Source organism: Aplidium turbinatum, chromosome 2 (assembly GCF_918807975.1).
Source record: "Aplidium turbinatum chromosome 2, kaAplTurb1.1, whole genome shotgun sequence".
Lineage (NCBI taxonomy): Eukaryota > Metazoa > Chordata > Ascidiacea > Aplousobranchia > Polyclinidae > Aplidium > Aplidium turbinatum.
In genome coordinates, this window is record NC_137473.1 from 27,677,315 (window position 1) to 28,201,637 (window position 524,323).

The 524,323-nt window shown below is 34.1% G+C and overlaps 6 protein-coding genes, 1 non-coding gene and 1 pseudogene across 7 annotated transcripts; 2 read left to right on the forward strand and 6 right to left on the reverse strand.

The window, feature by feature from the left end:
• Nucleotides 1-138,038: 138,038 nt before the first annotated feature.
• Nucleotides 138,039-397,430, reverse strand: LOC145788471 (uncharacterized). The gene is made up of 50 exons (XM_082600235.1): nucleotides 397,371-397,430; nucleotides 396,542-396,629; nucleotides 396,193-396,357; nucleotides 389,859-390,002; nucleotides 389,284-389,562; nucleotides 380,899-381,069; nucleotides 379,002-379,180; nucleotides 378,737-378,896; nucleotides 372,148-372,367; nucleotides 334,744-334,896; nucleotides 329,082-329,207; nucleotides 328,319-328,472; nucleotides 308,499-308,634; nucleotides 307,721-307,960; nucleotides 306,939-307,036; nucleotides 306,451-306,628; nucleotides 299,166-299,346; nucleotides 289,690-289,808; nucleotides 276,248-276,361; nucleotides 270,973-271,152; nucleotides 266,473-266,760; nucleotides 262,881-263,132; nucleotides 237,366-237,487; nucleotides 236,517-236,643; nucleotides 235,656-235,931; nucleotides 235,117-235,247; nucleotides 224,804-224,930; nucleotides 204,383-204,625; nucleotides 203,688-203,829; nucleotides 202,909-203,057; nucleotides 197,888-197,996; nucleotides 192,340-192,500; nucleotides 191,393-191,677; nucleotides 190,484-190,738; nucleotides 184,089-184,346; nucleotides 177,981-178,179; nucleotides 177,251-177,354; nucleotides 175,553-175,654; nucleotides 173,072-174,526; nucleotides 172,582-172,788; nucleotides 171,969-172,065; nucleotides 170,562-170,734; nucleotides 169,855-170,038; nucleotides 169,389-169,489; nucleotides 168,842-168,961; nucleotides 165,054-165,260; nucleotides 142,698-142,773; nucleotides 141,806-141,846; nucleotides 141,401-141,562; nucleotides 138,039-138,862 (listed from the first exon to the last, which is right to left on the reverse strand). Exons 1-49 carry the CDS (start codon nucleotides 397,428-397,430, stop codon nucleotides 141,429-141,431), a joined length of 9,270 nt encoding a protein of 3,089 aa, XP_082456361.1. The 3' UTR covers nucleotides 138,039-138,862; nucleotides 141,401-141,428.
• Nucleotides 221,028-221,125, reverse strand: LOC145765745 (U6 spliceosomal RNA; annotated as a pseudogene).
• LOC145765782 (U6 spliceosomal RNA) lies at nucleotides 348,645-348,747 on the reverse strand. The gene has a single exon (XR_014288655.1). It is a non-coding gene; the product is annotated as a U6 spliceosomal RNA (small nuclear RNA).
• A 14,297-nt stretch (nucleotides 397,431-411,727) lies between the features above and the next one.
• On the reverse strand, nucleotides 411,728-454,606 carry LOC145788472 (mucin-4-like). Its single transcript, XM_082600236.1, has 13 exons — nucleotides 454,549-454,606; nucleotides 452,537-452,776; nucleotides 450,995-451,213; nucleotides 450,196-450,405; nucleotides 449,111-449,228; nucleotides 448,228-448,335; nucleotides 429,292-429,505; nucleotides 427,311-427,490; nucleotides 426,932-427,130; nucleotides 426,053-426,334; nucleotides 414,592-414,828; nucleotides 412,178-412,300; nucleotides 411,728-411,960 (listed from the first exon to the last, which is right to left on the reverse strand). The coding sequence occupies exons 1-13, from the start codon at nucleotides 454,604-454,606 to the stop codon at nucleotides 411,728-411,730; spliced, it is 2,421 nt and encodes an 806-aa protein (XP_082456362.1).
• A 787-nt stretch (nucleotides 454,607-455,393) lies between these two features.
• LOC145788473 (uncharacterized) lies at nucleotides 455,394-497,063 on the reverse strand. The gene is made up of 8 exons (XM_082600237.1): nucleotides 496,954-497,063; nucleotides 496,363-496,599; nucleotides 470,465-470,587; nucleotides 465,306-465,431; nucleotides 464,458-464,580; nucleotides 464,081-464,125; nucleotides 456,227-456,271; nucleotides 455,394-455,443 (listed from the first exon to the last, which is right to left on the reverse strand). Exons 1-8 carry the CDS (start codon nucleotides 497,003-497,005, stop codon nucleotides 455,394-455,396), a joined length of 801 nt encoding a protein of 266 aa, XP_082456363.1. The 5' UTR covers nucleotides 497,006-497,063.
• Nucleotides 482,918-483,648, forward strand: LOC145765675 (zinc finger BED domain-containing protein 5-like). Its single transcript, XM_082577497.1, has one exon. The coding sequence runs from the start codon at nucleotides 482,983-482,985 to the stop codon at nucleotides 483,646-483,648; it is 666 nt and encodes a 221-aa protein (XP_082433623.1). The 5' UTR covers nucleotides 482,918-482,982.
• LOC145765617 (zinc finger BED domain-containing protein 5-like) lies at nucleotides 484,085-484,741 on the forward strand. Its single transcript, XM_082577451.1, has one exon. The coding sequence runs from the start codon at nucleotides 484,250-484,252 to the stop codon at nucleotides 484,739-484,741; it is 492 nt and encodes a 163-aa protein (XP_082433577.1). The 5' UTR covers nucleotides 484,085-484,249.
• Nucleotides 497,064-499,339: 2,276 nt separating the features above from the next.
• On the reverse strand, nucleotides 499,340-516,265 carry LOC145788474 (uncharacterized). The gene is made up of 6 exons (XM_082600238.1): nucleotides 516,013-516,265; nucleotides 501,468-502,253; nucleotides 500,868-501,194; nucleotides 500,569-500,738; nucleotides 500,118-500,337; nucleotides 499,340-500,043 (listed from the first exon to the last, which is right to left on the reverse strand). The coding sequence occupies exons 1-6, from the start codon at nucleotides 516,263-516,265 to the stop codon at nucleotides 499,340-499,342; spliced, it is 2,460 nt and encodes an 819-aa protein (XP_082456364.1).
• Between the last annotated feature and the right edge of the window lie 8,058 nt (nucleotides 516,266-524,323).

A 524,323-nucleotide genomic window follows, 5' to 3' on the forward strand; every position in this document is an offset into this window, starting at 1 on the left:
AAAAATTTTTCTAAGACATTTCATACAGTGAAAAATAATTTTTTTTTGCGAAACTGTCTAATTCTTTTTGTTTGAAACTAACGTCATTAAAAATTGTCTAAGAAAGTTTTTTTACGTACTAAAAGTGAAAATTATTGAAAAAAATTTTCTTTTCAAAATAAATTTTCAAAAATTTTTCTAAGACATTTCATACAGTGAAATATAATTTTTTTTTGCGAAACTGTCTAATTCTTTTTGTTTGAAACTAACGTCATTAAAAATTTTCTAAGAAAGTTTTTTTACGTACTAAAAGTGAAAATTATTGAAAAAAAATTGTCTTTTCAAAAAAAATTCTCTAAGACATTTCATACAGTGAAAAATAATTTTTTTTTGCGAAACTGTCTAATTCTTTTTGTTTGAAACTAACGTCATTAAAAATTGTCTAAGAAAGTTTTTTTACGTACTAAAAGTGAAAATCATTGAAAAACAATTGTCTTTTCAAAAAAATTTTTCCAAGACATTTCATACAGTGAAAAATAATTTTTTTTTGCGAAACCGTCTAATTCTTTTTGTTTGAAACTAACGTCATTAAAAATTGTCTAAGAAAGTTTTTTTACGTACTAAAAGTGAAAATTATTGAAAAAAATTTTCTTTTCAAAAAAAATTTTCAAAAATTTTTCTAAGACATTTCATACAGTGAAAAATAATTTTTTTTTGCGAAACTGTCTAATTCTTTTTGTTTGAAACTAACGTCATTAAAAATTGTCTAAGAAAGTTTTTTTACGTACTAAAAGTGAAAATTATTGAAAAAAAATTGTCTTTTCAAAAGATATATTTCTAAGACTCTTCATACAGTGAAAAATAATTTTTTTTTGCGAAACTGTCTAATTCTTTTTGTTTGAAACTAACGTCATTAAAAATTGTCTAAGAAAGTTTTTTTACGTACTAAAAGAGAAAATTATTGAAAAAAAGTTTTCTTTTCAAAAAATTTTTTCTAAGACATTTCATACAGTGAAAAATAATTTTTTTTGCAAAACTGTCTAATTCTTTTTGTTTGAAACTAACGTCATTAAAAATTGTCTAAGAAAATTTTTTTACGTACTAAAAGTGAAAATTATTGAAAAAAAATTGTCTTTTCAAAAAAATTTCTCTAAGACATTTCATACAGTGAAAAATAATTTTTTTTGCGAAACTGTCTAATTCTTTTTGTTTGAAACTAACGTCATTAAAAATTGTCTAAGAAAGTTTTTTTACGTACTAAAAGTGAAAATCATTGAAAAAAAATTGTCTTTTCAAATAATATATTTCTAAGACATTTCATACAGTGAAAAATAATTTTTTTTTGCGAAACTGTCTAATTCTTTTTGTTTGAAACTAACGTCATTAAAAATTGTCTAAGAAAGTTTTTTTACGTACTAAAAGTGAAAATTATTGAAAAAAAATTGTCTTTTCAAAAAAAATTTTCAAAAAGTTTTCTAAGACATTTCATACAGTGAAAAATAATTTTTTTTTGCGAAACTGTCTAATTCTTTTTGTTTGAAACTAACGTCATTAAAAATTGTCTAAGAAAGTTTTTTTACGTACTAAAAGTGAAAATTATTGAAAAAAAATTGTCTTTTCAAAAAAATTTTTCTAAGACACTTCATACAGTGAAAAATAATTTTTTTTTGCGAAACTGTCTAATTGTTTTTGTTTGAAACTAACGTCATTAAAAATTGTCTAAGAAAGATTTTACGTACTAAAAGTGAAAATTATTGAAAAAAATTGTCTTTTCAAAAGAAATTTTCAAAAATTTTTCAAAGACATTTCATACAGTGAAAAATAATTTTTTTTTGCGAAGCTGTCTAATTCTTTTGTTTGAAACTAACGTCATTAAAAATTGTCTAAGAAAGTTTTTTTACGTACTAAAAGTGAAAATTATTGAAAAAAATTTTCTTCTCAAAAAAAATTTTTCAAAGACATTTCATACAGTGAAAAATAAATTTTTTTTGCGAAGCTGTCTAATTCTTTTTGTTTGAAACTAACGTCATTAAAAATTGTCTAAGAAAGTTTTTTTACGTACTAAAAGTGAAAATTATTGAAAAAAACTTTCTTTTCAAAATAAATTTTCAAAAATTTTTCTAAGACATTTCATACAGTGAAAAATAATTTTTTTTTGCGAAACTGTCTAATTCTTTTTCTTTGAAACTAACGTCATTAAAAATTGTCTAAGAAAGTTTTTTTACGTACTAAAAGTGAAAATTATTCAAAAAACTTTCTTTTCAAAATAAATTTTCAAAAATTTTTCTAAGACATTTCATACAGTGAAATATAATTTTTTTTTGCGAAACTGTCTAATTCTTTTTGTTTGAAACTAACGTCATTAAAAATTTTCTAAGAAAGTTTTTTTACGTACTAAAAGTGAAAATTATTGAAAACAAATTGTCTTTTCAAAAAAATTTTTCTAAGACATTTCATACAGTGAAAAATAATTTTTTTTTGCGAAACTGTCTAATTCTTTTTGTTTGAAACTAACGTCATTAAAAATTGTCTAAGAAAGTTTTTGTACGTACTAAAAGTGAAAATTATTGAAAAAAATTTTCTTTTCAAAAAAAATTTTCAAAAATTTTTTTAAGACATTTCATACAGTGAAAAATAATTTTTTTTTGCGAAACTGTCTAATTCTGTTTGTTTGAAACTAACGTCATTAAAAATTGTCTAAGAAAGTTTTTTTACGTACTAAAAGTGAAAATTATTGAAAAAAAATTGTCTTTTCAAAAGATATATTTCTAAGACTCTTCATACAGTGAAAAATAATTTTTTTTTGCGAAACTGTCTAATTCTTTTTGTTTGAAACTAACGTCATTAAAAATTGTCTAAGAAAGTTTTTTTACGTACTAAAAGTGAAAATTATTGAAAAAAAATTGTCTTTTCAAAAAATTTTTTCTAAGACATTTCATACAGTGAAAAATAATTTTTTTTGCAAAACTGTCTAATTCTTTTTGTTTGAAACTAACGTCATTAAAAATTGTCTAAGAAAGTTTTTTTACGTACTAAAAGTGAAAATTATTAAAAAAAAATTGTCTTTTCAAAAAAATTTCTCTAAGACATTTCATACAGTGAAAAATAATTTTTTTTTGCGAAACTGTCTAATTCTTTTTGTTTGAAACTAACGTCATTAAAAATTGTCTAAGAAAGTTTTTTTACCTACTAAAAGTGAAAATTATTGAAAAAAAATTGTCTTTTCAAATAATATATTTCTAAGACATTTCATACAGTGAAAAATAATTTTTTTTTGCGAAACTGTCTAATTCTTTTTGTTTGAAACTAACGTCATTAAAAATTGTCTAAGAAAGTTTTTTTACGTACTAAAAGTGAAAATTATTGAAAAAAATTTTCTTTTCAAAAAAAATTTTCAAAAATTTTTCTAAGACATTTCATACAGTGAAAAATAATTTTTTTTTGCGAAGCTGTCTAATTCTTTTTGTTTGAAACTAACGTCATTAAAAATTGTCTAAGAACGTTTTTTTACGTACTAAAAGTGAAAATTATTGAAAACAAATTGTCTTTTCAAAAAAATTTTTCTAAGACATTTCATACAGTGAAAAATAATTTTTTTTTGCTAAACTGTCTAATTCTTTTTGTTTGAAACTAACGTCATTAAAATTTGTCTAAGAAAGTTTTTTTACGTACTAAAAGTGAAAATTATTGAAAAAAATTTTCTTTTCAAAAAAAATTTTCAAAAGTTTTTTTAAGACATTTCATACAGTGAAAAATAATTTTTTTTTGCGAAACTGTCTAATTCTTTTTGTTTGAAACTAACGTCATTAAAAATTGTCTAAGAAAGTTTTTTTACGTACTAAAAGTGAAAATTATTGAAAAAAAATTGTCTTTTCAAAAAAATTTTTCCAAGACATTTCATACAGTAAAAAATAATTTTTCTTTGCGAAACTGTCTAATTCTTTTTGTTTGAAACTAACGTCATTAAAAATTGTCTAAGAAAGTTTTTTTACGTACTAAAAGTGAAAATTATTGAAAAAAATTTTCTTTTCAAAAAAAATTTTCAAAAATTTTTCTAAGACATTTCATACAGTGAAATATAATTTTTTTTTGCGAAACTGTCTAATTCTTTTTGTTTGAAACTAACGTCATTAAAAATTGTCTAAGAAAGTTTTTTTACGTACTAAAAGTGAAAATCATTGAAAAAAAATTGTCTTTTCAAAAAAATTTTTCCAAGACATTTCATACAGTAAAAAATAATTTTTTTTTGCGAAACTGTCTAATTCTTTTTGTTTGAAACTAACGTCATTAAAAATTGTCCAAGAAAGTTTTTTTACGTACTAAAAGTGAAAATCATTGAAAAAAAATTGTCTTTTCAAAAAAATTTTTCCAAGACATTTCATACAGTAAAAAACAATTTTTTTTTGCGAAACTGTCTAATTCTTTTTGTTTGAAACTAACGTCATTAAAAATTGTCTAAGAAAGTTTTTTTACGTACTAAAAGTGAAAATTATTGAAAAAAATTTTCTTTTCAAAAGAAATTTTCAAAAATTTTTCTAAGACATTTCATACAGTGAAAAATAATTTTTTTTTGCGAAGCTGTCTAATTCTTTTGTTTGAAACTAACGTCATTAAAAATTGTCTAAGAAAGTTTTTTTACGTACTAAAAGTGAAAATTATTGAAAAAAAATTTTCTTTTCAAAAAATTTTTTCTAAGACATTTCATACAGTGAAAAATAATTTTTTTTGCAAAACTGTCTAATTCTTTTTGTTTGAAACTAACGTCATTAAAAATTGTCTAAGAAAGTTATTTTACGTACTAAAAGTGAAAATTATTGAAAAAAAATTTTCTTTTCAAAAAAAATTTTTCAAAGACATTTCATACAGTGAAAAATAAATTTTTTTTGCGAAGCTGTCTAATTCTTTTTGTTTGAAACTAACGTCATTAAAAATTGTCTAAGAAAGTTTTTTTACGTACTAAAAGTGAAAATTATTGAAAAAAATTTTCTATTCAAAATAAATTTTCAAAAATTTTTCTAAGACATTTCATACAGTGAAAAATAATTTTTTTTTGCGAAACTGTCTAATTCTTTTTGTTTGAAACTAACGTCATTAAAAATTGTCTAAGAAAAATTTTTTACGTACTAAAAGTGAAAATTATTGAAAAAAATTTTCTTTTCAAAATAAATTTTCAAAAATTTTTCTAAGACATTTCATACAGTGAAATATAATTTTTTTTTGCGAAACTGTCTAATTCTTTTTGTTTGAAACTAACGTCATTAAAAATTTTCTAAGAAAGTTTTTTTACGTACTAAAAGTGAAAATTATTGAAAAAAAATTGTCTTTTCAAAAAAATTTCTCTAAGACATTTCATACAGTGAAAAATAATTTTTTTTTGCGAAACTGTCTAATTCTTTTTGTTTGGAACTAACGTCATTAAAAATTGTCTAAGAAAGTTTTTTTACGTACTAAAAGTGAAAATTATTGAAAAAAATTTTCTTTTCAAAAAAAATTTCCAAAAATTTTTTTAAGACATTTCATACAGTGAAAAATAATTTTTTTTTGCGAAACTGTCTAATTCTTTTTGTTTGAAACTAACGTCATTAAAAATTGTCTAAGATGGTTTTTTTACGTACTAAAAGTGAAAATTATTGAAAAAAAATTGTCTTTTCAAAAGATATATTTCTAAGACTCTTCATACAGTGAAAAATAATTTTTTTTTGCGAAACTGTCTAATTCTTTTTGTTTGAAACTAACGTCATTAAAAATTGTCTAAGAAAGTTTTTTTACGTACTAAAAGTGAAAATTATTGAAAAAAAATTTTCTTTTCAAAAAATTTTTTCTAAGACATTTCATACAGTGAAAAATAATTTTTTTTGCAAAACTGTCTAATTCTTTTTGTTTGAAACTAACGTCATTAAAAATTGTCTAAGAAAGTTTTTTTACGTACTAAAAGTGAAAATCATTGAAAAAAAATTGTCTTTTCAAAAAAATTTTTCCAAGACATTTCATACAGTAAAAAATAATTTTTTTTTGCGAAACTGTCTAATTCTTTTTGTTTGAAACTAACGTCATTAAAAATTGTCCAAGAAAGTTTTTTTACGTACTAAAAGTGAAAATCATTGAAAAAAAATTGTCTTTTCAAAAAAATTTTTCCAAGACATTTCATACAGTAAAAAATAATTTTTTTTTGCGAAACTGTCTAATTCTTTTTGTTTGAAACTAACGTCATTAAAAATTGTCTAAGAAAGTTTTTTTACGTACTAAAAGTGAAAATTATTGAAAAAAATTTTCTTTTCAAAAGAAATTTTCAAAAATTTTTCTAAGACATTTCATACAGTGAAAAATAATTTTTTTTTGCGAAGCTGTCTAATTCTTTTGTTTGAAACTAACGTCATTAAAAATTGTCTAAGAAAGTTTTTTTACGTACTAAAAGTGAAAATTATTGAAAAAAAATTTTCTTTTCAAAAAATTTTTTCTAAGACATTTCATACAGTGAAAAATAATTTTTTTTGCAAAACTGTCTAATTCTTTTTGTTTGAAACTAACGTCATTAAAAATTGTCTAAGAAAGTTATTTTACGTACTAAAAGTGAAAATTATTGAAAAAAAATTTTCTTTTCAAAAAAAATTTTTCAAAGACATTTCATACAGTGAAAAATAAATTTTTTTTGCGAAGCTGTCTAATTCTTTTTGTTTGAAACTAACGTCATTAAAAATTGTCTAAGAAAGTTTTTTTACGTACTAAAAGTGAAAATTATTGAAAAAAATTTTCTATTCAAAATAAATTTTCAAAAATTTTTCTAAGACATTTCATACAGTGAAAAATAATTTTTTTTTGCGAAACTGTCTAATTCTTTTTGTTTGAAACTAACGTCATTAAAAATTGTCTAAGAAAAATTTTTTACGTACTAAAAGTGAAAATTATTGAAAAAAATTTTCTTTTCAAAATAAATTTTCAAAAATTTTTCTAAGACATTTCATACAGTGAAATATAATTTTTTTTTGCGAAACTGTCTAATTCTTTTTGTTTGAAACTAACGTCATTAAAAATTTTCTAAGAAAGTTTTTTTACGTACTAAAAGTGAAAATTATTGAAAAAAAATTGTCTTTTCAAAAAAATTTCTCTAAGACATTTCATACAGTGAAAAATAATTTTTTTTTGCGAAACTGTCTAATTCTTTTTGTTTGAAACTAACGTCATTAAAAATTGTCTAAGAAAGTTTTTTTACGTACTAAAAGTGAAAATCATTGAAAAAAAATTGTCTTTTCAAAAAAATTTTTCTAAGACATTTCATACTGTGAAAAATAATTTTTTTTTGCGAAACTGTCTAATTCTTTTTGTTTGAAACTAACGTCATTAAAAATTGTCTAAGAAAGTTATTTTACGTACTAAAAGAGAAAATTATTGAAAACAAATTGTCTTTTCAAAAAAATTTTTCTAAGACATTTCATACAGTGAAAAATAATTTTTTTTTGCGAAACTGTCTAATTCTTTTTGTTTGGAACTAACGTCATTAAAAATTGTCTAAGAAAGTTTTTTTACGTACTAAAAGTGAAAATTATTGAAAAAAATTTTCTTTTCAAAAAAAATTTCCAAAAATTTTTTTAAGACATTTCATACAGTGAAAAATAATTTTTTTTTGCGAAACTGTCTAATTCTTTTTGTTTGAAACTAACGTCATTAAAAATTGTCTAAGATGGTTTTTTTACGTACTAAAAGTGAAAATTATTGAAAAAAAATTGTCTTTTCAAAAGATATATTTCTAAGACTCTTCATACAGTGAAAAATAATTTTTTTTTGCGAAACTGTCTAATTCTTTTTGTTTGAAACTAACGTCATTAAAAATTGTCTAAGAAAGTTTTTTTACGTACTAAAAGTGAAAATTATTGAAAAAAAATTTTCTTTTCAAAAAATTTTTTCTAAGACATTTCATACAGTGAAAAATAATTTTTTTTGCAAAACTGTCTAATTCTTTTTGTTTGAAACTAACGTCATTAAAAATTGTCTAAGAAAGTTTTTTTTACGTACTAAAAGTGAAAATTATTCAAAAAAATTTTCTTTTCAAAAAAAATTTTTCAAAGACATTTCATACAGTGAAAAATAATTTTTTTTTGCGAAACTGTCTAATTCTTTTTGTTTGAAACTAACGTCATTAAAAATTGTCTAAGAAAGTTTTTTTACGTACTAAAAGTGAAAATTATTGAAAAAAATTTTCTTTTCAAAAAAAATTTCCAAAAATTTTTTTAAGACATTTCATACAGTAAAAAATAATTTTTTTTTGCGAAACTGTCTAATTCTTTTTGTTTGAAACTAACGTCATTAAAAATTGTCTAAGATGGTTTTTTTACGTACTAAAAGTGAAAATTATTGAAAACAAATTGTCTTTTCAAAAATATTTTTCTAAGACATTTCATACAGTGAAAAATAATTTTTTTTTGTGAAACTGTCTAATTCTTTTTGTTTGAAACTAACGTCATTAAAAATTGTCTAAGAAAGTTTTTTTACGTACTAAAAGTGAAAATTATTGAAAAAAATTTTCTTTTCAAAAGAAATTTTCAAAAATTTTTCTAAGACATTTCATACAGTGAAAAATAATTTTTTTTTGCGAAGCTGTCTAATTCTTTTGTTTGAAACTAACGTCATTAAAAATTGTCTAAGAAAGTTTTTTTACGTACTAAAAGTGAAAATTATTGAAAAAAAATTTTCTTTTCAAAAAATTTTTTCTAAGACATTTCATACAGTGAAAAATAATTTTTTTTGCAAAACTGTCTAATTCTTTTTGTTTGAAACTAACGTCATTAAAAATTGTCTAAGAAAGTTATTTTACGTACTAAAAGTGAAAATTATTGAAAAAAAATTTTCTTTTCAAAAAAAATTTTTCAAAGACATTTCATACAGTGAAAAATAAATTTTTTTTGCGAAGCTGTCTAATTCTTTTTGTTTGAAACTAACGTCATTAAAAATTGTCTAAGAAAGTTTTTTTACGTACTAAAAGTGAAAATTATTGAAAAAAATTTTCTATTCAAAATAAATTTTCAAAAATTTTTCTAAGACATTTCATACAGTGAAAAATAATTTTTTTTTGCGAAACTGTCTAATTCTTTTTGTTTGAAACTAACGTCATTAAAAATTGTCTAAGAAAAATTTTTTACGTACTAAAAGTGAAAATTATTGAAAAAAATTTTCTTTTCAAAATAAATTTTCAAAAATTTTTCTAAGACATTTCATACAGTGAAATATAATTTTTTTTTGCGAAACTGTCTAATTCTTTTTGTTTGAAACTAACGTCATTAAAAATTTTCTAAGAAAGTTTTTTTACGTACTAAAAGTGAAAATTATTGAAAAAAAATTGTCTTTTCAAAAAAATTTCTCTAAGACATTTCATACAGTGAAAAATAATTTTTTTTTGCGAAACTGTCTAATTCTTTTTGTTTGAAACTAACGTCATTAAAAATTGTCTAAGAAAGTTTTTTTACGTACTAAAAGTGAAAATCATTGAAAAAAAATTGTCTTTTCAAAAAAATTTTTCTAAGACATTTCATACTGTGAAAAATAATTTTTTTTTGCGAAACTGTCTAATTCTTTTTGTTTGAAACTAACGTCATTAAAAATTGTCTAAGAAAGTTATTTTACGTACTAAAAGAGAAAATTATTGAAAACAAATTGTCTTTTCAAAAAAATTTTTCTAAGACATTTCATACAGTGAAAAATAATTTTTTTTTGCGAAACTGTCTAATTCTTTTTGTTTGGAACTAACGTCATTAAAAATTGTCTAAGAAAGTTTTTTTACGTACTAAAAGTGAAAATTATTGAAAAAAATTTTCTTTTCAAAAAAAATTTCCAAAAATTTTTTTAAGACATTTCATACAGTGAAAAATAATTTTTTTTTGCGAAACTGTCTAATTCTTTTTGTTTGAAACTAACGTCATTAAAAATTGTCTAAGATGGTTTTTTTACGTACTAAAAGTGAAAATTATTGAAAAAAAATTGTCTTTTCAAAAGATATATTTCTAAGACTCTTCATACAGTGAAAAATAATTTTTTTTTGCGAAACTGTCTAATTCTTTTTGTTTGAAACTAACGTCATTAAAAATTGTCTAAGAAAGTTTTTTTACGTACTAAAAGTGAAAATTATTGAAAAAAAATTTTCTTTTCAAAAAATTTTTTCTAAGACATTTCATACAGTGAAAAATAATTTTTTTTGCAAAACTGTCTAATTCTTTTTGTTTGAAACTAACGTCATTAAAAATTGTCTAAGAAAGTTTTTTTTACGTACTAAAAGTGAAAATTATTCAAAAAAATTTTCTTTTCAAAAAAAATTTTTCAAAGACATTTCATACAGTGAAAAATAATTTTTTTTTGCGAAACTGTCTAATTCTTTTTGTTTGGAACTAACGTCATTAAAAATTGTCTAAGAAAGTTTTTTTACGTACTAAAAGTGAAAATTATTGAAAAAAATTTTCTTTTCAAAAAAAATTTCCAAAAATTTTTTTAAGACATTTCATACAGTAAAAAATAATTTTTTTTTGCGAAACTGTCTAATTCTTTTTGTTTGAAACTAACGTCATTAAAAATTGTCTAAGATGGTTTTTTTACGTACTAAAAGTGAAAATTATTGAAAAAAAATTGTCTTTTCAAAAGATATATTTCTAAGACTCTTCATACAGTGAAAAATAATTTTTTTTTGCGAAACTGTCTAATTCTTTTTGTTTGAAACTAACGTCATTAAAAATTGTCTAAGAAAGTTTTTTTACGTACTAAAAGTGAAAATTATTGAAAAAAAATTTTCTTTTCAAAAAATTTTTTCTAAGACATTTCATACAGTGAAAAATAATTTTTTTTGCAAAACTGTCTAATTCTTTTTGTTTGAAACTAACGTCATTAAAAATTGTCTAAGAAAGTTTTTTTTACGTACTAAAAGTGAAAATTATTGAAAAAAATTTTCTTTTCAAAAAAAATTTTTCAAAGACATTTCATACAGTGAAAAATAAATTTTTTTTGCGAAGCTGTCTAATTCTTTTTGTTTGAAACTAACGTCATTAAAAATTGTCTAAGAAAGTTTTTTTACGTACTAAAAGTGAAAATTATTGAAAAAAATTTTCTATTCAAAATAAATTTTCAAAAATTTTTCTAAGACATTTCATACAGTGAAAAATAATTTTTTTTTGCGAAACTGTCTAATTCTTTTTGTTTGAAACTAACGTCATTAAAAATTGTCTAAGAAAGTTTTTTTACGTACTAAAAGTGAAAATTATTGAAAAAAATTTTCTTTTCAAAATAAATTTTCAAAAATTTTTCTAAGACATTTCATACAGTGAAATATAATTTTTTTTTTGCGAAACTGTCTAATTCTTTTTGTTTGAAACTAACGTCATTAAAAATTTTCTAAGAAAGTTTTTTTACGTACTAAAAGTGAAAATCATTGGAAAAAAATTGTCTTTTCAAAAAAATTTTTCCAAGACATTTCATACAGTAAAAAATAATTTTTTTTTGCGAAACTGTCTAATTCTTTTTGTTTGAAACTAACGTCATTAAAAATTGTCTAAGAAAGTTTTTTTACGTACTAAAAGTGAAAATTATTGAAAACAAATTGTCTTTTCAAAAAAATTTTTCTAAGACATTTCATACAGTGAAAAATAATTTTTTTTTGCTAAACTGTCTAATTCTTTTTGTTTGAAACTAACCTCATTAAAAATTGTCTAAGAAAGTTTTTTTACGTACTAAAAGTGAAACTTATTGAAAAAAATTGTCTTTTCAAAAAAAATTTTCAAAAATTTTTTTAAGACATTTCATACAGTGAAAAATAATTTTTTTTTCCGAAACTGTCTAATTCTTTTTGTTTGAAACTAACGTCATTAAAAATTGTCTAAGAAAGTTTTTTTACGTACTAAAAGTGAAAATTATTGAAAAAAAGTTGTCTTTTCAAAAGATATATTTCTAAGACATTTCATACAGTGAAAAATAATTTTTTTTTGCGAAACTGTCTAATTCTTTTTGTTTGAAACTAACGTCATTAAAAATTGTCTAAGAAAGTTTTTTTACGTACTAAAAGTGAAAATTGTTGAAAAAAATTTTCTTTTCAAAAGAAATTTTCAAAAATTTTTCTAAGACATTTCATACAGTGAAAAATAAATTTTTTTTGCGAAGCTGTCTAATTCTTTTTGTTTGAAACTAACGTCATTAAAAATTGTCTAAGAAAGTTTTTTTACGTACTAAAAGTGAAAATTATTGAAAAAAATTTTCTATTCAAAATAAATTTTCAAAAATTTTTCTAAGACATTTCATACAGTGAAAAATAATTTTTTTTTGCGAAACTGTCTAATTCTTTTTGTTTGAAACTAACGTCATTAAAAATTGTCTAAGAAAGTTTTTTTACGTACTAAAAGTGAAAATTATTGAAAAAAAGTTTCTTTTCAAAATAAATTTTCAAAAATTTTTCTAAGACATTTCATACAGTGAAATATAATTTTTTTTTGCGAAACTGTCTAATTCTTTTTGTTTGAAACTAACGTCATTAAAAATTTTCTAAGAAAGTTTTTTTACGTACTAAAAGTAAAAATTATTGAAAAAAAATTGTCTTTTCAAAAAAATTTCTCTAAGACATTTCATACAGTGAAAAATAATTTTTTTTTGCGAAACTGTCTAATTCTTTTTGTTTGAAACTAACGTCATTAAAAATTGTCTAAGAAAGTTTTTTTACGTACTAAAAGTGAAAATCATTGAAAAAAAATTGTCTTTTCAAAAAAATTTTTCTAAGACATTTCATACAGTGAAAAATAATTTTTTTTTGCGAAACTGTCTAATTCTTTTTGTTTGAAACTAACGTCATTAAAAATTGTCTAAGAAAGTTTTTTTACGTACTAAAAGTGAAAATTATTGAAAACAAATTGTCTTTTCAAAAAAATTTTTCTAAGACATTTCATACAGTGAAAAATAATTTTTTTTTGCGAAACTGTCTAATTCTTTTTGTTTGAAACTAACGTCATTAAAAATTGTCTAAGAAAGTTTTTTTACGTACTAAAAGTGAAAATTATTGAAAAAAAATTGTCTTTTCAAAAGATATATTTCTAAGACTCTTCATACAGTGAAAAATAATTTTTTTTTGCGAAACTGTCTAATTCTTTTTGTTTGAAACTAACGTCATTAAAAATTGTCTAAGAAAGTTTTTTTACGTACTAAAAGTGAAAATTATTGAAAAAAAATTTTCTTTTCAAAAAATTTTTTCTAAGACATTTCATACAGTGAAAAATAATTTTTTTTGCAAAACTGTCTAATTCTTTTTGTTTGAAACTAACGTCATTAAAAATTGTCTAAGAAAGTTTTTTTACGTACTAAAAGTGAAAATTATTGAAAAAAATTTTCTTTTCAAAAAAAATTTTTCAAAGACATTTCATACAGTGAAAAATAAATTTTTTTTGCGAAGCTGTCTAATTCTTTTTGTTTGAAACTAACGTCATTAAAAATTGTCTAAGAAAGTTTTTTTACGTACTAAAAGTGAAAATTATTGAAAAAAAGTTGTCTTTTCAAAAGATATATTTCTAAGACATTTCATACAGTGAAAAATAATTTTTTTTTGCGAAACTGTCTAATTCTTTTTGTTTGAAACTAACGTCATTAAAAATTGTCTAAGAAAGTTTTTTTACGTACTAAAAGTGAAAATTATTGAAAAAAATTTTCTTTTCAAAAGAAATTTTCAAAAATTTTTCTAAGACATTTCATACAGTGAAAAATAATTTTTTTTTGCGATGCTGTCTAATTCTTTTGTTTGAAACTAACGTCATTAAAAATTGTCTAAGAAAGTTTTTTTACGTACTAAAAGTGAAAATTATTGAAAAAAATTTTCTTTTCAAAAAAAATTTTTCAAAGACATTTCATACAGTGAAAAATAAATTTTTTTTGCGAAGCTGTCTAATTCTTTTTGTTTGAAACTAACGTCATTAAAAATTGTCTAAGAAAGTTTTTTTACGTACTAAAAGTGAAAATTATTGAAAAAAATTTTCTATTCAAAATAAATTTTCAAAAATTTTTCTAAGACATTTCATACAGTGAAAAATAATTTTTTTTTGCGAAACTGTCTAATTCTTTTTGTTTGAAACTAACGTCATTAAAAATTGTCTAAGAAAGTTTTTTTACGTACTAAAAGTGAAAATTATTGAAAAAAAGTTTCTTTTCAAAATAAATTTTCAAAAATTTTTCTAAGACATTTCATACAGTGAAATATAATTTTTTTTTGCGAAACTGTCTAATTCTTTTTGTTTGAAACTAACGTCATTAAAAATTTTCTAAGAAAGTTTTTTTACGTACTAAAAGTAAAAATTATTGAAAACAAATTGTCTTTTCAAAAAAATTTCTCTAAGACATTTCATACAGTGAAAAATAATTTTTTTTTGCGAAACTGTCTAATTCTTTTTGTTTGAAACTAACGTCATTAAAAATTGTCTAAGAAAGTTTTTTTACGTACTAAAAGTGAAAATCATTGAAAAAAAATTGTCTTTTCAAAAAAATTTTTCTAAGACATTTCATACAGTGAAAAATAATTTTTTTTTGCGAAACTGTCTAATTCTTTTTGTTTGAAACTAACGTCATTAAAAATTGTCTAAGAAAGTTTTTTTACGTACTAAAAGTGAAAATTATTGAAAACAAATTGTCTTTTCAAAAAAATTTTTCTAAGACATTTCATACAGTGAAAAATAATTTTTTTTTGCGAAACTGTCTAATTCTTTTTGTTTGAAACTAACGTCATTAAAAATTGTCTAAGAAAGTTTTTTTACGTACTAAAAGTGAAAATTATTGAAAAAAATTGTCTTTTCAAAAAAAATTTTCAAAAATTTTTTTAAGACATTTCATACAGTGAAAAATAATTTTTTTTTGCGAAACTGTCTAATTCTTTTTGTTTGAAACTAACGTCATTAAAAATTGTCTAAGAAAGTTTTTTTACGTACTAAAAGTGAAAATTATTGAAAAAAAATTGTCTTTTCAAAAGATATATTTCTAAGACTCTTCATACAGTGAAAAATAATTTTTTTTTGCGAAACTGTCTAATTCTTTTTGTTTGAAACTAACGTCATTAAAAATTGTCTAAGAAAGTTTTTTTACGTACTAAAAGTGAAAATTATTGAAAAAAAATTTTCTTTTCAAAAAATTTTTTCTAAGACATTTCATACAGTGAAAAATAATTTTTTTTGCAAAACTGTCTAATTCTTTTTGTTTGAAACTAACGTCATTAAAAATTGTCTAAGAAAGTTTTTTTACGTACTAAAAGTGAAAATTATTGAAAAAAATTGTCTTTTCAAAAAAAATTTTTCAAAGACATTTCATACAGTGAAAAATAAATTTTTTTTGCGAAGCTGTCTAATTCTTTTTGTTTGAAACTAACGTCATTAAAAATTGTCTAAGAAAGTTTTTTTACGTACTAAAAGTGAAAATTATTGAAAAAAATTTTCTTTTCAAAAAAAATTTTTCAAAGACATTTCATACAGTGAAAAATAAATTTTTTTTGCGAAGCTGTCTAATTCTTTTTGTTTGAAACTAACGTCATTAAAAATTGTCTAAGAAAGTTTTTTTACGTACTAAAAGTGAAAATTATTGAAAAAAATTTTCTATTCAAAATAAATTTTCAAAAATTTTTCTAAGACATTTCATACAGTGAAAATTAATTTTTTTTTGCGAAACTGTCTAATTCTTTTTGTTTGAAACTAACGTCATTAAAAATTGTCTAAGAAAGTTTTTTTACGTACTAAAAGTGAAAATTATTGAAAAAAAGTTTCTTTTCAAAATAAATTTTCAAAAATTTTTCTAAGACATTTCATACAGTGAAATATAATTTTTTTTTGCGAAACTGTCTAATTCTTTTTGTTTGAAACTAACGTCATTAAAAATTTTCTAAGAAAGTTTTTTTACGTACTAAAAGTAAAAATTATTGAAAAAAAATTGTCTTTTCAAAAAAATTTCTCTAAGACATTTCATACAGTGAAAAATAATTTTTTTTTGCGAAACTGTCTAATTCTTTTTGTTTGAAACTAACGTCATTAAAAATTGTCTAAGAAAGTTTTTTTACGTACTAAAAGTGAAAATTATTGAAAAAAAATTGTCTTTTCAAAAGATATATTTCTAAGACTCTTCATACAGTGAAAAATAATTTTTTTTTGCGAAACTGTCTAATTCTTTTTGTTTGAAACTAACGTCATTAAAAATTGTCTAAGAAAGTTTTTTTACGTACTAAAAGTGAAAATTATTGAAAAAAAATTTTCTTTTCAAAAAATTTTTTCTAAGACATTTCATACAGTGAAAAATAATTTTTTTTGCAAAACTGTCTAATTCTTTTTGTTTGAAACTAACGTCATTAAAAATTGTCTAAGAAAGTTTTTTTACGTACTAAAAGTGAAAATTATTGAAAAAAATTTTCTTTTCAAAAAAAATTTTTCAAAGACATTTCATACAGTGAAAAATAAATTTTTTTTGCGAAGCTGTCTAATTCTTTTTGTTTGAAACTAACGTCATTAAAAATTGTCTAAGAAAGTTTTTTTACGTACTAAAAGTGAAAATTATTGAAAAAAATTTTCTATTCAAAATAAATTTTCAAAAATTTTTCTAAGACATTTCATACAGTGAAAAATAATTCTTTTTTGCGAAACTGTCTAATTCTTTTTGTTTGAAACTAACGTCATTAAAAATTGTCTAAGAAAGTTTTTTTACGTACTAAAAGTGAAAATTATTGAAAACAAATTGTCTTTTCAAAAAAATTTTTCTAAGACATTTCATACAGTGAAAAATAATTTTTTTTTGCGAAACTGTCTAATTCTTTTTGTTTGAAACTAACGTCATTAAAAATTGTCTAAGAAAGTTTTTTTACGTACTAAAAGTGAAAATTATTGAAAAAAATTGTCTTTTCAAAAAAAATTTTCAAAAATTTTTTTAAGACATTTCATACAGTGAAAAATAATTTTTTTTTGCGAAACTGTCTAATTCTTTTTGTTTGAAACTAACGTCATTAAAAATTGTCTAAGAAAGTTTTTTTACGTACTAAAAGTGAAAATTATTGAAAGAAAATTGTCTTTTCAAAAGATATATTTCTAAGACTCTTCATACAGTGAAAAATAATTTTTTTTTGCGAAACTGTCTAATTCTTTTTGTTTGAAACTAACGTCATTAAAAATTGTCTAAGAAAGTTTTTTTACGTACTAAAAGTGAAAATTATTGAAAAAAAATTTTCTTTTCAAAAAATTTTTTCTAAGACATTTCATAGAGTGAAAAATAATTTTTTTTGCAAAACTGTCTAATTCTTTTTGTTTGAAACTAACGTCATTAAAAATTGTCTAAGAAAGCTTTTTAACGTACTAAAAGTGAAAATTATTGAAAAAAATTTTCTATTCAAAATAAATTTTCAAAAATTTTTCTAAGACATTTCATACAGTGAAAAATAATTTTTTTTTGCGAAACTGTCTAATTCTTTTTGTTTGAAACTAACGTCATTAAAAATTGTCTAAGAAAAATTTTTTACGTACTAAAAGTGAAAATTATTGAAAAAAATTTTCTTTTCAAAATAAATTTTCAAAAATATTTCTAAGACATTTCATACAGTGAAATATAATTTTTTTTTGCGAAACTGTCTAATTCTTTTTGTTTGAAACTAACGTCATTAAAAATTTTTTAAGAAAGTTTTTTTACGTACTAAAAGTGAAAATTATTGAAAAAAAATTGTCTTTTCAAAAAAATTTCTCTAAGACATTTCATACAGTGAAAAATAATTTTTTTTTGCGAAACTGTTTAATTCTTTTTGTTTGAAACTAACGTCATTAAAAATTGTCTAAGAAAGTTTTTTTACGTACTAAAAGTGAAAATCATTGAAAAAAAATTGTCTTTTCAAAAAAATTTTTCTAAGACATTTCATACAGTGAAAAATAATTTTTTTTTGCGAAACTGTCTAATTCTTTTTGTTTGAAACTAACGTCATTAAAAATTGTCTAAGAAAGTTTTTTTACGTACTAAAAGTGAAAATTATTGAAAACAAATTGTCTTTTCAAAAAAATTTTTCTAAGACATTTCATACAGTGAAAAATAATTTTTTTTTGCGAAACTGTCTAATTCTTTTTGTTTGGAACTAACGTCATTAAAAATTGTCTAAGAAAGTTTTTTTACGTACTAAAAGTGAAAATTATTGAAAAAAATTTTCTTTTCAAAAAAAATTTTCAAAAATTTTTTTAAGACATTTCATACAGTGAAAAATAATTTTTTTTTGCAAAACTGTCTAATTCTTTTTGTTTGAAACTAACGTCATTAAAAATTGTCTAAGATGGTTTTTTTACGTACTAAAAGTGAAAATTATTGAAAAAAAATTGTCTTTTCAAAAGATATATTTCTAAGACTCTTCATACAGTGAAAAATAATTTTTTTTTGCGAAACTGTCTAATTCTTTTTGTTTGAAACTAACGTCATTAAAAATTGTCTAAGAAAGTTTTTTTACGTACTAAAAGTGAAAATTATTGAAAAAAAAATTTCTTTTCAAAAAATTTTTTCTAAGACATTTCATACAGTGAAAAATAATTTTTTTTGCAAAACTGTCTAATTCTTTTTGTTTGAAACTAACGTCATTAAAAATTGTCTAAGAAAGTTTTTTTACGTACTAAAAGTGAAAATTATTGAAAAAAATTTTCTTTTCAAAAAAAATTTTTCAAAGACATTTCATACAGTGAAAAATAAATTTTTTTTGCGAAGCTGTCTAATTCTGTTTGTTTGAAACTAACGTCATTAAAAATTGTCTAAGAAAGTTTTTTTACGTACTAAAAGTGAAAATTATTGAAAAAAATTTTCTTTTCAAAAAAAATTTTTCAAAGACATTTCATACAGTGAAAAATAAATTTTTTTTGCGAAGCTGTCTAATTCTTTTTGTTTGAAACTAACGTCATTAAAAATTGTCTAAGAAAGTTTTTTTACGTACTAAAAGTGAAAATTATTGAAAAAAATTTTCTATTCAAAATAAATTTTCAAAAATTTTTCTAAGACATTTCATACAGTGAAAAATAATTCTTTTTTGCGAAACTGTCTAATTCTTTTTGTTTGAAACTAACGTCATTAAAAATTGTCTAAGAAAGTTTTTTTACGTACTAAAAGTGAAAATTATTGAAAACAAATTGTCTTTTCAAAAAAATTTTTCTAAGACATTTCATACAGTGAAAAATAATTTTTTTTTGCGAAACTGTCTAATTCTTTTTGTTTGAAACTAACGTCATTAAAAATTGTCTAAGAAAGTTTTTTTACGTACTAAAAGTGAAAATTATTGAAAAAAATTGTCTTTTCAAAAAAAATTTTCAAAAATTTTTTTAAGACATTTCATACAGTGAAAAATAATTTTTTTTTGCGAAACTGTCTAATTCTTTTTGTTTGAAACTAACGTCATTAAAAATTGTCTAAGAAAGTTTTTTTACGTACTAAAAGTGAAAATTATTGAAAGAAAATTGTCTTTTCAAAAGATATATTTCTAAGACTCTTCATACAGTGAAAAATAATTTTTTTTTGCGAAACTGTCTAATTCTTTTTGTTTGAAACTAACGTCATTAAAAATTGTCTAAGAAAGTTTTTTTACGTACTAAAAGTGAAAATTATTGAAAAAAAATTTTCTTTTCAAAAAATTTTTTCTAAGACATTTCATAGAGTGAAAAATAATTTTTTTTGCAAAACTGTCTAATTCTTTTTGTTTGAAACTAACGTCATTAAAAATTGTCTAAGAAAGTTTTTTAACGTACTAAAAGTGAAAATTATTGAAAAAAATTTTCTATTCAAAATAAATTTTCAAAAATTTTTCTAAGACATTTCATACAGTGAAAAATAATTTTTTTTGCGAAACTGTCTAATTCTTTTTGTTTGAAACTAACGTCATTAAAAATTGTCTAAGAAAAATTTTTTACGTACTAAAAGTGAAAATTATTGAAAAAAATTTTCTTTTCAAAATAAATTTTCAAAAATATTTCTAAGACATTTCATACAGTGAAATATAATTTTTTTTTGCGAAACTGTCTAATTCTTTTTGTTTGAAACTAACGTCATTAAAAATTTTTTAAGAAAGTTTTTTTACGTACTAAAAGTGAAAATTATTGAAAAAAAATTGTCTTTTCAAAAAAATTTCTCTAAGACATTTCATACAGTGAAAAATAATTTTTTTTTGCGAAACTGTTTAATTCTTTTTGTTTGAAACTAACGTCATTAAAAATTGTCTAAGAAAGTTTTTTTACGTACTAAAAGTGAAAATCATTGAAAAAAAATTGTCTTTTCAAAAAAATTTTTCTAAGACATTTCATACAGTGAAAAATAATTTTTTTTTGCGAAACTGTCTAATTCTTTTTGTTTGAAACTAACGTCATTAAAAATTGTCTAAGAAAGTTTTTTTACGTACTAAAAGTGAAAATTATTGAAAACAAATTGTCTTTTCAAAAAAATTTTTCTAAGACATTTCATACAGTGAAAAATAATTTTTTTTTGCGAAACTGTCTAATTCTTTTTGTTTGGAACTAACGTCATTAAAAATTGTCTAAGAAAGTTTTTTTACGTACTAAAAGTGAAAATTATTGAAAAAAATTTTCTTTTCAAAAAAAATTTTCAAAAATTTTTTTAAGACATTTCATACAGTGAAAAATAATTTTTTTTTGCAAAACTGTCTAATTCTTTTTGTTTGAAACTAACGTCATTAAAAATTGTCTAAGATGGTTTTTTTACGTACTAAAAGTGAAAATTATTGAAAAAAAATTGTCTTTTCAAAAGATATATTTCTAAGACTCTTCATACAGTGAAAAATAACTTTTTTTTGCGAAACTGTCTAATTCTTTTTGTTTGAAACTAACGTCATTAAAAATTGTCTAAGAAAGTTTTTTTACGTACTAAAAGTGAAAATTATTGAAAAAAAAATTTCTTTTCAAAAAATTTTTTCTAAGACATTTCATACAGTGAAAAATAATTTTTTTTGCAAAACTGTCTAATTCTTTTTGTTTGAAACTAACGTCATTAAAAATTGTCTAAGAAAGTTTTTTTACGTACTAAAAGTGAAAATTATTGAAAAAAATTTTCTTTTCAAAAAAAATTTTTCAAAGACATTTCATACAGTGAAAAATAAATTTTTTTTGCGAAGCTGTCTAATTCTTTTTGTTTGAAACTAACGTCATTAAAAATTGTCTAAGAAAGTTTTTTTACGTACTAAAAGTGAAAATTATTGAAAAAAATTTTCTATTCAAAATAAATTTTCAAAAATTTTTCTAAGACATTTCATACAGTGAAAAATAATTTTTTTTTGCGAAACTGTCTAATTCTTTTTGTTTGAAACTAACGTCATTAAAAATTGTCTAAGAAAGTTTTTTTACGTACTAAAAGTGAAAATTATTGAAAAAAATTTTCTTTTCAAAATAAATTTTCAAAAATTTTTCCAAGACATTTCATACAGTGAAAAATAATTTTTTTTTGCGAAACTGTCTAATTCTTTTTGTTTGAAACTAACGTCATTAAAAATTGTCTAAGAAAGTTTTTTTACGTACTAAAAGTGAAAATTATTGAAAAAAATTTTCTTTTCAAAAAAAATTTTTCAAAGACATTTCATACAGTGAAAAATAAATTTTTTTTGCGAAACTGTCTAATTCTTTTTGTTTGAAACTAACGTCATTAAAAATTTTCTAAGAAAGTTTTTTTACGTACTAAAAGTAAAAATTATTGAAAAAAAATTGTCTTTTCAAAAAAATTTCTCTAAGACATTTCATACAGTGAAAAATAAATTTTTTTTGCGAAACTGTCTAATTCTTTTTGTTTGAAACTAACGTCATTAAAAATTGTCTAAGAAAGTTTTTTTACGTACTAAAAGTGAAAATCATTGAAAAAACATTGTCTTTTCAAAAAAATTTTTCTAAGACATTTCATACAGTGAAAAATAATTTTTTTTTGCGAAACTGTCTAATTCTTTTTGTTTGAAACTAACGTCATTAAAAATTGTCTAAGAAAGTTTTTTTACGTACTAAAAGTGAAAATTATTGAAAACAAATTGTCTTTTCAAAAAAATTTTTCTAAGACATTTCATACAGTGAAAAATAATTTTTTTTTGCGAAACTGTCTAATTCTTTTTGTTTGAAACTAACGTCATTAAAAATTGTCTAAGAAAGTTTTTTTACGTACTAAAAGTGAAAATTATTGAAAAAAATTGTCTTTTCAAAAAAAATTTTCAAAAATTTTTTTAAGACATTTCATACAGTGAAAAATAATTTTTTTTTGCGAAACTGTCTAATTCTTTTTGTTTGAAACTAACGTCATTAAAAATTGTCTAAGAAAGTTTTTTTACGTACTAAAAGTGAAAATTATTGAAAAAAAATTGTCTTTTCAAAAGATATATTTCTAAGACTCTTCATACAGTGAAAAATAATTTTTTTTTGCGAAACTGTCTAATTCTTTTTGTTTGAAACTAACGTCATTAAAAATTGTCTAAGAAAGTTTTTTTACGTACTAAAAGTGAAAATTATTGAAAAAAAATTTTCTTTTCAAAAAATTTTTTCTAAGACATTTCATACAGTGAAAAATAATTTTTTTTGCAAAACTGTCTAATTCTTTTTGTTTGAAACTAACGTCATTAAAAATTGTCTAAGAAAGTTTTTTTACGTACTAAAAGTGAAAATTATTGAAAAAAATTTTCTTTTCAAAAAAAATTTTTCAAAGACATTTCATACAGTGAAAAATAAATTTTTTTTGCGAAGCTGTCTAATTCTTTTTGTTTGAAACTAACGTCATTAAAAATTGTCTAAGAAAGTTTTTTTACGTACTAAAAGTGAAAATTATTGAAAAAAATTTTCTATTCAAAATAAATTTTCAAAAATTTTTCTAAGACATTTCATAGAGTGAAAAATAATTTTTTTTTGCGAAACTGTCTAATTCTTTTTGTTTGAAACTAACGTCATTAAAAATTGTCTAAGAAAGTTTTTTTACGTACTAAAAGTGAAAATTATTGAAAAAAATTTTCTTTTCAAAATAAATTTTCAAAAATTTTTCTAAGACATTTCATACAGTGAAATATAATTTTTTTTTTGCGAAACTGTCTAATTCTTTTTGTTTGAAACTAACGTCATTAAAAATTGTCTAAGAAAGTTTTTTTACGTACTAAAAGTGAAAATCATTGAAAAAAAATTGTCTTTTCAAAAAAATTTTTCCAAGACATTTCATACAGTAAAAAATAATTTTTTTTTGCGAAACTGTCTAATTCTTTTTGTTTGAAACTAACGTCATTAAAAAATGTCTAAGAAAGTTTTTTTACGTACTAAAAGTGAAAATTATTGAAAACAAATTGTCTTTTCAAAAAAATTTTTCTAAGACATTTCATACAGTGAAAAATAATTTTTTTTTGCTAAACTGTCTAATTCTTTTTGTTTGAAACTAACGTCATTAAAAATTGTCTAAGAAAGTTTTTTTACGTACTAAAAGTGAAAATTATTGAAAAAAATTTTCTTTTCAAAAAAATTTTTCAAAAATTTTTTTAAGACATTTCATACAGTGAAAAATAATTTTTTTTTCCGAAACTGTCTAATTCTTTTTGTTTGAAACTAACGTCATTAAAAATTGTCTAAGAAAGTTTTTTTACGTACTAAAAGTGAAAATTATTGAAAAAAAGTTGTCTTTTCAAAAGATATATTTCTAAGACATTTCATACAGTGAAAAATAATTTTTTTTTGCGAAACTGTCTAATTCTTTTTGTTTGAAACTAACGTCATTAAAAATTGTCTAAGAAAGTTTTTTTACGTACTAAAAGTGAAAATTATTGAAAAAAAATTGTCTTTTCAAAAAAATTTTTCTAAGACATTTCATACAGTGAAAAATAATTTTTTTTTGCGAAGCTGTCTAATTCTTTTGTTTGAAACTAACGTCATTAAAAATTGTCTAAGAAAGTTTTTTTACGTACTAAAAGTGAAAATTATTGAAAAAAATTTTCTTTTCAAAAAAAATTTGTCAAAGACATTTCATACAGTGAAAAATAAATTTTTTTTGCGAAGCTGTCTAATTCTTTTTGTTTGAAACTAACGTCATTAAAAATTGTCTAAGAAAGTTTTTTTACGTACTAAAAGTGAAAATTATTGAAAAAAATTTTCTTTTCAAAATAAATTTTCAAAAATTTTTCTAAGACATTTCATACAGTGAAATATAATTTTTTTTTGCGAAACTGTCTAATTCTTTTTGTTTGAAACTAACGTCATTAAAAATTGTCTAAGAAAGTTTTTTTACGTACTAAAAGTGAAAATTATTGAAAAAAAGTTGTCTTTTCAAAAGATATATTTCTAAGACATTTCATACAGTGAAAAATAATTTTTTTTTGCGAAACTGTCTAATTCTTTTTGTTTGAAACTAACGTCATTAAAAATTGTCTAAGAAAGTTTTTTTACGTACTAAAAGTGAAAATTATTGAAAAAAATTTTCTATTCAAAATAAATTTTCAAAAATTTTTCTAAGACATTTCATACAGTGAAAAATAATTTTTTTTTGCGAAACTGTCTAATTCTTTTTGTTTGAAACTAACGTCATTAAAAATTGTCTAAGAAAGTTTTTTTACGTACTAAAAGTGAAAATTATTGAAAAAAATTTTCTTTTCAAAATAAATTTTCAAAAATTTTTCTAAGACATTTCATACAGTGAAATATAATTTTTTTTTGCGAAACTGTCTAATTCTTTTTGTTTGAAACTAACGTCATTAAAAATTTTCTAAGAAAGTTTTTTTACGTACTAAAAGTGAAAATTATTGAAAAAAAATTGTCTTTTCAAAAAAATTTCTCTAAGACATTTCATACAGTGAAAAATAATTTTTTTTTGCGAAACTGTCTAATTCTTTTTGTTTGAAACTAACGTCATTAAAAATTGTCTAAGAAAGTTTTTTTACGTACTAAAAGTGAAAATTATTGAAAAAAAATTGTCTTTTCAAAAAAATTTTTCCAAGACATTTCATACAGTAAAAAATAATTTTTTTTTGCGAAACTGTCTAATTCTTTTTGTTTGAAACTAACGTCATTAAAAACTGTCTAAGATGGTTTTTTTACGTACTAAAAGTGAAAATTATTGAAAAAAAATTGTCTTTTCAAAAGATATATTTCTAAGACTCTTCATACAGTGAAAAATAATTTTTTTTTGCGAAACTGTCTAATTCTTTTTGTTTGAAACTAACGTCATTAAAAATTGTCTAAGAAAGTTTTTTTACGTACTAAAAGTGAAAATTATTGAAAAAAAATTTTCTTTTCAAAAAATTTTTTCTAAGACATTTCATACAGTGAAAAATAATTTTTTTTGCAAAACTGTCTAATTCTTTTTGTTTGAAACTAACGTCATTAAAAATTATCTAAGAAAGTTTTTTTACGTACTAAAAGTGAAAATTATTGAAAAAAATTTTCTTTTCAAAAAAAATTATTCAAAGACATTTCATACAGTGAAAAATAAATTTTTTTTGCGAAGCTGTCTAATTCTTTTTGTTTAAAACTAACGTCATTAAAAATTGTCTAAGAAAGTTTTTTTACGTACTAAAAGTGAAAATTATTGAAAAAAAATTGTCTTTTCAAAAGATATATTTCTAAGACTCTTCATACAGTGAAAAATAATTTTTTTTTGCGAAACTGTCCAATTAATTTTGTTTAAAACTAACGTCATTAAAAATTGTCTAAGAAAGTTTTTTTACGTACTAAAAGTGAAAATTATTGAAAAAAATTTTCTTTTCAAAAAAAATTTTTCAAAGACATTTGATACAGTGAAAAATAATTTTTTTTTTCAAAACTACCCAATTCTTTTTGTTTCAAACTAACGTCATTAAAAATTGTCTAAAAAAGTTATTTTACGTACTGAAAGTGAAAATTATTCAAAAAAATTGTCTTTTCAAAACGTTTTTTCTAAGACATTTCATACAGTGAAAAATAATTTTTTTTTGCGAAACTATCCAATTCTTTTTGTTTGAAACTAACGTCACTAAGAATTGTCTAAGAAAGTTTTTTTACGTACTAAAAGTGAAAATTATTGAAAAAAAATTGTCTTTTCAAAAAAATTTCTCTAAGACATTTCATACAGTGAAAAATAATTTTTTTTTGCGAAACTGTCTAATTCTTTTTGTTTGAAACTAACGTCATTAAAAATTGTCTAAGAAAGTTTTTTTACGTACTAAAAGTGAAAATCATTGAAAAAAAATTGTCTTTTCAAAAAAATTTTTCTAAGACATTTCATACAGTGAAAAATAATTTTTTTTTGCGAAACTGTCTAATTCTTTTTGTTTGAAACTAACGTCATTAAAAATTGTCTAAGAAAGTTTTTTTACGTACTAAAAGTGAAAATTATTGAAAACAAATTGTCTTTTCAAAAAAATTTTTCTAAGACATTTCATACAGTGAAAAATAATTTTTTTTTGCGAAACTGTCTAATTCTTTTTGTTTGGAACTAACGTCATTAAAAATTGTCTAAGAAAGTTTTTTTACGTACTAAAAGTGAAAATTATTGAAAAAAATTTTCTTTTCAAAAAAAATTTTCAAAAATTTTTTTAAGACATTTCATACAGTGAAAAATAATTTTTTTTTGCGAAACTGTCTAATTCTTTTTGTTTGAAACTAACGTCATTAAAAATTGTCTAAGATGGTTTTTTTACGTACTAAAAGTGAAAATTATTGAAAAAAAATTGTCTTTTCAAAAGATATATTTCTAAGACTCTTCATACAGTGAAAAATAATTTTTTTTTGCGAAACTGTCCAATTAATTTTGTTTAAAACTAACGTCATTAAAAATTGTCTAAGAAAGTTTTTTTACGTACTAAAAGTGAAAATTATTGAAAAAAATATTCTTTTCAAAAAAAATTTTCAAAAATTTTTATAAGACATTTGATACAGTGAAAAATAATTTTTTTTTTCAAAACTACCCAATTCTTTTTGTTTCAAACTAACGTCATTAAAAATTGTCTAAAAAAGTTATTTTACGTACTAAAAGTGAAAATTATTCAAAAAAATTGTCTTTTCAAAACGTTTTTTCTAAGACATTTCATACAGTGAAAAATAATTTTTTTTTGCGAAACTATCCAATTCTTTTTGTTTGAAACTAACGTCACTAAGAATTGTCGAAGAAAGTTTTTTTACGTACTAAAAGTGAAATTATTGAAAAAAATTGTCTTTTCAAAAAAATTTTTCTAAGACATTTCATACAGTGAAAAATAATTTTTTTTGCGAAACTGTCCAATTCATTTTGTTTAAAACTAACGTCATTAAAAATTGTCTAAGAAAGTTTTTTTACGTACTAAAAGTGAAAATTATTGAAAAAAATGTTCTTTTCAAAAAAAATTTTCAAAAATTTTTATAAGACATTTGATACAGTGAAAAATAATTTTTTTTTTCAAAACTACCCAATTCTTTTTGTTTCAAACTAACGTCATTAAAAATTGTCTAAGAAAGTTATTTTACGTACTAAAAGTGAAAATTATTCAAAAAAATTGTCTTTTCAAAAAGTTTTTTCTAAGACATTTCATACAGTGAAAATTAATTTTTTTTTGCGAAACTATCCAATTCTTTTTGTTTGAAACTAACGTCACTAAGAATTGTCGAAGAAAGTTTTTTTACGTACTAAAAGTGAAATTATTGAAAAAAAATTTTCTTTTCAAAAAAATTTTTCCAAGACATTTCATACAGTGAAAAATAATTTTTTTTTGCGAAACTGTCCAATTAATTTTGTTTGAAACTAACGTCATTAAAAATTGTCTAAGAAAGTTTTTTCACGTACTAAAAGTGAAAATTATTGAAAAAAAATCGTCTTTTCAAAAAAATTTTTCTAAGACATTTCATACAGTGAAAAATAATTTTTTTTCGAAACTGTCCAATTCATTTTGTTTAAAACTAACGTCATTAAAAATTGTCTAAGAAAGTTTTTTTACGTACTAAAAGTGAAAATTATTGAAGAAAATGTTCTTTTCAAAAAAAATTTTCAAAAACTTTTCTAAGACATTTCATACAGTGAAAAATAATTTTTTTTTTCGAAACTACCCAATTCTTTTTGTTTGAAACTAACGTCATTAAAAATTGTCGAAGAAAGTTTTTTTACGTACTAAAAGTGAAAATTATTGAAAAAAATTTTCTTTTCAAAAAAATTTTTCAAAGACATTTCATACAGTGAAAAATAATTTTTTTTGCGAAACTGTCCAATTAATTTTGTTTGAAACTAACGTCATTAAAAATTGTCGAAGAAAGTTTTTTCACGTACTAAAAGTGAAAATTATTGAAAAAAATTGTCTTTTCAAAAAAATTTTTCTAAGACATTTCATACAGTGAAAAATAATTTTTTTTTGCGAAACTGTCCAATTAATTTTGTTTAAAACTAACGTCATTAAAAATTGTCTAAGAAAGTTTTTTTACGTACTAAAAGTGAAAATTATTGAGGAAAATGTTCTTTTCAAAAAAAATTTTCAAAAATTTTTCTAAGACATTTCATACAGTGAAAAATATTTTTTTTTTCGAAACTACCCAATTCTTTTTGTTTGAAACTAACGTCATTAAAAATTGTCTAAGAAAGTTATTTTACGTACTAAAAGTGAAAATTATTCAAAAAAATTGTCTTTTCAAAAAAATTTTTCTAAGACATTTCATACAGTGAAAAATAATTTTTTTTTGCGAAACTATCCAATTCTTTTTGTTTGAAACTAACGTCATTAAAAATTGTCGAAGAAAGTTTTTTTACGTACTAAAAGTGAAAATTATTGAAAAAAATTTGTCTTTTCAAAAAAATTTTTCTAAGACATTTCATACAGTGAAAAATAATTTTTTTTTCGAAACTACCCAATTCTTTTTGTTTGAAACTAACGTCATTAAAAATTGTCTAAGAAAGTTATTTTACGTACAAAAAGTGAAAATTATTGAAAAAAATTTGTCTTTTCAAAAAATTTTTTCTAAGACATTTCATACAGTGAAAAATAATTTTTTTTTGCGAAACTATCCAATTCTTTTTGTTTGAAACTAACGTCACTAAAAATTGTCGAAGAAAGTTTTTTTACGTACTAAAAGTGAAAATTATTGAAAAAAAATTTTCTTTTCAAAAAAATTTTTCCAAGACATTTCATACAGTGAAAAATAATTTTTTTTGCGAAACTGTCCAATTAATTTTGTTTAAAACTAACGTCATTAAAAATTGTCTAAGAAAGTTTTTTTACGTACTAAAAGTGAAAATTATTGAAAAAAATATTCTTTTCAAAAAAAATTTTCAAAAATTTTTATAAGACATTTGATACAGTGAAAAATAATTTTTTTTTTCAAAACTACCCAATTCTTTTTGTTTCAAACTAACGTCATTAAAAATTGTCTAAAAAAGTTATTTTACGTACTAAAAGTGAAAATTATTCAAAAAAATTGTCTTTTCAAAAAGTTTTTTCTAAGACATTTCATACAGTGATAAATAATTTTTTTTTGCGAAACTATCCAATTCTTTTTGTTTGAAACTAACGTCACTAAAAATTGTCTAAGAAAGTTTTTTTACGTACTAAAAGTGAAAATTATTGAAAAAAAATTGTCTTTTCAAAAAACTTTTTCTAAGACATTTCATACAGTAAAAAATAATTTTTTTTTGCGAAACTATCCAATTAATTTTGTTTGAAACTAACGTCATTAAAAATTGTCTAAGAAAGTTATTTTACGTACTAAAAGTGAAAATTATTGAAAAAAAATTTTCTTTTCAAAAAAATTTTTCTAACACAATTCATACAGTGAAAAATAATTTTTTTTTGAAACTGTCCAATTCATTTTGTTTAAAACTAACGTCATTAAAAATTGTCTAAGAAAGTTTTTTTACGTACTAAAAGTGAAAATTATTGAAGAAAATGTTCTTTTCGAAAAAAATTTTCAAAAATTTTTCTAAGACATTTCATACAGTGAAAAATAATTTTTTTTTTCGAAACTACCCAATTCTTTTTGTTTGAAACTAACGTCATTAAAAATTGTCTAAGAAAGTTATTTTACGTACTAAAAGTGAAAATTATTCAAAAACATTGTCTTTTCAAAAAAATTTTTCTAAGACATTTCATACAGTGAAAAATAATTTTTTTTTGCGAAACTATCCAATTCTTTTTGTTTGAAACTAACGTCATTAAAAATTGTCGAAGAAAGTTTTTTTACGTACTAAAAGTGAAAATTATTGAAAAAAATTTGTCTTTTCAAAAAAATTTTTCTAAGACATTTCATACAGTGAAAAATAATTTTTTTTTCGAAACTACCCAATTCTTTTTGTTTGAAACTAACGTCATTAAAAATTGTCTAAGAAAGTTATTTTACGTACTCAAAGTGAAAATTATTCAAAAAAATTTTCTTTTCAAAAAATTTTTTCTAAGACATTTCATACAGTGAAAAATAATTTTTTTTTGCGAAACTATCCAATTCTTTTTGTTTGAAAATAACGTCACTAAAAATTGTCGAAGAAAGTTTTTTTACGTACTAAAAGTGAAAATTATTGAAAAAAAATTTTCTTTTCAAAAAAATTTTTCCAAGACATTTCATACAGTGAAAAATAATTTTTTTTTGCGAAACTGTCCAATTCATTTTGTTTGAAACTAACGTCATTAAACATTGTCTAAGAAAGTTTTTTTACGTACTAAAAGTGGAAATTATTAAAAAAAAAATTTTCTTTTCAAAAAAATTTATCCAAGACATTTCATACGGTGAAAAATAATTTTTTTTTGCGAAACTGTCCAATTAATTTTGTTTGAAACTAACGTCATTAAAAATTGTCTAAGAAAGTTTTTTCACGTACTAAAAGTGAAAATTATTGAAAAAAAATTGTCTTTTCAAAAAAATTTTTCTAAGACATTTCATACAGTGAAAAATAATTTTTTTTGCGAAACTATCCAATTCATTTTGTTTGAAACTAACGTCACTAAAAATTGTCTAAGAAAGTTTTTTTACGTACTAAAAGTGAAAATTATTGAAAAAAAATTGTCTTTTCAAAAAAATTTTTCTAAGACATTTCATACAGTAAAAAATAATTTTTTTTTGCGAAACTATCCAATTAATTTTGTTTGAAACTAACGTCATTAAAAATTGTCTAAGAAAGTTATTTTACGTACTCAAAGTGAAAATTATTGAAAAAAAATTGTCTTTTCAAAAAAATTTTTCTAAGACAATTCATACAATGAAAAATAATTTTTTTTCGAAACTGTCCAATTCATTTTGTTTAAAACTAACGTCATTAAAAATTGTCTAAGAAAGTTTTTTTACGTACTAAAAGTGAAAATTATTGAAGAAAATGTTCTTTTCAAAAAAAATTTTCAAAAATTTTTCTAAGACATTTCATACAGTGAAAAATAATTTTTTTTTTCGAAACTACCCAATTCTTTTTGTTTGAAACTAACGTCATTAAAAATTGTCTAAGAAAGTTTTTTTACGTACAAAAAGTGAAAATTATTGAAAAAAAATTTTCCTTTCATAAAAATTTTTCCAAGACATTTCATACATTGAAAAATAATTTTTTTTTGCGAAACTGTCCAATTTTTTTTATTTGAAGCTAACGTCATTAAACATTGTCTAAGAAAGTTGTTTTACATACTAAAAGTGAAAATTATTGAAAAAAAGTTGTCTTTTCAAACAAATTTTTCTAAGACATCTCATGCAGTGAAAAATAATTTTTTTTGCAAAACTATCCAATTCTTTTTGTTTGAAACTAACGTCATTAAAAAATGTCTAAGAAAGTTTTTTTACGTACTAAAAGTGAAAATTATTGAAAAAAATATGTTGTTTCAAAAAAACTTTTCTAAGACATTTCATACAGTGAAAAGTATTTTTTTTTTTCGAAACTATCCAATTCTTTTTGTTTGAAACTAACGTCACTAGAAATTGTCTAAGAAAATTTTTTTACGTACTAAAAGTGAAAATAATCGAAAAAAAATTGTCTTTCCAAAAAAATTTTTCTAAGACATTTCATACAGTGAAAAATAATTTTTTTTTTACGAAACTACCCAATTCTTTTTGTTTGAAACTAACGTCATTAAAAATTGTCTAAGAAAGTTATTTTACGTACTAAAAGTGAAAATTATTCAAAAAAATTGTCTTTTCAAAAAAATTTTTCTAAGACATTTCATACAGTGAAAAATAATTTTTTTTTGCGAAACTATCCAATTCTTTTTGTTTGAAACTAACGTCATTAAAAATTGTCGAAGAAAGTTTTTTTACGTACTAAAAGTGAAAATTATTGAAAAAAATTTGTCTTTTCAAAAAAAATTTTTCTAAGACATTTCATACAGTGAAAAATATTTTTTTTTTCGAAACTACCCAATTCTTTTTGTTTGAAACTAACGTCATTAAAAATTGTCTAAGAAAGTTATTTTACGTACTAAAAGTGAAAATTATTCAAAAAAATAGTCTTTTCAAAAAATTTTTTCTAAGACATTTCATACAGTGAAAAATAATTTTTTTTTGCTAAACTATCCAATTCTTTTTGTTTGAAACTAACGTCACTAAAAATTGTCGAAGAAAGTTTTTTTACGTACTAAAAGTGAAAATTATTGAAAATAAATTGTCTTTTCAAAAAAATTTTTCTAAGACAATTCATACAGTGAAAAATATTTTTTTTTTGCGAAACTATCCAATTCTTTTTGTTTGAAACTAACGTCACTAAAAATTTCTAAGAAAGTTTTTTTATGTACTAAAAGTGATAATTATTGAAAAAAAATTGTCTTTTCAAAAAAAATCTTTCTAAGACATTTCATACAGCAAAAAATACTTTTTTTTCCGAAACTGTCCAATTCATTTTGTTTGAAACTAACGTCATTAAACATAGTCTAAGAAAGTTTTTTCAGGTACTAAAAGTGAAAATTGTTGAAAAAAGTTTGTCTTATCAAAAAAATTTTCATACAGTGAAAAATAATTTTTTTTTGCAAAACTATCCAATTTTTTTTGTTTGAAACTAACGTCATTAAAAATTGTCTAAGAAAGTTTTTTTACGTACTAAAAGAGAAAATTATTGAAAAAAATTTTCTTTTCAAAAAAAATTTTCAAAACTTTTTCTAAGACATTTCATACAGTAAAAAATAATTTTTTTTTGCGAAACTACCCAATTCTTTTTGTTTGAAACTAACGTAATTAAAAATTGTCTAAGAAAGTTTTTTTACATACTAGAAGTGAAAATTATAAAAAATAATTTTCTTTTCAAAAAAAATTTTCAAAACTTTTTCTAAGACATTTCATACAGTGAAAAATAATTTTTTCTTGCAAAACTATCCAATTCTTTTTGTTTGAAACTAACGTCATTAAAAATTGTCTAAGAAAGTTTTTTTGCGTACTAAAAGAGAAAATTATTGAAAAAAATTTTCTTTTCAAAAAAAGTTTTCAAAAGTTTTTCTAAGACATTTCATACAGTGAAAAATAATTTTTTTTTGCGAAACTACCCAATTCATTTTGTTTGAAACTGACGTCATTAAAAATTGTCGAAGAAAGTTTTTTTACATACTAAAAGTGAAAATTATCAAAGAAAAATTTTCTTTTCAAAAAAAATTTTTCTAAGACATTTCATACAGTGAAAAATAATTTTTTTTTTACGAAACTGTCCAATTCACTTTGTTTGAAACTAACGTCATTAAACATTGTCTAAGAAAGTTTTTTTACGTACTAAAAGTGAAAATTATTGAAAATAATTTGTCTTTTTAAAAAAATTTTTCTAAGACATTTCATACAGTGAAAAATAATTTTTTTTTGCGAAACTGTCCAATTCATTTTGTTTGAAACTAACGTCATTAAACATTGTCTAATAAAGTTTTTTTACGTACTAAAAGTGAAAATTATTGAAAAAAATTTGTCTTTTCAAAAAAAATTTTCTAAGACATTTCATACAGCGAAAAATAATTTTTTTTTGCAAAACTATCCAATTCTTTTTGTTTGAAACTAACATCATTAAAAATTGTCTAAGAAAGTTTTTTTATGTACTAAAAGTGATAATTATTGAAAAAAAATTGTCTTTTCAAAAAAATCTTTCTAAGACATTTCATACAGCAAAAAATAATTTTTTTTTGCGAAACTGTCCAATTCATTTTGTTTGAAACTAACGTCATTAAACATAGTCTAAGAAAGTTTTTTTACGTACTAAAAGTGAAAATTGTTGAAAAAAGTTTGTCTTATCAAAAAAATTTTCATACAGTGAAAAATAATTTTTTTTTGCAAAATTATCCAATTTTTTTTGTTTGAAACTAACGTCATTAAAAATTGTCTAAGAAAGTTTTTTTACGTACTAAAAGAGAAAATTATTGAAAAAAATTTTCTTTTCAAAAAAAATTTTCAAAACTTTTTCTAAGACATTTCATACAGTAAAAAATAATTTTTTTTTGCGAAACTACCCAATTCTTTTTGTTTGAAACTAACGTAATTAAAAATTGTCTAAGAAAGTTTTTTTACATACTAGAAGTGAAAATTATAAAAAATGATTTTCTTTTCAAAAAAAATTTTCAAAACTTTTTCTAAGACATTTCATACAGTGAAAAATAATTTTTTCTTGCAAAACTATCCAATTCTTTTTGTTTGAAACTAACGTCATTAAAAATTGTCTAAGAAAGTTTTTTTGCGTACTAAAAGAGAAAATTATTGAAAAAAATTTTCTTTTCAAAAAAAGTTTTCAAAAGTTTTTCTAAGACATTTCATACAGTGAAAAATAATTTTTTTTTGCGAAACTACCCAATTCATTTTGTTTGAAACTGACGTCATTAAAAATTGTCGAAGAAAGTTTTTTTACATACTAAAAGTGAAAATTATCGAAGAAAAATTTCCTTTTCAAAAAAAATTTTTCTAAGACATTTCATACAGTGAAAAATAATTTTTTTTTTACGAAACTGTCCAATTCACTTTGTTTGAAACTAACGTCATTAAACATTGTCTAAGAAAGTTTTTTTACGTACTAAAAGTGAAAATTATTGAAAATAATTTGTCTTTTTAAAAAAATTTTTCTAAGACATTTCATACAGTGAAAAATAATTTTTTTTTGCGAAACTGTCCAATTCATTTTGTTTGAAACTAACGTCATTAAACATTGTCTAATAATTTTTTTTTACGTACTAAAAGTGAAAATTATTGAAAAAAATTTGTCTTTTCAAAAAAAATTTTCTAAGACATTTCATACAGCGAAAAACAATTTTTTTTTGCAAAACTATCCAATTCTTTTTGTTTGAAACTAACGTCATTAAAAATTGTCTAAGAAAGTTTTTTTACGTACTAAAAGAGAAAATTATTGAAAAAAATTTTCTTTTCAAAAAAAGTTTTCAAAAGTTTTTCTAAGACATTTCATACAGTGAAAAATAATTTTTTTTTGCGAAACTGTCCAATTCATTTTGTTTGAAACTGACGTCATTAAAAATTGTCGATGAAAGTTTTTTTACGTACTAAAAGTGAAAATTATCGAAAAAAGTTTTCTTTTAAAAAAAATTTTTCTAAGACATTTCATACAGTGAAAAATAATTTTTTTTTGCGAACTATCCAATCCTTTTTGTTTGAAACTAACGTCACTAGAAATTGTCGAAGAAAGTTTTTTTACGTACTAAAAGAGAAATTTATTGAAAAAATTTTCTTTTCAAAAAAAGTTTTCAAAAGTTTTTCTAAGACATTTCATACAGTGAAAAACAATTTTTTTTGCGAAACTGTCCAATTCATTTTGTTTGAAACTAACGTCATTAAACATTGTCTAAGAAAGTTTTTTTACGTACTAAAAGTGAAAATTATTGAAAAAAATTTGTCTTTTCAAAAAAATTTTTCTAAGACATTTCATACAGTGAAAAATAATTTTTTTTTGCGAAACTATCCAATTCTTTTTGTTTGAAACTAACGTCATTAAAAATTGTCGAAGAAAGTTTTTTTACGTACTAAAAGTGAAAATTATTGAAAAAAAATTTTCTTTTCAAAAAATTTTTCAAAGACATTTCATACAGTGAAAAATAATTTTTTTTGCGAAACTGTCCAATTCATTTTGTTTGAAACTAACGTCATTAAAAATTGTCGAAGAAAGTTTTTTCACGTACTAAAAGTGAAAATTATTGAAAAAAATTTGTCTTTTCAAAAAAATTTTTCTAAGACATTTCATACAGTGAAAAATAATTTTTTTTTGCGAAACTATCCAATTCTTTTTGTTTGAAACTAACGTCATTAAAAATTGTCGAAGAAAGTTTTTTTACGTACTAAAAGTGAAAATTATTGAAAAAAAATTTTCTTTTCAAAAAATTTTTCAAAGACATTTCATACAGTGAAAAATAATTTTTTTTGCGAAACTGTCCAATTCATTTTGTTTGAAACTAACGTCATTAAAAATTGTCGAAGAAAGTTTTTTCACGTACTAAAAGTGAAAATTATTGAAAAAAATTGTCTTTTCAATAAAATTTTTCTAAGAAATTTCATACAGTGAAAAATAATTTTTTTTGCGAAACTGTCCAATTAATTTTGTTTAAAACTAACGTCAATAAAAATTGTCTAAGAAAGTTTTTTTACGTACTAAAAGTGAAAATTATTGAAAAAAATGTTCTTTTCAAAAAAAATTTTCAAAAATTTTTATAAGACATTTGATACAGTGAAAAATAATTTTTTTTTTCAAAACTACCCAATTCTTTTTGTTTCAAACTAACGTCATTAAAAATTGTCTAAAAAAGTTATTTTACGTACTAAAAGTGAAAATTATTCAAAAAAATTGTCTTTTCAAAAAGTTTTTTCTAAGACATTTCATACAGTGAAAAATAATTCTTTTTTGCGAAACTATCCAATTCTTTTTGTTTGAAACTAACGTCACTAAGAATTGTCGAAGAAAGTTTTTTTACGTACTAAAAGTGAAATTATTGAAAAAAAATTTTCTTTTTAAAAAAATTTTTCCAAGACATTTCATACAGTGAAAAATAATTTTTTTTTGCGAAATTGTCCAATTAATTTTGTTTGAAACTAACGTCATTAAAAATTGTCTAAGAAAGTTTTTTCACGTACTAAAAGTGAAAATTATTGAAAAAAAATTGTCTTTTCAAAAAAATTTTTCTAAGACATTTCATACAGTGAAAAATAATTTTTTTTGCGAAACTATCCAATTCATTTTGTTTGAAACTAACGTCACTAAAAATTGTCTAAGAAAGTTTTTTTACGTACTAAAAGTGAAAATTATTGAAAAAAAATTGTCTTTTCAAAAAAATTTTTCTAAGACATTTCATACAGTGAAATATAATTTTTTTTTGCGAAACTATCCAATTAATTTTGTTTGAAACTAACGTCATTAAAAATTGTCTAAGAAAGTTATTTTACGTACTAAAAGTGAAAATTATTGAAAAAAAATTTTCTTTTCAAAAAAAATTTTCTAAGACATTTCATACAGTGAAAAATAATTTTTTTTGCGAAACTGTCCAATTCATTTTGTTTAAAACTAACGTCATTAAAAATTGTCTAAGAAAGTTTTTTTACGTACTAAAAGTGAAAATTATTGAAAAAAATGTTCTTTTCAAAAAAAATTTTCAAAAATTTTTCTAAGACATTTCATACAGTGAAAAATATTTTTTTTTTTCGAAACTACCCAATTCTTTTTGTTTGAAACTAACGTCATTAAAAATTGTCTAAGAAAGTTATTTTACGTACTAAAAGTGAAAATTATTCAAAAAAATTGTCTTTTCAAAAAAATTTTTCTAAGACATTTCATACAGTGAAAAATAATTTTTTTTTGCGAAACTATCCAATTCTTTTTGTTTGAAACTAACGTCACTAAAAATTGTCGAAGAAAGTTTTTTTACGTACTAAAAGTGAAAATTATTGAAAAAAAATTTTCTTTTCAAAAAAATTTTTCCAAGACATTTCATACAGTGAAAAATAATTTTTTTTTGCGAAACTGTCCAATTCATTTTGTTTGAAACTAACGTCATTAAACATTGTCTAAGAAAGTTTTTTTACGTACTAAAAGTGAAAATTATTGAAAAAAATTTGTCTTTTCAAACAAATTTTTCTAAGACATTTCATGCAGTGAAAAATAATTTTTTTTGCAAAACTATCCAATTCTTTTTGTTTGAAACTAACGTCATTAAAAATTGTCTAAGAAAGTTTTTTTACGTACTAAAAGAGAAAATTATTGAAAAAAATTTTCTTTTCAAAAAAAGTTTTCAAAAATCTTTCTAAGACATTTCATACAGTAAAAAATAATTTTTTTTTGCGAAACTACCCAATTCATTTTGTTTGAAACTGACGTCATTAAAAATTGTCGAAAAAAGTTTTTTTACGTACTAAAAGTGAAAATTATTGAAAAATTTCTTTTCAAAAAAATTTTTCAAAGACATTTCATACAGTGAAAAATAATTTTTTTTGCGAAACTGTCCAATTCATTTTGTTTGAAACTAACGTCATTAAAAATTGTCTAAGAAAGTTTTTTCACGTACTAAAAGTGAAAATTATTGAAAAATTTCTTTTCAAAAAAATTTTTCAAAAGTTTTTCTAAGACATTTCATACAGTGAAAAATAATTTTTTTTTGCGAAACTACCCAATTCATTTTGTTTGAAACTGACGTCATTAAAAATTGTCGAAGAAAGTTTTTTTACATACTAAAAGTGAAAATTATCAAAGAAAAATTTTCTTTTCAAAAAAAATTTTTCTAAGACATTTCATACAGTGAAAAATAATTTTTTTTTTACGAAACTGTCCAATTCACTTTGTTTGAAACTAACGTCATTAAACATTGTCTAAGAAAGTTTTTTTACGTACTAAAAGTGAAAATTATTGAAAATAATTTGTCTTTTTAAAAAAATTTTTCTAAGACATTTCATACAGTGAAAAATAATTTTTTTTTGCGAAACTGTCCAATTCATTTTGTTTGAAACTAACGTCATTAAACATTGTCTAATAAAGTTTTTTTACGTACTAAAAGTGAAAATTATTGAAAAAAATTTGTCTTTTCAAAAAAAATTTTCTAAGACATTTCATACAGCGAAAAATAATTTTTTTTTGCAAAACTATCCAATTCTTTTTGTTTGAAACTAACATCATTAAAAATTGTCTAAGAAAGTTTTTTTATGTACTAAAAGTGATAATTATTGAAAAAAAATTGTCTTTTCAAAAAAATCTTTCTAAGACATTTCATACAGCAAAAAATAATTTTTTTTTGCGAAACTGTCCAATTCATTTTGTTTGAAACTAACGTCATTAAACATAGTCTAAGAAAGTTTTTTTACGTACTAAAAGTGAAAATTGTTGAAAAAAGTTTGTCTTATCAAAAAAATTTTCATACAGTGAAAAATAATTTTTTTTTGCAAAATTATCCAATTTTTTTTGTTTGAAACTAACGTCATTAAAAATTGTCTAAGAAAGTTTTTTTACGTACTAAAAGAGAAAATTATTGAAAAAAATTTTCTTTTCAAAAAAAATTTTCAAAACTTTTTCTAAGACATTTCATACAGTAAAAAATAATTTTTTTTTGCGAAACTACCCAATTCTTTTTGTTTGAAACTAACGTAATTAAAAATTGTCTAAGAAAGTTTTTTTACATACTAGAAGTGAAAATTATAAAAAATGATTTTCTTTTCAAAAAAAATTTTCAAAACTTTTTCTAAGACATTTCATACAGTGAAAAATAATTTTTTCTTGCAAAACTATCCAATTCTTTTTGTTTGAAACTAACGTCATTAAAAATTGTCTAAGAAAGTTTTTTTGCGTACTAAAAGAGAAAATTATTGAAAAAAATTTTCTTTTCAAAAAAAGTTTTCAAAAGTTTTTCTAAGACATTTCATACAGTGAAAAATAATTTTTTTTTGCGAAACTACCCAATTCATTTTGTTTGAAACTGACGTCATTAAAAATTGTCGAAGAAAGTTTTTTTACATACTAAAAGTGAAAATTATCGAAGAAAAATTTCCTTTTCAAAAAAAATTTTTCTAAGACATTTCATACAGTGAAAAATAATTTTTTTTTTACGAAACTGTCCAATTCACTTTGTTTGAAACTAACGTCATTAAACATTGTCTAAGAAAGTTTTTTTACGTACTAAAAGTGAAAATTATTGAAAATAATTTGTCTTTTTAAAAAAATTTTTCTAAGACATTTCATACAGTGAAAAATAATTTTTTTTTGCGAAACTGTCCAATTCATTTTGTTTGAAACTAACGTCATTAAACATTGTCTAATAAATTTTTTTTACGTACTAAAAGTGAAAATTATTGAAAAAAATTTGTCTTTTCAAAAAAAATTTTCTAAGACATTTCATACAGCGAAAAACAATTTTTTTTTGCAAAACTATCCAATTCTTTTTGTTTGAAACTAACGTCATTAAAAATTGTCTAAGAAAGTTTTTTTACGTACTAAAAGAGAAAATTATTGAAAAAAATTTTCTTTTCAAAAAAAGTTTTCAAAAGTTTTTCTAAGACATTTCATACAGTGAAAAATAATTTTTTTTTGCGAAACTGTCCAATTCATTTTGTTTGAAACTGACGTCATTAAAAATTGTCGATGAAAGTTTTTTTACGTACTAAAAGTGAAAATTATCGAAAAAAGTTTTCTTTTAAAAAAAATTTTTCTAAGACATTTCATACAGTGAAAAATAATTTTTTTTTGCGAACTATCCAATCCTTTTTGTTTGAAACTAACGTCACTAGAAATTGTCGAAGAAAGTTTTTTTACGTACTAAAAGAGAAATTTATTGAAAAAATTTTCTTTTCAAAAAAAGTTTTCAAAAGTTTTTCTAAGACATTTCATACAGTGAAAAACAATTTTTTTTGCGAAACTGTCCAATTCATTTTGTTTGAAACTAACGTCATTAAACATTGTCTAAGAAAGTTTTTTTACGTACTAAAAGTGAAAATTATTGAAAAAAATTTGTCTTTTCAAAAAAATTTTTCTAAGACATTTCATACAGTGAAAAATAATTTTTTTTTGCGAAACTATCCAATTCTTTTTGTTTGAAACTAACGTCATTAAAAATTGTCGAAGAAAGTTTTTTTACGTACTAAAAGTGAAAATTATTGAAAAAAAATTTTCTTTTCAAAAAATTTTTCAAAGACATTTCATACAGTGAAAAATAATTTTTTTTGCGAAACTGTCCAATTCATTTTGTTTGAAACTAACGTCATTAAAAATTGTCGAAGAAAGTTTTTTCACGTACTAAAAGTGAAAATTATTGAAAAAAATTTGTCTTTTCAAAAAAATTTTTCTAAGACATTTCATACAGTGAAAAATAATTTTTTTTTGCGAAACTATCCAATTCTTTTTGTTTGAAACTAACGTCATTAAAAATTGTCGAAGAAAGTTTTTTTACGTACTAAAAGTGAAAATTATTGAAAAAAAATTTTCTTTTCAAAAAATTTTTCAAAGACATTTCATACAGTGAAAAATAATTTTTTTTGCGAAACTGTCCAATTCATTTTGTTTGAAACTAACGTCATTAAAAATTGTCGAAGAAAGTTTTTTCACGTACTAAAAGTGAAAATTATTGAAAAAAATTGTCTTTTCAATAAAATTTTTCTAAGAAATTTCATACAGTGAAAAATAATTTTTTTTGCGAAACTGTCCAATTAATTTTGTTTAAAACTAACGTCAATAAAAATTGTCTAAGAAAGTTTTTTTACGTACTAAAAGTGAAAATTATTGAAAAAAATGTTCTTTTCAAAAAAAATTTTCAAAAATTTTTATAAGACATTTGATACAGTGAAAAATAATTTTTTTTTTCAAAACTACCCAATTCTTTTTGTTTCAAACTAACGTCATTAAAAATTGTCTAAAAAAGTTATTTTACGTACTAAAAGTGAAAATTATTCAAAAAAATTGTCTTTTCAAAAAGTTTTTTCTAAGACATTTCATACAGTGAAAAATAATTCTTTTTTGCGAAACTATCCAATTCTTTTTGTTTGAAACTAACGTCACTAAGAATTGTCGAAGAAAGTTTTTTTACGTACTAAAAGTGAAATTATTGAAAAAAAATTTTCTTTTTAAAAAAATTTTTCCAAGACATTTCATACAGTGAAAAATAATTTTTTTTTGCGAAATTGTCCAATTAATTTTGTTTGAAACTAACGTCATTAAAAATTGTCTAAGAAAGTTTTTTCACGTACTAAAAGTGAAAATTATTGAAAAAAAATTGTCTTTTCAAAAAAATTTTTCTAAGACATTTCATACAGTGAAAAATAATTTTTTTTGCGAAACTATCCAATTCATTTTGTTTGAAACTAACGTCACTAAAAATTGTCTAAGAAAGTTTTTTTACGTACTAAAAGTGAAAATTATTGAAAAAAAATTGTCTTTTCAAAAAAATTTTTCTAAGACATTTCATACAGTGAAATATAATTTTTTTTTGCGAAACTATCCAATTAATTTTGTTTGAAACTAACGTCATTAAAAATTGTCTAAGAAAGTTATTTTACGTACTAAAAGTGAAAATTATTGAAAAAAAATTTTCTTTTCAAAAAAAATTTTCTAAGACATTTCATACAGTGAAAAATAATTTTTTTTGCGAAACTGTCCAATTCATTTTGTTTAAAACTAACGTCATTAAAAATTGTCTAAGAAAGTTTTTTTACGTACTAAAAGTGAAAATTATTGAAAAAAATGTTCTTTTCAAAAAAAATTTTCAAAAATTTTTCTAAGACATTTCATACAGTGAAAAATATTTTTTTTTTTCGAAACTACCCAATTCTTTTTGTTTGAAACTAACGTCATTAAAAATTGTCTAAGAAAGTTATTTTACGTACTAAAAGTGAAAATTATTCAAAAAAATTGTCTTTTCAAAAAAATTTTTCTAAGACATTTCATACAGTGAAAAATAATTTTTTTTTGCGAAACTATCCAATTCTTTTTGTTTGAAACTAACGTCACTAAAAATTGTCGAAGAAAGTTTTTTTACGTACTAAAAGTGAAAATTATTGAAAAAAAATTTTCTTTTCAAAAAAATTTTTCCAAGACATTTCATACAGTGAAAAATAATTTTTTTTTGCGAAACTGTCCAATTCATTTTGTTTGAAACTAACGTCATTAAACATTGTCTAAGAAAGTTTTTTTACGTACTAAAAGTGAAAATTATTGAAAAAAATTTGTCTTTTCAAACAAATTTTTCTAAGACATTTCATGCAGTGAAAAATAATTTTTTTTGCAAAACTATCCAATTCTTTTTGTTTGAAACTAACGTCATTAAAAATTGTCTAAGAAAGTTTTTTTACGTACTAAAAGAGAAAATTATTGAAAAAAATTTTCTTTTCAAAAAAAGTTTTCAAAAATCTTTCTAAGACATTTCATACAGTAAAAAATAATTTTTTTTTGCGAAACTACCCAATTCATTTTGTTTGAAACTGACGTCATTAAAAATTGTCGAAAAAAGTTTTTTTACGTACTAAAAGTGAAAATTATTGAAAAATTTCTTTTCAAAAAAATTTTTCAAAGACATTTCATACAGTGAAAAATAATTTTTTTTGCGAAACTGTCCAATTCATTTTGTTTGAAACTAACGTCATTAAAAATTGTCTAAGAAAGTTTTTTCACGTACTAAAAGTGAAAATTATTGAAAAATTTCTTTTCAAAAAAATTTTTCAAAGACATTTCATACAGTGAAAAATAATTTTTTTTGCGAAACTGTCCAATTCATTTTGTTTGAAACTAACGTCATTAAAAATTGTCGAAAAAAGTTTTTTTACGTACAAAAAGTGAAAATTATTGAAAAAAAATTTTCCTTTCATAAAAATTTTTCCAAGACATTTCATACATTGAAAAATAATTTTTTTTTGCGAAATTGTCCAATTTTTTTTATTTGAAGCTAACGTCATTAAACATTGTCTAAGAAAGTTGTTTTACATACTAAAAGTGAAAATTATTGAAAAAAATTTGTCTTTTCAAACAAATTTTTCTAAGACATCTCATACAGTGAAAAATAATTTTTTTTGCAAAACTATCCAATTCTTTTTGTTTGAAACTAACGTCATTAAAAAATGTCTAAGAAAGTTTTTTTACGTACTAAAAGTGAAAATTATTGAAAAAAATATGTTGTTTCAAAAAAACTTTTCTAAGACATTTCATACAGTGAAAAGTATTTTTTTTTTCGAAACTATCCAATTCTTTTTGTTTGAAACTAACGTCACTAGAAATTGTCTAAGAAAATTTTTTTACGTACTAAAAGTGAAAATAATCGAAAAAAAATTGTCTTTCCAAAAAAATTTTTCTAAGACATTTCATACAGTGAAAAATAATTTTTTTTTTACGAAACTACCCAATTCTTTTTGTTTGAAACTAACGTCATTAAAAATTGTCTAAGAAAGTTATTTTACGTACTAAAAGTGAAAATTATTCAAAAAAATTGTCTTTTTAAAAAAATTTTTCTAAGACATTTCATACAGTGAAAAATAATTTTTTTTGCGAAACTATCCAATTCTTTTTGTTTGAAACTAACGTCATTAAAAATTGTCAAAGAAAGTTTTTTTACGTACTAAAAGTGAAAATTATTGAAAAAAATTTGTCTTTTCAAAAAAAATTTTTCTAAGACATTTCATACAGTGAAAAATATTTTTTTTTTCGAAACTACCCAATTCTTTTTGTTTGAAACTAACGTCATTAAAAATTGTCTAAGAAAGTTATTTTACGTACTAAAAGTGAAAATTATTCAAAAAAATTGTCTTTTCAAAAAATTTTTTCTAAGACATTTCATACAATGAAAAATAATTTTTTTTGAAACTATCCAATTCTTTTTGTTTGAAACTAACGTCACTAAAAATTGTCGAAGAAAGTTTTTTTACGTACTAAAAGTGAAAATTATTGAAAAAAAATTTTCTTTTCAAAAAAATTTTTCCAAGACATTTCATACAGTGAAAAATAATTTTTTTTTGCGAAACTGTCCAATTCATTTTGTTTGAAACTAACGTCATTAAACATTGTCTAAGAAAGTTTTTTTACGTACTAAAAGTGAAAATTATTGAAAAAAATTTGTCTTTTCAAACAAATTTTTCTAAGACATTTCATGCAGTGAAAAATAATTTTTTTTTTCGAAACTGCCCAATTCTTTTTGTTTGAAACTAACGTCATTAAAAATTGTCTAAGAAAGTTATTTTACGTACTAAAAGTGAAAATTATTCAAAAAAATTGTCTTTTCAAAAAATTTTTTCTAAGACATTTCATACAGTGAAAAATAATTTTTTTTTGCGAAACTATCCAATTCTTTTTGTTTGAAACTAACGTCACTAAAAATTGTCGAAGAAAGTTTTTTTACGTACTAAAAGTGAAAATTATTGAAAAAAAATTTTCTTTTCAAAAAAATTTTTCAAAGACATTTCATACAGTGAAAAATAATTTTTTTTGCGAAACTGTCCAATTCATTTTGTTTGAAACTAACGTCATTAAAAATTGTCGAAGAAAGTTTTTTCACGTACTAAAAGTGAAAATTATTGAAAAAAATTGTCTTTTCAATAAAATTTTTCTAAGACATTTCATACAGTGAAAAATAATTTTTTTTGCGAAACTGTCCAATTAATTTAGTTTAAAACTAACGTCATTAAAAATTGTCTAAGAAAGTTTTTTTACTTACTAAAAGTGAAAATTATTGAAAAAAATGTTCTTTTCAAAAAAAATTTTCAAAAATTTTTATAAGACATTTGATACAGTGAAAAATAATTTTTTTTTTCAAAACTACCCAATTCTTTTTGTTTCAAACTAACGTCATTAAAAATTGTCTAAAAAAGTTATTTTACGTACTAAAAGTGAAAATTATTCAAAAAAATTGTCTTTTCAAAAAGTTTTTTCTAAGACATTTCATACAGTGAAAAATAATTCTTTTTTGCGAAACTATCCAATTCTTTTTGTTTGAAACTAACGTCATTAAAAATTGTCGAAGAAAGTTTTTTTACGTACTAAAAGTAAAAATTATTGAAAAAAATTTGTCTTTTCAAAAAAATTTTTCTAAGACATTTCATACAGTGAAAAATAATTTTTTTTTCGAAACTTCCCAATTCTTTTTGTTTGAAACTAACGTCATTAAAAATTGTCTAAGAAAGTTATTTTACGTACTAAAAGTGAAAATTATTGAAAAAAATTTGTCTTTTCAAAAAATTTTTTCTAAGACATTTCATACAGTGAAAAATAATTTTTTTCTGCGAAACTGTCCAATTCTTTTTGTTTGAAACTAACGTCACTAAAAATTGTCTAAGAAAGTTTTTTTACGTACTAAAAGTGAAAATTATTGAAAAAAAATTTTCTTTTCAAAAAAATTTTTCCAAGACATTTCATACAGTGAAAAATGATTTTTTTTTGCGAAACTGTCCAATTCATTTTGTTTGAAACTAACGTCATTAAACATTGTCTAAGAAAGTTTTTTTACGTACTAAAAGTGAAAATTATTGAAAAAAATTTGTCTTTTCAAACAAATTTTTCTAAGACATTTCATGCAGTGAAAAATAATTTTTTTTGCAAAACTATCCAATTCTTTTTGTTTGAAACTAACGTCATTAAAAATTGTCTAAGAAAGTTTTTTTACGTACTAAAAGAGAAAATTATTGAAAAAAATTTTCTTTTCAAAAAAAGTTTTCAAAAATTTTTCTAAGACATTTCATACAGTAAAAAATAATTTTTTTTTGCGAAACTACCCAATTCATTTTGTTTGAAACTGACGTCATTAAAAATTGTCGAAAAAAGTTTTTTTACGTACTAAAAGTGAAAATTATCGAAAAATTTCTTTTCAAAAAAATTTTTCTAAGACATTTCATACAGTGAAAAATAATTTTTTTTTGCGAAACTATCCAATCCTTTTTGTTTGAAACTATCGTCACTAGAAATTGTCTAAGAAAGTTTTTTTACGTACTAAAAGTGAAAATTATCGAAAAAAAATTTTCTTTTCAAAACAATTTTTCTAAGACATTTCATACAGTGAAAAATAATTTTTTTTTGCGAAACTGTCCAATTGATTTTGTTTGAAACTAACGTCATTAAACATTGTCTAAGAAAGTTTTTTTACGTACTAAAAGTGAAAATTATTGAAAAAAATTTGTCTTTTCAAAAAAATTTTTCTAAGACATTTCATACAGTGAAAAATAATTTTTTTTTGCAAAACTATCCAATTCTTTTTGTTTGAAACTAACGTCATTAAAAATTGTCTAAGAAAGTTATTTTACGTACTAAAAGTGAAAATTATTGAAAATAAATTGTCTTTTCAAAAAAATTTTTCTAAGACAATTCATACAGTGAAAAATATTTTTTTTTTGCGAAACTATCCAATTCTTTTTGTTTGAAACTAACGTCACTAAAAATTGTCTAAGAAAGTTTTTTTATGTACTAAAAGTGAAAATTATTAAAAAAAAATTGTCTTTTCAAAAAAAATCTTTCTAAGACATTTCATACAGCAAAAAATAATTTTTTTTTGCGAAACTGTCCAATTCATTTTGTTTGAAACTAACGTCATTAAACATAGTCTAAGAAAGTTTTTTTACGTACTAAAAGTGAAAATTGTTGAAAAAAGTTTGTCTTATCAAAAAAATTTTCATACAGTGAAAAATAATTTTTTTTGCAAAACTATCCAATTTTTTTTGTTTGAAACTAACGTCATTAAAAATTGTCTAAAAAAGTTTTTTTACGTACTAAAAGAGAAAATTATTGAAAAAAATTTTCTTTTCAAAAAAAATTTTCAAAACTTTTTCTAAGACATTTCATACAGTAAAAAATAATTTTTTTTTGCGAAACTACCCAATTCTTTTTGTTTGAAACTAACGTAAATAAAAATTGTCTAAGAAAGTTTTTTTACATACTAGAAGTGAAAATTATAAAAAATAATTTTCTTTTCAAAAAAAATTTTCAAAACTTTTTCTAAGACATTTCATACAGTGAAAAATAATTTTTTCTTGCAAAACTATCCAATTCTTTTTGTTTGAAACTAACGTCATTAAAAATTGTCTAAGAAAGTTTTTTTGCGTACTAAAAGAGAAAATTATTGAAAAAAATTTTCTTTTCAAAAAAAGTTTTCAAAAGTTTTTCTAAGACATTTCATACAGTGAAAAATAATTTTTTTTTGCGAAACTACCCAATTCATTTTGTTTGAAACTGACGTCATTAAAAATTGTCGAAGAAAGTTTTTTTACATACTAAAAGTGAAAATTATCGAAGAAAAATTTTCTTTTCAAAAAAAATTTTTCTAAGTCATTTCATACAGTGAAAAATAATTTTTTTTTTACGAAACTGTCCAATTCACTTTGTTTGAAACTAACGTCATTAAACATTGTCTAAGAAAGTTTTTTTACGTACTAAAAGTGAAAATTATTGAAAATAATTTGTCTTTTTAAAAAAATTTTTCTAAGACATTTCATACAGTGAAAAATAATTTTTTTTTGCGAAACTGTCCAATTCATTTTGTTTGAAACTAACGTCATTAAACATTGTCTAATAAAGTTTTTTTACGTACTAAAAGTGAAAATTATTGAAAAAAATTTGTCTTTTCAAAAAAAAATTTCTAAGACATTTCATACTGCGAAAAATAATTTTTTTTTGCAAAACTATCCAATTCTTTTTGTTTGAAACTAACGTCATTAAAAATTGTCTAAGAAAGTTTTTTTACGTACTAAAAGAGAAAATTATTGAAAAAAATTTTCTTTTCAAAAAAAGTTTTCAAAAGTTTTTCTAAGACATTTCATACAGTGAAAAATAATTTTTTTTTGCGAAAATACCCAATTCATTTTGTTTGAAACTAACGTCATTAAAAATTGTCGAAGAAAGTTTTTCACGTACTAAAAGTGAAAATTATTGAAAAAAATTGTCTTTTCAATAAAATTTTTCTAAGACATTTCATACAGTGAAAAATAATTTTTTTTGCGAAACTTTCCAATTAATTTTGTTTAAAACTAACGTCAATAAAAATTGTCTAAGAAAGTTTTTTTACGTACTAAAAGTGAAAATTATTGAAAAAAATGTTCTTTTCAAAAAAAATTTTCAAAAATTTTTATAAGACATTTGATACAGTGAAAAATAATTTTTTTTTTCAAAACTACCCAATTCTTTTTGTTTCAAACTAACGTCATTAAAAATTGTCTAAAAAAGTTATTTTACGTACTAAAAGTGAAAATTATTCAAAAAAATTGTCTTTTAAAAAGTTTTTTCTAAGACATTTCATACAGTGAAAAATAATTCTTTTTTGCGAAACTATCCAATTCTTTTTGTTTGAAACTAACGTCACTAAGAATTGTCGAAGAAAGTTTTTTTACGTACTAAAAGTGAAATTATTGAAAAAAAATTTTCTTTTTAAAAAAATTTTTCCAAGACATTTCATACAGTGAAAAATAATTTTTTTTTGCGAAATTGTCCAATTAATTTTGTTTGAAACTAACGTCATTAAAAATTGTCTAAGAAAGTTTTTTTACGTACTAAAAGTGAAAATTATTGAAAAAAAATTGTCTTTTCAAAAAAATTTTTCTAAGACATTTCATACAGTGAAAAATAATTTTTTTTTGCGAAACTATCCAATTAATTTTGTTTGAAACTAACGTCATTAAAAATTGTCTAAGAAAGTTATTTTACGTACTAAAAGTGAAAATTATTGAAAAAAAATTTTCTTTTCAAAAAAAATTTTCTAAGACATTTCATACAGTGAAAAATAATTTTTTTTGCGAAACTGTCCAATTTATTTTGTTTAAAACTAACGTCATTAAAAATTGTCTAAGAAAGTTTTTTTACGTACTAAAAGTGAAAATTATTGAAGAAAATGTTCTTTTCAAAAAAAATTTTCAAAAATTTTTCTAAGACATTTCATACAGTGAAAAATATTTTTTTTTTTCGAAACTACCCAATTCTTTTTGTTTGAAACTAACGTCATTAAAAATTGTCTAAGAAAGTTATTTTACGTACTAAAAGTGAAAATTATTCAAAAAAATTGTCTTTTCAAAAAAATTTTTCTAAGACATTTCATACAGTGAAAAATAATTTTTTTTTGCGAAACTATCCAATTCTTTTTGTTTGAAACTAACGTCATTAAAAATTGTCGAAGAAAGTTTTTTTACGTACTAAAAGTGAAAATTATTGAAAAAAATTTGTCTTTTCAAAAAAATTTTTCTAAGACATTTCATACAGTGAAAAATAATTTTTTTTTCGAAACTACCCAATTCTTTTTGTTTGAAACTAACGTCATTAAAAATTGTCTAAGAAAGTTATTTTACGTACTAAAAGTGAAAATTATTGAAAAAAATCTGTCTTTTCAAAAAATTTTTTCTAAGACATTTCATACAGTGAAAAATAATTTTTTTTTGCGAAACTATCCAATTCTTTTTGTTTGAAACTAACGTCACTAAAAATTGTCGAAGAAAGTTTTTTTACGTACTAAAAGTGAAAATTATTGAAAAAAAATTTTCTTTTCAAAACAATTTTTCCAAGACATTTCATACAGTGAAAAATAATTTTTTTTTGCGAAACTGTCCAATTCATTTTGTTTGAAACTAACGTCATTAAACATTGTCTAAGAAAGCTTTTTACGTACTAAAAGTGAAAATTATTGAAAAAAATTTGTCTTTTCAAACAAATTTTTCTAAGACATTTCATGCAGTGAAAAATAATTTTTTTTGCAAAACTATCCAATTCTTTTTGTTTGAAACTAACGTCATTAAAAATTGTCGAAGAAAGTTTTTTTACGTACTAAAAGAGAAAATTATTGAAAAAAATTTTCTTTTCAAAAAAAGTTTTCAAAAATCTTTCTAAGACATTTCATACAGTAAAAAATAATTTTTTTTTGCGAAACTACCCAATTCATTTTGTTTGAAACTGACGTCATTAAAAATTGTCGAAAAAAGTTTTTTTACGTACTAAAAGTGAAAATTATTGAAAAATTTCTTTTCAAAAAAATTTTTCTAAGACATTTCATACAGTGAAAAATAATTTTTTTTTGCGAAACTATCCAATCCTTTTTGTTTGAAACTAACGTCACTAGAAATTGTCTAAGAAAGTTTTTTTACGTACTAAAAGTGAAAATTATCGAAAAATTTTCTTTTCAAAACAATTTTTCTAAGACATTTCATACAGTGAAAAATAATTTTTTTTTGCGAAACTGTCCAATTGATTTTGTTTGAAACTAACGTCATTAAACATTGTCTAAGAAAGTTTTTTTACGTACTAAAAGTGAAAATTATTGAAAAAAATTTGTCTTTTCAAAAAAATTTTTCTAAGACATTTCATACAGTGAAAAATAATTTTTTTTTGCAAAACTATCCAATTCTTTTTGTTTGAAACTAACGTCATTAAAAATTGTCTAAGAAAGTTATTTTACGTACTAAAAGTGAAAATTATTGAAAATAAATTGTCTTTTCAAAAAAATTTTTCTAAGACAATTCATACAGTGAAAAATATTTTTTTTTGCGAAACTATCCAATTCTTTTTGTTTGAAACTAACGTCACTAAAAATTGTCTAAGAAAGTTTTTTTATGTACTAAAAGTGATAATTATTGAAAAAAAATTGTCTTTTCAAAAAAAATCTTTTTAAGACATTTCATACAGCAAAAAATAATTTTTTTTTGCGAAACTGTCCAATTCATTTTGTTTGAAACTAACGTCATTAAACATAGTCTAAGAAAGTTTTTTTACGTACTAAAAGTGAAAATTATTGAAAAAAATTTGTCTTATCAAAAAAATTTTCATACAGTGAAAAATAATTTTTTTTTGCAAAACTATCCAATTTTTTTTGTTTGAAACTAACGTCATTAAAAATTGTCTAAGAAAGTTTTTTTACATACTAGAAGTGAAAATTATAAAAAATAATTTTCTTTTCAAAAAAAATTTTCAAAACTTTTTCTAAGACATTTCATACAGTGAAAAATAATTTTTTCTTGCAAAACTATCCAATTCATTTTGTTTGAAACTAACGTCATTAAAAATTGTCTAAGAAAGTTTTTTTGCGTACTAAAAGAGAAAATTATTGAAAAAAATTTTCTTTTCAAAAAAAGTTTTCAAAAGTTTTTCTAAGACATTTCATACAGTGAAAAATAATTTTTTTTTGCGAAACTACCCAATTCATTTTGTTTGAAACTGACGTCATTAAAAATTGTCGAAGAAAGTTTTTTTACATACTAAAAGTGAAAATTATCGAAGAAAAATTTTCTTTTAAAAAAAAATTTTTCTAAGACATTTCATACAGTGAAAAATAATTTTTTTTTTACGAAACTGTCCAATTCACTTTGTTTGAAACTAACGTCATTAAACATTGTCTAAGAAAGTTTTTTTACATACTAAAAGTGAAAATTATTGAAAATAATTTGTCTTTTTAAAAAAATTTTTCTAAGACATTTCATACAGTGAAAAATAATTTTTTTTTGCGAAACTGTCCAATTCATTTTGTTTGAAACTAACGTCATTAAACATTGTCTAATAAAGTTTTTTTACGTACTAAAAGTGAAAATTATTGAAAAAAATTTGTCTTCAAAAAAAATTTTCTAAGACATTTCATACAGCGAAAAATAATTTTTTTTTGCAAAACTATCCAATTCTTTTTGTTTGAAACTAACGTCATTAAAAATTGTCTAAGAATGTTTTTTTACGTACTAAAAGTGAAAATTATTGAAAAAAATTTTCTTTTCAAAAAAAGTTTTCAAAAGTTTTTCTAAGACATTTCATACAGTGAAAAATAATTTTTTTTTGCGAAACTACCCAATTCATTTTGTTTGAAACTGACGTCATTAAAAATTGTCGAAGAAAGTTTTTTTACGTACTAAAAGTGAAAATTATCGAAAAAAATTTTCTTTTTAAAAAAATTTTTCTAAGACATTTCATACAGTGAAAAATAATTTTTTTTTGCGAACTATCCAATCCTTTTTGTTTGAAACTAACGTCACTAGAAATTGTCGAAGAAAGTTTTTTTACGTACTAAAAGAGAAATTTATTGAAAAAATTTTCTTTTCAAAAAAAGTTTTCAAAAGTTTTTCTAAGACATTTCATACAGTGAAAAATAATTTTTTTTGCGAAACTGTCCAATTCATTTTGTTTGAAACTAACGTCATTAAACATTGTCTAAGAAAGTTTTTTTACGTACTAAAAGTGAAAATTATTGAAAAAAATGTTCTTTTCAAAAAAAATTTTCAAAAATTTTTCTAAGACATTTCATACAATGAAAAATAGTTTTTTTTTTCGAAACTACCCAATTCTTTTTGTTTGAAACTAACGTCATTAAAAATTGTCTAAGAAAGTTATTTTACGTACTAAAAGTGAAAATTATTCAAAAAAATTGTCTTTTCAAAAAATTTTTCTAAGACATTTCATACAGTGAAAAATAATTTTTTTTTGCAAAACTATCCAATTCTTTTTGTTTGAAACTAACGTCACTAAAAATTGTCGAAGAAAGTTTTTTTATGAACTAAAAGAGAAACTTATTGAAAAAAAATTTCTTTTTAAAACAAATTTTCAAAAATTTTTCTAAGACATTTCATACAGTGAAAAATATCTTTTTCGCGAAACTACCCAATTCATTTTGTTTGAAACTGACGTCATTAAAAATTGTCGAAGAAAGTTTTTTCACGTACTAAAAGTGAAAATTATTGAAAAAAAATTGTCTTTTCAAAAAAATTTTTCTAAGACATTTCATACAGTGAAAAATAATTTTTTTTGCGAAACTATCCAATTCATTTTGTTTGAAATTAACGTCACTAAAAATTGTCTAAGAAAGTTTTTTTACGTACTAAAAGTGAAAATTATTGAAAAAAAATTGTCTTTTCAAAAAAATTTTTCTAAGACATTTCATACAGTGAAAAATAATTTTTTTTTGTGAAACTATCCAATTAATTTTGTTTGAAACTAACGTCATTAAAAATTGTCTAAGAAAGTTATTTTACGTACTAAAAGTGAAAATTATTGAAAAAAAATTTTCTTTTCAAAAAAATTTTTCTAAGACATTTCATACAGTGAAAAATAATTTTTTTTGCGAAACTGTCCAATTCATTTTGTTTAAAACTAACGTCATTAAAAATTGTCTAAGAAAGTTATTTTACGTACTAAAAGTGAAAATTATTCAAAAAAATTGTCTTTTCAAAAAGATTTTTCTAAGACATTTCATACAGTGAAAAATAATCTTTTTTTGCGAAACTATCCAATTCTTTTTGTTTGAAACTAACGTCACTAAAAATTGTCGAAGAAAGTTTTTTTACATACTAAAAGTGAAAATTATCGAAGAAAAATTTTCTTTTAAAAAAAAATTTTTCTAAGACATTTCATACAGTGAAAAATAATTTTTTTTTTACGAAACTGTCCAATTCACTTTGTTTGAAACTAACGTCATTAAACATTGTCTAAGAAAGTTTTTTTACATACTAAAAGTGAAAATTATTGAAAATAATTTGTCTTTTTAAAAAAATTTTTCTAAGACATTTCATACAGTGAAAAATAATTTTTTTTTGCGAAACTGTCCAATTCATTTTGTTTGAAACTAACGTCATTAAACATTGTCTAATAAAGTTTTTTTACGTACTAAAAGTGAAAATTATTGAAAAAAATTTGTCTTTTCAAAAAAAATTTTCTAAGACATTTCATACAGCGAAAAATAATTTTTTTTTGCAAAACTATCCAATTCTTTTTGTTTGAAACTAACGTCATTAAAAATTGTCTAAGAATGTTTTTTTACGTACTAAAAGAGAAAATTATTGAAAAAAATTTTCTTTTCAAAAAAAGTTTTCAAAAGTTTTTCTAAGACATTTCATACAGTGAAAAATAATTTTTTTTTGCGAAACTACCCAATTCATTGTGTTTGAAACTGACGTCATTAAAAATTGTCGAAGAAAGTTTTTTTACGTACTAAAAGTGAAAATTATCGAAAAAAATTTTCTTTTTAAAAAAATTTTTCTAAGACATTTCATACAGTGAAAAATAATTTTTTTTTGCGAACTATCCAATCCTTTTTGTTTGAAACTAACGTCACTAGAAATTGTCGAAGAAAGTTTTTTTACGTACTAAAAGAGAAATTTATTGAAAAAATTTTCTTTTCAAAAAAAGTTTTCAAAAGTTTTTCTAAGACATTTCATACAGTGAAAAATAATTTTTTTTGCGAAACTGTCCAATTCATTTTGTTTGAAACTAACGTCATTAAACATTGTCTAAGAAAGTTTTTTTACGTACTAAAAGTGAAAATTATTGAAAAAAATGTTCTTTTCAAAAAAAATTTTCAAAAATTTTTCTAAGACATTTCATACAATGAAAAATAGTTTTTTTTTTCGAAACTACCCAATTCTTTTTGTTTGAAACTAACGTCATTAAAAATTGTCTAAGAAAGTTATTTTACGTACTAAAAGTGAAAATTATTCAAAAAAATTGTCTTTTCAAAAAATTTTTCTAAGACATTTCATACAGTGAAAAATAATTTTTTTTTGCAAAACTATCCAATTCTTTTTGTTTGAAACTAACGTCACTAAAAATTGTCGAAGAAAGTTTTTTTATGTACTAAAAGAGAAACTTATTGAAAAAAAATTTCTTTTTAAAACAAATTTTCAAAAATTTTTCTAAGACATTTCATACAGTGAAAAATATCTTTTTTGCGAAACTACCCAATTCATTTTGTTTGAAACTGACGTCATTAAAAATTGTCGAAGAAAGTTTTTTCACGTACTAAAAGTGAAAATTATTGAAAAAAAATTGTCTTTTCAAAAAAATTTTTCTAAGACATTTCATACAGTGAAAAATAATTTTTTTTGCGAAACTATCCAATTCATTTTGTTTGAAATTAACGTCACTAAAAATTGTCTAAGAAAGTTTTTTTACGTACTAAAAGTGAAAATTATTGAAAAAAAATTGTCTTTTCAAAAAAATTTTTCTAAGACATTTCATACAGTGAAAAATAATTTTTTTTTGTGAAACTATCCAATTAATTTTGTTTGAAACTAACGTCATTAAAAATTGTCTAAGAAAGTTATTTTACGTACTAAAAGTGAAAATTATTGAAAAAAAATTTTCTTTTCAAAAAAATTTTTCTAAGACATTTCATACAGTGAAAAAGAATTTTTTTTGCGAAACTGTCCAATTCATTTTGTTTAAAACTAACGTCATTAAAAATTGTCTAAGAAAGTTATTTTACGTACTAAAAGTGAAAATTATTCAAAAAAATTGTCTTTTCAAAAAGATTTTTCTAAGACATTTCATACAGTGAAAAATAATCTTTTTTTGCGAAACTATCCAATTCTTTTTGTTTGAAACTAACGTCACTAAAAATTGTCGAAGAAAGTTTTTTTATGTACTAAAAGAGAAAATTATTGAAAAAAGTTTCTTTTCAAAACAAATTTTCAAAAATTTTTCTAAGACATTTCATACAGTGAAAAATATTTTTTTTTGCGAAACTACCCAATTCATTTTGTTTGAAACTGACATCATTAAACATTGTCTAAGAAAGTTTTTTTTACGTACTAAAAGTGAAAATTATTGAAAAAAATTTGTCTTTTCAAAAAAATTTTTCTAAGACATTTCATACAGTGAAAAATAATTTTTTTTGCGAAACTGTCCAATTCATTTTGTTTAAAACTAACGTCATTAAAAATTGTCTAAGAAAGTTTTTTTACGTACTAAAAGTGAAAATTATTGAAAAAAATGTTCTTTTCAAAAAAAATTTTCAAAAATTTTTCTAAGACATTTCATACAGTGAAAAATAATTTTTTTTTTCGAAACTGCCCAATTCTTTTTGTTTGAAACTAACGTCATTAAAAATTGTCTAAGAAAGTTATTTTACGTACTAAAAGTGAAAATTATTGAAAAAATTTTCTTTTCAAAAAAAGTTTTCAAAAGTTTTTCTAAGACATTTCATACAGTGAAAAATAATTTTTTTTGCGAAACTGTCCAATTCATTTTGTTTGAAACTAACGTCATTAAACATTGTCTAAGAAAGTTTTTTTACGTACTAAAAGTGAAAATTATTGAAAAAAATTTGTCTTTTCAAAAAAATTTTTCTAAGACATTTCATACAGTGAAAAATAATTTTTTTTTGCGAAACTATCCAATTCTTTTTGTTTGAAACTAACGTCATTAAAAATTGTCGAAGAAAGTTTTTTTACGTACAAAAAGTGAAAATTATTGAAAAAAAATTTTCCTTTCATAAAAATTTTTCCAAAACATTTCATACATTGAAAAATAATTTTTTTTTGCGAAACTGTCCAATTTTTTTTATTTGAAGCTAACGTCATTAAACATTGTCTAAGAAAGTTGTTTTACATACTAAAAGTGAAAATTATTGAAAAAAATTGTCTTTTCAAACAAATTTTTCTAAGACATCTCATGCAGTGAAAAATAATTTTTTTTGCAAAACTATCCAATTCTTTTTGTTTGAAACTAACGTCATTAAAAAATGTCTAAGAAAGTTTTTTTACGTACTAAAAGTGAAAATTATTGAAAAAAATAAGTTGTTTCAAAAAAACTTTTCTAAGACATTTCATACAGTGAAAAGTATTTTTTTTTTCGAAACTATCCAATTCTTTTTGTTTGAAACTAACGTCACTAGAAATTGTCTAAGAAAATTTTTTTACGTACTAAAAGTGAAAATAATCGAAAAAAAATTGTCTTTCCAAAAAAATTTTTCTAAGACATTTCATACAGTGAAAAATAATTTTTTTTTACGAAACTGTCCAATTCATTTTGTTTGAAACTAACGTCATTAAACATTGTCTAAGAAAGTTTTTTTACGTACGAAAAGTGAAAATTATTGAAAAAAATTTTCTTTTCAAAAAAAATTTTCAAAAATTTTTCTAAGACATTTCATACAATGAAAAATAGTTTTTTTTTCGAAACTACCCAATTCTTTTTGTTTGAAACTAACGTCATTAAAAATTGTCTAAGAAAGTTATTTTACGTACTAAAAGTGAAAATTATTCAAAAAAATTGTCTTTTCAAAAAATTTTTCTAAGACATTTCATACAGTGAAAAATAATTTTTTTTTGCGAAACTATCCAATTCTTTTTGTTTGAAACTAACGTCACTAAAAATTGTCGAAGAAAGTTTTTTTATGTACTAAAAGAGAAATTTATTGAAAAAAAATTTCTTTTCAAAACAAATTTTCAAAAATTTTTCTAAGACATTTCATACAGTGAAAAATATCTTTTTTGCGAAACTACCCAATTCATTTTGTTTGAAACTGACGTCATTAAAAATTGTCGAAGAAAGTTTTTTCACGTACTAAAAGTGAAAATTATTGAAAAAAAATTGTCTTTTCAAAAAAATTTTTCTAAGACATTTCATACAGTGAAAAATAATTTTTTTTGCGAAACTATCCAATTCATTTTGTTTGAAATTAACGTCACTAAAAATTGTCTAAGAAAGTTTTTTTACGTACTAAAAGTGAAAATTATTGAAAACAAATTGTCTTTTCAAAAAAATTTTTCTAAGACATTTCATACAGTGAAAAATAATTTTTTTTTGCGAAACTATCCAATTAATTTTGTTTGAAACTAACGTCATTAAAAATTGTCTAAGAAAGTTATTTTACGTACTAAAAGTGAAAATTATTGAAAAAAAATTTTCTTTTCAAAAAAATTTTTCTAAGACATTTCATACAGTGAAAAATAATTTTTTTTGCGAAACTTTCCAATTCATTTTGTTTAAAACTGACGTCATTAAAAATTGTCTAAGAAAGTTATTTTACGTACTAAAAGTGAAAATTATTCAAAAAAATTGTCTTTTCAAAAAGATTTTTCTAAGACATTTCATACAGTGAAAAATAATCTTTTTTTGCGAAACTATCCAATTCTTTTTGTTTGAAACTAACGTCACTAAAAATTGTCGAAGAAAGTTTTTTTATGTACTAAAAGAGAAAATTATTGAAAAAAGTTTCTTTTCAAAACAAATTTTCAAAAATTTTTCTAAGACATTTCATACAGTGAAAAATATTTTTTTTTGCGAAACTACCCAATTCATTTTGTTTGAAACTGACATCATTAAACATTGTCTAAGAAAGTTTTTTTTACGTACTAAAAGTGAAAATTATTGAAAAAAATTTGTCTTTTCAAAAAAATTTTTCTAAGACATTTCATACAGTGAAAAATAATTTTTTTTGCGAAACTGTCCAATTCATTTTGTTTAAAACTAACGTCATTAAAAATTGTCTAAGAAAGTTTTTTTACGTACTAAAAGTGAAAATTATTGAAAAAAATGTTCTTTTCAAAAAAAATTTTTAAAAATTTTTCTAAGACATTTCATACAGTGAAAAATAATTTTTTTTTTCGAAACTGCCCAATTCTTTTTGTTTGAAACTAACGTCATTAAAAATTGTCTAAGAAAGTTTTTTTACGTACTAAAAGTGAAAATTATTGAAAAAAAATTTTCTTTCCAAAAATTTTTTCCAAGACATTTCATACAGTAAAAAATAATTTTTTTTTTGCGAAACTACCCAATTCATTTTGTTTGAAACTGACGTCATTAAAAATTGTCGAAGAAAGTTTTTTCACGTACTAAAAGTGAAAATTATTGAAAAAAAATTGTCTTTTCAAAAAAATTTTTCTAAGACATTTCATACAGTGAAAAATTTTTTTTTTTTGCGAAACTGTCCAATTCTTTTTGTTTGAAACTAACGTCATTAAACATTGTCTAAGAAAGTTTTTTTACATACTAAAAGTGAAAATTATTGAAAAAAATTTGTCTTTTCAAACAAATTTTTCTAAGACATTTCATACAGTGAAAAATAATTTTTTTTTGCGAAACTATCCAATTAATTTTGTTTGAAACTAACGTCATTAAAAATTGTCTAAGAAAGTTATTTTACGTACTAAATGTGAAAATTATTCAAAAATATTGTCTTTTCAAAAAATTTTTTCTAAGACATTTCATAGAGTGAAAAATAATTTTTTTTTGGGAAACTATCCAATTCTTTTTGTTTGAAACTAACGTCACTAAAAATTGTCGAAGAAAGTTTTTTTACGTACTAAAAGTGAAAATTATTGAAAAAAAAGTTTCTTTTCAAAAAAATTTTTCCAAGACATTTCATACAGTGAAGAATAATTTTTTTTTGCGAAACTGTCCAATTCATTTTTTTTGAAACTAACGTCATTAAACATTGTCTAAGAAAGTTTTTTTTACGTACTAAAAGTGAAAATTATTGAAAAAAATTTGTCTTTTCAAAAAAATTTTTCTAAGACATTTCATACAGTGAAAAATAATTTTTTTTTGCGAAACTGTCCAATTCTTTTTGTTTGAAACTAACGTCATTAAACATTGTCTAAGAAAGTTTTTTTACGTACTAAAAGTGAAAATTATTGAAAAAAATTTGTCTTTTCAAACAAATTTTTCTAAGACATTTCATACAGTGAAAAATAATTTTTTTTTGCGAAACTATCCAATTAATTTTGTTTGAAACTAACGTCATTAAAAATTGTCTAAGAAAGTTATTTTACGTACTAAAAGTGAAAATTATTGAAAAAAAGTTTTCTTTTCAAAAAAATTTTTCTAAGACATTTCATACAGTGAAAAATAATTTTTTTTGCGAAACTGTCCAATTCATTTTGTTTAAAACTAACGTCATTAAAAATTGTCTAAGAAAGTTTTTTTACGTACCAAAAGTGAAAATTATTCAAAAAAATTGTCTTTTCAAAAAATTTTTTCTAAGACATTTCATACAGTGAAATATAATTTTTTTTTGCGAAACTATCCAATTCTTTTTGTTTGAAACTAACTTCACTAAAAATTGTCGAAGAAAGTTTTTTTACGTACAAAAAGTGAAAATTATTGAAAAAAATTTGTCTTTTCAAAAAAATTTTTCTAAGACATTTCATACAGTGAAAAATAATTTTTTTTTGCAAAACTATGCAATTCTTTTTGTTTGAAACTAACGTCATTAAAAATTGTCTAAGAAAGTTTTTTTACGTACTAAAAGTGAAAATTATTGAAAAAAATTTTCTTTTAAAAAAAAGTTTTTTTAAATTTTTCTAAGACATTTCATACAGTGAAAAATTATTTTTTTTTTGCGAAACTACCCAATTCATTTTGTTTGAAACTGACGTCATTAAAAATTGTCGAAAAAAGTTTTTTCACGTACTAAAAGTGAAAATTATTGAAAAAAAATTGTCTTTTATAAAAAATTCTTCTAAGACATTTCATACAGTGAAAAAAAATTTTTTTTTGCGAAACTATCCAATCAATTTTGTTTGAAACTAACGTCATTAAAAATTGTCTAAGAAAGTTATTTTACGTACTAAAAGTGAAAATTATTGAAAAAAAATTGTCTTTTCAAAAAAAATTTTCTAAGACATTTCATACAGTGAAAAATAATTTTTTTTGCGAAACTGTCCAATTCATTTTGTTTAAAACTAACGTCATTAAAAATTGTCTAAGAAAGTTTTTTTTACGTACTAAAAGTGAAAATTATTGAAAAAAATGTTCTTTCCAAAAAAAATTTTCAAAAATTTTTCTAAAACATTTCATACAGTGAAAAATAGTTTTTTTTTTCGAAACTACCCAATTCTTTTTGTTTGAAACTAACGTCATTAAAAATTGTCTAAGAAAGTTATTTTACGTACTAAAAGTGAAAATTATTCAAAAAAATTGTCTTTTCAAAAAAATTTTTCTAAGACATTTCATACAGTGAAAAATAATTTTTTTGCGAAACTACCCAATTCATTTTGTTTGAAACTGACATCATTAAACATTGTCTAAGAAAGTTTTTTTTACGTACTAAAAGTGAAAATTATTGAAAAAAATTTGTCTTTTCAAAAAGATTTTTCTAAGACATTTCATACAGTGAAAAATAATTTTTTTTTGCAAAACTATGCAATTCTTTTTGTTTGAAACTAACGTCATTAAAAATTGTCTAAGAAAGTTTTTTTACGTACTAAAAGAGAAAATTATTGAAAAAAATTTTCTTTTCAAAAAAAATTTTTAAAAATTTTTCTAAGACATTTCATACAGTGAAAAATTATTTTTTTTTTGCGAAACTACCCAATTCATGTTGTTTGAAACTGACGTCATTAAAAATTGTCGAAGAAAGTTTTTTCACGTACTAAAAGTGAAAATTATTGAAAAAAAATTGTCTTTTCAAAAAAATTCTTCTAAGACATTTCATACAGTGAAAAAAAATTTTTTTCGAAACTATCCAATTAATTTTGTTTGAAACTAACGTCATTAAAAATTGTCTAAGAAAGTTATTTTACATACTAAAAGTGAAAATTATTGAAAAAAAATTGTCTTTTCAAAAAAAATTTTCTAAGACATTTCATACAGTGAAAAATAATTTTTTTTGCGAAACTGTCCAATTCATTTTGTTTAAAACTAACGTCATTAAAAATTGTCTAAGAAAGTTTTTTTACGTATTGAAAGTGAAAATTATTGAAAAAAATGTTCTTTTCAAAAAAAATTTTCAAAAATTTTTCTAAGACATTTCATACAGTGAAAAATAGTTTTTTTTTTCGAAACTACCCAATTCTTTTTGTTTGAAACTAACGTCATTAAAAATTGTCTAAGAAAGTTATTTTACGTACTAAAAGTGAAAATTATTCAAAAAAATTGTCTTTTCAAAAAAAATTTCTAAGACATTTCATACAGTGAAAAATAATTTTTTTTTGCGAAACTATCCAATTCTTTTTGTTTGAAACTAACGTCACTAAAAATTGTCGAAGAAAGTTTTTTTATGTACTAAAAGAGAAAATTATTGAAAAAAAATTTCTTTTCAAAACAAATTTTCAAAAATTTTTCTAAGACATTTCATACAGTGAAAAATATTTTTTTTTGCGAAACTACCCAATTCATTTTGTTTGAAACTGACTAAAAGTGAAAATTATCGAAGAAAAATTTTCTTTTAAAAAAAAATTTTTCTAAGACATTTCATACAGTGAAAAATAATTTTTTTTTTACGAAACTGTCCAATTCACTTTGTTTGAAACTAACGTCATTAAACATTGTCTAAGAAAGTTTTTTTACATACTAAAAGTGAAAATTATTGAAAATAATTTGTCTTTTTAAAAAAAATTTTCTAAGACATTTCATACAGTGAAAAATAATTTTTTTTTGCGAAACTGTCCAATTCATTTTGTTTGAAACTAACGTCATTAAACATTGTCTAATAAAGTTTTTTTACGTACTAAAAGTGAAAATTATTGAAAAAAATTTGTCTTTTCAAAAAAAATTTTCTAAGACATTTCATACAGCGAAAAATAATTTTTTTTTGCAAAACTATCCAATTCTTTTTGTTTGAAACTAACGTCATTAAAAATTGTCTAAGAATGTTTTTTTACGTACTAAAAGAGAAAATTATTGAAAAAAATTTTCTTTTCAAAAAAAGTTTTCAAAAGTTTTTCTAAGACATTTCATACAGTGAAAAATAATTTTTTTTTGCGAAACTACCCAATTCATTTTGTTTGAAACTGACGTCATTAAAAATTGTCGAAGAAAGTTTTTTTACGTACTAAAAGTGAAAATTATCGAAAAAAATTTTCTTTTTAAAAAAATTTTTCTAAGACATTTCATACAGTGAAAAATAATTTTTTTTTGCGAACTATCCAATCCTTTTTGTTTGAAACTAACGTCACTAGAAATTGTCGAAGAAAGTTTTTTTACGTACTAAAAGAGAAATTTATTGAAAAAATTTTCTTTTCAAAAAAAGTTTTCAAAAGTTTTTCTAAGACATTTCATACAGTGAAAAATAATTTTTTTTGCGAAACTGTCCAATTCATTTTGTTTGAAACTAACGTCATTAAACATTGTCTAAGAAAGTTTTTTTACGTACTAAAAGTGAAAATTATTGAAAAAAATGTTCTTTTCAAAAAAAATTTTCAAAAATTTTTCTAAGACATTTCATACAATGAAAAATAGTTTTTTTTTTCGAAACTACCCAATTCTTTTTGTTTGAAACTAACGTCATTAAAAATTGTCTAAGAAAGTTATTTTACGTACTAAAAGTGAAAATTATTCAAAAAAATTGTCTTTTCAAAAAATTTTTCTAAGACATTTCATACAGTGAAAAATAATTTTTTTTTGCAAAACTATCCAATTCTTTTTGTTTGAAACTAACGTCACTAAAAATTGTCGAAGAAAGTTTTTTTATGTACTAAAAGAGAAACTTATTGAAAAAAAATTTCTTTTTAAAACAAATTTTCAAAAATTTTTCTAAGACATTTCATACAGTGAAAAATATCTTTTTTGCGAAACTACCCAATTCATTTTGTTTGAAACTGACGTCATTAAAAATTGTCGAAGAAAGTTTTTTCACGTACTAAAAGTGAAAATTATTGAAAAAAAATTGTCTTTTCAAAAAAATTTTTCTAAGACATTTCATACAGTGAAAAATAATTTTTTTTGCGAAACTATCCAATTCATTTTGTTTGAAATTAACGTCACTAAAAATTGTCTAAGAAAGTTTTTTTACGTACTAAAAGTGAAAATTATTGAAAAAAAATTGTCTTTTCAAAAAAATTTTTCTAAGACATTTCATACAGTGAAAAATAATTTTTTTTTGTGAAACTATCCAATTAATTTTGTTTGAAACTAACGTCATTAAAAATTGTCTAAGAAAGTTATTTTACGTACTAAAAGTGAAAATTATTGAAAAAAAATTTTCTTTTCAAAAAAATTTTTCTAAGACATTTCATACAGTGAAAAATAATTTTTTTTGCGAAACTGTCCAATTCATTTTGTTTAAAACTAACGTCATTAAAAATTGTCTAAGAAAGTTATTTTACGTACTAAAAGTGAAAATTATTCAAAAAAATTGTCTTTTCAAAAAGATTTTTCTAAGACATTTCATACAGTGAAAAATAATCTTTTTTTGCGAAACTATCCAATTCTTTTTGTTTGAAACTAACGTCACTAAAAATTGTCGAAGAAAGTTTTTTTATGTACTAAAAGTGAAAATTATTGAAAAAAGTTTCTTTTCAAAACAAATTTTCAAAAATTTTTCTAAGACATTTCATACAGTGAAAAATATTTTTTTTTGCGAAACTACCCAATTCATTTTGTTTGAAACTGACATCATTAAACATTGTCTAAGAAAGTTTTTTTTACGTACTAAAAGTGAAAATTATTGAAAAAAATTTGTCTTTTCAAAAAAATTTTTCTAAGACATTTCATACAGTGAAAAATAATTTTTTTTGCGAAACTGTCCAATTCATTTTGTTTAAAACTAACGTCATTGAAAATTGTCTAAGAAAGTTTTTTTACGTACTAAAAGTGAAAATTATTGAAAAAAATGTTCTTTTCAAAAAAAATTTTCAAAAATTTTTCTAAGACATTTCATACAGTGAAAAATAATTTTTTTTTTCGAAACTGCCCAATTCTTTTTGTTTGAAACTAACGTCATTAAAAATTGTCTAAGAAAGTTTTTTTACGTACTAAAAGTGAAAATTATTGAAAAAATTTTCTTTTCAAAAAAAGTTTTCAAAAGTTTTTCTAAGACATTTCATACAGTGAAAAATAATTTTTTTTGCGAAACTGTCCAATTCATTTTGTTTGAAACTAACGTCATTAAACATTGTCTAAGAAAGTTTTTTTACGTACTAAAAGTGAAAATTATTGAAAAAAATTTGTCTTTTCAAAAAAATTTTTCTAAGACATTTCATACAGTGAAAAATAATTTTTTTTTGCGAAACTATCCAATTCTTTTTGTTTGAAACTAACGTCATTAAAAATTGTCGAAGAAAGTTTTTTTACGTACAAAAAGTGAAAATTATTGAAAAAAAATTTTCCTTTCATAAAAATTTTTCCAAAACATTTCATACATTGAAAAATAATTTTTTTTGGCGAAACTGTCCAATTTTTTTTATTTGAAGCTAACGTCATTAAACATTGTCTAAGAAAGTTGTTTTACATACTAAAAGTGAAAATTATTGAAAAAAATTGTCTTTTCAAACAAATTTTTCTAAGACATCTCATGCAGTGAAAAATAATTTTTTTTGCAAAACTATCCAATTCTTTTTGTTTGAAACTAACGTCATTAAAAAATGTCTAAGAAAGTTTTTTTACGTACTAAAAGTGAAAATTATTGAAAAAAATAAGTTGTTTCAAAAAAACTTTTCTAAGACATTTCATACAGTGAAAAGTATTTTTTTTTTTCGAAACTATCCAATTCTTTTTGTTTGAAACTAACGTCACTAGAAATTGTCTAAGAAAATTTTTTTACGTACTAAAAGTGAAAATAATCGAAAAAAAATTGTCTTTCCAAAAAAATTTTTCTAAGACATTTCATACAGTGAAAAATAATTTTTTTTTACGAAACTGTCCAATTCATTTTGTTTGAAACTAACGTCATTAAACATTGTCTAAGAAAGTTTTTTTACGTACTAAAAGTGAAAATTATTGAAAAAAATTTTCTTTTCAAAAAAAATTTTCAAAAATTTTTCTAAGACATTTCATACAATGAAAAATAGTTTTTTTTTCGAAACTACCCAATTCTTTTTGTTTGAAACTAACGTCATTAAAAATTGTCTAAGAAAGTTATTTTACGTACTAAAAGTGAAAATTATTCAAAAAAATTGTCTTTTCAAAAAATTTTTCTAAGACATTTCATACAGTGAAAAATAATTTTTTTTTGCGAAACTATCCAATTCTTTTTGTTTGAAACTAACGTCACTAAAAATTGTCGAAGAAAGTTTTTTTATGTACTAAAAGAGAAATTTATTGAAAAAAAATTTCTTTTCAAAACAAATTTTCAAAAATTTTTCTAAGACATTTCATACAGTGAAAAATATCTTTTTTGCGAAACTACCCAATTCATTTTGTTTGAAACTGACGTCATTAAAAATTGTCGAAGAAAGTTTTTTCACGTACTAAAAGTGAAAATTATTGAAAAAAAATTGTCTTTTCAAAAAAATTTTTCTAAGACATTTCATACAGTGAAAAATAATTTTTTTTGCGAAACTATCCAATTCATTTTGTTTGAAATTAACGTCACTAAAAATTGTCTAAGAAAGTTTTTTTACGTACTAAAAGTGAAAATTATTGAAAAAAAATTGTCTTTTCAAAAAAATTTTTCTAAGACATTTCATACAGTGAAAAATAATTTTTTTTTGCGAAACTATCCAATTAATTTTGTTTGAAACTAACGTCATTAAAAATTGTCTAAGAAAGTTATTTTACGTACTAAAAGTGAAAATTATTGAAAAAAAATTTTCTTTTCAAAAAAATTTTTCTAAGACATTTCATACAGTGAAAAATAATTTTTTTTGCGAAACTTTCCAATTCATTTTGTTTAAAACTGACGTCATTAAAAATTGTCTAAGAAAGTTATTTTACGTACTAAAAGTGAAAATTATTCAAAAAAATTGTCTTTTCAAAAAGATTTTTCTAAGACATTTCATACAGTGAAAAATAATCTTTTTTTGCGAAACTATCCAATTCTTTTTGTTTGAAACTAACGTCACTAAAAATTGTCGAAGAAAGTTTTTTTATGTACTAAAAGAGAAAATTATTGAAAAAAGTTTCTTTTCAAAACAAATTTTCAAAAATTTTTCTAAGACATTTCATACAGTGAAAAATATTTTTTTTTGCGAAACTACCCAATTCATTTTGTTTGAAACTGACATCATTAAACATTGTCTAAGAAAGTTTTTTTTACGTACTAAAAGTGAAAATTATTGAAAAAAATTTGTCTTTTCAAAAAAATTTTTCTAAGACATTTCATACAGTGAAAAATAATTTTTTTTGCGAAACTGTCCAATTCATTTTGTTTAAAACTAACGTCATTAAAAATTGTCTAAGAAAGTTTTTTTACGTACTAAAAGTGAAAATTATTGAAAAAAATGTTCTTTTCAAAAAAAATTTTTAAAAATTTTTCTAAGACATTTCATACAGTGAAAAATAATTTTTTTTTTCGAAACTGCCCAATTCTTTTTGTTTGAAACTAACGTCATTAAAAATTGTCTAAGAAAGTTTTTTTACGTACTAAAAGTAAAAATTATTGAAAAAAAATTTTCTTTCCAAAAATTTTTTCCAAGACATTTCATACAGTAAAAAATAATTTTTTTTTTGCGAAACTACCCAATTCATTTTGTTTGAAACTGACGTCATTAAAAATTGTCGAAGAAAGTTTTTTCACGTACTAAAAGTGAAAATTATTGAAAAAAAATTGTCTTTTCAAAAAAATTTTTCTAAGACATTTCATACAGTGAAAAATTTTTTTTTTTTGCGAAACTGTCCAATTCTTTTTGTTTGAAACTAACGTCATTAAACATTGTCTAAGAAAGTTTTTTTACATACTAAAAGTGAAAATTATTGAAAAAAATTTGTCTTTTCAAACAAACTTTTCTAAGACATTTCATACAGTGAAAAATAATTTTTTTTTGCGAAACTATCCAATTAATTTTGTTTGAAACTAACGTCATTAAAAATTGTCTAAGAAAGTTATTTTACGTACTAAATGTGAAAATTATTCAAAAATATTGTCTTTTCAAAAAATTTTTTCTAAGACATTTCATAGAGTGAAAAATAATTTTTTTTTGGGAAACTATCCAATTCTTTTTGTTTGAAACTAACGTCACTAAAAATTGTCGAAGAAAGTTTTTTTACGTACTAAAAGTGAAAATTATTGAAAAAAAAGTTTCTTTTCAAAAAAATTTTTCCAAGACATTTCATACAGTGAAGAATAATTTTTTTTTGCGAAACTGTCCAATTCATTTTTTTTGAAACTAACGTCATTAAACATTGTCTAAGAAAGTTTTTTTTACGTACTAAAAGTGAAAATTATTGAAAAAAATTTGTCTTTTCAAAAAAATTTTTCTAAGACATTTCATACAGTGAAAAATAATTTTTTTTTGCGAAACTGTCCAATTCTTTTTGTTTGAAACTAACGTCATTAAACATTGTCTAAGAAAGTTTTTTTACGTACTAAAAGTGAAAATTATTGAAAAAAATTTGTCTTTTCAAACAAATTTTTCTAAGACATTTCATACAGTGAAAAATAATTTTTTTTTGCGAAACTATCCAATTAATTTTGTTTGAAACTAACGTCATTAAAAATTGTCTAAGAAAGTTATTTTACGTACTAAAAGTGAAAATTATTGAAAAAAAGTTTTCTTTTCAAAAAAATTTTTCTAAGACATTTCATACAGTGAAAAATAATTTTTTTTGCGAAACTGTCCAATTCATTTTGTTTAAAACTAACGTCATTAAAAATTGTCTAAGAAAGTTTTTTTACGTACCAAAAGTGAAAATTATTCAAAAAAATTGTCTTTTCAAAAAATTTTTTCTAAGACATTTCATACAGTGAAATATAATTTTTTTTTGCGAAACTATCCAATTCTTTTTGTTTGAAACTAACTTCACTAAAAATTGTCGAAGAAAGTTTTTTTACGTACTAAAAGTGAAAATTATTGAAAAAAATTTGTCTTTTCAAAAAAATTTTTCTAAGACATTTCATACAGTGAAAAATAATTTTTTTTTGCAAAACTATGCAATTCTTTTTGTTTGAAACTAACGTCATTAAAAATTGTCTAAGAAAGTTTTTTTACGTACTAAAAGTGAAAATTATTGAAAAAAATTTTCTTTTAAAAAAAAATTTTTTTAAATTTTTCTAAGACATTTCATACAGTGAAAAATTATTTTTTTTTTGCGAAACTACCCAATTCATTTTGTTTGAAACTGACGTCATTAAAAATTGTCGAAAAAAGTTTTTTCACGTACTAAAAGTGAAAATTATTGAAAAAAAATTGTCTTTTATAAAAAATTCTTCTAAGACATTTCATACAGTGAAAAAAAATTTTTTTTTGCGAAACTATCCAATCAATTTTGTTTGAAACTAACGTCATTAAAAATTGTCTAAGAAAGTTATTTTACGTACTAAAAGTGAAAATTATTGAAAAAAAATTGTCTTTTCAAAAAAAATTTTCTAAGACATTTCATACAGTGAAAAATAATTTTTTTTGCGAAACTGTCCAATTCATTTTGTTTAAAACTAACGTCATTAAAAATTGTCTAAGAAAGTTTTTTTACGTACTAAAAGTGAAAATTATTGAAAAAAATGTTCTTTCCAAAAAAAATTTTCAAAAATTTTTCTAAAACATTTCATACAGTGAAAAATAGTTTTTTTTTTCGAAACTACCCAATTCTTTTTGTTTGAAACTAACGTCATTAAAAATTGTCTAAGAAAGTTATTTTACGTACTAAAAGTGAAAATTATTCAAAAAAATTGTCTTTTCAAAAAAATTTTTCTAAGACATTTCATACAGTGAAAAATAATTTTTTTGCGAAACTACCCAATTCATTTTGTTTGAAACTGACATCATTAAACATTGTCTAAGAAAGTTTTTTTTACGTACTAAAAGTGAAAATTATTGAAAAAAATTTGTCTTTTCAAAAAGATTTTTCTAAGACATTTCATACAGTGAAAAATAGTTTTTTTTTGCAAAACTATGCAATTCTTTTTGTTTGAAACTAACGTCATTAAAAATTGTCTAAGAAAGTTTTTTTACGTACTAAAAGAGAAAATTATTGAAAAAAATTTTCTTTTCAAAAAAAATTTTTAAAAATTTTTCTAAGACATTTCATACAGTGAAAAATTATTTTTTTTTTGCGAAACTACCCAATTCATGTTGTTTGAAACTGACGTCATTAAAAATTGTCGAAGAAAGTTTTTTCACGTACTAAAAGTGAAAATTATTGAAAAAAAATTGTCTTTTCAAAAAAATTCTTCTAAGACATTTCATACAGTGAAAAAAAATTTTTTTCGAAACTATCCAATTAATTTTGTTTGAAACTAACGTCATTAAAAATTGTCTAAGAAAGTTATTTTACATACTAAAAGTGAAAATTATTGAAAAAAAATTGTCTTTTCAAAAAAAATTTTCTAAGACATTTCATACAGTGAAAAATAATTTTTTTTGCGAAACTGTCCAATTCATTTTGTTTAAAACTAACGTCATTAAAAATTGTCTAAGAAAGTTTTTTTACGTATTGAAAGTGAAAATTATTGAAAAAAATGTTCTTTTCAAAAAAAATTTTCAAAAATTTTTCTAAGACATTTCATACAGTGAAAAATAGTTTTTTTTTTCGAAACTACCCAATTCTTTTTGTTTGAAACTAACGTCATTAAAAATTGTCTAAGAAAGTTATTTTACGTACTAAAAGTGAAAATTATTCAAAAAAATTGTCTTTTCAAAAAAATTTTCTAAGACATTTCATACAGTGAAAAATAATTTTTTTTTGCGAAACTATCCAATTCTTTTTGTTTGAAACTAACGTCACTAAAAATTGTCGAAGAAAGTTTTTTTATGTACTAAAAGAGAAAATTATTGAAAAAAAATTTCTTTTCAAAACAAATTTTCAAAAATTTTTCTAAGACATTTCATACAGTGAAAAATATTTTTTTTTGCGAAACTACCCAATTCATTTTGTTTGAAACTGACTAAAAGTGAAAATTATCGAAGAAAAATTTGTCTTTTCAAAAAAAATTTTCTAAGACATTTCATACAGCGAAAAATAATTTTTTTTTGCAAAACTATCCAATTCTTTTTGTTTGAAACTAACGTCATTAAAAATTGTCTAAGAATGTTTTTTTACGTACTAAAAGAGAAAATTATTGAAAAAAATTTTCTTTTCAAAAAAAGTTTTCAAAAGTTTTTCTAAGACATTTCATACAGTGAAAAATAATTTTTTTTTGCGAAACTACCCAATTCATTTTGTTTGAAACTGACGTCATTAAAAATTGTCGAAGAAAGTTTTTTTACGTACTAAAAGTGAAAATTATCGAAAAAAATTTTCTTTTTAAAAAAATTTTTCTAAGACATTTCATACAGTGAAAAATAATTTTTTTTTGCGAACTATCCAATCCTTTTTGTTTGAAACTAACGTCACTAGAAATTGTCGAAGAAAGTTTTTTTACGTACTAAAAGAGAAATTTATTGAAAAAATTTTCTTTTCAAAAAAAGTTTTCAAAAGTTTTTCTAAGACATTTCATACAGTGAAAAATAATTTTTTTTGCGAAACTGTCCAATTCATTTTGTTTGAAACTAACGTCATTAAACATTGTCTAAGAAAGTTTTTTTACGTACTAAAAGTGAAAATTATTGAAAAAAATGTTCTTTTCAAAAAAAATTTTCAAAAATTTTTCTAAGACATTTCATACAATGAAAAATAGTTTTTTTTTTCGAAACTACCCAATTCTTTTTGTTTGAAACTAACGTCATTAAAAATTGTCTAAGAAAGTTATTTTACGTACTAAAAGTGAAAATTATTCAAAAAAATTGTCTTTTCAAAAAATTTTTCTAAGACATTTCATACAGTGAAAAATAATTTTTTTTTGCAAAACTATCCAATTCTTTTTGTTTGAAACTAACGTCACTAAAAATTGTCGAAGAAAGTTTTTTTATGTACTAAAAGAGAAACTTATTGAAAAAAAATTTCTTTTTAAAACAAATTTTCAAAAATTTTTCTAAGACATTTCATACAGTGAAAAATATCTTTTTTGCGAAACTACCCAATTCATTTTGTTTGAAACTGACGTCATTAAAAATTGTCGAAGAAAGTTTTTTCACGTACTAAAAGTGAAAATTATTGAAAAAAAATTGTCTTTTCAAAAAAATTTTTCTAAGACATTTCATACAGTGAAAAATAATTTTTTTTGCGAAACTATCCAATTCATTTTGTTTGAAATTAACGTCACTAAAAATTGTCTAAGAAAGTTTTTTTACGTACTAAAAGTGAAAATTATTGAAAAAAAATTGTCTTTTCAAAAAAATTTTTCTAAGACATTTCATACAGTGAAAAATAATTTTTTTTTGTGAAACTATCCAATTAATTTTGTTTGAAACTAACGTCATTAAAAATTGTCTAAGAAAGTTATTTTACGTACTAAAAGTGAAAATTATTGAAAAAAAATTTTCTTTTCAAAAAAATTTTTCTAAGACATTTCATACAGTGAAAAATAATTTTTTTTGCGAAACTGTCCAATTCATTTTGTTTAAAACTAACGTCATTAAAAATTGTCTAAGAAAGTTATTTTACGTACTAAAAGTGAAAATTATTCAAAAAAATTGTCTTTTCAAAAAGATTTTTCTAAGACATTTCATACAGTGAAAAATAATCTTTTTTTGCGAAACTATCCAATTCTTTTTGTTTGAAACTAACGTCACTAAAAATTGTCGAAGAAAGTTTTTTTATGTACTAAAAGAGAAAATTATTGAAAAAAGTTTCTTTTCAAAACAAAATTTCAAAAATTTTTCTAAGACATTTCATACAGTGAAAAATATTTTTTTTTGCGAAACTACCCAATTCATTTTGTTTGAAACTGACATCATTAAACATTGTCTAAGAAAGTTTTTTTTACGTACTAAAAGTGAAAATTATTGAAAAAAATTTGTCTTTTCAAAAAAATTTTTCTAAGACATTTCATACAGTGAAAAATAATTTTTTTTGCGAAACTGTCCAATTCATTTTGTTTAAAACTAACGTCATTGAAAATTGTCTAAGAAAGTTTTTTTACGTACTAAAAGTGAAAATTATTGAAAAAAATGTTCTTTTCAAAAAAAATTTTCAAAAATTTTTCTAAGACATTTCATACAGTGAAAAATAATTTTTTTTTTCGAAACTGCCCAATTCTTTTTGTTTGAAACTAACGTCATTAAAAATTGTCTAAGAAAGTTTTTTTACGTACTAAAAGTGAAAATTATTGAAAAAATTTTCTTTTCAAAAAAAGTTTTCAAAAGTTTTTCTAAGACATTTCATACAGTGAAAAATAATTTTTTTTGCGAAACTGTCCAATTCATTTTGTTTGAAACTAACGTCATTAAACATTGTCTAAGAAAGTTTTTTTACGTACTAAAAGTGAAAATTATTGAAAAAAATTTGTCTTTTCAAAAAAATTTTTCTAAGACATTTCATACAGTGAAAAATAATTTTTTTTTGCGAAACTATCCAATTCTTTTTGTTTGAAACTAACGTCATTAAAAATTGTCGAAGAAAGTTTTTTTACGTACAAAAAGTGAAAATTATTGAAAAAAAATTTTCCTTTCATAAAAATTTTTCCAAAACATTTCATACATTGAAAAATAATTTTTTTTTGCGAAACTGTCCAATTTTTTTTATTTGAAGCTAACGTCATTAAACATTGTCTAAGAAAGTTGTTTTACATACTAAAAGTGAAAATTATTGAAAAAAATTGTCTTTTCAAACAAATTTTTCTAAGACATCTCATGCAGTGAAAAATAATTTTTTTTGCAAAACTATCCAATTCTTTTTGTTTGAAACTAACGTCATTAAAAAATGTCTAAGAAAGTTTTTTTACGTACTAAAAGTGAAAATTATTGAAAAAAATAAGTTGTTTCAAAAAAACTTTTCTAAGACATTTCATACAGTGAAAAGTATTTTTTTTTTTCGAAACTATCCAATTCTTTTTGTTTGAAACTAACGTCACTAGAAATTGTCTAAGAAAATTTTTTTACGTACTAAAAGTGAAAATAATCGAAAAAAAATTGTCTTTCCAAAAAAATTTTTCTAAGACATTTCATACAGTGAAAAATAATTTTTTTTTACGAAACTGTCCAATTCATTTTGTTTGAAACTAACGTCATTAAACATTGTCTAAGAAAGTTTTTTTACGTACTAAAAGTGAGAATTATTGAAAAAAATGTTCTTTTCAAAAAAAATTTTCAAAAATTTTTCTAAGACATTTCATACAATGAAAAATAGTTTTTTTTTCGAAACTACCCAATTCTTTTTGTTTGAAACTAACGTCATTAAAAATTGTCTAAGAAAGTTATTTTACGTACTAAAAGTGAAAATTATTCAAAAAAATTGTCTTTTCAAAAAATTTTTCTAAGACATTTCATACAGTGAAAAATAATTTTTTTTTGCGAAACTATCCAATTCTTTTTGTTTGAAACTAACGTCACTAAAAATTGTCGAAGAAAGTTTTTTTATGTACTAAAAGAGAAATTTATTGAAAAAAAATTTCTTTTCAAAACAAATTTTCAAAAATTTTTCTAAGACATTTCATACAGTGAAAAATATCTTTTTTGCGAAACTACCCAATTCATTTTGTTTGAAACTGACGTCATTAAAAATTGTCGAAGAAAGTTTTTTCACGTACTAAAAGTGAAAATTATTGAAAAAAAATTGTCTTTTCAAAAAAATTTTTCTAAGACATTTCATACAGTGAAAAATAATTTTTTTTGCGAAACTATCCAATTCATTTTGTTTGAAATTAACGTCACTAAAAATTGTCTAAGAAAGTTTTTTTACGTACTAAAAGTGAAAATTATTGAAAAAAAATTGTCTTTTCAAAAAAATTTTTCTAAGACATTTCATACAGTGAAAAATAATTTTTTTTTTGCGAAACTATCCAATTAATTTTGTTTGAAACTAACGTCATTAAAAATTGTCTAAGAAAGTTATTTTACGTACTAAAAGTGAAAATTATTGAAAAAAAATTTTCTTTTCAAAAAAATTTTTCTAAGACATTTCATACAGTGAAAAATAATTTTTTTTGCGAAACTTTCCAATTCATTTTGTTTAAAACTGACGTCATTAAAAATTGTCTAAGAAAGTTATTTTACGTACTAAAAGTGAAAATTATTCAAAAAAATTGTCTTTTCAAAAAGATTTTTCTAAGACATTTCATACAGTGAAAAATAATCTTTTTTTGCGAAACTATCCAATTCTTTTTGTTTGAAACTAACGTCACTAAAAATTGTCGAAGAAAGTTTTTTTATGTACTAAAAGAGAAAATTATTGAAAAAAGTTTCTTTTCAAAACAAATTTTCAAAAATTTTTCTAAGACATTTCATACAGTGAAAAATATTTTTTTTTGCGAAACTACCCAATTCATTTTGTTTGAAACTGACATCATTAAACATTGTCTAAGAAAGTTTTTTTTACGTACTAAAAGTGAAAATTATTGAAAAAAATTTGTCTTTTCAAAAAAATTTTTCTAAGACATTTCATACAGTGAAAAATAATTTTTTTTGCGAAACTGTCCAATTCATTTTGTTTAAAACTAACGTCATTAAAAATTGTCTAAGAAAGTTATTTTACGTACTAAAAGTGAAAATTATTGAAAAAAATGTTCTTTTCAAAAAATATTTTTAAAAATTTTTCTAAGACATTTCATACAGTGAAAAATAATTTTTTTTTTCGAAACTGCCCAATTCTTTTTGTTTGAAACTAACGTCATTAAAAATTGTCTAAGAAAGTTTTTTTACGTACTAAAAGTGAAAATTATTGAAAAAAAATTTTCTTTCCAAAAATTTTTTCCAAGACATTTCATACAGTAAAAAATAATTTTTTTTTTGCGAAACTACCCAATTCATTTTGTTTGAAACTGACGTCATTAAAAATTGTCGAAGAAAGTTTTTTCACGTACTAAAAGTGAAAATTATTGAAAAAAAATTGTCTTTTCAAAAAAATTTTTCTAAGACATTTCATACAGTGAAAAATTTTTTTTTTTTGCGAAACTGTCCAATTCTTTTTGTTTGAAACTAACGTCATTAAACATTGTCTAAGAAAGTTTTTTTACATACTAAAAGTGAAAATTATTGAAAAAAATTTGTCTTTTCAAACAAATTTTTCTAAGACATTTCATACAGTGAAAAATAATTTTTTTTTGCGAAACTATCCAATTAATTTTGTTTGAAACTAACGTCATTAAAAATTGTCTAAGAAAGTTATTTTACGTACTAAATGTGAAAATTATTCAAAAATATTGTCTTTTCAAAAAATTTTTTCTAAGACATTTCATAGAGTGAAAAATAATTTTTTTTTGGGAAACTATCCAATTCTTTTTGTTTGAAACTAACGTCACTAAAAATTGTCGAAGAAAGTTTTTTTACGTACTAAAAGTGAAAATTATTGAAAAAAAAGTTTCTTTTCAAAAAAATTTTTCCAAGACATTTCATACAGTGAAGAATAATTTTTTTTTGCGAAACTGTCCAATTCATTTTTTTTGAAACTAACGTCATTAAACATTGTCTAAGAAAGTTTTTTTTACGTACTAAAAGTGAAAATTATTGAAAAAAATTTGTCTTTTCAAAAAAATTTTTCTAAGACATTTCATACAGTGAAAAATAATTTTTTTTTGCGAAACTGTCCAATTCTTTTTGTTTGAAACTAACGTCATTAAACATTGTCTAAGAAAGTTTTTTTACGTACTAAAAGTGAAAATTATTGAAAAAAATTTGTCTTTTCAAACAAATTTTTCTAAGACATTTCATACAGTGAAAAATAATTTTTTTTTGCGAAACTATCCAATTAATTTTGTTTGAAACTAACGTCATTAAAAATTGTCTAAGAAAGTTATTTTACGTACTAAAAGTGAAAATTATTGAAAAAAAGTTTTCTTTTCAAAAAAATTTTTCTAAGACATTTCATACAGTGAAAAATAATTTTTTTTGCGAAACTATCCAATTCATTTTGTTTAAAACTAACGTCATTAAAAATTGTCTAAGAAAGTTTTTTTACGTACCAAAAGTGAAAATTATTCAAAAAAATTGTCTTTTCAAAAAATTTTTTCTAAGACATTTCATACAGTGAAATATAATTTTTTTTTGCGAAACTATCCAATTCTTTTTGTTTGAAACTAACTTCACTAAAAATTGTCGAAGAAAGTTTTTTTACGTACTAAAAGGGAAAATTATTGAAAAAAATTTGTCTTTTCAAAAAAATTTTTCTAAGACATTTCATACAGTGAAAAATAATTTTTTTTTGCAAAACTATGCAATTCTTTTTGTTTGAAACTAACGTCATTAAAAATTGTCTAAGAAAGTTTTTTTACGTACTAAAAGTGAAAATTATTGAAAAAAATTTTCTTTTAAAAAAAAATTTTTTTAAATTTTTCTAAGACATTTCATACAGTGAAAAATTATTTTTTTTTTGCGAAACTACCCAATTCATTTTGTTTGAAACTGACGTCATTAAAAATTGTCGAAAAAAGTTTTTTCACGTACTAAAAGTGAAAATTATTGAAAAAAAATTGTCTTTTATAAAAAATTCTTCTAAGACATTTCATACAGTGAAAAAAAATTTTTTTTTGCGAAACTATCCAATCAATTTTGTTTGAAACTAACGTCATTAAAAATTGTCTAAGAAAGTTATTTTACGTACTAAAAGTGAAAATTATTGAAAAAAAATTGTCTTTTCAAAAAAAATTTTCTAAGACATTTCATACAGTGAAAAATAATTTTTTTTGCGAAACTGTCCAATTCATTTTGTTTAAAACTAACGTCATTAAAAATTGTCTAAGAAAGTTTTTTTACGTACTAAAAGTGAAAATTATTGAAAAAAATGTTCTTTCCAAAAAAAATTTTCAAAAATTTTTCTAAAACATTTCATACAGTGAAAAATAGTTTTTTTTTTCGAAACTACCCAATTCTTTTTGTTTGAAACTAACGTCATTAAAAATTGTCTAAGAAAGTTATTTTACGTACTAAAAGTGAAAATTATTCAAAAAAATTGTCTTTTCAAAAAAATTTTTCTAAGACATTTCATACAGTGAAAAATAATTTTTTTGCGAAACTACCCAATTCATTTTGTTTGAAACTGACATCATTAAACATTGTCTAAGAAAGTTTTTTTTACGTACTAAAAGTGAAAATTATTGAAAAAAATTTGTCTTTTCAAAAAGATTTTTCTAAGACATTTCATACAGTGAAAAATAATTTTTTTTTGCAAAACTATGCAATTCTTTTTGTTTGAAACTAACGTCATTAAAAATTGTCTAAGAAAGTTTTTTTACGTACTAAAAGAGAAAATTATTGAAAAAAATTTTCTTTTCAAAAAAAATTTTTAAAAATTTTTCTAAGACATTTCATACAGTGAAAAATTATTTTTTTTTTGCGAAACTACCCAATTCATGTTGTTTGAAACTGACGTCATTAAAAATTGTCGAAAAAAGTTTTTTCACGTACTAAAAGTGAAAATTATTGAAAAAAAATTGTCTTTTCAAAAAAATTCTTCTAAGACATTTCATACAGTGAAAAAAAATTTTTTTCGAAACTATCCAATTAATTTTGTTTGAAACTAACGTCATTAAAAATTGTCTAAGAAAGTTATTTTACATACTAAAAGTGAAAATTATTGAAAAAAAATTGTCTTTTCAAAAAAAATTTTCTAAGACATTTCATACAGTGAAAAATAATTTTTTTTGCGAAACTGTCCAATTCATTTTGTTTAAAACTAACGTCATTAAAAATTGTCTAAGAAAGTTTTTTTACGTATTGAAAGTGAAAATTATTGAAAAAAATGTTCTTTTCAAAAAAAATTTTCAAAAATTTTTCTAAGACATTTCATACAGTGAAAAATAGTTTTTTTTTTTCGAAACTACCCAATTCTTTTTGTTTGAAACTAACGTCATTAAAAATTGTCTAAGAAAGTTATTTTACGTACTAAAAGTGAAAATTATTCAAAAAAATTGTCTTTTCAAAAAAATTTTCTAAGACATTTCATACAGTGAAAAATAATTTTTTTTTGCGAAACTATCCAATTCTTTTTGTTTGAAACTAACGTCACTAAAAATTGTCGAAGAAAGTTTTTTTATGTACTAAAAGAGAAAATTATTGAAAAAAAATTTCTTTTCAAAACAAATTTTCAAAAATTTTTCTAAGACATTTCATACAGTGAAAAATATTTTTTTTTGCGAAACTACCCAATTCATTTTGTTTGAAACTGACGTCATAAAAAATTGTCGAAGAAAGTTTTTTCACGTACTAAAAGTGAAAATTATTGAAAAAAAATTGTCTTTTCAAAAAAATTTTTCTAAGACATTTCATACAGTGAAAAATAATTTTTTTTGCGAAACTATCCAATTCATTTTGTTTGAAACTAACGTCATTAAAAATTGTCTAAGAAAGTTATTTTACGTACTAAAAGTGAAAATTATTGAAAAAAAATTTTCTTTTCAAAAAAATTTTTCTAAGACATTTCATACAGTGAAAAATAATTTTTTTTGCGAAACTGTCCAATTCATTTTGTTTAAAACTAACGTCATTAAAAATTGTCTAAGAAAGTTTTTTTACGTACTAAAAGTGAAAATTATTGAAAAAAATGTTCTTTTCAAAAAAAATTTTCAAAAATTTTTCTAAAACATTTCATACAGTGAAAAATAGTTTTTTTTTTCGAAACTACCCAATTCTTTTTGTTTGAAACTAACGTCATTAAAAATTGTCTAAGAAAGTTATTTTACGTACTAAAAGTGAAAATTATTCAAAAAAATTGTCTTTTCAAAAAAATTTTTCTAAGACATTTCATACAGTGAAAAATAATTTTTTTTTCGAAACTATCCAATTCATTTTGTTTGAAACTAACGTCACTAAAAATTGTCTAAGAAAGTTTTTTTACGTACTAAAAGTGAAAATTATTGAAAAAAGATTGTCTTTTCAAAAAAATTTTTCTAAGACATTTCATACAGTGAAAAATAATTTTTTTTTGCGAAACTATCCAATTAATTTTGTTTGAAACTAACGTCATTAAAAATTGTCTAAGAAAGTTATTTTACGTACTAAAAGTGAAAATTATTGAAAAAAAATTTTCTTTTCAAAAAAATTTTTCTAAGACATTTCATACAGTGAAAAATAATTTTTTTTGCGAAACTGTCCAATTTATTTTGTTTAAAACTAACGTCATTAAAAATTGTCTAAGAAAGTTATTTTACGTACTAAAAGTGAAAATTATTCAAAAAAATTGTCTTTTCAAAAAGATTTTTCTAAGACATTTCATACAGTGAAAAATAATTTTTTTTTGCGAAACCATCCAATTCTTTTTGTTTGAAACTAACGTCACTAAAAATTGTCGAAGAAAGTTTTTTTATGTACTAAAAGAGAAAATTATTGAAAAAAGTTTCTTTTCAAAACAAATTTTCAAAAATTTTTCTAAGACATTTCATACAGTGAAAAATATTTTTTTTTGCGAAACTACCCAATTCATTTTGTTTGAAACTGACATCATTAAACATTGTCTAAGAAAGTTTTTTTTACGTACTAAAAGCGAAAATTATTGAAAAAAATTTGTCTTTTCAAAAAGATTTTTCTAAGACATTTCATACAGTGAAAAATAATTTTTTTTTGCAAAACTATGCAATTCTTTTTGTTTGAAACTAACCTCATTAAAAATTGTCTAAGAAAATTTTTTTACGTACTAAAAGATAAAATTATTGAAAAAAATTTTCTTTTCAAAAAAAATTTTTAAAAATTTTTCTAAGACATTTCATACAGTGAAAAATTATTTTCTTTTTGCGAAACTACCCAATTCATGTTGTTTGAAACTGACGTCATTAAAAATTGTCGAAGAAAGTTTTTTCACGTACTAAAAGTGAAAATTATTGAAAAAAAATTGTCTTTTCAAAAAAATTCTTCTAAGACATTTCATACAGTGAAAAAAAATTTTTTTTTGCGAAACTATCCAATCCTTTTTGTTTGAAACTAACGTCATTAAAAATTGTCTAAGAAAGTTATTTTACATACTAAAAGTGAAAATTATTGAAAAAAAATTGTCTTTTCAAAAAAAATTTTCTAAGACATTTCATAGAGTGAAAAATAATTTTTTTTGCGAAACTGTCCAATTCATTTTGTTTAAAACTAACGTCATTAAAAATTGTCTAAGAAAGTTTTTTTACGTACTAAAAGTGAAAATTATTGAAAAAAATGTTCTTTTCAAAAAAAAATTTTCAAAAATTTTTCTAAGACATTTCATACAGTGAAAAATAATTTTTTTTTTCGAAACTGCCCAATTCTTTTTGTTTGAAACTAAAGTCATTAAAAATTGTCTAAGAAAGTTATTTTACGTACTAAAAGTGAAAATTATTCAAAAAAATTGTCTTTTCAAAAAATTTTTTCTAAGACATTTCATACAGTGAAAAATAATTTTTTTTTGCGAAACTATCCAATTCTTTTTGTTTGAAACTAACGTCACTAAAAATTGTCGAAGAAAGTTTTTTTACGTACTAAAAGTGAAAATTATTGAAAAAAAATTTTCTTTTCAAAAAAATTTTTCCAAGACATTTCATACAGTGAAAAATAATTTTTTTTGCGAAACTGTCCAATTAATTTTGTTTGAAACTAACGTCATTAAAAATTGTCGAAGAAAGTTTTTTCACGTACTAAAAGTGAAAATTATTGAAAAAAATTTGTCTTTTCAAAAAAATTTTTCTAAGACATTTCATACAGTGAAAAATAATTTTTTTTGCGAAACTGTCCAATTCATTTTGTTTAAAACTAACGTCATTAAAAATTGTCTAAGAAAGTTTTTTTACGTACTAAAAGTGAAAATTATTGAAAAAAATGTTCTTTTCAAAAAAAATTTTCAAAAATTTTTATAAGACATTTGATACAGTGAAAAATAATTTTTTTTTTCAAAACTACCCAATTCTTTTTGTTTCAAACTAACGTCATTAAAAATTGTCTAAGAAAGTTATTTTACGTACTAAAAGTGAAAATTATTCAAAAACATTGTCTTTTCAAAAAGTTTTTTCTAAGACATTTCATACAGTGAAAAATAATTTTTTTTTGCGAAACTATCCAATTCTTTTTGTTTGAAACTAACGTCACTAAGAATTGTCGAAGAAAGTTTTTTTACGTACTAAAAGTGAAATTATTGAAAAAAAATTTTCTTTTCAAAAAAATTTTTCCAAGACATTTCATACAGTGAAAAATAATTTTTTTTTGCGAAACTGTCCAATTAATTTTGTTTGAAACTAACGTCATTAAAAATTGTCTAAGAAAGTTTTTTCACGTACTAAAAGTGAAAATTATTGAAAAAAAATTGTCTTTTCAAAAAAATTTTTCTAAGACATTTCATACAGTAAAAAATAATTTTTTTTTGCGAAACTATCCAATTAATTTTGTTTGAAACTAACGTCATTAAAAATTGTCTAAGAAAGTTATTTTACGTACTAAAAGTGAAAATTATTGAAAAAAAATTTTCTTTTCAAAAATATTTTTCTAAGACAAATCATACAGTGAAAAATAATTTTTTTTCGAAACTGTCCAATTCATTTTGTTTAAAACTAACGTCATTAAAAATTGTCTAAGAAAGTTTTTTTACGTACTAAAAGTGAAAATTATTGAAGAAAATGTTCTTTTCAAAAAAAATTTTCAAAAATTTTTCTAAGACATTTCATACAGTGAAAAATAATTTTTTTTTTCGAAACTACCCAATTCTTTTTGTTTGAAACTAACGTCATTAAAAATTGTCTAAGAAAGTTATTTTACGTACTAAAAGTGAAAATTATTCAAAAAAATTGTCTTTTCAAAAAAATTTTTCTAAGACATTTCATACAGTGAAAAATAATTTTTTTTTGCGAAACTATCCAATTCTTTTTGTTTGAAACTAACGTCATTAAAAATTGTCGAAGAAAGTTTTTTTACGTACTAAAAGTGAAAATTATTGAAAAAAATTTGTCTTTTCAAAAAAATTTTTCTAAGACATTTCATACAGTGAAAAATAATTTTTTTTTCGAAACTACCCAATTCTTTTTGTTTGAAACTAACGTCATTAAAAATTGTCTAAGAAAGTTATTTTACGTACTAAAAGTGAAAATTATTGAAAAAAATTGTATTTTCAAAAAATTTTTTCTAAGACATTTCATACAGTGAAAAATAATTTTTTTTTGCGAAACTATCCAATTCTTTTTGTTTGAAACTAACGTCACTAAAAATTGTCGAAGAAAGTTTTTTTACGTACTAAAAGTGAAAATTATTGAAAAAAATTTGTCTTTTCAAAAAGATTTTTCTAAGACATTTCATACAGTGAAAAATAATTTTTTTTTGCAAAACTATGCAATTCTTTTTGTTTGAAACTAACCTCATTAAAAATTGTCTAAGAAAATTTTTTTACGTACTAAAAGATAAAATTATTGAAAAAAATTTTCTTTTCAAAAAAAATTTTTAAAAATTTTTCTAAGACATTTCATACAGTGAAAAATTATTTTTTTTTTGCGAAACTACCCAATTCATGTTGTTTGAAACTGACGTCATTAAAAATTGTCGAAGAAAGTTTTTTCACGTACTAAAAGTGAAAATTATTGAAAAAAAATTGTCTTTTCAAAAAAATTCTTCTAAGACATTTCATACAGTGAAAAAAAATTTTTTTTTGCGAAACTATCCAATTAATTTTGTTTGAAACTAACGTCATTAAAAATTGTCTAAGAAAGTTATTTTACATACTAAAAGTGAAAATTATTGAAAAAAAATTGTCTTTTCAAAAAAAATTTTCTAAGACATTTCATACAGTGAAAAATAATTTTTTTTGCGAAACTGTCCAATTCATTTTGTTTAAAACTAACGTCATTAAAAATTGTCTAAGAAAGTTTTTTTACGTACTAAAAGTGAAAATTATTGAAAAAAATGTTCTTTTCAAAAAAAAATTTTCAAAAATTTTTCTAAGACATTTCATACGGTGAAAAATAATTTTTTTTTTCGAAACTGCCCAATTCTTTTTGTTTGAAACTAAAGTCATTAAAAATTGTCTAAGAAAGTTATTTTACGTACTAAAAGTGAAAATTATTCAAAAAAATTGTCTTTTCAAAAAATTTTTTCTAAGACATTTCATACAGTGAAAAATAATTTTTTTTTGCGAAACTATCCAATTCTTTTTGTTTGAAACTAACGTCACTAAAAATTGTCGAAGAAAGTTTTTTTACGTACTAAAAGTGAAAATTATTGAAAAAAAATTTTCTTTTCAAAAAAATTTTTCCAAGACATTTCATACAGTGAAAAATAATTTTTTTTGCGAAACTGTCCAATTAATTTTGTTTGAAACTAACGTCATTAAAAATTGTCGAAGAAAGTTTTTTCACGTACTAAAAGTGAAAATTATTGAAAAAAATTTGTCTTTTCAAAAAAATTTTTCTAAGACATTTCATACAGTGAAAAATAATTTTTTTTGCGAAACTGTCCAATTCATTTTGTTTAAAACTAACGTCATTAAAAATTGTCTAAGAAAGTTTTTTTACGTACTAAAAGTGAAAATTATTGAAAAAAATGTTCTTTTCAAAAAAAATTTTCAAAAATTTTTATAAGACATTTGATACAGTGAAAAATAATTTTTTTTTTCAAAACTACCCAATTCTTTTTGTTTCAAACTAACGTCATTAAAAATTGTCTAAGAAAGTTATTTTACGTACTAAAAGTGAAAATTATTCAAAAAAATTGTCTTTTCAAAAAGTTTTTTCTAAGACATTTCATACAGTGAAAAATAATTTTTTTTTGCGAAACTATCCAATTCTTTTTGTTTGAAACTAACGTCACTAAGAATTGTCGAAGAAAGTTTTTTTACGTACTAAAAGTGAAATTATTGAAAAAAAATTTTCTTTTCAAAAAAATTTTTCCAAGACATTTCATACAGTGAAAAATAATTTTTTTTTGCGAAACTGTCCAATTAATTTTGTTTGAAACTAACGTCATTAAAAATTGTCTAAGAAAGTTTTTTCACGTACTAAAAGTGAAAATTATTGAAAAAAAATTGTCTTTTCAAAAAAATTTTTCTAAGACATTTCATACAGTAAAAAAAAATTTTTTTTTGCGAAACTATCCAATTAATTTTGTTTGAAACTAACGTCATTAAAAATTGTCTAAGAAAGTTATTTTACGTACTAAAAGTGAAAATTATTGAAAAAAAATTTTCTTTTCAAAAACATTTTTCTAAGACAAATCATACAGTGAAAAATAATTTTTTTTCGAAACTGTCCAATTCATTTTGTTTAAAACTAACGTCATTAAAAATTGTCTAAGAAAGTTATTTTACGTACTAAAAGTGAAAATTATTCAAAAAAATTGTCTTTTCAAAAAATCTTTTCTAAGACATTTCATACAGTGAAAAATAATTTTTTTTTGCGAAACTATCCAATTCTTTTTGTTTGAAACTAACGTCACTAAAAATTGTCGAAGAAAGTTTTTTACGTACTAAAAGTGAAAATTATTGAAAAAAAATTTTCTTTTCAAAAAAATTTTTCCAAGACATTTCATACAGTGAAAAATAATTTTTTTTTGCGAAACTGTCCAATTCATTTTGTTTGAAACTAGCGTCATTAAACATTGTCTAAGAAAAATTTTTTACGTACTAAAAGTGAAAATTATTGAAAAAAATTTGTCTTTTCAAACAAATTTTTCTAAGACATTTCATGCAGTGAAAAATAATTTTTTTTTTCGAAACTGCCCAATTCTTTTTGTTTGAAACTAACGTCATTAAAAATTGTCTAAGAAAGTTATTTTACGTACTAAAAGTGAAAATTATTCAAAAAAATTGTCTTTTCAAAAAATTTTTTCTAAGACATTTCATACAGTGAAAAATAATTTTTTTTTGCGAAACTATCCAATTCTTTTTGTTTGAAACTAACGTCACTAAAAATTGTCGAAGAAAGATTTTTTACGTACTAAAAGTGAAAATTATTGAAAAAAAATTTTCTTTTCAAAAAAATTTTTCAAAGACATTTCATACAGTGAAAAATAATTTTTTTTGCGAAACTGTCCAATTAATTTTGTTTGAAACTAACGTCATTAAAAATTGTCGAAGAAAGTTTTTTCACGTACTAAAAGTGAAAATTATTGAAAAAAATTGTCTTTTCAAAAAAATTTTTCTAAGACATTTCATACAGTGAAAAATAATTTTTTTTGCGAAACTGTCCAGTTAATTTTGTTTAAAACTAACGTCATTAAAAATTGTCTAAGAAAGTTTTTTTACGTACTAAAAGTGAAAATTATTGAAAAAATGTTCTTTTCAAAAAAAATTTTCAAAAATTTTTATAAGACATTTGATACAGTATAAAATAATTTTTTTTTTCAAAACTACCCAATTCTTTTTGTTTCAAACTAACGTCATTAAAAATTGTCTAAAAAAGTTATTTTACGTACTAAAAGTGAAAATTATTCAAAAAAATTGTCTTTTCAAAAAGTTTTTTCTAAGACATTTCATACAGTGAAAAATAATTTTTTTTTGCGAAACTATCTAATTCTTTTTGTTTGAAACTAACGTCACTAAGAATTGTCGAAGAAAGTTTTTTTACGTACTAAAAGTGAAATTATTGAAAAAAAATTTTCTTTTTAAAAAAATTTTTCCAAGACATTTCATACAGTGAAAAATAATTTTTTTTTGCGAAATTGTCCAATTAATTTTGTTTGAAACTAACGTCATTAAAAATTGTCTAAGAAAGTTTTTTCACGTACTAAAAGTGAAAATTATTGAAAAAAAATTGTCTTTTCAAAAAAATTTTTCTAAGACATTTCATACAGTGAAAAATAATTTTTTTTGCGAAACTATCCAATTCATTTTGTTTGAAACTAACGTCACTAAAAATTGTCTAAGAAAGTTTTTTTACGTACTAAAAGTGAAAATTATTGAAAAAAAATTGTCTTTTCAAAAAAATTTTTCTAAGACATTTCATACAGTGAAAAATAATTTTTTATTGCGAAACTATCCAATTAATTTTGTTTGAAACTAACGTCATTAAAAATTGTCTAAGAAAGTTATTTTACGTACTAAAAGTGAAAATTATTGAAAAAAAATTTTCTTTTCAAAAAAAATTTTCTAAGACATTTCATACAGTGAAAAATAATTTTTTTTGCGAAACTGTCCAATTCATTTTGTTTAGAACTAACGTCATTAAAAATTGTCTAAGAAAGTTTTTTTACGTACTAAAAGTGAAAATTATTGAAGAAAATGTTCTTTTCAAAAAAAATTTTCAAAAATTTTTCTAAGACATTTCATACAGTGAAAAATAATTTTTTTTTGCGAAACTGTCCAATTCATTTTGTTTGAAACTAACGTCACTAAAAATTGTCGAAGAAAGTTTTTTTACGTACTAAAAGTGAAAATTATTGAAAAAAATTTGTCTTTTCAAAAAGATTTTTCTAAGACATTTCATACAGTGAAAAATAATTTTTTTTTGCAAAACTATGCAATTCTTTTTGTTTGAAACTAACCTCATTAAAAATTGTCTAAGAAAATTTTTTTACGTACTAAAAGATAAAATTATTGAAAAAAATTTTCTTTTCAAAAAAAATTTTTAAAAATTTTTCTAAGACATTTCATACAGTGAAAAATTATTTTTTTTTTGCGAAACTACCCAATTCATGTTGTTTGAAACTGACGTCATTAAAAATTGTCGAAGAAAGTTTTTTCACGTACTAAAAGTGAAAATTATTGAAAAAAAATTGTCTTTTCAAAAAAATTCTTCTAAGACATTTCATACAGTGAAAAAAAATTTTTTTTTGCGAAACTATCCAATTAATTTTGTTTGAAACTAACGTCATTAAAAATTGTCTAAGAAAGTTATTTTACATACTAAAAGTGAAAATTATTGAAAAAAAATTGTCTTTTCAAAAAAAATTTTCTAAGACATTTCATACAGTGAAAAATAATTTTTTTTGCGAAACTGTCCAATTCATTTTGTTTAAAACTAACGTCATTAAAAATTGTCTAAGAAAGTTTTTTTACGTACTAAAAGTGAAAATTATTGAAAAAAATGTTCTTTTCAAAAAAAAATTTTCAAAAATTTTTCTAAGACATTTCATACGGTGAAAAATAATTTTTTTTTTCGAAACTGCCCAATTCTTTTTGTTTGAAACTAAAGTCATTAAAAATTGTCTAAGAAAGTTATTTTACGTACTAAAAGTGAAAATTATTCAAAAAAATTGTCTTTTCAAAAAATTTTTTCTAAGACATTTCATACAGTGAAAAATAATTTTTTTTTGCGAAACTATCCAATTCTTTTTGTTTGAAACTAACGTCACTAAAAATTGTCGAAGAAAGTTTTTTTACGTACTAAAAGTGAAAATTATTGAAAAAAAATTTTCTTTTCAAAAAAATTTTTCCAAGACATTTCATACAGTGAAAAATAATTTTTTTTGCGAAACTGTCCAATTAATTTTGTTTGAAACTAACGTCATTAAAAATTGTCGAAGAAAGTTTTTTCACGTACTAAAAGTGAAAATTATTGAAAAAAATTTGTCTTTTCAAAAAAATTTTTCTAAGACATTTCATACAGTGAAAAATAATTTTTTTTGCGAAACTGTCCAATTCATTTTGTTTAAAACTAACGTCATTAAAAATTGTCTAAGAAAGTTTTTTTACGTACTAAAAGTGAAAATTATTGAAAAAAATGTTCTTTTCAAAAAAAATTTTCAAAAATTTTTATAAGACATTTGATACAGTGAAAAATAATTTTTTTTTTCAAAACTACCCAATTCTTTTTGTTTCAAACTAACGTCATTAAAAATTGTCTAAGAAAGTTATTTTACGTACTAAAAGTGAAAATTATTCAAAAAAATTGTCTTTTCAAAAAGTTTTTTCTAAGACATTTCATACAGTGAAAAATAATTTTTTTTTGCGAAACTATCCAATTCTTTTTGTTTGAAACTAACGTCACTAAGAATTGTCGAAGAAAGTTTTTTTACGTACTAAAAGTGAAATTATTGAAAAAAAATTTTCTTTTCAAAAAAATTTTTCCAAGACATTTCATACAGTGAAAAATAATTTTTTTTTGCGAAACTGTCCAATTAATTTTGTTTGAAACTAACGTCATTAAAAATTGTCTAAGAAAGTTTTTTCACGTACTAAAAGTGAAAATTATTGAAAAAAAATTGTCTTTTCAAAAAAATTTTTCTAAGACATTTCATACAGTAAAAAATAATTTTTTTTTGCGAAACTATCCAATTAATTTTGTTTGAAACTAACGTCATTAAAAATTGTCTAAGAAAGTTATTTTACGTACTAAAAGTGAAAATTATTGAAAAAAAATTTTCTTTTCAAAAACATTTTTCTAAGACAAATCATACAGTGAAAAATAATTTTTTTTCGAAACTGTCCAATTCATTTTGTTTAAAACTAACGTCATTAAAAATTGTCTAAGAAAGTTATTTTACGTACTAAAAGTGAAAATTATTCAAAAAAATTGTCTTTTCAAAAAATCTTTTCTAAGACATTTCATACAGTGAAAAATAATTTTTTTTTGCGAAACTATCCAATTCTTTTTGTTTGAAACTAACGTCACTAAAAATTGTCGAAGAAAGTTTTTTTACGTACTAAAAGTGAAAATTATTGAAAAAAAATTTTCTTTTCAAAAAAATTTTTCCAAGACATTTCATACAGTGAAAAATAATTTTTTTTTGCGAAACTGTCCAATTCATTTTGTTTGAAACTAGCGTCATTAAACATTGTCTAAGAAAAATTTTTTACGTACTAAAAGTGAAAATTATTGAAAAAAATTTGTCTTTTCAAACAAATTTTTCTAAGACATTTCATGCAGTGAAAAATAATTTTTTTTTTCGAAACTGCCCAATTCTTTTTGTTTGAAACTAACGTCATTAAAAATTGTCTAAGAAAGTTATTTTACGTACTAAAAGTGAAAATTATTCAAAAAAATTGTCTTTTCAAAAAATTTTTTCTAAGACATTTCATACAGTGAAAAATAATTTTTTTTTGCGAAACTATCCAATTCTTTTTGTTTGAAACTAACGTCACTAAAAATTGTCGAAGAAAGATTTTTTACGTACTAAAAGTGAAAATTATTGAAAAAAAATTTTCTTTTCAAAAAAATTTTTCAAAGACATTTCATACAGTGAAAAATAATTTTTTTTGCGAAACTGTCCAATTAATTTTGTTTGAAACTAACGTCATTAAAAATTGTCGAAGAAAGTTTTTTCACGTACTAAAAGTGAAAATTATTGAAAAAAATTGTCTTTTCAAAAAAATTTTTCTAAGACATTTCATACAGTGAAAAATAATTTTTTTTGCGAAACTGTCCAGTTAATTTTGTTTAAAACTAACGTCATTAAAAATTGTCTAAGAAAGTTTTTTTACGTACTAAAAGTGAAAATTATTGAAAAAATGTTCTTTTCAAAAAAAATTTTCAAAAATTTTTATAAGACATTTGATACAGTATAAAATAATTTTTTTTTTCAAAACTACCCAATTCTTTTTGTTTCAAACTAACGTCATTAAAAATTGTCTAAAAAAGTTATTTTACGTACTAAAAGTGAAAATTATTCAAAAAAATTGTCTTTTCAAAAAGTTTTTTCTAAGACATTTCATACAGTGAAAAATAATTTTTTTTTGCGAAACTATCTAATTCTTTTTGTTTGAAACTAACGTCACTAAGAATTGTCGAAGAAAGTTTTTTTACGTACTAAAAGTGAAATTATTGAAAAAAAATTTTCTTTTTAAAAAAATTTTTCCAAGACATTTCATACAGTGAAAAATAATTTTTTTTTGCGAAATTGTCCAATTAATTTTGTTTGAAACTAACGTCATTAAAAATTGTCTAAGAAAGTTTTTTCACGTACTAAAAGTGAAAATTATTGAAAAAAAATTGTCTTTTCAAAAAAATTTTTCTAAGACATTTCATACAGTGAAAAATAATTTTTTTTGCGAAACTATCCAATTCATTTTGTTTGAAACTAACGTCACTAAAAATTGTCTAAGAAAGTTTTTTTACGTACTAAAAGTGAAAATTATTGAAAAAAAATTGTCTTTTCAAAAAAATTTTTCTAAGACATTTCATACAGTGAAAAATAATTTTTTATTGCGAAACTATCCAATTAATTTTGTTTGAAACTAACGTCATTAAAAATTGTCTAAGAAAGTTATTTTACGTACTAAAAGTGAAAATTATTGAAAAAAAATTTTCTTTTCAAAAAAAATTTTCTAAGACATTTCATACAGTGAAAAATAATTTTTTTTGCGAAACTGTCCAATTCATTTTGTTTAGAACTAACGTCATTAAAAATTGTCTAAGAAAGTTTTTTTACGTACTAAAAGTGAAAATTATTGAAGAAAATGTTCTTTTCAAAAAAAATTTTCAAAAATTTTTCTAAGACATTTCATACAGTGAAAAATATTTTTTTTTTTCGAAACTACCCAATTCTTTTTGTTTGAAACTAACGTCATTAAAAATTGTCTAAGAAAGTTATTTTACGTACTAAAAGTGAAAATTATTCAAAAAAATTGTCTTTTCAAAAAAATTTTTCTAAGACATTTCATCCAGTGAAAAATAATTTTTTTTTGCGAAACTATCCAATTCTTTTTGTTTGAAACTAACGTCATTAAAAATTGTCGAAGAAAGTTTTTTTACGTACTAAAAGTGAAAATTATTGAAAAAAATTTGTCTTTTCAAAAAAATTTTTCTAAGACATTTCATACAGTGAAAAATAATTTTTTTTTCGAAACTACCCAATTCTTTTTGTTTGAAACTAACGTCATTAAAAATTGTCGAAGAAAGTTTTTTTACGTACTAAAAGTGAAAATTATTCAAAAAAATTGTCTTTTCAAAAAAATTTTTCTAAGACATTTCATACAGTGAAAAATAATTTTTTTTTGCGAAACTATCCAATTCTTTTTGTTTGAAACTAACGTCACTAAAAATTGTCGAAGAAAGTTTTTTTACGTACTAAAAGTGAAAATTATTGAAAAAAAATTTTCTTTTAAAAAAAATTTTTCCAAGACATTTCATACAGTGAAAAATAATTTTTTTTTGCGAAACTGTCCAATTCATTTTGTTTGAAACTAACGTCACTAAAAATTGTCGAAGAAAGTTTTTTTACGTACTAAAAGTGAAAATTATTGAAAAAAATTTGTCTTTTCAAACAAATTTTTCTAAGACATTTCATGCAATGAAAAATAATTTTTTTTGCAAAACTATCCAATTCTTTTTGTTTGAAACTAACGTCATTAAAAATTGTCTAAGAAAGTTTTTTTACGTACTAAAAGAGAAAATTATTGAAAAAAATTTTCTTTTCAAAAAAAGTTTTCAAAAATCTTTCTAAGACATTTCATACAGTGAAAAATAATTTTTTTTTGCGAAACTACCCAATTCATTTTGTTTGAAACTGACGTCATTAAAAATTGTCGAAAAAAGTTTTTTTACGTACTAAAAGTGAAAATTATCGAAAAATTTCTTTTCAAAAAAATTTTTCTAAGACATTTCATACAGTGAAAAATAATTTTTTTTGCGAAACTATCCAATCCTTTTTGTTTGAAACTAACGTCACTAGAAATTGTCTAAGAAAGTTTTTTTACGTACTAAAAGTGAAAATTATCAAAAAAAAATTTTCTTTTCAAAACAATTTTTCTAAGACATTTCATACAGTGAAAAATAATTTTTTTATGCGAAACTGTCCAATTGATTTTGTTTGAAACTAACGTCATTAAACATTGTCTAAGAAAGTTTTTTTACGTACTAAAAGTGAAAATTATTGAAAAAAATTTGTCTTTTCAAAAAAATTTTTCTAAGACATTTCATACAGTGAAAAATAATTTTTTTTTGCAAAACTATCCAATTCTTTTTGTTTGAAACTAACGTCATTAAAAATTGTCTAAGAAAGTTATTTTACGTACTAAAAGTGAAAATTATTGAAAATAAATTGTCTTTTCAAAAAAATTTTTCTAAGACAATTCATACAGTGAAAAATATTTTTTTTTGCGAAACTATCCAATTCTTTTTGTTTGAAACTAATGTCACTAAAAATTGTCTAAGAAAGTTTTTTTATGTACTAAAAGTGATAATTATTGAAAAAAAATTGTCTTTTATAAAAAATTCTTCTAAGACATTTCATACAGTGAAAAATAATTTTTTTTTGCGAAACTATCCAATTCTTTTTGTTTGAAACTAACGTCACTAAAAATTGTCGAAGAAAGTTTTTTTACGTACTAAAAGTGAAAATTATTGAAAAAAAATTTTCTTTTCAAAAAAATTTTTCAAAGACATTTCATACAGTGAAAAATAATTTTTTTTGCGAAACTGTCCAATTAGTTTTGTTTGAAACTAACGTCATTAAAAATTGTCGAAGAAAGTTTTTTCACGTACTAAAAGTGAAAATTATTGAAAAAAATTGTCTTTTCAAAAAAATTTTTCTAAGACATTTCATACAGTGAAAAATAATTTTTTTTGCGAAACTGTCCAGTTAATTTTGTTTAAAACTAACGTCATTAAAAATTGTCTAAGAAAGTTTTTTTACGTACTAAAAGTGAAAATTATTGAAAAAAATGTTCTTTTCAAAAAAAATTTTCAAAAATTTTTATAAGACATTTGATACAGTGAAAAATAATTTTTTTTTTCAAAACTACCCAATTCTTTTTGTTTCAAACTAACGTCATTAAAAATTGTCTAAAAAAGTTATTTTACGTACTAAAAGTGAAAATTATTCAAAAAAATTGTCTTTTCAAAAAGTTTTTTCTAAGACATTTCATACAGTGAAAAATAATTTTTTTTTGCGAAACTATCTAATTCTTTTTGTTTGAAACTAACTTCACTAAGAATTGTCGAAGAAAGTTTTTTTACGTACTAAAAGTGAAAATTATTGAAAAAAAATTGTCTTTTCAAAAAAATTTTTCTAAGACATTTCATACAGTGAAAAATAATTTTTTATTGCGAAACTGTCCAATTCATTTTGTTTAAGACTAACGTCATTAAAAATTGTCTAAAAAAGTTTTTTTACGTACTAAAAGTGAAAATTATTGAAGAAAATGTTCTTTTCAAAAAAAATTTTCAAAAATTTTTCTAAGACATTTCATACAGTGAAAAATTTTTTTTTTTTTCGAAACTACCCAATTCTTTTTGTTTGAAACTAACGTCAATAAAAATTGTCTAAGAAAGTTATTTTACGTACTAAAAGTGAAAATTATTCAAAAAAATTGTCTTTCCAAAAAAATTTTTCTAAGACATTTCATACAGTGAAAAATAATTTTTTTTTGCGAAACTATCCAATTCTTTTTGTTTGAAACTAACGTCATTAAAAATTGTCGAAGAAAGTTTTTTTACGTACTAAAAGTGAAAATTATTGAAAAAAAATTGTCTTTTCAAAAAAATTTTTCTAAGACATTTCATACAGTGAAAAATAATTTTTTTTTCGAAACTACCCAATTCTTTTTGTTTGAAACTAACGTCATTAACAATTGTCGAAGAAAGTTTTTTTACGTACTAAAAGTGAAAATTATTCAAAAAAATTGTCTTTTCAAAAAAATTTTTCTAAGACATTTCATACAGTGAAAAATAATTTTTTTTTGCGAAACTATCCAATTCTTTTTGTTTGAAACTAACGTCACTAAAAATTGTCGAAGAAAGTTTTTTTACGTACTAAAAGTGAAAATTATTGAAAAAAAATTTTCTTTTCAAAAAAATTTTTCCAAGACATTTCATACAGTGAAAAATAATTTTTTTTTGCGAAACTGTCCAATTCATTTTGTTTGAAACTAACGTCATTAAACATTGTCTAAGAAAGTTTTTTTACGTACTAAAAGTGAAAATTATTGAAAAAAATTTGTCTTTTCAAACAAATTTTTCTAAGACATTTCATGCAATGAAAAATAATTTTTTTTGCAAAACTATCCAATTCTTTTTGTTTGAAACTAACGTCATTAAAAATTGTCTAAGAAAGTTTTTTTACGTACTAAAAGAGAAAATTATTGAAAAAAATTTTCTTTTCAAAAAAAGTTTTCAAAAATCTTTCTAAGACATTTCATACAGTAAAAAATAATTTTTTTTTGCGAAACTACCCAATTCATTTTGTTTGAAACTGACGTCATTAAAAATTGTCGAAAAAAGTTTTTTTACGTACTAAAAGTGAAAATTATCGAAAAATTTCTTTTCAAAAAAATTTTTCTAAGACATTTCATACAGTGAAAAATAATTTTTTTTTGCGAAACTATCCAATCCTTTTTGTTTGAAACTAACGTCACTAGAAATTGTCTAAGAAAGTTTTTTTACGTACTAAAAGTGAAAATTATCGAAAAAAAATTTTCTTTTCAAAACAATTTTTCTAAGACATTTCATACAGTGAAAAATAATTTTTTTATGCGAAACTGTCCAATTCATTTTGTTTGAAACTAACGTCATTAAACATTGTCTAAGAAAGTTTTTTTACGTACTAAAAGTGAAAATTATTGAAAAAAATTTGTCTTTTCAAAAAAATTTTTCTAAGACATTTCATACAGAGAAAATAATTTTTTTTTGCAAAACTATCCAATTCTTTTTGTTTGAAACTAACGTCATTAAAAATTGTCTAAGAAAGTTATTTTACGTACTAAAAGTGAAAATTATTGAAAAAAAATTGTCTTTTCAAAAAAATTTTTCTAAGACATTTCATACAGTGAAAAATAATTTTTTATTGCGAAACTATCCAATTAATTTTGTTTGAAACTAACGTCATTAAAAATTGTCTAAGAAAGTTATTTTACGTACTAAAAGTGAAAATTATTGAAAAAAAATTTTCTTTTCAAAAAAAATTTTCTAAAACATTTCATACAGTGAAAAATAATTTTTTTTGCGAAACTGTCCAATTCATTTTGTTTAAAACTAACGTCATTAAAAATTGTCTAAGAAAGTTTTTTTACGTACTAAAAGTGAAAATTATTGAAGAAAATGTTCTTTTCAAAAAAAATTTTCAAAAATTTTTCTAAGACATTTCATACAGTGAAAAATATTTTTTTTTTCGAAACTACCCAATTCTTTTTGTTTGAAACTAACGTCATTAAAAATTGTCTAAGAAAGTTATTTTACGTACTAAAAGTGAAAATTATTCAAAAAAATTGTCTTTTCAAAAAAATTTTTCTAAGACATTTCATACAGTGAAAAATAATTTTTTTTTCGAAACTATCCAATTCTTTTTGTTTGAAACTAACGTCATTAAAAATTGTCGAAGAAAGTTTTTTTACGTACTAAAAGTGAAAATTATTCAAAAAAATTGTCTTTTCAAAAAAATTTTTCTAAGACATTTCATACAGTGAAAAATAATTTTTTTTTGCGAAACTATCCAATTCTTTTTGTTTGAAACTAACGTCACTAAAAATTGTCGAAGAAAGTTTTTTTACGTACTAAAAGTGAAAATTATTGAAAAAAAATTTTCTTTTCAAAAAAAATTTTCCAAGACATTTCATACAGTGAAAAATAATTTTTTTTTGCGAAACTGTCCAATTCATTTTGTTTGAAACTAACGTCATTAAACATTGTCTAAGAAAGTTTTTTTACGTACTAAAAGTGAAAATTATTGAAAAAAATTTGTCTTTTCAAACAAATTTTTCTAAGACATTTCATGCAATGAAAAATAATTTTTTTTGCAAAACTATCCAATTCTTTTTGTTTGAAACTAACGTCATTAAAAATTGTCTAAGAAAGTTTTTTTACGTACTAAAAGAGAAAATTATTGAAAAAAATTTTCTTTTCAAAAAAAGTTTTCAAAAATCTTTCTAAGACATTTCATACAGTAAAAAATAATTTTTTTTTGCGAAACTACCCAATTCATTTTGTTTGAAACTGACGTCATTAAAAATTGTCGAAAAAAGTTTTTTTACGTACTAAAAGTGAAAATTATCGAAAAATTTCTTTTCAAAAAAATTTTTCTAAGACATTTCATACAGTGAAAAATAATTTTTTTTTGCGAAACTATCCAATCCTTTTTGTTTGAAACTAACGTCACTAGAAATTGTCTAAGAAAGTTTTTTTACGTACTAAAAGTGAAAATTATCGAAAAAAAATTTTCTTTTCAAAACAATTTTTCTAAGACATTTCATACAGTGAAAAATAATTTTTTTATGCGAAACTGTCCAATTGATTTTGTTTGAAACTAACGTCATTAAACATTGTCTAAGAAAGTTTTTTTACGTACTAAAAGTGAAAATTATTGAAAAAAATTTGTCTTTTCAAAAAAATTTTTCTAAGACATTTCATACAGTGAAAAATAATTTTTTTTTGCAAAACTATCCAATTCTTTTTGTTTGAAACTAACGTCATTAAAAATTGTCTAAGAAAGTTATTTTACGTACTAAAAGTGAAAATTATTGAAAATAAATTGTCTTTTCAAAAAAATTTTTCTAAGACAATTCATACAGTGAAAAATATTTTTTTTTTGCGAAACTATCCAATTCTTTTTGTTTGAAACTAATGTCACTAAAAATTGTCTAAGAAAGTTTTTTTATGTACTAAAAGTGATAATTATTGAAAAAAAATTGTCTTTTCAAAAAAAATCTTTCTAAGACATTTCATACAGCAAAAAATAATTTTTTTTTGCGAAACTGTCCAATTCATTTTGTTTGAAACTAACGTCATTAAACATAGTCTAAGAAAGTTTTTTTACGTACTAAAAGTGAAAATTGTTGAAAAAAGTTTGTCTTATCAAAAAAATTTTCATACAGTGAAAAATAATTTTTTTTTGCAAAACTATCCAATTTTTTTTGTTTGAAACTAACGTCATTAAAAATTGTCTAAGAAAGTTTTTTTACGTACTAAAAGAGAAAATTATTGAAAAAAATTTTCTTTTCAAAAAAAATTTTCAAAACTTTTTCTAAGACATTTCATACAGTAAAAAATAATTTTTTTTTTGCGAAACTACCCAATTCTTTTTGTTTGAAACTAACGTAATTAAAAATTGTCTAAGAAAGTTTTTTTACATACTAGAAGTGAAAATTATAAAAAATAATTTTCTTTTCAAAAAAAATTTTCAAAACTTTTTCTAAGACATTTCATACAGTGAAAAATAATTTTTTCTTGCAAAACTATCCAATTCTTTTTGTTTGAAACTAACGTCATTAAAAATTGTCTAAGAAAGTTATTTTGCGTACTAAAAGAGAAAATTATTGAAAAAAATTTTCTTTTCAAAAAAAGTTTTCAAAAGTTTTTCTAAGACATTTCATACAGTGAAAAATAATTTTTTTTTGCGAAACTACCCAATTCATTTTGTTTGAAACTGACGTCATTAAAAATTGTCGAAGAAAGTTTTTTTACATACTAAAAGTGAAAATTATCGAAGAAAAATTTCCTTTTCAAAAAAAATTTTTCTAAGACATTTCATACAGTGAAAAATAATTTTTTTTTACGAAACTGTCCAATTCACTTTGTTTGAAACTAACGTCATTAAACATTGTCTAAGAAAGTTTTTTTACGTACTAAAAGTGAAAATTATTGAAAATAATTTGTCTTTTTAAAAAAATTTTTCTAAGACATTTCATACAGTGAAAAATAATTTTTTTTTGCGAAACTGTCCAATTCATTTTGTTTGAAACTAACGTCATTAAACATTGTCTAATAAAGTTTTTTTACGTACTAAAAGTGAAAATTATTGAAAAAAATTTGTCTTTTCAAAAAAAATTTTCTAAGACATTTCATACAGCAAAAAATAATTTTTTTTTTGCAAAACTATCCAATTCTTTTTGTTTGAAACTAACGTCATTAAAAATTGTCTAAGAAAGTTTTTTTACGTACTAAAAGAGAAAATTATTGAAAAAAATTTTCTTTTCAAAAAAAGTTTTCAAAAGTTTTTCTAAGACATTTCATACAGTGAAAAATAATTTTTTTTTGCGAACCTACCCAATTCATTTTGTTTGAAACTGACGTCATTAAAAATTGTCGAAGAAAGTTTTTTTACGTACTAAAAGTGAAAATTATCGAAAAAAGTTTTCTTTTTAAAAAAATTTTTCTAAGACATTTCATACAGTGAAAAATAATTTTTTTTTGCGAACTATCCAATCCTTTTTGTTTGAAACTAACGTCACTAGAAATTGTCGAAGAAAGTTTTTTTACGTACTAAAAGAGAAATTTATTGAAAAAATTTTCTTTTCAAAAAAAGTTTTCAAAAGTTTTTCTAAGACATTTCATACAGTGAAAAATAATTTTTTTGCGAAACTGTCCAATTCATTTTGTTTGCAACTAACGTCATTAAACATTGTCTAAGAAAGTTTTTTTACGTACTAAAAGTGAAAATTATTGAAAAAAATTTGTCTTTTCAAAAAAATTTTTCTAAGACATTTCATACAGTGAAAAATAATTTTTTTTGCGAAACTATCCAATTCTTTTTGTTTGAAACTAACGTCATTAAAAATTGTCGAAGAAAGTTTTTTTACGTACAAAAAGTGAAAATTATTGAAAAAAAATTTTCCTTTCATAAAAATTTTTCCAAGACATTTCATACATTGAAAAATAATTTTTTTTTGCGAAACTGTCCAATTTTTTTTATTTGAAGCAAACGTCATTAAACATTGTCTAAGAAAGTTGTTTTACATACTAAAAGTGAAAATTATTGAAAAAAATTTGTCTTTTCAAACAAATTTTTCTAAGACATCTCATGCAGTGAAAAATAACTTTTTTTGCAAAACTATCCAATTCTTTTTGTTTGAAACTAACGTCATTAAAAAATGTCTAAGAAAGTTTTTTTACGTACTAAAAGTGAAAATTATTGAAAAAAATATGTTGTTTCAAAAAAACTTTTCTAAGACATTTCATACAGTGAAAAGTATTTTTTTTTTTCGAAACTATCCAATTCTTTTTGTTTGAAACTAACGTCACTAGAAATTGTCTAAGAAAATTTTTTTACGTACTAAAAGTGAAAATAATCGAAAAAAAATTGTCTTTCCAAAAAAATTTTTCTAAGACATTTCATACAGTGAAAAATAACTTTTTTTTTACGAAACTGTCCAATTCATTTTGTTTGAAACTAACGTCATTAAACATTGTCTAAGAAAGTTTTTTTACGTACTAAAAGTGAAAATTATTGAAAAAAATGTTCTTTTCAAAAAAAATTTTCAAAAATTTTTCTAAGACATTTCATACAATGAAAAATAGTTTTTTTTTTCGAAACTACCCAATTCTTTTTGTTTGAAACTAACGTCATTAAAAATTGTCTAAGAAAGTTATTTTACGTACTAAAAGTGAAAATTATTCAAAAAAATTGTCTTTTCAAAAAAATTTTTCTAAGACATTTCATATAGTGAAAAATAATTTTTTTTTGCGAAACTATCCAATTCTTTTTGTTTGAAACTAACGTCACTAAAAATTGTCGAAGAAAGTTTTTTTATGTACTAAAAGAGAAATTTATTGAAAAAAAATTTCTTTTCAAAACAAATTTTCAAAAATTTTTCTAAGACATTTCATACAGTGAAAAATATCTTTTTTGCGAAACTACCCAATTCATTTTGTTTGAAACTGACGTCATTAAAAATTGTCGAAGAAAGTTTTTTCACGTACTAAAAGTGAAAATTATTCAAAAAAAATTGTCTTTTCAAAAAAATTTTTCTAAGACATTTCATACAGTGAAAAATAATTTTTTTTGCGAAACTATCCAATTCATTTTGTTTGAAACTAACGTCACTAAAAATTGTCTAAGAAAGTTTTTTTACGTACTAAAAGTGAAAATTATTGAAAAAAAATTGTCTTTTCAAAAAAATTTTTCTAAGACATTTCATACAGTGAAAAATAATTTTTTTTTGCGAAACTATCCAATTAATTTTGTTTGAAACTAACGTCATTAAAAATTGTCTAAGAAAGTTATTTTACGTACTAAAAGTGAAAATTATTGAAAAAAAATTTTCTTTTCAAAAAAATTTTTCCAAGACATTTCATACAGTGAAAAATAATTTTTTTTGCGAAACTGTCCAATTCATTTTGTTTGAAACTAACGTCATTAAACATTGTCTAAGAAAGTTTTTTTACGTACTAAAAGTGAAAATTATTGAAAAAAATTTGTCTTTTCAAACAAATTTTTCTAAGACATTTCATGCAATGAAAAATAATTTTTTTTGCAAAACTATCCAATTCTTTTTGTTTGAAACTAACGTCATTAAAAATTGTCTAAGAAAGTTTTTTTACGTACTAAAAGAGAAAATTATTGAAAAAAATTTTCTTTTCAAAAAAAGTTTTCAAAAATCTTTCTAAGACATTTCATACAGTAAAAAATAATTTTTTTTTGCGAAACTACCCAATTCATTTTGTTTGAAACTGACGTCATTAAAAATTGTCGAAAAAAGTTTTTTTACGTACTAAAAGTGAAAATTATTGAAAAATTTCTTTTCAAAAAAATTTTTCTAAGACATTTCATACAGTGAAAAATAATTTTTTTTTGCGAAACTATCCAATCCTTTTTGTTTGAAACTAACGTCACTAGAAATTGTCTAAGAAAGTTTTTTTACGTACTAAAAGTGAAAATTATCGAAAAAAAATTTTCTTTTCAAAACAATTTTTCTAAGACATTTCATACAGTGAAAAATAATTTTTTTATGCGAAACTGTCCAATTGATTTTGTTTGAAACTAACGTCATTAAACATTGTCTAAGAGAGTTTTTTTACGTACTAAAAGTGAAAATTATTGAAAAAAATTTGTCTTTTCAAAAAGATTTTTCTAAGACATTTCATACAGTGAAAAATAATTTTTTTTTGCAAAACTATCCAATTCTTTTTGTTTGAAACTAACGTCATTAAAAATTGTCTAAGAAAGTTATTTTACGTACTAAAAGTGAAAATTATTGAAAATAAATTGTCTTTTCAAAAAAATTTTTCTAAGACAATTCATACAGTGAAAAATATTTTTTTTTTGCGAAACTATCCAATTTTTTTTGTTTGAAACTAATGTCACTAAAAATTGTCTAAGAAAGTTTTTTTATGTACTAAAAGTGATAATTATTGAAAAAAAATTGTCTTTTCAAAAAAAATCTTTCTAAGACATTTCATACAGCAAAAATAATTTTTTTTTGCGAAACTGTCCAATTCATTTTGTTTGAAACTAACGTCATTAAACATAGTCTAAGAAAGTTTTTTTACGTACTAAAAGTGAAAATTGTTGAAAAAAGTTTGTCTTATCAAAAAAATTTTCATACTGTGAAAAATAATTTTTTTTTGCAAAACTATCCAATTTTTTTTGTTTGAAACTAACGTCATTAAAAATTGTCTAAGAAAGTTTTTTTACGTACTAAAAGAGAAAATTATTGAAAAAAATTTTCTTTTCAAAAAAAATTTTCAAAACTTTTTCTAAGACATTTCATACAGTAAAAAATAATTTTTTTTTTGCGAAACTACCCAATTCTTTTTGTTTGAAACTAACGTAATTAAAAATTGTCTAAGAAAGTTTTTTTACATACTAGAAGTGAAAATTATAAAAAATAATTTTCTTTTCAAAAAAAATTTTCAAAACTTTTTCTAAGACATTTCATACAGTGAAAAATAATTTTTTCTTGCAAAACTATCCAATTCTTTTTGTTTGAAACTAACGTCATTAAAAATTGTCTAAGAAAGTTTTTTTGCGTACTAAAAGAGAAAATTATTGAAAAAAATTTTCTTTTCAAAAAAAGTTTTCAAAAGTTTTTCTAAGACATTTCATACAGTGAAAAATAATTTTTTTTTACGAAACTACCCAATTCATTTTGTTTGAAACTGACGTCATTAAAAATTGTCGAAGAAAGTTTTTTTACATACTAAAAGTGAAAATTATCGAAGAAAAATTTCCTTTTCAAAAAAAATTTTTCTAAGACATTTCATACAGTGAAAAATAATTTTTTTTTTACGAAACTGTCCAATTCACTTTGTTTGAAACTAACGTCATTAAACATTGTCTAAGAAAGTTTTTTTACGTACTAAAAGTGAAAATTATTGAAAAAAATTTGTCTTTTCAAAAAAAATTTTCTAAGACATTTCATACAGCGAAAAATAATTTTTTTTTGCAAAACTATCCAATTCTTTTTGTTTGAAACTAACGTCATTAAAAATTGTCTAAGAAAGTTTTTTTACGTACTAAAAGAGAAAATTATTGAAAAAAATTTTCTTTTCAAAAAAAGTTTTCAAAAGTTTTTCTAAGACATTTCATACAGTGAAAAATAATTTTTTTTTGCGAAACTACCCAATTCATTTTGTTTGAAACTAACGTCATTAAACATTGTCTAAGAAAGTTTTTTTACGTACTAAAAGTGAAAATTATTGAAAAAAATTTGTCTTTTCAAAAAAATTTTTCTAAGACATTTCATACAGTGAAAAATAATTTTTTTTGCGAAACTATCCAATTCTTTTTGTTTGAAACTAACGTCATTAAAAATTGTCGAAGAAAGTTTTTTTACGTACAAAAAGTGAAAATTATTGAAAAAAAATTTTCCTTTCATAAAAATTTTTCCAAGACATTTCATACCTTGAAAAATAATTTTTTTTTGCGAAACTGTCCAATTTTTTTTATTTGAAGCTAACGTCATTAAACATTGTCTAAGAAAGTTGTTTTACATACTAAAAGTGAAAATTATTGAAAAAAATTTGTCTTTTCAAACAAATTTTTCTAAGACATCTCATGCAGTGAAAAATAATTTTTTTTGCAAAACTATCCAATTCTTTTTGTTTGAAACTAACGTCATTAAAAAATGTCTAAGAAAGTTTTTTTACGTACTAAAAGTGAAAATTATTGAAAAAAATATGTTGTTTCAAAAAAACTTTTCTAAGACATTTCATACAGTGAAAAGTATTTTTTTTTTTCGAAACTATCCAATTCTTTTTGTTTGAAACTAACGTCACTAGAAATTGTCTAAGAAAATTTTTTTACGTACTAAAAGTGAAAATAATCGAAAAAAAATTGTCTTTCCAAAAAAATTTTTCTAAGACATTTCATACAGTGAAAAATAACTTTTTTTTTACGAAACTGTCCAATTCATTTTGTTTGAAACTAACGTCATTAAACATTGTCTAAGAAAGTTTTTTTACGTACTAAAAGTGAAAATTATTGAAAAAAATGTTCTTTTCAAAAAAAATTTTCAAAAATTTTTCTAAGACATTTCATACAATGAAAAATAGTTTTTTTTTTTCGAAACTACCCAATTCTTTTTGTTTGAAACTAACGTCATTAAAAATTGTCTAAGAAAGTTATTTTACGTACTAAAAGTGAAAATTATTCAAAAAAATTGTCTTTTCAAAAAAATTTTTCTAAGACATTTCATATAGTGAAAAATAATTTTTTTTTGCGAAACTATCCAATTCTTTTTGTTTGAAACTAACGTCACTAAAAATTGTCGAAGAAAGTTTTTTTATGTACTAAAAGAGAAATTTATTGAAAAAAAATTTCTTTTCAAAACAAATTTTCAAAAATTTTTCTAAGACATTTCATACAGTGAAAAATATCTTTTTTGCGAAACTACCCAATTCATTTTGTTTGAAACTGACGTCATTAAAAATTGTCGAAGAAAGTTTTTTCACGTACTAAAAGTGAAAATTATTCAAAAAAAATTGTCTTTTCAAAAAAATTTTTCTAAGACATTTCATACAGTGAAAAATAATTTTTTTTGCGAAACTATCCAATTCATTTTGTTTGAAACTAACGTCACTAAAAATTGTCTAAGAAAGTTTTTTTACGTACTAAAAGTGAAAATTATTGAAAAAAAATTGTCTTTTCAAAAAAATTTTTCTAAGACATTTCATACAGTGAAAAATAATTTTTTTTTGCGAAACTATCCAATTAATTTTGTTTGAAACTAACGTCATTAAAAATTGTCTAAGAAAGTTATTTTACGTACTAAAAGTGAAAATTATTGAAAAAAAATTTTCTTTTCAAAAAAATTTTTCCAAGACATTTCATACAGTGAAAAATAATTTTTTTTGCGAAACTGTCCAATTCATTTTGTTTGAAACTAACGTCATTAAACATTGTCTAAGAAAGTTTTTTTACCTACTAAAAGTGAAAATTATTGAAAAAAATTTGTCTTTTCAAACAAATTTTTCTAAGACATTTCATGCAATGAAAAATAATTTTTTTTGCAAAACTATCCAATTCTTTTTGTTTGAAACTAACGTCATTAAAAATTGTCTAAGAAAGTTTTTTTACGTACTAAAAGAGAAAATTATTGAAAAAAATTTTCTTTTCAAAAAAAGTTTTCAAAAATCTTTCTAAGACATTTCATACAGTAAAAAATAATTTTTTTTTGCGAAACTACCCAATTCATTTTGTTTGAAACTGACGTCATTAAAAATTGTCGAAAAAAGTTTTTTTACGTACTAAAAGTGAAAATTATTGAAAAATTTCTTTTCAAAAAAATTTTCTAAGACATTTCATACAGTGAAAAATAATTTTTTTTTGCGAAACTATCCAATCCTTTTTGTTTGAAACTAACGTCACTAGAAATTGTCTAAGAAAGTTTTTTTACGTACTAAAAGTGAAAATTATCGAAAAAAAATTTTCTTTTCAAAACAATTTTTCTAAGACATTTCATACAGTGAAAAATAATTTTTTTATGCCAAACTGTACAATTGATTTTGTTTGAAACTAACGTCATTAAACATTGTCTAAGAGAGTTTTTTTACGTACTAAAAGTGAAAATTATTGAAAAAAATTTGTCTTTTCAAAAAGATTTTTCTAAGACATTTCATACAGTGAAAAATAATTTTTTTTTGCAAAACTATCCAATTCTTTTTGTTTGAAACTAACGTCATTAAAAATTGTCTAAGAAAGTTATTTTACGTACTAAAAGTGAAAATTATTGAAAATAAATTGTCTTTTCAAAAAATTTTTTCTAAGACAATTCATACAGTGAAAAATATTTTTTTTTTGCGAAACTATCCAATTCTTTTTGTTTGAAACTAATGTCACTAAAAATTGTCTAAGAAAGTTTTTTTATGTACTAAAAGTGATAATTATTGAAAAAAAATTGTCTTTTCAAAAAAAATCTTTCTAAGACATTTCATACAGCAAAAAATAATTTTTTTTTGCGAAACTGTCCAATTCATTTTGTTTGAAACTAACGTCATTAAACATAGTCTAAGAAAGTTTTTTTACGTACTAAAAGTGAAAATTGTTGAAAAAAGTTTGTCTTATCAAAAAAATTTTCATACAGTGAAAAATAATTTTTTTTTGCAAAACTATCCAATTTTTTTTGTTTGAAACTAACGTCATTAAAAATTGTCTAAGAAAGTTTTTTTACGTACTAAAAGAGAAAATTATTGAAAAAAATTTTCTTTTCAAAAAAAATTTTCAAAACTTTTTCTAAGACATTTCATACAGTAAAAAATAATTTTTTTTTTGCGAAACTACCCAATTCTTTTTGTTTGAAACTAACGTAATTAAAAATTGTCTAAGAAAGTTTTTTTACATACTAGAAGTGAAAATTATAAAAAATAATTTTCTTTTCAAAAAAAATTTTCAAAACTTTTTCTAAGACATTTCATACAGTGAAAAATAATTTTTTCTTGCAAAACTATCCAATTCTTTTTGTTTGAAACTAACGTCATTAAAAATTGTCTAAGAAAGTTATTTTGCGTACTAAAAGAGAAAATTATTGAAAAAAATTTTCTTTTCAAAAAAAGTTTTCAAAAGTTTTTCTAAGACATTTCATACAGTGAAAAATAATTTTTTTTTGCGAAACTACCCAATTCATTTTGTTTGAAACTGACGTCATTAAAAATTGTCGAAGAAAGTTTTTTTACATACTAAAAGTGAAAATTATCGAAGAAAAATTTCCTTTTCAAAAAAAATTTTTTTTTTACGAAACTGTCCAATTCACTTTGTTTGAAACTAACGTCATTAAACATTGTCTAAGAAAGTTTTTTTACGTACTAAAAGTGAAAATTATTGAAAATAATTTGTCTTTTTAAAAAAATTTTTCTAAGACATTTCATACAGTGAAAAATAATTTTTTTTTGCGAAACTGTCCAATTCATTTTGTTTGAAACTAACGTCATTAAACATTGTCTAATAAAGTTTTTTTACGTACTAAAAGTGAAAATTATTGAAAAAAATTTGTCTTTTCAAAAAAAATTTTCTAAGACATTTCATACAGCGAAAAATAATTTTTTTTTGCAAAACTATCCAATTCTTTTTGTTTGAAACTAACGTCATTAAAAATTGTCTAAGAAAGTTTTTTTACGTACTAAAAGAGAAAATTATTGAAAAAAATTTTCTTTTCAAAAAAAGTTTTCAAAAGTTTTTCTGAAGACATTTCATACAGTGAAAAATAATTTTTTTTTGCGAAACTATCCAATTAATTTTGTTTGAAACTAACGTCATTAAAAATTGTCTAAGAAAGTTATTTTACGTACTAAAAGTGAAAATTATTGAAAAAAAATTTTCTTTTCAAAAAAATTTTTCCAAGACATTTCATACAGTGAAAAATAATTTTTTTTGCGAAACTGTCCAATTCATTTTGTTTGAAACTAACGTCATTAAACATTGTCTAAGAAAGTTTTTTTACCTACTAAAAGTGAAAATTATTGAAAAAAATTTGTCTTTTCAAACAAATTTTTCTAAGACATTTCATGCAATGAAAAATAATTTTTTTTGCAAAACTATCCAATTCTTTTTGTTTGAAACTAACGTCATTAAAAATTGTCTAAGAAAGTTTTTTTACGTACTAAAAGAGAAAATTATTGAAAAAAATTTTCTTTTCAAAAAAAGTTTTCAAAAATCTTTCTAAGACATTTCATACAGTAAAAAATAATTTTTTTTTGCGAAACTACCCAATTCATTTTGTTTGAAACTGACGTCATTAAAAATTGTCGAAAAAAGTTTTTTTACGTACTAAAAGTGAAAATTATTGAAAAATTTCTTTTCAAAAAAATTTTTCTAAGACATTTCATACAGTGAAAAATAATTTTTTTTTGCGAAACTATCCAATCCTTTTTGTTTGAAACTAACGTCACTAGAAATTGTCTAAGAAAGTTTTTTTACGTACTAAAAGTGAAAATTATCGAAAAAAAATTTTCTTTTCAAAACAATTTTTCTAAGACATTTCATACAGTGAAAAATAATTTTTTTATGCGAAACTGTCCAATTGATTTTGTTTGAAACTAACGTCATTAAACATTGTCTAAGAGAGTTTTTTTACGTACTAAAAGTGAAAATTATTGAAAAAAATTTGTCTTTTCAAAAAGATTTTTCTAAGACATTTCATACAGTGAAAAATAATTTTTTTTTGCAAAACTATCCAATTCTTTTTGTTTGAAACTAACGTCATTAAAAATTGTCTAAGAAAGTTATTTTACGTACTAAAAGTGAAAATTATTGAAAATAAATTGTCTTTTCAAAAAAATTTTTCTAAGACAATTCATACAGTGAAAAATATTTTTTTTTTGCGAAACTATCCAATTCTTTTTGTTTGAAACTAATGTCACTAAAAATTGTCTAAGAAAGTTTTTTTATGTACTAAAAGTGATAATTATTGAAAAAAAATTGTCTTTTCAAAAAAAATCTTTCTAAGACATTTCATACAGCAAAAAATAATTTTTTTTTGCGAAACTGTCCAATTCATTTTGTTTGAAACTAACGTCATTAAACATAGTCTAAGAAAGTTTTTTTACGTACTAAAAGTGAAAATTGTTGAAAAAAGTTTGTCTTATCAAAAAAATTTTCATACAGTGAAAAATAATTTTTTTTTGCAAAACTATCCAATTTTTTTTGTTTGAAACTAACGTCATTAAAAATTGTCTAAGAAAGTTTTTTTACGTACTAAAAGAGAAAATTATTGAAAAAAATTTTCTTTTCAAAAAAAATTTTCAAAACTTTTTCTAAGACATTTCATACAGTAAAAAATAATTTTTTTTTTGCGAAACTACCCAATTCTTTTTGTTTGAAACTAACGTAATTAAAAATTGTCTAAGAAAGTTTTTTTACATACTAGAAGTGAAAATTATAAAAAATAATTTTCTTTTCAAAAAAAATTTTCAAAACTTTTTCTAAGACATTTCATACAGTGAAAAATAATTTTTTCTTGCAAAACTATCCAATTCTTTTTGTTTGAAACTAACGTCATTAAAAATTGTCTAAGAAAGTTTTTTTGCGTACTAAAAGAGAAAATTATTGAAAAAAATTTTCTTTTCAAAAAAAGTTTTCAAAAGTTTTTCTAAGACATTTCATACAGTGAAAAATAATTTTTTTTTGCGAAACTACCCAATTCATTTTGTTTGAAACTGACGTCATTAAAAATTGTCGAAGAAAGTTTTTTTACATACTAAAAGTGAAAATTATCGAAGAAAAATTTCCTTTTCAAAAAAAATTTTTCTAAGACATTTCATACAGTGAAAAATAATTTTTTTTTTACGAAACTGTCCAATTCACTTTGTTTGAAACTAACGTCATTAAACATTGTCTAAGAAAGTTTTTTTACGTACTAAAAGTGAAAATTATTGAAAATAATTTGTCTTTTTAAAAAAATTTTTCTAAGACATTTCATACAGTGAAAAATAATTTTTTTTTGCGAAACTGTCCAATTCATTTTGTTTGAAACTAACGTCATTAAACATTGTCTAATAAAGTTTTTTTACGTACTAAAAGTGAAAATTATTGAAAAAAATTTGTCTTTTCAAAAAAAATTTTCTAAGACATTTCATACAGCGAAAAATAATTTTTTTTTGCAAAACTATCCAATTCTTTTTGTTTGAAACTAACGTCATTAAAAATTGTCTAAGAAAGTTTTTTTACGTACTAAAAGAGAAAATTATTGAAAAAAATTTTCTTTTCAAAAAAAGTTTTCAAAAGTTTTTCTAAGACATTTCATACAGTGAAAAATAATTTTTTTTTGCGAAACTACCCAATTCATTTTCTTTGAAACTGACGTCATTAAAAATTGTCGAAGAAAGTTTTTTTACGTACTAAAAGTGAAAATTATCGAAAAAAGTTTTCTTTTTAAAAAAATTTTTCTAAGACATTTCATACAGTGAAAAATAATTTTTTTTTGCGAACTATCCAATCCTTTTTGTTTGAAACTAACGTCACTAGAAATTGTCGAAGAAAGTTTTTTTACGTACTAAAAGAGAAATTTATTGAAAAAATTTTCTTTTCAAAAAAAGTTTTCAAAAGTTTTTCTAAGACATTTCATACAGTGAAAAATAATTTTTTTTGCGAAACTGTCCAATTCATTTTGTTTGAAACTAACGTCATTAAACATTGTCTAAGAAAGTTTTTTTACGTACTAAAAGTGAAAATTATTGAAAAAAATTTGTCTTTTCAAAAAAATTTTTCTAAGACATTTCATACAGTGAAAAATAATTTTTTTTGCGAAACTATCCAATTCTTTTTGTTTGAAACTAACGTCATTAAAAATTGTCGAAGAAAGTTTTTTTACGTACAAAAAGTGAAAATTATTGAAAAAAATATGTTGTTTCAAAAAAACTTTTCTAAGACATTTCATACAGTGAAAAGTATTTTTTTTTTCGAAACTATCCAATTCTTTTTGTTTGAAACTAACGTCACTAGAAATTGTCTAAGAAAATTTTTTTACGTACTAAAAGTGAAAATAATCGAAAAAAAATTGTCTTTCCAAAAAAATTTTTCTAAGACATTTCATACAGTGAAAAATAACTTTTTTTTACGAAACTGTCCAATTCATTTTGTTTGAAACTAACGTCATTAAACATTGTCTAAGAAAGTTTTTTTACGTACTAAAAGTGAAAATTATTGAAAAAAATGTTCTTTTCAAAAAAAATTTTCAAAAATTTTTCTAAGACATTTCATACAATGAAAAATAGTTTTTTTTTTTCGAAACTACCCAATTCTTTTTGTTTGAAACTAACGTCATTAAAAATTGTCTAAGAAAGTTATTTTACGTACTAAAAGTGAAAATTATTCAAAAAAATTGTCTTTTCAAAAAAATTTTTCTAAGACATTTCATATAGTGAAAAATAATTTTTTTTTGCGAAACTATCCAATTCTTTTTGTTTGAAACTAACGTCACTAAAAATTGTCGAAGAAAGTTTTTTTATGTACTAAAAGAGAAATTTATTGAAAAAAAATTTCTTTTCAAAACAAATTTTCAAAAATTTTTCTAAGACATTTCATACAGTGAAAAATATCTTTTTTGCGAAACTACCCAATTCATTTTGTTTGAAACTGACGTCATTAAAAATTGTCGAAGAAAGTTTTTTCAAGTACTAAAAGTGAAAATTATTCAAAAAAAATTGTCTTTTCAAAAAAATTTTTCTAAGACATTTCATACAGTGAAAAATAATTTTTTTTGCGAAACTATCCAATTCATTTTGTTTGAAACTAACGTCACTAAAAATTGTCTAAGAAAGTTTTTTTACGTACTAAAAGTGAAAATTATTGAAAAAAAATTGTCTTTTCAAAAAAATTTTTCTAAGACATTTCATACAGTGAAAAATAATTTTTTTTTGCGAAACTATCCAATTAATTTTGTTTGAAACTAACGTCATTAAAAATTGTCTAAGAAAGTTATTTTACGTACTAAAAGTGAAAATTATTGAAAAAAAATTTTCTTTTCAAAAAAATTTTTCCAAGACATTTCATACAGTGAAAAATAATTTTTTTTGCGAAACTGTCCAATTCATTTTGTTTGAAACTAACGTCATTAAACATTGTCTAAGAAAGTTTTTTTACCTACTAAAAGTGAAAATTATTGAAAAAAATTTGTCTTTTCAAACAAATTTTTCTAAGACATTTCATGCAATGAAAAATAATTTTTTTTGCAAAACTATCCAATTCTTTTTGTTTGAAACTAACGTCATTAAAAATTGTCTAAGAAAGTTTTTTTACGTACTAAAAGAGAAAATTATTGAAAAAAATTTTCTTTTCAAAAAAAGTTTTCAAAAATCTTTCTAAGACATTTCATACAGTAAAAAATAATTTTTTTTTGCGAAACTACCCAATTCATTTTGTTTGAAACTGACGTCATTAAAAATTGTCGAAAAAAGTTTTTTTACGTACTAAAAGTGAAAATTATTGAAAAATTTCTTTTCAAAAAAATTTTTCTAAGACATTTCATACAGTGAAAAATAATTTTTTTTTGCGAACTATCCAATCCTTTTTGTTTGAAACTAACGTCACTAGAAATTGTCTAAGAAAGTTTTTTTACGTACTAAAAGTGAAAATTATTGAAAAAAAATTGTCTTTTCAAAAAAATTTTTCTAAGACATTTCATACAGTAAAAAATAATTTTTTTATGCGAAACTGTCCAATTGATTTTGTTTGAAACTAACGTCATTAAACATTGTCTAAGAGAGTTTTTTTACGTACTAAAAGTGAAAATTATTGAAAAAAATTTGTCTTTTCAAAAAGATTTTTCTAAGACATTTCATACAGTGAAAAATAATTTTTTTTTGCAAAACTATCCAATTCTTTTTGTTTGAAACTAACGTCATTAAAAATTGTCTAAGAAAGTTATTTTACGTACTAAAAGTGAAAATTATTGAAAATAAATTGTCTTTTCAAAAAAATTTTTCTAAGACAATTCATACAGTGAAAAATATTTTTTTTTTGCGAAACTATCCAATTCTTTTTGTTTGAAACTAATGTCACTAAAAATTGTCTAAGAAAGTTTTTTTATGTACTAAAAGTGATAATTATTGAAAAAAAATTGTCTTTTCAAAAAAAATCTTTCTAAGACATTTCATACAGCAAAAAATAATTTTTTTTTGCGAAACTGTCCAATTCATTTTGTTTGAAACTAACGTCATTAAACATAGTCTAAGAAAGTTTTTTTTACGTACTAAAAGTGAAAATTGTTGAAAAAAGTTTGTCTTATCAAAAAAATTTTCATACAGTGAAAAATAATTTTTTTTTGCAAAACTATCCAATTTTTTTTGTTTGAAACTAACGTCATTAAAAATTGTCTAAGAAAGTTTTTTTACGTACTAAAAGAGAAAATTATTGAAAAAAATTTTCTTTTCAAAAAAAATTTTCAAAACTTTTTCTAAGACATTTCATACAGTAAAAAATAATTTTTTTTTTGCGAAACTACCCAATTCTTTTTGTTTGAAACTAACGTAATTAAAAATTGTCTAAGAAAGTTTTTTTACATACTAGAAGTGAAAATTATAAAAAATAATTTTCTTTTCAAAAAAAATTTTCAAAACTTTTTCTAAGACATTTCATACAGTGAAAAATAATTTTTTTTTGCGAAACTACCCAATTCATTTTGTTTGAAACTGACGTCATTAAAAATTGTCGAAGAAAGTTTTTTTACATACTAAAAGTGAAAATTATCGAAGAAAAATTTCCTTTTCAAAAAAAATTTTTCTAAGACATTTCATACAGTGAAAAATAATTTTTTTTTTACGAAACTGTCCAATTCACTTTGTTTGAAACTAACGTCATTAAACATTGTCTAAGAAAGTTTTTTTACGTACTAAAAGTGAAAATTATTGAAAATAATTTGTCTTTTTAAAAAAATTTTTCTAAGACATTTCATACAGTGAAAAATAATTTTTTTTTGCGAAACTGTCCAATTCATTTTGTTTGAAACTAACGTCATTAAACATTGTCTAATAAAGTTTTTTTACGTACTAAAAGTGAAAATTATTGAAAAAAATTTGTCTTTTCAAAAAAAATTTTCTAAGACATTTCATACAGCGAAAAATAATTTTTTTTTGAAAAACTATCCAATTCTTTTTGTTTGAAACTAACGTCATTAAAAATTGTCTAAGAAAGTTTTTTTACGTACTAAAAGTGAAAATTATTGAAAAAAATTTTCTTTTCAAAAAAAGTTTTCAAAAGTTTTTCTAAGACATTTCATACAGTGAAAAATAATTTTTTTTTGCGAAACTACCCAATTCATTTTCTTTGAAACTGACGTCATTAAACATTGTCTAAGAAAGTTTTTTTACGTACTAAAAGTGAAAATTATTGAAAAAAATTTGTCTTTTCAAAAAAATTTTTCTAAGACATTTCATACAGTGAAAAATAATTTTTTTTGCGAAACTATCCAATTCTTTTTGTTTGAAACTAACGTCATTAAAAATTGTCGAAGAAAGTTTTTTTACGTACAAAAAGTGAAAATTATTGAAAAAAATATGTTGTTTCAAAAAAACTTTTCTAAGACATTTCATACAGTGAAAAGTATTTTTTTTTTCGAAACTATCCAATTCTTTTTGTTTGAAACTAACGTCACTAGAAATTGTCTAAGAAAATTTTTTTACGTACTAAAAGTGAAAATAATCGAAAAAAAATTGTCTTTCCAAAAAAATTTTTCTAAGACATTTCATACAGTGAAAAATAACTTTTTTTTACGAAACTGTCCAATTCATTTTGTTTGAAACTAACGTCATTAAACATTGTCTAAGAAAGTTTTTTTACGTACTAAAAGTGAAAATTATTGAAAAAAATGTTCTTTTCAAAAAAAATTTTCAAAAATTTTTCTAAGACATTTCATACAATGAAAAATAGTTTTTTTTTTTCGAAACTACCCAATTCTTTTTGTTTGAAACTAACGTCATTAAAAATTGTCTAAGAAAGTTATTTTACGTACTAAAAGTGAAAATTATTCAAAAAAATTGTCTTTTCAAAAAAATTTTTCTAAGACATTTCATATAGTGAAAAATAATTTTTTTTTGCGAAACTATCCAATTCTTTTTGTTTGAAACTAACGTCACTAAAAATTGTCGAAGAAAGTTTTTTTATGTACTAAAAGAGAAATTTATTGAAAAAAAATTTCTTTTCAAAACAAATTTTCAAAAATTTTTCTAAGACATTTCATACAGTGAAAAATATCTTTTTTGCGAAACTACCCAATTCATTTTGTTTGAAACTGACGTCATTAAAAATTGTCGAAGAAAGTTTTTTCACGTATTAAAAGTGAAAATTATTCAAAAAAAATTGTCTTTTCAAAAAAATTTTTCTAAGACATTTCATACAGTGAAAAATAATTTTTTTTGCGAAACTATCCAATTCATTTTGTTTGAAACTAACGTCACTAAAAATTGTCTAAGAAAGTTTTTTTACGTACTAAAAGTGAAAATTATTGAAAAAAAATTGTCTTTTCAAAAAAATTTTTCTAAGACATTTCATACAGTGAAAAATAATTTTTTTTTGCGAAACTATCCAATTAATTTTGTTTGAAACTAACGTCATTAAAAATTGTCTAAGAAAGTTATTTTACGTACTAAAAGTGAAAATTATTGAAAAAAAATTTTCTTTTCAAAAAAATTTTTCCAAGACATTTCATACAGTGAAAAATAATTTTTTTTTGCGAAACTGTCCAATTCATTTTCTTTGAAACTAACGTCATTAAACATTGTCTAAGAAAGTTTTTTTACGTACTAAAAGTGAAAATTATTGATAAAAATTTGTCTTTTCAAACAAATTTTTCTAAGACATTTCATGCAATGAAAAATAATTTTTTTTGCAAAACTATCCAATTCTTTTTGTTTGAAACTAACGTCATTAAAAATTGTCTAAGAAAGTTTTTTTACGTACTAAAAGAGAAAATTATTGAAAAAAATTTTCTTTTCAAAAAAAGTTTTCAAAAATCTTTCTAAGACATTTCATACAGTAAAAAATAATTTTTTTTTGCGAAACTACCCAATTCATTTTGTTTGAAACTGACGTCATTAAAAATTGTCGAAAAAAGTTTTTTTACGTACTAAAAGTGAAAATTATTGAAAAATTTCTTTTCAAAAAAATTTTTCTAAGACATTTCATACAGTGAAAAATAATTTTTTTATGCGAAACTGTCCAATTGATTTTGTTTGAAACTAACGTCATTAAACATTGTCTAAGAAAGTTTTTTTACGTACTAAAAGTGAAAATTATTGAAAAAAATTTGTCTTTCCAAAAAAATTTTTCTAAGACATTTCATACAGTGAAAAATAATTTTTTTTTGCGAAACTATCCAATTAATTTTGTTTGAAACTAACGTCATTAAAAATTGTCTAAGAAAGTTATTTTACGTACTAAAAGTGAAAATTATTGAAAAAAAATTTTCTTTTCAAAAAAATTTTTCCAAGACATTTCATACAGTGAAAAATAATTTTTTTTTGCGAAACTGTCCAATTCATTTTCTTTGAAACTAACGTCATTAAACATTGTCTAAGAAAGTTTTTTTACGTACTAAAAGTGAAAATTATTGAAAAAAATTTGTCTTTTCAAACAAATTTTTCTAAGACATTTCATGCAATGAAAAATAATTTTTTTTGCAAAACTATCCAATTCTTTTTGTTTGAAACTAACGTCATTAAAAATTGTCTAAGAAAGTTTTTTTACGTACTAAAAGAGAAAATTATTGAAAAAAATTTTCTTTTCAAAAAAAGTTTTCAAAAATCTTTCTAAGACATTTCATACAGTAAAAAATAATTTTTTTTTGCGAAACTACCCAATTCATTTTGTTTGAAACTGACGTCATTAAAAATTGTCGAAAAAAGTTTTTTTACGTACTAAAAGTGAAAATTATTGAAAAATTTCTTTTCAAAAAAATTTTTCTAAGACATTTCATACAGTGAAAAATAATTTTTTTATGCGAAACTGTCCAATTGATTTTGTTTGAAACTAACGTCATTAAACATTGTCTAAGAAAGTTTTTTTACGTACTAAAAGTGAAAATTATTGAAAAAAATTTGTCTTTTCAAAAAGATTTTTCTAAGACATTTCATACAGTGAAAAATAATTTTTTTTTGCAAAACTATCCAATTCTTTTTGTTTGAAACTAACGTCATTAAAAATTGTCTAAGAAAGTTATTTTACGTACTAAAAGTGAAAATTATTGAAAATAAATTGTCTTTTCAAAAAAATTTTTCTAAGACAATTCATACAGTGAAAAATATTTTTTTTTTGCGAAACTATCCAATTCTTTTTGTTTGAAACTAATGTCACTAAAAATTGTCTAAGAAAGTTTTTTTATGTACTAAAAGTGATAATTATTGAAAAAAAATTGTCTTTTCAAAAAAAATCTTTCTAAGACATTTCATACAGCAAAAAATAATTTTTTTTTGCGAAACTGTCCAATTCATTTTGTTTGAAACTAACGTCATTAAACATAGTCTAAGAAAGTTTTTTTACGTACTAAAAGTGAAAATTGTTGAAAAAAGTTTGTCTTATCAAAAAAATTTTCATACAGTGAAAAATAATTTTTTTTTGCAAAACTATCCAATTTTTTTTGTTTGAAACTAACGTCATTAAAAATTGTCTAAGAAAGTTTTTTTACGTACTAAAAGAGAAAATTATTGAAAAAAATTTTCTTTTCAAAAAAAATTTTCAAAACTTTTTCTAAGACATTTCATACAGTAAAAAATAATTTTTTTTTTGCGAAACTACCCAATTCTTTTTGTTTGAAACTAACGTAATTAAAAATTGTCTAAGAAAGTTTTTTTACATACTAGAAGTGAAAATTATAAAAAATAATTTTCTTTTCAAAAAAAATTTTCAAAACTTTTTCTAAGACATTTCATACAGTGAAAAATAATTTTTTTTTGCAAAACTATCCAATTCTTTTTGTTTGAAACTAACGTCATTAAAAATTGTCTAAGAAAGTTTTTTTGCGTACTAAAAGAGAAAATTATTGAAAAAAATTTTCTTTTCAAAAAAAGTTTTCAAAAGTTTTTCTAAGACATTTCATACAGTGAAAAATAATTTTTTTTTGCGAAACTACCCAATTCATTTTGTTTGAAACTGACGTCATTAAAAATTGTCGAAGAAAGTTTTTTTACATACTAAAAGTGAAAATTATCGAAGAAAAATTTCCTTTTCAAAAAAAATTTTTCTAAGACATTTCATACAGTGAAAAATAATTTTTTTTTTACGAAACTGTCCAATTCACTTTGTTTGAAACTAACGTCATTAAACATTGTCTAAGAAAGTTTTTTTACGTACTAAAAGTGAAAATTATTGAAAATAATTTGTCTTTTTAAAAAAATTTTTCTAAGACATTTCATACAGTGAAAAATAATTTTTTTTTGCGAAACTGTCCAATTCATTTTGTTTGAAACTAACGTCATTAAACATTGTCTAATAAAGTTTTTTTACGTACTAAAAGTGAAAATTATTGAAAAAAATTTGTCTTTTCAAAAAAAATTTTCTAAGACATTTCATACAGCGAAAAATAATTTTTTTTTGCAAAACTATCCAATTCTTTTTGTTTGAAACTAACGTCATTAAAAATTGTCTAAGAAAGTTTTTTTACGTACTAAAAGAGAAAATTATTGAAAAAAATTTTCTTTTCAAAAAAAGTTTTCAAAAGTTTTTCTAAGACATTTCATACAGTGAAAAATAATTTTTTTTTGCGAAACTACCCAATTCATTTTCTTTGAAACTGACGTCATTAAAAATTGTCGAAGAAAGTTTTTTTACGTACTAAAAGTGAAAATTATCGAAAAAAGTTTTCTTTTTAAAAAAATTTTTCTAAGACATTTCATACAGTGAAAAATAATTTTTTTTTGCGAACTATCCAATCCTTTTTGTTTGAAACTAACGTCACTAGAAATTGTCGAAGAAAGTTTTTTTACGTACTAAAAGAGAAATTTATTGAAAAAATTTTCTTTTCAAAAAAAGTTTTCAAAAGTTTTTCTAAGACATTTCATACAGTGAAAAATAATTTTTTTTGCGAAACTGTCCAATTCATTTTGTTTGAAACTAACGTCATTAAACATTGTCTAAGAAAGTTTTTTTACGTACTAAAAGTGAAAATTATTGAAAAAAATTTGTCTTTTCAAAAAAATTTTTCTAAGACATTTCATACAGTGAAAAATAATTTTTTTTTGCGAAACTATCCAATTCTTTTTGTTTGAAACTAACGTCATTAAAAATTGTCGAAGAAAGTTTTTTTACGTACAAAAAGTGAAAATTATTGAAAAAAAATTTTCCTTTCATAAAAATTTTTCCAAGACATTTCATACATTGAAAAATAATTTTTTTTTGCGAAACTGTCCAATTTTTTTTATTTGAAGCTAACGTCATTAAACATTGTCTAAGAAAGTTGTTTTACATACTAAAAGTGAAAATTATTGAAAAAAATTTGTCTTTTCAAACAAATTTTTCTAAGACATCTCATGCAGTGAAAAATAATTTTTTTTGCAAAACTATCCAATTCTTTTTGTTTGAAACTAACGTCATTAAAAAATGTCTAAGAAAGTTTTTTTACGTACTAAAAGTGAAAATTATTGAAAAAAATATGTTGTTTCAAAAAAACTTTTCTAAGACATTTCATACAGTGAAAAGTATTTTTTTTTTTCGAAACTATCCAATTCTTTTTGTTTGAAACTAACGTCACTAGAAATTGTCTAAGAAAATTTTTTTACGTACTAAAAGTGAAAATAATCGAAAAAAAATTGTCTTTCCAAAAAAATTTTTCTAAGACATTTCATACAGTGAAAAATAATTTTTTTTTTACGAAACTGTCCAATTCATTTTGTTTGAAACTAACGTCATTAAACATTGTCTAAGAAAGTTTTTTTACGTACTAAAAGTGAAAATTATTGAAAAAAATGTTCTTTTCAAAAAAAATTTTCAAAAATTTTTCTAAGACATTTCATACAATAAAAAATAGTTTTTTTTTTCGAAACTACCCAATTCTTTTTGTTTGAAACTAACGTCATTAAAAATTGTCTAAGAAAGTTATTTTACGTACTAAAAGTGAAAATTATTCGAAAAAATTGTCTTTTCAAAAAAATTTTTCTAAGACATTTCATATAGTGAAAAATAATTTTTTTTTGCGAAACTATCCAATTCTTTTTGTTTGAAACTAACGTCACTAAAAATTGTCGAAGAAAGTTTTTTTATGTACTAAAAGAGAAATTTATTGAAAAAAAATTTCTTTTCAAAACAAATTTTCAAAAATTTTTCTAAGACATTTCATACAGTGAAAAATAACTTTTTTGCGAAACTACCCAATTCATTTTGTTTGAAACTGACGTCATTAAAAATTGTCGAAGAAAGTTTTTTCACGTACTAAAAGTGAAAATTATTCAAAAAAAATTGTCTTTTCAAAAAAATTTTTCTAAGACATTTCATACAGTGAAAAATAATTTTTTTTGCGAAACTATCCAATTCATTTATTTTGAAACTAACGTCACTAAAAATTGTCTAAGAAAGTTTTTTTACGTACTAAAAGTGAAAATTATTGAAAAAAAATTGTCTTTTCAAAAAAAATTTTCTAAGACATTTCATACAGTGAAAAATAATTTTTTTTTGCGAAACTATCCAATTAATTTTGTTTGAAACTAACGTCATTAAAAATTGTCTAAGAAAGTTATTTTACGTACTAAAAGTGAAAATTATTGAAAAAAAATTTTCTTTTCAAAAAAATTTTTCTAAGACATTTCATACAGTGAAAAATAATTTTTTTTGCGAAACTGTCCAATTTATTTTGTTTAAAACTAACGTCATTAAAAATTGTCTAAGAAAGTTATTTTACGTACTAAAAGTGAAAATTATTCAAAAAAATTGTCTTTTCAAAAAGATTTTTCTAAGACATTTCATACAGTGAAAAATAATTTTTTTTTGCGAAACTATCCAATTCTTTTTGTTTGAAACTAACGTCACTAAAAATTGTCGAAGAAAGTTTTTTTATGTACTAAAAGAGAAAATTATTGAAAAAAGTTTCTTTTCAAAACAAATTTTCAAAAATTTTTCTAAGACATTTCATACAGTGAAAAATATTTTTTTTTGCGAAACTACCCAATTCATTTTGTTTGAAACTGACATCATTAAACATTGTCTAAGAAAGTTATTTTACGTACTAAAAGTGAAAATTATTGAAAAAAAATTTTCTTTTCAAAAAAATTTTTCTAAGACATTTCATACAGTGAAAAATAATTTTTTTTGCGAAACTGTCCAATTTATTTTGTTTAAAACTAACGTCATTAAAAATTGTCTAAGAAAGTTATTTTACGTACTAAAAGTGAAAATTATTCAAAAAAATTGTCTTTTCAAAAAGATTTTTCTAAGACATTTCATACAGTGAAAAATAATTTTTTTTTGCGAAACTATTCAATTCTTTTTGTTTGAAACTAACGTCACTAAAAATTGTCGAAGAAAGTTTTTTTATGTACTAAAAGAGAAAATTATTGAAAAAATTGTCTTTTCAAAACAAATTTTCAAAAATTTTTCTAAGACATTTCATACAGTGAAAAATATTTTTTTTTGCGAAACTACCCAATTCATTTTGTTTGAAACTGACATCATTAAACATTGTCTAAGAAAGTTTTTTTTACGTACTAAAAGTGAAAATTATTGAAAAAAATTTGTCTTTTCAAATAAATTTTTCTAAAGCATTTCATACAGTGAAAAATAATTTTTTTTTGCAAAACCATGCAATTCTTTTTGTTTGAAACTAACGTCATTAAAAATTGTCTAAGAAAGTTTTTTTACGTACTAAAAGTGAAAATTATTGAAAAAAAATTTTCTTTTCAAAAAATTTTTTCCAAGACATTTCATACAGTGAAAAATAATTTTTTTTTGCGAAACTGTCCAATTCATTTTGTTTGAAACTAACGTCATTAAACATTGTCTAAGAAAGTTTTTTTACGTACTAAAAGTGAAAATTATTGAAAAAAAATTGTCTTTTCAAAAAAATTTTTCTAAGACATTTCATACAGTGAAAAATAATTTTTTTTTTGCAAAACTATCCAATTCTTTTTGTTTGAAACTAACGTCATTAAAAATTGTCTAAGAAAGTTATTTTACGTACTAAAAGTGAAAATTATTGAAAAAAAATTGTCTTTTCAAAAAAATTTTTCTAAGACAATTCATACAGTGAAAAATATTTTTTTTTTGCGAAACTATCCAATTCTTTTTGTTTGAAACTAATGTCACTAAAAATTATCTAAGAAAGTTTTTTTACGTACTAAAAGTGAAAACTATTGAAAAAAAATTGTCTTTTCAAAAAAATTTTTCTAAGACATTTCATACAGTGAAAAATAATTTTTTTTTGCGAAACTGTCCAATTCATTTTGTTTGAAACTAACGTCATTAAACATAGTCTAAGAAAGTTTTTTTACGTACTAAAAGTGAAAATTGTTGAAAAAAATTTGTCTTATCAAAAAAATTTTCATACAGTGAAAAATAATTTTTTTTTGCAAAACTATCCAATTTTTTTTGTTTGAAACTAACGTCATTAAAAATTGTCTAAGAAAGTTTTTTACGTACTAAAAGAGAAAATTATTGAAAAAAATTTTCTTTTCAAAAAAATTTTTCTAAGACATTTCATACAGTGAAAAATAATTTTTTTTTGCGAAACTATCCAATTAATTTTGTTTGAAACTAACGTCATTAAAAATTGTCTAAGAAAGTTATTTTACGTACTAAAAGTGAAAATTATTGAAAAAAAATTTTCTTTTCAAAAAAATTTTTCTAAGACATTTCATACAGTGAAAAATAATTTTTTTTGCGAAACTGTCCAATTTATTTTGTTTAAAACTAACGTCATTAAAAATTGTCTAAGAAAGTTATTTTACGTACTAAAAGTGAAAATTATTCAAAAAAATTGTCTTTTCAAAAAGATTTTTCTAAGACATTTCATACAGTGAAAAATAATTTTTTTTTTGCGAAACTATCCAATTCTTTTTGTTTGAAACTAACGTCACTAAAAATTGTCGAAGAAAGTTTTTTTATGTACTAAAAGAGAAAATTATTGAAAAAAGTTTCTTTTCAAAACAAATTTTCAAAAATTTTTCTAAGACATTTCATACAGTGAAAAATATTTTTTTTTGCGAAACTACCCAATTCATTTTGTTTGAAACTGACATCATTAAACATTGTCTAAGAAAGTTTTTTTTACGTACTAAAAGTGAAAATTATTGAAAAAAATTTGTCTTTTCAAAAAAATTTTTCTAAGACATTTCATACAGTGAAAAATAATTTTTTTTTGCAAAACTATGCAATTCTTTTTGTTTGAAACTAACGTCATTAAAAATTGTCTAAGAAAGTTTTTTTACGTACTAAAAGTGAAAATTATTGAAAAAAAATTTTCTTTTCAAAAAATTTTTTCCAAGACATTTCATACAGTGAAAAATAATTTTTTTTTGCGAAACTGTCCAATTCATTTTGTTTGAAACTAACGTCATTAAACATTGTCTAAGAAAGTTTTTTTACGTACTAAAAGTGAAAATTATTGAAAAAAAATTGTCTTTTCAAAAAAATTTTTCTAAGACATTTCATACAGTGAAAAATAATTTTTTTTTGCAAAACTATCCAATTCTTTTTGTTTGAAACTAACGTCATTAAAAATTGTCTAAGAAAGTTATTTTACGTACTAAAAGTGAAAATTATTGAAAAAAAATTGTCTTTTCAAAAAAATTTTTCTAAGACAATTCATACAGTGAAAAATATTTTTTTTTTGCGAAACTATCCAATTCTTTTTGTTTGAAACTAATGTCACTAAAAATTATCTAAGAAAGTTTTTTTACGTACTAAAAGTGAAAACTATTGAAAAAAAATTGTCTTTTCAAAAAAATTTTTCTAAGACATTTCATACAGTGAAAAATAATTTTTTTTTGCGAAACTGTCCAATTCATTTTGTTTGAAACTAACGTCATTAAACATAGTCTAAGAAAGTTTTTTTACGTACTAAAAGTGAAAATTGTTGAAAAAAATTTGTCTTATCAAAAAAATTTTCATACAGTGAAAAATAATTTTTTTTTGCAAAACTATCCAATTTTTTTTGTTTGAAACTAACGTCATTAAAAATTGTCTAAGAAAGTTTTTTACGTACTAAAAGAGAAAATTATTGAAAAAAATTTTCTTTTCAAAAAAAATTTTCAAAAATTTTTCTAAGACATTTCATACAGTGAAAAATAATTTTTTTTCGCGAAACTACCCAATTCTTATTGTTTGAAACTAACGTAATTAAAAATTGTCGAAGAAAGTTTTTTTACATACTAAAAGTGAAAATTACAAAAAAAAAATTTTTTTTTCAAAAAAAATTTTCAAAAACTTTTCTAAGACATTTCATACAGTGAAAAATAATTTTTTTTTGCGAAACTATCCAATTCTTTTTGTTTGAAACTAACATTGCACAAATGCCTGCAGTTAGCATGCTTCCTTGATTACTTTTGCACTCCTCTTGTCACGTGTACTCCGCGAGGCAGTACTGCGTTCTATTCGTATCATTTCATTCTGGCAGGCTAGCGAACAACAGCTTCTTTTGTTCTAGTTCTAGTGTTGAGTTTAACAATCTTACGTTGTGTATTTTGTTGCAGAAATTGCGATTCGATCATTTTTCTTTTGTTAATACATTTAAGAAAAATAACCGTCTTTGTTCATGATCGAATCGCAATAGGATAAGGTTAATCTAAAGAAATTTGTGGAATGGTGGTGATATCATGCGCCTTTCCCAACTGTAATTTTGAAACAGCCGACGTGCCCGAAGCGGTTGCTTGTGTGGTGCGGCAAAGTCACACGTACAGTCATGCTCATACGACGCGCAACGTTCCAGCGCCCGTAAACCTTGGTCCGAAGCTTATTCGACCTACTGTAGACATTGGAGTTTCCCCGGAAGAATGGAACGTGTTCACCAGAAGATGGAAGGCTTTCAAAGAAGGGTGCAGAATTTCTGATGAAGCAGCTTCAGCCCAGTTATTCCAATGTACTGGCCAAGCCCTAGGGGACAGCCTTCTCCAAGCTGACGCTGAAACAGTGAGTAAACCTGTAGATGACCTTTTGCTTGCAATGCGACAACTGGCCGTTATACCTGTCGCCACAGGGGTGTTACGGACAGAGTTTATGGCTATGCACCAAATGCGCGATGAAAAATTTCGCGCTTTTGCAGCTCGTGCTCGAGGAAAAGCGGATATATGTGCATTCACTACTAAATGTTCTTGCGGCCTGAAAGTCATTTATACAGATCACATGATCCGAGACACACTACTCAGTGGAATTTCCGACAATGAGATTCGTCGCGACATGATGGGAATGGACAAAGTATTGTCGATTCCCATTAACGATATCATCGCCCTTGTTGAGAATAAAGAAATGGCTCGCAATGCGGTACCATCTCACGACGTTTCGGTAGTGTCGACTTTCAAGCGCAAGAAAAGCCAAAGCCCTATTCCAAGAGACCGTGGACACATCCAGGCAGCACCCTCCTCTCCCAATTGGTCTAAACAAACTCACTGCCCTAAATGCAATAGATTATTCAATCGTTACAGAGAAGGCCCCAGAGGTTGGAACACTACGCCTTACTCCCTTTGTCTCGAATGCTTTCGGTCATCTCGTCATAAAAACAAATGGGGCGCTCCTCCTAAAGATGCATCAGTCGGAGCACTCTGTGCAGCACCTACTGTACCTCAAATAGGCACATTTGCCTCAACACAAACTGACATCGTAGCCCGAGACCCAATGTGCTCAACAATTCGTGGTCCTCACCACACATTCCAAAAAGGGCATTGGACACCATCCCGCATGCGAGAACATCCCACAGTTCGGGTAGACATATCTATGGATGACTCATGTCATCATGGCAGTTACACTAGCGTGATAGCACAAGTAACAGCAATCGCAGATACTGGTGCCCAAATAAATGTATGGTCATTGAAGAACTTTGTGCAATCCGGCTTTGGACAAGAGACCCTTGTACCCGCACCAAACCTAATAGCTGCAAATCGCTCTACTATTTCCATTACAGGAGCATTTCGTGCGATCATTCGGGGTACAGCGCACGGCTGCAATGTTGAATGTCGGAGCATGATTTACATCAGTCAAGACGTTGACAAGTTATACTTATCTCATGACACACTATTGCATTTAGGTGCCCTATCCCCGAAGTTCCCAACTCTAGGGGAACATCAGATCAAGCAAGAAATGGCGCACAATCTTATCGAACCAGAAATCAACGTCGTCAGACTTGTTAACGGTGGCTGCACATTACCCAGCAAGCAACTGGAGTCGTGCACTTGCCCTCAACGTGGTGCAGTTCCAGCTCCCCCAACCAAGCTTCCATTCCCGTGGACACCTGAAAACAATGACAAGATGGCAAACTGGCTACTCCAGAGGTACGCCGCATCCACTTTCAACACTTGCCCGCACCGCGCGCTACATTGTATGGCTGGTCCTCCCATAGAAATACATGTTGACCCAAACGCGAAACCAGTGGCCGTTCATACACCAGCGTCTATCCCCTTGCATTGGCAAGAAAAAGTACACGCTGATCTCCTCCGCGACGAGGCTCTGGGAATCCTTGAAACACCCACCACATGGTGTCATCGTATGGTTATCACACGCAAAAATGATGGCTCACCACGCCGTACTGTCGACCTTTCCCCCTTAAACAAATTCTGCCAGAGAGAAACCTTCGCCTCTGAAGCTCCATTCCAGCTATCCCGTCGTGTTCCCAGAAACACTTGGAAATCGGTGACTGACGCATGGAACGGCTATCACAGTGTTCCACTGCGTCCTTCTGATCGGCACCTCACAACTTTCATCACTCCCTTTGGAAGATGGCGCTACACTAGGGCACCGCAAGGATTCCTATCCTCTGGGGATGGCTACAATCGCCGTTTCAATACCATATTAACTGATTTTGTGCGAAAAGAACGCTGTGTCGACGACACAGTGTTCTATGATAGCGAACTGGAAGAACGTTGGTGGCGAACCATAAAATTCCTCACTTTAGTGGGACGGGCGGGCATTGTCCTTAACCCTGACAAGTTTCAATTTGCCCAACGCACCGTAGATTTTGCTGGATTCCGTATCTCAGAAGCAATGGTCGAGCCCCTCCCTAAATACTTGCTCGCCATCCAAGAATTTCCAGTCCCGAATAATATCACAGACATACGCAGCTGGTTCGGATTAATCAACCAAGTAGGAAACTATGCTCAACTGCGTGACCTAATGGCACCGTTCAAGCCGTTCCTTAGCCCAAAGCATAAGTTCGAATGGTCACAGGAGCTGGATTCCGCATTTGCCGCCTCCAAATCGGCAATTGTTGACGCTATTCGCCATGGAGTAGAAATCTTTGACCCCTGCCGTCGAACATGTTTGCGCCCTGACTGGTCTAATAAAGGCATCGGATATTTCCTTCTCCAAAAACATTGCGTATGTGCTTCCACTATACCGGACTGCTGCTCATCAGGTTGGAAAGTGACTCTTGCAGGATCCCGATTCCTCTCATCGGCCGAACGACGTTATGCCCCCATAGAAGGCGAAGCCCTAGCAGTTGCGTGGGGCCTAGAACAGACAAAGTATTTTACGCAAGGCTGTGATAATTTGGTTATTGTAACGGATCATAAGCCATTGGTAAAAATATTCGGAGACCGTACGTTAGACGAAATCACTAACACTTGCCTGTTTCGTTTAAAACAGCGTACACTAATGTGGCGCTTTGATATCGCACACTTACCCGGCACAACCAACTGCGCAGCCGATGCTGCCTCACGTCATCCAGTATCATGCGATCTCATTGCTGTAGCGTCGTGTGCAGAAAATAATGTAGCAGAAATGGCGCTGGTTACTACCATACAGGCAAATACCGCCCATACCTTTTGCTTGCAATGGTCTGAAATCGTTCGGGAAACAGCCGCCGATCCAAACCTTAGCAAGTTAATGGTAGCTATTGAAACGGGATTCACCTTTCCCAACACCGGCGACATTCGCCCATATCTCCCCTATCGTGACGGGTTCTTTGTTGAAGACGACGTTATTCTATATCATGATCGTATTGTTGTACCACCATCGCTTAGGCCTAGAGTACTCTCAACGTTGCATGCTGGTCATCAAGGTGTGTCTGCCATGGAACGCCGGGCACGTGCTATAGTATTTTGGCCCGGTATGACTAATGATATCCATGCTATTCGTGATTCGTGTACATCATGTAATCGTAATGCTCCATCTCAAGCAGCTCCTCCCCCGACGCCATGTGATCCCCCAGCTACACCATTTGAGAAAATTTTTGCAGATTATTTTGACTATGGGGGCCGTCACTTTTTGGTCATTGGGGACAGATTCTCGGGGTGGTCGGATGTATTTGCCACGCCATCAGGATCGAGTGCCGCAGGAGCAGCTGCTTTGACTCAACTCTTGCGCTCGTACTTTGCCACGTTTGGTGTTCCTGAGGAAATATCTACAGATGGGGGTCCCGAATTTACTGCTGCCGTTACTGAACTCTTTCTTAAAAATTGGGGTGTGCAGCACCGCATATCGTCATCTTACTTCCCTCAATCTAATGGTCGAGCTGAGGTGGCTGTCAAAACTGTCAAACGCTTGCTCATGACTAATGTGAGCCCAAACGGAGACCTGAACAACGATTCCTTCTTACGTGCATTGTTACAGTTGCGTAACACACCTGATCCTGACTGTGATATCTCTCCAGCAGAGATCGTGTTCGGTCACCCTCTGCGCGACGCATTCGGTTTTGTAAACCGCCTAGTCAAGTTCTCCAATCGTCACATTCGTCGTACATGGCGGGATACATGGAAGGCAAAGGAAGACGCCCTTCGCCTGCGAGCTGGTCGAACCGATAAGGCGCTGTCTCCGCATACTCGTCCTTTACGTACTTTACAATGTGGAAACCGCGTATTTATCCAAAACCAAAACGGTAACTATCCTCGAAAATGGGACAAAGTGGGAATGGTTGTCGAAACGTTGCCGCATGACAAATATGTAGTGAAAGTTGACGGGTCGGGCAGAATCACAAAACGGAATCGACGTTTCTTGCGAGTAATTCCATATACTAAAGCATGTGCCGATCCCATCCCTCCTCAACCAAACATCAATGCTCACCCACAGAGCCTCCCATCATCTTCTTTTGCCCAGCCTCCTGAAACGGACTACTGCCCTCCCCACCCTCCGCATCTCGAGATAGGCCCTAGCCCAGAAATTGGAGAATCACCGATGTTGCCTCTCGATGCAGATCACAGTCCGCCTGCACTCTCCTGCCCCACACCAGCCTCAAGCCCGAAGCTTTGTGAGCCACAGCACTCACCTGAACATCCAAATCAGCCGCTACCTTTCGATTCAGTGGAACCAACCGAACCCACAAGTGGAGTCCCTCATATTGAAAAATCGCCTGTTTTGCGCCGTTCTACGCGGTCCCGACGGCCGGCATTGGATTTAGACGCATCCTCTGGTCAATGGGTAATCAAGGGTTCGAGCTCGTAAGTCTACAGTTTCGCCTTACGAGCTGGGGGGGATGCACAAATGCCTGCAGTTAGCATGCTTCCTTGATTACTTTTGCACTCCTCTTGTCACGTGTACTCCGCGAGGCAGTACTGCGTTCTATTCGTATCATTTCATTCTGGCAGGCTAGCGAACAACAGCTTCTTTTGTTCTAGTTCTAGTGTTGAGTTTAACAATCTTACGTTGTGTATTTTGTTGCAGAAATTGCGATTCGATCATTTTTCTTTTGTTAATACATTTAAGAAAAATAACCGTCTTTGTTCAAACATCATTAAAAATTGTCTAAGAAAGTTTTTTTACGTACTAAAAGTGAAAATTATTGAAAAAATTTTTCTTTTCAAAAAAATTTTTCTAAGACATTTCATACAGTGAAAAATAATTTTTTTTGCGAAACTACCCAATTCTTTTTGTTTGAAACTAACGTAATTAAAAATTGTCGAAGAAAGTTTTTTTACGTACTAAAAGTGAAAATTATTGAAAAAAATTTTCTTTTCAAAAAAATTTTTCTAAGACATTTCATACAGTGAAAAATATTTTTTTTTTCGAAACTATCCAATTCATTTTGTTTGAAACTAACGTCATTAAACATTGTCTAAAAAAGTTATTTTACGTACTAAAAATGAAAATTATTGAAAAAAATTTGTTTTTTTAAAAAAATTTTTCTAAGACATTTCATACAGTGAAAAATAATTTTTTTTTGCAAAACTATCCAATTCTTTTTGTTTGAAACTAACGTCATTAAAAATTGTCTAAGAAAGTTTTTTTACGTACTAAAAGTGAAAATTATTGAAAAAAAATTTTCTTTTCAAAAAAATTTTTCTAAGACATTTCATACAGTGAAAAATAATTTTTTTTTTGCGAAACTATCCAATTCATTTTGTTTGAAACTAACGTCACTAAAAATTGTCTAAGAAAGTTTTTTTACGTAGGGGAGACCCAGGAGAGTTGAGCCGATTTTTCTACTTTGGAATATATCTATCGAAATTTTTAGGTTACACAAATAATTTGTTTGGTAAACTGAAAGGTAATCATTCACCTTCATACACAAAAAAGGAAATTAATCTAACATCATTGCATATATGTGTATTTTGTCGATGAAATAAAAAAGTCAGTTGGCTCAACTCTCCTGCCGATGGAGGAGAGTTGATCATAGTCTCAAGGTGAGTTGAGCCATTGCCTACCAAAACCGTATAAACACAAAAGATCTAATACACAATAAATTATCCAATATTATTCAGTACACAGTGTTGCAATGTCACTTGTTAGATTTATTTTTTTCACTATTTTATTCAAAATGGTGGTGTTGCGGTAACATTATCCGCGATCAATGACGGGCCCCAATAGTTTTTTGGTCTAAAAAGTAGTTTAACCCATTCAAATTGCAAGCCATGTGCTTTTCCAGTCGTTTGCGGTCACTTCAAGCGATAGGCTAGTGTAGAAGAAGAAGTGCCCCTTTGGAAATTGTTTGACAGCAAAATAATTGCATCAATTATAATAAAAAATACTGTTATTATTAATATACTGTTACTAATACTGTTATATCATGACGTGACACACGTTTCAAAAAGGAAATTTTGAGTTCACAATTGCCCTCTGGTCCTCTGCTGTGAGCAAGTCTTTTGATCATTCACGTTTTTCTGGTCATTTGCAAGCTTTCAATAAATCTAATAACAAAAAACTGATTTTGATAATAAGTCAACCAATAGTATTGAGGAGAGTTGAGCCATTGCCTACCTAAACTATGTAAAAGTCATGGCTCAACTCTCCTAGACACCAATGGCTCAACTCTCCATATGTCACCTTATTCGGTAAAACTTGAGAGTTTTATTAAAACAGCGCTGCAAACTTGATAATACTTATCCTGATAAAAAGGCATCACATTGGCAATATATTACACATCTTACAAGGAAACTATCTGCCACTACTTTGTGGCTATAAGATGAAAGACTTGTAACTCAGCAATCCACTTTCAGATTTGATTTTCACATTGTAGTACTTCAACAAGTTATACTAGATATAACTGCAAAATTGATTGAGTCAAAATGGCAGTAATGTTGCATATGTCACGCAGAGAAACCTAAATATTAGATTTAAATACTATAAATTGTATTTTTTGGGGGTGGATCAACCCTCCTTGCGGCTCAGCTCTCCCGGATCTCCCCTACTAAAAGTGAAATTTATTGAAAAAAATTTTCTTTTCAACTCTTTTTGTTTGAAACTAACGTCATTAAAAATTGTCTAAGAAAGTTTTTTTACGTACTAAAAGTGAAAATTATTGAAAAAAATTTGTCTTTGCAAAAAAACTGTCTAAGACATTTCATACAGTGAAAAATAATTTTTTTTGCGAAACTGTCCAATTCATTTTGTTTGAAACTAACGTCATTAAACATTGTCTAAGAAAATTTTTTTACGTAGGGGAGATGCAGGAGAGTTGAGGCACAGGGAGAGTTGAACCACCACCTCTAGCAGAAATTCTGTTTAACATAATTGCACTCTACTGTCACTAGTGATATGAAAAAACAATGTTACAGCTTCACTGTTATCAAGAAGGCTTCACGATATAGCCACGGAAAGTTATCTTTGAAAATGCAAAAAATGTATCAAAAAGTAGATTTGACAAATTTCAGCATTTGCTTAAATAACTCTAGATCTATAAAAGATATTTAAATTATAAATATAGTGCAGGGTACCTTTGGAAAAGGTGATTGTATGCAACAATTACCATGCAGCTTCTTAAAAGCGTTTTGAAGAAATCCATGCTAATTCAAAATGGCTACGATTAGGAGAGTTGAACCACCACGTCAAGGAGAGTTGAACCACATGGCTCAACTCTCCTTTTTATTTAATGAAAATTTTTTTTTTCTCAAATCTACAATTCTAGCGTTTAAATTGTTGTTTTATGCTTAAAAACGATAGGCCTATAGGCCTACTTGCTTGCAACAGTTAATTATTGAAGCAAAAATATCAAGCAACTGGACTTTTGCTTCAACCCATTTGTTAAAACAGTCTAGCCAATCATGCAAATGTTTCAGGCATTGTGGTGAGTTCTACAAAAGAGCCCATGCTATCTTTGCTGAATTATTTGTTATAGGCTACTGTGATTGAATAGCTAACCTAACGGCTTATCTATTACAAGGGTCATCAATAATTAACGTTACAAGAGATCCAATTCAAAAACTGGCAAAGAAGGCGAACGTGGCCTATGGAACCATGTTCACAGTTCTCAAGAAGGATTTGAAGATGAGCCCATTTAAATACATGAAGAAACAGTTGCTAAATGTCAATAGCCTACTATTGATAAACGTCTCTCCAGAGCCAGAATTCTGCTCTCACGCATTGAAGGAGGCACGCTGCCAAACCTTGTGTTCAGCGATGAGAAGAAATTTGATGTCTAGCATCATTTTAACAGTCAAAATGATCGTGTTTGGTCAAGAAATGATTATATGGAACGCCGGGTAGTCACTCGGAGACAAGGGGCGGCAAAAGCAGTGATGGTGTGGGCCGCCGTCAACGAATCAGCAGGAAGGAGTCCATTGATTTTTGTGGAACAAGGAGTGAAAGTGAACCAAGAATACTACTAAAATGATATTCTTGCGGGTTCATTGTTGCCTTGGGCAAAAAAACACTTCAAAAAAACTTAACTGGTCATTCCAGCAAGATTCTGTCCCTTCACATGGAGCAAAGAGAACGCAAAACTGGCTTTCAGCTATAATGTGCCGTTCTTCATTTCCAAGGAAGAATGGCCTCTTTCATCCACAGACCTGAACCTCCTGGACTTTGGTATCTGGTCTTACCTGGAGAACAAGGTTTCGACTAAACACAACCAAAGTTTGGAAGCGCTGAAGGCTAATTTGAAAAAAGAATGGACCTAAATACCTCAAGAAGTTATTCGTGACTTTTGCAGGTCCTTTTCGAAGCGTCTCCGACTTGTTATCGACGCAAATGGTGGACACATTGAGTAAAACTTGTTTTTTCCTAAATACAGTACCGTAGTCTATATGTCTTGTTGCTGGAAATGATAGCAATCCATTCGGTTGCAAGTTTATCGAAGAAGGTACCAACAGTGTAGGCTATCTATTAAATGCTGTTGCCCTTGCTAATCATGTCGCTTTAGGAGTACGTATCGACAACTTTTGGTGATCTTTGAATCCCAACCAGAAGCTTTATCGTGCTTTCTTGTCCTCTTTCCAGCTATCGGGAATAACAACGTTACTTCTCACAGCAAATTCGTAGGCAAGCATGCGACATTTGTCTTTTGACCAGCCATAATAGGTAGAGGCCAAGTCTTTCACGTGATTGGCTAGCTCGGTTTTCATTTCCATTGTAAATATCATATTAGCTGTTTTACATTTCCTGTATCCAAAATTGTCATGACGTTTTTCTTTGCGTTTCTTAACATATCGCTCTAAAGTGGAGCTGTTGTTGACCCCAAATTCGTTTGCAGCTGATCGAGTCCAGGTGCCACGTTCATTTGCTTCAGCAGCACGCTGGAGATCTTCTTCAGAGCTACTACGAGTAGAAATCCGGGTGTATTTTATGGCATACTGCTTACAAGCTTGATGTTTTCTTTTAAAAAAGTCTGCACTCATAAAATTCTGTGGTGCATAAATATACAGTACTTTAGGCTTACAGATAGCTTACTGTTTAACAGAAAAAGTCATTCTTAACTGCACTGATTGTTTGTCGAAAGCACAAACTATGACTCACAAAGTTTATGAGGCTTTTGCAGAACATTGCTACTCTAACTTTGAACTTCTACATTACCATGGATCAACTCTCCTTATCCGGTTCAACTCTCCTTAACCCTATGATCAACTCTCCTGTAGGTGCAGGAGAGTTGAGCCATTTGGCAAAACTTTTTTAAAGTTAAATTCTGAAAATACGTTTGATATTGACTAACATTTAATCAGAGTGATTGGAAGCCAATTGGTTCTACTTCAACATAAGCACGCAACATTTGGACCAGCAACCATACAATCGGAAATATGGGCTCAAAAGCAAAAATTGGCTCAACTCTCCCGCATCTCCCCTACTAAAAGTGAAAATTATTGAAAAAAATTTGTCTTTTTAAAGAAATTTTTCTAAGACATTTCATACAGTGAAAAATAATTTTTTTTTGCAAAACTATCCAATTCTTTTTGTTTGAAACTAACGTCATTAAAAATTGTCTAAGAAAGTTTTTTTACGTACTAAAAGTGAAAATTATTGAAAAAAATTGTCTTTTCAAAAAAAATTTTCAAAAATTTTTCTAAGACATTTCATAGAGTGAAAAATAATTTTTTTTGCAAAACTATCCAATTCTTTTTGTTTGAAACTAACGTCATTAAAAATTGTCTAAGAAAGTTATTTTACGTACTAAAAGTGAAAATTATTGAAAAAAATTTGTCTTTGCAAAAAAATTGTCTAAGACATTTCATACAGTGAAAAATTTTTTTTTGCGAAACTGTCCAATTCATTTTGTTTGAAACTAACGTCATTAAACATTGTCTAAAAAAGTTTTTTTACGTACTAAAAGTGAAAATTATTGAAAAAAATTTGTCTTTTCAAAAAAATTTTTCTAAGACATTTTATACAGTGAAAAATAATTTTTTTTTGCGAAACTATCCAATTCATTTTGTTTGAAACTAACGTCACTAAAAATTGTCTAAGAAAGTTTTTTTACGTACTAAAAGTGAAAATTATTGAAAAAAATTGTCTTTTCAAAAAAAATTTTCAAAAATTTTTCTAAGACATTTCATACAGTAAAAAATAATTTTCTTTTTGCGAAACTATCCAATTCATTTTGTTTGAAACTAATGTCATTAAAAATTGTCTAAGAAAGTTTTTTTACGTACTGAAAGTGATAATTATTGAAAAAAAATTTTCTTTTCATAAAAATTTTTCTAAGACATTTCATACAGTGAAAAATAATTTTTTTTTGCGAAACTATCCAATTCATTTTGTTTGAAACTAGCGTCATTAAAAATTGTCTAAGAAAGTTTTTTTACGTACTAAAAGTGAAATTTATTGAAAAAAATTTTCTTTTCAAAAATTTTTCTAAGACATTTCATACAGTGAAAAATAATTTTTTTTTGCAAAACTATCCAATTCTTTTTGTTTGAAACTAACGTCATTAAAAATTGTCTAAGAAAGTTTTTTTACGTACTAAAAGTGAAAATTATTGAAAAAAATTTGTCTTTGCAAAAAAATTGTCTAAGACATTTCATACAGTGAAAAATATTTTTTTTTTGCGAAACTGTCCAATTCATTTTGTTTGAAACTAACGTCATTAAACATTGTCTAAGAAAGTTTTTTTACGTACTAAAAGTGAAAATTATTGAAAAAAATTTGTCTTTTCCAAAAAATTTTTCTAAGACATTTCATACAGTGAAAAATAATTTTTTTTTGCAAAACTATCCAATTCTTTTTGTTTGAAACTAACGTCATTAAAAATTGTCTAAGAAAGTTTTTTTACGTACTAAAAGTGAAAATTATTGAAAAAAATTGTCTTTTCAAAAAAAATTTTCAACAATTTTTCTAAGACATTTCATACAGTGAAAAGTAATTTTTTTTTGCGAAACTACCCAATTCTTTTTGTTTGAAACTAACGTCATTAAAAATTGTCGAAGAAAGTTTTTTTACGTACTAAAAGTGAAAATTATTGAAAAAAAATTGTCTTTTCAAAAAAATTTTTCTAACACATTTCATACAGTGAAAAATAATTTTTTTTTGCAAAACTATCCAATTCTTTTTGTTTGAAACTAACGTCACTAAAAATTGTCTAAGAAAGTTATTTTACGTACTAAAAGTGAAAATTATTGAAAAAAATTGTCTTTTCAAAAAAAATTTTTAAAAATTTTTCTAAGACATTTCATACAGTGCAAAATAATTTTTTTTTGCGAAACTATCCAATTCTTTTTGTTTGAAACTAACGTCATTAAAAATTGTCTAAGAAAGTTTTTTTACGTACTAAAATATTATTGAAAAAAAATTTTCTTTTCAAAAAAATTTTTCTAAGACATTTCATACAGTGAAAAATATTTTTTTTTGCGAAACTATCCAATTCTTTTTGTTTGAAACTAACGTCATTAAAAATTGTGTAAGAAAGTTTTTTGACAAACTAAAAGTGAACATTATTGAAAAAAAGATTGTTTTTTCAAAAAAAATTTTCCAAGACATTTCATCCAGTGAAAAATATTTTTTTTTGCGAAACTATCCAATTCAATTTCAACACAGGAAAGACCTGTACCTCTGCTTTCTGGACTACAGCAATGCTTTCGACCGTGTTAGACATGAGCCACTTATGGAGATGCTTGACAACTTCGACACAGATAGTAAAGACCTCCGACTTCTCAGAAATCTCTACTGGGATCAATCAGCAGCAGTCCGGATAGATGGCGAGCTGAGCAAGTGAATACAAATTCGGAAAGGTGTTGGACAGGGGTGCACAGTCTCACCTGATCTTTTCTCACTATACGGCGAAATGATCTTGCGATATCTAGACGAAGAAGAAGACGTCTCGGTAGGCAGACAACACTTCAACAACATAAGATACGCAGACGACACGGTACTAATCGCCACATCAAACTCCAGTTTACAAAACCTACTCAACATAGTCATTAAGCAGAGTAAGAACCTTGAACTTAATTTGAATGCAACGAAAACCTTCTGCATGTCTATCTCATCAAAGGAAATAACTCCAGTATGCACAATCAAAATACAGAATACAACGGTCTCACAAGTAAATAGTTTCAACTATCTGGGTTCTATGGTGACTTCGAATGGTCGATGCTGGAGCGATGTAAAATCAAGAATTGCACAATCCAAACAAGCTTTCATCAAAATGGCCAAAGTACTGAAATCTAACTCAATCTCTCTAAACACTAGCATAAGAATTTTACACGTGTACATTTGGTCAGTTCTGCTATATGGTTGTGAATCCTGGACTGTATGCCCGCAGATAGAAAAGAAGACTAACAGTGCTGAAATTTGGTTCATTCGAAGAATGATGGGAATTAACTGGATGGATAAGATCACTAACGAAGAAGTGTGGAGACGTTCTGGGTGCACCCCTGGCGTCCTCATCACAGCTATCAAAAAAGGCAAATTACATTTATCGAGCATGTCTACTGCAAACGCGGAATTGAATACTCGGAAATGATGGGGCGATTTCCTGGTCAGAGGCACCGGGGGCGTCCACTTTTGGAAATCTTCAAAAATCTTTCAACATGGACAAACCAAAATGTTGAAAACTTACTAAGAACTATGAACAATCGATCATTGTGGAGACTCACGGTAGCCGACGCCTTATTCAGGCATGGCCGATGATGATGATGATACTACGTAACCTTTAAATTTGCATCGCATGCGCGCTTTAAACTTCTGTAGTTTTGCCACTTTTTCCTTTTGCTGGTTTTGTCCCCGTTCACTATTTGTAACTTTATCGTTGCTGTTGTTTTCCGACAAAGAAAAAATAAATTGAATTGAACACATCAGTCTGGCAGTCGCCAGTCGGACTGGTTACTCGTTTGAAATTCTGAAGAAAATGGAGACCAAATTGTTGTTTGTTTGCTGATTGTCGATCTTATTTGATCACAATGACATAATTAAAGTTTCAAGATTCTGATTGCTTGTCACCATAGCTTTCATACTGTCAAGCTTTGTGGCCAACTGAAAATAGCGTCATGGCCCACGGATTCAAAATCACTACGATAATTAATTAATCTTGCCTACTGGAGCTGGTTCTTGGTAGCCTACCGTTTCAAAAGCATCCTAGTAAATCATTATCGTGGCGTATCGCCTGTACTCCGACTTCTCCGATTTTAAGAATTCGATTTTTATTCACTTTTAAGACAATAATTATATCTGAAAATACTTTAATCACATTGTCGATTGTAGCTTTTTATTAAGAATTTCAAACAGAAGTTAGATTAGAAGATTGCCAATCACCGCGAATAGAATTTCATCAGATACAGGCAAAGTATTCAACTGAACTACATAGCTTTCATGGTTAGTAAGTTGAAAACTCGATTCCACAGGTCAGTTTTGTTCAAATTAGCTTATGTATCGGTAAACGTTTGTTGTTATTTTAAGAAAAATAACATGTTATGCATTTCTTTTATTTAGACAAGAGAGCATTCATAAACACGTGGCCCAATTACATAAGTTATTTGCGTTGCCTTGTAGCTGTTTGGTTTGACACTGATCGCACTTATGATTAAAGCTGAAGAAAATACGTCCAGTGTCGGCAATGCGCAAGTTTTATCTTCATCGAAACATCAAAGTCTCTGATAAAATGTACGAAAGCGTCATGTACTATTTTATGCAATAAGTAACATTTTAAACAGGCGTTCAGCTTAATTGTAAAACACAGCAAAACATTTTTTATAAAATATGCACAAAACTATGGACTTTGGCAATGACAACTATGATATGATTTCAAATCAAACAGCAAGCAATTTCTATTGATACTGTCACTTTTATAAAATAGTAGCCTACACTTGAAGATGTAAGTAGACAATAGCCTACGTGCAATTGCATGATTGTACAGCTTTGCATAAAATGCTCACAATTTTTGTTTTCAATTTACAAATCTAAAGTGTTAATAGTAGATATAATGATGAAACCAAGTGTTTTTGGAAAATGTATTCACCGCTACAAAATGTTTTTTTTGCTTTGTAGATTTTGTCTTGTCGAAGTCACAAAACCTAAAAATAAATCTTTTGGTTATTCATTATTTTTGACTCAGAATATTGAAATTAAACACTACACAGTACACTTGAATATATGCAATTATGCATTAACACTAGAATGGCCGAGGTGTTTAGAAATTTAGTTCACTATTTTGGGCCTTAATTGTTATCGCAACGTTTTCAAACTTTCAGTAGCTTCCCAATTATGCTTAAATTTTATAGTTCAGTGTTATTTTTCTTAAAAAATCTTTTTATGCTATCTACAATGTGCGGATATACCTCCAACGGCCGAGGTGTCGAAATCGACACCTCATACAAATTTAATAAGATTTGTAAAGTATAAAAGATTTTCTGCGTGAAAAAACTAATTCAATAGTTTTCACAGTTACTTATAGCATTTCTCATAGTAATTTTTCAACACTCGGCTTGATTTTAGGTCATCCTACTGAGTTTTGTGGTGGGATGGCGTAACGGATAAGGCGTTGGCTTTCCAATTATGCAAACCTGGTTCGACTCCCGGCTTCAGCTGGTTGTTGAAAACACTGCTCACCTCTACTCAGGGTGTAATAAATTGGGTGGACGTAGTTGCTGAAGTAAAAGCGGCCGAGAGAAAAGAACTGGCCACACTCTCCTTAGTGCCGAAGGCTTAGTACAATGAGAACCTTATCTTCTCATACCCGACACTTGAATCAAGTATGAGACCCCCCTTTACTTTTACTTACTGAGTTTAAAAATACCTTTCACAAATCTATCAGCGATTTGCAACAGATAAGTTTATTCATATTCGAGAGCCACTGGAAGGACTTGTTGCTAATTGCATCAACAATTACACTCCGGATTGGAGCAATCCAATCGATGAACAGCTATTTCCAATGGAAGACAGATGTCCTTTTATCGTGTTCATGCCAAACAAACCAGACAAGTTTGGCATGAAATTCTGGGTATTAGCCGAGTTCATTCAAAATACGTATGCAATACAGTACCGTACTTATCGTACCTCGGAACTATTGAAAGAAAGCAACGAAGTGGAAGGCTTCTCCCCGAGGATGTAGTGATCAAGATCACCACCAATTTACACAGACAAAGCGGGTACAACATCACAACAATTAACTTCTTTACTGGGGTGAATCTTGCTGGTTTACTACAGAAAAGAAATATAACCATTGTTGGAACTGTTCGAGCTAACAGTAAAGGACTGACAAAGGAGATGACCAAGAGTGGAGGAGAAAGATTTTCCAGTAAATTCTTCTACAATTCAACGAACAGCTGCATGTTTGTAAACTATCTGTGCAAAAAATGCAAATGTCCTTTTCACTATGCATGACAGCTCCAGTATTGATGCAACAGAGAAAAAGAAGCCCTCTGTGATCCATCTTTATAGCCAAAACAAAGTAGCAGTTGATGTGTTTGATCAAATGGCAAGAAAGTACACCACACTTGCAGCAAGTAAAAAATGGCCTCTTGCAGTTTGGACAAATATGCTAGATATTGCAGCTTTGAACTCTTGGATTATTTTTAGAAAACGTTCCAGCAGCAACATCAGCCGACGTGATTTTATCCTCCAGCTCCTTGAGAGCTCTTGAGAACTGCTCATGTGCTGAAACACAAGGCGACACCGCAGAGAGAAGAAGAGCAGGGACGACTATCTAGAAAACGCGGAAAAATGTGCTGGATATTATTGCAAAAACAATACAGTTACCATTTGCGGCCACTGTCGAAAAGTGGGAAGTGTGATAATGGTGACTGGAAAGTTACAGAGTGCAAAGGCTGCACTGCGTAAAGTGTTTGTTGGCTTGTTTGATTTTTTTTCTTCTCCTGAATAAGAAAACTTTGTGCTATTTTTATGATAATTATGTCTTCGCTCTGTTGAATTTTTAGATCATCGTACAGAGTCAAGATACAGATACAGTCAAGCTTCGAACTGATCAAAACCTGGTAGCTTACGTCATAATTTTTGTCTAAAACCAACAAATGAACAGCGCAAATAGGTGACAAAAGCAATGAGTGCTTCAGATAGTTTTATCACTGTAAAATAAAACGAAATCTTACTGCTAATTTTGCGGAAAAATAAAGTTTTTGTGAAAAGTGTCGATTCGACACCAGCAGCCGCTGGAGGTATACTTTTTTTTCGGCCGTTCTAGTGTTAAAGCAATTGTATTTTTTTTGCTATGGTTGAGACCATTCAACAATGGGAACCTTAGTAACTTAGAATTTTTGCATTCTAGGTTTTCTTACCAAACTATTAAGTCATTTAAGATAATTTTTTTGACTTGATAGATTAATATAAACATTATTAATGCTTTATATTTTCTGGTTATAGGCAAATTGTTTGTAAGCAATTGTTCGTAAAGCAATTGTTCGTAAGCAATTGTTCGTAAAACAGATGTTCGTAATCTGTTTTTCGTGAAATGAAATCCGTAAAAACAATTCCTCGTAAAGCATTTCTTCGTATACATCAAATTTTAACTGCATGCACGAAAAAATGCTTTAGGAAGAATTGTTTTACGAAGAATTAATTTTACGAACAATTTGTCGGACACCATATTTACTTACGTTTTTGTTGATTTATCATGTAATGCATTTATGGAGCCTTGTCATTCATATCAAGAGATCTAGAGTTCCTTTTTTTGCAGATGTAGATTACTAAAGCCACAACGGCAATCAGTATCACTCCAGCAATCACTCCAAATACAATAGCAAGAGTTCTAGTGGTGTCTGAAAAGCAATGCAAAAGATTTCAATAAATGAACAGAACACGTCCACTAAGATACGTAGAAATATATGTAGACTTTGGGTAGCAGTTGTGATAATCTATTAGAAGTTAAACTTTTGTGGTAGCCACTGAATACTTAGTAAAAACACTATAAAATGTTGCGCACTGAAAAATAAAAACTTGTCGAGTGGGACTATTCTATTGCTACAGGCTGAACAGAATAAAAAAAAAAAATCATAATTTACCAGAGTCAGAGCATCTCGGCCCAGTGAATCCGCTAGGACATCTGCAATAAATTTAATATGATTTGAAACAAAGCTTTGGTAGAAACTTTGCTTTGTTGTACAATAAAAAACAACGTCTGTTCAAAGGTGGATATACAGAATGCAAAATTTGAGATCATGTCCAGAGGCAGGTCTGAGTATCAAACCAAGATCTTAGAAGCCTTGTACATAAAACGAACAATCCACCTTTGAACAGACAATTGTATGCTTGGGACTCATCTTTCTTGCTCTCTGTATTTTAAAATTACTTTTTTTGCACCTTGCCTTTTTACCACATCATGTGATCTGTTCAACACCTTTTGATGCAGTTACCTATGATTCTCGTAGAGCTTATCAGAAGTACTGTGAAGTTTTTTCATGTTTATAGATTTAATAAACCATTTATTTTATTCAGATGTAGTTAAATTGTATACTATATATGTTATTCCTGAAGAGGACATCTTGTGATGTCGAAAACGTTTGATATTTAATTTTTTGCGTAGTTTTGTGTTTTTTGTAAATGTAATAAACTTGAATATGTTAAACTTAATCACGTTGCTCGGCGTCGTATGCCCATGGTTCAACAAGAAAAACTCTCTACCGAAGCTCTATCATTATATATCTTTGTGTAATAAAATATGTTAAACCTGTTAAAGTTACCTTTTTTTGTCTGTATATTTGAAACAAGATCATTGCAAACACCTTAACGTGGAGTAAACGTCTTCTGAATTTTCAATATAAAGCTCATTATTAATTCTGCCTTGCTGTAGTAACCTATCAAACAACTACTAAAAAATAATATCTCAAATAATTAATACCACAATCAACACATAGGATTTTCATAACAAGCTCATGTCGGTATCATTGAACTTACAAGCAGACTGGCACTCCCACATCAGTCGTCGCACTACACGTCGCCTCATCCGGACAATAATCCGTCTCACATTGCACTAAATATACGTTTCATGTAAATAGTAAAAACACCATTAGCACACTGATTGCGGTCAAATAGCAATGTAAAAATATTACTCAAAATTTAAACGTATATTTTTAATTTTTTTTGTAGAAATATTGAAATTGGTGTTTGTAATGCAAGAGCTTGACGTGTTTTTGTAGCAATAGTAATGGTAGACTACACATAAAAAAATAATCTGCGTGCTGTGAATCTGTCCGAACCGTGTTCGAAAATATGTTTTGTGCTGTATGTTTTTGATATTTCTCTTGACTTTGAGCAACTAAATATGAGTTGATTTATAGAATCGGAACAAGAAAGGACATGTGGCCACGCAATATATACTGTACACAGACTATAATCTACTGCAATGCAAAAGAAACAAAAGAGAAATTTTGCTGTCAAAATTTCAAATGCAAAACCTTCATAATCAACTATAGTCCAGGCCCTCAGGGGAATCTTTAGGCTAAACGTGTTGCACGTTGTTTTTTTGCATATTTTTGCGGTTGGTCAATCCAACTTTGATTTTAGTGAATGCCACAACTTTTTGGGTCACGTGATCACTCCCAAATCGGGGATTTCCCCAGAAATCACGTTTCAGCTCTTTTTACGGCATTTTTGTGCAATTACATATTTTATACTACATATTTGATTTTGCATGTTTTATCTTAAAAAGCACACACAAATAAGTGAGACAAGAAAACAAAATAATTTAATTGATGACGTCATTATGAAGTCATCATTTTTTGCTTTTTTAACCTATTTTGATTGTTTGCTGTTGGTTTTAGTTAGAGTATACCGGTTACTAAAACCATTTCACAATTCCCAAAAGTATTTTCGTCATAATTGCATCTTTTATGACGTCATCATTACATTATTAAGACTAGACAACTTGAAATTCAGGAACTAAAGGTAAGTTTATTCCGAAAAAAGCGATCAAACACTATCATTATAAGTTTTGCAATTGCTTAAAATTTTGCAATTGAAAGCAATAACGATAATACCAGTACAGCATGACGCAAATAACGACGTCATCAAGGGTATAACCAGAAGAGCAGCTACCAGGGGTGAATTTCCCTTTTAGCCATGCCACTTTAAAACTTAAAATAATATGTAATTATAATCTACAAATTAAATTAATACACGACACCAGATTATGCAATGTCTGAGTTTTAACGCTGTCAATTCAAGATGAAAAATCTAGCGGTTTTCGATGTTAAATTCCTACCATGCGTAATTGGCTGCTAAAAAAATTCGTACGACAAGTTTTTTCAAGTTACAACATAGAATTTAGAAAGTCAAAAGCATTTCTTGAATGAGTAGGGTGGGGTGAAAAAGTACTAATTTTGGATTTGAGCATTCTCTCGCAGATATTGCTTGTGGAGGTTTGAGAAAACATCACGCAAAAAATTTCAGCGATTTTTGACAACAGGAACCTTCCCACTTTTTGAGTTGAAATTTCATAATATTTCAAAAAATCCCTAAAATTTCAAAGTTTTTTTCGCATTATTTAAAGTTGATATAATATTGTAATATTTCTTTTATACCTAAAACTATTAGTTTACTTATGTGTTTTTCCCAATATGGGGCCAATAGATGTAAATTAAAGCAGGGAAATGAATCATAAAAAGTGTAAAAATCTTGGATTTTTTCTAAAAATTTACCAAAGTCAAAAGTTACAGTATCTAGTTTTGTATAGGCCAATAATTCCTGCATCCAATAGTTTCCGCGTCGAATAGGGCCTCGTCGAAAAGTGCCGCGTCGAATAGTCGTTTACCCTTTTGTGATTGTCTGACAATTTGATAGAGACGGTCTTCTTCTTTCGTTTGAGACTAGATCAAATTTCAGGGCAGGTGGTGGAGAGCCAGGTGAGTGTAGCTTCGGCCAGTGTTGCTATACCATGCGTTCCATTTGGTGCCTTGTAGATGGGGCATTCGAGAACGACGTGATCAGCAGTTTGTTCCTCCCCGCCACATTTGCAGGCCGATGAGGGAGCCAGACCCCACTTGTGCATGTTGGAATGGAAGCGACCGACTCCGGTTCGGATTCGGTTGAGCTTGACCCAAGTCGGCCGAGGCAGGTCCATACCAGGGGGGCGCGCCACCGGGTGGGGTATAAAACCATGTAGTTTGGTGTCGGTGGCGCACCACGCTGCTTTCCAAGTATCTTCCATGAAGTGTGCTGCGCTGATGGCATGATCGCTGAGTGGATGTAGTAATTCAACAGCAGTTGGCATAAAGGGGTGTCTTGACTTTAGTTTCCGGGGGGATTCCTGAGGTGGGATGTTGAGTTTTGCATGGAGCAAGTGGTTAGGATCCCTCGCCCGGCGAGCCAGGTGTATGATGGCTCCCTTTCGGCGGAGCTCAGCAGGTTGGATGCCTGCAAGGATTGGTAAATACTCTGTTGGAGTTGGGCGCAGGCATCCAGTCACAGTTCGTATTGCGTCGTTAATTGGGCTGTCGATGAGGTGGGTGTGGGCACTGCAGCACCAGGAAGGAGCGCAGTATTCAGCAGTGGAGTGAACCAGAGCCAGGGTTGCAGTGCGCAAGGTGTCAGCACCTGCACCCCAAGTTGTGCCTGCCAGACGTCTCAGCAGGGCGACGCGAGATGTCAGCTTTTTGCGTAGTGACTGTAAACGGTATGTGAGTGACCTGTCAAAGTGTCAAGTGTAACCCCAAGGTATGTTGGTTCTGGGCAGGGCGGCAGAATTTTGACGTTAACGGTCACTTTCAGGTCACGTTTTACCTCCCTGTTGTTGAGATGGAAGGCTGCCATCACAGTTTTACTTTCGCTGAGCTTCAGTTTCCATTGATGAAGGTATCCAGATATGGTCGTCATGTCTTGGCTCAACGTCGTTTGTAATGATTGCCAGTCTTTCGCAGAGTACAAGATGGCCAAGTCATCAGCATATGCATATTTGTCAGATGTTGTTGATGGTAGGTCGTGCGTATAGACGTTGAAAAGGAGGGGAGCCAAGACTGATCCCTGTGGGACACCGTTTTTGAGTCGCTTGGTTTTTCTCTTCCGGTGGTAAGGTTAAAACTCCTGTTGTGGATGAGTTCCATGATCATTTTGACCATGTACCTGTCAGGGAGTAGGCGGAGTAGCTTGTAGACTAGGTCACGGTGCCAAACAGTGTCATAGGCTGCTGTTAGGTCGATAAAAACAGCCCCCCGCTTTCTTTTTTGCCAAGAAACTCTCCTCAATATCCTAAGTTAGTAGTGTGACTTGGTCTACAGTTGACCTCCCGTGTCGAAAACCAGCTTGTTCTTTGGGAAGCAGTGGGTCGATTATTGGTTCGACACGGGAGTAGATCAGTCTCTCAAGGATCTTGAAAGGGATGCAGAGCAAGGAGATGGGGCGATAGCTCTTTGCATCGTCTAGTGGATTGTTTGGTTTAGGGATCGCGACGACCAGATTCTTCTCCATACTTTAGGAATCTTGAGGCGGCGCAGGCAGGACGACAGGAAATCGAATAACCAGGACTTTAGAGCATAACCAGCGTGCATGATAAGCTCTGGACATATCCTATCTGGACCAGGGGCCTTACCAGGTTTTAGGTGCTTGCGGGCAGCATTGAATTCGCTTCGTGAGAAGGAGCTAGAAATGCTCTCCTGGTCGGGTGTGTTGATCTTCCAAAGCTTTGTCACTTCTTTGGTAACAAACCGATCTGAGGTACGGTCACACAGCTTATATATATCCCATTTTTTATTACCTGCGATGCGATATTATTAGCAGGAATGGGACATTGTCGGGGTGATTGTCTTGATCGTCCCGTAAGGTTATTGAGTGTGCTCCACGCTGTACGGCTTGAGTGCGAGAGATTGGATGGTCTCTGTCCAGCGTTCTTTTCTTTTTGCATCGAGTCTTTCCAGAAGAGCCTTGGCGGCTGAGGGTGTTGTTTGACCGTCTGAAGAGCTAACAAAAGATTGGTAGAGGCGCTCGCACTCTGCATCCCAGCACGGAGTGTAGTTAATTCTACGACCGCAGCACACTCTGAAAATGTGATAATGACAATGCTTGCGGATGACTCCAGAAAAGTTCGAGAAAATGCAGTCATGGCAGTATTGAAAATTCGCAATGGGGCAAATATTGGTGATAGATCCGTTCGGGAGTTTGTTGTTCCAACGATAAATTATGAGGCCAACCATTATTCCGACATCACCGTAGATTTATGTTATGAACCTATCTTCACAACCACAATTACATCTGATGACACCATCTCATGCCGTGAAAGCAAAATAGAAGTGAAAAGCTATCCAAACCACTCCCAATCAGTAGAAATAATTGTGAAATTGGTGACTGATGCATCGTCCAAAGTGTGTGGGTTTGATATAAGACATAAATTCATCCGTGCTGGTATAGCTTCCAGGAATCTGATTCCTGTTGCAAACACAAAGGCGCACTACAGCCAAGCACATTTGTAGATACTGTTAACACTAAAATCAAGTGCTATTATATTTGTGTTATAATTGAATTAGTGACTTTTGAATCCAGTTGATTTTGCATGACTGTCATTTTATATTCCCAAACTTGATTTTAAAATTTTTGGAAAAAATTGCATGTTTTGCAAAAAAATTAAAGCAATCGAATCTCAAAACCTAAACAAAACTTGTATTAGAAGCTAGTCCAAGTCAGTATTAGCGCAATGTAAAATAGTGTATTAAATACAGCCAAAAAAAATGTCTTTAAAGTTCTATTTTCATAAGCATGTTGCATATTTTTCAAAAAAAGCAGAATTTTCAACCCAAAAAGTGGGTAGGTTTCCAAGGTCAAAATTTCCTCAAATTCGGTTTCTGGTCGTTTTATGTTGTTCCACAAGAAATATCAACGAAACAAAGCAAAATTTTTGGTTCACTCCACCTTAAATTGACCAGTGTGTATTGAAGATGAAACATCATTGGAGATTTTGTAGTCGAATTGCATGTTTCGTACTCGCATGAACAAAGGCTTGTGCAATTGTGCATTTTATGATTTTTTTCTTACAGGAACATTGAGAGCCACAGGTAGACTGACAACTACAATGATGTATCATTTCGTGAATCGATGATGCGGATTAGGTTGAGATCCAAAACGGAACAAGTTGATTTGCATCATTATGTTTCCAACTCCAAGCTAAAGGAGAAGGTAAGTTGCTGAATATTTACGAGGCTTGATTTCCATAATTCAGCTTGATATATCGCTCTGCGTGTATGCTGCATCAGAGCAGTTGACGTTGGTGGCAGCCTTTGAATAGTGCAACCATTGGTAAACATCATGTAACGGCATTCGTCTACATCCGTGATAGTAGTACCAATACCATAAAGAGCTATGACATACTTTGTATGTCATTTATAAAACTAGGAGAGCTTGAGAAAATCAGAGAGGTAAATAAGCCACACATTTCGGTAGGATTAAGCATCCAACAATCCCAAGCTTTTTTTCTTCCAAAGACAAAACAGTATCACAGCCTGTGACAGCATATGACAAAGGCAAAAAGCCCAAATCATCGGAGATTGAGGTAAAGACGAAACAATGTCATGGATTGGAATAAAACCAGTTTTTTTCCAACTCCAAATTTAACCCATAGTTTACAGATTTCTAATTTGTCAAAACACGAAATTGCAGTAATTACCACATCAGTAGCCTATATACTGTTTTGACTATGGTATCGGATTTTCCATGTTTCACATGGAGAAACATACGGGTGTCTGCCTCTTCGTGATCACACGGGGAAATCTCAGATATGTCCAATGTTTGATTGCTAAGAGCTGTATCTAACGATGTAACAACAATCGTAGACAAGTTTGGATCGACTGAAATTATCACAGCTTGCTGAACCAGTTGATATAACGCAGTTTTGTTGTTGTCATTTCTCAAAAACTCAGACCAGTTAAGAGGAAGACGAGTATTACTTGTGACAGCCACGTAACATCCAGATCCTCGCCTGTTTCTTGCAGAAGATTTGATGCTATTTTTCAGATATATATCGAAGACAATGTCAACACCATTGTACTTTGCTGCCTTGCCAGAAGGTAAGGGATAACAATTTCAAAGTGTTTTCACATTCCCTCTGGGTTTTATTATTTGCATGACTGCTGAACCATCTATATAACATAGACGCTGCAACTTGGTGCAGTGCATTGTGGACATCCAAAGCGTTCTAAAATTAAGTGAAGATCCGATTTTCTCAAAGATTTCAAAGAACTGTCTGCAGATAATGCTATAGGGTAGCCTACATGATACTTCGTGCTTGAAGAACAGCTTTAAAGTATCTTTGCCACGAACATAGTTTGAAATAAACACTCTCTGAAGAAGGGATGATTTATATTTGATTATGGGTTGTGTGTTCTTTTTTGGTGTTCGCGTTTTTCCAAACAAGTCTAACGATGCTTTGGTTATTGGTTCTCCAAACTTTTGATCTTCACGAAAACTGGAAGATACAGACAATTCAAATTTTGTTTTCCCAAAGTTACGAAGGTTTAGAAGCTGTTGCAGACCTTCATCAGTGGAAGCTTGCCTTGAGCACATTGTCAAACGTTTTCCAGACGAGTCAGTGAAAGGGTTGCCAAGCTCTTCAAACGTTTGTATCAAACAAATTAACTCTTCACGAAACCTCTCGTGATAACCTTTGCTTTCTTCGTGATGTAGCCATTGGAGTTTTTGTCACTAAAGCCAATTTGGTCATGAAATTTTGTCACGCTTCCACAATCATTGGTTGAGAAATCATCCTTCGTTTCAAAACTCCTTCGTTTTGAAAAAAATCTATAGTACTTCCTTTACCTTTAACAACGGTATTGCACTGCTCATGATTCTGGTCAAGTGCCATTGCGGAAAACCTCCAACCGGATTTTGTAACCACACACTTTCCTTCAGCAAAATATGTCTTTAAAGTGGAATCAGTTTGCTCTAATGCTTCAATATCACGAATGTAAACTGATGTCCAACGAGCATAAACGTGATGATTTAATGCAAAAAACCAAGGGCAAATGCTTTTCAGATACTTGCAGTACATTTTCCAATTTTGCGTTCGTAGTGCCCTTATGAAATCCAGCACATTTGCCTCGAGCTCCATCACTAAAGACCAAAAGAAAAACATTGGAGATTGCTTTAGTTTAATTTCTTTCCAGTGATCACAGTCAATTGTTTGGTCAACCCTTCGCTCAAAACCTATTATCTTTAACACATGAAGCGCGGCCAAGGTAATTTCATGAGAGCGCCGTGTCTTTTTAATATGTGAAACTGAAACTAGTTTGTCAGCCACTCCAGGTGTGAAAATACCAGCTTGGGCAAGAAGCTTAGACCATTCTGAATCTTTCAAAACATCACCAATTAATTTTAATGATACCTTTGCAATATGAAGGCCACCAAGCACCAAAAAATTTTTTCCTCGGATATATCTAGATGCAATACACTCCACTGCAATTGTTTTGCACTAGCATATATTGGTTGGTCACATGTCATATCTGAAGTTTGCCCAGGGTTTAAAAACTCGGTTGATTTTTTGATCAACGTTATAACATGGTAAACCATATTTGGGTTAGTGGAACTTTCCGCGAATAGAGGCAGTAGATTGGTTTGACACTTGGAATGTGGGTTTGGTAATACTTTGCCTGCATAAAACGATGTTAAATTGAGCATGTAGTCTGTTGAATAACTTTTCCACACATGATTGAGCCAATCAATTTCATCATCCACAAACAAAGCCACATTTTCTGCAATGAAAGCTGAAGGGTTCAGAGCGATTGGTGGTATCATCATGATAAAGCTTTTAACAAAGTCGATTATTTGCATTGATCCATAAAAGGGCGACAAATCTTTCAATGATTTTGGCGTATCGCTTGTAATAACTGGATGTTGTGTTAATAGGCGAGTCAATATAAGGTTTGACCCCAAAAAAATTTATACAAAGGTTTTTTTTGTTCTAAGTGTATGATTAGGTTGTACTACACCAAAGAAAAAAGTCTACAAAAATCTGACTCCGGGAAAGTGGTCAATTTACATAATTTGAAAATGGTGACCCCCAAATTTTTCAATGTACACAAAATTTTTTTTTTTAGTTCAATTAACACACTTTAAATGTATTAAACACATATAAACATAGTATCTATGCACCAAATGAACATATCAGAAACCGTCTGTGATGTCTAATGATGTCATGGAAGACATAGGCGTCGATTTTTTAACATGTAAGAAAAATTCTGAGGGGCAAGATGATAAAAAGTGTGAAATATGTACCCAAATTTGAACAGTTTCATGAAATTACACTGTCAAAGCTACAAAAAAGAACAGAAAAGCAGGGTGGCTGCCCTCCAAAACAATTTCTACTGGGGGGCGCGCCCCCCTGCCTCCCGGGAATCGACGCCTATAATGGAAGAGTATATGCACTAAACGTCAGAGAATGTCAGAAATGAAGTACCATTTTTCAAGTTATGATTGTTATATACTAGTAGTCGTTACAATTATCATCGGTACTGTCTCACTGTCTGTGTCGTCTTGATCTAATGGAAGTACATTGTTTGGGTTTTCACAGGACACAAATTGGCATTGTCCACAAGCAGAGGTACACGGAAATCCGTACCTCCTACATGTACATCGCCGTTTTGTGCAAGCGATCGTGCAATTACAATGCACAATCTTTAACAGATTGTCCGGTGCAGGGTTTTCAGAGTCATTACTGGTGCGAATTGTTTGTCCTCAATCTTCCAACCCCAGCCAGTAGGGTCCAAATTGCTTTCTAGTCCTAACCATATCATTATTTGATAGTAAGCACGCAGGGAATGGAATATTGTAGAAGATGCACTTGATGGGAGTCGGCTGGCGCAACGAAGGATGACACTGAAACTACTTTCTTTTTCAACACAGAATGTCGCAAAGATGCCAGCAAATCGCTTTGCTTTCCAGAATAGTGTAGAACCATTGACTGTTTGCCATACTCTTCAATTGCATCCACCCTCTGGCCAGGTTTTGTAAATGCAAATGCCAAGGATTCTAGCTCTTTGTCGCCTTTGGTGACTTTCTGAAAGAGTGTTCTCTTTCCTATTTCGAAGATTCGTGAGGTGGTATCACATCCTGTAAACGCATGGATGAAGAGTAACTGAGAACATAGCTGTTGTCCGAGACATTCCTTTAGGCTTTAGGGTATTAATATTGTACACCCTCTGATCTTTAGACCTCTTGTCCGAACGAAAATACACTGTCTTCTTCCGACTGTCCATATGATAGAGGAGAAGGATCAAGAGATCTGTGTCTTCTCCAACCAGGGTTGTAGTGTGGTATTCAGAAGCTGCAATAGCTGCCTGAACAATATCATAGTCGGAATCTCCTTCAGCGTTTATAACTGTGGGGCGTTTCTCTCGCAGTTTGTTACTTATCATATTGATCAGCTCTTGCTAATTGCAGCCCTGTGACAGGAAATCCTCCTTGTTTCCAGTGAAGACTGTTGCTGGAGTGAAGCTCACTTTTGGATGATTTTTCTGCTAACGGCGTTGGTGGGTGCAGTCCTTCACTGATGGTTGATCACGATAACCGTCGAAAACAACTGTCGCCATCCCGTAATTGCGTAGGGTAAAGTTGACATAGCCATCCGCAATGGCACCGTATGTGCTTCCCTTCGTCCATTGTACGCGATGCATGAGGGAACCACCATCAAGGACATACTTTTCGGTCTGTGGTACTTCGTTGGTAACAGCCTCATTAGATAGGCTGCTTGGGTACTCATCGATTGCTTTAGCAAGCTGTGTTTTCTCTGGCTTCCTCATAATGTTGCTTGTCTCAAACAGGGCAGGTGGGAATGGGCTCAGTTCGTATTCTAGAACTTCCTCTAGAGAAAAGTCACCTGCATTCGATATGACCAAAAGTCTCTAAAAAAGTAGGGCGGGATCGATGGATCTATCTTGGGAAAGTTTGATGCAACATGAATCACGTAAAGTTTTCACTTTGTCCTTCCGTTTACTTGCATATGTAAAAGCTGGCTGACCCTCCATTTTTTCTAAGATTTTCCTCCCGACTGTTCGATCGATAGTCATCAACATTTACGCCATCTTTCGCAATCACTCCAGTGATGATGTTCCTCAGCGTTGGATCCGCACAAAATGGACTGAATGATTGGAGCTTTTCTTTGATTTTCGCGAGGTCGGCCTGATCTCTCTTCATCCTTGCCCCACTCATTTCCTTATGCTGAGCACTCGTTGTAAATGCACGCTTATTGAAGTCCTCCATCTCATGATTGTACTCTGAACAAGATGGTGAGGATAACACCTGAGATGAAACATCTAATAACCGATTGAGGCTTTTATTCACTGAAATACAAAACAATAAGAACTAAAGACAAACTGATAGCATTAGATAACGTAGTAGGCATACAACACAAACTTCTACTGTAACATATAGTTTCAAACATTAGACTGCGACGCTCTGGCAAAGCAGTTGAAAGGAAAGATTGCTTGTGGTGCCAGAGGCATCGCGCTTCTCAATTGCAATTGCAAGCAGCAGATGGCATAACTACCACACACAAATTGCAGACGTTGTCAAGACGTAAATACCACATTCTTCCCTCCTTCATCTTCGGAACACCATCTTCGAATAATACAATAACAAATTGACAAAACGATATAATAACAAACAGATACATTTCATACATGATAAATAAATGCATTACCTACAGGCACCTCAAACATCGTATATATTGTGACCATATCTTTCAGGTGGTCTAGTTACTCTAGAAGAACGTCTCGGGTGTGTAGAAATGGTTAAGGGAGATTCAGTCATTTCATGATTAGTTTCCGAAGAAGTATGAGCATCTGCATCAATATCTGGTGTAAGATTTTGCTGTGTACCTGCGGTTTCTGGTGAAGGGTTTTGTTGTGTACATGGAGGTTAAGATTTTGTTGTGTGAGTGAAGTTTGAGAGAGAGATTCAGAAGGAGTAGAAATCATGTAATCATTGTTTGATCCTTTTCTAGGTGTTGGGGCAAGATCGTTGGTTGAGACGGAAGATTCCCGACCATTGGGAAATCGCACATGGGCGAAACTTGGGTTTGCGTCCAATAGCTCGACCTCTTCCACAAGCGGATCACTTTTATTTCGGACAAAACGTCGGAGTAGGACTGGTCCTGGCTGGATAAGCCAGCTAGGAAGAGATTGACCGAACATACTTCGACGACTAAACCCCAGAAATCGTTCGTGGGGAGTGGTGTTGGTTGCAGTGCATAAGAGAGATCGTACTGCGTGCAGAGCTTCGGGTAGAACTGCCTCCCAGCAGCTCTCAGGCTGTTCATACGTTCTTATCAAGAGTTTGACAGTTCTCCAAACAGTTTGGTTAATTCTTTCACATTGAGAGTTGCCGGTAGGGTGGTATGGTGTACTCCGACTACTCGCAATTCCTCTGTCTGAAAGATATTGCTTGAGATCTTGAGACATGAATGAAGAGCCTCGGTCGCTGTGGATATACAATGGATGACCAAATAAAGAAAAGAGTTGACCAAGGCATCGAATAACAGTGGACGAAGTCATGTCTTTACATGCAAATGCGAAAGGATAGCGACTATATTCATCAACAACAATCAACATATACTTATTCCTGCCATCGAGGGGTCCTTTAAAGTCAATGCTAAGTCTTTCCCATGGTCTCATCGATTTAATCAACAATTTGGCTGGTTTACGATAAAATCGAGGTTTTAATTCAGCGCAGACTTTGCAGTGCAAACAAACATATTTGACATCTTCCATAGAAAAAGGCAGATTTTTAGTGCGAATGAAGTGGGACAAACGTGTAATGCCAGGGTGCCCAAGTTTTTCATGGATTTTGGTAAGATCGGGCGAGTTAGAAGATAGTGTACACGCTCTGGATAACGCATCTGGAACTAGATTGCTCTTACCGGGTCGATGCAAGATGTCGTAATCGAAATTTCCCAATTCGGCACGCCAGAGCTGGATTTTGTTGTTTTTAATTTTACCTAGTCGTTTTGGGTCAAACATGAAGGAAACGGCCCTTTGATCTGTCAGAAGTGTAAACTTGCGGCCATGTAATAAATGGCTCCGCTTTCTAACCGCATCCATGATAGCCGAAGCTTCTTTTTCTACAGTTGAATAGTTTGGTTCGCAACGAGAAAATGTTCTAGAGTGAAAGGTAACAGGCTGCCCTCCCTGATTTAAAGTGGCAGCTAACGTATGCTCCAAAGCGTCGCACTCCACTACAAATGGCATTCCTTCTTTGACACTGGTGAGGCAAGCAGATGCAAGACCCTCACGTAAAGTTTCGAAGCTTTTAATGGCGTCAGAGGGTAGAGGAAAAGAAGATGATAGATTGGATTGTACTAAAGGTCTAACCTTTTCAGAGAAATCGGGTACCCATTTGGCATAGTAAGAAAACATTCCCAAAACCTGTTGTAATTCTGGTTTAGATTTCGGCAAGGTAAGTTCGAGCAAGGGTTTAAGGCGTTCGGGGTCAGGTTTGATTTTACGGTGTGAAAGTCTATAACCCAGTAAGTCAATCTCATTTCGAGCAAAAACACATTTCGATTCATTAAAAGTTAAGCCCTCGGCTTTAGCTGCAGCAAACAAAGCGTTTAATTTCGCGTCATGATCTGCTCGATCATTGCCACACACAGTTATATTATCAAGATAGGCATAGGTGTCCGTCAAATTATGCTTTTCGATCAGTTTGTCAACAATTCGTTGAAAAAACGACACACCGTTAGTAACACCAAATGGTAAACGCGTGAATTGAAATAATTTTCCTTCGGCTTCAAAAGCCGTAAATGGGCGGTCAGCAGGACAAAGCGAAATTTGATAATAAGCAGATTTTAAATCTAAAGTGCTAAACACAGATCCTTCTGCAATTTTCGCAATTTGATCACTTATTTTAGGAGGCGGATAAGCATCAAGTAACGTCAATCTATTTATACTTTGTGAATAGTCAACAACCATTCTTGGTTTATGTCGTCCATCTCTTGCAACCAGCACTTGCGCTCACCAAGGTGAATAAGAAGGTTCGATTATTTTCTCGGACAAAAGTTTGCTTACCTCCTCCCGGATGAATTTACGATCTTCTTGATTGAAATTCCGAGACTTAGTAGCGATGGGCTTGGAGTTAGGTTCCAAACTTTGGAATAAACGAGGAGATTCCATGGTTGAGGCAGATACTCCGCAGTAAGAGTCTCCGATCACTAACTTTCTTTGTGATCCATCAAGCTTGAACACAACTTCTTCATGCTGGTTCAGAAAACCTTGGCCTAGTATGATGTCGGCACAAAGTTTTGGTACTACTCCAAAGACGACGTTGGCATACTTTCTCTCTTGAAGTTTGACGTCAGTACACACTTTCCCCAGCACTTGTGCAGTGAGTTGGTCCGAAGTCATTGAAACTTTAGATGGCTTGCCTTGAGGTTGCAGTTTAATAAATTTTTCAGCTTTGGCACTCATGAAGTTGTCGGATGCACCTGTGTCCAGCAAGCAATCGAAATCCACCCCTTTAATTTGTGTACGTAGTGTGGTTTTGTTTAAGCATTCTGGGACTGTACCAAGAACAGAATACAAGTGAGATTTTTCAACATCATCATGGGCTGTGTTGTCATCGTCAAGTGGGGACTTCTGGCCTGCAAATGGTATCGCAGCTGCTTTCCGAAAGTTGTTTTGGCAAACACCTTGAAAATGACCGATCTTGCCACAAGCATTGCAAAGCTTGTCTTTCGCTGGACAGAAGTATCTGCCACCGGCATGGAGATTACCTCCACAAAAAAACACTTGCGCTTTGTGCATCGGTTAGAAACTGTAGGTTTCATTGATGTCGTTTTCACATCGCTGCTAGATTGCTTAGAAATGGATGAAGCACGCTGGGGTGAATTAGTTAAATAAGAATTTGAGTGTTTTTTGGCTTGGTCCAGCATTGGCTTGGTCCATTCTATTCTTTGAAAGTGAATAAAATTGAGATGAAACATTTAGGCTAATAACCAATTGAGGCTTTTATTCACTGAAATATATAAATACAAAACAATAAGAACTAAAGACAAACTGATAGCATTAGATAACGTAGTAGGCATACAACACAAACTTCTACTGTAACATATAGTTTCAAACATAATAATAATAATGTTATGGTTTTATTTATTGTCGCTCTACAACAGCTAAGGTCTTTTAGCGACAGGGCTCATGTTTAATTTTATATCAGGTTTAAGATGTTATCACATTATTACCCGACTCATTCTCACTGCGCTATGCAGGATAGAACACAATCGGTACCGTTTTTAAAGTCTTCGGTTTGACCCGACCTGGAATCGATCTCAGATCTACCAGCACCAGAGTCGAAGGCGAAACCACTCGGCCACTGCGCTGGTTAGTTTCAAACATAAGACTGCGACGCTCTGGCAAAGCAGTTGAAAGGAAAGATTGCTTGTGGTGCCAGAGGCATCGCGCTTCTTAATCAAGCAGCAGATGGCATAACTACCAAACACAAATTGCAGACGTTGTCAAGACGTAAATACCACAACACCCACAAGGCTCGCTGCTCCTCGCTCATTCCACTACCCCTTGTTAAGCCACCGGTTGTCTTTAGCGATCTCATCAATGTCTGTTCAATTACAAGGTCCGAACCAAGGCCAGCCCAGACGTTGTCGGTTCGCCTGATGACATGTAATCCATCCTGAAATTTCTTGAAGACAGCAGGGTCCTTCATTTTGAGGTTTTGCAAGTACAAGTATGCTGATTTCAAGTAGTTGTGGTGCCCTGCAGCAGCAAGTATTGGTAAGCACTCGGCAACAGCACTAAGATGTCTATCCCAGCAACAATTCGATCTGCCATCAGCAGCATTCGTGTACATTTGACCATGTTCATGTAAGAAATCCAAAGCTTACTTGTCCTGGATTTATTAGACAAGCCAAGTTTCTTCTTGTCAAGTGCTTGCTGAAGTTTAGCATTTGTCTCCGAAGTAGCTACTGTTTCCAATGTGGTCTTTCCTTCTACCAACAAGGTGTACATGTCCTCACACGACTTCACTGAACCAGCTAACTCGGGTTCCCTATCCATCATTTCAGAGACCAGCATCCCATTCAAGCATTTTTCTATCAAGAGGTGGCCCCGCAAAGCTCTCTGCACAGCTTTGCCACCCATCATATGCTTTACTGCATTGTCCCCATTAACAGTTTCGAGAATGTCCATCAGACCTGACCCTTGTGGACAATGCTAACTTGTGTCCTGTGAAAACCCAAACAATGTACTTCCATTGGATCAAGACGACACAGACAGTGAGACAGTACCGATGATAATTGTGACGACTACTAGTATGTAACAATCATAACTTGAAAAATGGTACTTCATCTCTGACATTCTCTGACGTTTAGTGCACATACTCTTCCATCATAGGCGTCGATTTCCGGAAGGCAGGGGGGCGCGCCCCCCAGTAGAATTTGTTTTGGGGGCAGCCACCCTGCTTTTCTGTTCTTTTTTTGTAGCTTTGACAGTGTAATTTTATGGAACTGTTCAAATTTGGGTGCATATTTCACACTTTTTATCATCTTGCCCCCTCAGAATTTTTCTTACATGTTAAAAAATCGACGCCTATGTTTTCCATGACATCATTAGACATCAGAGACGGTTTCTGATATGTTCATTTGGTGCATAGATACCATGTTTATGTGTGTTTAATATATTTATAGTGTGTTAATTGAACTAAAAAAAAAAATTTGTGTACATTGAAAAATTTGGGGGTCACCATTTTCAAATTATGTAAATTGACCACTTTCCCGGGGTCAGATTTTTGTAGACTTTTTTCTTTGGTATAGTACAACCTAATCATACACTTGGAACAAAAAAACCCTATGTTTAAATTTTTTTGGGGTTGCCCCCATATTTTTCATATATTGACCCGCCTATAACGACAACGCACTGCCATGAAACGAACCATATGTAGTTGACAATGAAGGATTGTGGTCAATACTATCGAAGGCAGCTCTCCCGTGATTTAGGTAGACCTAATATGCGCCATTTTGTCGAAAATGACTTTTTTGCATTTTTCTACATTTAAAGACTTCATGCATCTCCTGACAAAAATTAGTGCCCTAATGTAGTATGGTTTTCGAGATAATTGGTGGGTAAAACCTAACATATTCTAATCTGTGCAAGAATAATTTTCTGAAACCTAACATATTCATCTACTTCTTCGTCGTATGAGCTGTTCTTCTGGACTATATGTTTGGGCATGATGTCATCAGCCACTCGACAGTTTCGTCATCCAGGGCCTTCAGTCCAAGCGCTCCATGTGGTGGTTGATGGATTGGGCAGTCATGGACGACATGATCTACTGTCTGGTCTGTGGCGCCACACTCGCATCCCGGTGAGGGAGCCAGGCCCCATTTGCACATGTCTGAACGAAAGCGACCGACGCCGGTTCGTAGGCGGTTAAGCCGGACCCACGCAAGTCTTGCGAGGGACATTCCCGGAGGGTGGGGATCGACGTCGGGTAGGAAATCACGGAGTCGGGAGGTGTTGTTTTGCCACTCCATGTTCCATGTGTAGTTCGTCCAGTGTGCCGCACTTATTCCAAGATCTTCAACGTTGTTCAGAAGCTGTCGTGCGGCGGGCACAAATGGGCGTCTTGATTTCAGTCGCTGCTGTCCTCCAGGTAGGCGCTGGAATGTACTGTGGAGGAGGTGGTCGGGGTCCAGTGCGCGACGAGCAAGGGAAATCATGGCTCCTTTACGGCGAAGCTCAGCAGGTTGGATGCCTGCAAGGATGGGAAGGCAGTCCGTTGGAGTGGGACGCAGGCATCCAGTCACGTCACGGCATTCATCTACTCCAATCACGTAACAGGATATCGTCACGTGACAGCCACAATTTCAGAAGCAATTGCAGCAGGCTATTTCACAACATCTTACATCTCTTGAGTTGCATGAAGCGGATTCAAAAGCGTTTGATAAAGTAGATTGGGCGAAAATGTTGTCAAGCACTAAGTAAGCTTAATTATGTAGGCTAGCCTAAAAATGTCCATCCAAACACACTAGCTTTTCTTTTCATTAAATGCCGTATCATTTACGTCTCGCCGATCAGTTTGATTTTTCGTAGCCTACTGGTGTAGGCCTACTGATGGCTTAGTTGACTTTACGGTAGCCTACGCTAAATAACTTAGCTTGCATACGATTATTAAGATTTTAAAGCAGAGGCCCGGGAGTACGCTACTCAGTGTGTTTAGTCATTTTTAATCAACCGTCCCAGATGCTGTGCAGCCAATGAGCCAATATAGTACGGTAGCCTTAAATCAGGGGTGACGAACCTTTTTGCGATCGTGGGCCACTTTGTCAATTACACATGAGTTATCGTGCCACACAACTTAGCGCTTGTCAAAATTCTATGACGTCATAGATTGGAATCGACCAAAAATACAAGGTGAAGTTGGTGAATAGCAGGGAGTCGAATCGTTTGATTTTTCCGGTTCGGGTCCGGTTCTGGTTCAAAAATTGTTTCAAAATTTGGTTCAGTTCCGGTTTGGGTTCGAAGAAACTTAAGAGCTCCGGTTTAGCTCCGGTTCAACAACAATGATTTGTGGTTCGGGTACGGTTCGGTTTCGACAAAAATAGTCTCAACACCGGTTTTATAAGTTCCGGTTCGGGTCCGATAAAATTAGGCCTAGGCCTACTATTGCAATCCAACACTGGTAGCCTACCAAGGTTTAGAATAATAACACATGTTTTCGTTATAGGCTATAATTCATCCGTACAATGTGGCCTTCAAGATAACAACATGCTACGTACAACTTCACTTACCACAATGCGAACAATGACGTAATGCTAGAGTGAACCGCTTTTTTCAACCGGTTCGGGTTCGGTTAGGGCAGAGGTCGGCAACCTGCGGCTCCGGAGCCACATGCGGCTCTTTCAGCCCTCTGCTCTGGCTCCCGTGACTTTAAACACTGCGAGCTTGGGCAATACAAAAAAAATCTGTTGTAAATTAATAACTGCTCTAGGCTATAGTTTAAACTAGTTTTGTTGAAAATTATGACTTAGGCCTACAAATCCGTTTAGTACGTTTTTTTTTTGACATTGCACCTCAACACGTTGAGCAAAACCTTGCAAGGAAAAGGTAGCACAACCCTGCAGATGCTGGAGGAGGTTTTGGCTTTTGAGCGCAAGATGACAGTGTTTGCCAGAGATTTACAAAGAGGTACACTACTTCACTTTCCCTTTCTAAAAGAGTTCAAAGAAGCACACAACCAGTTAAATTTTGCTTACTTTCAGCAAACTATCATCGATATGCAAACTGTGTTTCAACAACGATTCTGTAATTTTAGGAAGGAAAAAGACACGTTATCCTTCCCTATTACCCCTCTGGAAATCGATCCATTACTGCTGAATATGACTGCATTCACAGCTGTAAGTCAATCTAGTCTTGAACTTGAACTGGCCGACATAGCTGACAAGGATGTGTGGGTATCTAAGTTCCGAAGCTTGAGAGCTGACCTTGAAGATCTTGCTCGCCAGAAGGCCACGCTTCGTCACAACCACAAATGGAGTGACCTTGAAAAGCTTCAAAAACCAGACAAGCTCGTGTTCGATACGTGGAATGCTATACCTGACTCTTACATGAACATGAAAAAATATGCATTTGGAGTTCTGTCGATATTTGGATCAACATGTTTATGCGAACAAAGTTTTTCGTTCATGAATTAGGCTACTTAAAAAATGAACAACGCTCACGCCTAACAGATGAGAGCTTGCAGTCTCAGATGAAACTCAAAGTGTCATCTTATCAAGCTAATGTAGATGTGCTGTGCAGTGAAATTCAGGAGCAAATATCGCATTAGCTGGGTGAAATAAATGATTGTTTGAAAACGTATGTTTTTACCCAATACTGTGCCCGTAGGTAGCCTACTAAAAAGTGTTGTGTTTAATAGTCAGGCTTTGTTTGTTGAAATTCTAGAATATTTGCATGTACAAAGCAAAAATTGAAAGAAATTCTACATGAAGTGTAGGCTATAATTACCTTTGGTTTTAGTGGCCAACTCGACAGTTACATGTTATGGCTCCGAATATGTCTTAATTTGAAGAAACTTGGGAACATTGGCTCCTTTAATGCTAAAGGTTGCCGACCTCTGGGTTAGGGTTTAAGCTAACTAAAATTTTCGGTTCAGTTCCGGTTAAGGTTCAGACAAAATCACACCAAAACCGGTTTACAAAAATCCGGTTCGGGTTCGGTTCGACTCCATGGTGAATAGTGTTTAAACAACTTTGCCTTATAGCTTTCCTATTTTCTAACTTTAAACCTTGAAAGTTGGTGTTTAGGGCAAGAAAATAGCAAAGGAAAGGTGTAGCCTACCAGTGAATGCATAAAACAGCTTTGAGATGTTTTTTGTCTTTAATGCATGAGCGATTGTCAAATCGTTTTGCCGGCCTCACAAAACTCTTTGACGGGCCGCTTGCGGCCCGCAGGTTCGTCACCTCTGCCTTAAATGAAGGCATAGTTATTAAGTAGGCTACCAGCAACTAATTTTGAGTCAGCGATAGCCTTTAACCTAGCAGGCTTTTGTGATATCAGCAAAGTCATCTAGAGATTGCAGTGATGAAATGATACACAGTTCTGGGAGAAATCCAGAGGCTTACCGGTATTTTAGGTTTGATTTAGGCTTACAAAGTCAACATAGTGTGGTCTAAGTCGACATTTAGCTTATATGAGGCTTTATCACATAAAAACATAACATTAAATAAGCCAATAAGGCGGTTAAAGTCAACATCGAGAGTATATATTAGGTTTTATCATACAAACCTAATCATACAAACCTAATACTTTTTTTACAGTATAACTAGTTATCTTAAAAAACCAAATATAAGCCATATTTTAATAAACAAACAAAAACTTGGCTCAAATTTCATTCTTAAAAATTTTGTTTGGTTTTCCACTCCAGCCTTCCAAAAGTCAACTTCGAGTGTTTTACATTGTTAATTTTACAGCTATAAACACAAAAAGTCGTTTATCTCGAAAACTTGAAAATGGCGGATATTAGGTTATGACTAGGGCAAGTTTTTGCAACTTTTGCAACTTTTTTTTACAGCTTCCGGCAGCTTCCTAAATACTCAGAATTTATGTAGTATGATGTTTAAAGCTGTTTGTAGGAATTTTATATTGCAACTTTTTGCAACTTTTTTCTATTTTTCATGCAACTTTTTACTGCAACTTTTATCAAGTATTGAGCAAAATGTAAAGGAGTGATTTAAAAAACATGCTATAAAACTGTTTCTAGTACAGTATGGTTCTATTCTCTTTGATTTGCACAACAAAAGCTATGTGATGGATTAGCTGCATCTCAATGTTATCTATGACGCAACAGTTTGCTTGCAAGCTAGAAGTTCAACAACCTCAGCCAAGCACTACAGCGCCCGAACTAAATTAGAAGTGGAAGTATGACTTGGCTTTTGGCCAAGCCCGCATAAACGGAAACAGGTTGTGTCTAGTCTTTCGAAGTAAATGAATGGTAAAAAGGTAAATAAATAAATGCAACTTTTTACTGCAACTTTTGTTAAAATTAAGTGCAACTTTCTCATGTTTTTAGTGCAACAAAAACTTGCCCTAGTTATGACAAATCACGGGAGAGCTGCTGTCGTAGATTGGCTGATGGAAGACTTTCTTCCTAAAGCTGCTTGATGACTTTGGAAAGCATCAATTGTTACATTGCCAAGTTGATTTGATAAATCGTTTAAGCGTTGGTATGAAGGACATAATTGCAAATTATTCATCACGGTGATGAGATCCTTGCTTCTTTCAATGAAAAGACGAAATCCCAAATATAAATTGAGCGGAGTTTCGACATTATTGATATGCCGTTGACTTGAAGTAAATCTTCGTTTTGTTTTCCTGAAACAAGCGTGTTTGAAGAACTTTATTAGGGTATTAAAGATTTATTTATTACTGTGAAATATTCCAACTTATAGTAGTATTCATAAACAGCCAACATTGTGAAAGGTATTGCATAACTTAACCAAGCCAAGTCTTAATCATCATTGTGTAAATAATTGTACTGACTGTAGTGTTACAAATATACCTTTGAAAATTGAAGAACGTTATTTGTGCCACCAATAATGTTGCTTGAGCAATTCGATCACCAATTCCATTATACTGTAGGTTGTATGTCCTTCCAAGAGTAGTGATTCAAAAATTAGAAAACCAGCAGGCACTGAATTTTCTTGACATTTTTCATGAAATTGACCATCGAATGTATTTTCATGAACTTTACTCATCTCAATACTTTAGCAGATTTTTCAAAAATCTAATAGAAGTCAGCATGGCATTTTATATTTGGTTTAAAGTTAAAAAAATGCCAAATACAGAAATACGAAAAACGCCAGGGCACACAAATACGAGATCGCATTGGTGGCTGGTGGCAAGCCGATGACAGCTTGATGGGCCCTACGGAAAATTGCAAACCAGACCACCCGCTCTGTAAACAATTGCGATAACTACTCGACCATGTGGAGTCGGTCGGATTATTAGATTCCTCATTGCTCTATGATTAACACTTCTAACGGCACCTAACGTACCTTGAAAATCAAATTCGCAAAATAAATCTGCAATTCTGCATTTCTATTAATACTCACCTCAAATTCTTCATGCGCATTGGCAGACTCAAGCAATTCTTTCTTTAAAGTTAAATTTAGTGTGACATAAACCGCCGATCCATAACCGTAATAAAATTTTTGCATTCTGACAATTCAGATTGCAACAGTTCCAAAAAAATCACAAAACAAAATTATGATGTCATTCATGATGCAATGCCGACGTCTTATTTGAAGGGGGAATTATTTTAGTATTGGTAACTTATAGTAATCAAAAAAGTAACACCAACAACAAACAAGCGACTACAATAAGAAAAAACAATCAAAAAATTAATGCTATGACGTCATAATGACGCCATTAATAATATAATTTTGTCTGATTTTTATCTCGTGTATTTTGTAGTGGCAGTCCAAATAAAAAAAAAATGACGTATCCAATTGCATAGAAATGCTGTAAAAAGAGCTCAAAATTGATTTGGGGAATCCCCGATTTGGGGGTGATCACGTGACCTAAAAATTGCGGCACCCACTAAAATTGAAGTTAGATTGATCAACTACAAAAAAAAATCCAAAAAAACAACGTGTAACACGTTTAGCCTAAAGATGCTCAATTTTGCCCCTATTAAATGTTTTGAAGAATAAGTTCAAAACTAACTAGACTTCAAAATAATTTACAGCATGAGAACTTCAATAAATTTAATAAAAATGTGTTAAGGCACTAGTTTATGATGACAATTATGACATGTAACACAATGAAAACTTACAAGTACAATTTCCAGTGACATTTGTAGTGCCAGGTCTGCACTGGCATACAAACGAGCCTGGGGTGTTGCTGCAGTTACCGTTTGGACACGAACTACTATCCTGACACTCATTAATATCAGTGCATGTTAAACCATCTCCTTGAAAACCAGCAACACATTCACAAGTAACAGGAGTCGATGAGATGTTGCAAACGGAATTCGCTGGTTCTATGAAAGTAACGTTTGTGGTTAAATAAAATTAAACAATCAGTTTAAAATTATTAAAATGGAATTCTGGAGTAATTTTATTAATAAATATTGCTGTTTTGTTTCATTAGTATATGTTTAAGACATGGCAACCTATATACATAAGCTATATCAACATGCAAGCTGCAAGTTACACTTAATAGCAATTCAAATTACTGTATAATTTGGTAGTTTGAGTATTAGTTCATGAACATAGTGCTTGTAAATGTTTTGTGTGGTATTGAGCTACCTTTGTGCTACTGTTACGATACAAATAAAAGAACAAAATTTTGCACTTGTGCTGAAAATCCGAAGTGCATCTGGAACACTGGTACCATGGAAAATTGTCGTTTTTTAACGTGAAACTAGGAGTTGATTGGTATTTCTTATTAAGAGTAGGGGCTTGATGGCTTCCTGTAATCCTTCATTCGCTCGCTCTGTTGCCACACACATAACTTCCAATCCTTTATTTTTTGATTTACTTGAGTCTGTGATTGGGAATAAAAACTTGTTTTTTCGCAGCAACACAATGGCTTTTGGCAAGCAACAGAAGCGATTACAATGAAAAGGCCTATGGTCCGTTCACACTGGTTGAACTTGTCGGTTTGCCAAACAAAAAATAATGTTTACTAAACGTTGTAAACTTGAAACTTCGAAAATCGTCTAGCGGGCCACACATTATTTAAAAACACGGACCTTTCTGCTGGGTTTTAAGCATGGCAACCTTTATACACAGGCCATGCCAACGTGCAGCTTCAAACTTGACTGGAGGCCGATCTGTTAGTATCTAAAATCGCTAGTGGGCTATAAGTTCGTCGTCGTCGTCGTGTGAGCGTCTGGGGCGGAAGGTCTATCCTTTTACCACCCCAGATTCACGATGTTCTTGGACTACACTGGAATGCTACTAGAGACCAGCCAGTCTTTGATTTCATCATCCATGACACGCAGACCTTCCACTCCGTTAGGTGGCTTAAAGATGGAGCAGTCATTGATGATGTGGTCTGCAGTCTGTTCCTCGGCACCACATTCACAGGAGGAGGAAGAGGCCATTCCCCATTGGTGCACGGTTGAGCGGAAAAGCCCGACGCCCGTACGGAGACGGTTAAGGCGCACCCATGCCTGTCTTGGCAGTGTTAGACCGATGGGGCGTGTGTCGGCGGCGGGGATGAACGAATAGAGTCTGGTAGCGGTTGACTTCCATTCAGAACTCCATTTATGGTCCGCCCAAGCAGCCGAAGAGATGTCTTGTACATCAGCTTCGTTGATAAGAAGTTGATCGGCTGGCACGAATGAGTGTCTTGATTTCAGTCGACGGAAGTGCTCGTTTGGGAGAGCTGAGATCTTGTGGTGGAGAAGGTGGTTAGGCTCCAGTGCCCGTCGACCGAGGGACAGAGTGGCTTCTTCGAAACAAAGCTCAGTGGGTTGAATGCCAGCAAGAATGGGGAGATTGTCCAATGGTGTGGGACGCAGGCATCCGGTCACTGTGCGCAGGGCACTGTTTATGGCAGTGTCTATGTTATGGCAGTGAGCACTGCGGCACCAAACAGGTGCACAGTACTCTGCAGAAGAGTAGACACGGGCTAAGGCTGCTATACGCAAAGTGTCAGCCCTCGCCCCCCAGCTAGAGCCTGCCAGGCGCTTGAGCAGCGCAGCGCGGGATGTGAGTTTCTTGCGCAGTGACACCAAATGGTGGCGGTATGTGAGCGATCTGTCTTGTGTCACCCCAAGATACCTTGGCTCGGGGCAGAAGGACAGAGGTTTTCCGTCGTTGTGGACATGTAGCTCACGATCAGCTTCCCGATTGTGTAGGTGGAAAGCTGCCGCCACAGTTTTGGTTTCGCTGAGTTTCAGTCGCCAGTTCTGGAGATAAGCTGAGACGGTTTGCATGTCCTGGCTCAAGGTGTCTTCTAGATTTTCCCACGACTTTGTGGAATGGAGAATTGCCAGGTCGTCCGCATAAGCGTATTTTGCGGAGACCGTAGTTGGCGGGTCGTGGGTGTAGATGTTGAAAAGAAGTGGAGCCAGGATCGATCCCTGTGAGACGCCGTTTTTCTGGCGTCTTAGTCTGCTTCGCCGTGAGCTACCGGGGGTGAGGGTGAAGCTTCGATTCCTGACAAGTTCCATAATCATACGAACCATATGTCGGTCAGGAAGTAGGCGAAGCAGCTTGCAAGTAAGGCCGCGATGCCATACGATGTCATAGGCAGCTGTAAGATCTAGAAAGACAGCGCCGGCCTTCTTTTTCGCCTCAAAGCAATCCTCGATGTCTTGGGTTAAGAGTGTGATCTGATCTACGGTGGATTTTCTTCGCCGAAACCCAGCTTGCTCTTTTGGAAGGAGCGGGTCGATGATTGGGTTGACACGTGCGTAGATCAATCTTTCAAGTATCTTGAAAGGAACACAGAGGAGGGATATTGGACGATAACTCCTTGGGTCCTCTGGTGGCTTGTGAGGCTTAGGGATCGCAACTACTATAGCTCTTCTCCAGATTTTTGGGATTGTGAGGTGGTGCTGGCAGGAATTGAGGAATCTACGTAACCAGGACTTTAGGGCATGGCCAGCATGGAGCACAAGCTCAGGGCAGATCTTATCCGGCCCTGGAGACTTGTGTGATTTCACTAGGCGGAGGGCGGTGGCAAACTCATCTTATGTTGAGCTGCAGAATGGTGGGGCGTCTGAACTTGTCCATTGCCCCTTGCAGCTGTGCCGTCCGGGTGGAGGCTCTTGGTTGACAAGTTTCGTTTGGCATCTGCTTGGGTGCAGATGTTACTCACATGATGGGGCACGAGGAGCCAATGGTCGTCCAAATTGATAGTTTAAGTAGAGGTTAATGAATATAGTCTTTGTGTATATTTTGTGTGATTTTAAGCTACTTTTGTACTATTGTTACCATACAGATAATGACCTAGATTTTGGCATTTGTGCTGGAAATCCAAAAAGCGTGTGGCAACACTGGCAATAGTGAAAAAATTGTTACTTGTTTAAACTTTAACCTAATATTAGGAGTTTTGAGTGATCTGAGATTCAATGATCACACTTTAGAAATTTGAATTCTCAACGCTATCATTTCAAAGCGATATAAAGCTTAGAGTTCAAAATCGAAATTGCATCGGCCTCCAGTTTACACGTTAGCATATGCTGGCATATATGTACACAGTTTACGCGGTTGTGTAATGTGTATAATAGATCGCTACGGTTGAAAGTTGTGTAAATAAAGGATGGTTGTGGCAGTTAATTTTCGCCGTTACAATTAAAAAAATTTACTAATCTTTGACAAATTCAATTTACTACAACTTTTTAAGCTGCTGTCAACAGACTGAGTTAAAAGTTTAATCATACATCTCAATAAAGCTGAAGTTTGTTTTAAATTTAATAAATAACCACAATTAAATGGCATAACAGATCCAATGTCGATGCAGCATGTAGCGCAGTTGATATGCTTGCCACTATGCTGTTACGAGCTTCCCTTTCAGATGTTGAGGTTAGTGATTGCAAAATATGTAAATGTTATGAACAAATTTCCTTCTTCATGTTCTATCATGTCCGATATGGTGTTAACTTACGTAAACAGGTTCCGGTAGTGTTGAAGTAACCTTGTTTACACTCGCAAGTGGAAGTTTCCTTCGGAATATTTTTGCAAACTTCATTTATAGCACACGTTGCAGTGAAGCAACTGTTGATGTCTGAAAATGACACAGAATTTTACGTTTTCTGGTTTGAAGTCATCCGAGGATATACTACGCTATTTCTATTTAGCTGAAATTAATTTGTGAGCTTGAAGACCAGTAAATATCTCCATCAACTGTGAAAATATTAGCGTAGCCTAACCTAAGAGTTACGTGCGTAACACCAAGCTAAGTATTTGATTGTAAGTTTGTTTGATTGCAAATATTTGATTGTAAGTTTATTTGATTGTAAGTTTTATTTGATTATAACTATTCCTTTACTTGTTTAGCAAATTTAACAGATTTACTGTATAAGTATCTCAGGGTATCTATATCTCTATCTTAGCGTGTAGTATCTCCAGTGTATGTAATTCCAACCTAGTTAAAGATAAAGGAAGCCGTTAAATTAATCAATGTTGTTTTCTGATATACCAAACATGCATACCTTCAGTGGGCGGCCCAGTGAATGCTGGCTCTCCCGCAGTATCGTCATAAGCTGCAAGAATTTGCTCAATCGTAGCGCTCTCTTGTATTTCAATTAGAATCCTGTGATAATAATAAATTAAATTCCTGTACTTAGCTGTAAATTATTGTAAATGTACTGCCACATTCATAACTTTCCTCAACCAAAGTTCAAAAATAATAAAATTGTTCAGGCAGGGCAGGTAGGAAGTGGTTTCTGGGTTGTTTTGCAATCTAGTATGCACAGGCCATTCGCATTATACGCAACAAAATTGTTTCAAAGCGTTTATTCGATTGCAAAGATTTTACATAAAAGGGTAAGAAGTTAACTTACCGAACCTATAGCAGAAGTTTGTAAGCAAAAATCTATATAAAAATATTTGCCTTTGTTAACTCATCGATTTGTCATTGAGCAGCAGAGACTACAAAAGTAATCGAGCCCCACTTACACGACTATTATGCTTCCTTGGTAAAACGTCAATTTTTTGAAACTAACAGCATGCTGGAACTTTATCTGGAGTTGGTTCTTAGTAAACATTGAGAGATCATTATATGCTTGAGATGAGGTGTCGTTAAGGTCGGTATTGTACTCAAATGTAGCATTGAGTGTCAACTGGATTAGGAACGTGATTCCTGCGAAAGAAAGTGCTTGAACTTTTAGCAGTGTCGTATAATTGTAAGATTGGTGTAACAAACTGAACGAAGCTTGATTCTGTGTCGTCCTGCTAACGGAGATAATGCATTTAAAAAGAAATGTTGTGGGATTCTTGTGGTGTCAAGTTTGTGGAATATTATTCATTCACTATCTATTGAAAGGAAAAAGCCCTCTACTGCAATTGCTAGTCACATAAATATACAATGAAATAATTATTGAGAATAAAAATGCTTTGAATTTAATAACACTCAAGTCTATGTCTGTGTATTTTTCCGGCCGAACAAAATCTATTGTCAATGGAAAATCATCAAACTTTGTATCTAAAGTTATGCGACCAACCTTTTCAGCTCAAATAAATATTCAGGATGCATAAATCTTTCACATTGTCTAAAACCATTCTTATCAAAAACTTTACCAATCTGCAATCTGTATAGTTTGTTGTGTTAATTGGACTTAATACATAGTTTTTAAATCAAACGATCACAATTCCAATCCACTCACCGCTACATTGATTTACACCATCTCCTTCAAAACCAGGTTGACACGTGCACATGTAACTGCCAATATTATTACGACAGACAGCATTGGATAAGCAGTTATCTGTTCCAATTAAGCACTCATCAACATCTTCACATGCTGTGCCATTTCCGTCATAACCATCAAAACACGCACAGCTGTCAAACACATGGAATACTTTTTATTGCAAATATTGTTCAAAACAAATACAAAATAAATAAGCTATATATGGAAATATGTGATTTACGGTGATGTGCTTGAGCTGATACACATGTTGGAGATCATAGTCTTCCAATCTTATCAAGCATTGAAAATGTGTATGAAGTTCTAGAAATTATATTTTTACGCTTTCTTTGCTGTTTTCCCCAGATGACACAATAGGTTTTAACATCCTCAGATGTTAAAAAAAAAAAAAAATTGATTTCGAAGATTTTAATCAGACTGTTAATTTTTCAATAACAGTCTGATTGAGCGTTTTTCAACTCACTTTTCTCATTTGCTACTGCTTCCCCAAGGCAACAAAGAGCTTTTATATCAATATAATAGGAGTCAACAAAAAGTAAAAAAATCCCAGAAAATGTTAGTCAAACACTAGCAGTAGCTGTAATCAAAATTTGAAAAATGTGACAAATCAGGCCGCATCTCCAGGTGGCCATGGTAGTACTGATTCCTGTTCTTACTTGGCACTCAGCAATTGAATGGATTCGGGTAATAATGTACTCAGCTGTGCTTCTATACAGGGTTATATAAAAACAAGCATTATTCTTTCAGTTTTTTCAATTTCGGAACGCTGTTGGTATTTTTACACGAGCACAAAATTCTCTATGTGTTTGTGAGAAATCATAGCTCAACACCCCATAAACTGTCCTACATTTCACTGGTTATTGTACATACACTAAATTCAATTCCATGTATAAATTTAGAACTTTAAATGCAGTTTCCAATTTTACATTTCGATTTTTAAAATCTGAGTTTTTTACTTCTAAAGCTTCCCTGACAGTAGTAGTTTTGACTTTTGTGAAAAATGTTAAACAGACATTTGCTTAAAACCAATTCTCTAAAAATTATAAACCTTGGAAAGCGGTTGTTTTAATGAATTTTAAAATGGGAAAGGTGAAAGAAGTGTTGTGCTTGGCTTGCAGCCATGGTTTGACACTAGGCCAAGTCAAATGTTTGTAAAATACACACGTTAATCAGAGTTTAATAAACTGGCGGCGGCAGTTGGCATGCAAAAATGTGGCCAAGTAAAATAACCCGGTAAGCTTGCTCTTTTAGTGACGCAAGACTAGCACAATAAATAGTTATCATTCTTGTTCTCGACGCTTCAAATTAAGTTTGAGAGTGAGTTTTCTAAATAACAGAATAATGTTTTTGATTTTAATGCATTTGTACCTGAAGCTTCCAATAGTATTGCTGCAGTTTGCAAGGGGGTGACAATTATCCTCACCTGTATCGCATTCATTTACGTCAGAACAACTTGACCCACTTCCTGTAGATAAAACATGCAACAAAACTGCAGTTAAGCTAATACACGTTATGATTTTGTAACAAAATATTTTGTTTTAACATTTGTGTATTTTATAACTCTATAGTGGATTATAAAAAAGCTCTTTCAACTATTGTTTAAACGCTAATGTCAAGTATCTGACTATTACATTCGAGCGGTATCAATAAAAAACTCGAACGAAGCGAACCATTTGATGTAGAAATCGTGTGCTCGTAAAGTATCTTTTCAAGTTTAAAATTTATTGAACATCAGTTAATGCGATGCTTTAATTACATTTGTTAATTTATTGCTGTAAATTGGAAAGACATTTTATGGACCAATGTGTGGCGTGTATTATATCTTGTCAGCCTAAAAACAATATTCCGCATAAAATGATTTAAAGCAGACATGTTTGCAAATCATATTATGTATAAATTGGTCTAAGGGTTTATTGAAAATTTACTCAGTATTTTTGTTCTATCATTATATCACAAAGCAAGTTAAAAATTTTGAGCTGACCGAAAAATCCTTGTTTGCACTGGCATAGAAATGAACCGATCGTGTTCAAGCAATCAGCGTTTTGATCACACACAGGGCTTGAACAATCATCAATATCCTCACAAAAAGTCTCATTCCCAGTGAAACCAGCATCACATTGGCACAAGGGGGAAGAATCCTTTAGAATGCATAACGCATTGGAAGGACAAGGGGAAGGGGTTGCACACACTAAATAAGATGGAACAAATGTACAATGTACGTTACAAAACTTAACTGCAAGTTACCGTAAAATCAATGCATTAAGTCAGCGATACTGAAGCTAATGTCATCAAAATATATAATTGTATGCATAATTGAATTTCAGCAATGCCAGAAATTTTCATGTGTTGTACAAATATTCCATTTATTTTTGAATGATTGAAAATTTTCAATAAAAATGTGTGATAAAATCAATAATATAAATTCTGCATTAAGGAATTTTGTACATTCTGTGACAAGTATAAATTTTCACCTTCACAGTTAAAACCATTTCCAAAAAATCCTGTGTTACAGATGCAGATGAAAGTTCCGATGGTGTTGGTGCAAGTCGCATCTATGTGACATGGGTCGGTGAGACATTCATCTAGGTCACAGGATTGGCCTGTTCCAATGAAGTCAGGATTGCACTGGCAAGTAAACGACCCCATGGTGTCAGTACATACCGCATTTCGGTCACAATCGTGAGTGTTCAAATCACACTCGTCAATGTTTTCACAAGCAGTGCCGTCACCTGAAAATCCTGGATTGCATGAGCAGGTTGCTGAGCCAACAACAACTGTGCAAACAGCATTAGAATCGCATGTACTTGGTGTACATAGCGGATCGACAACACACGTGATTCCATCTCCGTTGTAGCCAGGATCGCAAGTACAAACAAACGAGCCAACAGTATCTATGCACTTTGCATTGTTGCCACAAGGGACAGAAGGTGCTGCACATTCATCAATGTTTTGGCAGAAAAGCCCATTTCCATTAAATCCAAAACCACAAACACATTGGAATGATCCATCGACATTAGAGCAATTGGCATTGCGGTGGCAAGGATTAGAAGAGCATTCATCTATATCCCGGCAAATCTCGCCTTCTTCAATGTATCCTTCATTGCAAGTGCAAGTGAAATTGCCTATTGTATCTTTGCACTGAGCTTTTGCATGGCAGGCACCAAGGTCTTCACATTCATTGATATTGTTGCAAGCAATTCCATCTCCAGAAAAACCTTTGTTGCATCTGCAATTGAACGAGCCAATAGTGTTGCTGCAAGTTGCGTTAACATTGCAAGGGCTAGATGCCGTGCATTCATTTATATCTTCACAAAATATTCCATTTCCTTTGTATCCAACATCACACAAACAATCATACGATCCTTCATTATCAGTGCAGTTTGCATTTTCACTGCAGAGATTATCTTCAACACACTCATTGACGTTCATGCAAACTGTGCCATTACCACTGTACCCCAATTTGCAGGAGCAAGAAAATGAGCCATCGGTGTCATTGCAATCGGCATGTTCGCTGCAGGGTGTCGACATATCACATTCATTAATGTTCATGCAATCTGCACCATTCAATATGTATCCTTTTTTACAAGTGCAAAGGTAAGATCCTACAGTATTCATGCAATTATGATTTCGTGGACATGATGAAGATGTAGAGTTGCATTCATTAATGTCGTTGCAAAGGTCGCCATCTCCATAGAAGCCTGGATCGCATATGCAAGTAAATGATCCAGGAGTCTCATTGCAAGTACCATTAGGCTGACAAGGATTGTGCAAGCATTCCTCAATATCGTTACAATTTGTACCATTTCCAGTAAACCCTGTTTTACATCTGCATTCATAAGAACCAATTATGTTATAGCAATTAGCAAATTCAAGACAGCTGTTTGTAGAAGAATTTGCACACTCATCAAAGTCTTCGCAAGACGAACCTAAACATAAAAGCAAACATTGTTTAACATTTTTTCTCCAGCATTAAAAAGGTTAACTCCTTATAGTGATTCAAAATGTTTGAAATATCATATACTGTAAATAAATAAAAAGAGTGCGAGTAATTCTTTTTTGGTCCAATATTGTACAATGTACATAGCATTGTGTAAAAAACAGAATTTTTTTCGCAAACTTATAAAACTAAGCAAAGCCGTAGATAGTTATTGTAACGAAACTGCATGTGTAACGTGTAACGTTACTAAACAAAGTTGTAGATAGTTACAGTATTGTAACGAAACTGCATGTGTAACGTTATGATTATTTTGATTCGGAAACAAGCATTTCTTGTTTTATTTGTATCTACACGCGGTTTTGTGTTTCCAACTTGTTGCAGTTTTGAGTTTGTTAGCTGCAGTTAGGTTTCTGTGTTGAGTACTGAGTAGCTCTAATGTTCTTTTTCTGTTTACGTATGCATTTCTGTTGCATATTTAGATACCCTGCTGTTAAGTTGATTTAAACTAATACTAGTAAAATGTCTGGTTATTAATTCTCCACAGTTGTGAGTCGAGCAGCATTTCCAATGTTGGGTTTGAGTTTGTTGATACACCATTTGGCATTATTTCAAACTTCAAATAAACTTTCGCTTTCGGACAGGGTTCAGGCATAAAAACATAACATTTGAAACCACAAAATTTGATATTATTTCCACTTAAAACACACAGCTCTACACCTTGTTTTATATCGAGCATCCACCAAGAATTATTAAATTCATTAAAGCATTGAATACTGAAGTCAAGTATGTGTGAGGTACAAATGAAACCATCCCATACAATTATTATTCTATTTGAATAAGGACCTTCTGATAATCCCAATCAAGTATCAATGTCAGTTTATTAAAAAAGTGCATGTTTATTTACGCAATCTTCACAGTGCAGAAACTTGCTGCAATTTTGTTCTTATTATTTTTCAAAGGTTTAATCGGTGTAGGTTTATATTTTGCGAGTGGAAGTCAAAAAAGGTAACCATACCATTCATAGCGAATCCTCCCATACAGTTGCACGTATATGATGTTGAAGTAACGATACAAGTGTAGTTTGCTTCACAAGGCTTCCGCAAGCATGCGTTCAAATCTAAACAAAAAGAATGCAGGAAAACGTGATAACAAATCTAACTGCATGTTCAAAGAGAGGGTATTCATCTGGAAGAAAGTTATGTCTTCGACCAAAAGTACTTTATTGAAAAACTAAACACATTTTAAAAGACAAACACTTCATACAGTCGATAAAGGAAAAGCAACTACAACTACCTGCAGTACTTTTTATGTATGCGAAATGTGAAGTTATTTTTCACGGGCTACTTTTAAAATGAAAATAGCCTCGCGAACCTGCATTAGGAAAACCGAAGTTTGACATCGTGGTTACTTATCAGTCTAATTTATAATAGTGGCTTAAACACACTGAGCAAGATTTGTGAAATAAAATAGAAAATGTGACAGTCGAGATCGGAAAAAAAAACTATAGTTTAGCAGGAGGTCTGGAAAAGTTGCTCCCCAGAAAATGTTGACCAATTTAACGTTATTTTGATCGCTTTGTGCACTTTTAGGCCCAATAATGCTTTATTTGATCAAGACGCACACCTTGAGTTTAACCAATATCATCTATCACACTAAAACTTGTTTCTTTAGAAGTTTGAGTGACAAGATTTGAGTTAAACTTGAATTTATTTCCAAACATACCTTCTTGTTGAAAGATTGTTGAAAGACAGTTTGTTGAAGTTTGTTGAAAGACATAAGGACATAAGAAAGTTTGTTGAAAGACATACTTTCAACAAACTCGCACTTTTGACGGCTATTCGCGACCCGGTACTGGGTCACAACCTGGTGATTGATGATCCGTATTCTAGAGCAACGATTCTCAATAGGGAGTCTGCAAAGCGTTTTCACAGGGGTCCGGGAAAGTTTCCAACTTTTCGGCATTGAAAATTGGTATTGCTTTATTTTGTGTATTACAATGTTTTTTAACTTCATGCAATAGATTGAGTTTTGCTTTTAGCAGCATGATCGTTGCTTACTTCACAATGTAGATATTAACGCCCTGTTTTAACCTGATGCCGTGAGTTGTGGTAATAACGAATTGTTGTTTATGCGGCTCTTTTGTTTGGCTTGAGGCTGCTGTCTGTTGTTTCTGTGTTGTTAGGCGTTATTGCTGTGAAATCTTTAAACTTTGCGTCGCGACGTCTTGGTGCGTCAATTAAATTTTTAATTTTAAAGAACGTCCCACAAAGGTTCAGTTTTCTAATTAAAAATCACACAATCATACCGAAACTTCATAAAACATTTTTGTTAAATTAAGAGTAATTATTTTAGCTAGATTTTCTGAAAATCTTAAAGAATCTTTCCCAAGAATGGTACATCAAACAAATTGCTAAAGTCGTCTTCTTCGGTTATATCTTTCGGATTTGCATTCAAAAAAGCTTTCAATATTTTATCAAAAAAATATAACGGGTATCCATTTAAATGTCGCATATTTTTTAACTTATTAGTTTCATTGTGGAACAATAAGCTCGTCGAACAGTAAGAGTAATTACTTCAAACCGATTTTATTGTGATACAGATTTGGACTAAGATCTATGTTTTAAACAACATTTATTTGGAGTACGACTCACATTTTTTTGAAAATGTTTCTTTTCCACAAGACACAAGTTTAAGCTAAGGATCGAAAACCCACCTGATGAAAGGCCAGTGGCAAAAACAAGACTATTCCTTTTATCTGCAAACTCCGTTTCATATACCATTGGTGTTGCACCCGGATCGTTTGAAAACACAATCATTCTGAAAAATGGCAGATTGTGGTAACAGCATCAACTGACTGTGTTTTTACAATGGTGTTGAGTTTCAATTATATATGTTTTGCTAGATCGGAAACACTTCGATCTAATCAATATATCTCTGTTTTATGATATTCAAATTTTATCCTGATGCCAACAGAAAAACGACTTGAAAACAGGCGTGACTGCTATTTCGCATTCATGGAATGCTGTCATTTGCACAACAATCTAACCTCTTAGCACAACAGCTCTTGATCATACATTTTTTATGCAAAATAACTGTTGCCTCAAAAACTAACCAAGTGGTCATTTGTGCAGCCTACAGCACTTTTCGTTAGCTTGGTTATCATCTTACTGGATATTCACATCAATTTCGTAATTTAAGTACTTCATTCTCTCAACCACAAAAACAAAGTTTAAAAAGAAAAAAATATGATTTTTCTGATGTTTCTAGTCATAAGCAATCAGGAAATGCTGGTTAGAACTTGGGAATAAAAAAAATTGTTACGTAGTTTTATTTGTTAATCTATTAACTATACATTAGTTCATACTGGTCAATACAAATCAATTTAGTTTGAATGTTGTTGATGAGTCATAATTACAACAGCAAGAAAACAATCAGATACTTACTCGATTACTACACTGCCTTCAAACGCATGCGTTATGTTGACGCTTGAAAACCCTCGGGCTCCAGTGAGTGCTTCTTCCAGGTCGGGCAGCAATTGTTTGGCCAATCTTGTGTATTCAGTCGAAGATGTATTTTCATATGCGGTTAGATAGATAAAATTTGATATCAATGTTGTTTGGAAGATGAATTGTTTTAATGGAGCTGAAAAAAAGGCTTTAGCTTCAAGAGAAGTACTGCAACTTTACACGAATTACCACTTTGGCATGTTAAAAACAATAAAATATACGATCCAGGATCCAGTGGTGTAACGTGACTTATTTGATTGGGTGGGGGAGAGGGGGCTTTCCAGAAGCACAAATGTTTAAGTTAGCATGAAAATTTAGCCTTTAAGCAATTTTTAGCTTATTAAATGCAAGATTTCACCCATTGTATATCCAATAAACGCACTTGCAATAAAATCTGACCATTTTCACCTTTCTAGTTTGGTCTATTGGCAAACTCATCATCATAATATTAATAACCATACAACGATATATGCATTATACCAAAAACAGACCCATAACAGACAAAAATGAAGACATATGCGCAATTCGACCAGAGATTTTTGATTTTTCTGAATTCGGCAAACGAGTTTTAAAAACTAATTATTGAACTAATAGTTACAGTTTCTGCTGCATTTATTAGTCACGAAAACGAAGTACCGGTATTGAGCATTTAACTCGCCAATAAGCTTATACAGTATGCCCACCATAAATCTTTGGTAAATAAAAAATCTTTTAAAAAAAAAGTTTAAATCAGTGGCGTGCACAGAAAATTTTCACGGGGAGAGTTGAAAATGAATTTGCATGAAGCTAAGTTAAACAGAATCATGACAACATACTTTTACTCCATGGCAGTACAAACAAAAGTAAACTTATAAAAAGTTACAAAATGTAAGCTTGTAATTATGTTCATGATCAAGGCTGTAAATTGCTCAGTAAATCTAATCAACGTTACGTTTTTTAATCAAAAAAATTCGTATGCTTTTTTGGATTAGTGGATACTTTAGTCCATGGATTCAATCCACTGTCCACATATAACCTATCTCTCGCGGTGTTTGGTTGGTCTTTCTTGTGGGGTGCAAATTAGGACGGTACATTACGGGATGCGCAACTCCGTTGTTCCGCCAACATTAGAATGGTCAATTGCTAATTTGACCTTTTTTTACGCATCGCTGCTGGCTTGCTTTTAACAGCACCTTAAATTACTTTAAAACTAACTTCACTCTTCTTATACTGTATAATAGGGTGTTGCATTTTTTAAAAAAATTTTGATTTTAACTTTGGAAATATAAATGGGAGGTGGGAAATGGCCAAAATATTAGGTAGAAAAAATGTTTCAAAAAAACAATAAAGTTTAGGGGTCCCACGCTCATCCCGAAATTTTGGGGGGCTTGCGACTAGTGAAATCTGGATATTTTAGTTAAATACGTATTTTTTGGATTAAATAGGGTATGCAACATATTGCTGCAATCAGAATTTTATGAGGAATACACTGATGTAAAAATAACATTCACTTTCAAACGTTTAAAAAAATTTTCTTTTACGCGTGCCACAATTTTAGGTTATAAAAGTGCAACAACAATTACTTTGAAAGTCGGCTATTCAAAGTTTGTTAAAGATGAGCAACCAGCAGTCAAGCATTATAGTTAAAAGATCACAGTTATCAATTCCTAAAGCAGTGGTTCCCAACCTGGGGTCCGCGGACCCCTTGGGGGTTCGTGAGAAAGCATTTGGGGGTCCGTGATTACCTTGATGAATTTTGAAGAAAAAAAAACGAAAAACGATCTTTTTACTTTCATTTCTCTCATTGAATTTGCTTACATTGAAAAAGTTTCGGCATGCCACTTTGGTTCACCTTAATATTCAAATACTGCTGACATTTCTTGAACAATTCATTCATCTTCTTATTTGAGCAACTGTTTAACCTGATATTTGCCGCAGGAGTCATAGCCGCAATGCAATATGACACAGTACAGTAGTTGAGAACCAATTTCAACCAATCGTCCACTGTCTGCATTCTTTGACATTACCAGTCAGTGCTCTCCTTGCCTTTCAGTTGGTTCACCAGGCGACTGGATGTGTTTCAAAGACAATCAAATGGCAACTGAAAGGTTGATAGGAAATTTGACCAGATGCATTCAAAACAGAAAGGTCAAAGACAGCGACGATAGTATGACAGATGCTGAGATGAAAGCAACAGACAATAAAGTTAGAGCATAATGTTCTCACTATGACGTCAGAAGCAAGTCATTAATACTGTGAAAACTGGAGACACTTGATAAAACTTGTTTTTAACACCTTTCTTAGGACTGGCTTTGCATTGGATCGTGTATTTCGTTTGTTTAATGTAAGCTACAATTTTACAACTTTTACCATGGTTAGTTTTTATTTCATTTCTAATTTTCTAGTGCTAAAAAGTTTGCTTATTTCCAAATGGATTGTGGCCAAAATTCTGGTTAATATGATGTGTTACTATGTTACTTGACCTTTTCAATATGGGGCCAAGCAGTCTACCAGTTGTGGGGCCCAATCCAACAAAAGACTTGTAATAGAACCCTAAAAAGGATTTCTAGTGTTGAAGTGGTCAGACAGTATGTCTGAAGGACATACGTGTGGTCCCTCTGGTTCATATGCATAAATTAATATTAAAAAAAATGAATTGAATGCAAAGTTTTATGTTTTGCTAATCGCTCGCTAATTTTCTTCAAATTTTGAGATTAGTCTGATGTTTGCTTTGTTGGTAAGATTAAAATTCAGAAGTTATGGTAATTCAGCGCATCCTCAAATTGAAAGTAAGAGTGGTTGCATGTTGGGCTTGTAGGCTAACAGTAACAAGCACTCAAAATTTGTTTTTTGTGTCTAAATTGGCCTTTTATTTTATGTTGTTTATGAGGCATTCCATTATAATACAACAAATCAATGCAACCACTAGGTTGCAGAATAAGATGGTTCAAATATATGTTGTAGCCCAAGTCCATCAAAAATTTGCTTTTCAAAATCAGGTTAGTGAATGCCGAGTTGGAGACTTGGGCCATCACTAGGTGGTGCACTTCATCCTCATAACTAATTTTTGATTTTAAACAGTATACTCAAGGTAGAAAGATGGTTGAAGTGTCTATTCCACCATTTTTGAGGATGCAGAATCCAAAAATGGCATTGTTTTTGGTCTAAACCAAGTATTTTAGGAGGTATTGGACTTTTGTGAAAATTAGTTGTATTAATGGAATGCCTCTAACCTATTCTGCAAAATAAGAAAAAAATCTACTTTTAATCACTTGCCTAAAATTCTTTAAAATCCTATAAATCTCATTTTTGTTTATTGCAGCTCATTCTACATTCAATTCTGACAAAAATGATATGTAACATGACATATCTATCATTTATAATGTCGATTTCACAACAATTTAAAAATGTTGCTATTCGCGACCAAAAATGAACTTTTCGGGGTACGCGTGGGACCCCTAAATATCAATATTTTCAAATAAAATTTTTTTTGGTGTGGTTTTGGAAGATTTCCCACCTTACAATCATACTTCCAACATAGGTTGTAAAATTTGCAACACCCTACTGTATAACCCACAAAAAGTGCAATATTTTGTAAATTAGAAAAAATCGTAAACCTTTTAGTGTTGCGGACAAGCCAAAAGCGGATGTAGTTTCGCATCCCTATGATTTGCAATCCCTAGGTACAAATGAATTTTCCTGGCAATTGCATTAAAATTGCATCATTATACATTTTGTAGTAAATTACTTTTACTCTATGCCAGAAATAAGGAGGGGAATGGAGATAAAAAATCATTTACATGTTTTGCAAATATCTTACACCCTTGTTGATAATGCGTTTCGACCATGCATTTCATATTTACCAACATCCTAAAATAATATTTTAAACAATTATAGTTTTACAAATCATATCTATAGTTCTACAAATCAACAAACAACCACGGACAAATTAAGTTGGACCGCAACTGATCTACAACTTTGCACTACACTTATTTTGTTGAAAACAAAGTTGTTTGCTTATGCATAACGTGATCACACGTTGCTATAAACGACGCGTTTGAAGCAAATTGACTAAACAACTTTTCGTTTGAGAAATTAAAATCCAAACAAAATCAAGGCCAACGATTCAAGTAACAAAATAAAATAACATATTGAAATTCGGTACTGAAATTAAACTAACCACCAGTGAAAAATAGGCTACATCAGTTATTCAAGCGGGTGGTTCATCTGGGTCGACGGAACCTACTTTTGCTTTATAAAGCCTAACTAAGGCTAAGCCCAGTTTAGAAACGCTCGGCACATGCCAAGAAAATCGACCTCCATATTGAACCAAAGCTGCCGTTTGATTACCAGCTGTCTCAAACCAATCAACATCACGTCGCTACACATTCTGTATGGAAATGCACCTCCCAACATCAGAAGAAGCGTGACCACCAAAAAGGAAAGATCTTGTTAGGACATGGATTTGAGACACCCACTACATGGTCGAGCCCCACAGGCGACTGAAGTAAAGAAAAATGTTCCGTGCTTTAGTTGTCCCACTGGGTCAAGATGATGTCGCCGTGATGCGGGTCCAGCTGTGGCAAGAGGAGCTGGCAGCTGGGCCGACATCGGCCACTATGGGCTCTCTCCCACAGAAGGCCTTCTTCCAGAAAAGCATGAACCTTGGAAGAATTGGCGATGTCTCATCCGCTTAAGAACTAGCATTAGAAAATGTAAGATGTTGATGCGACACTGGGGGTATTCCTTGGAAAGTGCAAGTTGTAAATGTGGACAGGAAGAAACGATGCAACATCTCCTCGAATGCCATGTCTTAAAAACAAGATGCTCTGCACAGGATTTAGCCGAGTTCAATCATAGAGCAAATGCTTGCATGATGTTCTGGGCTACAGCTGTGTGACACACGATGAAGACTAAGCCTATAAGCAACAAAGGCATAGCTGAAAGTAGTTAAAAAATTATAGAAACTTTAATACCAGCTACACATTGTTTTACTTTTTTGTTCCGTTTTAAATTTTTTTTGTTATAATTGCTGTTATCAAAACAAAAATGTATGTCTTGTTTAACCTCGATTTAGAGTTTTAGACAAAAGTAAATAACAATTTGCACTGATAAAGAAAAGTAGATAATTAACTCATGCAAAAAATCCATGGGCTAATGGCAATAAAACGATAAAAAGTCCAGATATCACACTCAACGGATTTGGTTTCATTTCTTTATTTTCGATCTGAGAAACCTGAGTTAGGTTATTGCTAGCAGTCTCTCATGGAATGACCTGAAGAGAAGTTCTAGATGTTTTGAATCACTGACGAAGGCTCGATTCCTAGATAGGTAGTGTACAGTTTCCGATTGTGCAAGTGTTGCTGTCTGTAAACTATTCCATCTACTAGACGCAGCTGAATGCAAAGAAGACCTTAAAATGCATTACTCAAGCGCACATCTCGAAAGGTGAATCAGCGTATGTTGCGGTTTCTTCGTGCACAAAGTCGGACGATTAACCGACTACGCTATCGGGGTGCTTAAAACAATTAGGAGAACATGGGTTTCAGATACTCTCAAATAAAGTTTGATTAAAATCGCAAATGTAATTAACCATGGCTACCTGGAGGTGCAGCTTGATTTGTCACATTTTGTTGCAGAGTTTGATTACCGTTTCTGCTGCTATAAGAGTTTTTAAGAATACTGAACATTTTTGTACTTTTTGCTGACTTGTAATGAGAGAGATTAATGATATAAGAGCTTTTTGTTGCCTTGGGCAAGCAGTACAAAATGAGAAAAAGTAAGTTCACAAATGTTCAATCTGACTTAGCAAGCGGCTGACAATCTACTTGAGATTTTCTGAACCAAGTTGTGTTTGTTTTTTAAAGCCAGATAAAATGAAAACCATGATTTGTCACCAAGGGAAAGACAGTAAAAAAATACATCAAGATATTATTTTTAAAAAATGGTATTCCTACAGTTACAAAAAGTTAACGAAATCTGGAAAAGTCTGCAGAATGTAACAAATTAGGCTGTATCTCTTGGTAGCTATAAATCATCACCAAAAGAACGAAGAAAGTAGGCTACCTGTTACACTCCTTTTATGAGCTGGGGTACTCATGATACCTTCAGAGTCAATTGAAACCACACTAAAATCATAAGCAACCCCCAAGACAAATTCAGTAATCTCATGGCTTGTGTCATTCAAGTTTTCCACTTTTATTTCATCTCCGCTGGTGGAAGTTCCAACAATGGTATAACGTACAGCACCCAAAGCACTGGAGAATGAGATTACAATACTTCGATTCGAAGGGACGGCTTGCACATTTGAAGGAATATTTGGTGCTGTTAATAAAAATAAATTCTTTCATTAAATAGTAGAAAATCCTTTAATAACATTGAATCATTTGATGTTCTTGGTTTTGTATGGTCCCTAACTTGACGTTCAAGTAAAATGTATATTGAAAACAGTATTATTGGGCTGCGTAGTTCCGCTAAAAACTATCCAATACCACAACCAATTACTTTTTGATAAAATTATGCTTTATTCTGTCACCATTTGTAAACTATAATGCTATAGATCGAAACTCCTCAAACGGCACTGCAATGCGGAATACGGGCTGGAATGCCATTATCAATCCTTACAGCTATATTACCAAGTTTTTAACCACTCAATGTCTCATGAAGTCATTGGTAGCATGTACATTAAAGCTTCTTGGTAGTTTTAAATGTTATAAAATACAAATGAATGTAATCACTAGTTCAATCATTGATTTATTTTTTTTCAATATCGCGACAATGCATTGGTACATTCATAGACACCTCAAATAGAAGGACTCGTAACTCGCAATCTCGGGTTTTTAAACTTGGGTCCCAAAATCTTAAGACTATTATGCGTAATTTACGCAAACTGCGCATACATGACTATGACTGACTGTAGGCTACTATGGCTAACTGTTGCTAAATCTACTGAAAATATCCACAACAATTGCAGTTAACGAGCAAGCAATGTTTGCCAATGAATTGCAGCACAAATACATGGTTTGTGATGAAACAGTTGAAGAAGTTGGTCAGCAGCGTAACGAAGTTTGAAACCGTCGAAAGCATGACAAAGAAATGTGAATTCCAACTAATTGCAACGCTTTTCACAAATTGCAACTGAGCACAATAAAGAACTCTCTTTCATGAAAGAGGCTTGGTCCAGTTTGCCTTGCGAAAATTCCACCTCTTCACAGGTTTGCTTGGGACTGGGTTGAATGGGTTTTCAGGGGTGATGAGCGATGGTATGAAAGAGGCGAAAATGCATGTTGCACGCTGGCGTGATATTGAAGCACTCTTCAATGAAGATCGTAAATCAGCATCCGCTTAACAAAGGTCACATACACAGCTGTGTAGGCCTACCCCAAGCCTTTGCGGAATAAAGTGTTCCTTTTGTTTGACACATTTTTCACGAAAAGACTGTGGCTTCCCTTTTCACTTTGAAAAAGCTACTCGATTTTGTAGTGATGGCACTATCATTTTTGTGAAGCTCATCACTGACTGGTTCTACTTGATAAATGTCAAGGATAGCTACTCTGCTATGAACATGTAGGATGAGTGTCGTCAGCCGTGAATAAAGGACTACGCTAGTTTCAAGAAGCTTTGTAAAAATTTTGACGTGGTGTCCCCTTGAGCCTGGACAGGTGGTCATGATCGAATGAAAAGACACGAAAACAACTGCAGATACATTTGTTGTGTCAACAAGATCCAACATTCAGGCTGCACAGTTATAGCTGAGGGAGTATAATTCCAGTCTGGTGTGTTTGCTGATGAAGCGCTTGAAAAGTTCTTTGGCCAAGCCAGATAACGTAGTGGCGGTAATTTCTATATTAATACTGTAGATATCAAGGCAGCTGCTGAAATCAAGAACCTTCTTGCTCTTTTGAATGATTCTACCCCACAACTGTCTGGGTGATGTTAAATGCGATTCTAACATTCATATTGACGATGATTTTCTGGATATTGCTGACACTGAAGAGCTCATTGCTTATAATGGCTCTATCAAACACAATATTGTTTTTCTGGTTGAATATTTAGAACACAAAATTCGATCTTATTTGTCGGGAATTGAAAATGAAAATTTCTACGATGATGCAATTGATTCACCACTTCTTCAGAATTTGAACCGGGTGGACTGATGATACACAAACTTTCAACAATTCATTTTGTTATATTCAGTACCGTACATCACATGTTTGAGAAGTAGAACTTTCACTGCTGTCGAATTCACGTAAGCCAAATTTTAGCACATATCAATAGCCCAATGGCTAGAATTAAAGCAGCTTGCATGACGTATGTCCAATATTCTTTTCAAAGGATTTGTTCTGGACAAAAGCGACTTGCTTGTGCAGGAGAGAAAAACTTTCTACTTAAGTAGGCCAGTAATATGCAGTTACACTGTTTTTAAAACAAATATGGCATTGAATTAGCTCACAGCTGACGAATAACTGTATTGAATATAGGCTACTCATCTGCTCTGATATAGCCTAGGCCAGGGGTCGGCAACCTTTTTGAGCCGCGGGCCAATTTGATAAAATAAAATATACTGGCGGGCCGTAACTGCCGGGACAGCTTTTCTGAAACGCGAATATCTTACCCTTAATTTGCACGGTGTTTTACACTCCTATTCATGCTTATATAATATGTTCATTGATATGATAAAAGGAATTTATTACTTTGAAACCGATTATTAAATGAACAAATGTGTGTAACAATTTAATGCGAATGTTGATGTTGTTTGCATTTTTTTGCCAAATTGCCAAAGTCAGTTTTGATATTGGAACAAGAAATTTGTAAAACATCATTAACATGTTCATCAGATAAACGTGATCGAAGTTTATTTTTTGCAAAGTTCATCTTGGAAAATAATTGTTCACAAAGATAAGTGTTCCCAAACATGGATGCAATTTTTTTCGCATTATCTCGTAATTTCGGAAATAGGGTTGCAGATACATGTTCATACAAATCCACTTTTCTGCGTTTTGCCATCGTTACTCCTACCAACTGTTGGAATCTAAATTTTGAAATATATCAACCAGTTGCAATCACAGTCGTGTGATTCCCTTTTTCTTTTTCTTGATTTCCAGCAAAAATTTCCTTTTTCTTGATTTTCAGCATTGTGATGTCATCTGGCTTGTTCAAGATTGTATCATCTTATTGAATCAGTCTAGTTAAATTTTTGCACAAAAATGAAACGTGTGCAGCAATGAAGCATATAATTTGTAGCACGAGGTAGTATCTATCCGTGGTTTTGTTGCACTATGATTTTAGCATGCCAAAACCAACTTATTTATCGTCGCGGGCCGAATTGCGTGCTTTTGCTTGGAACTGCTCGCGGGCCGGAACGAAGCGCCTGGCGGGCCGGACCTGGCCCGCGGGCCGGAGGTTGCCGACCCCTGGCCTAGGCCAATGGTTTTCAACCAGGGTTCCGCGGAACCCTAAGGTTCCGCCAGTAAGTCTAAGGGTTCCACAAGTTTACATTCAAATCCGAGAGTCTATTTTATTATTATATGGATGCATTCTGCTTGTTGGTTGAAAAGGAATATCCTACAATTGCTCAGAAAGCGCTGCGACTTCTTATGCTGTTTTCAACCTCCTACTTGTGTGAGTTTGGATTTTCAGCTCTGACAACCATCAAGCACAAGAGGCGAGCACAATTGCTGTCTGTGGAAGATGAACTTCGTGTGTGTTAAACACACGACCCAATATTAAAGACTTGTGCAAGAAACACCAGGCCAGGGGCGCGGGAAGTAGGGATGCTCAAGGGGCTGCAGCCCCCCTAGAGAAAATTCAGCCCCCCTGGAATTTTTAATAATTGCTTCAAACCCCCCTAGAAAATTCTGACAATTTAAGGTAGGCCTACATAACATAATTTCAGAAATTTTTTCGAACAATAATTGCTACGATGAATCGAGTTCCTGCTACGTGTCGCGCTCATCATTTGCAATGAAGAGTCGTCAATCACAGGGAGCTATATCTCTCAATGGTGGTGCTAGCCACCTTCCCTACTAACACGGCGGTCCATCGTTTATTGGACATCATTCTGCAATATTTACATTTCATGCGTACTTCTGAACATTACAATAATGCATGATATTGGCATATTGCTTTGTCATGTCTGACCGACATGACAGAAGATACCGTAGTGCAATGAGAGGAGACACACGTGCAAACATATTCGGCTTGGTAAAACAAGCACGCACGACGCGGCTTTATTTGGCGATTACCTGCAACGGGGAAGTTATTCAGCCTGTAGAAGCCGTCGCAAGACAGCTCCAAAGATCTTTGCTTCTTCAGCTTTGAAATCAATCACCATTCTCCGCGAACGGATCAAAAATCTCAGAAAAGATGAATCCGTTTCCAAGCTTATGGAAGCAGCTAACGTCTTTGCGTCTGTCAATAACCTAAAGACGCCAAAGGATCCCCGAGTGAGAAAGACTCCAGCAAGATTTCGAAACACAGAGGAATCAGATGCTTTGTCGTCTGCGGGAGAAGGAGCGTAGAAACGACAATACATCGAAGCTCTTGATTTGGTTCAAGCTGAGCTTGATCGAAGATTCGACCAGGCGGATCTGCTTACAGCAGCCAACAGAGAGAAGGCCCTTTTGATCTGTGCAAACGCTGAGGAAAGATCTGATACTAAGATCAGCTTATCCAATGCCATCAGAAAAGATCGCCTAAAAACGGAACTTACTTTGCTCAGCGATGTTGTAAGTGGAAAAACCGCAAACTCTGTTGAAAAGGTTGCTGAGATACTATCGCAACTAAACCCTCAAACACTAGATCTTTTCAAAGAAACGCGAAAATTCGTGGAGCTCTGCTTTTGCCTCTCGGTTTCGGTTGCATCATCACAACGTTCTTTTTCTGCTCTAAGACGCCTGAAAACGTGGTTGAGAAGCTCAATGACACAGAAACGACTTACGGTACTCATGTTGGGTTGATGATTGTCCACCAAAACATTTTGGACACTGTGGATGTCAAAGAACTCATGACACAGTTTATAGAGAAAACACCTGAGCAAAAATCAATCTTCGAAAGCGTGTGAGAGCTCATTTCCACAAACTGTCGTTTTCACATCACTTTCTAATTTGTTCGTTTTCATTTTAATTTCCTGAACAGCTGCTTTGCTGTTTGCCGTTCTTCATTTGTTACAATTTGCAATGTGTGTGTCTTAGCGTCGTTTTTTTACACAGGAGGAAACCGAATGCCCAGTACCATTTTTAAATGTTCCCCCATGTAAGGGGGTCTGGGGGGGCGAAGCCCTCCAGAAGCTGACAACACTACAACAGCTTCAGCCCCCCTAGAGAAAAATAGTTCCCGCGCCACTGCACCAGGCTCAAGTTTCTCATTGAATTTTTTATGATAAGAAATGTAATTTTTTACAGTTTGTATTTTTATTGTACATAAATAAATCTGAACATGAGTATTTTTTTTTTTATTAATTAAACGATGTTTTTTGCATAAGGCAATTAAATTATGGAACAGGGGTTCCTCGAGCTTGTGGAATGTTTTATTGGGTTCTGTTCCACCAATTAGGTTGAAAACACTGGCCTAGGCGGATGTCATTGATGTACCTCGAACCAGTTTTCAGTTTTATCAAGTGTGAAAAATGGAATCCTTGCCCCTCAAAACCCTGTAACAGACATCAAAAGCAAAGTTTTATGAATTCTTTATACCACATTTTAGATGGACCCAAGTTTGGATTTGGGACCCAAGTTCCAAATACCGAGCATAGCAGATACTAGTCCTTCTATTTAAGGTGTCTATGGGTACATTACACAATGAAATGAGAGAGGAAGGAAGCGAAAGACCTTACGAGGTCACCAAGTCAGCTTCCACCAACGTCATAAATTAAATATACAAAGCTTGTTTTTTTCTTGTTGGTGACAATTAAAGTGTTGCTTACAGTCCCACCATTTCTCTAATTCCAAATAGTGCCTATTTGCAATCACTGTCAATTCTCATACACGTGCATCATCTTTGTGTGACAGGAGGCAAAACATTTGTTGAGTCAGCATTTATTGTCTAGAATCGTTTTAAGAGTTTAATTTGGCTGCTCAGTTTGGCTGCAAAGTTTTTGAGGTTCAGTGATAGGCTATTTGATATGAAGGTAAACCTAAATGAAATAAAATACTGTTTCCCAAGTTGTAATTCGCAGTAAGCAGAAAGTTTGTTATCAGCAGAATAATAGGAAGTCATAGGTTTATTTTCTGCTCATGTCATAAAGTAAACGAAGACCAGTTATTCCGTTGGTGAAGGATAGATGAGGCAGCAACTAGATAAAACCAAACAGTCAAGCTAAGATATAATCGTGATATTATATAATACACCACCTTCGTAATGTCAACTGTATTTTAGAATACAAAAATATGTTTTCGGCAATCTATTTTATTGAAAATAATCCAAAGTTATCTGACAGAATATATTTCATTTTCTTTACTTACTTGTTAAAGCAGCAAACGATAGTGACTGTGTGCTGTTACCAGCTTCATTTTGAGCAATTACAACAGCATTGTAACTTGTGCTGGGAGCTAGGAGTGTAAACGTAGCTTCTGGTGAATCAGTTTCTAGCGATTGGAGGAATCTTGAGCCAGTTAAAGTGGTAATGTAAGCATCTGCCCCAGTCACATTGTCCCAACCTATTCGAACACTCGAACTGTTTCGTTCCATCAGTCGTACGTTGACCGGATTACTGGGTGCTGTAAAAAAAAGAAAAGCATATTTGATATCTTAGCAAATAACTTGTTTTAATGTGCTTCATATTACATTAAAACAAAATTTAGAATAAAACTTGTTAGTTGGTCAGTTGTTGCAAAACTATTTCGCTCTGGAGGTCCTGCCATTCCCTGATATGTACATTCCATGTGATTATGGTGTGCTTGCTTAGTAGGATGCTTCCTTCCCCCTCATTTTAGAAATTCGTGCCAATGAAATCTGGTGATCATTCCAGGTCAGGTTCAATCAAAAAGATATGTGCGTCACAGGACTCTCCCCTACCACCACTTCTGCACCCCATAAATTTGGCTAAGTGCAATTGAATTTCCAAAGTAAGAGGGAAGTGGTGCACCCTACTACTGAGTGCTTGTGCGTGAGGGCGGATCTGGGAGTGGACGCACTTAGATGAAAAAAAAATACATCAAATTCGTTTGGTGTAGTTTTCGGGTATTGATTTTTAAGTTTTAAGCGTGGAACAAAAACGCACTATTTTCATTGTTATCTGTTTTTCATGAATCTAAAAAAATTCATACCGAATCTTTTATAAATTACACTGACACTGGGATAAATTATTCACATTCTACATATTGTTTGTTTACTATAGTAACTAAGTTTTAAGAAGAAAACTGCAACCTTACCTGTAATAAACTTAAATATTGTTTTTTCACTTTTCTTGCCAAGACTAAACGAAATGACAATGACATTGTATCTTATGCCTGGAGACAAGCCGCGTATTCCGGCAACGTTGCCTTCACGTGGGAAAAACTGTCCATCTTCGTCAATAGTAATTCCTGATTCCGTTGGAAAACCATTAGCTCTTCTGACGTCCACGAGTGTAAGGATGATAGGATTCGTGATTGACCAGGTAACGGTGAGGCTGTTTGTTGTTACGTCTTGGATGCCAACAGTGGGATTCACTGGATCTGAAAATGAAATAATATAAATAATCAATTCCATAGAACATGCAGATAATCCAATTAATTTCAATTTAAACTAAAATATATTTGTATTTTTTTACGAAAAAGCTATCGATTGTAGCCTACATCTACCTCAAATAAAGAATTAGCAAAATACGAAATCAGGAAAGGAAGCAATTAAGGAAAGTAAGACCATGCTGTCGCTCAGGTTGATCAGATAAAACCAATCAATAAAAATGACGTGGTGCACTTTAAAGCTCATGACAAACATCAAGATTTCTTGCAAATAAAACATAATTTTGCAATAAAGTGCTCCAGTGCTCCTGCTATTGATTCTAAATCCTACCCATCAACAAATACAGGCAGCTGTAATATAGATAATCCACCGAAGAGAGAAAAAAATAGTTTTTATCAAGACTTGAAAACATATTAAGTTATTGAGTATCAACACTTTGGATTTGACAACAGACAATGTTGCTTACATGATATTTGGTTCTTTACCACGAGTTTTTGTGGACTTTACCATTATTTACGAAAGTACTGTGCACGATGCAAAGACGAAAGAGATGGAAAAGGGAAAACCTTCAAATTACTTTTTTTGTCTAGTATCAAGTTTTGTTTAACAGGTTTATTTTTTCAGTCAGCAATACAAAACCATATCAACGTACTTGTTTCCATTGTAACATCGCCGAACTTGAAGCTCATTACACCCAAGTGGTTGAAAGGTGTTACAGATATCATGTACTTTTCACCAGACATTAGTCCTGTGATGTTGGTGGTGGTGCCGACTGATACAATTTGTTTTGTGCTTTGACTCGTGTTGCTCAATCTGTGTTAAACATATTGCACAAATGTACAGAAAGAACAATTTTCGTATCCAAACTATTTTACGTACTCTTTAGTTTGCATAGTTGCAAGATTTCTCATAAATGATGACGACTGAAGTTTCATTAACATTTCTGTATCGCCGATAGATATGCAGTTAAATAAAACATACAAACCTATACACTGTAGCACAACAGCCAGCGTCTCACCAGCGTCCACGTAATTTACAATCTAGATCAGTGTTTCTCAGCCTTTTTTTGGTCCAACATCCCTTTTATAAACTGGCGAAATTTTACCGCCCCCAACAAAAACGATTAATTACGAAATTTGCGAGTATGAAAACAGTATACTGGTAGTCAGTGTGAATCTTGGGCTTGGTGAGAAAGTGCCAGTTTCTTCACATCGGGTGTAAAGCCAGTGAGAAACATTCGAAGATCACCTCTTTTGGATATATTAAGTCGGTTTCGCTGTTTGGTAGGTAGCAGAACGACACAGCTGAATCCCTTTTCCACCAGGTATGAGGTAGGAAATGCTACCAGGAAGATACAAGCTCTTTTAAATAGTTCTGGGTATCTCTCAGTTGCATGCAACCACATCTGTGCAAACCCTTGTGCTCGAAACTTGTTTTTCACCTATTCATTATTTTTCAGATCATTTACTATTTCCTGAATTTCCACATCCACCAATTCTGGGTTCGCCTCAAACGGATTCATCACCCAGTCAGAAATTTCCATAAGAAACCGCTTCATAAAGTTTCCGTTTGACTTTGTTTGTCAATGACTTCAGCGATGCAAATTGTGCATATTCTGCGCAACTTATATTGCTTTGTACAATATTAGTTTGAACATAAATGCCACAACGACACTTTTTGAGGCCACCAAATTTGTGTTTGACCCCTGCAGCTGCCGGTTTAACTCATTGATTTTTTCAAAAATGTCAGCCAAATATGCACAGCCAAGACGGCATGACTTCAACTCGGTCGCCAGGTCAGGAACAACTTCTTCAAGAAACTCCACCATAGTGTCAAAGTGATGGAAGATTCGATTCAAAAAGTTCCTTTTGGATAGCCATCGTACCTCCGCATGCAGTAGTAAACGTTCGAAGTCTTCTTCTTTCTTATGGCAAAGTTTGCGAAACAACCTGTTATTTTAATCTGTCCGCTTTGATTTTATTTATTTCCTGAATAATTACCTGCAAATACTTCAGTTCCTTCGCAACAAGATGTTGGCGGTGGATAATGCAGTGAATGGCAAAGACACCGGGTACGGTACAACTTTCTTAAGGTACGATATGAAACTTTTGTTTTGTGACACCCAATCATTGCGGGTGCACCAACTGTAGCACGAGCTATGATGTTTTTCATGAGTATTTCCTTTTTTGCACAAAAATCTTGAAAAATATTAAAAATTGTTTCACCCTTTGCATCTGTTTCAAGTGTTCTTGCAAACAACATTTCTTCTCTAGCTTTTCCATTGCGAATAAAACGCACATTGGCCATAAGTAAGGCTTCATTTCCCTGCAAGGTAGACTCATCCAATTGTATTGCAAATTCAGTCTTTTGAAGAATGTCACAGAGTTGCTCTTCAATGTCTGCACCCATTTCACCAATTATGCGTCGGCGAACTGAGTCATTACTAAGAGATATTATACTTTCAAGAAATATGTACTTTGTTAAAGAACAGCTTGAAATACCTCTTTAATTGCAGGAAGAATAAGTGTTACTCCAATGGTGTGTGATTTAGCGCACTGAGCTATTAGGCAAGATATGTTGTACGAAGCAATTAGTCCATCATCAGTCTGTGCAGTGGTTTTGTTTAACATTTTAATTGTTGTACGTTTTTCATAGTTTTCCTTCAACCTCTTAAAATAGTCCAAATTACTCGAAGATGCTGGGTGCCTCTTTGTAATTTGATCGCTTAGACGAAATGGCTTCATTGCCTTATTGGAAAATGTGTGATGACATTTCAAATATAGCGGCATTTGAGGATTGTGTGGTGATGGTATGAATTCGAACTTTAAGTAATCTATACTGTATTGTACGAAATGCAGGAAGTGGGTGCATGGAAGATGTGTAAAGATGAAGAGAGTGACATGCAGATCCGGAGATAGTTTTGAATGTGAAAGATGCAAGAAGATTGAAGAAGGAATGGTTGGTCCGATTGAAAAGCTGAATGACGAAGTTGAATCAGTGAATGCTTTTTGCTATCTAGGAAATAGATTGAATGTCATTGGTGGTTGTGAAGCGGTAGTGATAGCAAGAGTAAGGTTTGGTTGGGTGAAATTCAGAGAGTGTCGAGAGTTGTTATGTGGTAAAAAATTTCCGTTGAAAATGAGAAGAAGAATTTATACTAGTTGTGTGAGATCTGCAATGCTGTACGGAAGTGAGACACGGTGCTTACGGGAAAACGAATTGGCGATTTTAAGAAGAACTGAGAGAGCGATGGTGAGAGCAATGTGTGGTGTGAAGCTGATGGACAAAACGAATACCGAAGAACTTATGAACACTTGCTTGGGTTGAATGAGAATGTTGATAAGTTGGCGATAGCGAATGGAGTGAGGTGGTATGGGCATGTTTTGAGAAGGGATGAAGATAATGTTTTGAGAAGAGCGCTGGAGTTGCAAGTGGATGGTCGTAGAAAACAAGGAAGACCCAAGAAAAGGCAAGTTGAGGAGGAAAGCAGCAAGGTGGGCTTGACAAGAGAGGACGCGTTAGACAGATCGATGTGGAGACAGGGTGTGAAGGCGATTGCGGCACTTGGAGGTGAATCCGGCTACCTTCGGTAACAGAGACATCACAGGATTAAAACTGGACTACTACTACATTGCCGACATTTCTTCTTGCAATGTTCCATAATTATTCAAACAGAATTATAGAAATTTATTACAGGATTACCTTTATCTTATACGCCTAGTTAAAATGTTCCTTTTAATAAAAATTCTGCTTACAATTACAACAGACTGTAAAACTGGGCCATGTTGCAAGCTGTAAATTCAGCTTACAACAGACTATAAACGATAATTGGCAAAGTTACAAGACTGTACAATGATGTCAAATTTTTTGAAACACCCTGTATATATAATTCAAAACATTAACATTTTTTTCGGCAAAAATATAAAACAGATACTATCCATGAACTTAAACTAACTAGAGCTTAAAATTGTCCATTAAGATTATTGTGATATAAACGTATCTATGCACTTTAAATATTAGTATTTGGACCAGATTATCCATATTCAAACATACAAGACTTACGGTAGTAGGTTATATTAAAACACAAAAACAAAGCAGGTCTCGAAATTCGTTTTTGTTGACGGCGGACAAACGTGTCCGGTCTGAGCAGCTATCTCGGCGGACAAATTAAGGCTTACGGCGGACACACCAGTTTTAGCGTCGATCGTCATGCTTAATCACTTTATCTTGATAATTCTTTGCCGTTTGAGAGCTGCAGCTACGGCTTAAAAGGCTTTTTAAAATTTCAGAAAAGTCACTCTGAAAGGCTTTCATCAGACCAACGACATGCGCTGGAAGAGTCAAAGCGCCGTGTATGCCGCATAACTGATTAACTTCCACCAAACGAGGTCGTGTGGCTTCTTGCGTCACAATACTCTGGGCACGAGTGGGAAAAATTCTACATTAACGCTACTATTTTCTCCTGTGGGAAGTTTGACTAGGCTTTTTTCTTTAAGTTTATTTTTGAGTGTCATGTGAGCGAAAGTAAATTTTTCCTGGGCCTTTTTTTCGTACTTTAATACCAAAACTTAACAAAATTTGCTGCATCTTGGTGTATGCATGCATCTTGGTGCTGCATCTTAACCTACTCGTACTCGTGCTGCATCTTGGTGCTGCATCTTAGCCTACTCGTATAATCTGATTTTGTAACCAACCTTGCCATCAATATTACTCGGAGATCAAAGCCAGACATTGTGACGTAAGTCTTGAACTCAATTGCGCGTGATTAGTGTAGAAGTACCGGTACTCCCATCGATTCTTAGCGAAGAATTCACCTTTGTTATGCTGATTCAATGTCATCAATCGTTGAAGCAACGTAAAAATCGAAAATTTTCCTGCTTGAATGGAAGCTAAGGGACACAGTATTCACATTTTCTAGATGCGCGCTAGAATGCGCGGGAAATTATATTCTCGCAACAATTGTTCGTGCTATGCAATGACGATTTGTATCAATAGTTCCTGTGTTATTTCTCGGCGGACAGATATAACCGATCTAGATGGTACTTCCCGCGGACATCACATGCGGTGACGGTGGACATGACCGCCGTGTCCGCCGTGAATTTCGAGGCGCCTGATGTGGTACAAGTAGGCTTGCACAAACAGCAGCCTCACAAAAGCAGCTGAAATACAATTCAACACAATCACTGGTACATTTTCCATGTCATTATGGAATCTCATTAAAATCCGATTTGTCTGCATGGGGGTAATTAAATCTCAATGGTGAAAATTACATTACAATCCATTTAACAACGTTAGTTGATTACAAGATGTCGCAGTAGATTATACAATATTTCTTTAAGTTATTTTGGCAGCCGATTGTCTTTAATTGGAGGTGTTTATGGCTAGCGTGGAAGCTACACCGTTCTGGTTAGCGAAGCGTTACTGCTGCTCGCTGTGCTAGTGAGTAATCAGCCTTGTGCTGATAGCCGGGAAGAACGCCTTTCTTCACAATATTTCTTTGTTACAAGTCTTTATTATTATTATAAATGAAGCTCACTTAATTAAAGGCATAGTAAATGAAATTTTCAAACGGGAATTAAGCATTAAAATGCGTAAACTGAACATTCATGAATACATTTCAAAAAGAATTACCGAAAAAAAAATATTTTCAATGGCACTGGCAAGGCCCAAAGTTCAATATTTCATTTATTTTTATTTTTTCTTCAAAATGACTGAAAAGTGCAAACACTGCTCGAGAATACGTCACTCTCGACAGCAATAACAAAAGCCACTTTACCACTTCTGATGTTTCAACATCAGATCTGATGTTTTGAGCAAACTGTCTGATGTTTTGATGTTGAAATCCGCTGTTATGATGTACATACATACATAGCCTACTGTAACAGTTAAATCGCACGCAGTAACAACTATTGCGCGATCAACTGATTGCTCGCCTATAGTGACGTAGACTGTACAGTCGCACGCTTCGCTGCTCACGCCAACTCTCGTTTTGAAAGCTCTGACAAAAGCGGGCGCGAAATGCTGATCAGACCGCAATGGGGCAAAATTTTATTGAAAATCGTTTTATGATAGCATGTTAAACACAAAGAACGTGGAAAATCGCCAAGTCCGGTTTTTCCTTTACTATCCCTTTAATCCTGGGTCTTTTTTTCATATCCATACTGTAAAAACGAAAATCATTTGTGGCAGTTTATACTCACAAAGTTGCAGAAGCTTCATAGTAAGAAGCTCCTTCTGCGGAAGTCCAATTGAACTGCAAAGAATTTGCGGTACTTGAAAGTTCTACAGGTGAAGTCGTATTACCAGGTCCTGAGAGTAAATATTTTTGTACTTGTTAGCCTATAACTTACAGCTAGCTCAACAGTTCAAAACAAAAAGCAGAACACAAATATACATTAAGTTATCTATAAACTGAAAATCTATAAAACTGAAAAAATATCTATAAACCCGTAATCTATAAACTGAAAATATAAATATAACAAACATTACAAAATGTGTCTCGAACTGGTAAGACCTTGTTTTCTTTATAGTAATGTGGACTGATCTGAAGTGAGTAAAAGCAACCAGTTCATTATTGCCTATACCAGTGATTCCCAACACGTATTTAAGGCGACCCATTTAAAAAAAAATTCAGTTCTATAAAACCTTGCGACCCAAGCATATTGTCGTAATATTTTAAAAGTTATACAAAATTGCGTTGCAAAAAAACAGCACTACAAAAGCAGTAACTTTTTCCGAAAATAATATGTTTATCAAATCACTAATAATGATATGGCTGTGCTCGCTTGCTGTCAGTGAGTTTTGGAAATCGAGGCCTTATTTTGCTTGTTCATAGCCGCATGTCGGCTTCAACTTCTAGCCAGTTTCGCTGTTTAGTGTTCAATGCACACATGGCGCTAAATCCAGCCTCACAAAGCCAAGCTGTTGCAAATGGATTCAGTTTTTGAATCAGTGATTTTGAAGCTGTAGGATACACTTTGTACATGGAAGCCCAAAAGTGGATGTTTGTAGAATCTTTGTGGTATTTGTCTTTGAAGCATGCTAAAGAAATACGATTTGCTGCTTCTGTCGTTATGTCCATAAACTGTTCTGCAAAATGGATGGGAAGTTGAGGCAGATCTTGTCCAGCAAATGGGTCAATTATCCAATCATTTTGGCTATTAGGTTTTAGAGATTCTCCATAGTAGTGGAAAAACTTTTTGGCAAACTGTTCCAGGTGTCCAATTATGGTTTGCTTAATATTCCTTGCCACAAATATATTGCATTAGCTGAGAAATCATATCGTACTCATCTCTGGTGACATAACTTTTCCAGAGTATGAGTTTTTTGTGGTAAGCAGAAACTTTCAGAGAGATTCAGAGAGTCTAATATATCAGAGAGTCAAAAATTCAGAGAGTCAAATATATCGGCAAGGTAAGCAAATTTTGCGTTGAAATCTTCTTGCAAAAACTTCTCGGCTAATCTCACACAGTTCTTTTGCCTCTGGAAGATAGCAATTTCCTCCCGCAAATCACAAACTCGGTTCAGGACACGACCTCGTGACAACCATCGCACTTCCGTATGCAACAGCAATGCTTGATAATCAGAATCCATGTCAGTGCACAAAGACAAAAACAAACGCCGATTTAATGGCTTTGCTTTGATGAAGTTTACACACTTCCCAACATCATTCAACAGTTCATGCAGCTCTTGAGACAGCTTTTTTGCAGCAAGGGCCTCTCTGTGGAGAAAGCAACGAGTTCATACAGCACTTGGGGCTTTGTCTTTGATGCGTTTTACCGTTTTACCACACCAGATTATGTGTGGCCCAACGTATCCCGTAATTTTGGCAAGTTAATTTTTGAGACTGTTATGTTTGAGACTGAAATTTTTGTTGGGTTTACATTTAATAATAATAACAATAATAAAAACGAAAATTGTTAAAAGTTCTTGCACTACGGACATGCTACAAAGCTTTCCGATGTCTTGACATGAAACGCTTCATGACTTGTGTTTATATTTTCCAGTTTTGTGATCGATCCCTTCACGTTTTAAATTTTTTATAGTGTTTTTTTCGCCTAAGATACAATATGCCTGAAAAACAAGGACCCAAAAAATAATCAGGCAACCCAAATTTGGCTCGCGACCCATGCGTTGGGAACCACTGGCCTATACCATGGCTCGGCCATCTCTTCTAACAAAAGAGCCATTCTGCTATACCAGTGGTAGCGCCCCTTTTCTGAGACTTCCATAGTCTGGCGCCCACCATAATACTAGGGTTGTACTAAAAATGATGAGTGATGCAGTGAAGTTGTATCGGATTCAGCATTGTAGCATTGTGCAGTTAGAAAATTAAAACTTAAATTCTGAGAATAATGATAGTAAATTTAATTGAAGAAATGCATTCAGATTTATTATTACTTCAAGAAAATAGAGGCAGTATTTCACTCAGTTCTCAACTAAACCATGAATGTGCCCTCGTAGGCCTATACAGAGCACGAATGTACACTGATCTTGAATTAGCAGAACTACCAGAGCAAATTTGCAGTGAGAAAAATATCGTTACACCTTCTGAATATAATGCCCTTGAATATTTTCGCCACTCTAAAAGTCTACAGTGCTCCCGAGAGAGGGCTATCACAATTTCTTCTAGTTCTTACACATTAAGAGACTTTGGGAAAAATGATGACGTAGCTTATTGGGATATCAAACGTTAAACAATCAAATAAATGAATAAAAAAATAACAGTTAACCTCTCAAGTACATGTAGCTCCACACAGAGTGAAATTTACATGCCTTTTGACTCTTTTTTATTTCTTTAAAAGTAATGTCTAAAAAGACATTATTGACCGAAAAAGAATGTCTAAAAAGACATTATGAATAACTACGGACAAAGGCCAGTGTTTCGATCTTCCGATCTCTTCAGCGTAGTAAAGTGAAAGTTGTCTTGAAGTTTTGGTTGAGATAATGATTTGAAACTTGAGTGATTGTTGTGAGACAATGAGACTGGATTTAATATTTAGTTTCGGACTCGAGCGAAACGTAATTTTACAGCCTATTGGAAGGTGTGATTTTTTTGAGAGAATTTGTGCTAAGGAATGACTGGAATTTGTTAAAAATAAAAACTAGAAAAAAAGACAAGAATTTGCAACTGAGCTAGGACATAACAATCATCTGAGATGGATCTAAAATACAAGAAATTAGATACAAGCGGCACATATAAGTATAAAAATTCAAAGAAAATGAAGGGGTGTACCAGAAAACATCTATAGGATTGGCCCATGATACTAGAGAAGGATCCACAGAGGATACAAACTGATATGAAAGAATCAACAAGTGAACAAAAAAATAACAGTTAACCTCTCAAGTACATGTAGCTCCACACAGAGTGAAATTTACATGCCTTTTGACTCTTTTTTATTTCTTTAAAAGTAATGTCTAAACACTGGCCTTTGTCCGTAGTTATTCATAATGTCTTTTTAGACATTCCTTTTCGGTCAATAATGTCTTTTTAGACTTTTAGACATTACTTTTAAAGAAATAAAAAAGAGTCAAAAGGCATGTAAATTTCACTCTGTGTGGAGCTACATGTACTTGAGAGGTTAACTGTTATTTTTTTATTCACTTGTTGATTCTTTCATATCAGTTTGTATCCTCTGTGGATCCTTCTCTAGTATCATGGGCCAATCCTATAGATGTTTGCTGGTACACTCCTTCATTTTCTTTGAATCAAATAAATGATCGAATAATTCTACTTGTGAGATGATAGATGAATATACTTGTTATTACAACTTCTAATCCCCATAATACACAACTCTAATAATAATAATTAAATCACGCGGCTATTTATAACAGGTTTGTTAGGACCAGAACCAGAAGCCTCCAGAGACTAGGGTAGTATTACATCACAAGAATTCATTCTTCTGGTCAACGAGCCGAAGAAGTTTCCAGAATGTCACGTACACAAAAACTTTCTAGAAGAAGATTTCACAATAACCGATTGCGTAACTAAATGTTACTATCGGCCAGTGATTGTCGAAAGACCACAACAAAATAGTTCACTCATTCCGGAACAAAAATGTAGCTTGCCGCCCAAGCTACGCATATTGATTGTGACAGGGACGGTAGCACCCAGGTTAAGAACCATAGTGCTTTACCTTTCAGCAAATTTGACCAGCAAAGAGCCACAAAACGTAATATACATATTTCGTGGTACAGCATTTCTGTAAATATAGATTAGTACACACTTTCTCTGCTACCTTTTAAGCAACAAATTTTTTTAGGCGATTGCTTGTGAACAGCTTTTCATGCTTAACAATCTCTTGAGCTGCCACAAAACTAGCAGCACTGGTGTGACATGGGGCTTTTGTTCTTTTATTGAAGCTTTCTTACTCTGCTCTGCTTTTTGTATATGCACATTTTAAGAATAAAATTTAGTACGCTACATTTTTTTTGATTTGTCCCCACATATTAAGCTCACAGGTATGCCAACATCATTCGCGTTGAATGCAGAGTGATCTGTCCATACTGTTAATTTTTTTGTTTTCGCCTTTCTTAAAAAGTTTCTCTTCTTTTACTTATGGATGGCTACTGCTAGAAAAACTAGCAAGTCTTGTGAAATCTAGAGGAAGCCGCTTCAGAGGAGCTAAAAAGCCGCCTGCGGCTCCGGAGCCACAGGTTGCCGACCCTTGGCCTCTACACTATAGCAATGATTTTCAACCGGTATGATATTTCATGAAAAAACGTCATGAGTTTCGCAATTTTTTTTTTGGTTTGACCAGTGTTCCATGGAACACCAGTCGAAAATCCAAGAAGCTTCGCGTTTTCCTTTCTACACTTCCTCATCTACCGTATCTGTGCTCATCCAAGCTGGCCCACATACGGTAGGTTATTAAGAAAAACTGAAAGTGTTGTGTTGTTGATTTTATTGCATTATAAAATTTCGTTCGGTGTTTCGCATGATCATTTTAATGCAGAAAGTGTTTCATGCATCATAAAAGGTTGAAAAATACTGCACTAATGGTTTAAAAAAAATTAATAAAATTGCGTTTGCTTTCAAAAAGGTGATAATTTCGAAAAGGAATGTATGACATCATCACTATTAATTTTTATTAAAAAGTGTGATATTCGAGCAGTATTGTATGAGACTTTCCAGACCTGGCTTGCATAAGCATGCTTGCACGTAGAATCGTTCTTATTCGCACTATCGTCGTCCTTATACAAATCAATGTAGGGATCTTACTTGTTGTAACATCTATGCAGCTTTTCGAACTAGTTTGTTGTTGTCCAACTACCATTGTCATGTTACTGGTTCGAGATTGAACGCACAGCGTGTAATTTGTTCCCACTTGTATGTCGTTCATGGACGTGTATTCGATGAAGGGATCAGTGCTGAAAATGTTGTTTTGTTAACTTTTCAATAACAAAAATAACTTTTTCCTTATTGTTAACAAGCAACTGTGTCATCATTGTCAGCACAGCAGTAAAGCCTACAGTTTCTATTGAATAAATACGACCTCATAAAAATGACCAGCAGTCGATTGAGAAGCCAATATATGAAAAAGGCACATATTAAATTCAAGAGTTGCTTCATACTCATAGAATTTATAAATCAAAATAAAACATTTTTAAATTTATGTTTCATTAGAAATATGTGAAAAGTGAATGGTTGGGCCGAATTACTTCATGATTAAAGGTACAAAACGTTGAACGACAATGCTTTAGATGATTTTGGGATAATTTATGAACCATTGGGCCTAATAAGACTACCATAAGGATTAAGGCCGTCAAGTTATTTCCACCAAATTCCACCAAATTGCAAAGGTTTGTTAGTTGATGTCTTAGCCGAATATGATTAGTTTTTATGTAACATGCAACGCTAATAATTTTTTTTCTTTTACAAAAGAAAAGGTTCAGTAGAAAACAACAAAAAACCTTTCCACCAATAAATTATTATTCACTAACTGGATTCTAAAATAGAACAGTATTGATGTTAGTGAATGAAAGAGAATTGGGTCTTACATTTCGTCTATTGAAACAGTATCCATTCCTCTTCTTAGTTCAACCACGAAATCGAAATCATTCGTTGTGTTAGGCATGGACCAAACAACCATGATTGTAGTTTGGGTAACTGGATTCATAGTAAACGTTGGCTTTGATGGAACTACAACCCAAAAAATATGTATAAGCTTGTTGTATGTGGCGGTTTCATTTATTTTGTTGTACTCATGGTTTCAGCAAAAGTTAAATGCTTATGCAACGATTTAAAAACGCTCGGTGGTTTGACAATATTGACTAGTGTTAGGTCGAGCTAAAGTTCCACATTCTATCAAACTTGATTTTTCCCTCTTTATGTATGATCATGACTTACGAATATGCTTCTGAGATTACTACAAAAGCGAATAAATTATTTGACATAAATGTTTTGCTTGAGAAACTGTTAGAAAAACACAGTTATATTTTTGTTGATCAATCACGACTCGCTTCTTCATGAAGCAAGATCGAGTAATGACATTAGCAATTCAATAGCAATCACTCAACCAAGCTGTTGTACATTGCACTAACGAGAGCTTCTACCGTTATTGAAAGCAGTTTATATCGAACACATGCAAAACAAACTGAGCACGAATGAAGACTTTGTTCTTTTGATCAACATACAATTACTGAATACACAAATACGAGATACTTAAAAATTTTGCAGCCATCATCAAACTCACCAGTTATTTGTTTCAATGGAGATGACGTAAAGCTTTCCAAATCCTCGTTCAAAGCCACAACTTCAAATGTGTAAATGGTTCCAGCAGCCAACCCTGTAACGTTTGCTGTTGCCTCTGTAAATGTGTCACTGTTGCCATCGTACATCACTCTGTATAATTTTGCTGTAAGTACACTGTTCCAAGTCAAAATGATGTACTCCGTTGTCACATCTGTTGCTTCTAGGTTTGTTGGAGTGGCAGGAGCTGTAAAAAAAACAAATAAGTTGTAATCTTTCTGTCACTTAAAGAATTGTAGTTTTCTTACAATTCTTAGTGTACTTCTTAGTGTACAGCGTAGTTTATTTTCTTCAATAGAAAACTGCTTTCCTGTTTTGTGAAAGTAGTCATTTCGTCAAGCCTCAACCAGTCCTAAAGTCGGCATACGCGCCGTGATTAGCATATAAAATATAACATTCTAGTGAAACAAAAGTCTCACAAAATATTGAGTTAAACAACAAAATTTGGCAAACAAGATATAGTCAGGTGTGGGCTACATGAGTTTATCTCTTCACGTGCATTTCTTAATCCCATTCAAGTGTCACTTGCATGCAGGACAAAAAAAATTGCAGGTAATATTGACTGAACACTGCAGCAGTGATTAATTTTGGCGATACAAACGAGACAAAGGCGTTGTTGAATGACCAATAACAGTGCATTTACAAAGTCTGCTTTCAACAGATTTGTATTAAATAACTATCAGTAAACGTTGTTTTATTTGTTTGTTTGGCAATTTAGCCTTCTCAAGACTAACAATGAGAGCATCTTAAATCGCATTCAACTGCCGGAATTTTGAAGAAGTCCTTGTCCAAGCAAAACTTGTCCAGCCCACAGCGGAGCGGGCTCATCACCCGACACCGAGTGTTGAACGTTAGCGAACGATGTCGGGGAAATACCTAAACCCACTCCTCTGCTGAGCCAGCAAAAATGAAGTTTAGTACCATTTTCGAAAGGTCTTTGGAATGACCCGACGAGGAATCAAACCTACATCTACCAGCACAGAGGTGAGCACTCAAACCAGGGCCTATGAGAGGGGGGTACGACGTACCCTTCCCAGGCCTGTGTTTGTTGGGGGCCCGAAATTGTGGTTTTAGAGTTTACGCGCAAAAATGTTTGATTAAAACCATCTTAAACGACTGGTTTTAAGAATAAAAGTTGTTATTCTTTAGTCCTAGGGGGCCCGTAATCTAGCAAATGGGCCCAGAAAGGTAATCGAGTGCCTTTCGAGCAAATTAGGAGGCCAAAGTGGTAATTTAATGCTTTATGTGCAAAAATGTTCTGTTAAAAGCACCTTAAATTAAGTCATAAAAGTTAGTTACTGTATTCTCCTGTCCTGCGGAATGGGCCTAGTGTAGCAAAAGCAGGTTTGAGAAAAACCCAGGTAAAAAGTTTTTTTTTTGTTTTTTTAAAAACTATTTGACAGAGGTAGTTTCACGCTTATTTCACTTCAAAATGGATTTCGGAGTTGAAGCAGGAGCCGGAGAATACTTTCGGAGCAGGACCGGAGCCGGAGTCAAACAAAGTGACTTCTCTCGTTCACCTCTGCTAGTGCTGGGCATGTGGTGAATGCAAAAGTTAATGAAGAAAGGTTAGGACTGGTCAGATGATTAACTTGATTATGTTTTAACAAGATGTTATGTTTGAACCTTGGTAGAGAGCTTGGCTTGTACCAGATACATATAACACTCAGTAAAATCAATGGATTTAACATTAAACACACAAAAAAAACATGAAAAAACTACTCAATCCCACGTTTTCGACATGACATACCGGTAGAGTCCTCTTCAGAAATAATTATAAGCTACATCTAAGAGAAATAAAAAAATGAATTTAAAAATTTTACATTAAAGATGTACAATAAGCGACACCTCTCAACAGCAGTACAGCACCATCAATAACTGACACTCGAATTCAATGCAGGATACAGAAATTGGCGAGGGTCAGATCACATGATACGCACAACACAAAATAATACTTTTATTGCAGCCTGATACTATTATTGCGCACAGATGTTCAATTCTGCAGTAAAATGTTGTGTGGTGTGCAATACGCCTAAGCAAACATCACACTTTTTGCCCAAGACAAAGGGGGCCCGGAGTGAGAGGGGGCCCGGAATGACTCTTCGTACCCCTAGAAAAAATTTCTCTCAGAGGCCCTGACTCAAACCAGTATGTTTCCATGAGTTCCAGTTTTTAGCTAGCTCGACCAGTGTCGTCAAATTGAGCTCGGTCCATGCCTGGGTGTTGTCAAGCCATGGCCTTGGTGGTCTGCTTCTTTCTCTCTTTCCCTTAACTTTACTTTCCATGCAGATTTTCAATTTTATTGTTGCTGCAATTGGGTGTAGCTTTGTTATTGTCAATAAGTCTTCGATTTTCATGTGATCAAGTAGCCTTTTGTTAGTCATGCTTTTCATAATGTGATTTTGGAAAGTGGTGGGTTTTTTCATTGTTGTGAAGGTTCAATTTACGTTTTCTATACTGTAGCCTATAGCATGGCAAAGCACTGGTAAATCGTAAGTGTTGAAAAGTTTTGATTTTAGTTTGATTGAGAGTCTAATGGAGGTTAAAATCTTTTTATTCCTTTTAAATTCTGCCCAGCCTGAACCGATTTGATGTTGTACTGAAGTTTCTCCATCATTGATCGAGGATAGTTTGTGGCCAAGATATGCGAATTCTGACACTTGTTCTACTTTCTTTCGTATACAGTGAGATTGAGTGAGTTGCCAAACTGTTTTGTGCCACGGTGCTCACTGCCTCAAACATCACCCTGCACACAGTTACCGGTTGGCTGTGTCGTCCCAAACCATTAGACAATCTCCCCATTCTTGCTGGCGTCCAACCCACTGAACTTGGTCGTAAGAAGCCACTCTATCTTTCGGTTGACGGGCATTGGAGCTTCTTCACTTCAAGGTCTCTGCTCCTTCAAACAAGCACATCGGTCAACTCAACTCAAATCAAACGGTCAACTCAAATCAAGACACCCATTTGTGCCAGTCACTCAGCTTCTAACCAACGAAGCTGATGGACAAGGTATCTTTGCGGCTAATTGGGCGGACCACAAATAAAATTCTGAATGGAAGTCAGGCACCACCAAACTCCATTCAAGTCAAGGAAGTCAAGTTCCACTAGGTTCATCCCCGCGTCACCTCCGAGATAACAAGGTCAATTGTCCGATTGTGACGTCACACACTGTGGATACAGATTGCTGAAGTGCATGACCACAGTTAGGCTGTGCTGCTGTAGCAAAATGTTCAGGTGATAGGACCAGGGTTGCCATATTGGCGTTTTTCCTGCCAAATTCCACAAATTTGGCGTTTTTTGAAAGCGTTTGGCAGGAGAAAATTACGTTTGGCAGTTTGGCATTTTTTTGGCAGTTTTTACTTGAGTGTTTTTTTGGCATCTTTTGGCGTTTTTTTGTAATTATTACCTGTACAACTCACCACTAAAGTTTTTCAAATACTTTTATCAATGAAAGTCCATCAAAAAAGTTTAATTTATGGTCTGGAAACTCTGAATTCCTAATTTAATCAAATGTAAGCTCCAGAGGCCACTGGCGGCTGGCCAGTCACCAACCAAAGTTGGAGTTGGACTGGACAGCTGGAGGGATGCGTTTTGACATTTATTTTCTTGCCAATGGACTAGTAAGTGTTAACAGGTTATGGTTAATGATGCGATGTCACACCGTTTGAGTTGAAAGCATAGCGTAGGCCAGAGACCTTGTAGAAATTTGAACCGGAACCTGAATTGGTACCGGAAGTTCCTTAGTTAGTAAGTGACAATCAAGACCTGATGCCAGATATAAAACACGTTTGTAATGGGTCGCAAAAATTATCTGTATTTTGTGTTTTCTACACCAATCGTCCAAGAAGTTGAGGGCGTCAATGCAGATGCCATGTATTTGTGCTAATAACTGTAGCCTCTTGACATGTAAAGTTATCAGGTGTAGGTGTATTTCCTTCATGCCATTAACATTGTGAAAATCCTTAAACCTTAAAAGTGTTTGTGATATTTACCAATGGTGTTTCTTGGCATTGTCCTCTTTTCACATGTTGAAGTTTAACACTGAGTTTTTTGTTTTTCAGACTTTGGCTAGATTGGTTATAAAGCATGCATTAAATGAATAGCCTACTGTAAAAAGTAGATTGTGGGACAGAATGTTTGTGTCGCCAAGCAAGGAAAACAAACTTGAACTAACATACCACTACCAGTGATTCTGATAATGAGGAATGCTATTGCATGCAGGCTAAACTTGTAAAACCTGCTAGAAAAGCAGCCCTCCCCCATAGACTCCCCCCAGGCCAATTGGTCTTTATCACCTTCTTCTAATTGCGCTTCGTTGATACTTGATAGCTCCAACTATGTGGCTGCCTCCTACAACCTTTGAAAGTTTGTTTTAATTTAGCTTGATACATGCAGTTTGTGTTTCATTATTCATACTAAGTGGTCTATCAAGTTAAATTAAGACAATATACCATCAGAGCTACATTTTGCACCATATATAATGGTGTATGGCCTTGCTGGTTAACAGGACAAGCCGCACTAACAGTTTGGCAGTTTTTTTTTGGCAGTTTTTTTGAAACCCTGAAAAGTTTGGCAGTTTTTTGGCGGTTTTTACAAAACATTTGGCAGGCAAAGCTATTTTGGATCTGGCAACCCTGGATAGGACTACTCTTTAAAACACAGAATGCGTTTAGGTAGCAACGTTTAGCGATTCGTGTGCAGCAAGTTATGTTAATTAAGCATAGGTCTAGGAACATTGATGGATTATTAAGTTATATAATCGTACCTTGGTTTGGTTTTAAATCTTCATCCTCGGACTGACAAAGCCTCTGATAAGTTCAGGACCGGATTAAGGCGGGGGCTGATGGGGCTGCAGCCCCAGGCCCACCGATAACAACTTACAAAGAGCAACGGACATAGTAGCCTACTTATTAGCAGGATCGAAAAAATAATGGACGAGAATCATAGAACGAATGCTAACTGTGTAAATCAGTGGTTCTTAACCAGAGGGCACGCCTCCCCAGGGGGACGTCAGCTAATTTTCAAAGGGACACGAGACCTAGCGTGCTCTACAACTTTATCTCTGGTTTTAACTCACGCAAACATCTCACTTACAAATTAATGTACTTATAAGCAGAGTTTATGATGCCATAGTTTTTCATAAAACTAGTTGGGCCCTGCAAGATAGCAAAATTACTTTGAATAAGGCAGCAAATTTGCTTCAGGGTCTAGATGACTTTGTTCAAACATTAAGATCCCAATTTTTAGAATTCGAAGAAAAGGGTAGAGTAGGCTATTAGTGGCTGTCATCATTATATTGAAAAAATTTCCAGAAAGAAGAGAAGAAAAGTATGCTTGGATAGCGAAGGTAGATCTGAAGACACATCACTTGATCCATCGAGCAGATTCAAAGTAAACTCATATTTGCCAATCATTGACCAAATTATTTTGTGTATGAGATCTCGAATTGCAGCATACGATCGTCTTCACATAAGATTTTCATTTCGGGCGGAATTAAACTGTAAAATTGAAGAGAGTGCTAAAACATTGCTTCACTAACATCCAGATGATCTAGATTCTAGAAGGATCACTGCCTGAAGACATGATTCATTTTTCTGCACTGCTAAAACAACACTATTTTAACAGCGAATGCAGCAAAGAAACTCAAATGTTTAGATTCATCAATGGAAATGAGTTTATGTATGCATTTCTTAACGTATCTGTTGTACTAAGAATGTATCTTTGTCTGATGACTTCTCATTGTTCGAGCAAGCGCTCATTTTTAGTGCTTAAAAGAGAAAAGAATCAACTGCGTTCATTCATGAGCCAGAAAAGGTTGCATTCCTTAGCTCTACTCTGCATTGAAAACAAAATTTTGGAACAAATAGACGCCGATAATGTTATTAACAGCTTAGCTTTGTCTAAATCCAAAAAAACATGTTATTTGAATGTGTTGAATAAGTAGGCTAAATAGGCTACTGTACTTCGGGTATAATTTTTGTTATTTTATTTTAATTGTGATTGGTAGCCTACAATGAAGGGAATGAAAGATAGGCCTCAGATTTTTATACAGCCCCAGGTCCATCAAAGCCTTAATCCGGCCCTGGATAAGTTATTACTATAGCAGATTCGAATAGCTACTTGTAGAGGCTTATTGGCAAAGTGAAGTTTTTCGATCGTTGAATTATTGTTGCTGGAGAATTATTCCATCAAAATGTTCCATTAGATTAGCAAGAAAATAGGATTTGATTAAGTAGTGTGTAGCCCAGCAGCAGACTACGGTACTGAATATAGGCTAAGCCAGTGGTTCCCAACTCGTTTTTCAGGCAATCCATTTAAAAAAAATCAGTTCGGTGAAATCTTGCGACCCAAGCAAATTGTCGTAATATTTTAGAAGCCATACAAGATTGTGTTGCAAACAAACAGCACTACAAAAGCAGTAACTTTTTCCGAAAATAATATGTTTATCAAATCACTAATGAAATAGCTGTGCTCGCTTGCTGTCAGTGAGCTTTTGAAATCGAGGCGTTATTTTGCTTAGGTATAGCCGCATGTCGGCTTTAACTTCCAGCCGGTTTCGCTGCTCAGTTTTCAATACACACATGGCGCTAAATCCAATCTTACAAAGCCAAGTTGTTGCAAATGGAATCTGTTTTTTTATCCCAAATTGTGAAACTGTGTGATACACTTTGTACATAGAAGCCCAAAAGTGGATGATTGCAGAATCTTTGTGGTATTAGACTTTGAAGGACGCAAAAAAATACGGTTTGCTACTTCTGTCGTTATGTCCATAAAATGTTCTGCAACATGGATGGAAAGTTGAGGCAGATCTTTTTCAACAAATGGATCAATTATTCAATCATTTTTGTTATTAAGTGTTAGAGATTCTCCATAGTAGTGCACAAACTTTTTGGCAAACTTTTCCAGGTGTCTAATTATTATCGTTTGCTTAATATCAACTTTATTGCCACAGATATATTGCGTTAGCTGAGGAAATATATCGTACTCATCTCTGGTGACATAACTTTTCCAGAATATGAGTTTTTTGTGTTAAGCAGAAACTTTTGCGGCGCGATCAATCACCGTAAAACCGTTGCCTTGCATATATACATTTAGAGAATTCAGAGAGTAAAATATATCGGCAAGGTAAGCAACTTTTGCCTTGAAATCTTCTTGCAAAAACTTCTCGGCTAATCTCACACAGTTCTGTTGCCTCAGGAAGATAGCAATCTCCTCTCGCAAATTACAAACTCGCTTCAGGACACGACCTCGTGACAACTATCGCACTTCTGTGTGCAACAGCAATGCTTGATAATAATCAGAATCCACAAAGACGAAAACAAATGCCGATATATTGGACTTGTTTTGATGAAGTTTACACACTTCACATCATTCAACACTTCGTGCAGCTCTTGAGACAGCTTTTTTGCAGCAAAGGCCTCTCTGTGGAGAAAGCAATAAGTTCATACAGCACTTGGGCTTTCATCACACCAGACTATGCGTGGTCCAACGTGTGGAAAACTTTGTCATAGTTTGTCCGACATAGCGTTCGTAACATATAGTGCACGTTACAATATATCCCGTAACTTTGTCAAGTTAATTTATGTTTGTGACTGAAATTTTTGTTGGGTTTACATTTTATAATAATAATAACAATAATAAAAGCGAAAATTGTTAAAACTTCTTGCACTGCAATCATGCTACAAAGCTTTCCGATGTCTCGACATGAAACGCTTCATGACTTGTGTTTATATTTTCCAGTTTTGTGATCGATCCCTTCACGTTTTAAATTTTTTTATTGTTATATTTTTCGCCCAAGATACAATATGCCTGAAAAACAAACGACCCAAAAAAATAATCAGACGACCCAACTTTGAGTCGCAACCCATGAGTTGGGAACCATTGGGCTAAGCCATCTTTACATTACCGTTTATCTGCACTTTTGCAGCAGCACGTTACAGGCAGAAAAATACGGAAAAAGCGTTTGTGTGCCTATCAGAAGCAATACTTATTTATTTTTTGTTCATAGGTTCATTTTTGATAAATTGGGGTTGTTGCTGTGCAAGGTAATAGGCTAAAACATGTGTTATTAAGATTTTATATTTTTGCACATGGGTCATAATAATAAAATCGTTAGTAAGGTGGTTGCAAGCAGTTAGAAATCATATTGTATAACTTTTTGAACTGTTAAACTTACGTTCATATTGGAAAGTTAGTTGCTAAATAGTTAATCTGTTAATTTCTCATCTACAGCTTATTTGTACACTGTAAGTGAAATTTTATTCTTGAGATATGCCTTAATAATGTTGTGTGCCAAACTGCCAAGGTAACTATAGAAATGGACCAAAGGTTCGTGTATTCGGATATCCCAAAAATGAAAAGCTACAAAAAAAGTGGCTAAATGCTATTCGAAGAGAAAAAAAAGTTTGTTGTTACCAACAACAGTAAGGTAAGTTTCTCCAATTTCGCTATTTACTATAGTGGGCATGCATAATACATACATACACATTAATTGTCTTAAAGAATACGTAGCCTACCTTTGAACACTCTGTAGGCTACAGTTTACATGCCTTTATTTTCATAGGTTTGTGACTTGCACTTCCTAGCAAAAGACATTGAAAGAACTACATGTGCATTTGATGAAAGAAGCAGTCGTATGCTGTCCTATAGTTTGAAAGTCCCAAGGCTCATAGCAGGCACAGTCCCATCACTATTCCCAAACTGTCCATCGTACTTGTCTGCTCCTTCAACATCATCAAGGCTATGTAGAGATGAAAAGCTCCAATTAAAAGAAAGTGCAAATGTCGCAAAGGCCATAGAGAACAGCAAAGCATCGTTTTCTGAGCAGCAATATTTGGACTCTGTTCAGAGCATGAAAGATATCAAAGATAAGTTTAAGGTTACGCATCCATGGAAGTTATTTGATGATAATCGGAATGTTGTGATTGGAACTATATGTAATGGTGAAAATGCAGGGCCACAAGTCAAGGGAGCTGTGTCGCTGGCTGAAGATTTAATTCTAAATATTTTCGTCAACTCAGTAAAGATAAAAACTTAGGGAAAATTTTCTTTTCCCATGAAAGTGGATTATACAAAAAAACAAATTTGTGATGCCCTTGTTGTATTACAAAATACTGCTTCAACATCCAAACGAGATAGCACTAATAATGCATTGATTTTAAACTTAATTTTATCACTACTGTTGCCGTTGAAGTGTGAATCTTTTAAATTTTGTTCTATCGTATGGTTTATTTATGAACAGCTGCGCTTAGTGACGTCCACCTCCGTGTCTTATTCTCATGATTTTCTAATATTTTGTTCCATGTTTTATAACATTTCACCGCATGCGTACAAATTTTTCAGCAGCACTGGATATTGTATCATGCCATGCTATTCGACCATTCAAAAAGTTACTTTATCCAACTCAATTACTCCCCATGCTGAACAGTCAGACAGCACTTTTTTGCTGTACATAAAGCAAAAGTTTAAAGAACTCTTGCAGAATAGCAAAACTGTTATTCTTTTAGTTGACGAAATTCACATTAAGCCCTACTTTGATTATATATAAGGGGGGAAATGTAGTAGGGAGTGCTTTTAATTGGGAAAGTGCTGCAACATCTGTTTTTGCATTCATGATTAGTAGCGTATTTTCAAGTTACAAAGAAGTTGTGCACATTCTGCCCACTCGCAAGCTATCAGCTGACATGCTACATACTTTAATTAAAATAAAATGTAATGGGCCTCGAAGTAATAGGATTTCGATTGATTTGTGTGGTAACAGACAACAACGCAATTAATGGCAAAGCAAAGTCTTTTTTTCTTCTCCTCCTCGTGTTTGTGTTAGATATCTTCACCCCAGTGATACTTCAAGACCCTTGTACTTTATGTTTGACTCTGTCCATATCTTAAAATGTATACGCAACAACTGGGTCAATCAGAAGTCTAACGGTAAACTTTTAGCTTTTCCGTCATTTAGTTATGGCAATATAACATCTAAGAGTACGTCGGAGCATTGCACTGCATCTTTTAATGCCCTTAAAGAGATTCATCACTTTGAGGACGATTCAATTTTAAACTTTTCTTATCGGTTATCACTGAAAGCTCTAAATCCTTCAAGTCTGGAGCAACAAAACGTTAAACTGGCTTTGCAAATATTTAATAATTTTACTTCGCAAGCTTTGATTCACCTTGATGGACGACAAATGGCTCCTCGTGCCCCATCCTGTGAGTATCACCTGCTTTCAACCAGATGAGAAACGAAATCTGTCAACAAAGAGCCTCCACCCGGACGGCACAGCTGCAAGGGGCAATTGATAAGTTCAGACGCCCCACCATTCTGCAGCTCAACATAGAAGGCTACACAACAAGCAAGACCAAAGTTGTGGAGCAGCTTGCCCATACCAACCGGGCACTCGTCATCCTCCTCCAGGAGACCCACTGCACTTCTGCAGATAGGCTAGCTATTCCCAACTACACGCTAGCCGGGTCTACCTTAAGCAGGAAGCACGGCATTGCCACGTTTGTGCATGAGAGCCTGAAGTGGACGTTTGTCGACCAATCTCCAACTGATGCCGAGATTGAGTGGGTGTGCATATGTATCTCAGACTACAACATCGTCAACATCTACAAGCCCCCACCCTCGCGAATGTTGCCATCATCCCTTCCAACGTTCCCCTCCCCCAGTCTCTACGCTGGCGACTTCAACTGCCAGCACATCGACTGGGGCTACAACAACACAAGCAGCGACGGAGAATTGCTGGCTGACTGGGCCTCTACAAACCATCTTGCCCTCCTATTCAATCCAAAGGAACCAGCCAGTTTTCACTCCGGCCGCTGGGGAACAGGGACAAACCCTGACTTGGCCTTCGCGAGTGTCGACAGCTCTCTTCCAGACAGACGTGTGCTTGAGAAGTTCCCGCGGTCCCAACACCGGCCGTCCCTCATCATCGCCCCAAAACTTGTGGCTCCTGTCCCGAGTTCACCGGTGAAGCGATGGAACTTCAAAAAAGCCGATTGGAATCAATACAGCCTCCTGACCAATGAGTCTGCTGCAAAGTTACCACCGACTGAAACATGCAACGCAGACGAGGCATACCAGGACTTCTGCAATGCCATAATAACTGCGGCAAAGGCCACAATACCACGTGGCCATCGAACCAGCTATAAACCATGCTGGGACTCTGAGTGTGAAGCTCTCTACCGCTCATACCTAGCCGCCACAAGTGGTGCTGCTTCTAACACCGCCGCCACCAGACTACTTGAGCGGCTGGACACAAAGAAGCTTGAGCGGTGGAACGAAGCTGTCCAAACCATCGACTTCTCACACTCAAGCCGCAAAGCATGGAGCATCATCAACAACCTCACTGGGCGCTCAGCGAACTCCCCTCGTCAGTGCCCCGTTTCTGCTAATGCCATCGCTTCCCAGCTAGTGCAGAACGGGGTGTACAAGACAAAGGACCGCAAGGCATCCCGCCTTGTTGCCAAGGAAGTATCTGCCCTATGGCGAGTGGAAACACCACCAGAAGAAACAATCTCTGGAGACTTCACTCCAGAGGAATTCGCCACCGCCCTCCGCCTAGTGAAACCACACAAGTCTCCAGGGCCCGATAAGATCTGCCCTGAGCTTGTGCTCCATGCTGGCCATGCCCTAAAGTCCTGGTTACGTAGATTCCTCTCTTCCTGCCTGCATCACCTCACAATCCCAAAAATCTGGAGAAGAGCTTTAGTAGTTGCGATCCCTAAGCCTCACAAGCCACCAGAGGACCCAAGGAGTTATCGTCCGATATCCCTCCTCTGTGTTCCTTTCAAGATCCTCGAAAGACTGATCTATGCCCGCGTCAACCCAATCATCGACCCGCTCCTTCCAAAAGAGCAAGCTGGGTTTCGGCGCGGAAAATCCACTGTAGATCAGGTCACACTGTTGACCCAAGACATCGAGGACTGCTTTGAGGCAAAAAAGAAGGCCGGCGCTGTCTTTCTAGATCTCACAGCTGCCTACGATACTGTATGGCATCGCGGCCTTACTTGCAAGCTGCTTCGCCTGCTTCCTGATCGACATATGGTCCATATGATTATGGAACTTGTCAGGAATCGAAGCTTCACCCTCACCACCGGCAACCCACGGCGAAGCAGACTGAGACGCCTGAAAAACGGCGTCCCACAGGGATCGGTCCTGGCTCCACTTCTTTTCAACATCTACACCCACGACCTGCCAACCACGGTCTCCGCAAAATACGCTTATGCGGACGACCTGGCAATTCTCCACTCCACAAAGTCGTGGGAAAATCTAGAAGACACCTTGAGCCAGGACATGCAAACCATCTCAGCTTATCTCCAGAACTGGCGACTGAAACTCAGCGAAACCAAAACTGTGGCGGCAGCTTTCCACCTACACAATCGGGAAGCTGATCGTGAGCTACATGTCCACAACAACGAAAAACCTCTGTCCTTCTGCCCCGAGCCAAGGTATCTTGGGGTGACACTAGACAGATCGCTCACATACCGCCACCATTTGGTGTCACTGCGCAAGAAACTAACATCCCGCGCTGCATTACTGAAGCGCCTGGCAGGCTCTAGCTGGGGGGCGAGGGCTGACACCTTGCGAATAGCAGCCTTAGCCCTTGTCTACTCTTCAGCAGAGTACTGTGCACCTGTCTGGTGCCGCAGTGCTCACTGCCACAACATCGACACTGCCATAAACAGTGCCCTGCGCACAGTGACCGGATGCCTGCGTCCCACACCATTGGACAATCTCCCCATTCTCGCTGGCATCCAACCTGCTGAGCTTCGTCGCGAAGAAGCCACTCTGTCCCTCGGTCGACGGGCACTGGAGCCTAATCATCTTCTCCACCACAAGATCTCTGCCTTCCCAAACGGGCACCCCCGCCGACTGAAATCAAGACACCCATTCGTGCCAGCCGCTCGGCTTCTGATTAACGAAGCTGATAAACAAGACATCTCTGCGGCTACTTGGGCGGACTATAAATGGAATTCTGAATGGAGGTCAAGCACCACCAGACTCCATTCATTCATCCGCGACGCCGACACACGCCCCATCGGCCTGACACTACAGAGACAGGCATGGGTGCGCCTCAACCGTCTTCGTACGGGCGTCGGGCTTTTCCGCTCAACCATGCACCAATGGGGAATGGCTTCTTCCTCCTCCTGTGAATGTGGTGCCGAGGAACAGACCGCAGACCACATCATCAATGACTGTACCATCTTCAAGCCACCTAACGGAGTGGAAGGTCTGCGCGTCATGGATGATGAAACTAAAGACTGGCTGCTCTCTAGCAGCCTTCCAGTGTAGTCCTGGAACATCGTGAATCTGGGGTGGTAAAAGGATAGACCCTCGGCCCCAGAAGCTCAGACGACGACGACGACGACCTTGGTGCAAAGTTTAACATATCATATTATGATGACACCAGTACGTTCATAAGAATAATCACTACCTGGTGGGATGTCGTTAATGTTAAATCACCGTTGAAGGAACAGCGGCTGAATAATATATATCAGCAACCTCTCACATTGGAAGATTCAGAAGCCAAGAGCTTTCTGAATTACTTTTTGGACTGGCTTGATAGATGGAAGCTCACCTCTACAGCAGGGAGGTTACCTAGAGAAACATTCTCTGCTCTCCAACACACAACGCAGGCTCTTCTAAAGGTATAGGAATATTGTATGTCTGATTTAGGTGCAAAGTATGTATTATTGGGAAAATTTCAAACCGACCCCTTAGAAGCCAGGTTTGGGCAATACGCCAGTTAGCTGGCGCCCAATATGATGTGTCATTGCGTCAAGTGTATGAGTGTGAAAAAAAAACTTCAATTGCTTTCTGTTTTAAAAGTAAGACTAAATAATCGGGAAACAGTTCTTTCAAAGTTCTTGCTAAATTGGGATGAGTTTAATGACAAATTAACCCTATTTCCTGTGGGGGGGGGTCGGTGGGGACTTGGTACTTTTCAAAGCAATATCATTAAAGAACTACGCGATCCACAGCTTTGAAATTTCTTGACTTTTCCTAAAAATTATTCAAGTATTTATTCCACTTTAAATAACGTTGCTATTGTCTATAGTTATAAAGATATTACATGATTTTCATAACATACTCTGATATTTTAGCCAGCTACTAGCTAGCCCTTTTGTTTTCAAATTATACGGATTAATAGGATTACTGAGCGCCGCCGTGCGTGGTCTACGACGCAGATATCTCATGAGTTGGCTTTGTTGTAAAGCATTCAACCGTAATGATTCCGCCTTTTGTTTGCAAACTCCGAGTTTTGAGTTGCTTTGATTAATCTTTTAATTACATCTGAGTTTCCTTGAAATTATCAGAGAGCATCCGATAAGCTATGCTGAAAAAAAATGTAATTTTACGTTGTTTTTCTATGGCCAGTACATTTTGTTTTTAACTTATAACAAGAAGCAGTAGGAAAATTCTTGACAAAACTCTGTTTATCTCATAAAACAAACAGACTGATGTGGTAAAATTCTTGATTTCTTGTCCGAAAGCAAAGAGTGCGTTCTTGTCCCGCCAATAAACTTTTGCATGTACCTGTACACTTATATTCACATGAATATTTATGGATGTTGTGAAAATGTTTGATGAAAACGAGAGATTGATGGATACTGAAAAGAACTTGACACAGACTATCTAAACTGCTTGGCTTTTGTGAAAAACACGCGCAGCTAAATTATTGTGCTTTGACAAACATTGTGAATATTGTATCAGCATTGAATCTTTACCTAAATGGTAATTTTGCAGTTGCTTGAGAGATTACAAAATTATTTTTTCTCTACGAGGATTTAAAAGTTTTGATATATCTCAGCAGAAACACTATTAGGACAAACTCAATAAATTTAAACTTTTCATTCAAATGTTGGTCTTCAAAAGCTTATTTTCACAAAACGGTGTCGGCCTATATCTTTTTCTCCATAAATTTGGACGTTTGTGCCACTTGGAGCAAAGTTGTTTGTTGGGTTGAAAGAATCTGAAATCAATGCCTCGTTTTTATAACGTATTGTAACGCAATCTATCAGTCAGCCGCTTTTGTGACTTTTTGTTTTCGAATACATTTCCGTGACAAAAGATTGGCTTTTGTAAGAACGCCTTCAACCATAAAGTTGCATTCTCTGACTGCATCTCAAACGCTATACCATACTCAGCAATTTTTCTAAAGCATTGTTACACAAAATGCATATCTGACAAAAGTAGGGAAATATGTTGAATTGAATTAGCCTATTTCTTATACGGATCGTTTTCTTTGTCTCATAAAACTAATTAGAAAAAAAGAAAGAACGATTTTTATCGTTTGGCGTAAAAATATGTATATTGAGGTTCACCTTGGTTTGCATAATGAAAATCACCACAAAGAATTGCTTGAAGTGATTTTCGCAGCTATTTGATCCTTCGCGATGATAGGCTATCAATTATAGTTTCTATCAGATGAAACCTGTTCAAACTATTTTTTTTTAAAACTATGTGTTTTTACCTCGATTTTTTCACAAGCAAGACTTTACACAAAACAACTTCAGTGTGAGCCTACCCAGAAATGCCGACTCGATAAGTTATTTGCAACGTGAGTTGATTGACCATGGTAGCCTAAATGGACAGAAAGCTGTGGCCAAAACTTGATTACTTTTTATCAAAATGTTTGCACATTGGGAACAGCAATCATTTGTTTGAAATCAGCAAATCACTTTTTGTCATTGGTTCAACGTCTACAGACGACTAAACTAACATACAACAAAGTTGGTGTTTTGGGTCTTTGGTTCGGAAAAACATCATTATGATGTATTGTGACGTGGTCTATCAGCCAGCAGTAGTTTATGCGCCTTTTGTTTTTGGGTGTGTGTCAATTACAAAAGATGGGTTTTGCAGTAACGCCATCAACCGCAAACTGCATCTAAAATGCTATTTCAAAATTTGAAAAGAAAGTAATCGTCTAATGCGTAATAAATAACGACACAAAATGCATGTTCAACAAATTAGAAAAAAAATGTAGAAAACGTTATCTTGCAAATCTAGTTAACAACATGAAAAAAAACATTTCAATCATTTAGACCAGGGGTCACCAACTGGCGGCCCGCGGGCCGCATGCGGCCCGCCACGCTGTATCGCTGCGGCCCGCGGAAGGTATCAGCGTACAAGTATAACCAAACATACTTTTCTTGAGGAGTTAAAAAGCACGAAGGCAAAAAATACTTTCCGGGAAGCATATTTTCGCTTTGCATGCGATTCCACAGACCGACCAATCAGATTGTAGTTCTAGGTGGGGGTTGCTTAAAGTTATTCCAATGTGATTTCCAGCCACACTGTCCCAGTGGTTGATTAAAACGTCTGTTTTCGAATTTCGAAAATGTCTGTGAGCATAGGGTTGCTTATTTTAAGTTTGCAAATGTCAAGTAAACACTAGTGTGCGTTTCACCGTTGTTGTGATTCACGAGCAGTGCTCTCTTTATGCAAGTTTTTGTTGGCAAAATAGGTAGGTGTGCCAACTCAATTTATAATAAATTGGCAAAATATTATATATACATTTAAAGACTTTTTTTGATTGTATTATGAAAATATCTAGCTTAGTAGCCTACTGCAAAATGCTTTTTTTTTTTAAAGAAATATGGAACGATTTTACGTGTCATCCTTGCGCAGAGACCATGCTAATCTTCTCTGTATCGTTCCAATTTTAGTATATGTACTGCCGAAGGGGTGGGATGGCGCAACGGATAAGGCGTTGCCTTTCCAATCATGCAATCCTGGTTCGACACCCTGCTGATGCTAGTTATTGACAAACACCGCTCACCTCTACCCAGGGTGTAATAAATTGGGTGGGCGTAGTTGCTGAAGTAAAGGCGGCCGAGAGAAAGGAACTGGCCACCCTACTCTCCTTAGTGCCGAAGGCTTAGTCTAATGAGAACCTTATCTTCTCATACCCGACACTTGAATCAAGTATGGGACCACCTTTACCTTACTGCCGAAGCAAGTACTGCAAAATGTTGTTAATCAACAAATTCTTGCCACGCTGATGAGCACCGCAAGTGACAGCTGTCTATAATAAAAGAAAGACGGTTTTATAGACTCTCACAAAAAGGATGAACAACCAACTCATTGCTTTTTTAGAAGGAAGACTGTTCATGAATTACGATTTTTCGGTGATTTCCACAAGCGTTTGTTTCATGGTGCCTGGTTTCTTTTTCCCTGTTATTGGAGCCTATTTTTCGCTGATATATTAGCAGGTCACCTATTGTTGCCTGTATTGCGATGTGTCAAGCATTTTCTTGTTTACTGAAACTGTTAATTGCAAGATATCTTTAGTGAAGCGAAGTGACAACACCACTCTTGCTGGGCGATGAATATTCTGATGAAACCGCTGGCCTCGCTATAAATGCGCAAAACAAGTGGCCTCGTTTATCAGGCTTTGTTAAAAAAGTCAAAAGTGTTGTAAAAGAAGCTTGGCCTGGCAGTATAGTAAAGGTAAAGGTGAGTCCCATACTTGATTCACGCCTCGGGGAACGAGAAGATAAGGTTCTCATTAGACTAAGCCTTCGGCATTAACGAGAGTAGGGTGGCCAGTTCCTTTCTCTCAGCCGCCTTTCCTTCAGCAACTACGCCCACCCAATTTGTTACACCCTGGGTAGATGTGAGCGGTGTTTTTCAACAACCAGCTTAAGCCGGGAGTCGAACCAGGATTGCATGATTGGAAAGCGAGCTCCTTATCCGCTGCGCCATCCCACCGCTTGGTAAAGGGGGTCCCATACTTGATTCAAGTGTCGGGTATGAGAAGATAAGGTTCTCATTGTACTAAGCCTTCGGCACTAAGGAGAGTAGGGTGGCCAGTTCCTTTCTCTTGGCCGCCTTTACTTCAGCAACTACGCCCACCCAATTTATTACACCCTGGGTAGAGGTGAGCGGTGTTTTTCAACAACCAGCTGAAGCCGGGAGTCGAACCAGGTTTGCATGATTAGAAAGGCAACGCCTTATCCGTTGCGCCATCCCACCGCCTAGCAGTAGCGTTGTTCGATTAATTTTGTTGCTGCGGTATTCTAACATAAATATGAACAACATGTAACGCTGGTACTGGGTACGAAATGCGTTCTTTTCTAGCGTAAGAGTCAACCTACCTAAAATTCTATTAGTGCGGCCCGCCACAGCTCTCCTTAGTGCCAAAGTGGCCCGCATGTAAAAAAGGTTGGTGACCTCTGATTTAGACACAAAAGTGCATTTTTAAAATATCAATAACCTTCAAGTTTGCCCAAGGAAAAAGTCAAAACTTTAGAGATTTTTTGTTTTTGTACGACAATAGCACTCAGCCTGAAAAAGTTTTTTTTTTGCAAGATTTGATATCTTGCTAAATGTATCCATTTTTCGTATCGTTATGCCACGACTTTGAGTTTGTCACGCAGAACGGGAGTTCCATTTGGCATTGTGCAAACGACCTCTTCTATAGCCTACCAACACGATTTGACTAAACGATTATTACCACTACATTTTATTACAACTGTTTGAAAAGTTGTTTCATTCAAAGGGATCATTGTTGGTAAGTATTGAAACATATCACTTTTGTGATGCATCGTGGCATAGTTTATCAGTCAGGAATTTTAGACGCTCTTTGTTTTTGGAGTGCATGATGGCCTAAAATGGAACGAGCTCCTATCGAAGCACGTCACTACCTTTAGATAGGTTGTTGTTCAAATACCACGTGACACCATTAGGCTACGGTACCTTACTTTTCTGTATTCAACCGCTACCCAGACAGCAAATCAGACACTTTTTACATCAATTCAACGTCTTTAGACGTCCATGTGACACAATTACCTTACTTTTCTGTATTCAACCGCTACCCAGCCAGCAAATCAGACACTGTTTACATCGATTCAACGTCTCTAGACGTTGAAACAATGTTAAAAACGAATAAATAGCTCCCTGAGATGTGCTGTGAAATACAAAATGTTTCTTGATCTAGCATAACCAAATTCGACAGTGGGAATGTGAAAAAAATTTGCTTGATTTAGTTCTAATATCAAGTAATGACAGTACGTTTGAAAAGGTGTAGACTATAAACATGTGGCTCAGAAAGAAATTGAAATATTTTTTTTTTGCAGTGATTTTGTCTCATTCTCTGCAAATGTTGAAACAAAGCAAAACATTTTTACAGTGCCTCCGGCAAAACAACAAGCAAACGCAAGTCGGACACCGATTACAATTTCATTGAAGCGTGGACGACGTCTTCGCGTAAAAGATGAAAATCCTACACAATGGAATTAACCCGTCACACTCAACTCAATTATAAGTTAATTAAGAAGCGATTTCTCAAGTCAAATAAAGAAATATGACCAACCATCAAATTATTTGATTTTTCAAGTTGTACTGTTGAACAAATTGCAAAAGAGTTTCGATGCTGTGTTGTCAGATAAATTATCTGCATCATGTGAAAATTTGATTGATCTATCTTGCGTAGTTTTTGAGTTAAACGAGCTCAAAGTGCTAGTGTCGAACCGACCCCCCGTCCGCAGGTCAACTGGCCAAAAAACGTCACAGGAAAAAGGGTTAAACGGTAGGGATGCAGTTTCAGTTACTGTTTGTCAAGATGATTTTTCTTCACCACAAACTTACATGCCGGTTATAACGTATGTTGCTGGGTACTGCTGTTATGCTGTTACTAAAAGGTTGGGTTGCTCTGAATGCAAGCAGAGAGTAGTTAGTCCTCACGGTGATGCCAGTCAAATCGAAAATTCATTAATCAAAGGCATTAGCAGAGGAAGTTTATTGTACCCATGTTCCGATATTGTTTATATCGTTTTGATGGCGTATGTTGTAATTAATAAATTATGTGAAACTGATCAGTTTCAAAAATCTTGTTCCCAAAGAAGTCATGCTATTGATTGTATTTTGACTGTTTTGGAAGACCACGATTTTATGTTTTTTCATGAGAAGAAGTGTGAAAAAGGGCATGAAAAATACAAATTAGTAAAAATGGTTCTGTGGGCATGCACCAATATTCTTTTAAACAATTATTGTTTTAAACGAAATGATAAACTTATCAGTGATAAATTGGCCAAAAGAAGAAAACTGCAAACTTTGAAGTAATTTATACTTTTTGTGGTCAACGTCAAAGAAAATTTGCTCTTTACAAACATTATTTTTTCTTTTAGATCGAATTCTCTCGATTTTGTGTCTAGCCACCAACAATTGTTTTTTGCAAGACACTAAAGTGAACATGAAGATTTCTTTCAGTCCCTTTAATCTAAATCTTTCACTACTTGGCACAAGCTTGGATACAACCAAAAAAGATATAAATAGGCAAGGTTACCAATAAACTATTTAAGTTATGTTAGTGGTTTTGAAGCACATCAAGAACTATCAACTGTTATTATTCATAAAACACTTTACCAGTGATTTGTCTTTTAGAATTGCTCGTTGCAGTACCAAGTTCATAAATCGCTACCACAGAAAACTGATACACCGTACCAGAGGTGAGACCCATCACCATGAGTGGTGTAGCAACAGTTTCAAGAACCTAAAATTAAACACATCTTCAACAAGCTTAAGAGTTGTTCTAGGAATTAAAAGTCTTACACTACTATTGAAAGGGTTACATTAAGTTATCAATAGTCTAGGATCAATATGGTTGGAACACTTGGTTAATCTCATCAAAAAATATTGAGCTAAAAAAAAGCTAAATACTAAACTCATGTTTATCAAATTTTTCAAAAACTGTATTGTCTTCATCTTCAGTGATATAAACGACTAAACGTGTATTTATAGCAATTTAAGTTATAGAAAATGTAATCTGGCTAAGGCATGCGCTACCTAAAGTTTTATGGTACTGTAGGTGGCCTACCAATTTATCAGGCACAACACTGAAGAATAAAACGTAAGTAGGAAAAAGTAAAAATGCTACCAACAGATAAAAAGCAATCAAGCGAACGCGTAAAGTATGAAATGAAGTTTAAAATAAAATTAAAATTAATTATTTTATAACACTGAAGATGAAGACAGTATAGTTTTCGAAACGTTTGTTTGTTGAACATCAGTTTAGTATCTACATTTTGGGGTTTTTATTTTTTGATTAGCCTGCAGTAACCAGGCGTCCTAACCAATTTCCTCCCAAATCTAAAATTGTTTACCGGCAAAAAACAGCAAACAATGGTTAAATATGATGTAGCAATAAATGGTAAAAATATTATCTCAAATGGTTGGTTTTGAATCTTTACCCTCAGACCGACAAGGCCTTTGTTAGGTCATTTAATATCCATGGTAGTTTTGCATTACTGAGATTTACAGAGTGAAGTTTTCTAATTTTTGTTGAAGTGTTGTTGCCAAGGAATTATTCCATCCACTAGGTGCCACTGAATGGGAAGCAGTCCTTAATTGAATTGCTCAAGAGCACACTCGGAGAGCAAACCGGCGACGCGTGATCTTGAGTCTTAACCATTGAGCTAATGGGGTAGACATGAACAGATTTTAAAGAACTACAACAAGCATGTTTGGTAACTGAATAAAATTTAGCCAGCGAACAATGGCTAATGTTTCGATCTTATGGATCTCCTCAGCACAGTGAAAATGAAAGTAAAAAGTTGTCTAAAATTAAAAAAAATTGTTAAAAAATTATTAGGCTATTGTTATTGAAGTATCACATTAAAAGGGCAAAATTAGAATCATTAGTAATTGTTAATCTAGATGTAAACATGTTTTGGTTTAAAGCAATTTTAAGCTGACTCCTGGTTATCAAATTACTTATTGCAAGAAAGATCTCATGCAACGACTGTTGCCACGTAAAAAAACGTTAATCTCTACAAGCGTCATTCGAAAATCCCTACAAGTCCCTACGTAAACTTTGGCATGCATTAGTCAATGATGTGGAGATTTTTCTACTGCAAATATGCTTTTTTTTCATTTGAAAAACTTTGAATAACTACCAAATTGTAGCTTAACCACCTTAACCACAAGGTGTACTGTAGCTTAACCACCTTGTAATCAACCCCAGTTAATCGGCCAACGTTAAATTGGTTTAGTTTTGAATCTTTATTCTCAGACTGACAAAGGCTATATAGGTTATTCTTGGTAGTTTCGCAGCTTGTAGAGACTTTTGAAAAATGGCCTGTTACCATGATTGGCAGAGTGAAGTTTCCAATTGTTGAAATGTTCTTGCCGGAAAATTATTCCATTCACTAGGTTAGTGGTTCCAAACATTTTTTATTCTGTAGGCCCTTTTAGGCAATATACAAATATAAATATAATCTCCACTCCCTTTACAAATTTAGTTTGTTAAAAACTCGTTTACATTAATATTTTAATCTAAGTCTTAGAAGAGAAACTAAGGTCTCACTAGTAATAAGCTCTTTAGCCTCTAATATTCCACTTTACATCAAAATAATTAAAATCGTAATAAAAAAATGTTTTACATAGCAAGTTAGAACACTATAATATCTAGATGGCACAAAATACAATTTCTCTCTTACTGTAGGCTATCACTGCATCAGCTACCTGAATTTCTTTGTGTGTGATTGCTCGCTTTTCTAAACAGTGACATCACAGATGCTTTGTTTACTCTTTTCCTTACCAATTAATTCTCTCAACTTTTGAGTGAGAGATATGAAGTCGCAAAGGTTTAATTAGTGTGTGAAAACGATTCAAAAACGATTTGAACACGCTTTAAAGCTCTAGTCTGGGCCAACTTAGGCTACTAGGTTTAAAATGCTGTAAATTCTAAAACCAAACTCCCCCTGAAAATTGCAAAGTTCTCCTCTAGCGGGGAATTCTCCCCTGGTTGGGAACCACTGCATTCATCATCATCATCCGTTCAGTCGTTTACGACTCTCGGTCACTCTATACGTCATCTTTCTCCACATCTCTCGATCCCACGCAGCCTCCTTCAATTCATGCACTCCCATACCACTGTCATTTACAATCGTGTCAAGCCATCTTGTTTTTGGGAGCCCCCTTCCTCTTCCTCCGCTCACCAAACCAAGCATGATGTCTTTTTCCATTGATTTGCTTCTCATTATGTGGCCAAAATATGAAAGTTTCTGCCTGACGATTCTAGCTTCTAGGGATATGTCCGGTTGAATTTGTTCAAGAATTTTCTCCTTTGTTATTTTGTAACCTTCTCCAACACCACAATTCAAATGCGTCAATCTCTCTTCTGTCTGTTTTGTTCATTGTCCATGTTTCGCATCCGTAAGTTGCAATTGGGAATATTATAGTTTTGATCAGCTTCTTTTTTGTTTTTAATTTTATATCCTTGCTCTTCCAAATGCTATTCATCCCAACAAATGCATTTCTTCCCAGCGCTATTCTTCTCCTTATCTCTGGTGAGTTATTAGAATCCCAGCTTATTTTTGAGCCTAAAAATATGAATTCATTCACTGTTTCAATTTCTTGATTTTCGATCTTGATGTTTATGTTATCTGCTTTACCAGTCGTTAGAATTTTTGTTTTTTTGATGTTGAGTTTCAATCCAGCCCTTTCACTTTCCTTTTTCACTTTGATGATTAAGTCTTCAAGATCTTGTGCGTTCTCGGCCAAAAGGGTAGTGTCATCTGCATATCTCAAGTTGTTTATAATTCTGCCACCGATTTTCACTCCTATATTGAAATTATTCAACCCTGCTCTCCTCATGACCATTTCTGTGTACATATTAAATAGAGAAGGAGATAAAATGCACCCTTGGCGTGTTCCTTTTTCAATTTTAAACCAAGCTGTATTTCCGTATGCTGTTCGAACTGTAGCTTCTTGATTTTCATACAATGAACTTATGAGTTCCAGCAGGTGCATTGGCGTTCCCATGTCTCTCAGACTACTCCAAAGAATGTTATGTTGGATAACATCAAAAGCTTTCGAATAATCAATAAAACACATGTACAGATCTTTTTTGTACTCCCTGCTGGTTTGCATAATCCATCTGAGATTTGCAATTTGGTCACGGGTACCTTTGCCTTTTCTAAAACCAGACTGCTCATCTGGCATTTCTCTTTCAATAATTGAGCCCAGTGGGAAGCAGTCCTGAAATGCATTGCTCAAGCGCATACCCGGAGAGTCGAACTAGCGCCGCATGAGTCCGGCGCTCAACCACTGATCTAACAGGGCGGATTCATCAATTTAAATAAAAAGAATAAGTAATTTAATTTCATTTTTCATTGCTGGCGCGAACATGTCAAGAACAATAAAGTAAATACACAAATTTAGCACCAACAAAAAAAAGAGTCCAATTTACTACAACTGAGTGCAAATCAGTGTATGCATCACGTCTATTAGACTTAGAGGAGTGGATGACTAGTTGTGATCAGGACTGTGGAGTCGGAAGAAGTTTGGCGTATCTGAAGTCGGAATCGTTAAAAAAAGGAGACTCTGAATAGACACAAAACAAACATTTTTTTATTTGCAATGTTTTTTCAAAGTAGTGTTTCTTTTTCTCCATATTGCGCCCTAAAACTTTATTAGAAAAAAGAAGTCTCTGATATTGTCACTTTTTGTAAAAGTCGCCGTTTCAAGTTCGATCACAAGGCTGTTCGAAAAGAACTTTCTCAAGTCGAAACGAAACCCTTCTTAAAGATTTTTGCTCTAAAATGAAATATTTTGTAATTTTGAAACGAAATATTTTAGAGCTAGCACGTCATTGCGTTAGAAGTCAACAGGATTTTAAACATCTATTTTTGCAAACAAAAGTCTGGCACTAAGGAAAAAGGTCGACAGCCACATCCTTTCTCCGCCAAGCATATCAAAACACTGAATTGAAAATACGTAAATCACCAAATTTGGTAAATGACCGGGATGTTTGAAACAACTTTGTTAATGGTATCCGGGTAAGCCGGTGTCAGGTTTTGAAAAGTTTTTTACATTAAACAAGAATTATATTCAATACAAAAACGATGCAAACAAGAAAAAGAATGGGTACGGTCAACTGAGATTATTAAATCGTGCGAAGAAGGCACGTGTCCAATGGAGTTCCATGCTCAATTTGGTACCACAATGTTAACAGCAGCAGACCACAAACGCTCGCTTGTGGTGGAAGCGGCTGGAATAGCCAAAATTTGCGTCAATATAGCCACAATTGAAAAAAAGTGTTTGATTGACTTTCCACCATTGTAATGGACAGTATAAACACTCGTTTGTTGGTATCCACTCTTGTTTCCAAAAGTGTCGCAATTCGCTTTTGAAATCGCCTGCTGGCATTTTTCTAAACAGGTATTTTTTATCTTTTTCTTTTCTAAACATCCCCACCCTGCAGCAATTGTTTCATTCGTTTCCATTTCCTGCACTTTGCTATATTCGTCCGATAGATCTACTTCCATTTTATGCAGTTCTAAAAGTGTTTTTTGGATACATTGGTGAAGCTCTTCATCAAACAAAATCAGCTTAAATCGTGGGTTGACAGCAGTGACAGTTCGAGACCTTTGTTTCCTTTCTTATATGTCAATTAGCATATCGGTATTTAAAGGTAAGTTTGACTGCAATGTAACTACAAATTCAATAGCATTTTCGTACGGCTTCTGAATATGACAGTATCCGGAAAATGAATAATTGGTTTCCTTTGGTTTTAATTTTTGTTAAATACAGTATCATTTTTATGGTTTTCGAAAGGTGTGAACATAAGATTACAAAAAACTGAAGCCCGATACAGAAAAAATAGACACCACATTCAAATTCAGCGCACCAAAATTAGCCAAGGGGACCCATTCCTTTCTTTGTTTCAAAACTTGTGTAGAGGATTTTTAAAAATGGAATTTAGGACAAAATTGCTTTTCAATAAGCAAATAAATTTGAGCAAAGTGGATGGTGTGAATCGCAATTAGTCACAAAAGGGATAGAGCACTCGTTGTTTGAAGAGAAAGGAGAAAAAGAAAAGTTTTCTTTGTCTGATAATAACAACTTGTGATTTATGTTTTTTGCACGCAAATCGTACTATTGATAGTTTTTTTTACTATACCCTCGTTTCAGCAAATACATCTTGAGAAATGTAAAGTAATAATTTAAAAATTTACCATTTGAACAAATTCGACGAATATGTATGGTAAGGAAATAAGAAATGTAGTGGATTTGGGATGGCAAGATGGGGTGGCACGTGTTTGAGGTGGCAAGATGTAGGCAAAACATAAAGATGTGCGTTGGTTGGTTCACTATAGAGTTCAATATAGATTTTGTCTTTAATTTTATCAACTATGGTGTCAAGGAAATTAAATTTTTCATGTGAAGATTCAAATGTAAATTTAACTGTGAAATGAATATATATACAGGGTCATCAATGATTAACGTTACAACTTTAAAGAACTGCATTTAACATCAATATTTAGCGTTACAATGTTAATGAATTGAATATTTCTCGATTTTATATTTTTTAGGCCTAAATTTTATAGGCCATGAATGAAAAATTGAATAAAAGAATAGCTATTGTAGAGCTCTTCAAATCGGGAAAGTCAAGGAGTGATATTTGCATGGACTTAAAAATTAATAGAGTGTTGGTCTGGAGAACTCTCAAAAGGCACAAAGAAACTGGAAATGTCAAAAATCGGCCTGGCTAAGGTCGCCCTTGAAGCGCCAGAACTTCAAAATTGCTAAAAGCAACCAGAGAAAAGGTACAAAGAAATTCCAAGAGATCCAATTAAAAAACTGACAAAGGAGGCGAACGTGGCCTCCTTTGTCAGAACGTGGCCTCCTTTGTCTCCAATGGAACCATGTTCACAGTTCTCAAGAAGGATTTGAAGATGAGCTCATTCAAACATATGAAGAAACAGTTGCTAAATGCCAATACCATTGAGAAACGTCTCTACAGAGCCAGAATTCTGCTCTCACGCATTGAAAGAGGAGACACACTGCCAAACCTTGTGTTCAACGATGAGAAGAAATTTGATGTCCAGCATCATTTTAACAGTCAGAATGATCGTGTTTGGTTAAGAGATGGTGACGTGGAACCCTGCGTAGCCACTCGGGGACAAGGGGCGGTATCAGTGATGAAGTGGGCCGCAGTCAACGAATCAGGAAGGAGTCCATTGTTTTTTTTTGGACCAAGGAGTGAAATTGAACAAAGAAAACTATCGAGATAATATTCTTGAGGGTTCATTGTTGCCTTGGGCAAAGAAACACTCCAAAAGACATAATTGGTCATTCCAACATGCTTCTGCCCCTTCACATGGAGCTGAGAGAACGCAAAACTAGCTTTCAGCCAATGTTCCGTTCTTCGTTTCCAAGGAAGCATGACCTTCTTCATCTCCAGATCTGAGCCCCCTAGACTTTGGCATATGGTCTTACCTAGAGAGCAAGGTTTCGACTAAACACCACCAAAGAATGGACCAAAATACCTCAAAGAGTAATTCGTGACTCTTGCAGGTCCTTTTCGAAGCGTCTCCGACTTGTTATCGACCCAAATGGCAGACACATTGAGTAAAACTTGTTTTTTTCTAAATATTTATTTATTTGGCAATAATTTTATATGTTTATTACTCAAAAATTGTCTACCATTTGTTAAATGCAGTAGTTTGAAGTTGTCGCTCATTATTGATGACCCTGTGTATCAAACGAGTTGCCTTTTGAACGAAAATGCCTTGCTGTCTATATCGTTTATGAAGCTACTACCATCAATCACTCAAATACTGAACAAAAATATTTAATTGACTAATAAAACTTTTCTGTTTTTAGTGAACCACCCAGCAAACTGTCCACTTGAAGCGGTTGACTGTCTCTTATCTTTAGTCTCGTCCTGTTGCTCAACACAACAAACAGTGTACCAGCCTCTTTTTTTTTTTAATCAACTGTTTGTTGTGTTGAGCAACAGGACGAGACCAAAAATATTTAAGTCTTACAAAAGGTCAATTCAAAACAAGATTTCGAAACCATGTCAAGTGCTTCAATAATCAAAAATACAAAAACGAAAGCATATCTACACTTTCCAAACTCATCTGGTCTTGAAAACAAAAAATTATAATCAAGTTGAAAATAGTCGCCAGTTAAAAGCCATACTAGTGTGGATCAAGAGGAAGCGCTTTGCGCATCACAGAAAAGGTTTTTATTGCCACTGCAGATCCTTCTTCATGCATCACAAAAACAGAAGAAATAATTTCAAAGTGTAGACAATCCTCTTACACCTTCGTCTTCGTTCAAAAATATTAAATTACACTGTTCAACAATTTTTCAAAAGTTGTTTGCTTCCGATAAGAAAACAGTTGATTCTTATGTATTTTTGGACGCTGAACCCAAAAATGTTGGTTAAAATTGTTGATTAGCTCTAGTTTAAAAGATAAAAGCTTTTTCTTTTTTGTATGTGGAGCTACGTATAGCAAGCGTTGTTGCACTTTATTGAACACTACAATAACAATCTACAAACAGTGTAATAATTGCATGCGTTTATATTTCGGCATAGCATATGCAGCAAATAATTTCACTTTTCAAATATAAATTTATAATCTATTTTATCTGTTCTTCTCCTTTTGCCTGTCGCTTGCATACGGTTAATGGAACATCCCTAGATATCATCCAGAAAAGTCAGCAAGCATTGATAGATTATTTTTTTCCCTGGTACCTCTTTTCCATTGTAGATATGCTTTGGTGAAATCGTTCACCATGCTTATCACTAACTTCTCCACAGTTTAGTGGAAAAATATCCAGGTGCGAGTCCAAAAGATGTATCTTCTGTGACATATTGCACCCCATGCATAACGTATGCTTTAATGAGATTGGACACCAATTCTGTGTAGTTGTCAGCTCTTTTGTTCCCCGAAAATTTTGTGGCCAGCAACTTAAACGTTTCCCAAGCAATTTTCTCTTTGCCAAATAACACTTGATCAAATTCACCATCTTCGAGAAGGTGCCTTATCTGGAGACCTATAAACACACCTTCCTTTACTTTCGCTTTGCTCATTGGGGGAATTTTTTTGTCGAGGTACATGAAACCAGCTCCTGCTTTGTCTATTGCCTTGACGAAGTTCTTCACTAAACCCAGTTTTATGTGCAACGGTGGAAACAAAATCTTATTTGACAAGTGGCAGATGTAGAAAGTTTTTCTTCCCTGGAGTCAATGATTGACGAGAGGCCAGTCTTTCTTGATGTAGTGGAAATCTTTCCTCGACTATCTCATCAGTATCCCATTCACAAAGAAAAAAACCAGTACTTAGTATAACCTAGCTGCAGACCCATAACAAGAGCTACTACTTTTAAGTCACCACACAGCTGCCATAGATGTTGGTCATACTTTATGCATCTTGGAAGTTGCTTTATGTTGTCAGTTTTCGTTTAGCCATTGCCGAAGATTTGCACCATAGGAGTTATAGCATATGTGAGGGGCCCAACTCTTGCCCTGATCACCTAACTATGCATCCACAATACAAGTGGTGTGCTTTCCTGACCACAGTCGTTATACTTCGCTTTTGTGAAGAAAAACTTATTTCACCACAAATGTAGCAGAAAATGTCTGCTTTATTTATGCATTTACAAGGCATCTGCAGAAAGAGCAGTTAAGGCTAAACACATGAAGTTTTTACAAAAGAAGCAAGCAAACAACCCAACTCAAACATATGTTGAAATAAAAAAAATATGAATAGACACGTAATCTACCTTCCAACAAATATATTAAGTGCCCAACTCTGTCTGACCGATGCAAGCTACAACAGAAAAACGCACACTGCTTTCCGCGTGAGCAAGTAAAGCACATTTTGGCATGGTGTCATATCTCAAAAACTAGAGCTAATTAACAAATTTCAGCTTGATATTCGTGATCAGCGACCCCAAATTAGCCAAGATTGACCCTATTCGTTTCGGAAGCAAATTGGCTGTTGACCAGTGTTATTAACCACTTTTATGATATTTTACAATTTCATCATGCACATCAATTCAATATTTCACACTGTTTACTTTAATCTGTTCATTTGAGGTAACATTTCTGCCATTAATTGCTACGTCATAATTAACAATTGTTCGCTATTTTTGGCAGGTTAACAATTTCATCAGTAAAAAAGCAACCAGGTTTGGTAACTACAAATATATTAATAAAAAAAGTTGTAATAAAACTAATAAAATATTTGTGGTTACCAAACCTGGTTGCTTTTTTACTGATTTTATCCGTTTGGTTGAATCCTTTTACAGTACATGGATCCTACAAATAGTTTATGATTCGCAATTCTCTAAACACCGAGAAGCCAGAACGGAGGTTAAGGGTCTTCAGAAACTTTTTATTATTTAACGATTTCAGTTGGTAGGATTTCTATTTTTTCCTGCTTACTTTTCTTTTTCAGTGTTGTGCCTGTTGATTGCTAGGCCACCTAGCATACAACCTCAGGTAGCGCATGACTAAGCCAGTTTAGCTTTTCTATAATTGTAGTAGTTCGGCTAGCTGCATGGATTACTTGGTTTGCAATTGATATTACTGTATTTATGTTTGGAATATAGCAATTTAAATGTACATTTATAGGTTATAGCACTGAATATGAAGGTGAAGGCAGTATAGTTTCCAAAACGTTTGCTTAACATGAGTTTAATATTTATAATTCGGGCTTTTTTTTTGACAAGATTCCATAATTCTTCAAAAGTTATTGATGTAAGCATTGCATTCCGTATTTTTCAAGACTAGTTTTGTTTTACTTGGCACACTCGTCAAATCAAAATAATCAAAATAAACAAAATGCCTGCAGGAGCACTGATGTACAATAATTGTACGTACATGTTCAAATACGATAAGTACAAAACACAATCGTTTCATAATTTCCAAGCCTTACCATAAACAGTGATCCATTTTCCAAAGATACACTTATGTTGTAAGAAAGAGCACCAGGTACTTCAATAAACGAAAAATTTACACTTGTTGGACTCACAGATGTTATTGTTGGGGCTTCTGGCTGCACCAGCACTAAATATTTAATACGTCCGTTAAAACAAGAGAATGATCAATTCTAGTCAACATACAAATAAAACAGAAGCTAAGGACAGCCAAGTAAGCCTACTGTGCATTTTGAAACCAAAACCAAGCTTATCCGATTCAGCAATCATCCACTATCTCTAAAATCAAACTTCAGCCTTGAAAAAATTATACCTAAACCCAAACATCGGATTTTATCAGTAAACAACTCGCTTTTGTGAGATCGATACACTTTGTAAAAACGTTTTTAGTGTTGTTGACACAGCACGATAAGAGTTTTACATAATTTTTGTCGCACATCTGCGTTTGTGTGTGTAGAAAACTGCACGCAAGACTACATAGGAATTTGTGGCGTGTTTGAATGAATACGTAGTTAGAAGATTCTATTAATGCACTTACTCCCAGTAATCCGAGTTAGGTTACATGATTTTTTCTCAACATTGTTATTTCTCGAGCAAATTTCGACAGTGTAACTTGTTCCGTTAGCGAGGTTGGTAAAGGTTCGATTGGTGTCAGTAGTGTTTCCTGCTCCAACAATATCGGAGAGAACATTTTCAGTGTCATCCGCAGTGACAGAAATTTCATAATAATCAGCTCCTGTAACTGCATCCCATTCAACGTAGGCAGTATTTTCAGCAGATGTTGATATAGCTTGGAGCAATGGAGCAGACGGCACTGAAATTACAAGGCAAAAGTTTGTTGCACTTTCAATGAAAGCCATGCTTAGTAATCAGTCTACAAAATGTTTAAAATGTTTTCTTTGCACTGTAAATTATAAGAAAGCCGCAGTTAAATTACCAGATAACGATATGAAACCAAACTGTGGATGTTTCAATTTTACTTCCACAACAAGTGCACAAATTGTTGTTGTTGTTGCTATGAAAATGAGTTAGCATTTTGAAAACGTCTGTCTTGTTGGAAGGTGATGGAATGAATCTTATAGCGTGACCAACCAAAAACTAATGAAAATTGGTAGCAAGCAAACTAATTTCAGAAAAAAGTATAATATGCTTGTATTCGTATACTATTACAGTATTGTATTTTACCCAATCTTTCAACCATGCATAAATGCTTGTGGTTGCATGCAGACTCGACAACTATGAGCAGGTTGGATAAAAATAAATTGTAGTAATTAAAACAGTAATGTGAAGATTCATTTTGTACTTTGATATAACAGTCTTATTGAGGTTAACTTTATATTAAACTTTTAATGTGTTATCTTCAGTAAAACTTTGATAAAAATGGAAAAAAATAACTTACAAGTGAATTGTAAGATTCGAAAAAGCAATGTTTCTTCAATCATAGCGCTGACAATTTTCTGGGCTTCCACCATCACTAAGTATTCTGTTCCAGACATAAGGCCTGTAATATTAGCCTCACCTACAGTCTGCAATGCAAAGGTAATAACTTGACTTACCAGTATCACGTATTGCTCGCATGCACTGTTTTGTCTACGTTTGCCATGATAGTGTAAAATTAAATTCAAATGCAACTATGTTACCACACTTACTAAAAAGAGAATTTCTCAAGTTAAATATGTTAAAATAATGAGACAAGTTTAAATTGCATCAAGTTATCATGTTGTGTATCACGCGATTTTGAATATTTATATTCGAAGTCGCAATACACAACATGATAACTTGATGCAATTTGGACTTGTACATTTTTCTTGAATATTAAACGTGTTACTTTGTTCAAATATTTTACACTGAACTCTTATTGGCACCAAATAGTTTGGTCTCTTTACGAAATGTCATTTTCATGTAAGCTAATCAGTAAATGTTATTAATTCTTCAGGGCAGGAACTCTTCTGATAACGGTTAACATTTTAAATCTAACAACATGTGTTTTTTATTGCATCTAACCATTGATTTGTGCCCTTCCGTCTTTTTTCATAAAATATTAAGTTTGACATCTTTGGTTTTTATTTTTCATTATTTAACCATACAAGGATATCTTTTTATTAACCACTTAATTTTTTAGTTTTTCCTCATAGGCCTACTTACAATAAGAGTAAAACCACAAACAAGCTTAAAGTTGCATGTGCTATAGTAAGCTATGTGTAGTTAGCATATTATTATTACGTTATAAGAAACAAAACACCATTACATTTTCGACAATATCATCCCCATCAGGAATTTCTACTGTGTATTTATGGATGAGGTTTGGCTCCAAAGGTGTCCAAGTCAACTTAAATCCAGTTTCTTCAATGTTGCTAAATTTCCAACGTTCTGTCAAAAGAATCACCATGTTCACAGTGAAAAGAGGAGAATATGTAGTTCGATTCTTTGCTAATCTGCTCTGCATCTCTTTGCCAATTATTGCTAGTTCTAAGATTACAATGTTGTTTTGATTATCAAGATTCAAACTAAAGAATTGAAACGCGTTGAAAAACATCATTGTATCAGATAAAAGTTAATTTCGATTATACTGGTATGCCTGATTCGTCATTTGTAAGTAATCAACTTTTTAGAGAAAAGTCTCGGCGCAAACCCCAATAACAAGATTGGTAATTCTTTATAGTCTGGGAGCCAAATGTCGTTTTCCCCCTTAACCTTGCATTGCTGTATTAAGTTTTTTTTACTGTTGATTTTGGTAGCCAAGGGTCTCTATTTTCATTAACTGCTTGATGACATGTTGTCACCTTTGGGCAATTTGAGAAATTAAAGATGGCGTCCAAGATGGCCGCCATTACCTATAAATGACCATAACTCCCTATCCATTCACCTTAGGAAGGTGATTTCTGTCTCTATACCTAGGTTGTAGGGGTCAAGCTATCGATTAGAACTAAGTATTATCTTAATATCGTATTACATAGCCTACATAATGATAATTTCCAAGATGGCCGCTATTACCTACTAGTGATCATAACTCCCTGTAAATCCCATGTAAATATCATATTGTGTTAGACGGGCCCTAATAATTCACTGTTGTCTTTTTAGGTGCTGCCCGTAACCTATAGTATAGTATGACGATCACCAATAGTGAAAAATGAATGGAAAAGAGAATAGTGCTATTTCGTGTCCAAATTTGGTTGTGAGAATAAGACTGAACCGTTGAAAGACAGTTGTCTTGTCAGTATTCAAAACTTTATCAAGCATAGAAAAATCTATGGGGACAGGTATCATAAACTTCTTGAAGAAAAAGTCAGTGAAAATCCTGAATGCACAGTTAAACGTCACAGAAACTGTTCTTCAACATACACTTCAAGCCTCCAGGTTCAAAGGCACAAAAGGAAGAATCCAGGACGTTACTTGTCTTACATTCCGCCTAAGACCAGGAGACGGTCATCACTACCAGGGTTTATGTTCAAAGTATATTGTTTGTTTTGTGGTGAAACTTGTGTGCTTCAAAAAGATTCTAAACACCCAAAACGTTAACCACCAGCATATTTATGTCGGAAATAGGCAGCGCAGGTGGCAAGAACTCACTCAAGCAAACTATACGTCGTCGTCGTGCGAGCCTCTGGGGCCGAGGGTCTATCCTTTTACCACCCCAGATTCACGATGTTCCTGGACTACACTGGAAGGCTACTAAAGAGCAGCCAGTCTTTGGTTTCATCATCCATGACACGCATATCTTCCACTCCGTTAGGTGGCTTGAAGATGGTACAGTCATTGATGATGTGGTCTGCGGTCTGTTCCTTGGCACCACATTTACAGGAAGAAGCCATTCCCCATTTGGTGCATGGTTGAGAGGAAAAGCCCGAGGCCCGCACGAACACGGTTGAGGCGCAGCCATGCCCGCCTTGGTAGTGTCAGGCAAATGCGGCGCGTGTCGGCGTCGGGGATGAACGAATAGAGTCTGGTGGTGCTTGACCTCCACTCAAAATTCCATCCATGGTCTGCCCAAGCAGCTGCAGAGATGTCCCCTTCATCAGCTTCGTTGATCAGAAATTGAGCGGCTGGCACGAATGGGTGTCTTGATTGCAGTCGACAGGGTGCTCGTTTGGAAGAGCAGAGATCTTGTGGTGGAGAAGGTGGTCAGGCTCCAGTGCCCGTCGACTGAGGAAATGAGTGACTTCTTTGCGACGAAGCTCAGCGGGTTGGGGAGATTGTCCAATGGTGTGGGACGCAGGCATCCGGTCACTGTGCGCAGGGCACTGTTTATAGCAGTGTTTATGTTATGGCAGTGAGCACTGCGGCGCCAAACAGGTGCACAGTACTCTGCTGAAGAGTAGACAAGGGCTAAGGCTGCTATACACAAAGTGTCAGCTCTCGCCCCCCAGCTAGAGCCTGCCAGGCGCTTGAGTAGCGCAGCGCGGGATGTGAGTTTCTTGCGCAGTGACACCAAATGGTGGCGGTATGTGAGCGATCTGTCCAGTGTCGCCCCAAGATACCTTGGTTCGGAGCAGAAGGACAGAGATTTTCCGTTGTTGTGGACGTGTAGCTCACGATCAGCTTCCCGATTGTGTAGGTGGAAACCGCTGCCACAGTTTGGTTTCGTTGAGTTTCAGTCGCCAGTTCTGGAGATAAGCTGAGAGAGTTTGCATGTCCTGGCTCAAAGTGTCTTCTAGACTTTCTCACGACTTTGTGGAGTGGAGAATTGCCAGGTCGTCCGCGTAAGCGCATTTTGCGGTGACCGTGGTTGGCAGGTCGTGGGTGTAGAATGTAGATGTTAAAAAGAAGTGGAGACAGAACCGATCCCTGTGGGACGCCGTTTTTCAAACGTCTCAGTCTGCTTAGAGGAAATTGTAGATTACGTGGTAAAGTGGCAGCCATCCTTAGTTATGAATTGTATAATATACTTTTGGTAATCTGTGTGAGAATTCAGAATTACAATTAAAGAGCATTTGTTATAATATAACACCTGTTGTCGTTTTCCTTTTCATACTTTCCTTCAAGATTGAATAGTAGGCTATTTAAGATCATATAGTGTTACGACGGCCATCTTGGAAATTACCATTATGTAATTCGATATTTTAACATAATACTTGGTTCTAATGGATAGCTTGACGTCTACAACCTAGGTATAGAGACAAAAATCACCTTCCTAAGGTGAATGGATAAGGAGTTATGGTCATTTATAATTAATGGCGGCCATCTTGGACGCCATCTTGTAAGTTACCATTATGTATGTAATACGATATTAAGATAATACTTAGTTCTAATGGATAGCTTGACCACTACAACCTAGGTATAGAGACAAAAATCACCTTCCTGATAGGTGAATGAATAGGGAGTTATGGTCATTTATAGATAATGGCGGCCATCTTGGACGCCATCTTGAATTTCTCAAATTGCCCAAAGGTGACAACATGTCATCAAGCAGTTTCTAAAAATAGAGACCCTTGGCTACCAAAATCAACAGTAAAAAGAGCTTAATACAACAATGCAGAGTCAACCATTTCTGCCCCCGGACTATTAGGACATGGGTGCTTAACCAGGGATGAAAACACCACTTAGGTGTGCAAGACTTGTTCTCGGTTGGTGCAGATGCACACACCATTAAGAGGTGCAAAGATGCTAAAGCATTAGGGTTAGTTATCAAAAGACATAAGATGGTTTGCTTGTTTACCAGGCATGTATACAACATTTTGAACTGTACAAGACCATTAATTTTACCCTCTTCTAGAAGGGGATGGGAGAACTGGTTGGTGGTTTGAAGGTGGTGCCAACTTTGATAGGAAAAATTTAGTTTGTTGGTACATTTTAGGGACAGTAGATTACCGGGACAAGCAACTCCGTTGTTCCGCCAACATTAGAAGGGTAAATTGCCAATTTGACATTTTTTTCACGCTTTGCTGCTGGCTTGCTTTCAACTAAAAACTTTAAATTACTTCAAAACCAACTTCACTCTTTTTATATAACCCATAAAAAATACATTATTTTGTAAATAAAAAAAAAAAATTACCCTTCTAATGTTGCGGATGAACGAAAAAGCGGATGTAGTTAACAATCCCGGTATCTACTATCCCTAGTACATTTGCTGGTAATATGTTGTACATTTGCTGTAACCCAAAAAACAGTTGTTTTTAAAATATTTGACACCAATCAACTTGAATTCAATAAACTGTCTGTTCTGTGGCGTATATTGGTTTATGTTTACTATTCTTATATTCGACTGATCCTAAAACCATTCACTTTGCAACTTTACTGAAAGTTCCAATAATAAAAAAAATACTGAATTGATACTTGATGAAGAATCACTGGTCTGCTGCTTCTTAGTCAGGAGATACCCTATCCTTAATGGAACTCAATAAATGAATTGTCGATTTGAAAGGAGAGATCCCTGTCAAGAATGAATGCACTAATTAAGATTTGGAAAAAGCAAATTACTTTAAAAGCCAAATTTTTATTCAGCAATGCCTCAGGAAAAAAGTTCTTCTTAGAAGTTTTTACAGGAAGCATACTGACACTGACCTTTTCCTTATTCAACAAACGAGAGAAATTAGGCCTCAACTCCAAGATTTGTCACGCCAGATTAATTTCTTGGGAAACAAGTTGCCTACTAACTATACTATTGATGAGGGTGGAATTCAGTTCCAGAAACGAGTCGATTCTTCCTACCATGACAAACTACTTTGGTGAAAGAATAAACAGAAATCACGAAAAAAACCCAACTGCTTTTCCAATGAGCAACCTAATACTTTTATTTCGAAACACAAAAAGAAAGACTTAGATACAGAAGTCGGGTATCCACAGATAAACGACCAAATTAAAATAGCGGAAAGCATGATTTTGAATACATCAAAAATACAACTTACTGATTTAGACAAACTTCTGCTCATGAAAAGCCTGAATTTTGTTCCTATACCTCGGTGGTCCAAACAAATGGAAACTAATGAATGGCGTAACACACAAAAACACATCAGAAGAGTCGAGTGGGAATGCATTTTCAACGATACCACACAACCCCCACTGCCGCAACTACCCAAGAAATTAAAAATCCCCAAATATTCTAGGCCAGATCTTTTGCTACTTGACGAGGAAACGATTGCTTACACACTAAACAGAAACAGAATCAGTCAGATAAAAAATGAGGAATCTGAAAGAAGATACAAAGTACCTAGGCTATACTCACATAATACTCAATAACCTTAGCCTTGATCTAAAAAAACAGTCTAACGAAACTGAAGTTCTTGGTCAATAATCATGCTATTGTAATTTGCAAGTCGGACAAAGATGGTAAGATCGTTGTTCTTGATTTTGTAGATTACGATTCCATTATGCACAGAGAACTTTTATCTAACTTCCAACAAACCGACTTGAATAAAAGAAGTGTTGAATACCTTAAAAATGTTAGATCACAATGTGATTCTCACCTAAAAACTCTATGATACAGGGGTGATTAATGAAGTACAGCTCTATCACACTGCTGGACTTACTTTTAAACATAATGCATGTTAACGGGTTACTGGATCTTCAGCCAAATATTTCTCCACCCGTTCACCAGCCTATACTTATTCACTGTTTAAAACTCACAAACTATCTTCTGAAGTCTTAAACACCATATCAATCTTTGATATTCCTGTTTGAACTTTACAATCTGCTGGAAATAATTACCATTTCCAGAGTGACAGTTTTGTTGGAATCTATTCGCAACCCCATTAGTATCAATTACTGCAAAAACATGGTAAAAGAATACTGCAAAGACAGCCGGGACTATCTTATGAAATTGGTTAATTGGAAGGAAGATTGGTTGAATGGTAATTGCTCCGCAGCCACACCACCTGGCGAGAAACCTATTTTCTTTTTGGTTGCCGCTGACGTTGCTGGTCTTTACCCGAGCATCCCTAGACATCTAATTGAACAATCATTAAGAGAAGCTATAAAATTGCACTTCGGTTTCAACGATGAAGGCATGATGAAGGATCAACAAAGTTGATTGAGTTAGTTATGTTTTTAGACAACATTATCACTCAGTATCGCGAGACATTTTACAAACAGCAAAACCGTGTTGTCACAGGTGACAACCATTCGGTTTCTATTGTCAACACTGCAGTCCACTACATTATCAAGTCCTTAGCCCAGCAATTGAAAAAGACTGTATTGTTTGTATGTGCTTCATATTACTGATCAATCTGACCCAATAAGATTTACCACGAGAGACTTTCAAAAACCCACAGCCAAACACAGATTCTTCCTCTACGGCTCTTCTTTTCACCCCCCACACATTTTCCAGTCTATTGTTTTTAGTGAATGTGTCGTTTAAGACGCCTTAACTATCTAGATGAAGGTTTTTACAACTCTTTACAAAGACTACAGAACAAAGGTAATTTTCCTGGTTTTAAACAGGACATGGTAGAACGCTTCACACATTAGCAAAAAATTGGAAGGAACGGTTTGGCCCCAAGAATCACAAAACTACCAATAAGGGCACTATTTGGGCTTCTTCATTTTCCACCACCATGAAACAAGAAACATATATTGTATATAAAAGACCTCTCATTCTTGGCAACATTCTGACCAACTATCGTTCCGTTGCACTTTCGGGCAATCTATCTTGAAAACACACTTGGCAGTTCTAAACCATGTGGACATTGTGCTTTATTTAGGTATGGGCGATATTTCGGGATGTGATATTTTCAGGATATTTCGGGATGGACGACGAATGGCTCCTCGTGCCCCATCCTGTGAGTACCATCTGCTTTCAACCAGATGAGAAACGAAATTTGTCAACAAAGAGCCTCCACCAGGACGGCACAGCTGCAAGGGGCAATTGATAAGTTCAGACGCCCCACCATTCTGCAGCTCAACATAGAAGGCTACACAACAAGCAAGACCAAAGTTGTGGAGCAGCTTGCCCATTCCAACCGGGCACTCGTCATCCTCCTCCAGGAGACCCACAGCACTTCTGCAGATAGGCTAGCTATTCCCAACTACACGCTAGCCGGGTCTACCTGAAGCAGGAAGCACGGCATTGCCACGTTTGTGCATGAGAGCCTGAAGTGGACGTTTGTCGACCAATCTCCAACTAATGCCGAGATTGAGTGGGTGTGCATATTAGGGTGGGCCGTTTTTGACTTTTTTTCGAAATTCAAAAACGGCTAGTCATAAAAAGTGGCACATGCATGAAAAAATTACGTGTGCAAAATTTCATCAGTTTGGGGGTACATCTTCTGCCCCCGCAGGGGGGTCAAACTTTCAATTTTTTGAAAAAAAATGGGAAATTTCACTTTCCGTTTTAACATATTTTTTTTTATAATTTTTCTTCCGGCTAGTTATAAATTGTAAGTGAGATGTACCCAGAACTTTCCTATGTAAAGGCATCTTTGAAGCTTAAGGTTTAATGCCCCCGCATCGACGACCAAAATGCTGAATTTTCACCAATTTGAGATGCAATTTTGTCATTGCTCAATAAACAAACTTGTCGCAAAAGGGCGAGATAGTGTTAACGCTGTACGCTCATTTATGTTCTGTCCACTACCTTTGCAGGATGATACGAACTGACAAACTATAAGACGTAATCTTGCTTAAATTAAAAGCAATAGTAGGCTACGTTAGATCAGTTGCAGCTATAAAACGCAATACTATAATTTACTTCAGAATAAAAGCAATATGATCTGCAGGTTCCGTAAATGGAATGTAGCCTACTGTACTGTTCCACGTGAATTGTTATCATGATTTTGTTTACACAAATTTGTCATTTACAAACCCTTAAACGTTCACTTGATAGGCTACTACAGAACCACATACAAGAGTAAACTTTGTTTGACAGCAATGTAACGATAAAAAAGAACTTGTGTTAACAAAAAAACGAAATTGTGTCAAAAATGCAACAAACAACAAGGTCTTTTAGCCAGTTCCCCAGATTTTGCTCAAATTTAGTTCTGGCTGAAGTCTCATGAATCATAAAATCTTGTTTCGACTGGAACCTAGGATTTTTTTTTTCTTGATTGTAATATTGCTTTGATGTAGGCTACCCATCTCTTTCAACGCTCTCCACCACATGTGATGAGCATCTGTTGTGTGTGGCAGAGAAAACGTAGAAAACAACTGTTGTGAAGGCATCTTTGTTTTGATGTGCTTTTTTATCACATTGCTGTCAACACCACGCATCGCTTGGGGGTTCCGTAGCTGGAATATTTTGCCAGTCTATCATCTCAAAGTAACGTTCGGAACTGAACTGCAATATTGACAGGGTGAATTTTTGCTGACGAGTGCTGTGAGGTGATAATATTTTTGCATTGAAAATTGTTCTTCATCCTAGTGCCCTTACATACTCTTTGGTATAACATATGATTGCAATCAAAATGTTTTCAGGATGGGCATAAAACACATTCCTCTATATTACTTTGTTGAGGATATTGCGAGCTTTATTCGATAGCTTCTGAGCAGAGTGTAGAATTTTAAAGAAATGTTTTTGGCCATTAGTGAAATTGCTTTCCTTTATAATGGCAAACCATACTGGAATATAAACATTCATAATATAGTCCACACGTTCCACCAATACAGCTGACGCGTTAGATGCAACATATAAAAGTAGAATTCTACTGGCTGTGTTCAACCATCTTGAGTGGTTCATCAATCATCATAGCCTACCTAGAGTCCTATATGCGAAGTGAATTGATATATCTCCACTTTTCACTGCTCTGTGCATGTGTAGAAGATATTTTTGGTCGGGGCTGAGGTCATTTTCATCAATTTCAATCTCTGGTGCCGGAACTGCTCTATATTTTACAACATCTAATTGTGTGACAGTGGCTAGTTGCTTTATAATGGGCCCAGTGAAGCTATCAGGTCTGCTAGCATTGCCATATCTTTTATAAGATGCCTAAGAGGCAATTCATTACTATGGAGTAGGCATATTAACCATTGAAGTGGCTTTTGGAAATGATCTTCCAGGAGCTTTTTCACGACGCCTTTTTGACCTGTGTTTATTGCGGTTCCATCGCATCCAATTGCCATTACATTATCGTAGCTAATTTTATTGGATCCAAGATATTCAAGAATCCCGGTAGCTATTGACACATTAGATCAGTTGGCTACAGTAAAATGACCAACAAAATGAGAACTTGGCTCCTCAAGTAAAGTAGCCTATTGTGCTCTTCAACTGCGAAATGTTTTCGAAGTTGCCCAGCAATATCATTTTGTTTGATGGTTTAATCTTTTCGGCCATCAAAATATATGCTTTGCAAATTTAGGCACATGATAGGCCTACGTTCCATTTGAGTTGTAAACCACAATTTTTTTCTCGCCCTTCTCACTTTGCTTTTATCTATGATTGATTGAGATTCGCTATCCGTTACAACTCCCGCATCTTGTAGAAGTGATGAAGCAATAAGTGCTGCAGACCTATCTGAAATACCAGTACGATCGCATGATTCAGCAAATACTACTAAACTGGAAGTAACCTTGCTTTTTCTGGGGTTTTCCGAGGCAAAACTGGGTTGATAATCAAAATCTTCGCAGCGTTCTTCATTGGATCACAAAGTTTCTGAGATTGAATAAGAAGAAAGAAGTTCAAGGTGTTTTAACCAAGGCGTTACTTGTGCCTGCTCCTGGGTCTTCACGTAAAGATCGCAATTGTTCTGATCTTGCGACTCTCCTCGGAAAACGTTTAAAATTAGATTTTGTGGCCGATTTATCATGTTTATCAATCACCATTATGCGAGTTGTTCTTTGATCAAGAAGGAACTGTTATTCTGTAACAGGGACACGATTTTCCTGCGGGAAAGTACATTGCAGAAAATTGGAACACTCAGGCTACAACAACCGATTTCAAATATTTTTGCTTTGCAGATATTTTCATTTGGTCCAAATTTTGCTGAAATTTAGGCCCACCTCTAGAATTTGACTTCAAAAGGTTATTCATTATTTTTTTGTAACTCTTTATCATAAATATGTAGGCTACTGATGTTCGTACTTCATTCGTATCATCCTGCAAAGTTAATGGACAGAACATAAATGAGCGTACAGCGTTAACACCATCTCGCCCTTTTGCGACAAGTTTGTTTATTGAGTAATGACAAAATTGCATTTGCAAATTGGTGAAAATTCAGCATTTTGGTCGTCGATGCGGGGGCATTAAACCTTAAGCTTCGAACATGCCTTTACACAGGAAAGTTCTGGGTACATCCCACTTACAATTTATAACTGGCAGAAAAAAAAATTATAAAAAAAAATATGTTAAATGGGAAAGTGAAATTTCCCATTTTTTTTTTCAAAAAATTGAAATTTTGACCCCCCTGTGGGGGCAGAAGATGCACCCCCAAACTGATGAAATTTTGCACACGTAACTTTTTCATGCATGTGCCACTTTTTATGACTAGCCGTTTTTGAATTTCGAAAAAAAGTCAAAAACGGCCAACCCTAGTGCATATGTATCTCAGACTACAACATCGTCAACATCTACAAGCCCCCACCCTCGCGAATGTTGCCATCATCCCTTCCAACGTTCCCCTCCCCCAGTCTCTACGCTGGCGACTTCAACTGCCAGCACATCGACTGGGGCTACAGCAACACAAGCAACGACGGAGAATTGCTGACTGACTGGGCCTCTACAAACCATCTTGCCCTCCTATTCAATCCAAAGGAACCAGCCAGTTTCCACTCCGGCCGCTGGGGAACAAGGACAAACCCTGACTTAACCTTCGCGAGTGTCGACAGCTCTCTTCCAGACAGACGTGTGCTTGAGAAGTTCCCGCGGTCCCAACACCGGCCGTCCCTCGCCCCAAAACTTGTGGCTCCTGTCCCGAGTTTACCGGTGAAGCGATGGAACTTCAAAAAAGCCGATTGAAATCAATACAGCCTCTTGACCAATGAGTCTACTGCAAAGTTACCACCACCTGAAACATGCAACGCAGACGAGGCATACCAGGACTTCTGCAATGCTATAATAATTGCGGCAAAGGCTACAATACCACGTGGCCGTCGAACCAGCTATACACCATGCTGGGACTCTGAGTGTGAAGCTCTCTATCGCTCATACCTAAACGCCACCACGGGTACTGCTTCTAACACCGCCGCCACCAGACTACTTGAGCGGCTGGACGCAAAGAAGCTTGAGCGATGGAATGAAGTTGTCCAAACCATCGACTTCTCACACTCAAGCCGCAAAGCATGGAGCATCATCAACAACCTCACTGGGCGCTCAGCAAACTCCTCTCGCCAGTGCCCCGTTTCTGCTAATGCCATCGCTTCCCAGCTAGTGCAGAACGGGGTCTACAAGACAAAGGACCGCGAGACATCCCGCCTTGTCGCCAAGGAAGTGTCTGCCCTGTGGCGAGTGGTAACACCACAAGAAGAAACAATCTCTGGAGATTTCACTCCTGAGGAATTCGCCACCGCCCTCCGCCTAGTGAAACAACACAAGTCTCCAGGTCCAGATAAGATCTGCCCTGAGCTTGTGCTCCATGCTGGCCCTGCCCTAAAGTCCTGGTTACGTAGATTCCTCTCTTCCTGCCTGCACAACCTCACAATTCCAAAAATCTGGAGAAGAGCTCTAGTAGTTGCGATCCCTAAGCCTCACAAGCCACCAGAGGACCCAAGGAGTTATCGTCCAATATTCCTCTTCTGTGTTCCTTTCAAAATCCTCGAAAGACTGATCTATGCCCGCGTCAACCCAATCATCGACCCGCTCTTTCCAAAAGAGCAAGCTGGGTTTCAGCGTAGAAAATCCACTGTAGATCAGGTCACACTGTTGACCCAAGACATCGAGGACTGCTTTGAGGCAAAAAGGAAGGCCGGCGCTGTCTTTCTAGATCTCACAGCTGCCTACGATACTGTATGGCATCGCGGCCTTACTTACAAGCTGCTTCGCCTGCTTCCTGACCGTCATATGATCCATATGATTATGGAACTTGTCAGGAATCGAAGCTTCACCCTCACCACCGGAAATCCACGGCAAAGCAGACTGAGACGCCTGAAAAACGGCGTCTCACAGGGATCGGTCCTGGCTTCACTTCTTTTCAACATCTACACACACGACCTGCCAACCACGATTTTCACAAAATACGCTTATGCGGACGATCTGGCAATTCTCCACTCCACAAAGACGTGGGAAAATCTAGAAGACACTTTGAGCCAGGACATGCAAACTCTCTCAGCTTATCTCCAGAACTGGCGACTGAAACTCAGCGAAACCAAAACTGTGGCAGCAGCTTTCCACCTACACAATCGGGAAGCTGATCGTGAGCTACATGTCCACAACAACGGAAAACCTCTGTCCTTCTGCCCCGAACCAAGGTATCTTGGGGTGACACAAGACAGATCGCTCACATACCGCCACCATTTGGTGTCACTGCGCAAGAAACTGACATCCCGCGCTGCACCACTAAAGCGCATGGCAGGCTCTAGCTGGGGGGCGAGGGCTGACACTTTGCGTATAGCAGCTTTAGCCCTTGTCTACTCTTCTGCAGAGTACTGTGCACCTGTCTGGTGCCGCAGTGCTCACTGCCACAACATCGACACTGCCATAAACAGCGTCCTGCGCACAGTGACCGGATGCCTGCGTCCCACACCATTGGACAATCTCCCCATTCTCGCCGGCATCCAACCTGCTGAGCTTCGTCGCGAAGAAGCCACTCTGTCCCTCAGTCGACGGGCACTGGAGCCTAACCATCTTCTCCACTACAAGATCTCTGCCTTCCCAAACGGGCACCCCCGCCGAGTGAAATGCAGACACCCATTCGTGCCAGCCGCTCAATTTCTGATCAACGAAGCTGATGAACAAGACATTTCTGTGGCTACTTGGGCGGACTATAAATGGAATTCTGAATGGAAGTCAAGCACCACCAGACTCCATTCATTCATCCCCGACGCCGACACACGCCCCATCGGCCTGACACTACAGAGACAGGCATGGGTGCGCCTCAACCGTCTCCGTACGGGCGTCGGGCTTTTCCGCTTAACCATGCACCAATGGGGAATGGCTTCTTCCTCCTCCTGTGAATGTGGTGCCGAGGAACAGACTGCAGACCACATCATCAATGACTGTACCTTCTTCAAGCCACCTAACGGAGTGGAAGGTCTGCGCGTCATGGATGATGAAACTAAAGACTGGCTGCTCTCTAGCAGCCTTCCAGTGTAGTCCAAGAACATCGTGAATCTGGGGTGGTAAAAGGATAGACCCTCGGCCCCAGAAGCTCAGACGACAACAATTGTGCTTTGTGCGGTAATTTCAACAACTACAATAAATGTATTGTTCCTTCGACCCGGGTAATACAATCTAAGCATAGTGTAATCAAATTACGGCAAAACCTTTTGTAGCGACTACGAGATATATGTTGCCTCCTGCAAACTTTGCTTAGAACAATATGTTGGCCAAACCTCCAATCGCTTTTCTACCAGATGGTCCGGCCATAGGTCTGTATGGAACACTTTTGACACCAGTTCGGGGGGTGATACAGCGGCATTACTCAAACTTTACGCTCTTACCACTCTTGTATGTAAACACAAAACCACCCATCGCAGACTGTTTCACAGTGACATTTGTTGAAAATTCACCCGATGCAGATTTGGACATGTGCAGACAAATGGGTTTCACTGATCAAATCTTCGATTAATATCAAGAGAATATTTTTACCTCTTGTCAAGAAGAGGTTTCGGTTCGCTGGTCCTGCTTTTTCAGTTTCATTTAATTGTGAATTTACCGCTGTGCTATCTTATTGATTTGCATATTTCCGCTCACCTCGTTATCACCTTAGTGGAGCCTGTTTGACCACTTGACGCTTAGGTTCTGGGCCCATTGCTTTTTGCCATATTTTGTCGCTTAGTTTTATTTTAACGTGCTGTCTTTACTCAGTTCATTTTTTACGTATTACTTTAGCCATTTGACTCTCAACCTTGCATTTGATGCAAGAAAAGATCCACAAAAAATACACACTGATATGTTTTTGCATAAGTCAACAAGTGAATAAAAAAATATCTGTACTTTCAAGTACATGTAACTCAACACAAAGTGAAAATTATATGACTATTGACTCTTTTTTTATTTATTTATTTTTACCTATCCTAACACGAGCTGTTTTCGTACCAGGATAGCACGACATGGGCTATCTTAGCCCGTGATAATTAATCGCTAATAACGGGAGCTATGAAAATCATAGAACCAAAATATTTTACAAGATAATAGCCATGTGTGTTGTGCGTATAGAAATTAAATTTTTACCCAACAAATTTATTGAAATGAATTGTTTGAGATGAAAAAACGTCAGAAAGTCGGTTTTTATTCCAATTTCCTGAACATAACTTCAAAATTGAAATTTTTGAATTATAAAATAAAGTAATGCTAAACTAAACAAAAAATTACTTTTTCTCATAAGTATAAGCCATTTTTAGACGTTTTTACATTTCAAAGTAATTGCACTAACATTTATATTGCACTAACATTAACATAACTAGCATTGCACGAAAATGTCTAGCCACCTGAGACGAAATGTTTATTGTGAAGGGCAGGAAGTTAAAAAAATGACTAGTTTAGGTTTAGAAAATTCGCAAAGAATAAAAACTAAAAGTCAAGAAATTTCTCACTTCTGTCATATTTCCTCTGTGAAACATAAAGCCCCGTGTCGCTATAGGTAGGGTTAATAAGCCAAATGGGAATTTATTTAATTTTTAATTTCGGACTTCGGCCAAACGTAATTTTCCCGCCTTAATTAGAAGGTGAGATTTTTTAAAGAAAAGTTGTGCTAAAAAATGATTTGAATTTGTTAAAACTAAAAACTTGAAAAAAGACAGGAATTTGTCACTAAGCTAGGGCATAACAGTCATCATATATATGTATAAACTAGTAATTATTATAATACATAACAGTTATTACATCAAATGCAGTTACTACTCACTAAAAACCTTAGAGCTTGTTTCAATTTATTAGGATCATCAAAAGGAACGTATTCAAATAAAATCAAATAACTAATTAAACTTAAATAACAATTATTACGTACTTATAACAATAGAAATGAACTGATATCTGATAATCTTACCCGACAACAAAATTCAAAAATCATTAGGCACATTGTTTAAAACTCCTTTCACAGACTATGTAAGGAAGTGCTGTTTCTGATTCTAGTGCGTGTTTATTATTTAGTCGCTTCTACACTATTTTTTATATCTTGGGCCACTCAATATCACGGATGGTCAACTCGGCTTGTTTTGCTGATTGTGTGAATCTTTATATTTGGATTGAGAAAGCCTTTTTTTGAAGTTTTGAAAATTTAGAAGCGTGATCAAATATATTCGTATTTCAGCAGCTATATTTAAGTCAATGGTATTATCAATTTGATAGATTAAGTGTTGAGCACATATATCAAATGAATGATACTATTGATCTAAATCTAGCACTAGCTGTTAAAGCATGAGTAAACTTTATCTCTCTTCTGATTCAACACAAACTACATTTTGACTTCATAATCGTTCTTTTTGGTGTGATGATTCAGGTGCCATATCCATTATCCAATGCCCATTGTAGAAACAAAATAATGAACTTTGATTTCTTCAGCAAAATGGCATGGTTTTGTCCACAAATAGACCGATTTTTTGGAAGAATTTTCAATACTTTTTGCTGATGCCTGCTGTGCCCAACTAGACTGCTATCATAGCGATTTGGGGGCTTTGGACAAACAAAATTTGCCGATTTATTGGCTATTTTGCTACAATTAGTATGAAAAAGTGTAAATAACTCAAAACCTTACTGATAGAGCAAACTTGAGTTGAAATTCGGAATCAGGATCAAAAATTGTATCTGGGATGGGTATTTGGTATTTTGGGTATTTGGTATATGGGATCATAATTACCGTTACAACTTCAAACAACTGTACCAAATGGTAGACAATTTTTGAGTAATGAACATATAAAATTATTGTCAAATAAATAAATATTTAGAAAAAAACAAGTTTTACTCAATGTGTCTGCCATTTGGGTCGATAACAAGTCGGAGACGCTTCAAAAAGGACCTGCAAGAGTCACGAATAACATTTTGAGGTATTTTGGTCCATTTTTTTTCCAGATCAGCCTTAAGCGCTTCCTAACTTTGGTGGTGTTTAGTCGAAACCTTGCTCTCTAGGTAAGACCATATGCCAAAGTCTTGGGGGCTCAGGTCTGGAGATGAAGAAGGCCATTCTTCCTTGAAAATGAAAACGAAACATTGGCTGAAAGCTAGTTTTGCGTTCTCTCAGCTCCATGTGAAGGGGCAGAAGCATGTTGGAATGACAAACTACGTCTTTTGTAGTGTTTCTTTGCCCAAGGCAACAATGAACCCTCAAGAATATTATCTCGATAGTTTTCTTTGTTCAATTTCACTCCTTGGTCCAAAAAAAAAACCCAATGGGCTCCTTTCTGATTTGTTGACTGCGGTCCACTTCATCACTAATGCTGCCCCTTGTCTCCGAGTGGCTACCCGGGGCTCCACGTCACCATCTCTTAACCAAACACGATCATTCTGATTGTTAAAATGATGCTGGACATCAAATTTCTTCTCATCGCTGAACACAAGGTTTGGCAGTGTGCCTCCTCCTTCAAAACGTAAGAGCAGAATTCTGCTTCTGTAGAGACGTTTCTCAATGGTATTGGCATTTGGCAACTGTTTCTTCATATGTTTGAATAGGCTCATCTTCAAATCCTTCTTGAGAACTGTGAACATGGTTCCATAGGCCACGTTCGCCTCCTTTGCCAGTTTTTGAATGGATCTCTTGGGATTTCTTTGCAACTTTTCTCTGGTTACTATTATCAATTTTAAAGCTCTGGTGCTTCGAGGGCGACCTAAGCCAGGTCGATTTTTGACATTTCCAGCTTCTTTGTGCCTTTTGAGAGTTCTCCAGATTAACATTCTGTTAATTTTTAAGTCCTTGCAAATATCACTCCTTGACTTGCCCGATTTGAAAAGAATACAATTGTTACGGACAATCGTTCCCCAAATCGAACGTCACATAAAACCGTTAAGGTCTACTTAACCTGGCGTCTTACGTCATGGAATATTGCTAAAAAATAAGCAAAGATTTCATCATCCTTTTGTAACACCTGTGAAATATTTCATCATCCTTTTTAACACCTGTGGAATTGCATAACAATACTATCGACTATTACGTCACATATGCAAGTTATGTGGTTTGAAATTTCCCAAGTCAGTTTCGTCATTTTAGAATTGTCGCTGGAAAGGTTGGTCGAATATTAAAACTGTTTTGCTTGTGCTTACCAACTAGACGAAATTTCCGTCTTTCATCCTAGAAATCTGTATTGTGGTGACAAGTTTTCTATTGCGTAGTACATACGCGTTGCACTAACTTTTTAACAGCCCGTGTTGCTGAGTTTTTCTTGAAATACAATTCGCGAAGAGGCTTTCAGAAGTGTGTTTCGCTGGTTGTTATCGCATACAGACGAAAGGATTCCGGAATTTTATGTTATAACTTTCCTATGGAGATATTATGGTTTCCCGCTGTGACCATAAAAATAAAAGACGTGTTTTTGTCAGTTGATACAGAAGAACTTTATGCACAAAGGAAAAATAAAAGACGTGCTCTTGTCAGTTGGTACAGAAGAACTTTAAGCACAAAATAAAAATAAAAGACGTTCTCTTGTCAGTTGGTACAGAAGAACTTCAAGCTAAAAATTAAAGACGTTTCTTTGTTGGTTCTTAAGAAAAAAAAAGAAAAAATCTGAAGAAGTTTATCATTTCATCTAGAAGCAGCAAAACATTCATTGCCAACAACATTGACATTCATTGGCAAGAAAGAATATTAAAGACTATCGATTTGTGCTTGAAGATTCAGCTGGACGAATCCAAGCAAGTTGTGTGGAACTTTCTGTAGCCTAGATTGGAAGACTCTAGAAGGGGTTGAATTTCATATACCCCTAAAACTACGGTACTGTGCATTTAAATTCTTTTTCTATTTTTTACGGTCATTGCAGTTAAGTTTTTGTAACTACTGTCATTGTTTTGTGTGTGTGTAACTTAATCTTTAATTGTTAAGCGCAATATTTAATATGTCTACACTCGGTGGCGACAAGGAATCGACCGCCCTCGACTCGATTGGGTTTAAACCTGATGATGTTCTTTGCGGTCGGGCAGGCCATTCTGGGAGGGACCCAGAAACGATGAGGCTAAGTTAGTCAGGGAGGCATGGTATCTTAGAAGGGATATTTTGACTCAAATTGGAGAACTTTCTGTAGCTCTAGGTTCTTTGGGTGATAAGCGGAAATTGTTAATTTTTAGATCTAAGTTCTCTACTTTGGAAGAGGATTTACGGCATTTCAATGCACGTTTGAGTAAATATTTTAACTATTTGGCAGAACTCCGTGATAGGGTAGATCCCGAATTTAACTTGGTAAAAAATAACTTTGAAAAAAAGAAAGTGAGTACTCAGATAGGTTGGATGCTGACATACACCCTGAGGATAGCGCCTCAAATGTAAGCACTAGGATGTCTAGGAGCTCATCACGGATAGTTTCACAAATTAACCTGCAGCTAAGACGAGAGGAGCTCCAGATACAAGCCGAGGCCGAAGCGAGAGCTGCTGAGGCCGCCGCGAGAACTGAGGCCATACGAGCTGACGCCGCCGCGAGAGCTGAGGCCGAAGCGAGAGCTGCTGGGGCCGCAGCGAGAGCTGCTGAGTTTGCACTTAAAGACGCCTAGTTGAGGGCTAAACAACGTAAGGAGGTAGTTTTAGCTGAATATCGATCAGAGGTGGGCTCGGCGTAGCTCTAAGAAGGGCTCTTCTAGGTATTTCAGAAGTGAACTTCATTCGCGGTTAAATTTACATACCCCTTTTCAGACGCCTGTTCAATCCGTAAGTGGACCAGTACAATCCACATGTTTTCAAGCTGTTTCAGCAGGTCTCGGGGCCGCGGCTAAGGATCTTCCGAAGACTCTAGAGCCAAGGCCTGCGAATTTTAGCCGAACTCCTCTCCCAGAGCATACAGGTCACGAGGCCGCCATCGGAAGTAACGTTTTGCCTCCTTCGCAGTTTTCTGCGCCGCTAGGTTTTGATCGTCCAGCTACACGTAATTTGGGTGGTTGTGAGAGGCGTATCGCGTCTCCTGAATTTAACGTGTGTGAGGAGCGTGATCAGGCTGTGCATGTGACTGAGCCCCTTCAGTTCCTTAAGGGATATCTTCTCCCGCTAAATCAAGTTCTCAACAGCAGGACTGCTTTTTTGAATACCAAAATAGTAGGACGTTTTTCGATAAGGCGGCCTTGATTGGTTACGATGGTAATAATATGCCATTTGTCTTCTTTAAAAATTGTGTTACGGCTTTGATGGCAGCTTCGCCCTTTAAAGGAACTCGTTTGACTTTGTTACAGGCAGCTTGTGTTAGAACAGCTGCGCAAACGATTGCTAATTTGGTTTCCGACTCCCCTGGCTTGTCAAAGAAAGACAGGATAAAAATGTCGTTAGCTTGCTTATCCCAATATTTTGTAGTTCGTGGAGGTCTTTTTGCCGAACGGGAAATTAGGAAGTACCGCTATGGTAGCAAATTGACTTCGATCTCTTCTAATGATTTGAAAGAGTTTAAAGATGAATTGTCGCAGTGTCTGCTGTACGCGCAAGCTTATGGTCAGCGTGATAAATTGGAAGGACGTTTTGTTTTGGGTTTGGCTAAGCGTCTCCCGTTTGATGCTGAGCAGCGGTATTTTGATTTTTTAGGTGATCGGTTTGGGAGCACTAATGAGCCTACTTTTCAGAGTTTGTTCGATTTTGTAATACGGGAGGAAACGCTCAAGTCGACTGATTTTAACATTATGCTAATGGGCGATTCTGGTGAGTCGCAGCATTTTAAAAAGTTTGGCAAAGGAAAATTGCCTTTATGTCCGGTTAGGCAGACCTCGGTAAAAACCCATGATAATGTGATGTCAGGGAGTTCGCAGTACTCGACTGCTGCGGGCGCACCTCGCGGTGGTGAGGCTAGACGTAGAGATCTACCAGCATGTATTTATTGTTCGTCACGTGGTTAAGTAGAATATCATTTTTTGCTAATTATAAGGAATTTTTGCACTTGACGCCTAAAGACCGGAGAGATGTTATTGTGAAAGCTGGCAAATGTTTAAATTGTTTGCGCCAGCATATAGTTAGGGACTGTGATTACGCAAACAACTGTCATACGTGTGGGCCTAACAACGATAGAAAACACTTTTTTTCTCTTGCATGATTTTTATGTGACGCAACGTGATTCTCCGGATTAGGTCGGCAAAGATGATGCTTGTACCGGAATTCCTGTGCGTAATGTTAAGATTGTAAATGTTAAACCAGCCTTTAACCGCATTACTGCTGCTCGTGTTTTGAATCCAATGACGGGTAAATCGAAATTGGTGTATTGTCAGCATGATCCTGGTTCGCAGTTAACGTTTGTTTCGAGTGATTTGGTATGCAAACTTGGTCTTAAACTGTATGATAAAGCGTCGTTTAAAATGGATACCCTGGCTAATCAGAAAGCTACTTGTGCTAACCTTGTTAAACTCAACATCAAGTCGTTAGAGACGGATGAACTGTTTTGTGATGTATCCTCGGTGGTTAACCCAGCTTAGGCTGACGATGTTAAAACTTTACCTCATAAGCAGGATTTAAGTGGTTTCCGTAATTTTTATGACGTGAATATGTTTCATTTAACTGAATGTAGTACTGTAGATGTACTGATTGGCAACGACAACGCTTATTTGATGTGGGCTAAAGAAGAGCGAGTTGGCTTGTGGTGGTAAGTCACCCTTAGATGAAAGCGTTGCTATCGTGTGCAGAGTGCAGATGTTTTCAGAGTCGGATGTCATCTCTGGCTTTCAGCGTAAAATTGAGTCTCGTGATATGAAAATAGCAGACCTGAATAAAGTCATTCAGGATTTGAACTTGCAAAATGAAGCCAGTGAATTGTATCGCAATGACAATTTGGCTAGGGAACTTGTTGAACCGAATATTGAGTTGAAAAATGGTCGATTTGAGATACCTGTACCGTTGAAAGAAGATATTGATCTACCTAACAATTATGCGTTGGCGTTGGATAGAGCTGCTGCTTTAAGAAAGAAGGCTTTAAAACAACCTGAACTTCGTGATTGCCATACTGACATCATGAAAGATCTTAAATCTAATGGTTATATTGAGCGTGCTGGTGAAGCAGGATATGTAAAGGGATTTGAGTGGTATTTACCATACTTTGTGACGTCACAATTAAAAAATCGCATTATTTACGATGGCAAGTCTGAATTCCAAAGAACTTGTGTAAATGATGTGATGTTTTCGGGTCCCGACTTGTTAAACCCTCTGGTAGATGCGTTGGCTAGATTTCGGCTTAGTAGATTTGGTCTCCTGGCTGATGTGACTAAATGCTTCTTTCAAATAAAGTTACCTGAGTCGCAAAGGGATTTGTTTCGTGTATTGTGGTTTGAAGATGATGACCTTGAAAATGGTAGGATGGTACCCTTTTGTTTTTGTGTACACCCTTGGGGAATAAAGAGTAGCCCATATATTGCTTGCTTGGCTGCAAAGAAAATGATTGAGCAGAATCCCAGCGGTGCTGGTGAACTGACTCTCTGCAATATTGCAGATAATATGTACATGGATGATTTTGTATTTTCAGCTGATAGCTTGGGGGAAGCTCAGCAAATCACCCATGAGTCAATTGCTTTGTTTGATAGCCGTGGGTTTAAGCTTGTTAAGTGGAGTGCTAACAAGGAGGCTATGGTGGTCCCGTCAAACTTGGATAATGAGGTGCTCCCATCTTTGATTCGTGATGTTGACTTTCAGACTGAAGATATGACTTTGCCATCAGAGAAGACATTGGGTTGTGTGTGGCAAACCGAGTCTGACAAGATGCGTATCGCATGTTCCTTAAAGCTATTAGCTAAACACACGCGCAGAAGTATGCTCACTCAACTTGGACAAAATTTTGATCCGCTAGGCTTTGGAGCGTCATTTTTTCTAAAAGCTCGACTGATACTTCAGCAATTGGCGATAGATAAGTTTGATTGGGACACCGAGTCCGAGGTTCCTGATAGCTTTGTAAAAGAGTGGGAGTCGTGGCTTCGTTCTTTGGATCTGCTTAAAGATTTTTCGTTACCGAGATGGTGTTTTGCAAACTCTGGTGTGTGAAGTCCGGATGATGTTGTTTCATATCAATTGCATGGGTTAAGTGATGTTTCCAATCAAGCTTTCTCTTCTGTTGTTTACTTACGTAGACTGGTTTATGAAGTTCCTAGTGTGTCTTTCGTCTGGGTAAATCTACCATTGTTGTAAAGAATCAGTTTTCTTGGCTGATAGCTAGGAAAGAGCTTGTTGCTGCTTTGAATATCGCAAGACTCGAGAAGCAGGCCTACGAGGCATTGAAGATGCCTGACTGCATTAAGTATTTTTGATGTGATTCTCGAACTGTGTTGCAGTGGGTTAAAAACCCTGATTTACGTTTGAATAAGTTTATCACGCGTCGAGGTGAGCATATTTTATAGTTGTCTGGAGCCCAGGATTGGCGTTTTTTCCCTACCGATATGAACCCAGCTGATGTTGGCACAAGGCCGAATCTTATTACAAGGAAAGAATCTCGAGAGTTGTGGTTAAATGGTTCTAGTCTTCTTCTACAAGTGTGAGGAAATTCCATTTGTAGAGAATGCCACTTCAGCACCTGTCCATAGCCTATATCTATGTGGCGAAGAGCGAAGAGGAGTCGCTTGACGTCGGACAGGGTGACCTTCACAGATTGATCGAGGCCGCACCTTCTTTGTATGTTATGAAAAAGAGAATCGCTTATTTGGTTGCTTTTGTTGAATTTTTGTACTGTAAAACGAGAAAACGTAGCTTTGTGTAGCCAAACTGGTCGCGTCTTATCTTAATAGTGCTTTAGAGTTGGCTGTGAAGTTTGTTCAGAAGAGCGTGTATGGCGATGTGGTACGTATAATGACCAAACGATCGCCGGATGCCTTTAAGGAAGTGATAAAGCGGGGTGGTGTTGGCGCTTCGCAACGTGAGAAGGAACGCTTGAAAGAATTGCGTTCACTTAAAAAGTACAGACCTTGTGTAGATGACTCTGGTGTAATCAGCGTTGAAGGGCGCTTAAGTAATTCTCCCGAGATCCCACTACAAGCAAAGCATCCGATCGTTTTGCCTTCGAAACATCGCTTCACTAGGCTTATTGTACTGTCGTATCATAATCGAAATGCGCACTGTGGAGTACAGCACACTTTTTTTGTCTGCGCGACAGAAGTTTTGGATTGCAAATGGTAATGCCTCCGTGAAGAGGTATCTTAATGACTGTGCTGTATGTGCGTTTGAGAGAGCACGGCCTATAAGGCAGCTCATGTCTGATTTACCTTTGTCTCGTACAACTGCGCATAGGAAACCCTTTTTTGATTGCGGCTTAGACTATCTTGGACCATTAACCTTTGTTGAAGGTAGGAGTCACAAAAAAGCTTGGAGACTCTTGTTCACATGTATGGCATCTTGCGCTATTCATGTTGAGCTGGTTACGTAATTGTCGCTGAGCTATTTTTTACTTGCTTTTACTAGGTTTACAGATTTACGTGGGCAGGTTAATGCTATCTATTCCAAAGCATGGTGCATCTAAGAAGTTACCCGAGTTGATAAAATCAGCTGAACTTCACAACGCCCTGAGACAGAAGGAGATAAACTGGGAATTTATACCTCCATATGCTCCAGCGCAAGGTGGCGCCTGGGAGTCTATGGTGAAACGATTTAAAATTGCATTTTTTCACATTTTGGACGCTTCAATACACAAGCCCAATTTTATTGAGCTGCTTACGTACACGAGCAGTGCCGTTCGGATCGTGAACGAATGCCCTTTGGTACCTTTGAGTGACGACCCTAGGGATTTTACTGTCATCACCCCTGCCTCACTGTTGACCTCATATTTAGACCCATGTGCTTTTGGGCAACCACATGATCGTGACCAATTAAGAAGGGACTATCGGTTCAATTTGTCACTTTCTCAGCAGTTTTGAAGTAAATAGATAGATTTTTACTTGCCAGGGCTTCAGGGCAGGAAAAAATGGTTAAAAATGGCCGAGAATTTGGAGCCTGGTCAACTTGTAGTGGTGGGTTATCTCCAAGACCTTGGTAAACGTGGGAAGTATCAACTTGAAAGGGTACATGAGGTGGTCTCACAAATTAGGGGAGGGAAGCCTGTGGTTTGGAGAGCTAAAGTTGCCGTTTGCAACTATGATGAGAGTATGGGGGAAGTGAAAGTAGACTACGTGTTGATAGATATTTCGTGCCTCGCTCCCGTAAAGAACACTTAAGAGTTAGGGTTTGAGCCTAGTTCTGTCTGTGGTGGCCGACATTTGTCCGAGCCAAGAACAGTCGGTTATTATTGCAACCATTGTATATAGCGCGTACCTATGGTACCAATTTCATGTATCGTCATGTATTATTCTTATTGCTGTTCATTCTTTGCATGCCCTTTGTATTTGCGTATTAACCTAACCGTGAGTGATACCTGTGAAATATTTCATCATCCTTTTTAACACTGTAGCTAACTGCTCTAGGCTGCTGCTGAGCTGAGTCGGAGTCTGCCTCGCTTTCTGACCTAGTCTTGTTCTGACAAGATCCCTGTTCTATATCTCGAAAGCTAAAACCTTAATTGCTAAGGTAACAGGGATCAGTAGTCAGAAGATGTAACAGAAAATATATTTCGCACTTGCTAGTGCATCGTCAGTTCTGATAAACGGCAGTTAAAGCCTACAAGTAATGTTTTAAATTTGTTTTTAATGTTTTAAATTTGTTTTAATTTAAAACATTACTTGTAGGCTTTAACTGCCCTTTATCAAAACTGACGATGCACTAGCAAATGCGAAATATATTTTCTGTTACATCTACTGACTACTGATCCCTGTTACCTTAGCAATTGAGGTTTTAGCTTCCTTTTTAACACCTGTGGAATTGCATAACAATACTATCGACTATTACGTCACATATGTAAGTTGTGTGGTTTGAAATACCCCAAGTCAGTTTCGTCATTCTAGAATTCTAGCTGGAAAGGTTGGTCGAATATTAAAATTTGTTTTGCTTGTGCTTACCAACAAGACGAAATTTCCGTCTTTTACCCCAGAAATCTGTATTGTGGTGACAAGTTTTCTATTGCGTTGTGCATACGCGTTGCACTAATTTTTTAACAGCCCGTGTTGCTGAGTTTTTCTTGAAATACAATTCGTGAAGAGGCTTTCAAAGTGTGTCTCGCTGGTTGTTATCGCATACAGACGAAAGAATTCCGGAATTTTATGTTACAACTTTTCCACAGAGATATTATGGTTTTCCGCTGTGACCAACAATACCTATTCTTTTATTTAAATTTTCATTCATGGCCTATAAAATTTAGGCCAAAAAATATATATTTGAGAAATATTCAATTGATTAACATTGTAATGTTAAATATTGATGTTAAATGCAATTGATTGAAGTTGTAAGGTTAATTATTGATGACCCTGTATATCTCAGTTGCGGACAATCCCGGACATGTAGCCTTAGCTCACCAATTGGGTGATTTCAATCAAAAAAATGTAGGTGCTTTTTACCAAAATTCAAAATTTTCTTAATAAATCTCATGCCCATGCAAATTCGTTGAAAGGTTACGGAAGGTCGATTGGTTAACTACGAACAATGCTTGCATTAAGGTTTGAACAATAAACTATGCACCTATGCGTGCAGCATAACTCTTAATTTATTCTATTTACAAACTTTTAAAACTCTATTTACAAACATAACTCTATTTACAAACTTTTAAAATTGTCACACAATATCTAGATTATTGCTCTTACTTGTGGTTACGTTCTGTGAGAACGCACTTTGTGCCGGAGTATTGTACGCAACAGACACTAAGTAATCGTTCATTGCTGGCTGCACTCCAGACACAACCACACTTGTTGTTAGTGAAGTGGTTGTGTTGAAAAGTTCATCATCAAGATAAGTTCGAATGGTGTATTCAATGGCCCCCGCAACACCAGAGTAAGCTACTTTGAAACTGGTGGAAAGAACTTCAATCACAGTAACTTCTGATACAACATCAATGCCTGTAAACAAGTGAAGTAATCCATAATGTTTACTGTTTAGCAATGGTTCCCACCTTTTTAATGCATTGCTCCTTTTGCTTATGTTGGAAGTTTCTATTCCCCTGTAACGTTGAGTAGGCAGCAGCAAGAAGGCAGCTAACGCATGAAAAAGTTAAAGCATTACGTTTTACGATCGCTAATTTCACACTCATGTGTTGAACTGCCATTGTAGTCAAGTTGTTGCATCTTTGGATAAACATCTTTAATAAAAATAGCCTTGCAAGACCATTTCGACTTTGTTGCTTTTTTGACAGATAACACTGGTCAACAAAATAAGAAATATTTTTTTGGCCAGACATCTAAGAGTGTTTTCTGGGGTTTTCAAGGTCGCTGATTACGAATATGACATTAGCTTGCCAGATTGACTCTAGTTTAAAAGATACCTATGCCCCTAGATTAGCCCAAATTAGTGTATTTACCAATATTTACCCCCTAAACATCTCACCAAGAAGGGCGTAAATCTTACCAATTTTGTTTGATATAACATAATAATTAGTAACGAAAGCTAATTTAAAAATTACTGTAAAGTCCTACATTAGAAGAGGAGTAATAGAAGTAATTGTAATAAAAGAGGAGATTCCTTCGTCAGATCAACATGCAGTACCTAGTGATGATAACTGCAGCGATTATGAAGAACCCTCATTTAGTCCTCAGTTATTCACTCAATCTGAACTTAATGACTTAGTCCGAGATCTTTGCTTGTCAAAAGAACAGTCTGAAGTTCTTGCATCGCGACTCCAAGAAGAAAAAAAACATGCTGAATTCTGGTACTAAAGAAACATTTTGCAGGACACGGGAAGGCAGCTTGCTTAAGTTCTTTACCAAAGAAGATGATCTTGTTTTCTGCAATGATTTTGTTGGACTTCTTGGTCTTATGGGGTATCACCGTATCGTTGTGAGGATTGGCAACTCTTTATAGATACTGTAGCTCTAAAACACGCCTAAAAATTGTACTATTGCACAACGGAAACAAATTTGCTCCTGTACCAATTGGACATTCTACCAAGATGAAAGAGGAGTATGATGCCATCAAACTTGTTCTTGAAAAACTTGACTACAATACCCATAAGTGGCTCATCTGTGTTGACATAAAAATGGTCAATTTTCTAATTGGTCAACGAAGTGGATTTACCAAGTATCCTTGTTTCCTGTGTTTGTGGGACAGCAGGGCGAGAAACCAGCACTGGCGCAAGAAAAACTGGCCAGAACGCACCAGTCTTCAAGTTGGGACAGCCAATGTAATCAATGAACCTTTAGTTCCCAGGGATAGAATTGTATTTCCTCCTCTGCACATCAAATTAGGGTTAATTAAGCAGTTCGTCAAAGCATTAAACAAGAAGGGGAATTGCTTCAAGTACATTTGCAGTCAATTTCCAGGACTCTCCGATGAAAAGCTTAAAGCTGGTGTCTTTGATGGACCTCAGATTCGAACGTTGATGAAAGATTCGGATTTCACCAGTCACATGAACAGCAATAAACTCACTGCATGGAACTCCTTCAAGGATTTGGTACAAAACTTCTTGGGGAATCACAAAACACCTAATTACAGAAAATTAGTTCGGAAAATGGCATCTGCATTCGGAAAACTTGGAGCTAACATGAGCATTAAAGTTCACTTCCCATCCAGCCACCTTGACAGATTTCATGACAATCTTGGTGATTACAGTGAGGAGCAGGGGGAAGGTTTCACCATGGCATCAAGACAATGGAAAGAAGATATCAGGGCAGATGGAATAAGCACATGATGGCAGACTATTGCTGGAACCTGTTGAGAAACTGCCCAAAAGTTTCTCACAAGCGAAAATCTTACAAGAGACATTTTTTCGGCACAAATTAGTTAATAGTTTTAATCTTATTGTATTTCATACCATTGTTTTCAATTTACAATGAAAAATATAATGTGATTCCTTTTATCTAAATTTTATGATACAAGGTTGATTGACTGATTTAATGCAACATTTTTTAGTGTTTTATGTACTTACACTACTATTTATGATTGTGTACCGTATTTTGTGTATATGACATCGGTAACATCAAGTTTTGAAGTATGACAAATCGAATATCCCTAAAAATTTCGTGATGTTGCTGTATTTAAACTTAAAACTGTCTTTATTGTTCACAATTGACCATCAAATTGCATTTCTGAAATATCTAAGATGGTTAAACTGTTTTTTTTTTGATCTAGCGCATAAGGCTCAAATATGGGATTTTGGTCAAAATGACCTTATGCGATATCTTCAAAACTAGAGCCAATTCGGAAAAACTAAGGCTATATTCGGAATCAGCGCCCTTCAAAACCCCCAAAAACACTCCAACTTTGTCTGCCAAAACATTTGTGTTGACAAGTGTAATTTACTTTATTTAAAATAAAATGTGTCAGTAGTGCAAGGCACGTTAGCAAACCCTCAATACAAAAGCAAGTCTAAACGGAACTGCCGGTAGAAAATTGACAGTTCAGCTGCGCAACTGAGAACAAAAATCATCCATAGACTATGACATTATTATGTCAATTTAACGCCCATCATGTGCATTTGGTATGACTTCAGACACTACTCTCTTCCTGTCTCTGCAATCACAAATCTTCAACCGCCATAAAGAATTGGAATACGACAAAATAAGTACAAATTTTTTTCACAATGGCACAATATAAAATGGTGTAATTAATTTACAAAGCCAATGCCAACTTGAAAATAAAAAATGCTTTTATAGTTTAAATTCCTCCCTGAAATCATTAAATTTCTAACTGGAGCAGAATTTTGCCCCGATTGGGAACCATTGATTTAGCATGTCAGCCTTTTACATCGCGAAAGTTGATGATTGTACTGATCACAAATTGAAATATTGTTTTACAATTTTATCATGAAATTTTTGGCTACATGTGCATCTACACTTTACATTGTTTAGGCTGTGCCCGGCGGTATAATCGATGTTCTGAGAAGTGCCATTGACTTCTATAGCGCTTGAGACAAGCAAATTGCCCTAATGGAGGAAATTTATCTAAACACATCTGTTGAATCGAGCTGTAACACAACTAACACATGAATAACGTTGTGCTGCCCTGCTCAACCTAATGACAAGCTGTCGATTACGAAGTGGCGCCCCCTCGACTATAGCCCTTGATTTCTCTCATGATTATAAGCAGTAAGAAATCAGTAACCTGCTCTAGAGAAAAATGTCGATCGCCTTTCTTGGGGCTATGGCTTATTAAATTAAACAAAAGTGAAGTAAGCTTATCAGTGCACATTATAAAACAACGATCGACACACTATATCAGACATTAAACATTTTATTTGCTTTTCACCTGAGGTGGTTACGTTCTTGGTGTGGTCGTCTTCTCGTACTGTTTTTACATAATCTCTTGTTGCAGTAGTGATCGTGATTTTGTAGGCAGTATTTGTATTTAAGCCATCTACAGTGAACGTTATAATATCTTCACTCGGAATGTCGTCCACGAAAACATTTTTAATTTCCGCTCCTGTAGTTATATTTGCAAGTAGTATGTTGTAAGATACAAGGCGATTGAAATTTCCAAAAGAGATTTGAATTGTAGTTCCAGTGACGCTGATCAAAAATTCATTGAATTCATGCCCTGTTAATAAACAATGAAAGCCTAAATAAAATACTTAAAGTGATATAGTAAATCAGTAAAATATTCCAAATTTGATTTTATTTCAAGTATTTTTATTGAAGTGGTTTGGTCGGTTTACAGTAAAAGATGAGGACAAACAAGTTTCAAATTCAAACAAGTGGCAACTTAATAAAAATTTAGGAAGATATCCAATCGACTTAATTAAAGTTAGGTCAAACCATTGCTTTTATACAAAATATTTTAAACAATTGAGCAGCGAATTTGAATTTATAATATAATAAAGAATATTAGTGATATAATATAAAGTCATACTATAAAACTGTGCGAGTGATGACAAATGGGCCATTTTAAGACAAACTACTGTACAGACGTAGCATGGGATCGGACAGACAGACAGTCTACTCAATAGGCTACTAAGCGTTTCGTTTCAATCCATTTAATCATTGTGAAAAATTACAGAAAAATGCAGTTAAGTATCACATTCAAATTCAACTTTGGTTGCTTTTTTAAGCCATAAGGAAACAAAACCAAGCTGCAATACGGCATTCAGCATGATTTAATTGCGAAAATAAAAATATCGAATTTACACTTGAAAAATCCAATGATAGTGATACCATCGCTTTTTTAGATGTTGAAATTGAAATTAAACACAATTCTTTTGACAAATGGATATGGCAAAAACCTACCAACACTGGCTGCTTTTTCTATGCCCCAACAGAAGGAAATTTGGTTTAATCTTGTGTCTGTTATCTGCCTGTTATCTCGTGCTTGTTTGGTGTGTTCTAATGATCAGTTGTTTCAGAAAGAAATCAAGGAGTTAAAAAACGCTTTATTTAAATGAATATCCTTCTCACTTTTTCAATAAAGTCTTAAACACCTTCATGGCTGATGAATCAAGACACGCCTGAAGAAGTAGATTTTAGTTATTTTATTAATATACCTTTTCTAGGAAGATTCAACAAATTTTGCAAAAAAACCTAGCTAAACTTATAAAAAAGAAATTTTCATGTGACGTTCATCCTGTGTATAAAACATTTAAAGTGCACCAATATTTTCAACTGAAGTCGCCTGCCTCCTTTGCTCTTTCTTCGAATGTTATGTATAAATTTAGTTGTTTGCGTGACGCAAACCAGACATTTGTTGACAAGGGCCGTGGAGCACTACAACCTAAACTACAACCATCGCCTCTTGTGAGACGTGCTCTGACAATGTCTCGATCGACCAATTTAAAATCATCTCTCGACGCAGATCTGATTTTACGCCTCATGTGATCTGTTTCCCACCGCATAATTTACTCGTCGTTTAATTTGTGTTTTTCAGTCCAGAGTATCGTTACAGTTATAGTACAAAGTCAAATTTATCTTAAGATTTTTCATTTTATGTATATTGCAGATTTAATTCCTGATAAGGACACACGCAGAGATGAGCAAGATCACCTGTTTGGGTGATCTTGATCATCTTGAAGATCAAGATCACCAAGAATACGTGATCTTGAAGATCAAGATCACTCAACAGTGTGATCTTGAAGATCAAGATCACTTTCAAGATCACGTTTTTGGGTAGTTGAAAAAATGCAGTTCTTGATCGATGAGGATGCAAAAAAAAACAAATTTTACTCGTAAACAACCTGGTTAAAGGTAATTGGTATTGCAAATTTTGTTTTTAACTACTCGAACACTGGCCTAAAAATTGTAGAAAGTTAATGACTGTTGCTATCATCAATCGTTGCTGTAGTTTGAGTGGGATAGTAAGTTTGCAACCTCAAGGTCGAGGGTTATTTTTGGACTACTTTGGTCGTGTATGGTCGATCCGTATTGAATGCCTGTGCATAATTTGAGCTGCTATAATGTTATATCTTCATCAAGGGCTTTCAGACCATCCAGCTCTGATAGAGGTAGGCGCAAACGGTTGTCTTGATTTGGATCCAATGGAATAGTTCCCCAATAGATCACTTGACAAAGAAACCTCAAGAATCTCGGGGTAGGCCTATGTGCTTAACTACGCATTTCAAAAACAGCTCTCTAATCAGCGGCACCTAGTGAATGGAATCATTAACAGCCAACAACACCAACAATCATAAACTTTATTAAGCGTGTCTCGGTAACCGGGCCTGCATCAGTCAAGCCCTCAAAGATGGAATAATCTCAAAGGGGAATAATCGAAAGAATATTTTTGAACTACACCATTTTTCATCAAACTATTGTCTGGTTAATATTCAAAGCTATTTTTCGAATTGCAAAATAGTTTTCACAAATTTTGATTGGATTATATCAACAATAATCGCACTAGTTACCCATCTGGCAACATTGGCACTGCTGTGTCTGGCTGTCTGCTAACGAAAAAGCTCAGAGAATTGAGGTCAAATAAACCGTTTCAAAAAAAAAATCCAAAAGTATATTAAAAGGGATAGCATCTATTTACACATTTTATGGTACAATTTTTTATTCTTAGCCTACATCCTAAACAATTCTCAGTCTGTTGATTCACTGCAGTCTGCAATAAGCCACTTCACATGACCAAAGTCGACTAGAGTCCATTTCTTTAGCATCGCCAATCTAAACTTTTCAAATATCTAAGATTGGATCAACGAAAGCAAAACCACATTTTTAGAATTCACAAAACAGAAATGTTAACAAATTTTAGTCATTTTTTGTCATGCTTTGATATACAGTCGTAGGCTAGGTTACTACAGAAAGCTTTTTCAATTTTGAAATAGCAACACTAACCAAACTCGAATGAGACTTCAAGTTCAAATCGACTTTTATTAGACGCATGAGTCATATTAACAGTGGCTAATAGGTAGTAGTTATCACTAATTAGTCTACTTTGTACAGCACCAGTTCAAAAAAAATGTCTTTATAAGTGATTTTGATTTTATTGATTTTCAAAATCAAGATCACACAAAAAAAGTGATTTTAGATCAAGATCACGCTCATCTCTGGACACACGTACGCGTCGAAAACGTTTGAGTTATTATGTTATAGGCCAGCGTGGTCCAACTACTTTTGACGTACGGGCCACTTTACAAAAACGTGACAACTTGCGGCCATTTCCAATAAAATGATAGTGAGTGCGTAATCGAAATTGTTAAACAATAGCAAATAGAAATTTATTGCAAATCTCTATCAGTGAGATGCCTGTGGTCGAGGTTTCTCTGATGCTATCGTTTCTACATCAATTACAATGTTAGTGGTAGCAAGTCGGAGACTATTTTCCAGTGTTTCGTCTATCATTCGATTTTTGTTTTTAGACTTGACTTGCTTCGTTCTAGAAAATGTACTCTCACACATCTATGTGCTTCCAAACATTGTGCGCATTTTTAATGCAAATTTTTTCCTGGATAGCAAGAACTGGTTGCACTGAAGCTCGCAAAGTTCGAGCTGAAGTTCTGGTAGCTGTGTTTCCACATTAACATCCCCATAGGATTGTTATACAAATGGAGATTAGGTTTTAATCTGTCAAAACCTTTAAATCTATTCTCAAATTCACAAGATAAACGTCCGGAACACTAGGAACATATCAGCCTTTAAGAAGCCCAGTTGTACTGACGAGACCTGATAAGTTGAAACAGTATAGGCTAAAATTTAATTCAAAGTTGTAAACAGCAGGCTATATAGGCCTTGCTGTCTACAACTTTGAATTAAATTTTTGACACTTTTTATCCAAATGCTATACTTGTTCTAATTGAAATTACTTTCTGTAACATAAATACAAATTAAATCAATACTGTGAAAGTTCGCGGGCCGCAAAAATTCTATCTGCGAGCCGCATGCGGCCCGCGGGCCTGTATATTTGTTTTGTGTGTAATACATTATGTTAAACCTTCTAACTTTTTTCTGCCGCCGATACATTATTCAACTGTAAGAGGTGGTCATAGGAAACCGTATTTTTTGCACATTTTGACACCAATTTGTAACTTTACCATGAATAATTTTCGAAATACGTGAAAATGGGGTATTTGGAACTTTAAAGGCTGTGCAGGGTGTGCCCCATATCTTTATTACGTCATGAGCTAAAATTTTGGGTGTCGAGTTTTTACCCAAAACCCAATCACATCAAAACCCAGGTTTTTTAAAAATCGTAAATGGTAAAAACATGAAATACCCTAGCCTAGAGTAGTCTACCAAATATTATATCGCTGCACTACATTTAAAACATTTGTTTTGCTATATCCAACATGGAAAATTATTTTTATGAAACAGATTCATTTACTTGTTGTAATGGTCATCGGGTCAGAAAAGTCGGAAAACACTGTTGTGCCGTCATCATCAGCAACCAGGATTCTAACTTGAACGTCGCAAATCGAGTTTTGTGGAAGCCCGCTCAGTACTGCCATTTCTGTGCTTGGTGATGCGTTTGAGAAAGTCGTGTTAAACTCGCTTTCACACAACACTGAAATATAATGATTCTCAATATTTAACATGAAAATTAGATCCAGTTGCATTTTCTATCACGTTGAGAAAAAACATTTGCAGGCTGTTTTCTTGGGTACACACGAACTCTACAATAGAATCAACAAGAAAAAAAAGAAGCATAAGCTGAAAGAAAACATGTTTATATATCGAAAACGAGAAAATAAAATGAAAGACTAAAAATCAATGGACTAATGCCGCCCCTTGTCTCCAAGTGACTACGCGGGGTTCCAAGTCACTATCTCTTGACCAAAAACGACCATTCTGACTGTTAAAATAATGCTGGACATCAAATTTCTTCTCATCGCTGAGCACAAGGTTTGGCAGTGTGCCTCCTCCTTCAATGCGTGAGAGCAGAATTCTGGCTCTGTAGAGATGTTTCTCAATGGTATTGGCATTTACAGTAGCAACTGTTTCTTCATGTATTTGAGTGGGCTCATCTTCAAATCCTTCTTGAGAACTGTGAACATGGTTCCATAGGCCACGTTCGCCTCCTTTGTCAGTTTTTTAATTGGATCTTTTGTAACGTTAATTATTGATGACTCTGTATTTTGTATATGCAAGGACACTTATTTTACGCAAAATAACGTTTTCAGTTTTCTAAAATTATCATTTATTCTTAGCACATAACGACCATGGTAGTCGACGAAAACAAGCCCGTTCGTGCACGAAAACAGCTCGTTAAGAGACGAATCACTTCGATTCAAGTTCGCTGAGCACAATAGTCGAAAGCCTTTACTTTGACGGCAGAAAGGTTAAAACCCTTCTTTGATTGTTTTTGACTCTTTAGCGTCGTTTTGTCTATTTTCTATTTTTTAATAACTTTTTTTTTTTTTGGAAAAAAGAAGAAGTTTTTTTATGTTATTTGGGTGACATTGATTTTTTTGTGCGGCGTTTTCCCGCGGCCCGATCTAAAAAGGTTTTCAGATTATGTGTTTGTGACCTAAGCCTCCTACTTGAGTCGAGTTGCTAAGTGATTTGAGAAAAAAAGTGCGTGGACGGCCCTCCCTACTGCATAAGAATAACATAAAGAATGTAATAAAAGTAATTTGCGTTCTTCTGGTGACTATTTACTAGGTTACCTCCTGATGTTAAAGATGATAACTAGCTTTTGTATTTCCGACGTTTCGTCAGTCAGTCAGTCAGCATAAAGAATGTAGTTGAGTGCCAGTCATCATCACCAGCCAGTCACGCCACTACTGGCAGATCTCTGAGCACAAGCTGAGCACAAGGTTTGGCAGTGTGCCTCCTCCTTCAATGCGTAAGAGCAGACTTCTGGCTCTGTAGAGATGTTTCTCAATGGTATTGGCATTTACAGTAGCAACTCTTTCTTCATGTGTTTGAATGGGCTCATCTTCAAATCCTTTTTGAGAACTGTGAACATGGTTCCATAGGCCACGTTCGCCTCCTTTGTCAGTTTTTTAATTGAATCTCTTGTAACGTTAATTATTGATGACTCTGTATTTTGTATATGCAAGGACACTTATTTTACGCAAAATAACGTTTTCAGTTTTCTAAAATTATCATTTATTCTTAGCACATAACAAAAGGAAATAGATACTGTTCGCTAATGCAAGAATACCAAAAGGTATTGCATCGATATGAATAAAATTTTATCAAAAACTTCTCCAAAAAGTAAGTGTAGCCTATGTTTGCGACAAAAATGCAAAAAAAAGTCTAATAACCGTACAACAGCATTTTTTTACTGGGATCTTTATCAGTTCCTTCATGCTTAACAATCGCTTCATTATTGATCATTTCGATAACCGCAGTTATCGAAAACATTGCAAAATGTTAATTAAAATCATTTGTAACAAATGGTAAATAAGTTTTCAAAGTAATTGCAGTAATTATGTCAGTGTAAAAATCCCGACGAGGGCTTGCTGCAAGATTTGACTCTACGTGATACGCCTTTCAAAAATATTTTTGATTTGAATAAAAATAACATGAAACAGATTCTAATTTGTAGGTGCGTTTCAAACGCATAAACCAAAATTGGCTAAATTCGAAAACAAAGTTCTTTGTTAAGAAACTTCTTTCGAAACGAAATTAATCCAAGAAATTTTACAAGTAAAGTCAAAATGAAATATTTTAATTTGAACTTTAATCCCAATGCAATCCAGTTAGGCCTGGGTGTCTAATTACTATATTACGACAACGACAGAATAGTGTTTGAAATAAAGCTAATTGCCAGATATATGGTCACTGGTCAGTGGCGTATGCACGATTTTCCTGAACAGGGAGCCATTCGAAAAAAAATTCGAATTGAAACGAAAATGAATTGAAAAAATGCTCTTTTGCTAATAATAATCAGTAATTCATATTGTATAAGATTAAACTACCATACTTGAAAATAATTTTTTAGCTAGCTTGCAGCAACTAGTTTACTAATTTGGATAGATTTTGTATTAAAAACGAAAATATGTGATATAACACTCGACGGCGCATATAATGTTTTACGCAGACAATGTAGTTAGCTTATTCAAACCCATTGATCTATATGTATTGAGGGTACGTTCAGTGGCGTACGGATTTTTTACTGGGGGAGGGGAGCGTTCGATACAACTTGACATTTGTTTTATCAAGAGTAGCCAAATGCAACATAGACTGACCAAGGATTAAGATAGCCGAGTCCATATGGTGAAATATAAACTTTCACGGCCTTTGCGCTAGCTACATGTCACTGTACTTTTGGATTGAATTATTACATATTAGATATGAAAAGCATGATGGTAGGCCTAAACAGATTAGTAAAAACTGGTATAGTTCGATTAACAGGCAATGTTTTCAGATTAAAGCACAAATCGAACTCCTCTGTGAAAGTTTAAATATCGAATGCAACAAGATCGCTCTCTGAACATTGATAACGAAAAAGAAGGCCAACCCTACAGGGCCGGGAAAGCACCATCTCGCTCTCCCCTAGAAATTGGACTCCATCTTTGACTACATAACAATGCAAAGGGCTATGGATTTTAACTAAAATAATTAAAAGTTTTTCATCTTGATCATCGTTATTCTCAACCTGTGATAGCCCACTGCTGAGAAAATGTCTTCTCTTTTCTTGCCAATCTAGTCGATTGTGTGTTTTTTTTTTTATACCAGTTTGTTGTTCCACATTCCACAAAAACTAAAAACTAGAGAAACGAATGACGCAGTGTTTGTTTTAAAAAAAATAATAAGACGCAGGGTTGAATGCAAAATAGCAAACTTCACAGAGGTATTTACAAAAAATGTTGCTGACGAGGAGTTTCCTTTCGTATGCAAGACCCTACCCCTCCCTCTTAACAAGTGTTTCAATTAAAAAATCATCTTGAATGCAAAAGTGTACGTTGGATAAACCCTGACACCCTTCTGGATGACATTATGCCATTATTGAACATCGTCGTCGTTTCACGAACATTTAATTTTGGACAACACTCGTTAAAACACATTTTCCAAAAAAGCAAGAACGTAGTATTATTTTTTCTGTAAACTCCAACAAAATGCCATAGATTTATTGAATTTGCCGATTTATATTAGTCATTCCAAATGATAATCAACAATACAAAACCGATAGATGCAACATAAACTACATAATCTGGAAATTTTGTGGCAGTGTTGTCACATTTTTTAATTAAAATTGCCCAAAAAAGCATCAACTAAACATAAATATGGGTAAGCCCACTAACCGAGGTTTTAGAAGCGGTAAATAGAGCCTTGCGTGACTTAAGCTATTGAATACCACGCTTCTTCACCAATATTTACAATATTTTTTCAATTCAAATTACGAAGCCAAAAAAGCATTAAACAAACTGAAATGAGTGGGCCCTTAATCAGCCGTGCCAGAGCAAGGGAGCCCTGCATTGCTACAATTTATTGCAAAATATTTAAGTTAAAATTAAAGTAAATTTGTTGTTATTTTGTTATGAATTTGCAAGAAGCCTATAAGTGTTGAAATGATGTAAAAAAAGAGCAGACGATGGATAATCGTAAAAATATCAATTAATTTTACAAAATCAACAAAACTACCCTGTAATTGCTGAAAAAGTGACTTTTTTGACACAAGATTCTCATGAAAAAGCCCTGCGATTTGAAATTTTGCGTCAAATATAGTCTTGACAGGTTGACATTGGCAACCATCCATTTTTTTCTTGCTGCGTCAATTTGTTTCTAAAATGTAAGTTTCTCATTTTCGATATCCAAAAAAATTTTCTTTCAGCTTATGCTTCTGTTTTTTCTTGTCGATTCTGGGGTAGAGTTCTAGTGTTTACCGTTTGCAAAAGAGCAGTTCGTTTCAATATAACTAAGTGATGACAATATCATCAAAAGTAAAGTTAATTTTATTGCTAAAATGGATTATCAAGTTCAAAGTCCATCATTTGATTTCATTCATTATCGGAACATTATCGGGTTGATTATGGCGGTGGGATGGCGCAGCGGATAAGGCACTCGCTTTCCAATTATGCAATCCTGGTTCGACTCCCAGCTTAAGTTGGTTGTTGAAAAACACCGCTCACCTCTACCCAGGGTGTAATAAATTGGGTGAGCGTAGTTGCTGAAGGAAAGGTGGACGAGAGCAAGGAACTGGCCACCCTACTCTCGTTAGTGCCGAAGGCTTAGTATAATGAGAACCTTATCTTCCCATCCCCGATGCTTGAATTCAAGCATGGGACTCACCTTTATCGGGTTCATTACATTTGTGACATCATCAGAAAATGATTAGGTTTAACTTCAACCAAGCTTCTTTGCAATATCCTATGATAGGCTACTAGTTAGTCATTGGAGATTACAAATACCCAAGAGGTAACACTGAAAAGGTGAAAAGAACGATCTAAATATTTTGATTGTATAGAGATAGAAAATACCGGTTTACAGTAATCATAATTATGTAAAGTATTGTCTCAATTTTTTTTTTTTCTAAATAACCTATTAGTCTTTTAAGTTAATATTTAAAACTCACATTAAAAATCTCAATCGAACTAATATTCCACTTTGTCAACGAATCCACGGTAGCTATGATATAAACTGATTTTATAACTAAATAGCAACTACTATGGATTGTGTGTAATATTAGTACAATTTACGCAACAGTTTACCTTTAATTTCATTCCGGATAACGGTGCGACCATCCATGAAAGAATATTCAACAACGACTGGTTTGTTATTGCCTTGCGTTAAATTTTGGATGATTGGAGGGACAGGTCGATCAACTAAAAATAAATAAATTGTTTTTCCTGGGTGATAAAGTTTTGGCCTCTAAAAACACTGGCCGACACAATTTTTGGTGACGGCATTTTTTAAACTAATTTATATTAACTATGGGGCGCTGATTCTGAAAATGCATTCAGTTTTTCTCCATCAGGTCAACTTTTTACTTTACAGTTATTTTGACTTTTTTTCAATTGCCCTACAAAGTAGCACAAATACAATACGTTTTTAGTGCTGTCATTATGGGATTACAACCTTTGTTATTACTCTTGCAGATCATTCTGTAACAAAATGAAAGCAGACAATTGTTTTCTGTGTTATATGGTAGTAGGTGCAAATCAAAACAGCATAATGGTGATTTTTTCAGAAATTTGTTTGAGACTTGTTTGTTTGAGATAAAGAACACTGATAGTTGTCATCTTCCAGCCATCAGTGTTCTTAACTATAGTAACAGTACTACTGTTGGATGTGAAATGATTGCTCTGCAAGCAGTGGCGTAGCCAGAAAACAAATTGGGGGGGGGGGGGGAAATATTTGATGAATTGAAGAGAACGACAAAGTGTTTGATTTAAGACATCGCTACCTGATGTGCAATGGCGTATCCTGGTGGGTTAAGCAAGGGAAGCAATAAAGCTGGTGGGGGTTAGAGCGTGCCGAAGGCACGCGTATTCTAGGGGGATCCGGGGACATGCTCCCCCGGAAAATTTTTGCAAAATTACACTCAAATATTGGATTATAGCGCTTTCTGGAAACACTTTCAGGGTAATAGTTGTATGAAATTTATTAGCAGATAAACAGCTATTAACTTATTAAAGGTAGCTGTTACACACGAACAGGCAAAAACTGTGGCTAAAATTAGAAAACACAAAAAACTCAGCTACACAAAAACCCAACAGAGCAAGCGATTCTGAAATTGATTCTACATATTAGTTAAAAGAAGCGTAAATCGTGTAAACTTTGCGCGATTTATGATTTGCAAAATTTATTGGTGTCTTTCCGTGTGTCTAAAACAAGTCCTGGGGGGTGTTAATAGCCAGATGTCTTGGAAAACGATATTATTTATACAAATTATATAATATTTTCAACAAAGAGTTCAACTTCGGAACCTAAACTTTGAAAATTTGGGGGGGGGCATGGCCCCTTTCTACCCCCCTGGCTACGTCTATGTCTGCAAGTGGATACTTGTAAAAGTATGAGAAACCAAAATTGAGAAGTTGTTTCATTTGAGAAGGACTTCATTTAAGCTTTACATCAAGGCAGGAGTTGGCTAGCCAAGCTCTTGAGTCTTCATCAAGGTTAGTCAGTACATGTTTTTTATTTGGAGTATTCACTGTTCATTACTTGTACCTGTTGAGTGTTCATTATATGAGCTATTTTTGTCTTTTCTCGTTTAAATACGACAAAAAAACATTTCCCTCGCCACCAAATTATCAGCACCGAATTCCTTGCGTCGAATTCTCGTGGCCAAGTACTGGCATACCAGAAAGTGAAACAGTCGTAAACTTACATCATAAACTTCTGGAATGCAGGATTAAGCTACAGCATTTCAATAACATTATGTGAACCAAAATTTATACCTAATTGTTTTTTGTGAGTATATGCTGTTAGGTTTTAGAAGACAAGCTGTAGGGTTCTGCTAAGCTAAAGCAATAAATGGCATGATTTGAGTTTAGTGTTATTAATCAATACAAATGGAGCCAGCTGTCAAGAAAGTGACCAATTGTCAAGTTCATTACTGCATTTTTTGAAATTGAGTTTATCAGTTTCAAACTTTTTTTTGGGAAATCGTGCACGCTTATGGCTGCAACATCTAGAAGACGTTGTTTCAATAATACAAATATTTTCTGCTACATCTGTGGTGATTACACACTAGAGCCTAACTCCTCACAGAAAACCAATTGATGATTTTGTAAAGCGCACTTATGTTGCTTACCTTAAAGTGAAGATGGGGGATCAAGATAAATCTTAGGCTTCCACATTGTTTGCAAAACTTGCAAAGAACATTTACTTCATTGTACGAACAAAAGAAGAAAAAGATTAAGGTTTGCTTTTCCAAGGGCATAATAGCGACTGCTATTTTTGTGCAGTAAACTCAAAAGGCATAAACAGGAAAAATAGGACTTTCTTGCAATATCCAAGCCTAGCTTCAGCAATCAGACCAGTGCTACACAGTACACAGTAAAGAACTTTCTGTTCCTGTTTTTGAAGGGTTGCCACAATTGGATTTACTTCCTGACAGCGAAGACGAGCAAGCTTCCGCTGACAGCGAAGACGAGAAGCGAAGACGAGAAAGCCTCCCTTGCTGAAGGCGAATTTTCTCCTGTTATTTCACCTCGTCAACTTTTTTCTCAGAAAGAAGTCAATGACTACTGACTTCAAAACTCAAAAGAAAAAAAATATGTTGGAACCAGGTACTGCAATCACTTTGTATCGGAAACGCCATGTCGAATTTTTGCCCTATTTTCCCTAGGAAAACGATGTTATATATTTTACCGACGTGGAAGGTCTTCTTAAAAAGCTTGGTATAGCATAATACAATCCTCAAGATTGGCGACTTTTATTGACTGCAGTAAACGAAATACAAAATGTGTTTTACTGCACAATGGAAAGGTTTATGGATCTGTACCACTTGGACATTCAACAGCTCTCAAAGAAAAAGTAAAACAAAGTCAAATTTGTTTTGGAAAAAATTTCATACAATGAACACAATTGGATTATTTGCGTTGATTTGAAAATGGTTGGATTTCTGCTTGGAATGCAAGGTGGATACATCAAGTTTCCTTGTTTTCTCTGTTTGTGGGACAACAGGGCAAGAGATCAGCATTGGAAAAGAAAAGATTGTCTTATGAGAAGTGAAATGATTCCTGGTGAGAAAACTGTTCAAGCTCATTCTCTGGTGGAACCATCAAAATTGTGTTACCTCCTCTTCACATTAAGTTGGGTATAATGCAGCAATTTGTAAAAGTACTCGATAAAGATGGAAATTGTTTCAGATATATTTGCACAAAATTTCTAAGATTAACAATTGAAAAGTTAAAAGCAGGCATATTTATGGGCCTCAAATCAGAAAATTAATTAATGATCCAAACTTCCCATCTTCCATAAATGAAAAAGAACTGAGTGCCTGGGATGCTTTTGTGAAAGTTGTTAAGATTTTTTTGGGAAATAAAAAGACATCCAATTGCAAAGAGCACGTGTTTAACTCACTCAGAAGACTCCAGGATATTGATGTCAACATGAGCATAAAACTTAATTTTTTGCACAGTCATATCGACTACTTTCCTGAAAATCTTGGCGATTTGAGTGACGAGCAATGGGAGCGATTTCATCAAGACATTAGTGAGATGGAAGTCACATATCAAGGGAGATGGGATGCTATCATGCTAGCTTATTATTGCTGGTCTATTAAACGCGATGATGCTTTTGCGGTTCACTCTCGTAAATCTTTAAGCGCAGCTTTATAGCAGACATTTTAGCAAGCTGAAGATTACGGAGAAGCTACCATACTTATTAATCCTATGTTTGGGCGTACGTTTTTAGTTTCTTTGTTGGCTTGCTGAAGGTGATTTGTGTATTTTGACAATATATTTGACTCTTGAATAGATTTCACATGAGCAATGAGCATTTATACATGAATTCACTCATGCAGTGGAATCACCGTGACTACAAAACTGGACCGGATAGACAAAAACTGACCACATATTAGCTGAAAACAGCTGAAATATCTTTGGCACCACAACATTTTTTTTTGGCTATACACTAAGTGTAAAAATAATCCAACTTTTTTGCTTTTATTTATTACTTTAAAACGTAATAAGAATAACCTGAATAGTCTTGCAATCGAGTTAAATAAGTTGACTGAATTCTACCTGAAAACAATGTATTTTGACATTTCTCTGTCAAGCTCATCCCCGAATTATAACTTTACACGAGACAATATTAATACAAGTCAAATATAGCTTTGCTTGAAAAAATTACAAGGATTAACATAAATCAAAAGCGTGCACAAAGCATATATCGTCGTCTTGTAATTACTTATCAAAGATGGGATGGACGATAAGTGGCTCATCGTGCCCCATCCTATGAATAACATCTGCATCCAGGCATATGAGGAACGAAACTTGTCTACAAAGAGCCTCTACCTGGATGGCACAGCTCCAGGGGACAATGGACCGTTAACACCCCACCAAACCGCAGCTCAACATTGAAGGCTACACAACAAGCAAGATCAAAGTTGTGAGCAGCTTGCCCATATTAACCAGGCACTCTTCATCCTCCTCCAAGAGACTCACCGCACCTCTGCAGACAGGCTATCTATTTCCAACTACATGCCAGCCGAGTCTACTCTAAGCAGGAAGTACAGCATTGCCGAGGTTGAGTGGGGGTGCAGTGCATAAGAATAACATAAAGAATGTAGTTGAGTGCCAGTCATCATCACCAGCCAGCCACGCCACTACTGGCAGATGGCCTCCACATATGTTTCCACAACATTTTTGGTCCACAAAAATTAATGGTCTCCTTCCTGATTCGTTGACTGCGGCCCACACCATCACTGATGCTGCCCCTTGTCTCCGAGTGACTACACGGGGTTGCACGTCACTATCTCTTGAGCAAACACGATCATTCTGACTGTAAAAATGATGCTGGATATCAAATTTCTTCTCATCGCTGAACACAAGGTTTGGCAGCGTGCCTCCTCTTTCAATACGTGAGAGCAGAATTCTGGCTCTGGAGAGGCGTTTCTCAGTGGTATTGGCATTTACAGTAGCAACTGTTTCTTCATGTGTTTGAATGGGCTCATCTTCAAATCCTTCTTGAGAACTGTGAACATGGTTCCATAGGCCACGTTCGCCTCCTTTGCCAGTGTTTGAATTGGATCTCTTGTAACAATTAATTATTGATGACCTTTGTATACTTCTAACTGTCTTTCCAAAATGCATTGAAGAAGGCTATGTACTTCGTAATCGCTCCATCGAAATGTTTCTAAAAAAATATCAAGTGCAAAAACTCACTTGAAATACGGAGGAGGGGTGGGGTAATTTTAATTTCAACTTTAGCCCTGATTTTAAGAAACAACAGTACATTCTAACATTTCTGTCCTGAAAATTATTTTTCAGGACAGAGATTGATTTGCATTGAGGTCATTTTTTGTTCAAGGTATTTAAAGTTCAAATATTGTTTGTTGCTGAACTAAAATATGTTAAAAATGTTGTATGATAGCCGTTAACATCTTTTGGTCTTGATTTCATCGTAAAACACGGTAAAGTGGCCATTTTGCTTTGTGTGCATGACTATGCGCAAAAGCGTATCGGTAATACAGATATTGTGTATTGAAGAAATAGAGAGTAGGCTAAAACATTAAATTGAACCAGGGGTATTGTACAGATTTTGCCACACAACAATCACTTCATCAGTACACATCATTCCTACAAAAGCATAGCTTTAAACCTTCTTTCATGATAAGATTGATACGTAGGCCTCGTTACTAACGAAGTCATACTTGTGTGCCACTTATATTCTTATATTTATCAATTTGGAGCGGTAGCCTACTCTCTTCTATTTCTTTGGTTAGTATTTTTCGCACTACGCATACATTTGGATCACTGGTAATTTTAAAAGATAAAGGTCCATTCATGTAGTTTTGTTTTCAATTTTTTTTTTGAGCTGGCTAAATTAACAAATAATTTGAAATATATACAACCAAAATCATATATATATGGCTCTACAACCAAAATCATATTCACTTAAAATTCATTTCAAAATTTTTGCAGGGTTTTTGCTCTTTCGTGCAGTGAAGTCCATAAATATTTCTGTACTGCTTGCATGCGAATATATGTAAAATTTATTCCAGGTCTAAGTATCTGAGGTAACATATTTATAATAGGCTTAGCCTATGCGGTCTATTCTTTCACGATAAAAATAGCCTACTTCCGGACCATAAATAATTTTCCCTATAACAACATTGCACTACTCATACAGATATTTACCAGTAGGGCAAGGACAGGTTAGTTGATACAACAGGTTAGTTGATACACCCCCCAAAACAAAAAAAATAAACAATATTTTTGGGAAATGCTGCCATCAGCTGGTCAAGTGTTATGATAATTATATCAGATAAAGATTTGGCAGCGTAGAGTTGCTTAATTTGGAAAAGATTGAAAAAAGTTAGAAATTTAGAGTTTTTTGTAATTTTTATAAGAATTTCATTACAATGAATTAGAGAAAGTTGAGTTAAGGTAGAATATTAACTTATAGGTGAGATTTAGTATCTTGAGGCAAGGTAACAATGTGCAAGTGAAAAAGTTTTCCAACTCTTGTGTTGGCAAAATGACATCCATGTTTTTCAAAATTTTAAGAAAAGGTTAGTTGATACATTAATCTATGGGTTAGTTGAGACACTGTATCAACTAACCTGCATGACCAAAATTGTCAAGGTTTTATGGCAATTTTTATGCAATATCTACATCAATCCCCTCTAACCTTAAGATAGGCCTAGAATGTATTGGGCAAAGTCAATGATGTGATAGTTAGGGGCAGTGTTTCCTCAAAATTTTGACAAGTCTGCTAGTGCCCCAAAATTTAATTGCTATGGGAAAAATAACAAACTTAAAAGTATTGGCATGTGCCCAAAAAGGTTGCATTATGTTTTACAGATAATAATTCAATATCTTGTATAATTTAATTCAATAAATGGTTTGTGTATCAGACATAACTGGTATGCCACAGTTTTATAAAATACCATACCCCAATGCTTTAGGAGGGTCTTCCAGAAGGAGCAACTATTTGAAGTAGTGGGATTTGGCCTACTAATCTGACAATATAATTGTTTACAAAAAGGGCATTCGTTTGTGTGATGTGTTTTATTGTGGACGGTAATAGCCTACTCACTGCCAGTTTTTTTTTAAGGTTTGGTTTGGGTGACCGCTAAATAGTTTTAAGAGACCGCAAGTGTTTCATTTAAATACCAAAAAATAGCCATATTTGCTTAAGACATAGCGAGAAACAACCATTACTTTTCTACTGTAGTTGCAAGTCCAAATTTTTGGAAACCGCTGGAGAAATTTGGGGGACCGTTTTGGTCCCCCAAAACACCTTAAAAAAAACACTGCTCACTGCTTTGCTCATGAACATTTATTTCCTGATTTTTCTGCTTGAATACAGCCATGCATCAACTAACCTGCTGGACTGCAATGTGTGTATCAACTAACCTTAAGAGTGTATCAACTAACCTTTTCGAAAGGTTAGTTGATACATTATAGAATGTTGTATTCCAAGGTGCATAAACTGATTGCTATTTAAATGCAAGGAGCCAAACTTGGCGAAAAAGTAACCCTATGAATGAGCTTTCATATGCACCTAAAGTTGCGTCGCTACACCTAGCGTTTTGTGAAAAAACGCATTTTATGTAAAATTTGTATCAACTAACCTGCCTTTGCCCTACTTGGAAAGATTTTTTTCAAAACTGCAACCATTTAATCATGCTACAAGTTGTAAAATAAAACTATTATTAAGACACTGTGAAAAGTTTAATGACAAGGTCCGATGTAGGTCGTGCCCAGGAGTAGCATAGCATCTTTTCACAAATTGGGACTAGGTGGGCAAATTTTCAAAAAAGGGCACTTTTAGCGCGAGAGTTATGTTAAAAAGGGCACTTTTCGCGCGTAAATGATGGGAAAAAGGGCATTTTTTTCCCGAGCGAAAAACACATAGGGCCAGTGGCGTAGCCAGAAAAAAAAATTGGGGGGGGGCCAAATATTTGATGCATTGAAGAGAACGACAATGTGTTTAATTTAAGACATCTGCAGTGGCGTTTCCTGGTGGGTTAAGCAAGAAAGGTGATGGGGGGTTAGAGCGTGCCGAAGGCACGCGTATTCTAGGGGGGTCTGGGGGCATGCTCCCCCGGAAAATTTTTGCAAACATACACTCAAATAATGGATTATAGCGCTTTCTGGAAACACTTTCAGGGTAATATGTGTATGAAATTTTAAGACAAATAAACAGCTATTTTATTAAAGGTAGCTGTTACACACGAACGGGCAAAAATTAGAGAACACAAAACAACTTAGCTACAAAACAACCCAACAGAGTAAGCGATTCTGAAATTGCTTCCACAGATTAGTTAAAAGAAGCGTAAATCGCGTAAACTTTGCGCGATTTACGATTTGCAAAATTTATTGGTGTCTTTCTGTGTGTCTAAAACAAGTCCTGGGGGGTGTTAATAGCCAGATGTCTTGAAAAACAATATAAATTTATACCATTTATATTATATTTTCAACAAAGCGTTCAACTTCGGAATCCAAACTTTGAAAATTTTGGGGGGGGGCATGGCCCCTTTCGCCCCCCCCCTGGCTACGCCTATGCATAGGGCCTAGCCGCCTAAGCTTAAAAATGTAGATTTCTCAGGCAAATAGTGGGTAAAAAGGTAGCCTATATTATACCTAGACTAAACTTTTGAGACCCATAATTGATTCCTATATTCATCCCCGCCCACAATATTTTGTAAATAACAATGTAATAAAATTTAATCTAGCAACAGTTAGTTGCAGAGGTCTCTTGTACTAAAGTAAAAAGAAACAACTATAATAATAATCTATATGAAACACAACTGCTAAGATATTATAATGAGTTGAATCTTTGCAGAATTAGATGATTCTAAAGAGCTGGTATTTTATTTTGATGAGAATCAAGAACCAAAATTCTGTAATTCAAACATTTAGAACCTCACACAAAATTTGAGGTAGGCCAGGGTTGGAAGTAACGACTAGTTGTCACTATTCGATAGCGTTATTCGTTGCTTTCTGAATATCGAATGCTTACATCCATTCCTTTTAAAAATAAATTTTGAATGCGCGTTATTCACTGCTTTTTTATGCAAGCAACGAGATCATTATTCGTTTTTCACTAATCGATATTTAGGAGAACTGCTGAATCGTTTTTTGATGTTCACTTACTTCGTCGTCAAAACGAATTTACGAGATTTAGTTTTCGGTTTACTATCCTACCTAGTCCCCTTACAGTTTTCGAACTTTAAAGGATTAAGGAAAATTTTGCGGCAACATGGTTCAGAATAACCATGCCTGTGAGAGTCGTTTGTAAAATACGCAAATAAGTTACAATAAAATACAATATTTTTAGTAATTGCTATTCATTGCTTTTTTTAAGTATCGATAGCGGAAAGTCATTGCTTTTTTGGGAACTATCGAATAGTGAAATAGTCATTGCTTTTTGACTAACGACTTCCAACCCTGAGGTAGGCCTACTCACAACACAAATTGATAATTAATCTGCTTGAATGAAACATTAAGGATATTATAAGTAAGGTCAAAGGTAGGCTCATAAGTTCTAAATGTATGTTGAAGCTTTCCATTTAGCTGTTCATTCTTTAACTTGGATCTAACTTAAACAAAAATTAAGTCTTAAAAACTGCCCACCTAGTTTCAAACTAGGGGGGCAAAGAAAGGGCTAGGGGGGCAAGCAAAGGGACTAGGTGGGCAATTGCCCACCTAGTTTATATGTGAAAAGATGCTATGAGGAGTAGGCCTTGTGTATGTAAATTAGTGATGGTTGCAACCATTGCTAGAAAAGTTAGTGATGGCAATCTATGAAATGGATACAAGGTTAACCTAGTCATGCGCATAAAGCGAAATTACCACTTTACCATGCTTTATGATGATGGCAAGATCAGAAAAACTGTTTGCAGCTATTTTGTAACATTTTTAACTTGTTTCAGTACAATAGCAAACAATATTTGAACTTCAAATGCCATAAACAAAAAGTAACGTCCATACAAATGAAACAATACAAGGCAATTTTATGACAAAAGTAATTTTTAGGGAAGGAGTGGAATTTTGGACAAAAATTCAAATTTTTTTTCTAGAGGTCTTAGGGTCGAATGCAGAAAGGTAGCTCAAAACTAGTTTTAAGCAAGCCGGGCTTAGATAGTAGCTTGAGCCGAGTTTTGCGCTGCAGAAACTATTCTTACTTTAAGCCTAGCTTAAAACTCGTTTCATTCCAGGTTTTGAGCCACCAATTTAAGTCGCCATGAAAGGCGACTTAACAGCGGCGGATCTTGACTTAAGCATGTTTGCAAACTGGATTTCAAAGGATTGCGGTGAAGTTGTGTAATCAGTCCATCGTGCAGGGCACTTTTTGAAGCTTGCTAAAATGTGCATTCTCCGTCTGTAGAACACTGTAGGCCTTTCTGGAAATGCTGAAGCTTACTAGCACCATTTCATACGACCAGGTTAAAGATAAAATTCTGACCAGATTTATTTGAGTTACAGGTAAAATGTCCCTATTTAGCCCCTTGACAAACCTCCAGATATTTTTGGTTCACTGCTATTTTTCAGTTACAAAGTTGTTAAAAACAACTGCTACTTGCAGGGGCGCCGGAACGAGTTTTCACTGGGGGGGGGCAGGATTATGAAAAAAGGGCACTTTTGTTGCTGAAAGGCCCATTTTTTATAGTTTTAAAACAACATATAGCGATAATACTCATCTTTCAGCTCATTATCGAATAATGATGCAAGATTGCAAGTGTCAGGTATACAAAAAACAATGGAACGGAAGGGCATCATGCTATGTTATAATGATGTAACCTACAGTGATACAGATTTTGTGTCGTGAATATTATGTTGAAGCAAAAATAAAAGATTATAATTAGGTTGAAAAGAAATAGCAGAAATTGCTATATTGCAAAATGTGCAGTAGCTTACATGACCTTAAAAGGGCACCATTGCCCCCCATCCACACAAAAATTGAGGCCCCCCTGCCCCCCCCGCTTCCGGCGCCCCTGGCAACTCGTAGCCTACAAATTGTTGTCTACTACATGCTTGCTAGTTGCTGTCAACATGCTTTGTCTTACAACAGGCTACTAACTTGCTACCACCAAGTGGAAACTGCGTTTCAAAATCAATTGTGCAGTAACAAAAGGTATTATGATGTCATTAATAAAGCATCCCTAATTACACGAACAACTTCTAAACTTACAATTACTTTATTTGTCAGGTAGGTTTCAAAAATCACCATTGCAAGTCGAGTGACGTCACAATTTGCGTCAAAAACGTGGCATAAAACCAGTTTTATTATGAAGCGCAGCTCAAAGGGTGGCTTGGCCAAGCGACCTTGCAAATTAGTTTCTGCAGCGCGCTCAAGTTTTAAGTCGAGCTTGACTGAAACTCCGCTTGCCTGAGAAGAGCTTGACGTTAAGTTAGGTTTATTTTGAGCTACCTTTCTGCATTCGACCCTTAGAAAATCTGTTACTCTTAGAATACTGTTGTATCCTAAATACAGAGCTAAAGCTGCATTAAAAAAAAATTATTTGACCTCTCCCCTTTATTTGAAAGAGCTCTGCACTAATAGCCCCTTGTGTTTTTGGCTTTAGATATGGTTGGCTCTATAGTCTATATTTATGATGTGTGTATGTCATCGTATATGCATCAGAACTTTTGAAATAAAATGATTTGATAATGTTACGCTGACTTATTTTCATGCAACAAATGGTTTCAATACCAATCTTGGTGACTATTAAAGGACTACTCTGATTATTACGTTACATATTGTAATGTCACAGACTTCAAAGGCCAGCAAATTTTTTAACCAAGACGCCATAATGAATAATTATGGTCAAATTTCCAGGGCAAAATTTCTATTAAATCAATTGCTGCTGCTTGGCACACAAAAGTTCCCACAACCTTGCCTATGTCGGAGGAAAAACTGAATTCCTTGTCCCGCAGCACAGTCAAAGGATTTTGTTCCATGAATTTATCTTGTAAGTAACAGAAAACAACTATCGTGTTAACGGTACTTCTCTTTGCTCTAATCCCCTACTGCAACTCTGGGAGGCACTGTTCAACTATGCAATCACCTTGATGCGTTGATTGCTGGTGACGGATTATGCTATTTTGGGCGCTAACATCGCTCACCGTTTTTTTTTAATTTAGCTGCTGTTGAACCAAAATATTTTTTTTTGCTGATTTCTCTACCTTTTCATTTCGTCAACGTTTTCTTATTTATTATTTGAAAAATCATACTTTTTACCCTATCATACGAGCTGTTTTTGTACGCGGAAAGCACGTCATGGGCTATCTTAGCCCGTGCTAATTAATCGCTAATAACGGGAGCTATGAAAATCACAGAACCAAAATATTTTACAAGATAATAGCCATGTGTGTTGTGCGTATAGAAATTAAACTTTTACCCAACAAATTTATTGAAATAAATTGTTTGAGATGAAAAAACTTTAGAAAGTCGGTTTTTATTCTAATTTCCTGAAAATAGCTTCAAAATTGAAATTTTTGAATTATAACATAAAGTAATGCTAAAATAAACAAAAAATTACCTTTTCTCATAAATATAAGGCATTTTTACATTCCAAAGTAATTGCACTAACATTTATATTGCACTAACATTAACATATATATAACTAGCGTTGCACGAAAATGTCTAGCCACCTGAGACGAAGTGCTTATTGTGAAGGGCAGGAAGGTAGAAAAATGATCAGTTTAGGTTTAGAAAATTCGCAAAGAATAAAAACAAAAAGTAAAGAAATTTCTCATTTCTAGCATAGTTCCTTCTGTGAAATATATCACTACTAGAGTGGGGCGTCCTCATAAAGCCCCGTGTCGCTACAGATAGGGTTAACTTTGCTCCAGTCAAACTTGAAAAAACAATATTACAATTTTTACCGATGCAACGCTTTGGATCGTTCCGGCTTATTTCCGCCATTGGTTACAACTGATTTGCACACTGCAGTCAAAACAAACTTTGTGCCACAAGTAGATCACTCACGAAATAATCTACGTCCAAATATCAAGATCGTGTTACATTTTGTACACACCAACGGGAAATTTTGTAATGAGTTTCCTTACATTTAAACTCGCACTCATTCATCTACATTCTATGGCATTTAAAAAAAACAACATATTTGTTACATATACTAAAAATCAGCACTCAACTCTTGGTGATGGGACAAATCAGCGGTACGCTGGTGCTGTCTATCACTTAAAAGTGTACAAGTAGAAAATTAGTTTAATTCAGAACAAAATAATCTAAAGCTTTATTCCTGCAAAGTTCTAATCTTATCAGTATCACAAAATATTACTGCCAGTGCCAGAGTAATAGCCATAAATCTTTTAAATAAATTTCTGCTGCAATTTTTTCATTTATCTTTAAAGTAAAAACACAAATAATGTTCACATATAGATCACATATAGAACTAAGCCATTGTACACCAGCAGCTTTAAATAGACCAACCACATAAACATTTTAATTGCGATAATCATCAACGCCTGTACAAACACGATTTTTCAAAAATAAAGATTTTACAAACTTGTTGTAGGATTAGAGAAATTTGTGGAGCCAGAAAATGCACCAGATACATCAGTATCATCTACTGTAGAGCTGGTACTATTTGTACTTCCATCAATGTTGCCTACTGTGCTTCCATTTCTGCAAAATTATAACAAGTGTGTGAATTGTTTATCACTCGCACTTTGTTTTAAAGTTAAAAACAATGGTGAGGTGATGACAGAAAACACACTATCAATGAGGATTACGTTTGTTTTGACGTTTCATAACGTGTAGGTTTCCACTAAGGGGTGAGTAACTTAAGCCTACTAGCTTCACCAGAACCTCGTTAGCCTGGTGATTGCATGATCTAGAGCAGGGGTCACCAAACTACGGCCCGCGGACCGGAACCGGCCCGCGAACTGATTTCATCCGGCCCGCCAAGTGCTGCGGAGATAACAGCTGCACTACAACTGTTGAGGAAAAAAGTTACCAAACTTTTTGTAAAGGACTGACGTTGCTGTTTATGATTAGGCCACCACAAATGGGGACAGCCTAAGCTAAATTTGGAAAGGTGTAATGTTTTTTCAAGAGCACGATGCCCTGTAGTGTATCACAGCAGGGGATAACTTTTCCAGCAACCTTTCGATTTTTATCACAACTTTGCTATTCCACCGCTGACTTTGTTATTTTATTGTGCTCAATTCAAGTCAATGGAGATTCTAAATAACTTAGTTGTATATCTTTTCACAATTTGCATCCGGCCTACAGCTGTTAATCTCGCAGCAATCCGGCCCTCAGAGAAAAAAGTTTGGTGACCCCTGATCTAGAGTTTCCACGTCTGCATCAATTTGAGGTTGGTTTATGAAATGTAGAAAATAAGTAACGTTTATCATAACAAGTAAATCCCAAAATGAATTGAATGCATAAAAGAAGTAATGAGCTAATTTATTATAACAAAATGTTTGTTTATATAATTAAAAATTATATAAACAAATAAATGCATTTTCACTTTATTGGCTTTTTTAAATACATTTGTGTTTTGAACGTACATCAGTTGTTCATACCCACAAACAACAAAATCACTCAAACAATTCTAGAAGTTGTACAGTATTTACTTCAATGAAATTATACCAGCTAAATGTAAATCTTATGTTTTTTGCAAATTGCGTGGGATGGGTAGTTTATTTTATGCCATTGCAAAAACATTTATAACATAGTCTGCTGCATAATAATACAAAGCAAAAACTACATAGGCTACCAGTAAAAACAATGTGTTATCATGTCAAGATTGCAGAAATTTGTGGATTTTACTTGTCACAAGGCAGTAGTAGGTTTCTTTATGGTCAAGAATTAAAAATTTTTTCGACCATGACAGGCCTTGTAAGCTACACGTGCGATGGGAGGCAATGACTGGAGGCGAATGATTAAATCTGACAGTTAGCAGAAACTATGGTGTTATAAACGACCTGCAATGTCTGTGTAGTCGCATAATGCCAGCTTGAAGTTGTGAATACACTTTCACATCATTATTAGTTTATTATGCTGCTCTTAAAGCCAACCGAACATACTGTATAGGCTAATACAGTGGTTCCCAACCTTTTTTATCCGGTGGACCCCTTTAGTCATTATTCAAATATAAATTCCCCCCTTATAAATTTAGTTTGTTAAAAACTCTTTTACATTAATATTTTAATCTAAGTCTTGGAAAATAAACTAAACTTTTGCTAGTAATAAGCTTTTTAGTCTGTACGCCTAATATTCCTTTTCATACTAAAATAATTTAATTAATGAAGAAGGGTGCTGAAATGTATTTTATTCAAAGAATACACTCAAAATATAACAGTCAATGCATTTAACAGTCTGTGTGAAGCTTGTGATTTTTTGTTTCGACAACTCATTAATGTGGTGGAAGAGTATTGAAAAGAGCACAACGAAAATCACGCTCCACGTCTAATCTGTTTCTCTGTTTTGTTTTCATTTCCAAGAGATGAAAGACCTGATTCGCATAGAGCAAACTATGGAGGATACTCCGAATAGCTTTCTCTGCCACTTTGGGATAGGAATTGCGCATTAATTGGCAAAATCCAGTAAATGATTTTTCTCTGAATAAGTCTTTTGCGCAAGAATCCGTTTTGAGTTCTAAAAATTCATCCTGCAATTTGTCGGGAAGGTTTTCCATCAACAATGTGAATGAATTTCGTATTAAATCAAGCTTATCATGATAAACTTCAGGAAATATCGAATGAATTCTAGTTCTAATGCTGTGAGATGTTGCAAAATCAATTCTTTTTCCAACTCTGGAAGAACTTGTTCTTTGCCGTCAACAAGCACCACCGATGATAATCCTTTTAACATGGGAACATGTTCAATTGTTCATTCTAACTTTTCTCTTTCAATCATCAAGCTTGCTGGTGAAAGCTTCCAAAGTATCTTTAAATGCTGAGTGGTACTGGCACCTGCTTCTTGAAGGGCCACCCAAGCCAGGCTGATCAAAAGGTAGAGGCCAGACAAAACGTAGTCCTCCTCGACCAGGACAGCAGAGCCTTCTAGTACCTTAAGACAATCTCCTATTAACAGTGACATTAATCATTCACTCTCCTCTAACCTGCCTTGAGCCAGCATGGAAGGAGTACAGCTTGTAAATTCACATGGTATCAATATGTCAATGGCTCATAGATACAGATAACCCATGTTGATGTGCAATCTGCTTTAAACGGAGATGGCAATTGGATATATACCGTACTATATTGGTGTTTTTCTCTTGCTTTTTCAGATTTAGTTTATTCAATGGAACAAACAAATCAAACAAATAAACAAGGAATCTAATCCATCTGTCATCATTCATCAAGGCAGCAAATTCCAATTTTATTTAAAGATCAAAAAATAAGTTAAGCTCGTTTCTGAGCTCAAGCACTCGCTTGGTTACGTTTCCTCCTGAAAGCCCATCGAGTATTTGAATGAAAAAGAAGTAGGCCTACGTGATGGCCTGCATCCATGTCAGTGCACAGTTGCTTGAATAATCGGGAGTTAATCTAATAATTATTTCCGCTTTAAATATGCCACCTTATTAGGCTTAAAAAGGTTTACAATCCTAAAACCAAATTCCCCCCTGAAAATTGCAAAATTCCCTCCTAGTGGGGAATTCCCCCCGGTTGGGAACCACTGGGCTAATATGTCGTTAGATGTTGTTCTAAACCAGGGTTACTCAACTAATGTCAACAAAGGTCCGGCTTGACAAATTGAACATTTTTAGCAGTCCAGTAAATAAGTCATTTCACACGCAACCACGAAAGTTAAGTTATCTGTACCAAACCACTTTTTTTGGTAAAATGTAACTCGAATTGGATTTTTAAGAAAGGGCTGGGGAGTCCGGGAGTCGAAGCCCCCCAGCAACTAGGATAATCGCAGTAAAAATTGCTTCCTCCCAGTATAAATCTGTTCAAAGGAGCCCTGAAAGGAGGCAATGAGGTTATTCTTCTAAAAGCTCAAGGTCCACCATCAGCACCAAGAAGGTCCGGGTTCGGACCGCGGTCCGCCAGTTGAGTAGTCCTGTTCTAAACTAACAATGAAGTGTGGTAATTTAAATAACAAAGTTCTGAAATCTGTGATTTGGTCAAACTAGAGATTGCTGTGTCAGTATGAAAGTGACAAGGTACAGCGATTAAGTATAAAACCACATGAGATAAAAAGTTTAAGCACACACAGGAAGCTGTACAGATAACTTATTTAGTCAGCAAAAAAGTTTTTTCTTAGTAGGCAAAACAACGATCAAAACCATCATACAAACAAAAAGTAAAAGGTTAAAAGAAGTCCAAGCAAAGGTTTTAAAATCTTTAGTTGTGGCTCTTTGGAACATTTTGGTGAATAGAAACTGCAGTGATTTAAAAAAATGTTTGATAATATGCAACAGTGTTTCATTTGAATATCTGCAAAACTATTAGAGTCTTCTGCAATTCCAAACACATTACACAAGCTTTTTATGCAAACAAAACTTGCAATTTCATGAAATACAGGGTCATCAATAATTACAACTTCAAACAACAGTACTTAAAATTAATATTTAGCGTTGCAATGTAAATAAATTGAATATTTCTCGATTATATATTTTTAGGTCTAAATGTTATAGGCCATGAATGAAAATTTGAATAAAAGAATAGCTATTGTAGAGCTCTTCAAATCGGGCAAGTCAAGGAGTGATATTTGCATGGATTTAAAAATTATCACAATGTTGGTCTGAACAACTCTTAAAAGGCACAAAGAAACTGGAAATGTCAAAAATCGACCTGGCCAAGGTCGCCCTTGAAGCGCTACAACTCCAAAATAGTTGATAAAAGCAACCAGAGAAAAAGTGCAAAGAAATCCCAAGAGATCCAATTCAAAAACTGGCAAAGGAGGCGAACGTGGCCTATGAAACCATGTTCATAGTTCTAAAGAAGGATTTGAAGATGAGCCCATTCAAACACATGAAAAAACAGTTGCTAAATGCCAATACCATTGAGAAACGTCTCTACAGAGCCAGAATTCTGCTCTCACGCATTAAAAGAGGAGGCACGCTGCCAAACCTTGTGTTCAGCGATGAGAAGGAATTTGATGTCCAGCATCATTTTAACAGTCAGAATGATCGTGATTGGTCAAGAGATGGTGACGTGGAACCCCGAGTAGTCACTTGGAGACAAGGGGCAGCATCAGTGATTGTGTGGGCCGCAGTCAACGAATCAGGAAGAAGTCCATTGATTTTTGTGGACCAAGGAGTGAAATTGAACCAAGAAAAGTACCGAAATAATATTCTTGAGGGTTCATTGTTGCCTTGGGCAAAGAAACATTTCAAAAAACGTAATTGGTCATTTCAACAAGATTTTGCCCCTTCACACGGAGCTAAGAAAACGCAAAACTGGCTTTCAGTCTATGTGACGTTCTTTATTTCCAAAGAAGAATAGCCTCCTTTTTCTCCAGACCTGAACCCTCTAGAATTCGGTATCTGGTCTTACCTGGAAAGTAAGGTTTCGACTAAACACCACCAAAGTTAGGAAGCGCTTAAGGCTAATCTGGAAAAAAAATGGACCAAAATACCTCAAAGAGTTATTCATGACTCTTGCAGGTCCTTATCGAAGCGTCTCCGACTTGTTATCGACGCAAATGGCAGACACATTGAGTAAATGTTCAAAATAAAAGTATGACAAAATCCAATTTGAAACTCTTCTGTTGGAGATCGCGATTACATTGATTAAAACTTGTTTTTCCTAAATATTTATTTATTTGACAATAATATTATATGTTTATTACTCATAAATTGTCTACCATTTGTTAAATACAGTTGTTTGAAGTTGTAACGTTAATTAATGACCCTTCAGAATGTATGAAAAAATAATGACAAACACTGACCCAGGTCGTCTAAGGAATGGAGTTCCACAAGGATCTTACATAGAAGTAGCACCCATGTTATTCAATATTTATATTAGCCATATTCCCCAGACAAAGTCCACACAGCACAGCTATGCAGACGATTTGGCCCTACCATATACAAACAAAAATTGGACTAAGGTAGAGGATGTCCTCTACGAGGATATTATAAACCGGATCTCACAATATCTAAAGGACTGGAGACTAAAACTCAGCACAGCTACAACCACCACCACACCTTTTCCAGCTATAACCACCATCACCAAGAAAAAAAATGGGGTCACTGTTAAAATTTCCGAAAGCAACATAGTCGTGTCTCGTGTGAAGTGCTTAACAAATACTTTGCAAGATCAACCAGACCTCTGCAAGTTTGATGCTGTATCATTGGTAAATGACCTTGCTCTATTCCCTTTTTTTTTTTGGTTTTATAGATTCAGCAATGAAAAAGACGTTAACAACACGCAAAATTAACATCAACACTCGAAAACGAATTATGAAATGTTATATATGGTTGGGGGGGCTGTCAATTCAACTTTTTTGTATCAACAGTTATATCTCTACAACGACTGAGGCTGCAACTACGAGATTTCTTGACTTTTCTAACTTTTATTCACCTCTATTGAGCTGAAATTTTTAGCGAATAAAGGTTATAAATTGAGAGATATAGGGCATTTCTCAGCACATCCTCTGAAATATTTTATATTCTATTGTTCAAAATTTTCCCACCAGCTGGATGAAAGTAATTAATTTGGCCCATGTCTCGTTAATCTCAACTGTTTCACAGCGTGAAGAGAATTGGCTGTATGCGTGGACCTTTTGTTCTCACCATGGCTTATAAGCGACATCGATACAAGAAAAGCTTCAACTTTGATACGATGAGTTACCGTTGCTTGCAATTGAAATTCCGTAAAATTAAACTTAAGACTTGGTGCCAATGCATCTAGCGCGACAATTGTTTTTTGCAGACAATGATGTCCTTTCAATCAAACAAAGCATACAACGTTATTGCAATGACTCAGCGTCTTTTGGAGTAGATTTGATGTAAAATGTGAGATAAATATTGAAAGTGATCTTCTTGTTTCTTTTGATTGCATTCTCTTTTCTTGTGACATATTCAACGTTGTGGACTGTTTTTAGATTGCTCTGTTTGGCCCACAACGCTTTTATGAACAATTTGAAATTTAGCTACTGTAGAAGCTGCGCTGTAACATATTATGATTTTGGTTTCAAATCGTTCCTTCTGTCCGACACACCATCAAAAGCAGAAAAGGCGTCGATGTTTCCAAAGCTTCTCAAATATACTTGTAAACATTTATTCCCAATACTGTTTAGACATACGTAATACCTAAGAAAAAAAAATTGGAGTCATTTAAACTATTCCTTTAGCTTCCCCACAGCTTCTGAAAATTTCCATTTTGCTGAAAATTTTGCATTTTTGTTTGTGGTTACATAACCACAAATTTCGTGAGTGACGTAAATTCAAATAAAAGACGTCATTTTTTCCTACCAAATCAACCCAATTTTATTAAAAAAATGACGCAACAGCTCAGGGCAGGTCCATAAAGAGAAATGCAATGACGATTTATAGTTGGCAAAATGTCTAACGCAATTATGTAATATGTAACCACAAACAAAAATGCAAAATTTTCAGCAAAATGGAAATTTTCAGAAGCTGTGAAGAAGCTAAAGGAATAGTTTAAATAACTCCATTTTTTTTCTTAGGTTAATTGGATATATCTAAACAATATTGTATCTACCCAAAATAAATATATTTTTGGAAAAATTGCGTTTTTGACCCCATTTTTCGATTTTTGAGCTCCATGAGGAGGCTGAAGACAACCTGTTACGAATCTCAAAATTTGTCATGATTGTTTTCTCACTCATTGGCACCATTTCCCCATTACCCCGAGAGAATTAAAACACAAAGTTCAAAAACGAGCCACCCTAGTGTACAGTGTTGTCTAGATGTCATATCAATTTTGGAATAATTGATCGAATGTAACCTAATGTCATTTTCAATTGCAACAGATAGGAAATTCTAAATAAATCTGTCCCATTATTTAGGCATCCTACTTGCAGCCGACAGTTTAAAATGTATGCCATTATGTGGATTACAGTCCTAAACGAGATTCACTCCAAACTTCTTCATAAGGTACAGTGAAAGGACTGTTCAGTGTTCAATGGACAATCAGCTGATGAACTTAATGAAATTAAAGGAAGATGTAAGCAAAATTAGAAAAAGCGTGAAAGAGTAGGATACTCACAAGCTAAATTTGTTGTGGGAACTATGAATTAAAAATAAAAAGATTTTCTGGGGACAGAACGCTCCTACAAAACCGCTTCTCCGGCTCAATCATGCAAACGAAATTTATTCTATGGCAGGCTATGTTGGTAAAGATGCGCTAGCTGTTGATAGTCTAGTAACAAATGTATCATGAAACTCAAACACATCATCGATTAGATTAGTCCGGTTGCCAAATCCAATTTTTGGTTCAACCTGGAAATTTTATTTAAATCTTTTTTTTTATTGATTTTGGTAGCCTAGGGTCTACTCTTTCAGAATCTGCCGGGTGCACTCCGTGCATCCTTGAATGTTTTGAGAAATTCAAGATGGCGTCCAAAATGGCTGCCGTTTCATATAACTCCCTATAACTCAGTTAGTATTTGACCTAAGATGATAATTTTGGTGTCTAACCATATGTTTTGAGGGACAAGGAATCCATTAAAACTATTTATTTGACTGGTTGGGGATTGCATTATGTAGAAATGCAATAATGCCGCCAATAGGGCTGCCATATTACAAAATTCAAGCAAAAACAAACAAATTCACTTGCATTTGGTCTAGAATGATAATTTTGGTGTCTATCCATATGTTTCGTGGACAAGGAATCCATTTCAAGGATTAAAACAGATAGCTGCAGTGCTTGTTCTAATTCAATATTCTAGTTATAAGTTCTTATTATATATATTCTTCGAGGAGTACTTGATTGCAATACACTTGAGTCAAAGGAGGATTTCGTGGAGGTCTTGGAGAACATAGCCAAAAGTAGTAAGACTGCCAAACTGTGGCTGGACATGTTGACCAAACCAGTGTTCCTTATCATGAGGTTTGTCCGAGCTGAGCGGGAGTCTGATTGGCTGTTGCATCTTGAGGCATGCAAACAAATGCTTCCCTATTTCTTTTCCGCTGGCCATGTGCATTATGCAAGGTATGGGATGTGCTACCTAAGGGCAATGGAAGCCCTCCCAGAAGAGGTACTAGTCCGGTTCATGAAAGGGAAGCATGCGATGAGGTGTGAAAACACCGATTAACATCTTTTATCAAACTAATTTTAATTCCAACATGAACAATAAAGCTTTAATTTCATTTGAAACTTAATTTCATTCCGTGTAGAAGCGAAATAAACCCGTCAGACAAAAAAGATCAAATTTTGGCTTAATGGTCCCACATCTCTCCTACCTAGTTCAACCATGCCACGAAAAAAGTACAGTAACACAGCAGCTGAGCAAACAAATAAAACTCTTAAAACGATTCCAGACAAAAACTGCTGGCTCAGCAAAAGTTTTGCCCCCGACCACATAGGGCGCACGTGTACGAGGCCTCTAACTGTACTGTAGATGGCTATGTTTTCAACCAATATAATCACATTACCAGAAAAGTGTTCGCACCTTGATTTGAACAAAAAAAAAGTTTCTGTACTCGCCGCTGGAAAAAGCCAAGACATATATTACATGAAATATATGCAGCCAAATCTGATCAAAACGTGGAAATTTATACTGTGTAATTGGTTAATTCCAAGTCTTTAGTGAACAAAAGCTTTTAATTTGGTTGCTCAAATCTTTTCAACTCTGCCGAGAATTCTAATTGATTTTCTATTTTCCAAACCAAATTTCTTCACGTCAACGTCCTGCGGGCAAGCCTAACCTTCATTTTGCTGTGTAAGGATCTTCAGTATAGATTGAACTAGACATCAAGACACTATTTAATTTTAAATGAATTTTGCTACACCAGTCGAATTTTATACAGGTAAACACATTATTTATTGTTATTTTTGTTTAAACGATTGCTTGAATAAGTTAAGGTTGAAAATGAAAGGGCCTTACACTTATGCTCACCTAAAACCAGTAAATATTGCTTGTACTAAAAAAAACGAAAAAGTTCCATCGTTGAATTCATCCACAACAAGATCTTTATTTCGAGTTATTAAATCTATCGATTCTTTTGAATTAATATCATTGTATTGGGGAAGAAAGGTTTCTCCGATTAGAGTAACAGCAAATGAGATTCTTTTCAAATCTGAAACCAAAAAAGATATTTTGTTACGAAAATAGTTGCACAAAAAGAAGTTAAATTTAGTCTTTTTTAAATTTTGGTTTATTTTAAAACGTTTTCAAATAGTTCTACTGTTAACAATCAGGCATTTTTCGTGTGTGTCTTTTTCGTTTCGTAGTTTTCGTTTTCAGTAGGCAACAAATTGAAATTGTACTTTTTGAAGTGTAAACAAAAAAGTGATTTTGCGTTAAAAAAAAGGAATTACAAATTGTATGCTATTTTGGAACAACCTTAATGATTGAGCTAAATTATACGGACAAAGTTTTAATAATAAACACTTATAGCAAAAAACAAAATCAAAGAAACGTTTTTTAAACATTATTAAAGATTATTAACTTATACAAAAAAGCTTGCTTGAGGTGATTGCTAAAAATCACTTATTGTTCATGATACAGTTAGTAACGTTTATTTTGCGTTATGGTCATTGCCTAGTGCATTGCACCGAGTCACGTGCACTTGATTACGTCGTGCCGCCCTGTGGCTGTGAGTAGTTGATAATTACGGCAGCAGGACTTCTTGGTAGCTACACAATGATTTGCCCTTAGTCATTCTAGCTCTACTCGCGTTGAGACCTCTTTTCAATTCCTTTACGTTTACCTACAAGCGTAACAGTGATGTCAGAAGTAAAATAGAATCTACGTTGCAGTTTTCTGAAGTGAGCAGATCATTACATTGTCGCAGTGGTTTCTGCACAAATTAGTCATGGAAGAAACAGTCAAAGCAATGCTAGCCACAATGGAGAAACAGCAGGAACAGTTTTTATCAACGTTAAATGACATTAGTCGAATGCAAACCAACGAATCAGCGCCAAAGTTTGAAAGTTTCAACCAGGATAAGGAAAAATGGAAACAGTATATGCAAAGGTTCTTGCATCACATGGACATTTACAATGTTGCAACTGATGACAAGAAAAAGGCATGTTTGTTATCCTGGGTTGGACCCGAGACGTATAGCTTGATTGAGAATCTTTTTGGTGACAAAAACGTACGTGATAAATCATTCAACCAAATTTCAGATAAGTTAGCATCGCATTTTAAAGAAACCATCCATGTTTAAGCAGCGCGTCATAGTTTTTACAACTGTAAATTACAAGTGGGTCAGTCTTACAAAGGTTGGACAGCAACTTTACGAGGGCTTGCTAAAAATTGGGAGTTTATATGCAAAAGTGAGCAGTGCAATCATCTCAGCTATGTCGACGAGCAGATTAGAGATGTTATTGTATTAAACACTCCACACCCTGAAGTCAGGCGTCAGTGTTTAACAAATTTAAATTTTTCACTTGATGATGTTCTCAACAAAGCTGAAGTTTATATCAGAACTGTGCAAACTGATAACATCCTAAGAGGGGAAGGAACATCAGATGAAGTTGTCGTTAATGAGATGTCCGCAACCTATATTAAGAAGAGAAAGAAGCCTTCAGTTGGTTCCACAAATCAAGGTCGCAAGGCGTGGAAGTCATGTCAGGATTGTTTTTCTAAACATTCTAAGGGTGAATGTCCGTTCAAAAGTTACATGTGTTACAAGTGCGGAAAAAAAGGGCACATCAAATCTGTGTGCCAGGCAAAGGGGTTACAACGCCAGCAGAAAGACCGAGTAGAAGCTATAGGCCATGTAAGCAGTTGCAACCAAATTCGAAAGACACCTCCATGGAAGGAAAAGTGGAACTCAAAAGCTTACCAACGCATCGGAAAGCAAATTTGGATCCGTGCCGAAGTTAATGGCAAACCGTTCACGTGCCAGTGGGACACTGGCTCAACATGTTCCATGGTTGGATTAGACGGATACCACGAGTTAGGTTCTCCCACGTGCTATCCATCAGAAACCTCACTACATGCTTATGGTGGTATAGGCATTTGCATGTTAAAGGTCAATGCTTCGTAAATGTAATAGGTTGTCAACTAAAATTAAGGATGAAGTTAATCGTACTAAATGAAAACAAAGGCACAAACCTAATGGGCTTAGACTGGAGTGACAGTTTTGGCTTGACCAGTCAGGGTATTTCGGTGTTAGATCAAGTTTCAGACAAGAAAAAACATCTCGTATCTTCACAAGTTCAGCAGACAGAAAAATCCTTACTAATGCAGAGGGAAAGGCAAGTTTCAGCTTTAACTTGCAAATTTTCCAGAGTCTTTTCGTCTGATCTTGGGAAATGTGTTAAGACAAAAGTTTCTATACACTTAAAACCGGAAGCAAAGCCCGTTTTTTCCAAACCAAGACCAATTCCATTTTCCAAAAAGCAAGCTATCAAAGAAGAATTGGACAGACTTGTGGAGCGCAACGTTTTGCAGCCAATAAATTATAGCGACTGGGCAGCTCCGATCGTAGCGGTGTCGAAAGAAAATGGAAGTATACGAATTTGCGGCGATTTCAAGGGACTGAACCAACAAATACAAGTGGATCAACATCCGTTGCCGACGTTGGACACGTTGCAGGAATCGCTGGGAAAAGGTCAGTACTTTTCTAAAATTGACTTGTCGGATGCTTACTTGCAATTAGAGCTTGATGACGAAGCAAAAAAACTTTGTGTCATAAACACACCTTTTGGTCCTTTCCAATACTATCGTATGTGTCTCGGTGTGGCGCTCAATTTCAACGTTGCATGGATAAAATGATTTCGGGAATCTCTGGTGTAGCAGCATATCTAGATGATATCTTAGTTACGGGACCGACAGAAAAAGATTTTTGGAATAACTTAAATAAGCTTATGGATCGTTTAAGCGAGTATGGGTTTTGCGTTGAAGTACAAAAATGTGAATTTTTCAAGGATTCGGTTGAATATCTTGGTCGTGTAATCGACAAAGACGGCAAGCGACCGTCGAGCACATCAGTCGAAGCAATAAAACAATTATCCCAGCCGCAAAACCTTCAAGAGCTACAAGCTTTTTTAGGGAAAATTAACTATTATGGTCGTTTTATAGCAGATCTTCTAGACAAGGCAAAACCTTTAAATTCTTTGTTGAAGAAAGGAGCAGTTTTCAGGTGGACACAACATTGCAAACTCGCTTTTCAACAACTGAAGGAGGACGTGATCAATGCAACCACGCTAAGTCACTACGATGAGAGCAAACCACTCATACTAGCCACCGATGCATCCCAGTACGGAATAGGAGCAGTTTTGATGCAGAAGCACGATGGTGTGGAACGTCCACTCGCCCATGCATCGAAAACTTTGAGTGAAACGCAGAAGAGGTACTCACAAATTGAACGAGAAGCGCTCTCTATCATCTATGGAGTAACGAAGTTTCACCAATGCCTGTACGGTAGGAAGTTTACTTTAATTACGGATCATAAGCTACTAGTTTCGATTTTCTGACCAAAAAAGAATCTACCAGTCCTAACAGCTCAGCGTCTTCAACGATGGGCTATTACCTTAATGGCATATCAATATGATATTCAGTGCAAACCAACTAATCTACATGGTAATGCAGATGGACTGTCTAGATTGCCTATGGGGTTAGACAAAACGTTTGACGAAAACGAGGCGAGAGAGAATGCAGAGGTTTCTCATTCTGTAGAGGAAACCATGGACGGTTTAGTTTAACTATGAACGAGCTTAAAACAAAAACGCTTCACGACCCGGTCTTAAAATTAGTTCTGTCGTATATCCAGGACGGTTGGCCTAGAAGATTACCTGACAATGATAAGCTGCGCTGGTATGCTTCGCATAAAGACTCGATGTGAGTAGAAAACGATGTAATACTTTTACAACGTGACGGTTTTCCACGAGCAGTAATTCCGCAATGTTTGCAGGCACAAGTTTTAAAACTCTTGCATGAAAGTCACTGGGGAATCACCCGAGCGAAGCAGATGGCACGCAGATACGTATGGTGGCCGGAGTTGAACAAAAGCATCGAAGAGATGGTGAAGTCGTGCGGACCTTGCAGGCTTGTCGCAAAAGCTCTGGACAAAGAGTACAAAGCATGGTGTCACGATTTCTTTTTATCTCTTACCAGGAAAAAGACTTGGAAAGGTTCAATGACGTAGTTTAATGGGTCAAACCGAAAAGCAGTCAATTAAATGTCGAATAATTCTACTAGTGAAATGATAATCTGACTTCTTGAAGAACTTTAACGAACGGCTTCTCAAATAACTCTAATTTCTGCATCAACTACCAATCCACAACTCATAGCACACCTCTCATAATCAACTCATAATAATCACCATAATAATAATAAAAATATTACACAAACTACACCACTATTTATATAGTTGGTTGTTCAGTCCAGTAACTTCGAGAAGGTGACGTAGTGTTGCATCACACGAACTCATCGTCGGTCACGTAGCATTGAGCGGCATAAACAAGCAAGTTCAAAGAAATCTAAAGAATGTCACGTAGGGGTAGAGGACTGTTACATAATACAGATTTCGTAATCAGAGGTCCATTCGTAAACAACCTTGTGACATCATGACAAACGATATTGGCAATTGTGAAAACAACAGAACGTTCCAGATACAGAATGATCTAGAATTACGTTGCAGAACAACGACTTCACAATTAGAGGTTACTACTGGTCATTGACCGATAATAACATACCGCTCAAGAATTCCATAATGAAAACAGCACATTCTGTCAAGACGCAAAGCAGCCCGACGCGAGGCTTTGCACATTGATTGTGACACATGGCCGAAAACTACAAAGCCGTGGCAGCAGATTCATCTCGACTATGCTAGACCTTTCTTAGGAAAGATGTGGCTGATTTGTTTGAAACTATGCATCTGGTTCGAAGTGGCTACCAGGTACGGTAATTAAAAGACGGGGACGTGTCCTGTACAACGTACGAACGGAACGAGGTGTTTGGAAGAGACACATAAATCAACTTCAACCCAGGTTTCACAACGTTCATACTGAAAGTAAAAGTGATTTTTCTGAGTCAAGTAAAGTTAAGGTTGCACCAAGTCCAAAGAAAGATTCCGAACCGACCGATACCAATGAACACTCTGGGCATAGTAAAGCTGTCCCACAGAGACGCTATCCAGTTCGAAACAGACGCAAACCTGATTTTTATCAGGTTTAGTCAATACGTTTGTTAGTCGTATGTGCTTCTGACCCTAATTGTAATATGACCATTATTGCAGTGATCAGTTAGAAGCACTATATATATTGTGTATGTTAAGTCGTGAATACTGTGAATAAGTGTTAATTTATACGGGAGGCGTGATACAGTTAGTAACGTTTATTTTGCGTTATGGTCATTGCCTAGTGCATTGCACCGAGTCACGTGCACTTGATTACGTCGTCCCGCCCTGTGGCTGTGCGTAGTTGATAATTACGGCAGCAGGACTTCTTGGTAGCTACACAATGATTTGTCCTTAGTCATTCTAGCTCTACACGCGTTGAGACCTCTTCAATTCCTTTACGTTTACCTACAAGCGTAACAGTTCAATAAAAATTTTTTCTATGCCTAGCCTTACTTGCACTACTAGGCTACTAGTATACAATTCAGGGGTCCGCAAATACTTTTTGGTGCGACCCAAAAAGCAATCGTTCGAAGTCTTCGCGACCCAAACGTTTCGGAAGCATATAATTTTGCGCAAAACACTTTGCAAAGTAATATCAATTCCAATACGGTCGTCCCCACTTATTAAGGCCACATCGGGACCGGACGATTTTGGCTGCGGGAGACAATTTTCTACCACTCCTATACCTTCAGTAATTCCGGAATGGACCAAATTGGGCTTAATAAGCGGGTGGACCTATTAACCGTGCGCTTCGTCGTCGTGCAAGCCTCTGGGGCCGAGGGTCTACTCTATCCTTTTACCAGCCCAGACTCAAGATTTTCCCGGACTACACTGGAAGGCTATTAAAGAGCAGCCAGTATTTAGTTTCATCATCCATGACACGCAGACCTCCCACTCCGTTAGGTGGCTTGAAGATAGTACCCTTATTGATGATGTGGTCTGCAGTCTGTTCCTCGGCACCACATTCACAGGAGGAGGAAGAGGCCAATTCCCCAATGGCGCATGTTTGACCGGAAAAGCCCGACGCCTGTACGAAGACGGTTGAGGCGCACCCATGCTTGTCTTGGTAGTGTCAGGCCGATGAGGCATGTGTCGGCGTCGGGGATGAACGAATGAAGTCCGGTGGTACTTGACTTCCTTTCAGAATTCCATTTATAGTCCGCCCAAGTAGCCGCAGAGATGAAGTTCATCTGCTGCGTTGATCAGAAGTTGAGCGGCTGGCACGAATGGTTGTCTTGACTTCAGTCGACTGGGGTGCTGGTTTTGGGAAGCAGAGATCTTGTGATGGAGAAGATGATTAGGCTTTAGTGCCCGTCGGCTAAGAAACAGAGTGGCTTCTTCGTGACGAAGCTCAGAAAGTTGGATGCCAGCGAGAATAGCAAAATTATCCAATGATGTGGGACGCATGCATCCGGTAACTGTGCGCAGGGCACTGTTTATGGCAGTGCCGATGTTATGGCAGTGTGCACTGCAGCACCAAACAGGTGCACAGTACTCTGCTGAAGAGTAGACAAGGGCTAAGGCTGCTATACGCAAAGTGTCAGCCCTAGTCCTCCAGCTGTGGCCTGCCAGGCGCTTGAGTAGCGCAGCGTGGGATGTCATTTTCTTGCACAGTGACACCAAATGGTGGCGGTATGTGTACGATCTGTCTAGTGTCACCCCAAGATATTCTGGATCGGGGCAGAAGATCAGAGGTTTTCCATTGTTCTGAACATGTAGCTCACGATCAACTTCCCGACTGTAGGCTATAGGTGGAAAGCTGCCGCCAAAGTTTTGTTTTGGCTAAGTTTCAGTCGCCAGTTCTGGAGATAGCCTAAGCTGAGAGTGTTTTCATGCCCTGGCTCAAGCTGTCTTCCAGGCTATATATATAACCGTGGGCTTAACTACTGTACTACAATCGAAAGTATAAATTTTTTGTAGCCTACCAAATTGTACGAAACTCAGCACATCAAAGACTATGATTGTATTTATTTTTGCCATACAAGTTATATTTATGGTAATTTTAAACCGTTTTGCGACCCACTGTGAATGATCTCGCGACCCAAATTTGTGTCGCGACCCAGTATTTGCGGACCCCTGGATACATGACAAGAAAAGCATTAAAAATACCTGTTTTTACGTTTATCGGGGAAGTAAAAACTGGGTCATCAATAAACGAGCTTATGTTGGTTTCTTGAGCGATTGCAGTAGTTATTCTGTAGTCCGTGTTTGGTAACAACTCACATACTAAGTAAACAGCTCTTGTGGTTGAAACCTGTAGGCTTGCTGTATCTGTCTCTAAGAGTACCTTCAAAATAGAAAAAACTCATTAGAAGTGATTATGCCAAGAAACTTTAGTTATTGTTTATCATCGAGACTGCGATGAAAACATTTAGGATGACATACACACATACTGTAAAACAACAGATTTGCATACTATTAAAGCAAACTTATTTTTTAATAATAACGCTTCAGGTAGCCATGATCACTCAACAGCTTCATTGATCACAAGTCAGTAACAATTTATTTCATACTAAATGGTTGGAAAATAGTATTGTAGCTGCAGAAATGACCTAGAATTGCTTATTGGCTGAAATAAAAGCACACCATTTACTTACACTGTAATTATAAAATGACGCAGAAGGGTCAATCAGCACGTTTATGCACAAATCACTGACAGAGAGTACTTGTGGAGGTGTAGTCAAAACTGGTTTTGCTGAAAAAAAAAAAACAGTTTTAAATCTACAGAGCAAAGGAAAATTAGTAAATGCTAAGCAGTTGAATTTGTGTTTAACTTGACTTCACTTTACGGCAGATATGTTTTAAACAAGGTTGTGGAGTCGGACAAAAATTTACGACTCCGACTCTTCGGTTTATAATTAGCCAAGGTTTTAAATACGACGACACATTATGTTGTTTTGTTGGACTTCAAATAGAAAGTATTTATAAAGCATTATGCAAAGTATGTGGATCTCACAATACACCCTGATACGAAGACATTGTACTGGTTGCAGAAATGGGGACATGTTGCCTGAATTGCCGCCTCATAAGCAAGAAGAAGATTAAGCATTTACAAGAAAACCAGAAACTTTTAGTTGTGATATTACTGTATTTATACTTTTGTATCTCGTTAATAAAGCTTAAAATCTTGATTTATGTAGATCGCACAACTACTCACAAACTCGTTCCATTGGTTTGTTTTAATATTTTCTATAAAACTTTTTTACGTGAAAATCGTTATAAACATAGTATGATAGACTACAGCAAATTTGCTTCTCCACCAAAGCTACATCATAATTTCAATTTATTAATTTACAATTTAAGTACCTTATGCAGTACTTTACGATTTATAATGAACAATACATTTTTAAATAAAACTACAAGTAACATATAAACGCACCAGTGCAAGTAAACCCATCGCCAATGTACTCAAATGTGCATTTGCAAAGGTAGGATCCATCATTATCCATACAAACTGAGCCTTCTGGTGCACAAGGTAAATCAGTTTCACACTCGTTTATGTTCAAACATGTTGTCCCATTTCCAAAAAAACCGGTGTTGCAGTCGCATGTGAAGCTTCCATCAGTGTTTGTGCAGTTGGCGTTGACATCACAGTTTGAAGTATTCCGTGCACATTCGTCTGTTTAAGAAATGTCATCAAATAAATTGAGTACAGAATGGAATTGTTCACCAGGCATTATATTTACAGATTAATTTCTTGCGTTCTTACTGTATCTGTAGACGAGACTATCAAGGATAACTAGCTTTTTATTCTAACGTTTCATCACTCAGCATGACTGACTTTATCAAGGGGGCTAAAACAAGCAAACTACCTGTTTAGCAACAAATGGCACAACGCCGCAGCATATTAAATAATAAAAAAAAATTGAGGTTTACAAAAACTGATTCTAATTAACTTAAAGTCTTTTTGCATATGAGAAAATGGAATCGCATAGAGCTCTGTGAGCTATTAAAACTGCTGTCTCGCTTTGTTGTTATTTGCTTAGTTGCAACAATCAATTAGCCTGGCTGGGCTCACAACTAGGAGGTTGACAACTGGAACCAACTTTTATATTATGGAGCCTATTCCATTAAAATATATTTTATTTATCATAACTTCTTCGATATTTGACACGATCAAAATTAACAAAGTGCTTTAGAAAATGTTTATCACATACCAATGTCGATGCAAGTTTGAGTTTCTGTTTCTTCAAAACCCACATCGCAAGTGCAATTGTATCCACCATCGAAGTCAGTACAAGTCGCATTTGCAGCACACGGTTCAGTCAAGCATTCGTTGACGTCTTCACAAACCTAAATAGTCAGGTAGTACAAAACTTAAAGAGTATCACTTTTTTAAATTTATTTTATAAACATAAAAACCACGATGCTTTGCATGACAATGCCATGTTTCACTCACTTTCAAAAACAAAATACAACCATTTTTCTCTTTGTGTAACTCCAAAACGTAGGCTAAGAGAGGTATTAAAGAGGACCTGAAGTGTCAAATTTAATTTTTGACACTGATTATTTACAGTTAAAGTATTATTTTTTTGAAAGAATTGTTTGTTATATTTCTCCCGTCGGAATTCGTATGTAACAGAACGTTTGTGATAAGCTGAATAGAAAAACTCAACGAAGTCAATTTTCGTCAGATCATCAAGTTTGCGAAGACCTGTTATTCCGTTGGTAGGGGAATGCATAGGACAGCCAAAAATGACGTGGTTGGCTGTTTGCTCCACCGCACTGACACGCAGCAGAGGCCCTCATCCCCTAAGCTGCCAAGCAAGCACTAACCCTATTTCCTGTGACGTTTTTCGGCTAGTTGACATGCGGACGGGGGGGGGGGGGGGGAGGAGTCGGTTTGACACTAGCAGTTTGAGCTCATGCAACTACCACAACTACACAAAATAGATCAATCAAACTTTCACAAGATGCAGATAATTTATCTGACGACACGATATCGAAAAAATTTTGCAATTTGTTCAAAGGCATCTTAAAAAATTAAATTATTTGGTGGTTGGTCGTATTTTTTTTATTTGACTAGAAAAATCGCTTCTTTATTACCATATAATCGAGTGTGACGGGCCAATTCTTTTGTTTGGTTTGGTTTGAATTTTATCCTCGGACTGACAAATCCCTAATAGGTTATTTCTGGTAGTTTCGCATACTTGTAGAGGCTCTTGACGCAGGGCCGGTCACCGATATTGGCAGAGTGAAGTTTTCCGATTGTTGAAGTGTTGTTACCGGGGAATTATTCCATTCACTAGGTGCCACTGAATGGAGAGCAGTCCTGAAATGCGTTGCTCAAGCGCACACTCCGAGAGTCGAACCAGCGTCGTTTGATCTCACAGCTTCTTCGTTCACGAAGTCGCACGCTAACCAATTGAGGCATCGGGATGGGCATTTGTGTGATTGATTTTAATCCATTTACGCATGGCCGTCGTCTACGCTTCACGCATTGAAATTGTAATTGGCATCTGACGTGCGTTTGTTTGGTGTTTTGTCAGAGGTATTGTTAAAATCTTTGTTTTGTTCCAACATTTGCAGAGAATGAGATCAAACAACCACAAAAAAGTTGTTTCAAGTTATGTTTGAGCAACACGTTCTGGTCTACACTTTTTCAAATGTACTGTCATCACTTGATATTAGAACTAAATCAAGCAATGAGCTTTACTAAACATTTTATTTGTGTCGAAATGGGGTCATTTCATTATAATTTCTAAAATAAAAATACAGAATTCTCTAACATTTATTATCTTTTTATATGTTAATCAGTATTAAAAATGATAAACAAAAAAAATTTAGAAATTGCTTAAATGGTTTTCGAGATACAGTCGTTTGAAACATAACTGGGTGCAATTTTATGTCTGAGCGAAGTGGTTAAGCAGGCCTTTTTGTTAATATATAATATCATGGTCACACCAAGTGCAAATAAATGTATCTCCCTATTTTGGGGGTCAAGAAATTCAAATCTTAGGTCTAAAATGCATTTAAATCAACCCAAATGGGTCAAAATAGCATTTCAAAATCAGTTTTCATATTTTGCACATGACGAAATTCTGGAGCCATTTTTGGAATGTTTGGGAGAATTTTTTTAATCATTATCTATGATTCCTATTCTACTATAAAATGTATGAGTCACAATTTGGTATTAACTATAGAAAAATTTGCAAGTCTTATAAATAATTTTGTAAACTTTATGCAAACTAAACAGAAAGTTATTTTAGGTTACTTTTTAACATCGTCTTCAAAAAAAAAAACTTTTTTATTATAAATCGACATTGATTGATTGATTGAATCTTTATCCTTGGACTGGGAAAGCTTCTTGCAGAGCTTAATCCTGGCAGTTTCGCATACTTGTAGAGGCTTTGAATCACTAACGCAGGCCCGGTCACCGAGATTGACAGAGTGAAGTTTCCGATTGTTGAAGTCATGTTGCCGGGGAATTATTCCATCCATTAGATGCCGCTGAATGGAGAGCAGTCCTTAACGTGCATTGCTCAAGCGCATGCCCCGAGAGTCGAACAATCGCCGCTTGATCTTGAAGCTTCTTCGTTCCAGAAGTGATGCGCTAACCAACTGAGCTATCGGGACATTCCATAAATGATGCACCTGGTTTCTTTCCTTATCCAGATATTGATCATCATTGCGCAAGAAACTGTCATCACACACTGTGCTATTGAAACATCTGTTAGGCTCCAGCTGGGGAGCGAGGGCTGACATTTTGCTAACAACAGCCATAGTCATTGTCTACTTATCAGCACAGTATTGTACACCTGCTTATTGGCAGTGGTCACTGCCACAGTGATGTCTTCCACACAAGTAGATAATGTTCCAATTCTTAATAGTATCGAACTTGCTGAGCTTTGTCGTAAAAAGCAACTCTAACGGGGTAAAAGCTGACTTGGTAACTTGATAAGGTCTTTTGTCATTTCTGTAAATTTTCAGTTCGGCAGGCTCCAACTCATCTTAACAGTAGTTAAAACTCAGTTTTGCACTAGTAAAAACTCATTTATAATCAGTTGTGTGCTATTTATGACTATCTTAGTAGCCTAGATATTAAAGTGAATTACTTTTTTGGACTTTTAGTATACATTGTCAATACCCAATATACAAACAAACACCTTGACACTACCACAAACTTCTTTCTCTGAACTTCTTGTCCGAGGGTCTATCCTTTTACCATCCCAAGTTTAAGATGTTTCCAGATTACGCTGGAAGGCTACTGAAGCAGCTAGTTTTGTTTTAACATACAATATATGTAGATTTTCCACTTTATTAGGTGGGTTGAAAATGCCACAATCCTTGACGATGCGGTTTGTTTCTCAGCACCACATTCACAAGAGAAAAATGTCATTTCAATGGTTGAGTGGAAAAGCCCAACATTCATACAAACATTGTTGAAGCACAGCCACGCCTGTTATTGTTGAGACAGGTCAATGATACAGGTGTCGACATCGAGAATGAACAAACGGAGTCTGGTGGTGCTTGACTTCCATTTAAATTTCCAATTATGGTTTGCTCAATTAGCCACAGATATGTTTTGTTTGTCAGCTTCGTCAAGAACATGGTGAGTGGCAGGCACAAATAAGCGTCTTGCTTTCAGTCAATGAGGAATTTTTTTGAAAGAATGGGAGACCTTGAAGTGAAGAAGATAGTTTGGGATCTAATAATTGATTGTTTGTCTATCGATCAATTATTGGTTTACTGGGACACCAGTCAAGAACGTGTGGCTGTGTCTTTGGCATGACACTTAAAGGCATGCCGTCAATTGTGGAACGGTACCCTTCAACAATAGTCCTTGATTTTTCCCATGATTATGAGCAGTGAACTGCTCTAGAGAGAGATGTTTACAGACTACAATCCTTTTTAGGGCCATGGCCTGCTGAACTGAACATTTACTGAAATGACGAAAGACCTGTGTAACAAACTCATAGTCGACAATACAAAAAATGAATACATTTAGAAAGATATCAAATCTTGCCAAAAATGCTTTTTTTTTAAGCTGATTGCTATTGTCATACAAAAAAAAAACTGTTCATAAAAGTTTTGACTTTTTCATTCTGCAAAATTGGAGATTATTGATATGTAAAAATGCATGTTCATGTCTCAATGATTAAAATGGCTTGTTTAAGTTGTCAACTAGATTTGCAAGTCACTATTTAGCACTTTTTTTCTAATTTGTTAGACATGCATTTTGTGGCAAGCTATTTCTTACTCAATAGAGGATTTTTTTACCTTCAAATTTTGAAGTACCGTAGTATTTTAGATGCAGTTTGCAGCTGATAGCGTTACTACAAAGCCAATTTTTTGTAATTGATACACACCCAAAAACAAACGGCGCAAAAACTACTGCTGACTGATAGACTTACGTCACAATACACCGTAAAGATGTTTTTCTGGAACCAAAGAATTGTCAGGAATTACTTAAATCTGCAATATCCAGAAAATGAAAATTGTAAGATAAATTTAACTTTGCACTGTAACTGTACTGACACTCTTGTTGTTTACACCTCATGTGATATGTGTCCCGCCGTATAATTTACTCGTAATCATTCTTGTATCATTGTTGGGTTTGTACTTTTCAGTCCGAAGTGTCGTTACAGTTATACTGCAACACCAGCAAACGGTTACACCTTGATGAGACAAGTTTAGACAGGCCTTGACCCAATTCATTATCAGACAGAGATTTTCATTTCATAAAGGTCTGCGAATATAAAAGCCATATATTTTCGTTGCGGTGCACCTTTAATTTGCTGAGTTTTGTTCAAGTTTTGCTGAAAAACGCAGAGAAACGTACCTACGTATTTACATTCCCTAGATAGTAGGCTATTCAGGTGAAAATCTACATATTTCTTCTAGCAATGTATAACTGCGGACACAAGTAAACCGGCACTTCAAGTTAGCAACGAGTGCAAATGCTATGTCTATGCAAGTGTATTGATGTTATAGTCTATCACAGGGGTGTGCAACCTTTATTACAGGAGGGCCAGATATAAATGTCTGGGTGAAACCGCGGGCCGCACGTTTATTTAACATATGCTTTCTAGGAGTTGCGATGACAAAAAATTAGTTTTTCTGTTATTCGTGTTATTCTTATGGCATTATTAGGGGACCTTATCTCTTTGAAGAAATAATAAGTTAAGACGCATAAATTTCTGAAGAAAACTGCTATTCGAATTTATTGTCACACTGACTTTAAACGAGTTCAGTGAGAAACTTGCAGCTGGATTCTTTTCCGGACGACTTCTTCGGTTTTATAAAAAAATTGTTCGCACAAATACGTTGAGCCAAAAAGAGCCATTTTTGAAGCCATGAATTTTTTCAAATATGGAATGTCATCTTGGTTGAGAAGTTTTCGGTAAGAATCGCCAAGATTCATTTTTAAATACTTTGCTTTCAAATCTGTTTTCTCTTGAAGATCAATCAGTTTGTTGGATATCAGCTGGTGCTTTGTCAATGTCTGTGTTGAATGGCGAAGAGAATAAGATTTGAAGTCCTTGAAACGAGCCAAAAATTCCTACAAAAAATTTTCAAATTGGTTCGCAAGTTCAGTTTTCTCCTCAGGATGCATTCCATAGTCTCTCAAAGTTGGAAAGTGGAAAAGATTTCCTGTCTGTATATGGGCTTTCCAAAGTCGTAATTTGTTTATAAAGCCTTTTAGGCTATGTGACCATACATTTGATTTGCATAAACTGATTTTTTTGCTGCAGTCTTGTATTGAGATCATTCAGGTGCGTAGTTATGTCAACCAAGAAAGCTGGATCGCATATTCACTTTTTGTCATCCATTTCAGCTATTGGGTATCCTTTAAGTTTCAAAAAATTCACGACTTCTTTCCACAGTTTGTAAAATCGTCGCAACATGCATCCTTTTCTTAACCAACGCAACTCGAAAAAGTACAGTAGCCTACATCTTTATGTGTCGTGTTGAGACTATCCAGAAACTTTTGAAACTGACGATGGTTGAGCTCTCGTGCTCGAATGAAATTACTGCCTTAATAACCGCGGGCTCAAGACGTGTTTGAACTTCAAGGATTTTGCGCACAAATTTTGCTGCTGAATAATACAATGAAAAATTGCTATGTCATCATCGATTTTTCTCTCCTTTAAGGCAGACTTCAAGAGACCTATGAATTCAATGCCAGTTCCGGACATGGATCAAGCACCATCAGTTACGATTCCGCATAAGCTGGACAAGTCCAGTTCTAGCTTCTCAAAAGCATTAATTATTTCAGTAAAGATGTCAGCACCAGTTGTCGTGTCCTTTATTGACTGTAGTGACAGAAGCTCTTCCGTTTCGTTCAAGTCTTTGTCCACTCCTTTTTACATATATGGCCATCTGTGTTGTGTCTTTCTGGTCCGTACTTTCATCGATCGCAAAACTCCATGAAACAAAGTTCTTCTCCTTATCCCTGAGAGCGTCACTAATATCACAAGCAAGATTATCGATACGCCTCGCTATCGTCCACCGTGACAGACTTATTTTATCGAACTCACTCTTCATTTTAGAGCACATTTCTTCTGCGACATCGATAAGACACTGCTTCACAAAATTACCGTCAGAATACGGTTTTATAGTTTGAGCTGTTTCCTGTGCAATTCTGAGCCACTGATCTACTGACGTTCCAAATAATTTAATACAATCGGATTAGCGGTGGCTGGTGGGAGATTTCTAAAATGGTTAACAGAAGGTGCGAAATGTAACCTGTGTAACATCACCTTTGTGAATATAAAAGTTGTGCAAGCGAAATCAAAACTTTCCTATCTGGAAATTTGGTTGTCTGTTGGATTACAGAAACAACATTTAAATTCTCCCTTTGTCTGTAGCGTCGGGAAAAAACAAGTCTATTAACTATCTTAGATTCTGACAGTTTTCAGACTAAAAAGGAGTCTATGCCTCCTTTAGTCATATAGTGGCGCCCATATTTCTGAAATAGTGTTATTTTTAACTTTCAACGCATCGAAAATAGCCTGTGTTGTCGGATTCCTTCCAGTTGATTAATTATTGTGAGATTACATCTGTGTATACGTTGGCATAGCACAGTTTGACGTTGATTCTATGCTAAATGGGTTCGCTTGTTTGTAAACGTATTTGTTTGTGTCAATTTCTTAAAGATTCGTTGTATTGTGAAATACTCAGCATTAACGTCAACGAACGGCCTTTTTATGCAACTGTAACGTTTTTAAATTCAGCATCAGGAATAGCCTTTTTTCTAATTCATGGCTTTAAATAGAAGAACTTCGCGTTATTTCTCAAATTCAGCAATGATAGCTCATCTACTACGCGAACATTCCTTTGCGTCAATTTCACACGTATTAATGGATAGAATTGTTTAGCAGTTTAGAAATAGATTACTGTATTTGTTAACTGAGCTATTGAAATGAACTCTTGATCGTAATTTAAGAAAGGTTATATTAGATTTTCTGGAGTATTTGTTAACTATGATTCTATTTGAATAAGTCGTGATATAATGCTTAGGCGTATCACCTTGTAAATGCATGCTGGAAAAAGGGTTGTCAACAACCGGTAAATATGATTTTCATTTTATTCATAGTTTGTCTCATTTGTTAACCAGCCGTACAACTCTTATGAAATTTAACATACCAAACGTATGATGTCTATATTGTTGTAACTGTTTATTATTATTATACGTTTTCGTATTCGTAAAGTCACGGTTATTTTCCCCAGAGAAAAACCGCGACCTGACGAGGACAAATTGAGTGCTTCGAAGACAATTGCGCGTTTTTCCAACATAGAACAATCATCCCAGCTTGTTGGTGGTATGCGAGCAGACAAATTCGAGTAGAATCACCTCAGTGTAGATCGGGTGTTTTAACATCAGTCAACCCGCACCGCTATACGATCTTACATTGAAAGTTTTTCTCGGTTGACGGAGGTATCAACCGATTGATCCGGTCGTAAGTTTAAACCGGTAGTGTACAGAATTATTTCTTTTAATAAGAAATTTTCTGGTCGCAGAGTTGCGACTCGTTTGTCATTGTTCGAATAACGATTGGCAGTTCTCGTTGATCTCTTGAAGAAGTTTACTTAGTATTGTTATATCGCTTTTTCTACTTTCTTAAAACTCTTTGAATGTTAAGAAGTGGGAAATTTTATAGCAAAATGGCCTGTGAAACTATTGAAACTGCTGTTAATAATTTAAATGATTTCTATCTTGAAATCAATAACCTTATGAAGACTCCCCATTGCGCAAAAACGGTACGAGCTCGTCTTCCTGATTTAGATAATTTGTTCAGTTCTCTTATGGCACTTTGTGTTGACATGTCTGCTGATAAACCACTTCTGGAATCTTGTACTTTTAGTAAAGATGACTATTCTCGTGGTAAAGACGAATTCTTGACTCTAGTTGAAGGCTGGTTGCAAGAGCAGGATGGTGAACATGAGAGTGGTCATACTCCTTCTATTGATATAATTCGTGTTTTGCAACGTTCCAAAAATGGCTCTAAAACCGGTAGCCATATGACGACGACTTCGAGGTCTTGCAGGAGTTCTAAACAAAAGACGCTGCAAGCCAAGTTGGAACTTGGGCAATTGGCAGTAAAACACAATCAACAACGTCGTCTGGAAGAAGAAAGGGAAGCTAAGTTGAAGGCCGAACGAGCCGCCGCTGAAGACCGTCGCATTTTGGAAGCAGCCCGGTTAGAAGCCGAGGTCTGGGAGGTCAACTCCCAAGAAGGTTCTCTGCGAAACATTCGATCTCAATCCTTCGACCATCTCAACCCAAACAAGGTACATTCAGCAATGTTTCGTTCCAGTTCTTGTCATATAAATCCTGGGTGTTCTAGCTTTAATGCCGATGTGCCTAACCCCGGTGTTCCAGCACAGAACCTTTCCTTGCCAAATGTTAAAATTAACGAACAATTTTCTATGAAGAACGACTCTGCTATTCTAGCAGGAATAGTTACTGCCATTAGCGCTGGCATGAATATGCCAAAATATGAATGCCCCAAATTTTCAGGGGATCCTAACTCCGTCATTTCGAAGAAACTATAAATTGCGCAGATATAAGCCCCAGCAAAAAACTGAGTTACTTACTTCTATACACAACTGGCAAAGCGCATAACTCCATTAGTCACTGTCCTTCACTTAAAACGCCTGAAGAAGGCTACAGTAAAGCGTTAACAATTTTGCATGACTTGTTTGGGCAGCCGCGCGTCATAGCAGAATCTTTTAAACGACAGTTGCTTAAAATCTCTGCAATCAAACATCTCGACAAAGAAGCAATGCATAGCTTCTCCACAGCTTTGAGAAAGTGTTACGAAACCTTAGATAGCCATGGACATTCTTAGGAATTAAACTCTTACTTAGATGATCTTGCTGACAAGTTACCGCCGTGTATAAACAATTCTTGGAAGAGAAAGTACGCAAAAATTCAATGCAGACAACAAAGGGCTTCTACCTTTCGGGACTTCGTCGAATTCGTAGAAGATGAAGCAAAACTTTTAAATGCTTATCCTACTAAAATTGAAAGCGAAAGTTCTAAGCGCCACGTAAATTCTTTTGGTCGTAGTGGACAAAAAATCGGCAGTCAGCGAACTTGTGCTAAGGTTTCAGCCACCCGTGGTAATCGTGCGTCACAATCCTTTGAAGGCAAAACACGACAAAGACAGCGATTTGCCGGTCGCCAGTGTTTCTTTTGCTCTGGAAATCATATACTTTATAAGTGTAATGAGTTTTCCAAAATTTCTTTTCAGGCTAGCCGAGATTTTCTAAACAAAGAGAGGCGTTGTTTTAATTGTTTCAATAAACATGCCACTTTAGATTGTAGGTTTGAGAGTACATGTACCGAAAAGGGTTGCAAAGGTCATCACCATTCTTTGATGCACTACGTCTCTAGTAAAGCGTCTCCTGATGTCACTCGAGTCAACACAGGTAAGTTGCTTTCAACTTCTGTTTCTTCCGATTCAGTGTTAGGTCATAAAAGTTTCTTTAACGTCGTTCCTATTAAAGCAAGGGCTAATGGGAAGGAAGTTAAAACTTGTTTTAAAGGCTCATAAAGTTTTAGAGCAGAGAGAAGGAAACAATTGTGATCCCAGTGCAATAAAAACACCCTTAGGTTGGTCACTTTTGGGATCATCAAAAAATCAAAACAACATTCTATCTAATTTCATTCATTCAGATGAAAAGTTAGACAATGCGATCCAACAGTCTTGGTTTGAAGATTTCAAACCGGAAGAGCTTCCTTTTCCATCGTCTGTGCAAGACAGACATGTTCTTAAAGTGCTGCGTGAAGAGGTGGCACGCACTGATGGTCACTATTATGCACCGCTACCCTGGCGGAAGGACGTAAGTTTGCCTGAAAATAGTCGCTTGATGGCAACAAAGCGCTTAAATTCTTTGAAGAAACGCTTTGAACGTGACGATCAATTGAAGCAAAAATATGCGTAAAAAATGCAGGAGTATCTAAAAAACAACCATGCAGAGGTTGTAAACGAATCAAATAGTGATGATGAACGAGGGCAAAAACGTGTTTGGTACTTGCCACATCATCCAGTAATTCATCCCCGCAAACCAGACAAAGTCAGAATAGTATTTGACTGCGCTGCTCAGCACAGAGGGGTAGCTTTAAATGACGCCTTGCTGCAAGGCCCTGATCTTGTAAATAGCCTTGTTAGTGTATTGACGCGCTTTCGCAGAGAGCCAATTGCCTTGGTAGCAGATGTAGAAGCGATGTTTCATCAAGTTAAAATAAAAGAACATGACAAAGATGCATTTCGTTTTCTTTGGTGGCCTGGAGGAGATCTTTCTAAACCTCCCGTCAGCCATCGTATGCTGGTACACATCTTTGGTGCTACATCTTCGCCTTGTTGTGCGACCTTCTGCCTGAGGCAAACTGAACAAGAGTTCGGTTCAAACTTCAACTCTGCTACATGTGATGTTGTTAAAAATGATTTTTATGTAGACGATTGTCTAACGTCTGTTAGTTCTGTAGTTTAGATGACGCTGTTCTTTTAGTCAAACAGCTTAGAGAGTTGCTTCAAATTGGTGGCTTTAACCTTACAAAATGGATTTCAACGAGTCAGGAAGTTCTTAAAACTATTCCTGAAAATGATAGAGCGAAATCTGTTATGAATGTTATCTCAACAGTCCGTTGAAGGAACGTGTGCTAGGTGTTTCTTGGAACGTTTCCAATGACCAGTTTGCGTTTCAGATTTCAGACAATTTTGAGTTGAAAACGTTTACGAGACGTTCCATTCTATCTGCTGTTAATTCTCTGTATGACCCATTGGGATTCATTGCTCCAGTCGTGCTGACTGCTAGAATTCTGCAGCAAAACATCATTCAGCAAAAACTTGGCTGGGATGATCAACTGCGGAATTCAGATGTGCTCGAGTGGCAAACATGGTTTAAGCAACTGCATGATCTTGGCGAGTTGAATTTGTTTCGTTGTTTTAAACCTCTTAACTTTGGTAAAGTTGTTAGTCATCAACTTCATCACTTTTCGGATGCTTCTGTTCAAGGTTACGGGTTTGTATCTTACTTGCGCCTGGCCGACGATACGGTATCTATTCATTGTTCCTTTGTGTGTGGCAAAGCTAAAGTTACACCACCCAAATCAGAAAGTATTCCAAGACTGGAACTTGTAGCAGCGGTGTTGGCAGTTAAAGCCGACAAGTGGCTTCATTCTCAACTTGATTATTCAAAATGTCAGTCAATCTTTTGGACTGACTCTAGTGCGGTAAGAAGGAGTATTAATAATGAAAACAAACAATTTAGGACCTTAGTGTCAAACCGTTTGGCAAAAATTCATCGACAAACTACGCCTTCCCAATGGAGGCACGTCAATTCTCATATCAATCCAGCCGACGATGCATCTCGCGGCCTATCTGTAATTCAGTTGTTGAAGTCTCGATGGCTAAAAGCTACGAAGTTCTTGTGGAAAACAGAAGACTTCTGGCCTTCTGGCCTTGTGGAAAACTTCTGGCCTTCTATTCCCGCTTCAGAAGTAAATTTTGAGTCTCTTCCTTTAGATTTTCAGCCTCTTGAGCCTAATATTGTCTCTGTAGTTCAGGTAAGTCAGACAGTAGCCGTAGACAATCTAATTAGTTATTTTTCGACCTTGCGCCGTTTAAAAAAGGCCACAGCATGGCTAAAACGGTTTTGCAAGTTTGTCCAAGACAGGTCTTCTGTAACTCCAGGACGTCTTACTGCTGATGAACTGTACATCGCTGAGTTACGTCTCATGTCTTATGTACAGAAGCAAGTCTTTTCGCCTGTGTTTGTAATTCTTAAGAATTCTTCTTCTTCTAGCACAGCACTCAAAAGGGAAGTAAAGAGTCTTCCGAATCTTCGATGTGTTTCGAAGTTGAGTCCATGCCTGATGAGTGGTGTTCTTCGAGTTGGTAGACGGTTAGAAAAATGCACCGATACTTTTCGAATCCACACACCCAGCAATATTGCCCCATCAACATCATTTGACAACTTTGTTCATTCGAAACCACCATGTCCTGGTTCTGGTATGTCCCATACATGATCGCTTCGCCAACGTTTTTGGATCATAAAAGGTGGAGCTGCTGTCAGAAAAGAAATTAGTAAGTGTGTTCTGTGTCGCAAACGTAGCGCACTTGGTTCTCAGCAACCTATGTCAGCTCTTCCTCCTGCTCGCCTGAAACCGGATGAGCCTCCTTTCTCACATGTAGGAATAGATTATTTTGGTCCATTCTATACTAAACGTGCACGCAGTTTAGAAAAGCGTTACGGGTGTGTCTTTTCATGCCTTACCATGAGAGCCGTCCATGTTGAAGTTGCTCATGATCTTTCTACCGATTCCTTCATCAACGCTTTTCGCCGTTTTGTCAGCCGCAGAGGTAAACCCAAAGAAGTGTTTTCCGACAACGGTAGCAACTTTGTTGGAGCCGAGAGAATTTTGCGAGAATCTCTTCAAGTTCTTAATCAAGAAAATATAGGAACGTTCTTTCAACAAGAATAAATAAAATGGAATTTTAACCCACCAACAGCTAGCCATATGGGGGGAGCTTGGGAAAGGATGATTCGTTCAATCGGCCAAATTTTTAATGCCTTGTTAAAGTCACAAATCCTTACAGATGATGTTTTGCACACCCTATTCCTTGAAGTTGAGAAAATTCTTAATTCTCGTCCTTTAGTTCCCGTTGTTATTGATCCAACCGCCGACGAGATTCTTACGCCAAATCACTTGTTATTACTGAGACCAGAAAGCAATTTGCCGCCAGGCTTGTTTAACCAAAAAGATTACATAAGGCGTCGTTGGAGACAAGTCCAATACCTGGCAGATCAATTTTGAAAAAGGTGGTCTCGCGAGTACCTTCCAACCATTGCCTTACGCCAAAAGTGGCCAGACGTGAAACTTAACCTTCACCAAGACGATATCGTTCTTGTTGTTGACAACAATGTTCCTCGTGGAAGATCGAGAATGGGTCGCGTTACCAGATCCTTTCCTGACAAAAAAGGAGTCGTTCGAATTGTAGAAGTTCTCACGCAGTCGGGAAGTATTCAACGGCCTATAGCAAAACCGTGCCTCATCCAGGAAGCAGATGGGATCGCCTCGAAAGAAGATGACATTACTGACATAGTAAAAGAACAATGATCGACATTATGTTTGGTAGCATGCTTACAACGAAAGACACTAAATGAGTTGTATGCACATACGTAGGCCTAATTATGTACTGTGTATGTAAAGGACACTTGTTTGTAGTAGTGTAACATAGAAGTAGTGATGTTTGTGTGTTTGTAAAATGTATCTCATCCATCGTTAGCATTTTAAGGGGGAGGATGTAACATCACCTTTGTGAATATAAAAGTTGTGCAAGCGAAATCAAAACTTTCCTATCTGGAAATTTGGTTGTCTGTTGGATTACAGAAAAAACATTTAAATTCTCCCTTTGTCTGTAGCGTCCGGAAAAAACAAGTCTATTAACTATCTTAGATTCTGACAGTTTTCAGACTAAAAAGGAGTCTATGCCTCCTTTAGTCATATAGTGGCGCCCATATTTCTGAAATAGTGTTATTTTTAACTTTCAACGCATCGAAAATAGCCTGTGTTGTCGGATTCCTTCCAGTTGATTAATTATTGTGAGATTACATCTGTGTATACGTTGGCATAGCACAATTTGACGTTGATTCTATGCTAAATGGGTTCGCTTGTTTGTAAACGTATTTGTTTGTGTCAATTTCTTAAAGATTCGTTGTATTGTGAAATACTCAGCATTAACGTCAACGAACGGCCTTTTTATGCAACTGTAACGTTTTTAAATTCAGCATCAGGAATAGCCTTTTTTCTAATTCATGGCTTTAAATAGAAGAACTTCGCGTTATTTCTCAAATTCAGCAATGATAGCTCATCTACTACGCGAACATTCCTTTGCGTCAATTTCACACGTATTAACCCTATCTTAAAAACGAGCTGTTTTCGTACGCGGAAAGTTCGACACGGGCTATTTTAGCCCCGTGCTAATTAATCGCTAATAACGGGAGTTATGAAAATCACAGAGCTAAAATATTTTGCAAGATAATAGCCATGTGTATTGTGCGTATAGAAATTAAATTTTACCCCACAAAATTATTGAAATAAAGTGTTTGAGATGAAAAAACGATAGAAAGTCGGTTTTTATTCTAATTTCCCGAAAACAGCTTCAAAATTGACCGTTCGAACGCATATTTTTTAATTATAACATGGAGTAATGCTAAACTAAACAAAAATTTACTTTTCCTCATAAATATAAGGCATTTTTGGACGTTTTTACATTACAAAGAAATTGCATTAATATTTATAATCTACCATATAATTTGTTTGCTCAAATATCAAGCAGCGAAAGGTCAAGTCTGGTTTACCGTTCTTGTCCTGACCCAATTCTCATCGTAGAGAAATAAGCACAGCTTGATATGTCCTATCGTGTCATTGCGAGTGCTAACAGCTTATAGATACTTTGCTTATGTCGATACAACGTTCAGCGGTGTTGCGATACAACCTAAGAAAGTCATGCGTTTGTTTCAAATTGCATTCCTCTTGAATGAATGCTTTTTTGTTATGCAAAACTTTCGCAGGAAATATCGGCCGCTTTACAGCGGTTCACTGTCGTCAGACGTTGAAATAGTACAAACATTTGATCTGTGAAAGTAATGCCTATCAGCGAAAATGGAAACACATAATGTTATCCAGGCACTGTTTATTGAAAATGAAGACATGCAGCTCGTCATTGCATTGAGAAAAACTGACTTATCAAAATTCTTCGAAGACAAGAAATTCCAGTCACAAAAAAAATATGACTTGTGCGAAATATTGTACAAAACAGACCGTATTGCAAGCGTAGTAAATTAGCATCGTCAAGTATAATGGTAATGAAATTGAACCGCACAGCTTTATAAGTAATATTTCGATCAATTTATAGATAGAAAAATACCCCGCTTTTTCATAAAACGGTGATGACCAAATACTGTGATTAAAATATCTAATTCCATAATCAACGATAACATGATAAGAACAAATCTTATGATAGCCCGCTATTTCATTATGAAAACCACTGGTATTAGCAAATTTGAGTTTGCTGTTAATCTATGGTTTCGTCCCAAAAATGTTGACATTGTATGGCGGAGTGACCCACGTAGAATAGGTACATCATCCAATCGTCTAGACATGTGTGGTTTGACTAATGACATGGCTAGCTGCCACCCCTCCACAAAACTTTCATCTCCCTTGGCTTGTGTAAAGGACAACTCGCAGTTCAAGTAACTAATTGTCATCGCATTGACCCGCGCAACGTCTAAAGTGTAAGAAAATGCAGACACAGTCCATTTTTCTGACTTCGGCTTGACGCTATAATATGCCATCTTCTGGTCGACGACATCAGTCCCACCCTTGGTAAAATCGTAGAGCTTGATGATTGCAGGTTTTTTCTTTCCGTCATCTTTGGTTACTCCAAGGATTGGCTGCATAGTTGACAAGACCAGAACATTGCGTTTACCGGTAGATTTTGGTTTGACTGCGTACAACGTAACGGTAATGTGGTTTCTCGACTCCTCCCAGTAAATTTTGGTACTGATGGCTTCCCAATCAGTGAGAGATTTTAACTCCCTAACCCCTTTTCTATTGCTTTGCCATTTTCCAACTAAAGTTATGTTTTTGTTCCAAAGCCATTCTGCCTAATCAAGTGAAGTGTAAAAGCGATCAAGGGATATGTTTCGTCCTTGAAGCGAAGAAACTCTGTCCAAATTGTGTACCAACGTTTCCACATATTCCATAGTGGAAGTCAGATAGTGTGGTCCTGGTACACTTACTGGCTTACCCGCATAAGTTATGGCGGTATAGGTGAATGACATACGCGCACTATTTATGCTTCTTAGCAACAAATCATATTTAGCAGGCTTATTTTTTGCCTGAAGCTTATTGCCTGAGGAACACACCAACGCTGGATGGAAACAAAGTCTCATCCAGCGAAAGGAAGTCTTCTGGTATTAAAATCTTTTCTCAATTTCCAATAAAATGTTGGAAAAGTTCTCTGATTGCTGTAAATCGGTCATTTTGCCAGCGATTGGCCCTTGTGCTTTTATCATCAAAACGAATATTTGCAGACAGAAATATGAATCGGTTCAACGACATTGTCCCACTAAATATAGGATGTCCATATAAATGGGAAAAGAAATGTTAATTCGGTGAAATGTTCGCTTGAGTAGTCCTGTAATATACCACTATCCAATGAATGCTTCTAGTTCCGTGGCATCAGTTTGCTGAAAATGTGAAGCATGCCAAGATGTTCGTTGAGCCTCCGATATTCGCGATAGCCTCTCTCGTATACATGTGCTGGCGCTTGAAACAATGATGTAGATCATCTCTGCTATAAATAAGAAACGCCATGCATTATACGACGTCGTTGCATATTGATAATCGCGCTTTACTCCTGGTAAACTGTGCACCACATTAGCAGAGTTTTGTCTTCCTCTTATTGATGGTACTCCAAACAACTTTCACTCTACTTCTTTGGGCAACAACCACCGACCTTCGCTCCTCCTCCTGGTCAGGCAACGTTGGCAGATGTTGAATCGTTGTTGAGTGACTGACTTTGATAGCCGAGGTGACTCAACTACTGTATCGCATTTTTCGCTCGATTTTGCCATTGTAAAAACATAGCTTCATTCTTACTTTTGACTGACGATGAAAACAGCAGTTTTCGAAACGTTTGAATAAAATTTTCGCTAATGTGTTAGCTTTGATATTCATAGTCCGAATTTCCTCTAAATCCTACGGTGATGCTCCGAAGTTTATTACTTTACTGCTGGCCTTTTCAATATCAAATTAATTGGGCCATACAGCATATTTTTTTCATATAGCCTAATGATGTAACCTGACTTGTAATATCGCCATGGTATTATGTGCATTTCTACATTACTCCTGTACGCAACGTTGGTCTTTAGCATACTAACATATCGTAGATGTCGTTTTATTTGGACAGTTGCTTATTGTACTCCCAGAGCTAAATATACTGCCAACGTGTTGCAAATAATCTATATCGCACCTTTAGAGGAATTCATCATTACGATTTTGCATAATTCAAGAGTTTGCCGCAATAATCAGGAATGCTTTGTGTCTTATTCAAAATATTCTTCATCTCATAAATAACAAAGTGCCATGAGACATCAAAATGACGTAGAATAGCTGTAAAGTTTATAAGTTTTGCGCAAAGAAATTAAAATGAGCCAGGATACTTTGTTTTCTGTCCGATATAAACTCATCTATATTTGTCTAAATAGGTTGAATGACAGTAAATTGGCATAATTTGACGGTTACAACCGATTACACAAATATGTGAAACGTATAATGATTTTTAGCAATGATGGGACCGCTTGAAGTACCTCTCATTCTTCATTGTAGGGACGCTATGAACTCATAACGAAAATCAATGACCTAGAATTCATTACACCATGGTGCTGACAAAACACGTTATGTATGTAGCATGACAGGTGTTATATTATATTGTATCGACGATCTACGAGATAAATATAAGTGAATATACTTACAAGAATCTAAGGTACGATAAGGCGTTGTGAAATAAATAATCGAGCAATTTTGTTATGATTATGGGAATACAACATGCATCAAAAAGAGTCAAATCAAAAATAATTAAATTTGGGCTTCAGCATCTTCTAAGAAACAAGCGTATTTATGACTTCGGCAATGTCGTCGAACAAGGGTAGAGCACATAAAAAGAAAAAATCGTAATGTTTGATTTGTAGTTTGTGCGATAGGCTACAATCAAAGTAAGCAACATATTGTTACAATAATGATCAAGCATTTTACGTTGATTCAACGTAGAAATGCATCGACGAAATATCAGGGACAGACTTACTGTAACGGAATAAGACTTGTTTATTCTATCTGGAAAGCAGCGAAATGTGGAAAGCAGTCGCAATTCTAAGGGCATTGTTCGAACACACACAAGATTGTAATTAAAACCCCACAATCCTATTTTACGCTTTTGCGTCGAAGCAACGCCTCGGGGTAGGATTAGAACGAATGTCCTAAAACGATATATTGGATAATTGGATCACACAGCGGGAGAAAAACTTCCCACGACAATTAACTGCTGTAATGTAGGCAGTTTCATGAAAATGTCTAGCCACCTGGGACAAAATGCTTATTGTGAAGGGCAGGAAGGTGGAAAAACGACCGGGGTAGGTTTAAAAAATTCGAAAAGAATAAAAACTAAAAGTCAAGAAATTTCACATTTCTAGCATATTTCCTTCTGTGAAATATTTCACTACTAGAGTGGGGCGTCCTCATTTGACCCCGTGTCGTATTAAAATAGGGTTAATGGATAGAATTGTTTAGCAGTTTAGAAATAGATTACTGTATTTGTTAACTGAGCTATTGAAATGAACTCTTGATCGTAATTTAAGAAAGGTTATATTAGATTTTCTGGAGTATTTGTTAACTATGATTCTATTTGAATAAGTCGTGATATAATGCTTAGGCGTATCACCTTGTAAATGCATGCTGGAAAAAGGGTTGTCAACAACCGGTAAATATGATTTTCATTTTATTCATAGTTTGTCTCATTTGTTAACCAGCCGTACAACTCTTATGAAATTTAACATACCAAACGTATGATGTCTATATTGTTGTAACTGTTTATTATTATTATACGTTTTCGTATTCGTAAAGTCACGGTTATTTTCCCCAGAGAAAAACCGCGACCTGACGAGGACAAATTGAGTGCTTCGAAGACAATTGCGCGTTTTTCCAACATAGAACAATCATCCCAGCTTGTTGGTGGTATGCGAGCAGACAAATTCGAGTGGAATCACCTCAGTGTAGATCGGGTGTTTTAACATCAGTTAACCCGCACCGCTATACGATCTTACAACCTGCAATAATCTACTCTAATGAATTGTTCGCACTTAGACTACCAGACTAAACTAAATTATAAACACGTTTCGCGGGCTGCACACAATTCAAAATTGGCACATCTTCGCGGGCCGCACAATTTTTCTTCGCGGGCCTCATTTAGCCCGCGGGCCGCACGTTGCACACCCCTGGTCTATCAGGTGCTCAAGTAGACACCATGCATTAAAAGGACCAAAAATACTTATTGCATTAGAAGTACAACACAAGTCAAGTATGTTGTGCTTTTTTACGGTTAAAAACTCATTTCAATTGGTATACTATATGTACAAGAAGCAGAAGATTACCATTTATGAAGTTAGGTTTGGTTTATAACTGGCCAAGAAAGTCGAAAGAAAGGAACTGGCCACCCTACTCTCATTTATGGCAAAGGTTAATCTTTTCATTCCTTGAGGCTCAGCAACTGAGTATGAGGTCTTTACCTCACTCAGACTAGCAACTTATACTGGTTATGCTACTGTAAAAACTATCTAGTGCAGCAAATCAGCATCTACTCAAACTTAAAGCTTGCTTGGTGGCGTAGCCTGTGTATATGGTAGGTCTCAATGGTTAAAAATAAAAGCACTGAAAAAGTTACATATAAGCCATTTAGCTCACTGTTCCATTTCCACTGTAGCCAGATATACAAGCACAAGTGTAGCTTCCATCATTATCGGTACATAGAGCACTGTCTGGATGACAATCATTCAGTGATATATTCATGCATTCGTTGATGTTTGTACAACTCCCGTTGAAACCTTGAAAACCAGTGCTGCAAAAAATAACAAGGCGTCATTTCGTCAAATTGAAAAGTGAGCAAACTACCACAAAGTGTTTGTTTATCCACTATTTAAAACTTTTTCACTCTGTCAAACTTCCATTTGGTTTTTATTTTAGTCAGTTTCCGTAGTTGAATGACAATGTCTCAGTGTGGTCTCCTCACGCTGTCAATATTACGTCAAGTGCAAATGATTGACCGAGTAGCCTAGCTATGTAAAGTAACAGAAGCTGAATAAACAAAAGCAATAAATTCCAAGATAATGTAAATTAAGTACGTAAGAATGATCTCTGTTTACTACATGGATATAATTATATCATACAACTTTTAACGACTTATTTTAGTGTTTTAGAGAAATTAATTTTGTTATTGCATTTTTTTTAGAAGGAGCATCTTGTCGACTATTTTAGCAAAAGTGCCAAGAGAACAAAAAACATTGTCATTTTATTTCTTCCTATGGAAAAGAAATGTTCTGGTAAACAAGTAACAGGTATACCTTTGTTAGAACCTTAAAAGCATCATTTCTATATTTTGAAAATTATATATACACTCATATCGTGTGACAATATAAAACTCTTAAATTTTTAACAATAGACTACTTACACGCATTTACAGATGTATGAAGGAACTTGATTGACACATCTTTGTGAAGGCGCTAAGCAGTTGTTAGTGCCAAGTTCACATTCATCATCATCGATGCATGGATCTTGCTTTGATGCGTTGAAAGATCTGCAATACAACCAAATCAAGAAAGTCTCTATACTACAGAGTTTATATTCAACAAAACTTGAATACAAGCTTGGCTTGAGCAATTGAGCATATACAGCACATAGGTAAGTATATCTACCTTCTAGTCTACATAATTAGGTCAAGCATAGCCAGTACACGACGTCTGGGCAAGCCCATCTGGGCGAAACCCTCTTGGGCGAGACCATATGGGCGACGACCCAAGTGGGCGACGGTAGCGAAAGTTTAGCTGTTCGAAACGGTATAAGTTTATCTAGTTGCTTTGCGGCGTCACGGTTTATCGTGAAGCTTAAAACAAACACCTCAGAAAAGAGACAAACGAAGAAGGCCAAGAGGAATGGCCAAAAAGTGGTTGACGTCAGTTATGAACGCTCCCTAAGCGTTATCGAAACTTGTCAGTCGCAATACCGATGCTGATGGTGCATTCTGTTGAAACATTTTTCGGTATAAGCGACAGGCAGCAGAATCATCCGCCAACCACTGCAAAGTTCTGATTTCGTGTCACTTCAAGTCTTAAAATGTAATCAATAAAAAATCAACCAGGTTTGGTAACTACAAAAATTTATTGGTAGAGCTTTTGCCGCCGTAAAGACGGCTGCATCAGTACTCTATAAAAGCACAAATATAAAGCATTAAAAAAGAATTGTAAAAAATTATTAAAGTACAGGGTAACACTTCAAAAGATAACGTTTGAACCATAAATAAATGATAATTTAAATTAAATGTAAACAAAGTCTAGGTTTGAAATAATTTTAAGCTGACTTGAAGCTTTCCGTTAACGAGTGATGATTGGATAAAACGAAGGCGTTTTTTGACATTTTTTGAACCTGGGAAAGCAACTTTGATAGTTGCTTACCTGGAGCTTCAGTGGTTGTTTCTGACAAAAGCGTTTGCGCTAATTGGCATTTATAGGCAAGACATGCGGTTTGGTGAGGACTTAGACTACTCACAAGCGTTACGAGTAATTCTAGTCACGAATACAGTAATTTTCAAGTTAAAATAGACGTGATAAAAATAATAAGAAGTTAAACCTAGAATTCAGTCATTATATTTTGCATAGTTTTTGCTCAGGTAGGTCGAGTAAATCAGTGATTTAATGAAAACAAATGGCAAATAATTACCAAAGCAAAAATTAATATTCAAAAAATGATCACACCTTTTGTTAAATAAACCCTGTCACCCCTTCCGTTTTTCAACTTTTTGGAGACTGCTTAAGTGCTTAGCTGTAGTCTATTCATTTACTTATGACGTAACAATTAGTTTTTACAGTTCTGCATTTTGAATTTATCTTAGTTTAAACATAAGTTAATTTAATCAGTAATTTTAGTCAGTAAAACAATTTTTGTGCAGGGAGCTGTTAGGTTACCACTTCGATATCGCTTGATGTAGCTAACTCTGTTGATACAGTTCTAGGTAATTTGATGTACGGTAGTTAATTCTTTTCGTCATTATTGGTTTAAGCCCAGTCTTTATACAATTTGTCATTTTAATCAATATTTTTCGTATTGTTGAACAATGTGCTTCTGGTTAGGCTTATAATGGTAGGCCTTACAATTCTATACCATACTCTTTCGTGCCATTTTCCTTTTATTTCGTCTTTGATTGTTAGTTTTTTCCATTAATTCTTTAATGTAGCTAGAGAAAAACGTTTTTTCATTTCTTTGCACTTTCATCATTTGAATTTTGTGCTGTTTGCTTCCAGCTTAGCTTAACTGAAGATGATCTAGCTTCTAGCTGATCGAAATCGATTTTTAGCAATATATGATTGAACTGACGCGTGTGAGAATAAATTTCTTTGCATTTGTTTAATAGATCAATTTCAGATTTTGTCAAAAGGACGTTTGAAAGATTGTGTATCGTAGTAATCGGATAAGAAGTAGGGTCAATTTTTGGATACCGGCGTCGAAATAACAGAGTCACCACTGAACCATTCGGTTTAAATAAGAAAGATTAATTATACTTTTATTCAACGTACTTCCTGCTTACTTTTTGTTGCTTTCCCCCTCCTTGAAATTTTTGTATGCTACAATTCACTTTATGACGTCATTATTCCATTGCATTTTTATGTTATTATTTTTTTACGTTGCTAAGCTGTTACAGTAGAAGGAAGATTGGTATTACAACAGCATTTAAATTGTTAACGGAAAGCTTCAAGTCAGCTTAAAATTATTTCAAACCTAGACTTTGTTTACATTTAATTTAAATTATCATTTATTTATGGTTCAAACGTTACCTTTTGAAGTGTTACCCTGTACTTTAATAATTTTTTACAATTCTTTTTTAATGCTTTTTATTTGTGCTTTTATAGAGTACTGATGCAGCCGCCTTTACGGCGGCGAAAGCTCTACCAATAAATTTTTGTAGTTACCAAACCTGGTTGATTTGTAATTGATTATTATACGTTTGGTTGAATCCTTTTACATGGATCCTACAATTATTTATGATTAGCAATTCCCATAACACCGAGAAGCCAGAACTGAGGTTAAGAGTCTGCAGAAACCTTTTATTACTATTAAAATGTAATGGTTGTCAGTCACAATGTGTTCTATAAACTAATGATGCGCCTACGCAGCGTCTAGAGCATTCGGATTAAACAATATCAGTTGACGTTCAGTAGCAGAGGACAGACCTTGTTGTACTAACCACACGCAAACCAGTTAGCAAATCTATTACTGTTGTAAATGATGTTATTTTAAGTGCCCACGTTAAAATTATGACTTATGCCTCTTAAAAAGTCCCACATAGTCTGTGGTGGATCCTGTCCATTGCTAATAAATCGGTCAACGTTGCGCATAATGCGGTTATCGTCTTCATTGTATTTTCTTCGTTTTGCTGGTGGTTCGTATCCAGCGATCATTTTTTTCGTAATCCACATTACGTAACTTTTCGATTTTGTGAAATGTGTCGATGAACTTCCACAGGGATGGATAATCTATCCCCAGTTCTGTCTGTAGTCTCCGATGAGCCGCTTCAGCATGGTCAGGTCACCACCGTTTCGAACGGCTAAACTTTCGCTACCGTCACCTACTTTAGCCTTCACCTGCACGGGCCGTCGCCCACATGGCCTTGCCCAAGAGGGTTTCGCCCAGATGGGCTCGCCCAAATGTCGTGTACCGAGTATGGCTACCTAAAGATACGGCCTGATTTGTTACATTCTGTTCAGACTTTTCCAGATTTTGCCAACATTTGGTAACTGTCTAAACAAAATTTTCTAAAAATAATGTATAATTAATTATCCTTTTTAATGTCTTCTCTATTATAGTTACATTGTTCGGAAATTTTCAAATTACAATTATAATTCCTTTCAAATGCAATGAATTACATGAAAAACTAAATGTTTTAATACTTATTATCAATGATTTTTTTTACGATAATACCAAAGAAAGACAGTAATAGAATTGCATTTGATAAAGATTAGGTTGCAAAAATTGTCTGTACCAGTAAGTTCATTTTTGGGGGATAAAAGTTACCAGGTATTGACAAAAGTCTTTCTACTGGGGCTGACGTTGCAGTTACACCTAAATGTAACTGTAATAGTAATTTGGATAAAATTTGTTTGAAATTACAATTGCACAATAACAAGAAGTCTTGATAACAATTATAATTACAATTACATAAATTGATTCAATTCTACTTGATTCAAGTGAATTTAAAGGGGTACTAAAGGAAAAACCTGACTCGGCGATTTTCCACGTTCTTTGTGTTTAACATGCTACCATAAAACGATTTTCAATGAAATTTTGCCCCATTGCGGTCTGACCACCATTGTGCGCGTGCTTTTGTCAGAGCTTTCAAAATGAGATTGGGCCTGAGCAACAAAGCGTGCGACTGTACAGTCTACGTAACAAAAGACTAGCAAACAACCGATCACGCAATAATTGTTACTGCGGGCGATTTGACTGTAGGCTATGTATGTATGTACATCAAAACAGCGCATTTCAACATCAAAACAGCAGACAGTTTGCTCAAAACATCAGATGTGGTAACGTGGCTTTTGTTATTGCTGTCTTTTATTACGTATTCTCGAGCAGTGTTTGCACGTTTTGGTCATTTTGAAAAAAATGAAAATAAATGAAACACTGGACTTTGAGCCTTGCCAGCTCCATTGAAAACAATTTTTTTGGGTAATTGTTTTTGAAATGTATTCTTGAATGTTCAGTTTACTCATTTTAATGCTTAATTCCGGTTTGAAATTTTCATTGAGTATGCCTTTAAAAATTTCAGTCAGACTATTAATCGCTTTTTAACAGTTTGATTAAACGTTTGTCAACTTATTGTTTCTCATTTTTAACTGCTTTCCCAAGGCAACAAAAAGGCTTAAATATATCATTACAAGTTAGCAAAAAGTAAAGAAAAATCTTCTAAAGTTTCAATTAAATAGTAGCAGTAGGCCTATTCAAAATGAACAAAACGTGACAAATCAGGTTGCATCTCTAGTTAGTCACAAATCAAGACTGAAATACTTGGAATGTACAAGACAACAACTATTTTGCTGGAAAAGTTTCAAACCAAAGCAAAATGAATTTTGTCGTTATCGTAAACATGGCCACCTGGAGATGCGGCCTGATTTGTCACATTTTGCAGATTTTGATTACAGCTACTGCTAGTGCTTGATTGACATTTTTTGAGATGTTTTTACTTTTTGCGGTTTTTTATTGACATAAAACTTTTTTGTTGCCTTGGGGAAGCAATAGCAAATGAGAAAAAGTAAATTGAAAAACGCAAAGTCAGACTGTTATTGAAAATTAACAGTCTGACTAAAATCTTCGAAATCAAATTTTCTTTGTTTTTCAACATGTGAGGATGTTAAAACCTATTGTGTCAACTGGGGAAAAGAATAAAGAAAGCATAAAAATCTAAGTTGTAGAAAAATCTATTTAAACGTTCGGCCAAAGTTAGAAAAACCTGGAAATTTCTGCAAAATGTGACAAATCAGGCCGTATCTTTAGGTGGCAATGTCGTATATAAAATAGATTGAGTTTTGTTTTTAACAGCATGATTGTGACCTATTTCACATTGGTAAATAAAATGACTTGTTTCAACTTTCAACCTAATGTTGCGGGTTTTCTGTGGTAATAGCGGTATTTCAAAAGCTTGCGGCACACAGTTCCCTGCTGAAGACAGAGTATTGTTCTTTTATGAGGGCTTATAAATGTTAAAGTTTAAAATTACTTTAAAAAAACAAAACTTTGTCTCATTTTAAATATTTACTTTGAACACCGCATGCTTGGTTAGTGGAAGATCACCAAGGAAAAAAATCATGGTGTTTAATACAAAGTTACCTATTGGATTTGTTATATACGCTCTAAATATAAGAACCAATAGAGTACTTCTGGAAGCGTTTTCAAGTAGTCATTCGCTCAATGTAGCCTACGTTTTTTCATTCAGACATTAGAATAATCTTGCCCTGTTGCATTCTTGACAGCTAATGCTGCGATTGTTTTCGAGCTCAGCAGTTTTTGAATCATTGATTGCAAATGCATGATCCACTTGTTTTTGTTTCAACATTTCCTCCTACCTTGAAAACCCATCCTTGCACTGACATTCAAATGTGCCAAGCATATCCAAACAAGTCGTGGTAAAGTTATCGCACGTGTCGCGCCCAGTTTCACATTCATCAACATTGATGCATACAGATCCACGTTTGGTGTACCCAGATGTGCAGTTACAACTGAAATGACAAAATAATAATCCAAATAAGTTAGTTTATCAGCTTTATTTTTATCCTCTCCTGAAATATTTTTGTACATGTAGCCGACGACTAAGCGACTTGTAGCCTAACTTTAAGCTATTGAAAAGCTATAGAAAATTGTACTAAAAGAAAGTGTAGCGTAGCCTGTTTCTTTGACCACATTTATGCGGCATTTAGCCATGTAGCCTACGTAACATTTCGCTACATTTAACTCTCTCGCTATTAACTATTCAGAGGCAGTGATAGGCCAAAATTTTTGTTGGGTCTGTGTTGAATGTTTGTTTCTATACCTCAGATTTAAAATAAACATTAAATGTGTAGCCTACTGTGTTGCATTTGTGTGAAACGTGTTTATTGACAAACTGAAGCCTATCATTCAACCGATCATTATTTGGCTTACTGTATTCATTCTCAGCTTTTAGTTTTATATATCCTACGAAGAACTGTTCACCCTCTGTTACAGCATCATTTGACAGAGCTGTACTATTGACGTAGGCTGAAAGTATTCTCAGAATGAGTTTTTTTACAATGTTCTAGGGACACCCCTCCCCCACAAAAAAATTGTGCTGGCTGCGCCCCTGATGACTAAAGTTTTATGAAAGTTATTAGTAGGAGCAGTTGAGATGCATTTGTCCCAAAGTTTTCATTGTTTTGAAATACTTTCATGTCTTCCTTTTAAAATATTATTAATGGACCTCACACAAGAATCCATAAAATATTGCTCTTACAAGGACGGCTGCGGTTGTTTCCAACTGATTGACTGAAAAATCGCTTTCACAAGTTTTTTATACAATTACGTTTAGCAATTAAAACAAAGAAAACCATACAAATAAGTTTTGCTTCTATTTTAAAACCAACAAATGCACAAAAATGTTTTGGTAATTCTAAGGAAAACAGCAAAATAATACAAACATCATCAGACCAGATCAGGGGTTGGCAAACTGTTTTTACAAAAGAAATCAGCTTCATCTTCTACGAGATAGCCCATTAGCCTGTGACCAGCAACAAGTTATAAAACATAATATACGCATTTCATGATAGGTTTGTATTTCTGTATATTTCAATGAGAACACAATTCCTCTGCTACCAAATAAAATTATTCTTTCACTGTATATAATCTTGATTTAACGCTAAAAAATCTCTTGAGCTGTCGCAAAACCAGCAGCACTAATGTGACATGGGGCATTTTTTGTATTTATTAGAAGCTTCTTTATTTTGCTCCGCTCTTTGCATTTGTTCCAATTTTTTTTTCTTGCTCTGATCTCCAATGAGGTAGGCTACTTCGCAGTAACAGCTCTGTTCCCAGTGGCGTAAACAGGATATTTTCAACGAACGCATTCGAAATAAGTTACTAAACGTGTATTTGCTAATAATAGCCATCAGTAAACAGGACCGTGTTACTTGACTGGAGGGCCAACGGATGTTTAATAGCTCACTCATTTTAAGTCTATTTTAATGTTTTTTTATGAAAACAAAAAACAAGCTGCTACAGAAGCTCAATAATCAACAGACTAAATCATGCAAGGCAGTATTTACTCCTTCTCAACCCCCGGCTGGGGCCTACCTCTATCTATAGGGGCCTAAGTATATTTTGTTCGTGAGGCATTTTTCAACTTGTAATTTTATATGTAACATTTAATATATCTTTTTCTTCCATTTTCTCATTTGCTTTGCTCGCTCAACCATATTTTATCTATCTAACCGGCGTTGACATTGGGCATGCATAATTTCAGAAGTGGATTAAGGAAGTAAAAAGTTTTAGCCTATATATGTCCAACAAAAAGCTAACCAAATAATGTAATATTCCGAAGTAAACACTGCTCACTCAAATAGCTTGGTTAATTAATAGTAAAATTAATAGATTTCAGTGTGAACGGAAATTAGCAATGAAGTGAAATGTGCTGTGAAAATACTATAGGTCAGTGGCTCTCAAATTTTCGTCTTGGCGAGCCCCTTTTGGTGCACCCAAAGTTGCTGACCCTTAACAAAAATTATCTGAAACTTTAGTATATCGCGTCTCATAACGCAAAAAATGTTTCACAATTTCTAAAAAAAACAAACTTGGAAGAATTTGCTGAACTCGCAACGCACTTAAGGCGGTTGATGTCATTGACTAAGCTGTGTTAAGAGCAAAATGTTGGCAGACAGGATCAAAAATCAATAACTTATATTCTGTTTGAATATCTTATTCTGTTTTCAATATCAAATTTCAATATCCGCACAACTTGCCCCTCACCCTAACCCTTAACCCTTAACCCCTAACCACTGAGTATTCCATTGCATATGTATGTGAGGTAGGTGTATGGTACAAGTAGCACCTTTGAACCTTGGGCAGTCGCCATGGATTGTTACACCATGGGTCTCGGGGAACACTGATCTTGATCACACACCAAACTAACAAGTGGGTCCACGTCCCACCTCATGGGCAACAACCTCGACTGGTTGGCTAAAACTTGTTAGAAATCCTGCTGCCTTGCAGGAAATACTTTTTAAGTAAAGGCTCGCCAATAACTGTGGTTAGCGTCAGAAAGGGCATCCGGCTGGAAAATCTATGCTCCAAAATATTATCTAAATGCAGCAAAAGCTAAAAATGGCCCCTAGTCCCCAGCAGCCCTTAGATGGGCAAGGGGTGCGAAGAATCTCTGGGTTCCGAGAAAACAGAAAAAAGATTATGGTGTTAGAATCGGATGCTGGAATATGGGAAGTTTGTGTGGTAAAGGAACTGAAATATGTGAAGAACTAAGAAAAAGAAGGGTGGATATATGTTGCCTAGAGGAAGTAAGATGGAGGGGACAGTCAGCGCGGTTTTTAGGTGCCAATGGGAGGAGATATAAGTTATGGTGGTCAGGAAATAACACAGGAATCGGTGGTGTTGGTTTCTTGGTAAAAGAGGAATTATGTGAGAAAGTAATAGAATTTAGAAGAAGGAGTGACAGAGTGATGACAATGGTACTTGCTTTTGAAGAGGAGGTAGTGAGGCTAATCTGTGCATATGCACCTCAAAGTGGTAGGGATTACTTAGAAAAGGAAAGTTTTTATGATGTTTTGGCAGAGGAATGGGATTTACGGAGTTCAAAAGAGTTGGTGTTTGGATTAGAAGATTTTAATGGACATGTTGGAAAACAAGCAAATGGGTTCGAGGGCATTCATGGAGGGTATGGTTTTGGGGAGAGAAACATGGAAGGAAGAATGCTACTTGAATTTTGTGATGAAAGGAAACTTTGTATTGCCAACACATGGTTTAAAAAGAAAGAGAAAAGGAAGGTGACTTACAGCTCAGGGGGACATGAGTCGGAAATTGATTTTATTGTGGTTGGGCAGGAACAGAGAAAGTACTTGAAGAATGTGAAAGTAATTCCGTGGGAGTTGCAGCATAGACTAGTAGTAGGAGACTTAAATATGAAAAAAGTGAAGAAAATTGTGAAGAAAGAACGAGTTTTTGTGAGAAATGTGTGGAAACTGGAGGAAAAAGAAACGAGAATTAAGTTTGTGAAAAGAGCAAAAGAGCTGGTAAACATGAGTGCGCAGGACTTGTGGGCTTCATTTCAGAAAAGTGTCCTAGCAGCATGTGATGAAGTATGTGGGAAAAAGAAAGTGAGGAGGGATCGTGGACACACATGGTGGTGGGATGAAGAGGTGAAGCATGCGATTTCACAGAAAATAGATGCATACAAGCAGTGGCGCAAAAATGGGTCAGAAGAGAATAAAAAGAAGTATAAGAGTATGAAAAAGAAGGCAAAGAGGGTTGTTGCAAGAGCTATGAAGAATGGTGCTGAGGAGGAACTTAATAAAATGGGGGAAAGCCAAAACAATGTATTCAGACTCATAAAGCAAATGAAAAAGGATGGGAAAGATATTGTAGGGGGAAGATGTATAAGGAGTGGAGATGGGAAGTTGCATTTCAGCCCGGAAAGCAGAGGAGAAGTGTGGAAAGAACATATGGAAAATGTTATGAATAAGGAGAATGTATGGGATCATATGACAGAGGTTGATCTGGTGGAGGGCCCAGTGGGAAAGGTTACTCGTGATGAAGTGGTGGAGGCAGTGGGGCAAATGAAACTGCATAAAGCAGCCGGTCCATCAGAAGTGAGCGTAGAGATGATAAAAGCAAGTGGAGAGTTGGGAATTGAAGTAATGCTACAACTTAGCCAAATGGTATTAGATGGAGAGGGAATGCTGGAGGAGTGGAAGCATAGTACTGTTATTCCACTGTTCAAGAGAAAAGGGGATGTGAGAAGTTGCAGTGCATATAGAGGTGTAAAACTACTAGAGCATGGAATGAAAATTGTGGAGCGAATACTAGAAAAGAGGTAGAGAACATTGGTGAAATTAAATGATATGCAGTTTGGATTCATGCCAGGAAAAGGTACAGTGGATGCTCTGTTTATATTGAGAAGAATGCAGGAGGAATACCGAGAGAAGCAGAGAAAACTATATATGTGTTTCGTCGACTTAGAAAAGGCATTTGACAGAGTACCAAGGAAAGTGGTGGAGTGGGCAATGAGGAAAAGAGGTATACCGGAGGTATTAGTGAGAGCTGTGATGTCTATGTATGAGGATGCAAGAACAAAAGTGAAAGTTGGATCAAATTATTCAAACGAGTTTTTTGTGAAGGTTGGTGTACACCAAGGATCAATTTTGTCACCTCTGATATTTGCTATTGTGGTTGACGTTGTAACTGAAGGAGTGAGGGAGGGCTTATTGAGTGAAATTTTGTATGCAGACGACCTGGTCTTGACAAGTAATAGTATGGAGGGACTGGAGAGAAAGTTTGAGAAATGGAAAGAAGCATTTGAAACCAAGGGTATGAAGGTGAATCTTGAAAAAACAAAAGTGATGGTGAGTGGAGCAGAAGGAACAGTTGTTGAGAACAAAGTAGATCCCTGTGGAATATGTGGCAAGAGAGTGATGAGAAATTCAATGCAATGCAAGGAATGTGGAAAGTGGGTACATGCAAGATGTGCTAATGTCAAGAGAGCCGCAACAAGATTGGCGAAGTTTTTTGTTTGTGGGAAATGCAGTAAAGGAAGGAATGAAGTGGAAGGCCATGATGATGAGTTCTGCCATGGCATCGAAACAGTGACAGACTTCTGTTATCTGGGTGATCGGATAAATGGAAGTGGTGGATGTGAAGCAGCGGTGACAACAAGGGCAAGATTGGGCTGGGCAAAGTTCAGGGAATGTGGGGAAATGTTGCATGGCAGAAAATTTTCACTAAGGATGAAAGGAAATGTATATCGGAGCTGTGTGCGACCTGCAATGCTATATGGTAGCGAGGCATGGGTATTGAGAGAGAGTGAACTGGCAATCCTGAGAAGAACGGAAAGGTCAATGGTGAGAGCAATGTGTGGGGTGAAAACGAGAAGGGAAAAAAGGACTGAAGAATTGTTGGATATGCTAGAGATGAGAGAGACCGTAGACCAACTGGCAAGGGCAAATGGAGTAAGATGGTATGGACATGTGATAAGGAGGGAGGAAGGAAGTTTTCTTAGAAAGGCACTAGATCTAAAGGTGGATGGGAAGAGGAAACGCGGTCGTCCAAGAAGAACGTGGAAACAACAAGTGAAGGATGAATTTAAAAAAGTCGGACTGAAGGAGGAAGATGCAAAGGACAGGGTGAAATGGAGAAAAGGGATTAAAACAATTGCTGCTCGGAAACAATCGGCCACCCCCACTAGTGGGGAACAAACCGACTATGGCTTATGATGATGATGATGATGATATGTGCTTCGTCGTTCGATAAACTGTCGTTTCGATAAACAGTCCGTCGATGAACTGTCGTTTCGATAGACAGTCGGTTCGATGAACTGTCGTTTTGATGAATTGTCGTTAGTGTCTTTCGATAAACTGTCGTTTGATTAACTGTCGTTCGATAAATTGTCGTTCGATAAATTGTCGCGTCACGAGTTTTCTCAGCATTGTTTATTCATTCTTTGAACCACTAGTTTGTCCCACTTTTGGTATAATCGGATCGTTTATAAATGACTGGTCTTCACATTAGCCGGCTTTTTATACAATGGCACAACGTATTCAGATGTTGAATCAATGATCAAAAAAGCTGATTTGTTGTGTGTTTTATAGCCTCGTCTTACACTACAAAATATTTTGTAATGCCTCGTCTACATTACAAAATATTTTGTAGTGTAAACGAGGCAGTATCATCTTTATTTTAGGATCAACACACAGCACGGTGAAACAAAAATGCAGGACATAACAACAAGTAGGCGACATAAAGCAGAGAAGAGATATGTAGTCATCGAGTTAGCTGCTACGTGTACAGTAAATGGAGCTTATCTCATAATTTTGAGTGTATCTCACAATTACTGTTTGCAAAAACGCTATTTCTCATGCTTTCCCAAAAGCATTTACAGTGATACATTTCCTCAATTGCAAGTTTTGTCAATGAGAGCATTTCCATAAAACGCTTATTTCGAAACCAGGTTTTTCGTGTCTTTACCCAAGGGAAGATTTCTTATTGTAACGTTTTTTATTCGTCAATGAATATTATCTGGTTGAAACAACTGTTTTGAATAGTTTGTGCTCTACATAACCTACTATTTTGATCGTGGATTACTATTAGTCCGGCAGCCCGTGACGTATTTGTAACATCATAAGGTACAAAAGGTTTGAGTGTTTTATCAACCTTGCCCCACTGTGGGATGTTCAGAAATTTACATCCGAGGTTTCACTGCTGGGCCGTTTGGGGGCTACGGCCCGGTAAAAAACCTATTTTGGGGGTTAAAAAAACATCATAAGGTACAAGAACAAAACCTATACCAGATTTTATGCCTTCACTTGTCGACTTTGGAACAAGTCGATCTGGGTGCTCCAGGTGGGGCATTCCCGAATAAGGGGACCCCAAAGTTGGAGCAAAATACGTAAAAATAACATCTTAATGTACAAAGATGGAACTTCTTTTATCAGTTGGGGCATGTTCCACTGAGTTCGAAACAACTTCTCTTATGGCCCCAAGGTGGGGCTTAACCTCATTTTAGAGGTATAACCCTTAAAATTCACAAAATTAACATCATAAGGTACATGGATGAAACCAAGTGTAGGTGATAGTACCTCACTTACGGATTTCAGAATATTAAAATTTGGTCGCCCCAGGTGGGGCATTCCCGAATAAGGAGCCCCCAAAGTTGGGTCAAAATACGTCAAAATAACATCATATGGTAGGCTACAAAGATGGAATTTCTTTCATCATTTGGGGCATGTTTCATTGAGTTCGAAAGAACTTTTCTTATGGCCCCAAGGTAGGTGGGGCTTAACCGCATTTTGGGAGTATAACCCTTAAAATGCACAAAATTAATATCATAAGGTACATGTATAAAACCAAGTGTCTCTCGTATATGTTTCAAAACGTCTGCAAATATTTTGGAAAATTAACAAAGCATGTAAGATATAATATCTACACAGCATAGCATTTGCTTATTAGGTTAAAATTTATCACTATGAAAATAGATATTGTACGCAGGGGTGGATTGGCGGCTAATCATTAGTCTACTGGGAATTCGAGAACGTTCCCAGTTTGCCGGTCAGAGGGTCACCTTCCTGTTTAATGCACAAAAGAAAATTTTATTTGAAATATAATAGTCGTAGCGCTATATTCTTATTTTTTGTTTGAATAACACTGACAATGATTCAAGTTACAAATCGAAGCTTGCTATACAAATACGTACAATGTCTAATTTTATAGCCTACATCGTATTACCGGTGAAAGAATTTTTCTGAAATGAAATAAATTGTTTGTGAAACGAGTATTTTTATGCTAAATCTATTTTGATAGAAGTGGACCGTTATTATTTTTAAATTCCCGGGCTAATTCAGTTTGCTAATCCGCCCCTGATTCAACTGATTGTACGACTGTACGTAGGCCTATACCTACATTTAAGCTTCTCTCAGACTAAACACTGAACAGAAACAAATCACGCTATGTGGTCTCATACAACTGAGAGGACTTCTCGAAAAACATGTGATTTGTGCTGAAAGGAAAGGAAAAATTGCTCGCTACAAAATAACGAAACCTGGATCGGCGTGCGAAAGAAACGTTAGCATGCCTCCTGCATAATCTCTCTCGAGTAGGCTATGCACCATTGGCCCGGGTTTGCAGCCACGTGAAAAGATCAATCCTAACACTTTGTTCTATGTGGCTTCGTGAGTTCTGGTGGAAACCGTAAAATTAATACAAGTTCAAATCATACTCTATCCCCATGTTTAAAAGAATAAAGGTAAAAAGTTGCTTATTTAGGCTATAGCTTACAGTTTATTTATGCTTGAGGTGGAGAAAGGCAAAAACATCTATTCATTAAAGGTCTGCAGGTTCGTCGTCAGAAAGTCACATTCTTCCGTTTCTGTTGTTTCATCATCTGATTCTGTTTCGTCTTGGTCCAAACCCTTCTCACTTTGCAGAACGTTGTCCAGCGTGGACGGAACTGGATCTCCATGAAACCAAACTGGAGTGAATTTACCATCTTCCAAATGCCAGCCGCTTTCAACTGGTGTCTGGAAAAAGCTTCCTTTTTCGGCAGCATGATTCCAAATGCCACAAATGTAATTCGCTCTGAGTATTTTCTGATGGAGCACAGTTTTGCACGGGGGAAAGTTGCTTCCATCTGAACCTTTCAGTCGTCGCAATGGATTGGAACTTTTCGGTTTGTATGTCTCAAGGAATTTTTAAATCGTAATTCATTAACGCAATGACCACTTTACATCCATACATCTGGCACACAAATTTTTCAATGTTTTCATCAAGATTTTCGAATATCCCAAAGCAGCAAAGGTATGTTGAGCATGCACAATTTTCTCAAATATATTAAGGGGTCAAGCCTTCCCTTTACCTGAAAAAGCAGCTGTATAATCAATGAAAACCGGGAAGCCACCGAAGCATGTGTGGAGATAAAGTACTGCCAAGCTTTGATACATCAATATAACTTATCTCAGAGTGTTGTTTTCCTGTACACCAACTTCCATCCATATGTTTACATCTTTTTGTACGAACGACAAATTTCCCAACAGTATAATCAGAACATCCATGTCATTAGAGCGGACTACCACATTTTTCACATCTTGGCATGCGGTGACGATGTGGTACATTAGGCGCGTATCTGCTTCTTCGTGGTAGCAAAACAAGGACTCCTCTTCACCACACAACATTTTTTGCCATCTTTTCGATAAACATAGCATTTTTCATCAAGTGTAGCATAAAGAACCTTTAAGTCGAGGAAGCTGGAATACTCATATGATTTCCAAGAATTAACAAGAAAATGCACCAATGCTTGCTTGAAGTTGTCATTCCTCATTGCGGCTGCAAAATTAACAGGTCGTTTCATGGCCTCTTCTTCGATGACGTATGGCTGATCGCGGAAGCCATGAATTGCTCGGCGATCTCGCTCGGCATCTTTGATGGACGGCGATACAGTTCTATCGAAAACAACGTGTATTGTTTTCCCACTGTGTCTGCACAATTTCTTCAAAGTCGTCATTGCAACACCTCCGGACGTCATCGGCAAAATCTCCAAGAGTGTGAAGAAGAAACATACCATCGATCAACGTACAGTCAAGAAAAAACGATCTGTACTTTCAATTTTCTTTTCAAGAGCCTTCAAAAGCATTGACTTTTGGGTTGGTTTCATCGTTGCATCCATATGGCACAAAGACGGTGGTACTGGTGTGAGGGGGTAAGACAGCATCAATTCCATGTCTACCTTATGACCTACTGCTAGACATAGAAGCCTATTCATCAAATTGCGTTCCATTCTCAACTGAGAAAATTTGCCTTCGCGGTTATGCTTTTCACAACGGCAGCTTCAGAAGCAAAGTTGCAGATTTTGTTTCTACGTATTGGCTTGTTGAAGGTGCTAGCGTCTTGGTGGCATTGACTTATAAATTTGTTTCTATCCTCAGTTCCTTTTTGAAAAAACATTCAAAAGAAAATTTGAAGTGGCAGTAGCGACTGCTTTTCCTGTGCTAATAATGAATAGAAAGAATACATCGAAGCTTGCACTAAATGGATTAACTGTACTGCTTATTTTTTTGCATTAGTTTATCCAAATGTCTGCGATCTCTATCGATGCTTGAAGGACGAAGGTCAAATGATGCTTCCTCTGCTAATGTCATCCCCAGATCTTCATAGAAGTGGTAAAGGATCGATCGGCGCATAAAGTGGGTAAGTACCAATCTCTGTCTGGCACCAATTGAATTGGTGAAAGACGTAATCCCAGTGAGTCGATTGGCGGATTCTGCATTGATTGTTTGCTCCAAAGTTTGATCAACAACACATCCACAGAAGTTTTTTTCAGTTCTTTTACGGACAAGATGCCTTGTTCAAACACATCACTTATTCCATGGTGAGTTTCTTCCATTTTTAGCATGTTATCCTGCAGTCGCAAAATCCATCTTGGATAATTTGGTTGGTTGAAAATGAAGAATACGCTTGATATCTCTCCTATGCAGTGCACAAACAACTGATGATTTGCAGAATGAATACTCCGAGCAAAAGGGAGGTACAGTACGTCTTGACAAGTTTTAAGTATCCATACCAGCACTGGGCAGTCTTGCCATTTTCTCCTGTTTCGGTTTTTCTTGAAAATTCTTGGTAGGAGCTCAAAAATCTTTAACATCGTCATCCAAAAAGCCAATCGTTGACCGGGATGGACGAATACATAAACGACGTAGTTCTTCGTCCAAATTTTCAGGAGCAGGGCATTCTAACAAGAATTGATTAAAATGCAAGATTTCTAATGCTGCTCCGAAAAGAACGTGTATTCGTTTGCATCTATTGTAACGATACCACGCAGAAACCCGTTAAGGGATCCTTCGGCAAAAATACCAGCTTCTGTTAGGATGTATGTGTAGGGATTTGCTTGTTCTATCTGTCGTAATTTGTTTATAAATATAAAATTTAAAAGGATAATTTAAAAGAATATGAGAGACGCTAAGTCTCTAATTAAAAAAAGGATAATTAAAAGGATAATTTAGGCTTCTGGCTGTCTAGTCTAGGGGTATGACTTCCTACAAAAAAAGCAAACGAATTAAATATAATGAATCATTTTTTATTAAATCAAAGTTACAAATTTGCTATTCGGGAATTGAAAAATATCTCTAATCAATATGATTTATTGCGACCGGTGTCAGAAGAGCGACATTCTCCAGTCGTGAATTTAACCTTCTCTCTCTAAAATTCAGTCCGTTCGTTTTGCTGATCAAATTTCGAATGCCTCTCTTTTTCAATTCCCTGCTTACTTCATAATATACCGGTAGAGCCTTTTCATCAATAACAGCTATCGTAAGAATCAAGGGAAAAGCTATACCGGTTTCATAGTTATGTCGCATTAGAAATACAGATGTGTTGAGCTAGATTCTGTGTGAGTGGCGTTTGTTACAGGAAGCTTGACTTATGTTCTGTGAGAACTCTAGGTTTTGAATTTGCAGCATTGAAATGCATTTTGCAATACTGATAATTTTCGGTTAAATGTTAAAATATAAATTTGTTAGTTAAAAACATGGTACATGTTACACACTTCCCTCCTTACGGCAAAATAACAGATAAATAATATTACAATAACTCGGTTATGCATGTTGCAACAATATATAGGTGTGTGGTTATAAGATATGTACTTTACAAAGAAATTTGACAATTGTAGGCTAACAATTGCTAGGGGAAGACACATGACCCCCCTCCTTTCGTGGGATGAGGAGATTGGACGCACACATAAGCTGAACCATCCAAGTACTTACCTATAGCTTTAAAGAACGCCATACAAATGTGGAAACCACCCAGTAATATGAACAAACAGTCATATTTTGGACTTTCTTGCTCTTGAATGGTGAGGGCATGTTTTGCAATGGCCAGATCGTATGTAACACACATGTACTCTTGCTGGCATTCATCTACTATCTGTAAAGATTTTCTCATTGTTTCAGCAACCACTTGCAGACTGGTGGGAGACTGGTTGATCTGCGGAAGGTACGAGATCTTCTGTCTTGGGAAGTTATCTCCGAATTCTTTTGCATTCCATCCGACCCACATAGGAGTCCTTAGAATACCCAAGGCAAGGGACACCATCGACAATGAATCAATCGTAGGAAAGTTTTGAAAAGCCTTGAATTCTCTTTTCATCCTCATAAGCCAAAAAAAAACGAGCTCTGTCATCAGTTTCCGCTTTCTATATGGTTGAAGATCTACAACATCAGCTGCCAGTGACCTCCGAATCATTATCACATTGTATGCTACTGTACACTACAGTCTTCAACCGGCGAAATATTAAAGTATAGCGCAGTTGCTTATTATGGAATTATGACTTACGCACCCGGTATCAGTCTTTGTGCTAGGAAAAATCCTCAGCTAAAGCAAAAAAAAATTTGACATTTTGCAAACACTTGGTTTCATTCAAATAAGCTACAACCTTGAATTTGGGGGTCGTATATCCTAAAATGAGGTTAAGCCCCACCTTGGAGCCATAAGAAAAGATTTTTCGAACTCGGTGGAACGCGTCCCAACTGATAATACAAGTTCCATCTTTGTACCTTATGATGTTATTTTTACGTATTTTGCCCCAACTTTGGGGGCTCCTTATTCGGGAATGCTCCACCTGGGGCGACCAAATTTTAATGTTCTGAAATCCGTAAGTGAGGTACTATATCACCTACACTTGGTTTCATTCATGTACCTTATGATGTTAATTTTGTGAATTTTAAGGGTAATACCCCCAAAATGAGGTTAAGCCCCACCTTGGGGCCATGAAAAGTTGTTTCAAACTCAGTGGAACATGCCCCAACTGATGACACAAGTTCCATCTTTGTACATTAAGATGTTATTTTTACGTATTTTACCCCGACTTTGGGGTCCCCTTATTCGGGAATGCCCCACCTGGGGCACCCAGATCGACTTGTTCCAAAGTCTACAAGTGAAGGCATAAAATCTGGCGTAGGTTTGTTCTTGTACCTTATGATGTTTTTTTAACCCCCAAAATGGGTTTTTCACCGGGCCGTAGCCCCCAAACGGCCCAGCAGTGAAACCTCGGATGTGGGTTTCTGACCATCCCACAGTGGGGCAAGGTTGATAAAACACTCAAACCTTTTGTACCTTATGATGTTACAAATACGTCACGGGCTGCCGGACTATATTCTTCGTAGAGCTGATACCACAAAAAACGTTTGCAATTGAAGGGCCTAGTGCAGGAGTCACCAAATGGCGGCCGCAGGCTGCATGCCGCCCGCCACGCTGTATCGCTGCGGCCCGCGGAAGGTATCAGCGTACAAGTATAACCAAAAATACTTTTCTTGAGGAGTTAAAGAGCACGAAGGCAAAAAATACTTTTCGGGAAGCATATTTTCGCTTTGCATACGATTCCACCGACCGACCAAGCAGATTATAGTTCTAGATGGGGGTTGCTTAAAGCTATTCCAATGCGATGTCCAGCCACACTGTCCCAGTGGTTGATTAAAACGTCTGTTTTTGAATTTCGAAAATGTCGAGCATAGGGTTGCTTATTTTAAATTTGCAAATGTCATGTAAACACTAGTGTGCGCTTCACCGTTACTGTGTTTCACGAGCAGTGTTCTCTTTGTGCAAGTTTTTGTTGGCAAAATAGGTCGGTGTGCCAACTCAATTTATAATAAATTGGCAAAATATTATATATAAATTTAAAGACTTTTTCTGATTGTAGCCTATTATGAAAATATTTAGCTTAGTACTGCAAAATGTTTTTTTTATTTTTTTTTAAAGAAACATAGAACGCTTCATGATTTCGCGTGTCATCATTGCGCAGGGGCCATGCTAATCTTCTCTGTATCGTTCCAATTTTAGTATATCTACTGCCTAAGCAAGTTCTAAAAAATGTTATTAATCAACAAATTCTTGCCACGCTGATAAGCATCGCAAGTGACAGTTGTCTATAACAAAAGAAAGACGGTTTTATAGACTCTCACAAAAAGGATGAAAAACCAACTCATTGCTTTTTTAAAGGGAAGACTGTTCATGAATTACGATAGAATTACGATTTTTGGGTGATTTCTACAAGCATTTGTTTCATGGTGCCTGGTTTCTTTTTCCCTGTTATTGGAGCCTATTTTTCGCTGATATGTTTGTAGGTCACTATTGTTGCCTGTATTGCGATGTGTCAAACATTTCCTTGTTTACTAAAATTGTTAATTGCAAGATATCTTTTGTGAAGCGAAGTGACAACACCACTCTTGCTTGGCGATGAATATTCTGATGAAACCGCTCGCCTCGCTATAAGTGCGCAAAACAAGTGGCCTCGTTTATTAGGCATTGTTAAAAAAAGTCAAAAGTGTTGTAAAAGGAGCTTGGCCTGGCAGTAGTGTTGTTCAATTAATTTTGTTGCTGCGGTATTCCAACATAAATATGAACAACATGTAACGCTGGATACTGGGTACGAAATGCGTTCTTTTTTAGCATAAGAGTCAACCTACCTAACATTTTATTAGTGCGGCCTGCCACAGCTCTCCTTAGTGCCAAAGTGGCCCGCATGCAAAAAAGGTTGGTGACCCCTGGCCTAGTGCAAAAGGGAGGTATGTCAATTTTTACCAAATTTGAGTTAAGTACGCCAGGAAGTTCATGAGCCTGCTGCGCGTCTTGTGCACAAAGGCCGTATGTGTATCTTGAGATATGAAGGAGATAGGCGAAGGAAAAAGGGGATATGTCACATAATTTTTTTATCATTTTAGCGCAAAAAGGATATATGTCTGACATAGTGTTTCGTACAATAATTGAACATATAACCTGCAAATCCTAGCTTATCCAAGCAAAGCATTCTCGAAATGATTTGTTTTTTTATTAGAAACATTGTCTCGTGTTCAATGAAGTGTTGCAAGCAGCTCATTTTCCAACACGTGAGGCTATAGGCTCTTGATAGAAGTGAAGAAACCCAGTGTCATGGATTAGAAACATCAAAAAGAGGGGGCGCAATGCTGGAGAGTTAAAGTAAGTATGTGAAAATCAGCTTTGCCCTGAGAAATGTAGGTTGAAGTGCTCCTCAAAGATCGATTATTAGGCAAGGCATCAACTTTTCACAGACTTTTATTAAAAAAGTTATGAAGCACAGCAGCACATTCTATTTGGATGCATCGAAAACTTCTTTCCTCGACATAAAAAAAGAGCAGTAAAGCATCATGCGATGTCATTCCGATACACGGTTAAAGTAGCTACGAATGAAAATAACCATATGACAAAAGCATACGTGTGCAAAACAACCTTAACTAAAATTTATGTGCTTAGCCGATAAAAGAATAGATTTTATCAATGCTCAAATAAAAAAGGGAACTGTAAGTCCGAAACCTGATGGAAGAGGAAAGCATGCACACAGATCAAGCAGGATCCCAGAAGCAGTAGTGGATAATGTTAAAAATCATATAGCATCATTTCCAATTGACGAATCACACTACAGTCGAATGCAAAACCCATTTCGAAAATATTTACAGCCTCATTTGAGCATAACTAGGATGTACCAGGAATACCTTGATAATTTACCGAAGAAAGACAGCGATGACATGTTTGTTAAAGAAGGATATTACATATTGCGTGAGAAAAATGCAGCAGAAGAAATGAAAAAGGACAGAGAAGAAGCAAGAACCAATCCCGGAATCGTTTTTATAAGTTTTGACCTACAACAAGCAATGCCTCTCCCAAAAATATCTATATCTGTTGCATTTTATTTGAGACAACTTTGGCAGTAGGAACTTCGGAGTTCATTTGATCCAAAGAAATGATGGTTCGAGTAATCTGGAAGAAAACGGATTCATGCACTCTTGGGTAGAGAATGAAGGAAGCAGAGTGTCGAAAGAGATCATCTCATGTTTCTATGCTTTTATGTTAGAAGCTGAGGTACACGGTGTCACGCTAATAACTTGGTTGGATTACTGTGGAGGTCAGAACAAAAACTTCTATGATGGCTTTCTGGTACTTTCTTGTTCAAACAGAGAGATTCAAAAAAGTTTTTCATAAATTTCCGATTGTTGGGCATAGCTACATGGACTGCGACAGAGACTTTGGTCTCATTGAGAAGCAGCTAAGAAAACATCAGCACATGTACTTGCCAGAGCAGTATAGAACTACCATGCGGGACACAAAACATCCAAACAAATTCCGTGTCTATGACATGGCAAACTGTTTTTATGACTTTAAACTGCTGCCTGAACAACTTGGACTATACTTAAAAGGAGCAAGAATACCTGTAAGGAAGAATTCTCCATTCAGAAAGTTAGTGTGATGTTTATCAAAAAATTCAGCACAACTTGCTATAAAAACGATTTTGAAGATGAAGAATGGAAATCTCGGGATATTAAGCATAAAAGAAAAGTTGCTGATTTCAACATTGATTCCCTTAGGTTGCACCAAAACTACTCACGTAGAATTTCCAGTAAATTTAATTTCCATCAAATTTAATATCATCAGATCCGCCTTGGCAATTTTAGAAAAAATCAATAAAAACCAAGTGAATGGCGTTACTGTGCTTCAAGTAATCAAAGGAAATATGAGGGGGGGGGGATCTGGCCTTCCTTTGAGGAGCAAAGTGTTAAAGTGTCTACCGATTCCGGCTTCAGTATTGCCAGAATTTTGAAAGTTGCCAGTTTTTTTTTTAATTTTTGTTATTGTTTTTTAAATTTATTTTACTTAAGTGGTAGACGAAGTTGAAACGGCGACTTTCACGAGAACGAACAAGAACCAATACTTCTATTTTTTGGTAAAATTTTAAAGAGCAGTACAAAGAACAAGAAACTATATGCTAAAAGAAGTGTTGCAAACAAAATTTTTATTGTTAAACGTTTTGTATCGAGTTGGCATCGGGATGTCTTCAACGACTCTGACTCCAGACACGCTAAAATCCATCCGACTTCCTTTACAGCCCTGGTGGCAATTACTAATATTAAAGCACTTTTATTACGATATATGGAACAACTATAAAACAAATAAAAAGTTTTCGATATCTCAATACAACAATAAAATGGGAAGCAAAAAATGATATGGAAGTCAATATACATATTGTAGCGATCCATAATTGCCTCAAATAAGTTTCCCTTTCTTTCACTATAGTAAACCAGTGTAACCTATAAATTACTTCCTAAAGATTCTGTAATTTTCTATGCAACCTGCTACCGCAGTAAATAGGGAAAAGGGAGCAGACAATAAAATGGTTTGTTCGCATTTGGCGAGAGCTCAACTCAGCAAACATTAAATTGATTGTGTAGTTTTGCGTAACAATTTAGACGACTGTTAAAATGTAATAATTCGTGATATTGTTTCACTATCCTGTAATGTTTATATTCATTCGTGCAACCTACACAAATATAAATACCTTTTGTTAACCTCAAAAATATACAGGGTGTCCCAGAAGTCACGCACCATATAGAATAAAAAAATAAAAAATATGGTGCGCGACTTCTGGGACACCCTGTATAGAGAGCAACGATTATGCGAAAAGAGTTGATTGGAATCAAATAGCTAAATTAGATAAATAGAATTTTCATCAGGTAGTCAGACAGTCTTAATATTAATTAAAGCATAAACACTCATTAGACCTTTAAATATAAATGTTACCCACATTGGTGACCCCGCAGGTCGGTAGGTTTTTAATAGTAAAAGGTAAGTTTATAAAGGTTCAGCAACCAAAATAATGATATTCTAAACACATGTTATAATAATTTCAAGCCTTGGTTTGTTTTGTTATAACATTTTTATTTATATCGCCTACTTCTCTTTTTTAAGTACCATGCCGGCAGTTTATTGCATGTCAAACGTAACTAATTTTTGTTGTTGTGCGCTCAATGAAGTGATGAAGCGAATTGTTAACTCTTTCATATCTGGGCTTTTTGAGACGATGTTTTTCTGGGCAAGGGCACAAAGTGCCTTAAAGTTTAACCGCTTATAACTTCTTTCAGTTATGAACTAAAATCTTTTACCGCTGGAAAAACAATCGCAAGGCCTTTGAGCGTTGAATGATATTAACATGTTTGTAATACATATTATTAAAGTTTGTTAATAAACGTGTTTATGAACGCGGGTCAAATTTGAAAGCTGCCTGATTTTTATAATAAAGAAACAAACCTTTCGTTTTTCCCACTCTCGTGTCATTTGCCTTTTTCTAGACCTCTTTTTCGCTGTGATGGTCAGAAATAAAAACAAAACTCAACTGAACTGTGAAGACGTATTGTCGCCTGATTAGTTACGCTTGGCCGGCCAACAAACAAACTATGACAATTCGATGATTACGAAGATCTTGTGTGTGTTCGAACAATGCCCTTAGAATTGCGACTGCTTTCCACATTTCGCTGCTTTCCAGATAGAATAAACAAGTTTTATTCCGTTACAGAAAGTCTGTCCCTGATGTTTCGTCGATGCATTTCTACGTTGAATCAACGTAAAATGCTTGATCATTATTGTAACAATATGTTGCTTACTTTGATTGTAGCCTATCGCACAAACTACAAATCAAACATTACGATTTTTTCTTTTTATGTGCTCTACCCTTGTTCGACGACATTGCCGAAGTCGTAAATACGCTTGTTTCTTAGAAGATGCTGAAGCCCAAATTTAATTATTTTTGATTTGATTCTTTTTGATGCATGTTGTATTCCCATAATCATAACAAAATTGCTCGATTATTGATTTCACAACGCCTTATCGTACCCTAGATTCTTGCAAGTATATTCACTTGTATTTATCTCGTAGAGCGTCGATACAATATAATATAACACCTGTCATGCTACATACATAACGTGTTTTGTCAGCACCACGGTGTAATGAATTCTAGGTCATTGATTTTCGTGATGAGTTCATAGCGTCCCTACAATGAAGAATGAGAGATACTTCAAGCGGTCCCATCATTGCTAAAAATCATTATACGTTTCACATATTTGTGTAATCGGTTGTAACCGTCAAATTATGCCAATTTACTGTCATTCAACCTATTTAGACAAATATAGATGAGTTTATATCCGACAGAAAACAAAGTATCCTGGCTCATTTTAATTTCTTTGCGCAAAACTTATAAACTTTACAGCTATTCTACGTCATTTTGATGTCTCATGGCACTTTGTTATTTATGAGATGAAGAATACTTTGAATAAGACACAAAGCATTCCTGATTATTGCGGCAAACTCTTGAATTATGTAAAATCGTGCTGATGAATTCCTCTAAAGGTGCGATATAGATTATCTGCAACAGGTTTGCAGTATATTTAGCTCTAAAACGACATCTACGATATGTTAGTATGCTAAAGACCAACGTTGCGTACAGGAGTAATGTAGAAATGCACATAATACCATGGCGATATTACAAGTCAGGTTACATCACTAGGCTATATGAAAAAAATATGTTTTATGGCCCAATTAATTTGATATTGAAAAGGCCAGAAGTAAAGTAATAAACTTCGGAGCATCACCGTAGGATTTAGAGGAAATTCGGACTATGAATATCAAAGCTAACACATTAGCGAACATATTATTCAAACGTTTCGATAACTGCTGTTTCCATCGTCAGTCAAAAGTAAGAATGAAGCTATGTTTTTACAATGGCAAAATCGAGCGAAAAATGCGATACAGTAGTTGAGTCACCTCGGCTATCAAAATCAGTCACTCAACAACGATTCAACATCTGCCAACGTTGAATCAATGCAAATGGCTGACTCTGCCAGCAAGGGATAGTATAGCGTCTGAATAATAATTGTAACGAATGTCTGCTTTTTCCTCCAATTATTGTATTATTAAATTTAACTTCTTAATTGCTCAAAACACGAACAGTTGAAGAAAAAAATCTTCTCACACCCTATATTGGATTTATTTTTCTTGCAAAATGAAGTCATTTTGTTTCAGCAAGTGGCCCGTGTGTACCTTATACCACAGTTCAAAATTATGGTTTCGAATGTGTATTATGATGCAAAGCAAACGGCAAATTTATTAGCAACCGAAGATGAAAGAGATGCAAATTTTTCGGATAGTGATGTTGATTTGCCTTTATCTGATGGTGAAGGTGGTCCGCTAACATCTGACAAGAGTAACGAAGATGAGGTTGTGACCGTCAGACATAGGCAGTCCCAACGTCGTAGGAGCCATGACGTCAAATCATTAGATAGCGCCTTGGATGAGGAAAATTACCATACATTGCCTGACCAGGAAGAGGAGCGAATGTCGGTGGTTGTTGACTAAAGAAGTAGAGTGAAAGTTGTTTGGAGTACCAAGCAACCATCAATAAGAGGAAGACAAAACTCTGCTAATGTGGTGCACAGTTTACCAGGAGTAAAGCGCGATTATCAATATGCAACGACGTCGTATGATGCATGGCGTTTCTTATTTACAGCAGAGATGATCTACATCATTGTTTCAAGCACCAGCACATGTATACGAGAGAGGCTATCGCAAATATCGGAGGCTCAACGAACATCTTGGCATGCTTCACACTTTCAGCAAACTGATGCCATGGAACTAGAAGCATTCATTGGATTGTGATGTATTAGAGGACTACTCAATCGAACATTTCACCGAATTAAGATTGCTTTTCCCATTTATATGGACATCCTATATTTAGTGCGACAATGTCGTTGAACCGATTCAAATTTCTGTCTGCAAATATTCGTTTTGATGATAAAAGCACTAGGGCCAATCGCTGGCAAAGTGACCGATTTACAGCAATCAGAGAACTTTTCCAATATTTTACTGGAAATTGTGAAAAGATTTTAATACCAGAAGACTTCCTTTCACTGGATGAGACTTTGTTTCCATCCCGCGTTGGTGTGTCCTTCAGGCAATAAGCTTCAGGCAAAAAATAAGCCTGCTAAATATGATTTTTTGCTAAAAAGCATAAATAGTGCGACTATGTCATTTACCTATACCGCCATAGCTTATGCGGGTAAGCCAGTAGGTGTACCAGGACCACACTATCTGACTTCCACTATGGAATATGTGGAAACGTTGGTACACAATTTGGAAAGAGTTTCTTCGCTTCAAGGACAAAACATATCCCTTGATCGCTTTTACACTTCACTTGATTAGGCAGAATGGCTTTGAAACAAAAACATAACTTTAGTTGGAAAATGGCAAAGCAATAGAAAAGGGGTTAGCGAGTTAAAATCTCTCACTGATTGGGAAGCCTTCAGTACCAAAATTTACTGGGAGGAGTCGAGAAACCACATTACCGTTACGTCGTACGCAGTCAAACCAAAATCTACCGGTAAACGCAATGTTCTGGTCTTGTCAACTATGCAGCCAATCCTTGGAGTAACCAAAGATGACGGAAAGGAGAAACCTGCAATAATCAAGCTCTACGATTTTACCAAGGGTGGGACTGATGTCGTCGACCAGAAGATGGCATATTATAGCGTCAAGCCGAAATCAGCAAAATGGACTGTGTCTGCATTTTCTTACACTTTAGACGTTGCGCGGGTCAATGCGATGACCATTAGTTACTTGAACCGCGAGTTGTCCTTTTCACAAGCCAAGGGAGACGAAAGTTTTGTGGAGGGGTGGCAGCTAGCCATGTCATTAGTCAAACCACACATGTCTAGACGATCGGATGATGTACCTATTCTACGTGGGTCACTCCGTCATGCAATGTCAACATTTTTGGGACGAAACCATGGATTAACAGCAAACTCAAATTTGCTATTACCAGTGGTTTTCATAATGAAATAGCGGGCTATCATAAGATTTGTTTTTATCATGTTATCGTTGATTATGAGATTAGATATTTTAATCACAGTATTTGGTCATTTCTGCTATATGGCTGTGAATCCTGGACTGTATGCCCGAAGATAGTAAAGAAGATCAACAGTGCTGAAATTTGGTTCATTCGTAGAATGATGGGAATTAACTGGATGGATAAAATCACTAACGAAGAAGTGTGGAGACGCTCTGGGTGCACCTCTGGCGTCCTCATCACAACTATCAAAAAAGGCAAATGACATTTATCGGGCATGTCTACCGCAAACGCGGAATTGAACACTCGGCAATGATGGGGCGATTTCCTGGTCAGAGACACCAGGGGCGTCCACGTTTGGAAATCTTCAAAAATCTTTCAACGTGGACAAACCAAAATTTTGAAAATCTAATTAGAAGTATGGACAATCGATCGTTGTGGAGACTCACGGTAGCCGACGCCTTATTCAGGCATGGCCGATGATGATGATGATTTGGTCATCACCGTTTTATTCAAAAGCGGGGTATTTTTCTATCTATTAATTGATCGAAATATTACTTATAAAGCTGTGCGGTTCAATTTCATTACCATTATACTTGACGATGCTAATTTACTACACTTGCAATACGGACTAATTTACTACACTTGTACAATATTTCGCACAAGTCATATTTTTTTGTGACTGGAATTTCTTGTCTTCGAAAAATTTTGATAAGTCAGTTTTTCTCAATGCAATGACGAGCTGCAGGTCTTCATTTTCAATAAACAGTGCCTGGATGACATTATGTGTTTCCATTTTCGCTGATAGGCATTACTTTCACAGATCAAATGTTTGTACTGTTTCAACGTCTGACGATGGTGAACCGCTGTAAAGCGGCCGATATTTCCTGCGAAAGTTTTGCGTAACAAAAAAGCATTCATTCAAGAGGAATGCAATTTGAAACAAACTCATGATTTTCTTAGGTTGTATCGCAACACCGCTGAACGTTGTATCGACATAAGCAAAGTATCTATAAGCTGTTAGCACTCGCAATGACACGATAGGACATATCAAGCTGTGCTTATTTCTCTACGATGAGAATTAGGTCAGGGCAAGAACGGCAAACCAGAGTTGACCTTTCGCTGCTTGATATTTGAGCAAACAAATTATATGGTAGATTATATTATGGTAGAGTAGATTACTTACATACGTTCGACGTCTGTTGATGTTGTGTATGTCTTGTAAAAGCAGCGCGATTATTTCGGTTACAGCTGCACAAGCTAACGCAAGGCGAGGCACGAAAGTAGATGCTAATAATAATTTGACGTCTACTGGCGTTGAATCAATGCAAATAAGGTGATGTTTCTATAAAAGCTTCAATTTGCAAGTTGGGCACGTGCTATGCGCCGGCGCGTATCACCAGTGAATAAAGAAACAACAGGAAAAAATTTCTGCTCCTAAAAAGAGCAAACTGCAAAATTGTTTGTGACAAGGTGTCATAAACCACGTTGTATTTCAAAAAGTATTTGAGATACAAATTTTTGAGTAGCAACTCCAATATGCGTATGAACTTTGTGACAAAGTCATGAAATTTCAGCTTTTTAGAATAGTTTTATCGTATGGTTTTCAGCGTTTAAAAATTCGTAAGGCATGAGATGCCCTAGCCCAGGCATGAAAGTGTTAAGTAGCAGACCACTCATTTCAGCAGCCGATGTCGACAATTCCATTTTTATGCCAAAGCGCTATTTGCCACTTTTAATGTTTTTAAACGTTGATTAGACATACCAACTGCCAACAAGTTGCCTTTGCAGGGAAACATAATAATGTAATTTTTTGTAGAATAATCGCGGTGTCATAATTATGTAACTTGAATCCTTAGCTTATTTTAATAATTATGTTTTTTTTATTTTGCCTTAACACTTTGCTCCTCAAAGGATATTTCTTCCTCCTATTTCCTTTATGATTACTTGAAGCACAGTAACGCCATGCACTTGGTTTTTATTGACTTTTCCTAACATTGCCAGGCAGATCTGATGATATTAAATTTGATGCTAAAAGTTGTGTAGTTTTCTTGTAAATTTAATATTTTGGTGAATTTTTGCTATTCCTAGCTAACTTCCAGCAAAGGGTGAAATGGATTACATTGCGATAACAAGCAATAAGCTCATAATTGCTTGTGCATCGATATGAGCGAGCAGAGAGGAGCATCCTTTAGTATTCCATTGTTTGAGTTGACCTCAATAACACAAAGCGTGTTATTTCTTATGCTACAATAGAAAAGCTAGTGATCGCAAAGTTGTTATTTAGAAACAATAATAGCAAACGTTTTTTGCGTTATCTGCTCTAGGAAGAATAGCAATCCACGATCAATGTAGACCACAAACTAGTCAAAACAGTTGTTTCAACCAGCAAATATCCATTGACGAATAAAAAACGTTACAATAAGAAATCTTCCCTTGGGTAAAGACACGAAAAACCTGGTTTCGAAATAGACGTTCTATGGAAATGCTCTCATTGACAAAACTTGCAATTGAGGAAATGTATCACTGCAAATGCTTTTGGGAGAAGCTGAAGAAATGGCATTTTTGCAAACAGTAATTGTGAGATATTGTATACACAAAATTATAAGATCACGTAGCAGTTAACTCGATGACTACATGCCCCTTCCCTGCTTTATGTCGCCTACTTGTTGTTATGTCCTGCATTTTTGTTTCACCGTGCACTGTGTGTTGTTCCAAAGAGCGCAAAATAAAGATGATAATGCCTCGTCTACCCTACAAAATATTTTGTACTGTAGATGAGGCATTATGCTCGCCTCACATAAGACAATCACAAATCAGCTTCCTTGATCATTGATTCAACATCTGAATACATTGCGCCAATGTATAAAAGACCGGCTATTGTGAAGACCCGCCATTTATGAACGATCCGATTATACCAAAAGTGGTATAAACTAATGGATAAAAGAATGAATAAACAATGCTGAGAAAATTAAATCTAAGTGACGAACAATGCCGATGTCTTCATTTATCTTGGAAAAATGCTGCCTAAACTTATAACAAAAAATACCGTAAATAACGGCAAGGTTCCCGAAAGCAGAATTTGCTCGAGCTTGGCATGAATTTAGTCATCATGAACATCTAATAATTCCACACATACAATGACGGCCACTCAAACGGCTATAATATTCATAATCAACCTGGTTCTGGGCAATTTGTGTAACAGTTCAGGGGGAAGACACTACTTGAAATGATGCACTACACAAAAGATTTTCAATGAAGACTGAGTCTACAAAAAGCGATGTGGATTCTGCTACACAGTGACTTCAAGTTTAGGACAGAAAAGGCACAAAAATATCACGGTAAAAACAAAGACCTTGTGGGAAATTTGCGGGAATCATAATGCTGCATTTTTAGTGGATGTAATTCATGAGTCATGTTTACAAACACCCGTCAGCCAAATGACTTATGAATCTGATGTAGCCTGCATGATATTTGTGATGCGACTTGACACAAATCCACAATTTCCACATAATTTGAACTTATAAGAAATTTCAGATAATTTCAACAGCTTGTTCAATTGTCTTCTCTCTACTAAAAATGTTCATACTACAAACTCAATTGTAGACCTAAAATACACAAACGAAGATGTAAACAGCTATTCAAGTGAGCTAATGTGTTCCTTATGAGAAGTTTGATTCCCAAAAACTAAAAGCTGGCCATGAGTTTCGGAAAGCATTAGTTTAGGACAAAAGTATGAAACAACGACAGACAGTTGTGTTTTTTTCAAATTCGTGTAACCATATTGCTATAATTGTAACTATTTTAGAATTAATGAGTAGTCTACAATAAGATTTGCTCGCAAGTCGTAAATCTTTATCAAGGCAATGAGTCGGCACACCGCACACACACATCGTGTGGTTGATCGAGCTCTTTGTTCTTCAGAACTTTGCATGAAATCAGATTAGCATGGTAATTAAACGGCGGCAAGATAAACCAAAATTGTCGTTTTTGGGTACTTTTGAAAAGTTGAAATATCAAGTTTAACATATAAAATTTTAGAATAATGACTTTTCAAACTTATAGACAAATAATTGTTTTTCACACCAGCACAACTTTTGTTAAAATAGCACCAGCGGAACACACGTAACAGCTGATTGGATTTGATCCAAAAACGGCCCCACTCCTCCCCTCCCTTTGAGCAGTTGATTTCCAAAAAAGGTTGTAAAGCAAAGGATTAACCTATGTGCAACTTGCATGGGTCGGCATAACAGATTGCGAGGCAATAACCCCAATCTTACTTTTATACAGACGTGCATGTGCAGGCACAGCTCTGTAAAGCGTTATGGTGTCTCTTCCAAGCAACCATTTGAGAGTTTTGTGCATTTCTTACTCCGACGAAGAGAATCTCCAACTAAGAGAAATGGACTTTGCTACTCCTATGATCTCAGCTGAAATCATCGGTTCGCATAACTCTGTGGTGCAAAGAAGGGCAAATTACGCGATGCCGCCCATCGATGTTGTGGTTATCGTTTGCCCCAATTTTTTTAATACCGGTAGAATGAGGAGCTAACATGATTTAAGAAACTTTGTTTAGCCATTTTGGTCGCTGTCTTTTCTTTGGAAATGTAGTATACGTATGGACAGTTTTTTTACCCTGAATAGCTTTGTATGCAAGCTTGCTTGCTGGTATTTGGCCATATCATTTCTTTTGTCTCTTGAGAAAGTAGAATCGCTGTCACGTGCTGTGGTGCTGAGATCAACAAAACAGCACTCTCCATCACACTTTGCTCTTGCTCAGCAAAACAATCCATTGATGAAGTCACTCCACTCAACTGGCGCAGTATAACTTCTTCCATTTCTATCAACCAATCTTTTACTTTAATTTTTACTGTCTTGTAGCATATCGCTGAAAATCTTTTCACGTTGCATGAACAATTTTCGATGTTGTAGTTATGTCGCTGTATTATATTTTTTTCTTAACAGGGCTACCCTATTGCGTTTGAGTATTCAATAAGATGAATCACCTTCCACTTGACTAGGTGGACATTGTCCAATCCACCATTCGTCCACTTGTTTATTTTGCAGTCTACAGTGTGCGTAAAAAATTGAGTTATTTTGTTTTTTCTAATAGATGTATTTAATCATCCATGTAATCACAGCTTCTTGCAGTAAAGCCAAGTACTTTGGAATGAGGTAATCCTCGGCCATATGGCAATTCTTCTTCTATTTCTGGCTACATAAGCTTGCCAATCTACATTACGAGAGTTCTTGCCTTTATTGCAGGCTACATAACTTCGTTTCAGAAAAAATGCAAATATTGCATTAATGCGAATTCGTTGTCTTCTCCTGTTGGCCGCATCACCACGCAATTGTTTATTTCAACCTTTCTCTCTGCAGACTTTGTCTGCTCAATGTTTTCTGTTTTATTGTGTACGGTTGAACATGACTGCAACTGAGAGTATAGCATACAAAAATGCGGGCATCTAACTTTTGGCATGGCATGTACTCACCTATTTAACTTATAGCCTATTGGGCGAACACGCGTGTGCCCTCGAAACATAACTTATCCTATTGCATGAAACTGCTGTTTGATTTTAAGTCGTGTATCTATGCATATGTATTTAATTGCAGGTTCTAAACCACTATTCAGACTATTGTATGAACATTTACGAGTAGACTATGTGAATGGTATATGCCTATCGAAGTGTATGTTCTTTTGTTGTATATTAGTGTTGTCCGCATTACAAATCGTACCTTTACATTTTGTACAGGTCGACTTACAAACCAAGTCGATAGATACTTTTATAGGCGGAAGTGTAATTGAATTTATTTTGTGCCTTCAGAGCCAATGCTACAGCGTTTCTCTAGCACCATAAAACGATTACAAAAGCTGTCGTGCTGTGATGACGCCAAACGACGTCGTTCGACAAATCCTTGCGGAGACAAAGCAAGACAAAGCTACATCATGATCAAGCCACTCGACATAGTCTTTTCTTCAACGAAAAGAGTCAGACAAACAATGAATGCCTGCTAGGGCTTGAAACGGGGCCCATAAAACAATGAAACTTTTCATGCAGCGGACTCATATACACAGCACAAACTCAGATATTCCTTTGCGGAAGGCGGTAGAACAACGCAGAATCACTTCGCAACACGATGCCACAAACACAAGACTATATTATAATTTCACTCAACATAACAATTTTATCTAACATGTGCTACGATTTTATTCCTTACCGTTTTTAACTCCTTAAATTTAAACTAAACTTGATACCCTTTGTTCCAATTTAGCCTAAATTTGGGGGACCCTGTAGTGATCCATTATTGTTTCAAATAAGTTTCCCTTTCTTTAACTATAGTGAATCAGTTTAACCTATATATTATTTCCTAAAGATTCTGTAATTTTCCATGCAACCTGCTACCGAAGTAAATAGGAAAAAGGGAGCAGACAATAAAATGGTTTGTTTGCATTTGGCGAGAGCTCAGCTAAGAAAACATTAAATTGATTGTGTAATTTTACGTAACAATTTGGACGACTGTTAAAATGTAATAATTCGTGATATTGTTCACTATCCTGTAATGTTTAAATTCATTTGTTTAACCTACACGATTATGAATACCTTCTGTTAACCTCAAAAATATGATTAGAGCAACGATTATGTGGAAAGAGTTTATTGGAGTCAGATAGCTAAATTAAATAGATAGAATTTTCATCAGGTAGTCAGACAGTCTTAATATGAATTAAAATATAAACACTCATTAGACCTTAAATATAAAATGTTATCGCAGTATTGCTCAAGCAAAAGCCGCTTTTCAGCAAATGAAATCAATATGATGTAACAAGTACATATCTTTCTCAACCAGATACAGAGTATTAAAGTGTTGCATTTATCCAACTTTTAAATATAATTTAGAAGCCTGGGCAATTACCAAATTAATTCATAAAAGAATAAATGGGTTTGAAATGTGAGCATTTTGAAAAATGCAGAGGATTTCCTGGACTGACAGAAATAGCAACCAAAATGTTTTAAATCTAGTCAAACAAACAAAAAATCTACTAAAAAATATCAAAGATAATTAACTTCAATTTTTAGGGCACGTGCTGCGAATATACAGTAAAAATTAGAACATCTCTTTCTCACAGGCAAAATTGAAGGGAAGCGTGCCCAAGGCAGGCAAAGGTTAACCTACTTAAACCAACAAACCGACAAAACCAACACCAACATACTGTACACCTATAATACACACGGCAAACAGCAGAGATTTTTGGAAACTTTTCATGCAAAAGGCAGTCAATGCTGGGAATCAAGTGCGACAATAAAAGAAGACGATAATACATGTTCAACAAAAATTGATATGGACTTTCAATAAAATTTGGTGAGTGTTGCCATTTCAAGATTGATAAGGTTTTCTGTGTTGGGCACAATAACAAATAAATAAACTTCTATATATACATTTTGTTGATGTGTGATAAAAAAGGATTCAACAATCTTTACCATTATGTTTTGTAAACTCTAAAAAAATGTTTGTTTTTTTATCAAAATTTAGATGTTCCAAACGTTTAGAATAAAGTTATTAAAACAACTGGACTGTATAATCGATTTGGGTTATATGAAGTGGTTTATTGCAGCAAATTAACCAGACCATGCTTTGCATATGATCTGAGTATGAACAAATATATTAAATGTAAAAACATATACAGCCTATTTTTGTATAGTTTTTGTATTTTTGTTTGCAGCGTTTATCTAACTTCAGACCTTTAAGCGTTTTTGAAAGCAGACAACATTATCAAGATTGCCAGAAGAATAAATGGTGGCAATGAACATTGATACAATCCAGTGAAAGTTGAAACTACTTAGTCACACGAATGAAAGCTTTTCATATGAATCACACAAAACTTTAGTGAAAAAAGATGCAGTTCAAAGGTGTTATCTTTATTAAATAAAAAGCATAAAACTATTTGCAAGTTTTGTGACATTTTCAGTCTTGTAATTACCCTCAGCCTTGGGTGTGACATTGTGATTTTATGAAAACTACAACAACGAATAATAGGCGTAATACCAACACTAACTAACTTATTACAAATCTTAGGTCAGCGATCTAGTAGTTAAAAGAAACAGTTTGCAATACCAACCAGGTTGCTTATAGTAAAATTTGTTGCTTTGCAACATTGTTGATCAAAAACTTCATTTTTTCAAGCAAACAAAAACTGATCTTGATCTTCAAGATTAGGCTATACCTTGTTTTGCATGCATCTTGGCAAATAAAACATTATTTTTGTCAAAAGTGCCAAAAAAGTGACCAAAACAAGATTGTATTTGTCCAACTTTCCGTGGGTAAGCCCCCCACACCCCTATCAAACTTTAGTTTTTCAGACATTAATTTGTGCATTGTCCAATTACGTTATAAATTTTGTTCTGTTAAAACTCTGGTTCTATGCAAGCTTTTTTTCCAGAGTCGATTCTGGATTGTCGGCATCGTCATTTAACTACTGTGTTTTTTGTTTTTTTTCTAGAAAATTTTAGCATTGTTTACTCTCTGCTGCAATGATGAAAATGAATATTTTCCCTACTTTGAAAAAGTTTGCGGCCCTAACTTAACGCTTTCTTGTCCTAATTTTTAGAGCCCTCACTAAACATAAGAGCCCTTTAGTGAATTTCAGGGGGAGGTGAAGGTAGTGTTAATATGGCTTTGCTCTTTGCCAGTAAGATGTATTGTATAAAATTAGCTTACCCTAATCCGCTTGCATTGACGATATTTTCTTAATTTGCAACAGCTAGGTTACTGGTAGATTTTGTATTGAAAAAAAAAAAAAAAAACAATATGATATAATACTCTTGACGTCGCATATAATGCTTTACGTAGACAGCGTAGTTAACTTGCCATAAGGTTAACATACTTTGCTTGTGTATTTTTTAATTTTATAAAATATTCCATATATTTTCGCCGATCTCCCAGATAAATCTTCAATGTGATAATTCCAACTTAGTTTGTCACCAAGAAATATGCCAAGATATTTTGTAAAACGCAGCTGCGTTAGTTAGTTCAATCCATTAGGTGCCGGTGAATGGAGAGCTGTCCTTAGAATACGTTGCTTAAGCACACACCCCGAGAGTCGAATGTGAATGTGATCAAGAATGTGATGACAAACTGAATATTCTTGAAAAACAAATTAGATCTGCCACTTCCTTATGCAATGACATATACAAAGACTCGTGGGAAATAGCTTTTATTAAATTAGAAGATTTAGTTGCTCATCAACAATTTAAACATGTGAAGTCAAACGCAAAACTGAAAAAAAAATGGATCAATTTAAAGCCAAAAAATCAACAAATATGAAATCAATCACAAAAATGAAGAAACTTGAAGCCAGCAGATATTGCTAATAAAAGAAATTTTAACAAACAGCTGCAAGAAAATTTAACTGACTCATCAACTGAGAAAAATCCATCATTTTCATCTGTGTCTAATACAAGTTGTTTCCCTCTGATGTTGAAAATCGTTATTAAAATTTTCTAGAAATTTAAAAGGCAGAAGACTCCGATTAAAAGACATGTTCACATTCATTCAGATATAAAACTGACTGAAAATCAAATTAAGTTACTTAAAGGACTAGGTTTTAGCGTAACTCCAAAAAAGCTTGATAAATTTCAATTTACAACTGATATTAACATTATGACAAGATCTTTCAGGCTCAAAGAATTCTTCAATGATTCATTTCATAATGAAACAAAAACTGAAACAACTTTTCCTTCCATTGAACGTAATTTAAAACCTAAAGGCACATGCACCCCACCTTCTGGTAAAAACATTAACCTTGACCATTATTTAAATACACAGTAATAAAAGACGAAGCTACCAAACCCGTTCAATTTCATAACTTCAACCGGAATTTGGATCCTGAAGAAGAAGCTGCTTTGTTACAATTACAAACTCAACGTGGTAAAAACATTGTTATCGTTCTTGCTGACAAAGGAGGAAGAATATGTATTTTATCTAGAAATGGTTACATTAAGGAAGGACAAAGACAGCTTAATGATACCCAAGTCTACAAACCTCTTCAAAAAGTTTTTTTTTCACAAGTAACTAAAAAATTAAGTGAAGTAAAAAATTAAAAACATTGCTACTGAATTAAAAAATAAAAACTTTTGTTTCAGAAGAAGTATTGAAAGGAATTTGTCAAAAAAGAACAAACCAGGACGATTATACCTTTTAAGTTATCAAAAATTCGCAAACTTAATAATCCGCAACTGAATTACTATCTGCATTTGTTGATTTTCATCTCTCAAAGTTTATGAACAGATCTTACATTTCTTCCCACATTAAAGACACTACAGACTTTTTTCGTATCTGGATCAAATCACATCTATACCTACAGGATCACACTTGATGTTGTATTTTTGTACACAAACATTCCTCATGAAGACGGTATCAATACATTAGAGCAGGGCTTCCCAAACTGGGGGTCGCGACCCCTGGAGGGGTCGCGTAACGAACTTCGGGGGTCGCAGAAAGTATATAAATTTTACACAAAGCACCAGTGACGATCGGTGAGGGAAAGCAAGGAAAGCAGTGCTTACCTGAGCGAAAACTATGCAAAGTATAATGACTGAATTCTAGGTTTAACTTCTTATTATTTTTATCATGTCTATTTTAACTTGAAAATTACTGTATTCGTGACTAGAATTACTCGTAACGCTAGTGAGTAGTCTAAATCCTCACCAAACCGCATGCCTTGCCTATAAATGCCAATTAACGCAAACGCTTCTGTCAGAAACAATCACTGAGGCTCCAAGGTAAGCAACTATCAAACTTGCTTACCCAAATTCAAAAATGTCAAAAAACGCCTTCGTTTTATCCAATCATCACTCGTTTTGCAAAACGTCACCAGCTGCTTAGCCAATCAGATGTGTTATGGTGAGACCAGGTGAGTCTTGCTTTCCCAGTGACGTCAATGCATACATTCGCTAGAGCGGCTAGACTACCTCGTCAGAATGGTGCTCGTCACGGTACACCGCACAAGCATCATAATGCCGAAATAATTGTTGCTGTTTTTTGATGTCTCCTCGCCATGTACTGTACTTTAGCCTACTAGCTTTCATAGTCATGCCTTTGCTCTTTTTACAGCGTTGATGTAACGTTACTTCGCCAATGAACGTTCAGGTGCGGGTGCAATATTTAGTTTGTTAAGCTTCTATACGCAGGAGGCAAACTTATCCAGCTTTTTGTACAAATTGCTTGCGGTTGTAATGTTTAGACCTAAGTGTTAGTTTTTGTAGTGTAGGCCTAACTGAATATCTCAGAATGAATATTCATGACGAATTAAATATTTAGACAACTATTATTCCATGTCTAACACTGGATTTTGGTCCTGCAACGTTAAAATTAAGATTGTTCATGACTTCTAAACAGTAAATGGATGTATGATCATGACAAAGGCGAAGCACAATTTGACAGATTTTTATGTTTGATTTGTTTTGAAAATGCTCTCAGAGCGCACTAAATTGGAAGTGTTTTTCAAAAATTTCTGGGGGAGGCCCCCCAGACCCCCCGCTGGAAGTGTTGCCTTCGGCAACACGCCTTCGGGCTTCGCCCGACGGTTACGCTCTTCGTGCCTAGGCCTACTACCTTGCTGCAGCATATTTACAAGTTGCTTTCCCAGCGGTTTAAGCCACCGAACGTCACTGCAAAGCACTGTATATTAACACTATATTAACACTAACACTTATTAACACTTAACGGCTTAACTTAAGCCCAGATTCCTGATGAGGGCTTAAGTTAAGCCTAAAACGTTTGATTGTTGAACTATTTGTAAATATGTAATACGTATACTGTTGTAATGCCCAACCCTGTGTTATTGTTGTGTCTTGCCTGTCTTTGGTATAAAAAGCAAACTCTCTCCCGAAACTATTAATATGGAATAGGAGTTTAAAACCCTCTTTGTTGCATTGTAAACATGGATTTCAAAACTAAAGCCATTGCTTTACAAAGTTATTAGTGTTAAATAATTAAATCGTTATTTTTCCCACGGAAAAAAAGTTTAGACTTTGTCCGCCGTTTTTGTAAAGACGTTTTTGGAAAGGCTTTTCAAACTATGTTATTTGTCAGGTTTGCTTGAAAAAGGGGAACGAGTTTAATTTGTCTTTTCAAGGAGAAAACATCTATGTTTTTACATTGAAATCTAAAGTTGGAGCGTTCATCAAAAAATTAAACATCTAGAAACAAAAGATTGAAAATGATTCATTTGAAATATTCTCATTTACTGAAAAGTTTTTGGCTAACAATGGCGTGGAATCAAACGTTATTAATCTTCTGGTTATCGACACTTGTCAAGATTGTTGAAAGAGTTTAAAAAGTATTTTTTTTATCTAGAATTGGCAATACCAATTTAGATTGGATCCAAAACCCATTTGCAATGCAAAAACAAAGTAGCCTACTGAGCACCTCTCTTTCACATCTCAGGAAAAAATTGCAGATCTACTGTATCTTTTGACTCTAATTAGTGGCTTGAATTTTCTGGAAAAATGTTTCACACTTTTTGGCTTAGCCTAACGTTAGAGCGGAATATTCACCATTATATGGCTTAGCAGTAACCGCACTCCTGCCGTTTGTCTCCAGGTATATGTGCGTGTCAGTGTTTTAAATGTTGATAAAATACCGTTCCAGCAGCGGAAGTAACATTAAAACCGCCTTGAAACCAGCATTGACAAATATCGAGCGACAGCTACACGTGCTTTGTAGCAGAGAGCAGTCGCACCCTTCACACTGAATAAATGTGTTTACTTTTTGGTTTTGTTTTCAGCAGGCTACAAGTAGTAAAGTAGGCCCAGTAAGCTTTGATTACGGATAGCTTGTTTTTAGTTTTCGTTTAAATTAAGCCTTTCAATAAATAGGCTATCACAAACGTAGCCTATATTTCGCATTGTTACCCCCTTTAACCGTAAAGGGTCGCGGAAAATTTTAGTAGATTAAAAGGGGTCGCGAGCAAAAAAGTTTGGGAAGCCCTGCATTAGAGTAACTGTTACACAGAGTAAATGTTCATAACGACCATTACATTATTAAAAAATCTGTTAATTGCATTCTAAAAAACAGTTACTTCACCTTCTATTCTAAAAATTATACTTACAACTTCAAGGTACAACCATGGGCACTAAAATGGCTTCTAAATATGCAACCTTTTTATGGCTGTTGTGTGTGCTGTATTCGTAAAAAACCAGTATACTGTCAGATTTGCCAAAATGATAAATAATACACAACTTGCAAAATACTAATTTTTATTCCACCACAACATGAATTATGTCAACATCAAAATAGGACGAGAGGTACAAAAACAATTTTTGTTGTTTGTACCTGTTGGTATACTGTTGTTGTACCTCGGTACGGAATTAAGTTCATGGTACACCCGTGTACCATTAGTTCTCAAACGGTTAAGTAGTTAGTTAGTTAGTAGCTGTCAAGAATCAGTGAGGATAGCATAGGCACTCTCTTTGGAAAACCAGAGGGTATACTATAGTTACTCAAAAAAGCAGAGGGTATACTGCGTATACCGCCGTATACCCACGAAAACAGCACTGGTTGTTGTGTATTTTGGTTTGTTTTCATTAAACAACGCACCTTGCTTTCGTTCCCCTTAGGTCTTCTTTTTTGCGTTTTTGTTAATCAGCGCTATTCGTTCAAACGATCAGCGACCCCATCCTCGTCGCAAAATAACTACTCTGTTGTGTTTTTTTACTCATTTAACAAGTCATGCAAAAGTTTTCTTACTTGTATTAAAATCGCAAAGGAAATACACTGTAAAACAAAACGAGAAGCGCTTTTACATGATGACTTTTTATTTGAGTTCAATTAGCCTTTTATAAAGATTACTTATTGCTAACGTTGTGGAATGACCTTCCCAAAACCCAAATTGTTGATTTGAATTTGTCAAGAAAGGTCACCAAGCGTTTGTAAATATTTTTTTCTAAAATTTGCTGGTATTTGAAAGCAAAGAAATAGGACGGTAATTAGTTGGATCTGCTTTTGCATTTTTCTTGAAAACAGAAATAACTTTTGCAATATTTAGAGCGTCAGGAAATATTCTTTGTTTCAAGCATGCATAAAAAAGTTCAGTTTAATGAGGTGCAATAATACTTTTTGATAACTTTAACATGCGAGAAGAGAAAAAGAAAAGATGAAGCTTAACTTACTGCTGCAAAATTAGTAGAACTGCTTAGCATGAAACATCGGTTATGCAATAAACCAAAACACTTCGATTTCACATTCTAAACAATTAGTTTTGAGTTGTTTTTTGTTCATAAGCTTATGATGTGTCAATGCAATAACAAGGAAATGACAAGCTGTTTTAAGTTTTACTTTTCAAATTTTACAAACGTTTCAATGCGATTTTATTTTTCCTTGGGCGCGAACATGAAAACAACGTCAACGTAAACACAGAAGTTTGGCACTAACAAAAGAAAATGTGGCATAACCAAGAACTTTAAAATATGTATCGATAAAACAGTTTTTAAAAGTTGGTATTTTAAATTGGCACAACCACCAAACCTAATTGATATTGCTTTGTTACTCGATTTCTAATCCCTCGAACTAAAGTAACATACAAGAGAATTGGCCAAATTCTCTCGATTTGGTGTTTAGCCACCTACAATTTACTGAATAGGCTTTGTTAGTGCATTTTTTGTAAAAAATTAAAAATTAATTTTGCGAAAATTGTGACTCGATGGCTGAATTCTGACTGCAAATTTAAAATCAGCCTAGTCAAATTAGGTAAATTCATATTATTGTTTGAAAAAACTAATAAAAAAGCTTCAAAATGTCACTTAGTGGTATTTTTGTTATTTTGTCTCAGACAATATCACTCAATGAGGGATCGTTATTATGTCATCCTGTAGAACTGACTTATTGAACAAAATGCTTTGATTCCGTTTTATTTTTCGTGTGTGATCATAGGCAAAATTAATATCAATTTAATTATAATCTTAGACAACCAGATAGACAACCAGACGAGTGTCTTTGTATACGTTGAGACAGTTTCTTCAATTTGTATGCAAACACATTTCATAGCAGGCAAAATAACAACTCTCTCTTTTCAACTACTGTACATTTTAACCAGGAATGTCTTTTTGACTAGCAACCATGAGCATGCAGTGAATATCTAGAGCTGATGATAATAGCGCAATGCAGGTTATCATAACAAGATTTACTATCGGTTCTAATTGTCATCTTACAATACAAAAAACCCAGCTATTGTCAGACGTAACAAAAACCTTCGTATCCCCTTCTTTTAATATCCACGATTTTGACAAACACACAACCCCTTAACTAATGCAACGGTAGTTTTTAATCTGGTTTTGGCTTATATTGTGGATAGATGTGTCGAATACTGTGTTTGCTAAAAAAAGGTGCTGCAAGAATAAATGTTTTATTAATTAAACGTCAAATTCCTCAAGTCAAGCAGCACAAAAAACAACCATGTAAACAAACAAAATGATCAAAAAGGATCCGTCCAGTCTTCTTTAATCTAGTGTTGGCTTGAAACTACTGAAGCCAGTTAAAAAGAAAAGAGGCTAACCTACTTTTCGAAAGCAATATTACTCACTTAAAGCCTCCGTCTTCGTCGACACAATCAGAATTGCTGATATTTTTGCAAGGACTACCAAAATTACATTCATTAATGTTGACACATAGATGTGGATTAGTTCCGTCAACTTCAAATCCATCTCTACAACTGCAGTTAAATCCTCCAAAAAATGGAATGCATACTTGTCCACAAGGATTTGATTCGCACAAATTAACAGCCGTGCAGTTTCTTCCATTACCTGCAATTTCATCAAAAAGTTGAACCTATCGTTTTTGCTTCACAAGGTAGATTTAAACGATCTGTCTTAGCCTGATGCTGCGAGTTTGCTGTGGCAATAGTAAGTTGCGCTAGCTTTCGGAACACAGTTCCCTAGTCATGTGGTATGATGAATAATAATAATAATAATAATGTTATGGTTTTATTTATTGTCGCTCTACAACAGCTAAGGTCTTTTAGCGACAGGGCTCATTTTTAATTTGTATCAGGTTTACGATGTTATCACATTATTACCCGATTCATTCTCACTGCGCCATGCAGGATAGAACACAATCGGTACCGTTTTTAAAGTCTTCGGTTTGACCCGACCTGGAATCGATCTCAGATCTACCAGCACCAGAGCCGAAGGCGAAACCACTCGGCCACTAAGCTGGTGCTATGATGAATGGTGTTGAAGTCAGTGAGTGGTTCTTAAGTGTGGTTCTTTCGTTTAGCTTGAGGCTGCTGGTTGTTGAGTTTCTGTGTTGTTAGGCGTTTTTTGTTGCAAAATTTGTTTTTAGTAGATTAGATGACGTAGTTCTTCCCTTTCGGCACGGTTGTTGATTTTAGGATTTTGTCTGCTGATGAATATGGCCTCTTTGAAACGTAGTTTTACCGCGTCATTTTCTCGGGCAATTATAGTAAATTCAAAGTCGGTGTGGCATTGTTGTTGATGATGACTACGGAACGATGACATATGTACCACCAAGAACTGTGTCTACAAGATCGCATGCAAGAAATGCAGGGAAAGCTACATAGGCAGCACGATTCGACCACTCCACTCCCGCATCAAAGAACATCTCAGCTCAGACAAAAGCTCGGTCTTTAATCATCAACAACAATGCCACACCGACTTTGAATTTACTATAATTGCCCGAGAAAATGACGCGGTAAAATTACGTTTCAAAGAGGCCATATTCATCAGCAGACAAAATCCTAAAATCAACAACCGTGCCGAAAGGGAAGAACTACGTCATCTAATCTACTAATCAACTGAAAACAAATTTTGCAACAAAAAACGTCTAACAACACAGAAACTCAACAACCAGCAGCCTCAAGCTAAACGAAAGAACCACACTTAAGAACCACTCACTGACTTCAACACCATTCATCATAGCACATGACTAGGGAACTGTGTTCCGAAAGCTAGCGCAACTTACTATTGCCACAGCAAACTCGCAGCATCAGGCTAAGACAGATCGTTTAAATCTACCTTGTGAAGTAAGCAACGATCATGCAGCTAAAAGCGAAACTCAATCAATTGCTATCGTTTTTGCTTGAACTATAAAAACTGTAGTGTAAATGCGCCGACTTGTGGATAACTTATTGTCAAGTCAGTCATTATGTAATTGTAAGGGTAGGCTACTACCGGTACATTCCGAAACCTTTAATATCGCTTCGGTTAGAGCATGGTAGTTCGTGCACTAGGTATATAGTCGGGTTTTTATTTTGCATATTAGCTAAATTAGTCACTTTTAAAATAACAAAAAATACCACTTCCGATTTATGAATGGGTGATCAAAGTGATCTGACAAGTTGGAGAATGGGAATTTTGTTGTGTATTAGAAAATGGCCTATCACTTTACGGCAAAAGCTATACTGTATTGATATGAACAATTCTTAGCAGGGTAGAGAGTGGGATAAGATGGAATGGAAAGCAGATTTTAGGATGGACGATGAAAAATGTCACAGATGAAAAATGGTAGAAGATTTGAATGATGGGATGAAAGACAGTCTTCCATTATTCCATTTCAATTCTATCATTAACTTTCCAACACGGTATACAAAATTTGGAAAATAACACGAGTAAAAGTTTTCGCATGATTACATTTCTTAAACTGAAATAATTGGAGTTTTGGTTCGTATTGAACCAACGTAACTGTTGACCAGACGTTTGTTGGAGAACGAAAAGTCGACAACGTTCATACTTTGTGAGTTGGCATAGCTTCACTTCCGTTCAAACTTTCAAATGCTCTTTTTCGTACTTGAATGATTCTGTCAGGTGAACAATCAATCAAGCCGAGACACATTGACGTTACGTGGAAGCATGCAGAGTGCTTTAAAAACCAGAGCGCTAATTATGATGGCGTGTTATGATATAATCAAATATTCTAGTACTTCAGTATAGCTTCACAGAGCCCTCTGGTACGGTAAAATGTACAAAAGTAGCATGCCAAACACAGACTTTTATCCATATGAAAGCTACACCGCGGAATTACAGAAAAAATCTATTGTAAGCCAATGCGCCCTACAAATTTGAATAAAACTTAAGCGATGGAAGAGAGAGCCATTTTTTGTCAATTCTTTTCAGTCTAGGAAAAGTGCATCCAAATGTCGTTTTTATGCGATTCCAAAAAAATGCTTTCTTGAGCGAACAACGCTCTTTGAAAATTCTACTTTTCGGAATTTAAAAAATAAAAATGTACAAACGTAACTCGTCAGGTCATGGTCATTAGTATCATCAGGTCAGGTCATCAGGTCAGGTCATGGTCATTAGTAGATCTGCTACAGGTAAAATGTAATCCTGTACCATCTGTTGCATAGCCCTGCTGCTTAATCAAGTTGCAGGCACTCACCAACCCGCACTGAACCAGCGTGGTGAGTAAAGGTTCAAACCCACAATGAAAATGAACACACATTCAAAAAGGCCCTTAGTCCCCGGCAGCCGAAAGGCAGAGGGTGCAAAGAATCTCCGGGTTCCCAAAATCTACATCTCTACGTATAATGTAAGAAGCTTAAAAGATGAAGACAGGCTTTTAGAATTAACACACGAGCTAAATGAAACAAGGATGAAGTGGCAAATAATTGGTCTAGCAGAAACAAGAAGACAAGGAGAGCATCTGGTACAGATTGGAGGAGGACACATGCTCTACACCAGAGGGGGAGATACTTCAACAAAAGGAGTCGGTTTTTTAATCCATCAAAGCATAAAACACAAAATTACAGAAATAAAAGGAATTAGTGATAGAGTGGCTTCCCTCACAATAAAAATTAACAATAAATACTCTATGCAAATAATACAGATATATGCACCAACCACGAGCCATGATGATGAAAAAATAGAGGATTTGTATGAAGAAATAAATGAAGAAATGGAAAAGAATAAAAGTCACTACAAAGTTATCATGGGAGACTTTAATGCAAAAATAGGAAAACACCAACAGAGTGACGGAAATACCACTGGAGCATATGGCATTGGCAAGAGAAATGCACGGGGAGATAGGATGATCCAGTTTGCAGCATCAGAGAAACTGATCATCACAAATACTCTTTTTCAAAAGTCAAATGGAAGAAAATGGACTTGGAAAAGTCCAAATGGAAAGGTGAAAAATGAAATTGATTATATTTTAACAAACAAACGAGAAATTGTCCTCAACACTGAAGTCATTCAAAGGGTTAGCATCGGAAGTGATCACAGGATGGTTCGCAGCACTATACGATTAAATGTAAAACAGGAAAGAACTAGAATGATGAGAATATCAAACCCCATGGCCACCTAAAGATACGGCCTGATTTGTCACATTTTGCAGAAATTTCCAGGTTTTTCTAACTTTGGGCCAAGGTTTAAATAAATTTTTCTAAAAATTAGATTTTTACGCTTTCTTTACTGTTTTCCTCAGATGACACAATAGGTTTTAACATTCTCACATGTTGAAAAACAAAGAAAATTTGATTTCGAACATTTTAGTCAGACTGTTAATTTTCAATAACAGTCTGATTTTGCGATTTTCATCTTATTTTTTCTCATTTGCTACTGCTTCTCCAAGGCAAAAAAAAAGTTTAATGTCATTAGGAAACCGCAAAAAGTAAGAACAACTCAAAAAATGTCAGTCAAGCACTAGCAGTAGCTGTAATCAACATCTGCAAAATGTGACAAATCAGGCCACATCTCCAGATGGCCATGCAAACCCAAAGATTGACACCGAGAGACTGATTCAAAAGGCAGATGAATTCCAAATAGAGTTGCAAAACCGTTTTGAAATACTTGAAAGCGACGTCAAAGATTTAGATGAAAAGGCAAAACAATTGAACAATATTATTCAAAAAAGCGCAAAGAAAGTTGGCGGAATAGTCACGAGCCAAAGAGAAGAGAAACTCAAACCAGAGACTAAAAAGATGCTGAAGAAACGCAGAGAAATGATGAGAGAAACATCAAAAGGCAATAGTGAATATCGAGAGTTATGCAAGAACATACGAAAAAGTATTAGACAAGATCTAAAAAAATTCAACACCCTACAGGTGAAAAATGCAATTGAGACAGGCAAGGGATTGAAAAAATGCAACACTGAAAAAGATGGAAACAGAGCGTTGATTCCGGCACTGAAGCATGAAGATGGCTCAGAAACATCAAACAGAGAAAAGATAATTGAAAGATGCGCTGATTTCTATCAAACATTATATAATGATCAAACACAAAACATTGTCACTAAAAATCCAGTCGAACAAATTCAGGCAATTCTGAAAAGCGAAGTTGAAAAGGCAGTCAAACAGATGAAAAATGGAAAAGCACCCGGAGAAGACCACATAGTAATAGAGATGGTAAAAGCAGGAGGGGATATTCTACTCGAAAAGTTTTGTGACTTATTTAACAACGTGATCGAAACCGAAAAAGTGCCAGAACAATGGAAGAATGCTATAATTACTCTTCTCTTTAAAAAAGGAAACAAGAAAGACCTTGCAAACTATCGCCCCATTAGCCTACTTTCTCATGTTTACAAACCATTTATGAAAATCATCAAGAACAGAATAAGCAGCAGTCTAAATGAAAACCAACCCCCTGAACAAGCAGCTTACAGACAAGGATTCTCTTGCATTGATCACCTGCATGCAGTTGGGCAGATCTTAGAGAAGATGAATGAATACCAACTACCCATATTTATGGCATTTGTTGATTATGAGAAGGCATTTGATTCCATCAAGCACTCCTCTGTTTTTAATGCAATTCAAATTCATGGTATATCAGATAAAATAGTAAACATTATCAAAAATACATACACAAATGGCACTGCACAAATCAGAACCGAGAAATTAAGTGATAAAATAAAGATTCAGAAAGGGGTGCGCCAAGGTGACACTCTTTCACCTGTATATTCAAGAGGCTGAAATCTGAGACTGGACTTGTCATTAATGGACAATTGCTGACCAATCTCAGATTTGCAGATGACATCATCCTTTTTGCACAGTCAGAATGTACTCTGCAACAATTGCTTGAGGAACTTCATCGAGAAGGGAAACGAGATGGAATGAAGATAAACAAGAAAAAGACAAAAATAATGTGTAACAAGATAGCAGGGAAACAACCAAGGACGGGTATTTTGATAGATGGAGAAAAGATAGAGGAGGTTGATCAATACAAATATCTAGGGAAAATGATAACACCAGGAAACGACATGGAAACTGAGATCACCCAAAGAATAACATCAGGCTGGAGAAGATTTGGTCAATATAACACTTTTTTAAAGAGCAAGAATATTCCAATTAGCTTAAAACGAAAAATCATGGACACAGTAATATTGCCAACATTAACATACGGAGCAGAAACATGGTCACTCACAAAACAACAAACAAGGAAACTGGCAGCAGCACAAAGGAACATGGAAAGAATAATATTGAACATAAATAGAAAAGACAAGATTAGAAATGAAGTTATCAGAAACAAAACTTGTATCAAAGATGTCATAGAAACAGCAACAAACCTAAAGTGGCAATGGGCGGACATGTAGCAAGAATGAAAGACAACAGATGGGCCAGGATAACCACAGAATGGACACCAAGATATGCAAGAAGAACTAGAGGGAGACCAAAAAGAAGATGGCGAGATGACATAGAAGAAAAGATTGGCATCACCTGGATGAGAACAGCAAAAGACAGAATGGTGTGGAAACATATGTGGAGGCCATCTGCCAGCAGTGGCATGACCGGCTGATGATGATGATGATGATGATGAAACGTAACTCGTAAACCTAAATATGAAGCGTTGATCCATCAACAACGGACATTACAATGATGTGGACGGAAGTCTCTTATTGCCAAGCACCTTCGATTTCAATTGTTTATGACAAATTGATAATTGGTGTTTGAAATTCCCAATCTTATTTATCTAAAGGGCTAGGACCCTCGAGCCGCCAGAAAAACAACTTTGGTTTAAAGATTTAAGAAAAAAGTATTTTTCCACTGAGAAAAGTTTTCTCCTTTAAAAAAATATTACTTGGTTGAGTTCCAGAAATGTGAAAATAAAAAAATAAATAACCTGTGTTTTAGTACAGCGCTGCGATACACCGTAAAATGTTGTGGTTGCTGTTATGCTTTTCACTTTTGATTGTGCCAAGTAACCTCATAAGTCATGACTTACCTTCTGTACCGGCAGGACAAGAGCCACACTCAAAACTTGTTTCCGGAGCAACGTTATCTGTGCAAGTTACATTGGGGTAACAGCCAGAACGCAAGCAATCATTTCTATCGTTTGAACAATCGTCTCCATCATACGCTTCTGTGCAGTTGCAACCAACAATCTAAAGGAATAATTAGAGTTCAAAAATTTTACTTTGCTCAACTTTATAAACGGCGATGCTTCTGCACTGTTCAGAGTCACTTATAAATAAAGAAAAAAAACTAACAATGTAAGTCTCTGTTCCTCCAATTGTTTCATCATACAAACAAACACCACTGTTGTTGCAAACGCACAATTTGACGGGAATATTGAGAAGGACAGTGCCTCCGTTTCCATCAGAAGCTTCCACATGGAGAGAAGCGTTGCTAGCACGATTCAACTCTGATGGTGTCCACGTCAGAACTCCTGTTAAATAAATTTAAAATGTATTATTTCATTTCACAGTATAGTTTTTATACACACTTTTACTATTGTAATATCAGATAAAAAAAGGTCACTTTTCTGAATGGTAAAGTCAATTTTATTAAAAGCAAATTTGTTATTTGTTACATCGATAAAAATTAACAAGCAATTATTTACCTGTGGCTCGTTCTTTCTTTTATGTGTGTTCTAGTTGGTGTCACCTTCTTGTATTTTCCGCCTCATGTGATTTGTTTTTCGCCGTGTTATTTACTAATGATCATCTTTGTATCACATGTTGACTGCGTTGTTCAGTTCGGAGTATCGTTTGCAGTTATTGCATGGTCAAATATATTTTATAATTCTCACTTTTATGTATATTGCACTTGCAAAGTACAGTAATTTTTGATGAGGACAAAGTACGTGTCGAAAACGTTTAAAATTTTATTTTAATTATGTTGTATTTTCTTTTGTGTGATAAAAATAAAATATGTTAAACACATAAAAGTTACTTTGTTTTGTATGTGTGTCGAAAAAAATTATACCAAAAAACTAATGTAATTTAACTACTATTACCCAGAGTTGCATTAAAATTGTAATTGAATGTAATTAATTACATTAAATATAGTTGTTACTTTCTAAAACCTCTACAGTCTGTTTCACCCTAAAAGGGGAATCATCAGAAGGTCCTGAAAAATATGCAAAAGCAATAAATCGGTAATACCTGAAAAGACAATAAACATTATAATCTTAATTTAATCTGAAATAAAACCTCAGATTTACAAAGGGCTACCTCTATCGGATACCACAAAAACCTCAATTAAGACTTCCAAATGGAAACCAAGCAGAAGAATAACAATAAATACGACGCCATCACTGTGACGTCACAACCGTTGTTAACAATCTGCTTGGTTTCCATTTGGACGTCTGAATTGAGGCTTTTGGGGTAACCAATGGAAGTAGCCCTTTGTAATTCTGAAGGTTTTATTTGCAGATTAAATTAAGGTTATCATGTTTAATATTATTTCAGGTATTAACGATTTATATTTTTTGCAGTTTTTTAGGACCTTCTGATGATCCCCCTTTTAGGGTAAAACAGGCTGTAAAGGTTTTAGAAAGTAATATCTATGTTTGATGTAATTTGCTCTGCTTGGCTTTTTGCTTGGCATTGAGCATTTTTTGCAGTATTAATACTTTTTATTGTTGAATTAGTTACACAAGTTCATGTAATTGTTTTGAGACTTTTTGTTGTGTGTAGTTGTAATTTCAAAACATTTTGGTCTAATCTAGACTAAAGACTTGTACATTGCAACATAAGATTGATCAAATGCAACTCTACTTGTTTTTGATAAAATCAAACTGCGATGAAGATGAATATCGAAGCATTTAATTTCTATAATTGAAACGTGTAATTTATTACATTTAATAGACATTGTAATTTGAAAACTTTAGAACAATGTCATTGTAATGCAACTAAAAATTTTGATAGTGTCATTGTAATTGTAATAAAACTGAAGTCACCATACGATCACATTGTATAGTTTTCTTACTATAAAAAGCAAATAATCAAGTTTCTTAATAAGAGTTACTAAAATAATAACGAAAGGTTTGCCAAATAATTAAACAGACAAAATAATAAACGGACAAATAATTAATTTAACTAATACTAATTTAAAGGTTAAAACAGAAAAAAAGTCATAGAGTTGTGAAGAGCTATGACCGACCATTATTAATTGTCACTCCATCAGGCTTCTCGACCAAGGTGTACGTTATGTCATCTCCGTCAAGGTCAGTGGCGTTCAACGTAATTGTTGTTTCATTACCAATACTAACGAGCAGAAATCCACCAACAATGCTTGCATCAGAAGGTAAAGTAAAACTTGGACATAGATTAGCTGTAAATTAAAAAAGACTGTTAAATTTGTACGCAAGGTAAAACAATCTTGCCTAAACGCTCTGGTCAGTTAGTGGTCAACACGGCGGGAAACATCTCACCTTATGTGATTTGTTTCCTGCCATGTTATTTCCTCGTAATCATTCTTGTCGCCTACCACTTCCTGAGTTTGTGCTGTACAGTCCGGAGTATTGTGTCCAGTCCAGATGTGCGAAGTAGCCTACTTTAGTTGCCATTATTAAGGATTGTGAAGTAAAGGTTTTCTTTTGTGCCAAATGATTTCTCAAAGAGTATCATTTTACAATAATTGTCTTATTACTAAAGCATAATTTGTTGACCTAACAGCTCAAAAAAATTGACTTAAAAATTCAAATTAAAGACTAAGTAAATTCATGTTTTTTGCAAAAACTAAAAAACCTTTAGGGTTAATGGCAACAGTCTGAGATCTACTTGGTTGGGTCAGTGAAGAATGAACTCACTGGCTCAAAATTGCTATATGTGCATGATGCTCTCGCCATCTACTTTCACCGGTTCGTCGGCGTATGAGGCCAGTTAAAAATGAGAACCGGTTAAAGATCATGAAGCAAACAAAGCGAGAGGCAGCCAAGCACACAATCCAGAACATTTTTGCATATTGGAGCCGAGCGAGGATTATAGTACGATATGCAAGAAGGACAATTAAGAAGTTGGAGCATGGAAGAACCTTAAAAGAATAAGAGCAGAAAGACTGAGACACAGAAAAGTGATGAAAAGGTCTTCACTGCAAAATATCCAAATTTGTTCGATGTTTCTCATGATAACGCTCTTCAAATAATTGACATTCAAGAAGACATAGACTTCTTGGTTGCTCAACGGGAATTTGGCAGGAGAGGGCATACATGTGAAAGCGATTTACACCGTAGCATCTGTGTTAGCTGCAGAAAACCAAAATCTTTCAGAATTTGCTCTCAACGGCTCTTCTTTTTGACGATATCGCAGAAACTATTGCGAAGATAGGTCAAGGAACCTGAAAGCAGAGTTTCAAAGTTATGGAAAACCGCTCTATTCACTGGGATGGAGAGGATATGAGAAAGTTGTTATTGTTTCTTCTGATGGCTTGGGCTGATTCTAGCATGAGCTGAACTTTCATTTGGTACAAGACAAATCATGTTTGATGCCTTTATCCAAACCATAATTGATGAGTGAAATATCATGGAAAACATTAAGGCCTTCAGCTTTGACACAACAGCAGCTAACACTGGGCAACTAAAAAGAGCTTCTGTACTTTTCAAACCGAAGCTTGGCCAAAATATTTTGCATCTGGTTTTCCACCACCATATTCATGAAATTATATTTAAGAAAGTGTTTTTGTCATTTTGGCGCTGCATCATCCCGAGAAAACATCTATTTAAAAGATTTAAGCAGTTCTGGCCTAAGGTTAAGCATCATAACTACATTCCTGAGACACAGAACGAAGTTATTGAATTAGATAATCAATCTTAACAGCTGATTATACCATGTGCGAAAGAGCAGCTAGACATCTAACAACCCAGAGATGATAAACAAAGAACTCCTTACAATCACAATTTCATTTTTAGGAGAATCTCCAACTGAAGAGATAAGATGCATGAAACCTGGAGCCATTCACGGAGCAAGATCTATGTCTCGTCTCATTTACGCCATGAAAATATTCGTATTTCAAAATAGTGGATTTTACCTCACTATTCGTAAGCTCAAAAGCCTTAGAGACCTATGTGCTATACAGAAAAGTTCTACATTAAAATCTGATTTTTTTAGTCTTGGAATTTCAGTTCCAAACAATGACCTCCAACTAAGCTAAGGAAATGTTGGCATTTGGAGACCGAATATCACTCGCTGCTTGAAGAAACTAAAACGACACGTTTGGTACCTGTCTGAAGAAGCTATTTGATTTTCATTCTTTGATTCCTTTATTTTCATAGACGACAAGAGAAAGACGGTCCAAGGATTAGTTGAACAAGGAGCAGAACATCCAGCCAAGCAAGTCCGTTTGTCCGACCAAGACATAGGAACGAAAAAAATCCCTGAGTTTTGACACAAAAAGCACAAAGAATTTTTTTTGATACTTTGATTATTTTAACTTCATTTCTAGAAGAAGATCCTAATTTATGGCCCAGTCTGCCATCATTCATTGCTCAGACAACTGTTGGAAAACTTCATGTAACAAACGATAAAGCAGAGAGCGAGCATAGCCCTCATTCAGGAATATACTATAAACAGTGGCCAAAGTCAAAAGAACAAACACAATTTATTCTCCAAATAGTGACTAGTGACTGGGCATCAAAAGAAATTGCCTCACGTAACTGTGATGAGAGGAACAACTCTTGTTACAGTTTCTGCCTTGAGCATCAACTCCTTTCCTTGCCGTTTGCTGTTCACGACTTCTGCTAAAAGCAAACGTCCTAATTTAGTTTCTCTCTCTTTTGTTGTAGACGCTCTTTCAGTTAGTGTTGTCAGCTGTGAAGATGGTTGTGGTTTGATGTCAGCTATACGTAAGAGTATCTTATTGTATTGTACTTTAAGTTTTCAGATGTTTCGTTTTAAGTGAATAAAGCCCTGTGTTAGGTTAATCTTGAGTCTACTTTATACGACAATTTATTCACTTAATAACATGAATAAGCATTTGAGGCCAAAAGAATTTGATGTTGATCCAAATGCACCTGAAGCTGCTAGAAAGTGGGAACACTGGAAACTTACCTTTCAAAACTACGTCAGGAGAATCGACGACGCTACCGACGATAACAAACTGGCCGTTCTGATCAACCTTCTAAATACTTCCGTGTACTTGCTCATCAGTGAAGCCACAACCTACGACGATGTCCTGGCACGTCTTGAAGGGATGTATCTGAAGCCGGTAAACGAGGTCTTCGCTAGGCACAAGCTTAATACATGTCGGCAAAAGCTGGGTGATCCTCTCGAAGATTTTTTTCAAAGGCTGCAGAAACTTAGTACCGACTGCAATTTTAAAGCCGTTAGTCTTAAGGAAAACAAAGAAACAGCCGTTCGAGATGCTTTTATTGCTGGAATTAACTCTGCGTATATTCGTCAGAGACTGCTGGAAGACAATGTGCTGCAACTTCAGCAAGCATTCGACAAAGCTCGAGCACTTAACGATGCCCGGTTAAATGCCGAGTCGTACCATACACCGGATGCTCAGGATGTTATCGCTTGCCCTCTTGCTGAAAACGTTTCTACCGCAAGGACGCCTTATAAAAGTGAGTGTGCTGCCATGAAGCTAGAGATGTGTTTCTTTTGTGGTGCTAAACGGCACTCTCGGGCAAACTGTCCAGCGAAAGATTGCATTTGTTTTAACTGCCAAAAGAAGGGGCATTTCGCTAAAGTTTATCAAATGAAGAGGGGTTCCAAGGAAACGCCGAAGCTTACAGCAGCTGCACTTGGAGTTATTGATGAGCAGCTTCTTTTTGTGCTAGAAACTGATGCCTCAGACAATGCTATCTCAGCAACCCTAAACCAAGGTCGCCCTGTGGCCTTCTTCTCAAGAATGCTCAATAAGAATGAACGTCATCAGTCCAGTGTTGAAAAGGAGGCCATAGCCATTGTGGAGGCTGTACGGAAATGGTCGCATTTCCTGGCAGGTAGACATTTTGCCATAATTACGGATCAAAGGTCAGTAACATTCATGTACAACTCAAAGAACTATGGTAAAATCAAGAATGATAAAATTTTGCGTTGGCGCATGAGTCTTGGCGAATATGATTTTGACATAGCATACCGTGATGGACACTGTAACGCTGCCCCCGATGCACTTTCTCGGGTTTATCGCGCCACTACGCATAGCAACGCCTTGTATAAACTTCACGATTCATTATGCCACCCTGGCGGTACTCGTTGGTACCATTTTGTTCGGGCGAAAAATTTACCATATTCTCTCGATGAAGTTCGTAACGTTGTACAAAGTTGTAGTATACGTGCCGAAGTAAAACCCAAATTTTACAAGCCTCCTCCAGCGCAAATTATAAAAGCTACACAACCGTTCGAACGTATAAGTTTAGATTTTAAGGGTCCCTTGCCATCCTCAACTAAAAATCGATTTGTACTGACAATATTGTTGATGAATTTTCACGCTTTCCATTTGCGTTTCCTTGTCGCAGTACGGATGCACAATCTGTAATTTCTTGTTTGAACAAATTGTTCTTTATGTTTGGAATGCCTGCCTATGTTCATTCCGATAGGGGCTCTGCATTCCTCTCGCGTGAACTCATCACTTACTTGCATAGCAGAGGAATTGCGTGTAGCCGCACATCTGTATACAATGCTCCTGGTAATGGTCAGTGTGAGCGGTATAATGGGATCATATGGTCTGCAGTAAAACTTGCTTTGACATCACGTAAACTTGACATATCGCAGTGGGAACTTGTATTGTCTGATGCTTTGCATTCAATTCGGTCACTGTTGTGTACTGCTACAAATGAAACACCCCACGAACGGCTATTTTCATTTAAACGTCGCTCATCCTTTGGTGTTTCCGTGCCTACGTGGTTGAGTACACCTGGCAATGTGTATTTGAAGTCTCATAGTCGCTCTACTAAATACGATCCACTTGTTGAGGAAGTGGAGCTTGTTCATGCCACTCCAAACTATGCCCGCATTCGATTCCCTACAGGGAGGGAAACAACAGTATCGCTCAGAGATATTGCACCGATAGGGCAGTCTTCATGTGAGCAGAATGTTTCGATGGACGCAGAACTGTCACAGTCGGCGGACTCATTGCAGAGACATGACATTGATGTTCCTACTGAAATTTCACGTGATGTTCCTGATAATTGTGATAATACTGATCGTGATCTTGACGTTTCATGTGAATCTAATGTACCTTCTCCTGTTGATTCCTCTCCGACTCCTCCAACTACCTTAAGGAGATCCACGCGTATAAGAAAACCTGTAGATCGTTATGAATGTGTTCCATACGTTTGAACTGTTTGTGCATAAACCTGGTTGCAAGTGTTTATGGTAATATTTTAGGGAGGATGAATGTGATGAGAGGAACAACTCTTGTTACAGTTTCTGCCTTGAGCATCAACTCCTTTCCTTGCCGTTTGCTGTTCACGACTTCTGCTAAAAGCAAACGTCCTAATTTAGTTTCTCTCTCTTTTGTTGTAGACGCTCTTTCAGTTAGTGTTGTCAGCTGTGAAGATGGTTGTGGTTTGGTGTAAACTATACGTAAGAGTATCTTATTGTATTATACTTTATGTTTTCAGATGTTTCGTTTTAAGTGAATAAAGCCTTATGTTAGGTTAATCTTGAGTCTACTTTATACGACAGTAACTAAAACTGCACTTGTTGAAAATCAGAAGGTCAGAGTATTGTAGCCTAACACGTAAAAAAAATATTCATCGTACCGTTATTCTCGAACATTTGATAACCGCTAAGTTTTGTATTATTTTCGTGCTATTATATCGATTGCACTCAGCATAGCTGTGGGAGATAGTGGTGCAGGGGTGAGGTATTCGCATCCCTGCTAGGAACAAAACGTCGCTAATTCGGAAAAAAATGAATGCCCAGTTATTTTGGAAAATTATTGCGTTTTCAAAAGTATACTTGTAAAGACAAAATTTGGGCAAATTTTGTTTGCACCCCTAAAATGTTTTATACTCCTACGGCTATGGCACTCAGTCACGTGAAAGTTCGTTTGCATTGAGAATACCTTAATTGCTGTTTAAAACAAAAATATCTTACAAAAATGTTTTTATATTAAGTGCGCCCGTACAATGTCAACCAATTAAAATTATTGTCTACGTTTAAGCACCACCTATTGCGCACCCAAAAAAGAACACTGTTGGACACAAATAGTAGTACGCTTTATTAGGCAAGGAAAGAAACAAAATTGTTTTTCAGGTTATACACCTTTTCAGTAGCGTAGAGTCTAAGGGAAACCAGGGAGGGCGGCACATTCTCCCAATCATTTTAAACTTGTAGTAATTAAAAAAAAGTGCATTCGAATAAAAGTTTTCATAACATTTGCTCAAATTTTTTCTGAATTATGAAGTGTCAGAGAGGGTAAGGGGTCCAGGTCGAAGCAAATATTTACAAACGCTTTTATGACATCATTTTGGCATTTCGGTCACATCAGTTTTCCTCCTTTTTGATTTTTTAGTTGCCAGCAGAAGTAACTTTTAAAATCAGTGGAATAGAAGTTTACTCTTTTGCGACGTGCAGATTTGCTAGTTTTAAGGATAAAGGTATTTTTATGAATTTCTGCACTACTAAAATATTTTTTATAGTTGGTTTAGGGGCCAATCACACCCACTGTGGGTGATATCTGAAGAATCAAAAAAACATTCATTCCTTTCAAATTACACCTATCTACAGCTATCTTGAAGAAATGAACAAAAAACTCGGATTCAGGAGGATATGGGTGGTCACAGCGGTAAACCATAATCTCTTCGTGGGAAAATTGTAACATAAAGTTCCCGAATCCGTTTGTCTGCATATAGTGACCGAAAGGAAACACTCCTTGCAACGTCTATTCTTAAAGTGTATTCCTGTAAAATTAGCCCGCGGCTATCGAAATCGAAATGCAACGCCTTGCACCTTTAAAAACTGTCACTACGATACAGATTACTTGGATAAAAGACGGAGAATTTGTCCAGCTAGCAAGCACCAAATAAACCAGTTAAATGTGCGACCGACTTCCAACAAACAACTTCGAGAATGAATCAGAAAAATTTGTGATAACTCAAAGGCACGAGAGCAGTTCGTGTGACGCAATTTCATGTCCAAACAGGTTTCAACTGAAACAGGTTTAAACAGGTTTGACACGAGTCTTACGGACGATGGTGCAATTTTGGCTCATGTTTTAGGAATTTCCATGACGTAATATTCAGTAGACCCGAACGGTTTCTACATGACGTTTGACCAGGCGAACAACCGTCTGGAACAATGGGTCAAAAGTTACTTCAGGACAAAATGTGACAACAATTCAGTAAGTAGTAGAGTCGTTTGGCGTGCACATCTCATAGACAGTGTCTTTGGCGCTTCAATCATAGTTTAAAAATGTTACCACATGCGTGCACTACTCCATATCTGCTCTTCATTTTGGTGGCTGGGCAAGATTAGGTGATCTACATCCTGGATGCTGGATTTGTTGTGTGGGTATCCAGGGCTGCTGAAAATGCCCCATTCATGTAGTGTTTGGGCAGTGCGAGCGTGTTTTCTGATGATCCTGTTAGCTGTTACCCATTCTTGTCTGTGTGAAATTCTGGAAAAGCCGTTGTGGGGTGATGGTTGATGACGTCTCTTCTCTGGCAAGTATGCGTGCCAATAGGCCTATAGGTTCCATTCATCATGCGGTTAGAAATGTTGTAGTTGGTAATTTTAATAGATAGGTTTTCATGATTTTTTTCGATTGGTTTTTGAGGCTTATTCTGTTATTTTGCGCATGGATGCGTTTTTTGGAAAAAAATTTACTCTTTTAATTGTCTTTGCAGTTGATTTTTTTCTTCTGATTTGAGGTTGGATTATGTTACTTATGGTAGGAAGCCATCATATTGGTGTAGCTTTGAGTGTTCCATATATGATCCGCGTTGTGGAATTGAGCTGAGTATCTATTTTTGAAGTGTGTGTGCTTCACAAAAATGTATGTGACAGACAAATTTAGTGATGAGTGTCCCCTGACGGACAACCTAAAGTAAGTGACCACCTTAACTTGAGCTAGATCAGCTAAAATAGTTACCGGATAAAATCGATTGAAATTAATATGTGAGTGTAAAGCTCCACAAATGCCTGTAACAGACAAATTTGATGGTGAGTGACTCCTGACAGACCTCATCTTTGTGACTTTCTTTGTGACAGGAACGGTTGCCGAATTCAAGGATATCAAGATTCTTTGGCTGAATTGTGCACATGTGTTCATTTTTGTCTGTTATCACACTTTTCACTGCTGTGCATATCACATGAGCTTGTAAATAGGCTGAATTAGAAAGGTGATTATGGCTGGGTATTATTAATCTAATAATTAAATGATGGGTAAAATTTCAAAATTTAAAGACTAAAATTTGCCTATTAAGCCTAAACTTTCATACCAAGTTAAATATTGGTGAATTTGGAGAGCACCCAATCAAATAAATCAGGCTACACCACTGCACCTTCTGTTGTTCTACAGTAATATTGAGATATAAAACACATAAATAAGTAATAAAACAGTTTATGTTATGGCCAATAAAAAAGCAGTTCTTACAGTTTATATTTTCAATAACTTCTTCCTCTTCTTCTATTTTCAATGTATCAGTAGCAATGTCTTGTCTATTAGTGACTAAAAAGTCGTATAAACAAGTTGATGATAGTACACCGTTAATCGTACAATTTCCGACTTTGTTTTCGAAATCGGATGTGTTTTTATTTTTTGTGACAAGATCCTCTAAGAATGGAGGATCGGGCGGGTTCAGTGGGTTGTTGGTAGCAAATGTGTCATTTTCTCCACCATAACTAAACAAACTTTCGTTCTCTTGAACTTGCCCTGCCAAAATATTAAAATTAAATCGGATAGGCCTATACCAAAATTGATTTTTTTTATTTTACCGAACCTTACAACGGTTTTATGTGTGCTCAAGAACGCAACACCAAGCGTGATTGCAAAAGAAACGCTACCAATCTGCCTGTTAAAAAATTGAGAAGTTTCAGAAACTAATTTTCTTGATGGGTTTCAAAACTTGTGTAGCAAAAAATCAAATTTTGTAAATATTCAACAAAAACTACTTCGTTCTTAATGCTATAAAGATTGTAAAGTACGTAAAAGCAATAATAACAACGCACATGATAAGCCAAACTCGTAAAGGTTTTTATCAGACAAAGTGCCATTCAAAATTTCCAGATGTCCGGTGGTTTTTATGTTTTCGAAATCAATTGTAGTTCCATTTCGAAGTTGAAAGTCGTCCCCTGTGATACCGTTCCATTGACCTGCATTGAAAAGAACATAAGTAAAGTCGTTTAAAAACAATATCTGACATAATGAAACAAAACAAAAAAGCAAACATTTATTCAGTGTGATAGGTGCGACTGCTTTCTGCTACAAAGTAAGTCTAGCCATGGCTAGATGTTTGTCAATGCTGGTCTCAAGACGGTCTCAATGGTGCTTAGGCTAAAACGGTATTTTGTTTTGATTGCCGCTAACTTTGAAAACGCTGACTTGCATAGATACGAGGAGACAAACGGCAGAAGTACGGTTACTGATATGTGCGACAATTATGCATATTCCGCTATAACGTTAAGCTAAAAAATGTGAAGCTTTATCCAGAAAATGCAATTCACAACTTAGAGTTAGGACATAGATCAACAAGACCCGGACATTTAGGACAGAGGTGCTTGGTACTTTGTTTTTGTATTGCAAATGGGTTTTGGATCCAATCTAATTGGGCATTGTTTAATTCTGGAAAAAATACTTCTGAAACCGTTTCAACAGATTTGACAAATGGTCGATATAATCAGAGGCTTAATAACGTTTGATTCCACATCATTGTTAGCCAAAAACTCTTCAGTGGATGACTCTTCAGTTGCACTTTTGAGGCGGCTGGCGGGTTCCGGCTGGGGAGCTGATGCGAAAACCCTTCGCACAGCTACCTTGGCCCTCGTCCATTCTACCGCTGAGTACTGCGCACCAGTGTGGTGCCGCAGCTCTCACACCCGCCACATTGACACCGCCTTCAATGACGCACTACGCACTGTGACTGGATGCTTGCGTCCCACTCCAACGGACTTCCTTCCCATCCTTGCAGGCATTCAACCTGCTGAGCTTTACCGTAAAGGAGCCATAATTTCCCTTGCTCGTCGCGCACTGGACCCCGACCACCTCCTCCACAGTACACTTCAGCGCCTACCTGGAGGACAGCAGCGACTGAAATCAAGACGCCCATTTGTGCCCGCCGCACAACAGCTTCTGAACAACGTTGAAGATCTTGGAATAAGTGCGGCACACTGGACGAACTACACATGGAACATGGAGTGGCAAAACAACAACTCCTAACTCCGTGATTTCCTACCCACGTCGATCCCCACCCTCCGGGAATGTCCCTCGCAAGACTTGCGTGGGTCCGGCTTAACCGCCTACGAACCGGCGTCGGTCGCTTTCGTTCAGACATGTGCAGATGGGGCCTGGCTCCCTCACCGGGATGCGAGTGTGGCGCCACAGACCAGACAGTAGATCATGTCGTCCATGACTGCCCAATCCATCAACCACCACATGGAACGCTTGGACTGAAGGCCCTGGATGACGAGACTGTCGATTGGCTGATGACATCATGCCCAAACATATAGTGCAGAAGAACAGCTCATACGACGAAGAAGAAGAAGATCATAGAATTAACAAGGAAGGAAGAGAAGCATTAGCTGTAAGAAAAAATAGTGTGCGTTTCGAATAGGTAAACCATTACACAATTAACAAAGAAGAGAAGTATGAGCTGGAAGGAAAAAAGTGTGTGTTTCAAAAATGAGAAGTTAAAATTTCTTTCTTGTTAATTCTATGGTTATGTGTAATGGTTTTCGGCAGTAACAGCTAAGGGCTTTAACAGTAAAGTTACCTCGTTGCCGACCTACCTATAATTACCGAGAGTGGTCATTGGTCAATATGACCGTTTGTCCAATAAAGAAGGAAATGCTTATAACTTAGATTTATCTTATGCTATAAATTTCTTTTAACTTTTGTAGTATAGTTAGTAATGCATAAAATTGGAATAGATGTAAGTTTGGTGCGCTCTATTATAATATAAAGCCTAAAGCTATACCTTGGGATGTAGACTATTGTAGTCTGCAGTACGTTCTGAGCTTGCAGCCTAGCCCTCGATTTTGACGAAAATTGGATGTTATTTCCATTATGTTCCGCCGTCCTTAGCAATCTAGCAATCTAATTTTCACTGTGTTTGGAGTAAATCCACCACCTTGGGCTTGTGCTGCACAACTTGTATCATTGCTGTCACTGCCAGAGCTGACATAATACAGAATCAGTTTGTTCCAGATCATCAACATATGCAGTGGGGAAGATGAAGACAGTCTCCCCTTCGTGGCCTTCCCTACAAGTAACTTCGAACATAGCTAACAAGCACTAAAAGTGAAACCAATGTCTTCACTAGGTCACACGACAACCTTGCCTACCCTAGCCCCTAGCCAGCCTTTTTCAGGGCTTGCTCTAACGGTGATCTCGGTTAACATTGAAACAAAGATTTCTTCATCAAAGTCAACCATCCTTACTGAACTCTGCAAAAAAACACCAATACAATGTCCGCTGTCTGTCTATGCAATGTCCTCTGTACTCTGTTTGTCTACAGGAAACTCACCGAAGTGCTACACACCATAAGCTAAACTGGCACACTGTACCAATCTTACATACTTCGGTGTCAATCTAAATTGGTCCCTCACATACAAGTCACATATCAAAAAAGTAATAGCTAAGATGGCTTCTCGAAACAGTATCTTACAAAAACTAGGAAACTGTGATTGTGGTGCCCTTCCGATTACAGTGCGGTCAACTGCTTTATTCTTATGCTATTCGGCTGAAGAATATGCTTGCCCAGTTTGGGAACGCTCAGCACATGGTAAGAAAATCGATCCTATATTGAACCAAAGCTGCCGTTTGATTATATACTGTATAGACTGTCTCAAACCAACCACCATCGCGTCGCTGCACATTCTTTCTGGAATTTCTCCTCCCAAGATTAAAAGAAGCGTGACCAGCAGAAAAGAAGATCCTGTAAGAACATGGATTTGAGATACCCACTAAACGACCTAACTCCAGCATGCAGGCGATTAAAGTCAAGAAAACCTTTCCTTGCTTCAGTTGTCCCACTGGGTCAAGATGAAGTCGCCGCCAATGTGCGGGTCCAATTGTGGAAGGAGGAGCCGGTAGCCAGGCTGAAACCGGCCAATAATAGTCTCGACATTTTGAAAATGACTTTAATTTATGAACCAGATAGTAACTGACTGGTATCAGCTAATGTAGTAACTGTTGCATGTTTTTTTTTTTTGAAGCAATAGCACAACAAAAAACTACTGTTAAGGCAATTTTAATCATGGAAAAATGAGAATTTGCTTTACTGCCAAAATGACCGTTGTCGGTAATTTAAGGTAAATCACTTTCCATCCCCCCGCCCACTGTACATATTGTAATGTAATAAAATTTTACATGCTAAACGTTGACCAAGGCTTACAAAAGTCAGGAATTTTTAATACTCTAACTGCTACCTAAGCAAAAATATAAGTGGTTAAAAATCAAAAAAGGTCAAAATGACCGCTCCGGTAATTGCAGTGTTCAACTCCGATTCCAGTTTACCACATAAGTTTGTAAAAATTCGGTATTGAATGCACGACTCTTCTTCTTTTTCTGACTTTATTCCTACTTTAAGTAGGGTCACCGGTGCAGATTGCAGTTCTCTATATCACTCTGTCAGCAGCACCCTCCTCCTTCACTCTCACTATTTCCATGTCTTCAGTCACACAACCTCTCCATTTTCTTTTCGACCTTCATCGCTTTATTTACCAACTTCCTATTGTCTTATTCTTCTTCCAACATCGTCTCTTGCGACGTAACTCAACCATTCAAGGCGTGTCTCTTTTAGTTTGTCTTCCGGCTCTCCGACTTGCCTTCGTTCTCTGATAATTTCATTTCTTCCTTTATACTGCTTTGTCAACCCTAGCCTAGACCCATCGCAACATTTTCATTTCTGCCACTTGCATTTTCCCTTCCTGTGGTTTTGCCAGGGCTATCACCTGCATCCCATACAACATTACTGGTCTTACCATTGTTTTATGAAGTTCTCCTTCACCTTTTTTGGCACCGTTCTGTCACACATGGCTTCTGTTATTTTCTTCGACGCTCCCCATACTGCCTGGCAACTCTTTGTCACCTCTCTGTCATTCGTTCCATTCTCATAAACTTTCGAACCGAAATATTTGAATTTTGATACTTGTTTCACCATTTTACATTGCAGTTGTATTTCTGTCTCAGTGCACGACTCTTAACAAAGTTAATAATTTCACAGTATCTTGCACAATAACATTTCAATGAGAAAATATTTTTTTAGCGATTAAGGACTTTCAATGAATTATAATCTAAAATGTGCAAAAGTATGTGTATTACTCGCATATCGCACTTTTGCATGAAACCCAGGTGAATGCTCCATTCTCTGAATCGGTAGGCATGGGTTCGATATCCTGTCGGGTCATACTAAAAACTTTTTGGAAGTGGTACTGATTCTTGTTCCTGCTTGGCACTTAATAGAACGAATCACGGTAATAATGTACTCAGTTGCGCCTCTTTACGGCTGCATTGACACTGTCTGCTTTCTAAAGCTCTGAGAAGCAGCGCATTCTGCGATGGACAGCGCTGTATAAAAACAAGCATTACACTGGTCAACAGCAAATTTTAATCAGAGATGGTTTTTATGTGTCCCTAAACGTATTTGTTACGCAGATTGCAAAAATATCTTCACGTTAATTTCGAGCAACTCACGTTTTTGAGATATTTACATTTTTTGTTTTTAAAGCTTGATCAATAAAAGCTTGACTTGAGGTTAAAGTAATCCAGGGTTAAACTAATCCTCTTTTTGGAATCATCTTAAAGAAGCCTTAAACCTGTTCTTCTCCACAATGGAAATATAAAAACCATCTGTTCCTGTAGCACACTCTGTGCAGTGTGCATGTATAGGAATCTTGAAAAAATATTAATATCCTCCTCAGTGCGGTTCAGTAGGTACAGTGAATACAAATGGAGCATTTGCGGAGATCTTTAGATTATCGGCATTTTAAAGTACAAATGTTTTGAAAACTTAATGAACTGGAGAAAAAGCAAACGCAGATTCGGAATCAACGCAAAAATTCATCTACAAAAGTTTACTTGTATCTCTAACTTAATTAAAAAATTTAGTAAAAAATGGTTGACCGGTGTTATCATTATTATTATATCAACACAGCCGTTTCAAAGTAGCCCTACTTCCATAAAATAATCGTTAAAATTATCATTATCGTTCGATTTTTTAACTGATACCCATTGATTCGATTTTTTTTCAATGTTTAGCTACTGTACTAGCATGCAGTCCTTAAGTCATGACGTCATAAATTAAAGTGACAAAGCTAAAAGTTACGCATCCAGCTGTGATACGGACACGTTCATCCGGCCGTCAATTGACGAAGTCCCACTACTAGAGCTAGGCCTATTTAAGTAGAATCTACAGCTCAGTTAAGAATACTGTTTTGAACAGTTGCAACAGTTTTAACTTTTAACAACTGCGTTTTGAATTAAATATCTGAATAGTATAGGACCATAGCATAATATGCAGTACTTTATGTAAAATTGGTATATTCTTTGCGACCTCTGAAGTTCGTTACGCGACCAGCAGTTTGAGAAACCCTGTTTTAACAAAGCATTCCTATCAACGTTTAGTGACGACACAACCATCATACTTTGTTCGGTCTGTGAGTGGTTTGCACGAACAAAGCTTTACATGAAAAGTTCCTCTGGGAAAGTTTTCAAAAGTTTAGATTTATTTATTTCTCAGCTTAAATATAGCCTACAAAACTTTAGCGTACGTTATTTATCACAATTTCATAAATAAATCAAGTAACAGTGTATGATGAGAAATATAATTATTTCAGAACAGAAATGTCATATATGGCAATGACTGCTTTGTTTAACTATATCACAAACTGTTCACTTTGTCATCCTGGCAAACGTATTTTGGATGTTTCAGCAAGTTTCCTGATTATTCGGCTCTTGGTCGTGGAAGAAAACAACAAATTAACAAGATGTCGAGCTTTGAAAAAATCACTCGATCGCCGAAACTCTGTGAACTTGCAAGTTTAACCAGATTAAGATGACTATATTAATTTTGTAGGCAGGCCAACTTCCAAATTGTCACGATTTCACATTTCAAAAGCAAAGAAGAAATTCAAAACAGCAAGTTATTTGCTATTCCGGAACAGGAGAATAATGAAAGTAATAAACACTAAAGTTATTCTGTTGAAATGAATAGAAAGCCTGCTGTGTATTGCTATACTGTACAAAGCCACACCATGGCTACACCATGCATTCGACTTAATAAACATAGATATGGATTTAAAACGAAATAAGCGCAATAAAATATTTTAAAAAGTCAGTTTTTACCGATCATTCCTCTGCTTTTGTTCAGCAAAGTATCTTCGTCTCCATCGAAAACAAAAGACAATAAGAAATTACTAGCCGACACTTTCATAGTAGAACCACTGGGAAATACCGCTGTATATGTTCCATTAACGACAGAAAGCTCAACACCTTCAATGACACTTGAGACTGAAAACAAAATTATATGCTTAATTGTGTTAGTGTCTGAATTGTTTGTGCCTTTATACTGTACAAAACGTTATGATCTTTATGATAATTTAGATCTAATTATAGAGTTAGTGAAGTTTAAAATATGAGCACTCTGTTTGGAAAACTTATAAAATCTTGCCTTCCTAACGTGATAGTGACTCACACTGATGTATGGTGCCGTTTTGTAACTTTCCACTGACACGCACTAAAATATCTGAGCCAGATCCTGTGCTATCAATTTCAAACTCAACCTAGAAATACAAAAACATATTTAGCAACGTCAAATCGATTTGATAACCACAGAAACTGCAAATTACATAAAAGTTTTTACTTGTGATTTAATTGATATTATAATATGATAAAATAACATTTTACCTTGCGTGGCTACAGAAATAAAGTTTCTTCAAAAAATTAGTAAAATTAAGTTAGAAAGAAAAGAAGATAATAAATTTCTAGTGCAATAGTTCTAAGTTTCGACTGCTTCAACATAAATCAATTTTTTACAAAGTTTTGCTAAGAATGGAAAGCAACTATGACGGGCCTGTCATGAGTTAATTTGACATAGAGCGGACTGTCTAGTGCAGAGGTCCGCAGTTTGTTGTATTAGTCAGGTTCACTATGTCAAAAAAAAGAGTTTCGGTCAAAATTTTTGGAGATTAGGAAACCTATACATTTTCGGAAAGCTTAGATCATGAGGAATCCGAAAAACGTTGATTTTCCTAGGATGACCTTTAAAACATAGAATTAGCATGTTTGATAAAGTTTCTAAGTTTATTAGGAGCCAAGATATATCAAAATATATATTTTGCGGCGGCCATTTTGAAAATTCAATTGGGATATGGGGACATCTCTGCAAATGTAATCAACGTTTTTCGGATTCCTTATGGTCTAAGCTTTCCAAAAATGTATAGGTTTCCTAATCTCCAAAAATTTTGAACGAAATTACATAATGAACCTGACTATATTGCAGATCGGTTGAAACTACGCTTTACCAGCACACACCAGTTATCGAAGTGCGAGAAGCAAAGTAAAGCAACGGATGATAGTTTCATATGTTGTTCGAAATGTTGATAAAAGCATTGTTATTTTGTACGGACGAGACATAAATGTAGGCTACTGTGGTCCTGCAACAAGTGCCACGTCCGGTGCAATACAAACTATGAATGAGGGATTAGTATACCGTTATCACTTGCAGACTATTCTGTAAGTGGACAAATTAATCGGGACGAAAGTAAGTATTTCCACGAACTTGAGAAATTATATACTTAAAATAATTGCTTTTACTGTGTATATAAAGAATAATCATGCAGAAGAGCATTAATGAGCTACAGTACTAGAGCGGATTGCAGTATATCAATATTCACATGTATATTCACGTTTATTCGCACGTTTTAATTAACTTGTTTGGTTGTTTAGGGCTCACAGGGTTATGGAGAGGTAAGACTTTTCACTGACTGATGCGCAATACAAAGCCTCTCGTCTGTTACTAGTCCTCACAACCCAGGCGAAGGACATCCTGAGGGGGACTTCAACATCTGCCTGCGTAGCAAGACCGTCTCAGCTAAAACCTGCATAAAGACAGGCAGCCATGCGGAACAGGGCGGATCTAAAGTAGCCAACTGGGAAAATTGACAAAATTGCTGGCAGCAGGGCGATGGATTTCTCGTCTCACCGGAAGTACTCCAAGATGAGTTCAACGATAAGATCAGATTAAGATGTTTGACGGAAGATCCCTACATTGAGACAACAAAAAAGATCAAAAACCTCAGTCAGCGAGATACTGCGATGGTAAAAAGAACTTTTTTGAGGCTCTATTACCATAATTTTTATACCTTCAGACTATTTGCTATAATGAACAAACTAAAAAAGAAAACACACTTTTGTTTGTCAGCTAGCAGGCCCCCGAAGCTGTCGGGCAGCTTTGTAAAAGCGGCTGGGGAAAAGATCCACGGTGGTGAAATTTGATTACATGGTGATACAAAGCATGCCATTCATGATGTGGCTAAATTAAATACTTCTGGAAGATTACTCACGGAAAATGTAACTGATGAACGTGTGAGACTACGAAAAGATTTAATGTTTGGAACATGAAACGTAAGAAGCTTAATACAACCTAGAAAATTAAAAATAGTTAGTGACAAAATGAAGATATAATGGACAAAATTCCAAAAAGAGATATTTTAGTAGTTATGGGAGACAAAAATTCAAAAATAGGAAAAGTTAATTGTGCATCAAACACGCATGGAATCCATGGACTTGGTCAACAGAATGCACAAGGAGAACAACTAATAGAGTTTTGTGAAAATAATAAGCTTGTAGTAACAATACAACATTTGCACAGCATCCTCGCCGGCTGCATACCTGGAAGTGGACATCACCGATGGAAATACACGAAATCAAATTGATTATATCATGAACTCACAAAAATGGAGAAGCAGCATTAAAAAAGTAAAAACTTATTCTGGAGCTGATTGTGGTACTGATCACCAATCGGTAAAAGTAACTTTAAAGCTTCGGCTACAAATGATGACACGCTCTTATTATTATGTTATTAGATAAAGACGGAGAAGCATCACTTTAAGAGCTCTGGAATAACACAAAAGAAACAATCTTAAAATCAGCCAAGAGCACAATACCAAATAAAAACAGGAAACGACACAACTAGATCAAAGAAGAGACATTAGTAAAAACAAAACAAAAGAAAATTTGAAAGCAAAAATTTCCCAGTTGAAAGAAGCCGGCAAGAGTACGCTCAGCTTAATGGGCAAGTACAAAAGGCCATGACAAAAGACAAACAAGGCAATATAGAGCAATAGTGTTGTAAAATAGAAAAACACGCATTAACTAACTTACCGTATGTCGTGACTTATACCAAGCAGTAAGAAGCATAACCAGCAAGTTTAAACTAAAGTTAGACAACATAAAAAGTGAAGATGGTAAAGTTTTGTGGCAGAAAGATGAGGTAAAAAATAGATGGAAAGAATATTGGGAAGAACCGTACAAAAACAAAGATCTTATCGATAATGTACAGACAAATCCAAATATTAATACAATGTAAAGTTGAAAATGATACAGAAGCACGACCACTGCTGAGTGAAGTAAAAAATGCTTTAAAGGGGTACTAAAGGAAAAACCTGACTTGGCGATTTTCCACGTTCTTTGTGTTTAACATGCTACCATAAAACGATTTTCAATAAAATTTTGCCCCATTGCGGTCTGACCACCATTGTGGGCGTGCTTTTGTCAGAGCTTTCAAAATGAGATTGAGCCTGAGCAACAAAGCGTGCGACTGTGCAGTCTACGTCATAAAGGCTAGCAATCAACCGATCACGCAATAATTGTTACTGCGGGCGATTTGACTGTAGGCTATGTATGTATTTACATCAAAACAGCACATTTTAACATCAAAACAGCAGACAGTTTGCTCAAAACATCAGATTGGTAACGTGGCTTTTGTTATTGCTGGCCTTTATGACGTATTCTCGAGCAGTGTTTGCACGTTTTGGTCATTTTGAAAAAAATGAAAATAAATGAAACTCTGGACTTTGGGCCTTGCCAGCGCCATTGAAAACAAATTTTTTTCGGTAATTGTTTTTGAAATGTATTCTTGAATGTTCAGTTTACTCATTTTAATGCTTAATTCCGGTTTGAAATTTTCCTTTAGTATGCCTTTAAAAACTATTAAAAACAAAAAAAGTCCTGAATTTGATGGTACACCCATCGAACTGTTAAAAATATTGGAGAAATTGCAATGAGGATAGTTCAGAAATTTTATTTCAGAATATGGGAAACCAACATCTGGCCAGATGATTGGGTAAAAACAATATTTGACCTCTTACCAAAAAAAGGGGGAGATACAACGGAATGCAGCAACAATCGAACAATTGCCTTAATTAGTCATGTAAGCAAGGTAATGTTAACAATAATTGAAAGAAATTAAAAAACAAAGTAGAACACGAATTATAGCTCCAGAACAGGCTGGTTATAGACATTCTAGTGGTATTCAACCGGGGATACCCATGTGTATACCTGATCAAAACTAGGGTATACAGCTAGAGAAGGGTATACGAAGGGTATACAGCTTAGATCTGTGATAGTAGAAGTCACAACAGAGACAGCAATTGGCATATTTGTAAACTTTTAACCGACCTACTGGTGTGCGGTTATTACTCGCCAACCTGCTTTGTGCTTTTGAAACAGATACGCTCATTTTGGATGAGTGTGCGGTGTGGTTCGCATTTGACTTTGGTATTGTTGCGTCATTAATTACGTCCCTTCTTGTTGGTCACCTGAAATTACTTGCCGACAATTTGACTACGTATTTTCCTGAAGATAACGACCAATGTCTGGAAGCAAACTCGTGGATTATCCAACCATTTAATGAAGAATCAACAGAGGATGAGGAATTATTGGAACTACGTGCTGATTTAAATCAAAAATACTCATTCCGAGAAGTGGATTACACAGAATGTTGGATTTATTTTCTTGAATTTCCAGGATACAAAAATCTCGCGCAGAAAGCCATTGATGTCTTGGTGCAGATGCCTACCACTTATTTGTGTGAAGAAGGATTTTCCAGTCTTGTTGAGATCAAGTCAAACAAACGAAACTCGATACTTGACATTGATTCTTTAACGCGGGGAGGAATAGAGAAAGAGCTGACACCACGTTATATCCAACTTGCCGAAAAAATGCAACAACAAGATAGCCATTAAATCAACTTTTTTTGCACTTTTGCATGCGTAGTTTTCTTGTGCCCAGTTTTTTTACTTCTTGTGCACAATTAAACATTGCTATTTGTGAAGTATACGAAGTTATTAAAAATTGAAAAAAGGTGTACCACGGACAAAAAGGTTCAAGAGCACTGGTTTAGACCATGAGGAATCCGAAAAACGTTGATTACATTTGCAGAGATGTCCGCATGGCCGCCATTTTTAATGTTTAAAAGAGTGGCAGCAAAATATATACATTGCTCTATCTCGGCTCCTAATAAACTTAGAAACTTTATCAAACATGCTAATCCTAGTGTATGTTTTAAGGGTCAAGGAATCCATTAGAAGCACACCTAGATACCTAGCGTTAACCATTTTGCAATTACACCATGTAACACAATTTTGGTTTGGCTACTTTTTTTAATGCCCCTTTGTGTATTTTTGGGTGCTGAGTTCAAAAATGCAGTTAGTTTTTTCGTACCATCGTTACTTTTTAACATATTCAATTTTTGTGTTTCATCTGACGTAGCTGTAATTAGCAAGTTGTGTTATAATCTTGCAGTAAATTCCAACTAGACATCAAGATACTGTTTGCTTTATTAAAGAAGGCTTGAAGATCAACATAACATAGTTTTTTCAAATAGTAAGTTTCATTCAAAAATGTACTTTTGAGCAAGCTCTTCTTTTATGACCACTCCTGTCTTGCCTTACCAAAGACCAAATGTGGTCTCCCAGACATTGTCCCAGCCCTTTATATCGTTTTTCCATTGGCTTAATATTCTGGTGAAATCTCTCACCATGCTCCTCATTGAAGTCACCAAGACTTTCTTGGAAAACATCCATATGAGAACATAAACAATAAACTTTCACAGACCTGAAACAAGCCATGTTTTGGTAGCATTTGATTACTTTTTCTTCCAACTCTTTGTAATTTTGGTGGAACAATTGCCATCAACCATGCCTTGAGATGTTTGCTACTCTTCCTTTCCTGTTTCATTCATTCCTTCTTCTAAGCTTTTACACTTTAGCATTGTGTTTATCTGGAAACCCACAAATATTCCTCCTTTTGTTTTGCCAACCGATAGTCTAAAAAACATTGAGCCAATTTATTGAAAAACTTGTCCTTGAAAATCCAACGCTTTTACAAACTGTTTACCAAACCTCAGTTGATATGAATTGGTTGCAGTATATAAATGTTTTTCCCGACTTAGAAGAAGCTCCCTCGTAATGCACATTTCTGGAGATAGTTTTCTCTTGTCGGCCGATGAATTTTCTCGTAGTGCTCACCGTCAGCTGTACTTCTCCACAAGCACAAAAAAGCAAGAGTATTTTGTTTAACCACTCGGGAGACCAAGCAAAAATCCTAACATTTTATAGTCACCGCAAACATATTAATTAAACTAAGCGTTACTGCTTTTAATGAGCAGTTGCTTGACATTTCATTTGTGTTGATTTCAAATGGAATTGACAGATATATGTTGCCATTGTGAAGTGACACTGCTTTGAGACTTTTGGTAGAACCGTAATACCACTGAGTAGTGAGTAGGATCATGATCTATTTAAAGTTCCTATACCTCTAAGCAGTACCTTGAAGTCATCACCAAGCAGATTTCACTCATCTAGCCTGAATGTTAATAACTCTGCTTCAGATTTTTTAAGATCCAAATTCCCTATTAATTTAACCAATTCTTTTTAGCTGGAAAATGAGGTTCTGAGCTTGTTGGTGGATATTCTGCATCAGTGCCTGCTTTTTTGATTGTTGCTAAGTTTTCACTGAAGTACATGACTTTTCCATCTCAAATAATTAAGAATAAGTACATAGCATATAAGAAAGAATAATTGAATTCAGTCTCAGAACATATAAAATAACTGTTAGTGATTCACAGAAAAAACTAACATTTGATGGTGGATTTGGAACTGGTAAGGCTGAACTGTGAGGAACAGGTGCAATGAATGAGGATGTACTTGAATGTGCCATAGCTTTTCTTACGCTAGTTTTGTGATACTTTGACATGTTCATTATGCAAGAGCATTATACTAATGATTTTACAGGTCTCTCAAACTTTTGGAAGTGCAAATGAAATAACTTTTCCGGTACCCATCCTTGTAGATTAGATCGACAACTGGCACAGATTCCATGTGGTGCTCTTTACTAATCTTTATTACCAATGTCCATTCTAAAATGTAGTCCATATGCCGTCCAATAGACCTACTTTGTTTCTTTAAAACTTTATATGTGAGGTTTACTACTATAATTTAGTATCCAAATACATAACAAATGGTATCCATCCGGACAACTGCCCCCCGGAAAATTGCCCTCCGGAAAATTTCCCCCGGACAATTGCCCACCGGACAACTTCCCCAGGATAATGAACACCAAGAGAATAATAAAATTTAAGCATGACTCAGAGAAGTTTATTCATAGCGCGAAGATGTTTGGTGGCAATATCATTACTTGTAACACCGAACAAAAGAAAGGCAAGCGGAAGGATTACAAGGCCAATATCAGGCAGATGCTGACTTTGCTCTGAAAATTCGTATGCTTCCAGCTCTGGCTTTCATTCAACCAAATGATGTAGCTAGTGCGTTTGAAACATTTCAGGATACTATGCCAACAGAAGCTGACTCGATCGTAGATTACTTTAAAGATGTCTTCATCGGAAGAAGGCTACACATCAACAGACGATCACCCCGTTTTCCGATCAGCATGTGGAACATGCATGATCGTGTAGTGGAAGATTTTCCACGTACAAACAATTCGTTGGAAGAATGGCATATTGGCATATCCACCTTCAAGCTAACATTACTGCATATCATCCAAACGTTTGGAAGTTTATGGACGCGTCAAAGAGCGAGCAGGCTTTAGCAACGGTAACAGTTAAGCAAACGGTTGCAGGATTTCCTGCACCACCGCCCAAAAACGCAATCAAGACTGTTCAGTTCGCATTGCAACCATTGTAAAAGACTATGAAAATCGCAATGTACTTGACTTTTTAAGAGGAATCGCTCATAATTTACATTTCTAGTGGCGATGTTTATATATCTTTCTGTCGCAAATAAGAATCAAACCATTAGCGATAATTAAGAAAAAATTTACTGCACTTTTTGATGGAATTGTCTGGGGCCAGTTGTCCGGGGGGCAATTGTCCTGGGGGCAATTGACCTAGAACCATAACAAATGCAATCCGGTAAAATTTCTTAAATAAGAAATAAAAGCACTTTTTCTGGTAGATTTAACACTGCCACGTGCCCATTCACTTCCTCAAGCAAATAAGACGCCGATTTACAACATGATAATGCTGACAGACACAGATCATAGCAATCATAATTGTATAAAAAATCTGCAGTATTATGAAAAATCACAAAAAGTGGAAATCAATGTAAATTGAAAACGATCGATGATAGAAAAAAACTGATAGCAGATAGGAATCAGCGCTTGAAAATCATACAGACACACTTAAAAAATGTAGCCAAACAAAAAAATATTTAAATTTTGTTACGTAGTGTTATCTGCCATATTGGTTTTCAAAATGGTCGCCGAAATTATATGGCGTTACATTACTACTTATATAATTTATAGGAACCCCAAGTAAACGGCTAACCAGTCCCCTAACATTTTTTTTTCAGAAATTACTGTACTTGTATAGTTTCCAAAGTATATGCATGTCCTTTTGACTGAGAATTCATTTGACATTTTCTTGATGGAGGTGGTATATTGATGTGGTATTTCTTCTATCTTGTCAGGAAAAACACAACATGAGTAAAGACTCCTCAGGTTTCAAGTTGTCCGTCACTAAGACAAATAAAACTATCAGTGTATTCTGTGCCAAAAGTTGTTCAAAATCCGAAAATTGATTCCTGTGAGAATTTGCTTGAAAGTCTTCTGAAAAGCTCAAGCCTATGAAATGGAGAATATGTTGCTCTCCAGAGACGTCTCCAGGGATTCTCTAAAGAAACCATGCTCGAAGCAAATTAGCGGCATGACATCGAAATTGTTACCGGTAGGCTACCTCAGTGCAACCAATCAGGTATCCATACAACGAGCTAGGGATCGATTTCAACATGCCATGTCAACAGGAAAATATGAGAAAAAAATAAACTAAAAAAACGAGAACACAAAAGAACAAGCTCGGAAATGGATGCGAGCAGATCAGCTACAGCAGTGCCATTCACTAGATCTGCAACAGAGCCTCTGTCAAAAGATCGGTGCTTCTTCTGTCAGGTAGATGATGGACAATCTCTCTACAAAGTCCGAACAGATAATTGGTTGAAACTGATGGAGCAGAGCAAGATGCGCATGAACCAGCATTGGGTGGACAGAAAGATGACACTGCTGATACAGATCTGGTATCATCGGCATCGCACATTTGTCAGAAAATTGCCATTGTCGATGGCATGGCTGGTGATCGACACGTACAAGCATGATTCTTTGAAACATAAAACTAGAGCAAGACAACGAAAAGACCAAGATCCCGTCCAATACCAAATCATGGATGTCACCAGGATCAAGCACATACCACTGAGTATGTTCCTGTCCCATGACCAAATGAAAGCAGATTTGACACAGTGCCTTGCTGAAGAATGAATCGGATATAAAAAGCATTCTCCAAAGCTGGTGATAATTTCAGTGTCAGGCCACACCAGAAGCAATCGAACATCACGTTTGAAGTGAACAATCACAAAGAAGGTGACACCTTGATGATCTGCTTCGCAGCATCAGCATCACAGCAGAATCCTGTTGCGCAGTTAGTTTTCTTCAGTCCGGAAACAGACGTTCTAGTCCTTGCTGTGGCAAACTACGACTAACTCTGCAAAAACTTGTCCATTTCCAAGCTATCAGGTACAGTACACTGGTGATCGCACCAATATGGAGAGCTCTAGGACAATAGAAGGTGAAAGCATTACTTGTATTCCATGCTTTCAGTGGTGCAGATAATGTTGGTAGATTCTCAGGATTTGGTAAAACCAAGTGGTTCCAACAGTATTTGAAGGCAAGAATGGAAAAAAAATCAGTGCACTAATGCAGTTAAATGAAGACGGCACACTATTTCAGAATGTGAAAGAAATGCTGGCTAGATTTGTGTGCACGATCTAGTCTGCCCGAAGGGTGTCCCACATAAACAATATTTCAGCACTGAGATGGCACCTGTTTTGCAAGACCTTGGCGGAGAATCAAAACTTGCCCCCAACAATTGGTGTATTAGAGGAGCACGTTGAATGCGTACGAGTTCAGAGTCGTGTCGGGTGCCAAACCACTATCATGTGGCAACAGCTCCTGGACCCACTTCGGCATGGCTACCATCAGAATGAAAGTGGGATTTCATCTATTACCACAAAGATTCTACCTGCACCACAAGCCATCATTCAGCTAGTCCTGTGCCAATGCAAAACCAACTGCTCAACCCAGAGATGTTCGTGTCGAAGGAACAACTTGACCTGCACCGAGTTGTGTCTGTGTGGGACAGACCGCACAAATGGACAAAATGGGACAGACTGCAAATCAACGTTTTTTGGATTCCTCATGGTCTAAGCCAGTGGTTCTTAACCTGGGCGCTACCGCCCCCTAGTGGGCGCTGTTAACTTTTAGAGGGGCGGAAATATTCAGGGGGCGTTATAGGGGGCGCTACATTCAGAAGGTGTAACGATATTTTCCTCACTGCAAATTTGCTTTAGTAGTTCTGCTGGGGGTACGAGAATCCACCGAGGATGAGGAGCTATTATACAGTATAGAGATTGTGTTTAACAAGGGAAGTAGTGATTCTCTCTCAGAGCATTCTATGTTGGCCTATACAGCACAATGCACAACACCATCCGACAAGCGTGGACGTCGGATGGTGTTGTGCATGACCTTTGTTGTTGATAATGGGCATTGTTTCCCTTTCCTTGTAGTAAGTAAATGGCATGTTGTGGTCAGCTTTTGGCAGGGACAGCGGGCAGGCAGTGCAAGCAAACCATAAGGACTGGTCATAATAATAGTCAGTCAATAATGGTTATTAGTGTAACTCTTACTAACTACTAAAAAATCAGCAGAGATGTGCCTTAAGACTTTTAAGTTAAGAGCCTTAAGGCACATCTGTGCTGATTTTTTAGTATTAAAACTAACATCGGCTTAAACTAGTTTTTTCTTACTAACTAATAACTAATTACTACTGGCTGTAGGCTAGCCTTATAGTCTTGGAAGAAAATGTCATTAGTAGGCTACAGCCCTTATATTATGGTGGGCGCCAGACTATGGAAATCTCTGAAAAGGGGCGCTGGGGAAAAAAAGGTTAAGAACCACTGGTAAGCTTTCCAAAAATGTATAGACAGACATAACTCAGCAACAACACTACATTTAACATTATAAAAACAAAAAAACAAAAAGCGAACGTTTTCGGCTAGTCATATAGCCCTTTTCAAGCCTATAAGAAAATACATTTTTAAAAGAAATGCTAAAGAATCATATAGTATCACAGCAAAAATATGGTCAAATCTAAACATTTGAGAAACTGCCTCGCTCACACAAAATGATAACTGAAAATTACACAGCACAACGGGTCAAGTATTTCAGAGGTAAAATTAATTGATTGTTCAGACAAGGACTCAGGCAGATTACGCAAGAAAGACAGAAGCACAAGAGATAGTGGCACAAAACAAAGTAAATGCGAGAAACACAAGACGTGATAATTCAATCAAAAACTGCTAAAAGGTAAGAAGCTCCGCAAGCAAATAATTGCCTGTTGAGCCCTGGGTTTAAAGATTTGATGATCAATGCCTCGTGAATCTTGGTGTCGAATTCGGACAAACACTTACGAACAATTTTGAAAGACTGCAATGACGGTTTATTGTTAGAGCACGATTGGCAGTTTCTAATATGGTCTTTAATTGCATTGTTTTTATTAAAATTAGCTAAATTCAAATGCTCTCTCACTCTCGTCACCAAATGTCGTGTGGTCATACCAATGTATGACGATCTCGCATCATGCGAGCAAGTGAACTTATACACGACGTTAGAACATAAGCGGAAAGGAGTTTTAGACTTCAACTGAAAATAATAACCAGCTTTAAATGTTTTATAAACGGGAAAAATCTTAACGTTAAACTTCAAGGCAATAAATCTGGACAAACTTGTGGCAAAACGTTTGGATTCCTTGCCAACAAACGGGATTGTTAGAAAGTTTTTGAAATCAGGTTCCTCAACTGGAGACGTAGTGGAAACCGAATTCAAAAACCCTCTAAGAACCTTGTTAAAAAACCAAGTCGGATAATGATTAGCACCAAAGTATGAGCGTAATTTATTAATTTCATTATTGAAACAGTCATTGTTCGAGCAAATGTCGCGATCTCGCGAGCATTTATTTATTTAGCAATTATTTCGAAAGAAAGGTCCATCGCGTATTATGTAAACAGATATCTGAAGGAATTTGGAAAAGAAGTAACTCAAAAACTGATTCCCTCGGGCAGCAGCCCAGGTAAGCTGTATGGTTTGATCAAAGTACATAAAAAAAACAATCCAGCTCGTCCAGTTGTGTCAATGATTTCGACTCCGGAATATGCTCTGGCTAAATTCTTAGACAATATTATTAAACCTTACATGCCAAAAAAGTACATGCTCGACTCAATCAACGATTTTCTGGACAAACTGAAAGATTTTCAATGTGCTCCTAATCAAGTAATGGTCAGTTTTGATGTACAATCGCTATTCACTAACGTCTCTTTAAAAGAAACCATCGACATTATCGCTAATTACATATTTGCAGAAGACCTGCCAAATCACCCGCTCATCAAAAAAGACATTTTTATCAAATTGATGCATTTAGCCACAGAGGGCATGTTTCTATACAAAGATAAATTGTACAAGCAAATTAACGGAGTGGCTATGGGTTCGCCTCTGGGTCCCACTCTTGCCAATTTCTTTCTTGCCCACCTTGAAAATAAGATTTTTTCTGAAAATACTTCCCAATTCTTTCCCAAGCTTTACTTACGTTATATTGACGACATTTTTGCCATATTTGATAACGATAATTCTTGTTCACAGTTTCTTGAAGTACTCAATACGCAACATCAAAACATAAATTTTACTGTAGAAAAAGCCACGGAGACTATACCTTTTTTGGATGTAGAAATCAAGATAAATGGTAATGGATTTGATACTTGGGTCTGGCGTAAACCTACAAACACTAATCTTTTCCTTAATTTCAGCGCTGTTTGCCCGTCTAATTACAAATCTGCTTTGATCAAGTGCCTTATCTCGCGAGCTCGAGACATTTGCTCGAACAATGACTGTTTCAATAATGAAATTAATAAATTACGCTCATACTTTGGTGCTAATCATTATCCGACTTGGTTTTTTAATAAGGTACTTATAAGAGGGTTTTTGAATTCGGTTTCCACTACGTCTCCAGTTGAGGAACCTGATTTCAAAAACTTTCTAACAATCCCGTTTGTTGGCAAGGAATCCAAACGTTTTGCCACAAGTTTGTCCAGATTTATTGCCTTGAAGTTTAACGTTAAGATTTTTCCCGTTTATAAAACATTTAAAGCTGGTTATTATTTTCAGTTGAAGTCTAAAACTCCTTTCCGCTTATGTTCTAACGTCGCGTATAAGTTCACTTGCTCGCATGATGCGAGATCGTCATACATTGGTATGACCACACGACATTTGGTGACGAGAGTGGGAGAGCATTTGAATTTAGCTAATTTTAATAAAAACAATGCAATTAAAGACCATATTAGAAACTGCCAATCGTGCTTTAACAATAAACCGTCATTGCAGTCTTTCAAAATTGTTCGTAAGTGTTTGTCCGAATTCGACACCAAGATTCACGAGGCATTGATCATCAAATCTTTAAACCCAGGGCTCAATAGGCAATTATTTGCTTGCGGAGCTTCTTACCTTTTAGCAGTTTTTGATTGAATTATCACGTCTTGTGTTTCTCGCATTTACTTTGTTTTGTGCCACTATCTCTTGTGCTTCTGTCTTTCTTGCGTAATCTGCCTGAGTCCTTGTCTGAACAATCAATTAATTTTACCTCTGAAATACTTGACCCGTTGTGCTGTGTAATTTTCAGTTATCATTTTGTGTGAGCGAGGCAGTTTCTCAAATGTTTAGATTTGACCATATTTTTGCTGTGATACTATATGATTCTTTAGCATTTCTTTTAAAAATGTATTTTCTTATAGGCTTGAAAAGGGCTATATGACTAGCCGAAAACGTTCGCTTTTTGTTTTTTTGTTTTTATAATGTTAAATGTAGTGTTGTTGCTGAGTTGTGTCTGTTTATGGTTTAAAAGAGTTACCTCTCTACCCAAATTGTATTAAAAATGTATAGGTTTGCTAATCTCCCACAATTTTGAACGATACTCTTTATATTGACATAGTGAACCTGACTATACCAAACCCTTACAATGACAGCACAGAAATTAGAAAGTGAATTGTTATAGCAAAACCAGCTGTGACAACACTTACAACGGTGTGGACATAGAGGTCAATTGGTAAAAACACAATATTAGGATTGTTGCGAATTCTCGTATTCCAATTGCCACATGTGGATTTGAAATTTGGACATGCAAATGACGTGACATCAAAAAGTTTTGAAATGCGTTTTGTCACAAGAGACTATTAGGCTACGTATTAGCTTGATGAAAAGAAAAACAAATAAATTTTTCACTCAACGAGTAGACGATAACCGGAGTCTGATTAACAACATCAACCTTAGAAAATTAAAATATTTCGGACTCATGGCAAGCAGTCACTCGTTGGAAAATTTAACGTTGACTGGCATGGTACAAGGCAAACAAACAAAAGGACAACAAAAATGAAATATTTTGACAATAATAAGGGAATTATTGGAATGAAAAGCATGCCGGAAGTAGGCTACTGCTAAAAACAAAAGACAGAACAGAATGGAAGGAGTTCATTTGGGAGATCACAGCTGATCAACGTGATCAATCAGTTGAAGAAGAAGAAGGTTGTTTCAGGTAAATAGCAATAGGAGAAACTTCACCATTTTAACTGTAAGCAGCAAAAAAATTACCACAATGAAAAACATTAAGCAGAAAAACGATGCTCGACTTGAAGCATTAGATTGCTCTGAACGTCTCGAGTTAACTTTATGTATTTTTTTTCGATGCGGCAACAACATTTTATCCTGTATGTTGCAATATAACAGTGGTGCAGTTGTCCTTTCCAATTAACATCATATCAGTCTTTTTTTCTTCAGACCTCATAATTGCAAACGAAATATTATGAGATATGGGTTTGAAAGCATGGCAAGGAGGTTGAATCACCAGCTTACAGCACACAATCAACAAGTTTGCCAGGGTTAAAATCTTGTTAAAAGCGTTGTTATATATATATATCATTTCAACAGGTCGTTGGAGAGAAAATTGTGTTGATATGGCCTGCTAAACTGCACACTTCAAACGTAAAACCAGCGCTGTTGGATTCTGTTGTTCTGCTGTATGAAAAGCAATTGCTACTGGGAAAATAAAATACTGAGCTAAAGTCGAGGTTTTGAACATATTTATTACACCTTTTAAACAAAACAAACTATAAGTATGCAGTCTCTCAATATAAACTTAACGTAGCAATGAATAGCATTGCAAAGCCTAAGGTTTCAGTATATTGTGTTCAAATAATTACTTTTGTTCACATGTTTATATAACATCTGTAAAGCTTACAATGCCTGAAGAAGAAGTATTGTCTTGAATTGCAAAAGCAGAAAAGATAGTAGCGTTAGAAAAACTTCCATCTGCTTTCTGAGCTTGCTTCAGCCTTGTTTGCAAGATGAAAATTTCAGGAGCATAGACTAAATAGAATTCTCCGATCCCGTTAAATGTGTAGGATGTTCCATCATTAGTTGTAAAGTGAGGATCACCAAAAAACCATCCTAGCACAATACAAAAGAATTCATCTGTCGATGTGGTACTGTAGGCTATATCAACACCAACCCATTTGGAAAGTAGTAGCCTAAGTAACGTTTACTATCCCAAAGTATATTTAAATTTTGCTCATAGTTTGGAGGTATTGATACAATACAACAAATCTATAACTACTAACAACAACTCGGAATTAGTCATGCTATTACGAAAAAAACGTGGCCATACGTGGAAGTCGTGGAAGGCGATAATTAGAACACGTTTCCTTTGGTCTCCGTTCCATGTACAAGCCACAATAACCTGAGGCAATGCTTTCAACACAACACTGCCTTCTTGGAACTAAATCGTTGTCTAAAAAAGGCAAAACATTAAAATGTGAAAAGGCTTTACTGTATAGGCTGCAAGATCACAATAATGTTTACATGGCCATAGGAAAGTAAAACGTATTGGGGAGGCGAAAAAATTTTTGAATTTTGATTTATAGGCTTACTGGTTTTACATGTCTTTCGTACAGTAACGTATTGTATACAGCAATGGATATTTGTTGGATCGAACTTCTACTGTTTTTAATAATTTGTATGTGATCATTTGGTGGTGGATAACTATTTCTCGAGTCGTTAAAAAGAATAGAACGTATTTTTTTCATGAACAAGTGCGTGCTCACTGGCTGGTATATTATAGCACAAGAAATGTTTGGGCATTGAATTGTGTGATTTTTTAGTGCAATGGCTGTGAAAACGGAATAACATGTTCTATTGTCCACCCAATAAGAAAATCTTTTTTGTTTTACATTGGTTTCACGTCTGGAAACGTTCAATGAATATAAAAAAGAAGTGATTTTCTGACTGGACTGTTCTAGCCATTAGCTCGGGAAAAATTTAGGTCAAACAAAACAATGGAAAACTCCGCGATTTTAGCAGCAAAACTTTTGGTTAGAGGGTTAGAGCAAAACGTTTGGTCTAAATCCCCTCCTACTTTTAATGGGCCTAGGTTGTGCCTGCGACCCAACCATACTGCTTCTAATTCAAAAACCTATTGTGCGTAGTTTGAATGTCTTCAATGTAGCTATTTATTTTTGCATGGTTGCACGGAGACAGTTACTATTTTGCTTTCTTTTTTTTTCTGTTTTCTTTTTGCTACTGTGAGCAACTTTTTGTACCCTCGCTGTTATGTTTGGCAGGTAGCCTATTGGTGCTGCTGTAATGGTCGGAAATACTAGTAAAAACTGAACTGCGTGGCTATCGTCGAACATTAGAATGTTCAAGTTCAGAATGTTCAAGTTTAGAATGTTCAAGTAATCAAGCTCTTGTGCACAGCATAACTTGATGTAAAGAGAATAAAATTGACCTCGATGGGCGTAGAACCATTGTTCTCAAAAACATTAGGCACAAGATAAAACTACTGAACTAAAAAAATTTCATTCACGCTATATTAATACAAACCATAGGCTATGCCAAGTAACCCACAGAAAAATTTATCGCACGCGGTAACCAATAATGACCACATTAACCGAAATAAGTAAATGCAAATTTTGTGGAAAATAAAAGTCGCCGCCTGGTCACCAACATTGACAAAGTGATGCTTACGCTTATTGTTCTCTGCAACTTATTGCATTCACTGTGTGCCACTAAACGGAAAGCTGTCTATAAAATGCGTTGCTCAAGCGCACTCCCTAAGAATCGAACCAGCGCTGCTTGATCTTACCGTTTCTTTGTTCACAAAGTCGATGTGTAACCAACCGAGTTAACGAGATCACAAATTCAGACTTACAAGTACTGTACTGTTGTAGGCTCCTTGCGTTATTTTACGTTATATTATGTCGCCTTCATTTCTTGCAAATTGTAATCAACCAACATTTACTATTACTGCAGAATTGGAATGTGTCGGCAGACTTCTCTGTTACACCGTATAATCAAGCCACACTCTCTGCCTGTAGTATTGAAATGTGCATGTAGATTTGCGTTTTATTACGTTGCCTTCTCATTTGAGCACCGCACCAATCCTGTATTTTGCCCGCGTTTCTGCTCGAAGCGTTGAGTCAGTGTATTTTCAGTTCTGTGGTTACTGTTCTGAAGCATTCCTATTTTGGTGAGATCGCCAGCGGTCGTTTACCGTTTTCTAGTTTTGTTCAGTCACAGCAGGTCGTCCTTTTGTGTTTTATTTTATTCTGTTGCATTCTTATTGAGACAGTGCTATGTTTTGCTTTTCTACTTGAAATTGTGTTCTGATACTACTGGAATAAACGTCACTCGTATATGAAAATTTGACGACCTCGTGCTCCGATTACCCCTTGCCACCACTTTGCCCAGGGGTGTCGTCATCGTCATACCGACGGCTAGTATATGAATAGCCAAATAGGTGATTTGGACTACACTACACCAGCTACACTGTACTTGTAGTTAATGCAGATTTAAATGGATAAACCATTCCAGCTTTAACTTGCCAAAAGGATTTACGCTTGTTTTTTGGGTTTGTCACATCGACCAAGGGTTTTGACTACTGATCTTTAGCATTGCATTTTGCACAAACTAACTTCAATCTTTACGTGCTATTTCTCAAATCATAAAGTATTTGCACTACACTTAGGTCTGTTATACTGCACACAATTTGAGAAGGGCTGGATTGAGAACCAATCTACTCACCCAAGGCCTCTTGATAGAGCAAGTCAAAAGTTGCCTGATCTCTGTAAAACACAGATGCAAAGTCGTAGGGAATTTGATTACGTTCCACACGGCTGGCACTGAATCCTTCCGCAATTGAACCAGCACGTAACGTCCCAAACGCAGATGATGTAGATGTTGTTGTATCGGATGTTGATAGGACGTAGCAGCATCTGGGGCCACGACCACTTCTCGGTTGAAAGCATTGGCCAAACGGAACTGAAAAATAAAATAATTGACTAGCCAGCTCTGATTAAAAGATATCAAGAAACTTTTACCATATATTGATGAGTTATGCCAGCATAGCATGTAGAAAATGATCTACAGCAGTACAAATAGACATAGTGCAGAGTATGTGAGCTACGGTCATATTCCAAATCTACTCGCGACTAGATGCCAGCATTTACAGTATTTAAACAAAACGAGAAGTTTTTATTTGAATATTTCAGTATCACTTAGATTTATTAGTTAGAAGGTAGGCTACTACATTTAAATGAGAAGAATTTATTTTCCATCGTTTTTAACCGATATCCGCAATGTCTACAATTTAAATGCGTTTTTAACTGAGTGGTTTAGAACGAATTAAACACTACGATTTCAATTGCTTTATGTTCTGTTTTCGATCATCTTTTTTAGGGTGATACAGGCTGTAGAGATTTTAGAAAGTAATGACTACAGTATATTCGATGTAATTTGCTTTGCAAAAATAATGAAAAAGGCAATATAACGCAAGAGAACAACTGGTGCTAGAGAAAGTCCAATTACGGATCCATGGGATGCACTGCTTGATGATAATTATATATTCAAGAAAAATGTACGACGAGTCTAAATTATATCAAGTTATCTTGTTATGTATCGCGATTTCGAATATTAAATTCTCTTCAGCACAACTTGTTGAAGTTGTGCTGAAGAGAATTTAATAATTGAAATCGCGATACACATGATAAATTTGGACACGTCGTACATGTTTCTTGAATATGTAATTTTCTTTGCTTGACTTTTTTGCTTGGCATTGAGCACTTTTTGTAGTATTAATGGTATATATTTATTGTGTAATTAAAGTTATGGTATTTGTTTGTTTTTTTTTGTTTTTTTTTAATTAGTGTGCACTAATATCCGCAGATCACATTTTAGAATCTTGCCTCTATTTACACGCATATATCACAACCGAAACATAGACTATGTTAGGATGCCAGGGGCGTATCCAGCAAGTAGGCGATTTCAACAAAACACAATGATGTGTAAGTCTATATTATAGGCATACGAAGCCGAGCAACGTGATCAAGCGTGAAAAAAAGAAGTGATCTAGTTTAACATATTGAAGTTGGTTACATTTACAGAAACACAAAACTACGCAACAAATTCAATATCGAACGTTTTCGACATCACAAGATGTCCTCTTTAGGACTAGCATACACGCAATTTAACTACATCTGAATAAAATACAATGGTTTACTAAATCTATAAACAGGAAAAAATAAAAAATGCACGGTACTTCTGACTAGCACAAACTCAACGATGTAGGCTCTACGAGAATCATGGGCAAATGCATCAAAAAGTGTTGAACATATCACATGATGTGGTAAAAATCCAAGGTACAAAAAAAGTAATTTTAAAGTACAGAGAGTAAGAAGGATGAGCCCCAAGCATACAATTGTCTGTTCAAAGGTAAATTGTTACTTTTTATGCACAAGGCTTCTAAGATCTTGGTTTGATACTCAGACCTGCCTCTGGACATGATCTCAAATTGCTTGTTAGAAACGTTGTTTTCGCATTTTGTACATGAGAAAATGTGATCATTAATTGCATTTTTCTGTATTGAATTCAAATTCAGGTGTTCCCCAGCTCTAGTCGATAAATGTCTTGTTGACATATCGATGTATGGTCACGCTTGCATCACGCAAACAACTGAATTTATATACGACATTAGAACATATAGCAAAGGGCGTAGGCGACTTTAGCTGGAAATATCTGCCTACTTTGAACGTTCTATATACAGGATAAATGTTACAATCTAACTTCTTTTTAACAATTTTAGCTAAATTTTTTGAAAATCTTACTGAATCTTAATTATTAATCTTAAAAATTATTTTTAAATATTAAAAATTAATCCAGATTCCTACTTATTTAGGCAAAAAGCGTTGTAATTTATAAGTAGGCCAGTGTTGGTGGGTTTTCGCCAGATCTGTGTGTCAAACGAACCATGATTTATTTTGACTTCAACATCTAAAAAGGCCATAGACAATAGTGTTATCAGATTTTTCAACCGTAAATTTGATGTTTTGATGTTGAGCATTTAAAAGGTTTAAAAATTGGGAACAAGACCAATCGTTGTCAAAAATTGCAAAAATGTTGTCAACATAACGTACATACATTTTAGGGTAAAAATCACGGAACACTTCAAACATTTTCGTTTCTAAGTGCGTTAAAAAGAAGTTGGCCAAAGTTGAACCAAGCGCAGAACCCATGGTGACGCCATCGATCTGTTTAAACAAGCGATTATTAAACATAAAAATACCTTCAGTGGCCAGATTTAACTATTTTATGAAATCCTTTTCTCAATGAGTGATCATTGCGGTTGGTTGTCATTAAAAATGTGATCAGACATAATATTGATGGTTTCTCGTAGCGGCACGTTAGTAAATAGCGATGTCACATTGTCACATCGAAACTCACCATAGCACAATTAGGAGGAAATTTAAAATCCTCCAGTTTTTCCATGAATTGTTTAGTGGAATTTAGCATGTAAGTGACGACCTAGCAAATACACCGTGAATAAAGTTACTTTTGTGTGTTTTAGGGGAGAGTAGAATATTGCCCCCTCCGGATCCGCCACTGGTTATATAAGAAACTTGCACATACATCACATAGGTTTTGATATAGTTCAGTAACGTTTATTTTGCGTTATGGCTATTGCCTTAGTGCTAGTGCATTGCACCGAGTCACGTGCACTTGATTACGTCGTGCCGCCTTGTGGCTGTGAGTAGTTTGTAATTATGGCAGCAGGACTTGGTAACCACTACACAGTGATTTGTCACTTGTACACTTAGCTCTACTCGTGTTAAGACCTCTTTTCAATTCCTTTATGTTTGTGGGTTTCTGCAGTACCTACAAGCGTAACAGTGGTGTCAGAAGTAAAATAGAATCTACGTTGCAGTTTTCTGAATTGAGCAGATCATTACATTGTCGCGGTGGTTTTCTGCAGAAATAAGTCATGGAAGAAACAGTCAAAGCAATACTAGCCACAATGGAGAAACATCAGGAAAAGTTTTTATCAACGTTAAATGACATTAGTCGAATGCAAACCAACGAATCAGCGCCAAAGTTTGAAAGTTTCAACCAGGATAAGGAAAAATGGAAACAGTATATGCAAAGGTTCTTGCATCACTTGGACAATAACAATGTTGCAACTGATGACAAGAAAAAGGCATGTTTGTTATCCTGGATTGGCCCCGAGACGTATAGCTTGATTGCGAATCTTTTTGGTGACAAAAACGTACGTGATAAATCGTTTAAACAAATTTCAGATAAGTTAGCATCGCATTTTAAAAAAAACATCCATGTTCATTGTTCAAGCAGCGCGCCATAGTTTTTACAACTGTAAATTACAAGTGAGTCAGTCTTATAAAGATTGGACAGCAACTTTACGAGGGCTTGCTCAAAATTGTGAGTTTATATGCAAAAGTGAGCAGTGCAATCATCTCAGCTATGTCGACGAGCAGATTAGAGATGTTATTTTATTAAACACCCCACACCCTGAAGTCAGGCGTCAATGTTTGACAAATTTAAATTTTTCACATGATGATGTTCTCAACAAAGCTGAAGTTTATATCAGAAACAGCTCACTATATCCCCGATCAGAACTGTGCAAACTAATAACATCCTAAGAGAGGAAGGAACATCAGATGAAGCAGTTGTCGTTAATAAGATGTCCGCAACCTACATTAAGAAGAGAAAGTAGCCTTCAGTTGGTTCCACAAATCAAGGTCGCAAGGCGTGAAAGTCATGTCAGGATTGTTTTTCTAAACATTCTAAGGGTGAATGTCCGTTCAAAAGTTACGTGTGTTACAAGTGCGGAAAAAAAGGCACATCAAATCTGTGTGCCAGGCAAAGGAGTTGCAACGCCAGCAGAAAGACCGAGTAGAAGCTTTAGACCATGTAAGCAGTTGCAACCAAATTCAGAAGACACCTCCATGGAAGGAAAAGCGGAACTCAAAAGCTTACCAACGCATCGGAAAGCAAATTTGGATCCGTGCCGAAGTTAACGGCAAACCGTTCACGTGCCAGTGGGACACTCGCTCAACATGTTCCATGGTTAGATTAGATCAGTGGTTCTTAACCTTTTTTTCCCCAGCGCCCCTTTTCAGAGATTTCCATAGTCTGGCGCCCACCATAATATAAGGGCTGTAGCCTACTAATGACATTTTCTTCCAAGACTATAAGGCTAGCCTACAGCCAGTAGTAATTAGTTATTAGTTAGTAAGAAAAAACTAGTTTAAGCCGATGTTAGTTTTAATACTAAAAAATCAGCACAGATGTGCCTTAAGGCTCTTAACTTAAAAGTCTTAAGGCACATCTCTGCTGATTTTTTAGTAGTTAGTAAGAGTTACACTAATAACCATTATTGACTGACTATTATTATGACCAGTCCTTATGGTTTGCTTGCACTGCCTGCCCGCTGTCCCTGCCAAAAGCTGACCACAAAATGCCATTTACTTACTACAAGGAAAGGGAAACAATGCCCATTATCAACAACAAAGGCCATGCACAACACCATCCGACGTCCACGCTTGTCGGATGGTGTTGTGCATTGTGCTGTATAGGCCAACATAGAATGCTCTGAGAGAGAATCACTACTTCCCTTGTTAAACACAATCTCTATACTGTATATAGCTCCTCATCCTCGGTGGATTCTCGTACCCCCAGCAGAACTACTAAAGCAAATTTGCAGTGAGGAAAATATCGTTACACCTTCTGAATGTAGCGCCCCCTATAACGCCCCCTGAATATTTCCGCCCCTCTAAAAGTTAACAGCGCCCACTAGGGGGCGGTAGCGCCCACTAGGGGGCGGTAGCGCCCAGGTTAAGAACCACTGGATTAGATGGATATCATGAGTTAGGTTCTCCCACGTGCTATCCATCAGAAACCTCGCCACATGCTTATGGTGGTAGGCCTTTGCATGTTAAAGGTCAATGCTTCGTAAATGTAAATAGGTTGTAAACTAATGTCAAGGATGAAGTTAATTGTACTAAATGAAAACAAAGGCACAAACCTAATGGGTCTAGACTGGAGTGACAGTTTTGGCTTGACCAGTCAGGGTATTTCGATGTTAGATCAAGTTTCAGACAAGAAAAAACATCTTGTATCCTCACAAGTTCAGCAGACAGAAGAATCTTTACTAATGCAGAGGAAAAGGCAAGTTTCAGCTTTAACTTGCAAATTTTCCAGAGTCTTTTGCCAAGCCAAGACCAATTCCATTTTACAAAAAGCAAGCTATCAAAGAAGAATCGGACAGACTTGTGGAGCGCAACGTTTTGCAACCAATAAATTATAGCGACTGAGCAGCTCCGATCGTAGCGGTGTCGAAAGCGAATGGAAGTATACTAATTTGCGGCGATTTCAAGGGGCTGAACCAGCAAATACAAGTGGATTAACATCCGTTGCCGACATAGGACACGTTGCTGAGATCGTTGGAAAAAGGTCAGTACTTTTCTAAAATTGACTTGTCGGATGCTTACTTGCAATTAGAGCTTGATGACGAAGCAAAAAAACTTTGTGTCAAAAACACACCTTTTGGTCTTTTCCAATACAATCGTAGTTTCGGTGTGGCATAAAGCCCAGCCCAATTTCAACGTTGCATGGATAAAATGATTTTGGGAATTCCTGGTGTAGCAGCATATCTAGATGATATCTTAGTTACGGGACCGACAGAAAAAGATCATTGGAATAACTTAGATAAGCTTATGGATCGTTTAAGCAAGTATGGGTTTTGTAAAAACAGAGAGAGACTGTTCACCAGGCATTTGATAATAAAAGTAATTTGCGTTCTTCTGGTGACTATTTACTAGGTTACCTCCTGATGTTAAAGATGATAACTAGCTTTTGTATTTCCGACGTTTCGTCAGTCAGCACGACTGACTTTATCAAGGTGGCTAAAACAGGTTAACACAACCTGTTCAGCAACGATGGCACAACACAAAAACATACTGATAAAATGAATAAAGTAAGCAGCAAGAATCAGAATTAAAACACGCAACAAGATACCTAGAGGTTATCTAAAAACATTCTATAAAATTTACATTCTATAAAAACATTCTATAAAAACAAACATTCTATAAATTCAGACCATAAAATTACTTGGACCAACGCTACCATTCTTAAAACTGAAAAGGACTATACAAAAAGATTGTTTACAGAAAAGTGGTACATAAACCAGAAAGCACAACATGCTCTTAACCAGAAAGATGGTCAGAATTTCCCCTCTGTGTACAAAAAATTACTTTAACTTTAACTTCACCTTTTCCATTCTCAGTGCGTCTTCTCTATCATTGTTATTGCCAATTCCCTTGGTTTCTGTCTTGTCTGATGTCTTCTCAATGTTTCTTGACGCTGGCCCAATAGATAGATAAATTTACGCTGTTGAAAAGTAGCCTACTGATTTTAGGCATTCACTGCTTTCAGTTTAACCTCTAGGTATCTTGTTGCGTGTTTTAATTCTGATTCTTGCTGCTTACTTTATTCATTTTATCAGTATGTTTTTGTGTTGTGCCATCGTTGCTGAACAGGTTGTGTTAACCTGTTTTAGCCACCTTGATAAAGTCAGTCGTGCTGACTGACGAAACGTCGGAAATACAAAAGCTAGTTATCATCTTTAACATCAGGAGGTAACCTAGTAAATAGTCACCAGAAGAACGCAAATTACTTTTATTATGGGTTTTGTGTTAAAGTACAAAAATGTGAATTTTTCGAGGATTCCGTCGAATATCTTGGTCATGTAATCGACAAAGACGGCAAGCGACCGTCGAGCACATCAGTCGAAGCAATAAAACAAATACCCCAGCCGCAAAACCTTCAAGAACTTCAAGCTTTTTCAGGAAAAATTAACTATTATGGTCGTTTTATAGCAAATCTTCCAGACAAGGCAAAACCTTTAAAGTCGTTGTTGAAGTGTTCAGGTGGACGCAACAGTGCAAACTCGCTTTTCAACAACTGAAGGAGGACGTGATCAATGCAACCACGCTAAGTCACTACGATGAGAGCAAACCACTCATACTAGCCACCGATGCATCCCAGTACGGAATAGGAGCAGTTTTGATGCAGAAGCACGATGGTGTGGAACGTCCACTCGCCCATGCATCGAAAACTTTGAGTGAAACGCAGAAGAGGTACTCACAAATTGAACGAAAAGCGCTCTCTATCATCTATGGAGTAACGAAGTTGCACCAATACCTGTACGGTAGGAAGTTTACTTTAATTACGGATCATAAACTACTAGTTTCGATTTTCTCACCAAAAAAGAATCTACCAGTCCTAACAGCTCAGCGTCTTCAACGATGGGCTATTACTGTAGTGGTATATCAATATGATATTCAGTACAAACCAACTAATCTGCATGGCAATGCAGATGGGCTGTTTAGATTGCCTATGGGGGTAGACAAAGCGTTTGATGAAAACGAGCAGCGAGAGAATGCAGAGGTTTCGCATTCTGTAGAGGAAACCATGGACGGTTTAGCTTTAACTTCGAACGAGCTTAAAACAAAAACGCTTCATGATCCGGTCTTAAAATTAGTTTTGTCGTATATCCAGGACGGTTGGCCTAGAAGATTACCTGACAATGATAAGCTGCGCTGCTATGCTTCGTATAAAGACTCGATGTGGGTAAAAAACAATGTAATACTTTTACAACGTGACGGTTTTCCACGAGCAGTAATTCCGCAATGTTTGCAGGCACAAGTTTTAAAACTCTTGCATAAAAGTCACTGGGGAATCACCTGAACGAAGCAGATGGCACGCAGATATGTATGGTGGCCGGAGTTGAACAAAAGCATTGAAGAGATGGTGAAGTCGTGCGGACCTTGCAGGCTTGTCGCAAAAGCCCCGGACAAAGAGTACAAAGCATGGCCGAAAACTACAAAGCCGTGGCAGCAGATTCATCTCGAATATGCTGGACCTTTCTTAGGGAAGATGTGGCTGACTTGCGTTGATGCGCACTCAAAATATCCTTATGTTTCTATGCAGAACATCGGACAGGCTACTTCTAAAGCAACGATCAACGCACTTCAACAAATCTTTACGACAAAAGGCTCTCCAGACACGATTGTCTCGGATAACGGAAGTCAGTTCATTTCTAGGGAGTTCAAGACATTTTGCTCAAAATTAGGAACAGATTACATCACCTCGCCAGTGTTCCATCCTGCTTCAAATGGCGAAGCGCAACGCTTCGTACAAACCTTTAAATGGGCAATGGACAAAAACTGCAAGGGAAAAGTGAGCAAGCAAGATGCTCACCTATTAGTACTTACGACATACAGAAGCACACCTCACCCATGCCTCGATCTCGATTGGAAGACTCCAGCCGAAGTTCTTCATGAGCGCCAGCCGAAAACGCTATTGTCCTTGTTCTCGCCAAAGGAAAAAAGTAATTCAAAACAAGAACCTGCATCTCATAAGCGAAGCTATGAAGAAGGTTCATTAGTTTAAGCTCGAAACTATGCATCTGGTTCGAAGTGGCTACCGGGTACGGTAATTAAAAGATGGGGACGTGTCCTGTACAACGTACGAACGGAACGAGGCGTTTGGAAGAGACACATAAATCGACTTCAGCCCAGGTTTAAAAACGCTCATACTGAAAGTAAAAGGGACTTTTTTTATTCAAGTAAAGATAAGGTTGCACCAAATCCAAAGAAAGATTCTGAACCGACTGATACCAATAAACACTCTGGGCATAGTAAAGCTGTTTCACAGAGACGCTATCCAGTTCGAAACAGACGCAAACCTGATTGCTATCAAGGTTAGTCAATACTTTTGTTAGTCGTATGTGCTCCTGACCCTAATTGTAATATGACCATTACTGCAGTGATCTGTTAGAAGCACTATATATATTGTGTGTATGTTAAGTTGTGAATACTTGGTTAGTATCACCCTCCTTTAGCTATAATGTTTTTTACACGAGATCGTGTGTCGTGAATAGTGGAATGCTATGTCTTATTTCTATTGCTAAGGGTTAATTTATAAGGGAGGAATGATACAGTTCAGTAACGTTTATTTTGCGTTATGGCTATTGCCTTAGTGCTAGTGCATTGCACCGAGTCACGTGCACTTGATTACGTCGTGCCGCCTTGTGGCTGTGAGTAGTTTGTAATTATGGCAGCAGGACTTGGTAACCACTACACAGTGATTTGTCACTTGTACACTTAGCTCTACTCGTGTTAAGACCTCTTTTCAATTCCTTTATGTTTGTGGGTTTCTGCAGTACCTACAAGCGTAACAGGTTTAATGTAATTGCAACTTCTGTTTTGATGCAATCCAACCCACCGATTAAGCTTTAGGCCTACTTAGCAAACATTCTTTAAATACAATATATAAATGCAAGCAATGCCACAGAATTCAACTACCGGTAATTCATTTCAATAAGCAAAGAAAGAACTAAAGAAAAAGATCAAACGTTTTAACAGAACATTGTGTCCTTGTCTGAATTATTAATTTAATCAATCTGAAAACAAAACAATGGCAGTTTGTCATTAAATTTTCCAATTTTAACACAGAAAACTGGACTTCTGAGTACCGTAATATCAACATTATACACATGAATTAACAAGTCGAAAGCTGCGCACCTCGGCTACAAACCACACGAGATAAACAAACCACATTAGGTGTGATAACTGACAAGTAAGCTATACTTTCGCAAAACTAATTAATTTGAAAACATAAAGAAGAACAGTCGAGCCGCAGGCATAACCTGTCTTTTGAACAAACGATTACTACGTTATATTGTAGGGCTTCCAATCTAAGACTTTCCTTTCTGATTCAGACCTGCCTTATTTCATTGGATAGTAAACTTTACTTTACCTATTGATAGCTCTTAGGGTGAACTGCCATTTACCGACGAGAGAAGATTTGCCAAATCCATCCTTGGTTTTTATTCTTCACTTTGAACATTGGTTTTATATTCCATGACGTAAATATTTTTCTGAATGTGTAAATGTTGAAGAAATTTTGCTCATCATTTTAATTTTGATTATAGAGGCTTACAGCATAGTTTCCCTTTATGCTGCACTCATTGCAGTAATTTGTTTGTTTGTTTGCAGAACTGAAGATGCTCATTACTATGTAGCGAAATATATATTCTTTTTAAACATGAGGCTGGTTGAACTTTATTTTAATAATTCTCAAAAAAGTTTTTCGATGTGATTAAGTCAACCGCTTCTTGCTGACGGCGTGCCAGGGTTAGGTCTCGGTGTCTCAGAAGACATTCACTTTATCCTCTTGATAATTAATAGATCTATTCGCTGTTTTTCCTGATCAGTACAAATCACAACAAAACGCACCCATTATTAACATGTTTTATAACTATGTTCAAAGTATCTTCTATACTACTGTATGTGATCATGTTAGCGATGCGCATTCGAAGTTATAAATCCTTTCAATCTACATTATCCCACTTCTCTCTCATCGGACTACCTTAACGTGGTGGGAGAGTTTCCGTGCCTCAGTGACTTCTAGCGCTGTGCTGGCGGGAGCTAACTGATCAAAGAAGGGTTACCCTTGCCAGGTTGGTCGAAAAATAGAGGCCAGATAAAACGTAGTCCAAAGTACGCAAGTCCCCAACGGCAGAGTAGGCGGATGAAGTCAATCAAGGCCAACGACTGTGAAGGCGGATGAAGGCTGTAGCATGTCACCAGCTCCAATCGTCTTGGCTTGCGATGCCATTGGACAAAGCTTCTGGTCTTGTCAAATTAATGTGTGCTTGTTGAATGTGCGCCATCAAGTCCACGTTAATTAAACCACGCACAGGTATCTCTGCAAGACTTTATGCGAGGACCATCATCTTCAAAAACGAGGGATACCCATCATCTCGTGTTGGGCCCCAATTTTTCCTATGGAACGTCCCAACTATAAAAGTACCTTTGAAACTTGTTCAATTGATTTAGCCTACTTCTTTATTGTCAAGCAATATCTTGCAATGTTTTTTAAACTTGTAATGCAGCAGTCATTCAAAATGATAAAATACGATCTCTGATCAACACCCTCAGAGTAAATCGACTTTCAATGATTTTAAATTTATGTTCCATTACTTCCAACTCTCATCTGCGCACCTGATTGCATCAAGCATTTCTATTCCAAAACCCAATAACTTTAACTAAATTTAACCAATAACTAAATTCTATTTGCACTGGTATAATCAAAATACATATCACAGTTGATGACAATAATCGAAAATTACCTGCATCGTAACTCCACTCTGTGGTGCTTCCTCTTTTCACCCGCGATTGCCATAATGGAGTATTGTAATAGCGATTCAACAAATAAAACCAAAAATCGATTGACAGTTCAAATCGCCTATCAAACCAGGCTTGGAAGATAGTGCAGGGGCATGTGTTTTGTGCTCGCAATGGCGGTAGCTTTAAGTCATTTTGGTACCACTGCAAGCAACTGCAGCTGGAATTTTGCTGAGATGTTTTTGATGGGGTTAACTTGTATAAGTAGATCCCTTGCTCCATTCCACCTAATAAAAATCCACATTATCGTATTGAAATATGACTAAGATATCTGTCTTGTAAAAGTACAGCACATATTTTAAACTAAAACTGTGCACAGTTAAATTCGAAGTTCTTAACTATTCATTAAAGTGAAAACACATCGTAATTGCAAGATAAGGATACCCTTAAAAGTTTAAAAAGAAAGCAGCATTTGTTGTATTAAGCCACTATAATTAAACAAAATTAAACAAATTACAATCAAAAGCACATTGCAATTGACTCTACAACGTTTTCTGAGTAAAATGAAGTGTTTAGGATGTACAAAAAAGTTAAAAATTAACGACAAATTATGAAGAAAGTTTACCATAAAAATAATTCAAGGTTTTGGTTAACCAAGTGAACTCTAAGTTGCAAGTTCAAACAAGAGAGTTTTAAAAGGTATTATGTTTGAGGATTTATGAAAATATACACGTATGTATAATTAGTTGCCTCATTTATGAGACGAAAATCATCCAACAATTCCAATACAATGCAACAATGGCTTTGAGTCAGATCGATTAAATTCTATCAGATTTAAACGCATTGTGCTTGTTATAGCTAAAACCTGTTGTTTCGGTACCCACCATCTGTTTGCAATCGCTGGTCAGGCCTATAATTTCCTTGGACTTCGTCAAAATTGATTTCAGCTCCATTTGAATATCCAATCAAAGCGTTGTTGACGTCCCGGAAGCTCGTTTCCCACCGCATTGCCGTCGGTTGGTACAAGTAGATGAGGTAAGTATTGCACCCGTCTGTTGCTAGTATACATTGGAATGTGCTTGGCTGTAACAGTGAGCAGGGTGCAGTGTTTCCAAACAAATTGTTGACAAACAAAACGTTGAAAGGAAAACTCTGAATGGATTTAAGCCATTAAGGTTTTAATTTACGTCCACGTTAGAAAGAAAATAAACGCTTTTGGGTATTTTGAACTAAAACACTAAAACAATAGCTGCAACAACATACATGATTTCTGAAACCCGTGCTTGACTCAGGATACATCACAACGTTACTCCATGTTGCTTTATAGACAAATAGCGGATCAAAGTTTGAAACACCGAATTTGTCTTCTATACGTTGGGATATGTTCTTAAATAAAACCAAAGCTTTTGAGCTTAATGATGTACTTCCAATTTTGTCGTACCCCTGCGAAAATTTGGACACATTTTATTATTATTATCTTTTATGTTATTAGTGATATATTTATTTACATCACGATAATAATAAGATAAGTTAAAAAAACAAAGTTAAGTCTGTCTTGTAAATTGTGGCTAAATTCTATATAAACTGCTCTCCTTCCTGACACAGCCGTAAGATTCCTGTTATTTCTTTTTCTCTATTTGTTTTTATTACTATCAAATGTTTTCCAAGTATTTCTATCGAAATGTTTAGCACGATCGTAGCACCATAAGAACTGAAAGCATTTCAATTTGAATGTAGGAGAAATACAAAATTTATACATAACTTACCGAGTTGTCAACAAAAATGTTGCCTTTCAATAAATGCTCATATTGAGAAAACACGAAACAACCATTATTCAAAATAAACATTTATATGCATCTTAAAGAAAGATTAACTAGTTACATATGCCTAAACATAAACATGGTAAAAGTAGGTATTTCTGTGTGTGCCAACTTATCCAAAAGCAATGATATACTTTTACAGGTAGGGGAAGGTATGGACCCATGACCATACCTGACCCATGAACCACCCCCTTCCAAATTCAAATAAAACCTTATAGTAGATTTTTTAACAACTAATTAAGTTGCATTTAGTTCAATTGTATTTCTTGGAAAGTTCTGGATGGAATCTTTTAAAATTTTGCAAGTTAGAGGGTGGGGTGTGATTTTAAGGTGTTTTAGTAAAATTTCTCGTTTGCGTTTGGAGCTTTACAGAAACTTAAATACAGCTAGCATCGAGATATAAAATTCAGAAATTGTAATGGGCTATATAGTGCATGATTTAGTACAGTTCATTTAGACTTTACTTCAGTCTAATTAAGTAAAGCTAAGATGGAACTTTGTCACCAACAGTTCTGACCGATGATCCACCAAAAGTGTTGTCCCTTGAACCACACAGTTCATGGGTTAGCACAATGCCTAATTGAGGGACAATAAACATGTTTTATTTATTTTTCATTTTAGAAATTATTGTGTATTGTAAGTAGAGTGTAAAGTAATTTAAAATGACTAGCGAAGCTGGTGATGCCTTATCAATTGTTTTTGTCCTCCCCCCACCACTTGCAGGAACGACAAAACAAACAGTCGACATTAAAAAGTTTTGAACAGACTTTTTGCAGTTTAATATTGCTTAATCTATTTTTCCAAACTGTTAGCAGTGTGCGCATTTGACAGGGTATTTATTGTATCATAAAAGTTTGCTCTAAACATCTTTAAGGTCAAACTTATCAGAGTGATTCAAGGGTCCATACCCGGTGGTTCAAGGGTCCAAACGCGTTTGCACCCTTGAACCACTCTGATCACCGTCAATGTTGTCAAATATTTTTGTTGATCTTATAAGTATATGTGGTTGAATTTTTTACACAATATACTGAAGTGATCACACTATGTTGTGTGGAAGTTTGGTCATCATAGAGTGATTGGTTAACCAACTATAGCTTTTAATGTGAAAAAGTGGTTCATCAGTCCATACCTTCCCCTATCAGAAAAAAATTACTAAGAATAACAGTAGCAGTTTTTTCAATTTTGTATTTCCATTTTGAAACATTACCTTACATTGCAAAGGTTTTCACTTTTATTGGTGTTGACATACCAGTCTGCTTTTTAAATAGGAGCCTGTCCAATGTCCATTGGCAAATTTAACCAAAAGCATTCAAAAGCAAAACGCAACGAAATCGGTGAGAAAATAAGCTTGGAAAGGAGTCGTTTAATGAAGAAATACTTTTAAAATGATACCCCAGAGAAGGCAACTGTAGCACGTTACACACCTGATAATAAACCTCGCCATTATTTTCTGTACTTGGATGAAAGTCATCCCAAAATGGAGCCAAAATAGCGTTTTCACTATTTCGAAATCCTTGAATAAATGGTTGGAAAAGCGAAGATGCATAATAAAATGATGATCCAAGATATATGAATCCATTTGATGCGACACGAATGTTGAAAAATGCCTTACTTCCAAATGGAATTCCATATCGCAGTCTGAAAAATAAAACCTTTTACAACTTGAAATATTAAGTTACATCATTGTTTTCTTTGTTCAATGCAAACCACGAATTTCAATTTTTTTTTGTTTTGCATTTTGTTGAAATAAATTTTTGGTAAGGTTACTTAATTTCTACTGAAAAGGGATCGGAATTTTAATAAATGTTGATTAGCTGAGTATTGCAATTAAGAGTGCTTGTAGCTCCGCAACTGATCACTAATCGGCATTGAAATCCCAATTATTGTGACCAATTGGCAAAGTTGATGTCAAAAATTTGACACATTGGCCTACTGTAATGAAATTTTATGTTGCTAAATCTCTTGTATTGCTTTAGGTTGATGACGCGCACTGCTTCAAGTTAATTAGTCGACACAGCGCTTAAATCATTACTTCTTCTTTGTGGAGAAAGGAGCGTTCTTCGTGGCTATCAAGCACAAGGCTGAGAACTCACTAGTACAGCGAGCAGTTGCGATTCGCTAACGTGGCTATCGCTGTCAATTCTTGCTACAATCGGCTGCCGAGAAACCTACAGCTTCTTCTTTTGTTGTAAAACTGTTACTTCTGCTAAACGTGCAGCGAAATGTTTGTGAACTGTTCTACTGTAGTTATTCACTGTAGTTATCCACGGGGATATTATGGTTTTCCGCTGTGACCATAAAAAATAAAGTCTTTTGTCAGTTGGTACAGAAGAACTTTAAGCACAAAATAAAAATAAAAGACGTTTTCTTGTCAGTTGGGATAGAAGCACATCGAAGCTAAAAATTAAAGACGTTTTTTTGTTGGTTCTTAAGCAAGAAAAAGAAAAAAGATCTAAAGAAGTTTATCATTTCATCTGGAAGCAGCAAACAATCATTGACAACAACATTGACATTCATTGGCAATAAAGAAAATTAAAGATTACCGATCTGTGCTTGAAGATTCAACTGAACGAATCCAAGCAAGTTGTGTGGAACTTTCAATAGCCCGAATTAGAAGACTCCAGAAAGGGTTGGACTTCATACACCCCTACAACTACGATACTTAAAAATTATTTTTCTATTTTTTTTTACGATCATTGCACTTAAGTTTTTATAACTGCTGTAATTGTTTGTGCGTGTGTAACTTAAATTTAATTGTTAAGCCCAATATATAATATGCCTACACTAGGTGGCGACAAGGACTCGATTGCCGTCGACTCGATTGGGTTTAAACTTGATGATGTTCTTTGCGTCGGGCAGGCCATTCTGGAGAGGGACCCAGTAATGATGAGGCTAAGTTAGTCAGGGAAGCCCGGTATCTTAGAAGGCATATTTTGACTCAATTTGTGGAACTTTCTGTAGCCCTAGGTTCTTTGGGTGATAAGCAGGAATTGTTAATTTTTAGATCTAAGTTTTCTACTTTGGAAGAGATTTTACGGCATTTCCATGCACTTTTGGGTAAAATTTTTAACTCTGAAAATTTGGCAGAACTTCGTGACAGGGTAGATTCCGAATTTAACTCGTTAAAAACTAACTTTGAACAAAAAGAAAGTGAATACTCAGATATGTTGGATGCTGACATACATCCTGAGGATAGCGCCTCAAATGTAAGTACTAGGATGTCTAGGAGTTCGTCTCGAATAATTGCACAAATTAACCTATAGCTATGAAGAGAAGAGCTCCAGATACAAGCTGAGGCCGAAGCGAGAGCTGCTGAGGCCATCGCGAGAGCTGAGGCCATATGAGCTGAGACCAAAGCAAACGCTGCTGAGGCCGCCGCAAAAGCTGAGGCCGAAGCGAGAGCTGCTGAGTTCGCACTTAAAGACTAAAGACGCCCAGTTGATAGCTGAACAACATAAGGAGGTAGCTTTAGCTGAATATCGATCAAAGGTGGGCATTACAGATGTGAACTTCATTCGCGGTTAAATTTACATAACCTTTTCCAGACGCCTGTTCAATCCGTAAGTGGACCAATACAATTCACATGTTTTCCAGCTGTTTCAGGAGGTCTCGGGGCCGCGGCTAAGGGTCTTCCGAAGGCTCCAGAGCCAAGACCTTCGAATTAGAGCTGAACTCCTCCACCAGAGCGTACAGGTCGCGAGGCAACAATCAGAAGTAATGTTTTGCCTCCTTTGCAGTTTTCTGCTCCGCTAGGTTTTGATCGCCCAGCTACACGTAATTTGGGTGGTTGTGAGAGGCGTACCGCGTCTCCTGAATTTAACGTGTGTGAGGAGCGTGATCGGGCTGTGCATGTGACTGAGCCCCTCTAGCCCCTTAAGGGATATAGCTTGTCTTCTCCCGCTAAATCAAGTTCTCAACAGCAGGATTGCTTTTTTGAATACCAAAATAGTAGGACGTTTTTCGATAAGGCGGCCTTGATTGGTTACGATGGTAATAATATGCCATTTATCTTCTTTAAAAATCGTGTTACGGCCTTGATGGCAGCTTCGTCTTTTAAAAGGACTCGTTTGACTTTGTTACAAGCAGCTTGTGTTAGAACAGCTGCGCAAACGATTGCTAATTTGGTTTCCGACACCCCTGGCTTGTCAAAGGAAGATGAGATAAAAATGTCGTTAGCTTGCTTGTCCCAACATTTTGCTGTTCGTGGAGGTCTTTTTGCCGAACCGGAAATTATGAAGTACCGCTATGGTAGCAAATTGACTTCGATCTCTTCTAATGATTTGAAAGAGTTTAAAAATGAATTGTCGCAGTGTCTGCTTTACGCGCAAGCTTATGGTCAGCGCGATAAATTGGAAGGACGTTTTGTTTTGGATTTGGCTAAACGACTCCCGTTTGACGGTAAACAACGCTATCTTGACTTTTTAGGTGATCAGTATGGCAGCACTAATGAGCCTACTTTTCAGAGTTTGTTCGATTTTGTTGCACTGGAGGAAACGCGCAAGTCGACTGATTTTAGCATTATGCTAATGGGCGATTCTAGTGAGTCGCAGCAATTTAAAAAGTTTGGCAAAGGAAAAGTGCCTTCATGTCCGGTTAGGCAGACGTCGGTACAACCCCATGATAATGAGATGTCAGGGAGTTTGCAGTACTCCACTGCCGTTGATGCACTTCGCGGTGGTGAGGCCAAACGTAGAGACCTACCGGCATGAATTCATTTTTTGTCACAGGGTCAAGTGGAATATCATTTTTGTCTAATTGTAAAGAATTTTTGCGCTTGACACCTAAAGATCGGAGAGATGTTATTGTGAAAGCTGGTAAATGTTTGAATTGTCTGCACCAACACATGGTTAGGGACTGTGATCAAGCAAACAACTGTCGTAAGTGTGGGCCTAACAACGATAGGAAACACATTTTTTTCTTGCATGATTTTTATGTGACGCCAGGTAATTCTCCGGATTCGGTCGGCAAAGATGATGCTTGTGCCAGAGTTCCTGTGCTTTATGTTAAGATTGGAAATGTTAAAGCAGCCTTTAACCGCATTACTGCTGCTCGTGTTTTGAATCCAATGACGGGTAAATCGAAATTGGTGTATTGTCAGCATGATCCTGGTTCGCAGTTGACGTTTGTTTCGAGTAATTTGGTGTGCGAACTTGGCCTTAAACCGTATGATAAAGCGTCGTTTAAAATGGATACTCTGGCTGGTCAGAAAGCTACTCGTGCTGACCTTGCTAAACTCAACATCAAATCGTTAGAGACGGATGAACTGTTTTGTGATGTATCATCGGTGGTTAACCAAGCTTGGGCTGACGATGTTAAAACTTTACCGCATAAGCAGGATTTAAGTGGTTTCCGTAATTTTCATGACGTGAATATGTTTCATTTAACTGAATGTAGTACTGTAGATGTACTGATTGGCAACGACAACGCTTATTTGATGTGGGCTAAAGACGGGCGTCTTGGTAAAAATCGTAGTGAACCACATGCTTTACTCACTCCTTTCGGTTAGTTGGCTTGTGGTGGTAAGTCACCCTTAGATAAAAGCGTTGCTGAGGTGTGCAGAGTGCAGACGTCTTCAGAGTCGGATGTCATCTCTGGCTATCAGCTTCAACATGCACAAATGGGGGATGGCCCCATCCGCGATCTGTGAGTGTGGCATGGAGGAACAAACCGTAGACCACACCATCTGTAACTGCGCCATCTACCATGCGCCAAATGGTGTGCGTGGTCTGCGTGAATTGGATGACGAATCAATTCAATGGCTGCTCGACACCTGCCCAAACATCTAGACCGCGTCGCCGCCACTGCCCAAGGGTGGTAAAAGGCAGAGCCCCTCGACCCTTGAAGTGGCGAAGAACAAGGTTCAAACGAAGAAGAAGAAGAAGAAGCGTAAAATTGAGTCTCGTGATATGGAAATAGCAGACCTGAATATAGTCATTCAGGATTTGACATCGCAAAATGAAACCTGTGAATTGTCTCACAATGACATTTTGGCTAGAGAACTTGTTGAACCGAATATTGAGTTGAAAGATGGTCGATTTGAGATACCTGTACCGTTGAAGGAAGATATTGATTTACCTAACAATTATGTGTTGGCGTTGGATAGAGCTGCTGTTTTAAGAAAGAAGGCTTTAGAACAACCTGAACTTTGTGATTTCCTTGCTGACACCATGAATGGTTATATTGAGCGTGCAGGTGAAGCAGGAAATGTAAAGGGATTTGAGTGGTATTTACCATACTTTGTGACGTCACAATTAAAAAATCGCATTATTTACAATGGCAAGTCTGAATTCCGAGGAACTTGTGTAAATGATGTAATGTGTTTTCGGGTCCTGACTTGTTAAACCCTCTGGTAGATGTTTTGGCTAGATTTCGGCTTAGTAGATTTGGTTTCATGGCTGATGTGACTAAATAGTTTTTTTACATTTTGGACACTTCAATATGCAAGCCCAATTTTATTGAACTGCATACGTACACAGGCAGTGCCGTTCGGACCGTAAACGAACGCCCTTTGGTACCTTTGAGGGACGTCCCTAGGGATTTTACTGTCATCACTCCTGCCTCACTTTTGACCCCATGTTTGGACCCATACTGTGCTGTTGGGCAAACACATGATCTTGACCAACTAAGAAGGGATTATAGGTTCAACTTATCCCTTTCTCAGCAATTTTGGAGTAAATGGATAGATTTTTACTGGCCAGGGCTTCAGGGTGAAAAAAATAGATAACAATGACCGAGAATTTGGAGCCTGGTCAACTTGTAGTGGCGGGTTTTCTCCAAGACATTGGTAAACGTGGGAAGTATCAACTTAGAAAGGTGCATGAGGTAGTCCCACAAATTAGGAAAGGAAAGCCTGTGGTTTTGAGAGCTAAAATTGCCGTTTGCAACTATGATGAGTGTACGGGAGAAGTGAAAGTAGACTACGTGTTGAGGGATATTTCGTGCCTCGCCCCCGTAAAGAACACTTAAGAGTTAGGGTTTGAGCCTAGTTCTGTCTGCGGTGACCGACATTTGTCTGAGCCCAGAACAGACGGTTATTGTCGCAACCATTGTACAGTATATAGCAGTGGTTCTCAAACTGGGGTCCGCGGTCCTTTTAGGGTCCGCGAGACAATTTTCTAGGACCGCGAAGCACCTTCCAAAAAAATTAACACGATCTCGAAGAAAACATTTTTGTGGAAAGTAAAAATTTTCAGGCAACTTATTTTCCAAACCAAACTTAAAAGATGTATTTTAGTAAGCTGGCATGGCATCCCTCCACACAGTTTTTTAAGCCTGGCCTTTCGTTTGATTGTGATAGCCTTTGTTTCGTTTCTATCGCCTTTGTAACATCAAGGAGTGCATAGTGGTGACGTACTCTTACGACACTCGTGTTTACCAGATCAAGAACAGAATTACGAAATATATTTCACTAAAAAAGGAAGTAAGCGAAGTTGATAAAGGCTGGTTATTTTTACTGATTTAAGTTTTGAATTGAATGCTTTTCCAAACTTTTAGCTTTTTTAGCCTCAGTCAAATTAGCTTAAAATTAAGAACTTTCTTCCAATGATCCAATGATTCCTATGTTCAATTTGATATCACTGTGATACATTCTGGAGAAGAAAAGCGCAGTGCGTGCTATGCTGTAAAGTTTTAGCAAGTTCTGCTCTAAAACCTAGCAAGCTGAAAAGACATTTGGTAACACATCATCCAGATTTTCAAAACAAAGGTGCAGATTTTTTTAAACGGCAAGCTGATAGTTTAGTTAGGTCAAGATTTCATAGCACTGGTGGTCAATGGAAGGAAAATACTGCAGGGTTAAGGGTCTCCTACAAAGTTGCAAGAAAAATAGCTATCGCTAAGAAGCCTCACACCATCGGAGAGCAACTGATCTTGCCTTGTTGCCAAGTTATTGTATCAAAAGTTTTGGAGAATCTAAAGTTCAAAAGCTGAAGCAAGTGTCTCTGTCAAACGACACTGTGAGTAGGAGAATATCTGAGCTATCGGAAAACATTTTGTCGCAGGTGGTGTCAAAGATACAGAAGTCAATGTCACATTGATACCTAGCTCAAAACAGGTTGGATGTAAGGCATTATAAGTTATCAAGATCATATTGAACCAAACGAAACCTAACATAGAACTGATAACACCCAAGCAGTACACCCATTTCATTGACGTGTACATTTTTAATTGCATGGTTGTAACAAATAAATTATTATTTACCGTTTTTACGCTAATTTGCCTTAAGTTTTGGAGGACCGTGAGTCGTTGAAAAAAATCGCAAGGGGACCGTTCAACAAATTTTTTGAAAAAGTTTGAGAACCACTGGTATATAGCGTGTACCTATGGTACCAATTTCATGTATCGTCGTGTATTATTCTTATTGTTGTTCATTCTTTGCATGCACTTTGTATTTGCGTATTAACCTAACCATGAGTAATTCAAACAATTTGTGTATCGCGTGTTTTTATTTATTGGCTCACAATTGTCGTCAATTCTTTTTTAGTTACGCCATGTCAGACTGAGCCGCTATGTTATGGAAAATCGTTCCCCAAATCAAACATCACATAAAACCGTTAAGGTCTACTTAACCTGGCATCTTACGTCATGGAATATTGCTAAAAAATGAGCAGAGATTTCATCATCCTTTGTAACACCTGTAAAACAGTTCACAATCCTTTTTAACACCTGTGGAATTGCTTAAACACGGTTATCGACTATTACGTCATGGATACAAGTTATGTGGTTTGAAATATCCCAAGTCAGTTTCGCTGTATTAGAATTGTGGCTGGAAAGGTTGGTCGAATGCTTACCAACTAGACGAAATTTCCGTCTTTTATCCCAGAAATCTGTATTGTGGCGACATGTTTTCTACTGCGTAGTGCATACGACATACGTGTTGCACTAATTTTTTAACAGCCCGTGTTGCTGAGTTTTTCTTGAAATACAATTCGTGAAGAGACTTTCAGAAGTGTGTTTCGCTGGTTGTTATCGCATACAGACGAAAGGATTCAGGAATTTTATGTTACGACTTTCCCACGGAAATATTATGGTTTTCCGCTGTGACCACAATCTCTACAGAATCAAACGATGTAGGTGCATCTCGAAGGAACGTCGGTGATAACCAAATCAAAGAAATTGTGTTTTTATTGTGGTCCTTCATAAGTTCATATCACGACAGAAAGCTTTGTCCAGCGCGAGACTTAGGGTCGAATGCACCAACAGTGATTAAACTGTATTTAACTTAATCTTGAATTGAACTATAATTAAGTGAGACTTTCGTATGCACCAACACCAAGGGCTATTTAAACCATGATTAAACTGTGATTAACTAGGCAAGTTAAGTAACAGAGTTAATACAGCTCCAGAGTAGGTTTAAAGCTTGATTAACTTACCAGCAAAGGTTTCTAATACTGGTATTGTATTAGTTCTTGGTAATTGCAACATCATGCTGCACCTTTTGAACTATGGAAGGTGTTATGTGTGATTGGATTAAAATGACCGAAATGTAATTGTAGGCCCAAAGGGTTCTTCACTTTTCTTGGACAGCAACTGATTTAAAATTGTATATATATAAAATAGTTGAGGCCCTGAGTTGAGGTTATGGGTTGCTTACCAAAATTTGGCTATTGTAGCCAGGGGCGCCGGAACAATTTTTGACTGGGGGGGGGCAGGATTATGAAAAAAGAGAATTTTTGTTGCTGAAAGGTCAATTTTTTTTAACGTTTTAACATAAGATATAGCGATAATGCTCATTTATCAGTTCACTAGAGAGTAGCCTAATGATACAAGTGTCCCGTATACAAAGAAGGGCATCATGCTATGTTATAATGATGTAACTTACTGTGTTGCAGAATTTTGTGCCGTGAATATTATTTTGAGACAAAAATGAAAGATCATACTTAGGCTAAAAGCGAATAGCAGAAATTGTTATATTGCAATATGTGCAGTAGGGTGGGGTGAAAAAAGAAAATCTTGATTGCATAACGCATATAATCCATTTGAAAGTACCAATTCGAATCATAACGTTTTAAACAAAAAAATATCTCCTTATTATTAACGTAAAATTTTGAATTTCATACAATCACGATAGGCCAAATAGGCCACTTTCGGTAAAATGGGCCTGTCTGGGCCAATCCATAAACCTGATACTTCTGAAACTGTTACATTCCTATCTTAACTTTTCAAAACGAAACTATTGAGAATAGTTCCAGCCTTCTATGACCAATTGTAGAGGCAACCCAAAACTTTTTTCATGGTATGTTTTTTTATTCCCAGTGGCATTATTTTGGGGAGTACTCAGAGTTTGTAATCCAAATTTGTATTTTAACATACCCCCCTTTAACATTAGGTTACAAATAACTTATCAGCAAATATAACGCTTTTTGCCATTGCCATGAACAAACAATGTATGTAGGTACCTTTTTCTACCACTGAACTGTACTGAATCCCATAACAAATCAAAGAAATACTCATTGCTACAGTTATGACTCAGCAAAAACCATCAACAGTCTGATTAAATCATTGATCAACTAATCATAAACAAAATTTTGTTGGTGCATACCAAAAACGATTAACTTTAATCACTGTTTAGTTAAACAATCATTAACTTTAATCCTTGTTTAAGTTAATCACTGTTGGTGCATTCGACCCTTAGTGTGCTTTAAATGTAATAAAAAGGGCTATTTTTCTAGAGCAGGGGTCACCAACCTTTTTTGCATGCGGGCCACTTTGGCACTAAGGAGAGCTGTGGCGGGCCGCACTAATAAAATTTTAGGTAGGTTGACTCTTATGGTAGAAATGAACGCATTTCGTACCCAGTATTCAGCGTTACATGTTGTTACTATTTATCTTAGAATACCGCAGCAACAAAATTAGTCGAACAACGCTACCGCCAGGCCAAGCTCCTTTAACAACACTTTTGACTTCTTTAACAATGTCTAATAAACGAGGCCACTTGTTTTGCGCACTTATAGCGAGGCGAACGGTTTTATTAGAATATTCATCGCCAAGCAAGAGTGATGTCACTTCGCTTCGCAAAAGATATCTTGCAATTAACAGTTTCAGTAACCAAAGAAATGTTTGACACATCGCAATACAGGCAACAACAGTGACCTGCTATGCTGCTAACATATCAGCGAAAAATAGGCTCCAATAACGGGGAGAAAGAAACTAGGCACCATGAAACAAACACTTGTAGAAATCACCAAAAAAAAACGTTTCTATCGTAACTCATGAACGGTGTTCCCTCTAAAAAAGCAATGAGTTGGTTTTTCATCTTTTTGTGAGAGTCTATAAAACCGCATTTCTTGATTATTTGACAACTGTTACTTGCGGTGCTTATCAGCATGGCAAGAATTGTTGATTAACAACATTTTGCAGTACCGTATCAAACTAAATATTTTCATAATTCAACCAGAAGTTGTCTTTTGAAAAAACAACCATAATACAACCAGAAGTTGTCTTATGAAAATACAACCATAATGCAACCAGAAGTTGTCTTTTGAAAATACAACCATAATACAACCAGAAGTTGTCTTATGAAAATACAACCATAATGCAAACAGAAGTTGTCTTATGAAAATACAACCATAATACAACCAGAAGTTGTCTTATGAAAATACAACCAGAATTAATACAAACAACACCTGTCAGAAGATATTTCATTTTATTGATACAACCAGAAAAAGCCTTTAAATTTATATATGATACTTTGTCAATTTATTATAAATTGACTTGGCACACCGGCCTATTTTGCTAACAAAAACTTGCTTAAAGGGAACACTGCTTGTGAAACATAATAACGGTGAAACGCACACTAGTGTTTACATGACACATACAAATTTAAAATAAGCAACCCTATGCTCACAGACAATTTCGAAATTCGAAAACAGACGTTTTAATCAACCACTGGGACAGTGTGGCTGGACATCGCATTGGAATAACGTTGAGCGACCCCCACCTAGAACTACAATCTGAATGGTCGGTCGGTGGAATCGTATGCAAAGCGAAAATAATATGCTTCCCGGAAAGAATTTTTTACCTTCATGCTCATTGACTCCTCAAGAAAAGTATTTTTGATTATACTTGTACGCTGATACCTTCCGCGGGCCGCAGCGATACGGCGTGGCGGGCCGCATGCGGCCCGCGGGCCGCCATTTGGTGACCCCTGTTCTAGAGTATGTAAAAGCAGAGAAACTGCTGATACATCTGCAACTGTCCATTCGGATGCCTTGAATGTGATCAATAAATTCCTTCAATGCTTATCTTATGCCACGTTAAATGCTGTTATTGCCGGAAAAGAATTATCTGCCTTAATTGATACTGGCGGTTTCTGTAGTTTTATAATCAACGAGACAGCAAGAACGTTGAAGCTTTCAATCAACTCTGCCTCGTTACAGGTTTAGATGGCTTCGTGAAACCTTAAAGGTAATGTAGGTCATTGCATGACTGACGTAATGATTAACCGAGGTAATTATCCAGATGTGTGCTTGCGATTTCTCAATGACATTCTGCTGGATCAAGATTTCCAATGTCGACACAAGTCTGCCGTTGGCATATTTGAGTACAGAACGTACAGAACCAATGAAGAGGATCTCGTGGCGTTTCGTCAATCAGGATTGTGTGTAGCTTCGACTGCTGTCCCATTGCTGTTCTCAAATTTGTCTCCAAACTGCAAACCAAAAGCTGTAAAGTCGAAAAGATTCAACAAGAAAGATCAGGCTTTTATAGAGGGCAAAGTATTACGTCTTCATTCTGAAGGAATAACCAAGCCCAGCATTTCTTCTTGGCGTGCTCAAGTAATGGTAGTGAAAGATGGAAAAAGCAAGAAAAATCTTTTTTGCATAGATTATTCGTAAACAATCAATTTGTTTACGGAGCTGGACGGTTACTCCTTGCCCAGAATAAACTTTGGCCAACAAAAAAATGTTGGCACAAAGGGTGAGAGTCATTTTAGAGTATTTCAAGGCCCCTGATTCCGAAAATGCACTTAGTTTTTTCGATTTTGCTCTAGTTTTCGAGATATTTGACAATGAAAATATTTTAGAAATTGTTACTCAAAAGCTTGTAATTGGCACATTACTTATTTTCAGCCCTGCTTACCATTGTGATGTCATAATTGCACTTGTCTAGTTCAATTGGTTGATTTGTACAAAACTTCAAAACGCAAGCAAGGGTTGAAATGAACTGTGATTAAACTAAGGGAGACATGAATATTCAATGAAAACAGTTGTGAATCAGTACCTCACAAACAAAATAGCCCGAAAGTCATGTGTTTATGAATGCAGCTTTATATTGAAAAGGTAGGCCTACTGAAATGGATAGCCTACTTGTACAAATGAAATTTTATTCTAAGCCTTTGCCAAGGCCAAGTCTTTGCTCCAAGAAGTTTTTTTTTTATGTATAGGCTAATAAAATATGCCTTTGACGAGTAGGATGCTGTCCTCTATACGCTGCATTGACACTGTCTGCTTTGTAAAGCGCTGAGGAGCAACGCATTCTGCGATGGATACAGAGCTATATAAAAACAAGCATTATTATTATTATTACTTTGACATGAAACTGGTTGATCAAGATAAGTCCTGGGTTCCTCTTATAGTATGCAAACATTGCACTCAAACCCGTTTCTGGACTCAAGGCTAAGAAGAAGTTCAGAGTGCCATGGCGTAAAGAGAGCCGTGGAATCACCTTATTGATACTTCTGTACGATGAACATGTTCGAAAGATGTCGTCACAAAGGAAGTTGGAACACCGTGTTTACATGGAGTGTGCAAGGCGGCCATTGCATGGACGTTGCCATTTATATTTTTTCTTTGCCCTCTCTTGCTTCAAGTGGGGATTTGCTTGAAACAATAGTAAAACGTGAATGACCGAGAGTAACTTCAATACCTTCAGCAATGTTTTGGAGCAAGGTCAAGGTTTTTTCTCAAAACGATTTCTACCACCTATTGTAGTTAGAGATTTAGTTATCAAAAGTGGCAGCTGGAATCTTGGCTCCTCATCTCGAATTCTCGATCAACGTGGTTTGACTCCGAGGCCAAGATTACGTTCTTCCGTAACAAGGATAAAATTCTAAGCAGCTACTTTACTGAAAAACATAACTTTGTATTCTGTAATTACATAAATGGCCTTCATACCTTGATGGGGTGTTGCTCAGTAGGTTTAGGCCTACCGTAATAAAAAGTTGCGTTTGTTCATCGGTAGCTTTGTTTTGCTTATTTGTCCAGTTTGTTAAGCAAAACAATATATGCAATTTGTTTGTACTTAGTAGCTTAGTTAGTAAGTCTGATACTGTTGAAGTCAACAAATATCATAACGCAAGACACAAGTTACATATTCTACATCTTGTATCCTCAGGCTTGCTTCACGTTGTATTTTGATTATTACTGGGCCAGTAAACGTTAAATAGCTGTTTGTTTGGGTTGTAATCAACGTAATTGGTTCCAAATAGTGTTTATACAACTCAGAAATGTGCCTGGGATTACTTTCAGTTTTTTCTATGTAGTAAACGACACGACGTTAAATCTATAGGGGCTCAAAATTGTAAAAAAAAATGTTTTTGCTGTATCTCAAAAACTAGAGCCAATTCGAAAAAAACAAGTGCATTTTCGGAATCAGGGGCCTCGAAATACCTTAAAATGACTCTAACATGTCGTGCCTTTTGAAAAAAAATTTTTTGTTGGCCTGTGTAATCTTTCCAATTATAAAGTGTTTTCCACGTTTATTCTGAAAAGCGCATATAGCTAGGCCTACAAGCAAATCCGTACTGCAGATGAAGATAGGCGTTTTACTGCATATGAGGCGCTGAGAAATTATGGGAATTTAAACGCATTCCGTTTGGCGTCACAAATAGAGTTCCTGCGTTTCAGAGAGAGATGGACCATGTGGTGGCAAATGCAAAATTAACTGCAACATTTCCTTACCTCGACAACATAACAGTGGTGAGACTGGAGGCTCACTCAAAAAGAACATGATAGAAATGTGTTGAGCAATTTCTTCAGACCAGCGTTTATCAACCTTTCAAAACACGATTCGTACCGGTACTATTTTGTGTCTCAAAAACTTCATCTGCACAAACCAAGCAAAGTTAGTTTGCAGCAATTTGCTTTCCTTATTTGTGAACAACAATGGTAGGGTTTGTTCATTAAAATTATGCATCCAAGCCAATTTTAACGCCAATGGCAGATGCAATGGATTGATCTGAATTCAATTTTCGTTTAGCCTACTTCACTCCCTACTGCTCTAAATAAGTAAACTGAGCGCTCTAAGAAGCGTAAAGGGATTTTGTTTAATTAGTAACAACGATAATTGATGTGCATGAAAAAATAAGCATTTTTTATTCAAATATCGAAGCAGGCTAATATTAATGACTCGTTTGCTGTTATATATTTCTGGAAATTTCAGACCAGTTAGACACAACTTCTTGCTCTAAAGCTCCCTGCATTAGGTCATCAATTATGTCTTATGAAGAAGACAACTCCTTTTTCTCGTTTTGGTATCAACTATACTAGTCTGCTAAACTCCGTTTTAGCCAAGTAACCTCCTGTAAGTAGGCCTATAGTGGGATTTTGCATAAGAACTTTGTGTTCCGTACTTGAATCGTCAGATCGTTATTAGATCTATCTACAGTTCCAACCTAAAATTCAACCTGTTTTTGAGAAGAAAAACAAACATGCGTTGACATAATTATGGTACTTAAATCGTGATGCTCTATATGCCTAGAACCAAAAGATCTGCAATCAGCAACACTACATTAGGTAATATTTTGTGAGATTGATATTTTTATGTTGGTTGAGCAAGAAACATTATACAAATAACATTAATAAATCTTTATGATCTTCAAGTATATGCTTTAGGTGTGTTTAGGACTTGTATTGTAATAATAATTATGGCTGTACTTCGAAACGAAGATGAAAAATAGTTAAAATCACGTCATTTACAAGCTCTCATATGTAATGTAATTGTAATGAAAGAAAATAAGGCAAAACAATTATGAACGCCGACGCGATTAAACCGATTACGTACGCAATTAAAACATTCAATGTGCAGCATCATGAAACAGAAGCGATGACACAAAGGTATCCTGCAACGTTAAATCACCGCCAACATAAGTTTTTTCCCTGCTAAAGCGTTTAAAAAAATGTAATGAAGCTTTATAAAAAATTGCTGACAATCAGACCGACAAAAATTAAGGGTTGGGGGAAGGTGGGGTGGGTTGAGCAATGGGGTAAGTTGAGCAACCCCTAGTTCCGGGAAAACGGACAAGCTAAAACAAATTTTTCCTTTACCAAGTTATTTCACCCATAATGCCTTTTAAGCCACTGTATCGATCTAAACAACTGGAAGCTTTGTTTAGGAATGGTTGCACTTTTTTGAGTTTAGGTGCTTAAGAGTAAATATTTGGCAGCGGCGGAAATTTTTGTCTATTGAATTATTAGTAGAGATAGATGAAATTCGTTTTGCAATTGAAGTAGACGTTACATCTGCCTCGGCTTGTAGCCAATAATGCAATATAGTTTTCTAGCAGTTTTTGAAAAAAATTAACTTTTTAAAAATAGTGGAGATGGGGTAAGTTGAGCAATTGCTCTTGGGGTAAGTTGAGCAGTTGCTCAACTTACCCCAGTCAATAACTTAAGACAGCTGATTAGGTCAAGCCAGCTAATTATCTTGTTTTTTTCTTTTCTTTTCATGTTAAATTTACAATTGATGTACAGGTTACTTTTTCAAATATATTGCTTGGTCAATGGTCAGATAAATACAATGCCTCGTATATATCTAAGAAACACAAACAAGGGAAACATTCAAGATGCTGTGCTGAGGAGTGCAGCAGATGATGTTATAAATGGAAAATCCGTAAATGCTGCTTGCCTGCTTCTATTGATCATAGTATTGACGCTGACTCGTTACATGAATCGAGTGAAGAATGCTGTCGCTGCCGATAATGTGACTTCAGTCAGTAGAGCTATGCACGGCTAGCGTGTACCACACATCGCATCAATTACAGCCTCTAGACAAGGCTGTGTACGGACCGTTTAAGTCGTACTACAGCAGGTTTATGGATAATTGGATTCCCAACAATCCAGGCAAAACCATAACAATTTATGATGTTCTCGGAATTGCAAAATCTGCTTACTTATTGGCAATGACTCCTAGTAACATTTGACATCTGGCTTTCGTTCTACAGGGATTTATCCCTTCAATGCGGACATTTTTCCTGATGCAGATTTTGTTTCGAGCATGGTCACTGATCGACCTATGCCTATTGCTGATGGCCAGTCAAATGCCATATTACTTGGCAATGAGGAAAATGGGCTTGTTACTACTGACAGTTGCACAGTTGAGCCTGAATCAGCCGATAACAATGATGTAACTGGTGATGTAGCAGCACATCTTGATGAAAGTGAATCCACTCATCGGCGTCCTTTCACCAGTCCAGGAGTTGATGATAGGCCTACTGTGACAACAGTGTATACATCACCATCAGATATAGTTCTCTTCCTTAAGGCAGCAGCACGAAAGAGCAAAAGAAAGCGACGTAGGGGGAAAAACTGCCATTTTAACAGACACTTCAGAAAAAAATGCCATAGAAGCTCGCTATGACATGAAAGGCAAAGCAACATTGCGTTGCAAAACAAACGCAAAGAAGAAAGACTTGAAAAGAAAAAGCTCAAGGCCACACAACAGTTAAAACCAAAAGGTAAAAACAAAAGATTGCATTAATGCAATCCAGCATTAATGAAGAAGATACTTTTTTTGTAGCAGATTCTGAAGACTCGGTAAACCTCTCAGGCTTGAGTTCCATGGCCTCAAGCGATGAAGAGCAAGAAAGTAACAAATCTCCTGATTTAAATTTGGCACTTAGAGATTTTGTTATTGTAAAATTTGAGGGCAAGTCCAAAATCCATTTGGCTATTATGTGGGGCGAATTAAGGGTTTTGATGATGATGGGGACATAGATGCAAAATTCCTGGAAGTTCACGGGATGATAACGAATATTACATACAGTAACAAAGCTGTGGATGAGTGTTGGTGCACAAAAGATATTGTGACAAAACTACCCACACCGTCAACGATTGGTGGCACAGAACGTCGTAAAGAAAAAGTATTTTTTTCATCTGGACTTGACAACTGGAATGTTGAATAACCATTGTATTTGTGAAGTGGGGCTAATGACTGTTATTGACATGTTCTTGTCATATGGATTCTGTTTTCATTAAATGTTACTACTAAAACAAAGTTGTAATGGCCGGAGAGTATTGTAGCGACTGTATACGTTCCCACGATGTAGTAACGCGTCAAACAGCGTTAATTAAATGCCAGAAAGAAGAAATAAGCACTTAACATAGGAAACTAGGCAAGTAAAAATTAACCATCTAGATGGCCCGGCTCCGGCCGCTTTAACATCAGGTGCAACACTTTTTCTTCTCTGGCGTTACGTCATCGATCTGCAAGAGATTTTTCCAAAAACTCCTCACTATAGCCTAACATTTAAATAGTTTATATGGTGATATATTGAAAACTGGGGCAACCACCCCCTCCCTAGATACGAAAACCCAAAACATATTCTGAGTGGTAAATCAATGGCTCAGTTGCAATAAAAACGTGTATTCTACTAACTCTGCAACTTAAGAAATTGAAGTTATCTTGATTTCTTATTAATGTAAGCAATCAACGCCTTCATTCATTGTTGCTCAACTTACCCCACTATTGCTCAACTTACCCCATGCTGTTGCTCAACTTACCCCATTAAAAAAAGGGTGGTGTAAGTTGAGCAACTTTTACAAAACTACTCAGATCAGATGAAATATAAGAGACAAGAAAAATATTTTTGCGTTGAAGCAGAGCCAATGAGCATACCTTCAATATCCATGACAAAAATGTTCTCTGAAGCCTGACACATTTTCAAGAAACGCGTTTTTATAAAAACCTGCTCAACTTACCCCACCTTTCCCTCGGAAGTTCACGAAATATAACAAATCTAGGTCTACAGTTTAAAATCAGCAACACTACACTAGTTAATATGTTCTGAGATTGGTATTTTTATGTTGGTTGAGTAAGAAAAATTATTAAAGTAGCGTTGATATCTTCATGACTTTCAAGTACGCTTTAGGTATATTTATCACTTACATTGTAATGAAAAAATGGATTGTTTTATGACCACCACACAAGGTACTTCACACCTACAAAGTTCTACCATGCGGGCATTTATGTTGCTGCCGAAATTGTGAACAAAAAAATAACTACATGTCCTTGTTGCAGAAAACGTATTTCGAAAAGTATCACTGTTCAATGTTCATAGCATTAATAAAATAATATCGTAGCCTTGATTAAGCTTCTAGAAACAGCCAGAACAACTTCGCTCTGCGAAGTTGTGAGGTCACGCCGTTGACACGTTTTGCCTAACATCCGTGTTACCTGAAATGTAACCACGGTGATACCTGAAATGTAACTTACGTGATACCCTTGGGGGTTCAGAACCTCTTTTCCTACTACTTTTGTGAACTATTCTACTGTAGTTATTCAGTTATCTCATGAAAGATGTTTGTGATAGGCACCCTTTAATTTGTTCCTGTTTATATTTTGCAAGTTATGTTTTGTTGGTTAACCCCAACTACTGTACCACGCTTTTTTGATGCATTTTTTAGATTTTAGCTTGAGCAAGGCTTTGATTTTGAACTGCAATATTTTGAGAACGGTATATTCCAGAAAAAAATCACAACATGAAAGTTGTTGTATTTTCAACAGCCTTTAGCAGTATGTTTACAAATTTTGTGTATTTTTTTGAAAATGCCTTAAATCACTAAAATTTCTGACAAACTGCAAAAATTTTGTATTTTTTTGATTTTTTGTTGTTTCTGTTGAGAGATCTGAAAAAAAAACTCTAAACTGCGGTAAACTTCACCACTACATGTCAGGCAAGTGTCAAGCTTTCTACACAAACGTTGTCACGGTGATGTTTATGGGTTATGTCAAGAAAGAACCGCATAAATGTCACTTTGCACAGAAAATAAATATTCTCTGTGAATGATTGAAAATTGCAGAAAAAAATTCGAATACAAACCTAGTAATTTTTTTCATCTCTTAGACAACACAAGTCTTTCTATTTCTAAAAAAGTAAGACCCATGCAGTTTGGCAAACAAAAACCAAAGTTATGGTGATTGCAGTGTGTATTTTTTAGGGCTTGGGCTCTTTAAAGAGCCCGTGGTAGTTAAAGAGTTTTAAAGCGTTTATTTTTATAGTGATATAATGTTCATTTCAACTTGATGTTTATTACACATACTAAAATTACTTATATTTGTTTCATACGTGTGCAGATTACTGAGTGCAATAGCCTACTAGCTACATCAATTTTAAAATCATCTTTATTTTTTAGCTATCTCACTGCATTGGTTGAGAAACTTCGTCGTCATCAATAGGAAGCAAAATGTCTCCTTCACCACTGCCATACGGAAACAAAATGATTTCGACACACCCTCCCTCTCCGTTATCTCTGTTGTTGAAAAAATCTTGAATTATATACAGGAATTAAACATTTACCATATTTAAAAATACATTAGTAAAAGGTAAGCCAGAAGTACCAGCACCCAGCAGGTTTGCATATTTGTAAGTAAACGTTCGCAGAGTCTTCATTTAATTTCACTAAAAGCCCAAGTAGTGCAGCAGTTATTGAAAGTCATGCATTAACGTTTATTTTTTTGAAGTCAAAATAATAAAACAAGTAGAATTGCTGTCAAAGATGACCAAAATAACATTAAAAAAGAAAAATGTTTGACCACAAAAACTTTTCAACTTACACCTAGATGTCTTGGCTAATGATGCAGTCACTAATATAATTCAGTTCAGTGTTTTACAAACAACTTTACGATTGAAACGTTAAGCGTTTTTAAACCTCACGTGGCTTTCTTTCCCTTATGGCTTATGCGGTATAAGTCATGGCGCTGGTAGATCACTTTATAAACAGATGAAACGCTGTTTTTCAGGTAAATTTGATAAAAAAAAAGATAAAATTAAGATAGAAATATGAATCACTAACAATAGCACAATATGGAGTCAGAACTGATGAAAGTTTGCTGTAATAGTTGGTTTACAAAAAACTTTTTTCCAAATATACTTTAACTTTACTTGTCTTCATCAAAAATCTATACGAATGTGGATAAATGACGAAAAAAGTATAGGCTAACAAAGGTTTTCGTAGAAAGTGCTACCCAAAATATAGTAGGCCTAATTACAGTCTTTTGAAATCTCTTATTCAGCAATCGACTTACAAAAATCCATCTGAGCAAACACACTCAAATCCACCAATCGTGTCGTTACAAATCTGAGTTTGGTCACATGGTGTATTCACTCCTTCACATTCATTAAAGTTTTCTTCACAGGTATTGCCTGGCAAGACAACATAAGTGTGTTACACTTTGCATCGCAGCTTATAATACAATGCTGCATCCTCTCTTGGTTTGATAAGATATTTTAAACATATAAGATTATCTTATTAGAGACGATGAAAGTGATCGAGTGAATGGGAACCTGCCATAATCAAAACTAACATTTAACATTATGTTTAAAATTAATTAATAACAATTAAGATTACGTAGGTTAACCTTCCTACTGTCCAAAATGCTGTAAATCAAACTTGACATCCGATTTTGTTTTATTTAGTAAAGTTTTTACAATGTTTTTACAAACAGCTGTTTAAAATGACTTAATATCACATTGCTTTACATTCACAACGTTTGTTTGCGATGGAAGCAAGTCTTTATCGAAACTTTCCAATGCCAATTCATGTACAGTTGGTTCAAACATATAATGTGATTGGCTAAGCACTTTTATTGTTTCTTACTTTATATCTTCTAAAAAGAGCCGAAAATAAGTAAGAAATGGTAATTGATCGAACGCAACTCCTGATTAGACAGGCAGTTCAACAGCATGGTAGGGCGGTAAGCTGTGCCGTTCTAGTGGAAAACTGAGCTATCAACACATATGTTCTTCGAAAGATTCTCGGTTAATTCTGATTTTTTTTTTATCAATCAACTTAGTTTCTTGCTTCAACATGTTTCTATCTTCTGTCACGTGGCAAGTAACTACGCATCATTAGTTCATTACCCAATGTCCTGATCTATCTTTCCTGGAAGAAATCTGTTGTGTCTGGTTAACAAAACGTCGTAATGAATTCTGACTATTACAAGCAGCACATTGTGGAGATTTACTTTTCATCGAAAAGGAAATAACATACCATAGTTTAAAATCAAGAGTTGACAACCTGAGATTTTCAATAAAACAAAACTGAATTCCTTTGACCAGAGACTGCAATCTGCATATTGCAATTGATCGCAGATTGTCCAAACGAGCTTACCAGTGTACTGAGCAGTGCATTTGCATTGGAAGCCAGGTTCATCATCTTCACACTGACCACCATTCATACATGGATTGGAGGTGCAAGGCGATTGATAAATTTCGCAAAATTGCCCAAAGTAATAGAATGGACAAGTACAAGAGAAACTAATTCCACTGGAAAGGCAACTTCCACCATTTTGACAGGAATTCGGTTGGCATTTGTCAATCACTGTAACAATATGCAATATATGCAAATCATCATACAAAAAGATAATAAATTCTATGCAAATAAGAATGAAATCTACTGACAAAGCCACACATGTCGGCTATGATGACGGCTCTACAATATACATGAACTTGCATTACAATAAGAAATTTCAGTCTCTTAACAGTTGAGACAATGAAGTTAATCACCGAAAGTAGGCTAAGTAAAATGTCAACGATTTATCGCGCAAAAATGTTTACTGTATAAGCCTGTACTTTGCGATAATTCAATTACATGTTCTGCTAGCTTGAACATGGTGAGATGATAATCTCATCCGGTTTAATGAACACAGTAACAAATAAGTCGACAAGGGGACCTTAGAGTCAGCAACACTGTCATTATATTAAAGTGCTTTTGAGGTTTTAAGTTATATCTATAAATGCTATCAATAAAAAATTCAACAATCGTAGCCTACAAAAGTTACTTGTTTGTACTAGACCTACTTGGAATAAGCTTTTATGCAAGTTGAACCAAATGCTTACACAGAACTGAACTATTCATTTAACCAACATTAAATATTTTAAAAAACAAGTTTTTTGCTTTTTTTTCTTACATATGCAATTGCCGCCATTTTTTTCAAACCCCCCATCACATACGCATCCATCAGGATTGAAGCATTGAGCATTGGCACCGCAATCTGTTCGCTCACAAATAGGTATTGGTTGACAAAGGATTGGTGAAATGCTTTTGTGATGAAGAATGCATTCGCATACTTCTTTGTTGCTGTCCAAGACGCAATTTCCATTAGTACATTGCGTAGTGCATTGCCCAGCTGAAAAGAGAGGCTTTAAGATTTTTCAAATAACTTAGCGAAAGCTATTTACACAAACAATAAGAAGCAAGAAAAAAAAAGTATCTTCTCACAAGTATCAAGCACACGGTAATCTACTAGCAGTTCCAATCTTTTCTTTTTTTTAAAGGCAAGTTTTATAACAGTCCTTCTCCTACTAATTGTGCAAAGCAAAAGATAAACTTGAAAAAAACTGCACGCAAAATGTACATTCGAATGAAAGTCTAAAAAATATACAATAGCTTGATGAGCTATTATTTTTTAGTTTAAACTGCAAACGTAAGCAACCTTATTTTGGGGAAAGGTGACAAAAATACATGCTAAGTTAAAACATGAGCTGTAATTAGTACAAATCAAATTTAAAAAAGAGATTACAAAATTTGTGTTATATTTACTCGTTCAGTCACAAAAATTGTTGTTTATACTTTGATTAAAACTGAAGTCAATCAACTGACCGATATCTTGTGTTGTGTCAAAACTATTCATTTTATTTATTGGTTTTTCTATTGTTTTTGCTTCTAATAGCCTTCTGTACAATCTGAGTGTTGCTTTGGTTGTGTTGGATGAGATGAATTGTTTTTATTATTACTTAATTTTGTGATGTCGGAAAAATGGAAGGCTTGAGATTTGACTATAAGATGGTAGACAAGCGATTATGTCAGTGATTATAATTTATTCTTTGACGAGCACACTTAAATCTTTTTACTACTTTTAGCAGTACTAAGTTCAGAAATTTTCCAAAAATAGTTGCAGAGCAGCCTAAAGCTATCAGTAAGAAAAAAAATCAGCATTTTGGTCGTAGCTGCTTAAACTAGTCATAAGTGAGTAGAGCGTTTGCTTTGCAATTGTAGACACGAAATTTCACGTCAGGTCAAGATAACAAAAACTTTAATCTAGTTATTGAGCTCAAAATCATAGATTAAGGCTAAACTGGTAAACACATTACACCATTACAGAAAACTAGTCATTCCAATATCGTGTTTCCCACTGCGCTTGAAGTAGCTGTGTGGACAAAGCAATGTTTATCGGCGCTACCTTCCCAGACAGCCACTTCATCTGGTCCAGATCTTTATCATATCGGTTAAGGATCTGATCAGATCTTTACCAGATCTGGACCATGTAAAGTGGCTATCAAGATTATGAATAACCCAGGCACGGGATTTACTTGAATTTAAATTTACTTAAAAACTTGATTTAAAGTGCAATGAAAGGCGATTTGCATTGAACGTTTTAGCTGCATACATTACACAAATACACAATCCTACGTTTTCATAAAAAGAAATTATCACATATTTTCGATCTTACCAGTAAAAACATCTTTACTAGAGGTAATACCACACACATCGTTACTTTGCACTACGACAGAATATCTTTCCTGTGCAAGCAAGTTCTCAACAACCACAACGTTCTCATCAGACAAAAACTGCTGAAAATTAGTTCCAGAGATGGAGACGTTAAATGACGTTTGTGCTGTTGTGGGATATGATATGCTGAGACGAATCACATTAGCGCCAACTTGACTTGTAAAGCTCAAGAACGGACAAGCTAAAAAATACCAAGTTACAGACTTTACAAATAATCGGTTAGATTCATCAACTAAACAATTTGTATGCAATGAACACAATCTTTAGATGTACCATAAATCGATCTTTTAAGAAGCCGATTAGACTCAGTCTATTTAGTCAATTGACAATCAATTTGGTTTTGTTTATGAGTCTTTGTCCTCAGACTGACAAAGCTTTGGTAGGCTATTCCTGGCAGTTCCGCATTGTAGGCTTTGAACCAGTGAAGCAAAACCGGTTACCGAGGTTAACGGTAGGCACTTTAACAAGCAGATTTCTAATAAACCACAAACCAATCAGAAGCTACGCTGTTCATGACGTTAGCAAGGTTGCGTTTGGGAAAAATAAAGGAAAAACGCAAATTCTAGCTAAATTAAATCATCGCTTTGCCATCGGTTGACTTGGCTCATTGGGTTAGGGCGGTGGTAGTCAATACATTGACGTGGTTTTGATTCCCACCTCTGCTAAAGCTCTTTTTTCTTCTGTAATTACCAAACAAAGTTCAAATTAATAATTAATTCTCTGGCTGAATGCTGGAATGGTCACAATTGGACAGATAACGTAGCATCTGATTGGTTCGTGGTTGGATTGGACAGAAGTCCATGGATTGGATATCTGCATGTTAAAGTGCCTTCCGAGATTAACAGAGTGAAGTTTTCCATTTCTGTTAAAGTATTCTTGTCTGTGAATTATTCCATCCACTAGGTGACGCTGACTGGAGAGTAGTCTTGAAATGCGTTGCTCAAGCGCACGCTCCGAGAGCCGAACCAGCGCCGCTTGATCTTTAGTGGGGTGCATAACCACTGAACTAAAATGGCGCAAGTTTGCCCGAAATACATCGATAGATCAAACTTCAGCGATTTTAATGATTGAATTGTGGTTGGAGCAACAAGGAAAATAATAAATTGTGCTTCATTTTATTTAATCTTCAAAATATTTAGTGTTGGTGCATCAAACAGCAATTGAAAATTTAATTGTAAGAATTACTTAAGTTTAAAAAAGGAGATTTCATGGCCATCTGGAGATGCGGCCTGATTTGTCACATTTTGCAGATTTTGATTACAGCTACTGCTAGTCCTTGACTGACATTTTTTGAGATGTTTTTACTTTTTGCGGTGTCCTCATGACATAAAACTTTTTTGTTGCCTTGGGGAAGCAGTAGCAAATGAGAAAAAGTAAGTTGAAAAACGCAAAATCAGACTGATATTGAAAATTAACAGTCTGACTAAAATCTTCGAAATCAAATTTTCTTTGTTTTTCAACATGTGAGGATGTTAAAACCTATTGTGTCATCTGGGGAAAAGAACAAAGAAAGCGTAAAAATCAAATTTTTAGAAAAATTTATTTAAACGTTCGCCCAAAGTTAGAAAAACCTGAAAATTTCTGCAAAATGTGACAAATCAGGCCGTATCTTTAGGTGGCCATGGAGATTTTAAAAAATTGTCTAAAGATGCATTTATCTAGCACCATGTTACAAGCCATGGAAAATCGTGTTTGAAGATGAATACTGTTTGAGAGCTTTCAAACACATATTAGTCCGATAAATAGAGCAATGTTGGTACTGAGCATTGCAAAATACTTTGCACAATGCAGCAAAAACCGAGCCTGCTACATAGCCAACAAAATTCTAATGTACAACTATCTGCAAGCCATTTCCAGCTGTTGTTTCCTTTAAACACCCATAAAATTAGCGTTTTTAACTCAATTTTGAAAGCAGATCTTTTTAACAATTGAGAAACTGTACAACTACTCAACCTGGAGTGGTCATATCAGGCGCAGTTTTGGTTGAAGTTTTAGGTCCTGAAAAATACATCATTGTTTTGTGAGTATGAGTCCACCTTCTATTTAATTTTTTCTCGTGTTAGCGCTATATATCAGGGCATCCGTCGGTTATCCACTGCCTGGTGTCATCGTCAATAGAGACTAGACCTTCCATACCATGATGGGGTCTGTACAGCGAACAATCCTTGATTATGTGGGGTGCCGTCTGGATTTCACCACACTCACAGGCAGCACTCTCTGCCAAGCCCCAACAAAACATGTCTGCACCATATCGTGCAACAACAGTGAGCAAAGAGTTGTGTTTGGTGACGATCTTATATCGAGCTATGACATTTATATCTGAACAAGTAACAACCTGTTTCAATCAATTAGATTCAATTTTTCTTGATTGCTTCTATTCTGAATTCATCTTAAAACACAATGTAACAAGATTTGTCTCATGGTGTTTCAAACAGAATTCAATCAAATTTACCAAGTAATGATGTTTCTGTGTATTGTAGGCTGCTTACTACAATGTCGCAAAAACTCAGCCCAAAAGACGTATTTACAGTAATACAGCTCTAATATACAACCATCTGCATGCCTTTTCTCAACAAAGATCATGAATAGTTTACACGAACAAATTATCACACATCAGCATTTGGTCTATCTTCAAGCAATTTGATATGCAATCTATTATAATAATAATGAATGGCATTAAGACAGACTTTCTATCTTATTCTGAAATGTTATTTGCTTTGAAATGCAGTAAAATTAGGGTTTTAACTCAAATTATTTTCAAGCAGATTTATTTCAACGATTGCAAAATGCACAACTACTCAACCTGGAGTGGTCATTTCAAGAACAGTTGGGGTTGAAGTTTTAGGTCCTGAAAAAAAACGTCACTTGTTTTGTCATTTGTTTTGTGTTTAATACATAGTTGAGCTGTGACATATAATTATGTCCAATTAAAAAGATTGCTCAATAAATAAAACAGAATTTTATTAGAACGCTTCTAATCTGAATTCATCTTGAAACACAATGAAACAAGAATGCCATTTGGTGTTTCACAGAGAATTTAGTCAGATTTAGTACGCAATGTTATTAAAAAGCATTGTAAGTTCCTTAGTACAATTTAATAAAAATCCAGCCTACAACACATATCCAATACAGCTCTAATATACAAGTATGCACAAATAATATTGAGATATACTTTCTATTTTATTCTGATATGTTTCTTACATTGAAAAGTAGCGAAATTGGTGTTTGTACTCAATTTTTAGGCAGATTTTATTTTAACTTTAACTAAAGTGTAAGCTAATTTATTTCAACGATTGCAAAACGACTACACAACTGTTCAACTTAGAAAGGAGTAGTTTGCCCAAACAAATTACTGCATATTAGATTTGGGTATATTTTTTGTTTTTGTATGCTAAAGCAATTCGATATGAAATCTATTAGAATCGATAGAAATAGAATATTTCAAATGAGTATTTCAATGAATTATTTCAATGAATATATCAATGAATATTTTAGGAATATTTCAATGAATATCAAAAATTGGATAATTAAAAACTATTGTAATGCTTTGTAATACATTGAAATAGGCCCTTTTATTTAATTTTTAAAGCAGATTCCTATAAACAATCGCAAAAATGCACAACTACTCAACCTGGAGTGGTCATCTCAGGCACAGTTGTGGTTGAAGTTTTAGGTCCTGAAAAATACATCATTGTTTTATGAGTAATAAAAGGTTTCTGCAGACTCTTAACCTCAGTTCTGGCTTCTCGGTGTTATGGGAATTGCTAATCATAAAAATTGTAGGATCCATGTAAGAGGATTCAACCAAACGTATAATAAGTATCAAATGAGTATCAAATCAGTATCAATAAGTATCAAATAGTATCAAATGAATTATTCTATTTCAATGAATTATTCTATTTGAATAAGAGTACTGATGAAGCCGCCTTTACGGCGGCGAAAGCTCTACCAATAAATTTTTGTAGTTACCAAACCTGGTTGATTTTTTATTGATTGTTTTATGAGTTTGTACAATATTAAAGCTACATTGTTGATGTTGAGCTGTAACATATAATTCGAAACAATTAAAACTATTACTCAGTGAATTAGACAAAGCTCTGTTTGGTTCCTTCTAATGGGCGTTTTATTTTGAACACGTTCCATGGTGTTTAAAATGATTTCTGATTAGAAGCGATCGAATGGAATTGTCCCATTCACTGAGCAATGTCGTTACAAAGCTTTGTAGGTTACTAAGTAAATGCGATAAATTTTGTAAATGTATTACTACAATACAGTTCTTGTACAACTATCTGCAAACCTTTTCTCAACTAAGATGGAGAACAATTCGCCCAAAGAAATTACTGTACATCAGATTTCAGTATATATTTTTTTCAAATAAAATTAATTTTGTGTAAACAAAAGCTGCTTTCAACATACAGCAGTATCACATTAAATCTGTTACTGTGTCATGATTGCTTGATTTTAAAATATATTTTTGACATTGCTTTGATAAACCCAATTTGTAACAAACACAAAACACTACATGACACAACACTTGCACGTTAATAAGCTATGAGCCCCGCATGCTACGAGAGCTTGGTGTGTCTTCTTCTTCAATGGCCTTGCCTGAACCAGGCATCAACGGCCTCAGATAAATAATTAGACCAAATATTCCTATTATATGTTGTGTGGATGATTATCTTTGTCTTGTCGTTAAATTGTTTCAGATGAGTTTGTCTTTGTCTGCCAAATGCCGCTTTCCAAAAATTTTACCAGTTAAAGAAAGATGCTCCAGTTTTTGCTTTCTTATTACATGGCCGAGAATTTTATATTTTCTGGTTTTCATACTTTTTAACAAAGATCTGGTTTGGTTCACTTGGTGTAAAATTTCTTTATTTGTCTTCTTTGCAAGCCATGAAATACATTGCATTTTACGGAAAGCACCACATTTCAAAAGCATTAATTTTTCCAGCCATTTTTGTTGAGATATTCCAGGTTTCAGAGTTGTGATGAAAAACAGGATAAATATAGCATTTTAAAACTGTAGACCGAGTCTTAAAGGGTATATTTTTATAGCAAAGAGTTGGATTCATTTGTTGGAAGCTTGCTTTTGCTTGGGCTGATTTTATGTTGAGCTCTGTTTCGTGTCTTGCATCCCAATTTACCATGGTACCAAGGTATTTAATTTTTAGACCTGTTTAAGAATTGTTACATCAACCGATAAATTACAAATAAGAGTTTCGGCTACTTTTTTCTTTGTTACGACCATTGTTTCTGCTTTCTTTGCTTTTCGTACGAACAATATCTAAGATGTTCTGCAGGTTTACGTCCGAGTTGGCTATCAAAGCGGTGTCGTCTGCATATCGTATGTGGTTAATGTTGTTTCCTCCAATACTAAGACCTCTTCCATCTTCAATTGTCTTAAAATTATTTCGCTGTATAATGAGAAAAGGTCGGGTGATAGCGCACAACTTTGTCTTACTTCTTTCTGAGTGGGCGTGTATTCACTGCAGTCACCATTAATCCTGATAGCAGCTGATTGTTCGTAATATAAATTTTGAATAATTCTTAGATCTTTGTCGTCAATTCCAATTTGATCGAGTATGCATAACATTTCATTGTGTTGAACTTTATCAAAAGCTTTTTTATACGCGATGAAGCACAAGTACAGGTCTTTTTGCATTTCGATTGATCTCTGAGCGAGGTTTTTCAGAATGAAGACCGCACTCCTTGTTCCTTTATCAGGCATAAACCCATATTGGTACTCGTTTATTTCTGGGTGTAATTTGTTTTTAACTCAGTTCATGATGACTTTCAGCTGTAGTTTAATAATATGGGATATTAGACTAATATTATTAGACTAAAAGGTCAACTCTTGTTTGCTGAGTTCATGTTTAAAAAATGTTCCACCACAAAATAGAAGTCGATTGGTCACCAATATGAGGCCGAATGAAAATACTTTATCAGAAGGAGAATAACAAAGAATAATATATTCGTGATAATGAAAAAATATCATCATCATCATCCAGTCATGCCACAGCAATTTTTTCATCCCGCAGAAAGCGAGCTTATCCTCCGATACTTACCCTTTTAATACCCAAACGTACCACGACCAACACTCAGTTTTATGAATTTTTATATGTTTATTTCAGTAACTTTAATGTATTTTTAAATTATATAACTTTTATTAAAATTAGCACTTTTTATATATTATTTCAAACTTGTGATGAGATAGAAGAATTCTTTGGCTAGATTTAGAATTTAATAACCCAAACATTACTAGTTGTCAATTGTCAATATTTATGCAAGAAAAAGTCATGTTGATTAGAGTAGCCAAACAGTATACAGTAGACAACGATGCTGACGCTTTAATGAGTTTCAAATGTTGTGCACCATATCTTAGTTGTTTGTTTTAACCACGATTGCCGTGGGAGGAATCGGTGTCCCAATTTCAGGCAATTCTGTTGGAAGAGAAAATTTTGCCAACATATTTAGCTCAAAACCATTGGAAAATCTGGATTGGAAGCATTTCACGTAAGGATACTATCAGGTTGGTTGCTGCTGTTAAAAAAAGCATTTTTAACAATTTTCTTGCAAAATAAAAGTCACTCTTTCGGTATTTTTGGTATTTTGGAAGAACACCAGCTCTACCAACAGCTGCTAGCAGCAATTAAAGTAAATTGCTTACTTCATTCATCATCATCAGCGAGTCATGCCACTGCTGGCAGATGGCCACAGTCCCAATACGTTTCCACACCATTTTGTTTTTCGCTGTTTTCATCCAGATGATGCCAGTCTTTTCTTCAATGTATCCCGCCATCTTGTTTTCGGTCTGCCTCTAGTTTTTTTGCATATCTCGATGTCCATTCTGTGGCTATTTTGGCCCATCTGCTATCTGTCATTTTTGTTACATGTCCGCCCATTGCCACTTCAGATTTGTTGCTTGTCACAATCAATGTGCAAGGCCACGCGATGGACTGCTTTGTGTCTTCAACGAGCGTGTTGTTTTGATTGTAAAATTCTGGTGCGATGTGTTATTATTGGTTATGACCTGAAGTAACCTTTGATTGCGAATCTTTGTTATGTAACGTAGTTCTGGACCATTCTGTAAGATGCGAACCTCGAACATTCTGTTGTTTTCTCAATCACCAAATATCGTTTGTCATGATGTCACAAGGATGTTTACCAATGAATCTCTGATTGCGAAATCATTATTATGCAATGTATTTTCTAGAATCATTTTCCCTACGTGACAATCTAGAAACTTCGGCTTGTTTACGATTTAGTGCAACTTGACAGAACCATGAGTCCTATGATGTAACATTACGTAACCTTCTCGAAGTTACTATACCGAAAAACCTTCTATAAATAGTGGTGTAATTTGCGTAATGATTATTATGATGAGTTGATTATTATGATGAGTTGGTGATGAGAAATCATTGTTATAGTAGAAGCAGTTGTTAATAGACGCAAAGATTATTGTTGATCGAGAGTTGAAGTATTGAATACGAGTAAAGCAAAGTTGATGCTAATATAATTTCTGATTGAAATTAGAATCGTATGAGAAGCTGTGAGTGGATCACGTTAAACTCGATCAAAAGCCGCAAGCGTTGGAATCTATTGCTGTTTACTGTTAGCTAACTGCTCTAGGCTGATGCTGAGCTGCGTCGGAGTCTGCCTCGCTTTCTGACCTAGTCTTATTCTGAAACGACCCCTGTTCCATATCTAGAAAGCTAAAACCTCAATTGCTAAGGTAACAGGGATCAGTTGTCAGTAGATGTGACAGAAAATATATTTCGCACTTATTCAGCGCATCTTCAGTTCTGATGACAACTGATCCCTGTTACCTTAGCAATTGAGGTTTTAGCTGTTTACTGTTACTTTGATTAATTGCTGGAAGTGGTGAACCATTCGTTGGAGTCCTTCAAGCGTTTTCAAATATATCATTTCACTAGTAGAACTATTCGACATTTAATTGACTACTTTTCGGTTATAACCCATTAAACTACGTCATTGAACCTTTCCAAGTCTTTTTCCTGGTAAGGGATAGAAAGAAAGCGTGACATTGCTGTTTTAATAACATCTTTGATATGTGTTTTGTTTCTGATAACTTCATTTCTAATCTTGTCTTTTCTATTTATGTTTAATATTATTCTTTCCATGTTCGTTTGTGCCAGTTTTCTTATTTGCTGGTTTGTGAGCGACCACGTCTTCACATGTTAATGTTGCCAATATTACTCTGTCCATCATTTTTGCTTTAAAGTGCCTCTGACAGGTAAATAAATTTGCGAAATTTACCTAAGATACCAAAAAGATGACACTAACAAACTTCCCTGACCAGCAAATCGTAAAAAATATCAACAGGCTACTAAGTTACACGCTTGCAAACTTTCGTTGACATCGGCGAATCTGGCACTCATTTAATTGCGAAAATAAAAACGGCAACACCGCTGTGACGTCACAGTAAGCGGGAAGGATACATTCTTTCTCTGTGATGACTTGGTAAAGTATGGAACGGCTACTGCAAAACGTGAATGTGTGGGGCTCTGTTGGTCTAAAGCATATGCAAATTAAGAATTACCGAAATGAAAAAGTAAACTTATTATTACTATCAGGTTTCAATCAAATAGGTTGAGTTTACTTTTATCAAACAGCATCTCAATTCAATTGAAATTGCAGTTTCATAGGGCTACAATTTTCATACTTTTTTATTTGTCCTAATCTGGTTATAGCAATTTACAGTGTAACAACAGTATCTCACAAACAGTACCTTTAATTTATGGTTGAGGCAATGCCTACAAATTGCTGTTTATGTGGCATTGTCAGTTACAAAGACCGTGTGCTTTCTTTTCCCACTTTCCCACAAAACAAGGTGCTGAGAAGAAAATGGTCAAAGCTTTCTTCAAGTGTTCGAAAGTGGGATGGGCCATACAAAACTAGTCGTATATGTTCACTTCACTGAAGATGATTTTGTTAATACCACTCAAGGATAAATGCCTACAGGCATGTGTTGGAGTGGATACTACAAGGTGATGCTCTCGGAAGCAACAATCGGATTGTGATGCCGTCATGTATTGTTTGGCGAATCCGAAACAATTTTCCAGATCCAGATGGCCGTTACACACGATTTCAATGGCCAACTGAAGGCACATTATGAGAGAGAGAACTTTTATTTATTTTTGAATAGTGATGATGAATTAAATATGAATGATGATTCGTACGATTTCTTCATTTTTCACTTCAGGTATGTTTTAGGTTTTGTAGGAACGTATCCAGTACAGTTTTATTAAACTGCAAAAAACAATAAAATCTTCGAAAAAAGCAACCGCTTGTACCAACTCCGACCAAACTGTGATCCACCAATTACATCTAAGAAGCGTTTGTTTCATCCGTTGCTAACAACATCCATTTAGGATGACGTAATACCACCAAAGTCGTCCCAGAGCAGTGAAATATGGAGTTTCGCCTATGGTGGCGCTGCAAAGCAGTCGTTTGATTAAATTACGCCCTAACCAGTCGAGCTACGAGGTTAAAATTAAAAAGTTCGCTAAGTGTAATTCTGCGCTAGGAAATGCTTTAAAAAGTTACTATACTTGGATCCAACCTGTCAGAGGCACTTTAAGCTAATTCGAATGTTCTTACTCTTTGAAAAGTGCTTTTTTGATCAAATCTTTTTCAAACTGATGTTATCTTTTGGATAATCTCAGTTTAGATGTCGTTTTCTGGAGCAATCATTTTCCCTAAATATTTGTATTGATCAACCTCCTCTATCTTTTCTCCATCGATCAAAATACCTTTTGTGACTCTATCTTTTCTCCATCGATCAAACACCCCTTTGTGCCTGCCACACAACAACTACTTAAGAACGCAGAAGAACTTGATTTAAGTGCGGCACACTGGACGAACCACATGTGGAAAACGGAGTGGCAAAACCACACATCCACGCTCCGTGATTTCATACCCGACGCCAATCCCCGTCCACCGGGGATGTCCCTCGCAAGGCTTGCGTGGGTCAGGCTTAACCGCCTGCGAACTGGCGTCGGCCGCTTTTGTTCAGACATGCACAAGTGGGGCCTGGCTCCTTTATCAGAATGCGAGTGTGGTGCCACGGAACAGACCACAGACCATGTCATCCACCACTGCCTAACCCACCGGCCTCCATACGGTGCGCATGTTATGAGGGTCCTGGACGACGAGACTGCTGAGTGGCTGATGATTTCCTGCCCCCCAATCTAGCCTGGAAAGATCTGCTCATACGCCGATGATCAAAATACCCGTTCTTGATTGTTTGCTTGCTGTCTTGTTACACTTGTATGTTTCTTGCTCATCTTCATTCCATTTCCTTTTCTTTACTGGTTCAGTTCCTCAAGCAATTGTTGCAGAATGCATTCTGACTGTGCAAAAAGAATGATGTCATTTACTAATCTAAGATTTGCTCAACAGTTGTCCATTAATGACAAGTCCAGTTTCAGACTTCAGCCTCTTAAATATCTTTTCAACTGCAACTGTAAACTTAACAGGTGAAAGAGTGTCACCTTGTCGCACTCCTTTCGGAATCTAATTTTTTTTTTTAATGTAAGAAATCAAAATTTATAATGTATTTTTCACAAACCGATGGTTCAAGGCAACGGTGGTGGTTAGGTAGTTATTTGTTGGTTTTTATTGTAGTAGTCTACCTAAGATACTGAACGATACTTTAATGTTTTACTCAGTTGTGTGAACGACCGAACGCGTAGTTTTTAAAATGGCTTGTATTCAAAAAGCTTCTTTTGCTGTTGGCGCGATTTGGAACGGTTGTTACTTATGCGAATCAAAGAAATTTTATTGCATACGCTATTTTCACCCAATTAGTGCATTAGCTGTGTTCCGGCGGCTCAATTGCTTTTTTATTTTGTAATTGTGCTGACGTTTAATTTGCGTTGTTTCTTTGTTCTCCGTGAGGTGGCACGCCTGCGATTCAGGTGTTTCATTCTTAATTGTCGCTTCTGCCGCGTGCTTGGAGCCGTTGTGTGTGGAGAGACCACTTACCTTTTGTGTTAAATTCGGTATTGGTCAAACAAGCGAGAGATGCCAGGACCTTAACGATATATGAGCACTTTGGATTTGAGTTTAACCGTTTAGAAATTCATAAATGTGTACAAAAAGTCACGTTTTTTATCCCAACTTTAGACTCAATAAATCAAAACAAATAAAAGAGTGCAAGCTATGGTTTGAACAAGAAGAAGGAGGGATTATACGTAAACATTAAGCTCCTACTCATGTGACCTGTGATGTGATCAAATTCTTGTTGTAAAGCCATAATATTTGAATAATATTTAAACCAGGTTTTTTAAGATATACATCAAAAAAAGAAAAATCAGCTTTTAGCAAAATCAGACAATAGAGCAAAAAGTTGACTATTTTTTCAATTCATTACTGTATTACAACTTTATTACAAACATTCAGTACCGGTATACTTTTAGTTTTTGGATGATGACAGAACAATGCATCATACATGCACACTTACCAGTTGAAGTTTCGCTTGCAGTGGTTTCTGATGTTGTAGGATCTTCTAAAAGATCCGTAAAATACACAAGTTAAAAGCAAATAAATTAGATGGCGCATCGTTTTCAATTACACAACACGTCGTCACACCTTATACTCTACGTCAGAACTCTTAATATATTGAAACAATAAAATTTTGAAAATCATTAAGCTGCATTGCGAAGTACAGTAATCACACAAATATGTTATTCACATAATAATAATAATTTGGTTTTGTTAGTATTATACTAAAAAATGGAACCTATGAACACAAATACGTGCTTTACATTGTTCAAAAACATTGAATCACAAACACAATAACACAATAAATTAAGACTCTTGTATTGATGTTTACATTACCTGCACAAGATATTCCATCTCCTGTGTACCCTGTGTTGCACACACATGTGAAGTTACCGATGGTATTGTTGCAATTTGCATTTGTGTGGCAATTATCGGTTCCATTTTTGCATTCATTGACGTCTGTGCAGCAAAAAATTTTGCTATGAGTCTTTTATCACAATCGCAATAGCTGATAATATAATCTACAAATCGCATGTGCAGTAGTTGGAAATGCAAATCACAACTGTTAATGTAGGCTACATTGTTGCACAAGACTAATGTGCGTTTTAAAAATCCATGCTGAAAAAAGCTTGTATTGGACTGGTGAACAGGTACTGACTGAGTGGTGATGAGACAAATAAGTCTTCAAAGAAGTAGAAATGATCTGCTGCCTCACCAAAATAGTGACCAGAGCCGTGACTGCTGTGCACATGCTACTACATAATTATAGCCTACCCCTACAGGGCCTTCGAAAGAAATTCGGACTGGTCAAGAAATATTACAAAATATTGAACCTCAGAAAACAAATTTTTATTAAAATACCTTGATTTTTATGCGTAGACCTAATCATTTAGGTTTTGCATATTCAACCTTAAAATTTACTCCTTTAAAATTATCGGCTTTAGCAACTTCAAATGCGTCTTATCACAATGCGCAAATCAAGGAAAGTGGCTCAATTAAACTCACTTAGGTAGACCTACGTAAAAACTGAAGCAAAAAGAGATTAATGTTTATTGTTTACGTCATAAAAATTTTAAAAGAGTAACAAATTCTAGTTGGCGCTTTTCATAATTTTTAACTTAGCAGATATAATAAAATTTTAGACTTTTCCATGTAGAGTATTTTCGCGACAGCTGTAAAGTCACCTTCACAAGTTTTTCCATCTCCATCGTATCCATTAATACAACTGCATTTGAAAGTTCCGTTTAGATTGGTGCACTCGCCGAGTGCGTCATCACAATCATCAGAACCATCAAAGCATTCATTAACATCTGCAGAAAAAAATTACTTTCACTTTTGTGCACAAGAAAATATTGAACTAACTATTGAAACAAGAAAAAATAAAAAATCAAAGCTGAAATCATTCGACTGTTGCGGGAAACATCAAGCCACGTTGATACCGACAAGAGTGACACCAACATCAGTCATGACTCCGAGGATGAATTTTTGGTGTGTTGGTGCCACCGCATGAAACGTCGGTACCGAAAGAAAAGTCAATTGTGGAGGCTTTTTTCAGACAGAAGTAAGTCCTTGAGCTTTCATAGTGTCGATTTGTAACGTCTCTTTATTAAATACAACACCACCCTTATTCCTTTCAGTGCTGCGGCGGAGAGATTTTTCGAAAGACGTGCTGAAGACAAATCTGGCGACTCAGCGACTCGCATTTTTAAATGCTTTTTTTGAAAAATGAGTAACCACAAATTTCCGGAATGGCCCGTTTTGGTGAGTCCGATCCCTATTCGGTGATTTTTTCATTTTTTTCTTTAAATTATCGGGTACCGTAGCCTATTTATCATTGCCGTTTTAAAGTTAGGGGTTAAGGTTAGGGGTTAGAGGTTAGGAACTCACCGAATCGGACTCACCGAATAGTAGCAGACCCACAAATTTCACCTAGAACGTGTTTTCTATAATGACGTTGAAATGGCTGTGCATACGAACAAAACCATTCGTTTTCAAGGTCATTTTGGCGTCACAAAGTGCTTATTGTGTCAGTTTAAGTTATGACAAAAGTAGCGGCAGCGCGCGATACTTTAACCCGAGTAACGAAAGCAGGTAGCGAGCTGTTTCTATAGCTTGCTACCGAGTAGCGGTAGCACGCGCTACATTATCCCGAATAGCAGTAACGATAGCGCGCTACTTTTAAAGTAAAAGATGTCCACCTCTGGTTATGGGGTATGCTGTCTCAAATTGCCTCATACATTTTATCATGTATTGTTATACACAAACTTGCATTTTTTAATGGTATTCAAAAGTCTAAATATCTTCTTCTTTGTCGTGTGAGCCTCTGAGGCCGAGGGTCTATCTATCCTTTTATCACCCCAGATTCACGATGTTCCCGAACTACACTGGAAGACTACTAGAGAGCAGCCAGTCTTAGGTTTCATTATTCAAGACACGCAAACCTGTCACTCTGTTAGGTGGCGTGAAGATGGTATAGTCATTGATGATGTGATCTGTGGTCTGTTACTTGGCACCACATTCACAAGAAGAGGAAGCCATTCCTATTTGGTGCATGGCTGAGCGAAAAGTTCAATGCGTGTACAAAGACGGTTGAGGCGCATCCACGCCTGTCTTTGTAGTGTCAGACCGGTGAGGTGTGTGTCGGCGTCGGGCATGAACAAATGGAGTCTGGTAGTACTTGACTTCCATTCCAAATTTCATTTATGGTCCGCCCAATTAGCCGCAGAGATATCTAGTCCATCAGCTTCGTTGATTAGAATTTGAGAGGCTGGTACAAATGAGTTTCTTGATTTCAGTCAGTCGACAGGGGGTGCTCTTCTGAAGGAGCAGAGACCTTGGAGTGATGGATGGTTGAGCTCCAATACCTGTCGACTGAGAGGCTTCTTCGCGACGAAGCTCAGCAGGTTGTACAATGGTGTTCAATTGTCCAATGGTGTGAGGCGCAGGCATCCGGTCACTGTGCGCAGGGCGCCGTTTATGGCAGTATCGATGTTATGACAGTGAGGACTGCTGCACTAAGCAGATGTACAGCACTCTGCTGAAGAGTGGACAAAGTCTAAGACTGTTATTTGCAAAGTGTCAGCCCTTGCCCCCCAGCTAGAGCCTGCCAGACGCTTGAGTAGTGCTGCGCGCAATGTCAGTTTCTTGCGCAGTGACACCAAATGGTGGCGGTATGTGAGCAATTTGTCTAATGTCCCCCCAAGATATTTTGGTTGGGGGCACATGGACAAAGATTCTCCATTGTTGTAGATATCTCAAAGTCTAAATATTAAGCTATATATTGTAAATCCAAATCGCTGAATCGAGACCCCAAATCAATTTTAAATGAAACAATAAGTATGACAAATCAACAGTTACCTGGATCTGACGCCACACTTAAAAATGCTTGTTTACCTATTTTTACGGGTCTGCTACTATTCGGTGAGTCCGATTCGGTGAGTCCGATTCGTTGAGTCCGATTCGTTGAGTCCGATTCGGTGAGTTCCTAACCTCTAACCCCTAACCCTAAAACGGCAATGATAAATAGGCTACGGTACCCAATAATTTAAAAAAAAAATTGAAAAAATCCCCCGTTAAGGGATCGGACTCACCGAATCGGACTCACCGAAACGGGCCATTCCGTATTTTTACAATATGTTACCTAGTTGAACAATATGTTCAGTTACATGACTCAGTCTTTAATTGTGACAAGTCCCAAGCAATGTCCTTTCCCACCAAAGGGCTCAAACTGAATATAATCCCTAAACTGTCTCATTTTAATTCTACACTTAGTTTTGTTGACCGAGTTAAGTTCGTAGATGTGCACTTAAGAAGTGACTTGCATGACGATTGTGATATCACTAGACAAGTTCGTTATTTTTATTGCACTGCAAATAAATTAAAAGCTAGATTTTCTAGGTGTTCTTATCTGGTCAAAAACAATTTATTTAATTTGTACCGTATTGTGTGCATCTTGTATGGAAGCCAACTACGGAGTAAATTTTTGTGTTCATCATCTTCGAGTGGTGCATAACAACTTTATCGTTTTCAAGTGTCGCGTAACAACTCGTTTCGTATTTTATATGGGCTGTCTCGTCACATCAACATCAGTGAGGTTCAAATCTCTTGTGGTATAACTATATTTGAGGCTTTGATAAAAAAAAGTATCTTTTTGCGTTTATCAAACGCTGCGAAATTGCAGCTAATAGTTTAATTTCGTCGCTCATAAAATCGAATGCTTTCTTATTGTCATCGTTCCATGAACACTACAAGCAAACAATGTATATAACCTTATTCTAAATGTGTCTTCTTCTTTATGCTGGCATAGCCAATGTCTCACAGTGCATGTAAGTCAATTGTTGAATTGTTCTCTTCTTTTCGTATGGATCGCAAGGTTTGAAATAAACTTTAGTAACAATACGGCTTTCACGCAAGCAGCAAGTTATGGAAGATATTAAAGTGCCTCTGACAGGTAAATAAATTCGCGAAATTTACCTAAAATACCAAAAAGATGACACTAACAAACTTCCCTGACCAGCAAATCGTAAAAAATATCAACAGGCTACTAAGTTACACGCTTGCAAACTTTCGTTGACATCGGCGAATCTGGCACTCATTCAATTGCGAAAATAAAAACGGCAACACCGCTGTGACGTCACAGTAAGCGGGAAGGATACATTCTTTCTCTGTGATGACTTGGTAAAGTATGGTACGGCTACTGCAAAACGTGAATGTGTGGGGCTTTGTTGGTCTAAAGCATGTGCAAATTAAGAATTACCGAAATGAAAAAGTGAACTTATTATTACTATCAGGTTTCGATCAAATAGGTTGAGTTTACTTTTATCAAACAGCATCTCAATTCAATTGAAATTGCAGTTTCATAGGGCTACAATTTTCATACTTTTTTATTTGTCCTAATCTGGCTATAGCAATTTACAGTGTAACAACAGTATCTCACAAACAGTACCTTTAATTTATGGTTGAGGCAATGCCTACAAATTGCTGTTTATGTGACATTGTCAGTGACAAAGACCGTGTGCTTTCTTTTCCCACTTTCCCACAAAACAAGGTACTGAGAAGAAAATGGTCAAAGTTTTCTTCAAGTGTTCGAAAGTGGGATGGGCCATACAAAACTAGTCGTATATGTTCACTTCACTGAAGATGATTTTGTTAATACCACTCAAGTAAAAATGCCTACAGGCATCTGTTGGAGTGTATACTACAAGGTGATGCTCTCGGAAGCAACAATCGGATTGTGATGCCGTCATGCATTGTTTGGCGAATCCGAAACAATTTTCCAGATCCAGATGGCTGTTACACACGATTTCAATGGCCAACTGAAGGCACATTATGAGAGAGAGAACTTTTATTTATTTTTGAATAGTGATGATGAATTAAATATGAATGATGATTCGTACGATTTCTTCATTGTTCACTTCAAGTATATTTTAGGTTTTGTAGGAACGTATCCAGTACAGTTTTATTGAACTGCAAAAAACAATAAATCTTCGAAAAAAGCAACCGCTTGTACCAACTCCGACCAAACTGTGATCCACCAATTACATCTAGGAAGCGTTTGTTTCATCCGTTGCTAACGACGTCCACTTAGGATGACGTAATACCACCAAAGTCGTCCCAGAGCAGTGAAATATGGAGTTTCGCCTGTGGTGGCGCTGTGGAGCAGTCGTTTGATTAAATTACGCCCTAACCAGTCGAGCTACGAGGTTAAGATTAAAAAGTTCGCTAAGTGTAATTCTTCGCTAGGAAATGCTTTAAAAAGTTACTATACTTGGATCCAACCTGTCAGGGACACTTTAAAGCTTCTCCCCTGTTTTATATAAAATTCAACATATCGACACTCGACAAGCGTTGGCATCATGTTCACAGCCACAGTTTTTACTCCATACACAGAGCAGTAGTGGAAGATCTCAGAACGACTTTTTGAATTGTAATTTCTTGAAAACTACAGGCGTTGCTTTTTTTGTTTGTCGTATCCAGGCTTACACCTAGTGGTTGAAGATTTAGATTAAGTGGACGGGAAGGCAAGGAAGCCAATCTTCGTGTCCACCTTTAGGCATGTCTTTAAGTGTCCTGCCACAGACACAGCCGCATGCTCTTGAGCGGTGTCGAACCGGCGCCCTTTCGATTGCCGTTCCAGGGCTCCCACCACTCGGCTATGCAGCCAATGAGTTGGCGTTGCTGATTCCTTGGATACCATAGCAAATTCTTTTGAAATGAAAAGTTTGCGATGGTAGCCTAATTGCATAACGTAGGCTATGTACGATATCTGCCGTTAGGAAAAAATTGCTGAAAACATCTTAGCTGGATAAAATGCATAATGATTAACGTTATTGTATCAGCATACCTATACAAGAAAGTCCACTTCCTGTGTATCCAAATCTACAGGAACATGTGAAACTACCCAGGGTATTGTTGCACTCAGCATTTGCATCACAATTGTGAGAATTTACAGCACATTCGTCAATATCTGTACAAGAAAATTTGTAAATTGATTCTTTGCACAATCAGTAGTAGTAGTAGTAGTAGTCCAGTTTTAATCCGTTAATCCAATCAATTAACTGAAATACCAGATTTTAAGAAATTTACTTGAACCAAAATCATGTCAACATCAGGTGACAAATCAAAAATTTTGCAAGCCGGCTTCCATGCATTTCACCCACGAATCACATTACAAGGCTTCTACTTTACGTTATAACTTCTCCTTACTAAGCATTCTCTTGATTCATTTGACTTAAACTTAAAATTACATTATTTTGTTCAACGACATTTGAAAAGGATCATGTTGAGCGGCTAGTCGCTTAAAGTTCATTTCATAGTCTTGAGCTTTTTGTTTTATCACAGTTTTCTTTTTATCACGTCATTAAACAGTTGTAGAAATAAGTTATGTGAAACCTTGATAAGTGCCGCATCAACACTTTCAGTAGTTTTGGAGTTTTTCACTGTTATTGCTTTTACAGTAGACTACATGTCGAATGTTTGGTCCATAAAAGACAAAGCATAATCAAAATAAGGTGTTGCAACCGTGCCATATTTTAAACTGATTGTCCTGCTTTGGTATCATGCACGTTATACGTCTGCGTTTTGTCGCTTTTACCTTTTTTTAAACCTCTGTTATGTTTGGCATATATTGTTTTTCGATGTGATGGTCAGAAATAAAAACAAGCTGAACTGAAATAAAGTCAAAAGAAATGTAAGGAAAAATGAAGACTGAACTTCTTACACTAGAATATTTGAAGTCATATCTGAACTAGCGCATGCAATCCATGCATCGATGTCGGTACCACTGTGAATTCAGTGCTGTGTTAAGGGGGGACGAAGGGGGGCCCGGCCCCCAGGCCCACAAATAATATACTTTTGCGTTTCAGTAAAGTTTTTTTTGAGTGGCTAAAGTTCACTGCATATACTTGTCAATTATAGGAAGATGATTTAGGTCTATTTATACTAAAACATCTCAAATTTGGGCCCTTACTACACTGAAACATCTCTAAAAACACCATTACTATTAGAAAGTTAAAATGCGATAACATTAGTAACATGATCTGCAGAAGTGTATTTAACATATAACAGGTGGGATGCAGTTGAATATGGGGCAAACTCTCAGGATCATTACCAGACATTTTAAAATGTTTGCGGAAACTGCGGAAAAACGGAAAGTGCGATCAGCGATGTTCTGTTTTTTGTTTCTCTCGATCTTTTCAGTTTGTTTGTTTGTTTGCGGATACCGCTAACCGATACCCTAACACTTTTAAAATGTTTGAGGGAACTGCGATCAGCGACTTCGACTTTTCTTAACTTTTCTCTCGATTTTTTCAAGGTACGAACTGACGGTACGAATTGTTCATGGTGCGAATTAGGTTGCACCCACACCACAAAATATAAGAGTGCACTTGCGAAAGTGCAGAGCAAATGCAAGGGAATTTATACAAAAACAAATTTTTGAAAAAATTTAGGGCCTATTTAAGCAATTGAGTAACTTGCAGCACTTATTATCCACTTGTGATAGCTCATCTGAGTTGCCTTTTATTGAATGCTGGGTAGGGGAAGAGCGGGACCAGTGAACAGGGGTGACCTGCGAACCACCCCCCGTAATTTTTTTTATACAACTCTTTCGTTCCAAATGTGGATATTATTGGCTTTAACACGCTTCGTTAGGTTTTCCTAGGAAATAACGTCATTTTTGAGCTGATTTGTAGACAGGAGACCTCATTGCTGATTTTGACGCAATTTTGTAAATTTTTGACGTCGTACAACATGTTTTCTAGTTTTTTAACTTGAGTGATATCTTGGGTTTCAGTGACAAGTGATTAATCTGCGATAAATTAGCATTGTTTTTAGCTATGTTGAGTGAGACTAAAAGTTCAGGTTTTAGGCTGGGAGCAAAAAAATTACCGGTCATGTGGTGCGTGACCTGTGAACCCCCCTATTGGAGCGACCTGCGAAATATTTTGTTTAGGGTCAACAACACGATCCAAAGAAATTAATTTGATACCTGTTGACTTCTCTGTGCACAATTTTGAATAAACAAGTTTGTGGTGATGAAGTACAGTCATGTTTGTCCAATTTGCTGATTGCGAATTAAAGTTTGTGCACGGACTATTTTGTGCTGATTGCAAAATCATCTGTGTTCTTAACAGAGAGATTTTCCGATGAGCGCATACACTTAATGTTTCCCATTTGACATTTCTTGTAGTAGCATGACAACAGCACAACATAAAACTGTTAAATAAATGGAAAACCGAACATACTGTATGTTTTTTTCAAGCGGCTTAGAGGACCCTCCACATATGGTCGTAGGACCCTCATTTGCGGGTCGTATGAACCACTTTGGAGGGCGCTACATTTTTCGCTCTAGGGACTTCCGCTTCCACCGGAACATGCTTAAAATCCATGAAAGTATGGAGACTGTAGAGTGTAGATAGGAAGATATACATAAACTTTGAGACGAATCTTAGACACAAAACAAAAATTCAATGAGATTTTGTAAAAATCGGCTCGTAGGTCCCGCCCTTCCCCTACTTATAGCAGAAATGTTCTTCTATATTTCTTTTTTCTAAACATATGCGCATGAAATTGCTCTTATCTTCAGATACCTTATAGACCTGGCATATCACATGTTGTATGGTGGCCTAATGAAATTGCTTTGATCCAAAACAAAAATCATTCTTATCACAAGTGACCTGTTTATTCTTGCTGCTAACCTAGGCTATCATACCCTAAAAACTTTAATTAACTTCAATGCCTGCATAAAATAATGAAAGCTTTGCCTTGGAATGAAATAATGTTGAATAAAAATAATTGGTCCTCAAAACGCTTTACACACTGGTTTTGTTTACAGTTTACAATCCCTTTGTTTTTACCTTGGTTATGGTTGACAGAACAAGTAGTGTTGCCAGATAAACCATAAAAATGGTGAAAAACAATAATGTTACCAGATGACCAAATCTGAATAAAAATTAATTTTTTACAGTTTTGATTTTATCCTCAGATTTTATCTGGGCGGTACCACGCGGCAAAGTTCAAACAGTCAAAATTTCGCGCGGTACGGTGGTATTACCGCGTCGTGACCATACTCTAGTCTATTGCCAGTATTTTTTTATCAGAAATTGTTAACACTTTTGGCTTTCGTTTGTTTGTTTGTTTGTTTTGTTTGTCATATCTTTATCTTGCACTGCGGGAAAGCGGACTTGAGCGCTATGCATCGGTGTACGCCATTCGACGTACACCTGACCCACGCTGCAGCCGACGGCAATGTCTGTTTCCGGTTGTCTACTCTCCTATGACTTAAATTTGGTACTACCCATTACTCGAAATCGATCACTAGGTAGAGGCAATTAACGCGCTAACCACTCGGCCACTGCTGCCGACTTCGGCCACTGCTGCCGACTTTCGTTCCGAGCAAAGGTGTAGCTAAGAAATAATAGACCTGTGTTTGTGTTTACTTATATTTGTGTTGTTTTCTAAAGTGGTGAGAAAGTCTTTTGAAGTGAACTACATTTCCATATCGGTGCAGTAAAAATATACACAATAGCCTACTATAGGTCTGCTTGACGATAGAGGGCCCAAAATTATTTTGGCCCCAGAGCCCACAAAGGGTTTAACACAGCACTGACTGTGGTATATCATTTAAGGATATCGGTACGTTCCGTTTTCTTGAAACACAATTTGCACATTTCTTTGCGTTTATTCATCTTGTCCTATGCTCTTTCTAGTGTGCTATAACTTTTTCATACGTAGTGAAAATAATTTCCAAACCCGTCAGTTTTTACGTCTTTCCATTCAGGGGTGCAAGACTGCTTATGATCTTACACATAAAGCACGTCACAACTTTTGTTGTGTTTCGTAAAACATCTACAGCACATAAGGAATAACTCATAATCATACAGACTGTTAAATGCAATGACTGTTAACTTTTGAAAATACTTTTCAGCAACGTTCTTCATTAATTAAATTATTTTAGTATGAAAAGGAATACTAGGCCCACAGGCTAAAAAGCTTATTACTAGTGAAAGTTTAGTTTATCTTCCAAGACTTAGATTACAATATTAATGTAAACGAGTTTTTAACAAACTAAATTTATAGGGGGGGAATTTAAATTTGGATATCGACAAAAAGGGTCCACTGGATAAAAAAGGTTGGGAACCACTGACCTAGATGATAACAGCAAAAGGCAGAATGGTGTGGAATGTGGAGACAAATGTGGAGACCAGTGGTGTACCTGGTTAATTTTCGTAGGCATGGAGTGGAGGGAGGGTTATAGCCAGTGTATGGGGGTCTGGGGGCATGCTCCTCCAGGAAAATTTTGCAAATTTGCCTAAGTTTTATCAGAGATGTACGTATACGCTGCAGACTTGCGGCGTAGACTTTTGTTTACGCAAACGCTTGCGGCCACATTTTTTTTGGATAGTTTGCGCTTGAGGCTACGCCGTAAAGTTTTCGCGGTTTTTTAGCGCATAGCGTCAACGCATACTTTTTAATGTATTTTTTTCGCTACAACACGCCAATACCTTCCAGCGCTGCAGTTGAAAGAATGTTTTCAATGGGAAAGACATATTGGAACCAAAACACAACAAAATGTCAGATGAACACTTTCAGATGCTTGTGTTTTTTTGTGGAAATTCAAAATAAAACTTGTTTGTTTCGAGTGGTTTATACCGTGTGAATGTTCGGCACCTATCAAACAAAATTAGTTTACGCTAGTGCATGCGCTGACGCTGCTGACGCTGATGACTTTTTAAACTACTGTGCTTAGGTTTCAAAGTGCAATGGCACAGCTTGCAGTAGGCTTCATCAAGTCCAGTGGGTGCTTTTTTCAACCATGAAAACTGTTTTTCCTACTCAATATTATATTTTCGCTGACTGTCGTAAGCTGGCTTCCACTTCTTTGGAGATGCCATGTTAACCTATCTTAATACGAGCTGTTTTCGTACGCAGAAAGCACGTCACGGGCTATCTTCGCCCCGTGCTAATTAATCGCTAATAACGGGAGCTATGAAAATCACAGAGGCAAAGTATTTTACAAAATAATAGCCAGGTGTAATGTGCGTATAGAAATTAAATTTTTACCCAACAAGTTTATTGAAATAAAGTGTTTGAGATGAATAGACATCAGAAAGTCGGTTTTTATTCTACTTTCCCAAAAATTGCTTTAAAATTTAAATTTTTGAATAGCCTAACATAAAATAATGCTAAACTAAACAAAAAATCGTTTTTAGGCGTTTTTACATTTCAAAGTGCTTTATTTGTTTGTTTTACGTATTTTCAAATTTTCTTTTTTACATGTGCTAGCTGAAGATGCTATTACTATAGCGAAATCGATTCTTATTTAATAAATAACACTAAGAGGTTAGATTGTTGTGCAAATGCCAGCATTTGATGAATGCAAAATAGCAGCACTTATATTAAATAATATATATCTAGCATTGCACGAAAATGCATAGCCACCTGAGACGAAATGCTTAATGTGAAGGGCAGGAAGGTAAAAAAATTACCAGTGTAGGTTTAGAAAATTCGCAAAAAACAAAAACTAAAAGTCAAGAAATTTCACATTTCTAGCATATTTCCTTCTGCGAAATATTTCACTACTTGAGTGGGACGTCCTCATAAAACCCCGTGTCGCTACAGATAGGGTTAAACATTCAGCCAGTTAGACTAAAGCTTTTGCAATGCAATACAACGAATACCAGTTTAAAGCTTAAACCTGACCAGCCGAAATAGGATTAGATTACCGACCACCCAACCAAAAAATCTCTGATGCTCTGTGACATCGAAAATGCCGAAATCTGACTAAAAACTTTGATACAGTAGGCTATAGTGCTGCAATATCTACAGTAGAAAGCAGCAAGGACTTAAACTATGAAGACCAAAAGAAAAAAAGATCAAACAAATGCCAATCGAGAAATTAAAAAAGGGCAAAAGCCCAGCGGCCAAACAAAAATTATCCTGCCAAACACTTTTTAAAAAGGCCAAATTTCTTAAATTTGGTCGTAAAAAGGTCAATCTGGCAACACTGTCTCCAGATAGGAATTTTTGTTTTGCATGCAATTTCAAATCAGCATGCCTTTGCCTTGGTCGCATTTGCGCCACCCCACAGTGTTGTAAAAGAGCGTCGAATAGGCAAATTGTAGCATCAACGCATGCTGAGCTCTCCTCTGCATGCAGGATTGCCAGTGTCGGCAAAGTTGTCAAAGTTTGAAAACGAACAATTGTTTCGAATATTGAAATTAAGAGAGCGAGGAGATTCTGCTATTAACACTTTCTGCTTTTACGCATAAATTCGTTGTTTCTGAAAGATTTCTGATCTCATCAGAATTGTAAGGCATGCATGGAGAATACGCCACTGGTGGAGACCATCTGCCAAGCAGTAACGTGACTGGCTAATGCTGATTACAATGATTGAACTAGCAATTTTTGAGTCATTTCCAAGCACAGCAAACATGACGTGTTGAGTTAACCACTAAAGTTACTTTTAAGGTCATTGATATAGCCTACAATCGTTTTTTTTTTCTGCTCCGATGAACCGGATAAACGCCTGCATTAAATCCAACAACAAAAGACGTCTTTCGTTGCATTTCCGTTTGTTCATCGCCGTAAAAGTTGCGAAATATAGCGAAACAAATTTCAGTGTAAGCCAGCCTATTGTAAAAATTGTTTTCACTTTTTTATGCTAGTTTATTTTTACTCTCCTGTTAACGTTTACAAAGTTGGTGGAGTCTAACACATTTGACAAACACTGCAACCAGCATACAGGGGCTCTGAGAGGGTTGGTGAATAGTTCTGCAACTTTTCCCCTTAGCATAATATTGTGAAGGAAAACCGAGTAGTTATTCGTTTTTTTCACTTTTGAAGGGGTCCATTTTTATTACCGGTACTAAAACAAAAATGTATCAAGTCAAAAATAAATAAATTTTTTAATTAAATGCGTAGTTCTAAGTATTTTTCGATCATTGTAGAATTGTAGATGCTACTTTAAATGTTTCGTATCACGAACAAATTATTCTCGTATTGAAGTAGGCTGTGCTAAACTGGTTCAAGGCGTAAAATCTGATGCTGCACTACGTAGGTGAGGTACTCTCAGCAGCCCTGGTTGCTCTCAACGCGAATCCAGCATTTAGGACGCCGATTACCTGGTCAAGGATTGCCCAGCTACCAAAATTAGTGGCGGATATGCAGCCATGCATGTGGAAACATTTTAAACACTAGTTGAAGCGGCCAAAGACACGCATATGAGCTGTGCACACAATTCAATTCAATTTATTTTTCTTTGTCGGAAAACAACAGCAATGATAAAGTTACCAACAGTTTACGGGAATAAAACCAACAAATGGAAACGGCGGCAAAACCAAAGAAGTTTAAAACGTGCCAAACCATAAGACTCTAGGTTTACAATTTTTTCCAGACAAAATAGCAGTGACGATCGGTGAGGGAAAGCAAGGAAAGCAGTGCTTACCTGAGCGAAAACTATGCAAAATATAATGACTGAATTCTAGGTTTAACTTCTTATTATTTTTATCACGTCTATTTTAACTTGAAAATTACTGTATTCGTGACTAGAATAACTCGTAACGCTTGTGAGTAGTCTAAGTCCTCACCAAACCGCATGTCTTGGCTATAAATGCCAATTAACGCAAACGCTTCTGCCAGAAACAACCACTGAAGCTCCAGGGAAGCAACTATCAAAGTTGCTTCCCAGGTTCAAAAATGTCAAAAAACGCCTTCGTTTTATCCATCTTCACTCGTTTTGCAAAACGTCACCAGCTGCTTAGCCAATCAGATGTGTTATGGTTATGGTATGGTAGAGTTGCTTACCCAGTGATGTCAATGCGTACATTCGCTAGAGCGGCTAGACTAACTCGTCAGAATGGTCTCTCGTCACGGTACACAGCACAGCATCATAATGCCGAAAAGATTGTTGCTGTTTTTTTATGTCTCCTCGCCATGTACTTTAGCCTACTAGCTTTCATAGTCATGCTTTTGCCCTTTTTACAGCGTTGATATAACGTTACTTTGCCAATGAACCTTCAGGTGCGGATGCAATATTTAGTTCGTTAAGCTTCTATACGCAGGAGGCAAACTTATCCAGCTTTTTGTACAAATTGCTTGCGGTTGTAATGTTTAGGCCTAAGTGTTAGTTTTTGTAGTGTAGGCCTAACTGAATATCTGAGAATGAACATTCATGACGAATTAAACATGTAGACAACTATTATTCCATGTCTAACACAGGATTTTGGTCCTGCAACGTTAAAATTAAGATTGTTCATGACTTCTAAACATTAAATGGATGTATGATCACGACATAAGCGAAGCACAATTTGACAGATTTTTATTTTTGATTTGCTTTGGTAATGCTCTCAGAGCGCACCAAATTGGAAGTGTTTTTCAAAAATTTCTAGGGGAGGCCCCCCAGACCCCCCGCTGGAAGTGTTGCCTTCGGCAACACGCCTTCGGGCTTCGCCCGACGGTTACGCCCTTCGTGCCTACTACCTTGCTGCAGCATATTTTCAAGTTGCTTTCCCAACGGTTTAAGCCACCGAACGTCACTGCAAAATAGTGAGCAACAATGGCAATTTTGCTGCAAATGTAGGCGACTAGGCGAGTGATTGTTGATTTTCATATTAAAAGAAGTTTTTTGTTATATCGATTTGTTAAAATATAAACTTGAAAGGAATTCAATTTCACGTTGAGGAAAGTTGGCCAAGGTCAGCTGAAGACATATTATAATGCAACACATGATACAAATTCGTTGCTATTATTTTTCTTAAAAATTGTTTTTGAGGCTCATTTTTCGTATTGTTTCCGCGATTGTTTTATTGCTTTCGTATATCCGCGTTTTGTCGCTTCTACCTTTTTCTAGACCTCTGCTATGTTTGTCATATATTGTTTTTTCGTTGTGATGGTCAGAAATAAAAACAAACTGAACTGAACTTCCCGACCAGTCTTGACCTCTCTTGGAGGCCCTGCCAGCATAGCCGGCTGGTACCATTACAAAGTTAAAATGTGCTGTCAATTTAATGAAAATATTTTCGCTAATTTTCAGGAAATGGTTAACCTGGTACAAAAGCCAATAAAATACAATTATCATGGCAATGTACTGCAGTCCAAGAAACATCGAAAAGAGAAACTCTCAGCTCGATCAGAAGTTAAATGAAAAAGTAGCAATGATGTTGCTTATAGACTGGCAATAAATAATAGCCTAAGCCATTTTAATACCAATATTTGTAAAAATACTATTAAATTTTATTGTAAGTCAGAAGTTGTGTATGAAATTCTTAAAAAAAAAGTTTTCATAAGTATTAATTATTGCGGGCATAGGCTACATTGTTCAATTGCCTACCATGCTTCGCATAACTAAATATGAATAGGCTAACGGTGTTTTGTGCTTTTTGTTTTATCTTTGTACTGTAGCACAGTTTTCTGCTTTTGCCAGTTCTTTTTCTCACATCCGGTGGTGCATGCAAGGGGAAAGTATTGGTGGTCAACCCCCAATTGAGCTTGAATTCTTTTTTACTGTCTTGCATTTTTTTATAATCGCAACCAATTTACCTGTAAGAAGTTGTTTATGATGCAATAAAGACTAATGAAAAGGAGACCCAGCCGAACTGACGTTAAAATGTTCAAATGTTTTGTCCGCTATCCATTCTACTCTTTGTCACCTAATGTTCCGTATGCTCAAGCAAAGGATTTTTTACGATTATCTTCATTATGTGGTCGAAATAAGAACGGTAGGCATGTGGAATTAAAATATCAGAAAGTATCCTGTCAAATGCTGTAATGGTCACACTGTGCAGAGTTTGAAAATTTGTTCGAAAAGGTCGAAGATGTTTTGATTTTTTCTGAATTAATTTTTTGCATTGAATTCAAACATGCAATCAGTTTTTTTTCAATCAGGTCAAGTTTCTCTGTCTCCTTTGATCGTTACTGTGCCCAAAGTAACTAATTTTTGTGATGGCTTAATATTTTTGTTCAAGTATGTTGTCAATTTTTTGCAAGATAGCGTTTTTATTTGAATGCAATGACAGGCATTTCAAATACTACAAAAATATAATGATACAGTTGAAATGACGAAGCCATGATGACGAAGACGTTGAGGATTTGTAGGAAGAAATAAATGAAGAAATGGAAAACAATAAAAGTCACTACAAAGTTCAATTATTTTTCAAGTCACAACAAACAAGTCACAACTTGCTTTGCAGTTGCAGTTGCAATGCAGTTGCAGTTGCTTTGCAGTTGCAGTTGCAATAAACCACAATTGCAATCTAGTTTTCAACATCAGATAAACTGATCATCACTAGTGGTCTTTTTCAAAAGTTAAACGGAAAAAATGGACTTGAAAAAGTCCAAATGGAAAGGTAAAAATGAAATTCACTGTGTTTTAACAAATAAACGAGAAATTATCCTCAACATTGAAGTCATAAGGTTAGCATTGGAAGTGATCACAACATGGTTTGCAACAATTTTAGACTAATCGTAAAACAGGAAAGACTAGAATGATGAGATATCAAATCCAAAGATTGACATCGAGAGACTGATTCAGAGAGCAGATGAATTCCAAATAGAGTTGCAAATTGTTGTGCAATTTTTGAAAGCGACGTCAGGTTTAGATGGAAAGATAAAACAATTGAACAGTACTGTTCAAAAAAGCGCTAAGAGAGTAAGAGAAATAATTTGATAAAATAGTCAAAAGCCAAAGAGGAGAGAAAAACCAAAGAATAAAGGGATGCTGAAGAACCACAGTTTTGAAACTGTTTTAATATTCTTTAAAGCGACTTCAAAAATGTAGATAAAACGACAAAACAATTGAACAGTATTATTCAAGAAAGCTCAAAGAAAGTGAAAGAGAGAGAAATAAGTTGGTAAAAAAAAAAATGGCGAGATGACATTGAAGAAAAGATTAGCATCATCTGGATGAGAAAAACGAAAGACAGAGTGGTGTGGAAACATTTGTGGCGGCCATCTGCCAGCAGTGGTGTGACTGGCTGAGGTGATGACGATGATAGTTGAAATATAGGCACTAACAACTAACCAAGAAAGCTTTGGAGCAAATATTTACTGAGCCTGTTCTAAAGGTAAACAAATCATGGCGCGCCATGCTACTCGCCACCTTCTTGTTAGCAGCTTGTATGAAGTTTCTCAGTTTGTAGGCTACGTTTGCATACAAGGAAATCCAGTTAATTGCACACTCGAAAATCGCATAACTTTTTTAATGTTTTAAGATCCTACCTATATTTGCTTTGGACATAAATTAAGACATGCAAAAAATTTGACATCAAAAAGTTAGAAAGTTTTGAAATGTGGTGTCACTTGAGACTTTTACGCATTTGGAAAAAAAAACAAATAAATTTGTTACCCAAATAGATGGTAACTGGAATCTAGTTAGTCTTACAACACCAATCTCAGAAAACTACGATATTTCTGGCACAATGCAAGAAGTAACTCATTGAAAGATGTAATGTGACTGGGATAGTAGGCTACAAGACAAACGAACAAAAAGACGACAAAGAATGAAATATTTTTACAATTTCAAGCAAATTACAGGGAATGGAAACCATGCGGAATTACTAATAAAAACAAAGGGCAGAACAAAATAGATGGGGGTAAGAACGGAGGTCAGAGCTGATCAAAAATAATTTAGTCTATTTAAGAAAAAAAAATATTTGTTTTCCGCTTTTTTAGTACGTAGGCTAATGCATCTCTGCAGCCTAAAAGCCATGATTGTGACGTCATTGACGCTTCAAAATGTAGATTGCAACTCCCGAATCTCCATTGGATTATGCCAGTGGTTGAAAGCTGAATGGAACATAGAATTGTGATTGTTAAATCATATTCAATTGCTACAATTCATAACAATGAGCTCTATTGCACATGCCAGGGTATAATAAAACCTGTAAGCATTTTATTACCGCAATTGTCTTTCTATACCAGGGGTTCCCAACCGGTGGTACGCGTACCACTAGTGGTACGCGGGAGCTTTTCAGGTGGTACGCGAGCAGCTCTCCGTTGCATGCGATATGTAGTAGTATTGTCAAATAAAGTAGGCCTATTGCAACAATTATTTAATTTTGAGTTTCTAAAATATGCGAACAACACTTTTATTTCTTTCCGTACTAAATTCTCTGCACTCAGTGAGCTACTTTTGTCGATCTTGCTCCCTGCTGTCATTGTTATTAATACAATGCTGCTGTGCAAACTTAATGGTGTCTGTGACGAAGCTATTATGTGTGCATTGTGAATGGTGTCTGTGACGAAACAATTACGTGTGCAATGTGGTCTGTGCAATTGCAGAATTGCGTTTATTCTGATGTTGGTTTTCCGACGTGTAGTGGCTGAATCCTGAACAGCATTACATTTTTGTCTAAATATTTGAAAATGTCGAAGCGAAAGTATAGCGCAGATTATATTAAGTATGGCTTCATTGCTATTCAACATCGTGGAGATAGCTTACCTCAGTGCGTGATCTGTATGAAAACCCTTTCAAATGCAGCTTTGAAACCAAGTTTGCTTAAGCGGCATCTTGAGTCCAATCATGCAGATCAGATGAATCGAGATAAGAGTTATTTTGAGCGACTTGGGGAGAACGTGAAGCGACAGCGCATAGATCACACAGGCCAGTTTTACCGAAATAATGCCGGAATTGTGAAGGCATCCTATGAAGTATCTCTTCTGGTGGCCCAAAACAAAAAAACTCATGTCATTGCGGAGTCACTTGTTTTGCCAGCAGCAAAGATATTAGTCAGAAATTTGATTGGAGAAGATTCAGTGGCAAAGTTGGATAGTGTATCGCTTTCTAACAATACTGTGAAACGACGCATCGAGGAAATGTCAGTTGATATCACTGACCAAGTGATTGCAGGAGTAAGAGATTCGAAGTTTGGATTTGCCTTACAACTTGATGAATCCACAGATGTCACAAACTGCTGCCAACTGCTTGTCTACGTCCGCTTTACACAAAACGATGCTGTAAAAACGGAATTATTGTTGAATCATGAGGTGTCCACTACAACAAAAGGAAAAGATATTTTCAACTCTGGATAATTTTTTCAAGGAAAATGATCTGGATTGGGGAAATCTTGTCGGATGTACGACAGATGGGGCTCCCTTTATGCTCGGTAGAAAGTCTGGATTTCAAACCCATGTCAAAGCTGTGTCACCTCGTGTCATAAGTGTTCACTGTTTCATACACAGGTTTGCTCTTTGCACAAAGGTTCTTCCTGCAAAGTTGTTAATGTGCTTGAACAGGATAGTCAAAATCGTAAATTTTGTTAAAACTTCAGCTTTAAATACTCGATTGTTTAAGGTTCTTTGTGAAGATCTCGGCTCAGACCACACTTGTCTCCTCTATCACACAGAAGTGCGTTGGCTCTCTCGAGGAAATACAACTAAACGTCTTTTTGAAATGAGGAATGAACTACTTTTATTTTTCCAACAGAAAGACCATGAATTTCAAAACGATCTGTAGGACGAGGAATTCATTGCAAGATTGGCTTATTTGTCAGATATATTTGAAGCTTTCAATCATTTAAATCTGTCATTTCAAGGGCAAAACTGCACTGTCGTAGACTTTGTTTCAAAACTGGGAGCTTTTATCCGAAAGGTGGAATTATGGAGGAAAAATGTGGAAAACAAGCGCTATGGTATGTTTAAATTTCTGTCAGCCCTTGAAATGGAAATCAGTGATGACATTTCCAGAGAAATTACCCAGCACCTCTCGCTGCTAACTGCTGAATTGCAGCATTACTTTCCAGATACCACAAGCTGCCCATACATCACAGATCCTTTCTCAGTGGACCCAGCCGACCTACCTGTCGGTGCAGGAGAACAAGAGGAACTGATAGACATGCAGGAGGATCAGACAGCAAAAAAACAACGCAAAGAATGTTCTGCAATAAACTTCTGGCTTAATATGGCTTCTTCATACCCAACGCTAGCTTCCCACGCTGTTCCACAACTACTGGTTTTTCCTTCTACTTGGGAATGCGAGCAGGGATTTTCTATTCTAATGAACATCAAATCAAAGAATCGTAACCGACTAAGTGCTCCTGGACATGACTTCAGATGTGCTATTAGCAAAGTTATGCCACGCATCGATCAACTGGTGAAAGATAAACAAAAACAAAAATCTCATTAAATTTAGTTGTATTGTGTTTAGTTGTGTCTTTTTCTTTGTTATTCTGATGCGTTCTGTGCTGTGTGGTGTAATGGACTAGGGTATGTGATGTTTTGTTGGTAATTTTGCTACTTTCGTTGACTTTACATCCAGATTCATCATATTGCAAATAATTTGATATTGGATCAAATTAGTTGTTTTAAAATAGTGGTACGTGTTGACAATCCATGGTGGCTAAGTGGTACGAGAACATAAAAAGGTTGGGAACCCCTGTTCTATACGAAACACTGAAACAGAATTATTGTGCGACGACCTTGGAAAATTGAAACGACGCACCAGAGCGTGGCGACACACAGTATAAGAACCTCTGAGTTATTCTAGACTATTTGTGTGCCCCTTCCCTGTTACCACGAGTTTGTGACCTCTATCGATTGAGTTTGTTTTACAGGTTTACGTACGGTACCTTATATGTGAAAAGATTGAGGATTTAAAATATTTTATAAACATATAAAAAAGTTCGTTTTGTTTTGTAGTTTGGAAATATTTGTTTCAGCACAAAACAATATGTCTTTAATTCGTTTTGAACAAACTTTGTTTGTAAATGATTTAATTTTGTTCCGACCAAAACATCTCGTTTTTAGCAGCCCCAGTTGTAACTTCACTGGTATAAACAAAAATTTTATTTCTATGCTTTTAAAATCGCTTTTAAAATATATGTCGCAACGTTGAAATGTTCCAAAGTTGTGTGCATAACAATCACATTTATTTCTTGTTGCCAAGCTGCAACAAGTTGATTTAAACATGGCAACGCTTGACTTCATTATCTTAAACCAGTGGTCGGGAACCTTTTTTAGGTAAAAGAGCCATTAAAGCTACATTTTTGGAAATACATTTTCTTGAGAGCTATAGGTTACACTGCTTTAACATTTACTACAACTAACATTTGGTGACACTGGTGAGTTGTGAAAGTGGAAACGCATGTTTGCAAGACAAGAAAAACAGCGAGGAGTTTGGGGGTTCTCCCCCACAAAAAATGAAAAATTACATTTAATATGGACCGTTCTGAGCGTATTTTCAGTTCTAAATCGTAATGAAAAGTTAAGATAAAACTTTTGCGGTTTGCACTTTAGAAGGTTGGATTTTTTTGCGAGCCAGATGCCGTCCTCAAAAGAGGAATATATGGCTCGTGAGTCATAGGTTCCCGACCTTTGTGACGTGTTTCGAGTGGATTCATCTCATTAAAATAACTGAGTGTCAGCAATGCGTGGTAGGCAGCAATGCCTGTTATGAAATGATTGCGAAGACAGAAATCATTCAAACGAAGAAGAGTTTGCCGTTTGCGAAATAAAGATTGACAGTGAAAATATTTGTGAAGTTGGCTGAAAACCTAACCACACTTTCAGTTCCTATTTTTTTGAAATAAACATTGTTTGTTTGTTCTATTCTAATGACATTTGGATTGTTTAATCCAGCGTTTCTCAACCTTGGGTCGCGACCGTCGTTTTATGGGGGTCTCAAAAATGTTCATAAAAGATTTTCGAAATCGCAGAGAATTTCGAAAAAATAAAAAAATCTTTGCAGCAATCACTTTAGTATACAGTAATGTGTTCGGTTGTGCTCGGTTGTAGCTCGGTTGTTGCCAATTTATTATCGTTTGTTCAAGTAGAACGAATGAACTGAGTCATCCAATTAACAGTCTCAAAACGTTAGTTATCGAAAAACCTTGGTCGGCAAAGTTAAGAAAATTGTGGTAAAAGTCAAGAACAAAATTGCTAAAAAACATTTGTCCATATCAGATTTTAATTATTGTGGAGTTGTGTTTAGTGAGTCAGGAATAAACGTATTTCAGTGTTTATAAATATTCTCAGTCCTATAGCCTACTTACCATGGACAAGAAACGAAAATATTTTGAAGAGTATTTAAAGTTTGGCTAGCCTATAGGCTACTGTACTTCCATAGTCAGCAATGGCATTGAGAAGCCACAGTGTGTTTTGTGCAATGTAGTTCTCAGTGCTGAATCTATGAAGCCATCAAAGTTAAAACGGCATTTAGAAACAAAGTATTCCAATCACTTCAGCAAGGATTTAGAATTTTTTTAACGCCATGAGGCCGGTTTGAAACGTCAGAGACTTGATTTTACAGGAAGTTTCCAGCAAGAATAATACCTGCTCTAATACCGGCATCTTATGAAGTCGCATTGGAAATTGCCAAGCAAAAAAAAACGCATACGATTGGAGAAACGCTTAAACCCTTGTTGAAAACAGTAAATTACTGCTTGGAGAATCTAACGAAGCGAATATAAAATAGATATCCCTTTCCAATGATACTATTCGGCGGCATATATCAGATATATGTCAGAAGATGTAAAGAAGCTGGTGTTAAATGAAAGCTTCTCCAACGTTTTTCTTCCAGGTGGATGAAAGAATTTCTGTTTTGTAGTGAACTGGAAGCTACTACAAGAAGTGTAGACGTTATTGAAAAAATGAAAACTTTTTTGATTCAGCAAAGCTACATAGCACAGCTATGTTGGGTTCACATTCAGGCTTTAAAAATTTTTTTAAAGAACTTGCTCCTCAAGCAAAAAGTACACATTGTGTTATTTACAGATATGCGCTTGCTAGCAAAACCTTACCAACCTCTCTGCAAAACGTATTAGATTCTGTGATAAAAATTGTCGACTGCATCAAATCCAGTAGCCTCAACTCGCATCTGTTGGCGCTCCAGTTGTTTCAGGAACGAGGAGACGACTGATTCTTAACCAATTCATCTACTTGTTTTAAAGTAGGCTATCAGGTTTGGTGGCCGTGCTTAACTATATTTATCGATGAATATACCGCAATATTAGACCTTTTCATCATGCACGTCTTAAACCATTAAGGTTTTGCCACCTTTTCCTTTTGTTGGTTTTGTTACTGTATTTCTTTTTCACAATATCATTTCTTTTGCATTCCGACAAAGAAAATAAATTGAATTGAATTGAAATTGTTCAAACTACTCTGTAAAGGCATGATTTCGGTACATGAAGTTCTTTTATTTTACTGTACACGACTGTACGTTGATTATTTAAAGGAAACGTTCTGAGCCACGTTTTTGAGATGAAGGACGAAATAAAATCGTTTGCAGAAACTAAAAAAAAGAGATTTTGTCTTAACTACGTGAAAATCTGATTGCTTTTTCCTCAAAATTGCAAAACTGGCGTCGAAAGTAATGCAAGGAAACATTGCCATGCTTGAAAATTTGTCCAGAGTTATTGAAGAACATGAAGTACTCGATGAACGATTGAAGACATCAATTACACAGTATCTTCAATCCCTTCAAATTGAGTTCAAACGATATTTCCCTCAGCTCAAAGAAAAAGATGCCGCATTTGTACGAAGTTCGTTCTCTACTGTTTTGGATGTTGCTGATATTCCAGATGAATTACAAGACCAATTTTATGATCTTCAAAATGATTCATCCGCATGTGACGTTTTTTGTGACGTTTTTCGTGAAATGTCACTCTCCCAGTTCTGGTGTGCTATGCATAAATCATACCCACTATTATCTGAACTAGCTTTTCGAAAAGTACATCCATTTGTCACAACAGACTTCTGCGAAAGTGTTTTTTCAGCTCTTGTCCGTATCAAAACGAAGGCAAGAAATCGAAGGAAAGTTGAAGATGATATGAGATTGGAAGTTGGCCAAGATATGCAAAGTCAACCGTCGCATTAAAAGTTGTAATATTCAGCAGTCTTTGAAATTAAAAGTTATTGATATGTATTTTTGTGATAATTTTTATATCTATATAATTCGATAGCGGCCTATTCCAATACGTCGTAGGTTAATGATATTGTTGGACACAAACTAGCATTTACAAAAATGCCGCTAGTAAAGCCATTCAGCAATATCTTAATTTCATTTTAAGAAGCCTTTTTTCCGAGCTCAAATTTGCATTAAATTAAAGCAATAGACAATAATAATTTAGGCAATAAAAACAAAATAAACTCATCAAACTAGAATAATTTAAAAATTGCATAATTTAGCAAAAAAATATTTATAAGATTTCCTTTGTAATATACATTGGTAGTAAAGTTGCTGATATTTGTTTAGAAACTACAGTTTATCACATCAACTCGATTGCGATTTAAAATTGGGTAGGCTACTGACGTCAACAAGCGTCTTATTGTGACGTTCATTCTGAAAATAGATGACATGCATGAATAAACTTTGCGTCATTTCAAGGTTGAGTACTTGAGCTGGGAGTGGTAAACTGTACAAAAACAGGATGTAAAGTTTGCAAGATGTTTTTTTTTTAAGTGCAAAGTCAACCAAGAAAACCAGTCAATAGAGAATTGCAAAAAAGAATCATAGCAGAGTTTAAAAATGGCTATATTCTACCGTAAAACTTTCCTTTCTTTTGCCACAAACAACCACAATAACACTAAAGAATACTTTAAAATGCAAGGCAACTCTTTTCAATTTTTTCTTTTCATTATGAACTAAATGTAGTAGGCTACGTATATGTAAGTATTAGTTTCACAATTTTTGATCTCACCTAAACGATGAGTGACCAAATAGAAACCCAAAACCAATATCATGTTAAACCCGTCACTTTACCACTCCATACACAGTCACACATACCTGATCGAAATCAAGACAAGAAACACTCTAATGTCAAACTAAAAACTTGACGTCATACAGATTTATAATAACTTGTAATAAACCACTTACGCAAAATAATAATTGCCCAAGAGAAATAGAATAAAAAAACACTAACGATCTACATGTCACTACTAAACGAGCACGTTGATGATTGTGTGTAAACCCAAGCCCAATAAATGAGAAACTGAAGAGTTTAAACATTTTTGGAGAGTTGCACTTGAGCTCTGTAAATGAAAACAGATGTTGTATTAAGTAGGTTAAGGGCAAGGGCGTAGTGAAAAGGGGCCAAAGGGGGAATTACCCCCTCGAAATATTTTGAAAAATATTTCACGTTTTGTTACAGAATCATTTGACAACTCGTTGCCAGACTCGCTGATATGTGCAATAATACTTACTGTATTTGCTTCTCCCGACATTTTTTACTGGCTACTCCCTTTCATATTTTCACTTTTTTTATAACTTGTGTCACTGTATCTTCATATAACTGGTATTAAAGTGTTTAAATCTTAAACTTCGCTTACAAAATGTATAGCGCTACGAAGTAAACTAACTTCATATTTGCTTACAGACAGATCATTGACACACTCAACGTTGAAGTCGATAAGTAAAAATACTAAACCGCAATCACGATTTATTCAACCTTATGACTTAGGTAATGTATTGAATTTTGTGACCTTAGAGTAGGATATTTTGTGTAACATTTTTCTAATTGTATAATATTGAATTTACTTTTAATAGTATCGCAGTAAACAAATATTGCATCTGTATTAATATTATGTTTGTAAAAACAATAAATTCGGCATGCCATATAGTTTACAAACTTTTTCTTAAGAAGATGATATTGTCCTTGAACCAACAGTCATCACAAACTTAATGCCACTTAAAAATTTAGTCATTTAAAGGCATTTAAACTCAAGCAAAAACTCGTTGATAATTTACTTTGACCATATTTCTCCAAGCCTACGCAATATATAATACAAGACAAGCTTTTTTGAGAAATTTACGTTCAGCAACCAAGCATTTTTATCAAACATTGGCATCTTCAAACATTTATAGATAGCGCATCTTCAACGCATCATCTTTATCTTCAATGCTTTCACAATTCATCACTGTATCACTTAAATAGTATGTTTTGTAAAATGTTAAGTGCTATGGTGTTCTAGTTTAAATTTAACACGAAAGTGAGTATGCTTATGCAGCACTACTGCTTTATTAATACTATTGGTCGCTGTAGGCCTATAACGTTTTCCATTCAGTCTTGCTTGCAGTAACCCTAAACTACTGTGAAGATCGTGATATTATTTCAAAGTGTGTAGAAGGAATTTTTTCTTTATTAAAACTACAAGCTATGTTCATACAATTCAATGTGTTTTGTTGAATATCTACTGTGTTATTTTTACTTCAAACGGGTTGGAGTAAATATGTGTATGATAGCCTACTTGCATTTCTAATAGGCTAATTATAAATTTCTTCCAAAAATTTCCAATTGCAATTTTCTCAGCATTTTATTTTCAGATTGTCACGTAAATGCGTGAAATTTATATTTCAAAAGATGAATAAATGTTAACACACACTTATCAATTCTTTGAAAACAATACAAATGTACCAAACTTAAGATATGCAAAATGCAGAGATGTACGTATACGCTGCAAATTCTGCGCCGTAGACTTGCGGCGTAGACTTTTTGTTTGCGCTAACGCTTGCGGCCACATTTTTTTGGATAGTTTGCGCTTGAGGCTACGCCGTAAAGTTTTCGCGTTTTTTAGCGCATAGCGTCAACACATACTTTTTAATGTCTTAGCTGTTGTTTGCATTTTTTTTTATCAAACTTTCCAAATTTTGAATAAGTTGAAAGAATGTTTTCAATGGGAAAAGACATGTTGAAACCAAAACGCAGCAAAACGTCAGATGAACACTTTCAGATGCTTGTGTTTCTTCGTGGAAATTCAAAATAAAACTTGTTTGTTTTGAGTTGTTTATACCGTGTGAATGTTTGGCACCTAGCAAACAAAATGAGTTAACGCTAGTGTATGCGCTAACGCTGACGGCGCCAACTTTTTTTACAAGTTGCGTTGACGCATACGGTGTATGTTTTTTCGAACGTTTGCGTTTACGCTGATGGCGTCAATATTTTTTGTATGCGCGTACATCACTGGAAAATGCTAACTTTTGAAATAATGCTCTTCCATAGGGCCCAAAATACAAAATCAAATGAGTCTTACTTGCAAATTTAACGACGCGAAAGAAGTTGGAGAAGACTTTTATGTTGTTAAGCTGAACATTCTTAAAGGACTTCTGGAGTCCTCGCTATCCTCTTCATGGACACCCTTGAAAAGCAGACATTGCGGAACCAGACAAACCTCACTCTCTACAGACGATACGTTGACGACACATTCTTGCTGACAGTCAACAATAAGGAAGCTTTAGCCATCCAAAATGCTCTCAACCAAGCGCACCCAGCCATCAACTTTGAAATAGAATTATCAACAGCAGACAACACCATCTCACTACTGGACTTCACCATAAAAATCGACAAAGACTGCACAGTCCACCACGAGTTCTACCAGAAAAAAGCAAAGGCAAAACTACTTCCACACTTCGCCTCGGCCCTACCCACAAGCAGTAAGAAGACCATACTCTTAAACGAAATACAGAGAAGAAAGGATAGATGTTCTTCACCCAATAAAGCAGCACCACACCTGACTGAATTCGAAAAGACAATCAGGGAAAACGGATACCCCAAGGACTTTCTTAAGCAACCACCCAGACGACGACGACACCGACAAAGCAGACAACCCCTACCTCAGACACCATACAACCCAATACATTTCGAATTTCCTTATATGAGCGACGACGCGGATCATAAAATAAAGAAAGTCTTCAAAGACCTGGACTTGCCAGTCCGCCTCTTTCGACGCTCACGAACCCTCCGAAACGCACTTAAAAAACCACAAAAATCCGAACCTTGCCGGCTGCAAAACTGCCAACTACGGAACAACGACATGTGTACCACCAAGAACTGTGTCTACAAGATCACATGCAAAAAATGCAATGAAAGCTATATAGGCAGCACGATCCGCCCACTCCACTCCCGCATCAAAGAACACCTCAGCTCAGATAAAAGTTCGGTTTTTGATCATCAACAACAGTGCCACGCCAACTTTGAATTTAAAATTATTGCCAGAGAAAATGACGCGGTACAACTACGTTTCAAAGAGGCCATCTTCATAAGCAGAAAAATCCAAAAATCAACAACCGTGCCGAAAGGGAAGAACTACGTCACCTAATCTATTAACAACTGATTCAACAAAATTTCACAGCAATAGCGCCTAACAGCACAGAAACTCAACAGCCGGCAGCCTCAAGCTAAACCAAAAAGTCACATGCAAGAACCACTCACTGAATTCAACACCATTCGTCATACCACATGACTAGGGAACTGTGTTCCGAAAGCTCGTGCAATTCGATATTGCCACAACGAAAACTTGCAGCATCAGGCTTAAACAGATCGTCAGAATCTACACTGTGAAGTATGCAACGACCATACTGCTAAAAGCGAAACTCAATCAACTGCATTCTTAAAGGAGACAGGCAAGACACAACAATAACACAGGGTTGAGCATTACAACAGTATATTACATATTTACAAATAGTTAAACATTCAAACGTTTTCGGCTTAACTTAAGCCCTCATCAGGAATCTGCAAATATTTATAAACTACAATAAATTTTACTTCTTGACAGTGACTAACCAACTAAACAACTGACTAAAAGCATCGAGAAACACGCAACGGTTAAAAGCAATAGAGTGGAAAACATACAGACAGACTAAAAATTACATTAAGAAAAGGCAACTGCATGACTAAGTTACAAATGAATTTGCACCACGGGGTACGTGATACAACTAATAAATATTGAGGAGAATGGAGGCGCCACCGGCAAATAATTGTTTGTTTAAATTTGGGTTGTAGCGTTTGATTAACAGCGCTTCCTGAATTTTAGTGTCAAATTGGGATTTGCCTTTGCGTAAAATTTTAAATGAGTCAGCAGAGAATTTTTGATCTGTGCAAAAAGAACAATCCATGATATGGTCTTTGATGGCACGTTTTTTTAAGTCTCTAAAGTTCAGATGCTCCCGTACTCTCGTGGTCAAATGTCTGGTGGACATACCGATGTACGTCAATGCCGAATCACACGGACATGTAAAACAATATACGACATTTGAGCAGAGAGACGAAGGCGTCTGGGACTTTAGTTGAAAATACGAACTAATTTTAAATGTTTTATAAATAGGAAAACATTTTTCATAAACTGTCCGATTTTACGAGCAAACGTTTTGGATTCTTTTCCCACAAACGGAATGGACAAGCAATGTTTCACGTTTAACTCATTTTCAGCCTTTTCTTTTTGGTTGGAATTCTCAGAGATAAAGCGATTCAATATTTTCTCAAAGTACAATTTTGGATAACCATTATTATAGAACATTTGTTTCAATTTCTCTATTTCAATATTAAAAAGAACATCATTGCAGCAAATCATTTTAGCCCGAGCTAATAGGCACAAGATTAAACCAGATTTCCATTTCAATGGGCATAATGCATCAAAATTCAAAAACAAACCAGTATGAGTTGGTTTGCGCCAAACCCAAGTATCAAATCCAGTGGCATTAATTTTAATTTCAACGTCCAAAAAAGGAAGGGTTTCACGTGCTTTTTCGATTGTAAATTTAATGTTTTTATGTTGAGAGTTCAGCATATCTAAAAAGGTTTCACATGAGGTCTCTTTATTAAATACCGCAAAAATGTCATCAATGTAACGTAAGAACAACTTCGGGTGAAATGCTAGATGTTTTTCAAATAATTTTGTTTCCAAATGTGCCAGAAAAAAATTAGCAATAGTAGGGCCCAATGGAGATCCCATGGCCACACCGTCAATTTGTTTAAACAATTGGTTTTTATACATAAAAATGCCTTCGGTAGCTAAATTCATTAACTTGACAAATACGTCACGCTTGAAAGGTAATTCAGTTGGTTTTGTTTCCGAATAAATGTAGTCAGCAATGATGTCAACAGTCTCTTTCAAAGGTACGTTCGTAAACAGAGATTTAACATCAAAACTGACCATCATCTGTCCAGAAGACGGAGAATAATCTTTTAGTTTTTCTAAAAAATGATTTGTGGAGTTAAGCATGTACGAATTTGGAATGTACGGTTTGATCATGCTATCTAAGAATTTTGCCAGTTCATATTCCAGAGAGCCTATCCATGGCCACCTGGAGATGCGGCCTGATTTGTCACATTTTGCAGATTTTGATTACAGCTACTGCTAGTGCTTGACTGACATTTTTTGAGATGTTTTTACTTTTTGCGGTTTCCTAATGACAAAAAACTTTTTTTTTGCCTTGGGGAAGCAGTAGCAAATGAGAAAAAGTAAATTGAAAAACGTAAAATCAGACTGTTATTGAAAATTAACAGTCTGATTAAAATCTTCAAAATCAAATTTTCTTTGTTTTTCAACATGTGAGGATGTTAAAACCAATTGTGTCATCTGGGGAAAAGAATAAAGAAAGCGTAAAAATCAAATTTTTAGAAAAAATTATTTAAACGTTGGCCCAAAGTTAGAAAAACTTAGAAATTTCTGCAAAATGTGACAAATCAGGCCGTATCTTTAGATGGCCATGGCCTATCATAGAAACAACAGGCCGAAGAGGGTTACCTTCCTTGTGCACTTTTACCAAGCCGTATAATTTACCGGGGTTACTGCCCGATGGAATCAGTTTTGTTATCAATTGTTTGTCGAAGTCTTTAAAGTACTTACGGATGTAGTACGCAATTGACTTTTCTTTTGAAATGATGGGATGTAATTTGCCGCTGTCTGAAATACGTTCAAACTTCGATTTATCATTGACTATAGAGTCCAGTTTCAGATAGTAATCCGAGGTGTTTAAAATTGCTGTCCCTTTTCCTTTATCAAATTTACAGATCTTGATGTCTTTGTTTTTTGATAGAGTGTTCAGAGTTCGGTGTATTATTTGATTTCGTTTTGACGAGCAAGCACGTTTTGCATCAGACATGAATCGTTTAACCATAAACTTGATTTCATCTTTAGATTCATCGTCCAGCGTGATTTCTTTTTCTTTCCTTGCCGAGTAAATTAATTGTTCCATATTCGTTTTTATGCTGTCAATTTGAACTTTTTTCGGCAAAATGTGATGGTCTAATCCAAACCGCAAAGCGTCTTCTTCCAATAAACTGAGTTTCTTGCTACTCAAATTTATAATACAATTAGGAGATTTGTTTCGCTGTCGTCGCCAGAGGTTGGTGAGCTTTTTTTGGTGAACATCAAGAGTTTGTTTTGCATAGACTTTAAATTGTTCTGACAGCAAAGATATTAAACATGTTTTCTGAAAGAAACTGAGTGCTGCTAGCGTCTGTCTCTTGTTTTCCACATATTTGCTTTCCACAATGCGCAATTCCCGGCTAATTTTTTTTAACTGTCTGGTTACAATGATTTGATAGAGTTCATCTGGCTTTTTATAAACACTTAATCGTGGCGGTTTAAATTTCAAAAATTCTGGGCATATTTTTAAATCTAAGCATGTTTCAAAATATCGTTTGTCCAATCTCAATTTGACTACTTTTCTTCCACAGCGCTCTATGTTTCTGGGCTGGTTTGACAACTATATTCTTAAAGGAGTTGCACAAAACTCATTCAGATTAAAGTCTTCATCATGGAATAGTTTTAACAGACATTCGATAGTTTTATAAGGTCATAGCTACAGTAGGCCTACCACTGATAGGCTACAGACAAAAATAATAAAAACAATGTTTGAAATGAACAAAGACCTTCAAAATGATAAATGAAGCCTGTCGCTATAACGTTCTTCCTCCTGTGATCAACAAGCAAAGAGATACATTAGGTATCCACAGCTGAGATTTGAAAAGTATTCGACATCGATGCTATTCCTTCACTTATCAAAGGACAACCTTTCAATAGTTTTACCTGTTGTGGTCTCTTGGGTTGTAGAAGCCATTGTCGTTTCGTCATCACCTGATGATTCAGCCTCTGTAGGATCTTTTGTTTGGTTTACCGAAGTAGTCGAACTTTCTATTGTTGTGACTGTTGTCATCTTCATAGTGATTTCTCCCCCGTTTCCTGTGTCATTTGGATCAATACCAGAGCCAGAGCCCTCCATTCCTGGAAGCGTGGTGACTTCATTGTGGTCTGGTGTAAGTATCCCTGTAGTAGAATACAAAGATTAAAACGATTGTTTAAAAAAAAAAAAAAAAAACTTGACCAATGCATTGTATTTCATCCAACAAAAAGCTTTTTTTAAGTAGTCCTATGTTATCCATAAATTAAGTTAATACAATAGGCTAAAAGTACTTTGTAGTTTCTAGTACCGTACATCAGTGAAAGTTAGGTACGGGTCTATGGCTTTTGTTGCAGCTGGTTAAGCACAAACTTTCTTTTATTGAACCCTTGTACTTAAACTCTTTTAACAACAGAAAGTGTGTGTATTTTTTATCATGTGGGGAACAACAACTTTAACAAAATTACGTTAAACAAATTTACCAGATTGTAGATTCTTACCTAGAGTTGTAGAAACGCAAAGAGTATATATGATTACATGGATTGTTTTCATTTTCTTAGTATTGTTATTCACCTCTTCTTTGCATTATCAGTGTCAATATTTACCAAGTTAACTCTGTTTTCACAATTTATAAGTTTATAGTTAGACTAATATTGATGGCACTACTTATCTAACCACGCTGCCTTTTTAATGCTTGAGCTTAATATAAGTTACGTCCTTCCTTGCAGGCATACCTTGACTGATTAGTACTGCAAATGACATTATTTTTAAGTCCATTTAATTCCAAGTGTTAGTTGCAGTTTTATTCAATGTTTAGTTTGAATTCTGGTATAACCTAAATAAACCTAATAATTCTAAACTATTTTAGCAAACTAAATCTGATAAAACTATAACTTTTAGCTTTAAGAGACCTAATTGTAACTTTTTCTAACTTTGGATGATTTGTATGGATGTCCAGTTTGCGCTAATTAAAAAAAACATTATCCTGCGATCAAGTAAATACTAAACCAACTGACTTTTATGACATTATAACTTTTAAACAACCTTTGATAACCGCTGGTCAGTTAATTGCCATTGTCGACTACGTATGGAGCAAATACTCATGTATTTTTAACATCAACTGGAGTAGAACTGCGAAATATTTTCATTCGTGCGAAGCTTTAATCTAACTCATGGGAACAAAGCTCTGAGTTAGGAAAGAACCAAATACAAAAGGTGATCTTGAAGAAGAATGTCTGCACGGTCTTTTGAAACAAACGGAGCGTAAAATGTTAGGTTTAAACGCTAACAGACAACCTTTTTTATCTCTCCGTTTTTATATATTTTGAAAGCAGATTTTTTTTGTTCATTGAAGCAGAATGTTGATGTGCTGCGCACACACAACAAACGCAATATTTTTCTCTTTGTGTTACTGTGTGTGGATGCTGAAATAAAACAAAACCAAGACGAAAAAAGTTATGCAAAAACGAACCTAAGTTTCGTTTTGCATAAAACTATTCAAAAAGTGGTTGTTTTGAATAACCTACTCCCAAGCCTGAATAATTGAAAATTGTTGAAGAATAAACCTTGTTCCTTTGAGTGCCTCACGAGTGACGCTATTTCAATTCCAAGGTGCTTTTTGAGTCTGCTAATTCTCGTCCGTTCGATTTTGTTGTGGTGAGGATACAAGGAAGCTGATTTTGCTTTACAACAAAACGACGCAAAAGATGAACTCAGTCTAAGCCAAGACAATAAATGCCGCGTTGAAGCAAAATACAATTATGTCAAGCTTTTAAAATATGTTTTTGAACAACTTCAATTTAAAATAAGTTTAGCAATTGTGGAATTTTAAGCTTCGATTTTTTTCAAACAAGTAAAGGCAAGTCCATAAAAGAACATGTGAGAAATCTGCAAACAGTAAAAAGTTGTATGGTTTATTTGGACATTGTTGTGACCAATCTAAAACGATCACTTTGATTTTCAGCAGATGTGTGTAGGATCCCGAGTCTTGGAATATTTAGGAGCCGGAGTCTCGGCTTATGACCGGAGCTGGAGTGAAGTAGGATTTGAACAAAGGTAGGATTGGAACAGGAGTCTAATTTTTTTTGCAAATTGAAATTTTTAACATGCAAATATTTACTCTGTACTTGGCGCAGTTGTTATTTTTGTGCACTTCCATAGTTTTATTTTCCAAACAGTATTTTTTTTATTTAAAAATAGGCCTATGCTTTTTACTTCATGACAGGGAACAAGGAAGGTATAAGTGCTATATGTAGAAAGCCATTAAAAATCTGGATTGTGGTTTAGATTTTACGGTTGAAGTCGGATTGGAGGAGTGTGGAGTCACTATTCCTAAAATACTTGAAGCAGGAGTGGATTTGGAGTCGCAGACTTTGGAGTCAGATTGAAGCAGAAATCCAAACAACATAACTCCGTACACTTCTGCTTTCAGAGATGGGCAAGATCACTAGTTTTGATGATTTTGAAGATCAAGATCACTAAAACAACGTGATCTTGAAGATCAAGATCATTTTTGTATGTAGGCATCCTTCCATCTTTTCAGATGATGGTAGCACTCTGGGTACGGCAGCTTCTCGTGTGGCTCTGAAGTCCAATCCTGGCGTGGCAGTCTCGTCCACAGTTTGGACATATGAAATCAGAGGAGTTCTGAGGCTGCTGTCTCTCTTTTCTTATTTGTCTTCTTTGCTCTAGTTGCTTCCTCCGCCTCGACTGACCCTTTGCTAGACCCGCACTGACTTCGTAGCGCCATCTGTTGCGGTTTGCTGCGATCAGTTCCCAGCTGGCAGGGTCTATGTCAGTTAGCTTCAGGTCGCGTTTGCAAACGTCTCTGTCACGCAATGCAGGTCGTCCTACTGGGCGTTTCCCTGTGGCAAGTTCACTGTAGGCCTACAGAATGTCCTTTGGAATGCGCCCATCCTTCATTCTGGAAACATGCCCCAACCAGCGTAGACGTCGCTGGCAGAGGAGAAGGTGCATGCTCAGGGAGCAAGAACGTTCCAGAACAGTGGTGTTGGGTATTCTGTCCTTCCAGGAAATACCAAGAATGCGCCTCAAGCAACGAAGGTGAAAGCTTTCAAGGCGGTTTTCTTGTCTGGCATAAGTGGTCCAGGACTCACTACCGTACAGCAGAGTACTAAGAACACATATACGGTACACTTTGAGTTTTGTGTTAAGTGTCAAAAGATTATTGTCCCACACTCTCGCCCTGAGTTGAGTCATCACTCCTGCAGCCCTGGCTATCCGTCTGTCGATTTCCTTATCTAAGGACAGGTTGCTAGTGGCCGTTGAACCAAGGTAGGTGAAGTGGTCTGTCACTTCGAGCACTTCTGGTCCTATGGTGATGACAGGTGGCTTGGGGACATCTTGGCCTATGACTACTGTTTTCTTGATACTGATGGTCAGTGCGAATTCCCTACAGGCGTGTGCAAACTGGTTAAGCAACTGCTGCAGCTCGTGCTCGACGTATGCTGACAGTGCTGCGTCGTCGGCAAATAACAGTTGTCTGATCAGCACTGTACGAACCTTTGTCTTGGCTCTCAGTCGGGCCAGGTTGAACAGTTTCCCATCACTGCGGGTGTGCAGGTGGACTCCTTGTCAAAGTTCAGCAACAGAGAGAAGAAAATCCCAAACAAAGTCGGCGCAAGGACACATCCTTGTTTCACACCAGATCGAATTGCGAAGGGTTCAGAGGTCTCTCCGTCGTAGCTGACCACACCCTGCATGTCCTTGTGGAAGGAGATGATGATGCTAAGCAGCTGTGGGGGACAGCCAATCTTCTGCAGTAGCTGAAACATGCCTTTCCTGCTGACAAGGTCAAAAGCCTTCGTCAGGTCAATAAAGGCGATGTATAACGGCCTCTGCTGCTCACTGCACTTCTCTTGAAGCTGTCGTACGTAGAAAATCATGTCTGTTGTGGACCTATGGCTGCGGAACCCGCACTGAGATTCAGAGTAGACCCTGTCGGCCAATACCTGAAGGCACCTAAGGACCACTTTGGCAAAGACTTTTCCCACGATGCTAAGCAGAGCGATGCCTTTGTAGCTGTTTCAATCAGTGCGACCCCCCTTGTTCTTGTACAGAGTAATGATCTTGGAGTTGCGCATGGACTGCGGTACTTGGCCCTCTTTCCAACAAAGACGCAGTAACTCGTGCAGTGGTTTTAGCAGGACAGGTTTCCCACACTTTATGACCTCAGCTGGAATGTTATCCTCTCCCGGTGCTTTCCCACTTTGCATAGAGTCAATGGCTTTACTCAGTTCTTCTAAAATAGGTTCTGCATCAAGCTCTGCGATAACAGGTAGGTCTTCAATGTTGTCTAGCACGTCTTGAGAGACTGAGTTTTCTGTTGAATATAGTCCCAGGTAATGTTACACCCAGCGTGCCATCTGATGGTTCTTGTCTGTAAGGATCTCGCCAGTCGATGCTTTAACGGGGGCACACTTTTTGATTGGTTTTCCTGTTGCTTGTTTGATGCCCTCATACATTTTCCTTATGTTGCCACCGTCTGATGCAAACTGAATACGTTCTGACAGCAGATTCCGGTGGTTGTTTGCACAGCGGCGTGAGGTATGCTGAGCTTTGTGTTGGGCGGCGTTTAGGGCTTGTAGGTTCTGACTGCTCGGGTTTTGTTTGTAGCTGAGCAGTGCTTTACGTTTCAGGTCGATAATAGGTTCCAACATAGAGACGTGTGCTTCAAACCAGTCTGTGTTCTTCCGCTCCTTCTCTCCATAGGTCTGGACGGCTGCACGGTGGATGGTCTTACTCAGTGACTCCCAACATGTGTTCTGCGTCCTAAGTCTGGACAATGTTTAGGCTTTCTTCAAGACGTTCAAAGGACTTCTGGTTTTTGTTTGGAAGGGAGGTTTTGCTGACATCAATTTTTGGCTGGCCTTTTTTCTTGATGTGATGCAGCCTCTTGGGCCTTATTGATATCCACGAGGCAACAAGAGAGTGGTCAGGTCGCAGTCTGCACTGTGGTATGATCTTGTGTTACAGACATTGTTTAAAGAGGTACGTCGTGTGATGACTAGATCCAACTGGTGCCATCGTTGCGATCTGGGGTGTCGCCAGGATGCTTTATGGATAGCTTTGTTTTGGAAGAAAGTGTTTGTTACACAAAGGTTGTGGTAGCAGCAAAGCTCGAGGAGCCTTTGCCCGTTGTCGTTCATTTTGCCAATCTCATGGTGACCCAGCACAGTCTGCCGAGACTCATTGTCTGCGCCCACCCTGGCGTTGAAGTCCCCCAAGAAGAAGATGTGCTCTGATGCTGGGATTTCCTGAACAGCCTTGTCTAATTGCTCATAGAACTGATCCTTGGATTCAGGTGTGGCCTGCAGTGTTGGCGCATACACACACACGAGGTTTGTAGGACCTTCATGTGTGGAAAGGCGCAGTGTAAGGATTCTTTCTGTGCCTCCCGTAGGGGGTTCTATCATGTGCAGTATGGTATTTCTAACGGCAAATCCAACCCCATGTTCTCTGGTTTCATCCCTTGCTTTCCCTTTCCAGAAGAAGGTATAGGAGTCCTCCTTTAGGGACCCACTTGCAATACGAATGGCTGGAGTTTTCTGTTTACTTCTGTCATTTTTTACTTTGTTGTCTGGTGTATGGTGTACGTAGACTGCTGTCCTCCGGTTTGTTTTTCGCACCCAGGGATGGGGGCGACTGGAGTGGCCTCTCCAGAGTGCTGGCCTGGGCGTCTGTATGGTCTTGCGCTGCCCAAAAACACAACAGGAACCCCTCTCTGCCTCTCCGGCGTGGTCCGAGGGAACGCAATGCGTGACGCTCGGCGACGGTTTGGCTGCAGGAGTTGCCGGAAGGATGTCAGAGTTTGACAGTCGACCGCCTCACGTACTCCACTCCGGATTTTCTGTCTGGGTTGACTCCCGTAGCCTTCTCCAGGACTGGATGTAGCCGCAAGACAGCGGAGGTTTTTGAATCAGGGTTTGTCTTCCCCGCAGTGTTTCTCAACCTTTTTTGGCCCAACGCCCCCTTTATGAACTGGCAAAATTTTACCGCCCCCCCAACAAAAACGATTAATTATGAAAAGCAAATATAAAACAAGAAATATTATTAATACTACAAAAAGTGCTCAATGCCAAGCAAAAAGCCAAGCAGAGCGAATTACATCAAATATAGGCTAGTTAGTTACCAGTCTCTAAAACCCCAACAGCCTGTTTTACCCTAAAAGGGGGATTATCAGAAGGTCCTTATGCCAGTAGAATTCTATTTCTATTAGAATAAGGACCTTTTGATGATCCCGTTTTAGGGTAAAACAGGCCGTAACGGTTTTAGAGACTAGTAGGCTAACTATATTTGATGAAAAGCAAATATATATTTGCGAGCATGAAAACAGTATAGGCCTACTGGTAGTCAGTGTGAACCTCGGGCTTGGTGAGAAAGTGCCAGTTTCTTCACATCCGGTGTAAAGCCAGTGAGAAACATTCGAAGATCACCTCTTACGGATATGTCAAGTGGGTTTCGCTGTTTGGTATGTAGCAGAACAACACAGCTGAATCCTTTTTCCACCAGGAATGAGGTAGGAAATGCTACCACGAAGATACAAGCTCTTTGACGAAATCGTTACGCTGGGCGGTAGATGAGTTAAACCAGAATGCCTCCTAGTAATCAAAACGCCCCCTTTAATCCGAAGTAATCATAACGCCCCACTGCAAAATCAAAACGCCCCCTGGGGGGCGGTACCGCCCCCGTTGAGAACCACTGCCTAGACGAACTGCCGTCCAAGGCTGACGGGCTCCGTCTGCCCGGCTGTTGTACTGTCTTTTGTCTGACCTCTCACCTGTAACCTGCCCGACATGATTAGACCTGCCAGGGGCTACGAGCACCCGTCGGTATAGCCCACAGGATCCTTGAGGTACTCAAGCCTCCCCACCACGGCAAGGTAACAAGTACGGGAGAGGATACTATTTTTGTACAGGCTGCTTGAAAAAATGAAGTTTTTGATCAAAGATGTTGCAACAAATAAAAGACATATTTTAGGCTACTACAAGCAACCTAGTTAAAAGTAGTTGTTATTGCTACCTGTTGCTTTTAACTACTCGATCGCTGGGCTAATAAGTTAGTGACTGTTGCTATTAGGCTTGTCAATCGTTGTCGTAATTTGCATACAATCTTAACGTCACAATCAAGACTGAGGGTCATTATAGTAGCCTACTGAAAAAGTTACAAAATTTGCAACTAGTTTTTTGCTTTCTATTCAAAAGAACGCTTTTGAATTGCATCATTTTGCACTAACATGTTACAGTTATGGGAAGCTTTCATTCGTGTTTCTAAGTATTTTCAACTTTCACTGGATTATATCAACGTTTATTGCACCATTTACCCATCTGGCAACCTTGATACTGATGTCTGCTATCAAAAACGTTCAGAGGTGTGCGGTCAGATAAACCTGTACAAAAAGAGGCAACATATGTTTTCACATTTAATATATTTGCTTGTACTCAGACCCTAAACAAATATTGGTATGTTTGATTTGTTGCAATAAACCACAACAATAAACCACACAACAAACAAGTTACAAGTCACAACAAAGTTCAATTATTTTTTAACATCTGTCAACATAAAGTATATACGGAAGTTGACTTATTTATTATGACCAACAAAGAAATTATTTAAATTTTGGAATGAACAACACTGACCAAATTAAATTGAAACTTCAAATCGACTTTTCTTAAATACATATCATATTAACAGTGGCTTAATGTTAGTAATTGCCACTGATTACTTTGATTGATTGATTGATTAAATCTTTATCCTCGGACTGGGAAAGCTTCTTGCAGAGCTTAATCCTGGCAGTTTCGCATACTTGTAGAGGCTTTGAATCACTGACGCAGGCCAGGTCACCGAGATTGACAGAGTGAAGTTTCCGATTGTTGAAGTCTTGTTGCTGAGGAATTATTCCATCCATTAGATGCAGCTGAATGGAGAGCAGTCCTTAACGTGCGTTGCTCAAGCGCACACCCCGAGAGTCGAACCAGCGCCGCTGTTGATCTTGAAGTTTCTTCGTTCCAGAAGTGACGCGCTAACCAATTGAGCTATCGGCGGCTAACTACAAGTAGTAGGCTATTGTCCAGTTGGCTACAAGTTCTAAAAAAACTGCCTCCATTTAGTAAGTTAACTTCAATTTTAAAGTGATCTTGATCTTATTGTTCTTCAAAATCAAGATCACACATAAAAAAATGATCTTAGATCAACATCACCAAAATAAAAGTGATCTTGCTCATGTCTGTCGGCCATGAATCCTCAAACCTGAAAAGCTTGAACAGACACTTCATAGCAGCACAGGCTGCAGAATTCAGACGTAGTTTGTTGTTTTCCATTTGTCGTGATCGCGATGGAAATGTAATCCCACTTAGCACATGACTATTAAGAGAGAAAAGAAGCGTAGGTATACAGTATCTAGGTATGCATTGATTATTTGAAAAAGTAGTGTAAGATCGGCTTAAAGTGCGAATTTCTGGCGCTTAGAATTTCTAATATTATTGTACGTTTTGAAAGCATAACGAAACGAAATTGGTTAAACTTTAAAAGAAAAAAAATATTAATTTTGAAACAAATCAAACCAACACAAAGAAATTTGCTTCGAAACGAAACAAAACTGTTTGAAATATTATCGTTTTTAACAACCCAACTGATAAATTATAATTTCTCGTTGATCAGCAATGAATGTTACCCATCACAGAATTGAGTTGAGCAATGAGCACGACTTATCCTCGCATTTAAGAACGAGGCAACGGCTAGACCATCAAAATGTTGTTGCTATTCTATCTCTTTAAGTCAAACTGTTTACAAATACAGCACAACACGTACTGGAAATACTAACATATAAAAGGTCGACATGAAAAAGATTTGAGTATTTCAAGCTTCGTTTGTTCGTTTTGAATTTTTATCCTCGGACTGACAAAGCCTTGATTGGGTATTCCCGGTAGTTTCGTATACTTGTAGAGGCTGTTGACGCAGGGCCGGTTACCGAGATAGACAGAGTGAAGTTTCCGATTGTTGAAGTCTTGTTGCCGGGGAATTATTCCATTTATTAGGTGCCGCTGAATGGAGAACAGTCGTTAGAATGCGTTGCTCAAGCGCACACCCCGAGAGTCGAACCAGCGCCGCTTGATCTTGAAGCTTCTTTTAGTCACAAAGTCACGCTCTACAGAGCTATTGGGGCTTTACTAATCATGACACAACAAAACAAAAAGGGCAACAAAAACGTTTGCATTTTTCATATAGATTAGGTCAGTGCTCTTTAACCTATGCATACACTGTTAAGCAACAGAGTGGACCCCTTGAAGTGGAATTTGTGTGGGTGGAAATCTCTCTCGGCAAGTGTGGAAATCGAAAAGAATGACGAATTCTTTCACCTTTTAAAACTCCATCTTAAGCAGTAGAAATACACACTCTATTAATGGAAGAGGGTGGAAAGGTGGTTGGAAATTATTAAAGGTCGATTATTTCTCGAGGCAAGAGTGAAATGAAAGGAAAGAGTGGATTGTTCCACCAACCAAAAGTTCGTTCACACATCTCAAAATAGTGATGCGCATACCAGTGCCGGATTAAGGGGGGGGGGGCGGACTGGGCTGAAGCCCAGGGCCCCCACTTTTGGGGGCCCCCACCTCGTAGAAAAAAATCTACTAATTTTTTTAGTTTCACAGCTGGAGATTACTGCTTTAATTCGTATCTCAAACAAGCAAGGGCGGCTCACCCATGTGTACTACGGTGCTGCAGCACCCCTGCCCACTGCCCAGCCCCAGTTATTCAATTTTTTTCTTCGTTTTTTTTAACAAAGAACATATTTATTTGATACTTTCATATCCGAAAATGGTACGAATTACGGGGCAAAGTTATGATAATGCTGCCAATATGAGTGGCAAGTATAACGGTCTTCAAGCTCTTCTGCGCGAGAAATGTAGTGTAGCTCATTATGTCCCTTGCACAGCACATTCACTTAATTTAATCGGTAGCCTAAATGTCCTGTAGAAACATGCCGTTCTGCCGCTGAGCTTTTTGAATTGTTGCAAAGCCTTTATTCATGGCTCGTCTCGTCTCGTCTACTCATCGTTGGCAAGTTCATCGAAAATTCCTAGATGGTTTGCCTGTTTTTAAGACATTATCTGATACAAGATGGTCAGTTAGATATGATGCAGTTCGTCTTCTTCTATCGAGTCTTCTAAAGTTCGTTGATACATCACAGATTGACACATTCTTCCGCAACGGAGTTATACACTGACAGGTCCCACCTACTGCACCGGGTGGCAAGCCGAGGGCAAACAAGAAGGTGATCCGCTGCATAGGCGTAGCCAGCAGGGGGGGCGAAAGGGGCCATGCCCCCCCTCCAAAATTTTCCAAGTTTGGATTCCGAAGTTGAGCCCTTTGTTGAAAATATAATAAAGTTTGTAGAAATTTATATCGTTTTCCAAGACATCTGGCTATTAACACCGCTAAGGACTTGTTTTAAACACACAGAAAGACACCAATAAATTTTGCAAATCGTAAATCGCGCAAAAGTTACGCGATTTACGTTTCTTTAAACTAATTTGTGGAAGCAATTTCAAAATGGCTTACTCTGTTGGGTTTTTGTGTAGCTATTGAGTTTTTGTGTAGCTGGGTTTTTAGTGTTCTTTAATTTTAGCCGCAGTTTTTGCCCGTTCGTGTGTAGGCTAAGAGCTATCTTTAATAAGTTAATAGCTGTTTATCTGCTAGTAAATTTCATACAAATATTACCCTAAAAGTGTTTTCAGAAAGTGCTATAATCCACTATTTGAGTGTAATTTTTCAAAATTTTTCCGGGGGAGCATGCCCCCGGACCCCCTACAATACGTGTTGCGACCGTGCCATATTTTTTTCAACTCAATAACTTACTTCGATCACAAGCACGTTTTAACGTTCGCGTTTTGTCGCTTCTACCTTTTTCTTGACTTTTGCTATGTTGACGTGTATTGTTTTGATATGATGGTCAGAAATAAAAAAACAACTGAACTCAACTGAACTGAACTGAACCTTCGGCACGCTTTAACCCCCCTACCACTTTTATTGCTTCAACTCACCAGGATACGCCACTGCACATCAAGTGGCGATGGCTTTAAATCAAACACTTTGTTGTTTTCTTCAATTCATCAAATATTGGCCCCCCCCAAATTTTTTTCTGGCTACGCCACTGGTCCGCTGTTTGGGGCTCGGTGCCACAGATAGCCTACATGCAACTGGGCCCGTGGCGTAGCCCCACTTTACCATTAATTTTTAGCGAAAAATGTCACTTGGTAAGGGCCCTCACTGTCAGCTCAGCCCAGGGCCCCATAAACCCTTAATCCGGCCCTGGCGCATACGGTAGCCTACTTACAGTAATGCGTTGGGATGGTGCACCGGATAAGGCGTTGGCTTTCAAATAACGCGAACCTGGTTCGACACCTGGCTTAAGCTGGTTGTTGATAAACACCGCTTACCTCCACCAAGATGTAATAAATTGGATGGGCATAATTGCTGAAGGCTGACGAGAGAAAGGAACTGGCCACCCTACTCTTGACATTAATAAATTATTTTAATACGGAAAAATAATGAAAAAAGAACTAACGCAACGTTATATCCAAATTGTGGAAAATATTTAAAAACAAATAAATTCTGATCGACTTTGTTTTTTACACTTTTACCTGATTAATTACTTGTGCGAAGTGAAGAGCAACAAACGTTGACTGACAACCTAGCCCCAGTTTTTGGTTTTTAGTTGTTGTTTTTTGTTTCTACGTACAATTGAACATTGCGTTTTGAGAAATAAGCTTATACAAACTTAAGAAAAAAAAAAACGTAAAGATAAAAGCAAAAAGGTTGAATAACACTGAACTAGACTATTACTGTACTACATCTGACAAAACGAACCAACATCTCTGTTTGAACAAAAAGAGGGAATGGAATTAACAAAGAATCCCATTTTCTTCCTGCTTTACGTCCAGGTCTTGCGCGATCCATTTGTAAAGTAAATTTCTGCTTCTATATTTCTTTCATGACGTCACAGTTACTAAAACGGTGTTGGGCTTCTTTTTTTTTCTTTTTTTGTTTCAGCTAACACACAATTTTGTTGAACAACCAACTAAAATACAAAGTCGAAGTCGCATAAAATTCCATTTCTAGTTAAGGTTGTAAAGACTGCATTGTTCATAAACTATAAAAAAGTGCTCTCCAGTTAAAGTAGAAAAAACTGCGCTAACTTAACAAAACACATTTTGTAAGTCAATTCACCATTTCAAAAAGTAGATTTATTAACTGAGTAAAAGTTGGTTTTAGCCATTTATTGTTTTAAGTAACACAGAAAAATAAATTATGTAAGGTTATTCTAGAAAATTTTGTAAAACACAAGAAGCAATCACTGGATTCGCGTATAAAATTCTTCTTTTCATATTTATTTAACTGCATGGTGATATTTTTGTCAAGTAATTTACCCTTTTTTGAGTTACTTTGCTTTGTGTTTGTGTATCGGCCTAAGCAGTGAGATTTGGTTGCAGTCATGGTTAGACGATTTGATTCAAGTGCATAAGATCTTTTTCTTTGATAACAGGTCAGTCATGGCCCAGACAATAAACGTGTTATTTTGGTCGGCTGCATCTTTTCTTGGTTTCGATAAATTATGAAGCAAATCCAATGCCAGAAACGCCAAGCTCGATTTTGCCAGTTTAAAATAAAAGACAAATCAATACCAGCAAATAACTAAATCTTGTATTGATAATTTGTTTATTATTGTTTTAAAATATATATCTTCGCCAAACATAAGCAGTGGTCATAATAGAAAGTAATGATATATCGTTTCAAGCAAATCATATTTTTGCCTTATTTACATGAAACAACTTCCCAACAGGAAGGATCAAGTGTTAGTATGGAAATAACCATTGCAGCGATCATGGATAACATGGTTTAGATATTACCCATCAGCAAGACTGTTGAGCCCGGTACCAATGAGATCCTCGGCCTCAAACCAAGACACTTTTTATGAAAAAAGCACAATATTCAATGAAGAGGCAGTAGTTTCAAGTTCCTGATGGGCTCCTGTAAAAGTTAAGGATCATAAAATCATCCCACACAGGGTCCAAAGGTACCCTGGGCCCTTTGTTAACGCTACTGCCCATCGACTTCCCATTGTTGTGTTCTTTATATCAGATTGTTAATGAGCTTGGCTTTTTTTCGAAGGAAAGATGTCTTTGTTACTTTGTAGATCAAAGTTTGCAGTAATTTACATCCGGGCTGGTTTCCACGTAGCTAAGTCAGCAAATACTGACCAGGAATCTACTGAAAGAATCAAACATTTAGTATCGATGCAATGCTAATATAGGCTATATTTTGTAGATTTTCTTGCTACCACCGGTCTAATAGGATGCACAAACTTAATCTGGCACTATAAAGGCCATATATCTATATTCAAGCAAACGGCACAGCGCTTGCGGATCACGCAAGTGGGATGCAACCGATTAAACACGAACGTAAATAAAATCGTTCTGTTGCAGCTGCCTAACTTATATAGTGTATAGATAAATCTTTTGCCACCGTGACGGTGACTTTTTCAGTATCTTATTTGAATAAAAAATATGTAGCCTACAGCATTTCAATATGCTAAAAAATAGTTCTTGGTGGCGAAAGCTTATCACTAAATTGAACAAGTTATTGCAGCTGGTTGGATTTTGTTGACTTTTGTGGTTACTTTACATTGTTTTCGCTTCTAACTTTTTCTCGACCTTTGCTATGTTGACGTGTATTGTTTTTGATATGATGGTCAGAAATAAAAAAACAACTGAACTGAACTGAACTGTTTTGTTGTACTGTATTTAGATATAAAAGTAAAGGTCCTATACTCAATCATTGAGCTTTTAGTCCAGTCGTTGAAGGGTTTTACCTTGACTTAATTGGAATGAAGCTGAAATTTTGCACATTGGTTCTGTTCATTGCATACATTGACCCAAAAATTCCCCGTAAAAATCTTTCGGGGAAAAAAGTTATCCGCTATTTTTGTACAAATACCGTACTGAATTATTCAATATTTATAAAATTATTGTCAGTGTTGGTGCTCGTTTGAATTGAGTAAAATAGCGTTATGGTTATAACGTCATCACCTTTCTCGCTCCCAAGGTTTTGAAAAGTCGGCGCCTATGTGTGGTCACAGTGGAAAACTATATATCTCCGTGGGAAAGTTGTAACATAAAATTCCCAAATCCTTCGTCTGTATGCGATAACACTAAAGAAACACACTTCTGAAAGCCTCTTCGATAACTGTATTTCAAGAATGACACAGCAACACGGGCTGCTAAAAATTAGTGCAACACGTATGCACTACGCAGTAGAAAACTTGTCACCACAATACAGATTTCTGGTTAAAAGACGGAAATTTTGTCTAGTTGGTAAGCAGAAACAAAACAGTTTTAATATTTGACCAACCTTTCTAGCGACAATTCTAAAATGATGAAAGGATATTTCAAAGGCACATAACTTGCGTCTGTGACGTAACAGTCGATATGCATTGTTAAGCAATTCCACAGGTGTTAAAAAGGAATGATGCAATGGTTCACAGGTGTTACAAAAAATTGCTCTGGATTCTATGGTAAAACGACGTAACTGGTAGTTACGTCGTTTTGGCTTTGTATAGATGATCTTTATATGTAGTTACGTCGTTTTGACCAACAAATATCTCGCAAACTACTGCAGTTACGCTGTTGAGTCTTTGCTGGAAGAAAAATACAGTCTTTGCGAAGCGTTTAACAACAAAAAGTGGGAAAATCAAAAATCTGTAGTTACGTCGCTTTACCTTGGGACGGCAGTATAATTTCTGATTATACATTTCCAGTCCTTGTCACAGACTGCATAATGCTTACTCATTTACTTTCAATGTAACTGAAAGTGGTTGTTAGATAAAACCTAAATATCACACGCGCTATCAAGTAAAAGCGTTCTATTTTACATTGATTTGATTGGCTCAATATGAGATGGCTACTTCTAAACTACACTTATGAGGGCAGAGTCTGCAATTACTTGAATTTTTGCAGGTGTTACCTACAATAAATAATGTGATTAATTGAATACAATTCTCACACAACTCGCCCAAATCGTGAAAATGTCTAATCAATCGGCCCTGGCATAATGCTGGATGATGCATGATTGTTTATTGGATAATTTAGTAAATATGGGTAACTTCATCTGTTTGTTATTGTGAGACGAAACTAGGAAGAATGGAAATAGAAATGGATAAAATAAAGGTATTTTTATTCAATGCAAACGCGCTGCCGCGTGTCATTATCTAACTAAAATACCTCTCACCGCTACGTCGATTCACCGTTCTTTGACGTCAGGTCCATTCGACAATAAACGATTTCTTTCATGCATTCTAAGTTCAGGTTGGCAGTTACCCACCTTTCCGTGGATTCAACGTTGCAAGACGTCGCATAAGTTCATATCTTTAGTTTGGTAAACGGAGATAAGATTTCATTGTGACATTGCTATGTAAACTTATATTTCACATGAGACAACTTGACAAGTAAATACACAGTTTTCATAATTTATGACGAGTTTTAGCACATGGCAATGTTAAGCTTGATGTTCTGGTTTATCCTTCACAAATGAGAAGTGCATTGCATTTCAAATCTTTACATGTCGACTTGAGAATAAATGTTTACAAGTATATTTGAGAAGCTTTGGGAACATCGACGCCTTTTCTGCTTTTGATGGTGTGTCGGACGGAAGGAAAGATTTGAAACCAAAGTCATAATATGTTACAGCGCAGCTTCTACAGTAGCTAAAATTCAAATTATTTATAAAAGCGTTGTGGGTCAAACAGAGCAATCTAAAGACAGTCCACAACGTTGAATATGTCACGAGAAAGGAAAATGCAATCAAAAGAAACAAGTCGATCACTTTCAATACTTATCTCACATTTTATATCAAATCTACTCCAAATGACGCTGAGTCATTGCAATAACGTTGTATGCTTTGTTTGATTGCAAGGGCAGCATTGTCTACGAAAAACAATTGTCGCGCTAGATGCATTGGCACCAAGTCTTATGTTTAATTTTACGGAATTTCAATTGCAAGCGACGGTAACTCATCGTATCATAGTTGAAGCTTTTTTTGTATCGACGTCCCTTATAAGCCATGGTGAGAACAAAAGGTCCACGCATACAGCCAATTCCCTTCACGCTGTGAAACAGTTAGGATTAAAAAGACATTGGCCAAATTAATTACTTTCATCCAGCTGGAGGGAAAATTTTGAACAATAGAATATCAAATATTTCAGAGGATGTGCTGAGAAATGCCTTATATCTCTCAATTTATAACCTGTATTCGCTCAAAATTTCAACTCAATAGAGGTGAATAAAAGTTAGGAAAAGTCAAGAAATCTCGTAGTCGCAGCCTCAGTGGTTTTAGAGATACAACTGTTGATACAAAAAGTTGAATTGACAGCCCCCCCCCCAACCTTCAAAGGGTTAAATTCGGGATCAACCCTATCACGAAGTTCTGCCAAGTTTTCAGAGTTAAAAATTTTACCCAAAAGTACATAGAAATGCCATAAATTCTCTTCTAAAGTGGAGAACTTAGATCTAAAAATTCCCGCTTATCACCCAAAGAACCTAGGGCTACAGAAAGTTGCCCAATTTGAGTCAAAATATCCCTTCTAAGATACCGGGCCTCCCTGACTAACTTAGCCTCATAATTACTGGGTCCTTTCCCAGAATGGCCTGCAAGTGCGCAAAGAACATCATCAGGTTTAAACCCAATCGATTCGACGGCGGTCGAGACGGTTGTCGCCACCGAGTGTAGACATATTAAATATTGGGCTTGTAGCGCCAGAGAGCTATGTCTCTGACGTCACGTTCCACGTCATTAGAATTGTTCTAGAAGATTCTGGACTTTGAGCACATACCGCGAACTGTCTTGCACGTCTCGAGAATTCAATTCAGTTATCAGCCTTTTGTAAGGCGCTATGCCAAATTCCAACCATGGTTCATCGTTATGTAGATTTGCAGTCGTGTTGCGTTGTATGATCGTATGTAAAACTCGCTATTCCAAACTTGAACCTTTCTTAAAAAAGCTTAAATCATGATTTTAAATCAGTATAAAAAAACTGAGTATGAAAAATCAAGATATCAGAATCAGGATATCTGTATGTCAGTAGGCCTATATTAAATGTCAGATATCAATGTATCAATTTTATTGTCGCTACTGCATCATGTTCAGAGTCTGTATGTTATGATTTTGGTGCAGCAGCTATGATGTCTGACTCAAGACCGTTAATAATGTAGAAGCGACAGTACTTTACATCCAGTTTTTCGGTGGTGGAACGTTAACCATTCCGGTGTTTTCTTTTTTCGCTTTTGTGTTACTGGATCGAAGATTAAAATCTTAACAAATATACTTGTGAACAAGCACTACTCGTTTGGATTTAAGTCAGTGGATATACAGCAGCAAAGTCGACCTCGTGTCCTATCATTCCTTGCCGGCTTCGCCCAGGAATGTCGCCATCCCACTGATGGCTACGTATGAGCGCGATTGCTGACTAGCAGCGTCCGCTACATATTTCTGGTGACTCCGACGTGATTTGCTAACTGTAAATTAACGACGTGACTTAACTGTGAATTGACTAACTGTGAACTGATCATTGGTTGCACTGAATTACTCTGGATTACATCACGGATTACCACAGCCTGCCTTTTATCGGACGCTCCTTCAACGACGACGCCGTTGGATTCAAGTTAAGTGACATTAATTCACGATGTTTGAATATTATTTTTACGTTGTCGTAGCGGCCATAAGCCTCTCAATCTCCCTCTCCGTCCTGGGCAAGACGTAAAACGGCATCCATTCAACCAATCCTTTAGTTAGTGTTTCGCCCTGGTTTCTTAAGTTAGCTAGTCACCGTCCTGGGCAAGACGTGAAACTGCATCCATTCAACCAACCTATCTTTAGTTAGTTCACCATTTTTCCTTTAAACGTATTCATCATAATTTTGGTGAGTTTGCTGAATCGGACTTAATCGGATTTCAACTATAGCTTCTACTGGACTTAAGTTAAGTGTTATAGTTATCTGTAGGTCGCCATGTCTAACTGCACTCTTACCTGTGGTATTTGTGCCCGACCATTGTGGTCACTGTAGATATTGATCTACCATAGACGTTCACTGACTTTGGGCTTTAACGACGTTGGTCTGATGTAATTTGACATGCATTCTGCCCTATTGGTGCCGTGTCGCGTAATCGCCCGTTCACCCCTGCTCTGCTAATTTGGTTTCCCTTAATAATTGACATGTGCCTTACATCTCTTCATTTTTGTTGTACTTAGTTTAGACTCTAGTCCAGGGCTACTCAACTGGCGGACCGCGATCCAAATCCGGACCTTCTGGGTGTTGAAGGTGGACCTCGGGCTTCCGGAAGAATAACTTCATTGCCACATTTTAGGGCCTCTTAAAACAGATTTCCATTAAGGAAAAGCAATTTTTTGTGATTATCCAAGGAGCTGGGGGCTTCGCCCCCAGACCCCTCAAACTCTTTGCCGTCTTCTCTGATCATCCACACAGCTACACAACAAAGAAACACAATACATTTTTTCCTTTTTTATTTCTTTGTTTGTGTCTGACAAAAATCCAAGTCGTGTTACATACTACCTGAAAAGTGTTTCGGTGCTCGTACTGGTTGTTTAATTTTCGTGGTTGCATGTGAAATATTCACCGGACGCAAAAATATTCAACTTGTCAAAACGGACCTTTGCTAAAATTAGTTGAGTAGCCCTGCTCTAGTCGATTGTACATCTTTCAATTACAATTATCATAGTGTCCGATTTAGTATTACACTTAGTGCATTCTTAGATCGTGGTCCTTGTTCATCCTGGCCCGAACGTAGACTTGGTGTTAAAGGCATAGTAAATGTAAATGAATTTTTCAAACGGAAATTAAGCATTAAAATGCGTAAACTGAACATTCAAGAATACATTTCAAAAAGAATTTCCGAAAAAAAATTGTTTTCAATAGCACTGGCAAGACCCAAAGTTCAACGTTCCATTTATTTTTATTCAAAATGACCAAAAAGTGCAAACGCTGCTCGAGAATACGTCACTATAGACAGCAATAACAAAAGCCACGTTAACACTAACATCAGATCTGATGTTTTGAGCAAAAACTGTCTGTTGTTTTGATGTTGAAACCTGCTGTTTTGATGTACATACATACATAGCCTACAGTTAAATCTCCCGCAGTAACAACTATTGCGCGATCAACTGATTGCTCGCCTATAGTGACGTAGACTGTACAGTCGCACGCTTCGCTGCTCACGCTTATTGTCGTTCTGAAAGCTCTGACAAAAGCACGCGCGGAATGCTGATCAGACCGCAATGGGGCAAAATTTTTTATTGAAAATCGTTTTATGGTAGCATGTTAAACACAAAGAACGTGGAAAATCGCCAAGTCAGGTTTTTCCTTTACTATCCCTTTAAGTAATGCAGCTTACTTCCCCCCGTTTCGTAGAGAGAGTGCTATCTGTGCCCCCTGACATGCTTTGCCACTTTTTTATAGACATCAAATTTCAAACATTGTATGTAGACGACAGACTGCTTTCGCAGTTTTTCACCACTGACGTACTGTTTAGGATTGTTATCGCTCTCATTAACCGCATTTTTGTTGTTGCACAGAATAGACTTCTCGCTGGCCGAATGTCCGCCGCACGAGACCTCTGCTTCAACCAATCGAGAGCCGACCAGCCGCTCTTTGGGAACAGAGGAACTGTTAGCTCTCGCGCCGTGCGGAGGGGATCCGACCCCGTCTTGTTGTTCACCGTGTGTCATTTCTGTGTGATGTTATACTACGCATTGCATGCCTCTCCTGCTTCATGTCCTTGCTGCAGACAGCTTCATCAGAAGCCAAATGGCTACCCCGTTTGCCTTCTTGCGGGGGTGTCTTGTAGCGCCTACGGCTTTTTTCGTGTTTGCTTTAGTCTAATTGCCGTTGTGAAATTTGTGCTTGGTAGAAATTTGAAACGCTGGCTGAAAATTAGGGCGTTTCCTTGGAATTTGCACCACTCGTAGTTTTACGTTGTTGTAGCGTTACGCATTTGACACATGCTGTATTGCTTGAAGCTATAAGCCTCTTTTAAATCAATCGTTCAGCGTGAAACACAGTCAGTTTGTCAGTTTTCAGTATGGTTTCTGTCGGCCAGTTGTGTGGTAGCTGGGTTTAGACTACGTGCGTTTTCCGCACGTTTTTGTTGCGTTGCGATTTACGTGCGTCTTGTCTCAAACAGCTCGCGTTTACACTACTTGCGGTTTTCATGCGTACAGTACAGTGTTACGTCATTTTGAAAATATAGGTTATTCCCCTACATTGATGTTAATCAGCTGATCCAGTTGACAAACTTGACATCACTTCAGCTCTGTCAATGCGATCATTGCAATACATGTTGAGTTTTACTTCCTCTGCACAAATGATTTTCACAGAAAGAAACAAGCTCATACCACAAGTACTGTAATAACTCTAGACTACACTAGCTATCAGAACACAATGATATCAAAGTAGAACACTTTTGAGGGTCATATATTGCGAATGGAGAAGCAAAAACAAAAATTACCGTACTTATCAATATGGAGTGCAAAGTGGCATCCAGACTTTTAAAGCAATGCCAGATATATTTAATTGCACCGAGTGGGTTCTTGTATTAAAATAAACTTTGTTGCATGTGGACCAACACCAAGAGTGTACGACTGGAATTTTTAGACAGTCTATGTTTTTAGAATAACCTTGGATTCTAAACTCATGTTTAGCAAACACTTCGAAAACTAAACTATCTAGCCTATTTCTGGGCTATATATTTTTTGATTAGTTTGACCTTGCATTCCAACCATTTTGTTCCTGACCTTGGTATCTTTGTTCAACAACCTTCCTTGTTTTAAAACCTTTGAGGAATAGCTTTGAAATGTTTGTTCGCTTTTTAGTGGTTCAGTTGCTTTTTATTTCTGACCATCATATCAAAAACAATACATCAGCATAAAGAGCACTAAAAATGCCGGCATTGTAAACCACTGAGCAATGCAATTGCATATTTGTGTAATATACACTATACAGGGTGTATGAGATCTCACAGATCACTACCATTTGTGACGGACTAAATTCTCTGATAATATTATGGTAGGCTATAGTTTAATAGCTGTTTATTTTCTGCTTTCATGAAATATCAATAGGCTAAAACAAAAAAAATGAATGCAATTCAACTTTATTTGTCACCAGCGAATCAAAAAGATAGTATTTTTGCATGTTGGCAATAGGCCTGCAATGGCAATTATTCACCACAATTGTTCAAATAATTTTCAGTAAACAAATTCTCTTGTATTAATCTGCCTAATGATGGCAATTACGATATTCTATATTAACATGTTTGTGTCACACATGTATGTATGGAATAATGTCAGTCAATATTATACTTTTGTCAAATCAATTTTAATGCCTAAGAACACATATAACAACATGATATGTTATATAAGTGTGTGTTCTTACCACCAAATTACTTTTAAGGGTGATAGTAATGAAATGCACAGCCAAAGTAATCATAAAAACTTATGAATTCAGAATAATTCATTTTAAAAGTGATTGTACATAATAAATCGCATAGTCAAAGTAACCATAAAAATCCATTTCAAAACAATTAAAGGGTATAATTTCATTTAATGTACAAATGAAATAAGCTTTGCAAATGTCCACCTCAAGCCTACATGTACAGTTTTGAAATATTGTATCATACTAGAGTACGGTAGGTGTAATGTAATTAATTCTGATTTAGTATATGCCCATGACAGTACAATGATTATGTAGTTCAAATTCTTTATCATGGACTTTACATTGATGAAGTACAAAAGTCCAAGACTTCAAATTTCCACAGCAGAAGAATCATCACGAGTCCGATAAGACCACAAACATATCTGCAAAACAAATCAAATTGCAATCAACGACGATACATATAAATGCAGTTTTTATGTTCAAAGCAAAATGTAACTGAGAGACATAGCCTATAAACCTCTGAGAAGGAATATTACTTTATTTTGTCTACAAAGTACAATGGACAAGCCAAAACAGTGTTCGCACTGTTATGAGGTTCTGGAGCCGAGCGTCCATCCTAAAACAAACTGATTTAAACTAGGTTGTATAATAGGAATGGTATAGTAGTAAATCTACTAACGCATTGCTCACTCAACTAGTTGACAATTAATTTGGCCTATTTCATTGTATGAGGTGAAATGTTACACTATAAGGGAAATTTGAATCATATTAACAAATTTTCAAAATTATATTGAAAGCCAACACAGCACTATACAAACCTTCAACAAATCAATCAATAAAATCTCTTTGTAGCCATTATAAAAATAAAATGTTTAAAACAAAGCTTTAATTTGAAATCAAGATTTGTGACACAAACTTCTACAGAAGTCCAGTTTTATTATGGGGGGCAAGCATCCCAGACCCCCTACCACTTTGTTTGTTTCTTAACTTCAAATTTTGCATTGTCTATTTTGTATTACCAATTTTCTTTCGTTTTAAACTTTGGCCCCCCCCAAATGTTTTTATAGATGCACCACTGGACATGCCTAGCATGTTTGTGTATTTGCGATGACTTTTAAATGTTAAAGATGCCTTTAATTGAATTCATTTTTCTTTGTTAAAATGCAAATCAAGCGATATTGCATCAAAAGCCTCTACAAGTATGCAAAACTACTTGTAGACGAGACGTACGTAAATCGCAACGCAACAAAAACGTGCGGAAAACGCACGTAGTCTAAACCCAGCTACCACACAACTGGCCGACAGAAACCATACTGAAAACTGACAAACTGACTGTGTTTCACGCTGAACGATTGATTTAAAAGAGGCTTATAGCTTCAAACAATGCAACATGTGTCAAATGCGTAACGCTACAACAACGTAAAACTACGAGTGGTGCAAATTCCAAGGAAACGCCCTAATTTTCAGCCAGCGTTTCAAATTTCTACCAAGCACAAATTTCACAACGGCAATTAGACTAAAGCAAACACGAAAAAAGGCGTAGGCGCTACAAGACACCCCCGCAAGAAGGCAAACGGGGTAGCCGTTTGGCTTCTGATGAAGCTGTCTGCAGCAAGGACATGAAGCAGGAGAGGCACGCAATGCGTAGTACAACATCACACAGAAATGACACACGGTGAACAACAAGACGGGATCGGATCCCCTCCGCACGGCGCGAGAGCTAACAGTTCCTCTGTTCCCAAAGAGCGGCTGGTCGGCTCTCGATTGGTTGAAGCAGAGGTCTCGTGCGGCGGACATTCGGCCAGCGAGAAGTCTATTCTGTGCAACAACAAAAATGCGGTTAATGAGAGCGATAACAATCCTAAACAGTACGTCAGTGGTGAAAAACTGCGAAAGCAGTCTGTCGTCTACATACAATGTCTGAAATTTGATGTCTATAAAAAAGTGGCAAAGCATATCAGGGGGCACAGATAGCACTCTTTCTACGAAACGGGGGAAGTAAGCTGCATTACTTAAAGGGATAGTAAAGGAAAAACCTGACTTGGCGATTTTTCACGTTCTTTGTGTTTAACATGCTACCATAAAACGATTTTCAATAAAAAATTTTGCCCCATTGCGGTCTGATCAGAATTCCGCGCGTGCTTTTGTCAGAGCTTTCAGAACGACAATAAGCGTGAGCAGCGAAGCGTGCGACTGTACAGTCTACGTCACTATAGGCGAGCAATCAGTTGATCGCGCAATAGTTGTTACTGCGGGAGATTTAACTGTAGGCTATGTATGTATGTACATCAAAACAGCAGGTTTCAACATCAAAACAACAGACAGTTTTTGCTCAAAACATCAGATCTGATGTTAGTGTTAACGTGGCTTTTGTTATTGCTGTCTATAGTGACGTATTCTCGAGCAGCGTTTGCACTTTTTGGTCATTTTGAATAAAAATAAATGAAACGTTGAACTTTGGGTCTTGCCAGTGCTATTGAAAACAATTTTTTTTCGGAAATTCTTTTTGAAATGTATTCTTAAATGTTCAGTTTACGCATTTTAATGCTTAATTTCCGTTTGAAAAATTCATTTACATTTACTATGCCTTTAACACCAAGTCTACGTTCGGGCCAGGATGAACAAGGACCACGATCAAAGAATGCACTAAGTGTAATACTAAATCGACACTATGATAATTGTAATTGAAAGATGTACAATCGACTAGAGCAGGGCTACTCAACTAATTTTAGCAAAGGTCCATTTTGACAAGTTGAATATTTTTGCGTCCGGTGAATATTTCACATGCAACCACGAAAATTAAACAACCAGTACGAGCACCGAAACACTTTTCAGGTAGTATGTAACACGACTTGGATTTTTGTCAGACACAAATAAAGAAATAAAAAAGGAAAAAATGTATTGTGTTTCTTTGTTGTGTAGCTGTGTGGATGATCAGAGAAGACGGCAAAGAGTTTGAGGGGTCTGGGGGCGAAGCCCCCAGCTCCTTGGATAATCACAAAAAATTGCTTTTCCTTAATGGAAATCTGTTTTAAGAGGCCCTAAAATGTGGCAATGAAGTTATTCTTCCGGAAGCCCGAGGTCCACCTTCAACACCCAGAAGGTCCGGATTTGGATCGCGGTCCGCCAGTTGAGTAGCCCTGGATTAGAGTCTAGAGTCTAGACTAAGTACAACAAAAATGAAGGGATGTAAGGCACATGTCAATTATTAAGGGAAACCAAATTAGCAGAGCAGGGGTGAACGGGCGATTACGCGACACGGCACCAATAGGGCAGAATGCATGTCAAATTACATCAGACCAACGTCGTTAAAGCCCAAAGTCAGTGAACGTCTATGGTAGATCAATATCTACAGTGACCACAATGGTCGGGCACAAAGACCACAGGTAAGAGTGCTGTTAGACATGGCGACCTACAGATAACTATAACACTTAACTTAAGTCCAGTGGAAGCTATAGTTGAAATCCGATTAAGTCCGATTCAGCAAACTCACCAAAATTATGATGAATACGTTTAAAGGAAAGATGGTGAACTAACTAAAGATAGGTTGGTTGAATGGATGCAGTTTCACGTCTTGCCCAGGACGGTGACTAGCTAACTTAAGAAACCAGGGCGGAACACTAACTAAAGGATTGGTTGAATGGATGCCGTTTTACGTCTTGCCCAGGACGGAGAGGGAGATTGAGAGGCTTATGGCCGCTACGACAACGTAAAAATAATATTCAAATATCGTGAATTAATGTCACTTAACTTGAATCCAATGGCGTCGTCGTTGAAGGAGCGTCCGATGAAAGGCAGGCTGTGGTAATCCGTGATGTAATCCAGAGTAATTCAGTGCAACCAATGATCAGTTCACAGTTAGTCAATTCACAGTTAAGTCACGTCGTTAATTTACAGTTAGCAAATCACGTCGGAGTCACCAGAAATATGTAGCGGACGCTGCTAGTCAGCAATCGCGCTCATACGTAGCTATCAGTGGGATGGCGACATTCCTGGGCGAAGCCGGCAAGGAATGATAGGACACGAGGTCGACTTTGCTGCTGTATATCCACTGACTTAAATCCAAACGAGTAGTGCTTGCTCACAAGTATATTTGTTTATGATTTTAATCTTCGATCCAGTAACACAAAAGCGAAAAAAGAAAACACCCGAATGGTTAACGTTCCACCACCGAAAAACTGAATGTAAAGTACTGTCGCTTCTACATTATTAACGGTCTTGAGTCAGACATCATAGCTGCTGCACCAAAATCATAACATACAGACTCTGAACATGATGCAAACGTTGTACTAGCGGCAGCCGAAGCAGAAGCAGTAGCGACAATAAAATTGATACATTGATATCTGACATTTAATATAGGCCTACTGACATACAGATATCCTGATTCTGATATCTTGATTTTTCATACTCAGTTTTTTTATACTGATTTAAAATCATGATTTAAGCTTCTTTAAGAAAGGTTCAAGTTTGGAATAGCGAGTTTTACATACGATCATACAACGCAACACGACTGCAAATCTACATAACGATGAACCATGGTTGGAATTTGGCATAGCGCCTTACAAAAGGCTGATTACTGAATTGAATTCTCGAGACGTGCAAGGCAGTTCGCGGTATGTGCTCAAAGTCCAGAATCTTCTAGAACAATTCTAATGACGTGGAACGTGACGTCAGAGACATAGCTCTCTGGCGCTACAAGCCCAATATTTAATATGTCTACACTCGGTGGCGACAACCGTCTCGACCGCCGTCGAATCGATTGGGTTTAAACCTGATGATGTTCTTTGCGGACTTGCAGGCCATTCTGGGAAGTGACCCAGTAATTATGAGGCTAAGTTAGTCAGGGAGGCCCGGTATCTTAGAAGGGATATTTTGACTCAAATTGGGCAACTTTCTGTAGCCCTAGGTTCTTTGGGTGATAAGCGGGAATTTTTAGATCTAAGTTCTCCACTTTAGAAGAGAATTTATGGCATTTCCATGTACTTTTGGGTAAAATTTTTAACTCTGAAAACTTGGCAGAACTTCGTGATAGGGTTGATCCCGAATTTAACCCTTTGAAGGTTGGGGGGGGCTGTCAATTCAACTTTTTGTATCAACAGTTGTATCTCTAAAACCACTGAGGCTGCGACTACGAGATTTCTTGACTTTTCCTAACTTTTATTCACCTCTATTGAGTTGAAATTTTGAGCGAATACAGGTTATAAATTGAGAGATATAAGGCATTTCTCAGCACATCCTCTGAAATATTTGATATTCTATTGTTCAAAATTTTCCCTCCAGCTGGATGAAAGTAATTAATTTGGCCAATGTCTTTTTAATCCTAACTGTTTCACAGCGTGAAGGGAATTGGCTGTATGCGTGGACCTTTTGTTCTCACCATGGCTTATAAGGGACGTCGATACAAAACAAGCTTCAACTATGATACGATGAGTTACCGTCGCTTGCAATTGAAATTCCGTAAAATTAAACATAAGACTTGGTGCCAATGCATCTAGCGCGACAATTGTTTTTCGCAGACAATGCTGCCCTTGCAATCAAACAAAGCATACAACGTTATTGCAATGACTCAGCGTCATTTGGAGTAGATTTGATATAAAATGTGAGATAAGTATTGAAAGTGATCGACTTGTTTCTTTTGATTGCATTTTCCTTTCTCGTGACATATTCAACGTTGTGGACTGTTTTTAGATTGCTCTGTTTGACCCACAACGCTTTTATAAATAATTTGAATATTAGCTACTGTAGAAGCTGCGCTGTAACATATTATGACTTTGGTTTCAAATCTTTCCTTCCGTCCGACACACCATCAAAAGCAGAAAAGGCGTCGATGTTCCCAAAGCTTCTCAAATATACTTGTAAACATTTATTCTCAAGTCGACATGTAAAGATTTGAAATGCAATACACTTCTCATTTGTGAAGGATAAACCAGAACATCACGCTTAACATTTCCATGTGCTATAACTCGTCATAAATTATGAAAACTTGTGTATTTACTTGTCAAGTTGTCTCATGTGAAATATAAGTTTACATAGCAATGTCACAATGAAATTTTATCTCCGTTTACCAAACTGAAGATATGAACTTATGCGACGTCTTGCAACGTTGAATCCACGGAAAGGTGGGTAACTGCCAACCTGAACTTAGAATGCATGAAAGAAATCGTTTATTGTCGAATGGACCTGACGTCAAAGAACGGTGAATCGACGTAGCGGTGAGAGGTATTTTAGTTAGATAATGACACGCGGCAGCGCGTTTGCATTGAATAAAAATACCTTTATTTTATCCATTTCTGTTTCCATTCTTCCTAGTTTCGTCTCACAATAACAAACAGATGAAGTTACCCATATTTACTAAA

Coding starts and splice junctions, on each gene's coding strand:
- LOC145788471 (XM_082600235.1), bottom strand. CDS start 397,430: ATGAAACTATCATCCGTTGCTTTACTTTGCTTCTCGCACTTCGATAAC. Junction 378,897..379,001: donor GAGGAACAGAGACTTACATT/GTTAGTTTTTTT, acceptor TTATTCCTTTAG/ATTGTTGGTTGCAACTGCAC. Junction 203,830..204,382: donor TCCATTGAAACAAATAACTG/GTGAGTTTGATG, acceptor TTTGGGTTGTAG/TTCCATCAAAGCCAACGTTT.
- LOC145788472 (XM_082600236.1), bottom strand. CDS start 454,606: ATGTATTTTTCAGGACCTAAAACTTCAACCAAAACTGCGCCTGATATG. Junction 414,829..426,052: donor AGAGTGGAGTTACGATGCAG/GTAATTTTCGAT, acceptor TTTATTTTTCAG/TTCCGTTTGGCCAATGCTTT. Junction 412,301..414,591: donor GCTCTATCAAGAGGCCTTGG/GTGAGTAGATTG, acceptor TGCCTTTTTTAG/ACAACGATTTAGTTCCAAGA.
- LOC145765675 (XM_082577497.1), top strand. CDS start 482,983: ATGTCGAAGCGAAAGTATAGCGCAGATTATATTAAGTATGGCTTCATT.
- LOC145765617 (XM_082577451.1), top strand. CDS start 484,250: ATGTTTAAATTTCTGTCAGCCCTTGAAATGGAAATCAGTGATGACATT.
- LOC145788473 (XM_082600237.1), bottom strand. CDS start 497,005: ATGAAAACAATCCATGTAATCATATATACTCTTTGCGTTTCTACAACT. Junction 464,581..465,305: donor AGATGGAAAAACTTGTGAAG/GTGACTTTACAG, acceptor TTTGCTGCACAG/ACGTCAATGAATGCAAAAAT. Junction 456,272..464,080: donor TGCAAGCGAAACTTCAACTG/GTAAGTGTGCAT, acceptor TGTATTTTTCAG/GACCTAAAACTTCAACCACA.
- LOC145788474 (XM_082600238.1), bottom strand. CDS start 516,265: ATGACACACGGTGAACAACAAGACGGGGTCGGATCCCCTCCGCACGGC. Junction 501,195..501,467: donor GGATCTAGTCATCACACGAC/GTACCTCTTTAA, acceptor TCCACCGTGCAG/CCGTCCAGACCTATGGAGAG. Junction 500,739..500,867: donor CCCCGTTAAAGCATCGACTG/GCGAGATCCTTA, acceptor CTGTTATCGCAG/AGCTTGATGCAGAACCTATT.